The sequence below is a fragment of the Gorilla gorilla genome, chromosome 2 (genome assembly GCF_029281585.2).
Source record: "Gorilla gorilla gorilla isolate KB3781 chromosome 2, NHGRI_mGorGor1-v2.1_pri, whole genome shotgun sequence".
Lineage (NCBI taxonomy): Eukaryota > Metazoa > Chordata > Mammalia > Primates > Hominidae > Gorilla > Gorilla gorilla.
Window position 1 is genome coordinate 164361893 of NC_086017.1, and position 576716 is coordinate 164938608.

The 576716-nt window shown below is 37.3% G+C and overlaps 1 protein-coding gene, 2 long non-coding RNA genes and 1 other non-coding gene across 4 annotated transcripts; 2 read left to right on the top strand and 2 right to left on the bottom strand.

Moving 5' to 3' along the window:
• Positions 1-46425: 46425 nt before the first annotated feature.
• On the top strand, positions 46426-248916 carry LOC101126606 (uncharacterized). The gene is made up of 8 exons (XR_008678267.2): positions 46426-47365; positions 52347-52431; positions 156892-157058; positions 161977-162108; positions 236537-236675; positions 237898-238017; positions 245165-245254; positions 247963-248916. It is a non-coding gene; the product is annotated as an uncharacterized lncRNA (long non-coding RNA).
• Positions 185721-468269, bottom strand: LOC109026052 (uncharacterized). The gene is made up of 5 exons (XR_010132983.1): positions 468153-468269; positions 414806-414905; positions 344710-344830; positions 188853-189001; positions 185721-188378 (listed from the first exon to the last, which is right to left on the bottom strand). It is a non-coding gene; the product is annotated as an uncharacterized lncRNA (long non-coding RNA).
• Positions 276283-276388, bottom strand: LOC115934129 (U6 spliceosomal RNA). The gene has a single exon (XR_004069974.3). It is a non-coding gene; the product is annotated as a U6 spliceosomal RNA (small nuclear RNA).
• On the top strand, positions 294593-312770 carry LOC134758110 (putative uncharacterized protein encoded by LINC02877). The gene is made up of 3 exons (XM_063704313.1): positions 294593-294844; positions 296173-296263; positions 312476-312770. The coding sequence occupies exons 1-3, from the start codon at positions 294776-294778 to the stop codon at positions 312553-312555; spliced, it is 240 nt and encodes a 79-aa protein (XP_063560383.1). The 5' UTR covers positions 294593-294775; the 3' UTR covers positions 312556-312770.
• Positions 468270-576716: the final 108447 nt, after the last annotated feature.

The following is a 576716-nucleotide window of genomic DNA, read 5'->3' on the forward strand; positions in this document are numbered from 1 at the left end:
TGAGCTGAGATTGTGCCATTGCACTCCAGCCTGGGCAAAAAGAGCTAAACTCCATCTCAAAAAAAAAAAATCCAAAATATGAATCTCCACTGAAGGGTTGCAATATATCAATGTATCATAAGTAATTATTTACTGATAGTAATTACATTATGAAACTTGGAGAAATGGTAACTTTTCTTTCTTCATTTTTAAATTATTATTTTTAAAATTGAGACAGGGTCTTGCTCTATTGAGACTCAAGTGTAGTGGCACAATCACAGCTTACTGCAGCCTCAAACTCCCAGGGTCAAGCAATCCTCCTGCCTCAGCCTCCCAAGTAGCTGGGACTTACAGATGAGTGCCACCATGCCTGGCTAATTTTCTTTTCTTTTTTTTTTTTTCTGAGACAGAGTCTCACTTTGCTGCCCAAGCTGGAGTGCAGTGGTACAATCTTGGCTTACTGCAACCTCTGCCTCCTGGATTCAAGCGATTTTCTTGCCTCAGCCTCCCGAGTAGCTGGGATTACAGGTGCACACCACCACGGCTGGCTAATTTTGTTTTTTTTACTAGAGATGGAATTTCACAATGTTGGCTAGGCTAGTCTCGAAGTCCTGACCTCAGGTGACCCACCCCCCCTTGGCCTCTCAAAGTGCTGGGATTACAGGCGTGAGCCACTGCACTCGGCCCTGGCCAATTTTTATATTTTGTTGTAGAGACAAGGTTTCACCAGGTTGCCAAGGCTGGTCTTGCTCCTGAACTCAAGTGATCTGCCTGTCTCGGCCTCCCGAAGTGCTGGGATTACAGGTGTGAGCCACCAAGCCTGGCTAGGTTACTTATTTTCTTTATAAGCAGAGTATATTCAAGATGAGCTATTTTATGATGAGATTTTTACTCACATTCATTTGCATTCTCATGAACTCTCTTGAAAGGGAAAAAAGGAATGAAGTTAGAGTGAACATTTTAGAGACTTCTTGGGAGTGTGTCTATGGAGATCATCACTAGTGAAGGTTTCTGCAGAAAAAAAGCTGATTGCTGCTCTTATGGGTCATTTGTTCACAGTGAAAGTTGCTTTTTAACTTGAAATGTCCTATTGTGTAGAAGACAATGGGAAATGGGATAAATTTCATATGGAGAAAATAAATGTTTACCTTTTCATTTTGATTTATTTTAGTTTCCAAAAACAGACTCGAACCATTACCATTTGACTTCAGATAAAGAATAAAACTTCAATAAAAGAAAAACCTTAAATTTGTATATATTTCTTAGGTGAAAATCAGCAAAATTCCAGAAGGATGAAGTTTATTTTTACATGTGTTTTAAGCATGCTGCTAAAAGATAAATGGCAATGTTATTTGTAGTTTTAAATTTCTTTTTTGCAAATATAGTTTAGAATTTGGGAGAAGGCCGGGCGAGGTGGCTCACGCCTGTAATCCCAGCACTTTGGGAGGCTGAGGCGGGCGGATCATTTGAAGTCAGGAGTTTGAGACCAGCCTGGCCAAAACAGTGAAACCCTGTCTACTAAAACTACAAAGACTTAGCTGGGTGTGGTGGTGCGTGCCTGTAATGCCAGCTACTCAGAGGCTGAGGCAGGAGAATCACTTGAACCCAGGAGGCGGAGGTTGCAGTGAGCCCAGATAGTGCCACTGCACTCCTGCCTGGATGACAGAGCAAGACTCCATCTCAAAAGAAAAAAAGTATTTGAGAGCAAAAGACAAATAAATTGGCCTTTCAATTTTGTGCTAATGGAGGTATATGTCCATATACCCACAAGTACTGTTGCAATGTACAGCATCTGAATTTGATTTGTGGAAAATGAAATATTGTGAAGAGGGGGTTATAACGGTATAGTGAAATTACTTGTTGCTTTCTTTTGTGTGAAATGAAATGTAATTTCAGGCTAATTTAGGGAGTTGAGAGAATTATCTTGAGCTGTTTTACTAAAGTCTTTATTAGCTTCTCTTTCTCTCATTGTTTCTCAGATACTCAGATAGATTCAGTAAGTGCCCAAGGGTACAGCATACCACTTTGACTCCATCAGGAGTTCCCTGGCAGATACATATCAAATCTGAAAAACACAAACCAATTCTAACTACTAATAGTAGTTTTTCAGAAAAGCAGTGCATATTATTTAATTACAGATGATTTATTCATAAGCATTAGGAATGTGAAATAAATTTAATGTATGAAGATTGGTTTCTTACTCTGTGCTGTTATATGCAATAAGATATAAGGTTAACTGGCTTATCCTCAGTGACTTGACCTTTCTCTTTATTTTCATTATCTTAACGATTTGATTTCATTAAAGAAGCATTAAACAAGGCTTTTTATGGTGAACAGCTCAGGCCTTGCACTTTAGAATTCATCTCTTTGGCTATTAGTTGCAAACAGATTAAACTGTACATCAGTAACTCCTACAGCACTTAAAACTTTTCATTCAAAATTCTTGAGTCCTTGCTTCACATCAGAGTTACTTGTGCATTAGAAATTATGGGATTTTATCTGTAATTTTTTTTGTAGTGGCAAAGGGATTTAGGAAAATCTGGTTTATTATCTAGATCTTGTATTCATCACTAAAAGCAAGAAAATGCATAACAGATGATCTTTGTCCCTTCATGCTATGGAAGAAATTATATATTAGAAGAGCAGATGGTACTACAATCTGTTTTTGTTTTAAAGTGATTTTCTACTCAAGACTTATTTGAGCCTAGCTCCTGAACAAATTTATTTAATCCCAGACAAAACCTATTCTAAAGTTTATAATACAGTCCCTGCTTCAATTTATTATATTTTTTCCTCCAAATATTTCCATTTTTTTGTTTTAAATATTAATCGAGTAAGTCTGTTTGGAACCTAGGACTAAAATCTGTAACTCTTAATATTCTATTGATAACTTTTGTTCTGTTATCCCCAAGTTTGCATTAATATACACATAGATTCAGGGGCCAACCCATTTGTAAATTGGCAGCTAATAGCAAGACAAAAAAGTTGATTCAGGACTTATAAAATAATAATTTTAATTTAAAAAAACACTAAAGTATTTCTGAAACCAACCTAAATTTTTAAATTGAATTAATGTCTTCTGCATTTTCAAATTTTATTATCTTTACACCTATTTTTAAAGTTAATTTTAAATTAGCTTTAAAAATTATTTAACATCACCATTTTTCAAGTACCAAAATATAACTTCATCTTTTTTTAGTTTTTTTGGCATTTGGCATATCTTCACTGACAGTTGACAAATAAACTCTTAAAAATATTATTTTATGTGAAATAGAGAAACAGTTATAGGAAATTCATTTATCTATGATGCTAGTCATCATTATAGTTAAGCTATGACTTGGCATTCCGTTTTATTTAATTTGGGGAAGACCTCTTTTCACATGGATTTGGTATCAATAATTGTGTTTTCCCACAATTTTTAATTATTTGCACTGACTTATAATTATGATAGAGTTCATATACTGTATTTAGGTATCAAGTTATTCCAGCTTTATAAAAAAGTAGTTAGATATAAGTGATGTAGTATTTTAATGGGCTGAATTATGTCCATCCAAAATTCATATGTTCATGTCCTAACTCAGTACTTCAGAATGTGACTGTATTTGGAGACAGAATTTTTATAGAGGTAACTAAATTAAAATGAGGTCATTAGGGTGAGTCATAATCCAATTTTACTGATATCCTTAGCAGAAAAAGAAATTAGGACAGGCACATAGAGAAGTAAGACCATGTGAAGACATAGGGAGAAGATAGCCATTGTAAGCCAAGGAGAGAAGCCTTGGGAGAAACCAACCCTACCTACACCTTGATCTCAGACTTCTAGCCTCTAGAATTGTGAGAAATAACTTAAAAATTTTTAAATTTTTTTTTTAAGACTGGCTTTTGTTCTGTCACCCAGGCCTGGGGTGCAGTGGTTGATGACAGCTCACTGCAGCCTCGACCTCCCAGGCTCAAGGGATCCTCCCACATAAGCCTCCTGAGTAGCTGGGCAGGTGCACGCCACCACACCCGGGTAATTTTTTTTTTTTTTTTGGTAGAGATGGGGTCTCACCATGTTGCCCAGGCTGGTTTCGAACTCCCCTCTCAAAGTGCTGGGATTATAGGCGTGAGCCACCGTGTCCAGCCAGAAAATAAATATCTGTTGTCTAAGGCACCCCGTCTGTGATACTTTTTTACGGCACTTCTAGCAAGCACAGGCATGTTTAGGACCAGAAAAAAAAAAAGTCAATTAGAATTTGAATTTCAAAGTTTAAATAATGTAATTTCCTTGTTTGTTGCTTTAACTACATAATGATCCAACGTGAGATTAAAGGAATTCCTAACTCAGATTTATGTGAGAAGCATTGAGGGAGAATTTGAACTTATTGAAAATTTATTACTTAGTCCAGTCAAAACACAGACATACATTGGAAGCTGAGGCACATATAATAGTGATAAAATCATTAACACTTATCATTAACACTTACATAGTGTTTGTTATGTTCCAGGCACTGTTCTGAATATTTTTTACTTATCAAGTCATTTAACCATTACAACTCTATGATGTGTAATCTAATTACTATAATCATGTCTGTTTTACAGATGAGAAAACTGAAGCCAAAGAGGTTAAATAACTTGCCCAAGGCCATACTCACAGTGAGGAGTAGAACCATATATGAACCTAATCTTAACTTTCTGCTGGCCTTTTTTTTTCTTTTCTTTTCTTTTCTGTTTTTTTTTTTTTGAGATGGAGTCTACCTCTGTCACCCAGGCTGGAGTGTAGTGGTGCCATCTCGGCTCACTGCAACCTCCACCTCCCGGGTTAAAGTGATTCTCCTGCCTCAGCCTTCCAAGTAGCTGGGATTACAGGTGCCTGCCACCACGCCTAGCTAATTTTTGTATTTTTAGTTGAGACGGGGGTTCACTGTGTTGGCCAGGATTGTCTCAACTCCTGACCTCATGATCTGCCTGCCTTGGCCTCCCAAAGTGCTGGGATTACAAGCATGAGCTACCATGCCCGGCCAGGCCTTTTCTTTTATTACACTCTGGGAGCTACAGTAAATGTCATGACAGAAGACAAGGGAACTACAAAGGGCACATAACATGTGTATGTCTGCATCTGTTAGGCAAGACTCAGCCAAGTCTCTAAGGAATGGTGTGGTCCAGAGGAGACCACAGACTTAATCCTTCCTAGTCCTACCATAGTTGATTGAGTTATCTGCCTTAACTGCCTACTTTAAAATGAGCATGAGTATCGAGAGCTTCTCCGCGTCAGGTGTGGTGGCTCACCTCTGTAATATCAGCACTTTGGGAGGCCAAGGTGGGGGTATTGCTTGAGGCCAGACATTTGAGACCAGGCTGGGCAACATACTGAGACCACTATCTCTATATTAAATAATATTTTAAATAAAATTATTATTATTATTATTTTATATATATATATATATATTTATTTATTTTGAGACGGAATCTCACTCTGTCACCCAGGCTGGAGTGCAGTGGTATGATCTCTGCTCACTGCAACCTCTGCCTCTCGGGTTCAAGCGATTCTCCTGCCTCAGCCTCACGAGTGACTGGGATTACAGGCGCCCGCCACCACGCTCAGCTAATTTTTTGTATTTTTAGTAGAGACGGGGTTTCACTGTGTTAGCCAGGATGGTCTCAATCTCCTGACCTCATGACCCGCCTGCCACGGTCTCCCAAAGTGCTGGGATTACAGGCATGAGCCACCGCGCCCAGCCAAAATTCTTATTTTTTTAATCACAACTTCTCTGAAATCAAGGCAACAACCTGAGCTGACAGGAGAAAAAAGAGCAACTCTTTGTCACCCAGGTTGCAGTGCAGTGGTGCCATCTCAGCTCACTGCAACCTCCGCCTTCCAGGTTCAAGTGATTCTTGTGCCTCAGCCTCCCGAGTAGCTGGGATTACAGGGATGCACCACTACACCCGGCTAATTTTTGTATTTTTTAGTAGAGATGGGGTTTCATCATGTTGGCTAGGCTGGTCTTGAACTCCTGGCCTTAAGTGATCCACCCGCCTCGGCCTCCCAAATTGCTGGGATTATAGAAATGAGCCACTGTGCTCGGTCGTTGTAAGTTATTTTTATTTTTATTTTTATTTTTATTTAATTATTTTGATACAGTGTCTCGCTCTGTTGCCCAGGCTGGAGTGCAGTGGTGCAATCTTGGCTCACTACAGTCTCTGCCTCCCGGGTTCAAGCGATTCTCCTGCCTCAGCCTCCTGAATAGCTGGGACTACAGGCGTGCACCACCACGCCAGGCTAATTTTTGTATTTTTAGTAGAGACAAGGTTTCACCATGTTGGCCAGGCTGGTCTCAAACTCCTGACCTCATGATCCACCTGCCTCGGCCTCCCAAAGTGCTGAGATTATAGGCGTGAGCCACTGCGCCTGGCCGTAAGTTATTTTTAATCACTGTCATATAAATAAATAAAATTTACAGTTCCCAGGTGAGCAACTCTTAAATTCCCAAGCCAGTGCTACAAGAGCACTGTGACCTAAGTTGGCCATCTGTAGAAAAAACAAAGCAAAACAAAAAACACTTGGTTAATCCATCTGTATGGCATTCTGGAAAGGGAAAAACTATGGAGACAGTAAAAGGATTCGTGGTTGCCAGGAGTTAAGGAGGAGGGAGGGATGAATAGGAGCACAGAGGAGTTTTGAGACAGTGGAACTCCTCTGTGTGATACTATAATGGTAAATACATGTCATTATACACGTGTCCAGACCCATAGAATGCACACCAAGAGTGAACTCTAACGTAACTATGTGCTTTGGATGATAAGGATGAGTCAGTGTAGGCTCATCAATTGTAGCAAATGTACCTGTTTGGTGTGGGATGCTGATAATCAGAGAGGCTATGCATGTATTACGGCTAAGGGTATACGGAAAATCTCTGTACTTTTTGCTCATTTTGTTGTGAACTTAAAATTGCTCTAAAACATTAAGTCCATATGGAATAAACAAAACACATTTGATTCATTGTTTTCTGATTGATCGATTCATTCAGTAATTCTGCAGACATTTATTGACTGCCTACTGTGTACCAAGCATTGTATTAAAGTTTAGGGATGCCTCAGTAAACGAAACAGGTCAAGCTCCTGTGTTCATGGAGATTATGGGGAAGTCAGATAATAAGTAGCTACATGTAAAATATCGGGTAGCGAAAAGCGCTAAGAGGAAAATTAAACATCTTAAAGGGATGGAGTGCTGTGGGTGATGAGGGGCAGAGCTCTTTAGGCTTTTAGGAAATGCCTCTCTGAGAGGTTACCTTTAAAAGACACTTGAGAAAAGTGTAATGGGCTGAGCCATATAAAGATCTTGGGTTAGAGCAACTAAGGCATAAGATCAGCAACAGAAAAGGCCCTGAGGCTTGGGATCTTTGAGGAAAATCAAGGGGCTTGTGAGCCTAGGGCTCAGTGAGTGATGGGAGAGTATTAAGAGAGGCAGTCGGAGAGTGAGCCAGGTGCCAGAGCACACAGAGGCTGGCAGGGGTGCAAACACAGGTTTTATTTTGCTTGTGATAGAAAGAGAGTTATAAGGTAGGAAGAGAAATGATCTGATCTAATTTAGTCAATGGGGACAAGAGTGAAAGCAGGGTGGCTGTTAGGAAGCTGTGTATAGGAATCTGTTTGAGATCCTGATGTCTTGGAATAAATTAGTGCATTGAAATTCATAGGAAATGAGTTGAGCCCAAGATCTATTTTTAAGGTATAGCCAAAGAGATTTTCTGGTGAAGTGCACATGGATTGAGATTGAGAATCATGGATGTTACTGAGGGTTGGTTCAAATAGGTGAATGGTGGTATCATTTATTAAGATGAGGTACACTGGGGAAGGATCAAGTATGGGGATAAGAATTGAGAGTTTAGTTCTGGTTAAGGTGGAGCTGCTTATTAGTATTCGAGTGAAGATGTTTAGTAGGCAGTTGGATATTTGGAGTTCAGGAGAGAGGTCAGACCTGAGATGAATATTTGGGAGCCATACTTGCATGGATCACCCAAGTAGTCAGTGTGTGGGGAGCGCTCAGGCCTGAGCTCTGGCTTTCTCCAACATTTAGAGGGTCCAGTGAAGGAGACAGAGATGGAGGCACTAGTATGACTAACCTACTAAAAACAATGCAAATTGTAAATGTAATATCAGAATCATTAAAATTATTAAAACAAGAGACTGGGACATTCTAGATATTGCGGTACCCATAAATTAATTTATACCTGAAAAGATGCCCCCAAATCCTCATTCTCTTCTCTGCTATATTCAAGGGTATAATTGAGCTACCATCTTTTTCTCAGTCACCAGAGAGACTATGATTTTGAGGTTTAACCATGGATGAAAGAAATGCCAACATGTAAAGAACTTGGGAAGATATGAATATGCCAAATAAGTGAATTTTTGGATATGTGAAAATGCCAAGTTGCAAATGAACAAATATGTAAAAATGAAATATTTGTTGATTTATCGTGAGTGGCTTTTTCATAATTCTAAAGCTTTTGTTAACACTTGCATATCAGTATCACCTGGGAAGCTTTAGAAACATACCAATGCCTGGGATCTACCCCAGACCAATTACATCAGAATTTCTGAAGCATCAACTTTTTTACTTTTCTTACAACACTCCTCAGGAGATTCTGATATGCATCCAGGGTTGAAAACCACTTGCCTCTATGTACATATCACTTTATATAGCTGTAATTATTATAATAAATACAATATTGTTTTGATTCTTTTCATATGGTATTTCCTTTTTGCACAGTCATTACAATTTGAGACTTGATAAATTGAATAATATTGACATAGTATCATATACAGTTCTTAGTCATTGTCCAATAGTTAAGGCAAAGGTTGCATTTAATTTTGGAGGACATGTATAACACTGCAATTAATTTTTTCACCAGTCATATTGTATCCTTCAGCAAAATAGTAGGACATGATATGCAGTTCATTATATTCATATTACTTTCTAAGCCTTTAAAATGATTTACAATCCCCTGGAGTATTTGGGGAAACAGATTCATCACAATCTTACCCAAGTTGAGTGTTAGGTATTTTCTTTTTTAATTGCTAGAGTAGTGGATTGTATTAATAAGAGCACTTTTTCTTGCAAACAGTAGAAACCAACTTGAAGCCTCTTAAAAGAAAAATGAGAATTACTTTCTTATGTGACTAAAAAGTCCAGAGGTTATCAGAATTTTGGCAGCGATGGATCCAGGGAGTGAAATAATGGTGCAAGATTCAATTTCTCTTTTTCTAGTGGTCAGCCTTGCATTATTCTTCATGGACTTTATTCTTGGGCAGGACCTGCTAGTTTAGACTCTTTTAATACTCTAGCATAAGCCTGGGATTCATTCTGATCGGCTCAGCCTGAGCTAATCACTTTGGCTACATGCCTCTCTTGGACTCAGGTTTGAAATCTCCATATCAGAAGAACATGGATTCAGAACTGGAGGAGAATGATGCTCTAGAGAGATGCTAGGCAAGCAAAAACCATGTCTACAACATAGATTTGAGATTATGTGTAACTTTTAGCATGCATTTATGTTAATGTTCTAACATTATTATAGTACAATATTTAGGATGTTTACATAGCAACATATACCACATTATTTAATTAAGTAATCATTTTATTTATTTACTGAGGCAGGGTCTCTCTTCATCACCCAGGTTGGAGTGCAGTGGGGCGATCTCGTCTCACTGCACCCTCTGCCTCCCGGGTTCAAGCGATTCTCGGCCTCAGCCTCACGAGTAGCTGGGATTACCGGGGAGCACCACTGTGCCTGGCTAATTTTTGTATTTTTGGTAGAGACAGATTTCACCATACTGGCCAGGCTTGTCTGGAGCTCCTGAGCTCAAGTGATCTGCCCGCCTTGGCCTCCCAAAGTGCTGGATTACAGGCATGACCCACTGTGACTGGCCTATTTTAAAAATTATATTTATTTAAATAAAGAATCCTATAAAATATTTATAAGAGAAAAATAAGTGATTTTCAGAATAACAACTTTGCTTGTTAAGAATTCTACATATATAAACTTTTTCTTGACATCTGTAGGTCAAGATTTGGCTCAAATGCTTATGAAATTAGCATTCATAAGCGTAGGACATAGTGAAGAAAAACAAACATAAAAAAGAAATTAGCATTGAAATTATGAAATTAGACATGTAGAATGTCCAGTTGCACATATGGTATTCTATGTGATAGTTACTGTGAACATATTGTGCTCTCACAAATTATATCTCTTGAATTTTAGGTGTGGTAGAAGATTCAGCACCTCCTCAGCAGCTCCTGAGATATTTCTTTTTAATCTGTTGGTGGTTTATTAAAAAGAGAAATCATAACTTTAACCAGTCCATCACCATAATTTTAAAGTTTGCAAAACACAGCAGCAATCATATATAATTGAAGTTGTATTGGTAAAGAAGAATTATTAATCATTTATTCAAGGTGATAGAGCATAACACTCATGCCTAAAATTCTGAAGGGAAGATGAAAAAGCAATATAGCAATCTCTCTTGAAAGCCAGCTTATCATTTATACAGTACAAGGCACAGGAGTAAAAATAAAGTGCTTATGTTCATTTCTGAAGGCACCACTGATACATTAGAACCCAAAATGTGATAAGGACAAGATTAGATCAAATTTTCTCTGCAGTAATACTGAAACATTTGGTTACATGAGAAAAAATATTTATGCTGTTTCCTATTTGCTTCTTTTTGTTTTCATCTATTAAAATTAATGTGATCTGTAGTAGCAGCATGTCACATTCTTATGATACTTAAGGTACATTTTAATGTGCTATATTAACAAGAATACAGACTAGGAAAATGATTTTTTTAAATTTTTTTTTTTTCTTTAGGGATGGGGTCTTGCTATATTGCCCAGCTGGAATGCAGTGGCTATTCACAGGAGCGATCCCACTATTGTTCAGCACGGGAGTTTTGACCTGCTCCATTTCCGACCTGGGCCAGTTCACCCCTCTTTAGGCAACCTAGTGGTCCCCTCCCAGGAGGTCACCATATTGATGTCGAACTTAGTGCGGACACCTGATTGGCATAGCGCACTACAGCCCAGAACTCCTGCACTATAGCCCAGAACTCCTGGGCTCGAGCAATCCTCCCACCTCAGCCTCCCAAGTAGCTGGGACTACAGGCCCACACCACTCTGCGCCTGGCTGTTTGTTTGTCTTTAGTGTTGACAAATTGAGGTCATTTGGCAAGAGAAACAGTAGAAACATAGCAAGGTGGAGAACATTTGTAATTATGGCATGGTATAATATTTTAAGACATGAATCTCTATTTACTTGTGTACACTAAGGGCAACTAATAAAATGTATCTGCTACAGATATACAACAAAATAATATATGTATGGATTGATATTCTTAAAAATTGAGGCTCATAGTAATTTGTCTTTTAACTTTAACTCATGAACTTTATTTGTAATTCATTAGATATAAAATTAGTTCAGAGACTAACTGTATAGAAGTAATATTGGTATTCATCTTCACCTAAGAATGAAGACATTCTTTACACCTAGAATCTTAAAAAATGTTTTTGGCTGAGCGTGATGGCTCATGCCTGTAATCCCAGTACTTTGGTAGGCCGAGGAAGGAGGATCACTTGAACCCAAGAGTTTAAGACCAGCCTGGGCAACACAGGGAGACCCCCTCTCTACAAAAGTTTAAAAAAGAAATTAGCCAGGAATGGTGGTACAGGCCTGTGGTCCCAGGTACTCAGAGGGCTGAGGCAGAAGAATTGCTTAAGCCTGGGAGATCAAGACAATAGTGAGCTGTGGTTGTGCTATCAGAGTGAGACCCTGTCTCAAAAAAAAAACAGTTTCTTCAGCTATTGGTTGGATACAGACAAACTTTCTATCACATTTGAATTTCTGGATCTTCAGGCTTGTCAAATCATTATGCCCTACCCCACATTCTATCCTTATGAATGTTCCAATAATAGACATATTTATAGATGATTTCTACATTTCTATGATTCTAATCTGGATGCATTCTTGCAAGTTAACTTTTCCTTAATTTATTCATAAAATAAGAGCTAACACTTACTGTTTTTATATGCCAGTTATTCTTCTAAACACTTTACCTGGATGTTGGTACCATTTTACAAATGGAGAAACCGAGTCAAGGGAAGTTAAGTGTCATGCCTACAAACACATAGCTAGTAAATGAAGTTATTCTGGCTTGGATGTCCAATACTCTATGACCTCACATGGAGCCTTATCACCTTTAGGGTGGAACTTCTTTTCTTTGTAAGAGCTAAAGTGTCCATCTACATTTATAGAGCAGTGAAAGAGCTAAAGAGATAGTTGAAGCCTTTCTAGGACACCAATCAATGAGCTCTGAAGAAAATACCAGAAACCAGTTTTAAAATTCTGATTAAAATTTTCATAAAGCATGAAATCAGAAATTCCTCAGACTGTGCTGGGCATGGTGGCTCACACCTGTAATCCCAGCACTTTGGGAGGCCGAGATGGGTGGATCACAAGGTCAGGAGTTCGAGACCAGCTTGGCCAACATGGTGAAACCCCGTGTCTACTAAAAAGTAAAAATAATTAGCTGGGCATGGTGATGCGTGCCTGTAATCCCAGCTACTTGGGAGGCTGAGGCAGGAGAATCATTGGAAACTGGGAGGCAGAGGTTGCAGTGAGCTGAGATTGCACCACTGCGCTCCAGCCTGGGTGACAGAGCAAGACTTAGTCTTGAAAAAAAAAAAAAAAAAGGAAGTTCCTCAGACTACACATTTTAAGAAGACAGTATTGAAATTTAATTATTTCTATTGACCTTATGGAATCTAATAGTGGAACCTGACAAAAGTTTCTCCCAGCATTTTTCTTACTGTGCTAAAGAATCACATGTATGATATCATATTGAAGATTGAAACTCTTTCTCACTTTAAAAAAAATTTTTAATGAATATGAGGGTCAAAGTTCTCTTGAAGTTTTCTTTATTTTAACAGAGATTACTTTTAGAATTAAAACTAAAAAGTCCACATAGCTAGAATGTTAGTATGCCAAAACAGTAATAATTTGGAAAAAATTGAGTTGGTTAAAAATCATAGCATTAACCATCTAATGTGGCAGTTCTCATTTTCTTCTCAGAACACTTTTGTGCTCTTAAAAATTGAGAATTAAAAAACCTTTTTTGTTTAGAAAATTTTATTTATTAGTATTTACCATACTAGAAAAAACGAAAATTCTTTAAAACAATTAATTTTAAAAATAACACATCATTTAATATTAACATCTGTATGTTTTTTATATTTATTTATTAACATTATTCTTTTCTTTCTTTTCTTTTCTTTTTTTTTTTTTTTTTTCTTGGAGACAGAGTCTCATTGTGTCACCCAGGCTGGAGTGCAGTGGCGTGATCTTGGCTCACTGCAGCCTCTGCCTCCCAGGTTCAAGCGATTCTCCTGCCTCAGCCTCCCGAATAGCTGGGATTACAGGGATATGCCACCACACCCGGCTAATTTTTGTATTTTTAGTAGAGATGGGGTTTCACCATGTCGGCCAGCCTGGTCTCCAACTCCTGACCTCAGGTGATCTGCCCACCTTGGCCTCCCAAAGTGCTGGGATTACAGGCATGAGCCACCGCACCTGGCCATTAACATTATTATTTAGAGACAGGGTCTTACTCTGTTGCCCAGGCTGGAGTGCAGTGGCATGATCAGAGCTCACTACAGCCTCAAACGCCTGGGCTCAAGCGATCCTCCTGCCTTGGCTTCCCAAAGTGCTGGGACTTCAGGCGTGAACCACCATATATATGTTTTAATGAAGAAATATTTTATAGAACATATAATTAGTGATAAGAATGCATTTTACATTTTTACAAGTATCTTTAATGTTTGGACTAAGAAAATACATTTGGATTCTAATATCTGTTTCTAGATTCAATCTGTTGTGATAATGTTGCTTTGATTGAAGTATAAGAAGACAGTCTGGCCTCATCCAGATATGTAGCTGGAAATAGCATTTTTTAAAAAGATAATTATAGATTTTTTTTCTCTTATTACATCCAACTTGTTAAGTGGTAGTTTCTTGCAGGTTGTTTGCAGTGTGGATCTGAAACCATATCAATGAACTTCTCGTCTCTGTTACCTTAAAATTCATTCACTGTCTTGCACTTTAAATGGATCATTATCCATGCATGATTCTGTAACATCATGCATTGGTCATTTAGAAAATACTGGCTCATTGATTTTGCAGATCTTCCAAATGTTGACATTTCTTTAGGCAATATCACAAATCACATTTATTCTTATCACCACCAATTTCATCAGAAATGTCTTCAAGTATTGGGCAACTGACAAGCTCATTGTGGAGAATCCAAGTTTTTCAAAATTCTAGGTTTAGCTTGAAAGCTTAAATTTTATCATTGGTGACATGTAACGCCAGTTATTTTTCTTGAAGTGACAGTAGAGTGACCAACTTGCTCAGCTTTGCCCAAGACCTCCAAGGGTTTGCAGATCTCACTTTGAGACCCACTGATTTAACAGAATATTGTTTATACAGTGCAAATCATGAATATTTGATATTAATTGCTCTTGAGTAAACATTACCACAGTTCTTACTTTTTTTTTGTCTTTTCGTTCATTGTTATAGAGGTCAATATCTCCATTTAAAACTATATTCACCTCTGGAAAAGGTACTTCAAATAACTTCAAATTATGAATCAGAAATACCCTCTTGATGTGGAGAAGGGTCAGTTAAAAAAATACTGTGAATATAATATAGTGAATGATAGTCAGGGAAACACTGTCTCCCTAGGGGTCATGGAAATATATGGGCTGGTGTTTTGTTTTATTTGAATTTGTTGTTGCAACTGGGGAGAGGAGTCACTGGCATTTAGTACCCCAGGGTTAGGGATGCTAAATGGCTTCCCAACCAAGAAATCCAACCCCATTAACAAAAACACCACTTTTGAGAAACACTATATGTTCTCTAACTTTCTGTAGTAAAATGACAAGTGCTTTGTTCCTTCAGGAGGAATATGTACCAAGGAACAGTAAGTGCTATGTCAAAGGAGAAGAAGAAATGACAACATATTGCTGGAAGATATGTGTGCGAATGGGAATGGGACTGAGTTATATGGCCCTGTTAGTAGAATTACTAAGGATGGAGGGAGGAGAGATTGATGGCATGCGTGAGAGCACCACGTCTTCCTTATGAATTACCTTCTCTATCTGGCACCCCCAGCCCTGGTTACGGTATCATTTCAACAAAGATGATTTTTAAGTTGTAATTTATAGTGTGATACATAATATATATACACATACGTTTATTGCATATTCCAAAATACATTTCACCTATATTTCCTTATTATTCAATAGGAGGCAACTTGACAAAGTTCTAAAACAAAAATAAAATTTCTGTTTTTTATATAATCTATATAGAATAAAACTGATAGATTTACTATTTTCAGAGTTTTTAGCTACTTAGTTCCTATTGTTTTAAAACAGGAAACTTAGACTCCAAGGAGGGAATAGACTTAGTAAAAAAAAATCACTTGGTAGCTCAATGAAAGTAACTGCCGATACATGGAGATAACTGGACTTAGAAGGTCATGACTAGACCAGGTATTTAGAATTTATTTGCATTTTAAAAGTCTAATCCATTCTTTTTAATTATTGCAAACTCATATGTGTGAAGCTTGAGGTTTTGTTTTTCGGTTTCAATGTTTTATAAAAGTTTAGCTTTTTAGTTGTGGTAAGTATCAAAAGGAAATATTGATTAAAACAAAGTATCTTAATAATCCTTTGTGCAATTTTGTCACAAAACATTCTCAATTTCTCATATATATATATATATATATATTTTTTTTTTTTTTTTTTTTTTTTTAGGAGACCAGGTCTCATTCTGTTGCTCAGGCTGGAGTGCAGTGACACAGAGTTCACTGTAAGCTTGAACTCCTGAGCTCAAGTGATCCTCTTTCCTTAGTCTGCCGAGTAGCTGTGACTACAGGTGCATGCCACCATGCCTCAGCCTCTCAACGCACTGGGATTAAAGGCGTGAGCGCCCATGCCTGGCCATGGACTTATTTATTTTTTTATTTGTCAGCTGGGAACTTTGATTCCTACTTATTTTCTGCTCTAATATTTTGGCTGTTTCAAGACTCCTAAGACATTATCTCTCAATGGTCAGAGAAAGACTAATACTATTTATTTATTTTCTGTATCTTTGGTTGCCTTGATAAAACAAATAATCGAGGAAAAATAGTTTTAAACAAGAAACTTTACCTAATGAATCATCAGTGAACTTATCTAGTATTTGGCACTTCAGATCATGTTTCTCCTACCCCTATTTTAGTAGTTATGAGAAATCTGTAGATTGTTTCTCTTTGAAATCAGAACAAGTGGATTTAAATCCTAGATCTGCTTCCATCAGCTGAGTGACTTGGCTAGTTTCTTAAGCTCTCTAGGAATCAGTTTCTTCACTTGGAAAATAAGGAATGGGCCGGGCACAGTGGCTCACGCCTGTAATCCCAGCACTTTGGGGGGCTGAGGGGGGCAGATCACCTGAGGTGGGGAGTCCAAGACCAGCCTGACCAACATGGAGAAACCCCGTCTCTACTAAAAATACAAAATTAGCTGGGCATGGTGGCGCATCCCTATAATCCCAGAAACTTGGGAGGCTGAGGCAGGAGAATCACTTGAACCCAGGAGGCAGAAGTTGTGGTGAGCCGAGATCGCACCATTGCACTCCAGCCTGGCCAATAAGAGGAAAACTCCAACTCAAAAAAAAAAAAAAAAAAAAAGGAATGACACTTATACTATTATTATGATGATTAAATTATATTCAGCTTATAAATTAAAATTCTCAATGCCTGGCCAAGAGTTGATACTTAACAATAATGATTTCTTCTTAGATCTTCTTTAAAAAAGGTAAACTAAAATCAAATGATTTTGGATATGTGCTTACTTTAGATTACAATTAACTTTGATTTGCCTTAATTTTGATTCATGTTTCAGTTTCTTTTGAGGTCTTATTTTAAAATTTGGTATTTGCTTAAGTGGATTTGAAATTTGAATCTAGGTAATAATTACCCATGTTGTTCTGACAGGAAAAACCTATGAATAAAAAGTGCTTTTGAAAAGGAGGTGGGGCCAGGCATGGTGGCTCATGCTTGTAATCCCAACAGTTTGGGAGGTTGAGACAGAAAGAATACTTGAGCCCAGGAATTCTGTGCAGGGAGACTGTCTCTACCAAAAAGAAAAAGAAAAAGAAAAAAAAGCCAAGCGTGGTGGTACACACCTGTGGTCCTAATATACTCAGGAGGCTGAGGTGGGAGGATCACTTTGGCCTAGCAGGTCTAGGCTGCAGTGAGCTGTGATCACGCTATTGCACTCCAGCCTGTCTTTAGACCCTGTGTAAAAACAAAAAACAAAAACAGGAGGTGGGCTTACGAGGTTAAGGAGGCCCCCAAACTGTCTAGTATTTAGCACAGCATCTGTCATCTGTTGGGGCTCTTAGCTGATCAATGAATGTGTCCCATTTCTGCCTTTCACATCATGAGCATCTCTGGGTGTGCTAGTGGGCAGGTGGAAGGAAGCCTCTTAGGGTTTGGTTCACCACTGGATATTTTTTCCTTTTTTTTGACACAGGATCTCACTCTGTCACCCAGGCTGGTGTGCAGTGGGGTGATCACGGCTCACTGCAACCTTCATTTCCCGAGCTCAGGTGATCCTCCCACCTCAGCCTCCCAAGTAGCTGGGACTACAGGCATGCACCACCATGCCTGGCTAATTTTTGTATTTTTAGTTGAGATGGAGTTTTGCCATGTTGCCCAGGCTGATCTCGAACTCCTGGGCTCAACAGAGTCACTTGCCTTAGCCTCCCAAAGTGCTGGGATTACAATCAGGAGCCACAGTGCCTGGACAGATACATTTTATTAACTAATTTATTTATTTATTTATTTTGAGATGGAGTCTCACTCTGCCACCCAGGCTGGAGTGCAGTGGCGCAATCTCGGCTCACCACAACCTCTGCCTCCCAGGTTCAAGCAATTCTCCTGCCTCAGCCTCCCCAGTACCTGGGATTACAGGCACCCACCACCATGCCTGGCTAATTTTTTTGTATTTTTAGTAGAGACGAAGTTTCACCATCTTGGCCAGGCTGGTCTCAAAATCCTGACCTCAGGTGATCCACCCACCTTGGCCTCCTAAAGTGCTGGGATTACAGGCGTGAGCCACCGTGCTCAGCCATTAACTTATTTTTATCTGTTACAAAAATTATAAACATGATAGAACCATTAGTAAACACAAATGAGAATAAACAACAATTTAAAAATAATCCATAGTCATTGTTCTCAGTATTACAAACACTTTAACATAGATACATCTTTTAAACAAAAATAAGATGAGATATTTAATGTCACATTTCTGCCTGGCTGCTTTTAGGACGAATATTGGAGAGCTGGCTACATTAAATCCATAGTTTGAAAACGAGGTTTGGGTAGTTTTTTTTTTTTTTTTTTTTTTTTGAGACGGAGTTTCACTCTCGTTGCCCAGGCTGGAGTGCAATGGCACGATTTCAGCTCACCACAACATCCACCTGCCCGGTTCAAGCGATTCTCCTGCCTCAGCCTCCTGGGTAGCTGGGATTACAGGCATGTGCCACCACAGCCGGCTAATTTTGTACTTTTAGTAGTGACAGGGTTTCTCCATGTTAGTCAGGCTGGTCTCGAAGTCCCAACCTCAGTTGATCCGCCCGCCTCAGCCTCCCAGTGTTGGGATTACAGGCGTGAGCCACTGCGCCCAGCCTGAGGTTTGGGCAGTTTTAAGGCATATGCAATTCCTAAGAGTCCTCAGTTTTTGAAGAATTGAATACCTATTTATAAATAGTAGCATTTAACAATACCTTATTTATAAGCTTTTCGAATCCATGCTAGTACTATGTACTGAACTATTATTTCTGTGAATTACTAAGTTGCCTCATACTTTGAGCCTATTCATCCTGAGGACAATTCAGTTTTCAATTATTTCTAAGCTTTTATTGAAGTCTTGATTTCCCCTTCCATAGAAATAAACAGAAGGTAACTGAGAGAGACAACAAGCCTGTTGTTTATCGGCAAGCTTTTGGCACAAAATTGCTGTCTGCACAAGTGGTATCAGCCATCATTACACCTGCTTGCAAATGTGAAGACAAGCAGGACCATGATCGGTCAATCTGGTTATTGACTTCAGGCATCTCACTTCAAAGGTGATTGCAGTTTCACCAACTGTCCCAGCCATGTGTGAAAACTGTGCTTTAAGGAACTCTGCCACCAATAACAGGTTAAATGAGAACATTGCTTTGAAAGTTTATGAAGATTCCCCAGGCAATGAGAATATGAGCTGTGATTCTAGCCCCTTCAACTGGCATTTGCAACCATTCTTTTAAATTCTAGTGTCAAATTTTAAGTATCTCATTGTAGTTTTTCTGACAGTAGCAAATTACAGAAAAGAAGATCTTACTTTTGACTTTTAAACAGCAATTAAGCATTTGCCTCTAAAATTCTAAATTTGCTTCCTTCATGGTAAGGTCAGCTTGGTTGAATTAGCTGAAAACGTGTACTTCTTCATATACTGACTTCCAGAACAGTTCAAGTGATCTTTTGCATTATGTTCCTGTAGATACATGAGATTTAGAGAAGAGGTAAAAGCTGAATTAGTCATTGTTGCACTAATTTTGTGATTATAAATTTGCTTGGAGGTTCTTTAAAAGTTTTAATACAATTGATAGCTCGGCCTATTTAAAGAAACAACAGGTCTATGACTGTGCACTAGGCTTAGCATTAAATTTTCACTGCTTTCTGATGTCAGTGCTTGTTATTGTCTTTGTAATTAAATCTAGTTTCCATTTATCATCCAAACCAGGCAATCAGCAACTTTACATTTATCTTCTATTACCTTCAAAGGAGTATTTTGTGAATCCTCCATTTACTCATCTATTTTCAAATGCCCCAGCCTCTACCTGCCCATATCTCATGAGGCTGTCCACAAAAATAAATAAGGCCAGAAAGAATTGAGGTTTATAATTATACAGCTTATTGACCCTTAGAGTGGTGTTTTTAAAATTACTATTTTTAGTGTTTTTTTTTAAACAATTAAAGATTCAGAAAAAGGCAGAATTCTGGACTTGCTTTTCATGTCATCTCCACGAAGACATTAAGAAGAGCTGCTCTGCACCCATCCTGTTTGTAAAAACAGCCTTCCCAGAGGAACCCCACACCATTATTGTTCTCCCCGTTCCTGCTGGTAATTGATTCAGGAAGCTTTCTTGAAGAATGGGGGTTTCTACTTCATTATCACTACTGCTGAATATTTTACACATGGATGGTAAAAAATTTTAATGAACAAAATTAATAGCAATACAACTATAATGAATATAATTTAGGCCTTCAGGGTACAGAATTTGCAGTGCTGCAAACATTCATTTTGAACATCAATGATAATTACATTGTAGCTATAAAAATACAGAAAATGATCTGAAATGACCTTCCTTCTGTAATACTCTGCAAGTTGTTTGATAAAAGGAATTCTGTCACTTGTTCGGTTGTCTGTTTCTTATGTAGGGGAAGTTGGAGGTAAGGGTGTGTGGAATGGGAGACAATGAGAGGAAGGCAGATGGGAGTGTGGGATGTAGTTCTTTATTTTGTAATTGTATTACAGTATATAAGAAATAGTGATGTTAGTAAGCTTCAGCAAGGACCCACCATAAATGTAGGTAGAGGCAGGGACAGAGAGCAGGACACCGAAACAAGTTATATGGTCTCAGTAATGGGACAATGCCACTTTGTTCTCTTCTTCTTCTTCTTCTTCTTTCTTTTAGGGAATGCAAGTCAAACAATAAGTGGAAGACTCTTGAGCTTAGTCACCCAGGTTATGACATGAAGGTCAGTTTGGTCTCTCTCTTCATTTCCTCCCACCCCACGGGGAGTCATCTGCTTGAGGAAGGAAAGACAGATTGCCGGGCTACAGCGCAGGGCCCATTGTCATGCTGAGCCACCCTGGCTTCCCTGCAGGCCTCCTGAGTCGCAGCCTAGGAATGTGGCAAGAGGTGAGCCAGTGTGGCCGGGTTTTCCTCTCCTACACGCCAAATATGTCCACAGCTTCGGGTACCACTTTCCTCTGAGCAAATTCTTCCCCACTCTCTTTCAAAATGTTAATTAGAGTTTATCCACTATGTTCCCAGCATTACCACTTTTTTGAGCAGGTAAATCAGATAATTCTTCTCATGAGCTTCAGCTTCCTGCTGAGTTGTGTCCTCTCTTGCGGAATGACTGAGGAAAGGTGCTGTGCACAGTTGGTCCAGTTAATGTGTGGCTGCTCCACTCCTCCAGCTGAGACCATTTGTTTGAAGGATATTCCCATCAGTTACAATGGAATCTTGAAACATTTTCACTCCAGTATGCTGCAATCTTGCAATCTCCTTGAGCACTAGAGAGATTTTTTTTTCTTAAGCCTTTTTTTTTTTCAGATTTCACCAGTAGGAGGAAGCCTCCCTCGAAATGAGCGAGGCTCAGCAGGTCTGGCACAGCTAACCTTGATCGTTCCTAGCTGGTATCTTATTGCTGCTTCTTGCCTAGCCTCCTTTCTGTTTTTTAACCTGGCCTCCTCTTTTATGTTCACTTATTTCATTATTTGAAAGAAAACAGCAGGACCTGGAAACTCTAGTCCAGTCATGCTCCTGGACTTCTGTCTTGCCCTGCGGTCTCTTTTGATCTAAATTTGTTTCTCACTGTTACAAATATGGTAGCTGAGAAGCCTGCAGAATCTGAAATAAACTAAGGGTTTGTATGAGGAAGTATATATTAATATAAGTATGGAAAGCAAGGTTTATCTTCTATATATTCGTACCTGATCTCATGTTGGCTATAATGGCAGATACTGCATCCTTGCTTCCCAAACAGAGGTTTTATGGCCACAAGGAAGTATGAGTTCCTACATTTAATTACAACATATGGTGAGTTACAACATGCTTTGCTGCTGGTTTTACCACTTGAGAAGTAATTGGGGGATTGTCCATTCTTAGATATTTAATTGCCTCAGGGCTGCAGAAGAGGTGTTGCTACAAGCTGGTTTCACAATGAAAGGCCACCTCAGGGATGCAATAGATTAGGCTGGCCTGCTTTTCTTGGGCAAAGACAACATGAACTCCAGGCCGCCTTTGTAATAAACTGCTCTTTCATCTTTATTTTTTGCTTTCTTGGCTGGCTTTTAGAAGAAAAAGTCAAATTTTAAAAGAAATGGTACTTATATTGGAAATTGGCTGCTCACGATTCAGTTAGGGAGGGCACCTGTGGCATTCTGTCAATGACCCATCATGTACATATTTTTATTTGAATTCCTGTAAGTGGCTGCCCTTTTCCTAAATCTCCTTAATTTATTCAATAAAAGTGTTATCCCCTTGGGAGGCCGAGGTGGGTGGATCACGAGGTCAGGAGATCGAGACCATCCTGGCTAACACAGTGAAACCCCGTCTCTACTAAAAATACAAAAAAAAAAAAAAAAAAAAAATTAGCCGGGCATGGTGGCTGGCACCTGTAGTCCCAGCTACTCGGGAGGCTGAGGCAGGAGAACGGCATGAACCTGGGAGGCGGAGCTTGCAGTGAGCCGAGATCGCGCCACTGCACACCAGCCTGGGCAACAGAGCGAGACTCCGTCTCAAAAAAAAAAAGTGTTATTCCCTAGATATGCCAGACACTAAGGGTTTTAAATTTTATCTTTTTTTATATTACATATTTCATATTGGATTTTTAAAATAATATTTTGAGTTTGTGTTAATATACTATTTTCCATTTGAGCCATGTTGACTTTTTAAAAGAATTTCAAGATACAACTTATATCTACATTTGGACCATAATGTGAATTCATGATTTTCAACTCACTTGAAATACTAAGTTTTTAATTGAGTTGATTTGTTTTGTAGACTAATTTTATGTGTAATTGAAATGTTTCTTTTATAGATACTTCAGTACATTTTGTTGCCATGGATTCATTTCTCACATCTAATTCCTAACCCTGGAAAAATAATTTTTAAAAATTAGCAGAGAATATTTCTTTTTAGATGAGTCTTAAGGCCTTTCCAGTTCCAGATTGCTTTCTGTTGAAATGAGAAGTTGTGTTTTAGAAGGACACGATTTATCTCCATGATGTCAGCCTCAAAAATCAATCAGCCTAAATAAGGAACTAGAGCTTCATGGAGAAAGGCTAATTTCACGGTTGTGGCAGGGAAGGTACATGATAAGCCTGGGATTTTTGTGTGTCAGAAAATAAGGAGGTGCTCAAATGATGGTGAGTATGCATCAACATGACACAGAAGCGAGCTTGAATGAGTTCCAACTGCTATCCCCGTTCAAATCTGGGATAATTTTAGCAAGAGTGAGAGAGAGAAATTAATTAATTATAAATGAATGAAATAAGAATTAATGGGTCCAAACTCATAATAGCTAAATAAGGAAGAAGAAAAAGCTGTTTCTTACAACAAAATCCTGGCTGATAGAGAAGACAAATGGATAAAATGGAGTTAGAAAATTACCATTTTATAACCATCAGAGTAAAACTGATTCTGGCTAGAATGATTAATAGATGCCAGATCTAGCAGAGGGAATTTCGATGCGGAGCAAGTTATTTACCCAGTCTCAAAATGCCTCTCCACAAGTTACTTAATAATTATGAGGGAAAATAGTGTAGAAGCAGAATAACATCTTACTTAACCAAGTAGATCAACACTGATATCATCAACAAGAGGCAAAGGAATATCAAGTGCCTCCCAATGTGATAACACAAGCAAAACAAAACATCACTCATGTGGTAATCCAACCAAAAAGGGATTAGCTCTGTCTAATCATAAGGAAGCAGCAGAGAAACCCAAATCTTAATAGATATATTCTATGAAATTACTGGCCTGTATTAATCATAAATGCCAATGGCATGAAAGACAAAAGAATGTTGAGAAAGTGCTTTAAATTAAATGAGTCTAAAGAGACAGGACAACTTAATGCAATATGTATCCTGAACTGGACAAAGATTCTTTAAATAATATTTTGGAAACAATTAAGGAAATTAAAATGAACTTTAAAGTATTCTATCAATGTTAAATGTCCTGAGTTTTTAAAATATTTGGTAATTATTACACATTTAATAATTATACTGTGGTTAAGGACAAAATTTTGTTCTTATGAAATGTAAGCTGAAATATTAAGGGATAAAGAGGCATTATGTGTGCACCTACTCTTATATTGTTCAAAAAATGTATATTTAAAAATGTGTAATATATTTAAATAGATATACATAGATGAAACAAAGCAAATGCTAAAACTTGGAAAATCTGGGTAAAGACTTTTTCTATTTAAGTGTTCTTTTTACTGTTCTTGCAATGTTTCTGTAAGTTTGAAATGACTTCAAACACAAAAATAAAAATAGAAGGAGACAATCAGCCAAATTACTTTTGTGAATACTTAATATAGCCTCATTACTCTGAAAAACAAAAAGGTACTAAGAGACATAGAACTATTCATTAGAACTTTAAAATCTATAGGCTATCCAAAAAAGACAAAAAAGTAGAAAGAAACACCTTTAAAATCTAGTGGAGAAGACTATATTAGCATATAAAACAGTTAAGTGAATTAATCTTTTTAAAAAAACTTTTTTAGACAGAATCTTGCTCTGTTGCCCAGGCTGGGGTGCAGTGGTATGCTCTCGGCTCACTGCATCCTCCACCTCCCAGGGTGAAGTGATTCTCCTGCCTCAGCCTCCCCAGTAGCTGGGATTACAGGTGCCATGCCACTGTACCTGCACCTGGCTCATTAAATGAATGAATCTTAAGAAATAAATGAGCTATTTATTATTGTTTATTCATACAAGTTATGGAATAAACCTTTACAAGTTAGGAATGTATTTATTTGTCCTAACTTTCTAGCTTTCTTTCTGAAGTCATGTAGACTCAGTTTATTATCTGGACTTTCTTTCCCCCCAGTTTGACTATGTAATAGAAAAGCATTGTCCTAGGATTCAGGACATGTAGTTCCTAGCCCATCTCTGTCATTTAAGAGCTGTTTGACTTTGTCAAGTCACTTGACTTTTGTGGACTCAGTTTCTTCACCTGTGAAATAAGGAAGATGAACTCAAAAATCTTTGAGCTCTTTCAGCTTTAAAGGCCTATGATGCCACATGGGATGAAAATCATAAGAGCTAATGAAAATAGCTGGATATGTTAAATCTCCTTTGGTGATTTGCCGTTAGGATGCATAAGCGATTGATCAAACTTCTATGGAAGCTAGACACTTTGATGGTAAAATCACTTTATATTCCAGTGCTGCTTTTATTTCCTCAAGCATTCCCATGCCTTTAATATGATTTGACACTTCTAGCAAAGTTGCTGTGATATGAGTAGGGCATATATCATCAACTCCATTTTTCAAAAAACAAAACTGAGGCACTGAGAGGTTACTTACCTTTATACCTTTTTTTTTTTTTTTTTTTTTTTTTTTTTTTTTGTTGAGAGAGAGTCTTGCTCTGTCGCCCAGGCTGGAGTGCAGTGGCATGATCTCGGCTCACTGCAACCTCCGCTTCCGGGTTCAAGCAATTCTTCTGTCTCAGCCTCCCGAGTAGCTGGGACTACAGGCATGCACCACCATGCCTGGCTAATTTTTGTGTTTTTAGTAGGGATGGAGTTTAACTGTATTGTTCAGGCTGGTCTCGAACTACCGACCTCAGGTGATCTACCCCCTTCGGCCTCCCAAAGTGCTAGGATTACAGGCAGAGCCACCATGCCCGGCCACCTTTATGTGTTTAAACAAATTAATATTTCTTTCTTGATCTATCAACTCAGAAATCTGGATTCATAGTCCCGTAAAACAAGAAAGAATGCCCCACATACTCCCTCTGTCTCTGTGCTATCTGCATTTCCCAACTTTTTACATTGTCAATATTTCTGTCAGTTGGGTTCTGTTCTCAATGACTGATTATTCTGTACTTTGCCAATAGGTTGATTGATATTTTTTAAGTAAAAGGATTTTGCACTATTATAATAATGTGAATATTATTACCTAAGGCACAAAGTAGCATGATTGGACCCATAAAGAAGGAGATATATAACTGTGTGTTAATAAATCTGTACTAATTGAAGAAGAATATTTCAAGTGTCAAGGTCAAATAGATTCTCCTCTTCAATTTATTTAAATATTACACAACATTATAGATTGTTTTATATTTATACCATGATTTCTTTACACATCTTTTCAAGAATTTGAATTTCTGATTCACTTTTTTTGTGAGCAGAATTATAATATGCCTTCAGCTTTCATCTTGTCAAAGATCATCCAGTTCTTAATAAGAATATTTCCTACTTGAATATTTCTACTTGAAACTTATTCTTCAGAGCCCTCTGATTTCCTATTACTATTTGGACTGTTGATTTCCTAGGCTTGCTAGACAGCTCTCATCCAATAATTATTTTTCATAGATTTCTAGGTAAAGTTTACTTTTTTCTCGGCTGCCATAATCTTCTTTGTCTTGGGTTACTTTTTATTTTTGCTCTGGTACGTCCCCAGATAATTGTTTTTTTCAGAAAGTATGCATGGGAGTTAAAAAATAAATTAGAAAAGTCCATAATTCTAGTTTCAAGAGAATTTTCCCTCAGAACCATTAAAGCATTTTCTATGATCCTCTAGCAACCAATTTTGCTGGGAAGGGACTGGCACCAGTCAGATTCTGATCTCTTTATAGATAATTGGTTTCTTTTCTCAGAAAGTTTTTAGGCTTTATATTTTGACATGGGGAAGTTTCAGAAAAGGTGTCTAGATGTGCATTTTTAAAAATTTCTGTATCATTTGCTGATCTCCTTATGCTAAATTGCTTAGTCAACAGAAACAGAGGCAACAGTTACATGCCAAGTACACATAGCAAGGATCTTAGCCCTTTATAGGAAGGTTGTTTGACTTCTTTAGAGATTACTTTTTTGCTTTTAGTTTAAATAAGGGTACACATCACCCTTGTATGTAGATGAGGGAGTAGAGAATGGGTTGAAGGTGGGCCTGTACAGCTTTACTGTAAGCATTAAACCCATACCCTTGATTTCTGTCTCACTTTCCCCTGGCATTCTTGCCAGTTTCAAGCTTTGAACTTGCAGCTGTCTTCTGTTTAATTTCTTGGCTGTAGAGTCTCTGGCTTCAATTTATAACAACAAAATCTAACTTTTATTAAGCAGCATTCCAGGAACTGTCCTAAGTATTTATATTGTGATTTACTTGGCCAGTCCTCACAACAACGCTGTGAGGTAGCTACAGTCGACTCTGAGTATATGCAGGGAATTGGTTCCAGGAACCCCGCATCTGCCAAAATCTGTGCATACTCAAGTTTGGCAAATTGGTCCCTTGGGAATTGGCGTATGCAAAAGTTAGCCTTTATTATAGGCCAGTTTCGCATTCCACAAATACTGTATTTTTGATCTGCCCTGGGTTGAAAAACAATCCACGTGGAAGTGGACTCATGCAGTTCAAATCCATGTTGTTTAAGGGTCAACTGTCCCATAATCATCCACATTTTATAATGAGGAAACAGGATTGCTCAAAGTCATACAGGTTATGACTGGCAGAGCTGATATTTGCATCCAGGCAGTCTGCGATCCCATCCTGCACCTCTCTTGGAGAAATATATAGAAATCTGTAATTCCTTGATCCTGGGATTTATTATGAACTTATTCTCTTTTATATGCATATATTTTAAACCAGCATTTCAGTGGAATGTGAGGTTGAGGGGCCAAGAAGGAAAGGCATGGTGTTCTGTCTGCAACAGTTAATTGAAATCTACCCATAATTTCTGAGTGCCAAATTCACCAAGGGTAAATCCAGGTATAGGCAGTTGCTTATGCTGTGAGTTTACGCAGCATAATGACAGACAATGAGCAGTCAGAGACTTACTTTTAGAGGTCTAAGATTGCTGTGGCCATTCTTTTCCTTCACTTTACCTCCTACTGCTGCAGCTAGAACAACCTCTCCCTGATAGAACCTAAAGATACAGGTTCCATCTAAAAACACCCCCTCCACCCCCGTTTCCTTCCATGCTCATTTCTCTGATTAGACAGGTCTAGGTAGGGCTGGTAGGTGGAAGGAGGCAGACAACCAAAGGAAAACAGCACTAAGGCTAAAGGAAGGAGAGAGAAAAGAATGAAATTTGTATGGGAAGCTAGACTTGACCCCTGTTTCCTGCTAATTACCAGAAGTCTATAATGAGTCATGCGTTGTTATAGGTGTTCTGTGTGTATCATTCAATTTACTTTTCATAATGACCCTGTAGCAAAGGTATAGCAAAGGTATTACACCCATTTTATAGATGAGGACATTAAGGCTTTGAGATGTTAAGGAATTTACCCAAGGTTACAAAGGCAGTATGTTCATCTGACTTTAAAACCCATGCCAATTTCTCTCTGCCATGATGCCTTTTGACTCCTTATGGCAGCATTTGGAATGGAGCAGGTGTTAGTGCAAGCTCACCCTCCCTCCCTTTCTCTCAGTACACTCATACACTCATAGACACACAAACATAAATGCACACACAAACACACACACATGAATTAACTAATTGAACTGATATTTCTTGAGCTGTTTATATGCTAGGTATTTGGTAGAGTCTACGCTGTCTTCTGTGAGTCAAATCATGCCTCTCAAGCACACAGTAATCAAACTTTCTTTTTTTTTTTTTTTGTGACGGAATCTCGCTCTGTCGCCCAGGCTGGAGTGCAGTGGCGCGATCTCGGCTCACTGCAAGCCCTGCCTCCCGGGTTCACGCCATTCTCCTGCCTCAGCCTCCGGAGTAGCTGGGACTACAGGCGCCCACCACCATGCCCGGCTAATCTTTGTATTTTTAGTACAGACGGGGTTTCACCGTGTTAGCCAAGATGGTCTCGATCTCCTGACCTCGTGATCCACCCTCTGCAGCTTCCCAAAGTGCTGGGATTACAGGCATGAGCCACCGCACCCGGCAGTAATGAAACTTTCCAGAGGCGGGGATAGGGGAAAAGGGTGTGGGATCTATGTTCAAATAGGTGGCTTCTTAAAGATCAGGACTGGAGGGGCTGCACAAGTCCATTGCAGAAGAGCAACTCTTTCTAATTTGCCACTGGGCCTGGACTTCTGACTCTGAAGCTCAATTCTCTTGAGGTGAGATATTTTGCCATATTAAGAAGCAAAATACTTTCTTAGGAGTCCTCATCACCTTATTGTGAATTAAATTTATGAAATTTCTTCAAATGTTAGTGTAATAGATCACAAAATGGTCAAATTACTTATAACCCTGTTCACAAAATGGTCACAAATTATTTATATCCCTTTGCAGTGGGATTTTTGCCAGGCCTCGCATCAAAAGGTTGAGTTTATTTCTCTATCCTTTAATCCTGGGTTTGGCTGGGTAACTTCCTTTGGCCAATGGAACATTGAAAAATATGGTGCAGGCTGGGCATGATGATCCATACCTGTAGTGCCAGCTACTCAGGAGGCTGAGGCAGGAAGATCACTTGAGCCCAGGAGTTTGAAGCCAGCCTGGGCAACAGGCTGGGCAGATATGGTCTCTGAGAAAAAAATGTGCAGAGGCTTGAGGGGGGCTTGCATATAGGGTTTACCTTCTCCTGCTGCTGAGAATGTTTCTGCCACCATGTGAACTATACTCTTTGAGGATGAGAGAACATGTGAAGAAAGGCCTTAAACATACCAGTTGTCCTAGCTGTAGCCCCAGATGTGAGAGGGAGGCCATTTTAGATCACGCAACTTCAAACGAGCTGGCCTCATCCAGAAACACTATCACCACCAAATTGTGAGGAATTATAATTGGCTGTTTTAAGTCCCAAAGATTTGTAGTATTTTGTTGTGAGGCAAAAGCTACCTGATGTATGTAGCTAGTTGAAGTAGGCTGGGGAAGGGGGAGCAAAACAGGAAGGAAAGGAATTGAGTAGAAAGCACCTTGATTATCATTTGTGCAATGTAAGGTTCCTGAATGTTTGGGTAGAGACAGGGCAGCCCCTAAGGAGAGAGAAGTGCAGAAAAGAATGAAGGGAGTCCACTAAACACAAAGTTCACTCTTCCTCATGACTGACCTTTTTATAACTCCAAGAAGAAACATCTAGAATGTGAGCACTTTATCCCATTGTCAGGGTTTTGCTGTAATTTGAACAATTCAAAAGTGATTTGACACTCTTGTTTACTTTTTACTTAGTGGTTCAGCAGAGATAAATAACTTCCCAGTAGATTCATTTGAATTTCATCTTGACCCAGAACTCTGGAGTGCTCTTGACCCAGAACTCTGGAGTGCAACTATAACCATTATCTGAAACTGTGAAACATCATAAGTGGAAGCCATCTCAATCTGTTTTATGTCCGACTCCCACCACCTTGTTTTAACATGGTACCGTGTTAAAGAACATCAGACCATAACATTCTAATTCAGTATCACATCTTTATTTGAGTAATATGCTTTCTCCCTCCTCTGCCCTCAAGTATAATGCTTTCTCTGTCTTTTGCAATATAAATGATTCACTTTGTTATGTGGTTATTCAAATGGATGTCTGTTGTCTTCAGAGGCTTTAAACTTTCTCTGGGAAGAGATCTTGTTTTATTATTCATGCTTTCATTAATTTATTCATGCAGGAAATGTTTATTGTACAATGATGATTCAGGCCTGCTTTCAAGGATCTTATTATCTAAGTACAAGAAAAGAAAACATAAACCAGTTTTTAAAGAGCCTGTTAATGTTGAGTATTTACAAAATGTATGAGCACAAAGAAGAAAGAATTGGCTTGACACATGCACCTATATTCTAACTCATGTTTCCTCTTCTACACTTGACTCCCTAACATTAAGTGTGCACTCACTCAACAGCCAGAGTGATTAGATATATCTAATTAGATATAACAGCCAGATAGATTAGATTATATCAATCCTCCACTTTAAATTTTCAATTTAAATTTCTTTCTTTTTTTGAGATAGAGTCTCGCTCTTGTCACCCAGGCTGGAGTGCAGTGGCACGATCTCAGCTCACTGCAACCTCCGCCTCCTGGGTTCAAGCAATTCTCCTGCCTCAGCCTCCCAAGTAGCTGGGACTACAGGTGCGTGCCAACACACCCAGCTAATTTTTTTGTATTTTTAGCAGAGATGGGGTTTCACCACGTTGACCAGGATGGTCTCAATCTCTTGACCTTGTGATCTGCCTTCCTTGGCCTCCCAAAGTGCTGGGATTACAGGCGTGAGCCACCACGCTCGGCCTCAATTTAAATTTCTTACTGGTCTTACAAAGCCAATGGGATGTGGTCCCTGACTGTAATTCAGTCATGCTGGCTCCCTTCAGTTCTTTGGGAACTCTAGCTTGATCTCTAGGCTTAGCACCTCTGAACCAGTGGTTCCTGATGCCAAAATGCTATTCCTCCTATTTCTGCATGATTAGCTCCTTCTTGTCATTCAGAACTCAACTTAGGTGGCTGGATTCCTGATACCTGATGTAAGTAACCACTCAGTTAACGGATGTCATTTGACTCTGTGTAACACTAGCCATGATTTGTTAATGTCTTTGTTTTCCTATATCCCTCTCTTTCCCCTCCCTCCCTCTCTTCCTTCCTTCCCTTTCTTACATTTCTTCCTTCCTTCTTTCCATACCTCCTTCATTTTTCTTTCCTCTTCCTTAACTTTGTGCCTCTCTCTCTGCACTAGAATGCATGCCCCATCAGAACAGTGACCTTGTTGTCTCCTGCTCCCATGCCTATTCCATAATAGGTATTCAATAAGTACTCCTGGAGTACATGAACAGATGGATAGAAGAATTCTAAATGCCGGAGGATGTGCAGGTACATACTAGGTGGAACGCAGAGGGGAATGGCTTTTTAGACAGCGAAACAGCACCATATTCAAACACGTGAGACAAGGAACAAGAACATTAGAAGTATATTGGGTTGGCTGGAATACAAGGTTTGGGTTAAGTTTGGGAAGAGCAGGAAAATAAAAGGAGGTGAGAATTGAAAGATAGTTTTGCTCTCTTTCTACACACACACGCATCCTCCCAAGAAATTTTTCAGTCTCAGAGCTAGTTTGTTGATTGACACACAGATATTCAGATTTCTGCTACTTTTTTTTTTTTTTTGACATTGCTACCTTGCAGGAAGACAATGAAATGGACTTGTCAAAAGCTACTGACATTTGGTCTGTTGTAAACAACTCGTTGAAGAGTTTTGACTTCTGATTTTTAGTAGGGATTTTTTTTTACATTTTTTTGAATAGTTGGAAATAGATTACTGAACCTGGCCAAATGCAGGAAATATATAAATCATCATTTTATATCATTTACTCATTTGACTCTTACAATAAATCACTGCAAGCAGCAGATTTATTTATTACTCACACACACATATAAATGTATTTTATATATTTGGGCTTTGTTTACTATTTATGAGGTTTAAAACAATTTTGGGAGATCTGATGAGGCTTTCATTCACTTTGATGGCTTCCTCATCTGTAAAATGGGAGAAATAATAATGTATAGATCTCAAAGGGTAGTTGTAACCCTTAAATGACTTAAATTGCAAAAGTGTTTAGATCAGTCCTTGGGGTAATTGTTAGCCTTTATTATTATCATCATTGTTTGCTGCTCACATGAAGAGAAACATGAGTTGAAGGAATTTTACTCTAGGTCCCAAATTCTACTGTAAATGCAATTGCATTTTGCTGGTGAAACACTTTCTGCCATTTTGCCATTGTGGAAACATTGCTTGATAATGACTGATGTCATTTCTTGCATGCTTTTTAAACTTGGTATAAATGAAGTCTAATCAATTGAATTATATCAAGCCCATTGTTTTCATTTTTAAAAACAATACGAAGGCCAGAATAAGCCAGGGAGATACAGAGTAAATATGAAAAGAGAAATCTCTACAGAAAAAGTATTCTTGTAGAGAAAAGAGAAAAGTGTTTTCCTTGCAGCAGGGCCCTGACGTGAATCCATTTCAAGAGCTGATTGCAGTTGCTCTGTCTCTGACTCCTGGCTCCAGCCGTTCTCACCAAGACTCTAGGCTAGTTGTGGCCTGTGGTTCTGCAACTCAGCTCTTCGAAGGGCAGGAAGGAAGGGTGGACCTGCTTGAGATTTCCTGTCTTGCTGTGAGTCACTGATACAGAGCACTTCTTTTGCACTTCGCTGTCTACTATCCAGAGAGCAGGAATGCAGCAGCTGAAGTCAAACCGGAACCATCCCTCTGCGTCATGATAACTGCTCTCACCACCTATTCGTGCATGGTCTCCACATCCTCAGGGGTTGCTCTTCCGCCTATGGAGCAAGACACTGAAAGAAAGGCTCTATTATCTCCTGTAAGGAGAAGATAATAAAACTTATGACAAATAATATCTTTATGTAACATTTAGGTCTGGTGGAAAAGGAAACTTATTTTATAGATGGGAGACAACTCTTCAATGCTGACTAGACTAGGGAAGATTGTAAGCCTGTCTCATACGTAATTCCCTTTCTTTCCCCGCCTGCCTGTATTGTAAACGAATTGAAGTTGAGGTCAGGTGCATTGGCTCATGCCTCTAGTCCCAGCACTTTGGGAGGCTGAGGCGGGAGGATTGCCTGAGGTCAGGAGTTCCGGACCAACCAGGGCCAACATGGTGAAACCTGGTTTCTACTAAAAATACAAAATTAGCTGGGCGTGGTGGTTCACACCTGTAATCCCTGCTATTCAGGAGGCTGAGGCAGGAGAATCACTTGAACCTGGGAGGCGGAGATTGCAGTGAGCAGAGATTGCACCACTGCACTCCAGCCTGGGTGACAATAGTGAAACTCCATCTCAAAAAAAAAAAAAATTGAAGTCGAATATGGGGTTTTGAGATTCCTATAAGTAAATGCCTTGTAAATAAAATTTTAATCTTAGCCAGGTGTGGTGGTGCATGCCTGTAGTACCTGCTATTTGGGAGGCTGAGGCAGGAGGATCACTTGAGCCCGGGAGTTTGAGGCTTCAGTAAGCTATGATCATGCCACTGCACTTAAGCCTGTGTGACAGAGCAGGACCTTTTCTCTAAAATAAATAAATAGGCCGGGTGCAGTGGGCCACACCTATAAGCTCAGTACTTTGGGAGGCTGAGGTGGGTGTATCACTTGAGGTCAGGTGTTCCAGGCCAGCCTGGTCAACATGGTGAAACCCCCTCTCTACTAAAAATAGCTGAATGTGGTGGCGGGCACCTGTAATCCCAGTTACTCGGGAGGCTGAGGTAGGAGAATTGCTTGAGCCTGGGAGGTGGAGGTTGCAGTAAGCTGAGATCACATCACTGCACTCCAGCCTGGGTGACAGAGCAAGACTCTGTCTCAAAAAAAAATTTTTTTTAAGTAAATAAATATATACATAAATAAAAATTTAAAAAATTAATTCTTGCTTGTGGAGTATAATGTGAAAGGGATTAATCTTTGCAGAGGAATTCTGTCAAGACAGCTGTGCTACCTAACTTCTAAGCCTGTTGGAAGGATCAATAATAATAATAGTGATTGAGCATATGTTTTACACTAGATATTATGTAATCTATATACATTATTGGTGATCATCACAACCTCCACAAGCTTTCCATTCTACCAGCTGCCTTTTTTTTTTTTTTAGACAGAGTCTTGTTCTATAGCCCAGGCTGGAGTGCAATGGAGAGATCTCAGCTCACCACAACCTCTGCCTCCTGGGTTCAAATGATTCTTGTGCCTCAGCCTCCCTAGTAGCTGAGATTATAGGCATGCACCACTACGCTGGGCTAATTTTTGTATTTTTTAGAAGAGATGGAGTTTCGCCATGTTGGCCAGGCTGATCTTCAACTCATGACCTCAGGTGATCCGACTGCCTCGGCTTGCCAAAGTGCTGGGATTACAGGTGTGAGCCACCAAGCCCAGCCCCAGCTGCCTTGAAATGGGATAATATAAGTGGCAGTGCTTTGGAAATCTTAGTCATTAAATAAAAGTAAGTATATAAGTAACCTAATAGTAAATATTTCAAAAATAATATTTTATTTAGTTTGCAAGGAGCATGAGTAACAAAACTAGGTTCAAATATGATTTTTGCCCCTTTATACCTATAGGACTACTGCTCAGTTACTTCTCTGCTCAGTTTCTTCCCATGTGAAATGGGCATAATAACAACTACCTCCTGGGATATTATTGAAAACTTCTGAACCCCATGTTTGACAGGTAGAAGATACACCACCAATATGAGCTTCCTTCTTTTTTAGATTTTTCCTAGAGATAATAGAACCTAATCTAGAAACATAAATTAGGTGTTTGATCATTTTTCATTAAAATTTTTTTTTTTTGGAGACAGTCTCTCACTCTGTCACCCAAGCTGGAGTGCAGTAGTGTGATTTCGGCTCAATGCAACCTCCACTTCCGGGGCTCAAGCAACCCTCCCGCCTCAGCCTCCTGAGTAGCTGAGACTACAGGTGCCCACCACCATGCCTGGCTAATTTTGGTATTTTAAGTAGGGATGGGGTTTCACTATGTTAGCCGGGCTGGTCTCAAACTCCTGACCTCAGGTGATCCATCAGCCTCGGCCTCCCAAAGTGTTGGGATTACAGGCATGAGCCACTGCACCCGGCCAGGTGTTTGATCATTTTTCAGAGTGCCTGCCGAAATATTGAGAAGAAGGGAGGACAGGTTGAAGAATTAGAAGTGACGGAACACTACAGATGAAGCAATCTGCTGCCCAAGAGGAAAATTGTCTGATTGTTTCTATAAAGTGCATTTGAGAGTAACTGGATTCGAGACTTGAAAATCATGCTATAGAGTTGTAATAGAAGAGAAATTATTAAAAATTCATGTTATTTAACACTCTTGGACCACGACAATATAAAAATGATTCTAGGGCTTTGGTAGGGAAGTTGCGATGAATTCAGTTGTGATATTAATGAATTTAAATTGCTAGTCATTAAGTGGCTACCTCAGAAAACCAGAAACACGAACTCTCATAGTGTGTATTTATTAGAGAAGAGACGGTAAGTTGTAAAATAGTCACTGCCATGACCATTTATAGACATTATAAATTAAATTTTTTAAAATATTTTAATTTTGTTCACATAATTAGATTTTTAAAAATTTTATTCATGAAAGTTGGGTCAGCTCTTAAAACAGTAATTATTTTATTAAGCGACTGGCTCTTCTCAGTTGTTCCCTAACTTTACACCTCAGAATAGAAAAAATAGTAGTAACTTTTTAATATCAGTACAGGTTACCTTCAATATGTTTTGCAACATTCTCTACTTTTCATGAGAAATTTTATGAATTTGGAGTTTGTTAGCACACTTAAAAGACCACTTGGGCTGAAAAAAAAAAGCCTTGAGAACTGGCCGGGTGCAGTGGCTCACGCCTGTAATTCCAGCACTTTGGGAGGCTGAGGCAGGTGGATCACGAGGTCAGGAGATCGAGACCATCCTGGCTAACACAGTGAAACCCCGTCTCTACTAAAAAAAATACAAAAAATCAGCCGGGCAAGGTGACGGGCGCCTGTAGTCCCAGCTACTCGGGAGGCTGAGGCAGGAGAATGGCGTGAACCCGGGAGGCGGAGCTTGCAGTGAGCCGAGATCGCGCTACTGCACTCCAGCCTGGGTGACAGAGCAAGACTCTGCCTCAAAAAAAAAAAAAAAAAAAAAAGTCTTGAGAACTATCTCAGCAAACACTTTGACACCACCCTGGTTCCTGAAGCATTACAGTTTTCTGTTCAGGCAAACTTTTTATAGACTTGAGCACCACATTGATGTGTTAGGCCTAGAGACTTAGTAAATAATTAGCATTCTTTTCCACAGTTTTGGGAACAGAAAATCCTGGGTTTCTAATTACGTTTGCACAACTAAAAATAAAGTGTAGTTTGCAAAACAAAAAATAACAAGAAAAAACAAACCCCAAACCACACAGAGCAGGATAAACATTCTTAAATAATAATAAACTTTTTACTACAAGTTCTTCATTTTCTTTCAGAGCATCTCCTAGTAACATGTTTATTCTATCTGTACCTACATCCTCTACTGTTGGGATGGCTCTAGTTATGCGTGGTGTCTTAGTCCATTTCATTTTTCTATAAAGAATACCTGAGACTGGGTAATTTATAAAGAAAAGAGGTTTATTTAACTCACAATTCTGCAGGCTGTGAAGTTCAAAGATTGAGTGACTGCATCAGGTGGCTCCTGGTGAGGGCCTCCTACTGTGTCAAAATGAGGTGGAAGTGGAATCAAGTGCATGAAATAACTGTCAAAACATGAGAGGTAACCTGTCTTTATAACAACTGGCTCTCTTGGGAATTACCCCACTCCAACAAGAACTAACCCAGTTTCGTGAGAAAAATATTAATCCATTTCATGCACGCCCGTGTGAAGAGACCACCAAACAGGCTTTGTGTGAGCAATAAAGCTTTTAATCACCTGGGCGCAGGCGGGCTGAGTCCGAAAAGAGAGTCAGCGAAGGGAGATATGGGTGGGGCCGTTTTATAAGATTTGGGTAGGTAAAGGAAAATTATAGTCAAAAGGGAGTTGTTCTCTGGCGGGCGGGTGTGGGGGTCACAAGGTGCTCAGTGGGGGAGCTTTTGAGCCAGGATGAGCCAGAAGAAGGAATTTCACAAGATAATGTCATCAGTTAAGGCACGAACAGGCCATTTTCACTTCTTTTGTGGTGGAATGTCATCAGTTAAGGCAGGAACTGGCCGTCTGGATGTGTACTACGTGCAGGTCACAGGGGATATGATGGCTTAGCTTGGGCTCAGAGGCCTGACATTCCTGTCTTCTTATATTAATACGAAAAATAAAATGAAATAGTGGTAAAGTGTTGGGGTGGTGAAAATTTTTGGGGATGGTATGGAGAGATAATGGGCGATGTTTCTCAGGGCTGCTTTGAGTGGGATTAGGGGCGGCGTGGGAGCCTAGAGTGGGAGGGATTAAGCTGAAGGAAGATTTTGTGGTAAGGGGTGATATTGTGGGGTTGTTAGAAGAAACATTTGTCATTTAGAATTATTGGTGATGGCCTGGATACAGTTTTGTATGAATTGAAAAACTAAATGGAATAAGAGAAGGAGAAAAACAGATATTGAAGGTCTAAGAATTGGGAGGACCCAGGACATCTAATTAGAATGCCTAAGGAGATTCAGCATAGTCCTGCCAGCAAAGATTATTTGTTTACTTTAAGAGTAAAGAGTGGCAGTTTGGGGATAGCACCAGGAGGTATCAGCTGTGATGGCTTGGAGAAATAGTGTAAACTGGCAGTGTAAACAAGAGCAGGGCATGTATGAGTAGTTGAGAACGGTGAATAGGAGTATGACTAGACAGAAGATAGTAGGGATGACAAGCTTTTTGGGGCACAGTCCAAGTTGGTCTGGTATCTGGAATGAGACTGGGGCCTAATAAAAAGGAGCGTCCTTACAGGAGCTCAAATGGGCTGTACCCTGTAGCATTCCGAGGACAGGCCTGACTTCTGAGAAGGGCAAGTGGTAAAAGTATTGCCCAGTCCTTTTTAAGTTGGTGGCTGAGCTTGGTGAGGTGTGTTTTTAAAAGACCATTAGTCTGTTCTACCTTTCCTGAAGACTGAGGACGGTAAGGGATATAAAGGTTTTACTGAATACTAAGAGTCTGAAAAAAATGCTTGGCTGATGTGACTAAATAAAGGCCAGTCTGGTATCAGACTGTATAGAGGTGGGAAGCCTAAACCAAGGAATTATGTCTGACAGAAGGGAAGAAATGACCACGGTGGCCTTCTCAGACCCTGTAGAAAAGGCCTGTACCCATCCAGTGAAAGTGTCTACCTAGTCTAAGAGGTATTTTAGTTTTCTGACTCGGGGCATGTGAGTAAACTCAATTTGCCAGTCCTGGGCAGGGGCAAATCTCCGAGCTTGATGTGTAGGAAAGGGAGGAGGCCTGAACAATCCCTGAGGGGTAGTAGAATAGCAGATGGAAAACTGAGAAGTGATTTCCTTGAGGACAGATTTCCACGATGGAAAGGAAATGAGAGGTTCTAAGAGATGGGCTAGTGGCTTGTAACCTATATGGAAGAGGTTATGAAATGACGACAGAATAGAATGGGCCTGTGAGGCTGGAAGGAGATTTTCCTTGGTCTAAGAACTATTTGCCTTGTGTGGGAAGAGATTGATAGGTGGAAGTTTCAGCGGGGGAATAGGTGGGAGTGACTGATGTGAAGGAGAAAAACTGGCCATGAGGGACAGAAGTTGGAAAGCTAGCTGCTTGTCTAGCCACCTTATCAGCATAAGCGTTGCCTAGAGCAATGGGATCTGATGCCTTTTGATGGCCTTTGCAGTGAATTGACTCCAGCTTCTTTTGGAAGTAAAGCGGCCTTGAGCAGTGTTTTTATTAAAGAGGCATTAATGATGGAGGACCTTTGCGTAGTGAGGAAACCTCTTTCAGCCCATATAACAGCATGGTGGTGCAGAATATGAAAGGCATATTTAGAATCAGTATAAATATTGACGCGTAGTCCTTTTGCAGGAGTGAGGGCTTAAGTTAAGGCAACTAGTTCGGCTTGCTGAGAGGTAGTGGAGGGGGACAGAGCAGTAGCCTCAGTGATAGATGTGGAAGATACTATAGCATAGCCTGCCTTTGCTGGTGAGTAGCAATTAGGCCTGGTGGAACTGCCATCAATAAACCAAATGTGATCAGGGTGAGGAACAGGAATTAAGGAAATATGGGGAAATGGGGTGAATGTCAGGTGGATCAGAGAGATGCAGTCATGAGGGTCAGGTGTGGTATCCAGAATAATGTGGGAGGCCGGATTGAAGTCTGGGCCAGGAACAATGGTAATTGTGGGAGACTCAAAAAAGAGTGAGTATAGCTGAAGGAGCTGGGAAGCAGAAAGTATATGCATCAGGTGTGAGGAAGAAAATAGATTTTGGAAGTTAAGAGAACTGTAGAGAGTGAGTTGAGCATAGTTTGTGATTTTTAGGGCCTCTAAAAGTATTAAAGCAGTGGCAGCCACTGCACGCAGACATGAGGGCTAGGCTAAAACAGTAAGGTCAAGTTGTTTGGACAGAAAGGCTACAGGGTGCGGTCCCGGCTCTTGTGTAAGAATTCTGATCACACTAACCATGCCTAGGAAGGAAAGGAGTTGTTGTTTTGTAGAAGGGATTGAGGTTTGGGAGATTAGTCAAACACGATCAGCAGGGAGAGCACGTGTGTTTTTATGAGAATTATGCCGAGATAGGTAACAGATGAGGATGAAATTTGGGCTTGACTGAAGTAATGGGGGCTATCTGTGAAGGCTTGTGGCGGTACAGCCCAGGTAATTTGCTGAGCCTGATGGGTGTCAGGGTCAGTCCAAGTGAAAGCGAAGAGGGCTGGGATGAAGGGTGCAAAGGAATAGTAAAGAAAGCATGTTTGAGATCCAGAAGAGAATAATGGGTTGTGGAGGGAGGTATTGAGGATAGGAGAGTATATGGGTTTGGCACCATGGGGTGGATAGGCAAAACAATTTGGTTGATAAGGTACAGATCCTGAACTAACTTGTAAGGCTTGTCTGGTTTTAGGACAGGTAAAATGGGGGAATTGTAAGGAGAGTTTATAGGCTTTAAAAGGCCATGCTGTAGCAGGCGAGTGATAACAGGCTTTAATCTTTTTAAAGCATGCTGCGGGATTGGATATTGGCGTTGAGTGGGGTAAGGGTGATTAGGTTTTAATGAGATGGTAAGGGGTGCATGATCGGTCGCCAAGGAGGGAGTAGAGGTATCTTATACTTGTGGGTTAAGGTGAGGGGATACAAGGGGAGGAGGCAAAGGAGGCTTTGGATTGGGAAGAAGGGCAGCAATGAGATGTGGCTGTAGTCTAGGAATAGTCAGGGAAGCAGATAATTTAGTTAAAGTGTCTCGGCCTAATAAGGGAACTGGGCAGGTGGGGATAACTAAAAAAGAGTGCTTAAAAAAGTATTGTCTAAATTGGCACCAGAGTGGGGAGTTTTAAGAGGTTTAGAAGCCTGGCCATCAATACGCACATCAGTTATGGAGGCAAGGGAAACAGGCCCTTGAAAAGAAGGTAATGTGGAGTGGGTAGCCTCCGTATTGATTAAGAAGGGGACGGACTTACCCTCTACTGTGAGAGTTACTTGAAGCTCTGCGTCCGTGATGGTCTAGGGGGCTTCCGAGGAAATCAGGCAGTGTCAGTCTTCAGCCGCTAAGCCGAGAAGATCTGGGAAGGAGTCAGTCAGAGAACCTTGGGCTCTGGGAGTGGCGGCCAGGTGAGTTGAACAGTCTGATTTTCAGTGGGGTCCCACACACATGGGACGTGGTTTAGGAGGAATCCTAGGCTGCTGGCATTCCTTGGCCTGGTGGCCAGATTTCTGGCACTTGTAGCAAGTTCCTGGGGGAGGCGGGCCTGGAGGAATGCCTGGCCACTGCGGTTTAGGCGTTTGGAAGTTCTTGTGTGCTGGAGATGTGGCTGGGGTTTGTCTCACAGTGGAAGCAAGGAATTGCAACTCAGAAATACGTTACTACTTGTTTGCCTCTACTCTATTATTGTACATCTTGAAGGTGAGGTTAATTAAGTCCTGTTGTGGGGTTTGAGGGCCGGAATTTAATTTTTGGAGTTTTATTTAATGTCAGGAGCGGATTGGGTAATGTATATTGAGAATAAGACGGCCTTTTGACCTTTTAGGGTCTAGGGCTGTAAAGCATCTCAGAGTTGCTGCCAAACGAGCCATGAACTGGGCTGTGTTTTTATATTTGATGAAAAAGAGCCTAAACGCTATCTGATTTGGGAGAGGTCAGATAAAGAAAAAGGAGCATTAACCTTGACTATCCTTTAGCTCTAGCCACCTTTTTAAGAGGAAATTGCTGGGCAGGTTGGGGAGGGCTAGTCACGGAACGAAACTGTAAGCCGGACTGGGTGTGAGGAGGGGAGGTGACAAAAGGATTATAGGGTGGAGGAGCAGAGGCTGAGAAAGAATTGGGACCTAGCTCGGCCTGGCGAGGAGCAGCCTGGGGAGGAGGGGAAAGGTCAGATGGGTCTGTAGAAAAGGAAGACTGGAAAGACTCAGCGATGCTTGGGGTTGGGACTGAGGGGACAGGCAGGAGGGAAAGAAGGAGGATTTGGGAGGAATCGAATTGGGAACAGAGACTAGGGAGGTAATGAAGTGTGAAAAATGCCTGGATGTAAGGCACCTCAGACCATTTGCCCATTTTTCAACAAAAATTATTTAGGTCTTGTAGGATGAAGAAATCAAAAGTGCCATTTTCTGGCCATTTAGAGCCATTGTCAAGTTTGTATTGGGGCCAAGCGGTGTTGCAGAAGAAGATAAGGCATTTAGGTTTTAGGTCAGGTGTGAGTTGAAGAGGTTCTAAGTTCTTGAGAACACAGAATAAGGGAGAAGGAGGAGGAATGGAGGGTGGAAGGTTGCCTATAGTGAAGGAGGCAAGCCCAGAGAAAAGAGAGAGTAGAGACATGGAGGGAAGGGGTTTGGGGGTTCTTACCCTCCAGAAAAGTGGGAAAGGGGTCGGGGCACAGAGATAAGAGGTTGGGGCATGGAAATAAGGGATCAGGGCACAGAGATAAGAGGTCAGGGCACAGAAATAAGGGGTTGGGGCACAGAGATAAGAGGTTGGGGCATGGAAATAAGGGATCAGGGCACAGAGATAAGAGGTTGGGACATGGAAATAAGGGATCAGGGTGCAGAGATAAGGGGTCAGGGTGCAGAAATAAGGGATCGGGGGTTCTTGCCCCCCAGAAAAGCAGAGAAGGGGTAGAGACAGGGAGAGAAGGGGTCAGGGTTCTTTCCCCTCCCCCAGAAAAACAGGACTTGCTGCTAAGGGTGAAGGACCAAGGCAGGCATCCCTGCGTGGTTAGACATCTCTTAAACGTGGGTTAATAATCAGGCATCCCTGCAATGATTAAACACCAAGGGAAGGCTGCCTTCCTGAGTCCATGACCAGCTCTGGAGTTTTGGGTCCATGGATAAAACGTGTGTCCTTTGTCTCTACCAGAAAATGAAAGAAATTGAAATTAAAAGAAGGGAGAGATTGAAGGGTGGCGCCAAGATTGAAAGGAGAAAGTGGTTGAGGGATAGTGAGAGAGGTTGGAGAAGAGAGTAAACAGAGGCCCCCTACCCGATTTAAAATTGATGAGATGTTCCTTGGGCTGGTGGGTCTGAGGACCCGAGGTCGTAGGTGGATCTTTTTCACAGAGCAAAGAGCAGGAGGACAGGGGATAGATCTCCCAAGGGAGGTCCCCCGATCTGAGTCACGGCACCAAATTTCATGCACGTCCGTGTGAAGAGACCACCAAACAGGCTTTGTGTGAGCAATAAAGCTTTTAATCACCTGGGTGCAGGCGGGCTGAGTCCGAAAAGAGAGTCAGCGAAGGGAGACATGGGTGGGGCCATTTTATAAGATTTGGGTAGGTAAAGGAAAGTTATAGTCAAAGGGGGGTTGTTCTCTGGAGGGTGGGTGTGGGGGTCACAAGGTGCTCAGTAGGGGAGCTTTTGAGCCAGGATGAGCCAGGAGAAGGAATTTCACAAGATAATGTCATCAGTTAGGGCACGAACAGGCCATTTTCACTTCTTCTGTGGTGGAATGTCATCAGTTAAGGCAGGAACTGGCCATCTGGATGTGTACGTGCATGTCACAGGGGATATGATGGCTTAGCTTGGGCTCAGAGGCCTGACAATCCATCTTAATGACCTAATCACTTCTTAAAGGCACTACCTCTCAACAAAGCCACACTGGGGAACAGGCTTCAACATGAGTTTTGGTGGGAACAAACTATTTTTAAACCATAATAGGTGGTAAATAGAAAATTAACAAATTGAGTAAATGTCTCTCTGATAATTATCTTGAACATTATGGTTTCAGGGACTGAGAGAGAGTTGTACTTCTCCCGTGATAGCTAAATTTTATTAAATAAATATTTGATTAAGAGTTTAAAAGGCATTATCTTGAAATGTGAGTCCATGGCTTTAGAAAAGATAGAGATAAAAGGAAATGAGTGAAATTTAGTGCATCTCTCTTTTAAGAGCAAGATTTTGTTTACAAGATCTTTGCATGAGCCAAGTTTAACTAATGGCAACAGTGTTTGTTGTAGCTTTTATTATTCCTGAATGTCCTGAGGATATAACTTAAAAGTATTTTAATGCTACTAATACTGCTAAGCTTAACATGAGTTTTTCAATCATGAAAGAATTTTCTACTTGTTTGGTTCCTTATGATAGAATTATTCTTGGACTAAAATGTAAACTGTGCATTAAAAAAATACTTAGTTATATGATATTTCTGACCCACACAATGTAGGATCCACATCTAAAGAACAGAAATTTGGTGATGAGTCATATGGAAAATAAATCTGAGTGTTTTTCAGGGCAAAGGAATTTAGCAGTGATGTTGTAAAAATAGGCAAACTTAACTGTGCCTCGTCTGCAAGAAATGTTTTCTTTCTTCCACTTAATCTCCCACAGATTATATACTAAATCTAGAAAGGTTTGCTATTTTTAAAATAATTATATTTAACACAAGAAGCAACAAAGGCCAATCTGGAAAATTATTATCATTATTATTACTATTATTATTTTTGAGAATGAGTCTTGCTGTGTTGCCTAGGCTGGAGTGCAGTGCTGCCATCTCAGCTCACTGCAACCTCTGCTTCCTGGGCTTAAGGGATCCTCCCAAGTCAGCCTCCCAAGTAGCTGGGACTACACAATGCTTGGCTGATTTTTGTGTTTTTGTAGACATGAGGGTTCTCTATGTTGCCCAGGCTGGTCTCGAACTTCTGGGCTGAAGCAATCCATCTGCCTCAGCATCCCAAAGTGCTGGGATTACAGGTGTGAACAACCACGACCAGCCCACTTTTTTTTTTTTCCCTTCTACTGGTTTTCATTATACAATTAGAAATTATCCCTTCAAGTCCTCAAATGTGCAGTTGAAACTTTTGTTGGAAGAGATAAGAAGGCAGAAAAATCTGGGCCACAACAGACCTGATAGTACTTAGAGAATTGTAGTTTCCACTTACATCCTAAACTCATAATGTCCCTTCTCTGATTAGTTACTTTAACCCACAAGTCAGTCTCCCTAGTCAGAGGGAATCCCTATTCCACTCACAAATGCTCCAGCTCATGCTTGGCTTTCTGACTGCACAGGTGCAATCTTGATGCAAATAGGCCTCCTTAATACTTTAATGTGCATTACAATTGCCTGGAGGACTTGTTAAAACACAGCTTGCTGAGGCCTCACTCTTGGAGCTCCTGATTCATTAGGTCTGGAGCAGCACCTGAAAAGTAGCATTGCTAGCAAATTCTTAGATAACATTCATGCTGCCATTCTGGAAACTCCACTTGGGAACCAGTAGTGTGATGCCAAGAGACCAGAAGTAGAGAGTTAAGAAATCTTGTCTTCATTTGCTTTCATAACTTCCTGCCACTGAAAGTACCTGTCCCTGGTTTACTCATTTGTAAAACAAAAGGAATTGAGCTGGTAAATCCTTGCTCAGTACAGGCATTTTGCACTTTACAGGTCTTGTGTTTTGCCCAAAATGAAGGTTTGTGGCAACCCTGTGTATACCAAGTCTATTGGCACCATTTTTCGAACAACATGATTGCATACTCTGTATCTCTATGTCACATTTTGGTAATTCTTGCAATATTTCAAAATTTTCATGATTATCATATCTTAGGTTGATCTGTGATTGGTAATCTTTGATGCTAATAATAATTATTTTGGGGTGCCATGAGCCTCACCCATATAAGACAGCAGACTTAATTGATAAATATTATGTGTGTTCTGACTGCTCTACTCACTGGGTGTTCCTTCATCTTTCTTTTCCTCAGGCCCCTCTATTCTCTGAAACATAACAATATTGAAATTAAGCCAGCCGGGCACGGTGGCTCACGCCTGTAATCCCAGCACTTTAGGAGGCCGAGGTGGGTGGATCACCTGAGGTTGGGAGTTCAAGACCAGCCTGACCAACATGGAGAAACCCCGTCTCTACTAAAAATACAAAATTAGCCAGGTGTGGTGGTGCATGCCTGTAATCCCAGCTACTCAGGAGGCTGAGGCAGGAGAATTACTTGAACCTGGGAGGTGGAGTTTGCGATGAGCCGAGATCGCGCCATTGCACTACAGCCTGGGCAACAAGAGTGAAACTCCATCTGCAGGAAAAAAAAAAAAAAATTAAGCCAGTTGGCTGGGCATGGTGGCTCACATCTGTAATCCCAGCACTTAGGAAGGCCAAGGTGGGAAGATCACCTGAGGTCAGAGTTCAAGACCAGCCTGACCAACATGGTGAAACCCCATCTCTACTAAAAATACAAAATTAGCCGGTTGTGGTGGCACATGCCTGTAATCTCAGCTACTCAGGAGACTGAGGCAGGAGAATTGCTTGAACCTAGGAGGTGGAGGTTGCAGTGAGCCAAGATTGTGCCATTGCACTCCAGCCTGGGCAATGAGAGCGAAACTCTGTCTCAAAAAAAAAAAAAAAAAAAAAGAAGAAATGAAGCCAGTTAACAACCCTACAATGGCCTCTCAGTGTTCAAATGAGAGTCACATGTCTCCCACTTTAAATCAAAAGCTGGAAATAATTAAGTTTAGTGTGAGGAAGGCATGTCGAAAGCCAAGATAGGCTGAAAGCTAGGCCTCCTGTGAAGAACAGTTAGTCAAGTTCTGAATGTAAAGGAAAAGTTCTTGAAGGGAGTTAAAAATGCTACTCCAGTGAACACAAGAATAACAAGAAAGCAAAAGAGACATTGCTGATATGGAGAAAGGTAGAGTGGTCTAGATAGAAGATAAAACCAGCCACAACCTTCCCTTCAGCTAAAGCCTAATCCAGAGCAAGGCTCTAACTCTTTTTAATTCTGTGAAGGGTGAGAGAGATGGAGAAGCTGCAGAAAAAAGGTTTGAAGCTAGTAGAGATTGGTTCTTGAAGCTTGCGGAAAGAAGCCGTCTCCATAACGTAAAAGTTCAAGATGATGCAGCAAGTACAATGTAAAAGCTACAGCATTCTCCAAAAGATCTAGCTGAGGTCATTAGTGAAGGTGGCTACACTGAATGACAGATTTTCAATGTAGATGAAACAGCCTTCTATTGGAAGAAGATGCCATCTAGGACTTTCATAGCTAGAAAGGAGAAGTCAATGCCTGGCTTCAAAGAACAGGCTGACTCTTGTTAGTGGCTAATGTAGCTGGTAACTTTAAGTTGAAGCCAATGCTCATTTACTATTCTGAAAATTCTAGGACCCTTAAGAATTATGCAATATCTACTCTGCTCATGCTCTGTAAATGGAAGAATGAAGCCCAGATGACCACACATTTGTTTACAGCATGATTTACTGAATATTTTAAGCTTGTCATTGAGACCTGCTCTCAGAAAAAAGATTTTTTGTTTTCAAAAGATTACTGCTCATTGACAAATTCACCTGGTCACTCAAGAACTCTGATGGAGATGTACAGGTATGTGAATGTTGTTTTTATGCCTGCATACACAACATGCATTCTGCAACCCATGAATCAAGGGATAATTTTAACTTTCAAGTCTTATTATTTAAGAATTAAATTTTGTAAGGCTGTGGGTGCCATAGATATTGTTTCCTCTGATAGTTCTGGGCAAAGTAAATTGAAAACTTCTAGAAAGGATTCAGCATTCTAGATTTGTGATTTATGGGAGAAGGTCCAAATATTGACCTTAACAGGAGTTTGGAAGAAGTTGGTTTTAACATTTATGGTTGACTTTGAGGAGTTTAAAACTTCAGTGGAGAAAGTCACTGCAGATGTGGTGAAAATAGCAGAACAAGAATTAAAACTGGAGCCTGAAAATGTGACTGAATTGCTACAATCTCATAATAAAATCTGAATGGACAAAGAATTTCTTCTAGTGGATGAGCAAAGAAACTAATTGCCTGAGATGGAAAGTACTCCTGGTGAGGATGCTGTGAACATTGTTGAAAAGACAACCAAGGATTGAGAGAATTACATGAACTTAGTTGATGAAGTAGCAGCAGGGTTTGAGAGGACTGACTCCAATTTTGAAAGAAATGCTACTGTGGGTAAAATGCTATCAAACAGCATCTCATGCTACAGAGAAATCTTTCATGAAAGAGAGTCAATCAAGTTGACAGATTTCCTTGCTGTCTTAAGAAATTGCCACAGCCTTTAGCACCTACCACCCTGATTAGTCAGCAGCCAACCACATTGAGGCAAGACCCTTCAACCAGCAAAAAGATTGCAACTCACTGAAGGCTCAGGTGATTGTTAGCATTTTATAGCAATAAAGTGTTTTAAAATTAAGATATGTACATTATTTTTTAGACACAATGCTATTGTACATTTAACTGACTACAGTATAGTGTAAATATACTTTTATATATGCTGGGAAACCATAACATTTGTGTGACTTGATTTATTGCAATATTTGCTTTATTGTGATGGTCTGGAACTGAACCTGCAATACCTCTGAGGTATGCTTGTGTTTATCGATGATTTTTCTTTCTATGTAATCTATGCCATCGATTCATGGCACCCTTCTAGGAGTAAAAAAGATGTATTCCAACAGTCATTTCAAATTGTGAACCTCTCCTTTGGGGGTACATCGCAGTCTCCTTGAAGGTATTAGAGGGACTAATTAGAAAAAGCATTTCACGGTGCCTGTAGTCCCAGCTACTAGGGAGGCTGAGGCAGGAGAATGGCGTGAACCTGGGAGGCGAAGCTTGCAGTCAGCCGAGATCGCGCCACTGCACTCCAGCCTGGCAAACAGACCGAGACTTCGTCTCAAAAAAAAAAAAAAAAAAAAAAAAAAAAAAAGCAGCTCACTTATTTCATGAAATAAAATACAATCAAAGTTTTAGATCAGAGCTTCCCACAAAAATCCCACGAAAAATAACTATGCTGAGATATGGGTCTTTTCTAGGTAGTCCATCTTTAGAAGAGTCTTTTCACCCTAATATGCCATAAATACATTGTGATTTTCTTTCTTTCTTTCTTTCTTTTCTTTTCTTTTTTTTTTTGAGTTGGAGTTTCCCTCTGTTGCCCAGACAGGAGTCCAGTGGCATGATCTTGGCTCACTGCAGCCTCTGCCTCCCAGGTTCAAGCAATTCTCTCCCTCAGCCTCCCAAGTAGCTGGGATTACAGGTGCATGCCACCATACCCAGCTAATTTTTGTATTTTTATAGAGACGAGGTTTCGTTATGTTGGCCAGACTGGTCTTGAACTCCTAGCTTCAAGCGATCCTCCTGCCTTGGACTGCCAAAGTGCTGGGGTTACGGTCATGAGCCACTGCGCCTGGCCATATTTTCTTTTTACCATGCTGTAACAGAGCTTGGGAAGCACCATTAGGTTAAGTAAACCAACTTTGTTTTTTCATCTGTTCTGTAGTTCTGATATCTTTTATATATAATTTATTTAAGAAAGAGGTCCGCTATATTAAAAAGACTGACTGTGGTACGTTAACTTAGTTTTTCAAATGTTAGTTGGCATCATTCTTGATTCATTTTACTTTGAAGCAGTTTAGTAGAGTATGGAAGAGATGATTTCACTTCTCTGAATCTGCCTGAGAGAGAGCTCCCCCTTCTAGCACTGCAATTTTTTTGTGTGTATCCATCAGCCACACTCTGTGTACAGTACATAATAACAAATGGAAGGCTGGTGATTAAAAGGAAATGGGGCTCCTGTAAGTGTGTGCACATATACAGTGGCTGGAGTTTGGGAATGGAGAATAGAGAAGAATGGTGCTGAGGTCCTTGGGTTGGACTTTCAAATTTCCTGAAGGCATGGAAAATGCTACCAGCCGGATCTGTCTCTTCACCGGAAATCCCATAGGATTCGGATAGGGGCTGGATATATTGTTCTGTCTCCTCAGGGACTAGAACGGTGCTTGGAACAAGATGGATGCTTAGAAGATGTCTTCAAATAGCTTCATAAAGGCTTGGCAAAGATCATTAGGTTCCAACCTATTGTCTGGGAACGTGTATTATTTACAGTTCATATAAGAGAAGCCACAACGCGAGAAATGGTGTGGTACAGAATGGAACATTTTACTGTACAAAATAAGCAGACTTATTCTACCAGTTCTCCTTCCTCTATCAACTCATTTCAACTTATTTTGTAGATGATCTAATTCCAGTTTGTTTTTAGAAAAACAGTGTTCTGTTATCTTGACATAGAATTAGTCTTCAAATGTATGTCACCCCACCCTTTTGTATTGTAAATTTAAAGAGGCTTTTTACTTGCTAAAGTGTTGTGTAATGTATTACTTATGAAATAGTTTAAGCTGACTCAATCTTCTCAGAGAGCTGTTCACCACCACCAATGACGTTGTCTGCCATGAAAAACTTATATTAAAACTCTGTATCATTTTATAAAACCAAATATCTAACAGCCAACTGATCTTATTGACATGGTTGACAAAAATACACACTGGGAAAAAGACACCCTTTTCAATAAATGGTGCTGGGAAAATTGAATCACCATATGCAGAAGAATGAAACTGGACCCCTATCTCTCACTGTCTACAAAAATCAACCAAGAGGGATCAAAGACTTAAAAGTAACACCTGAATCTATAAAAATGTTAGGAGAAAATCTAGGGAAAACTATTCTGGACATTGGTCTAGGCAAAGAATTCATGACTAAGACCTCAAAAGCATGGGCAACAAAACCAAAAATAGACAAATGGGACTTAATTAATTGAAAAGCTTCTGCAGAGCAAAAGAAATAATCAATAGAGTGAACAGACAATCTGCAGAATGGGAGAAAATATTTGCAAACTATTAATATGAAAGGAGACTGATATTTAGAATATACAATGAACTCAAACAATGAGAAAAACACATATCATCCCATTACAAAGTGGGCAAAGGACATGAATATAAATTTTGCAAAGAAGACATACAAATGACCAAGAAGCACGTGAAAAATGCTGAACATCGCGAATCATCAGAGAAATGCAAAATAAAACCACAATGAGACACCATCTTACACCAGTCAGAATGGCTGTAATAAAAAGTCAAAAAATAACAGATGTTGTTGAGGATGCAGAGAATAGGGAATGCTTATACACTGTTGGTGAGAGTGCAAATTAGTACAGACCCTGTGGAAAACAGTATGGAGATTTCTCAGAAAACTAAAATTAGACCTACCATGAAACCTAGCAATCCCTCTACTGAAATGCCCAGAGGAAAAACAATCATTACATAAAAAGATACCTATTGTGTAAAAAAAAAAAAAGATACCTGCACTTGTATGTTATAGTAGCATTATTCACAATAACAAAGATGTGGAATCAGCCTAGGTGTCCATCAATGGTTGGGTGGTTAAAGCAAATGTTATATATATATATATATATATATGCAATGGAATACTATTCAGTCATAAAAAGAATAAAATCATTTCTTTTGACTGGAGGTGATTATCTTAAGTGGAGCAATTCAGAAACAGAAAGTCAAATACATGTTCTCACTTATAAGTGGGAGTGAAATAATATATACACATGGACATAGAATGTAGAATAATAGTCATTGGAGAGTTGGAAAAGTGGAAGGGGATAAGGGAAGAGAAATTACTTAATGGGTACAATGTACAGTATTTGGTTGATGGTTACACTAAAAATCCAGATTTCACCATTATGCAATATATCCATGTAACAAAACTTCCCTTGTACCATTTAAATTTATACACACACACACACACACATATAAAGCTTTGTAGCATTTTATATTGGAACAGAAATGATTTTCACACACTGTGAACAAAATTAATTGATAAAAATCTTCGTATTTGTGGTAGTAACTAAAAAAAAAGCAGTGTAATTCATAGAATACCAAACTGATGTTTAACTTTAATCATTTTTAGCAGGGGGAAAGCAGGTTACAACATTGTGGTTAGTCCTTTCAAAAGACAGACAAAGTCTAGAGTGGATATGAGGCTACCCTAGCTTCCAATTGGAAAAAGAAAAAAATCACTTTCCTGGAACTCAATTCCACTTTTTACTTCTCCTCCAAACTTCACTTCTCAGTTTATATTACTCATTGCTGGTAATTCTGTGTTTGACTCTGGTTGGGCATGCTTTTGAAATGGCCAACCATGTATTATTTTTATTTAACATTGCTTCAGGCTTAAAAGAGTCTGAGGATCACTGTTGGTTGACAGGAGACTCTTCCAGATGTACATTCCAACAGATATGGAATTCAATTTTTTAATAGTCACATCTGCTTAATATGAGCCAGTCTTCCTATCAAGAGAGAAATATCAATTACTATTTTGTACCTTTCTACACTTTTCTGGTTTTCTTAAGACTATTTCTACGATTATTCTCTTGAATATTAAAAACAAGTATACTGCTACATAACATCTTACTGAGGCATACCAACACCATCATCCCCAAAAGCTTCACTTGCCATCTTATAGTTCTTCATCTAATTCTTGTCTATTTTATCTTTCAGTAGGATTTCCAGCTCCTAGAAGACAGAAATCATGATGTTCATCTTTTGCATCCTTCCCAGAATCTAGTGGAGCACTGAGCATCATGTGAGTAGTCAATAAACAATTGTTGAGTCATGTTGCATTGAATTAAAAATCTCCACTTTCCTGGTGTTAATTGAAAAAGTAATGGAAAATACCCCTGCTTCTGTAGTCTGAGACTATTATCAAAAGTAATTATTATCAGATGAACTAACATTACAGGGAAGGAAAAGCCAAAAACCAAATTAAATAGCACAAAGAAACATTAGAAGAAAAACAATTTCCCTTTAACCAGTTCTGTCTGAGTTGCAGAAAGGGGATGTTTGGTGAATGTTTGGTAAATGTTACAACACCCGTGATCTCTTGTGACTGTCACATGTACCAGCAGCATAGAGCAGACAGATTTTTAAAATATATATAAATATATATATTTATTTAAAGTCTGAAGTTCTAATAAAAAGTTCTGTGTTTATTTTATACCATTTCTTTGAAGTTTTAGTAAGCTGGTGTGTGAAAGTAATTTTCCATGTCTATGACTAATTTCTAAATACTAATTCAGTGCTTTAGACATCGGATTTTACTACGTATTCTCCTCCCTATTGTAAACCTTGTGAGTGTCATGTGCAGGAAGAAACACAGGGAGAACAGTGTCTTCTGTGCACTTTAGCAGTATCACATGGGCTTCCTTGATCCAGCAGTCTTGGGCTTCCTATTCTAAAACTGCACCCTCATATTTTTCTAGACGATGCATTTACTAGCTTCTGGTTTTTAAAATCAACTTGTTAATTTTTTATCTTTATAGTTAAATTATTAAATCTTTCACTTTGTACATTTTCTTGTGTCTTTCCCAGTATCTAGCGGAGTCATAAGCATCCTGTTTATATTCAGTACACAATTGTTAAATCATGTTGACTTGAATTTAAAATTGAAAAGGAATTTTAAAATACTATTTTTTGTTTCCAGGGTGAAAGTTTTGCACAGGATCTATTAAATAATATTATAAAATGGTTAAGCAAAATAGCAGTTTTACTAAAACTGGGCATTGCATATATATACAGTCAGGCCTTGCTATTTCCTGTAACATTTGTCTTATATCTTTTACATAAAGATGTCTCTGGAAATACACCAAGCACATTTAAAACAGTGTTTGGAATTTTTTGTTGGGTAAGAATATTTAGGTAATACTATCTGGACTCTTTTTTCTTCTGTTACCTTAGCTTTTTAAAAAACATTTTTTTTTTAAGTTCTGGGGTACATGTGCAGGATGTGCAGGTTTGTCACATAGGTAAACATGTGCCATGGTGGTTTGCTGCACCTATAAACCCACAACCGAGGCATTAAGCCTGGCATGCATTAGCCGTTTTTCTTAATGCTCCCTCTCCCCCAACCCCATCTCCCAACAGGCCCCAATGTGTGTTGTTCCCCTCCCTGTGTCCATGTGTTCTCATTGTTTGGCTCCTACTTATAAGTGAGAACGTGCAGTGTTTGGTTTTCTGTTCTTACATTAGTTTACTGAGGATAACAGCTTCCAGGTCCATCCATATCCCTGCAAAGAACATGATCTCATTCCTTTTCATGGCTGTATAGTATTCCATGGTGTATGTGTACCACATTTTCTTTTTTTTTTCTTTTATTGAGATGGAGTCGCGCTTTGTCACCCAGGCTGGAGTGCACTGGCCCGATCTGGGCTCACTGCAACCTCCGCCTCCCAGGTTCAAGCGATTCTCCTGCCTCAGCCTGCTGAGGAGCTAGGACTACAGGCACGTGCCACCACACCCGGCTAATTATTTGTATTTTTAGTAGAGATGGGGTTTCACCGTGTTAGCCAGGATGGTCTCGATCTCCTGACCTTGTGATCTGCCCGCCTCGGCCTCCCAAAGTGTTGGGATTACAGGCAAGAGCCACTGTGCCCGGCCCACATTTTCTTTATCCAGTCTGTCATTGGTGGCCACTTGGGTTGATTCCATGTCTTTGCTATTGTGAATAGTGCTACCTTACCTTTTAAAAAAGTAAACTCAATTTTTCAAATGTTTGTGAACATTACATGATATGTCATATATATCTGTCCTAGAGATAATCTTACCTGCCGAATTGGTCTAGTAACAATATCTCGACAACACCCCACTTTCATTTTAAGGGATAAACTATAATAATGAATTCTCAGTCCTTATGAGAGCGATCTCATGCAGATGATGGTATTTTGAATGAGCACAAGTGTATACAAAAGACCAACAGAGAATAAAATTATACTCATATGAAAACGGCTTTTATCTAAATTACAAAAATTGGATTATAAAATAAAGATGGTGGTCTTAGTTTTCTAACACTAAATATTCCCTTTTGTAATCTCATTGGCTCTTGCTCAGTGAAATAAAAATTTGAAACTAGTCTTTGTTTTTTCTTTATATGTAAATATCTCTTATGATTCACTTAATAGGTCACCGTTGTCATTGGCAAAGCTAGAACATTTTATAAAACAGTTATTGTACTAGAACTTTGGCACTATTTAGCAAAATAGCAGGGAGAAGGCAGATTTTGCTGTGCTTATAGATCTGATTAGTTGCCATTTTGTTGTTGTATATAGCAGGACTGAAAGCAGTGTTTCCCAAAGCATGGTCTGAGGATAATCTGGGAAGTTTATAAATTATGCAGATTCCCAGGCATACACAGCCCTATCTAATCAGAACCTCTGGGAGCAGGGCATGGAAATCTACATTAAACCTGTTTCCTCCTCTTGAATTTAAATAAGCATCCTAACTGATTATTATACTCACTAAATAAGAAATCCCTGCCCATAGACTCACATTTAATTTAAGAATATACAGTTCATCTTTGGGTAAAGAATTTTTCATTTTAATATTCCTCTCCACTCAGCATACTTCTGTGTTATTTGTTACTTTCTCTTCCTCTTCTTGCTCCTCTTGCTAAGTTTCATAAAATCTTAGAACTATGTATCACTACAATTCTTTGGTTATAAGCAATAGAACCTAATTCTGGATAAGCTAAAGCAAAAAATATTACAATTTATGGGATACATTATAGATTTTAAAAAACCCCGAAGAACCAGTGTTAGGAAAAGACAAAAACTAGAGTCATTTCAGATATGTTAAAAGTAGGAAGTACCAACCATACTCAGTGCCTGTGTCACTTTATTCAGATTTCAAATTGCATTTAAAAAGCACTAGCTTTGCCTAATTGGTCATGTGTCAATATTCTGACCAGGAAGCAAAACTAAAGGAAACTCTCTAGAACTATATCCATGCAGTTTTCCAAAGCAAAATAGCAGTACGGTTTTAAGAAGAATGGAGGATTTCTGTGCAGTCAAAAGCAAGTTCACTGCCATGCAGAAAACTTTAGAGCCATTGGGGGAAAATGTACTCATTTTATTCAGAAGTCAACTAATTCCCGAGAGTTAGTCAACAAGTATTTATTACACACTTAGTATTCTGAGGCAGGTGCTATATTACGTGTAAGGACTAAGTAGGAAGAGCTTGTTAGAATAAATAGAAACACTGAATAAGGATACTTTTTTATTTACTTGGACTATTGTTTTCATTAACTAAGGACAATGTGGTAAACATTGCTTTTGCCTGCTGTGTGTTTTTATGGTTCCTGCCTTAAATAGATATGAGGACTTACAATTTGGTAGTAGTTGAATTAAATAATCATTGAGTGAATAAACTTACGTGATTACAAGTTTTTCTCTAAAGTAGTTGAATATTCTCTCTGAAATTATATTATGTCATATTATATTACATTAGTTTACATTATTTACTTAAGCAGACCTTATTACTTCAACCAACTTTTTGAACACCTAATATGTGCTAGCTACTGGGGATAAAGATGTTTCCAGCAATCAGGGAGCTCACATTTATTCTCAGGGAATGCCTTTCTTCAGAGATAATGAAAAGGCAGACTTTAGCCTGGTTTTATATTAATTTAGCCCAAGTTTCATATTTTACCCCTTTATATGTCTTTGTCTTCACACAGATTTCCTTTTGCCAAGAATGCTCTATCCCTTCATTTATCCACCTAATGGGTACCAACTTATTCTTCTTATTTAACATCAAAAGACTTTCTGGTGATAGTTTTCTCTAGCTTCTCCTGGTAACTTCTCCCTGTGGCATTTCTTGCCAATATTTCCATTGTGTCATTGCTTACCTGCCTTCTTCCTCATTAGACTCTTAACAGCTTTTCTTCTTCATCTTCTAGAAGCCCAGACCCTCTTTAGCACATGGCTCCAGCCACCATTTCTATACTGAGAATACTCAGAGATATGTCTCCAGATCAGAGACGTTTGGCAAGTTCTGGATGTGTGAGTCTGTTCTTGAGTTGCTATAAAGAACTACCTGAGACTGGGTAATTTATAAAGAAAAGAGGTTTAATTGGTTCACTGTTCTGCAGGGGGTACAGGTATGGCACCAGCATCTGCTCAGCTATTGGTGAGGCCTCAGGAAGCTTACAATCATGACACAAGGTCAAGGGGAGCCAGCGTGTCACATAGCAAGAGAGGGAGCAAGAGAGAGAAGGCAAAGTTCTCAGCCTCTTTTCAATGACCAGATCTCATGTGAACTAACAGAGCGAGAGCTCACTGATCACCAAGGGGATGGTACTAAGCCATTCATGAGGAATCCACCCCCATGATTCAACCCCTGCCACTAGACTCTACCTCCAACACTGGGGATCACATTTCAACATAAGATTTGGTGGGAGCACATATCTAAACCATATCACTGGACTTATACAGCAGGCTGCACAATCAGAATTTCCAGTCTTATCTCATGGATCTTTCCCTTGAAACCTGTTTCCTCCTCTTGAGCTCTCAATCTGGCTGAACAGTTCTGCCTTATTCCTAGTTTCCCAAGGCAGAAATATGAAATATCCTGTGACTTCTCTCTTTCTCCTTCCACACAGAATGCAAAGCTGTATTTCAGACCCACATGATTTTCTGTCAGGAGAACTTCAGCGGCTTCTAAATTAGAGCTGCCTACCCTAGTCTAGCCCCTTCTAATCCATCTTCCAAAGAGATAGCAGGAGTAGACCTTACAAAACCAAACCTGTTTTTCTTATCCCTTTGAAAAACATTTCAAAAGCTCCCTGTAATACCTAAGATAAAATTCAAGTTTCTTTACTTAACAGAAAAACCTCTTCATTATCTACTCCTTCCCATCAGAGTCTAGCTTCTAGGTGTGCCCAATGTGGCAACTACTGTTGATGCTCTCAAAGTCTCCCCCAGCCATCCTCGTTCTAGGATCTTACCTTTATAGTGAAACTGACTTTCAACTGCCTGAAGTCTTTCTCCCCCAGCAATCCTTAACCAATGAATGAAAAAAGTTGGTGCATAAATAAGTATAGTCATGCATTGCTTAAAGAGGGGGATACGTTCTGAGAAATGTGTTGTTGGGCGACATTGTCATCATGCACACATCATAGAGTGTACTCTCACAAACCTAGATGGTATGGCCTACTACACATCTAGGCTACATGTTATAGCCTATTGCTCCTGGTTTACAAATCTGTACAGCATGTTACTTTACTGATTATTGTGTGTCTAAACATAGAAGAGGTACAGTAAAATACTATAAAAGATAAAAAATGGTATACTTGTACATGGCACTTACCATTAATGGAGCTTGCAGAACTGGAAGTTGCTTTGGGTGAGTCAGTGAGTGAGTGGTGAGTGAACGTGAAGGCCTAAGGCATTACTGTGCACTACTGTGGACTTTATAAGTACTATACACTTAGGCTACATTACATTTATAAAAAAATTTTTTCTTCAGTAAAAAACCTTAGCTGACTGTATCTTTATTTATTACTTTATACACTTTTTAATTTTTTAAACTTTTAGGCTCATTTGTAATAACAGCTTAAAACACAAGCACATTGTTAGAGCTGTGTAAAAATATTTTATTTCTTTATATCCTTATTCTATAAGCTTTTACCTATTTAATTTTTTTTACTTAAAAAAGTTTTATGTTAAAAATGTAGACAAAAACACACACATTAGCCTGGGCCTACACGAGGTCAGGACCATCAATATCACTGTACTCCACTGCCACATCTTGTCCCACTGGAAGCTCTTCAGGGACAACGACATGCATGGAGCTGTCATCTCCTATGATAACAATGCCTTCTCCTGGAATACCTCTGGAAGGACCTGCCTGAGGCTGTTTTATAGGTAACTTTTTTTTTTATAAGTAGAAGCATACACTCTAAAATAACAACAAAAAGTATAGTAAAGTATAATATATTAAATACATAAACCAGTAACATTTATTACATTATCAAACATTGTGTACATAATTGTATGTATTATACTTTTATATGACTGACAGCAGAGCAGATTTGCTTACATCAGCACCACCACAAATGCATTGTACTACAATGGTTACAACAGCTATGATGTCACTAGGTGATAGGAATTTTTCAGCTTTATTATAATCTTTTAGGACCACCATCACATATGTGGTCCATCACTGACCCAAAGTGGTTATGTGGCACACCGAAAGTTATGTGGCACGTAACTGCTCCGACTCTCTCACACTTGGCTTAAACAACTATGAGGCCTGTGTTCTGCATCAGCTCCTAGAACTTTCCAGTGTAGATAATTTCCACTTACTCATAGTCTTTTTTTTTTTTTTTTTTTTTTTTGAGGCTCGCTGTGTCACCCAGGCTGGACTGCAGTGGCGCAATCTCGGCTCACTGCAACCTCTGCCTCGCAGATTCAAGGCAATTCTCCTGCCTCAGCCTCCCGAGTAGCTGGGATTACAGGGGTTTGCCACCACGCCCAGCTAATTTTTGTATTTTTAGTAGAGACAGGGTTTCACCATGTTGGCCAGGCTGGTCTTGAACTCCTGACTTCAGGAGATTCACCTGCCTTGGCCTCCCGAAGAGCTGGAATTACAGGCGTGAGCTACTGTGCTTGGCCACTCATAGGCTTAAGAGGCTTAATAAAATACCTTTTGTTGGCTGCCTTTCCTTTCCCAGCTTACTTTTCCATACACCTGCCAGTGTTTCCTGGGATCACCTCATCAATAAACAGTTTGCACTTGAGTCCTTAGCACTTCATCTGATTTTGAAGAAGCCAGCTAGGCCACCCAACATGTTTCCTTTGTTTCAGCCAAACGAACACACCAAAAAGTTCATGTTTTTTTTTTTTTTTAAATGTCATGTTTTCCCATAGTTCTTCTGTCCAAAATGATACTGGCTCCCACCTCCCTTACCTAGCCAAATGGTATTAATTTCTCAAAATTATGTCCATCATCATCTCTTTAAGGGAAGCTTTTCTAAGCATTGATTGAATTGTGGACTGGAAACTCTATCCCACTGCACCTGAACATACCTGTATCGTGGCAGACACCTTAATCCTTGATTTGTTTATTTGACTCCCCAAATAGACTGATCTCCTTGAAAGCAGGGACTAAGATATATTTGGATTTTCAGTCCACCCCACCCCCACAAAATAGGGGAAGATAGCATTGATTAAACTACTAAATGTTTGCTTGAATGAATTGTTTTTATTGAACACATTTATGAATGAATGAGTAAACAAAGCCAACAAGAGCAAATTTTATTAGAGGAAAGAAAATCTATTGTGAAATGAATGTTTATGCAACTAATTTCAAAGTTCAGAATAAAAAGTTTTGGCTTATTTGCACGACTGTCCTTCCCAGTAAGTGTGGATAACAGTAACAATACAATTAACGCACCCAAAACAATCATTGTCTTAGAGACTGTAAGTGCTTTAAAAAATTACACGCTTAATCTTCTTATTGTATATACCATTATTATATTACATTGTATTACATTGCACCTATTATATTATGTAGAATTTATTATTATTGTTATTGTTAGTTTCATTTTACAAAGAATACATAACGCTCATGTTAAATATTTTAAAGCAGTTTTTTTCACAAGGCCAAGAGTCTCAGAAAGTTCCATTATGCTTATTAGGGCAGTGAAGAGTAATAAATTCAAATAATGGATAAGGTTTAGGAACTTCCCTTCTTTCGTTCTGCTCAATACAGAGGGTTAATAACTACTGGGGCAAGCTTCCTGCCTCATACTGTTTTGTGACTTAATGTAGCCAAAATGACACCCTTTGACTATGAGATAGAATTTCCTAAAACCAGTTTCAGAGTTATATTATCCACACAATCAAAATTTGGGCTCAAAAAATGTTGTGACATTTCATGTATTTGATAAACACATATTGGATCTTTTTTGTTTCTATTGCATGGTGTTAACCTCTGGCGATATATAAACTTAACTAAGTCAAGAATCTGACCATTGGCATGCGGTAGCTTATCCTGAATAACAATTGCCTTTGCAACTTTAGGATCAATGGCCAAAATGTACCATCTAAGTCTTTTCTTTTGTATCTGGAATTAAAAATGGAGATTTGCTTAGTCTTTGATGATGATGCATTCATTTAGAGCCCTTCTGGAAGGAAGTTCCAGATGCTTTATAAATATTAACACATTTAGGTTGAAATGACCACTCCCTTTGTTTCCTAACTGAACTAACCAATATTTTCATTTTTTCCTATGAATTCCTTATTGCCTCTTTATTTTTATTTTTTGGTTTACTTACATGGTTTCCTCTCTGTAAGAGTGCATTATTTAAGGAAAGGGACCATGTCTTACCGATTTTTGTATCCCCAGGACCTGATATAGAACCTGGTACTTCATAAGCACTGTTTCTGAAATGGATGAAGAAAAAATTGTATATAGCATTTAGTATAATGCTTTAAGCATGAAAAAGTAGAAATGCTTTTACAAAGTGGTTCTATATGAGTTTATCAATAAATACATTTTAGTTTAAGTCCTATGAATTAATCTACACCCTCTTGAATTCCCCACCCTGATCTTTTCTTCCAGACATAATTGGAAGTCAGTGATAAATTCCAATTCATAAAACTAATCTCTAGCGTTACATCCTGTCTGCCCCATTCACTAGCTTTCCAACAATCATCCGAGGTAGTCACTGTGTAGTAATCAGGAAATCTTAATGGCATGTTTCCAAGCCTTGGTCATCTTTTGAGCCCTAACACGGCCAAGTCACATTGACTTAGCCTCAGCCACATGAATGAAAATTCGTCCATGTCTTTAGTCACTCTATGCAGGTCCATAATGTACAAAAAGGCTGCTGTTTTTTTTTTTTTTTTTGAGACGGAGTCTCACTCTGTTGCACAGGCTGGAGTGCAGTGGCAAGATCTCGGCTTTCCTGTTTCTAGACTCATAGTTTTCTTTGAATATTCCTGCAAACGTTTCGACAAAGGGCCAGATAGTAAATGTTTTATTAAGCTTTTCAAGCCCTACAATCCCTGTCACAAGAATTCAGCTCTGCTAGAGATGATGCATAATCAGATGAACATGGCTGAGTTAGAATAAAATTTTATTTATGGACACTGAAATTTGAATTTTATATTATTGTCATGTTCCACTAGTAGTATTCTTTGGATTTTTTTTCCAAACACTTAAACGTGCAGAAACAGGCTGGGTGCGGTAGCTCATGCCTGTAATTCCAACACTTTGGGAGACAGAGGCAGGCAGATCACTTGAGGCCAGGAGTTTGAGACCAGCCTGGCCAACATGGTGAAATCCTGTCTCTATTAAAAATACAAAAAAATTAGCTGGGTGTGGTGGTGTGTGTTTGTAGTCCCAGCTGCCTGGGAGGCTGAGGCATAAGAATCACTTGAACCCGGGAAGCAGATGTTGCAGCAGGTCAAGATGGCACCAGTGCACTCCAGCCTGGGTGACAGAGTGAGACTCGTTTCAAGAAAAAAAAAAAATACAGAAACATTCTTAGCTCATGTGCTGTATAAAAACTATGTATGGGGCATAGTTTGCCAACTCCGCTTTAAAGCAATGTATGTTTAACTTCAAATTTACTAATATCACCTCTTGCCTCCTAGTTTATCTCCCTCATGAACCCTGCACTCCTGTTTTGCTCTCAATCCCCTTTATAGCATCCCTTGCAGGACTACTCTACCCCAGAGTATCCCCTGATCTAATATTTCTAATCTTTCCTTCCCTTACTTCCCACTTTTTGAATATAACTTCCCAGCTAGTTCTTTAAAAAAAGCAAATGTGATTCACTAAGAAATGCTGCTACCAGAATTATCTTTTGAAAATACAGATCTGGACCTGTCACCCCAGTGCCAGCATTTTCACACCTGTCCTTTGACTAAAAGATGCAGCTTAATATCTTAAACAGAGCCCATTAGGTCTTTTACAATCTGGCTGTCATATACCCACCAGATCCTTGATCTTTATTAGCTCTGTGACTCTCCGTGTTTACTACACATCCTGTGGCCAGACCAAATATTTCTTCCTTACCATGCAGGGCTCTTTCCTGTCTGTTTGCCTTGTGCATGCCACTGTCTTTGCATAGAACAGTTTGACTGTGGAACTTTAGTTGACCCTCCAAGGCCCACTTTAAAGTCACATTCACAGTGAAACCTTTGCTAATATCCCCAAAAGATCACTTTTTAAAAACATAGTAACATTTTAAAAATTATGTATGCCATATTACACATTTTCATGTCACGTTTTGTTTATATACCATTCTTTCTTACCAGATTCTGGTTTCAGGTGGACACACATTGTGTCTTCTTCATCTTCATTAACATCTTCCTCCTCTACTTAGCACAGGGCCTAGCACAGAGTCAGCAACGTAGTATATTCCTATAAAAGATATTACATTGAATCCACCCAGAGGTATTTTCACTTTTAGAAGCATAGATTTGTTAATTCAAGTGACCTTCTAACTGATAGAGTTTTAAGCTATAGTAAAAGGAAGTGAAGGGATTTGGGCAGAAAACAAAACAAAACAAAACAAAAAACAGATGCTATTTTGGGGCAGAAGGGGCCATGCCCAGAGCAGGGAGGCTGCTCTCCTTCTCTCAACCCCATCTCTCCTCGGGGTCAGCTTCCCAAAAGGTCCCATGTTTCATGGGTCTGATTTCTTTCAAGCTCAATGTCATATTCAGTGTTCTTAAGGCCACCATGGGTAAGGCTTTAGATTTGAGAAGGGAAGTGGGGATGAGAAAAACTGCCAGTTGAACTACAAGTCAATTGTGAGTTGTTTGAAAGTTGGTACCTGGTTCTACCACGTTTCTTTATCTGAGTAGCAGAGAAATTTTTAAATGACACTGACATGGACTCTAAAATATGTCACTTAGAATTAAATAATTTCATCAAAGGCAAAGGTGTTAGAGAGATAGGGAAACAGCTTTTTTTTTTTTTTTTTTGTGGGATGGAGTCTTGTTCTGTCACCCAGGAATGCAGTGGCACAATCTTGGCTCACTGCAACCTCTGCCTCCTGGATTCAAGCGATGGTCCTGTCTCAACCTCCTGAGTAGCTGGGATTACAGGTGCTCACCACCACGCCTGCTAATTTTTGTATTTTTAGTAGAGATGGGGTTTTACCATGTTGGCCTGGCTGGTCTCAAACTCCTGACCTCAGGTGATTCCCCTCGCCTCAGTGTCCCAAAGTGTTGGGATTACAGGCGTGAGCCACTGCGCCCAGCCCAGAAACAGCTTTTATACCAAAGTAAATGCTAGTGATTCAAATGAAGGCCCTGTCAGGAAGATAAAATTTTTAAAGTTCTCTGATTTCTCCTTGGAAACCTCTCAACCCATTAAACCCTATCAATCTAATTTTCAAGGCAAAGATAAAACTACAAGCAACAGAAAGGATATTTCTCATTTGATATTTTAAAATGGTTATTCACTTGTTAATTAATTAATTTTTTTCTGGTTTGCAAAGTAGTTTTATTTCTATTGTCATTTTGATTTTGTCAGAAACTTTTGAAATTGAGAAGTAGAGATTTGATTATCTGTGGATTACAGCAACTCTCCAAACCTGGTTTTATTTCAGTTTATTAAGTAAGACATCATGGACTTATTTCATCTTTCCATTACAGGAATTACAAACTAATTTTAAAGTGCGGGGCTGGGCACGGTGGCTCATGCCTGTAATCTTAGCACTTTGGGAGGCTGAGTTGGGTGAATTACCTGAGGTCAGGAGTTCAAGACCAGCCTGGCCAACATGGCAAAACTCCGTCTCTACCAAAAATGCAAAAAATTAGTCGACGTGGTGGTGCATGCCTGTAACCCCAGCTAATTGGGAGGTTGAGGCAGAAGAATCGCTTGAACCTGGGAGGTGGAGGCTGCAGTGAGCTGAGATCGTGCCACTGTACTCCAGCCTGGGCGACAGAGTGAGACTCTGTCTCAAAAAAATAAAAAAATAAAAAAATAAAATAATAAAATAAAATAAGACAAAATGGGTCTAAACCAGGTGTTCTTAACTTGGAAACTAGTACCCCTATGATGCCAAATAGAAAACCAGATGTGGTCCTTGCCTTCATGAAATATTCCCACTTCCTTCCCTGAATTATTTATATTCCAGTCTCTTTGTATATCATTCTGTATTTACGCAGCCTTCAACATTTTGCATTATGCTTGGTTCTCAGTAAAATTTGGGTGAATATTAATAGAAGAAGAAGACCAAGGATTTTGAGATGCTGGAAAAAAAAGAACTACTAAACATAGGTGGTCACCAGGATAAACATGAATGACTCATGGACCACCAGTATGGGGACATTTAGATCTGAGAAAATAGTTGGACAAACTAGCACAGAGGAGAAGCATCAAGTTTAGAAAGATCCCTGTTGAATCATCTTTCTTAGAAAGATCCGTGTTGAATCATATTTCTTGTGACTCCTCTGATATGGTTTTACTTATTAGTAGATTAGTTTGATCTTTCAAGTCAAGGGAGCTCAGATATGGTGAATGGGGAAAAGACGGAGAGGCAGGCAAAAGAGCAAAATTTGGAGAAGAATAATTACTGGAAATAATTCCCCTCTCAATAAGGTTACCTAACTGAGGATAAAACACTCTAAAATTTGGGATTTGCAGGTCTTTGAGGTATGAAAATGAAAGCTTTCTTTTTCTCTGTCTCTTTTTAAAGGAAATGAATGCTAGCAGCTATTAAACTAATAATTTTTGTGGAAAACATTTCTTGTGATATGAAGTGAATTTTAAAAACTTGGGGGAACACTTTTGATTAATTTAAGAATGTCAGGTTTAACTTTAGATTCTGTCTTGGGTCCCCCTTGAATTGACTTCTCAAAAGCAAAATCTACTTTGTGTCATGTTGGCTTAGAAACTGTGTTAATACATAGGGATTTTAAAACAATACAGAGCCTGAATGCAATTAGAACTGTAATGGGATCTGGGCATGATCAGTAACATTTAAATAGCTTTTCTTCAGCAGACTTGCCACATAGTTTAAATACATTCCTGCAGAAGGTATTGCAGGATATTTCTGGTTAAGTGCACTAAAATTCAGTTAAGTATTCTGTGCTGCTGATTTTTTTGTTTTTAAACAAATAAAACCAGAGAGGTCAGATTCCAGGGGTGGCTGCCATGGCCCACTTTCTGAATTCCTGGCAAGTGAAGATTGTGCGATAAGTATCTTCTACCCAAGTTACAAATTCAAAGGTTTTCTTCAATGAGGGTGGAAAACAGGCACAAAAGTTTATCTTCTATCAGATGGTACAGCTGCTATCTTCAGGGCTGGTGGACTCAATGGAGATCAGAAGAAAGGCAGGTATTTAGATTAAAAAAAAAAGTTTATCAGAATAGGATTCTTGCTATCGGATACTTAATTCTGCTTTTAAAAGTCCAAAAAAAAAAAACAAAAAAAAAAACCAACAGCAAAAAAAACCACACACAGTTAAGTCGGCCTTTTCCAGTATTTATGTGGTCTTTTTAGAGCACTGCGTATGGTAATGATGTATTGCAATGTTCTGTAGGTCAAGATCATGTGGAAGACTAATTCATTAAGATAGTGAAATTTCAATACATTTTGATGAATAGTCTATTTATAAGGTGGTTGCTTCCCTTGTAACTCTATATAGCATTTTCAAAAGTGACAAACTCACTTTCAGTCACAATATTTTAAAGTGAATATCTAAGGAATATTACAAAAAACTGTAGATTCCCTTATACCTAAAAACATAGATGAATTTTTTTTAGCTCTTTCTTAACAAAGTACTTATATATTTACATGATAATATAATTTGTCAGCTTTATTTTATTTTATTTTATTGAGATGGAGTCTCACTCTGTCGCCCAGGCTGGAGTGCAGTGGTGAGATTTTGGCTCACCGCAAGCTCCGCCTCCCGGGTTCATACCATTCTCCTGCCTCAGCCTCCCGAGTAGCTGGGACTACAGGCGCCTGCCACCACGCCCGGCTGATTTTCTTTTGTATTTTTAGTAGAGACGGGGTTTCACTGTGTTAGCCAGGATGGTCTCGATCTTCTGGCCTCATGATCTGCCTGCCTCAGTCTCCCAAAGTGCTGGGATTACAGGGGTGAGCCACCACGCCCGGCCAACTCATATTTTTAGTTTTAAGAATATACAATGAAAACACAGGAAGGTATAATTCATCACAGATCTTTAATTTGTTAACAATTGTATATAGGTCACAAATTATAGAAGACAAATTATAATAGACCATCAGCTCATCTTTCTCAAGAAATTATATTTGGTAGGCTGCTCTAACCCTATGCCCATTGTCAACATTTTTCTTAATGACCAACTAGTTATTCTGCAACCTTGTTTACTTGCTCTGTATCTAAGTAAGCGCTGATATCGTCTTCTCTTTTTTTTATTTTGTTTGGGACGGAGTCTCGCTCTGTCGCCCAGGCTGGAGTGTAGTGGCGCGATCTCGGCTCACTGCAAGCTCCAGCTCCCAGGTTCATGCCATTCTCTTGCCTCAGCCTCCCGAGTAGCTGGGACTACAGGTGCCTGCCACCACGCCCGGCTAATTTTTTGTATTTTTAGTACAGAAGGGGTTTCACCGTGTTAGCCAGGATGGTCTCGATCTCCTGACCTCGTGATCTGCCCATCTCGGCCTCCCAGAGTGCTGGGATTACAGGCGTGAGCCACCGCACCAGGCCAATATCTTCTAACTAACACTCTAAGGGTCATATGTCTTTATTAGGTTGAAAAAATTATCTCATATAAAAACTAATGATTTACATTTGTTGTATGGGGGAAGGAAAATAGAGATGTTCCATGGCAACTAATAGAGTGAGATTTCTGAAGTCTTCATTTTGAATTTCCTCTGAGTATTCAGTAGTAATGATTTCCTCAGGGCTTTGAGTGTGCTACATCCTCATCCCTGTCCAACAGTTAAACAGCAAGTTCTACAGGAAAGTGCTATTCTAGGCTTTTTGCTTATATAAATTATTTAATCCTTCCAAAAACACTGTAAGACAAGTCTACTATTAATAGCTCCATTTTACAGTGAAGAAAATAAAATATAGGGAGGTTAAGTAACTCACTCAAGGTCACAGCTAGTAGCAGTGGGACCACCATTCCCACCAGGACAGTCTTACTTCAGATACAATGATTTTCACCCCTGAGCTTTCTCCACATGTCCAGCCTTTTAGAGGCCAGAGCAGAAAATGGTAATGCACAAAACAGCCATGCTGTCTTCTAGTATTAAGTATGGAAGAGAAGATTAACAAGAGATTAACATTCACCATCTTGAAATGGAAAAGTGGACAAAAAATTCAGGGGAGAAATTAGTCTCAGGTAGTTATTTATTCAAATAAGTCAATATCTGTATCCTCATTCCTCTTGAAATTACAGCTTACATTGCTAGTACATGGAATCTCATATCATCCTTAAAAATTTCTCTGAAAATATGTTTGTCTTCATCATATTATGTTTACCTTGCACTCGGAAACTTGCATACTTGCTAATGGAACTGTATGTGTTGTTATGCAACTTCTTAAGCCATTTTCAGCCTTTTGAGAAGGGGAATTGTTAGTCTTAAGACTACAATTAAGGTCAGTTGAAAAGCAGTCATCTGTCAAATCTTTGGATATGAGGGCATATGGGTCAATTATCTACAGCATTGCAGGGCAGATACAGAGAAATAGGGATCTTGAGCTGGAGGGCCCCATGGGGTTAACATAGGCTAAAAGGAAGTTCTGCCTGACTAGTGGATTCCAAGAAAACAGGAGCATGCCATGTTGTGAAGTGAAAAAGAGCATTGGATTTGGAGTGAGGAGGTCTAGAATTAAATGTTAGTGCTACAAATGCTACTTACACAAGCTGATGTGAGTTATTTAACCTCTTGCATTCCTGGCTTTCTTTGAAGCTCTTAGGATTAAATAAGAAGATAGATATAAATATGCTGTGAATTGTTAAATATATTTGAGCATTAAAAAAAAAAAGATGGACAGTGGGCACTAAATTAGACAAGCACGCTGGTATGAGTCCCTGATGTGACACAATAGTAGTTTCCTAGTAGTGGTCAAATGCCATGATGGGTAATCCAGATCAGGAGTTGGAATTTTAGACCTCAGGGACATCTGTGAAGAGTTACCAGAACTCTAGCCACTGGGCTGGGGTTCGGATAGAAAGCTCCAGTTTTGAATGTATTAAGATGCTAGGCAAACCTTTGGTTATTCAAAAAGGAAGAGACCAGATCTTGGGTATCAGCTGGACTAGTAGCAAGAGTTCCATGTTCTGTGCTCCATAACGTGGGCTAAAAAGTGCCTTCAATCTTTTCGACTAGTAGGTAGAGTTGAGTCTGAAGATGGAGCTCTGGCTGTGGGTTAAAAGGGACCCTGCCAAGTCTGGGAACCTGATCCTAGCCTTCCAAAGTAATGGACTGGCTGGGCACGGTGGCTCACACCTGTAATCCCAGCACTTTGGGAAGCCGAGGCAGGCAGATCACAAGGTCAAGAGTTCTAAACCAGCCTGGTTCATATGGTGAAACCCTGTCTCTACTAAAAATACAAAAATTAGCCAGGCGTGGTGGCATGCGCCTGTAGTCCCAGCTACTTGGGAGGCTGAGGCAGGAGCACTGCTTGAACCCGGGAGGCAGAGGTTGCAGTGAGTCGAGATCATGCCACTGCACTCCAGCCTGGTCGACTCCATCTCAAAAACAAACAAACAAACAAACAAACAAAAACAAAGTAATAGATCACACATGATTTTTGGGTTACAGAAATGGAGACAGCTTCAAGTGGGTGGAAAATGAGGACTCAAAGGTGACTTTGTGGTTTCTAACTAGAGTGTCTGGGGCCACATATCTAATTTACAGAGGTTGCAGTGTGGGGAGTCAAAGGTGAGAAATAAGAGAGATGGGAAGAGAGTAATATTCTAGAAAGGCAGATTAGGATGATGTTTGGGCAGTCATGAGATGCTGTTGGAATTGTAGGCTTAGCACTCAGAAGCAAAATTAGAACTAGAGGTATGAGTTTTAGAAATTCTCCATAGATACTGGTACAAAAACAGACACATAGACCAATGGAACACAATGGAGATCTCAGACCACACATCTACAACCACGTGATCTTCAACAAACCTGACAAAAACAAGCAATGGAGAAAGGATATAATAAATGGTGCTGGGAAAACTGGCTAACAATTTGTGGAAAAATTGAAACTAGACCCCTTCCTTAAACTTTATACAAAAATTAACACAAGATAAATTAAAGACTTAAATGTAAAACCCAAAACTATAAAAACCCTAGAAGAAAATATGGTAATACCATTCAGCACATAGGAACAGGCAAAGACTTCATGACAAAAATGTCAAAAGCAATTGCAACAAAAGCAAAAATTGACAAATGGGATCTAAGTAAACTAAAGAACTTCTGCACTGCAAATTAAACCATATTATTAGAGTGAACAGACAACCTACAGAATGGGAGAAAATTTTTGCCATCTAGCCATCTGGAAAAGATCCAGAATCTACAAGGAACTTAAACAAATTTACAAGAAAAAAACAAACAATCTCATTAAAAAGTGGGCAAAGGACATGAAGAGACACTTCTCAAAAGAAAACATTTATGCAGCCAACAAACATATGAGAAAAAGCTCAACATCACTGATCATTACAGAAATACAAATCAAAATCACAATGAAATACCATCTCACACTAGTTAAGAGTGGTGATTATTAAAAAGTAAAGAAACAGCTGGTCATGGTGGTTCAGCCTCCCAAAGTGCTGGCCTGTAATCCCAGCACTTTGGGAGGCTGAGGTGGGTGGATCACTTGAGGTCAGGAGTTCCAGACAGCTTGGTCAACATGGTGAAACCCTGTCTCTACTAAAAAATACAAAAATCAGCCAGGCATGGTGATGCGCACCTGTAGTCCCAGCTACTTGGGAGGCTGAGGTGGCAGAATTGCTTGAACCTGGAAGGCAGAGGTTGCAGTGAGCCAAGATCATGCCATTGCACTCCAGGCTGGGGAACAGAGTGAGACTTCATCTCAAAAAAAAAAAAAAAAAAAGTCAAGAAACAACAGATGCTGGTGAGGCTGTGGAGAAATAGGAATGCTTTTACACTGTTGGTGGGAATGTAAATTAGTTTAACCATTGTGGAAGATGGTGTCACAATTCCTCAAAAATCTGGAACCAGAAATACCATTTGACTCAGCAATACCATTACTGAGTATATACCCAAAAGAATAGAAATCATTCTATTACAAAGATATGTGTACACGTATGTTCATTGTAGCACTATTCATAATAGCAAAGACATGGAATCAACCCAAATGCCCATCAATGATAGACTAGATAAAGAAAATGTGGTACATATATGCCATGGAATACTATGCAGCCATAAAAAGGAATGAGATCACATCTTTGCAGCAGCTTGAATGGGGTTGGAAGCCATTATCCTCAGCAAACTAACACAGGAACAGAAAACCAAACACCGCATGTTCTCACTAATAAGTGGAAGCTGAACAATGAGAACACGTGGACACAGGGAAGGGAACAACACACACTGGGACCTGTCAAGGAGTGGTGTTGGGGGAGAGAGACATCAGGATAAATAGCTAATGCATGTGGGGCTTAATAGCTAGGTGATTGGTTGATGGGTGCAGCAAACCACCATGGCACATGTTTACCTATGTAATAAACCTGCATGTCCTGCACATGTATCCCAGAACTTAAATTTTAAAAAAGGACAGAAAAAAAGAAATTCTTCATAAAACAGTTACCTCCAAGCCCTTGGAGAGTGTATTAGTTTCCTGGGGATGTTGTAACACAGTAAAACCAACAGGATGGCTTAAATAACAGAAATTTATTGTCGTATAGTTCTGAGGGCTAGAAGTTCAAAAGCAAGGTGTCAGCAGGGTTAGTTCCTTCTGAGGACTGTGAGAAACAATCTATTTCATGTCTGTCTCTTAGCTTCTGCTAGCCTCAGGCATTCCCTGGCTTGCAGATGGCATTCTCCATGCAACTTCAGATCGTGTTCTCTCTATGCATGTCTGTCTCTATGTCTAAATTTCCCCCTTTTGTAAAGACATAGTCATATTGGATTGGGATCCACCCAAATGACCTCACTTTTTAATTTTTTTTTTTATTTTTGAGACGGAGTCTTGCCCTGTTTCCCAGGCTGTAGTGCAGTGGCACAATCTTGGCTCACTGCAACCGCCGCCTCCCAGGTGCTAGTGATTCTCCTGCCTCAGGCTCCTGAGTAGCTGGGATTATAGGAGCCCGCCACCACGCCCGGCTAATTTTTGTATTTTTAGCAGAGACAGGTTTCACCATGTTGCCCAGGCTGGTCTCAAAGTCCTGACCTCAAGTGATCCACCCGCCTTGGCCTCCCAAAGTACTGGGATTACAGGCATGAGCCACCACACCCAGCCATCATCTTAATTTGATTATTGACGAAACCTGATTTCCAAATGAGGTCATATTCACAGGTACTAAAATTAAGACTTTATCATCTTTTTTTTGTGGGACACAATTCAACCCATGACAAAGAGGATGAGGTGGTTTCTGGAGAGTTTAGAATAAACAAAGAGCTCTAGAGGCTGAAGCAAGGCCTTTGAAATTGTAATTCAAAAGACTGAAGAAATAGGTGGATATAGAGGATAATCTGAAAAACATAGTAGCCAAGGAGAATTTCACATAGAAAGGAGGCATATTTTTAAGTGATAGAAAAAAAGTCAGGCAGTAGGATGAAGTATAAGAAAAGGTAATTGAGGCCGGGCACGGTGGCTCATGCCTGTAATCCCAGCATCTTGGGAGGCCAAGGCAGGAGGATCACAAGGTCAAGAGATTGAGACCATCCTGGCCAACATGGTCACACCCGGTCTCTACCAAAAATACAAAAATTAGCTGGGCTTGGTGGCGCGTGCCTGTAGTCCCAGCTACTTGGGAGGCTGAGGCAGGAGAATCGCTTGAACCCAGAAGGTGGAGGTTGCAGTGAGCCAAGATCGCGCCACTGTACTACAGCCTGGCGACAGAGCGAGACTCCGTCTCAAAAAAAAAAAAGTGTCTATGACATAATGTTTCTGGAGACAAACTCTATGGCCTAAAATGTAACTTAAGGCCATTACCATAGGATATTAGTACACTACATAAAACTTCTTTTTATTGTTTTTTTTTTTTTTGAGATGGAATCTTGTCCTGTTGTCCAGGCTGGAGTGCAATGGTGCCATCTCAGCTTACTGCAATCTCCACCTCTTGGGTTCAAAAGATTCTCCTGCCTTAGACTCTCTAGTAGCTGGGATTACAGGCGCCCGCCACCAAGCCTAGCTATTTTTTATATTTTTAGTAGAGACAGGGTTTCACCATGTTAGCTAGGCTGGTCTGGAGCTCCTGACCTCGTGATCCATCTGCCTCGGCCTCCCAAAGTGCTGGGATTACAGGCGTGAGCCACCGCACCCAGCCACATTACTTAAATCTTCTGGGTCTAAGTGCCTCATATGTAAAATGGAAATGATAATAATAGTACCCACTTAATAGAGTTGTTATGAGGATTAAATAGGTTGTGTTTAATAGTTGTCCTTTGATAGTGTGCATCAAAGGATACTATCAACATAATGAAAAGGAAATCCATGGAATAGAAAATATTTGCAAATCTTATGTATGACAAGTGATATCCAGAATATATACAAAGAACATCTACAGCTCAACAACAGAAAAAGAACGACTCAACTAAAAAATGGTCAAAGTGAGAGGTGACAGCGTGCTGGCGGCCCTCACTCGCTCTCAGCATCTCCTCGGCCTCAGCGTCTGCTCTGGCCACGCTTGAGAAGCCCTTCAGCCCACCGCTGCGCTGTGGGAGCCTCTCTCTGGGCTGGCTGAGGCTGGAGCCGGCTCCCTCTGCTTGCAGGGAGGTGTGGAGGGAGAGGCGTGGGCGGGAACCGGGGCTGAGCACTGCGCTTGCAAGCCAGTGCGAGTTCTGGGTGGGCGTGGGCTCGTTGGGCCCTGCACTTGGAACTTAGCACCTAGGCCAGCAGCTGCGGAGGGTGCGATGGGTCCCCCAGCACTGTCAGCCTGCCGTGCTGTGCTCGAATTCTCACCGGGCCTCAGCTGCCTCCCCGCGGGGCAGGGCTTGGGACCTGCAGCCAGCCATGCCTGCCCCCTTGCGCCCCCCCCTCCCCCCATACCCCCGCCCCCTCCTGACCCCCTCCTCGGTCCCTGCCGCTTGCCGCTTTGGGTTTCTGCGCGGCCAGAGCCTCCCCGACGGGCGTCGCCCCCTGCTCCGCGGTCCCATCGACTGCCCAGGGGCCGAGGAGTGCAGATACCTGGGGCGGGACTGGCGGGTAGCTCCGCCCGTGGCCCTGGCAGGGGATCCACTAGGTGAAGCCAGCTGGGCTCCTGAGTCGGGTGGGGACTTGGAAAACTTTTATGTCTAGCGGGAGGATTGTAAATACACCAATCAGCACTCTGTGTCTAGCTCAAGGTTTGTAAACACGCCGTGTGTCTAGCTAGAGGACTGTAGATGCACCAATCATGTGTTTTAAAAACACAATCATGTGAAATATTTTTAAATTGTAAATTAAACAACAAAATTTATTTTACTGACATCAAAATTTGAATATATAATGGTTCCTTGTATCTAAAAATAGAAAACTGAGCATTGTTTTACCATATTTCAACAACTAAAAAGTGTTCTGAAAACCGGTTTGAGAATTTAACCTTAACAGCACAGTTCCATAAACATAAGCCTGTGAAATTACTGAAAAGACAGTACCTGTTGGTCTGTACTTATTTTACTTACCTTGACTAAGAAGATGAAAATATCTTAACTCTCAAGTTAAAAGATATTTTACCAAAATTATGAGAGTACACAAATAATTGAAGTCCTAAAGCTTTTATTTCTTTTCCTCACTTGGTTAGTTTAATTCTTCATATTTTATTGCAGAATAACACTGTCAAAGGCTTAGGTTTGGGGGTAGTTACATATGACAACTGCTTTTACATTCTGTCTTGGTCAGTACTATTTCTAAATCTAAACATGAACATATTACCGGAAATATACTTGACCTCAGAGTTTAAGAGCCTTTAATACTACTCGTTAAGATACAATTAATCAATAATTCTACTCCAATTATTTCCAAAGTCAATATTAAGAAAGCTACCCCTTGAACTTTAACTAAATCAACAGAATTATCTCCTAACCTAGGCAAGTCATGATCCAACTTTATTACACTTAAGACTATCAGTGCCTTACATTCGCTTTCTTTTCATAATGGCGGTATTCATTCAGTGCCTACACTTCTGTATACTGGTTTTTTTAAAATATGAAACTTTTGCTATTGTTACTTCCTCTTTATAAATATCATTTAAGAAATAGTTTAAATTCTATCAAGTGGGTATACTATAACTGAAGTATTTTCTTGTGAGAAATATTCAGACTACTTTCTATTTTTGTAAAGAACCATAAATGTCATCTCTGAAACATTAATGAAAATGAGACCCATAGATTATAGTTTCTCAAGCTCAGCGTCATTGACATTTTGGGCTGAATATTTCTTTGTTGTGGGGAGCTGTCTTGTTCATTGTAGAATGTTTAGTAGCATCTCTGGTCTCTACCCACTTGATGCCAGCAGCCCCCCTCCTACCCAGTTGTGACAACAAAAAAAATCTCCAGTCAAATGTCACTTGGCAGGCAAAATTGCCCCTTGTTGATAATCTCTGCTATAGAAGCCAAGTTCAAGTTCAATCACTGGAAGATCCAATATTAAAACTTAGCTTCCTGAATCCAAGTCCAGGGCTTTTTATTCCACCTTCAATGCTCTTACTCCATCATTTTTATGAAACCTTTTGAACCCTTAGTTGCAAAGTGGCTTCTGCCTACAGGAATCATAAAGGCCTTCCTGGCAAAAAGGTGGGATGTTGGCAAGTAGTAAGAGTCAAGGACACTCTTCATAAAGAGATAGTCTTTTTATTGAGAAGTGATGCCTTCCATGGTGCCTCTGCCTCTGTATTATTAACCAGAATTGTGTCATATCCCCTTGACCCACCTCCACCTGTCATGAAAGAAGCTAGGAGTTCACATTTTTAGCTTTAACAGCTTCTATACTAGAGTCAGGCATGGGAGAAGGGTGGTCATAAATGCTTTTTGAATCAACAATACTTACTAAATTTCCTATCCTAGTACAGTCACTTTTTTATGGTAGATGGAAGGGGCAGAATTGAAGCTGCTAAAAATGTTTCATTATATATATGTGAAGCCTCAGTGTGCTGTGATTTATTATCTCGAGTGCTTCATGATATCCTTTTTGGCTGATTGATTTGGTAGTTTCTTTATTCTGTTTTCTCTGAATCAGAAAATTGTATTCATGTACAAGTAGTGTCATTGAAGAGACCCAATTAATTTCAGCTAGAAAGGTCACTCCTTCAAACCAGCAGTCCTTTTACCAGTGGTAATAAATATGCCTATCAATTCATATCATCCACAGCCAACATTTAGAAGATTCAAATTGGTTTCATGTCATATCCATCCAGCAATATTCAGCAGTGACCCAAAGTCCTAAATGCCAGCTGCATCTGAAGATGTACAGGATGTGGACTTACCAGACATACAACAAAAATACAATACAAACAGCAACACAATTCACTGGCTAAAAGTGTAACTGTTTGTTTCCTTATCTACCAAATCACTGAGAAATTTTGTTTAATTATGCAGTTTCCCAATTTCCTTTCAAAGAAACAACCCTCTACCCAAGCGTTGTGGGTTGTACCGTATCTCCCCTAAAAGATTCTAACTCCTGGTAATTGCACGCGATATTATTTGGAAATAGGGTTTTTGCAGAAGTAATCGAGTTACTACAATGTCATTAGGGTGGGCCCTAATCCATTATGACTGGTGTCCTTATAAGAAGAAAGAGAGAGAGAGAGACACTCCAGGAGAACACCATGTAACCACAGAGGCAGGAATTGAACGAATGTGTTAATAAGCCAAGGAACACCGAGGCTTGGCAAGAACACCAGAGGCCAAGAGAAAGGCATGGAGCAAGTTCTCCCCTAGAGCCTTCAGAGAGAGCATGGCCCTGCTGACAACTTGATTTCAGACTTTTAGCCTCCAGAACTGTGAGAGAATAAATGTCTGTTGTTTAAAGCTATTCAGTTTCTGGTACTTTGTTTTGCAGCCCTAGGAATACAATACATCAAGTATAGAAAAATAGTAACTGCTTGCTGATTGAAAAAGCAGTAGTACCCTCTATCAGGCTCTTTAAGATACAATTTTATACAACACTGTACGATTCTGAATATACATTTTCTATCTTTTTATTGGGATGGTACGTTTCCCAGTGTTAATTTTCTTTTTCATTTATCACATGATAAAATCCTTTCCAAATTGAATCTCATTTAGAAGGAAGGGTTGATTTGGGCCTGGCATTCAATACCAAGGGAATGGTGGCACTGAGAGACGGCTCTTTCCCTCTTTGTAATACTATTGCTTAGGGCTGGGATGCTTGGGTGAGAGATAGATGTCAAAGCTCAGCATGATGGAACCTCAGAACGGATTGTGCCATAGTTGGGGCCCTCTGAGAAGCAGACACTGATGTGGTTTGAACTTGTGTCATCATCCAAATCTTGTATTCAGTTGTAATCCCCAGTGTTGGAGGTGGGGCCTGATGGGAGGTGATTGGATCATGGGGGGTGGTTTCTAATGGTTTAGCACCATCTCTTTGGTGCTGTTCTCATGACAGAATTCTCATGAGATCTGGTTGTTTTAAAGTGTGTGGCACTGCCCCTCCACCCCCTCCTGCTCTGGCCATGTGAAGATGCCTGCTCCACATCATGAATAAAGGTTTCCTGAGGCCTTCCTAGAAGCCAAGCAGATGCCAGAATCATGCTTCCCATACAGCATGAGGAACCATGAGCCAATTAAATCTCTTTTCCTTATAAATTGCCCAGCCTCAGGTATTTATTTATAGCAGCGTGAGAACAGGCTAATACAGTCACCAAGCTAGAACTAGATATGCAAAAAATATATCCAGGTAAATTCCTGAGAAGGATACAGGGGAAGGAGCTGGAGAAGGCAGCAGGAGCCTTGAGACCACAGTGCTGGTCTGACACCCATGAAGGAGGCAGAAAAGGAAGTAAGTCTGGATAGAAAGAGTGTTGAGTTGCAGCATGGTTCCAAGAAATGTTCAGCTAGGTCAATGGAAAAGTTGCTGATTATAAGAGTTCTGCATCTCAGGAATAGGCTTTCATTAGTACCCTCACCAGGTTCATGGTCAGCAAGAAGCACTCACCGAAGCAAAGCTTGAGCTGCAATGTGGTGGTGGATCCAGAGGGACAGTACCTGGGTGATCAGGCCATCCTCCTGGAGAATGACATCTGAGCAATATATTTTTATAGCCACCACTGCATTCAAAACCAGAACAAATTTTGGATGTTACCGGGAGATCACAAAAGGACCAGTATCTTGAGTAATAAGGCATCTTCGGTCTAATTCATTCACTAGTCCTTGCAGTGATAGTTCCTTTTTGATAATGGCTGGCTAGAGGCAGTTTTCTTGTTAGGCTTTCCTGGTGGCACCAATTTCCTGTCAGTGGCTCCCTGCTGTGCTTCGTGGTGGCAGCTCTTGCTAAGAGCATCTCCCATTGAGAAGAAGTGGAGTCAGGTCCGTGGTGAGCCCCAAGCTGGGCTACACAATGCTTAACAGTGGTGATCTCTGACTGTAGTGGCTCCAGTTGTTCCAGCAGCAGGTTCTAGTGCCTACCACCCCTCCTTTGCTCTCATGATCCTCTTTCCCAGGACACTCTTTCCTTTTCTGTCCATAAAAATGTGGCCCAAGGCCGGGCACGGTGGCTCATGCCTGTAATCCCAGCACTTTGGGAGGCTGAGGCTGGTGGATCACCTGAGGTCAAGAGTTTAAGACCAGCCTGGCCAACATGGCGAAAGCCCATCTCTACTAAAAAGTACAAAAATTAGCCAGGTGTGGTGGTGGGCGCCTGTAATCCCAGCTACTCAGGAGGCTGAGGCAGGAGAATTGCTTGAACCAGGGAGGTGGAGGTTGCAGTGAGCTGAGATTGCATCACTGCCCTCCAGCCTGGGCGAGAAGAGTGAGACTCTGTCTCAAAAAAAAAAAAAAAAAAAAAATGCTGCCCAGACTTTAAAGCTGAGCTCGATTCTGCTGACTACTTATTTTCAGAATTCAAAGACACATCGTCCATATAACGTACTCATCATTCAATCAAGTATTTCCTTGTTCATTAACTTTTCATGTGGAGCCTATCTTATTTCTCTAATAATGGATATGATAAATTCTTAAATGTATGAGCCAGTATATATACTTCTCTATGGAGCTAAAAAAAATGAGAGAAACACTGACGCTGTTGGTATTATTCAGTAATTATTAGTCCAATGAATCCCTGCAATGACAAACCAGCCAGTCAGTAACTATTCCTGGCTCCCTAGCTGCTCATCACGTTGTTCATGTTTCCAAAGTCTGATGATTCATTGTGAGTTGATATTGCAGTATTCTCCATGCTAAAGAATATTTCAAATTATGATTTTGGAATCATAGAAACATTTTGCAAACACTCAGTTAAACAATATGAATTATAAAAAAGCTTTTTTTCTGCAATATATCTCAGAGCTTTTAAAAATATATTGTCGCTGTGAATCTTAAAGAGTAATAAAGTATGCAGCATTTACCAAATTTCTTTGGCCACAGAATTTTGGGTCGTTTTGTTTTGTTTCCCTGCATCATCCTAAGGGACTGAAAATATATATATTTTTAGAAATGCTCGATTAAATATCTAACCTTCTCAGGGGTGATTTTCATTTTTATGAGAAATGCTAGAGGACCTAAGAGATTTCATGATCTAAAAGAGTGATGCTACAATGGTGGAATTTGAGGCATGGAGAAAGTCAGGAAGGTTATGAAGAGGAGGAGAGATTATTTTGGCATGTGTCTCATGCTTGATAATGTTGATCCTTCCAGCGACCTCATGGAAGCTCATATTAAGAGCTTCAATTATGCAGCATGCTGTCCTGGTTTGGATTCAAATTGGATTGTTATATTATTCACAGACTTCATGTTATCATTCGTTACTCCTCTCCCTCACTTCAGTGCTGAGCCCTTTCCCAGCGAAACTTCTTGTTGAGCCTAGAAATGCAGTCTGAGAAATTGCATGATTTCTCCATGCTTAGAAATAATGTCGTGTTTTTAGTCTAAATTCAGGACCCTATATCAAGAGATGTGACACTGCCTGTTGGGTTGGGGATACTTCAAGCTTAACCAAATCAACAAATAGCCATTAAGTAACCAAAACGTGTAAAGTCCTATGCTTATGTTTATCTGAGGTCATAATTTTCTCTGTTTCTTGAGGCAATCTAGATTAATGGAACAAACCGAAACTTGGTAGCCTGATTATCTAATACTAAATTTAATATCATGGTCTTATTTTGAATGCTAACAGAGAGCAAAGTGAGATCTTTGTTAAGGTCTTGACTTAAATGATTTTCTTTTTAAGTTGAATGTATAATTGTGTCATGATCCGTCCCTAAAAATTTCTGCTTCAGATGATTGCTGTGTAGTCCATTATTCAAAACTGTCTTCCAAAGATGTGTGAGTCTCTTGTGGAACCTACAGACTCAACTATTAGACTGTGTTTGTTTGTCCCTTACGGATTTCTCACAGCTAGTGAATGGGAATAAATGTGGCTGATATATTCATTTTAAATAATCATATTAAAGGAAATTTCATGAATGCTTTTTAGGTAGAAATGTGTTATTTCCCATTTAAACTTCTTTATTGTACATAACATTATTATTACTACTAATGCAATTTCCTTTTCACAAAGATCAATAATACTTTATAGACATGATTTCACTAATATTGCTTTGTTATATATATTTCCAGATATGGTGATGATGCAATTATCAATAATGACAAGGAGAGGGCAATATTCAAACTGGATTTATATACATTCATAACAAGCAAACCTATTAATTGGCTGTGGCAAAGGGAAAGTTATTTTTTCCCTGCTTTTATTTATTTGTTTTTTTCCCAGTTGGGGTGGTATGTTGATTACTAAGCTAAGACTAGCTTGCTACTCTGTGGTGCCTTATTTTTGGATGTATTTTGGACATCTGGGCCTGGCTGTGTCTTGGGGGAAGGAGGGCCAGTAAAGTGGAGGTGGATGTGTGGGCAGCTGGGGTGAAGTAGGTGGGCAACGGAAAAGATAATATGTGCCTACTCTCCAGCTCCACTCTGTGGACTAAGACTGAGGTCTGTGAAGAAAAGGAAGATGCTGAAGAAAGTGTTTTAACCTAAGAACCAACAAGGAACCAGAAGGCAGGCTCACTGCCCAAGGGAACAGGAGCCATACACAGGTTGACTATATTCCCTGGTTTGCTTGGGACAGCCCAGTTTATCCTTCTGTCTTTGAGTAACTATTAATTAGAGCCCCCTTTCACTGTCATATCTGCTCGAGTTAAGAAAATATATAGGCCAGGCGTGGTGGCTCACGCCTATAATCTCAGCACTTTGGGAGGCCGAGGCAGGCAGATCACAAGGTCAGGAGATCGAGACCATCTTGGCCAACATGCTGAAACCCCGTCTCTACTAAAATACAAAAAATTAGCCTGGCCTGGTGGCGCTTGCCTGTAATCCCAGCTACTTGGGAGGCTGAGGCAGGGGAATCGCTTGAACCCGGGAGGTAGAGGTTGCAGTGAGCTGAGATCGTGCCACAGCACTGCAGCCTGGCGACAGAGCAAGACTCCGTCTCAAAAAAAGAGAAAATATATATTTACCTTAAACACAGAATGAGGCAAAAGAGAGATTCACTCCGCTGTGCGCAAGAAAGGCACTGTATGCCCCTGAGACTCAGAAGGCTGAAAGGAAGGCAGAGACATTTTGTCAACTCTCGGGTTTGTGGCTTTAGGAGCACAAGAGGAATCCCCTCCCTGATTATTCTCATGGAGAACCTGGGCAGTAATGACAAATGTCCCTCAAATGGCTTCATGGGTGGTGGGCATCACTAAGAGGCTGCGCTGCAAGCACTTGGGCTGATTTGTTGGGGAACACATGGAGAAATCCCTTCAAAATGCGCCAAATACTGGAGAAGGCCCTCTGTCAGGAGAGTAATTTTTGTTGTTACTTCAGTTGGTCTCCCAGGCTGCAGAAGGCTCAAAGAAATCAACACATGGGCTCTGGCAGTAATTGTAGGTAGAAAATGAGGGCACATTTTCATTCTAAGAGTTATTTGTTTATTTGAATACATTCAGCAACATTTTGAAATGAGTGAGATTGAATCACGGTGAATCCTGTTTTCCAAGGTAAATGGATCTAAATAATGCAGAACCCTTTATCAAATTGTAGAACTCAGCAATTTATCAGTCTGAATCTTGGTCTTTTGAAATCCTGTGTCTCCTGTCTTAGGCAGTTACTCAAAAATTCCCGTAGTGATGACAAGATGAGGATGATGACTAGGTTTGCTTCTAGGTGTGGAACTAGTTTGAAAATAACTATAGCACATTTTTGACTGATTATCTCATGCTCTCACATTAACATGATCATGTCTGTCTGATTTATTTTTATTATGTTATATAACCAAAACCTTTCCCAACACAGGAATAAAGACAGAGAGGACTGCCATAAGTGGACATTATTTGTTCTAGGGGTAGCTTTATTTTGTTGGTTCTCAGAGAACTACTTTAAATTTACTTGTGCTTCATCAAAATAAGATTAAAGATAAATTACCCTGCTCATTTTGGTTTTGGTGACTTAACTTTTGCAGTGAAAAGGGCCTTTGAACTAGTGCCCTGAATAAGTTAGTTTGAATAAAGACTCAACTGACCTCAAAGAACTGAAGTACTGTTCCCAGTGAATAATTCTTTTCTTCCCTCATCTTCTCTCCTCCTACTTTTTTATTAGTATGTATAGGCTATTTCCTTATAATATATTAATAAAAAGTATTTTTTTCTTTTCTACATTTTTTTGGTGAATAGAATTCACTCTCCTAAAGAAAAGCTAAGTTCTTTTAAGATTTTGTTCCACAAAGCATAGTAACTAACAATACAGATATTCATAGATATACTTCGTATTAATATATTTTAATTTTATATTGTATTTTTGTTTCTTGGGGCATTGGCTGTAAATATTCTGAATTATTTATTTTTGAATAATCTCCTTATTTTACTTTCTTAATATTTTAATATATTTAATTTATCCATATTTGTGTATTTGATATTTATATTACCCTTTTCATTGTATGATGTTATAAGTAGAACATTTTAGTTATTGGATTTTTCCATTGTAACTTGAACCTTTCTTTTTAATAATAAGAAAAACGAATCAGTGAAAAATAGTCGTTTTGACTGAAATGAAATTGGGTAGGAAATTATCTATTGCATCTTTAAAAAATAATAGTTATCTAATTATAAAAGAAACACATACCTTAAGTTTTTGGCTTTTCTTACCTAAAGTAACCTGGTCAGCTATGCTCCTTAACACATCTCCCTCAACTTCCCCAGGACCTTCCTCCGTGAAATAGCTCCTTCTCCAGAAATAATCAACTCTCTCTTGATTGTCTCCTTCCCTTCTACCTACAAACACCATCGACCTTTCCTTATTTATATAAACAAATAAACAAAACACCACCACTCTTTCTACAATCCTGCAACTTCCTTTACTACTCTTTCACTACCAAATAACTTGAAAAAATCACTTTTGCCTACTTTGCTTCAATCACTTCTCTCTTTTTGTTATATGACTGTCATAGTTTCTTTGTGCTGCTATGAAATACCACAGACTGAGTAATTTATAAACAATGGAAATGTATCTCTCATAGTTCTAAAGGCTGAAAAGTCCAAGATCCAGGTGCCAGCATTGGTGTCCGGTGAGGGCTGCTCTCTGCTTCCAAGATGGCGCTTGGTGGTTGTGTCCTCATATGGTAGAAGGCTGAAGGGCAAGAGAGTACTCCCTTCAAACTCAAGCCCTTCTATACGGGCGTTAATTCTATTCATGAAGACAGAACCCTCATGACTAAGTTATCTCTCAAAGGCCACACCTTTTAATAACTCCACAAGGGGCTTTAAGTTTCAACAAGAACTTTGGAAGGGACACACATCCAAACCATAGCAGACTTGCTCAGGTCTCAACAGACAATTCTCAACAGACATGTTGGCACGGCCTCTCAAACTCTCTGAGCACATGATAGTATTAACCACACCCTCTTCCCTCTCTTGAAACCGTTTTTTTCTCTGCACTCATGGCATGATCCTGTTCATGATCCCTGAGCCATTTTTCTTGTTTTGTTTTGCATTGTTTTTTGAGATGGAGTCTTGTTCTGTCACCTAGGCTGGAGTGCAGTGGTGCCATCTTGGCTCACTGCAACCTCCACCTCCCTGGTTCAAGATATTCTCATGCCTCAGCCTCCTGAGTAGCTGGGACTACAGGCATGTGCCACCATGCCCGGCTAATTTTTGTATTTTTAAAATAGAGATGGGGTTTCATCATGTTGGCCAGGCTGGTCTCAAACTCTTGACCTCAAGTGATCTACCTGCCTTGGCCTCCCAAAGTGCTGGAATTACAGGCATGAGCCACTTTGAATCACTGAGTCTGTCCCTCAACTTAACATGATATATTTATCGAGACTCTAGCTCTTCATTTAGGAAAAATAATACTCCAGTTACATAAATACTTAGCACTAGTGTATAAAACATGGCATAAGACTTTCTGCTTTTTGAATACTTTCACCATCGAAGTTTGGGAAGGTTAAGTAGAAGTTAGCAAAGTTTCTGGCTTTGCTACCAGAAACCCTGTGAGCCTCAGGTTCCTAATGTATCACAGACTAGACCTTCCAGTGATTCATTAGTAGAGTTAGAACAAAACAATAAGGATGTGGCACAGTTTTAAACATTCCCTAAGCATTCTTATCTGTTATTAAAAGAGAGGCATCAAGATTTAAATGAAGCTTCTCTGTGACTGATACCAGCTGAGGGGGCAGTGTAGTGTCTTTGGAACGTTTTCAAAGTGCTTTAAAGGTTAAGAGCTACTTACTCTTAATGCTTCTGTTCCTCTTCACATTGTCCACTGTGGGCAATCCCCATGGCAGCACAGTCTCTTCACTCTCTCTCCTCTCCCTAGATGGTCATTTACATTCTTTTACATCATATTTATTCAATCAGTATTTACTAAACACCTCCTAGGGGTGAGGTCCTGTATTCCACACTGAGTATAGGCAAATTAATAAAATACAACTCTTATTCTAGCTTATAGTCCATTAGGGGAAACAGACACATAATAAAATATTTACAGTATACTTAAAGTGACACTTTTGTCTGCTTGGTAAATGTGCCTTTGACAAACAACTCCTCATTCCTCCATGCTTACTTCATGGAATTCAGAGATTGGTCCAAGAGTAAGAACATGAGCCGAGGCTGGGCGTGATGGCTCATGGCTGTAATCCCAGCAGTTTGGGAGGCTGAGGTGGGCAGATCACTTGAGCCTCAGGAGTTTTAGACCAGCCTGGGCAACATGGTGAAACCCTGTCTCTACCAAAAACACAAAAAATTAGCCTGGCAGGGTGGCTTGTGCCTGTGGTCCCAGCTACTTGGGAGGCTGAGGCAGGAGGATCACTTGACCCTGGGAGGCAGAGGTTGCAGTGAGCCAAGATTGCACCATTGCACTCCAATGTGGGCAGCAGAGCAAGACTCTCTCAAAAAAAAAAAAAAAAAGAAAAAAAGAACATGGGTTGAGTAAATCAGGACCCTTTCATAAAATGTGAATACCAGGAGACACAAGTTGTCTCTTTTTTTAAGATTATAAATTTGAGATAACTAGCAGCCTCTCATATAAAGACAGCCAGCTTGAGGGTGAGAATATTAGATACAGAAAAATATAAGTAACACATGGACAGAGACCAGGTCATCATGACACCATTTGATTATTTAAATCCAGCCATTCCTAGTCTTATTTCTTTGAGCTGACAAGAGTTTGAAGTAGCATACTGTAGTAAGTGCATTGAGAGATCACATGTGAACATTATGGGATCACAGATGCAGAGACCCAACTTAGAAGAACAAGGCTTGGCTGGATGGAGTCAATAAAAGTTCTCTTACAGGCATAAGTAGCATTTTTGGATAGAACCTGAGACTGTACCAACATCCCCAAAATATCAGTTCACATTGCTTTACACTCAAATATTGAATTTATTAATTTTAATTATCAATTGAAATTAATAACTTGATTAATGGATCATCTGAAAATTTTACTTCATTAGAAATAGTGCAACTTGAAGTTTAATTGTCACAGATGGAATTGTTTACAAAGCGTGTCAAACTGAGATTTATCAGGGGATTTGTTGGGTCCAACCGACTCTTGCAGCCCAACACAGGGCAGGGGCTAAATTTTGGTATTGGCTCTTCATGAGAGGTGACAACGTGCTAGCAGCCCTTGCTTGCTCTCCTCGCCTCCTCGCCCTCAGAGTCCTCTCTGGCACCACTCAAGGAGCCCTTCCGCCCGCTGCTGCGCTATGGGGGCCCCTCTCTGGGGCTGGCCGAGGCCGGAGCTGGGTGTCTGTGCTCGCCGGGAGGCTGGAGGGAGAGGACTGGCGGGAGCCGGGGCTGCACGTGGCGCTCGTGGGCTGGCACAGATTCCGGGTGGGCGCATGCTCAGTGGGTCCTGCACTCGCACTGGCATGGCTGGCAGGCGCCTGCTGGGCTTGATTGGGGTATGAGCTCCCTCTGGGCTACTGGAGTGCCGGGGCTAGGTGCCGCAAACTCGAGCAGCCAGTGACATTGAGAGGTGAAGCCTCTGGGCTTCTGGGTCTGGTGGGGACCTGGAGAACTTTTCTGTCTAGCTAAAGGTTTGTAAACCCACCAGTCAGCACTCTGTGTCTAGCTAGAGGTTTGTAAATGCACCAATCAGCACTCTGTGTCTAGCTAATCGGGTAGGGGACTTCGAGAACTTTTGTGTCTATCTAAAGGGTTGTAAATGCACCAATCAGCGCTCTGTGTCTAGCTAAAGGTTTGTAAATGCACCAATCAGCGCTCTGTCAAAACGGACCAATCAGCTCTCTGTAAAACGGACCAATCAGCTCTCTGTAAAATGGACCAATCAGTAGGATGTGGGTGGGACCAGATAAGGGTATAAAAGCAGGCTACCGGAGCCTGTAGCGGCAACTGCCTTGCTTCTGCTTCCACTTCTGGAAGGTTTGTTGTTTTGCTCTTTGTGGTGAATCTTGCTGCTGCTCACTCTTTGGGTCTGCCCCGCCTTTATGGGCTGTAACACTCATGGCAAAGGTCTGCAGCTTCACTCTTGAGGCCAGCAAGACCACGAAGGACTATGGATGGAAAGAACGAACAACTCCGGATGGAAGGAATGAACAGCTCGAGAGGAGCTGCCTTAAGAGCCATAACACTCACCTTGAAGGTCTGTAGCTCCACTCCTGAAGCCAGCGAGAGCACGAAACCATCAGAAGGGAGAAACTACGGACGTGTCCGAACATCAGGAGGAACAAACTCCGGACATACCATCTTTAAGAACTGTAACACTCACCACCAGGGTCCGTGGCTTCATTTTTAAAGTCAGCAAGACCAAGAACCCACCAATTTCGGCCGCATTCATACCACCCTGCATGTCATCTTCCTCAGACTTACCATCCTAAAAATGATTTTCCTGAGAGAATGTAACTCTGAGGGCTTCCCTACTGTGTTCACATCCCATGCTTCTGGCACAGTGCCTGACAAGCTGTGGCTCCTCACCATAGTTGCCTTGTGGAATGGTCTTAAAAGTGGGAACATCGCATGTGATCTGCAGTCAGGAATCTTTTTGTATTCTGAAGTAGTTAATAGAAAGCATAAAAATATGGAAAGAAAAAATAAATGTCTTTGGTGGCTGACAGAAAAGATAGCAGTTTTTGCTGGACTTATTAGGAAATATCTTTCTACTTTTTCTCCCATATACAGTGTTTACCATGGGTGAGGCTAGTCCAGAGGGAGGTGTCAGTTTCCCAAGTAGAGACATAAGTCTTTCTAGAGATCAAAATAAATGTGTTCCACAGAACTACAAAAGGCTGGATAACCTAAGGCCTGGGTTGAAAAAGCCCTCCTAGTGAAAGGCTGTAGTCAAGAAAAGGTGAGGTCACTCCAGAATAATCAGTGTCATGAAGGCTACCTGTTTATTTCTCTCCTCTCTCTCTCCATATGTAGATATGCATACATATATATAGTTAATGTGTTATAACACTTGTAAGATTATTGCCAGATTTTTCAGCCTGTGTAAAGTTATGATGCTAATTACCTGGCAATGTGCCTGTAAAATTTTACTTAAATCATTCACATATGCAAAAATATACACATATAAACTTTGCCATTTCAAATTTGAAGAAATGTGATCCCTAGATATGTATCACATTTTTTAAATTTAGAAGTTTGCACAAATAAATGTGCAGAGCATGAACTCCCGTGCTTCAGCAATTAACTGATGGCCAATTTTGTTTTATTTGTATTCTTACCTATTCACTCCCTTCCCCATATTTTTATGGAATGCCTAGACTTTATATTATTTTTCATAAATATTTCTTTATGTATTTTGAAGGATAAAAACTTTTTAGGCTGGGCACCGTGGCTCAGGCCTGTAATCTCAGCACTTACACTTGAGGCTAAGGGGGGCAGATCACGAGATCAGGAGATCATGACCATCCTGGCCAACATGGTGAAACCCCGTCTCTACTAAAAATACAAAAATTAGCTGAGTGTGGTGGTGCGCACCTATAATCCCAGCTACTCGGGAGGCTGAGACAGGAGAATCACTTGAACCAGGGAGTCAGAGCTTGCGGTGAGCCGAGATCGTGCCACTGCACTCCAGCCTGGAGACAGAGTGAGACTGTCTCAAAAAAACAACAACAACAAAACTTTTTTAAAACATGACTACAATAAAAGTATAACTTTAAAAAATTACCTTTAAGACTTAACAGTTATATTCAGAAACTAGAATTAGCTAATAAAGTTAATTTTTCACTTAGAATGGTAGATACTGGTTTGGCCTGTTTTCATAAAAAAGATGACACTTAAAATGGGTAATCTGTTTCATCATTCAAAAGCAAATAATTTCTTCTTTAAACAGAGTAAGTCTTCTAGGGTCTCATTAGTTGTGTTAATTTTTTCAGGACACCCGTATCACTTGTTAATGGGAAAAATGGCAATCTGTACTTCTTGTCTGATGGGAGGAAAATTCACATCAACAGTGCCATCTAATAATATCTATTCACTCCATGACTTTTGGAGTGTTTTGTGTTTTGTAGCCTAAAATGCAATTAAAATAGTTACTTTATTTTGCAAAAGAATCCTGTAAGTTGGTTATTATCAGATTTATATTCATTTAAAGAAGAGGAGCTACAGCTCAGAGAGGTGAAGTGACGTGTGTAAGCCCCGAGTCAAGCTCCAAAACAAAAATTCTGTGTCGAACTCTGGAATTTTTTCACCTAATCATACTGTTTTTCTATGAAGTCTTCTATTAGCACCCTCTGGCAAATTTTTACACGATCCGTATTTCACATGATCAAACTTTCAAGTCCCTAAGTAAAGGGGAAAGGTAAAATTGAGAATGTGTCCTGCCTTTCTAATCTGACTAGGCTGCTGATGCTCAACACGTGTTTTTAGCTTGCATCATCCACACACACGTCTTCTGACACAGCGTGCAGAGCCAGGCTAGTAATACAGTCAGAATCAGGAAGTGAAATCAAACAAACATCTCTTCCTCCCTGGAGAAAAATGACCTCTTGTTGGAGGGATTCCTCTTCCAACATAAAATTCTCTTCTGCCAGCGTTAGTTACACCCACATTGTTAAGGATCTGCAGGATATATGCTTTGCTAAAACAAATATGTAACATGATTTAAAAAAAATTTATAAACCTCTCTGCTACTCTTTATTTTTTTCTTTTCACCACATCAAAAAAAGCTCATGCCTGACTGAATTTATTTTCATCATTTCTGTTGTCATGGCTTTTATATTTTATTATTATGGTTAGATATAAGAAGACTTGATTCATATTACAAATCCAGAATTGATTAGTGGAACACTCAGAAACAAAACAAATTGAAATTTTAACAGTTCTCAAAGGTATTATTGCTCTTAATCAAGTAATCACTTGGAACACAATTGTTTTATGAAGAAGAGAAAATAATTTTTGAGGTTTGGAATAGAAACAATTGACCAGTGGAAAACATTTTAAAAATAATATGTTAAATTAATATGTAATTATTATAATTTAGTGATCGTTATCAGTTATTTTGTTGCTTTTCTTTTGGAAATAGAATTACTACTCCCTCCCTCCCATCCCCCCCGCCACCCCATGTAAGTTACAATGAGAGCCTCCTCATCATCTATGATCCTGACTGCTACAGTCATTGTTGGGGTGGGTCCCTGTCTCAGGCTGGTCTAATCATAGTACCCAGCACTCCTGGACACAGTGACTGGTCGAGGTGTAGAACTATGACCCAATTCAGCTTGGAAAAATCCCTCCACAAGGTTTTTGTAGCTGGGCCTGTGAGTGTTTGTTTCCTCTTTGGTCACAAGTAAATAAGGTTTACATCAGGAGCTTCTGGAAGCCAGATCTCCTACTCCTCAGAAAGCCTGTCTGAAAGAATGTAGCCTGCCTGCAGAGGGAGGCAGAGAAGAAACCTGGAGAGGGAGAGTCCTGTGAATGCCAAAGCCCATGTTGCTGCTGACCATCCAGCCAGCCCTTCCCCTTCCTTGATCATATTTTGAAAGGTAGCCAGAAATTACTTCCCTGTCACTGTTTTTGTTTCTGTTTTGCCTATGCTGGTTTAAGTTTTGGTCATTTGCAAATAAAAAAAATCTTATGTCTAGTATATATACACAATATTTTATTTCTAACACAGAAGTAGATATAGGTTAGAATTCCTGTTCCATTCCTGTGTATCCTTGGAAAAGTAACTTAAACTCTCTAATATTTATTCGTTGTCATCTACTTATGAAATGGTTGTGTGGATTAAAGGAGATGCTGTGTGTAAAATGCGTTACTCTAAGCTTCTAAAAAATGCATAACTCTAAGCTTCTAAGTTGTACCTGCTCTTATTATTTTGTTTCATCAGCGAGTTAAAAAAATGTGGTAGATTGAAATATTGGGCCCAATACTCCATCTCTTCCTATGCCTGTCTCCTTTTTCTGTAACTCTGCAGTTTCTCCATCTAAAGGCGGATATACTTCCTCATCCCATTGACTTTGAACTTGGCCTCATGACTTATTTTAGCCCATGGGTTGTTAGCTGACTTAACACAAGTACAGGCTTGAATAATGCTTGTATTATAGGGTTTGCTCTCTTGTACTCTGCCATTGCCCAGAGAAAAACATATCCTGGCTTGTTCCAGGAGAGTGTGAGACATGTGGGGCAGAGCTGCTTCAGGGGACTTATAGACCCTTGAGTCAAACACATTCTTCCTTTGAGATTTTGTGGTTACTATACAATAATGGCTGAGTGATACAGCAGTTAGCCGCACCCCAGTAGGTAGACTTTAACTCATACTGATTCATATAATAGAAAATCATTCAGTGCAAGGGCATGTATTCTACCAATGGTAAAAACAAAACAAAACAAACGAATGAACAAAAAAACCCTATTCACTACAAATACCAGAAAAGAAAGGTTTTGTCTGATGGGAGGAAAATTCACATCAGCAGTGCCATCTAATAATATCTATTCACTCCATGACTTTTGGAGTATTTTGTGCTTTGCAGCCTAAAATGCAATTAAAATAGTTATTTTATTCTTCAAAAGAATCCTGTAAGATATAGCAGAAAATGACCAAGCATACTGGTTCCTAACCTACTGGGGTCATAGACTCTTGAGAATATGATTAGATCTCTGAACTCTCATGATTATGTTACAAACACAATATTGTGGGTACAATTACATGGAGCTTACAGATGTCTTAATGCCCACTGAATCTGTAATCCTCAAATTCAGATTCTTTGGTCTACTGAGTCACAGTATAGAAACACTGAGATAGCTGTGTAGCATTCAAAGTCTGCAGCTTTGACAAAAATCCTGATTCTGGGAAACTATATAGAAGTATAGTTTGCAGGGCTATGACTTAAACAGGCATTTTGGCCTCACTCTACCTGATATCCTCAGGATCATTCAATGTGAAAAATACATACATAGTAATTTTTAAATGTAATGTGTGTATTCAGTTGATATTTAGCATAGGTCATCTTATATGATTTTTTCTTCTTTTTTAAATTAATGTACTATATGTGTCTACATATGAATGCTAGCTACAAGAGTTCAGCAGAAAAAAGAATGACAAGGGGTTGGGTGTAGCTGAGAAGTCATTTGTGAAATATGTAGTCATAGGCTTTACCTTGAGGGAAGCATGACTCTTAAGTTAGTAGGAAACATGAGAAACACCACGTGATGTGGGTATGAATTTCAGCAAATGTATATAGAGAAAAACAGACATGTCATGTATTATTACGACTAACTTTATGTATCAACTTGACTGGGCCATGGGTGTCTAGATATTTGGTTAAACATAATTCTGGGTGTGTCCGTGATGGTGTTTCTGGATGAGAATTATGAGTGGATTGAGTAAAGCAGACTGCCCTCCCCAGTGGGGAGGTGAGCTTCATCCAATCTGTGGATATACTGAAGAGAATATGTAGGCTGAGTAAGGGGGATTGCTCTCTCTGCCTGTCTTTGAGGTGGGATATCAGTCTTCTCCTGCTTTCAGATTTGGACATGGTTTGGAGCTTACAACATTAACTTTCCTGCTTCTCAGACCTTTGAACTTGCCATCAGAACTATACCATTGGCTCCTGGGTCTCTGGCTTACTGACTGTAGATTTTGAGACTTAGCTTTCATAGCTGCCTCATGAGCCAATTTCTTTTAATCAATTAATCAATCTCTTCTTTCTTCTCTCTCTCTCTCTGTCTTTTTCTCTCTCCCCTCCTTTATGTCTGCCTGTCTGTCTGCCTGTACCTATCTGTCTGTCTGTCTGTCTGTGTGTCTGTCTGTCTGTCTGTCTATCTATCTATCTATCTATCTATCTATCTATCTATCTATCTATTTATCTATCTATATCCAATAGCTAGTCATCTATCTAGATATTGGTTTTGGTTTTGTTTCTTGAAGAACCCAGACTATTACATGTGTTGAGTGGCATATTTTTATGAGAATGTGAATCTATTGCATAAGGTGAGACGAAGGACATTGTTTAGGTGGTAGAAATAAATAAAAGTTAGGCTAATAAATTTAGAAACGACTGCTTAGAGGTCAGCCAGCCTTTGTGGGAAGGAAGAGATAAAACAATAGGGTAACAGTGCAGAACTTTGGTTTGGTATGCTTCCTTTTAACCATAAGACTGAGTCTAGCCTAGAAATAGTGGGATTTTTGACTAGGCCTAGTTAAGTCTTTGTCAAAATTGTTTTGCACATTCTCTTCTTTGCCCTACCAATAGAACCTCTGCCTTATGGTAATTGCATTAAATGAAAATAAAGTAAACAAGACTTAGGTTTAACTAGGTGACTTTTTATATTTATTTATTTATTTTTTGAGATGAAGTCTCACTCTTGTCCCCCAGGCTGGAGTGTAATGGCGTGATCTCGGCTCACTGCAACCTCTGCCTCCCGGGTTCAAGCGATTCTCCTGCCTCAGCCTCCCAAGTAGCTGAGATTACAGGTGCCTGCCACCATGCCTGGCTAATTTTTGTATTTTTAGTGGAGACGGGGTTTCAACATGTTGGCCAGGCTGGTCTCGAACTCCTGACCTCAGGTGATCTGCCTGTCTCGGCCTCCCAAAGTGCTGGGATTACAGGTGTGAGCCACCGCGCCCGGCCAGTTTAATTAGCTTTAAAGCTTCCCTTGGAGAGAGTTTGTGCCAAAGACAGAGAGGAAAGAATTTCCGGTAGCAATTGACTTGTTACTTCTTTTGCTGACTTTGGCTGGTGTCATCTTTGAGTAAAGAATCTTGGAATATTTTATTTACATTGCCTTGCTTAGGATCCTCTGCATTGCTGTTTATAAGGAAGTCCTAAAATTCTGAAACCCAGAAATTGGGAAAAGTGAAAAGCAACTTTTCTTGTGCCGACTATTGGGAGTGCTGATTTGGGTAGAGAGGTAGATAGAGATGAGGTCGGCGAAATAAACAAGGAACTAGTTGTGCAAGGCCTTGAATGTAAGGTTAAAAATGATCAAAAATTGTATGTATGCGTGTTGCTTTGGATTCAAGGAGTTAGGTGAAAATATTGATTTAATGATAATCACATGAGGCCATGGATTGATAAATTAGAGATAAAAAACCACATGAAATGGCAGGTGTACCCTACACCATCATGCGGACTACTGTGCTGGGAGATTCAGAAGATGTAAGTCAACAACTGTTCTTTTCTTGCATGACATCAACACACAGAACAGCACCAGTATTATAACAGCACCTGTGTATTTAAAACAGTACTAAAGTGCCCGTGATATATTCAGAAGAAAATGACAAAGACAGAGAAACAAATAAGTAAGCACTTACATTGCCAAATTGTGTTCCCAAAAAGTAAGGGACACTAAGTGGTTTGAAATTAAATGAATGATAAAAGTGTTGGAGAGAATGAGTGTGTGGGTAAAGACTTCCAAATTGGGGAACTTGTATGCAATAGATTGCAAGGTGAGAGAGCAGCAAAGATGTTAGCAAAGCAATAGAGTGGCAGTGGTTATGAGATTATAGGGAAACGAAGCACTAGTTATAACCACCGCTTAAGAGTTACATCTTAAAAAGCTGAGTCACTTCAGGGACTAAAATAAAATGTCATGTGCTGATGACTGCGATGACTGCACATAGGAAGGGTGACCAGCAGCAGTGGCAAATGCAGTGAATTCATTTTGTTTGAATAGAATTTGTGGTGGGAGAAGAGTTAAAAGCAGTTTGCTACAATGTTTTAACATATCTGAAGATCAGCGGAAAGGAAGAGGGATATAAGAAAGGTGGGGAAATACAGTTTGAATTGTAAAGATGAAAGGATTGTTTCTTTTGCAGTGGAGTAAAATAGAGTTTGAGGCACTTAATTGGTATAAGACTTTTCAGATGTAGACATAACAAGGCATGTTTCCTACACTAATGGCAAATACAGAGAAAGTAGCAAACAAAATTATTTTCTTCTGTTCCTGATTATTTAAAACTTGGAAAGAAAGGCTTAATTATGCTATAAAATATCAGGTGCTGAGTAATCCTTTTCTATAACAATTTTAAAAAATAAAACATTATTTCCACAATGTCTAAAAGGTTTTGAAGATTTATTGCCAGTATTAACAATATAACAAATGTATTTAAAGGGTGCAATTTTTTGGCTCCATATTTAAAGCCTCAGCCTATATCACTCTTAATGTGATATAATATGGCAGTGTTTTAAGTTAATAAATAATTTACAACATTGATGTGCAAGTACAAAACCATGATGCATAACCAAGTTACTTTTTAATATGTAAAACACTGAGTTTATAGAATCTACATCTTTGAGTAATGAATGTGTTTTTCTCTTTAGCATATTGCTCTAAATCAAGTTAATTTGTGAGCAGGATAGGAAGTTACAGAAAATTTAAAATCTTCATTTAGCTTCTCTTCTTAAGGATTATGACATCTAGAAAAGCATAAAGAGGTATTGTGTCACATGAAACACCTTTTGCTAAAGAAAACCTTCATGTAGGAGGCAACTCCCCCTGCTGTGATGTCTGGGAACAGGGAAATCAAAATCTGTGGTTGAGAGATGGCAAATGTGGGGGTTTTCATAGAATTAATAGTGCTGAAATTATTTTCTTTTTATATCCAGGATCAGATGAGGAAACATTTTCATTGTCAATATTGTGTTGCCAAAAAGAAAATAGAAGCAATCTTCAATATTTGCATATGCAGCTCCTTCTGTCCCTTTCAAGAATTCTTTAAGTAGAATTTTGCTTTTTGTTTTATTCTACCACATAGTGCATATTTGTTCTGCTTCAGCTTCAGTCTCATTTAATTGTATTAAAACTTTTCCACTGGGCTGGCAGAACTTCAGGATAAACCACAGTTTCAAAGGAACAGCTGCTTTTGAGTACTCAAGAGATTGAATTGTTTCAAAATTTCATCTTTTATTGTAGCAAGCAAGTGCACATAGTTTAATGATTTTAAAAAGGTACTTTTTATGGACCGTATAAACACTCAATGACATACCTGTAATATATTCAGAGTAAGATGACAGAGATAGAGAAACAACAGCCCATGCAGCACAGAATGAGCTTTGTAGCTATGCTTATTCAATTTATGAGAATGTTCAGTCTTTAAGCAATAGGCAATGCAGTCATTTTATTTCTTCAAAAGCCTGAAACATTTTTATGTTGGATAACATCACACTTGATGGCATGGAGAAATAAATGTGTTCTTTTTATTTATCTCGTAATTATATGGGGCTGATGAATCTGGTTTCTCCTTGACCCTCTGAGGAAGTCAGTAGAGGGAGCCAGAGTTACCTTGCCAGTGGCCCTGACCTAGGACGCTTCAATCAATCAAGAGAAAGGGATGTAGCAGAGAGCCTCCTTCCTGTTTCAAACAATCAGAATAGGTGCAGTGAGGGTAGCAGAAGTTTTCTAAATGAGATATGACAAGATTTTTATTAAGTGTTTTGATGTTTCATAAAGAAAAGACCATTTACAACTGAGGCCTTTATGATTTCCCATGATAAAGAGCAACATTTGTAATTTATGCAAATTAGGCATTGCATAATCTACTTATAAGCAGTTCTCCTTGGAAATGTGAGTTTTTGGATTTTGTAATTGTTATCTGAGGCACTGATGTGTGAGTTAGAGTACAGAAGTAGTGCACTGCTAGGTTTTGTCTTAGTTCTCAAGTTTTCTGTCCCTCACTACTTTCTCTCTTCTTGATGCTTGCAAAAGAATAGCCTCCTGACAGATCTCTCTGCTTCCACTCTTACTCTCTTATACTCTGTTTTCAACATGGGAGCCAGGGTGATCCTTTACAAGTATGTTACATGTCAACAGCTCTCTTCAAAAACCTTCCAGTGGTTTCCTACTCAGAGAAAAAGCCAAAGTCCTTACAATGGCCTCTGAGATCTTCCAGCATTTGGGGACTTGCAGCTCTCTATGAGTTACCTGCTGCTTTCCTCTGTTCCAGCCACTTGGCCCTCATAACTCCTCAAACACTCATGCTTATTTCTGCCTTAGAGGTTTTGCAGTGGCTGTTCCCTCTGCTGAATGCTTTTCCCACAAGTAAACACTGATTTCCTAAATCTTTGCTCAAATGTCACCTTCATAATAGACCTAGGCTACTCCTGGTTCTCCTTACTCTGCCTTATTTTTTTTTCTATAGTATGTAATCACTTTCTATCCTACTATATAATTTACTTATTTACTGTGTTTATTACTTTTTGTCTGTTTCCAGCCACTAGAATTTAAGTTCCAAAGGTAAGGAATTTGTAAAAAACAAAAAACAAAAAAAACTTTCATTTTCACGTAATTGTTGATTCACATATAGTTGTAAGAAATAATACAAAGAGATCTTTTGTGTTAGATCCAGTGTCCCCCAATGGTAAGGTTGCAAAACTATATTATAATATCTCAACCAGAAAGTTGACACTGGTAGAATCCACTCACTTTTTTCAGATTTCACTAGTTTTACATGTATTTATTTTTGTGTGTATTTAGTATGATGCAATTTTATTACATGTAGATTACATGAATGTAGATTTGTGTAACTAATACCAGAGTGAAGATATAGCACAACTCCCTCAGAAGGATCAACAGTAATAATTTTTTTTGTTTTAGTTATTGATATATTCCAAAACCTCGGCACACAGTGTATGCTCATTAAATGGTCAGTAAATAAACCAAGTTATTTTTTGAAATGGAACTTGTATAAAATATTATAAGCATTGTGTTCCTAAATAATTTGAAACCATACTCAAGTTTTTTAAAGGTTATTGTTAATTTAAAATATATTTTTAGGGGAGGCCGAGGTGGGCAGATCATGAGATCAGGAGACCGAGACCATCCTGGCTAACACGGCGAAACCCTGTCTGTACTAAAAATACAAAAAATTAGCCGGGCGTGGTGGCAGGCGCATGTAGTCCCAGCTACTTGGGAGGCTGAGGCAGGAGAATGGCGTGAACTTAAGAGGCGGAGCTTGCAATGAGCCGAGATTCCGCCACTGCACTCCAGTCTGGGCAACAGAGCGAGGCTGCGTCTCCAAAACAAGAAAAAGAAAACACACGTATTAGTCTGTTGTTTCTTAAAGTGCTGATTAATTATGCTGTGGTTAATGAAAATGTGATTTAACAGAGATTCTAAAAACATTATTGCTTAAGGGCATAGAAAAGTTATTAAATATTCTTGATATTTTAACTGTATTTAAACGTAATTTTTTTTAGAAGAAAAAGACAAGTGTTTTACTGACAAGCTAACCCCATTTCATACAGAAAAATAGTATGAGAGTGAGTGTGGCAAGACTGGCAAGCCATTTTTTGATGTTACTATCCTTTCTGGAGAGGACTCATTAATATAGCAAAACTGGAATCACACCAAGTCTTCTCCCACCAGGACAATACTTTATTATTATCCACCTACGTTTTCTTGTCATTGTGCTGATTCACTCTGTAACAACAGTGATGGTTGCTCAACTTTATTTGTCAGTTTATGAAATAGCTGAGTTGGTTGCTTAGTCTGGAAACGAGGAGAGCTTTCCTTTTTTTTGTAAAGTTCTTGGCATGTTCAGGCATTGCACTCAAAGTTTTAACCGTAATTAACACTACAACTTCATAATGGGGTGGCTAGGGTAGATTACTGTGGGAAGCCTTCTAAGTTCAACAATTTCTGTCAAGATAATTCTCCAGCCAATGAAATACATGAAACTTAAGGCTTATCACATTTTTTAGAAAACAGAAAACCCCTTCCCTCTCATTGCCTACATGCAAACCTAAAAGTTTAAAAATCTAAAAGGAACCTAACTTCCTCCTATTTTTCCTTGGGTTTTGTATGTCTTATAGCCTTGGATGACATTGTTTAGTCCTGCAAGAAAAAGAAACAAAGCAAAGAAAAACTGAGAGCTCAAATAACCTTGAAATGTAGCTCTCCCTACTTAGCTATGTCTTGAGCATTTTTTTGTTTTGAACCAGGCACATCCAATTTTGATTAAGCCTGACTAATTTTGATAACTTCAGTTTTACACCTAGATTATAAATCTTATTAGCATAAGTAGAATGCTAAAGAAAAAGTAGCTAAATTATATGAGATTGAAGATTTTCTAAGGCCTATGGTATATAAATATTAAATAAGGAAATATAAGAAAATATTAGCTGTTTAGCTGGGGAATTATTTAATTAGTGAAGAATATTAAAATTATAAACAAAAGGATCAACAGATATGATTAACATGAAACACTTTGTATTTTTAAAATTCATATTATATATATCTAAAACAAACTATGATGGAGAAGTATTTAAAACAAAGAGATAGTTAATATATTTACTACATAAAGCATTTTTAAAACGTTTTATGCCTTAGGCATTATTTTAAGTTCTGTACATAGTTTAGCTCATGGCAACTTGGAAATATATAGAAATCTTAAAAATATTAATCCTTTTTGACCAAGTAATTCCATCTCTTGGGTTCTACTCTAGGTAAATAATTACAAATGCAGAAAGCGATTTATTTTATTTATTTATTTATTTATTTTTTGAGATGGAGTCTCGGTTTGTCGCCCAGGCTGGAGTGCAGTGGCAACGATCTCGGCTGACTGCAAGCTCCGCCTCCCGGGTTCACGCCATTCTCCTGACTCAGCCTCCCGAGCAGCTGGGACTATAAGCGCCTGCCACCACGCTCAGCTAGTTTTTTGTATTTTTAGTAGAGACGGGGTTTCATCGTTTCAGCCAGGATGGTCTCCATCTCCTGACCTCGTGATCCGCCCGTCTCGGCCTCCCAAAGTGCTGGGATTATATAGGCATGAGCCACCGCGCCCGGCCGAAAGTGATTTATTTTTATTTATTTATTATTTTTTTTGAGGCAGAGTCTCACTCTGTCGCCCAGGCTGGAGTGCAATGGTTTGGCTCACTGCAAGTTCCGCCTCCTGGGTTCACGCCATTCTCCTGCCTCAGCCTCCCAGGTAGCTGGGACTACAGGCGCCCGCCACTACGCCCGGCTAATTTTTCGTATTTTTAGTAGAGACGGGGTTTCACCGTGTTAATCAGGATGGTCTCGATCTCCTGACCTTGTGATCCGCCCGCCTCGGCCTACCAAAGTGCTGGGATTACAGGCGTGAGCCACCGCGCCCAGCCGTGATTTATTTTTAAAGGTATTTCTCACATCAAAAGAATAGTTAGACATAGCATATTTATGTAAAGGGCTTCTATGCAGCTATTAAAATCATATTTAAGAGTGATTTTGAATAATGCAAAAAATTTATATGCTGTAATATAAAATGTGGTATAGTGTAATCACAACTATGGAAAAATAAAGCATAGAAAGATTTTGGAAAGAAAAAGTGGTTAAAAATAGTTGCCACTAGGTGACTTTTTTGGGGAGCCTACTTAGAAAATAATATAATTTAGATAATTACATAAGCTATAATTATATAATTTCCCAAAACTATGCAATAAGTTTGCATTGATTTTATAATCAAAATCCATGAAAAATACTTTAGTAGCACAATAACTTAGCATAAAGCCTTCAATTCAAAGTGTTCATAGAGATAGATGAACTCAGAACTCTCAAGTTTTTCAAAATTGTTATAATAAAAGCAGCAGCAGCAACAACAAAAACACCACAACGCTGGTACTTTTATGATCCTCATTTCATAGATGAATAGATGGTGCAACCAAGAGGTTCCACAGAGAGGTAAAGTAACTTTTCCAAGGTTGCACAGAAAGCCATTGGTAGTGCTGGGGCCTGTACTCTTAACCCCCATGCCATTTATTGCCACTGTTGGTTTGAAAGACAGTTCCAGAAAAGAAACAGTACTTGGCATTCATGGAACTTGTTTTCATATACCAGCTCATAGACCACTGATTCGCTGTTTGGCTCTAGTTAATTTAATAATGTAAAGATCAGTTTCCCAGTCTGAACAGGTATGATGATGTCCATTGGTGAACCTTATACTGTATGTCAAAGCTAACAATTATAGAAGTCTAATATATGTTAGCTCAATATGAGTATAAATTGAATACAAATATTTATCTGTATTTGACTTGGCCATTTTGCTGAAGACGATATAAACATCTTTTTAAATTTAAATATTTGACACATATTTGAATTGGAAATAAATGCCTATCATATTATCTTTAAATAATATTAGTAGGTGAGAGAATCAATATACTTTTACCCTATCTCCACTCTTTTTCTTTTTAATTCCAGCTATAGCTATTTTTAAAAAATAATTCCTACATTGTGTTCGGTAACCATAATACACATGTTTATGTTTGTTTTAGTTACCACAAATAAAAGGAATTAATAGTCATTGCTAGTCAGTTTGCATGGTATTTCCAGACAACTCTTGGTCAGCTGAAGTTTGTCCTCTAACAGTTTATGTAAGAGAAGTGATGGAAAATATATTCTCTGGGTTCTCACATATTCAGAAAAATTTTTCAATGGCCTTTATACTTGCACAATAGTTTGGCTAAGAATACAATGTTTGGGTTATACTTTCTTTGTGGCTTTTGAGAATACTGCTGCAATGTTATTGAGTTGAATGTTTCTTTGTAGACATACAAGGCCAGCCTGCTTATTTTCTCATTATGATGATGTGATTATTATACCCAGAGATCCAAGAAAGTCTTTATTTTAGAATCCCAAGATCTTACTAGGATATATCTCAAAGCTTACCATTCTGTGCCTTTTATATTTTCGGTCTGAGATACAGTACTTCCTTTCAATCAGAAAGAAACTTCTTTCTGAAAAGTTTTCTTAAAGTAAACCATTATTTATTGCCTTTCATTATTTTTCTTTATTGTGAACGTCAATTATGTACATATTGTACATCTTTTGTCCATTCCCCATATTATTTTCCCTCAAAAATATTTTTGAATATTTTGTTCATTTATATTTTATGTTATTCTCTTTCCTTTGCCCTGTTCTTTATATGGCCTTCTTGGCTCACTAAAATCCCTAACACCTAGGAGAGTGAAGCAGAATAAGTATTTACAGCACAAATAAATTATAGTGTACGGTTAAAAAAACTCCCTAACTTTCTAGAGCCATAATCAAGAGGCAATAAAGAGTAATGTTTAAGAACGATGCTCCCCAACCTTTTTGGCACCAGGGGCGGGTTCCGTGGAAGACAATTTTTCCATGGGAAGTCGGGGATGGTTTCAGGATGAAACTGTTCCACCTCAGATCATCAGGCATTATTTGGATTCTTACAAGGATCACACATCCTAGAACCCTGGCATGCACAGTCCACAATAGGGTTCAGGCTCCTATGAGAATCTAATACCGCTGCTGATCTGACAGGAGGTGGAGCTCAGGTGGCACTGCTTGCTCACCTGCTGCTCACCTCCTGCTGTGTGGCCCATTACTAACAGGCCACTGGACAGGTACCGGTCCATGGCCTGGGGGTTGGGGAAACTGAGCACCGCATATTCTCACTTATAAGTGGGAACTGAACAATGAGAACACATGGACACAAGGAGGGGAACAACACACGTGGGGGCCTGTCAGAGGTGGAGTTGGGGGAGAGAGCATTAGGAAAAATAGCTAATGCATGCTGGGCTCAATACCTTGGTGATGGGTTGGTAGGTGCAGCAAACCGCCATGGCATATGTTTACCTATGTAAAGACCTGCACATCTTGCGCATGTACCCTAGGACTTAAAATAAAAATAAAAATTAGGAAAAAGTTCCTAATTAAAAAATAAAAAGAGGGTACAAGCTCTGAAGCTAGCTATGATCCTGGACAAATTTCTTACCTCTTTGTAACTCAGTTTTCTTATTTGTATAAAGAGGATGTTAACAGTATTCACTTTATGAGTTTGATATGAGGATTAAATAGAGTATGATATAATTAAAATAGCACTTGGATGATATCTGTTGTTGTTGATGTTATTATTGTTGTAAATGTTGTTACTATTATTATTTTGACAAAATGAAACTGCAAGTTCAATGAGTCTTAAGGAAATAAAATAAAAAGTCAATCTACTACTGGTTCCTACAAAATCAGAGACAGATGTCCACAGTACAAGGCATCCAATAACATCAAAGAACCAGTTGAATCATAGATAGTGAAAACGTTTTATAAATAGATAAAAAGAACATTTAGATGAAAATAGCTTTTGAGGACAGATTATTTGATGAACTCTTTCCCAGTCACTTGTAATTAACAAAATGAGTCAAATACTTCAAAGACAGTTTGAAGCAGAACGTGGTTTTCGAACACCTTAATCTTACAATTAATCATCTCATCTCCTTAAATCTATCTCATGAAATCTCTTTTTTAATCTTAAAGTTATTTTAATTATGAAATATTTCAAATGTACAGAAAAATGGAGAAAATACCTCCTCCCTTTTTTTCTCTATTACTCACCTATTAACATTTTGCTATATTGTCTTTAGGTTCCTTTCTATCTATATTATTCTCTGTCTCATAAATTCTGCCACCTAAAGAAATTCTGTCTTATTTTAGTGAGGCTGAATTTCTAAATACTCATAGAGATCTTCTTGATGCTCATTCCACTTTCTCAAGATTTTATGGTATCATTTTAATGATTCAGATTGCATATCATAGTTGTTTTTCTTCCCCACCTAGCCAAAAGTTTTAATTGACAAGTCATACCTCAAGTCTTGTTTATAACCCTTTTACTTTTGAATCGTTAGAGCTGTGCACTCCTTTATTTGGGGAAGGGAGAAGCCTCCTATGGGGTGTAGTGGTAGTTGAATGTACTTCTGCCTTAAATATCTACACCTCACTTGAAAGCTAATACATGCTTTTTACCTCTGTGATAAACTCTGATATAATAATGTAAGGAAAAGAAATAATCACCTTTGGTCACTTAAAAGATAAAAAGAAATTTTTGTTGCTATGGATACTTGAGTCTTCCTGGCTTTTTCTCATCATTAAAACCCCAATATTGTAACATTCTAGTCTCAACTTCCCCTGTTACAATAATGAATTAGTTAAGGATATAATTATTTCAAAGCTTCAAGGCAGGAAAATGCCATGGTTTCCACAAATCATCACATATTTTATATAAAAGCTCCACAACCAAAGTGAAAATATTAACTGTGGAATCAATAATCGCAAATATGCTTAGGGCTGCCTTGAAGATAAACACAAAGCATTTGCTAATTTATCCTTTTGAAAGTTAGACCTCCTCTAAAGTATATGAGCTTTTTACAGTGGAAGAAAAGGGATATGTATTCACAGGTTGAGTCAATGGAATTCTGTGTGGATTATGAGCACATATACTTCATTTATTCATTCAACAAATATTTATCAAACAGTTATTGTATGTCAGGTACTGTTCAAGGTGCTAGGACTATACTGGTGAATGAAATAGAAAAAAAAAGAGGAGATTGCTAATTAATATATTAGATATTTATACATTTTTCCTCTAACTATCTTCACCTGTATCAAAGAGTTATGAGTCAGGCAAAGAGTTGGATTTAACCAGAGTAGGGATTTTGCCGAGTGAGTACAAATTTGAGAAGTCAAGGTAAGAAAGTTGAGGGTGTACTCAAGGGAATACCATAGGCTTCACCATGAAATGGAATCTTCTTAGGTGAGAAGTAAGTAAATAAGTGTGCGGTGGGGGGTACCAGGTGGGAGGAGGGAAATCGAATGCTAGAGAAGTATTTGGATCAATGGGTTGTAGGTCCCAGTGTAGTTGAAGGACCAAAGGACTAAGATGCTTGAATGGGTGCTTAGAATTTAGATTTTAGGATTGCTTTATTTGTTGTGACGAGGTCTAGCATTCAACTGTGGGAGTGAGTGGCTGAGGTAGTATAGAGTTCATGACAATTGGAGCACAGGAATTCAGAGAGTTACATGACAAGGATGTTGGAAGGGTAATCCAAACATTTAACCATTAAAGGATAGTGTTGGATAGAGTACCAATAAGATAGAAGCTAAAATCTTCCAAGACTAAAGGGAAATAATATAGTCACTAAAGACTGCAACAAAGAAGTACAGGATTATCTAATATCTTATGTACAGGGAACTGAGATCCAAAATTTTAAACGGACTTACCCAGGATTATATAACTGTAAATTATTAACTCAGCTGTACAACTTAACACATAACTAATCTATCTCCAGGCCAAGTGTTTTTCCCACTATATAATACTATCAATCATGATAATTTCTGTGAATTCAACACTGAATGAGGATAAGAAATACCAGGAATTAGGAACTTTCTTTAGCTGTGTGTAGTAAGATGATGAATTAATTTTATTGCAGCCCAAATTTGAGGTACCTGTGAACAGTATAGTGAAGAGGGTGACAATTAATTGCAGGTTATACATTCAAGTGGAGAGGTTTTGTAGGCATTTGGAGGTCACAGAGATCTCAGTTAAAGGTATAGCTTTGTGAACCATCAGTTTCTAATGATAAGTGAAGCAATAAATACAGATAAAAGAGGGAAAGAATGTAGGGAGAGAAAAGAAGGCTAGCAAAACATTGAGGAGCAAAATATAAAGAGTGAACAGAGGAAAAGGAATTCTGTAGGAAACAGAAAAGAGAGCCAAAGAGGTAGAATAACCAAGAATGTAAGGATTTCAAGTAATATTGAATGATCAGTGGTAACAGATGCCCCAAAGAAATTAAATGGAGGAAGGTATGGAAACAGTCCCTTGGGTCTAAGAAGGTCATGGAACTATAGAGTTGAGTTACTGCTTAGTAACATAGATCATTGAACAATGAATAGTAAACATGAAGCCCTGGAATTTCAGAGATACAGAGGAAGGCAAAAGAGATTATGCAGTTTTGACCACTGCAGTTCTGCTGGACTCATTGTCCACTAAGTCTATGGGAGAGCTCCAGTCCTTTCATCAGACAAGTGTCCCAACAATGTCAAAGGTTTTCACATGATGAATGACGGAAGCATTTTCCAGAACACTTCTCCAAAGATATTCCTTAAGATAATGGTTCAGTGGTCAAATAATTGGGAAACTAGTATTTAATTACTCTTTGAGGTTTACAGTTTATTTTAGTATATGCAAGGCCTTAAGAAGTCCTACAGCAAAGAAACTAACTAAATTTTTATTAGCAAAATCTTTCCCAAGCTTATTGACCGAAGAACCTTATTATTGTTGCTGTTATTATTATTAGCAAATTCCCTTTTAACATTCTAAGATTTATGTTCTGCAGAACACATTTGGGGAAATGCTGGTTTATATTATTAGGCCAGAAAACACTGGTAAAAAGAAAATACTTCCAGCCATGAGGGTATACCTGGTCATAAATGTAGTAGGGGGTAAAAAATGTGATTGGCCGGGCGCGGTGGCTCATGCCTGTAATTCCAGCACTTTGGGAGGCCGAGATGGGTGGATCACGAGGTCAGGAGATCAAGACCATCCTAGCTAACACAGTGAACCCTGTCTCTACTAAAAATACAAAAAATTAGCCCGGTGTGGTGGCAGGTGCCTGTACTCCCAGCTACTCGGGAGGCTGAGGCAGGAGAATGGCATGAATCTGGGAGGCGGAGCAGCCTGGGTGACAGAGCAAGATTCCGTCTCAAAAAAAACCGTATATATATACATATATATGCATATATATATATATATATAAAATTAAGGGAGCATGAAGCACTAGAGCAACCCTTAAATGTAGCATGATTGCTTCCTAATCATGCCCAAAAAGTAAACCTACTCCTATTTTCATTGATTGGTACTATTATTATCACAATTTAAATTCTCAAAAAACCAGAGTTTTTGGTCCATAGGATTATAATACTTTAGTTATTAAGTCACCCCAAACCATTTTTTCTGTATATTAAATTTTCAATAATGATTGTGTTGAAAACCTCATTAAAAGTGCCTTGATTTAAGTTCACAATAACAGACTGATCGATTCAGATGAAAGAAAAATAAACCTCAACCTGCCTAGAATTTTGATCAGTTTTTTTTTTTTTTGCCATCAGAGGGAAAGTATGCTATTTATCTGAGGCTGTCTGGGACTTTCTTTAGGATTTATAGGTGGTCCCTGCCAAGTATATTAAAGGAAAATGACATCAGAATTATTTGTGACTGACATTCATCAATTTTAAGATTGGCAGTACTAACAAAGTAGCTAGTTAAGAACATTCTTGGTGATGACAAATTACATTATTATTGAATTTAAACCGCCAAAGAGAGAAATGGCCTTAAAGCCAATAAAAAAATAGATGTTTTTAAACATTTACCATTCAGTGGGTAATGAGATTAAGACTTATTTGAACAATGGAAATTAACCTATTACATAAGAAATTTTGTGATTTTTAAGGTTAAATTTATGATCGTACATTACTTTGTTACACACTACAGATTAAGTAGGTTTTTCTGAATGCTGTTATTATTCTCTTCTTACCAATGCGAACATTGGTAAGCACTGGTCAGTTTCAAGCAGAAGAAAAGCATCATCTGACTTGCATTTTCTTTTTTTTTTTTTTTTTGAGACGGAGTCTCACCCAGGCTGGACTGCAGTGGTGCAATCTTGGCTCACTGCAACTTCCGCCTCCCGGGTTCAAGCTATGCTTCAGCTTCAGCCTCCTGAGTAGCTGGCACTACAAGCGTGCACCACCACACCTGGATAAGTTTTGTATATTTAGTAGAGACAAGGTTTCACCATATTGGCCAGGCTGGTCTTGAACTCCTGACCTTGTGATCCACCCACCTTGGCCACCCAAAGTGCTGGGATTACAGGCGTGAGCCACCGTGCCTGGCCCTGATTTGCATTTTTAAGACCCTTCCAGGGCTGCATGAAGAATGAACTGTAGGAAAACTTGCTAAAGCACACCAGCCCTGGGGCAGAGAGGATGCAGGTATGGACCAAAAAGGTAAGAGTGAAGGTGGCGAGAAGCGAACACATTCGGGGGGCGGGGGGGGGGGGGGGTATTCTGAAGGCACAGGTGAAGGCTATTGGATTTGATAGGGGGCCTGTGGGAAGAAGAGCCAGCAAGAATCATGGCTCTGTGTGGGCCTGAGCATCTCAGTTAATTATGTGAGATGGAGAAGACTAGGATAAAAGCACATTTACACTAAATGTTAAAAAAAAAAAAAAAAAAACCTCATTAACACAATCAGAAGAGTCTCTAAAAATTCTTAAGGCTGTTTTTGTAAAGTTAGTTTACTTTGATAAAACAAACTCCACTAGAATTTCAATTTTTTTTTTTTTTTTTGAGATGGAGTCTGACTCTGTCGCCCAGGCTGGAATGCAGTGGCGCAATCTCGGCTCACTGCAAGCTCCACTTCCCGGGTTTACGCCATTCTCCTGCCTCAGCCTCCCCAGCAACTGGGACTACAGGCGCCCGCAACCACACCAGGCTAATTTTTTTGTATTTTTAGTAGAGATGGGGTTTCACCATGTTAGCTAGGATGGTCTCGATTTCCTGACCTCGTGATCCTCCCACCTTGGCCTCCCAAAGTGCTGGGATTACAGGCGTGAGCCACCGCTCCCAGCCTAGAATTTCAATCTTAATTACAAAAATGCCTTTGCTGGAGTAACGGGTGGCAAAAATGTATATTTGGGTTGGAAGCTGCTATTTGCAAGCATTTTTATTACTTCAGGAACATAAGTGAGGACAAAAATAGTTCATAATAAGATATAGATTTATATATCTCTTTGTTTGTGTCCTTCTCAACAAACTGTCTAGGCTAAATTAGATAGTGTTTTCAGTAAATACAAGTTTACTTGTACTTTTTCCTTTCTTTTCTTCTTAAAATCTATTTTCTTCCATGGAAGCACAAGAAAAAACAAATCAGCAGCCGGAGAGTCTTATTTGCCTTTAAAAATAAAAGCAGCTATATTCATGCTGAGTTATAGATGAGGAAGAATAACCTGCTAACCTTTCCTTTCACTGAAAACATAACAAGAACAAATTATGGAAGCAGTGACTGGAGTTAGGCACAGAGTAAAAGTTTTTGGCAGTAAATCAGTCTTATAAACAAGTAGATGTTAGTCTAGAGACACCTAGACTTTAGATTATAACAAAACATTTTTCTATAACAGGCTTATAAAGAAACAATAAACTTTTTTTTTAAATCTCCACAGGAAACTTTTCTTATAATTACTATTACATAATAAGAGAAATGAGGAATAATTATATTTACCTAAAAATACCACCGAATTTTTTTCAGTAATACTGAACAGTTTCAAGACACTGAGGGCTGTTATATTTGTTGAAATAATCTGTAAGGTATTATATGAGGATTCCTTACTGTATAAGCAATTTTAAGCAAGGTTTTTTCATGGTATGCTTTGAATGCCCCTTCCATGGTTTGAGCCAGTAAATTGAAGTGTTTTGAGTTAACAGATGGACAGAACTATACTTTATGAAATTTTCCAGATCAACGTCAATGTTTAATTTTTTTCTCAGTTTCATGAATTTTTGATATATGACTACCTCTCAGATCTGGACACAATAAAACAAAATTATCTAACTGTTCAGGGCTTATGTATTTAAAAACAAGTGAGCAGATCCTGTATGATCATACTTTTTGTCAAATTAATTGTATTTTAGTTGCTTTCAAGTTGTCTTTATGAGTGCAGCTGAATTGTGAAGTGTTCAATTCTTTAAAGATTAAGAAATTGTGGAAAAACAGAATTGCAAGATTTTCCAGAATGACCACCTCAGGGACTGAAAAGATAAGGTCTAAAGTCTTTTCTCTAAATTTACTGCAGGCAGTAAACATTGATTAGCTCACCTTTGCTTAGGTCAAAATGTGTAGTGTACAGATATTTTGAAGGGAGAGAATGATAAAAAAGAGAGAAACTAGTTTTTCACTATGACATGCTTCCAAAAACAAGAAATATTGCCACAAATGGTGATTTCTATTTTCCTATCTGCCTATTGAGTAGGTCAGTGTGGGACCTTAAATTTATTTCATGATATGTGAATTTCTACTCTTACTAGACTTGCAGAGGGGATCTCAGCTCTAATAGTGTATGAGTCCAAGAATAGCCATACCAAATTTAATTAATACTCAAGAAAACATTCCCATTCATTACATTATAGGTATGATTTGTTACTTTATAACAATTTTGTGTTTATTGCCTCACATTTATATCCATTGCAAATGTATAATAACAAACTATTGGCTTAATTCACCATAAATTACTCAGTAGAAATCGAATGTAATTTGCTTATATAAGGGAGTTAAGCCAGTTAAAAATTGTCTTTACCTTTAGCGATCTTTAGTGTGATGTTAAAATGCTTAATTCATACATTGAATGCAGCAAATTACAGTAAAAAGACCCCTTGGTTGTTCCTGTACGTTATCAGGTTGTATGTATTAAATAACCAGAACTAGATTTGCAAAAGAGAACTGTCAAAATTCTAAAGACAAAAATTTGTGCTCATTTAATTTTTTTCAAAGGAAGGATAACTTTCTTCATGTCTGAAGAGTCAGGCAATACATCTGGGAAGCTCTCCTGAGCAGGCTTGATGAAGTAATTTAGGTTGACCTGGTTTGGCAGGCAGTGCCGTCTGTTCTATGGTAGCACTACTTGGCTGAAAATGTGGGCCACAGGTGATTTTCTCCTCTTAAAATATAAACAAAGCATGACTTATCTCTGTGTGCTTTGCAAACATCATATGCCGTGCATTATTTTGCTTACAACATGAACTTTTTGAGGACCTGAAGTGGAAAATTTGAAAACACGGTAATTATTGCCAACTAGGGAACCCTGCCAAGCTTTAGAGGATACCGATGTTCCAGGCCAGGCAGAAGACACTGTACAAAAGTAAATCTTCAAGATAAAGTTCACAGATAGTGGAGAGAAACATGAAGATGGGTTGAATAATAATCTAGTCCTGCTTTCCGGCATTAGAGAAAGGGACTTTGGCAGAAGAGAGCCCTGGGGATACACACAAAAAATCACCTGTGGGGATCTCTAAACATAATTTAGGGTGAACCAATTCCTGATTATACTTCTAAGGAATATTTGTTCATAAAAGGTTTAACTTAACTAAACTAATTGAGGGATGTGATGGAATTAGACTGGGAAGCTGTGAGCTGTCCTATCTTTGAGAGTTGCCAAGGCAACTCAGAAGGATTGAATTGGGTATCTATGGGGTAGGTTTTTAAAATGAGACCTGGAGGAGGGAGAGAAGGGGGAGGACCAGAAAGAACAAACAGCTGGTATTAAACAGTAGCTGGAGGCAAAAGAACTGGTAGGCTCCCCTTATAAACAGAGCTGATTGGGCCCTGTTGCTCATGCTGAGCCTTTGGGATTTATACGTGAGAGAAACTTAGCAAGTCGCTGGTTGGTCTTGTGTATATTCTGGACGACATAATATGCAAAAGCAGGGCTGCATATCCAGTGAGATAAGGCATTTGGACTCTATTTTATTATTGTTATTGTTGATTGTACACGTCCCCATTTGTTTTCAACTATTTTCGATGTGTGTTCATGAGAATACTGAATTTGGAAGAGACAAAATGAGAATTCTAGAAGCTGATCCACATGTCAACCAAGCAAGGTGATAAAAGATAATTTGATAAATGTATTGTGGTTTGTCTAGCCCCAAAAAGTTAAAACCAAAATGTTTTACTGTGACAGACTAAATCTTTAGCCTCTAAGAATTTTCTTTCTTCAAATTTGTACTGCCGAATACAAACATGCTTTACCAAAACTGCCATCTTCTCCCCGATACCCTCAGGGCCATGGTGCTTTTTGTATGGGAGTTGCATATGTTGAGCATTTTTTTTCTGAAGTTTGAACCTAAGTCAATTAAAAACAAAGTTCACTTCTTTTAACATAGAACATTATTTGTGATTATTTTAAAAATCCAATCAATTTTCTTCAGGCTTATTTTCAAAACAGCCTTTTAAAGTGTGTATAAAATTTTAATGAACTGCTGTCCAAGGATGCCTATTCATAGCCTTTATCAAATAATTAGATTTTAAACAGCTGGTCCTAAGAAGCACACAGTCAAACCCAGAAAAATTGATGCTGGACTTAAAATGTGGCCTTTTGGTCAACATCTCCCTGTTCTGAACTCACCTATACCAATTTGGTGATACATAATGCATGAATTCTTTTGAGAAGATACATCAACAGTATCAGCGGATGAAATTTTGAGCTGAGTGAGCACTACTCATGCTCTCTCAACCCAGCATTGTGCTGGTAATGTTAAACAACCAGCTCTGAAAAATGTGTGTGTGTGTGTGTAATACAGGTTTATTATACATTTTACTGATATAAAAGATGCGAAGCATGCAATTTACAAATAATCAAATATTACAACATTCATTATTGTAAATTCCATATACCCAGTTGATTCTCATGGAATATCTCACCAATTTGAACCAAACTAATATCTGCAGCTAACCTATAATTGATGAATACGGAGGATCTACATGAATATTAGTTATTTTTTTTGTTGGTGTTAATGAGGAAGATGAAAGTAGAACTTTAAAGGCACATTGGAACTCGATTTTATCAACAATGACATAAGCAACTTTGCTGAATCAGACGAGTTTTTAAATATTGGAAGAATTCCTCAGTTTTTTGGTAATATTTATAATGTAATGGCTGTAGACATGACATGCTCTTAAGTTTAATCTGCATTATTATTTTCTGCAACACTTTCTTAAGACAATCAATAAAACTAAATCAAACCCTGATTTGTAGAAAATAACTGATAGAGATGTGGATAAGAGAAACACTTGTGGTAGCTCCCTTTGAAGAACAGTCTTCCTAATTAGAAGGCTAGTGGGCCACGCCGTAGACTACTTATTCTTGAATAAAAGGTTTGCAGCCTCAGAACTATTGCATAAGCCAAACGGTACATACATAATATTACACTGTATATGTTAAAGTATTTTAATGTGCATTATAGCTATTGTAACACTGCCCTTTGATATCACTAAGATTTATTGGTTGTCACGTGTCAACATGTCTGTAATTAATTACACACAAATAATGAGGTATAAAGTCTCAGTATATAAAAAGTGAAGCCCTAGGGACCACACAGAGTAATACAAAAGTAGTATATACTTTCACACAAAAAAATTAATAAAATAAAACAATATAAAAGCATATAAAATTAAAAAATGTGAAAGTTACTACCCCCTTGCCTACTACTTTAATCCTATTTTTCAGTTAACCTCTTTTTTCTTTTCTTTTCTTTTTTTTTTTTTTTTGAGACAAGGTCCTGCTTTGTTGCCCAGGCTGGAGTGCAGTGGCATGATCTTAGCTCACTGCAACCTCTGCCTCTGGTGCTGAAGCAATCCTCCCACTTCAACCTCCTGAGTAGCTGGGACTATAGGCATGTGCCAACCTACCTGGCTAATTTTTGAATTTTTGGTAGAGATGGGGCTTCGTCACATTGCCCAGGCTAGTTTCGAACTCCTGGCCTCAGTGATCTGCCTGCCTCGGGCTCCCAAAGTGCTGGAATTACAGGCATGAGCCACTGCTCCTGGCCAGTTAAGCATTCTTTGTAGTTGGAATGTATCCTTTAAATTTTTCTGCACACATAATTATTTTAATGAGATTGTATTATAATATGCTTTACTTATTTTTAATAAGATAATATTCTATTTTTTAATTCTTTTTTTTTTTTTGAGATGAAGTCTTGCTGTGTCACCCAGGCTGGAGTGCAGTGGCATGATCTTGGCTCACTGCAACCTCTGCCTCCCGGGTTCAAGAGATTCTCCTGCCTCAGCCTCCTGAGGAGCTGGGATTACAGCAGGTGCCACCACAGCCAGCTAATTTTTATATTTTAGTAGAGATAGGTTTCACCATGTTGGTCAGGCTAGTCTCAAACCGCTGACCTCGTGATCCACCCGCCTCGGCCTCCCAAAGTGTTGGGATTACAGGCATGAGCCACCGTGCCTGGCTCTATTTTTTATTCTTAAAAGGATACTTTTATAAATATAATTCTGCAACTTTTTTTTCTATACTTAATATATTCTTCTTGGTCAGTACATATCGCTCTACTTCATATTTTGTAAGAGTGGCAAAGCATTCTCTAGCAAGAATTTACCACACATTGTAATCATTCCCATACTAAGAGAAGTTTAGAGTTTTTTCAAGTTTTTCACCGTTTTATATGCTTTTATATTTTTCAATGAAAATAGCAGTAAATATCCTTGCACATATATCTTTGTATAGCATATGAATTTCTATAGGAGATAGAATCCTAGAAACAAAATTTGCAGGCTTCTTCAATCACTGATCACATATTCATTTATTTTGCAATTATTGAAATCATTCTGGCTTTAATTCTAGTTCTGTATACAAATATTTGCCAATACACCATCCCCACCTAGTTACCAAATAAACTTCATCTTTTGAGGTCATAGAGTTCTGCATTATTTTGCTGTTGAATATTCTGTGGTTCAAAAGTTTTTGTTCTGGAATTAACATTTGCTAAAAATGCTTTTATTAAAGAATTATCTGACGATTCATTTTAAGAAACAAGTTATTTTATTTATCACATTTATTGTTAACAAATGAGAGTGGATGGAATTCTTATATTTTGGGTCTATTAACACAACTTCAGAATGAGATTGTCAATGCCTCACTTATTTGAGTAAAAGAGTATATGTCCTTAAGGTACACTTGCTATTAAAGTGAGACAAACATTTAAAATTGTTCAAGTAGCAGAGATTGTTGTCCACAGGTTAGAATCTGTAAAAGTGACTAGCTGAGCTATGATAGGTATACTATTCTGGTGGCAACTTTCAGAGCTGTAACACAATAGGCGATTATTAAGCCATTCAAAATCGAAGCTACTGCTGGAATCTGGGACAGGCAGATTCTTGAGTCAAGCGAATTTTAAAAGGTCTAAATGCATGGAGGTCTTGTCAGTTTGCTCTTAAAAAACATTTGTATCACATATATAATATACTTCTTTCTGTTCAGTCTATCAATGTTGTATCTGCAATTGAGCTAAGTGATTTGCAACATAAACTTGCTTCACGTATATTCACTGGTGTTATTCAATGAGCTTAATTATCTGTTTTAATTTGTTTTGATGCATTTGAGCCTTTCTTTTCTGCCACCTTGAAATACTCAGATTATTTAAATGCACTTATGTAGAAAATGCAATCTGTATTGGGTGAGCAAGGTGTGGTGTGTATATGTGTGTGTGTATGTGTGTATGAAGCTATTGTGTATCTACTCAAATTGGTGACTTAAAAATATGAAGATGTTATGATCTCTAAGAAAAAACAAAACCCTTTAAGTACACTCTCTTGAGAAATGGGCTGGAGTGTGGGCACCCAGCACCGTACAAAATATTCACTGAGGAGAGAGCCTGATAAGGATAAACAGAAATAACTTAAAGAATTCTAGAAATAAAAATTCCAGGATCCTTCAATCACTGATCATTTGCTTTTTATTTTGAAATCATCCTAGTTTTAATTCTTGGTAAAAATTTCTCAGGTTTTCATTAGAGGACAAAGCATTGGTTATAGAATCTGAATGGGGCCTTACCAACCTTATAAATTTTTTCTGTCACTTTTTGGCTTGAGAGGAACAGAGCTAAATTCATTAGCAGCTTCTCCTTCCACAGCTGGGTGAGCTCAAACTTCTGATCTGTAGGCCTTACACTGTATTGTCAGTACAGAAATTAAAGCAAATCACCTGGGCTGTCACTGAGCTAGAAAGTCTATAGATCCAAACAATGGGTTATCACAGAACTATGATGTGGGAAGATCAGGGTAATTTTTCATCTTTACTGAAAAATCATCAGTATTTGATTTACAAGAGCAACAGTTTAGAAAAAGCAGTAAGACAGAAAGTTCCTGAAGTAAGTTTTCTTGCTGTTTAAAACACTTCATCCTTTGTGATTAAAATCATTTTGGTATTTAATTTTAAGGACAATAGACTGGAGGTTTTATAAAGACCATGAGAATATCTGCTTTGCTCCCAAGATCTCCAGGGAGGGCCTGGCACAAAGTAGGTGCAAGATAAATACTGCTGAATGAATGAATGGTGGAATAACTAACTGCATTTTCCAGGCATAAAGCGTTGTAAAATTGTTTGTCATTGAGGTTGGCGTCTCTAGAATGGCTCTAATGATCCCTGCCTCCAGGTGTTCATGCCCTTTTGTAATCACTCTTTAAGTATGGGCTGGATCTAATGACTTGCTTCTAGTGCACAGAGTACAGCAAATGTGATGGAATGTCTCTTCTGATATTAGGTTACAGAAAAGATTGTGATTTCCATCTTGTTTACCCATCCTTATCCCCCAAGCCCTCATTCTGGAGGAAGCAAGCCGGCATGTCATGAGTCCTGTGAAGAGGCCCATGCAGAAAAGAGCTGATGTCTCTGGCCAACAGCCACATGATTGGGCTTAGAAGTGGAGGCTTCCCCAGGCGAACCCTGAGATGGCTGCAGACCCGGCCAACACCTTGATGCATGATATTGTGGCCTCATGGGAGACACTGAGTCGAAGGCACCAAGCTAAGCTACATGTGGTCTCCTGACCCACAATAAATTGTGGGATAATAAATGTTGGTGGTTTTCAGCCACCATGTTTTGGGGGTATTTTGCTACACAGCAATAGATAACCAGTGTAGTTGAATTACTTCTTGGACTAAATTCATTAGTTATAAAAGCTCCTTCTAACTGCATAACCCCTGAATAACACTGATAGTTTGTTGAGACATATAATCCTTCCATTTCAACCTTATTTCAAATGGCCATATCTTCTAAAACTAAGTTACTTTACTCAAATAAATATTTATTTTGAGTTACTTAGTCATTAAGAAGTAGAAATATGTTGATAGTCTTTTTACTGTTATATGGGTGAACATTACATTCAGATCAGTGAATACTATACTTAGACATTTATTATCTTCAAGGAACTATGCCCACACATTCAGATATAGTCCCATGCAGAGCACTGTGGTGAAACTTGTGGTCCGTGGTGTCAGACAGCCTGGATTTGATGCCAGCTTAGTTATTTATTATAAATAACTTAATACATTTGGGCAAGCTACTTGTCTGGCATTAGTTTTGTCATTTACAAGGGAAAAGGAATAGATTGTAAAAATAAATGAGATATATAAAGAGTAGTCCATACAGGAGATGAGATCCATGTTCAGATAATATACAAATAATCTACACTTTCACTTTTCATAGAGTTTGCTCGGGGAAGTTCCTTTTTCCCGGTCTTTTCAGTTATATAATGTCCTCTGTTTGAATGATATTAGTGCATTTCTGTATTCATGGAATAAGTGGACAATCTATCAACAACAGTGCTCCTTTACAATTTTTTTTTTTTTTTTTGAGACGGAGTCTCGCTCTGTTGCCCAGGGTGGAGTGCAGTGGCACGATCTCGGCTCACTGCAAGCTCCGCCTCCTGGGTTCCCGCCATTGTCGTTCCTCAGCCTCCCGACTTCTTTACAATTTTTTAAAAAAAGTTATCACAGTTATACATGCACATAGTTTAGAGTTGTCCTGTTGAATAAGGACGCATTAGAGTTATGTAGCTACTGAGTGCTTGAAATGTGGCTAATCCTAATTGAGATGTGCTGCAAATATAAAATACACCCTGGATTTCAGACTTAGTATGAAAAAAATATAAAATATCTCTTTAATAATGATTACTTTTGAAAACGATGGTGTATTTCGTTAAATAAGCTATATTAAATAAAATACATGGATAGACTGGGGGCGGTGGCTCATGCCTGTAACCCCAGCACTTTCGGAGGCCGAGGCGGGTAGATCACGAGGTCAGGAGTCTGAAACCAGCCTGTCCAACATAGTGAAACCCCGTCTCTACTAAAAATACAAAAAATTAGCCGGACGTGATGGCGGGTGCCTGTAGTCCCAGCTACTCGGGAGGCTGAGGCAGGAGAATCATTTGAACCTGGGAGGCGGAGGTTGCAGTGAGCCGAGATTGTGCCATTGCACTCCAGCCTGGGCAACAGTGCAAGACTCCGTCTCCAAAAAAAAAAAAAAAGACATATTTGGTAAAATGAGATGCATTAAAGTTAATTTCACAGTGGCTCATGCCTGTAATCCCAGCACTTTGCGGGGCTGAGGTGGGTGGATCACCTGAGGGCAGGAGTTTGAGACTAGCCTGGCCAACATGGTGAGACAGGGGTCTCCACTAAAAATACAAAAATTAGCCGGGCATGGTTGCAGGCACCTGTAATCCCAGCTACTCAGGAGGCTGAGGCAGGAGAATCACTTGAATACGGGAAGTGGAGGTTGTGGTGAGCCAAGATGTTGCCATTGCACTCCAGCCTGGGAGACAAGAGCGAAACTAAAAATCAAAAATGAATTTCACTAGCTTTTTAAAACTTTTCCTTAAATGTGGGTACTAGAAAATTTACACTTACAAATATGGTACTCATTTTATTTCTTTGGAAAGCATTCTTATAACTCTTTGAAGTTTGTTAAGAAAACAGCAGTACATCTCTTCTCCATCAGCTCTGCATCTTCAGTGTTTGCATGCATTTTCACCTCTTTTAAGTGATTTATTTGGTAATTATAGCGTTTTCTCTAAATAACATACTTCTTTCATAACTTTTTGGTTTTTCAGCCTCAGGCATTATCTTTTGACTGCACATTCAGTCACCCCTCTGTCATCTCTCAGTCCCCAAGGATTATTTTCTATCCCATCATAGCAGTTGCATCATTGTGACTTACGAGAGCCCCATTCACAATTGAGGCCAGTGGGGAAACATGATTGATTCCTTTTTCTGTACAACTTTTTGTTTCCTTGCCTTCTTTTCATTTGCTGTGTTTTCTATGTACTTATAATTAATACAGTCCCAAATGCTTTGCCAGTTTTCTACCTCTCTTCTTAAGATGTCAGATGTGTCTGGCATTCTTCTGGTTTCATCTTTCACAGAAGTCCCTCCCAGAGCCACTCAAAACCACACCGGGTGCTCTTTTTATCAGATGTACAGTTACCATCTGGGAATCTTTCTCTGCACCATCCCTGGGATTCCCCTTCTCAGGCTCCTCTGTAGGATCATTTCAACTTTATACCAGGACTTCTTCTTTCTTGGCTTATTTCTTCTTTTCAGTGGAGTACATTTTCCAAAAGGTGTCAAGAAAAGTGAGCATAGGAGGTACATTTTTTGAGATGTGCATGTCTGAGCATGTTTTCCTACTGGCTGGGATGGTTTGGTTGTGTAGAAGTCTGTAGAATTTTCCTTTTGAATTTTGAAAACCTTCCTTAAAATTTCTTAGCATTCATGCTGCTACTGAGAAGCCTGAAGTTATTATGATTTTTTTTTGTACTTTGTGGCTATTTTTTTTCCTTTCTCTGGAAGCTTTTGTGATTGTCTTTTTGTCCCAGTGTTTGGTAATTTCACTGTGATGTATATTGGTTTGGGTCTGTCTGAATCTAATGACTCCAGGATCCGAGGTCTTTCTCTGTTTTTGTTGTTTGCTGTGATTGCTGACTCTTATTTCTTTCTCTATCTCTCCTCTCTCTCTCTCTGTGTGTGTGTGTGTGTGAGCATGTGTGTTAGTAATTATGTAATCTTAATTTTTAAGCTTCTAAATAGGAATTTTGTGATGCCTGGGTTGAGAGGGAATCAACATTTACTGCTGCTATGGTGCTGGTGACAGTCCATCATCATCCACTCCTTAATAAGGTTTCTTCTTGGGGAATTTTGGGATAACACATGTGTGAATTCAGGCTTGAATGGGCTAGTTTGTCCTTGCTAAATTCCAGGGGTATTTTCTGCTGGCTAAAACATAGAGATTAGACAGTTTTCTTTTTAATCTACCATTGCTAAGAAGGTTTTCTTGTAGGCCATCCTGTTTTATACGCATAGAGCCAGCAAAGTCCTAGCTTTATTTGGGGTGGTTCAGATCTTTTATCTTGCCCTGCACAGGTGCCTGAGGCTTCAGGCCATCTGCATGAATCTCATAGATGCCCTCATGCTATGCTACATACTGTTTTCTCATTCTCATACCTTCTGAGGTTTTCTGCTTTTTTTTTGCTCTTGACAATAGGGGATACCCTGAAGTTTAAAAACTGCTGGTGTTGTGGTCTTTCTGCTCCTTAGCTCAGCTAGGTCCAAGTTCTTGTCTCACAACCAGGAAGAATTAGGCACACAGACACCAGAGAGTGAGTGGAACAGAATTTATTAAGTGAAAGGAAAGCTCTCAGCAAAGTGGGGATGTAGGGGTCGGGGGGTGGTTCCCCTACCCGAAGGTGGGAAATTTCTCCCGGGTGGCTGAGTCTGGGCCTCTTATGGACTCAAAATGAGGAGTACATGCTGACTGGTTGGGGAGTATGTAAAAAAGGTTAAGGCAAAGACACCACTCAAAGATGGGCACGACAGTATAGAAAACCAATTAGGAAGGGGTAGGTATATGTAAAATAGGTGAAGGGTTGGGATCAGTCAGAGGAAAGCAAGCCAAATGGGAAGAGAAGTTCTCAATCCAGTCAAGGATGTAACTTGCAGCTTGTCTTTCGGCTTTAAACAGCCTTGGGCTTGGAGGTAGGGTTTCACTGGGGACCCACCCCTATCTGCCTAGGCATTTGACTGCCTCCTGCCACTCTTACCAGTTCAACGACTTAAATCTATATTACGTGTCATTTCTAACTTTATAGATGAGAAATTTTAGGATTTTTAATCTATTATGATAAAACTAGAAACAGAAATATAAGGCACTTTAAAAACTATGAATTATTTTATCATGTAGTGTGTATAATGTAAAGCATAATATACATAAAATTCATCCCCCCACCAATCAGCTTAAGAAACAGAACACTTTCAATGTTTGATGCTCCCTATTTGCCTTCCATAATTATGCTGCCCTTTCTACCCAGATCTCAGTTATTCTGAATTTTGTGATATCATTTTCTTGTTTTTCTTAGTAATTTTACCAAGTGTGTGAGTATTCCTTAAAAATAATGTTTACTTTTGCATGTCTTCATATTTTACATAAAAATCATACTGCTGCAATTTATCTTCAACTGGCTTTATTTGCTGAAGATTGTTAAGATCCTATAAAAAGCTTTTTAGTTTCTCAAAAAAACCTATTATTCATGAAATTGTCATGTCACTGAATAAACACCATAAAACAAGTAATTACTAGAGGGCTTGGGAATTTCTATGCCTTCTTTTTACTGGAAATAAAAATTTACTAGAAAAGCTGAATACTATCTTCCAAATTAGAAAAAAAGTCCTGATTACATGGAAAGAAATGCATGTTCTTCTGTTGTGGCAGCAGTTTTCCATTGTATTTGTTATTCTTCTCTCTGTAAATCCAGTGCCAACCACACAATTCCAGATGAGTTAAGAATGTTTAACTCAGTTTTTAAGGATTATAAAACTAAGCAGGAATGTAAGTAACTTAAGCTTTCCCTTTATTTTTATACACATGCACACACAAAATTTTAACTTGTTAAGAACTTTGAGTTGGATGACATTTGTTGACTTTTTATTGATCCATTCAGCTTCAAACAGACTTATCAATCTAACATTTTCTCCCTTTTTGTTTACTTCTGTTTTGTAGGGAAGGCTGGAAATACTTCTTAAAGAATTATACATCTATCAAGTTTCCCCTTTTCTCCCCAGTCTGTTTTCAGATATCTGCGAGTTAATTTCTGGGGTGGTAAGAGCCAAAAGCAGAGAATAAAATAACAACTGAGATAAAAATAAGAGAAAGGAAAAGGGCATGCTAAATCCTTTCCCCCACCCCCACCATAGGGAAACTGCCATGCCTTTTTCAAGTACATAAATGCTTTTTTCAGGCTAATGTCTACCTGCCACTCATCAGGCTAGGCAAAGGGAGTTTTATGAAAAACAGACTAGATGTCATAAACTATCATAATACACAGTCTGCCTTAAACAATGGGTGAACTCAACAAATGTTTTGCTTTAAGTAAATTTCAAGTTTCTCTTCAGATTTTCACTTAAATTGCCTCTTAAACATACACACCATAATATAAATTCTGTAACACATATATTGAAACATAGCTTATACTGCTAACATTTAATAGAGGTTCTGTCATTGTAGGACTTCTTTTATTATCAAACTTAGCCATAAATATTTCTGGTGGAGTCATATTTTCAACATTTAGAAGTTACAGTATTTTCCTATGGAAGGTAGCATCTTGACAGTTCTCTAAAACACTTAGTATGTATATTATTACTTCTAAAACACTTAGTGTGTCTATCATTCAGCACTACTATATATTACCATCTATTTTTCTATGTCTTCTTCATTCGTGCATGCTTTCTCCTCTCAACCAAATACTCAGTTTCCACTGCTTTCTAATTTTTATGCATTCTCCCCTCTCACTAAAACATTATTGGGCACCCTGTCATCCAACAAACCTTTCTTGAGCATCTACCATATGCCAGGAATTGTTTTGAGGGCTCAGGATACAGGATAAGAAAGACACATACTCTGCTCTTGGATAACTCATAGTGGAGAGGCAGGCAATGAAGAATAAATTAAACAAAAAAGAATGAGATGATTTCTTATAGTAATTGCTGCAATAACAAAGAAATAAAAGAAGATGATATGAAGCACAGTGTCCAGGATGTAAGAGCCTTCTTTACCTTTTATTTATTTATTTTTATTTTTATTTTTTGAGTCGAAGTCTTGCTCTGCCGCCCAGGCTGGAGTTCAGTTGCGTGATCTCGGCTCACTGCAAGCTCCGCCTCCCGGGTTCACGCCATTCTCCTGCCTCAGCCTCCCAAGTAGCTGGGACTACAGGCGCCCACCACCACGCCCGGCTAATTTTTTTGTTATTTCTAGTACAAACGGGGTTTCACTGTGTTAGCCAGGATGGTATCGATCTCCTGACCTCGTGATCCGCCCGTCTCGGCCTCCCAAAGTGCTGGGATTACAGGCGTGAGCCATCGCGCCCGGCCAAGAGCCTTCTTTACCTTTTCTTAAGAAAAATTATACAAATTTTACTGCATGTCTCTTTAATACCACACTGGTCTACTGTCTATCAGCCACTAAGAGTTATTTAATTCTTTAGGGGTGTATCAATGTATCGTTGCTTGTCTTAGTATTTACTAGTGATTAGGGTCCAAACTCTGAAAAGTTACATGTTAACATAAGGATTACTGTCCAGTAGAAATACCAGTGGGTTCTATCTGGCAGAAAAGATCGTGCCCAATTTTATGGCTTTATTGTCTTATAGGATATAACTAGTTTTATCCCTAATATAGCGAATTTATTTCAGTATACCTTTCCGGAATGATACATAAACATCTGTTTCTTAATTTTTCCTTGGAAAAGGGAAAACTATTTTTCTGGTTCCCTTATTAATGAGTGAAATAAATCTAATATTCATTCAGACATTAGTATGATAGTCATGATTTTAACTTTTTGAAAATTATAACTTGACCAGAGGAGGAAAGATAAAATTTTTCTAAGAGAATATTTAAGCCCAAATATAAATGACAAGAAGGAGACAGCCATGTGAACAACTGGGATCTGAGTGCTCTAGGCAGACAGAATAGGATCTTTAAAAACCTAAACCAGGAGTGAGGGTGGAGTGTTGGCCTATATAGAGCATAAGAGTAGAGGGAAGTGGCCCGGCGCGATGGTTCACGCCTGTAATCCCAGCACTTTGGGAGGCCGAGGCGGGCGGATCACGAGGTCAGGAGATCCAGATTATCCTGACTAACAGGGCGAAACCCCGTCTCTACTAAAAAAAATACAAAAAATTAGCTGGGCGTGGTGGCAGGCGCCTGTAGTCCCAGCTACTCAGGAAGCTGAGGCAGGAGAATGGCGTGAACCCGGGAGGCGGAGCTTGCAGTGAGCCGAGATCGTGCCACTGCACTCCAGCCTGGGCGACAGAGCGAGACTCCGTCTCAAAAACAAAAAACAAAAAACAACAAAACAAAACAAAAAAATTAGAGGGAAGTGAGTTTGAAGAAATAAGCAGGGGGTAGATTTTTTGTAGGGCTTTGACGACTGTGAATAATGGCTTTTTTATTATTTTTTTTTTAGAAAGAGAGAGGAGCGAGACTGAGGAAAGAGAGAGAGAGAGGAGAGAGAGACAGGGAGAGATCTAGAGAGAGGGAGACAGGGAGAGACGGAAAGAGGAGAGAAAGACACATACACAGAGACCGAGAGAGAGGGAGAGAGAGAAGGGAAGGGAAGGAAGGGGAGGAGAGGGGAGGGAAGGGAGGGCAAGGGAAGGTGAAGAGAGAGAAAGTAGAGAGAAACAAGGAGAGAGAGATGAGAGAGGGAGGGAGACAGAGAGAGGGAGACAGAGAGAGAGGAGAGAAAGAGGGAGAGGAGAGAGAGAGAGATGGGGGGAGAGAAACAGGGAGAAAGAGACAGAGAGAGAGGAGAGAGACAGACTGAGAGAGAGAGGAGAGAAAGACACAGAGAGAGAGAGGAACCCAAAGAGAGGGAGACAGAGAGAAGAGAGACAGAGAGGAGAGAGAAAGCAGAGAGAAAGAGAAAGAGAGGAGAGAGAGAGGCAGGGACAGAGAGGAGAGAGACAGATGGAGAGGAGACACACACACACACACACACACACCAAGGAAAGGGAGACAGAGAGGAGAGAGAGAGCAGAGAGAGACACACAGAGAGAGAGAGAGGAGAGAGAGAGCAAAGAGAGAGGAGAGAGAGGGGAGTATGAATAATGACTTTAATACATTTTTTAAATTATATATTTTCTAAGAAATCTCAACTCATATGTGTTTGTTTCCATACCTAATGTGAATCCTTCAATTCTCTAAAAAATAAAAATAAAAAAATAAAAAATAAAAGGAAGTTTTAGTGGAGAAAAACATAAGGATTAGCACAAGCAACAGAAGGAGAAAACTAGATAAGGTATTTACAATTAAGCAAATATATTGAATCACACACTCTGAGATTGTGGCTTCATTTAAGTTAAAAACTCTAGGTGGGGTTGCAAATATTCCTACAGGTCCTCTTTCCTTTCTTGTTTTTATCTGCAAGGAAGAAAAACTCCAGACTCCAAAATTATCAGAGATCTGGGATGGAGAAAATTAAAGCAGAGTTCTGTGACCAATTCTGCCTCTGACTGACTGATTTTAATGGTGTTTTAGCTTCTCCATCTCCACTGTGAGGCTGTAATTGCCTAGAGATCTGGGTGGGTCCTCCACGGAAAGGTTTTAAGACAGCTACAATTAGCTGTAAGTTATCTTGACTTTTAATAGAAAGATTTCAGACTCTGTGGCTTAAGGGTTGTCTTTTTCCACCTTGCTTTGCCTCCATGTTTCCTCATATGGCAGGAGGAATAACAAATACAAAAAGGACAGCTCTAGTTCCTTAATCTTTTCTGCTTGTGACCAGAATACTCTGTGCTGTTAACATTTCACTTCTCAATTTATAAAAGGTCATAATATTGTGTTGGTTCTGTGTGGTCTTATTTTAGTATTTTGTCTTATTTTATTGGGAAAAAATGCAAAGAATCAGCATAGCAGATTATGGGGAATTTTATCTTATTTATTTTTGAACTTGCCCTCTTCTCCTAGTTTCTTTATCATTGTGGACTGACGTTTTTGCAAAGTTCATTTTCAGTTTCTATTTTATTTTTCCAGTGTTGGGGAAAGATCTCAAGTAAGACAGAGAAGGCAGAAATTCACCAGCAAATCCAAACTGGGGAAATCCCAGAGTTGAAGACAAGAAACTTAAGAAAATCTTACAAAAAGAAACATGCTTGGGGATACTCTTGTTTGCTGGTAGAATGATCTGTAGAAAATTCTGAGATAAGGTGTTAAAAGTAAGAAAATGCAGGCATAATTATGATCAGACTGTCAACTTTCCCCTTGTCTAACAGGAGCCAAAGAATGATGTTTTAATGCTCAGCTTCTAGATGAAATATGTATTAGCAAACTATTCTAGGCCTTTATATTCCTTTATTTTTGTTTTCAAAAATTCCCATGACAATATTCTGGCATCCATGCCACATGACGATACATTTCGTGCCAAAACCAGCTTAGGAAATCTGCAGATTAAAGGAGGAAGGTATGCTGCAGCTGAGAGCAGACGCTTCTAAGGCATCTTGGAAGGGTAAGTTCAGAACGGCATATTCTTTGAATACTGTGTGAGTATTGACAAGAAGATTCAAATAGATGCTGCAAACAATGGAGCGTTGTGAATTGTGTACATCTTGAGAAGTAATCTGAGTGGCATATATTTAAGACAATCCATCCATATTTGAGCAAACCCAAGCAATTTATATTTCCTGGATGTCAGCTTGAATAGGAGGTTAGAAGAATGGCGATGCTTCAGTCTCATTTTAGATAAAAATAATGGATAATCATGTATTTACACATTAATTTATGTCACAGAAGTATGTCAGGTATGAAAATAGGACCTTTATACACTACTGTTGAGAGCATAAATTGTTACTAACTTCCATGAAGGGCAATTTGTAGATGTATATACAAAAGCTTAGAAATACTCATGATCTTTGAATCATCAATTTTTCAATAAAATAAAAAGATAAATGTTCAGGATTATATAACTTATTTATTATGTTATCACTGTGTTTGTAATAGTGAAAATCTGGAAAGAGCCTATAATACAGGCAGAAATAGAGGAATTTTTAATATGGTTTATTCACACAATAGAATATTTTACAGCATCTATAATGATAAAAATTTATAATTATTGACATTGAAATATGTTTTTAATTATAAAATAAGACTACAAAATAATTAAAGCATGATCTCATTCTGTAACAAGATATTGTTCATTTGCTGGTATGTATGAATAAAACGTCTTTCAAATCATTGAATTACATCTTAAGCTTTGTAATTGACTTAAACTTATGTTTCCTATTTTTTCCCATCACAAAAATTTTTGACTACAATGTCATATAAGACTCTATTATTTAAAAAAGACTTTTATGCATATCTAACTTTACAATTAGGAGTCTGATTTTCACTACCACCTTCTCAAGAGAATTCAAAGTTCTCAAAGAGACAATTCAAAGTTCATAATTTACTATTATATATTTCTCTTAGGAAACACATTTTTTCCATGTTAAATTGGATAAAATGGTTAACCCATGGGGTTCACGGACTTCTGCTTCCCCTTTTGCCTGATCAGTTTTTTTTTTCTCTCTTCCATCCTGAGAAAAAAGGACAAAATTTCATGAATGGATGCAAAAAGTAGAGAGGGATTCAGAACAAATAATTTTTCTCCCTAATTCCAAGCACCGGGAAGTCAGGAAGTGTCCTGAGTGTGTTACGAGAAACTGTGCACTCTGGAGTAGCAGTTGATAAGGAGGACCAAGGTATAAGGACAGGTGAGATGAGTGAGAAAATTCTTCCTAGATGAGAAGGAGACACCTGAGAGTTTGTGGTGCCATACATTAAGAACATTTGCTGTAGTCTAAGTATTTGCAGCTCCTTAAAAGTAAAAAAGGGCATGACTGAAGATTATATGTATTCCTTTTTGGGTCTGGAGTCTATATGTGAGACACTGCTCCTGGACTGGATTTAGGGGTGATAGCTTTATAAACATTACTTGTGTATCTAGAGAATTCTGTCCACATGCTCTCATCAGGCCAATTCTTGCTTTTGTGCCTTTTATCACTTCTTGAAACCCTATTCTGTGTCAAAAGAGGAACAACAGTATGTCTATTCTAAATCAGTCCCCCCCAAAAAACAGACGTAGGGCTTTATAATCAAATGTGAAATATGTTTTTTCTTCCCAAGGTCATACCAAAGATTTGTTTGTGGTTCTTTAATTGCAGTTTTTAGTGACCATGAAATGCTTCACTAAAATACACATTAAGAAGTAAAATAGTGGAGTTTACAAAGGAACTCTCTGGAAGAATATGTGGGTGTTCTCCACACATGAAATTTAGGAAAACAGGATGGCTTCAAAGAGATGAAAGGAATGACCTATTGTCTTTCTTGCTAACGCAGATTCTTCATTACCCTATAGATTGCATCTGCAGTCTCAAGAAATATTAAAATCTATTTTAATGTAGGTAAGTCATCATATAGCCTTTGTAAATATGAAGCCCAAATATCACAATGCTTTGTTCCAGCTGAATCCTAATATGTATGAAAATTAAACTCTGCTACAGCACATGAAGATTTCATAAAATATTTATGACCAGATCAGTCTTCACTGAGAATAACAAAACATGTGAAGTGTGCAAATTAGCTATCATATGTTTAAAAAATATGTGTATGCCTCTAAATTTATTGGCGTATTTAGACTATGAAGAACTGTAGGTTTTCAACAAATTGGATAGGGTTCAATACTTTTAGTCTGTCCAATAGGTCACTGTGTTTAAGGTATGATGCAAATATTTAACAAATTATGAAATATAATTATTGACTGTGACATGGTTTCCAACTATATTTATTTATTTTTTCAGAAGAGACATGTTTCATTTTATTAACCCAACATATCCCAAACATATTTGACCATTATATTTTTTTAACATGAAGGTAATACTCATACTAATAACAATAGCAATACTAGTAATTCAATACCATTATTGAATGCTTACTATGTGCTTACTATTCATTATTGAATACTACTATGTATTAATGTATTCATACATTAATCCTGTGATGTAAATACCATTTTTATTCCTATTTCACAGATTAGAAAACTGAAGCATAAGGCAATTAAGAAATTTACTCAAGATCACATAAGTGGTGGGGGTATGATTTGAACTCAACTTCTCTGAACCTAGATTCCTCACTCTGAACTGCTATTTTAAAGTCTCCCACATTTAATGCCTACATCTGTAGAAATTCTGTGGAATTAATGTTTCCAGGAAATCACTTGGGGAAACAACTGGATTAGAATGGTTTGTATGGATGACAGATAAATTGCTTTCACTTTTAATATGCACAAGGTCCTGAGGCTGTTACAGTACATTTTCTAGAATGATTTGCGGTAATGTTGAATATAAAAATTTCATTTTTAAGGTACTGGACTTCTCCACAGTATGACCCTTTATAAATATTTATTCTCTTGAGTTTTTCTGAATTAAATCTCTTACTATGATAATTTAAAAAACTATTTTATTTTTTATAATTTCAACTTTTATTTTAGATTCGATGGCACATGTGCATTTTTGTTACACGGGTATATCACATGATTCTAAGGTTTGGGTACAAATGATCCCATCTCCCTGGTAGTGGGCATAGTACCCAATAGCTAATTGTTCAATGCTTACTGCCCTTCCCCGCTCTCCCGTCCAGTAGTCCCCAGTGTCTACTGTTGTCATCTTTATGTCAATGAGTACCTGAGGTTTAGCCCCTGCTTATAAGTGAAAATATGCAGTATTTGGTTTTCTTCTCTTTTTTTAATTTTTATTTTAGGTTTAGGGGTACATGAGCAGGTTTATTATATAGGTAAACTACATGTCATGGGGATTTGGTGTGCAGATTGTTTCATCTCCCAGGTAATAAACATGGTATACAATAGGTAGTTTTTTTGATCTTCTCCCTCCTCCCACCCACCACCCTCAAGTAGGCCCCCAGTTGTTCCCCTCTTTGTGTCCATGTGTTGCATTGTTTAGGTGCATTTATAAGCAAGAACATATGGTATTTGTTTGTTTGTTTGTTTTGTTCCTTCTTAGTTTGCTTAGGTTAATGGCCTCTAGTTCCATCTGTGTTGCTGCAAAGGACATGATCTTGTTCTTTTTTATGACTGTGTAGTATTCCATGGTATATATGTACCACATTTTCTTTATCCAGTCTACTATTGATGGGCAGTTATGTTGATTCCATGTCTTTGCTATTATGAATAGTGCTGGGATGAAAATACATGTGCATGTGTCTTTGTGGTAGAATGATTTATATTCCTTCAAGTATATACCCAATAATGGACTTGCTGGGTTAAATGCTAATTCTGTTTTAAGTCCTTTGAGGAATCACTACACTGTTTTCCACAAAGGCTGAACTAGTTTACATTCCTATCAGCAGCGTATACGTGTTCCCTTTTCTCTGCAACCTTGCCAGAATCTGTTATTTTTTGACTTTTTAAATAGCCATTCTGACTGGTGTGAGATGGTATCTCATTCTGGTTTTAATGTGCATTTCTCTAATGATTAGTGATGTGGAGCATCTTTTCATAGGCTCATGGGTCATGTGTATGTCTTCTTTTGAAACGTGTGTTCATGTGCTTTGCACACTTTTGTGGGTATTAGACCTTTGTTGGATGCATAATTTGCAAATATTTTCTCTCATTCTGTAGTTTGTCTGTTTGCTCTGTTGATAGTTTCTTTTGCTGTGCAGAAGCTCTTCAGTTTAATTAGTTCCCATTCGTCCATTTTTGTTTTTGTTGCAATTGCTTTTGGCATCTTTGTTATGAAATCTTTGTCAGGGCCTATGTCCAGAATGGTATTTCCTAGGTTATCTTCCAGGATTTTTATGGTTTTAGGTTTTACATTTAAGTGTTTAATTCATCTTGAGTGATTTTTGTGTATGGTGTAAGGAAGGGGCCCAGTTTCACTCTTCTGCATATAGCTAGCCAGTTATCCCAACACCATTTATTGAATAGGGAGTCCTGTCCTCATTGCTTGTTCTTGTTAACTTTGTTGAATATTAGATAGTTGCAGGTGTATGGCATTATTTCTGGGCTCTCTCTTCTGTTCCACTGGTTTATGTGTCTGTTTCTGTACCAGTACCATGCTGTTTTGGTTACTGTAGCCCTGTAGGATAGTTTGAAGTCAGGTAACATGATGATTCCTTCTTTGTTCTTTTTGCTTAGGATTGCCTTGGCTATTTAGGCTCTTTTTTGGTTCCTTATGAAATTTGAAATATATTTTTCTAATTCTATGATGAATGCCATTGGTAGTTTGATGGAAATAGCATTGAACCTGCAAGTTGCTTTGGGCAGTGTGGCCATTTTAACAATATTGATTATTCCTGCCCATGAGTATGGAATGTTTTTCCATTTGTTTGTGTCATCTCTGATTTCTTTGAGCAGTGTTTTATAATTCTCATTTCAGGGATCTTTCACCTCCCTGGTTAGCTTTATTTCTAGGTATTTTATTCTTTTTGTGGCTATTGTGAATGGGATTGCGTTATTGATTTGGCTCTCAGCCTGGATGTTGTTGGTGTCTGACAATGCTTCTGATTTTTTTTTTTTTTTTTTGAGATAGGGTATCACTTTTGTCGCCCAGGCTGGAGTGCAATGGCGTGATCTTGCTCACTGCAACCTCCGCGTCCCAGGTTCAAGCAATTCTCCTGCCTCAGCCTCCCGAGTAGCTTGGATTACAGGCAATTGCCATCACACCTGGCTAATTTTTGTATTTTTAATAGAGAAGGGGTTTTGCCATGTTGGCCAGGCTGGTTTGAACTCCTTACTTCAGGTGATCCCCCCGCCTCGGCTTCCCAAAGTGCTGGGATTACAGGCGTAAGCCACCACGCCCGGCCAACTTTTGATTTTTGTACATTGATTTTGTATCTTGAAACTTTGCTGAAGTTGTTTATCAGATCAAGAAACTTTTTGCCAGACACTATGTATGGGATTTTTCTAGGATTAAAATCATATTGTCTGCAAACAGGGATAGTTTGACGTCCTCTCTTGGTATCTGTTTTTTTGTTCCTGTGTTAATTCCCTTAGGATAATGACCTCCAGCTGCATTTGCTGCAAAGGACATGATTTTTTTTAACGGCTGTATAGTGCTCCATGATGTATGTATACCCCATTTTCGTGATCCAGTCCACCATTGATGGGTGGCTAGGTTGATTTCATGTCTTTGCCATTGTGGTGATGAACACACTCAAACTGTATTTAGTTTGACGTAGAACTGCAGTGTATTTTACAACTAAACAAACTCAAATTCCTGACTAATTACAAACCAGGTACTTTGTGCTCTCTTACAAATACAATGGTGTTATAATACCTCCATTTTAGGTTTACTATTGGGATTAAATGATTTAACAAAGGCAGTGTGTCTACTACAGTGTTTGACACAGATACTGAGTTAATGCTAGTACCATTTTATATTTTGCCTTATTTTTACTGTCAACTTTAATTATTGCAATAAAAATATGATCACCTAAAATATATGCAAGGGAAAAAACTCATCTGGATGGCGCTTGAAAGTTCAAGCCTCAAGTATAACAATAAATCGAAGCTTGAGATTGTTATTCAGGAAAGTAGCAATTTCATGGATCTCTGGATGCAACAGATTCTAGAAGAGAGAGTCCATATGAAGTGTGTACTCTCCCTCCAGGGCCCCATGCACTGTGAGGACAGATATATATATATACGAGGTAAAGCACTTTTTTGGTGCTATCCTCACTTTTTTTTTTTTTTTTTTTTTGAGATGGAGTCTTGCTCTGTGCCAGGCTGGAGTGCAGTGACACAATCTCGGCTCACTGCAACCTCCAACTCCCTGGTTCAAGCGATTCTCCTGCCTCAGCCTCCCGAGTAGCTGGGATTACAGGCACCCACCACCACATCCAGCTAACTTTTGTATTTTTAGTAGAGACGGGTTTCACCATGTTGGCCAGGATGGTCTCAATCTCCTGACCTCATGATCTGCCCTCTTTGGCCTCCCAAAATGCTAGGATTACAGTTGTGAGCCACCACGCCTGGCCCCTCACAATTTTTCTATATACCTAAACCTATTCTAAAATAAAATGTTTATTTAAAAAATACACTCTAAGAAAACAACCCAAAATGAAAATACACATACATACAAATACATATACTGTTTTTCTTTTTATTCTTTTTGTGTTTTCTTGCATATATATACTTTTGAAAGTGGAAAACCTTCATAGTAAAAATTTTGGGTTGGTCGCGGTGGCTCACACCTGTAATCCTAGCATTTTAGGAGGCCAAGGAGGGCAGATCACCTGAGGTCAGGAGTTTGAGACGAGCCTGGCCACCATGGCGAAACCCCATCTCTACTAAAAATACAAAAATTAGCTGGGCGTGGTGGTAGGCACCTGTAATCCCAGCTACTCGGGAGGCTGAGGGATGAGAATCCCTCAAACCTGGGAGGCGGAGGTTGCAGTGAGTCAAGATCACACCACTGCACTCCAGCCTGGGGGATAGAGCAAGATTCTGTCTCAAAAAAAAATAAAAAAACAAAAATTGAAATAAATAACATCTAAAAAACTGGTTATATAAACTGCATGGTCCACAAATAATAGTAGATACTATATTGTTATTAAAGAGTCACAAAATTTAGAATATGTTAATATGTGGGAAATCATATGTGGGATATGAAAAAGCAAAACACATAGCATGTTTACTCTGGTTATAAAAATTTCAAAAGCTAGGAATATTCACATTAAAAATACTTTGAAAAGGATATGTTACAATGAGGTAGTTGGCATTTCAAGTTTGTCTGTTTTCTGTGGATATTTTAGATAAAATATTCATAAGAGATATTCCTTTATTCAGATACAAAAAATGCTCTCCTCACTCAGACTAGTTATTCTGAACATGTTTTATTTTTCTCAAGCTAATTGTTGAACTCGAGAGATAGCGCCCTTTCTATTCCATAATTTAGTGATACAAATAGTGCTTACTAGCTTGATGCCTGGTGTAAAGAACTCAAGAAAAGTTTATTAAATGAAAATTTAATATAATCTACTTGCTAACCTTAAAACTTTTTAAAGCTTTATGTTCAATACTATACAAATTTAAACATTTTTGTAATATATATATATTTTTGAGACACAGTTGCACTCTGTCACCTAGGCTGGAGTGCAGTGGCATGATTTCAGCTCACCACAACCTCCGCCACCAGGGTTCAAGTGATTCCCTTGGGATTTCTATTGATTCTTATACTTTATAGATTATTTAGAATTGTCTATGTATGATTATGTTATCTGTAAATAATGACTGCTTTATTTCCCCTTTTTTTTTTTTTTTTGAGACAGAGTCTCGCCCTGTCACCCAGGCTGGAGTGCTGGAGTGCAGTGGCACGATCTTGGCTCACTGCAACCTCCACCTTGCCCAACCTGCAAGCTTGCAAGCATGTTTTCTTTTTCTTGTCACTTTGCATTTGACTAAGACCTCAGCAGAATGTTTAGTAGCAGCAAAGACAGTGGGTATTCTTTATTTATTCATAATCTGTCACGGGTTGGATACCCTGGGAAGCAGATTGTGAGACTGCAATTAGCATGCAAGAAGTTTGCTAGCAATGCTTTTGGGATCCACCCATGTGGATTGAATGGAAGGGGAGCAGTCTTTATGCCTCTGTATCTATCAGTAAGTGGTAGTGTGACCTGGGGATGAGGGTGGCTCAGGATGAGGTGACTGTCTTCAGTCAACCCAATTCCTAAAAGGGATAGACAACTAAAGGGCTCTGCTGAAAGTACTCCTAGAGGCTGGTAAATAGTTCTTCAGTTCTGAAGAGTCAGCATCTTCTACACAAGTTTTCATGGGGAAAGATGTTAAATTTCACAATGATATTTGTGTCTCAGTGTTCTCTAAACAACAAATATAACAATAGTTTTAATAAAAACAGTGACAATGACAATAAGACAACAAACAAAAATACAGTAACTAACATTCCTGTAATGGGATATTAAATGGTACTTTTCTTATCATCTCAGGATTTCAGCTGAAGTCCCCAGTTGAGCCTGGTGGATGATAGAACCCTGTCACATTTTGCAGAGAGACATTTCTAAGCAGCACATAGTAAAAGATATGTGGCTTTGTGTACATTACTTCAAATAGCTTAGATAAAAGAAAAATTTGAAAAGAAAAAGTTGTCTATATCGCAGTCTTCCCTCCCTTAAGGCAAAATGAGTTGTTTTCTAGAGATTTTGGTGGTTGATAATGTTGTTTTTTTTTTAATTTTTTTGCAAGAGACTGGAATTTTATTCCTCAGCTGGATATTTATTGAACTGCAGAAATGCATAGTCTTGCCTTATACTTCCCTTACTGATCTTGAGGGCATTTGGGAATGTCTATAACACAGACACCGATGCCTGTATCTGGGGGATCTGAAATTCAAGGCAAGGTAGAGTTGTCTATGACAGCAGGAAGAGCAAAGAAGCTAGTTTTGATATCAACAGCACGGATACAAATTTCCCCAGGCCAAGTGAATCTCGCGAAAAATAGCCACTTGTGCCATCTTGACAGGACCCTGTCAAAGAAGATTGTTTATGGAGTGTGATGACCTTGGCTGAGTCTGTGGGATCATCACTGGAATGAGAGTGGAGGATGCAGAGATGAGAGGGTTCATGAAAGGTCCATTACCTTGTCAGAGAATGGTGCCATGTAGCGGTCATAGAGGGAGTCTCTAGAAAACCTTCCAACACTCTCTAAGAAAGTGTGAAAGAACCTGCATTCTGCACCTGCCATCACTGAGGACGCATATAGATTACAACAGCACCAGAAAAGAAAGACAATGGTGTTTTCCTTTAACTTCTTCTCTGACAATTACCTCCCACCCCCATGACCCTGGACGTGTGAGTACCAGGTCAAATAGGGGAACAAGGAGAAAAGATCAGCAAACCCCCTCACAGGCCACAGATCTGGCCTGAGCAGATGGGTGTGGGGCATAAGTGGGCGGTGGTGGTGGTGCGGGGCAGATACGGAATTAGATGGGATATTAACGTTTTGATTTAGACTGGAGTTTTAGAGGTGTGGCTAGTCTTAAAAACTGTAACTTTTTAAACATCTATAATATTTGCCCATGACGTTGCCAGGAAGTAGAGAAGGGTGATCCAACATCCTTCTTAAGGGCAGTAGTAAGAGAAAAACAAAGCCATGAAAACCACTAAACTCAGAGAATAACAGTAATAGTGACAACCAGTAAAAGTAATCACTAACTTTCAGTCAGAGTTTTACTATTTATGAAGCATTCCCACAGAGTCTAACTTATAATTATCTATATAGTTGGTCCTCCTTAATACAATAATCAGTATGGTTTTTCTTTCCACTTCAGAACCTTGGAGCAAACTGTAGCTCTTCCCGGAATGCTGTTCCTCTTGTTTTAGCCTAATTTTTGCTGCTATTTTGGAGCCTAGATCAATGTCTTTGCCTCACAGAAGCTATCTCTGACCCTCCAGATAGATCTACCCATTTTATGCTTTCATAGCACCCACTATTCCCACCTCAGAATACTTTTCCCCAAGTTTACTTAAATAATTACTTGTGCAATTAATTGGTTAATACCTATGTCTCCAGCTAGAATCTAAGCCTCATGAGGGCATGGCCCTAGTGGATCTTGCTCAGAATTGATTTTCTGACACCTACCACAAAGCCTTACACATAGTATAAAAGTTCAATAGGGATATCAATTGAATAAATGAAGAAATGGTGAAAGAACTAATATGACTCAAGATTCCTAATCCCTGACTAGGAAGAGTTTCTCTGGATTCCATGGTCTGTAAAGCTATAGGCCAAAATGACTTCCTGATAGTGGACACTTGTAGCTGGATTTAGTATTTCACTGTGGTTTGTTAGGAGATACTGAACTGGGTGGGGAAGGCCATCACTTACCAGGACATGGGTGTGGGAAGAAGGGAGTGTGCCGATAGCTCGTGGGGTGGGGCCCAGGTGAACTTCTTTTATTTTAGACAGCCACTATTCATTAGAAAGAATGCAAATCCCTTTCACCTTTATCTCTGTAGAGATAATGGGAGATGCACAATTTTTTTAAGGCACGTTCTTTGGTCCCTTTGAATGAAAGTGCTGTATAAGTCCATGATGTTATTTTTGACTAATCAAAGGGAAAAATGTCAGGCTAACATCAAGGACATGCTTTTGATAATTTTTTAAAAAGGTTATGCATGCTACCTTTTATTCAGCAGTCAATTAAATGCCTTCACTTTTAAACATAAAACTGAGCAGCTGATTTTTTTTCTTTTCAATGGTATTTTTTATCCATAAAAAATTGAGCATATTTTTTCAATGAATTATTGGAAAAGATCAACCACCCATCCATAAAATCTTCTAAAACCACTATATCCCCTCTTTGACATTTTAAGACATTTTAGCTAATATGGTAATATATTTGAATTCTACTCAGAGTATTTCCAAAAATACATAAATAGAGGTTTACCCTGAGGCTTCCTAATAAAACTAAAACAAGTTTCATTTCATTGAAATGTTGTTTCTTCTTTGACTTTTGAATAGGATGATTGTTGAAGGTCCTTTCCAGGAACAGAACATCATCCACTCACTTTCTTACTAAGAAAGCTGGCTTTTTAATCTTCATTTGTTGATGGCTATCTTTGGCCTGAACAACTACGAAGTATCACATCAAACAAGAAGGAAAGAAGTTAAATAAACTTCAGGGAACTCTTCCAAGAAAGGTCATCTATTTAAAAAATATTAAGTGTGTTTGTTCAATAACCATGTATGCAAACTAAATGCAGCAGCTCAATGAAATAATTCAATTAAATACTTTAGCTTTATTGATAATGACAGAGCTCTATAGTGGCTGGTAATGTCACAGTGGATAATTATAATAGTACAATATGATTTTTCTCTATGTAATCATAAATAAGCTTAAGAACCAAAGCTTATAAGAAATTTATAAATAAAGAGAACATTTCCCCTCCACTATTCTGGCTTAATTATAACCATAGGCCATATCTTTCTTGGGAAGATAAACAAAGCACATGTAGTAATAAATGTTTCATCTCAACCATGAATTTTCATGATGAACAGAATAGAGATCAAAGTCATATTAATCTAAATATTAAAAGTTCTGTGACTTTATTTTGTGCCTCCCAAGTTGGTAAAGCTTGACAGATTGGCTAAGGCTATTATTTAATTTAGAAAAAAATTGATCTTGTAAATACATGTAGTTTCTCACTCAGGAATACGGTATTGTTCTTTATTCAAGTCATTTTTTTATATCTCTAGTGGAGTTTTCAGGTTAAGCCCCAGCCAAGTACACCCTTGGAATACTGACAGGTATGATAGTGTCTGGGAAATTGACAGGGTGGTCCCCTGAGGCTTAATTGCATGAGAGAATGAGGCATCTACTGGAAGAGAATTTGATTCTCAGGGAAGAAGATGTTAGGAAACAAGTCAAATCTTAACAAATCTGTGGTCACAGGTAGGGAATAAATAGGACTGAGAGGCCTGAAGAGAGCACAGTATTTATCTCCTATTGCAGCCACATTCCCCTTGCTCTATTCTTTATTTATATCTAAATTTCCTAGAGGAGAAATTTTGTAATTAAAAAAGAGAAAATACCATGTTCCTATAAACTGCTTCAGATATCAGGTCACAAAGGTATTTCTTTGGTATCCTTCATACAGAATATAATCCAAAATGACAGAGGGGTCCTCTCTAGTCTTCTCCACAGAATGCAAAGCAGCACTGTACACGGAAGGCTCAGAGGGCAAGCAAGACTTGAACCAATGGTCACAAGAAAGTAGCTGCTAATACATTGGAGGTGGCAGCTGTGCCTGGTGGAGCAGAGGGGCAGGGGGGACTTTCTTAGAGGAAGTGGTATACCCACTAAAGGAAGCTGTAGTGCCTATGAGGATGGTAGAGTTCAAGAGAAATACAATAACAGAAAAATCACTGGTGGAAATGGAAGCAGCAATGTAAAGGGCTCATCTAACAAAGCAGTTCCTGGAGGAACAGAGCTCAGCTGTAAGTACTGAGGAGAGCAAAATCACACTGAGACCTGGTGGCATGGTGGGGTATGGAGGGAGGATTTCGCAGGAGAAATTCTGAAAGAGGAGGTGAGACTAGTGATTGTAAATGTGGGTTATTGATACTGGTGAAATACAATTTTAAGTTTTGGGTTGAAATCCTCAGGGGAAACAGACCACAGAACTTTGAGCAACTTTCTTAATAAAAGCCCCAAATATTATACGGGTTGGTTGGATTCATTTTTGATAGCTATGGTAAGTTTGCGCTTTTTTTTTTTCTGGTTTTGTGTTTTAATTTTAATTATTTTCTATTTTATCTATTTTTCAAAACCAACAAAAATCTGAAAAAATTATAATAAAATAATAAATGTAAGAAGAGTCAAAAATTAAAGGTGACATCTGAGTAGGAAATGAAAAGAGAAGTTATATTTAATTTTTTTTAACTATGAGTTTTGGGTTTATGTTAACTAATACAGTTAGATGTAATAAGTTTTGGATATTCCAGTAGTCAAAACAAAGAGAAAAAATATGATAGGATGTACAATACTTTTATGTTTTTAGGTAATATTACACCCATTTTTTATTATGACCTTTTAAAAATATTTTCCTTCATAAGCAATATACAAATGCATCTTATTTAAATATTTCTGGCAATACTATATATATATATATATATATATATATGTACTTCCATATATATATATATATGTGTAGTTGCTTCTGAGAGGGAGAGTAGACTCTTTATGTTATTGTGTGTGTGTATGTATATATATATATGCAATGTTGTATTGTGTGTAAATATATATACACACACACATACACAATAAAATTAAGAGTCTACTCTCCCTCTCATAAGCAAGTACTTTTGACATATATGTGTCTTTGCATTCTTTTCTCTATATGTTTTTTGTCTGTTCATTCATGTATAATGTTGAGCCGTCAGTGAGATCTGTGTGAGAAGGCTTCCACGGAGGAGTTCTGATTTTATCTGTGAGGGTTGTGGTTTCTATGTATTAAAACATATTGGAAGATGATAACTAAAATGTTAATATTTTCCTTGACTAGAAGAATGAAAATGATTTAGAATTTTTTCACAGATTCCTATATTTTCTAAATTTTTTACATTGACTATTTATTATATTTTAAATTTAAAAAACTCCTCAGTGTCAATTTAAATAAATAATACTAGTGAGTTTCTAAGGGCGCAGATGCAAAAAGAAGACTGTAAGGCAGAGGTTTACATTTTAGGCCATTTGGTAATGCTTGGATGGTCAAAATCTATTAGAAGTTTACATAAAATTGTTTAGTAGTACTAACTAATATATTGCACACAGCTTGCTTTTTGTTTCCTCAGTTCTATGAATAACTTATTATTTCTTAATAGTCAGCAGACAGGCCCAGCTTGAGGTTTTTTTTTCATACTTAGATTTAGCTCCTGCCCAAATAGCTTATGCAAGCATTGAAGGCCCACAAGCCAACTTAGAGGTCATGGCATTGGGAATATTGCTTATAAACCTCAGCTAATTCTCTGTAGATCATATAGTGCCATCTATACCCATTTGTTGAAGTTAAGTTCTTTACAACAAATGTTTTCTAAAAATCTACTATGTGCTAGACATTTTGATAGATACCAACAATAAGAAAAATAATATACAGATCTTGCTTTCAAGACTAGTAACAAAAATCAGTTACTCAATGACTGAAGGTTAATACTTAGTGTGGCTCTTGGGTAGATTGAAGTACAAAACCAAAAAAAAGAGAGCTGACATGAATCCTAGTAAGATAAAATTGTACTGTATGCTGACTTATTTTTTATCCATTATTTATACAATAGATTCTTCATCGTGGAATTGTTAAAATTATTTGAAAATTAACAAGATGTTCTTTATAATTTTCATTTGTGTTTAGAGTCTTAAATGTTAAATGTTTGAGTTAGGCTTCTGATGTAGAGTTTTCCTCTGTAACAGGTCTCTAGACTTTGAATCAAAATTGCTCTAATAGTTTGTTTCCTTTTTTTTAGACCAGCCCAAATTTGAAGGATAATTTACCAGTGTGGTTCCACCAAAGCCCCCTAGGCCCCACTCCACACTGCAGTATAAGTTAAGGTCTTTCTGATAGCACCATATTGTGGAATGATATTTGTAAAGCTTAATTTTGCTGCGTAGGTTCCCAAACAAGCTGTGATCTGCATGAGAGCCAAGTAGGGAGCTAGTTCATTTGAAAAGAATTAAGATCCAGTTGAGAATTAGCTGATAAATTCAAAAAAATTGCTTAACCAAGTGAAGCACTTACAGGGCAGTGATTACTTGTAAGATTTTTATCCTTTATGTTTAATATTCATGAGCGCTGATCCACGCAAGAAGTCTTAGGAGCCTCCAAAAAATACTAATTAAATGAGAGTTGGGGTATTGTATCTGCTGTAGCTATTTTCCAACAGATTACATTGTAAAGAAGTTTACCCAGAATGAATGTTCCAACGCCTACTCAGTGTAATAGCAGGAGCAATTCTTCTTTAGAAATCCAAGCTCTGCATTTTCCAAGCTTGCAAAGCATAGCGGCTTGAATAAATCCAATAAGGCTTACCTTGTTTTGGGAAATATTTGCTGATTTTCACTGTGCAAAGACCCTAAGACTGATTTGAGTGATAACAAGGCTTGAACATCTGAAGAAGTCCTTAGAGTAGATGCTGACTCCTGTCCTATTCACAGGTCCAAGAAATTTTTTTAATCCCTTTTTTTTATTAATTTCACAAGGTAAATGTTCTGAATCATTTCTGCCTTGAAAAGGTTTGATGAACCATTAATATTAGCATCATTAAAAATAGTGAACTCATTCATCAATTGTGTATTTTAAGTTTTAAATCTAAATAACTTTTAACTTTCCTTTGGAAAGTTAGAGTGACAATGAAAATTAGTATTTCATGGTCTCTTGATTGAATCTGAGATTCAGTCATTAAGGAAGGATCATAATTTTCTTTTTATAATACAGCAATTGACTGTTTTCCATCACCATCAAAACTATATATATAGTCTCTGTCTCAGGTTCCTGACACAGAGCTACTAAAATCCTTGTAATTTTCTGAGCAAAAGGGGTGCTAGAAGCATTTTTTTTGTTACAATATTTGGTCTTAGTCCCTGGTTCCTGACAGGTGAGCTTCTAAGATCCTTGAAATCTCCTCAGTGGTAAGAGTATTTTTTGTATGCTAATGAGATTACTGGTGGCAGGGACCCCTGGATAACTTCAGATTGGAGGCTGGTCACCAGAAAGATTACAGCATGATTAGAGAGTTATAACTTTCAGCCCTACTCCTGACCTCCAGGGAGTGAAAAGGGGATGAAAATTGAGCCAATCATCAATAGCCAATGATTTAATCAATCATGTTTCTAAAAGAGGCATGATAAACAGAACCTCAATAGAAATGCTAAACAATGAGGTTTAGAGAGCTCTGAGGTTGATGAATGCATCCGAATGCTGGGAAGGTGGTGGGCCCCAACTCCATGGGACAGAAGCTCCTATTCTCAGGACTCTTTTGGACCTCACCCTATGTGCGTCTTCATCTAGCCATTTGTTTGAATCCTTATAATATCTCTTATCATAAACTAGTATATGTAAGTAAACGATTTCCCTGAGTTCTGTGAGCCATTATGACAAATTATCAAGTATGAGGAGAGGGTCACAGGAACTCCCAATTTATAGCCAAATCAGACAGAGGTGTGAGTAATTTGATGGTACACTACTTGCAATTGGCATCTGAAGTGGAGGGGGGCAGTCTTGTATGACTGAACCCATAAACTGTGGGGTCTGCACTAACTCCAGGTAGTTAGTTTCACTTGAATTAAATTATAGGACATGCATTTGGTGTCCAAAGAGTTGGAGAATTGGTTGCTGGTGTGGAAAAGCACATTTGGTGTCAGAAGTGTAGTGCGTAGAAAAGTAGTTTTTGTTGTTGTTGTTATTAGTAGGACATGTAGAACTAGATGGAGGACTCTTAAATAAGAGCAAATGAAAACTATGGAGATTAGTAAGATCCAGAATGTTTAACCGAGGTAGTCTAGTTTCAAAAATAATTCCCTTCCCAAGAAATCAAAAGTGATTGTGAATTTATGGATAAACAACAGTACAGCATGGAGATTTCCTAGACAAGGGCGTGGAGATTTCCTAGACAAGGATGATGACATTCTGTAGCCTATTAATCATGGATCTGGGAGTGCAATTATTTTGGGAAAAAAGGATCTCTGGCCCACAACAAGATTTGAGCCAGCAATTTCAGGGGGCATGTTGTAAAAAGAAAGAAGACTCTTCAGAATCAAAATTTAGGCTCAAGGATGCAATTTAATTGCCAATCTGGTTTGGCAATTTGTTAATGGGCTCACTGGGAATGTTTTAAGACTATAGATCAGTAAGAAGAGATGTCAAGGGAACAGAAAGAAAATACCAGATGGAGAACAAGGAATCTACGATGTAGTAAAGGTAATGACAGCTTAGTCTAAAAACTTGTTAAGAATCTTATCAATGTTCTTATTAACATTAACAGGCTTTGGAGGCTGTCCAAACTCTTATATTGAATGGAATTAGCCTGAAACAAGGAGAAAAGATGGGTATAAATTACAGCGACATGAAATAACGTTTTAAATATGTGTTGACAGATACCTGCAGTTATCACTTCAGCTATTTTCTGTTGGTTACTGTTGGCATAGTGAGTTCAATTCCATATATGAGGTGGTGTGGAGAGGACCTATGCTTCCAGGAGTTTTATTTTATTTTTTTATTATTTATTTTGAGATGGAGTCTCGCTCTGTCGCCCAGGCTGGAGTGCAGTGGTGTGATCTCGGGTCCCTGCAAGCTCCACCTCCCGGGTTCACGCCATTCTCCTGCCTCAGCCTCCTGAATAGCTGGGATTACAGGCGCTCGCCACCATGCCCGGCTAATTTTTTGTGTTTTTAGTAGAGACGGGGTTTCACCGTGTTAGCCAGGATGGTCTCGATCTCCTGACCTTGTGATCCGCCCGCCTCGGCCTCCCAAAGTGCTGGGATTACAGGCGTGAGCCACTGCGCCCGGCCCAGGAGTTTTATTTATTATTGTGGCTTTTCTCTATTATTTTTATGTGACCTAAATTATGTGACATGTTGGCAGCAATTCATCTCTGCTCTTACAGAGTATATGCCTATGGCGTTTGATAGATAATGTGGTTAAAGGTCTAGAAATCTTCATTTTCCTTATGAACTTATGCTTGTCAGCCACCCACACATATCTCTATTTTTAGTCATCCCAGAACTGGGACTGTTTCTCCATGAACAGCTGACCTTTGTTGCCTTTGTTCACAGTTTTAGCTGACTTAATGCATATTTGAGAACTCATTTCCCCAGAGTTTCAACCTGAAACCAGAGGCTCAGACAAGGAGATTCTACTTCCGAGAGACCAGGAGTCTTGAAGAGAGGACCATGTCTGGTCTAAAAAAAAAACGAAAAAGTTTAGCATCAAGAGGAGTGGACACAAATAGGGGATAAATAACAGGAGAGGACCGCCCCCCTTGAGATCAGGCCTAACAAATTGAATCAAATATAACCTCCACCGTTCACACAATGTGTGCATCTAACTCCATTTTTAGTGCTTTTCCTCCTCACTCCTTTTCTGCTACCTTTCTTACAGGGCCTTTTTAGGCATTTCCATTTGTGGTCAGTATTTTATGGCTCTATGCTGAACTAAACAAATACCACAGTTTGCCCACTGGAACATAGTTCATCCCCTTTATTCCATCACTTTGTAGAATAGTCATGTAATCGGACTGAGAGTAACTCTCTCATTTCCCCTCCTTCCATTGCCCTACTTCATTTCTTCAAGCACTTGAATGATTTTAAATCTTTCTCTAACCATTTCCTGCTGTAGGTTATTATTTCACCAGGGCAAGCAACTCAAGCAAGTCAAAATATTGCTTTCATCTTATATCACTGCCCTGTTTAAAAATTACCTACAAAATTTAGTTGTTTTTTTTTTTTTTAAACTTAGACTTCTATTTTCTATTAAAGCATCTTTCTAGTTTTTTCTTTTCCTACCTCTGTGGTTCTCTGATCTGGCTGGTAAAAATCTCCTGGACAACTTTTAAAAAGTAGCAAGGCCAGGGCCCCACCTCTAAAGTTTTTGGTGTAAGTGGCCCAGGGTATGGCCAGGAGATTAGAAAATTTTTCCTTGCTTTTAACTCCTCAGGTATTTTTAACACACAGAGCCAGGCTTGAGAGCCACTTATCTATACCAGTGGTTCCCAAAGTGTAGTTCCCAACTATCATCTGCATCACCTGGGAACTTGTTAGAAATGCGAATTATTGAACCCCACCCCAGATTTACTAACTCTGAGAAACTCTGGGGGTGAGACCCAGCAATCTGTGTTTTAACAAGCTCTCCAGGTGATTCTCATGTACTTCAAAGTTGTGCGGCCCAATATGGTAGCCACAATGCTACCAAAGTTGTGCTACCACAATATGGTAGCCCAGTATGGTAGTTGTGTGTGGCTATTGAAAACTTCAAATGTGGCTAGTCCAAATTGAAATGTGCTGTAATGTAAAGTACACACTGGATTTCAAAGGCCTCACACAAAACTAGAATATAAAAATCACATGAATAATATTTAATTACATATGAAGATAATATATTGGGTATTTAAATCAAACAAAATATATTACTAAAATGAATGTCACCTATTTCTTTTTACTTTTTAAATATGTCTGCTAGAAAATTTGAAATTACATATTTGGCTTGCATTACATTTCTGTTGGACAGCACTAAAGTCTGATTGCACTGATCTATGCAGTCACTATTTTCTCTACTGTTGGGAACAGGCCCCCCAAATCTGGCCATAAACTGGCCCCAAAACTGGACATAAACGAAATCTCTGCAGCACTGTGACATGTTCGTGATGGCCATGATGCCCAAACTGAAGGTTGTGGGTTTACCGGAATGAGGGCGAGGAACACCTGGCCCACCGAGGGTGGAAAACCGCTTAAAGGCGTTCCTAAATCACAAACAATAGCATGGGCAATCTGTGCCTTAAGGACATGCTCCTGCTGCAGATAACTAGCCAGAGCCCATCCCTTTATTTCAGCCCATCCCTTTGTTTCCTGTAAGGAATACTTTTAGTAAATCTATAATCTATAGAAACAATGCTAATCACTGATTTGCTGTCGGTAAATATGTGCGTAAATTTCTGTTCGAGGCTCTCAGCTCTGAAGGCTGTGAGACCCCTGATTTCCCACTCCACATGCTGTATTTCTGTGTGTGTGTCTTTAATTCCTCTAGCGCCACTGGGTTAGGGTCTCCATGACGGAGCTGGTCTCGGCACTATACAGACTTTTTTTCCACAGTGGCTTAAGCAGAACACATTTAGCATTTCTGATTCCATACCTCTGGACCTTTCATGTATCATCTTCTTCACTAGATGGTCCTTCCTACCTCTCCACACTTGTCCCACTGTGGCTGGTTCTTTTAGGCTCAACCTTTATATCTTCTTATTTCAGAAGTATTTCTTAGCCACTCCAGCCTCTGGTGACACCCTCTCCCCCCCCTTTTTTTTTGTAGTTCCTGATTCCAGAAAGTAAGAGACATTCGGAAAGGAAACTATTGTGATTAGAGAACTCATGGAAAGGAGCATGTGTGCTCAATATTCCAGAATGCTAGAATCATTGAAGGGTAGAAGAGGAGAGGAACAGACAGACCTAGTGAGATCAGTAGCTCCTGGACATCAGAGGCCATTTCCTCTCCCTTAGGCATCCCTCATAGTATAGTATGATGTATGTCCCACAAGGTGGGCACCCAATACATATGAGTGGCTGATGAAGATGATGGACCTTAAAGGCTAGAGTGAGGGAGGACAACTCCTAGACAAGTGGACAGATGCCACAGGATCTAGAGTCTCTTTTAGAAAAATCTCCCCATGTCTCCATCTTACTGAGATGGTCACCATGAAAGTTGCCAGATCAATTGTCTTTAGTCACTTATAGAGATCAAACTATCTACTTGGTGCTTTTGTAATGATGAGAATTGACATGGCAGCAGGGAGAGCTTTTCATTATAGTTCATGTGATATTTTATGGATTTTTTCCTATTACCTATGTTTTATCTTGTATCTGGCATAATTTTGCTTAAAGGATGGGAGATAGACTAGATGACCTCAAGACACTACTTTCTGCTGGGGAGTCTACTGCCTACATCACAGAAGGCAGACTGGTAGCATTGGAAGGAGAGGCAATCCCCTTTCTAATCTATTTAAAATATAACCATACTTTCCCTTCCCAATATTCTTCCTCTACTTTTCCAGTACTCTTTCTTGTAATTTACCACCATGATAAAACATTATTATGAAAGAGGAGTTTGTAAAGTGAAAAAATAAAAAAACACACTATGTTTCTCCCTATGTGTGAATTACTTGCTACCTGATATAGTTTGGATATTTGCCCTGCCCAAATCTCATGTTGAATTGTAATCCCCAGTGCTGGAGGTGGGACCTGGTGGGAGGTGTTTGGATCATGGAGCAGACCCTCATGGCTTGGTGCTGTCTTTGCAAAGGTGAGTGAGTTCTCAGGAGATCTGGTCGTTTAAATGTGTGTGGCACATCCCCACTACTTTCTCTCTCTTGCTCCTGCTCTGCCATGTGAGATACCTATTCTCGCTTCACCTTCCTCCCTGAGTAAAAGCTTCCTAAGGCCTCCCTAGAAGCAGATGCCAATACTGTGTATCCTGGACAGCCTGCAGAGCCATTGGCCAATTAAACCTCTTTTCTTATAAATTATCCAGTATCAGGCATTTTATTTTTTTGAGATGGAGTCTTGCTCTGTTGCCCAGGCTGGAGTGCAAGTGGCACGATCTGGGCTCGCTGCAACCTCTGCCTCCCGGGTTCAAGCAATTCTCCTTCCTCAGCCTCCCAAGTAGCTGGGACTACAGGCGTGTGACACCACGCCTGGCTAATTTTTTGTATTTTTAGTAGAGACGGAGTTTCACCATGTTAGCCAGGATGGTCTCGATCTCCTGACCTCGTGATCCCCCCAGTCTCGGGCATGTTTTAAAACAATGCAAGAATGGCCAAACACACTACCCTTCATACCACTCTTGTATGTGAATTCATTCTATTCCTTCTCTAATCATGCATTTTCAGAAAGTTAATGTTTAACATTTCCCAGAAAAGACCATTTAAACCACTAGACATTCCAGACACTTTAGCAGTTGCTTCAAGCACTTCAAAAAGTTCTCATATGAAAACATGGATTTGATCTTTGCAGGCTCCTCTGGGGGACAAGCAGTACCTCCTGAATTGATCAGAACTTTCTGCCCCAGATCCTTTAATCTTCATTATAGGAAAAGAAATATCTACTTGCAAATACTTTTTGAGGCTCAAATGGTGATGTTCTAAATTCAATTAAGATATATGAATCCCAAGACAACGAAGTACCTGAGTATGGTATTATGAAGTTATAAATTACCAATTTCTCATCACCACCTTGAAAAGCAAGTTTAAAAAATGAACCTACTTGCAAATGAACCTGTAAAATACCACCAGCCAAGCATGGTATTGGAATAAAGCATTTCATCAAAATGTCCATAGATCATTTCTTCTAGATGAGTATCTTGCAGATTGTCACACAGTGCACATTTTTATAGCCAATTTGGAGAGAAAATGTTTTTTATATATATATATTTATGTGATAAGAGTCAATGGAATCAATAAAAAAATACAAATCAGTAGATTTAAAATACAGAAATCAATTTTAAATGGGGAATGAAAGATAAAAAAGGTAAGTTATTTTGTTTCCAAAAACCTGTGTAGTCTGTGGTCTATTTTACTTTTCATAATTTTTTTTACTCAGCTGTCATTTTGGTTTCCATTTCCTAGGAATCATCTAATCTAATGCTGTTGCCAAAGTTGTGTTGCTGATGCAGGTTTTCAAGGGCAAGAGTGGCATTGTCAGATTTCTTATTCCTGACGATTGAATATTATTAGCCCCACCCCCCACTCACAATTTGCTGTGTGAAAAGAAAATTAAAAGCTTGGGACCCCAATTCACTGTGCCAAAAGGAAAAAATATTAAGCTGAAAGCCGAGTCATGCAAGAAGCTGCCTTTCCTTTTGTTCCTAAGCAGATAGCTTCAGATAAAAGGTTAAAAAATCTCCATGGGTAGCTGCTCTAGGTTCACCTTATCTTCCATAGAGCACTAATTTACTGAGTGCCAGAGGAATACATGACTATTACTCTACCTGCTCCTTTTCTCTTGCAATGTAGATTTAGTAATGTATCCATACCCTCCCGTTTACCCTTTTTTCCCAGGCTGCTTTTCCCCTTTAAATATTAAAGCCCTCAAAATCATCTTTGGAGAAAGGCACAGACCACAGACTGGTTCTATAATTCTGTGTTTGTTTGCTCCCAGGCATTGTCCTTAACGTTGGCAAAACAAACTTCTAAATTGATTGAGACCTGTCTCAGATACTTTTTGGTTGACAGCTGTAAGCAGAATTTTACTTCTTTAGAAAGTAGAAAAGGTAAAGAGTTAGAGGAGACATCTATATATCCTCAGAACGCCCATCAGGCATTAATAAGAACTGTACGTTATATATTTTGAAATGTGAACAAGATCTACTCCCTATACATAGCAACAGTTGGGATTGCAAACTGTCCAGCAAGCCAAGAATTGAGCTTGATTTGGGGAGCTGTCACTTCAGAGACTCAGGGTCCTAATCAGCTTTTCTTCCCCCGATTCTGAGTCACTACATGCAGACAGTCTGATTATCTGAATTCTCTAGTTTCAGACAGTGGAGTTACAGGTTGACCTTTCTAGTAGGAGCTGCCCTCAGTTCCTCTAGTGGGCACTCACTTAACTTCCTGTTGGCCCTGAGATCTGTTCCCAAAGCTTCCCCTACTCTGCTCTGAGTGATGGAAAAGTGTCTTCCAGAGGCTCTTGTGCTCACTGGTAGGTTTATCCAATAGGAGGCAAGATTAGGGTCAGGGGTTGGAAAGATGGCAGTCATATATTTTTTTTTCCTCCCACCCCCCCATTTTCATGGCATTTTCAGCAGCATCTCTTCCACAGTTCCAATTTCTGCAAAAAAGCACCTCTTCTTGTGGGTCCCAGCTCCCTGGGTAAGTGCCTGCCATGTCTCAATCCCACAGGTTGGCCTGGCTTCTGGGCTCTTGTAGTACCACCTGTTCTGCTGGTCTTGCCAGGCCTCGGAATGATAGCTACTTCCTGCTATTGCCAAACTCTGAGTGGCCTCACCTTTCCCTCTTGAGCTTCTTTGTTCTCCCATCAGCTGTTTCAGGAGGTACTCTAGTTTCTGTCTAGATCTTCCTAGTGGGTTGGTGCACTTATTACCCTGCTATAAGCTTTGATTGCTAAGGCCTCAAAACTGTCCCTTTGTTAAGACTTGCCGGGCAGGAGCTCACAGAGCAGGTGCAGCCAGTGATGATAAAGGTTATAAAATGTCAACTTCGTTTTGTCAAGGAGGGGATGATTTTGTGACATGTTTCATGTTCCAGATTCCTCCCCCTGTGGATCAGGCCAGGGACTGGGGTTTGCTTAAACCACATCTTTGCTTTGCTCTTTTCTTTTTCTTTTTTATTTTATTTTATTATTATTATTATACTTTAAGTTTTAGGGTACATGTGCACAATGTGCAGGTGAGTTACACATGTATACATGTGCCATGCTGGTGTGCTGCACCCATTAACTCATCATTTAGCATTAGGTATATCTCCTAATGCTATCCCTCCCCCCTCCCCCCATCCCACGACAGTCCCCAGAGTGTGATGTTCCCCTTCCTGTGTCCATGTGTGCTCAGTGTTCAATTCCCACCTATGAGTGAGAACATGTGGTGTTTGGTTTTTTGTCCTTGCGATAGTTTACTAAGAATGATGATTTCCAATTTCATCCATGTCCCTACAAAGGACATGAACTCATCATTTTTTATGGCTGCATAGTATTCCATGGTGTATATGTGCCACATTTTCTTAATCCAGTCTATCATTGTTGGACATTTGGGTTGGTTCCAAGTCTTTGCTATTGTGAATAGTGCCGCAATAAACATATGTGTGCCTGTGTCTTTATAGCAGCATGATTTATAGTCCTTTGGGTATATACCCAGTAATGAGATGGCTGGGTCAAATGGTATTTCTAGTCCTAGATCCCTGAGGAATCGCCACACTGACTTCCACAATGGTTGAACTAGTTTACAGTCCCACCAACAGTGTAAAAGTGTTCCTATTTCTTCACATCCTCTCCAGCACCTGTTGTTTCCTGACTTTTTCATGATTGCCATTCTAACTGGTGTGAGATGGTATCTCATTGTGGTTTTGATTTGCATTTCTCTGATGGCCAGTGATAGTGAGTATTTTCTCATGTGTTTTTTGGCTGCATAAATGTCTTCTTTTGAGAAGTGTCTGTTCATATCCTTCACCCACTTTTTGATGGGGTTGTTTGTTTTTTTCTTGTAAATTTGTTTGAGTTCATTGTAGGCTAGCCATATGTAGAAAGCTGAAACTGGGTCCCTTCCTTACACCTTATACAAAAATTAATTCAAGATGGATTAAAGACTTAAATGTTAAACCTAAAACCATAAAAACTAGAAGAAAACCTAGGCATTATCATTCAGGACATAGGCATGGGCAAGGACTTCATGTCTAAAACACCAAAAGCAATGACAACAAAAGCCAAAATTGACAAATGGGATCTAATTAAACTAAAGAGCTTCTGCACAGCAAAAGAAACTACCATCAGAGTGAACAGGCAACCTACAAAACGGGAGAAAATTTTCGCAACCTACTCATCTGACAAAGGGCTTTGCTCTTTTCTTTATCCTGCTTTAGTGCTCCTCCACAAGCTCTTCCTAAAGAAAGTCACATGCACACAAATCCTTGTCTCACGCTGTCCTTTCTAAGGAATCTGAACTCAGGAAGCTGTGTAACCACATCCATCTTTTTGAAAGTCTTAGAGTGATTAGTGTTTTCCTGGCTGTATCCTGAATGATGCAGAAATCTAAAGTGACTCTCAGCACCTTGATTCCCAGAGAAAAACTACAATGATAATATCTGGCAGGGTGTCCTGGTACAAATACAATTTCTTTTTATATTTTTTAATTGGAAAAATAATTGTGTTAATTTATAATCTTTTTTATTATACTTGAAGTTCTGGGGTACATGTGCACAACGTGCAGGTTTGTTACATAGGTATACATGTGTCATGTTTGTTTGCTGCACCCATCAAATCGTCATTTACATTGGGTATTTCTCCTAATGCTATCCCTCCTCCAGCCCCCCACCCCACAACAGGCCCTGGTGTGTGATGTTCCCCTCCCTGTGTCCATGTGTTCTCATTGTTCAACTCCCACTTATGAGTGAGAACATGCGGTGTTTGGTTTTCTGTACTTATGATAGTTTGCTGAGAATGATGGTTTCCAGCTTCATCCATGTCTCTTCAAAGGACATGAACTCATCCTTTTTTATGGCTGCATATTACTCCATGGTGTATATGTGCCACATTTTCTTTATCCAGTCTATTATTGATGGGTATTTGGGTTGGTTCCAAGTCTTTGCTCTTGTGAATAGTGCCGCAATAAACATATGTGTGCATGTGTCTTTATAGTAGCATGATTTATAATCCTTTGTGTATATACCCAGTAATGGGATGGCTGGGTCAAATGGTATTTCTAGTTTTAGATCCTTGAGGAATCGCCACAGTGTCTTCCACAATGGTTGAACTAATTTACACTCCCACCAACAGTGTAAAAGCGTTCCTATTTCTTCACATCCTCTCCAGCATCTGTTGTTTCCTGGCTTTTTAATGATCGCCATTCTAACTGGAGTGAGATGGTATCTCATTGTGGTTTTGATTTGCATTTCTCTAATGACCAGTGATAATGAGCATTTCTTCATATGTCTGTTGGCTGCATAAATGTATTTTTTTGGGAAGTGTCTGTTCATATCTTTTGCCCACTTTTTGATGGGGTTGTTTGATTTTTTCTTGTAAATTTGTTTAAGTTCTTTGTAGATTCTTGATATTAGCCCTTTTTCAGATGGATAGATTGCAAAAATTTTCTCCCATTCTTTAGGTTGCCTGTTCACTCTGCTGATAGTTTCTTTTGCTGTGCAGAAGCTCTTTAGTTTAATTAGATCCCATTTGTCTATTTCAGCTTTTGTTGTCATTGCTTTTGGTGTTTTAGTCATGAAGTCTTTGCCCATGCCTATGTCCTGAATGGTATTGCCTAGGTTTTCTTCTAGGGTTTTTATGGTTTTAGGTCTTACATTTAAGTCTTTAATCCATCCTGAGTTAATTTTTGTATAAGGTATAAGGAAGGGATCCAGTTTCAGCTTTCTACATATGGCTAGCCAGTTTTCCCAGCACCATTTATTAAGTAGGAAATTCTATCCCCATTTCTTGTTTTTGTCAGGTTTGTCAAAGATCAGATGGTTGTATATATGTGGTGTCATTTCTGAGGCCTCTGTTCTGTTCCATTGGTCTATATATCTGTTTTGGTACAAGTACCATGCTGTTTTGGTTACTGTAGCCTTGCAGTTTAGTTTGAAATCCACTCTGAAGTTATTTTAAGTTCTGGGATACATGTGCAGAACGTGCATGTTTGTTACATAGGTATACATATGCCATGGTGGTTGGCTGCACCCATCAACCCATCCCATGCAGTAGGTATTTATCCTAATAAAGGAGCAGAAAACCAAACACTGCATGTTCTCACTCATAAGTGGGAGTTGAACAATGAGAACACGTGGACACAAGGAGGGGAATATCACACCTAAGGGCCTCTCACGCGGTGGGGGCAAGGGATAGGGAGAGCATTAGTACAAATACAATTTCTATCCATTATTCATTTGATCGTCTTCATCCTCCTCTAAGGTGCAGCTTCTCATCGGTTTCTCCAACTTCGGTGGTTTTCTCTTAGTTTCTTGAGCACAGTATATTTCTTTCTATCTCATGTTAGCTCCCAAATGCTCTTCTTGCTGGAGTGAAGGTTAGAGATATGAAGTGACTTGTGTACAAGGCAACTAATCCAGGATATAGAACTGGGCCAATAAAGACTTTCTGAGCCCCAAAACAGTTAAGCTTTCTGTTACCCCACATCCTTCCAATTAGACGCAGCCAGACACAAAATTCTTTTTAAGGAGGAAATTAACACAATAAAGTATACAGACCCTTAAGATTGTGTTGCTAATCCCTGTGCTTGTGTTGAGATGTAAATCATCTCTGCTTGATGCCCATTTAGAGACGTTAGATCCTTCTGACAGGAACAGCTGGGATCATGATAAAACTGGGCCTCCTAGAAATAATTCTCTTTGTCATCTTTACATTCTCCCCCAGGCAAGAGAAGATATCCACCAATTCAATTCTGGGGGGAGTCCTAACAAGTGAGCTGCTGTGTGTAGTGAGCATTCGTGCCCTGATGACACAGTTGGCCCACTGTCTTCCTCTCCACCATGTTCCTCCTTACTTTCAACTGCAAATGGATGACTCAATGCTCTTTCCCTTCAGAGTTCTTCAATTTCTGTAACTCCCTTGACTTTCATATGTGCTTAACTTTGTGATGATTTAAAAGTCTCCTCCTTTGAGATATCAAACTCCAATAATTTACCTCAAACCACAACTTATCATTCCAGCTTTTACTCCATCACCCTACCATACTTGTTAGCCTCATAAAAAGTTATATTTCAATGATTGCTTCATTCTCTTCCAATTCCTCAGCTATTTGTCATCTTCACTTTCTTCCTTACCTTGCTTAGACTTCATGATCTACGGTGTTTAAATATAGAGAACACCATAATCTGTGGAGTTGAACAAGTGTCTTGACAATAATTTCAATTCTCATACCCTTTCTGCCTCTTTACCCTCAGGGCGTTGTTCTAACCTAAACCTATATATCTAGTTTCTCTTTTCAGCTTCTATATACAGCTGAATGCGTATTGCTTGAGGACATCAGTACTCACTCTCTTACTCTCCTCTCTTACTCTTATTTCACTTGGACAAGTGCAATTCTTAAATATGAACTTACCTAAAACATATACACCCTCATTCATCATTTCCAAACCAATCCAGATAAAATGTCTCCTCCCATGAATTCATGTATCATGAACATTTTAAAATTCTATTTTATGAATATTAGAATGTGGGACATGATAGACAATAATTGTTCCATTTAATGACTCACCATCTTTTGTATATTATTCTGTAGCTGGTATATTTATTTATATCTATATTAAATTGTGAATTTCTTGAAAACAAGAATTGTTTCTTAGTCATCTTTAATTCACTGTACCTGGCAATGTCTGAAATATAGTTGGTGTTTGTAAAAAAGGTGAGAGGAAAATGAATACCTTGGTGACATGGATCATGTTTATGCATTTAAATAATTTTTAATAAATGATTTTTTAGCTGTGATGATAAATGAATGTCTAAGTGAGAAAACCAGCAATGTGACAAGTCCAAGTGTACATTATTTCAAATAAATGAATTCTGAATTATTTTACTACAGAAGTAATTTATGTAATTATTTTCAGCTCAAATTTAATTCATCAGAAAGCTAATTAGATGATTTCTAGCCTAGAGAATGGATAGTCTGAGAGCCCCACGTTTTCTTTTGCCCAGGTTCCATTTAACTTGATAGAATTAAAGATAACTGATTATGCACAGACACAAGTTCTCATTTTGAAATTGGCTGTCTTTTTCTCTTTGGCAATTTAGTTTGGTGCTTATATAGTTTCCTTTACAGTACCCTGCTCTCTCTCTCTCTTTTTCTTTCTCTGTCTCTCTCTCTCTCTCTCTCTCTGTGTGTGTATGTGTGTGTGTGTGTGTGTGTATTTTCTAGTTATCATAACAGAGACCATCACAGAATCACAACTCCTACCTTCCTAATCCATTATGTCAGTCTACTTATTGCTGGCCATTTCCCACTCATGGTAATACACACACATGCACATGCACATTAAAGTATGGTATAGATAATAAAATAAAGATTCTAAAGCATTTATAACTGTCTTCAATGCAAACTTTCCCAGTACTTTCTACATTTAAATAAACCATATTGAAACCTCCAAATACTACATTTGCTTACCTGAGGTTTCCAGGCCACTTAATACATGTTCTTTGGGATTCTGACTTTGATTGCAGCAAAAGAATCTCTCTGTAAACTCCTACTTTACCACAAGCCTCTAAAGAATGCCAGATGAAAGCATACCTCTCCTTTCGTCTTGTCATAAAAATCCACATTTCTGGTTACTCACAAATTAAGAAACCATGATCTTAGTACAAAGGCTCTTGCAAATTCCCTGACACAGTCAAACTGTGGTTCTTCAGATGTATAGGTTATATATGTCTGAGTTTTTTGTGGTTTGTTATTCTAGGTTGAATTTTCCCTTTTGCCCTGAATAGCTCTGGATCATCTCCTCTTTTGTTGTTTGGGTGTGGTAAGGGTTTACTAATGTTAAAAACATTAACCATAAAATAAGATATACCTAAATAAAACATATTTAGGGAGTTAACTATGTTGCCCCCAAATCATATAAGATAGCCAAGACCAAAAGTAATTGTTTGGTGCATGGCCGAGATCCCCCTTCACGATGCAGGCTGTAAGCATTCATTTTCTTAATTTCAAGGATTGGGACCTGCTGAGTCTTTCCTTTGGAGATGGCCTTGGGCCAAAGAGCTGTTTTGCCCAATATTATAAACCCTTTCTCACAGCAGCCCATATGCAATGACTCCAAAGTGGGATGTTACAAAATGCACCTCTCATCTTTTTTTGAAATGGGAGAGTTCCTTGGCTGCCCTCGAAGGAAGTGTGACAGGGGCATGGCTCTTTACTTGGCCACCATGAGCTCAAACCCCTTACAGGAGGGGGAGCATTCAGACAGGCAGGTGCAGAAACCAGGGCAAGCACTTCTGGGCTCTGGCCCCACAGCAGCATCTAGGGGTGGGTGCTTGTGACTCCTGAAGCCCCAGTGTAACAGTGCTCTTTTAGCTCTGCTGTCCACAGACAGCTTAAGTTTTAACCAGCTCAGTGCCCCATTGGTACCTGGGCCTTTGTCTAGCGTCCAGGAAGAATCAGGTTACACACGGACTTGAAGAGTGGTAAATGCAAGGGTTTTATTGAGTGTTGGAGGTGGCTTTCAGTGGGATAAATGGGGAGTTGGAAGGGGGATGGAGTGGGAAGATGATCTTCCCTGGAGTTCGGCTCTTCTGTGGCCAAACTGCTCTCTTACCATCCCCAGCTGGACTCCTCTTGATGTTCAGATGCCCCTTTTCTTCTCTCCTTCTCTGCCATGCAGTTCTTCTGCTCCTCGGCTCTTCTGCTCATCGCCTCATGGAGCAGGAGGTTTGGGGTTTATATGGGTATGGGATACGGGGTATTGTAGGCCAAAAGGCAACGTTTTGGGCACAAAACCAGGAATGCTTGTTCCCATTTAGGGCCGCAGGTTTCCAGCCTTTAGAGTGGGGCCTTTGCTGGGGAACTGCCCTCTTCTACTCGGTATTTCCCTGTCTCCTGTCTGTATCACTTTCTCCAATTTGGAGAAGTTATTCCAGCATTAGAGCTCCCCAGGTAATGAGTTTAGACTTCTATTGCAACTGTTTGTATTTTAATTTATCCCTGTCTGCAACGTTATTTTCTTTACTCTCTTAGGCATTGTTCCTGAGAGTAGCTTCAATAAGCCACGTGGATGCAATTATCCAGCTCAGGGGTTGTTTCTTATGGAATCCAACCTATGACTGTTGACGCCAGGAGTGGTCCTGGGAAGGAGACTCTGAAAATTTTGGAGCTGGCTGGGAATAAGAGTCCTGTCGCTGTTGGTAGGTAGAATATGGTTAGCCACTGTCCTGCAATTATTAAAACTCTCATAGGTGATAAATTGATGTGGGAATGGGCAGGTGAAATATCTCAGTCCTTGGAAAGGTAGAAGGAGCATAGCAATTACAAGAAAAGGTGAATCAAATGGCTCATTCCATCAATGCATTGGAGGATAATAAACAGCTAAGGGAGACTAATGATCAATTTAAGGCAAAATATGAAAGTTAGTTTTGGTGGCAAAAAAAAATCTTTTTCTACTATTGGAAAGGGGAGAAAAATTTGAAGAGTTAATTATAAGAGTAGTGGATCTCTTGAAAAAGTTGAATTCTCTATCCTGGCCAGTCAAGTCTGTTATGTTAAGGTCAGCACCTGGTTAGGAAGGAGTGAGACTTTGAGACTGTCATGGTGACCTCTGAGCTGAGGCACTAAAAACACCTTGAAACCCCAGGTTTTTCTGAATTCACTGCTACTGCATTAGTGACCCAATTTTCTCCACTAAAAATTAGCATTCCCTCTTTGTTGAAAAAAATTCAGAAGCCTTTGTTTTACAAAGCAACATGTACCTTCCTTCCCTCAAATCTACTTCCACTTTTTCTCCTGGTCACAGGACAAGAAAAAAAAAAACGAGTCAGGAGAACACAATCTGGTCTGGGAATCTCAGGGCCTGCTAATGGAGGAAAGGGACTATTGTAAAACCTGGAAAATATGTACTATCAGGAGTTGGGAGAGGATGGGTACTGGATCTTGAGGATGGTGGATCAAGTGGGGAGAGAATAAAAGGTTGGATAAGGGAGAATTTGCTGATATAGGACCACACTCCAGTGATACAGAATACAACACACTGGCAAGGACCCTGAAGATCAATACCAATATGCTAGTCATTGACTTTCAGAAGCTTGGAAAAACTGATGTTAGAAATTGTAGAACTGTCATGCAAATAGTGGAAAGAGATCAAAGGCTTAGAGGAGTGGCTTGCTAGAGTGGATATAGTGCATAAGGATCAAAATACCTACCAGCTGACTATGTTCTGTGGGAGCACCCAGAGAACACCATTTAGCAATACGATAAGAAATATGCAGGTGAGAGGGGTCCCAGCATCATTGCAAAACTCAGTAGTGTCTTTCAGGAGAAGACCAGCGCTAACTTCCTTACAGCAACGGGGATGATTAAATCCCAACATTAAAAACAAACAAACAAGCAAGCAAACAAAAAACAGGTGGTGGCATTTAATGGTCAGAAATTGTGAGTGTAATTATTTTAATGGACTGTCAGCCAGGGTCTGGCCAGTGACGAGCTTTGAAGATGGTTAACAGAACGTGTATCCTTAGGGCAGCCAACAAGCATCACTCAATGTGTGCAATCAAAAGAAATCAAGGTGGGCCAGGAGCAGTGGCTAACGCCTGTAATCCCAGCACTTTGGGAGTCTGAGACAGGTGGATCATTTGAGGTCAGGAGTTTGAGATCAGCCTGGCCAATATGATGAAACCCTGTCTATACTAAAAATACAGGGTTGGGAGCAGTGGCTCACGCCTGTAATCCCAGCACTTTGGGAGGCTGAGGCAGGTGGATCCCGAGGTCAAGAGATGGAGACCATCCTGGCCAACATGATGAAACCTCATCTCTACTAAAAATACAAAAATTAGCTGGGTATGGTGGTGCATGCCTGTATTCCCAGTTACTCAGGAGGCTGAGGCAGGAGAAACTCTTGAACCAGGGGAGTGGAAGTTGCAGTGAGCCAAGATTGTGTCACTGCACTCCAGCCTGGTGACAGACCAAGACTCCATCTCCAAAAAAACAAACACAAAAATAAAAACAAAAACAAAAAAACCAGAAAAACAAAAATTAGCTGGGCGTGGTGGCAGCCACCTATTATCCCAGCTACTCAGGAGGCTGAGGCAGGAGAATGGTTTGAACCTGGGAGGTGGAGGTTGTGGTGAGCCAAGATTATGCCACTGCACTCTAGCCTGCATGACAGAGTGAGACTTTGTCTCAAAATTTAAAAATGATAATAATAATAAAAAAAAGAAATCAAGGTGGAATGATCAGGAGCTTGAGGAAGCTGTCACAATAAAAGGTCATATTTCTTTGTTCTATTTTCAAACTGAAGCCAATTTTCTGACCCAGAAGTCATTGACTGTGAGAGAGACTGGGTTCCCATAAAGAAAGGCCCTGAAATACCACTGCAAGCAAATATGGTAATAATTCCCTCAGTTCTTTCTCAAAGGGACCTATGACAATTTATTTGGGTAAACTTATATACCAGGGGAAAAAACAACTCATTTGAATGATGCGAATATGGGACTTGAGTTAACATTCATACGCAGGGACCTAAAGTGTTGTCATGGCCTCTGTGTTAGAGTAGGGGCATAGAGGAGCCAAGTAATAAATGGAGTCCTATCACAGGTCTGGTTCACACAGTGGCACCACATACCTACCCATTGGTAAATTCATCAGTTCCCAAGTGTACAAGTGGAGTGGACACACAATGTAATTGTAAGAATCCTAATATTGAGGCCTTGGACTCAATATTGGGTAAGAAGTATTTAAGCTGGAAGACTAAGTAGAAGCCACTGAAACTGCCCACATTCGACAATATCATGTCAAAAACAATGTTGTGGTTCAAGAAGAAAGGCAGAGATTAGTGCCATCTTAAAGACATAATGTTATCTGTGGTAGAGAGAGATACCACATGAAATTTCTGGCAAGCCCTACTAGGAAAATCACCATGACTTTCCCAGGGTTCTAGAACAAGGTCATGCCTCTTGCAGCAGAGTATTATACATCTTTTCAAAACATTTCCTGATGTGCTACTTTGTTCTGATAGAGACAGAGCATCTGACTTTGGAATATCAAATGACTGTGTGGCCAGAACTGTCCATCATCAGCTGAGTTTTAATCAGTTCATAAATTCAGAAGAGTAGACGATCCAAGAAGCATTGCATCCTGCAGTGAGAATGTACATCCAGGACTGGACCTGAGGAGGGCTGTACAGCACAATAAGCTGCAAGTGCAGGTGGCCAGACCCTTTTGTTATTCATCACAGTTGCACTTGTACTTCTCCCTTAGCTCCCATCTGTAGCTTTTTGACCAGCTTATGGAGAAGAAAAAAGGCTAAGCTTAATTCATGGGTGGGTATTCTCCATGTTTAAGTACAAACTGAAAATGAGCTGCTGCTTTATTACAATCCCACTCAGCAGGGCCATGAAAGAAAGCAATGAGTAAAGATTTTCTCATGGGCAGAGTTTCAGGCATTGTACCAGGACATATACTTTGCATGGAAAGAAAAATTGCCCAAGATAAGAATATACAGAAATTTCTGAGCAGTGGCAATTAGCTTGACTGCTTGGTCAGAGATTGGAAAGGAAAAAATGGAAATCTTGGCGGCAAGGAAGTCTGGGGAAGAGGCATGTGATGGACCTATTGGAGTAAGTACAAATTTGAAAAGTTTCTATGTAATTATTAATGCCTACCAGAAAGCATTTATCATGAAAACAGCACTGAACTCAAGTGGACAGAATGACTGTGTCTGCTGCTGGCTGACATGTGACAGCCAACCTCTGTCATCAGCTACCACGGTGCTGGTACAATGAATGCACGAAGAGACTATCAGGGATGAAAACTATTCATGGGTCCTACCAGCATCATAGACTGATAACCACTATGGCTAACTACCACTGCTATCAGATATTCAACTAGCCTGCATCAGAGAACGATACTAAAGCCTGATAGGATGCCATCTTTCAAGGATACTTACCAGTCACTTGGTGCCAAGTTGATTATATCCTCGAAGAGGCAGCAATTCATTTTTACTGGAATCAGCACATATTCTAGGTATGGGTTTTCATTTGCCACTTGTGGAACCTCGACCATCTCCAATATCTGAAGGTTTACAGAATGCTTGATCCAGAGACATAGTATCCCACTTGACATTGTATCAGACTAAGGACCATTTTAAAGAAAGAAAAAAAGGTATGGCCGTGGACATATCACAATGAAGAATATTGTTCCCATAACAGACCATACTACCAAAAAGCTGCCAGTCTTACAGAGTGATGGAACTGCTTTTTGAAGGCATAGAGGCACAAGATTGGAGATAACACTCTGCAAAGTTGGGGTGCCATTCTCCAGGATGCAGGATACATCCTAAATCAGTGATCATTATCTAGTGTTATGTCCCTAGTAGACAGAAGTAAAGTTTTAGGGTGACCCCTTTTGCTATTACTCCTGGAGACCCACATGAAGAATTTATGCTTCTGACTCTGCAACAACGAGCTCTGCAGGTCTATCTAGCATTTCTATTCAGAGAAGATGAGTGCTTTTACTAGCAAGATTTTAAGCTCTATTTGCTTCTCAGTCAACCAGCACTTGAGATTTCATGTACAAAGACCAGGAAAAGAGTCACCATTCTGGCACAGAAAATGGACCCTGATCATTACAAGTATGTATCACTGCCATTATGTATTGGGGCAGGCAAGAATACATCTGGCATCCAGGTGGTCCACTGAGGTACTCCCTACCCAATATTCCACATAGTTCAAAAATTAGCAGTGAAAATTTTGTTTACACAGTTAGCTGAGGACTTACTGCAATATTCAAAATTTTTTAAAAAGTAGACCATCATAAGAAAAGGTGTTTTTTATGTGTTCATCATTCTTGCCTTTAAATCTGGAAGGTAGACAAGAAACTGAGAAGATAACGGATGGCAGAGACCCAGAGGCTTAGTTCTTAAATACATTTGTGCCACAGTTTCGCTGGCTTTCCTTTCTCTAGAGTGTGGATAAGCAGTAACCAAAACAAAGGAACAAAACTATAAGAAATCCATAAATAAGTAGAGAGTTTTCTGGCCTTTCCATGTGGGAGAGATGAGAGTTGATGAAAAAACACCAAAACAAAGCAAGCTTTGTGGCTTATTTCCCACAGATATCTGAGAGCAACCTTCTGCCAGGATTTGCCCTGCCCACAGGCGTTAGCATGGACTTGATGACTGCGGTGCGGCTTTCACTTTCTCAATTTTCCAGAGCTCATACTCCCCAAACTCCAGAGGAATAAGATGTAAGTATAATTGGTGACCATAGAGCCCATGATTCAAGTTAGTCAGACCTAATTATTTGAAAATATAACTTTCTCTGCCTTTTGTTTTCTAAAATTATTTGAAACTTGGTCAAGCAAAGGGTACATGGTGTTTCCTGCCATGTCAGGAAAACAAAAAACAAATACAACCCTATTGAGAAATCCTAATCATTCTACATAAGAGCAATTTAGTCTCTTTTTATTTTACTGTTAAAATCTATGTTTTGTGGAAATTCTGAAACTCATTTTATAAGACTAAATTAAATGGAGAATTTTGCTAGTCTCATTTATTGTTGAATCTTCACGCTAGGAAAGACTGGAGGCTCTGAGGGAAAGTTCATGCTGTTTTTATATCCATGTTGCTAAGGTGATTTTGTGGGATGAAAACACACTGGCAACTCTCCATTAATTTGTTTACAAAAGAATATGAATGAGTTTCACCTCCTACAGTCAGGAGCACTTCAGCTTCTGCTTAATTCTAGCAAACCATAAACCAACTAGCAAATTAAATAAAAATTCCTTCAGTTATTGTTAAGGTACAATTACTCTCAGCAGAAACATATATAATCTGTTAAATAGTCCCAATTAACTAACTATTTAGAGCACAAAGTGAAAAACAGAATATATGTGAAACTAAGTGAGGAAAAGATAATTTGATTCCAAAATGGAATTTATCTTGCTTTTCAGACTGTCTTATCTCTCAGTAAGTCAAAATGGTTTAGAAAAACAGGTGGCTTGTTGCCTTTTGCAAGTGTGTGAATGCATAGAATAATATATTTGTATTTAATCATTATTTATTTAATACAATGTGGCTTTTTGGACTGGGGAGTGAGGAATGGGGCAGAGAGAGTGATAGCTGACTTTGTATGAATAATACCAAGGAAACGCAGTAAAGATCTAGATGTTTTCATGCTTAACGACACCGTATTGCTTTGTACATCTCTTCTGAAATCCCAAGCATGATTTTTTGCCTTATTGCATCAGAAGAGAGACTAATCATGGAGCACTGATTCTAGTTTATGGGACACCTGGCAAAAATAATCATACTACAGTGTATTGGCCTCCTAGGATGAGCAAGAAGTAAAATTCTTGTAAGAGAGCATGATTACAACAGGCCATCAGTGAAGTTGTCATGGATTCTGGTGCTCAATTGCCTAGGTCTACTACTTTCTACTTCATGATATAGGAGCAAATAACTTAACCTCTATGTCCTGTGTCATCCTCTGTAGAAGAATAATAATAAAAGTAACATCAAAAATTAACAGATTTAACCTGTATTATGTTAGTATTTATTATTTTTAATATAGATATGATTTGAATTCTTTAGTATATAGAGAATAAATTTAAATTTCAGGGCCAGAAAGTCTATTTTTTTCTTAATATGAGGAATATGTATTTTGTATAGGTTTGACACAAATCTCTACCAAGATCTTCTGTTCTCTAACTCTTTAAATTCACTAAAAGAATCCCATAATTTGACTATAGGTTGATTTCTCAAATTATTTGGTTTGCTAGAAGCTGAACAGTATTGCCCACAGTAGATTAAAAACCTAGGCATAACCTATCATAGCATGGCCACTTTTCCTGTTCTTGCATCTAAAATCTCTCTCTTTCTCTCTGTCTCTCTGTGTCTGTCTATGTTTGTCTATATATGTTTTTGGGGTTTTTTTTTTTTTTGAGAAGGGATCTCACTCTGTTACCCAGGCTGGAGCGCAGTGGTACGATCTCAGCTCAACGTAGCCTTGACTTCCCAGGCTCACGTGATCCTTCCATCTCAGCCTTCCAAGTAACAGGGATTACAGGCATGCATCACCACGCCTGGCTAGTTTTTTGTATTTCTTGTAGAAATGAGGTTTCAGCATGTTGCCCAGGTTGGTCTCGAACTCCTGGGCTCAACTGATCCTCTCAAAGTGCTAGGATTACAGGCGTGAGCCACAGCTCCAGGCTGCATCTAAGATATTTTAATTGAGGAAAAGAATATGGATTTACAGAATCTTAGGGTTGAAAGGACTCTTAAAAGGCAAAATTCCACCCAATACAGGTGCTCTCATTCCCTCATATATTTATTCTGCTGATTATTGAGCACTCCTTAAGGGCAAAAACTGTGTCTTATTTTAATTCTGGATCTTGCCATTGATATAGTGCCTGCACTGAGGCAATGCTTATTTGGAATGGAATTCATTTATTCTTCCATTAAGCATATATTAAGTATCTAATAAATGCCAACACTTGGATAAGCTATGGAGTTATAAAGATAAATAGTACAGAGTTTCTGCTCTTTAGGAGCTCACTATACTGGAATGTTGTGCAAACTAAATATTATACAGTAGGGGCTAGATGAGATTGATCAACAGAATGTAGCAGGTTATACGTGAATGGCAGTGCTCTCTTTAAACTTTTGGAAGGGGGAATTATGCCCTTGGTCTTCCACTTGCTCTCCAACAGCCTGACTTTTACCCTAGCAATGACCAGCTCTATAGGATATTAGTGGGTAATCTCTAAGTATGGCTTGGCATGTAATAAGGAAACTGCCAGGCCTTTTGACATTTCATTGTCTTTTGGAGACTTGAGATGTTCATCTTACAGTGATAACAAGGGTCAAAATAGGGTCTAGACCACAAAGACAAGGCTGTCTCATGAATGAGTGATTCATTGACATTTTAATTTATTGAAAGCCTGAGAGAGTGGGCCTCAGATAACTCTCCCTTACTCCATCTAAGTGGTCCTTCAGGAAGTGCCTTAACATCAGGAAGCTCACTCCTGGGTAAGGCAGCCCTGTATATTGTCAAAAGATTCTTATGTTGAATCTTATCTACCTCCTTGTAATTACCAACAATCAGTGCCAATTCTGCCATCTGGAACAAGATATAAAATTAAGCACTTTACCACGTAACAGGCATTTGAACAAAAGAGGATCCCCGAAATTATTATGATACCACACCATCTTATCTTTTGGTTAAATATTTCCAGTTCCTTCAAGCGTCCCTCTTATCACAATTCGTCAGACTTCTCTGTTTGAGACACTCTAATTTGTCAGTGATCCTCTGAAAATATGGAGCTTGGGATTGGACACTGTCAAGATCCATACCACATTAAAATAGCTTCCCAGGAGGCCTAGGTTACATCTTGCAGAACAGAAAATAGATTACAGAAATAGAGCATGGAATCACTTTGCTCACTGTAAAGCCCTTTTACAGATGTACAGTATACAATATATAATACTTTGTAGATTTTCTCATTTTGTTTGTTTTGAGACGGAGTCTTGCTCTGTTTGTTGCCCAGGGTGGAGTGCAGTGGTGTGATCTCAGCTCACTGCAACCTCTGCCTCCCGGGTTCAAGCAATTCTCCTTGCCTTAGCCTCCTGAGTAGTTGGGACTACCATGCGTGCCACCATGCCCGCTAATTTTTGTATTTTTAGTAGAGATGGAGTTTCACCATGTTGGCCAGTATGATCTTGATCTCCTGACCTCGTGATCCGCCCGCCTCAGCCTCCCAAAGTGCTGGGATTACAGGCGTGAGCCACCGTGCCCAGCCTCTTTGTTGTTTTTTTAAATCTCATACATCAAAGGGGTTAAATGACTTTGTTCAGAGCCAATGGCTCAGCAGTACCTATAAGAAGAAAAGGCAACCTTAGTTGTTTCTTAATTAAGACTGTTGTAGCATAAGGAGTGTTGAGAAATTAATTTGGCAGCCTAAATTAACATGCATGACTGTAACAATTATCTCCGATTTACTTTTTTGAGAAGCTAAGCAAGTATTGATTCATTTCTGCAGAGTCCTGTGAGTAATCACATTCAAAGTAGACAACATAAATTATTAAGAACCTGCTTTTGCTTGGTGACTAACTTCATGCTGAAAGAGCAAAAGTCAAAATACATTAGAAGAAATGGTTTGAATCAATTTTTTGTTAACTTTAAGAAAATCTCACCAAAACTAACTTATAAGTGAATGTCTTAGTTTCTGTATTACTTTACAGAAAATCACATTTTAGTGCTAGAAGGAAACTGAGGAGTCATCCAACCTAATCGAAACAGAAATATGTGGAGGTAGGAAAGATTTTATGATTTTGAAAGCTGGATATTTAGCAACCTAATTGATTTTTATATCAACCAGCAATTAGTTTTTAAGCTGGAGTAATTAACTCTCTTAATACTCAGAAATCACTCAATATAACTGTGACTAAGTTGTGTTTAAGGACCAACTCTAACTGTCTGTAACTAAGAAGACGACGAGGGGACACAATAATAGGTAATGGTTCATTCTTTCTATAGGTAATATCTTAGTATTTGCAGTTCAGTGTTAAATCTATTGACCCCTAACAACATGTTGAAAAGGCTTGTTGGTGACAAGACATGTTGGCAATGTTTGGTGATGAGATAAGTTAGGGTTTTAAATTCCTTTTGTTTGTACTTTTTCATATCACTTATTTTTTTCCATGGAACCTCTATTATTTGTAATTTGAAAAATTATATGCATTAATATTTTAGAGAAATATATTTTCTATTTCTGACTCTCTGCAATGAAGAGAAAACTAGGAGGTCACAAAATGACTTTCTGTTAAAAGTCTAAGTAGATTATAGTTTATCTAATGCTCCTTTCTTACTTGTATATTCAACCTCTGTTCCACCTCTGGCCTGGGTTACCAGGTGCCAGTGCCTATCATGCAACTAGAGCCTTTGTTTTGCCTTTTCCCACCCACATCCATGTCCCCTGCATGGTGCATCTCTACTTAAACATCACAGAGATGATGTAGGGGCAGCAGGCTGCACGCAAGCCTGGTGGCAGTTACACAGGTTTCTATTTCATGGTGGTGAGAGAGTAGCTGTAGTTGTAGAATTGTGGCTGATTTTACTATTGTTTCTTTTTCACATCTGTATATTCCAGCATTTCTGTATGGGAATATTATTTAATCTAAAGTCAGTAAAAATTCTATAAAATATGTAAATAGCAGTAGTTTATATTACTTATTTATTATTATTATTATTTTTTGAGAGGGAGTCTCGCTCTGTCACCAGGCTGGAGTGCAGTGGTGAGATCTTGGCTCACTGCAACCTCCACCTCCTGGGTTCAAGCGATTCTCCTGCCTCAGCCTCCCAAGTAGCTGGGACTACAGGCACGCACCACCATGCCTAGCTAATTTTCATATTTTTAGTAGAGATGGGGTTTCACCATGTTGACCAGGATGGTCTTGATCTCTTGATCTTGTGATTCGCCCACCTTGGCCTCCCAAAGTGCTGGGATTACAGGTGTGAGCCACTGTGCCCAGCCAGTTTATATTACTTATAGATGACTTATAAAATAAGTGAAATTTTATTTCCTGCAATATAGGAAGGATGTAAACATTTTAGAAGAGATTGAGATTAGCGATTTGCTTATGACTACATAGCAAGGAAACAGAGAGACTCTAAAATAATTATCTTTTTGTGAAGTGTTCATTAATTTTTTTTTTGTATTTAGTCTTAAAAAGCTGAGGCAAGTTAGTAAGAAATAAAAAGAGAAACCCTGGAACCGTTTAGCATATAAGAATAAAATGAATTATATGATGGATTTTCTTTTCTTTATTTTCCTCAATAGCCAACATTTGCTCATTTTTCTCTACTTTAATAAACAACCAAGGTAAAATTGCTTCTGAAGACCTGAATTTGGAACAGCAAGATTTGAGTGATAAAAACTTGTTTTGCAAATGTATGATATAAATGAAATAAAGCTGATATTGACAAATGCTCATGATAAGAAATTGCAGAATAATGAGAATGACTTTTCAAAGAAATAAATTGTCTTGTAGAATATTGCATTTTGACTTTTAAGTCAATCTGAATTTTTTAAAAACAGATAAGTTGAGCCTATTCACACATAGTAATTTGATAGATATTTGATTTTTTTATCTGCAGATAATAATTCATAACATAATATTTACTGGGTATCTTTCATTCTGTAGTGTTACTGAAACACCAGGGGTTCGGTCTAGGTCCTGCTGCTCACTGCACAGAAAGCTAGTCACTGAGATGAGTACTGCCAGGGAAGAAGGCTTTAATGGGGTGCTACTGCCAAGGAAATGGGAGATCAGTCTCAAATCCATCTCCCTGACTGATTAAAAATAGTAGTTTATATAGCAGGGAAGAATTGTAACTACATGCAGAAGGACAGGAATTAGGGAGGGGTAAAGAAGAGGAGTTGGTCAACAGGAAGCAGATGGCCACTTAGGCAATCATGATGAGTGAGGGGTCTGAGGGCTCATTGTGCAGATAAGGTGATCCGATAAGTGTGTCATTTCCTTGATACTATCTGGGAGCCTGATAGTTAGTTTCCTGAAAAAGGAACTCAGATAAGACAAATGTAACTTTCTCAAGTTTTGAGACTGAGAGGGTTAAATTCTATGTTTATTCAAAAGACAGTCTCCCTCTGTCCCCCATGCTGGAGTGCAGTGGCGCCATCTCAGCTCACTGCAAGCTCCGCCTCCCAGGTTCATGCCATTCTCTTGCCTCAGCCTCCCGAGTAGCTGCGACTACAGGTGCCCGCCACCACACCCATCTAATTTTTTGTATTTTTAGTAGAGATGGGGTTTCACTGTGTTAGCCAGGATGGTCTCAATCTCCTGACCTCATGATCCACCTGCCTCGGCCTCTGAAAGTGCTGGAATTACAGGTATGAGCCACTGCGCCTGGCCTTCTTTGCTTTTTAAATTAAATGTTTTCTTTTATTTTGTAATACTTTTTTGTGTTTAGAAAGATTTGTATTTTCAAAAAGTATTATCTTATTTTGATACTTTCATTTAATGGTCTTAGTCCTTAGATTTTTACTCCTCTGTCACCCTTAATTTCTTTTTATTTCTACCTATTATCTTTACAGCAGTCAATGAACATATTCTATTTTCACTCAATTTTATTTGTTTTTGTGTTATTTTGATTTTGACAGAGCAAATAATATTTACATACTAATTTTTCTCTCTCATTCTCACCTATGTTATAGTCATAGATCTAAATGTAAGCTAGCTAGATTTGTTTTTCATTTTTTGATGTAGTTTATAGAGCCTTGTAGGTTTATTTTGGTGATTTAATTAAGCATATTTAATCATCATTACCAGTTATTTCACTGGTTTCCCTAATGATCTCTTTGTTAAATTAAATTCATCTTTTAGTAGATTACCAGGAAAGACTCCTGGGTATCTTTAATATCTGAAAAACAGTGTGGCTGGATATAAAAGCTTTTCCTTACATTTCTCCCTTTAAGTTTATGGGCAGTGCTATTGCGCTGTTTACTTGCTTTGACTGTTGCTGACAAGAATTGTGATGCCAACCTGATTTTCCTTCCTTTGTAAATGACTTTTTGATTTTGCTTGGAAACCCATAGGGATCTTTTCTTTTAAATTTCAATAATTTTACTAGGATATGTCTCACAGTTGACCTTTCCGGATTGATTTTTTTTTCTTTTGATAAAAGATAGATCCATCCAATATGTAGATCTAGGCCTTCCTCTATTTCAGAGAACTTTTATTGAATTATAGTTTTAAATATCAGTTCCTACCCATTGGGAACTGGGTCACTAGAGGACAGGGTAAGGAGGAACTTTCATTCTACTTTTTGTGTTTTGTGCTATGTGTGATTTATTCAAAATAAATAATTAATGAAAAAGACTAAACCCTCATTTAATATCCTGAATATACTTTTCTCTTTCTTTCTTTCTTTCTTTTCTTTCCCTTCTTTCCTTCTTTCTTTTTTCTTTTCTTTTCTTTCTTCTTTCTGTCTTCCTTCCTTCCTTCCCCTTCTTCCTTCCTTTCTTCCTTCCTTTTTTTTTTGAGATGGAATCTCACTGTATTGGTCAGGCTGGAGTACGGTGGCATGATCTTGGCTCACTGCAACCTCTGCCTCCTGGGTTCAAGAGACTCTCCTGTCTCAGTCTCCTGAGTAGATGGGATTACAGGCACCCGCCACCACACCTGGCTAATTTTTGTATTTTTAGTAGAGACAGGGTTTTACCATGTTAGCCAGGCTGGTCTCGAACTCCTGACCTCAGATGATCCACCCGCCTCGGCCTCCCAAAGTGCTGGGATTACAGGCATGAGCCACCGCGCCCAGTCACTTTGCTATGTTTGCCACTTGTTAATAGAAATATATTGAAATACTAAAAATACCTGGATGTGCTATATGAAACAATTTAATGAAAGTAGTTGTTATGTCCTCTATAAGGTAACTTTTAAAGCTACTACTCAATGCTGTGCTTCTGAATATTCAGAAAATAAATTGGATTATTGGTTTAGCATCAAAAAAAGTTCTACTGCTCTGATAATCTGATTTGCTTTCAATGTGTATGTACTAAATTGTGGTATCATCATGTTTCACTCCTTCCTTTGGCAATTAAAAGCTGTAGTACTAAGTCTGAACTATTATTGTATTATTAAGAGTAACACTAAATCTTTGTTTTGTTTTGTTTTGTTTAACTTTTAAGTTCAGGCATGTATGTGCAGGATGTGCAGGTTTGTTCAATAGGTAAAAGTGTGTTTTGCGGGTTTGTTGCACACATTAGTTCATCACCCGTGTCTTAAGCCTAGTATCCATTAGCTATTTTTTCTGATCCTTTTCCTCCTCCAAATCTCCACCCTTCAATAGGCCCCAGTGTGTGTTGTTCCCCTCTATATGTCCATGTGTTCTCATCATTTAGCTCCCACTTATAAGTGAGAAGATGAGGTATTTGGCTTTCTGTTCCAGTGTTAGGACATGATCTTGTTCTTTATTTTATAGCTGCATAGTACTCTGTGGAGTATATGTACCAGGTTTTCTTTTTTTCTTTTTCTTCTTTTCTTGAGATGGAGTCCCTCTCTGTTACCAGGCTGGAGTGCAGTGGTGTGATCTCGGCTCACTGCAAACTTTGTCTCCCGGGTTCAAGTGATTCTCCTGCCTCAGCCTCCTGAGTAGCTGAGACTACAGGCGTGTGCCACCATAGCCAGCTAATTTTTGTATTTTTAGTAGAGACAGGCTTTCACCATGTTGGCCAGGATGGTCTCGGTCTCCTGACCTCGTAATCCACCCACTTCAGCCTCTCAAAGTGCTGGGATTACAGGCGTGAGCCACTGCCCCGACCCATATTTTCTTTATCTAGTCTTTCATTGATGGGCTAGATGATATCTAATCTATCATTGATGGGCTATTGTGAATAGTGCTGCAATGAACGTAAGTGTGCACGTGTCTTTATAATGGAATGATTTTTTTGGATATATACCCAGTAATGGGATCACTGGGTCAAATCATATTTCTGTCTTTAGGTCTTTGAGGAATTGCTACACTCTCTTCCACAGTAGTTAAACTAATTTACACTCCCGCCAATAGTGTAAAAGCATTCCTTTTTCTCCACAACCTTGCCAGCATCTGTTATTGTATTTTTTTACTTTTTAGTAATAGCCATTCTGACTGGCGTGAGATGGTATTTCTTTGTGGTTTTTATTTTCATTTCTCTAATGATCAGTGAGGTAGAGCTTTTTTTCATATGATTGTTGGCTGCATGAATGTCTTCTTTTGAGAAGTGTTTGTGCATGCCCTTTATCTACTTTTTAATGGAGTTGTTTGTTTTATTCTGGTGAATTTGTTTAAATTCCTTATATTAGACCTATTTTGGATGCACAGTTTGCAAAAAATTTTCTCCCATTCTGTAGGTTATCTGTTTATTCTGTTGATAGTTTCTTTTGCTGTGCAGAAGCTCTTTAGTTTAATTAGATGTCATTTGTCAATTTTTGCTTTTGTTGCAATTGCTTTTGGTGTCTTTGTCATGAAATCTTTGCCTGTGTCTGTGTCCTGAAAGGTATTGTCTGGGTTGTATTCCAGAGTTTTTATAGTTTCGGGGTTTGCATTTAAGTCTTTAACCCACCTTGAGTTGATTTTTGTATATGGTATAAGAAAGAGGTCCAGTTTCAATTTTCTGCATATGACTAGCCAGTTCCCCCAGCACCATTTGCTGAATAGGGAATCCTTTCCCCATTGCTTGCTTTTGTCAGGTTTGTTGAAGATCAGATAGTTGTAGATGGGTGGTCTTATTTCTGCATTCTCTATTCTGTTCCATTGGTCTGTGTTTCTGTTGTACTGGTACCATGCTGTTTTGGTACTATAGCCCTGTAGTATAGTGTGAAGGCGGGCAGCGTGATGCCTCCAGCATTGTTCTTTTTGCTTAGGATTGCCTTGGCTATATGGGCCCTTTTTTGGTTCCATATGAATTTTAAAATAGTTTTCTCTGGTTTAGAATTTAAAATAACTGGAGTTAAATTTGTGATCTGTCCAAAGTTAGTAAATAAGACTTCATGACATGCATTCAAAATTATTTTTATCATTATTATTATTATTGAGACAGAGTCTTACTCTGTTGCCCAGACTGGAGTGCAGTGGCACGATCTTGGCCACTGCAACCTCTGACTCCCAGGCTCAAGCAATTCTCCTCCTTCACCCTCCCAAGTAGCTGGGATTACAGGCGTGTGCCACTACTGCCTGGCTAATGTTTATATTTTTAGTAGAGACAGGGTTTCACGATGTGGGCCAAGATGGTCTTGAATTCCTGACCTCAAATGATCATCCATCTCGGCCTCCCACAGTGCTGGGATTACAGGCATGAGCCACCGTGCCCGTCCTAAAAAATTATTAACTCCATTCTTCTCTCCATTTTTATAACCCATTCTTATTTTAAGTGCTTACTACAGTAGTACATATGACTCCCAAAAAACCTTAAAAAATGTAAGCTAGCTAGATTTGTTTTTTGTTTTTTGATGTAGTTTATAGAGCCTTGTAGGTTTATTTTGGTCATTTAAAAATACATGGTATAGATAGAATTATCGAGTCATATACTCATTTTTTATGTGAATCTGTTGAAGTAACTGGTTATAGATACCCACTAGAACCTAATTATACCACACTGATTTGTAGTGTGACTTTTTGTACAGCAAACATCTCCCTGAGAACGGCAGGAAACTGTTGAGATTGTGTAACTTTCTAATATGTAAGATTTGAATTTTTATTCTATAACTATAAAAACAATCAGCCAATGGAGAAGAGGTTCAGAAATATTATAGATTTTGGCACAACTTCTTTTCCATGTCAGGAACACTGGTAGAGACTTTCCCAGCTTCCACTGCTTGTTCTCTCCAGGCTGATTTCTTCAAAGGCATTCTTACTTTTCCTTAGGTCTGGGAATATGATACAAAACGGGAAAAAATTTTGGCTATGACCTGGGTTTGAATTCTAATTTTGTCACTTACTAACTTTATGAGATTGAGACTCTTATTTAAGTTCTAATCTTTTCACATAAATGAACATAAGAACATCTACCTTATTTGGTGGTTTTGTGTCCGGAATTGGTGGGTTCTTGGTTTCACTGACTTCAAGAATGAAGCCGTAGACCCTCGCAGTGAGTGTTACAGTTCTTAAAGATGGTGTGTCTAGAGTTCCTTCAGATGTTCAGATGTGTCCGGAGTTTCTTCCTCCTGGTGGGTTCGTTGTCTTGCTGGCTTCAGGAGTGAAGCTGCAGACCTTCACTGTGAGTGTTACAGCTCTTAATGGCAGCGCATCTGGAGTTGTTCGTTCCCCCCGTCCGGAGGAGTTGTTTGTCCCTCCCAGTGGGTTCATGGTCTCGCTGGCTTCAGGAGTGAAGCTGCAGACCTTCACGGTGAGTGTTACAGCTCATAAAGGTGACACAGACCCAAAGACTGAGCAGCAGCAAGATTTATTGCAAAGAGCAAAAGAACAAAGCTTCCACAGCGTGGAAGGGGACCTGAGCAGGTTCCGGCTACTAGCTGGGGCAGCCTGCTTTTATTCCCTTATCTGATCCCACCCACATCCTGCTGATTGGTCCATTTTACAGAGAGAAGATTGGCCCATCTTACAGAGAGCTGATTGGTCCATTTTGACAGGGTGCTGATTGGTGCTTGAGCTAGACACAGAGTGCTGATTGGTGCATTTACAATCCTTTAGCTAGACACAAAAGTTCTCCAAGTCCCCACTAGATTAGTTAGACACAGAGCACTGATTGGTGCATTTACAAACCTTGACCTAGACACATAGTGCTGATTGGTGCATTTACAATCCTTTAGCTAGACATAAAAGTGCTACAAGTCCCCACTGAACTCAGGAGCCCAGCTGGCTTCCCCTAGTGGATCCCCTGCTGGGGCTGTGGGTGGAACTGCCCACCAGTCCTGTGCAGTGCGCCTGCACTCGTCAGCCCTTGGGCAGTCAATGGGACACAGCACCATGGAGCAAGGGGCGGCGCCCATCAGGGAGGCTTGGGCTGTGTGGGAGCCCAGGGGGGCCGGGGGGTGGGGGCTCGGGCATGGCAGGCTGCAGGTCCCGAGCCCTGCCCCGCAGGGAGGCGGCTGATGCCCGGTGAGAATTTGAGAGAGGCGCGGACGGGCCGGCAGTGCTGGGGGACCCGGCGCACCCTCTGCAGCTGCTGTCCTGGGTGGTAAGCCCCCTCACTGCCCAGGGCCGGTGGCAGCGCCGGTGGGAAGCTCCGAGTGCAGGGCCCACGGAGCCCACGCCAACCTGGAACTCACACTGGCCTGTGAGTGCCAGACGCAGCCCCAGTTCCCACCCGCACCTCTCCCTCCACACCTCCCCACAAGCAGAGGGAGCCAGCTCAGGCCTCGGCCAGCCCAGAGAGGGGCTCCCACAGTGCAACGGGGGGCTGAAGGGCTCCTCAAGCATGGCCAGAGTGGATGCCCAGGCCTGAGGAGGTGCCAAGAGCGAGCAAGGGCTGCTAGCACGTTGTCACCTCTCAGTTTTGGAAATTAATTGATAATATATGGAAGGTGATATACACACTGGTTAAATATATGTCAGCTTGCTTATCTTTCCTGCTCTCTGTGCTTCATTTGAGACAAATTTCAAAGGAGCTTCCTCAGCAAACGTGAATTCCTGTGTTATTGCTTTCAAGGATAATGTGACATTACTTAATAGACCAGAAATGGAAAAGCTCCCAATTTGGATAGCTCCCAATTTGGAAAGTTCCTTGCATTAATATGTTTATTGGTTTATTCTTTCAAGCCAAAGGTAAACTTTGCAGAGGAGACTGTATAACACCAAGCAGTGGCACTTGTGATAGTCACGTTATTTTCCTTTTCCTGTATCTTATCAGTAAAAGTCAACCAATCAGTTATAGCCTTATACTATGGAAGTCAGCTTCCATAGCATGGATTTCTCAATGTGAGTCCACATTTAAGAAAGCGCACTCCATTCAGCTTTACTGAAATGAACACACTTCTAAGGCTGACAGGCATGGATCAATTTCACTTCTGTAACCAATGAAAAATGCTCTCTTGTGTCCAACACAAAACATCTTTTTAAGACTGTCATCACCACAGCCTTGCCTCTGTCCAGCACATCTCCAAGCAAACTCTTGTCAAAAAAAATCTATACAGTATTGTGATATTGTGAAATACGTATTTGGTATTTGGTATGTAAATATTATGTATCCCATTTCCTGGCATTCAACTTTTAAAATCTTTAAAAATGCCTGAGTGATGTCTTTTTGTATGCTAATGAGTTGACGTAGGGCTGGCAGCCTCTAGGTAGCTTCAGAACTGGGGGCTGGTCACCAGAAAACCAGTGGAGAATTAGAGGGTTGGGGCTTTCAGTCCCACCTCCTAACCTCCAGGGAGGAGAGAGAGACTGAAGATTGAGTTGATCACCAATGGCCAATGGTTTAACCAATCATGCCTACATAATGAAGCCTCCATGAAAGCCCGAAAGACAGGGTTCAGAGATTTGTAGATAGCTGAATACAGGGAGGTTCCTGAAGAGTGCCACCCAGGGAGGGCATGGAAGCTCTGTATGCCCCTTTCCTCATACCTCACCCCGTGCATCTCTTCATCTGTATTCTTTGTAATGCCTTTTATAATAAACCAGTAAACATGTTTCCTTGAATTTTGTGAGGTGCTCTGGCAAATTAATCAAACCCAAAGAGAAGATCTTGAGAACCCCAACTTGAAGCCGGTGGGTCAGAAGTTCTGGAGGCCCAAACTAGCAACTGTTGGTGTCTGGGGAAGGGGGCAGTCTTAGGGACTGAACCCTCAATCTGTGGGATGTGATGCTATCTCCAGCTACATAGTGTCAGAATTAAATTGGAGGACACCCATTTATCCACTGCAGAACTGATTGCTTGCTTAGTGATGGGTAGAACCCAGCTCCCTCCACCAAATTTGGTCACAGAAGTTGTCTGTGTTGATTGTTGTTGTTGAGTGAGAGAATATAAAAATCACTTTGCATGCTTTTGAATTGAATACACATAGACCAATAACAAAAGGTCTGCTCCATCAAAGTCTTAGATTTAGTGGCAGAAATAGATAACACATAATTGTAGCAAAATATAAGGAGTGCTATAATTTGTGTCTCAGTGGCGTACTACGACAATAAAGAGGAGGGATTTGCCATCTTTGTCTATGGCAGCTGGTTTGGGGGTGGGGTTTCACTGGCAAACAACATTTCCATTGCACTTTGAAAACTGTGTAGACACTGAAACAACAGAAATCGTTGAAGATGATGAAATTGCATCTGGAAAGACCCAGAGCCATGAACAAGGCATGGGATTTATGTAGTGAGTGGAAGGAAGTTTTCGATGATGGGCAAAAGAGAAGTATGACAGTAATAAGGCAGGTGAAGGTGAGAGTAACTATATGTAATGTTGGAATCACAGAAGGACATTTGAATAAATTTAGTGCATAGAGTATTCATTTTGTTTTCTGGAAAGCGGTAAGTAGTTTTTTTCTTCTGGATATGAAAGTGAAAGCTTGCGCAGGAGTGTGAAGTTATAAAATGGTCACCTTGGTGAATAGGAAAAATATCTGAATGAATACAGACATAAGGATTGCCAAGCTGTACTGAGGACTAAGTTGAGTTTGGAAATGGTAAATATGCAATAAGTCCAAGCAGTACAGTTATGCAATTTTTCTCAAGCAGTGTTTGGCAGCTTATGAATTTCTGTTGCGCAAGCAGATGGTTGGATTAATCACAGGTTAGGGACTGGTAATTCTGATGGGCTGAAAAGACAAGAGGTTTAGGCACTGGAGGGTACAGGCAAGAATTCGTGAATTGGTAGTCCAGGTTACGTAGGGAAGGAAGAAATGGGGCCATGATTTTGGGAATTCAAAGTAATGCTATACATGAAACATGAGACTGTGTGAGTTTTATAGTTGCGAACAAGATGTGTAAATGTATTTTTGATGGAAAATAGTGGAATGAGACAAATTAAGTATATTCCGAGTATAATGGCAATGCCTGGGTATTAGGCTGAGTGGGACCATGGACTCAATAATTAGCTCTCCTTAGCTCAAAGTTTATGCCTGCAGTTTAGATAAACGTGTGTTTATTAAAATTACAAAGATAAAAGAATAAATGTTTAAAATCATAATGTATGCTGGACCAATCAAAACAAACCTGCTCTTTCTTAGTCTCCTTCTTCATAGTAAATGACACTATATTTTTTAGGTGCTTAATCCCAAAAGATACGGTCTTTCTTCTCTCTCTCACACTACACGTTTCACCATGGACAGATTTTGTTGGCTCTACCTTGAAAATATAGCACACATTTTCCATACCTTATCACTTTTATACTGTAACCCTAGTCCAAGCCCCCATGATCTGTCATCTAGGTCACTGCAGTAGCCTCCTACCTGCTTTCCACTTCTACAGCCTATTTTCCACTGAGGAGTCAGACCTTTCCTCAATGTGAATCAAGTCGTGCCATTCCTCTGCTCAAAAGTCTTCTTGCATTCTGAGAAAAAGTCCCACACCATTATCATGGTCTACTGCGTCCTGCACAATCTGGCTCTTCATTACACTTCTACCTCATCCCCTACTACCTTCCACCTCACCCACTGGCCTCCTTGGTGTTTCATTAGATATTTTTAATATTGTCTATGTGTTGAATTGATAACGTTTTATTTATAATGGGTTATACTAAACATATTAAAATCGACTTCACTTGTTTGTTTTCTTCTGCCTTGTTAATGTGGCTGCTAGAAAATTTAAAATTGTATACCGGGTTCACATTATATCTATGGGCAGCATTGGTTATTGAGTCTATGTTGTCTGTGTGTCTTCCCCCAAGTGTCTGGTTGTGGGCTGGAGGCTACTCTTGCGCAACAGGGCCAGCAGTCAGGAAGGAGATTTGAATGTGGAGCACAGCAGAGTGAGCACGAGCTGAAACCCTCCAAGCATATTTTCATCACTGTATTGCCTGTGAACATCTTTAGAGTGTGATGACTCCTACTTCCTCTGAATCTCATGTGAGTTCCTCTTTTGGCAGCTCTAACTCTAACCTTACAGGAAACGGGAATATAGAAAACATAGTTCCCAGAAAGAACTAGTTCCAACTAGTTGATTGAACCACTCAGCACAGCTTCTAAAAGAGGACTCCCTGGACTGTTAGGGTCTTGGAAACCATGTCATGCAAAAATTGTCTCATGGAACTGAAGATAATCATTCTGGAGAGCGGAGGATTAAAAAGAGGCATGCCATTAAATATTAGAAACACTTCTGTGTCGAAGACAAAAATTGACTTACACCTATAAATTCTTCAGATTTTCTCTCCTAAATTCTATGGAAATGTAGCAATATTTTCACTGATTAAAATTTTTTTCCCACCTGTTCAAACTCTTCGAGTCTTAATTAGGATGGATGAGTGGAAGTTACAGGGACTCCAATTTCAATGCCACATAAGAGGGAATGTTCTAACATCTAGAATTGTGACACAAGAGCAGACTATCTCCAAAGGTGATGAGTTACATGTCAACTGGAGGTATTCAAACAGCAATTGGATGACCATTTATCAATTGTACTGCAGAATGGATTCTAGAACCTATCCAAAGGTTGGATTGGATGACCTCTGAACTCTGAACTAAATCTAAAATTTTGTGAGACCCTAAATTTCATTCACCAGTACTCAATCATTTCCAACTGCTACTTAATTAAGCCTTGGCTTTTCATTCTAGACACAGGAAAATCTTCATTTTCTTTCATCTAGAAAGATGATAGGACTTTAAAGCTTCATTCTTTGATCTTTTCATAGCCTTGGTCTCCTGGCAAAATGTTTGTAGTTTTTTCATTGAAAGTGCTTCTTGATCTTTTTTTCAGCTTTCTTCATTAAGACATCTGATAAAGATGACTTCTTTATTGTTGCTTCATTAATGTAAATTAACATACATTTTTCTTCCTTTAAGGGTAATGTGTGCTCATTAAATATGAGGTATTTATGTATACCTCATGTTAATCAAAAAGATAGACACCCTCCGGGGGTCTTTTTTTTTCTCACACACTACATATTTAAACATGGACAGATTTTGTTGGCTCTACCTTAAAAATATATCACACATTTTCCATATCTTACCACTTTTATACTGTAACCCTAGTCCAAACCCCCATCATCTGTCATCTAGGTCATTGCAGTAGCCTCCTACCTGCTCTCCACGTCTACAGCCTATTCTCCACGGGGGAGTCAGAGCTTTCCTCAACGTAAATCAAGTCATGCCATTCCTCTGTTCAAAAGTCTTATTGCATTCTGAGAGAAAGAATACCTCATATTTAATGAGCACACAGCACCCTTCAAGGAAGAAAAATAACAAGATATAAAACAGAAAATAAATACCCTAAAGCCCACAATCTAGAAATAAACACTTCTAAAATGTTAGTATAATTACTTCCAGTTTGATAAGAAGTCAGATATGTATTTAACACAATTGAAATCATCCCATATATACATATGTATAACCGGTTTCACTTAATATTAGGTTGTGAGTTTTTCATTATATAAATAATCCATCTTTACAGACCCAACTATTATTAACAGTGTATAATATTCCATTATGTTGACATCCCAAAGTTTATTTAAACTTTTCACTATCCTTGGATATTTAGATTGTCTCTAATATGTAATTTTTACTAATTATTTATTTTTAAATTTCGAATCTCACCTCTGGCTGAAATTTTTACTGTTTAAATGCATAAATAAATAGCTAAATCCTTACTTCACTCCATAGTAGTCATCACTGATATCTACTCAGTTCCTCCAAATTACTACTACTTGTCCTCTGGATTCTTCATTTATAGTGTATATTCCTTTTTAATTCCTCTGCAGCATGGCATAACATGATTTAATTTTTATAAATCTCAGATAAATTTAGTTTTTAAATATCTTTTTTTTGCTTTAAATAAATAACATTAAGATTCCTTAGAAGTATTGGTCAGAATAAGTGACACAATCATCAGATGTTCTGTTTGAAGACTCTGGCATGTCCTTTGTTAGGATAATGTTTTCTAAAGTATGCCTTAGAAAAAGTTGATTTAGGTAAGGGTTCTTAGGACACATTAGTATCTAATAGGTGAATTTCTTAGATAGTCTTGAAAAAAAGAGGAAAAACACTCTTCTGGCTAAAAAGTCAGAAGATTTAAGAATTGCTCTACCTGGTGCTTTTCCCATTTCTGAATGTGGCTCAAGTGAGGAAATGTTTCTTATTTTTGATGTCAAGAAGAGCACATAAAGAGACATGAGAAACTGAAAGGATGGAATTATTATACCCAAAGTTCTTGGTATATCCAGGGACAACTGTTATTACCAGACTCTGAACTTCTGGGTTAAGATATGTAAACTTCTCTTCCTTAATACCTAACAAAATGAGCAAAATTAATCAGTCAATCCTAACAAAAAAACAGGGAAAGGAGCCTAATATGGCAGCATAAGCTTCAATATTCACAACCAAAAAAATAAATGGAAGATTCTGGAGGGGAGTGGAAGGATCTGGAAAGGAAAGGCAACACAAGTGGGGTTCAAAGTTCCCCTGAATCCAGAAGTCAATCTGGTGCATCTACTAACTCTGGATAGTCTCGTGGTATCTCCAGCTATGCAGAAAAGCAAACTATCATTACCCTCATCTTTTTGTTTTAGATGGAACTGTGGCAGAAATTGCTGCTGAAAATTATAGGAAAAATAGGGAAAATGAAAAATGAGGTTGATGCTGTCAGAAATAAAGTCCATGCAGCTACATTCTGGATTTGGAAAATGGCCCAAAGTAGTATAGTACTCTCTTTTGTCAATCTTCCATCCCTCCGTGGGAATTAGTGCATCTCCAATCAACTTAGAAAACCCTAGCCTAGGACACAGATCCAAATCTTAAAACATGTCAAAACCCAGGTACCCTCCCACTTCAGCCCTTTTTCTTTCAGTTCTCTTTCTCTGGAAATGTCTACTGCATACAGAAATGAACACACTGAAATATTTTCATGCATTGCCTCAGAGGAAGGGTGACCAAAGGAGAGCTAGAGAAACGGAAAGAGAATGAGAACAGGGAGAGGTAAGTGAAGTCACTGCTGCACGTTATCATGTAATGTCTCGACACAGCCCTCCAACCATGAAGAAAAGAAATACAACGACATGTCAATTTCATAATCTTGCTACTATCTGTAAAAAAAAGTAAATCAATCAATCAATCAATCAAAGGAAAGAAGGATAATAGCACATATAAGATATTTACAATGGCAATTTTGTGGTGGTAGAATACAGAGTGGTTTTCAAATCCTTTTTTTGTGTGTGTATGTTTTCTTACATTGTTTGAATGTATTTCAACCCACAAGATATACATCAGAAATACATGGTGTTTTTTTCAATGGAAGCAAATATTTAAAGATGTTAACTCTTTTTCAGAAAAAGAAAAGCATACAAAATATTTATTGCTGCATTTCCATGCCTTCTCCACAATATTGAGGCCTGAATTAGGTAGGTAGTTGAAATCTCTCTAAAAGTGAGTCAGATATAAGCATCCTACAGTTTCCACACCAGGACAAATAAGCAGGAATCCCTTAACTCTAAGAGCCATGGTGGGGAGGAGGGTCGGTCGGGCTACCATGTGTTTTTTCTCTGTTCTAAAAGCTGCATCCACATGAATAGGCTTCTGTTTTAAATGCTGGATATTAAGAACATGTTTTAATTAGTTCTACAAGTTAGGAATAGCTGAAAGCTCTATATTTGCATTTAAAAATTTGCACCTAGTCGGCCGGGCGCGGTGGCTCAAGCCTGTAATCCCAGCACTTTGGGAGGGCGAGGCGGGCGGATCTTGAGGTCAGGAGATGGAGACCATCCTGGCTAACACAGTGAAACCCCGTCTCTACTAAAAATACAGAAAAAAAAAATTAGCGGGGTGCGGTGGCGGCGGGTGCCTGCAGTCCCAGCTACTCAGCTACTCTGGAGGCTGAGGCAGGAGAATGGCGTGAACCCGGGAGGCGGAGCTTGCAGTGAGCCGGGATCGCGCCACTGCACTCCAGCCTGGGTGACAGAGCAAGACTCCGTCTCAAAAAAAAAAAAAAAAATTTGCACCTAGTCTTGAACCATTTCTGACTATACTGTCACCACTGTAATCTAAACTGCTTTTCTAAAGGTGATATTCCAGGATCCTCCTATGAGAATGCAAAGCACATTTTTCATGCCACATCTTTGTTCTCCTTGTTTCTTTCATCAAGAATGTCCTCACTCTACACTCTACTTCACAACTGGTGAAATCCACCATACTTTCCAGGTTGAGTCCATGACTCCATTTCCTTCTAGACTACACAACTACAAAGGAATGTCTCCCTCTCTGAATATTAGAATGATGCATTCCCTATTGTCTGTTGTGGCACTCACAGGCTCTTAGCTGCATTGGTATTTAATTCTGCATTATGATTGAACATTTACCCACGTTTGCTCTTGGTTTTCTCTACTAGACTGTGTTCTCCCCCAGGGCAAACATTTCCTGCATGTGAAGGAGCCATTCCTGGGCTGGGGCTAATCCCAGCAGAGACTGATCCATTTTAAAGATTTCAGGTCCCTGGAGCTCCAGGTGACTGGCACTGGCTCAGAAAAGAGGAGCAGGTTCACTGGCTGATACTAAAAAGACCTGAGGCTCAGCTATATGCATCTAATTGGCCCATAAATCTTAACATCAAGACAAAGCTTTTGTCTCTTATAGACTCAAACCCTCTCTTGGAGCTGAAGTATCCTTTTATAAATTATTTGGTCTAATTTCCACAGTATAAACCTGTAATGTGGTATTTAGTAGCACTGACTTTGGAGTTAGACTCCCTGGGCTTAAATTTCAGTAGTAGCACTTTCTACACAATTTATTTGCCGTTTCTGTCTCTTACATGCCTCCTTTGTAGAATAAGGAAAATAATACCCAGTTGATGACTGCTCTACTAAAGGTAGTCATGACAAGCTACGCATTTGCAAAATACAAGGTTACTGACTCAACTGGAGTTAAAGAAGCCCTAAAGAAAAAAGACCGATGCTCAAATTATTATTATTAGTATTGATTATTGAGTTAATATTAACTTTAAAGTACTTAGCACATTACGAATGCAGTGTTAAATATTATTTTTATTACTATTAATATTGCTGTTTCCCCAGTGCTAGGAAGTACTAGAGATGGGGAGAGATATTAATGGCTGATTTGTGCAGGACCTGCACCACCTTATTGCCAAGTCTGGATTCCAGAGCCCCACAGGACCCTTTGTGTCCACAGTGCTGACACAATATTATGCAGAAAGTAGGAATAAAATGCACTTATTGTTTAAATTTATTATGGCCCAAAGCAATAAATACCAAGTATATTACATAGGTTTGGAACACTAAGAGCCCACCTATACACACATACACCCACCCACCCACAAACACTTTGGACTTCATCAGGATCTGGAGATATACTTTCCTACAGAGCTTACATTAATTAGATTTTCATAGACATCTTGTCATGAGAAGAAAATAAAAATTGTCAACAGACTTGCCTTATCAAAACTCACGAATTTCTGCAAGCACATATTTTCACAGTTGATGAAAGCATTTGACCGAATATCTTGACTTTTTGACTTATATGAAACAGCTTGTTAAATATTTAGGTATTAAAAGCGTGTAATTCTTATAGTTTATTGAGTATTTTTCTCCTGCAGCTTTGAAGTGGTACACTGAGGAATTGACAAAACTTGTGTTCAGACTCAAGTCTCATGACCTGAATTCCAATGTTCTCTCCTTAAAGTGATCTGAGTTTTGTGTGGAGAAATTAATATACCAGAAAATACTTATATTCCAGCATAACACCTATTGTACTAGATGAGTGCATGACAGATTATGAAAGTGCAGAATCAAGGACTATGTTGGGGTGTGGGAATAAATGCGGTGGATCTTGTTTTGCTCACAGAAAAGTTGATGCTAACATTGTCCTTAGTGATTAGGGGGAGTCTGATGGGTAGATATTGGCAGGTGGGATGAGGGTGGGATGGTCAGAAGGACATTTTAGGCAAAGGAATAGAATGTTCCAAGGCTTGGAAGCATGAAAAAACAAGGCATAATGAAGGAAAGCAGGCCAGAGAGCATTTTATACGTGGAAGGAACATTTTGGTGATTAAATTTCAAAGGATGGCATCACTGTGACCAGACCATAATAGACCCCATATAACATTTTAAGGAGTTTGATTTTTGTCCTGTAGAGCAAAGTGAAAGATGTTTAGGAAAAAAAAAAACTAACTTGATTAGCTCGTGCTATAGAAAGAGTATTCTGCCTGCAGTGAATGAATTCTGGAAGGCAGTCGTGAAGTCTAGCCTGTACATCAGGAACTATTCAAATAATTTGGGAAAGTGATGATGGGTGTGTGAATTAGGGCAGGAGTAAAGGGGCTGGAGAGGAGTGGCAAATTTGTCAGGGCATTGGGACATAACACTCATGGTACTTCAAAACCGGTGATTGAGCTGTGAGGTGGAGGCCATAGGCCCACTCCACACTCAGGTGCATGTCTTGGAGGAGGAATAGATTTTGAAGTAAGTTGCTGAGTCTAAGAGTAAAACATATTTGGTTCAAGATGCATATCCAGGCAGAACTCTTAAGTAAGCCATTAGATACTTTCATCAAAAATTGGGGTGAAAAGTCTGGGTATGAAATAATGATTTGGAAGTATCTGTGGAGGATATAGATTTTTTAGGTGAACAGGTTGTGGTTAAAATCATTAGAATGAGTAGATTGTTAAGGGGGTGTGGGGTGTAAAAGCAAGAAGACAGTCCATGATGATGAACTTTGGAAAATACTAATACTGAATGATGGGGAAGAGGAAGAAGATGCAGGAATAGGATATTTTATATTACCAAAATAAATCATCATCAAGAAGTAACTTTATAATACCTTAGGCTGGAAGTTTACATAATTTCATGCTGAATATAAATAAAGTACTGTAATAATCTGTGTGCAGTCTTAATGACATACTGGATACATATTATGAAATACCAATTATTTAAAGCAGCTTTTGAAAGAAGGCCCCTTTCTAGCAGTTCACAATACCATAATAAAGTACATTTCAGGAATCATCTTCTATAAACAGTATCCCTGGTAATCATTAAGATGTCATCTTGATTATGCTAAGGCCAAAATCAATGTTAGGGCTTAATATAGTTTGCATTTCTGTTTCTTCTCATCTTATGTAACCTGTATTTTCGACAGCCATTTATCTTACATTATAATAGTATAATGTACCATGACGATGTACGTGTCATGACAATATTGCACTCAGTGAAAAAGCTGTTGCATCTATGGACTTGAAAACATAAATCATGAAAGCTTTGTTGCAAAAATTTATTATTTAATCAGTTTGGAAGTTGAGTGATGTTTTAATTGCCTCTTTGTTTACCATTCTGGTCATGATTTACACTTTACTGCTATCCAGAGTCTGTATTAACTAGTAAAAACAGAACATATTTGAGAGTTCACTCTTAAATCTAAGATCAAATGATTTTTCAGATTTTTTCTTTAAAAACAATTCTACAGGCCATGCTCACAATTTATATAATTGCTTAGGTGCATGTCAGTGTAAAACAACAGTGCTACATTTAAAACATGTTGTTTAGAAAGAATTTGCTCATTAAAAGGTCACAGAACCTCATCAAGCTTCTCATAAAACTATATGGCTTAAAATTTAACCTAGCAATTTCATGGTCTGAAATCGTGCATCTTTTTTGACATGTTTCTCAAAAAGATAAAAAGAAAACTTGCAGAAAATTTCATTTGGGTAGGATATCAAGTAATAACATTCAATCAAAGGTATTCGAAATTTCTTCAAGTCAAGATAAAATTAAAGATAAAACTGCTCCAAAAGCTATTTTAAGTAAAAGATAAACTTTTATGCTAGCACTGGTAGTTGGTTAATTTAAACTGCCTAAGTGATGACCAAGAAAAAGAGAGAGAGAAAAAAGATGCCTCATACAGATCTAGAAAGCAATAAACTCATTAAAAGTTGCTTACAAAACCTTCATAGATTTTTCAAGCTTTAATAAAATTCCAAGGCATTACTCGAATAGGCCAGATGATTGAAAAGGTTATTTAGATAGAACTATCTCATGACTTACAACATAACACACATGATATATATTATTTTATTCTGTTAGAAAGTCAAGACATAAAATGATTGGCAGGAGTTCCTTATCAGAACAGAATCTCTTAGAACTAGAAATGAATGCCTTTTTCCGCACACGAACTCTTTGGCTGCATAAAAGTATCCATGGAAACCCTTACCTGTTAGTTCTAATATGCATATACAAGGTTATTTTCTTTTCCATTTTATTTCAACAAAAACGTGAATGGAATAGAAAGCACTGAACTACTAGAAACTTCCAAGGCCGTAATACATAACAGTTTTTGACAAAAAGCTCATTATATTTTTATAGTTTCTATTTGGCACAAGACCAAATGACTTTACAGAATATGTTCATCAATAGATGTAACAAGGATTATTAAATGTCCTATTATGCTTATGGATGCAAATTTATGTTATTATTCAGCTTAGGAGCCACAGTTGGTGCACATTCAATTTAAATGATATTTTATCATTTTTCAGTCAAATAAAATATACGTAGTGAAAAAAAAGTACCTCCTAAAGCTTCCTAAAAGCTAGCTTGCATCTGGATAAGGTGTGGAATTGAAGGCAGAAGCTAGAGAGAGTTGATGATTGCAGAAAAGCCAAGACCGTGGCATTTATTCAAAACAGTTTTTAATTGGAAAGTTCATGGAATGAAAGAACTATGGAAACAAATGAAGTGCACCCAGATGCGAACAAGAAAAGTATATTAATAAGGATATTTATTCAGAGCTAGCATAGTAAGGAAGTTAACCGCCATTATTTGTGTTTGTCGGAGACTCAAAGGCAGGCAGAGGAGTAGGAAAGCTTTAGAATGGGAAAAAGGGAAGGCTTCAGGTCTGCCTGATTGGAGGCTATTGGTCCGGGGAAGTCGGAAGCCCGATAATTGAAAGAAAAGCATCCTATGCGGGTGGTTAGGCAGCATATTTGTCTTTCTCCAGTTGGTCCAAAGCTGGAAGTGGGGGAAGGGGGCTAAAAATTATGAAAGTTGTCTGTTATTGATCAGGTCCTGACCATTTTGGGCTAATTGCCATGGAGGCTGTGGTCTTGCTCTGGTTATTGCAATTTGTGGCTTAGAATTCTGTTTCAATGTATGGTGTGACTGTATATTCAGTCTCAGAACTAAAGGCTAGTGATATCATCAATTAACTAAAAAAGCTGAGCTCTGAGGCAGACATTAAAGAAAAGTAAAGAAAGTGGACTGGGTATTTAAAAAATGAGTAATAAGAGAATGGCAGCAGCAAGAGAAAATTTTTAAAAATAGAAATAAATGTGTGAATCACAGTTTGGGAATAAGGGTAGAGATGGGGCAGAGAAAACAGAAGCAAGCAGGCTAACAGTCTTTTTGTATCTCTCTTCTGAAAGGTGAGATATCAAGAAATAAGATTCAATCAAAGACACTTGAAATTCCCATATGCGACACTGAATTTATCACAGCAGGCTCATACATTTTTCACTGAGTTAAGAAATATTCAATTAAATGGAAATATCAAACACATAGGATAGTCAATTTAATGAAATATGAAAGCCCTTTGATATTTCAGTTGATATCTCTTAACATTGTGAGCCAGTATTTGTGTAGCAGGGCTCTTCTTTCAAAACTAGATTAAATTATATGTTTCTCAGGTTGGTCCTGGAGATCAAAATGTCTTTATTCAAGGGCATGCAGGCAAAAGAACAAGCATATCTATCATGGAACATTCAATAGTCCTTTACTGTCTTATGCATCAGATCTTCTGTCCAAACTTCCCACGGATTGCTCCAGTCCTGCAGATCTGGATCATTCTCTGTTCCCAAGCCCATCTGTGTTCTGTTGGCAGCTGAGAGATTGCATACTGTAATCTCTCTCTCTCTGATGTATGTCTTCTAAGAAATCCAAATATAAAGAGTAACACAAGTTTATTAATTTTGCTTTTACTTATGAAAAGTTGCAATGTTACAAGTGATTCTGGAGTTGTGGGAAATTAAACATGCACAAGAGGGGCCTCAAATCAAAGGCCAGGATGTGGTCCCTAGTTCTTAGCTCCAGTGTGACTCCAACAACCTCCAGTAGAGATAAAGGCAGCATCTCACCGTAATTATTCAGTTCTACTGTCCACCAAGAGGAGAATAAAATAATTTTTTTCATTTTTTTTCATTTTAAAAGCATTCTTTCCTTTTTAAAGCACTTTTGAGGTAATCCTGGATCTGCTTTATAAATATTATGAATCATATAGGCAGTAAAACAATGAAGAGGGGGAATTAGCAATGAGATTATGCTATTTGTTTAATTTCATAATGTAATGTTTTTCCCCTTAATTTACTCAATATTGGTAATTAGTAATGTTGTTTTTAACTTACCTCATAAAATATGGTCTTGGATTTCAGGACAATCCTTGGTATGAGGGAATATTTTTCGTTTGTGTCCTCTTCCTTTGTAGGGGTACTCAGGACTTTGAATGCATAGGCTCAGTTCTGCTGTGCACTTTCTACACAAATCCTGACCAAGCCTGCGAGTATGGGCAAATATTTATTCAGACCAATAGGTAGACTTTGGCATTGACCTGGCATCAAGACCACCCAAAGTAGTTGCTGTTCTATATATTCACCAACCACCTGTCTTCACCCCAAACTTTACCTTATGAACAGATTTCTATTGATTTCTTTTTTTTTGTCATATATGCTAAACCCCAACAATTTTAACTCAGCTTCTCTTTGTCATGTACTTTATTGCAGGAGATAGGGGAAGACTCTGTTGTTCAAACCTGGAACCACTGGATCACATCATGTTCAGACAGAGCTCACTGAAATCATAACACAGGCCCTTCCTTGAGAAAGGGCTACTGATCTACCTCTCCGAGCAACTGCTTGTAAAGCCAAACTGAATTGAATGGGCAAGTGATTTTCAAACCAGTTACGGATATTACATAACAGCTTCTCATGCACATGGGAGACAGAGTCTCACTCTGTCACCAGGCTGGAGTACAGTGGCATGATCTCGGCTCACAGTAACCTCCGACTACCCGGTTCAAGAAATTCTCCTGCCTCAGCCTCCTGAGTAGCTGGGATTACAGGCACCCACCACCACGCCCAGCTAATTTTTGTATTTTTAGTAGAGACGGGGTTTCACCATGTTGGCCAGGATGGTCTGGATCTCCTGCCCTCGTGATCCGCCAACCTCGGCCTCCCAAAGTGCTGGAATTACAGGCATGAGCCACCGTGCCTGGCCAACATTTTTGCTTTTTGAAAGACACTGATGGGAATGAAAAAAATCTACGGATTAAGAGAAAATAATCGCAAATTATACATTTGATAAAAGATTCATGTTCAGAATACTTAAAACACTGTCAAAATTCACTGCTAAGAAACCAGGCAACCCCATAACAATTTGGGCAAACAATTTGAACATATATTTCCAAAAATAAAAGATATGCATAATATATTAAAACATAAAAATGTGTTCAAATTGTTTTCATCAAAGAAATGTAAAATTGAAACCACAATGATATACCACTGGACATCACAGTAGTGCTTAAAGTGAAAAAGGCTTATCATAATAAGCGTTAACAAGGATGTGGAGAGACTGAAACTTTTACAATTCTGACAGGTAATGTAAAATGGTAGAACCACTTTCAGCAACAGTTTGTTGGTATCTTAAAAAGTTAAACATATAGCTATTATATGTTCTAGCCACTCCACTCCTATACATTTACCTAAGATAAATGAAAATATATGTCTATTCAAACACTTGTACGTACATATTCATATCAACTTTATTTGGAAACAACTCCAATTTTTATCACCAGTAAATGGACAGAAAATTCTGGGATATCCATGTAATATTTTTTATTCAACAATAATAACTAATGAGTTGGCCAGCATGGTGTCTCATGTCTGTAATCCCAGCATTTTTGGAGGCCGAGGCAGGCGGATCACTTGAGGTCAGGAGTTCGAGACTAGCCTGGCCAAAATGGTGAAACCCCGTCTTTACCAAAAATAAAAACAATTAGCCAGGTGTGGTGGCGCATGCTTGTAATCCTGGCTACTTGGGAGGCTGAGGCAGGAGAATCACTTGAACCTGGGAGGTGGTGGTTGCAGTGAGCCGAGATCGTGCCACTGCACTCCAGCCTGGGTGACAGAGTGAGACTCTGTCTCAAAACAAACAAAAACCAAAAAAAACTTATTGGTTATTGATACCATACAACATAGATGAGTTTCAAAAATAACTAAGCAGTGTAAAATAAGTCAGACAATAAAAAGAGAACATATAGTTTGATTTCATTCATATAAAATTCTAGAAAATGCAAACTAACCTGCAGTGACAAAAAGAACACCAGTGGTGGGAGTTGATGAAGGGAGAGATGAGAAAGAGAGATTATAAAGGGACATGAGGTAAGTTTGGATGTGATGGATATGCTTATTTCCTGCTCATAGTTTTCTGGGTGTATATATCTGTCCAAATTTATTAAATTGTACAGTTTAAAGATATGCAGTTTATTTTATGTCAATTGTACCTCAATATAGTTGTAAGGGAAAACAGCAACATGGTGGTCTTTGAATTCCTCACCTTTAAAATAAGAAAGTCGAACTATAATTATCTCTGAGGAGTAAAATTCTGTGATTCTGTAAGCAAGAAGGCTAAAGATGAGGCCCAAAAGGTAGGAGATTGTACATACAGTGCTGTTAATGTCTTGCTGAAACTGCAGAATAAGAGCGTGTATTACTAGGTAATGAGAGTATTTCCCCTAAAACAAAGTGGATTGTAGTTTGTGGCTCTTTGGCCTAGGGGTGGGGAAAATCTTCCTCCTTCTAGTCCTAATGGTGATGGCCAGCCATTCTTAGCTACGTGGAGATAGGCTGGAAGGGAACAGCAAAACAGACCTACAAGTTCTCAGTGACAATGACATTGACCATAGCTGCTACAGTCAATGTCATTGTCACTGAGAACTTGTGTGGAGATATGTCAAGATCCTGAGATGTGTGACAATCAGGGCAGTGGTGAGGAATATCCTAAGTTCCAGGGGTCATGTGTGAGTTTTGGATTTTATACCAAGGTAGCAGAATTTCTAGAGAAATCCTTTTGAATAGAGAGGAGGTAAATGGATCTCTTGAGTCTCAATCACCAAAGGAAGTGGCACGGCAGCAATTCAAGAAGGCCACCTTGGACCTGGCAGACTACGTCCTGAGCACATGTGAGAAAGTACTTCTTGAATCAGTGGATCAGCAGAAAAGAAGAATTTGGAAATATACCTACATTGACAGCATTTCTTTATGTATCGCAGATAAAGCATATAGTTTAATAGGTTAGGGCCAATAATGCAATGGTTAGAAGAGTAGACATGAATTCCCAGTGCCTTTCTTAACCTTCTTCAGCATACATGCATTATAAAATAATGCAGGGATTTAAAAATCATGTTATACTCCTGACCCACATACCACTATAACCCATAATTATACTGTTTCTGCTCACTTAGCAACTAGCCTATATCTTATATGTAGTTCATAGTGCAAGACAGCTTTCAGTGGAAGATCTTTAGAAATATGATTAAATACCATCTTGATATTTGGGAAATTAACATCAGATTATTGTCTTGAAATATCACCTAAGAATTATTTCATGTCTTGTGTACTTTGAACCATACGAAACTGCTGTTTTAATAGATCAAATATGGTTTAAAATTAGAAATTTCGTGATTCAAAATCAAAAGGGAAAGAAGGAAGGAGGAAAGGAAAAAGAAAAGTCAGAATGACAAAGAGAAGGAAAGAGCCATAGATGTTATTTCAAGCCATCAATGTGCATTAAAGAGATATTTCTCAAATGTAGACTATTAATATGAACTGCAAATACAATAACTTCAGTTACATGATTTACAACTGATTAAACTTGTTTCAAGTTATTTTATATTAGTTACCACTATTGTTGGACTTGCTTCCACAGATCACATATTTTGGCAGAGATATCAGTTGCTTTTATTTTATTCCTTTTTTCTTCTCCTAGAGCCTTCAGATGAGATATATTATTACTTATGGAGAAGAGAAATAAAATAGACATTTTTCTTTGACATTTTCTATGAAACTGTAAATTGGATTATACTACAGCTATTTCAAGAGGTCATTTTAGATGGTTTTTGAAGACAGGAAAAGTGATTAATGTTAAGAAGGTCTTGACATAGGAATTTAGTGTCCTTGAGCTCTGTATAACTACCTTTTCTAAAGCTGCTAACACACTGCAAGCGATCAATGACTCAATAATGTAAATTTATAAAACACATTGTACACACATACACACACATACACACGTATGTGACCTTCCAGAAGTTGTTCATGTGTTAGAAATTAACATTTTTTGAAGTCTGTAGGTTACCATGGAAATCTGCTGTTGATGCTCACTCCATTAACACATTCGTTCCGAGAAAGAAACTAAGTTCTGGTTCCTTTACCAGTGTCGTTAATAATACTGTTGTGCTATCAAATACTACATCTTATTTATTCTATCTAACTGTATTTTTGTATTCATTAACCATCCCCTTTTCCCCCTACACCCACTACACTTCCCAGCCTCTGGTAACCATCATTCTACTCTGTATCTTCATGAGTTTAATTATTTTGATTTTTAGTTTCCAAAAATAAATGAGAACACGCAACATTTGTCTTTCTGTTCCTGGCATATTACACTTAATATAATATCCTCCAGCTCCATCCATGTTGTTGCAGATGACGAGATCTCATTCTTTTATGGCTGAATGGTATGCCATTGTAGGTGCATACTGCATTTCCTTTATGTATTCATCTGTTGATGGATACTCAGGCTGATTCCAAATCTTGGCTACTGCGAATAGTGCTGCAATAAAAATGGCAGTACACATATCTCTTTGATACACTGATTTACTTCTTTTGGGTATATATCCTAGTAGTGGGGTTGCTGGATCATATGGTAGCTCTATTTTTAGTTTTTTGAGGAATCTCCATACTGTTCTCCATGGTGACTGTACTAATTTACATTCCCACCAACAGTATGCAAGGGTAACATTTTCTCCACATCCTCACCAAAATTCATAATTGCCAGTCCTTTGTATAATATAAAAACCATTTTAACTGGTATGAGATGATATCTAATTGTAGTTTTGATTTGCATTTTCCTGATGTTCAATGCCATTGAGCACCATTTCATATACCTGTTTGCCATTTGTATGTCTTCTTTTGAGAAATGTCTACTTAGATGTTTTGCCCATTTTAAAAATTGGATTAGTAGATTTTTTCCTATTGAGCTGTTTGAGCTGCCTATATATTCTGGTTATTAATCCCTTGTCAGATGTATAGTTGGAAAATATTTTCTTTCATTTTGTGAGTTGTCTCTTCACTTTGTTGGTTGTTTTGTTTGCTGTGCAGAAGCTTTTAAACTTGATGTGATCACATTTATCCATTTTTGCTTTGGTTACCTGTGCCTATGGGGTTTACTCAAGAAATCTTTGCCCAGATCAATGTCCTGGAAAGTTTTCCCAATGTTTTCTTTTAGTAGTTTTATAGTTTGAGGTCTTAGATTTAAGTTTTTGATTCATTTTGATTTGATTTTTGTATATGGTAAGAGATAGGGGTCTAGTTTCATTTTTCTGCATATGGATATCCACTTTTCTCAGCACCATTTATTGAAGAGACTATCCTTTCTTCAATGTATTTTCTGGGCACTTTTGTTGAAAATGATTTCACTGTGGATGTATGGATTTATTTCTGGGGCTTCTATTCTGTTCCATTAATCTATGTGTCTATTTTTATGCCAGTACCATACTGTTCTGGTTAGTATAGTTCTGTAATATAATTTGAAGTAAGGGGAAGTGATTCCTCCAGTTTTGTTCTTTTTATATCAGGATGGCTTTCTGGGTCTTTTGTTGTTCCATATAAATTTTAGGATTTTTTTTCTATTTCTGTGAAGAATGTCATTGGTTATTTTTATAGAGATTGCACTGAATCTGTAGTTTCTTTTGGTGTGTGGACATTTTAACAGTATTGATTCTTCCAATTCATGAACATAGAGTATCTTTCCATTTTTGCATCCTCCTCAATTTCTTGCATCAGTGTTTTATAGCTTTCATTACAAAAGTCTTCCACTTCTTTGGTTAAGTTAATTCCTAGGTATTTTATTTGTAGCTATTGTAAATGAGATTACTTTTTCAAGTTGTTTACCATTGGCATATAGAAAAGCTACTGATTTTTGTACATTGATTTTTGTATCCTGCAACTTTCCTGAATTTGTTTATCAGTTCTAATAGTTTTTGGTGGAGACTTAGGTTTTTCCAAATACAAGACCATATCATCTGCAAGGGCAATTTGACTTTTTCCTTTCCAATTTGGATGCCCTTTATTTCTTTCTCATGTCTGATTGCTTTAGTTGGGAATTGCAGTACTATGTTGAATAACAGTGGTGAAAGTAGGCATCCTTGTCGGACGCGGTGGCTCATGCCTGTAATCCCAGCACTTTGGGAGGCCAAGGCAGGCGGATCATGAGGTCAGGAGATCGAGACCATCCTGGCTAACATGGTGAAACCCCATCTCTACTAAAAATACAAAAAATTAGCCGGGCGAGGTGGCGGGTGCCTGTAGTCCCAGCTACTCGGGAGGCTGAGGCAGAAGAATGATGTGAACCCGGGAAGCAGAGCTTGCAGTGAGCCAAGATAGTGCCACTGCACTCCAGCCTGGGTGACAGAGCAAGACTCTATCTCAAAAAAAAAAAAAAAAAAAAAAAAAGTGGGCATCCTTATCTTGTTTCAGATCTGAGAAGAAAGGCTTTCAATTTTTTCCTGTTCAGTATGATACCACCTGTGGGTCTGTCACACGTGGCTTTCATTATATGTGTCAGTCGGTTTTATGTGTCTAGAAATTTATTCATTTATCATTGTATTGAGGTATGTTCCTCATATACCTAGTTTTTTTAGGATTTTTATCATGAAGGGATGTTAAATGTTATCACATGCTTTTTTCAGCATAAATCGAAAAGATCATATGGTTTTTGCCCTTCATTTTGTTGATGTGATGTGTCACATTGATTGATTTGCATATGTTGAACCATCCTTGCATCCCTGGAATAGATCCCACTTGGTCATGAAGAATGGTCTTTTTAATGTATTGTTGAATTCAGTTTGCTAGTATTTTGTTGAGGATTTTTGTATCAATGTTCTTCAGGGATATTGACCTGTATTTACTCTCTCTGTCTCTTTTTAAAAATGTATCTGTGTCTACTCTCTCTGTCTCTTTTTTAAAATGTGTCTGTGTCTAGGGTAATACCAGCCTTGTGAAATGAGTTTGGAAGTGTTCCCTCTTTCTTTATTTGTTGAAATAATTTGAATAGAATTGGTGTTATTTCTTCTTTAAATGTTTGGTAAAATTCAGCAGTGAAACAATTGCATCCTGGGCTTTTCTTTGCTGGGAGACATTTTATAACAGCTTTAATGTAAATACTTGTTATTTTTCTGTTCAGATTTTGGATTTCTTCATGGTTCAATCTCAGTAGATTTTATATATCTGGAAATTTCTCTGTTTATTCTAGGTTTTCCATTTTATTGGCATATAATTGCTCATAGTAGTCTCTAATGATCCTCTGAATTTTTGCCATATCAGTTGTAATATCTCTTTTTTCATCTCTTTATTTATTTAGGTCTTCTTTCTTTCTTAATCTGGCTAATGGTTTGTTGATTTGTTTTTATCTTTTCAAAAACCCACTGTTCATTTTAAAAATCTTTTGTATTGTTTTTTCTTTTCATTTTCATTTATTTCTGCTCCTATCTTTATTATTTCTTCCACTAATTTTGGGTTTTGTTTGCTCTTACTCTTTCAGTTTCTAAAGATGCATCTTTAGGTTGTGTATTTGAAGTTTCTTTCTTTCTTTCTTTCTTTCTTTCTTTCTTTCTTTCTTTCTTTCTTTCTTTCGGCCTTCCACTTAGTACTTCTTTTGCTGTATCCCATAAGTTTTAATATGGTGTGTTTCCATTCTCATTTGTTTTGAAAAACTTTTAAATTTCCTTTTGAATTTCCTTATTGACCTATTGGTCATTCAGGAACATATTGTTTAACTTCCATGTGTTTGTATAGTTTCCAAAATTCCTCTTGTTATTGATTTTTAGTTTTTTTCATTGTGATTAGAGAAGATACTTGATATGATTTCAATTTTTTTAAAAAAATTTAAGACTTGTTTTTGGCTTAAGATATGGTCTGTCTTTGAGAATGCTGAGGAGAAGAGTGTGTTTTCTGCAGCTGTTGGATGAAATGTTCTGTAAATATCTATTAGGTCCATTTGGTTAAGAGTAAAGATTAAGTCTAATGTTTCTTTATTGATTTTCTGTCTGGATGATTGGTCCAATGCTGAAAGTGGGGTACTGCAGTCTCCAGCTATTACTATTTTTGGGTCTATCCCTCTCTTTGGCTATAATAGTATTTGTTTTATATATCTGGGTGTCTAGTGTTTGGTGTATATGTATTTTCAACTGTTACATCCTCTTGCTGAATTGGCCCCTTTATCATATAATGACCTTCTTTGTGTTTTTTAAATAGTTTTTGTCTTGAAACCTCCCTTGTTGGATATAAGTATAGCTACTCCTGCTTTTTTTTTATTTTATTTGCGTGAAATATCTTTTTTCATCCCTTTATTTTCAGTGTTTATTTGAGTCTTATAGGTAAAGTGTGTTTTATTTGTGTCTTATAGGTTAAGTGTGTTTCTTGTAGGCAACAGATCATTAGGTCTTGCTTTTTAATCCAGTCAGCCAATCTATGCCTTTTGATTGAGAAGTTTAGTCTATTTACATTTAATGATTTTATTCATAAGCAAAGACTTACCCCTGCCATTTTGTTACGTGTTTTCTGGTTGTTTTGTGGCCTTTTCTTCCTTTCTGTCCTCCTTTTGGTGAAGATGACTTTCTCTGGTGGGATGATTTAATTTCTTGCTTTTTATTTTTTGTGTATCTATTGTATGTTTTTTAATTTGAGGTTACCATGAGCCATGCAAATACTATTTTATAATCCATTATTTTAAGCTGACAACAACTTAAAACCATTTGCATAAACAAACAAACGAAAAGAAAACTAATAAAGACTTTACACTTAATCTTACCCCCCCCCACTTTTTAACCTTTTGTTGTTTTTATTTATATCTTATTACATTGTCTATGTCATGAAAAGCGGTTGTAGTTTTTATTTTTAATAGGTTTATCTTTTAGTCTTTCCACTTAAGATATGAGTAGCTTATATACCACAATTACAGTGTTATAATATTTTGTATTTGTCTGGGTACTTACTATTACCAGTGAGTTTCGTACCTTCAGATGATTTCTTATTGCTCATTAACATCCTTTTCTTTCAGTTTGAAGAACTCCCCTTAGCATTTCTTATAGGACAGGTCTGGTGTTGATGAAATCCATTAGCTTTTGTTTGCCTAGGAAAGTATTTATTTCTCCTTTATGTTTGAAGGATATTTTTGCTGGATATATTATTCTAGGAGAAAAGTTTTTTGTTTCTTTTTGTCAGAAATTTAAATGCCATGCTACTCTCCCCTGGCCTGTAAGGTTTTCACTGAAAAGTCTGCTGCCAGACATATTTGAGGTCCATTGCAGGTTATTTCTTTATTTTCTCTTGCTGCTTTTAGGATCCTTTTATTATCCTTGACCTTTGGGAGTTTTGATTATTAAATGTCTTGAGGTTGTTTTCTTTAGGTTAAATCTGATTCATGTTCTATTACCTTCTTGTACTTGAATATTGATACTTTTCTTTAGATTTGAGAAGATCTTGTTATTATCTCTTTCAATAAACTTTCTACCCCTGTATTTCTCTCTGACTTCTCTTTAAGGCCAATAGCTTTTAGATTTGCCCTTTTTTTTTTTTTTGAGACGGAATCTCACTCTGTCACCCAGGCTGGAGTGCAGTGGCACGATCTTGGCTCACTGCAAGCTCCGCCTCCGGGTTTCACGCCATTCTCCTGCCTCAGCCTCCCAGGTAGCTGGGACTACAGGTGCCCACCACCATGCCTGGCTAATTTTTTGTATTTTTAGTAGAGACGGGGTTTCACCGTGTTAGCCAGGATGGTCACAATCTCCTGACCCCATGATCCACCCGCCTTGGCCTCCCAAAGTGCTGGGATTACAGGTGTGAGCCGCCACACCCGGCCCTTAGATTTGCCCTTTTGAGGTTATTTTCTAGATCTTGTAGGCATGCTTCATTGTTTTTTATTATTTTTAAATTTTTCTCCTTTGACAATGTTTTCAAAAAACCTGTCTTCAAGCTCACTAATTCTTCTGCTTGCTCAATTCTGCTGTTGAGAGATTCTGATGCATTCTTCAGTTTGTGAATTGAATTATTCAGCTGTAGAATTTCTGCTTGATTTTTTGTTAATTATTTCAATATCTGTTAAATGTGTCTGCTAGGATTCTGAATTCCTTCTCTGTATTATCTTGAGTTTCACTAATTTTCCTCAATAAAATGAATTTAAATTCTCTATCTGAAAGGTCACATATTTCTGTCACTCTGAAATCAGTCACTGGTATCTTTTTTAGTTCATTTCGTGAGGTCATGTTTTCCTGGATGGTCTTGATGCTTGTGGATGTTCATCAATATCAGGGCATTGAAGAGTTATATATTTATTCTAATTGTTGTAGTCTAGACTTGTTTGTACTCTTCCTTCTTGAGAAGGCTTTCCAATTATTCAAAAGTATTGTGTGTTTTGATCTATGTCTTTGGTCACTGTTGGTGCATCTGAATTAGGGAGCACCCCAAGCCTAGTAACACTGGCTCTTGCAGATTCATAGAGAATACTACCTTATTGGTCTTGGGTAAGATCTGAGAGAATTCCATGGAATTACAGGCAGAGTCTCTTGTTATCTTCCCTTACTTTCCCCCAAACTAGCAAAGTCTCTTTCTCTGTGTTGAGGTGCCTGGAGTTGGGGGAGGGGTGTCCTGTGACCATTATTGCTGGCACTGTTCTAGGTTACACATGAAGGTCTTGGCCATGGCCTGTGATGACTATTTCCTGTCTACCACTGAAGTTTATTCAAAGCCCAAGGACTCTTTAGTCAGGAGCTGGTGAATCCTGCCAGGTCTATGTCTCTCCCTTCAAGGCAGCAGGTTCCCTTCTGGCCAAGGGTGTCTAGAAATGCTCTCCAGGAGCTAGGGGCTGGAATCAGGAGCTTTAGGTATCTGCTTGATTATACTGTGGCTGAGCTGGTACCCAACTTGCAAGACAAAGTCCCTTTTACTCTTTCCTCTCCTTTTCTCAAGCAGAAGGGGCCTCCCTGCAAGGTCACCACAGCTGGTTATGTGCTGGCCTCCCCTGAAAGCAGCACAGTACTGGATCTTACCCCCTGCTTGTGGCGAGTACTTCCTGGCTACTGGCAATGTATATTCAAGGCCCAAGGGCTCTTTAGTCAGCAAATGATGAATTCTGCCAGGATTTGGTCCTTCTTTTTGGGGCAGTGGGTTCCCTTCTTGCTTAAGGAAGGTTTAGAAATGTTATCCAGGACTTAAGACCTGGAATAGGGGCCCAGGACTCTTTTTCATGCTTTATTTTACTGTGGCTGAGCTGGTATCTAAGTTGCAAGACAAAGTCTTCTTTACTCTCCCCCTTCTCTCCTCAAGCAGAAAGAAGGAGTCTCTCCCAGAGCTTCAAGCTATGAGCTGTGCTACCTGGGGTTAGGGAAGAGGTGATGCAAGCACTCCCCTAGCAACCCCAGTAGGGCACTCAGTGGGTCCTGTGCACCCCAAGTTCACTGGCTCGGATCCCAGCATAGCACCAGGAGTTGCCTAGGAATTGCAGTCCTTCTGGCCTGCCTTTCAAATTTATTTAGGACTCCAGAGCACTTTAGTCTGTGGTGGCGAGGCTTGCTGGAACTCAGGTTCTGATCACAGGGATGGATGATTTCCCTCTGTCTGGGTCGTTTTAAATGCTCCCTCTTTGGGTGCTCACTAAATTTGCCCTGTTTTGCTTTCCACGGTGACTGGGCAGCACTGAGTTGCATTAAAAGTCCCACAATCACTTTGCTCTCCTTTTCCTAAGTGCACAGATTTTCTCGCTGTACCACACGGTGCTGCCAGGGGATGGGGGAGGAGCAACTTTGGTAATACAAAACTGTCTTTCCTACCCTTTTCAGTGCCTCTTTCCTTGATAAAATGTTAAAACCAGGTACTATGATCACTCGCCTGATTTTTAGTTCTTATGAAGGTGCTTTCTTATGTGGATAGTTGTTCAATTTGGTATTCCTGCAGAGGGAACAATTGCTGGAGGCTTTTATTCAGCCATCTTGCTCTGCTTCTATTTAGTTATGTCAGTGTAGTTTTAAGATAAATAAGCCCCTTTAAACTGGTTGCAGCAGCCATGGAAATCTTACTTGTTAGATATCATAGAATTGGATCTTCTTGGGATTAGTATGCATCATAGATTCCTGAAACACCTGATATCTAATGGCCCAATCATTTCTTTATAGACTGAATGGAGTGTGAACTAATCAATGGGTGTGAATTTATTATCCATATACATCATCTTCATACCTAAATGTCAAGGCAGATTGGCCTGTCAGTGACAAGAGTCAGCCTGTGTGTATCATAATTTATTAGTCATGTTACTGTAGCAGCATGATTACCACAAGCATGGGGAAGAAATAATAATATTTTCAATGATATTTGAAGCATAACTACAAGTATTGCATAGATAGGAAGGGTTGAAAAACAAGACTGACCTGACTAAAATACAGGAGTTTAAAATCTTGATTTTACTGGTTTATCTCTGTCCATCCATTATCTTCTATGTATGTACAATCTTGAGAATTTAACTTCTTTAAAACTTAATTTCCTCCTCTATAAAATAGGAGTAACATCTATTAAGAGTTGTCTAGCTAACCATGATAGAGACTAGCAAGAAGTCAAAATAGCTGTATATATATATATATATTCAATATATAATATATATTCAATATTACATATACTATATATTCAACATATATTCTCTGTATATTCAATATATAATATATTTGCAGATATATTCAATATCTATATTATATAATATATAATTATGTATTCTTATATATTATATTGCTGAATATATATATTCACCAGCAGTCAAATAAAAAAAGGGGTACAGCCAGTGTTTTAGACTTCAAAGAATGGCATTTGATATTGATTAAACAAAGAAATCCTTAGAGAACAAAGAAGGATTCTTTATGGCTGCTTTATCCTACAGAATTTAATAAGAATATAAATTCAAAAGATAGCAGTATGAGGAAAAGATGAGATTCTGTCAGAATGAGATGGAAATGGGGAGATTAAAGAGTGAAAAAAAGTTGAGAATCAAATTATCCTTAAGGAAATAAGAAATAAATTAGAAATAAGAACAAAATGAAGTGACTGAAATAAAATTACTGAACAAGAGTAGTTAGAGGTAATCAAAGGGAGAGAATAAGAAAAGACAAATGAATTAAAGAAATTAGGAAGAAGAATCTAAACTGGAGGCCAGACAGTTAGAGAACTGGACACGTAGAATAGAAAAAGTATTCAAAGGCATAATACAAAAAATGTACTTATAGTTAAGAAATATTGCACAGGAATTTTTGTTAATCTCTTCTAGTATTAGAGGAAAAATTTACATATAACAACATTTATACCTACACTAGGTTAAGTTTTGTAACTCAGGCCTAAAAGAGAGCACATTTCCCCTCAAATTTCTCCACAGCTAAATTCAGAGCCAGAAGAAAGGAGCCAAGTTTTGAGAAAAACAGAATGTTTTCACCAACCCAAGACATTATCAAAATGTAAAGGCTCCTAACCACATTTTAAGACATTAAACAACTTAGGAAATAGAATGTCTGAAGCCTTCTTGAAAAAACAAAACCCAAAACATTAAAACCAAGACTACCATTCAATGCCAAAATCCAGCTGATAAAGAAATAAAATATGTATTTCAGAAGAGGAAAAGGCATGGTTAAAAGCCTGGAGGTACATATTGCTTCTGTTTTATTGAGAATTATGGCTAAATATCTGTGGAAATGACTATGCAAATGTTATAAGTCTCACAATATCAAAACAATAGTATGATTGACAACAATTAGAAGGAAAGGGTAGAAAACATTGATTGAAGGGTAGGAATGCTAACATTCTTTTAAGGCAAAAGTCAAACTGTCTAAAACTGAAAAAAAAAAGTTTAAAAAATGACTCAACCTTAGTCAGACTTTTTAATATTTTTCATAATGTTTTTTCTTAATCTTAGTGAAATCTTTTAGAAATAAACATATCTCATGGCATAAAAAGTTTACTTTTAAGTTTGTTTGGAATTAGAATTGATGCTTTTATTTAAAAATAAATGCAGAGCTTTCAGTTTCACTTTGACACATTAAGAGGTTAAAAATAGTCCTGTCCCTACTAGAGAAAAGCTGAAGAAACTGAAGATCAGTGACTTAGACCCACTAGGTAACTGAAGTTGCAAAGGAAACAGCCACCCTGAAATCTGAAAAGACCCGTAGATACAGAAAATCACAGCCAAGATCTGCATACTTGAAGATCTGCATACTTAGAGCATAACTGCTGAAGTTAATACTGGTAGGAACACTTAAATATTAATTTTGATTAATTTTTGGAGACTGAGCATGGTCTAGCTTGATAATTTGAAACTTCTGGGGACCACAGTATGTGCATGGGGTTGGTCTCCACACTTTCTTGAGTTTTACCTACAGAAATTCCATGCGGTTCTCACAGTAGAGATCTGAGAAAGATCTTCCTGGCTCTGGTAGGGATAGAGGAAGATCAATGACTGTGAAATATATCCAGTGCATTCTCCATAACAAAGGAAAACTTTATCAAAACCTTATTCCAGCTGAGGGAATGTAATTTCTTCACATCCACCTCCCTCTAGCCTTCCTGTCTCAACCAAGGTCAGAGCTTTCTGTCTAACAGGGCCAGAGTTTCAAACAAATAGACCAGGAACGTGTAGTCAGGGAAGAGAGTAGACAAAGAGGGGAATAAAGAAACTATGCCATTGAAGAAACAATTGTGAGGGTCAAAGCCCTGAGACTCAGGTTAAAACACTGACATTTAACTGAATGATTACAGGATACTTTCTTGCCCCAAACCTTACCATCACACCAACAGGACTCCAGGATAACAGTGAATTGCAGCTGAAAGAGCTGAAAAATACAGAGTCCTTCCGAAAAGGAGTAACTACAGAAGTCCGAAGCCAAAAGGGAATTACAAAACAACACTAGAGAAAGTGAAGCCTCTGGCAACTAGGGCTACAGCAAACATTAAACATAGCCCAATTTCTAGTTATATTAACATAAGTCTTTGCAGTAAAGGCCTATTTACCTCAGTTCCTTTTACCTGATATGACATGTCCAGCTTTAAAAAAATTATTACAAGGCAGACATACTAAAAGGCAAGCAAAAACACAGTCTGAAAAGACAAAGCAATTATCTGACTCAGATAGGACACAGATGTTGAAACTGTCAAATAGAGAATTTAAAATAACTATGGCTAGTATATCAAGGAACCTCATGGAAAAAGTAGAATACATGCAACAATGTATGGTTAATGTAAGCAGAGAGATGAAAACAGTAAGAATCCAAGGAAATAATAGAAATGTAAAGCATAATAACAGAAATAAAGAATGCTTTTGATGGGTTCAATAGACTTGACATGAAGGTAAGCTTAAGTGAGCTTGACAATAGGTTCACAGAAACTTACCTTCAAACTAAAATGCCAAGAGAAAAAAAATGAAAAAAAAAAACAAAACACACACACACACACACACACACACAACAAACCAACACCCAAAACCACAAAACAGAACATTCAAGAACCATGGGGGCAACATTACAAGGTATAATAAACTACCAAACTATCTTCTAAAGTGCCTATTCCAATTTGTGTTCCAACTAGTAATGAATGAGACTTTCTTGTTGCTTTGTATCCAAGCCAGAAATTGGTACTATTAGGTTTTTGGATTTTAGCTATTCTAATAGGCATGGAGTGGCATCTAATTGTTTTAATTTACTCGTGGTTTCCTAATAGCATTTAATGTTGAGCATATTTTTAGAGGTGAGAGAGGATTTCCTTGCCTTGTTCCCAGTTTTTAGGTGACAATTTCCAGTTTCTCACATTAAGCTACCTGTATGTTTATTTGTGGATGTTTCTTATGAAGTTGAAGAAGTTACCTCAACAGAAATACCCTGTATTCCTAGTTTGCTAGGAGTTTTAAAAATCATGAATGGATGTTGAATTTTTCCAAAATTTTTTTTCTGTTTCCTGTATTCCTAGTTTGCTGAGAGTTTTAAAAAGCATAAATGGCTGTTAAATTTTTTCAAAATTTTTTTCTGTTTCGACTGATATAGTTTTTTCTGTTTCAACTGATATCCTTTAGCCTGTTGATGTGGTGAATTGCACTTACCAATTTTCAAATGTTTAACCAGTGTTGTATACCTGCAATAAATTTCATTTGGTCATGGTGTATGGTTCTTACTATATACATTGTTAAATTTACAGTATTGTTGACTTAATATGCTAGTATTTTTTGAGAATTTTTGCATCTATGCTCAGGATATGGTCTATAGTTTCCCTTTCTTGTCTCTGTTTAGTTTTATTATTAGTGTAATGTTCCTTCTATTTTGTGGAAGAGTTTGTAGAGCATTGGTATCATTTCTCTCTTGTTTGGTAGAATTCACCAGTGAAACCATCTGGTGTATGGTAACGCTCTATACTACCTTTGCAACTTTTGTATACATCTAAAATATTTAAAAAATACAAAGTTTATTAAGAATATAATTTCAGGCCAGATGCGGTGGCTCACACCTGTAATCCCAGCAATTTGGGAGGCGAGGTGGGCAGATCACGAGGTCAGGAGATTGAGACCACCCTGGCTAACATGGTGAAACCTCGTCTCTACTGAAAATACAAAAAAATTAGCCAGGCGAGGTGGTGGGCACCTGTAGTCCCAGCTACTGGGGAGGCTGAGGCAGGAGAATGGCATGAACCCAGGAGGCAGAGTTTGCAGTGAGCCGAGATGGCGCCACTGCACTCCAGCCTGGGTGATAGAGCGAGACTCCATCTCAAAACAAAAAAAAAAAAAAAAAAAAAGAATATAAATTCACAGTGTCACGCCATAAAATGCTATCTTTATGAGTCTATCTATATGTCATCTGCTAGTTGTATATATGTGTGTAGAGATACATAGAATGATGTTCACATATCAAACATAATTATTTCAGGGCTGAGTATTTGTGTAATTTTTCTTCTCTTTTGATTTTATTATAATAAACATGTATCATTTTTATAGAAACAGTAACTTCATTGCGTTAAAATAATGAAGTGTAGCTGCTAAATTATCCTTATGAAGAATCGTGGTGAGATATAGTAAGTAAGTTCCTATACTACTCACCATCTAATGGACACTCAAAGTGATTGTTATTATCATTTTGTTACAAGCACTTTACATTCTGACCCTTGCTAACCTCTCCAGTCTATTTTCTCACTATTTCCCACCCTACAATTGACTCATCAGTATCAAATAACAGATGAAGTATGCGTTAAAAGTTTCAGCTATGTGATCTAATATGCTCAGGTTTATAGCTCAGGTCTGCTTCTATGAGGCCATAGGCAAGTTCTTTAACCTCTCTAGACCTCAGACCCCTGATTGGCAAAATGGAAATTATGAACATTATCTGCCTCATAGGATTATTATGAGGATTGGATGAGACTCTGCATCTAAGAATCCTGGCACTTAAGAAAAGATAGATTTTTTGACTACTTCTACCACTACATCATTACACCACCACCATTACCTCCGCTACCACTCCTGCTAATACTACCACGACTATACCACCTTCTTTATCACTATTTATGTGGGCTTCTTTGCTTGGAATATTCATGTTTGCATCCTCACATTCCACTAGTCACTTTTCCGGTAGTATACTAGCAAACATTTAACAACTGATTCCAAGAAAAGAAACAACAAAAAAAGCCCTCATTTGTAAAAGATGCAAATTCCCATGGAATAAATACCTTCATCATCACTGATTTCAAGTTATGAATATGATATCATTAAATGTGAAATTGAAAAGAGAAGCAGTAGCACCATGATGTCATATTTCTACCGTATACATTCATTAGATGTAAACAACCTCAAAAGCATTGAAAATAGAAAAACATCAGTATAATTAGGAAATGATTAGTGTATTTTTAAATTTTGCTTATAATGTAATTTATTTAATTACTAGCTTCTATAATTTAATTTTTAACAAAGGCTGTGTTTAACAACCAGCTTGCAAAGCATGGTTAAAAACTGAACAATGAACTCTAACATATTTTTACTTGTGACATATTGATTCTCACCTTTTACAATCTTAACTCAGACATTACCTTAAGTATCTTTTATTGACTGCCACAGTGGGTCAGTGAGTAAAATAAATGTTATTACAAATAACAAAATGGCTTCTAATATTAGTTTTTCATCCAGAATATAAAATTAGAATCAGTATCATTCTTGACCTTTGTCTAAACTTTTCTCTCCGATCTCTTATCCTCCTAAATTTTACATAAATTTTAAAATAAGAGATACATATATATAATTTAAAAAATTAAAACTTACATATACAGATTGCAGAAAGGAATACTCCTTAGAAAGGGTGAACTAATTTTAGAATAGACTATACATTTAACAATACATTTTAGGTTTTCCAAACCACGCTTAGCTCATCTCATCTAAGGTCTGGCATCTTATCTTTGCTCTCCTATTCGAAAGTATCTTAGTATTTGAGGGATGGTGACAGAAATTTTATTGAAGGCCACTTCTTGAAACATCTACTCTCTACATTTCTGTAACCCTCCCTCTATTGCCTGTTCAGGCCCCAGGAAGGTAATGGCTTTCAGCTGTTGCTAGCCCCAGGGTGTTGCACAATTCCCTATCGATTTTCCTAAACTGTGCCCACTTTTTTGTAAATCTCAAATTTCCCAAATTTGGTTTGCCATCTTTTTTTGCAAGCACCTGACTGATACAGTCTCTCTGTCAGCTTAAAAAAAATACGGATGCTATGTTATCCTTGTCAAATTAATGGGGGACACATTAATGTTGGGCACAATTTAGAATGGTTTATGTGATGTTTTCATACTTTAAGATTATTAACAGCTTAGTATGTTTATTGCAAATATTTTTTCCTATAGTGTCAATTTCTTTTAACTTAGTTTTTAATTTTTTTTTTACAAAAAGAACGTTTAATCTTTATGTTGTTAAATATTACATTTTGTTTTTTAATTTTAAAATATCTGTTGTAACCGAAGTTAACTTTGGTTTTCAACATAAGATAGGGATTACTTTAATTTTTCCTAAATGTTTTCTTTCTTATCATGAGTTTCTCATTATTAGATTATTGTAGCTTTATAATGTATTTTTAATATATGATAAGACAACTCTCCTCTTTTAACTCTCTTTTATAAAGCTTTCCTATCTGTTATTCTTCTAAATGAAATTTAGTATCATTTGCTTTTTTTTGCTTCCAATTAATCAATTTGTTTTTATCTTTATTTTGTTTACCCTACTGTTTTTTTGTTTAGCTTTCAATATATTTTTGAGTTGAAAACCTTTTAATTCACTCATTTTAATCCTTTTTATTATTTTAATAAGATATTTAAAATTATGAATTTTCACCTGAGAGTTTCTCATGTGTTTTGTTATATGTTTTATGCTATATAATTTCTGGCCAGAAAGACATTTCTGTCCTAATATTTTACTCCATGTATTTTTGTGGTGGTGGTCATTTTCTTCATTATAGAATATAAATACCAAAGTTTTCTACGCATTGTTCTTCTTTTATCCACTCTGCCTTATGTTAAGTGAATGGTTTAATTTCAGTTCTTATTCCAACTCAGTAGTTTTTTCTTTTTCTCATATTATTTTTTATTTTCTTAATGATAGTGATAAGCTGTACTTTTATATTCCCAGAACTTTGCTATTAAACACAACTACAGAAGTAGAAGCCAAAATGTCACCCATAAATACAAATTTCAAACTTAAACAACTTTATAAGCTTTTTTATTTTATTTTATATTTTTATTTATTTATTTATTTATTTTTCTGAGATGGAGTCCTTCTCTGTTGCCCAGACTGGAGTGCAGTGGCACGATCTCGGCTTACTGCAAGCTCCGCCTCCTGGGTTCATGCCATTCTCCTGCCTCAGCCTCTGGACAACTTTATAAGCTTTTTAATGGTTGAAAGAAGATATGTCCTTTTCCCTTTTCACATTAAGATAGAAAGACAGGGTTTACATAACCTCAGGTATTTACTTTTCTCCTCACACAAAATGATATTCAGTACTGAATATTTAGCAAACTTATTGAGAATTTATAGTTAATACCTAAGTATACTCACATAAAAGTTTTTCTTAGGTAATTTTGAAAATGTCACACAAATTTTCATCTAACAGATATTTTAATTTTACCTAACTGAGAGAAAAGATATCTGAGTCATTTGTGGGAAAATACTCTGGTTTGGCTGGGCGCGGTGGCTCACACCTGTAATCCCAGCACTTTGGGAGGCCGAGGTGGGCAGATCACGAGGTCAGGAGATCAAGGCCTCCTGGCTAACATGGTGAAACCCCGTCTCCACTAAAAATACAAAAAATTAGCCGGGCGTGGTGGCGGGTGCCTGTAGTCCCAGCTACTTGGGAGGCTGAGGCAGGAGAATGGCATGAACCCAGGAAGTGGAGCTTGCAGTGAGCCGAGATGGTGCCACTGCACTCCAGCCTGGGCAAAGAGTGAGACTGCGTCTCAAAAAAAAAAAAAAAGACAGATAATACTCTGGTTTAATTTCTAAATTTATATGGGTAAATATTAAATGAAGATTTTATTTAAAAAGAATGCAATATCTACTTCCACATTAAAATCACAATAGTTTTTGAAATTTTACTAAATTTAATGAATTGGAAAAAGTAAATTTTATTTTAGTTCTTTGTCTTGTGGCATTGTCAAACTGGTTGAATTTCTAGTAGTGTTGTCTACTCCATGCCTTCAAACTAGCCTCTAAATGTCATTACAAACTTTCTTTCTCACTAATTTAAACATATAAAAATTGCATATTCTCACTCTTTTGTTAATATTAAAGCAAATATACATATAAATGCAATAATTCACACACTTCTCATTGATCAGATTCATACCTTCGAAATGAGAAAAGATATGTAAATTTATTGCATATATACACATCAAAATCCCAGTGATTCTTAGTACTGTAAAGTAGCTAATGGAAATAAAGCCTTTAAATGGTTAAAGACATTTAGGCATTGATGAGAAATGTAAGATTTTGCTTTAACTATATTTTATTAACCACAAGTGGTAACTGCTGCTGAAAATCTATGACATTGGTTTTTCTTTTTTTTTTTGTAGCTTTGTAAGAGTTCCTGTTCTTGCCTTTTTAATAATTAACGGAGAGAAAGTCTTTTATTTCTGAGCAAGGATAATTTTTGTTCTGCCACTGCCTTGTGGGCTAACACTAGGTATTACAAAGATTTGGTTAAGAAAACTAAGTATATCTAGATGTATCTTTTATGCATTGTTTTAGTTTATTAATGTATATAGTTAGAACATCACGTGATCATGTGAGCTGTTCAGTGATTTTCTCTGAATTCTAGAAATAAATTGGGAAAATGGCTATAGTTCAAACAGCAGTTTTAACGTTGAATTTATGTATTTATCCTTTTGACATAACCAAAAAGCTTAATAATTGGTAGATTTCAAGATGTCTTTATGATATAGTACAATGTTATAGCTTATGTCAACAAATTCCATTAATTAACTAGCTAATTATTATCAAACATAATGATGGATGTGAGTACCTTAGATTTTTTACTTTGTATCATATACCTGCTTCTACTCTGAAAAACAGATACACATAACTTAGTGCAACCTTATCTTACTCTTTAAAAATGAATAAATCAGGAATGCATCAGTCCAGAAAACAATCACAATTGGCCCAAAGTTTATGATCATGTTTTTCCTCGTTTTAAGAGTTCCCATTCAAGATGAAGCTTATTCACTTTTCATTATCGCTTTCTTATAAAGATCTTATTTTTTTTCTTTGAATTCAAATATGTCTAAAAGGCTTAACTTCAGATGTAGAAATTCCCAAGGTGGGGCAACTCTAGGATAAACAGCAGATGTCTAAATGTGTACTATTTCCACACCAATATATGCTAACCCTAGTTTGTTATGATTACTTTCTAGAAATTTTTAAGGCATTTCTTCCATAATTCAACTATAATAGTGAGTCTTATTGGTAGAATGCATTCAGATGGATTTTGATGAATTTGAACTTTTTATTGAAATTTTTTTCTTTTTACTAAAAGTATTGTTATATTTTATAGAGTTCTTTCTTCATGAACCAACTAGTTTCACACCTTTATAGCACCAGGTACCTTCATAGAATTTATAGCACCAGGTACTTTCATAGAATTTAGCACAGCTTGTAGTTATATAATTATTTTGTAATTGTTTAACTCACGTGTGCATAGTCTAGTAGACCAAGAGATCCATGAGAGAAGAAACTTCAGTTTTTGATGCTTACTATTGCATCTGTAGCATCTAATGTAATACCTGGCATCTAGTAGTCATTTGATAAATACTGTATTTGTTGAATCAGTGAATAAATGCTTTGTGTTGAGACTTTCTTCCAAACCAGTATTTACATAGTTAACATATGTTATCCTTGGAAATTATGACTTGCTGTTCCTTATGTTTTGGCATCCAGTCTTTTAGCCACTATTACCTTTTTCTGAAATACTGTCTTCCTGTAGTTATTATGATGCAAATTAAATTCATCTGAATTTCTACCTTGGAATGTACCAGACAGTGTTTTCCAGACAGGATTTTATGCATCTCACAGAAAGAATATAAACATATGCCTTTGCCCTACATTTTATTTAAGTGAAATTTTACATACTGATTTCTTAATTATATACTTTGAAAACAGCCTGCATTTTATTTCTCTCTATGGGAAACTTTCCAGCAATAAACAGCAGATTTTTTGGCTGCTTCTGTAATATATAATTAAGAGTTAATAAATTAGATGTGCTGTTGTGTTAAATAGATTATAATTAAAGGGGACTTTTTTGTGAAATATAAAAGCATGTTTTATAATGGGATAAGAAAATCAGACATTCAATTTTTTCATAATAATGCTAATGTAAACACTGCAGACTTATTTGTATTTAAAATTTTATTTTGGATCTCCTGATTTTAAGGTCATGTGATTAAAACTACCTTAGAAAAAATTTGGAATTTTAGTTTGTGGAACTAGTTTCTTATACGATGGGCTTTAAATTTAATGTCTCTATAATTTTTAAAATAAAATTTGAAAGTATAGCTCGGCAAGCTATTTGAAAGCACTTTACTTCCATGCCAGGTAGGAATCTTTACAGCAGTCTTCATCTCCAGAAGGAAAGAAGATTTCCAACTATGTCCTATCATGTTTTATGAGACAGTCTTTGAGCCTTGCAAATATATTCTGGTTTTAGAGAAATGTTATAATCAGTTATGACACACAAGGACAAAGATAACTCATTCCCTCCGTCTGACTTTAAGGAATTCATATTCTCTGTAAACAGCAACAAATTTGGTTCTGTCCTTACTTTTATCCTGAAAAATATATGGCAAAATGTTACCATAATGTTGCTTTTCAAGTATAAAGGAATGACTACCCTATTTTTCTGGATGAAAATTATATCTGTGAATGTCACTATTCTTTTTTTTTTTAGATGGAGTCTTGCTCTGTTGCCAGGCTAGAGTGCAGTGGTGTGATCTCGGCTCACTGCAACCTCCACCTCCCGGATCCAAGAGATTCTCTTGCCTCAGCGTCCCGAGTAGCTGGGACCACAGGCACGGGCCACCATGCCCGGCTAATTTTTGTATTTTCAGTAGAGATAGGGTTTCACCATGTTGGCCGGGAGGGTCTGGATCTCCTGACCTCATGATCCACACACCTCAGCCTCCCAAAGTGCTAGGATTACAGGCGTGAGACACCACACCTGGCCAATGTCACTATTCTTTTACTAATAATTATTCTTTGAAAAGTGTTTGGCAATCTTTGAAAAATAAAGAGCCCCAGAATGATTGAAGTGAGTCTGAGAAGAAGAACCAGCTGTATTTGAGAACTTCTGGAACAAGATGGAGATAACATATAACATGCATATTACAGGAACTCTGAATTTTGATGGGTAGCTTCCTGGTTCACAGCATTGAAGATTTTGAAGCTGTGACAGATTATCTTTAGTGCCGTTGGTAAGTGAGCGTGAGGGTTCTTCACGGCACACAAAAATAGAGACAGAAAGAAACAAAAGTATTCAGAAACGCTGAAGAAAACCTCAGGTCCCTGTTCCCCTGGAGGACATCTAAATCAGAAGCAACAATCAGATTCCTGCTTAATCAGTGTCTTGGGTATAGCACCCTAGAATCTCCTCTGAGTAGTATTACAGACACGGAAGTCTGAGAATTAACTCCTTGATTTAAGAAGTATGGCCATATAGTTGTTTAGAAGAGTCATTCTCAGACTTGACTCTGCATTACAATCACTTTTGGAGTTTTAAAAACTACTGATCCCTCAGTCTTATTCCAGATTAAATAAATCATCATCTTTGTGACTGAGGCTCAAGCGCTGGTATTTTTTTTTTTTTTTAAACTCTCCAAGTTGCAACCAGGGTTGAGAATCAGTGGTTTAGAACATTAAGTGAAGAATGGAAATTTCTTGTAATGGCAAAACCAGATGGTAACTGAGTACATCTATTTCTCCATCCTCTTTCCCAAGCTCCCATTGGATGTGGAAAAGTGAATAATAATAATTTAAAAATATATCAATTCTGGAAAAGAAGAAGTGACATCAGAAGTCCAAACATCTTCAGATATTTTATATAAGACAAAAGCAAATGGAATTAGTTGGTGATGAAAGAACAGAAAACCACAGTGCAAGATACCAGAGAGTTATAAACTCAGATTCAATCAATACAAGAATCAAAGAATCACATTCTTATCAAATGGCTTTCCAGTTTCTGTTTATTACATAAATAAAGGGGCTGTAAGCAAAGGCTTGAAGAAAAGAGCAGAATTAGAGCTATCACCAGAACTCTACAAATACACAGAAGAGAGAAGGAGAGAAAAAAGGAAATGGGGAAGGATAGAGAAAGGCACTTCTGCCTAGAAGTGAAATTGACTAAAGCTTTTCACTCCCAGTGTGGAGCCTTCCTTACTTTGTCCAATATAGGGCATCAACTTCCTCTCTGCCCCTCTGTATAGGGAAGCCTCTTCTCCACCCCGAACACCCTGTTTGAACACCACAGAAACTGCAGGCACTCCTTCCATAAAGGGAAATGCATTAGGAGAAAGAGGTCCACACTATTTCCAGAGTTGTGCTTTTAAAAGTAGCCCTTCGTTTATTCTGTGAAGGCCAATGAAAGATAACCATGTTTGTGAGAAAATCTTCGCAGACAATTGAAGTCTTAAACAATAGAGGGCTTTTTTGGAAGGGCTTTAGCTGGCTCACAGAATCAACGGAAGGAGAACCAGGCTGTAAAAATGGGCAAGAACCTTTACATGCTGTGCATCATAAACAACTGGTGCAGGATGCTGCTACCAATTCCACCTCCAGTAAATATGTACCATCATGCCACCAAACTCAAGTCCATTGCCATTGGTGCAAATTATCACACACAAAAGGACAGATCAGGAAGGAGAATTTTCTACTCTTAAAAGAGGTGAGCCCATTTCTTCCTCCTGTTTTGAGAGCTCCTTAAGATTCAAAGAATGTTTTAAGGCAAGAAGCCTAAAAAACTAAACAATGATCACAATTAAAACCAAGGCCTATAAAGGAGAAAAATAAAAATAGAGCATATAGAACAATTAAATTCAGAGGGGAAAAATTAATGAGTAAGGAAACAGCAGAGACCCTTTAAATTTTTCTAATTAATGCATTTATAGAGATTTGATAGAATTTTTCATCTAGAATGCAAGCAGGAAAATACTACTATGAATCAGAAAAAATAAGATTTGAGAAGAAATAATACCTGATATTTAAAAAATGCTCTCTGAACTGATAAATGTACCAACTAAATAGTAGACCGAACATTACATTATAGCTAAGTTTGTGATGAGAAAAACAAAAGAAATTTCTCAGAATTTATGGTACAAATAAAAAGTTATTGAAAATTAAAGAAAAGATATTTTCAGAACAGACACAGGGTTAGAAAAGACATCTATGAGATATTCCAGAAGGAGACCTTTACAGATACTATAGAGAGAAGAAAATGATAAATAAAAAATATTTTAAAAATAAAAGAACAATTCCAAGTGTGTATGCAGCATGCAAGAAATATATAATCTTTGGCTTGAAGAGCTCATCAAGGAGGTTATAAGATTATTGACAAAACTGTATCTCGTCAATTCCTGATAAAATCAGAAGACTAGGAAAAAAGAGAAACTTACAGGAGTATCCTAAAAACATAAATAGGTAACCCATGAAAGAAGAGAATCAGAGTATTATTGTTTCCATAAGCAACATTAGAAGATATAAAAAACAATGAAAAAAGTTCTTCAAAATTTTGAATCCAGACTGTTATCAGTTAAGTTTAAAGGTATTTTATCCATCTTTAGTTGCTTCGTGTGTGTGTGTGTGTGTGTGTGTGTGTGTTTATATATGTGATAAAGAAAATGTAGTATATTCTACATCACTGTTGATGGACAATTAGGTTGAGCCTGTATCTTTGCTATTGTACTTTAATTTATTTTTATACATTAAATATTGTTATCAATTTATAAAGAATTAAAATATAATATTCTTCCCATGAAAAAACATTTTATGTTTTTCTATTTGTTTAAAACCTTTTTATGTTTCACAAAAAACTTTGGGTTTTTTCTAACTTTTATTTTAGGTTCAAGGGTGCATGCGCAGGTTTGTTATATAAGTAAACAGCACACTCACAGGAGTTTGGTATACAGATTATTTTATCACCTAGGTGATAAGCATAGTACCCGATATGTAGTTTTTTGATCCTATCCCTCCTCCCACTCTCCATTCTCAAGTAGGCCACAGTGGCTATTTTTTTTCCCTCTTTGTGTCCATGTGTTCTTGTTGTTTAGCTTCCATTTATAAATGAGAATATACTGTATTTGATTTTCTGTTTCTGTGTTAATTTGCTTAGTTTAATGGCCTCCAGCCCCATCCATGTTGCTGCAAAGGATACAATCTCATTCTTTTTTACGGCTGCATTGTATTCCATGGTGATAGGTACCACATTTTCTTTATCAGTCTACTGTTCAGTCTGCTGTTGATGGGCACTTAGGTTGATTCCATGTTTTTAGTATTGTGAATAGTGCTGTGATAAATATATGTGTGCATGTGTCTTTATGGTACAATGATTCCTTTGGGTATATACTGAGTAATGGGGTTGCTGGGTTGAATGGTAGTTCCATTTTAAGTTCATTGAGGAACCACCAAACTGCTTTTCACAATGGCTGAACTAATTTACATTTTCATTATTTTCAGATTTTCTTTCTCTTGTCTGATTGCTCTAGCTGGGACAAGAAGTGGCCTTTGAGCTGGACCTTCAAGCATATTTTGGAAGTCTCTGGATGAATAAAAAGATTGTATTAATCTCTTTATTCATTCTGAGATTGAGCAGAATACTTAACAGTCTCTATTAATCAAGTTATCCATTATAATTTAACTAATGACTTTCTGTACTCTTATTTTTTTAAAAAGATGTTTATTAACTTTTGTTTTCATGTTTATCTAAAGCTTCAATTTTCATCTATATTAACAAGTGAATTGCAGCTCATCAATGTGAACAGACTGGATTAAATCTCACTCTGCCACTCTCTAGCTTTGCAATTTGGGTAAACCATTTAATCTTTCTAAGACTGTTTCCTCAGGTATGAAATAGAGTTGATATCTTTACTTGATGGGGTTGCTGTGATTATTTGAGATATCATCTGTAAAGTTCGTTTTAGCACAGTCCTTGGAACATGATATGTACTTGATAAGTAATTATTACTATTAATATTAGACATATCAAGGTGCCTATGCTCATAATGAATGATTATCTAGCTTCTTACTTTAAGAAAGGTATAGAAATTTTATAAACAGATTAGGAAATATGTAATCATGAAAATTTGGAAAATAGGAATTTTGAAGCATGGAGGCTATTTAAAAGCCCATTTATTTGGTAAGAAAAATTAGAATTATTATTGCAACAAAAAGCTCATTCCACAAAAAATAAATCCCTTCACTGAAATATTTATTATACACTAAGATGAGTGCTGATATCTTCTTTTTTAAGAATAAGACTGTTATTTATCTATTTTGATTACATAAGACGAGTCTTTCCAGAAATAAAGACAGCATAACTGACCTCTTATATATTTTTCTAATTCTGTGTTTCTATAACTATAAAGAAAGCACTGCTGACACTTAGTCAGTAGTAACTCTAAATTCATGAATCTTTTAAATATAGGTAAGTTTTTAGGCAATGATATAGAAATGGTAGAAAGCCTTAGGCTCTATGTACTCAAGAGAAAATTGTGTCTCATGTATTTTTAATAAACTAAACAGTGCTATTTCCATGAAAAAAATAAGGTATGCTAAATAAGAGTGACAGGAATTCCAAGGGGAAGGGCTGAAAAAAGATAGAATTTGGCACTTTCATTTTTCAATCGACTGAAGGAAAAAATGTAAGAATTTATAGTAAGAGTAGCAGATTGTATTATATCAAAACTGGGGAAGCTTCTGATTTGGGTATTTTGCATAAATTTACATCATAATTTGAAAGTCCTATCTGTAGATATTTAAAAGGAGCTTAATTAATATAATTTTTTGCTGTTGTATTTAATTCTAATATTCAGGTACGATACACAAAGATTATATTTTGTGACATATCAGACATGTTAGATTGTCTGGGTCTCAGTTTCTGCAACTCCAAGATGAAATGGTTGACATAAAGAATCCTTAAGTCCTTTGGGAGGCCGAGGCGGGTGGATCACGAGGTCAGGAGATCGAGACCATCCTGGCTAACATGGTGAAACTCCATCTCTACTAAAAATACAAAAAATTAGCCAGGCGTGGTGGCCGGAGCCTGTAGTCCCAGCTACTCTGGAGGCTGAGGCAGGGGACTGGCGTGAACCCAGGAGGCGGAGCTTGCAGTGAACCGAGATGGCGCCACTGCACTCCAGCCTGGGCTACAGAGTGAGACTCCGTCTCAAAAAAAAGAATTCTTAAGTCTTTTGAAGAGGAAAATTTTATGGGTCTTGGATCTACGCACCTCTAATAGTGTTTTAAAGAAATAGAATTGCCAATGAAAATTTATTATGAAGAATAACCAGTATATATTCTCACGTCATGCTAATGCAAAAGACATTCTTGAGACATTTTGAAATCCTAGTACTGTGAAGGAAAGTGAGAACTCATCCATGGAAATAGGAATTACTTGGATTTCAGTGATGTGCTAGAGCCAGCCAGTTCTGTGTATCTCTTCCCAACTCTATGTTTGATACTCCATGTTTAACAATATAAAACAATAGTGTTCTCTCTTCTTTCTTAAGTTCTTTAAAATATGTATGACTATTAATAGAAAAATTATACCATTATACTGTGGGATTTGCAACCTACATTGTTAATACGTAGTGTAAAGTTATGTACTGAGCATAGCTTTACACTATGTAAAGCATGCAAAGCATGCTGGAGAGGGTCTAAGTCAAATTATATAGTATTTCTGGGTTGAATGGTAGTTCTAAGTTCTTTGGAAAATCTCCAAACTGCTTTCCACAGTGGTTGAACTAATTTACATTCCCACCAGCAGTGTATAAGCATTCCATTTTCTCTGTAGCCTCACCGGCATCTATTATTTTCTGACTTTCAAATGATAGCTATTCTTAATTGTTTGAGATAGTATCTCATTGTAGTTTTCATTTGCATTTCTCCAATAATTGGTGATGTTAAGCATTTTTTCATATGATTGTTGGCCATGTGTATGTCTTCTTTTGAGAAGTGTCTGTTCATGCCCTTTGTCAATTTTTAATAGCTTTTTTCTTGTTACATTAAATACCTTAAAAGATTCTGAATATTAGATTTTGTCAAATGCATGGTTTGGAAATATTTTCTCCCATTCTGTAGGCTCTGTTCACTCTTTTTATAGTTTCTTTTTCTATGCAGAAGCTCTTTAGTTTAATTCAGTCCCACTCGCATATTTTTGTTTTTGCTGCAATTGCTTTTGGAGATTTTATTATGAAATCTTTGCAAAAACCTATGTCCAGAAAGGTATTTTTTTAGGTTTTTATCTAGGGTTTCTATAGTTTTAGGTCATACATTTAAGTCTTTAATTCATTTTGAGTTAATTTTTGTGTATAGTGAAATGAAGTTGTCCAGTTTCAATCTTCAGCATATGGCTAGCCACTTATCCCAGCACCATTTATTGAATAAGGATACCTTTTCCCATTGCTTGTTATTGTTGACTTAGTCAAAGATTACATAGCTATAGGTGTGTGGCTTTATTTCTGGGTTGTCTAACCTGTTACATTGGTCTATGTGTCTGTTTTTGTACCATTACCAGGATGTTTTGGTTACTGTAGCCTTATATTATAGTATAGTTTGGAGTCAGGTAATGTAATGGCTCCAGCTTTGTTCTTTTTGCTTACTTAGAATTGCTTTGGCTGTTTGGGATTTTCTTTTTGTCCCATATACACTCTTTTAAATAGTTTTTTTCCTATTTCTGTGAAGAATTACATTGTTAGTTTGGAAGAAATAGCATTGAATCTGTAAATTGCTTTGGGCAATATGGCCATTTTCACAATATTGATTATTTCTGTCCATGAGCACGGAATGTTTTCCCGTTTGTTTGCATTGTCTCTGATTTCTTTCAGCAGTGTTTTGTAATTTTAATGGTAGAGATCTTTCACCTCCCTGGTTAGCTTTATTCCTAGGTATTTTATTCTTACCGTGGCTATTGTAAATGGGATTACATTACTGATTTGCCTTTGAGGTCGGATGTTATTGGTGTATGAAAATATTACTGATTTTTGTACATTGAGATGGTATTCTAAAACTTTACTGAAGTTGTTTATCAGTTCTAGGAGCGTTTGGGCAGAAACTATGGAGTTACCTAGGTATAGAATTATATAATTGTGAATAGTGACAGTTTGACTTCCCCTTTGCCAATTTGGATGGCCTTTATTTTCTTCTCTTGCCTGATTGCTCTGGCTAGGATTTCCAAGTACTATGTTGAATAGGAGTGGTGACAGTGAGCATCCTTGTCTTGTTTTAGTTCTCAAGGGAAATGTTTCCAGCTTTTGTTCATTCAGAATGGCATCAGCTGTGGGTTTGTCATAGATGTCTCTCTTTATTTTGAGGTATATTCCTTCGATGCCTAGATTGTTGAGGGTTTCTAATATGAAGGGATGTTGAATTTTATCAAAAGCATTTTCTGCATTTATTGAAATTATCATGTAGTTTTAGCTATTATTTCTTTTTTATGTGCTGAATCACATTTGTTGATTTGCATATGTTGAACCAACCTTGGCATCCCAGGAATAAAGCCTGCTTGATTGTGATAGATTAGCCTTTTATGTGCTGCTCAATTCAATTGGCTAGTATTTTGTTGAGAATTTTTGCATCTGTGTTCATCAGGGAATTTTTTGTCCTATTGTGTCTCTGACAGGTTTTGGTGTAAGAATGATGCTGGCCTCATAGAATGAGTTAGGGAGGAGTTCCTCCTTTTCGATTTTTGGAATAATTTTAGTAGCATTGGTACCAACTCTCCCTTGTACATCTGGTAGAATTTGACTGTGAACCTGCATGGTCCAGAGCTTTTTCTGGTTCATAGGGGTTTTTTTTAAATTACTCATTTAATTTCAGAATACATTATTGGTCTGTTCAGGATTTCATTTTTTTATGGTTCAATCTTGGGAGGTTTTATGTTTCCAGGAATTTATCCCTTTCTTCTAGGTTTTCTAGTTTGTGTGCACATAGGTGATTGTAATAGTCTTAGGGTTTTTTTGTGTGTGTTTATATAGGGTCATGGTAATGTTTTCTGCCTCAAGGATTTGTCTAATGCTGTCAGTGGGGTGTTGAAGTCTCCCACTATTATTGTGTGGGTAACTAAGTCTCTTCATAGGTCTCTAATACTTGTTTTATAAATCTTGATATATATATATTTATACACATATATATACACACACACATATGTATATATTTAGGATAGTTAAGTCTTCTTGTTGAATTGAACCCTTTATCATTATGTAATGCTCTTCTTTTCCTTTTTGATTGTTGTTTGTTTAAAGTTTATTTTGTCTGAAATAAGAAGAGCAACTCCTACTCTTCTTTGTTTTCCATCTTGATTGATCTTTCTCCATACTTTTACTTTGAGCCTGTGTGTGTCACTGCATGTGAAATGGGTCTCTTGAATATAGCATATAGTTGGGTCTCACTTCTTCATCCAACTTGCCACTCTGTGCTTTTTAAATGGGGCATTTGTATAATTTATGTTCAAGGCTAATATTGATATGTGACGATTTGAGCCTGTCATCGTGTTGTTATCTGGTTGTTATATAGATTTGAGTGATGGTTGCTTTATAGTGTCAGTAGGCTATGTACTTAAGTGCTTTTGTATTGGCAGATAATGGCCTTTTTGTTTCCACATTTATCACTCCCTTAAGGACCTCTTATAAGGCAGGTCTGGTGATAAATTCCCTTAGCATTTTCTTGTCTGAAAATTATTTTATTTCTTCTTCACTTATGAAGCTTAGTTTTGCTGGATATAAAATTCTTGGTTGCAATTTCTTTTAAGAATGCCGAAGATAGGCCTCTCATCTCTTCTGGCTCGTGTGATTTCTGCTGAAAGGTCTAGTGTTAGCCTGATGGGGTTCTCTTTGTATATGACCTGCCCCTTCTCTTTAGCTAGCTTTAGTATTTTTTCTTTCACACTGACCTTGGAGAACCTGAAGACTATATGTCTTGGGGACAGTCCTCTTGTAGTATAGTATCTCACTGGGGTTCTCTGAATTTCTTGAATCTGGATGTAGACCTTTCTAGCAAGGTTAGGGAAATTTTCATGGATAATATCCTCAAATACATTTTCCAAGTTGCTTGCTCTCTTTCCCTAATTTTCTGGAATGCCGTTGAATTGTAGGTTTGGTATCTTTATATAATCCCACATTTCTTGGAGTTTGTATCTATTTTTTAATCCTTTTTTTCTTTTATTTTGTCTGACTAAGTTTATTTGAAGAACTAGTTATTCAAGCTCTGATATTCTTTCCTCAGCTTGGTCTATTCTGCTGTTAAAACTTCTGATTGTGTACTATTATGAAATTCTTTTTTTTTTTTTTTTTTTTGAGACAGAATCTCACTCTTGTCACCCAAGCCGGAGTGTAATGGCTTGATCTTGGCTCACTGCAACCTCCACATCCCAGATTCAAGCAATTCTCCTGCCTCAGCCTCCCAAGAAGCTGGGATTACAGGTGCCCACTACCATGTCAAGCTATTTTTTGTATTTTTAGTAGAGACGGGGTTTCACCATGTTGGTCAGGCTGGTATTGAACTCCAGACCTCAGGTGATCTGCCTGCCTCGGCCTCCCAAACTACTGGGATTACAGGTGTGAGCCGCCATGCCCAGCCAATATTGTGAAATTCTTGTAGTGAGTTTCAATATTGTGAAATTCTTGTAGTGAGTTTTTAAGCTCTAGATCTGTTAGATTCTTTCTAAAAATGGCTGTTTTGTCTTTCAGCTCTCATATAATTTTGTTGGATTCCTTAGATTCCTTGGATTGGACTTCTACTTTCTCTTGAGTCTTGATGATCTTTGTTGCTATAAAGATCTTGAATTCTATGTCTATTATTTCAGCCATTTTGGTCTGTTTAAGAACCATTGCTGGGGAGCTGATTCAGTCTGGTTAAGAACCACTGCTGGGAGCTAATTAATGCAGTCATTTGGAGGTAAGAAGACACCCTGACTTTTACAGTTGCCAAAGTTCTTGCACTGGTTCTTTTTCATTTGTGTTGGCTGATGTTCCTTTAATATTTGAAGTTGCTGTTCTTTTTGAATGGGCCTTTTTGTTTTTATATTCTCTGATGCCCTTGAGGGTTGGACTATGGTTAAGTTGGGTTTAGTTGATTGGTTTCCTTTCTGGATGCTTTTGGGGGCCAAGGCTTAGCTCAACACTCCTGGGCTGCATGCTGTGTTTCTGGGGTCTGGGAATAGGTGTGCAGTTTTGTTCTCTGGCTCTTTGAGGTTAAATACCTGCTGTACTGGAGGGGCTGAGGTGTCCCAGTCCACTGGCAACAACACTCCAATGGGGGCTGCCAGCAAAAGTGCTCTGGTGGGGTGGCAGTGCACTCCTTTGTGTGTGTGCACTGGCCATGTGGTGGTAGATCAGTGCAAATGTGTGTACTGGCAGGTTGGCAGGGGTCAGTTCATGTGTGTGCACCTGTGGTGGGTCCATGTGCTGACGCATGCGCTGGTGGGGTGGTGCTAGGTCCCTGCACATGTACATGCTGGCAGGGCAGCCCGGGCTCCACATGTGCATGTATGCTGGCAAGGTGGTAGGGGAGGCTGCAAGCAAGTGCACACCAGTTGGGGAGGCTGCAGGCAGGTGCGTGCCAATAGAGGTCTGTCTGCAAAAGTGCTCCAATTGTTAGGCAAGGTCTGCCGGCAAAAGATATGACAATGGCCACTAGCAAGCTGAGGCTGTACTACAAAAGAGTGTGGCCAGGCAGTGGCCCTGGAAGAGGCTGGCAGACAGGAGGCACTCAGATCTGACTGGCCCCATCCTACAGGTAAGACTGCCCTGCTCTGTCCAGGCCTAGCAGCAAACGAAGGCTAAAGCTGACTAGAGGTATATGGTGAGCTTTGTGGAATAGGCATCCGTGGATGTGCCCCATTGCAGCTGTTCCCATGCCAAACCTTCTGGGCTCCACACAGACTGGAGATCTGTCTCTACTAACTCTCTGGGAAGTTCTCTCTGCCAGCTCAGATGTCCCTGGGGCTCGTGAAGTATCCCACAGCTAGTATCCCAGAGGTCTGTGGCAGAAGTAGGCCACTTCATGCCTATATTACTCACCAGTTTCCTAGGAGCTGCCCAAGCCAGGAGCAGTTCTGCCACAGTATCCTCCTCTTTCAGCCTGGGGTCTGCATCCTCCTGTCTGCTCTCAATGCCTTATTTCCAAAGATCTGTTCAGAGTGTCCTCCTTTCTTCATTGTGTATTTTTGGAACCTTTGTAAAAGATCAGTTGACTGCAGTAGACACTTGAAGAACATGGGTTTGAACTGCCCAGGGTCCACTTACATGCAAATTTTCTTCCACCTCTGCTGTCCCTGAGACAGTAAGACCAATTCTCCTCTTTCTTCTCTTCCTCCCCAGCCTATTCAACATGAAGATGATGAAGATGATAAGGATGAAGATCTTTATGATGATCTGCTTCTACTTACTAAATATATGTGCTATTTCTTATGATTTTCTTAATAATATTTTCTTTTCTGTAGCTTTCTGTATGGAAAGAATGCAGCATATAATATAATATATATAACATAAGAAATATGTAATAACTGACTGTTTGTTTATATTATTTGTAGGGCCAACAGTAGGTTATTAGTAGTTTTTGGGAGTCAGAAGTTTTACGTTTTCATTGTGTGGGAAGTTGTCACCCCTAACCACCATATTCTTGAAGAGTCAACTGTATATATGTGTGGATTTATTTCAGAGTTCTTTTCTGTTCCATTTATCTAAATGTCTATCTGTATGCCATACCATACTGTTTTAATTACTGTAGCTTTGTAATATGTATTAAAATCAGGAAGTGTGATGTCTTCAGCTTTTTTTTCAAGATTGTTTTGGCTATTCAGGAACTTTTGTGGTTCCATGTAACTTTTAGAATTTTTTTTCTGTATCTAGGAGCAATACCATTGGGATTTTGAGAAAAATTACATTATATCTGTAGATTGCTTTGGGTTGTATGGAGATTTAAGTTTTATAATTTATGAATACAGGATAGCTTTCCATTTGTTTGTGTTTTCTATCATCAGTTTTTTTTTAATCAAAGCAAAAATAAACAAGTGAGACTTTGTTAAACTAAACAGCTTCTACACAGCAAAAGAATCAACCAGTAGAGTAAATATGGCAATCTACAGAATGGAAAAAAATACTTGCAAACCATATATCTGTTAAGACATTCAAGGCTGGGTGTGGTGGCTCATGCCTGCAACCTCAGCACTTTGGGGGGTGGAGGCAGGAGAATCACTTGAACTCAGGAGTTTCAGGCCAGCCTGAGCAACATAGTGAGGCCCTGTCTGTCTCTATAAAAAATACAAAAATTAGCTGGGTGTAGTGGCATGTACCTGAGGTCTCAGCTTCTTGGGAGGCTGAGGTGGGAAGATCACCTGAGTCCAAGAGGGCAAGGTTGCTGTGAGCCACGATTACACCACTGCACTCCAGCCTGGGTGACAGAGTGAGACCTTGTCTTTAAAAAAAAAAGCAAAAAAAACAAAAAAGACAATCAAATGGCCAACAGGCAGCACCTGCTTGCAGGGCAGCCTCAGGTAGTGCCCTTGGGGACTGCACTGTAGCTCCTGTGCTGGCTGACAATGCCTTACCAGTGGGAGCTCCAGTGGGGTGGCCCTTATGGCCACATACCAGCCAGCCTGCTCTTTCTCTACACTGTAGCTTCCCCTAGGCCCATGGCAACCCCCACATTGTGTTGCTGGTGTGTGTGTGTGTGTGCATGGGCAGGCCTTTCTCTTCCTTGCCTTGCTTGTGCACGTGTGTGTGTGTGCATGTGTGTGCACCCTGCCCTGTTGCTGCTGTGGCAAGAGTACATTCCACACACCCCTACCACTGGACCTCCATTGTAATCAAAGCCTTGGCAGGTACAGAGCAGGTCAATCCTACCCCCTCCCACACCCTGCCCTTATACCAACAATGCCATGGGAGTAAAACTAGGCACAGAGAACAGTGGACTTTCCAGCTCCCTAAGTGACCACCCCAGCTTTCAGTGCACAGAGAATGCACACAGACCTGTGCCCAAGTGCAGACTGCTCACGAGTTGTGCTGCCTCTGCCATCATGGTGAATGTCCACATAGAGGCAGGCACTCCAGCACCCACCAGCATCCTGTTGCAGCCAAAGAGCGTTCAGCCTTCTGTGCTGCCACAGCCACTGCAGCTGACATGTACAAAAAGGACAGATCCCATTGACACTGCACTGTGAAATGCATTGGCTGACACCACCCATCAGAGTGTAGTGACCAGTGGTCTGGGAAGCACCTTTCCCACCTCCAGTGCAGTGGACTCCTGATCTCGAGGAGCCAGAGAACAAAATCAGGGCCTGATATAAGTCCCCCAGAGTTAAGAGTACACAGTCCAGGAGTTTGGAGCTGAGCATTGCTCCCCTACAATCTTCCAGAAATGAAGCCAGTTGGCTGATTCCACCTTATATCACAATCAAATTTTCAAGGTCATCAAATAGGATAAAAGGAAAAAAACACCCAAAGGTCAGCAGCTTCAAAGATTGAAGAAACATCAGCCCACAAAGATGAGAAAGAACCAATTCAAATACTTTGACAACTTAAAAAACCAGAGTACCTGTTCATATCCTTTGCCCACTTTTTGATGGGATTGTTTGTTTTTTTCTTGTAAATTTGTTTGAGTTCATTGTAGATTCTGGATATTAGCCCTTTGTCAGATGAGTAGGTTGCGAAAATTTTCTCCCATGTTGTAGGTTGCCTGTTCACTCTGATGGTAGTTTCTTTTGCTGTGCAGAAGCTCTTTAGTTTAATTAGATCCCATTTGTCAATTTTGTCTTTTGTTGCCATTGCTTTTGGTGTTTTGGACATGAAGTCCTTGCCCACGCCTATGTCCTGAATGGTAATGCCTAGGTTTTCTTCTAGGGTTTTTATGGTTTTAGGTCTAACGTTTAAATCTTTAATCCATCTTGAATTGATTTTTGTATAAGGTGTAAGGAAGGGATCCAGTTTCAGCTTTCTACATATGGCTAGCCAGTTTTCCCAGCACCGTTTATTAAATAGGGAATCCTTTCCCCATTGCTTGTTTTTCTCAGGTTTGTCAAAGATCAGATAGTTGTAGGTATGTGGCATTATTTCTGAGGGCTCTGTTCTGTTCCATTGATCTATATCTCTGTTTTGGTACCAGTACCATGCTGTTTTTGTTACTGTAGCCTTGTAGTATAGTTTGAAGTCAGGTAGTGTGATGCCTCCAGCTTTGTTCTTTTGGCTTAGGATTGACTTGGCAATGCGGGCTCTTTTTTGGTTCCATATGAACTTTAAAGTAGCAGACACTTCTCAAAAGAAGACATTTATGCAGCCAAAAAACACATGAAAAAATGCTCATCATCACTGGCCATCAGAGAAATGCAAATCAAAACCACTATGAGATATCATCTCACACCAGTTAGAATGGCAATCATGAAAAAGTCAGGAAACAACAGATGCTGGAGAGGATGTGGAGAAATAGGAACACTTTTACACTGTTGGTGGGACTGTAAACTAGTTCAACCATTGTGGAAGTCAGTGTGGCGATTCCTCAGGGATCTAGAACTAGAAATACCATTTGACCCAGCCATCCCATTACTGGGTATATACCCAAAGGACTATAAATCATGCTGCTATAAAGACATATGCACACGTATGTTTATTGCGGCACAATTCACAATAGCAAAGACTTGGAACCAACCCAAATGTCCAACAATGATAGACTGGATTAAGAAAATGTGGCACATATACACCATGGAATACTATGCAGCCATAAAAAATGATGAGTTCATGTCCTTTGTAGGGACATGGATGAAATTGGAAACCATCATTATCAGTAAACTATCGCAAGAACAAAAAACCAAACACCGCATATTCTCACTCATAGGTGGGAATTGAACAATGAGATCACATGGACACAGGAAGGGGAATATCACACTCTGGGGACTGTTGTGGGGTGGGGGGAGGGGGGAGGGATAGCATTGGGAGATATACCTAATGCTAGATGACGAGTTAGTGGGTGCAGCGCACCAGCATGGCACATGTATACATATGTAACTAACCTGCACAATGTGCACATGTACCCTAAAACTTAAAGTATAATAAAAAAAAGAAGAAGAAAAAAAAAAAAAAACCAGAGTACCTTCTTCCCTCCAAAGTTCCATACCACCTCTACAGCATGGGATCTGAACTGGGCTGAAATGGTTGAAATGACAGAAACAGAATTCAGAATATGGATAGGACTGAAGATCATTGAGATGCAAGAATATGTTGAAACCCAATACAAGGAAACAAAGAATCACATTAAAATGATACAGGAGCTGACAGGCAAACCACCAGTATAGAAAAGAATGTAACTGACCTGATAGAGCTGAAAAGCACACTATAAGAGTTTCATAATGGAATCAAAGAATTAATAGCAGAATAGACAAAGTTGAGGAAATAATCTCAGAGCTTGAAGACTGGCTTTCTGAAATAAGACAGTCAAGAATAGCGAAAAAATGAAAATGAATGAACAAAACTTCCAAGAAATATGGGATGACATAAAGAGACTGAATCTACAACTCACTGATGGCCCTGAAAGAGATGGGGAGAGAGTAAGCACTTTGAAAAAGTATATTACTCATGAGAACTTTCCCAATCAAGCTATGGAGGCCAACATTCTAATTCAGGAAATTAGAATGGGCTTACAGAGAAGCCCAGTAAGATACAGCACAAGAAGATCATCCCCAAGATGCATAATCATCAGACTCTCCAAGGTCAAAATGAAAGAAAAAATGTTAAAGGCAGCTAGAGAGAACAGTCAGTTAACCTACAAAGGGAAACCCATAAGACTAACGGTGGACCTTTCAGCAGAAACCCTATAAGCCAGAAGAGATTGGGGGCCAATATTCAACATTCTTAAAGAAATGGAATTCCAACCCCAAATTTCATATCCAGCCAAACTAAGCTTCATAAGTGAAAGAGAGATAAGATCCTTTTCAGACAAGATAATGCTAAGGAAATTTGTTACCTCTAGACCTGCCTTACAAGAGCTCCTGAAGGAAACACTAACTATGGAAAGGTAAGACCATTACCAGCCACTACAAAAACACACCTAAGTACATGGACCAGTGACACTATAAAGCACAACAAACAAGTCTGCATAATAACCAGGTAACATCATGATTACAGGATCAAATCCACACATGTCAATACTAACCTTGAATGTAAATGGGCTAAATGCCCCAATTAAAAGGCACAAAGTGGTAAGATGAATAAAGAACCAAGACCCAGTGGTATGCTGTCTTCAAGAGACCCATCTCACATGCAATGACATGCATAGGCTCAAAATAAAGAGTTGGAGAAAAATTTACCAAGCAAATGGAAAACAGAAAAAAGCAGGGGTTGCAATCCTAATTTCAGACAAAAGAGACTTTAAACCAACAAAGATTAAAAAAAGACAAAGAAGGGCATTGCATAATGGTAAAAGGTTCAATGCAGCAAGAAGGCTTAACTATTCTAAATATATATGCACTAAACACAGGAGGAGCCAGATCCATAAAGCAAGTTCTTAAAGACCTTCAAAGAGATTTAGACTTCCACACATTAATAATGGGAGGCTGTAACACCCAACTGACAGTATTAGACACACCTTCAAGGCAGAAAATTAACAAAGATAGTCAGGACGTGAACTCACCACTGGATGGACCTAATCAACATCCACAAAACTCTCCACCCAAAAGTAACAGAATATACGTTCTTCTTACCACTACATGACACATACTCTGACCACATAATCAGACACAAAACACTCCTCAGCAAATGCAAAAGAACTGAAATCATAATAACAACTCTCTTAAATGGCAGTACAATCAAATTAGAAATTAAGACTAAGATATTTACTCAAAATCATACAATTATATGGAAATTGAATAACCTGCTCCTAAATGACTTTTGAATTAATAATGGAATTAAGGCAGAAATCAAGAAGTTCTTTGAAACTAATGGGAACAAAGATACAACATAACAGAATCTCTGGGACACAGCTAAGGCAGTGTTAAGAGGGAAAGTTATAGTACTGAATACCTACATCAAAAAGTTAGAGAGATTTCAATTTAGCAACCTAACATCACAACCAACCCCAAAGGTAGCAGAAGATAAGAAATAACCAAAATCACAGCTGAACTGAAGGAGACTGAGACACACAGAAAAACTATTCAAAAGATCAGTGAATATAAGAATTGGGTTTTCAAAAAATGTGTAAAATAGATAGACGTCTAGATAGATTAATAAAGATGAAAAGGTCCAATTTAACAAAATTAGAAATGATAAAGTAGATATTATCACTGACCCCACAGAGGTACAAACAACTAACAGAGAATATTATGAACACCCCTATACACAAATACTAGGAAGTCTAGAAGAAATGAATAAATTCTTGGACATATACACCCTCCCAAGACTGAACCAGAAAGAAATAGAATCCCTTCACAGACCAATAATGACCTCCAAAATTGAATCAGTAATAAATAGCCTACCAACCAAAAAAAGCCCAGGACCAGACAGATTCACAACAAAATTCTTCCATTTGTACAAAGAGGAGCTGGTACCATTTCTACTGAAACTATCCCCCCAAAAATGAGGAGCGATTCTTCTCTATCTCATGCTATGAGGCCAGCCTCATCCTGTACAAAAACCTGTCAGAGGCACAACAAAAAAAAGAAAACTTTAGGCCAATATCCTTGGTGAACATTGATGCAAAAATCTCCAACAAAGTATTGGCAAACTGAATCCAGCAGCACATTAGAAATCTTATTCATCACAATCAAGTAGGCTTTATCCCTGGGATGTAAGGTTGGTTCCACATATGCAAATCAATAAATGTGATTCATCACATAAACAGAACTAAAGACAAATACCACCTGATTATCTCAATACATTCAGAAAAGGCTTTTGATAAAATTCAATACCCTTTCATGTTAAAAAGTCTCAATAAACTAGGTATTCAAGGGACATACCTCAAAATAATAAGAGCCATCTATGACAAACCCATGGCCAACATCATACTAAATGGGCAAAACCTGGAAACATTCCGCCTGAAAACCAGCACAAAACAAGGATGTCTTCTCTCACCACTTCTATTCAACATAGTATTGGAAGTCCTGGCCAGAGCTATCAGGCAAAAGAATGAAATAAAGGGCATCCAAATAGGAAGAGAGAAAGTCAAAATATCCCTGTTTGCAGATGACATAATCCTTTATCCAGAAAACCCCATAGTCTTGGCCCAAAAGCTCCTTAAGCTGATAAACAGCTTCATCAGTCTCAGGATAGAAAATCAATGTATGTACGAGATTTGAAATCCACCTAAGTGTCTATCAACAAATGAAAGGATTAATAAAATGTGGTACATATACACAAAGAAATGTTATTTAGACCTAAAAAGAATGGAATTCTGTCAGTTGCAACAACACGAATGGAACTGGAGGACGTTATGTTAAGTGAAATAAGCCAGGCACAGAAAGAACATTTTCACATGTTCTCACTCATATGTGGGAACTAAAAATTAAAACAAATAACTCATGGAGATAGAGAGAATGATGATTACCAGAGGCTGGGAAAAACAGCAGGGAGTGGAGAGATGCCCATTGATGGACGAATGGATTTTTAACAAAGTAGTATACAATCACATGCCATATAATGACTTTTTGGTCAATTCCAAACTGCATGTATGACAGTGGTCCTATAAGACTACAACGAAAAATTCCTATCACTTGATGACATCATAGGCCTTGTAGCCATTGTAACATCATAATGTCATAGCGCAATTACTTAATTTTTAGGTAAATTTGGTGTAGCTTAAGTATATGGTTTTATACAGTAGTGTATGGTAATGTCCTGGGCCTTCACATTCACTCACCAGTCAGTCACTGACACCTAGGGCAACTTTCAGTCCTGCATCCTCCATTCATAGTGAGTTCACTATACCAGTTACCATTTTTAATCTTTTGTACTGTATTTTTACTGCACTTTTTTCTATGTTTAGATATGTTTAGGTGCTCAAATACTTACCACTGTGCCACAATTGCCTATAATTGCCACAATTGCCTACAGTTACCTACTGTATCAGTACAGTAACCTGCTGTACAGGGTTGTAGCCTAGGAGTCATAGGCTATACCACATTGCCTAGGTGTGTAGTAGACTATATCACCTAGGTTTGTGTAAGTGTACTCTGTCATGCTTGCACAGTGACACAATTGCCTAAGGACATAGTTCTCAGGATGTATTCCTATTGTTATGTGATACACGGCTGTATATACACAATGGGATATGATTCAGCCTTTAAAAAGAAAAATCCTGCAGAATGCAATGACATAGATAAACCTTGAAAACATTATGTTAACTGAAATAAGCTAGTCACAGAAGGACAAGTACTGCATGTTCCACTTATAAAAGGTATCTAAAATAGCCAAGCTCATGGAAGCAAATCATAAAATTGTGGTTTCCAGGGATTAGAGGTGGAGGAAACTGAGTTGCTAACCAACATGTATAAAATCTTAGTTATGGAAAATTAATAATTTCTGGAGATCTTCTGTACAATATTATTCCTATTGATAAAGTACTGTATTGTAAAATTTAAAATCTATTAAAAGAGAAAATCTCATGTTAAGTATTTTTACCACAATAATACTTTTTAAAAAGCTGACATATTTAAAGGGAGAAATACACAATTTCTCTAAAACTTGGAGATTTTAGTATATATCTCTCAGCAATTAAAAGACCAGCTAGACAAAAATAAATTAGTAAATAAATAGAGAACTTGAACAACATTATCAACTACCTTGGCTAATATTTATAAAAATAAAGGGGAAACATCTGTCTTCCGAATTTAGATAATAATATTATTTTAAAATTACAGGATTTTATTTATTTATTTATTTACTTTTACTTTTCTATTTGTTCATTTTTTAAAAAAATTTACTTTAAGTTCCAGGATACATGTGCAGAATGTGCAGATTTGTTACATAGGTATACATTTGCCATGGTGGTTTCCTGCACCTATCAACCTGTCATCTAGGTTTTAAGCCCCACATCCATTAGGTTATTTGTCCTAATGCTCCCCCACACCCCGACAGGCTCTTGTATGTGTTATTTGCCTCCCTGTGTCCATGTGTTCTCATTGTTCAACTCCCACTTATAAGTGAGAATATGTGGCACTTGGTTTTCTGTTCCTGTGTTAGTTTGCTGAGGATGATTGGCTTCCAGCTTCAACCATGTCCCTCCAAAGGACATGAATTCATTTTTTTTATGGCTGCATAGTATTCCATGTATATATGTACCACATTTTCTTTATCCAGTCTATCATTGATGGGCATTTGGGTTGGTTCCAAGTCTTTGCTATTGTGAATAGTGCTGCAATAAACATATATGTACCTGTGTCTTTATAGCAGAATGATTTATATTTCTTTTGGTATATACCAAAGGGATATACTGTTAAGTGGCTTTCTTGACAGTAATGGGATTTCTGGGTCAAATGATATTTCCGGTTCTAGACCCTTGAGGAATCACCACGCTGTCTTCCACAATGGTTGAACTAATTGACATTCCCACCAACAGTGTAAAAGCATCCCTATTTCTTTCTCCACAGCCTCGTCAGAATCTATTGTTTCTTGACTTTTTAAATAATCACCATTCTGGCTGGCATGAGATATTATCGCATTGTGGTTTTGATTTGCATTTCTCTAAGGATCAGTGATGATGAGCTTTCGTCATGTTTGTTGGCCACATAGATGTCTTCCTTTGCCCACTTTTTCATTGGGTTGTTCTTTCCTTGTAAATTTGTTTAAGTTCCTTGTAGATTCTGGATATTAGACCCTTGTCAGATGGGCAGATTGCAAAAATTTTCTCCCATTCTGTAGGTTGTCTGTTCACTCTGATGCTAGTTTCTTTTGCTGTGCAGAAGCTCTTTAGTTTACTTTTGGCTTTTGTTGTTTTCATCATTCATTCCTTTTCTGAGACATTACTCAGTAAATGTCTGACTTCCACATATATAAAATATATTTTGATTCCCTTTTTATTTGTTGTTTCATATTAAGAAGATTAAATTTCCAAATTTTTGGTTCCTTATGTTCAGTGCTTCCTCTTCCTGTCTCCTACTTATTCTAATAAAGTATTTTTAAATATTTTGCAGAGTACTAAATTTTTTCCATCCATCCATACACACACACACACACACACACACACACACAAACTCATTTAATTGGTTAGAAGAAATATCAAAAAATAAATTTATTTCTCTTGATCATTTTCTGTTAATTTTCTATTGATCTATCTAGCTATTATCTATCTATCAGATCTATCTATCATATCTATTATCTATCTATCTGTCATCTATGTCATCTTAATGTGTTCATAATTTATATTGTGCTCTGGTGTTGCTCTCTTAACTGACAATGATTTGGCTCACCCGAGAGTATAGCCACTGATGGTTCTAACAACAAAAGTTAATCTTATTTTTTGGCTAATCAGTAGTACACGTACCCACTAAGGAGGCCAGGAGGTTTTATACTCTAATCACATTGCCACTACTGGGTAAGTGCTGGTGCTGGGATTACAGGCGTGAGCCATTGCCCTGGCCAGGGCTTTTAAATTATCTGAAAATTTGACATAATTCTTCATCAAACCAAAGCAAAATGTCATAAAATCAGTTGCTTCACAGTTCTAAAGGAACTATTCATAAAAGTTATGATAATACCTTACTTTTATTTTACACTTCCATAAGTGATTTACAGACACAATTTAACTCTTCTTTCTTAAAACCTCAATGAGGTAGGCAGATATGTAACTGCATATCTGGAAACTCCTAGATGTTAAGGGACTTTCTTAAGGTTACACGGCAATCTCTTTGCAAGGTAGGATTGCGTACTAGATCTTGAGATCCAGTTTTCAGAAAATTATAAAAACATTCCAATGTAATATTTTTTGAAAATGTTTTAAAGCTTATTTCAAAATTATGTTGCCTTAGAATAATATTCATTTTATGCAAGTTTCTAACTCTGAAGAAACTTGAGAACTGTCTAGTTTTTGAGGATTCCTATAATATAATACATGTGACATTCCTATTGGGGGTAGTAAAGTCACACTCTTAAGCACCGCATTATGATGTGTTTTTCTCACATGGAAACTATGTGTCACTGTAACAGGATTTCCCAAATTAGCACCGTTGACATTTTGGACCAGATAATGCTTTGTTATGAGGAATTACTGCGTGCATTGTAGGCTGTTTAGCACCATCCTGGCCTCTACAAACTAGACGCCAGTAACAACTCGCCAGTTATGACAGATAATGCCTCCAAATGTTGTCAAATCCCTTGTGGGGCAAAATCATTTCCTGCGGAGAATCGCAATTATAATTTGACTGACTATCCAAGTAAGTGAAACTGTGGAAAACTGGAGGTTCCTTTCCATGTTCTCAATAACTTGAGTATTGATTCACAAATTTGGAAGGATAAGGTTAGAATGAGGTTTCTAGAATCTCATTTGAATATAGAGTTAGTGAAAAAAAAGGCCCTTTCCCTGACTTTTACGTCAGAAAGTAATTTTGACAAAAGATAAATTCTCTGTGTAAAGACATAAAAAGCCTTCCTTGCGCCGTGGGAATGGCTAACATGTCTGGAGATAGTAGAGCTACAATCAAATAAGAGACTTTCAGAAGAGAAATCTTATTTATTTATTTATTTATTTTTGAGACGGAGTCTCGCTTTGTCGCCCAGGCTGGAGTGCAGTGGCGCGATCTCGGCTCACTGCAAGCTCCGCCTCCTGGGTTCACGCCATTCTCCTGCCTCAGCCTCCCGAGTAGCTGGGACTACAGGCGCCCGCCACCACGCCCGGCCAATTTTTTTGTATTTTTTTTAGTAGAGACGGGGTTTCACCATGTTAGCCAGGATGATCTCGATCTCCTGACCTTGTGATTCACCCGCCTCGGCCTCCCAAAGTGCTGGGATTACAGGCGTGAGCCACCGCGCCCGGCCAGAGAAATCTTATTTTTACAGATTTGGGCCAAACCAAAACTTGTTTGAAATAACTAATCCAGAGGAATTTTCATGACTTCTTATGGAGTAGCAATTCAGGAAATAAAAGTATTAACTAGTACTTTAATATTTGTTATACAAATGCGTTCATAATTAATATGATAAAAAGATTAGAAATTGATAAAAAGAAAAAAAAATCTTTACCAAATAGGATTAAGAAACTATCTTCTACTTCTGTCAGAATTTTACTGATTGTGTTGTTTAGGCTGTACTGAAATTTTGGTGCTACATTTTTGTTCTGCCCATGAATTTTTTGATTAGATCAAAACTTTCATTACTAACAGGACATGATTCCCAGCCTCTTCCAACAGTTGTTTAGCAATTATAATAACGACATTAAGCTTCCTTCAATATTCTCTGCTAAATGCCTGCTTTCAGTAAGTCATTGCTCTAGAAATATCTATGTTCTGCATTTTAGTTCCTCCTTGACTTTGGGAGAAACTTATAAACCTGCTCCTTTGACAGGAGGATTAACTGCTAGATTTAGGATTGATCTATAAATAAGGTCTTGATAATACTTTCTGGAAGTTATATACTAATAGTCTCATTTTACAGATGAGAAAGTTGAGACACTGAGATGTTAAATAACTTGCCCACGTTACAGATTAGGGACATAGCAGAGATTCAAACTCAGGGCTGTGTGATGACCAAGATTATGTTCCATCATACTGCAGTGCCTTCCTGTCTCCCATGAAAGGAGGTAGCAGCATTCTCACAGACTCTTAAGCGACTAATACATGGTATATGTGTATATTTATATATGTAATACACACACATATTTTTAGCTATGGTATAATTGGGGGTGGATGGGGAGTAGAGTAATGTTGAATATTGAAGCAAGAGGGAAAAGTCAGAATAGAAAAGGATCCCAAGTATGAAACGATGTTTGGGAAGGTAGTCTATTTATTATTTTATTTATTATGCATCCATCTATTTGTTCAATCTTTTATTCATTCATTCAACAGGCACATATTAAGCCTAGAATGTGCTAGCCAATGTGGTACTGGACTGACGTGGCTCATGGATCTCATGGTGGGAACTACATAGAGTGGACTTATGAGAAAAGCCAGCTGGGGCTCCAGGAGCATCACGGAGCAAAGAGAGGTATTACTATCTGTGGGGTAAAGGGAAAGATGTCAAAAACCTGATTGGGGTACCACTCAGGGAGAAAAAGGAGAGAAATCTGTACCTACTTTACAGATGTGTCTGGGGATATTGTCTACATGAAATTAATTACTGCTCCCAGCTCAGCCTTTACCGCTCCATGACCTTACCAGTAGTTACAAGGGTATTAATATACTTGTAGCTACTTACCTGCATACTTGCTTTCGCATCTAACGCAGCTCTGATGTAGCAGGTATTTGTGGTGTCAGGAGAACAATAAGAACATGACTAAGATTCAGTCAGAATCTCCAGTTTACTTAATTGGTCCTCATTTGACATTATAGGTTCCCATATTGAGGCCAGTCCATACATCTTTATACAAAAATTTGAGCTTAAAATTTAGCCTTTTAAGAAACATAGAATTCATTTTAATCTGGAAATTTTTATTTTAGGAACTCCTAGACCAGATGGGAAATAATTATAGCACAGTAATACAATCTTTGATTGTTTTTGTGTGTTATTAAAATGAGCTGCATAATAAACATACATAAGGCAATTGTATTGTAATTGAATATAAAATGGTTTGCATGACTAACATGAAATTTTTTTCTAAATATTCTTAATATTGTTTTATTTTTGGTTTATAAATGTCATTAGTATCAAGTGACAGCAACTATATGGGTTAATCTGGCCTGGGAATTCACAAGAAATAAAGTGCAACTAGTAATTCAAGTTATTTTCTCTACACAGTGGTAATGTTCATTAAATTACAAATAACTATTATGGAGTAGTGAGGGGGTTTGCAATAGAATTTAAAAGAGCTGTTGCACTCATGAGTATAATTTTATCCCTTGCAAATTATGGCATGTCTGTTTATAGTAATAAGGTATTATAGAGATCACTGAGTCATAGGTAGTTCACATGGGAAGATGCTATAGTTTTCTAACCTTTTCCCAGTTTATGTTACCACTGGAAGCCAGAGTTATAACATATCAGTGACAACACAGGGCCATGCTCCCCCTCTTACCCCCATGACTCCCTAAATCCATGTAACTGAGTCCGATTGCCAGATATGCAATTCTCATGTAGAATGAGTGCCCCATGGTTTCAGACCCTCCACTGGTATCTCTTTGGTTATGCAACACCTCCTCAAACAAGCAATAGCATCAGAAAACCAGCTTGCTTTCCTTCGAGTGAGGTGTTGGTTTTGTCTGTGCTTGAGCTTTTCAGGCCTCATCTTCACTATAGGACCAGTGAATAACTCTGGATGGCAGATAAATCATAGGGTGGAGAGAAAGGAGTAGAAGCCTTCAATGATGATACCTGTTTCCGTCAATGACAGGTAAGCTTTTCAAACTGAAGCTGGTGAAAGACTTGAGTAAGTTTATTTGCAAGTCAAGCCTGTTTGAGGTATTCTGTTACTGGAATATCCCCAGGCTTCATTGGTCTGTGGTTACAAATAAAGCTGGAATATTAATAACATTCCAGTCTTGATGGCTTACTAACTCCAACTGCAACAGAAGCTATCAGGCCCCTTCAAAATTCCCTCTCCCAAGACTTTTCAGTAGTCCCTGGAGTATGTCCCATATGAGCTCTCCTGCAGGGCACTGCCACTTTCTCACCAGGTCTCCACTGAGTACTTCTGTCTGCTGACAACCACTGATGTGTGTCTGTTGTCACAAGTAGTATCAGTTTCCTATTGCTACCATAACGAATTATCACAAAGTTTATGGTTTAAAATAATAGAAAATCATTATCTTATATTTCTGGAGGTCGAAGTGTAAAATGGGTCTTATGAGGCTAAAATCAATACATTGGCGGAGCTGCGTTCCTTCTAGGGGATTAAGGGGAGAATCTACTTCCTTGCCTTTTACAGCTTCTAGAGGTTGCCTGCGTTTCTCGGCTCCTGGACCCATCTTCCATTTTCAAAGTGTATCACTCCAAGCTCTGCTTCCATTTCCCCATGGCCACATCTTTTTCTGACTCTTAACACTTCATCCTCCTTCTTACAAGGATTCTTATAATTAAACTGGACCCTCTTGGAAAATCTTGGGTAATCTCCCTACCTCAAGATCCTGAGCTATTAGTAAATCATACCTGCCAGGTCCCCTTGCCCTGTAAGGCAATATATTCACAGGTTCTGGGAATTAGGATGTGGAAATCTTTGGGGGCCATTATTTGGCCCATGACAGAAGCTACCTGCCCATACATGGATGCTGCCATTTATCTCCACCAATGCCCTAGAATTCTTACAATACAGGAGTGGTGCTGTGTGCCAAACAAAAAAGAGGGTGGGGAGAAACAGGCATCACCCCACTCTATGCATACCTCAGAAGCACATGCTTCAAAGTCCCCGTGAGAAAAGTTGTTCAGCTTCTACTTATGTTCCTGTCAGTGAAGAGCTCTGATGAAGTTCATAGGCCTAGGCTGGGGCCATTCATCATGTGCTCTTCTCCATCCACTATACTTTATTCCTGCAAGTGAACAGTCCCACATACAACCTCCTCCTGGTAGACCTTCTAATGTGGAGAATCAACACATGTATGTAGAGCTTGCGCATAGTCAACTCCTCAGTACCAACATGCCTAAACCTTAGCTCAGGCCTGCGTTCTCTTGATATAATTCATTAATTTGAGAATTCACTAATCCATCTTAATTCATTCCTGAAAAACTCACCACTAAATGAAAAGCCATTATAGTAAAAATAAATGTTCTCATTAAATTTAATGAGAAAAATTACGATACATCCCATCTCAACCAGCCTCCTCCTAAGATATTGAAAGCATGCAATACTTGCACCTTCCTCTATGACATTCATATTAATAAATTCACATACATTTCATTCACAATATGTGTTAAGATAGACCTGTAGTGGGGCTAGAAGTTGGATGGATGAAGAAAGTTACTGCAAAGGGTGGATAACATTATAAAGATAATGTTTAAAACTATTGAAAACAAGCACAGTTAACTCCAGCTTAAAAACATCTTTTGTTCATATAAATAATTGATATAATATTATGCACATTAGTGGCATAATCACTTTGGTAGATTCTCTGCTACCTCTGATAGAAGAATTTAATTAGCATAATTCTAATCAGAATGTAATATATAATGAAATCTGAACCATAAGGTAAAATATCACTTTTTATATTTATTTAATGGGGTTTGGGGTGAAAACCAGCTATATCAAGATAAAAAAGAATTGTTGGAAAAATGATAAAACTTTTAACAGGACGATATTTACTTTTGCTACATGAAGAAAGCCTATATTTATTAGACACTTATTTATGCCAAGCTCAGGAATTTTAAGATAAAGGAAACAATCCCCATAATGAGGAGATTCACTGCTTAGTGGGAGAGGAAGTATTAAAACTGCACAGAAACAAACCAAACCATTAATATGGTTATCAGGGAATGAATTGCTGAGCAATTTATATTTTTTCATTCAAAATATTGATTTTAAAATATCATACAGTGAACCTGCATAACTTCTATAAGTAGAAACATCTGTAATTTATCTTTACATTTGCTACTTAGTGTAAGTTAACAACAAGCTACAATTAAGCCACTGAGTGCATCCAACACTCATCTCAAATTAAAACTATCTCTTATACCTCAGAATTGGCATTGTATAATTATAAGCCACATATCTAACTTAAAGCTGCGCTGTCATATCTCCTCCAGCACAGGCCTGACTCTCCAAATCTTTAGGCTTTCTTGAAGGGGATATGATTCTAGTTGGCTCATGGGTTCTGATAAACTCCTTAGTAATCCTAAGGGACTTACAGAATATTTGAATTGCAAAGGGCCTTGGAGCTTAAAAGTAACTTATAATTACAACTGGGAAAATAGAGGCCTGGATCAGTGAGTGATATGAGCTTGGCAGTAATGTGAATTATTGGCACCGTGACTCTGGGCAGAAATTACTCACGTGCTTCTCTTAAATAAGGTGCCAGCTTGGGCTTCATAGGACCTACAACAAGAGATCCTAAGATGCCTAGCACCAGTCAACCTGGATCAGAATTAATTAACAGCCAAAATCCAGTGACTTCTTCCTGTACTTTCCATATCTCTCAAACTCTGCTGCCAAGACCAGTTCCAGCAGATTGGAGACTATAATATAACCCGTGGCACTACCCTCAAATTTGGCTCCTCTTCTGGCTTTCTGGGCAGGCCAGCCACCTTTAGAAGTGACCACATCTTTCTGATGTCTCATCAGTCGGCAGTCTGATACTTGGTTGCTCAGTTCATATTTTCTCAGCACAGATCACTTTGGTCTGTGACTTAAAAGGTGGGCTCTGGCATATTATTCTGCATCCCTCTACAGCCTGGACTTGCTTCTGGGCCTAGTCTCTCCTGGCTAGACAAAGATATTAGTGAAACAAACAAAAGCATTGCCCTTGAGCTGCCTTTTTCTCCTCAGCTTTGCTTCTACACTTCACCAAGTTGTTGAATCCCTCCCTGTCCCCTGTAACATTAAACGTTGGGGTTGGAGTACTCTTTTTTCCATTGCGTGCAAAACTTCCAACTTTCTCCTTCAAAGTTAAGGGTAATAAGTAGGGCACTCCAAAACATAATCTTAGAAGATATGTGGCTTATAATTATACAATGCCAATTCTGAGGTATAAGAGATAGTTTTAATTTGAGATGTGTGTTGGATGCGCTCAGTGGCTTAATTGTAGCTTGTTGTTAACTTACACTAAGTAGAAAATGTAAAAATAAATTACAGGTGTTTCTACTTATAGAAGTTATGCAGGTTCACTGTATGATGTTTTAAAATCAATATATTGAAAGAAAAAATATAAATTGCTCAGCAATTCATTCCCTGATAACCATATTAATGGTTTGGTTTGTTTCTGTGCAGTTTAAATACTTCCTCTCCCACTAAGCAGCGAACCTCCTCATACATCCCATAGCTTAATCACTCAAGGATAAGTTTAAAGCTGAAAGAAACCTGTGTTAAAATTCCAGATCCCCCAGTTGCTCGCTGTGTAGCTTTGTGACTTTGGCCAAAATTTAGTTTCTCCATCTGCAAAACAAAGATTATAATAGCACCAACTTATGGAGCACAGTCATTGAAATGATGCAGGTAAAACCCTTAGATTAGGTCCTGACATGTAGTAAGAACTCAACAGGCAGTAGCCCTGAGTATTCTTTTCTTCACTAGCTCCCCAAACGCCACACTGGGACTCTCATTTATGGGATCCGTGTGCTGATATTCAATGTGCATATTTAGTTTGTACCAAATTATATTGTAACTGATAATTAGATATTGACATTCATGGTATCATATCAGCACCATTTTCTGGTTTTAAGATCTGTTTTAATATTTTTGCTATTTGTGGTTATTTTTCTTAATTTTGTTGAGCTTCAAAGAGGGCAGTGATTTTTAAATAGGCATTCTCTCCATCATCTTTCCCAGAAGTACTGCCAAATTATTTTTCTATTTCTAATACACTATTCTGAACCTTTTCTCTGAACCTTTTCTCTTAACATGAGTGTCAAATTTGCTTTTAATAAAACATGATACTAAAAACTACATGATACTAAAAAACTAGGTGTAAAGAAAAAAATGTAGAGTTTGTCACCTTATTTTATTTAAGATAGATGACCAAAATGAGTTTTTAATTTTCTTTTTCCTTTTTAAATCTTGGAAATCCCACATAGGTCAAATCCCATGATTCAAACATTTTTTTTCTTGGCTTCCTGGCTGTAATGCAATGATTTGATTTCTGTTTAGCTAATATTTTTTATCAATTCTTGCATTGCTTCTCATGTGACAAAATAAAACTCTGATTTTTTTTCCCTTTTTTGCAGAACAGGAAATAACCACTTGGCCCTGTTTCTGGTGGTTTTGCATGTACCAGAATGTCCTAGAGAAGTATAACCCATTACAAACCTCATAATGTCAGGGGAAGATGGATGGCCTTGAATACTTTGAACAGTGTAAATTGAGCAGCATATAGAATATGTTACATAATTAAGCTAAGCTCTATTTTCTGGAAAAAAAGAAAATATGGCTAAAATATTTCATAGTGCAAATCAGCCTTGATTCCTTCAAAATCATTCAAAGAATTGTATGTGCTGATAAGAACAAGTTCTTTGCTTTTTAATGATGGTGTATACGAGTAATTCAGAGCCTTATTTCAAGATTACTGGTCAATCTATGCCTTTTACTGACATTAACCTTCCTGTAAAATGAGACCATTTAAGTTCACCATTCAATTGACTCAGGCTGACATTATAAGTCACCTATTCTGAGATTTAATCAAGTATAAACTGAAAGTCTTCTCTAGGTCACGTTACCTAGTCTAGTAAAATTTGTTTGAAACAAGGCCCTTAATGCTGATCATTGAGCTCACACTGCCCTGGGTTCATGATTTCCTTAACTCCTTGCTTTCTGAAATCTTTATTTGCTTCACTTTTCTTTGTTTCCGTTTTTCCCCATCACCCTGTGCAGGAAAGGTGAGAGCTAACTCTATTGAGTGTGTTTGTTGCCATGGTGAAGAAAATAGTACGATTCCACAGTTAATAAAGAGTATCAGGGTGAGGAAGATATTTCTTCCAAGCTCCCATGATTTTCATTTCATTACAGTGGAACTAAAGAGCACTGACAGGACTGTTGAAGCAAAATCTTATGTTAGATGTAGTTCATAATGTCATGCTATTCACTCAGAATATAGTACTTTCCTGGAGAAATTATTTGAAACGCTTGCAATGAAGAAATGTTTTAAAAGGGACTTCATGTGGTCATTTACTTCCTAACTAAAAAGGAATTGGTATTCTACAGATTTCCACTTTGAGAACTGGACAGTAACAGAGTAATATTGTTGCAAAATCCCTTATTAATTCATGCTTCAAAAAATGATTTGTGGCTTTTCTAAAGGAAAATGTCTTCATTTAGCTGTCCCATCTAAACTTGGGTGTGGAAAGCATGAAGAACCTATCTTTCACAAGTACAAAGGGTAATGCATTTTTAGTAATGTATGTGGTTCAGAACAGAAAATCTTTTCTCTTATCCCTTCTCTCTCATCTCTTTCCATCTCTTCTACTTGCTCCTCCTACTCACCCCAACCTCTCTTCACATGCACTTATAGATTCACAAGAGCCAAGTGTGTGAGGAATTTTTTACCAGAAGAGAGAGAAGAAAGTAGCTAAGGTCTAACAGTGTAGCTGAAAGTCTTTCCCCCATGAATTTTTTATTTGTTAGGTAATTCAAAACACCGCAGCTGAACCTTGTGTAAGAGGTCACGTCAACTTCACAATCTTTCATTAAAATGGAAGCAAATAGAAAGCTTTCTTAATTGCATTTTTTTCTACTTATCTAAGTCTAATTTACTATGATGAAATACACTTTGGTGAGCATTCCATTGTTTCAATGAAGAAAGAAAATAAAGAAAAATAATTTTTAAAAACATAGATCGAAGAAAAGTAAGAATATTTGAAAATAGCAAATTTCCAACTTTTAACTCCATTGTTAGCTTGCCAGATCCTTTATGAACACTGAGATTGTTAGAACTGCAAATAAAGTAGAATAAAATGTTGAAGTGGCTTATGTTGAAGTCTGCTGATAGACAACACAAAGTTATGTTATGTAAGAAATTTTCTTTCTCAATATAGTTCAAATAATAGAAAAAAGTGAAAAAAGAAAGATGAATGCATTCAAGGCTTTCTTTAGAGGAAAGAAAGTTAGCTTTAAAAATAGTAGACATTTTGTCAAGAAGTTATGTTAGAATAGGTGCTATTGAGATGGATATGTGGGAAAGTGGAAGAAGTGGTAATTGTGGAGTACCCATGCTGTGCTATGCACCTTATACAATTTATCTTGTATAATCTTCGTTTATTGTCATCCTGAGAAGGTGGGTAGCAATGTGCACATTTTCACAAATAAAGGGAGAAAAGAAATCTTTTTCTCAAGCTCCTGGAATAAAACACTTGAAGTCAGGTCCATAGAATGTCATACCTTGTTGTCTGCCCCCTGCTGATAAGGTAAGAAAAGGTTTCCAGTATTTTGGAAAAAGGGGCATTCGAAGAGAAATTATAGAGAGAGCAAATTCATAAATATGGCCTGGTTAATTCCATTTTATTATCATTTCTTACGAAACAAAATAGATGTTTCAATGGTCACATTACCAGGGAATTTTATTTTTTCAGCTGGACATTGCAAGTCTTTGTGTAATCATCCTCCGAATCTCACAACATCCCTTCCATTTAATTATAATCTATTGACTGTATTGTTCCGTTTTACAGACAATGACAATATTTATTTGCATCCATTAAAAAATATAAATCTGAGCATTTTTAAAGATCACATCAAACTTGAGAGAAAGACTACTTCAAGAGAGAGAAGAAATAGAAGACATGGACACTGCCTCTTAAGAACATAAAATCTAAACGTTGAGGCAGGTCAAACTAAGAAATATAAATGCATTTGAGACTCATATAATGAAGCACAACACAAATGTAGACTGATAGGAATTTCTTTGCAGATAAGGCCCGAAGATCCAGACTGATGATAAGCCTAAAGCCGGTGGAGGACAATCACTACTGGATTCTACCACAGAAGGCTGCAAACACCAGTGAGGATTTTTACTAAAGTTACAAAAGTAGGGGCTTTTAGTAAATTTTGTTTCATAGGCAGTGTATTATCCAATTAGAAGTAAGCTAATATTGGCCGGGCTGTAATCCCAGCACTTTGGGAGGATGAGGCAGGCGGATGACGAGGTCGGGAGATCGAGACCATCCTGGCTAACATGGTGAAACCCCGTCTCTACTAAAAATACAAAAAAATTAGCCGGGCGTGGTGGCGGGCGCCTGTAGTGCCAGCTACTCGGGAGGCTGAGGAAGGAGAATGGCGTGAACCCGGGAGGTGGAGCTTGGAGTGAGCGGAGATCGTGCCACTGCACTCCAGTCTGGGCGACAGAGCGAGACTCCGTCTCAAAAAAAAAAAAAAAAAAAAAAAAAAAAAAGAAGTAAGCTAATATTTTTGTTTTTTTTTTTTTAAGCTGTTAGATTCTGGGTAGAAATCGCACTCTACAATAAATAGAAGCAATAGCTTATCATAGATTTAATATCTACCTTCTATAATAGAACATTTTTACAATAATTGATACTCTCATTCATTTATTCTCTTATTAAAATATATTTATTGCCTGTCTCCTGTTTACTAGGGATTGAGTAGGGAACAAAGCATGCTGTTTTTATATTTTAATATTGAACATTATAGATCGTAAGAGTCTAAAACAAGGCAACAGAGTTTTCGAAAGTGATTTTCAAAGCACTAATTCTGCAAGATGCTCCCCAACCCTAAAGGGCGCCACAGCCAAATCCATTTGGTAAACATTGCAATGACTGAGAAAGCTTATGGGAAAGAAGCCCCTCCAGCTTTGTCAAACCCAAAACACTTTTTTTTTTTAAACCAAGGAACATTGATTAATATCCTGTTGCGTGAAACATCCTAGGTGAGATGTCAGCTCAGAGCAGGCCTATTTTGGAGTGCTAATTCAGCAGGTCAAAGGTGTGAGAACAAGTAGGCAGATGCCATATTCTGGAAGAACTAGCAGAAGAGCAGAAAAATCTTTTTTGTTTTTTCATTGTTTTGAGACAGGGTTTTGCTCTGCTGCCCAGGCTGGAGTGCAGTGATGTGATCTTGGCTCACTGCAGCCTCTGTCTCCTGGGATCAAGTAATTCTCCTGCCTCAGCCTCCCAAGTAGCTGGGACTACAAGAATGCACCACCATGCATTCTTTTAAGTATGTTGCCACTCTGCCACTAAGAGATCAAGCATATAGTTATTTGGAGTAAAATCAACTATGGTGGAGGACATTGCTACATAGGCTCTAAAGTCACAGAAACTCCTTCCTTCCTTCCCTCCCTCCCTCCCTTCCTTCCTTCCCTCCCCCCTTCCTTCCTTCCTTTTTTTTCTTCCTTCCCTTCCTCCCTCCCCCAGGAAAGATACATACCTATAGGGAGCTATAATCTAGTTACTCATAATTAATTCTTTCCAAGACGGTATATGAATAGTAAACTTTTTCAGGTTTCCCATATCTAAAAATGTCTTATTTTACTTTCACAATTTTAGGATAATTAGGCTGAGGGTAGAATTCTAGATTCAAAGTAATGTTCCGTCAAAGCATTGAATATATTGTTACATTCCCTTCTAGCCTCTGGTGTTGGTAATGAGAAATCTGAAATTCTGATTTGTTTTTTTTTCTTTTGTTTGTTAATAATTTCTCTCTCTGAAAACTTTTAGAATTTTTCGGGCAACTTTATCTCCCTGTAGTTTTATCTATTTTACAGCTGGATTTTGTTTATTTTAGTGTACTCTCTTTCACCTTGATCAATCTTGCCAGAGTTTTGTGTTATTTAGTATCCTAAAAAAAAAAAAAAAAAAAAAGCTTAGACTATCCTAAAAGCTAATAAACATGTAAAAAGATACTCAACATCATTTAGAGTCATAGAATGCAAATTCATTTAAAATGAGGCATTATTATGCAGCTGTTAGACTGACAAAAATCTGGGTAATGCCAAGTGTTGACAAGAATGAGGAAAAACTGGTAACCTCAAGCACTGTTGATGGTAGCGTAGGCTGGGGTGGCCCTTCGGGAGAGCAATTTCACATTTGGCACTAAGTGTACAGACTCAGCTTATATCTATCCATCATCTAGCAATTCTACCTCTGGGTGTATCCCCCTCCCCACCAGCACGACACTTTTATGGACAGATGGACAGATGAGAGAGAGAGAGAGACAGAGAGAGAGAAAGAGAGAGAGAAAGAGAGAGAAAGAGGGAGACAGAGAGAGAGAAAGAGGGAGGGAGAGAGGGAGAGGGAGGGAGGGAGGGGGAGAGAGAGAGAGAGAGAGAGAGAGAGAGAGAGTAAGACCACAGGGATTATATGAGGATTTTCATTGCATTGATATTTGTGGAGGAGGAGATTAACTTGAGGACATAGATTATTGACAAGATGTGGTGAACCCACATCCCACATTCACAGGGATATATATATAAACAACAAAAAATACACTAAACAGAACAGAATTGTTGCCATGGTTGTTAGGGTAAAGAGGTCTGGGAGTGAACAAAGGAGAAAGCATGAAATCAAACAAACAATGAAAGGTTTCATTTTTGTTAATCCTTTCCTCTCTGTTCATTTCCCCACCTCTCTCTCATCTATCTATCTGTCTGTCTATCTACCTACCTATCTATCTAAGACAAAAAGATCTCCCTCTCCTCTCCTTTCTGTCTTCTAACCCTACCCCTCTCTCTTTCTTTTTGTTTCTCTCTCTCAGATCATTATCGTTCTGGGGAATCCAGCTGCCATGGTGAGTAGCAGCACTACAGAGAGGCCCACGCAGCAAAGAATTGAAACCTCTAAACAATAGCCATGTAAGTAAGTTTGGAAATGGATTCTTAGCCTAACCTTAGGATAACTGTGGCCCCAGGCAATAGCTGGACTGGAATCTTATAGAGATTTTGCACCAAAACCGCTTAGCTCATCTGCTACCAGATTCCAGGCCCACAGAAGCCCTGAGATTAAAAAAATGTTTGAAGATTTAGGCTACGAAGTTTTGGATAATTTGTTACAAAGCAGTATATAAGTAATATACCTAGGAAATCAACTCTTAGGTACATATCCCAGGAACACTTGAACAGGTGCCTAAGCATGTTCCCTGAAGCACTATTTATGGTACAAATAGATGGAGACAAATAGATTTTCATCACTATCAGAATAAAATAAGTAAAATATGAAAAATTCAAATAACATAATAAAACCGTGCCCCAAAGAGTTAAAGAAAATAGTAACTCAAAGAGTTAAAGAAAATAGTAACTAATAGAAATCCTTGAGTTTGCAGGATAGTAGATCAGAAAGCAAACAACTTGTTGAAACGTTGAGACACTATCTGCTTGTAAGATAACAAAACTGGCTACACTCAGTTAGAACCAATATGGCCAACTGGAGTTTATGCAGAATGAGCTTGCAGACATCACATGTTTTATATGAACTCACCCTGAGTTTGCACATGAGACCCATGAAGAAGCAGGAAAAAGTAACTGCACCCAGAAGGAACCTCCAGGCCTCCTCTTTCCTTCCACAAATTACCTACTAATTCTCGGACTCCACCCTCTAAATCTTTTCTAATACAATTATTGCCTTAAAATCAGCAGGGGGAGACAAATTCGAGCTAGTCTCCTGTCAGAATTCTTGGTTGACTTGCAATAAAAAGCTTCTCTTTGCTCAAGAACCTGGTGTGATAATATTGGCTTTTAGTGCATTTGGGCAGCAAGCATCATTTGCTTGGTAACAGTAATACTGTAATCAAACACTAGATGAAATGAACTAGATTAGACAGATAGATCTTCAAAACACAATAAATTGTGTAAAAAAGTTACATAAATAATCATTTCTAGATGAAACAGAGAAAACTGACATTTAATTTTAAAAACAATCAGTTTATTATTTATTTTATAAGTAATCACAGATATACAAATACAAATATATTTCCTGATTATGAAAGAGAAGAACAGAAAAAAATATGTAAGACTAAAATTGAGAAATGAATATGGGATACACAAAGACCTTTGATAATGCCTTCCCATGAACTGAGGAGTATCTAAACTCTCTTCCATGCAACTGAGGTCCAATAATACTTTAACATAGTACATGAAGATGTGAACCAATGTTACAGGCTCATTTAACATAAATTCGAAAAATTCTAAACAAAAAATGAGCTGGGTATTAGAATAATAATTGCATCATAGTAAAGAATTGTTTATTCTAAGAATGCAAATCAATATTAGAAAATATGCTATTTTAATGTATTAACAGTAAAGAAAAATATAAGGTAACTAAATTTGATGCATTTGATAAAAGTAAATACTTTAATATTTATCTATCTTTCAATCAATCAGTCTATCTAATAAAGTCTCATATATGGGGCCAGGTGTGGTGGCTCACACCTGTAATCCCAGAACTTTGGGAGGCTGAGGCGGGTAGATCATGAGGTCAGGAGATCGAGACCATCCTGGCTAACATGGTGAAACCCTGTCTCTACTAAAAATACAAAAAAAAAAAAAAATTAGTCGGGCACGGTGGCTGACGCCTGTAATCCCAGCACTTACTTTGGGAGGCCGAGGTGGGTGGATCTCCTGAGTTCAGGAGTGCAAGACCATCCCGGGCAACATGGTGAAACCCCGTCTCTACTAAAACACAAAAAATTAGCTGGGTGTGGTGGTGCATGCCTGTAGTCCCAGCTACTAGGGAGGCTGAGGCACGAGAATTGCTTGAGTGGAGGTTGTAGTGAGCCGAGATCATGCCACTGCACTCCAGCTTGGGCTGCAGAGTGAGATTCCATCTCAAAAACAAAAACAAACAAACAAAAAAGAATGAGATGATGTTTCATAATGGAATTTCATAGATTACACTGAAAGAAAAAGAAAATGTGTGAGGAAGAAAATAGGCATAAGGATAGCCCAAGAAGTTTTAAAGAACAATTATAGTAAAGTTGTCTTCCCTTAGGAGATATCTAGCATGCTATCAACTATAGTAGTAAAAATAGTATAGTTGTACTGTGGAAATAGACAAATAAAACAAAGATATAGAACAGAGAGTATACTGTGATGGGTGCACCCAAATCTCAGAAATCACCACTAAAAAACTTATTCATGTAACCAAACACCACGTATTCCCTAAAAACGTATTGAAAAAAAAAATAAATAAAATGTATAATCTATTCTTTTAAAAAAGAAGTAGACCCATATGTAGATAAACTTTCGATTTATAATAAAGGCAATTTTAAATTGGTAGAAAAAAAGACAGCCTACAAATTGTTCAAGTTATTTTGAACAATTAGCTATCTACTTGGAAAAAGTAATGTAATCTTCAGACTTTACATCATGCACTACAATGGATTCTAGATTATTTTAATAATAGTTAATTATAATCAAAATTATAAAAAGCATTTGTGAAAAAAATGTTTATAACTTTTATGTGGTAAAAGCCTTCCTGTAAGAGATATGAAGCCCAGAAGCTATAAAGGAAAAAGAATTGATTTATTTTTATGTTCAGTTTTAAACTTAGTGTTCAAAAGTATGGACTTTGCAGCCAGAGTGCCCATTGTTTAGATTCTGGTTCCTCAACTTGGTTATATGGCTTTGGGTAAGTTTGTGATTGCTCCACGTCTTGGACTTTTACCTGTACACACCTCAGATTTTTACCTATAAACTAGAGATGGTAATAGTACCTTTCTCACAGGACCAGTGTAAGACATACATGAGTTAATATGTAAAGTACCTTGGAAAGTACCTGACTCATAGTAAATATTATATATATATATACATTTGCTACTATTAAAAAGATAAGTAGAGAAAAATTTATTCAAAATATATAGAATCCACATCCAGAATGTATGACAAACTCTAACAAGTCATTAAAAAAATCCCAATAGAAAAATACATAAAAGATATGAACACACAATTTACAGAAGAAAAGATTATATGACCATACATACTTACACTAAAAATAAAAGAAATGCAATTCAAAAGCTTTCAAAATGACAGTAAAAAAGATTTATGTTATCGAGTGTTGCCAAAGATATGAAGAAATGTTAGCAGGACTATAACTTGCTGAAATATTTTGAAAGGCAACCTGGAAGTATCTGTAAAATATAAATGGCCTTTCATTATTTATAACAATTCTACTTTTAGGAATGTATTTAATATAAACAAACATTCTCACATGTACAAATATGTGTATATAAAGGTTTTTTTCAGTATTATTTACAACAGAGAAAGAATTATAAATGACCTAAGTGTCCATCCCCACAGAGGGGATTCAATAAAGTATCTTTCATTCATTCAATAAAGACAATGCAACTCTTAGAATAAGATAGTCCTATACACATACTTCAAGTTCTATTTAAAAAGTAAAAATCATGTTATGAATTATTACACTGATTTAAAAATAAATTTAATGTTAATGTTTACATATATTATGTAAATACATAGAAAGTTAACTGGGTGTCTATCTTCCCAAATGTAATACTACTAATAGCTAGAAATCAGAAGGAGTGGGGAGAGGGCTGTTAAATGTAGATAAGGACATGGGAATTAAATATTTTTTTAGAAGGGAAACAGGATAAGTCTTGGAGGCTTTGTTCGTTTCTTTTTACTATTCACAATAGCAAAGACTTGGAACCAACCCAAATGTCCATCAGTGATAGACTGGATTAAGAAAATGTGGCACATATACACCATGGAATACTATGCAGCCATAAAAAAGGATGAGTTCATGTCCTTTGTAGGGACATGGATGAAGCTGGAAACCATCATTCTCAGCAAACTATCACAAGAACAAAAAACCAAACACCACATGTTTTCACTCACAGGTGGGAACTGAACAATGAGAACACTTGGACACAGGAAGGGGAACATCACACACTGGGGCCTGTTGTGGGGTGGGGGGAGGAAGGAGGGAAAGCATTAGGAGATATACCTAATGTAAATGAGTTAATGGGTGCAGCACACCAACATGGCACATGTATACATATGTAACAAACCTGCACGTTCTGCACATGTACCCTAGAACTTAAAGTATAATTAAAAAAAAAAAGAAGCAGCATATGATGGGGGAAAAAAAAGAAGTGAAACAGGATAGAGAAAGCACAAATAACAAGACATAGCTTCTTTTCTCAATAAGAGTATAATATAGAAGGGGTGATAAAACAAATTATTAAAATGTATTTATTCAAAAAATCTTCTACACCCAGAGCTATACCTATCAATATAGAATTACCATGAAGATCAAATGAAAGAATACATATAAAGAGCTTACCTAGCACCCTCTATAAATATTTACTCTCTCTCTCTCTCTATATACACAGACACACACGCACACACACACACACACACGTACATATACGTATATAAATTTTATTGTAAAGGCCGGGTGCGGTGGCTCATGCCTGTAATCCCAGCACTTTGGGAGGCCAAGGCGGGCGGATCACGAGGTCAGGAGATCGAGACCATCCTTACTAACATGGTGAAACCTCATCTCTACTAAAAAATATACAAAAAATTAGCTGGGCGTGGTGGCGGGCGCCTGTGGTCCCAGCTACTCGGGAGGCTGAGGCACGAGAATGGCGTGAACCTGGGAGGCGGAGCTTGCAGTGAGCAGAAATCGCCCCACTGCACTCCAGCCTGGGTGACAGAGCGAGACTCTGTCTCAAAAAAAAAAAAAAAAAAAAAAAATTGTAAAGAATGAAAGAAATGATGCTACCGGCAAAGAGATGACTTTTTTTCTCCTGTGCATCAGTACAGTTCCCTAGAACTCACCATCTGATATCCTCCTTGCTCATATGCTTATGTCTATACAATCTGTTTCTCTCCACTACAATGAAGCTCAACAACTGCTGGGAGTTATTTTGTTACATACTGTTTCCTCACTGCTTGGAATAAGGCTTGGCACACAGTAAGAACTCAAAAAAAGTTTCCTTGAATCGTTAATTCCTTTCTGCCAGTACTTATCTCATACTGATTAATGTATTTTTTGCTATGGTGAATGCTTGAGTGATAATACTTCCCCAGAAAACATTTCAAAACAGGAATTTGAGTTCTATGCTTTCACTAATATCTTAACTTGCTAAAAACATTTGACCAAATTCAACAGTTATCAAAAGCAAGCTTCATAAGCTGTTTTGCCAAAACAACAAAGAAATGAATATTTTGAATGGATGTAGACTTGCGCTTTCTGTGAAATATCTATCCAAATGGGAATGAGTAAAATGAAATGGTGTTGATTCTCAGAATCCCAGAGCAGCATCTGGGCTTGCCAAGTGCAGGCAGGCATCATTGAAGAAAAGATGCTTGCCTTCGACTTTCTAATATAAACTATCTAGAGTGACCAGAGGAAATATGAAAATACCAATTGGCAATGTTTGTTTAAATTGATGCCAGAGGGTTTTTCTTTTATCTTCTCTTGGAAAGAATTCTGTTGTCAAAGTAGGCTTTGTGCAGGGAAAAACAAATGTGTGTTAAGCAAAAAGCTTCTACAGTTTAATTTCCTCTTGCAAAAAGTATGAAAATCTACTGTAGGTTGAATTTTAGACAACATTGTTGGTGGCTTGTGTGTCATCAGATCTTTGGGATCAATGGCTGCAGATTGCAAAATCTTGGAATTTGTAATTACAAAGACAAGACAGTTGAAGATAGCTTGATGTGAATACCTGCCATTTACCCCTTATTCTTTGTTTTTTTTTTTTTGTTAGCTTTCTTTTTTATATTTTTTATTTTTTATTATTATACTTTAAGTTTTAGGGTACATGTGCACAAAGTGCAGGTTAGTTACATATGTATACCTGTGTTCTTTGGTCACGTTTATCTTTTACTTATTCATTGGTAAGAACGCTTTATATACCTGAATATTAATTCTTTACTATTCATCTTCTAAATACTTTTTAGCAAACTTATTTTCTGCTTTAAAAATTATGTATGGTATGTTTATTTTCTATATAGAATGTTTCCATTTTTATGTAGTAATTTTTTATGTTGTTCTAGTTTCTGGCTTAATTTTCATGTTGAGAAAGAGCATTCCAAACCCAAAATAATTAAAGTGATTCTCTGTATTCTCTTCTATTGATTTTATGGCCTTGTTACTAAAATTAAATATTTAATAAATCTATAATTTGGTGTCCAGTGAGAAGTATTGATCTTTTTTTAAAATGGTTTTACATTTTTCAATATTTCTATTATTAAAGAACAAAATTTATATTACACCTTTTTCATTTACTAAATTGACATGTATACTTGAGTCTTTTTATTTTTATTTTATTACTATTTTTTTGAGATGGAGTTTCACTCTTGTCACCCAGGCTGGAGTACGGTGGCGTGGATCTTGGCTCACTGCAACATCCACCTCCCAGGTTCAAGCGATTCTCCTGTCTCAGCCTCCCAAGTAGCTAGAATTATAGGCGCGGGCCACCATGCCCAGCTAATTTTTTTGTATTTTTCGTAAGGATGGGGTTTTGCCATGTTGGCCAGGCTGATCTCGATCTCTTGACCTCAGGTGACCTGCCCGCCTCGTCCTCCCAAAGTGCTGGAATTACAGGCCTGAGCCACCATGCCTGGCCCTTGAGTCTTTTTATGAACTGTTAGTCCATTTCTCGATCTTTTTGTCAAGCATATTATTTTAATATCTACTAGGGAAAATCTTTTATTTCCAGAATTTTTCTAGCTATTTTTACGTTTATTCTTCTAAATTGGTTTTTTTTAAAAAATCACTTTTTAAACATAATTATATGACTACATTGTTATTGTAAACATGTAAAACGATATATAATGACATACGATAATCTCCTCTTCTTACTTCCCTATTCTACTTTTCTTCCCAGAAGTAATAATGGCTAATACTCTTCAGTGTATGTTTCTAGAACATTTTCTATTCATTTACTTAAATGTATATGCATATGTACATTTTAACATAAATGGAGCCACACAATAATTATTGCTTTGGGCTTTTTAAATTTTGTATTTCTCATAGATCTATGTCAGTATATGGCATTTTTCCTCATTTCTTTATCAAGATACACATACACATATATTTATGAAGATACACATGCACATATATTTGTTGACCCCCAAGTGATATGCATACACACACATGCACACACACACACACACATTTTGCCATAACACACAAGGCTCTTCATAATGGAATCACCACTGGAATCATAATGAAATCACGTTGTGTGAGTATCTATTTTTTCTGCATTTCTTTTAGATTCTTAGAAGTGGAATTGTTAAGAATGGGATATGAGCATTTGATAAACTACTAAATTGCCTTCCAAAAAGCCTTTGAACATTTACTTTTCTGTAAAAAATACACAGGAATCCCTATTTTTCCACTTTAAAAATCATTTACTAATGTATGACTTCCATTTTGAATTTTTATAGGGGAGAATCAATAGATTAGTTGCTTCAGAAGCTGTTATGATGTACAAAAGCAACTAATGTAAAACATAAAATAGAATTCCTGTACTCCAAATTACTAGGGGTGAGGTATACCTTAGCAAACACAGATAATGTAACAAAAATAGAGTATAAAGAAACATAAGAAGTATAAAGTATAAAGAGTATAAAGAAATAGTGCCATAAGAAGAAAAAGCAAAAAACAGTAACATAGAAATAAGACCAAATACTTTCCTCATCTTAGTAAGTGTGAATGGGATACCTACCTAATAAGAAAGGAAAATAAAGCACATCAAAACAAACAAACAAAAACCAATACACACATTTAGTGATGCAGAAAGGTTAAAGAAATCACAAAGCTATATCTGACAAAAATAAAATTGAATTCAAGGTGAAAAGTATTAAGTAACATTCAAAGATCTTTTTCTTGCAATAAGCACTACATGTTACACAATGTATAAAACTCTATCATCAACCTTTTGCAAAAAACAAATATAGAAATGAAATATATAAAGTAAAATACATTGGCAATCCAAATGTATAATAGTAATGGGAGACTTTAACACCTTTTTCTGAGTTCTTCACAGATTAAAGTATATAAAAACATCAAAATTAATTTAGAGGTGATCCAAAAATATCAGTGAGATTATATATATGTAATATACATATAAATTATATACATATAAAACATATAATATGTAATATTAGTGTATATTATACGTAATTATATAACATATAATGAGATTATATGTATCTATGTAGATAAATCATATTTATTATTTGTAAAGCAGATATTGTTGGTTGTACATCCACCCAGTAATAATTCACTCTTCTTTCTGATTAACATAATGCCAATGTGGGCATCATTGCTAACAGCAGTGTATGAACTATGCTGGGTCTAAGTTGATGATAACAATCTGATTTTTACTTGTTAGTAACTGTTGGTTGTGTGAGATCAAAGGGAAAACACTTTTGGGCCTTCTAGAACATATTTTTATCCCTGACATGAGACTTGTGAGAACACTTCTTTTTCCCTTCTTGCTTTTGGACATTTTTGTGACATAAAATGACACTGGGAATTGCTGCAATCCAATTGTCTTGTGTCCATGAGGCCAGACACTACCAATACAGGAGGTGGATAGAGCATAAGGAGAGACCGTGTCCTGGATGGTGTCATCAACTTTCACAATAAACTCTGAAAATCTCTACTCCTGAACTTCTTAGGTGAGGTAATAATTTATTATTATTTAAGCTACATTCAATACACAAACAGAGGTCAAATTTTCAGACCACAAACCAGTATATGTGGAAATAAAGAAAAGAGGGGAGAAAACAACCATTTGAAATTTAAAAAACTTTCTCATAGTGAATTACTGATTCAGAGATATTTCATCCGCTGTTGGAATGTGTCTAGTAAATAACAATGGTAAAAATATTCCATATCGAAACCTGTGAGACGAGGTTAAAGGTTACATAGAAGAAACAAGAAATGATAAAAATGACATGAAGTGTTCAAGAAGTTTGAAAAGAAACACAAGGTAAGCCTAAAGACAGCAGAATAGAATCAATGACTGTAAATTGGATAAAAGAAAATAAATTGATAAAATAGCTAATTGTTTTAAAATGTTAAATACTTGCTAGCATAATAAAACTGTGCAAAATCATCTTATAATTATCTCTTTCTTCTATCTCCGATTGTAGAAATCATTTAAATCATAATCTTATATTTTTCTGTGTTCTCTCCTTAGATTACATCTTTAATCTTTATAAGCATGTGCACAGGTGATCACTATATGTGAGGCTGTGATAGCTAATTTTATGTGTCAGTTTGACTGGGTTAAGAGATGTCTGGATAGCCGGTAAAATACTGTTTCTGGGTGTGTCTGTGATGGTGTTTCCATAAGAGATGAGCATTTGAATCAGTAAACTGAGTGAAGATCCACCCTCACCAATGTGAGTGGGCATTGTCCAAACTGCAGAGGCCCTGAATAGAACCTAAAGGTGGAGCGAGAGTGAATTGTCTTTCTACTTTAGCTGGAACATTCATCCTCTCCTGCCCTTGGAATCAAAGCTCCTGGTTCTCAGGCCTTTGGATTTGGGACTTACACCAGTGGCCCCAACCCCAGTTCTCAGGTCTTTGGCCTCTGAATGGAAGTTACACCAACAGCTGCCCTGGTTCTCAGGCCCTTGAACTCAGACTGAACTGCACCACAGTCTTTCCTGGGTCTCCAGAATACAGAAGGCAGATCGTGGGTCTTCTTGACCTCCAGAATTGCATGAGTCAATTTTTTATAGTAAATCTCTATCTTGATGTCTATCTCTACCTATCTCTATCTGGACACAAATATCCTATTGGTTCTATTTCTCTGGAGATCCATGACTAATATGGAGTCCTTGCCAGTTTGAAAATGTATTTCTTAATAAAACTGTGAGAATAAAGTTTCTAGATTACTTATCCCCTTTTACACAAAAAATAAAAATACATCCTTAGTGATTTAATTATTTCAGCCCAAGTTTTTTTGTTAATAAAAAATCTATTTTTTGTTTACAAAATTATTTTTATCAGATATGTTAGAAGATATCAATCTAAGCGAATGAAAATATAATAGAAATTAGACACTTATGGACTTTAAGAGTTTTTTGGTTATTCTTGAAATACAATAAATGTGCAAGGATATGATTCATTATTCATAGTTTTTAAAATATTTTTTTCCTGGTACATGGCGGGCCTATTTAACCGGAAGATTTATGCTTTCTTTCACTTGATGAAAATCATCTTTTATTATAACTAATATAATTGATTTCTTCTGTATGTTCTGTTCCCTCTATAGATTTTTATTGTTTGTTTTCCCAATCTCTTTCTGTTTCTAATGATTTTCATTGCAGTGCTTTTCCTCTATCTTCTTTGCGATTTTTAAACACTTAGTGTATCTTACTGACTTGATTTTGTAATTGTCAGATATGCTGGCTTTTACTTCTAATTTGGTTTTAATGTCCGTTGTGGCTTTATTCTCTTTTGTAATTTCTTACTTTAGTTCTGCTGAAGAAATGTCATATAATCTTTATCTCTCATAGAATTAATGGTATTTTAAAATCTTCTTGGGGGTAAGAAGTAGTTATCTAAATCTGTTGTCCTCAGATGAAGTATGTTTTTCTGTGTTCTTCATCTATCTTTTGTCGAATAATTTTTGTATGGTTGTAACATTGTTCATTTTTCTCTTATCTTTGCATCATTTTATTATGGCCTTCTATTTGACACTAAATAATGTGGTATATTTTTCTGATTCCACTTCCTGTTTACCTGAAAATTATTAGAGTAGTGTTTTTCCAACCATAGCTACACATTAAAATCACTTTAAAAATAGAGATGCTTGAATTCCAACCTAGCACAATTAAATTTAAATTACTAATGATGGGCCTCAGTTGACTCTATCCTGCTATTGAGCTACAAGGGTAGATGTGGTTGGTTTTTACCATCTGTTCATCTGTTTAAGGGTGGAAGAGATCTGCTTGAGGACAGGTGGGTCCAGAAATCTGGAGCTGAGAAATTGCAACAGTGCATCTTCTCCTCTCTATTCATTGAAACACTTGTGTTTCAATGCCTCTTCCACAGAGCAGTTACAGAGAAACTATGGCATTTTGTTACGTGTAGCCATCTGAGGCTTTCAAACATAGTTGACTCTCCTTTGACATATTTATTTCTGTGCCTTCAGTTTACATAATGTCAGTAATAGTTATCATTGACAGATTTTTACTGCTGGAAGGAATCTTAACAGTAAAGTATTTCCATGTGAGAAGACTGAGGGATCAAAGAGTTAAGTTAGTTTCCTTAAGTTAGTTTCCCAGAGTACATAGAAACGGTGGGGTATGTACATGAGAAGGGATCAAACATTTCAGGCGCTTTTAGATGCTTTATGCACATCACATCATTGATTATATTCTAATAATCCTTTGAGATGATGTGAATGAAAATTATCAAATGCTTATTCAGCATTCACTCCCTATTATTCTACTTCCTAACAGCTTCTAGATTTTTTTTTTAAGTGAACATCCCTTCCCTAATCCAACCCTCAGTTCCAACATTCATCAAAATTCTCCATCCATTTTCCAAAGTAATTAGTTTGGGGAAAGGCAGGAAACCCGGTACAAGTCAAGCAGTACACAGCTTTGGGTGTTTCAGATTGATCTTGTCAGAGCAAAGCTCTGGGCTTGTTTTAAGTATTTGTGAAAAGCAATGCTCCCCGTCTCTTAGCCTCCTACTAGATAAGAATGAGGAGCAAGTGACCCCTGTTACTACTTCCAGTAGTCAGACTGTGACCATCAGGGAAACTGGCATGAGGAAAGAAAGCAGACACAAAAATAAAGGAGAGGCAAGGGTACTGGAAAAATAGAAAGAGAGAGAATGCACTTGATTGAACTATGCCTGGAACTTTCTACTTCTGGACTTTTTAGTTAAAATGAGCCAATACATTCCCTTTGTTGTTTAAGCTTTAAGTCAGATTTTTTTTCTGCCTTGCAACTAAAAGCATCATAATTCATGTAAGTGGAAATCACTTGAGGTGGCACAGCATTGTCCAATACTATAGCCATTAGCCACTTATTGCCATTTAGATTAAAATTAATTAGAATAATCAAAGTTAAAAATTCAGTTTCTCAGTTGCACTAGCCGGATGCTGGGTGCTCAATAGCCACATAAAGCTGGGGCTATCTTATTGGACAGCGCAGATGTAAAGCATAGCTATCATCTCAGAAATGTCTATTGGTGAGAGCTCTTCAGTAATTTGTCCATAGTTATGCAGCTGTTAAATTTCAGAACTATCATTTGAGACCAGGTTTTAGATGCCTAGAGAAGTGTTCTTTCTATCATGCTCCATTAAGCCCCATATGATCAAATGCATTGACAGTAGGCATTATCTAACAAAATGGTGCCACTTGTCTTGTGTTTGCATTTTAGCTCTGTAAATATAACACAAATGAATGGTCTATAAGACACATCTAGGCATGGCCCAGCTTGCCTCACTTAAACTATGTAAATCCTTATCCATGTCGGTTTTAACCTGAGTTTCTGTGACTTTTATTATCAATATTTGTACTTCTATATTTTCCCCAAATTTATATCAGTGGTTAAATCTTTTCAACACTTTCATTGTTACCGCTTTAATTTTTCTGAAGATTCTTCAGGAGTTTGTTTTCCCTTGTGAATCTGCTAAATGTCTGTCTTTGCCTTTTTATTTTCAAATCCTTGCACATCAGAAAGCTTTCCCTAAGGTATATGGGCTCTCCTCTTGACAGAAACTATGACATGAACAGAAAAATAGTACAAACTCCTCCATCCGTGTCTGAAAATGAATTTGACAAAGCTTATTAATACCAGTAGCCTTCTGGCCGTTTTAAAATCTAAGCATTCTGTTCATCAGCAGTAAAGCTTATTTATTCTTGATTTGCTTTTTAATAAATAACCTATTGAACATTTGAAGTGCTTGCTGGTTATCAAAGTTGGAATTAATTGCACTGAATTACTCCAGGCAGATGAATAAAGCTGCCTATTTCAGCAGAATTCTATCCTAATGGACATTTTGTGGTACTATTGGAAATAATACTGAACATAAATGAAATAAAGATTTAGTTTCAAGCATGACTAAGATCAGAGTCATGTTGACTAATAGATAATATATGATTTTAATCTTTGAATCTTTAAAAGTTTATATTTTTAATATTTATGGTATATTCTAGTTGCTTTTAAATAAATATAAAATGAAGACACATGTCAAAAATGCTTTCCTAAATCACTTTATGGTGCAAATTACATAAATATTCTACCAATTTTTGCTCTATGTGATATTTAAATTTTGGTAGAAGTTATAAGATTTTGTATTACAGCAAACTGCATTAGGCATTGGTATTCAAGAACAGGAAGTAACATTAATCCTGGGTTCTACTATGCTCTCTTATTTTGATATCATTGCTAAGTTGCTTCATTGGAAATGGTGCTTCTATAACAGACAGCTCAATTAAGGTTAATTAGCAGAAAGGACTTGACATCCATGATTAATAAACCAACTACTACACAAATGCACTGATATTTTTGAACCATGTATCTAGCACCAGGTGTGATCTTGATGGAGTAATTGAAGTAATAAAGTGTTTTTTTTCTATATGCTTATTCAGCAGAATGAACCCCTAAGTGAGCCTTGGTTATATTCAAGATGATTTTGTCATTTATTTTTAAACGATGATGTTTACCTCCCATAAGATTATCACAGTGAAATGGTTACAAGGATGTATTCAGAGTCATTATAAGATATGTAGTCCCTCCATTTCTCACATTTTTATTTTGCTTCATTCATACGCAGACATATATGAAGGGTTCCTTTATTTCTGCCATTTTTATGTTGCTTCATTCACAGAACCCTTTATTATCGCAGCAAACCTTACTGTCCTTCCAAATTAAAGAGAAGTGTAAGACAATGGGAGCTACACATAGAGCAGAACACATCTGAATATGTAGTTCCTTGGTCACACAACCATGGAAGTGAAATATGACACATTCTCAGCAGTTGAAATTACCCTGAGGATTTATTCCTGTCTTAAACATTTTGGCTTGTTTTCCTCCAGAGGAATTAAGCAGAGAAATAAATATAAGGCATCCAAATTGGAAAGAAGGAAGTCAAGTTGTCCCTGTTTGCAGATGACATAATCTCATGTATGGAAAACCCTAAAGATGCCACCAAAAAGCCATTACAACTAAAAAATAAATGTAGTAAAGTTGCAGGATACAAAACCAAATATAAAAATCAGTAACATTTCTATATGTGAATAGAGAACTATCTGAAAAAAGAAAACAATGCCATTTACAATAGCTACAAAAAGATTCCTAAAAATTAAACAAGAAAGGGAAAGATCTTTACATTGAAAACCATAAAACATTGATAAAAGAAATTGAAAAGAACACAAAAATGGAAAGATATCTCATACTTACAGAATAATTCATATTGTTAAAATATTTATACCACCCAAAGCAATCTACAAATTTACTGCAATCCCTATCAAAATATCAATCATATTATTCACACAAATAGAAAATACAGTACTAAAATTCATATGGAACCACAAAACAATCTCAAGAAAAGAGCCCTAATAGCCAAAACAATCTCCAAGAAAACACCAAAACAAAAACAAAGTTGGAGACATCACACTACATGACTTCGAAATTTACTAAAAAGCTATAGTAATATAAACAGCATAATATTAACATAAAAACATACATAGACCAATGGAAGAGAGTAGAGAACCCAGAAATAAACCCACCTATGCACAGCCAATTGATTTTTGACAAAAGTGCCAAGAACACAATTGGGGAAAAGACAATCTCTTCAATAAATGGTGCCAAAAAAATTGAATATCCACAATCAGAAGACTAAAACTGGACACCCAATCTTTCATTAAGTCAAAATGAATTAAATATTTAAATGTAAGACCCAAAACTATGAAAATACTAGAATAAAACATAATAAAAATGCTTCATGACATTGAAGTGGGCAAAGATATTTTTGATGAGAACTCAATAGTACAGGCAAGAAAAACAAAAATAGAAAAATGGAATTACATCAAACTATAATGTTTCTGCACAGCAAATGAAACAATCAACAGAGTGAAGAGAAAATCTACAAATGGGAGAAAATATTTGCAAACTCTACATATGACAAGAGGTTAATATTTAAAATTTATAAGGAACTCAAGTCAATAGCAAAAAAAAAATAAAAAACCCAAAACCAAAAAACAAGTAATCTAACTGAAAAATGGGCAAAAGACCTTAATAGACATTTCTCAAAAGAAGATACCCAAATGACAAATAGGTATATGAAAAAAAGGTGCAACATCACTAATAATTGGGGAAATGCAAATCAAAACTATATTGAGATATCACCTCACTCCAGTTAGAATGACTATCATCAAAAAGGCAAAAGATAGGTCAGAATGTGGAATAAAGAGAATGCTTGCACACCGTGGAAATGTAAATTAGAATAGCCACCATGAAAAACAGCATGGAGTTTCCTCAAAAAAATTAAAAATAGAATTGCCACATGATCCAGCAATCACACTACTGGGTATATATCCAAAGGAAATGAAATCAGTATGTGAAAGAGATTTCTGTGCTCCTTTGTTTATTGCAGTACTATTCACAATAGCCAAGATATGGAATAAACCTAAATGTCCATCAACTGATGAATGAATAAAGAAAATGGGGTATATATGCCCACAATGGACTACCATTCAGACATAAAAAAGAATGAAATCCCGTCACTCAGAGCAACATGATGAGCCTGGAGGACATTATGTTAAGTGAAATAAGCCAGAGACTGAAAGAAAAATACCACATTTTCACTCGTGTAGAACCTAAAATGTTGATCTCATAGAAGTAGTAAATAGCACAGTAGTTACCGGAGACTGGGGATGGTAGGGGGAAGAAGGAGAGAGGATGTTCAACAGGTATAAAGTTACACATAGAAAGGAAAGATAGGTTCTGGTGTCCTATTGCACAGTAAAGTGACTATAGGCAACAATAAGGTATTATATATCTTGAAATAGCTAGGAGAGAGCATTTTGTATGTTCCCACTACAAAGAAATGATAAATGTTTGAGGTGACGGGTATGCTAATTACCTTGATTACATAATGTATACATGTATCCAAACATCACATTGTACTCCATAAATATGTACAATTAGTGTGTTTTGGGAAAAAATTAAAAGTATATATTATTTAAAAAATAAAAAAGAAAGATATGGATCCTACATCTATAAACTATGGGCAAATCTTTGTAAAATCTAGTAGGCAATCGCTTTTTCTTGTTTACTACTGTGTGCTTGTAACTTAGAACTGTGCCCAGCACATTGTAGGTGCTCAATAATAGCTATTGAATGAATGAATGACACAAGAGGTAGGACTATGCCATCTTCTAGGTCTAATTGTAATGGTTTCCTTAGCAGTTGTACTGTGTGCTATGATTGTGTTAATCATACTTAATAGACAGGGAAATAGTTTCTCTGTTTAAACATTTTATTCTTTATTGTAAAATGAATAATAAAGCCTATACTATGGAATTTTTAAAGGAATAAATGCTTAACATGCATGTGAAAGTTACAAATTTAAAATCATAATACCACTATGAGTCATTATTAGGCTCCATTTTGCTTCATCATTCTGCATTCCTAGCACTTGAAAACATTCATGAAATATGTTTCACTGAAAAAAGATTATAACTAGAGATGCCAGTGTAGAGAAAACAGATGTTCAGTGGAATAAAAATGCAAATACTGTGGTGATAAATGCATTCTGTTGTGATCAAATAAATGCATTTATTCACTAAGTAAATCTGTGGAAAAGTTTCCAATGCCAACATTGAAATGTATATACCTCAGCCAAACTGACATCAGAATAATCTAAAGACTGTTTTTTTACTAAAATTTTACTACTGATTTTCTCAATAAGCATTCTCCATTAACAAAAACTAAGAAACAAACAAACTAAAGCCAGACTTCTTAACAGTGCTTATAAAGGGTCTCCCAGAAGTTAAACATTCTGCTTATAACCCCATACTATTCCAATCTAGACTCTACACCTGAAGTGTGGGCTTAAGCTCTACTATTTCAGTGAGGCCTTTCCTCATTCCCTCATGCTAGAGGCTATTGCCATTCCGAAAATAACTATAGCACTTGCTGACACAGCCCACTGCTTTTTAGAGGGACGAATCCATTTTTCTTAAATAATTAGTGTGCTTGCCCTGTGTTGCTTGAAGAACTGGCCTCTTTATCTTGTTGCCCAGTTTCATTTCTTTAGCTGGACTGTATGCTTCAAAGGCAGAAGACATTGCTCATACGTTTCTGTTGTCCCTCTGAAGTCATAACAGGGTTTTACATCGCAGCTGCTTAATAAGTACATGTTCATTTTATTTGAAAACTCAAAAGCACAAAATGTTAGAGCTAAAAGCGATACTACAGTTGTTACCATGTTTCAGCATCTTGAATTTAATGCTTTTGGGAAGGATATGTAGTCTTCAGCTCACCAGAATCCCCATCACTTTTGTCTGACCCTGGCCACTGCCACATTTAGTTGGTCTCTGAGGCATCTGTAGCTGTCATTCTGGATAGACACCCATAAGGGACAGTGCTCTAGAGGCCTTTAGTGAGTTGCCTGAAATGACACTGAGCTACCTTAATGACACTTCCAGGCCTAACCTGAAGGCCTTATTTTTATTTTATTTATTTTTCAGAGCTCTTTTCATCTCAATATATTGCCTTCTCAAGTGACTTAACCTAATTATTGTTTTTGTATGCCAGCCTCCTTCCTGCACCCAAATTCAGTTGTAATAAAAGTCAAAGTCTACTTGTTCAAGACTAGAGATACTACAGGGATACTTGAGAATGCATAGTTAACACTGTAAATCAGAACATATTTACAGTTTATAATAGATATAATAGATATAGTTTGGTATGTTAACTTTGCAAAAACATGTTTGTGGTGATGCAGAACAATGAATCTGAACTTGTGAAATGTTTAGGTAACAGTAATAAGCTAACAACAACAAAAACATTTTATCAGACTCTTAAAAGTCATAACAAAATGAAGATATTTAACTCCACTCTGTGTAAAACATTTCTAGATCGTGCTTTAAAATAGTATCAAAGGCCCTATAACTGACAAGAAAAGACTCCCATTTCTTTACTTTGTCCTTTTATCTTTTCCAGATGCTTAAAAATAAAAATAACTTATGTTTGCAGGATAGAGACACTATAATCAAAAGCATTTAACAAGCAAGTGAGAGAATGAGAGAGAAGGACACACACACACACACACACAGAGATAGAGATTATAGGCTCATTTATGAAAAAATTAGAAAAGTTTTATATGAACTTTGGTGTCTATCCCACATCTAATACAAATCTTGCCAAGAATCTATTTTGTAGTTTAAGCAATGCTATTGTTTGTACAGTATGTTTTTATAGTTATAAAATTATTTCCCAATGACATCATCATTCTTTCTTTACATAATTTCTTAATCAGTACAAGGTAACATTAGTTTGAAGAGATTAACAGAAAATTCAAAACATGTTTCTTTGTCCACGGCAAATAGAGCATTTCTTAGATTTATTATTTAAAAATAATTTAGTTGGCCGGATGCGGTGGCTCACGCCTGTAATCCCAGCACTTTGGGAGGCCGAGGCAGGTGGATCACGAGGTCGGGAGATCCAGACCATCAGGAGATCCAGACCATCCTGGCTAAGACGGTGAAACCCCGTCTCTACCAAAAATACAAAAAAATTAGCGGGGCATGGTGGCGGGCGCCTACAGTCCTAGCTACTCGGGAGGCTGAGACAGGAGAATGGCGTGAACCCAGGAGGCGGAGCTTGCAGTGAGCCGAGATTGCGCTACTGCACTCCAGCCTGGGGAACAGAGCGAGACTCCGTGTCAAAATAAATAAATTAATTAATAAATAATAATAATAATAATTGAGGTGATACACATAAAAAGATCCAAAATTTGACTTCTAGCCCTTTATTTAGGGAACAGATGAGTCTTTATCTGTTCACTACCATGTTATTGTGCTGACAAAAGATAAATAAGCTCTCATGTGAATGACACAGTTAATGTGTTTATAAAAAATAAAACTATGGGAGTAAATGTTCTTAAATGGAAAAAATGTATATAAACTGAAAAAAAATTTGAAGAAAAAACATGCTTGTGGGCTAAAAAGCATAGAAGTGAAACTGTTTTAGAGCTCTTTATTTTCAGCAGAAAATCAGCCAATGGGAGAAAAAGTTGCAAGTAACACAATCCTGAAGAACTCTTAACACCTTAAGGAAGTCGAAAGGAAACCAGACAAACCACAAAGTAAAAGATACATAGCAAAGGAAGAGAGGAGCTAAAGCAGGCAGGTGAAATTGCTCTGCACGAAACCTTAGAAAGAGTGAGCATTATGAAAATGGGCCACTTATTTTTTTTCTATGCAAGCATCTTGACTGAGGCAGTCTTTGCTCTTGAACAGAGAGCTTATATTTTCCCACATTTGTACAAAATAGCAGCCCACTTACTTTGTACTCATAATCCTGCTTTATCTCTTTGAATAGCAGTTATTATTACCTGATACGTATTTGTTTGTATATTGTCTAAATTTCTCCACTGGAGTATAATGTCTCTAAGGTCATGGTTTGCTGTTGCAACCCTTGTGCCTAGAACAATATCTGACACAGGGAGGTGCCAAAAAGTATTTGTTGAATGTGCATTTAGGTACTGCATTTAGATACTCTTCATTTTTTTGGTTATACTTTTAATAATAATCTTACTGTATAATGATTGATTTGTTATTGAAAGATAGACACAACATATATTCTGGTTTGAATGTATCCCCCAAGTTTCATGTGTTGGAAACTTAATTCCCAATGTTGCGGTATTAAAAAGTGGGATCTTTACTTATACACCATGGAATACTATACAGCCCTAAAAAAGAATGAGTTCATGTCCTTTGCAGGGACATGGATGAAGCTGGAAACCATCATCCTCAGCAAACTAACACAGGAAGAGAAAACCAAACACCACATGTTCTCACTCATAAGTGAGAGTTGAACAATGAGAGCACATGGATACAGGGAGGGGCACAGCAGACACCGGGGCCTGTTGGGGTGTGGGGGGTAAGGGGAGGGAGAGCATTAGGACAAATACCTAATGCATGTGGGGCTTAAAACCTAGATGACCGGTTGACAGGTGCAGCAAACCACCATGGCACATGTATACCTATGTAATAAACCTGCACATTCAGCACATGTATCCTAGAACTTAAAGTAAAATAAATTTATATATATAATATATATAATACATATAAATTATATATAATATATAATACATAGTATACATATAATATATATAATTTATATATAATATATAAATTATATTTATATATATTAGATCCAACTATATTTTTTAGGTGCCTACAATATTTAAGGCACTGAAATAGACATGTTAACATATTGTGATGATTAGATATAATTATATATGTCAAGAAAAGTGGATCCGTTCAGAGAAGATTGAATCACGAAGGTTCTCCCTTTATGAATGAATTAATCCATTCATGAAGTAATGCATCAATGGGTTATCATGGGAGTGGAACTAGTGGCTTTATAAGAAGAGGAAGAGAAACTTGAGCAAGCATGCAACACACTCAGTCCCCTTGTCATATGATGCCCTGTACTATCTTGGGACTCTGTAGAGTCCCCACCAGCAAGAAGGCTCTTATTAGATGCAGTCCCTCGACTTACACTTGTCAGCCTCCATAGCTGCAAAAAAAAAAAAAAAAATCCTTTTAAAGTAAATTACCCAGTTTCAGACATTCTGTGATAAGCAACAGAAAATGGACTAATATAATATATAATTATATATGGTATTTAGTTTTGAAACGCAGAAATGCATACCCACACACTTGATCAAAAAAAATCATTCTGAGCTTTGGGCTCACCTGAGTCCCTCCTGGAGAACTGGAACTAAACTGATGACTGTAACTCTGAAGCCCTCAACTGCTCTGAAAGGATAATTGGGCACTTGATATATTTAGTTTAGTTGTGTGTACAGTGAATTTAAATCTTTGAACTACAAGAGAAAATTTACAATTTTTTAAACTGGCAGGAGGATCAAAATTATGAGTGTTGGATATATGAGACAATTCAGCAAAAGAAATCACTAGCCTAGCACTGAGTGATGAGGAGTCTTAAAATGCATAGGCATGTGTGTATTTGCGAGTTGGGTGCATAGATACACACACAAACTGAGGAATGTGATTTCCTGAAACTCTCTTAAGAGGAGGTATCTTTTGCAGATATCTTTAACACATTTCAAACAAATCTCAGTTGTTGCAATGATGTAGAATCCTAAATCTGGAAGAGACTTAAATTATCATCTGATCCAATACTTTTCTCTTTTTTTTCCTTATTTTCCTGGACATTTTAGCTTAGGAAAAAAATATCTAACAGGGAACAAAATCCAAAGAAACAGAAGTGGACTGAGAGCCCCAGACATTTATCCAATCAGCATCTTCTATTCTCTACCACTTCCAGAGGTACCTATAACCTCATATACCTTCGGTGCCATCTTCTCTACCATTTTGAGTTTGATCTTTGCTTGACCACCTTAGGTTGCCCTATTCAGACACATCAAATCATTTAGAAATTCTACCTTAAGTTGAATTGGATCTTCTGTGATTTTCCAATTAGATAATTACATCATTCTGGAATAAGCCAAAGCCAGAGTCTGGCAGACCATATCTAAAGACTTTCTTCCAAACTGAGATTACTAATTAGTTAACATTTTAAAACTTTCATTGTTCAATCACTTATGAATCCAACTAATTCTCCTATTAGCAGCCACAATCCCCTGTTATGTTCAGATAAATGAGTGATAAATGTTTTCAAGTTGAAACCAAGATATGCTACAATTATCGTTCTCTTATTACAACTTTTGTAATCTTAGAAACAAAACAAAAACAAAAGATGCCAGTCATGTTTGTGAGTACATTGCTGCCTCCTACCAAGTACATTTTCTTTACAGAATGATTAAAAAAGTGCTCAGAACATCTACTGTAGAATTTTGCTCAGGATTTATGTCAACTACCCTGCCCTATTTTTCATGGAATTTTTGTGTATGCTATAAATGCTGCTTAATAATAGCAAAGCTTGAAATTAATTCCTATGTCTTTCTTTCTCTGAAGAATTCAAAACTCTAATGTATTTTTTCACCTGTTAGCATTTTCCTTCAGGGTGATATTTTGTATTCACAAAATACAAGCTATTAGTTATGGCAAATTTCATTATAATCTAGAGTTATAAAAGGTCTCTAAATTATCTTAAATGCTTAAGACAACTGTAAAGAGCAGTTTTCAGAACAAAATCAGAAACTATGAGCAGTATCAGCAATATCAGGACAGTATCAGCAACAGTCTCAGGTAATGACTACAGGCATGCACCATCACGCCTGGCTAATTTTTGTATTTTTAGTGGAGGTGGGATTTCACCATGTTGGCCAGGCTGGTCTCTAACTCCTGACCTTAAATGATCCACCCACCTCAGCCTCCCAAAGTGCTGGGATTATAGGCATGAGCCACTGTGCCTGGCCAAGGTATTCTTATTTACACACCATCACATTAAACAAATTTATTTTTAATTGAGTCATCTGGAAAATATAGTTGGAAAATAGTTATTTTTCACACCCCCCCCCCCCCCCCCCACAATTTATCTGTTATTTTAAAGTTTGGAATTGGATATGTTGGAGTTTTTTTTTTTTTTCTTTTTTGACAGAGTCTCACTCTGTCGCGAGGCTGGAGTGCAGTGGTGCAATCTCGGCTCACCGCAACCTCAACCTCCCGGGTTCAAGCGATTCTCCTGCCTCAGCCTTCCGAGTAGCTGGGACTACAGGCGCACTGCCACCACGCACAGCTAATTTTTGTATTTTTAGTAAAGACGGGGTTTCACCATGTTGGCCAGGATGGTCTCGATCTCTTGACCTCGTAATCCACCCACCTCAGCCTCTCAAGTGCTGGGATTACAGGTGTGAGCCACCGTGCCTGGCCGGAGTTTCTTGAAATAGAATAATTACAGACTGATGAAATTGGCTGCAACGTAGAATTTCTTTGACTCCTCACAGAGACCAATTGATTGGCAGCAAAATGAGAACAGCCTAGAAGCAGCCCAGCGCTGAATTATACCCATACCCAATGCTATGGGTATAACTTTTCCTGTGGAAAAGGCCGAAAGGACAAATGATATGATGGCTAAAAGTATAAACCAGCCTCCTAGTAAGCAGCTGTGATATTACCATTTATTGGGACCACTTCGTCACAGTCTATCTATCTGTCAGAGGTAACTGACTGAACATTTCTTTACTCCATAATTAATTATTAGATGCTGTGGGAAGAAAAGATTATGTTAGGCTTTGAGTGTTAGAAAATAAGAAAGCCTATGGTCCCTTTTCTCAAAGAGTCACAGACTGAAGGGGTGAAATAAAGCATTTGATTACATTGGGACACTCTTGAGATAGCAGAAAGCTAACCTTTTGTTCTGAGTTATCTCACTCTTTTTCATGACCAGGATCTAGAGGCCTTTCATTTCCAGGGAAATTCTGAAATACCAAGCCCTGAGTTTTGTGTGACATTCAAGCTTTGAATATCTTATGTGTGCTTATCAGAGTCAAGAGGTGCTTTTCATGGTATTTAGAAGTCCTTAGCCCAAATTTTTCTGTCTTTTTTCTTCTGCCTAAGATAAAGAATAGCCTTATTTGGTATTCTGAGGTTTGACATTGCTCATTACACTTTTTCTTCTGTTGTGTGGCCAATTACAAGCTTGCCTCAAGCCCAAGAATTATAGGTGTCAGTTGTATTGAGAACAGTTGCAGGGAAAATTGCATAATGTAGGAAAGCAGACAAGAGGGGCTGAGTGGCCAGAGCCCCAGCTTTATCTCTGTTCTATCACTTGCTGATTGGGTGGTTTGGGGAATAACACTTCAATTCTCTGAGACCCAGTGTCCTCATTTGTAAAATGAGGAATTTGGACCAGATCATTTCAAACGTACCTTTAGGCACAAACCATGGAACATTATTCTAGAAGCTAAAAATTAGAAAATTCGTTCTCACTTCATATCACACCTACTGGTATCACAAACAATAGGCAGAGAGAGAAGAATATTCCTTTTTAAATTAACAATAAGAATTGAATCTAAACAAATCTTTTGTTTCTTTCTTTACACAAAGAAATTTTCAATCATTCCATTATTTTCTTCATGTTATGTTTTCCTTGACATCTGAATCTTTTCCAGGATTGACAAAACACTATCACACCTATTTCTGAAATAATTTGGTGAGTTTTTCAATTGTTTCCATTCCATAAGATGCCATAAGTAGAGTAATTTTCAAATTTGCAAAGGTAGAGAGATAAGTACAATATGCAAAGTAACCTACCAAGGTAAGTGAAAGGCATAAATTGAAAAACCGAAGTAACAAACATTATAAACATAAAAGGTACACTGACCTAAATTAAAACAAGGTAGAACATTTTGTGGATTGGATTTCCATTAAGCTCATAAACAACTTCCTTTAATTTTTGTTGGAGCAAAACATAGGTGTACTGCTAGGCTATTCTTACAGTACTACTCAAGTTATTAAAATCTAATGAATGTTACAACAATTTTGGAAAAGGAGAAGTGAACAAACCCTTGTTTTTCTTAACCTCCTTAAGCTTCACTTGACTTCTCTGCAAGATAAAAATACTGCTACCTACCTCATGGCTTGTTAGAAGGACTGAATGTGATAATGCAAGTAAAGTCCTCTACTTGGTACGCATTAATGGCTTATAAGTTTTCTGAGCTGGTCTTGATACTTGTTGCTATATGTACTTTATTTCTTTTCATTCTACAAATGATATTTTGAGTAATATTTTGGAATTTTTTTTTTTGCACAGGAGAAAAAAATAGAATCAGAGAACTGAAGGTTCTTATTCAACGTCACAAAATACAAGGTGGTTAAGGTTGGAATTATAATCATCCTAAGGTCTACATGGCTTTTAGGCACTTGATTTTCTTGGGACCCAATCCAAATGCGTAAGCCTTAAAATGGTTGTTTTGGCCGGCCGCGGTGGCTCACGCCTGTAATCCCAGCACTTTGGGAGGCTGAGGCGGGCTGATCACCTAAGGTTGGGAGTTCGAGACCAGCCTGACCAACATGGAGAAACCCCGTCTCTACTAAAAATATAAAATTCACCGGGCGTGGCAGCGCATGCCTGTAATCCCAGCTACTTGGGAAGCTGAGGCAGGAGAATCCCTTGAACCCGGGAGGCAGAGGTTGCAGTGAGCCGAGATAGTGCCAATGCACTCCAGCCTGGGCAACAAAAGTGAAACTCTGTCTCAAAAAAAAAAAAAAAAAAAAGCCTTGTTTTAAGTTCATAGGAGAATATTGACTTGGTAAGTCTGCATGAAGAAATAATATTATTAGTTTTCATGTATAGAAAAGTAACTACAATTTATCGTGATTTTAAAAATTAACTGAGCCTTAAGTATCAAAATGAATGTTAGTTTTTAAAGTGATCTTTTTGGGAGGCTCTCTTGAGTACTCTTTCCATTGTCCAGGGTATTTTGAGATTGCCAACACAAATAGTGACACTAGTCAACTGGTTTGATTATTTGAGTCACATCTCTTATTTTATTTTTAAAGAAAATGTTGTTTTAACCAATTTGTTTATTTACTATATTAGCTTCTGGCTCTTTCCAAAGAATAAAATCATCCCCAAAAGGTTCGAAACTCTTTGATCTTAAATCTATTAAAAAGAATACAGGTAGGCTTGAAATATGTCTAGATGTATGGATCCTAATATTATTTTAAGTAATGACACACTTTGGAATACAGTCATGGTCACTTAATAAGAACTTGCTCGAGAAATGTGTCATTAGGCAGTTTCATCATTGTGCAAACATCATACACTGTACTTACACAACCTACGTGGTATAGTGCGCTACACACCAAAGCTATATGGTATTGCCTGTTGCTCCTAGGTTACAGGCCTGTATAGCATGTTACTGTACTGAATGCTGTAGGCAACTGTAACACAGTAATAAGTGAGGCATATCTTGGAGACATTGTTGGTTCAGTCCAGACCACCACAGTAAAGCGAATAAAGCAAGTCACAAAAATTTTTTGGTTTCCCAATGCATATAAGTTATGTTTACCCTATACGATAATTTATTAGGTATGCAACAGCACTATGTCTAAAACAATAATAAATATGCATTAATTTAAAAATACTTCTTTGCAAAAAAATTGCTAAGGAACATCGGAACCCTCAGTAAGTCATAATCTTTTGGCTCGTGGTGGCTCTTGCCTCGACTGAGATGGCTGTTGACTGATTAAGGTGGTGAAAGATTTCTCTGAGCATGAGATGTTGTTTGACAGCATTTTACCCACAGTAGAACTTCTTTCAAAATTAGAGTCAATCCTCTCAAATCCTGCCACTACTTTGTCAACTAAATTTACATAGTAGTCTAAATTCTTGGGGGTCATTTCAACAACTTTTACAACATCTTCACCAGGACTAATTTCCATCTCAAGAAATAACTTTCTTGGCTCATCCGTAAGAAGCAACTCCTCATCCATTCAAGTTTTATCATGAGATCCAATCACATCTTTAAGATCCACATTTAATTCTAGTTGTCTTGCTGTTTCCACCACATCTGCAGTTACTTTCTGCACTGAAGTCTTAAATCCCTGAAAGCTATCCATGAGAGCTGAAATCAAATTTTTCTAAATTCCTGTTAATTTTATATTTTTACCCCCTTCCATGAATCACAAGTATTCTTAATGGCATATAGAATGGTGAATCCTTTGCAGAAGGCTTTCAACTTACTTTTGCCAAGATCCATCAGAAGACTCACCATCTATGGCAACTGTAGCCTTACTACATGTCTTTTCTTTTCTTTCCTTCCTTCTTTCCTTCCTTCCTTCCTTTCCTTCCTTCCTTCCTTCCTTCCTTCCTTCCTTCCTTCCTTCCTTCCTTCCTCTCCCCTTCCCCTTCCCTTCCCCTTCCCCTTCCCCTTCCCTTCCCTTCGAGTCTTGCTCTGTTGCCCAAGTTGGAGTGCAGTGGCATGATCTTGGCTCACTGCAATCTCCGCTTCCCAGGTTCAGGCTATTCTCATGCCACAGCCTCCCGAGTAGCTGGGATTACAGGCATGTGCCATCATGCCCAACTAATTCTTGTATTTTTAGTAGAGATGGAGTTTCACCATGTTGCAATGCTATTCTTGAACTCCTGGCCTCAAGTGATTTTTCTGCCTTGGCCTCTGAAAGTGCTGGGATTACATGTGTGAGCCACCCCATCTGGCCACTAAATGTATTTCTTAAACCATAAGACTTAAAAGTCAAAATTACTCATTGATTCATAGGCTACAGAATGGTTGCTATGCTAGCAGACATCAAAACAGCACTTATATCCTTGTATATCTCCATAAGACCTCTTGGGAGACCAGGTGTATTGTTAATGAGCAGTAATATTTTTAAAGAAGTCTCAACAGTGGGCTTAAAATGTTCAGTAAACCATGCTATAAACAGATGCGCTGTCATCCAGGCTTTGATAATCAATTTACAGAGCACAAGCAGGATAGATTTAACATAATTCCTAAGGGCCCTAAAATTTTCAGAATGATAACTGAGCATTGGCTTCCACTTAAAGTCACCAGCTACATTAGCCACTAGCCACTGACAAGACAGTCTGTCATTTGAAGCTTTTAAACTAGGTGTTTAGTGTAGACACTTTCATCACTTACCTTAGCTAGATCTTCTGGATAACATGCTGCAGCTTCTACATCAGCACTTGATGCTTCCCCTTGCACTTTTATTTTATACAGATGGCTTCTTTTCTTAACCCTTATGAACCAACCTCTGTTAGCTTCTAACTTTTTTTCTGAAGCTTCTTCACCTCTCTCATCCTTTATAGAATTGAAGAGAGTTAGAGACTTGATCTGGATTAGGGTTTGGCTTAATGAAATATTGTAGCTGGTTTGATCTTCTATCTATATCAACAATAGGGCTGTTTTACTTTCTTATTATTCTTTTTAAATTTATTTTACAAAAGTATGGAATGCTTCACGAATTTGCGTGTCATTGTTACCCAGGGACCATGCTAATCATCTTTATCGTTCCACATTTTAGGATATGTGCTGCTGAAGCGAGCACACTTTCCTATTATTCTTTTGTTCACTGAAGTAGCACTTTTAATTTCTTTCAACAGCTTTTCCTTGCATTCACAACTTGGCTAACTGTATGGCAAAGAGGCTGAGCTTTCGGCCTGTCTTGGCTCTCGATATGCCTTCCTCACTAATCTTCATCATTTCTAGATTTTTATTTAGAGTGAGAGATGTGTGACTCTTCCTTTCCCTTGAACAATTAGAGGCAATTGTAGGGTTTTAATTGACCTAATTTTAAAATTATTGTGTCTTAGGGAATAGGGAGGCCTATGGAGAGGGAAAGAGATGTGGGAACAGCCAGTCAGTGGAGCAGTTGCAACACACACATTTATCAATTAAGTTTTTCATCTTATTTTATTTTTATCATGCATTATTATGGTTTTTAAAATTTATTTTTCCATAAGTTATTACCATTTTATTTATTTATTTTTCCATAAGTTATTGGAATAGCGGTGGTATCTAGTTACATGAATAAACTCTTTAGTGATGATTTGTGAGATTTCAGTGCACCCATCACCCTAGCAGGTGTACATATACACTGCACCCTATTTGTAGCCTTTTATCTCTCGCCCCTCCCTCTCTTCTCTACAACTCCCCAAAGTCCATTGTATCATTCTTATGGCTTTGCATCCTCATAGCTTAGCTCCCACATATCAGTGAGAACATACGATGTTTGCTTTTCCATTCCTGAGTTACTTCACTTAGAAGAACAGTCTCCAATCTCATCCAGGTCACTGCAAATGCTGTTAATTCATTCTTTTTTATGGCTGAGTAGTATTCCGTTATATATATGGAATACTTCACCATGTTGCAAGGCTGGTCTCGAACTCCTGGTCTCAAGGGATCTACTTACCTTGGCCTCCCAAAGTGCTGGGACTACAGGTGTGAGCCTGGTCTATCTATCTATCTATCTATCTATCTATCTATCTATCTATCTATCTATCTATCTATCTATCTATCTCTATCCATCTATCTATCTATCTATCTATCTATCTATCTATCTATCTATCTATCTATCTATCAGTCATCTATCTATCTACCGCCACAGTTTCTTTATCCACTCGTTGATTGATGGGCATTTGGGTTGGTTCCACGATTTTGCTATTGTGAATTGTGTGCAAGTATCTTTTTCAAACAATGACTTCTTTTCCTCTGGGTAGATACCCAGTAGTGGGATTGCTGAGTCAAATGGTAGTTCTACTTTTAGTTCTTTAATGAATCTCCACACAGTTTCCCATAGTGGCTATACTAGTTTACATTCCCACCAGCAGTGTAGAAATGTTCCCTGTTTACCACATCTATGCCAGCATCTACTTTTTAAAATTTTCTGATTATGGCTATTCCCACGATATTCTGCTAGCCTAGAGGTCTTAGTTCCAGAGGGAAGTACACTGCCACCAAGAGACACAACAATGATTCCATTAAACTGGAAGTTAAGATTGCCACCTGGACACTTTGGGATCCCCCTACCTTTAAGTCAACAGGCTAGGATGGGAGTTACAGTGTTGGCTGGAATGACTGACCCAGACTATCAAGATAAAATCAGTCTACTACTACACAAGGGAGGTAAGGAAGAGTATGCATGGAATACAGGAGATCCCTTGGTGTCTCTTAGTATTACCATGCCCTGTGATTAAGGTCAGTGGGAAACTACAACAACTCAATCCAGGCAGGACTACAAATGACCCAGACCCTTCAGGAATGAAGGTTTGGGTCACCCCACTAGGAAAAAAAACACGACCTGCTGAGGTGCTTGCTGAAGGCAAAGGAATGCAGAATGGGTAGTAGAAGAAGGTAGTCATCAATACCAGCTAAGTGACCTAAATAAGGACTGTAATTGTCTTGAGTATTTCCTCCTTCTTTTGTTAAAAACATGTTTGTGCATATATACACTTGTACTAAGAAAATATCTTCATTTTATTTTTTTCCTATATTATGTGACATGAGATTTATTAACTTCATATCAGCATTTAAGTATTGTTAATTTTATGTAATAGCATTTGGATTGGGGATTTGTGCATTTCTGGTTGTACAAAGGATAGTTGTTACATGTTAGGCATAATTATGACCTTATTATTGTCTTTATTGGAAGACTCTGATCTCAGGAGATGTGTATGGGTTCAAGTTGACAAGGTGTGGACTTGTGATGTTTGATACTGAGTGTCAACTTGACTAAAGGATGCAAAGTATTGATTCTGTGTATATCTGTGAGGGTGCTGCCAAAAGGGATTAACATTTGAGTTAGTGGGCTAGGAAAGGCATACCCACCCATAATCCGGGTGGGCACCATCTAATCAGCTGCCAGTGTGGCCAGAATAAAAAGCACGCAGAAGAACCTGAAGAGACTAGACTGGCTTAGCATCCCAGCCTACATCTTTCTCATGCTGGATGTTTCCTGCCCTCAAACATGGGACTCCAAGTTCTTTGGCTTTGGAACTTGGACTGGCTTCCTTGCTCATCAGCTTGCAGATGACCTATTGTGGGACCTTGGAATCATGTGAGTTAATACTCCTTATTAAACTCCCATATATATATATATATATATATATATATATATATATATGAGAGTTTATATATATATATATATATATATATATATCCTATTAGTTCTATCCCTCTAGAGAATCCTGACTAACACGAGGATCCATTTCATTCTCCTACATGTGGCTTGCCAATTATCCCAGCCCCATTTGTTGTATAGGGTATCCTTTCCCCACTTTTTGTTTCTGTTTGGTTTGTCAAAGATCAATTGAGTGTAAGTATTTGGCTTTATTTCTTGGTCCTCTATTCTGTTCCATTGGTCTATGTGCCTATTTTTATACCAGTAACATGCTGTGTTGGTGACTATAACCTTGTAGTATAGTCTGAAATCGGGTAATGTGATGCCTCCAGATTTGTCCTTTTTGCTTAGTCTTGCTTTGGCTATGTGGGCTTTTTGGTTCCATACACATTTTAGGATTTGTTTTTTTTAGTTCTGTGAAGAATGATGATGGTATTTTGATAGGAATTGCATTGAATTTGTAGATTGCTTTTAACAGTATGGTCGTTTTCAATATATTGTTTCCACCCATCGATGATCATGGGATGTGTTTCCATATGTTCATGTCATCTATAATTTCCTTCAGCTGTGTAGTTTTCCTTGTAGAGATCTTTCACCTCCTTGGGTAGGTATATTCCTAATAATTTTTCTTTTGGTGCAGCTGTGTAAAAGGGGTTGAGTTCTTGATTTGATTCTCAGCTTGTTCACTGTTGGTGGATAGCAGTGCTACTGATTTGTGTACATTAATTTTGTACCCAGAAGCTTTACTGAACTCATTTATCAGTTCTAGGAGCTTTTTGGATGAGTCTTTAGGGTTTTCTGGCTATGTGTTCATATCATTGGCAAACATCACACTTTGACATTCTGTTTCCTATTTGGATGTTCTTTATTTCTTTCTCTTGTATGACTGCTCTGGCTAGGACTTCCAGTGCTATTTTGAATAGAAGTGGTAAAAGTAGGTATTTTTGTCTTATTTCAGTCCTCAGGGGGAATGTTTTCAACTTTTCCCCATTCAGTATAATGTTGACTGTGGGTTTGTCATGGATGGCTTTTATTACCTTAAGGTATGTCCCTTCTATGCCGATTTTGCTGATGTTTTTAATCATAAAGCATACTGGATTATGTCAAATGCTTTTTCTGTGTCTATTGAGATGATCATGTGATTTTTGTTTTTAATTCTATTCATGTGTTATATCACATTTATTGACTTGCGCATGTTAAACCGTCCCTGCATCCCTGGTATGAAACCCACCTGATCATGGTAGATTATCTTTTTGATATGCTGTGAGATTTGGTAAGCTAGTGTTTTGTTGAGAATTTTTGCATCTATGTTCATCAGGATATTAGTCTGTAGTTTTCTTTCTTTCTTTCTTTTTTTATTTTGTTACGTCCTTTCCTGGTTTTGGTATTAGGGTGATACGGGCTTCATAGAATGATTTAGAGAGGATTTACTTTTTCTCTATCCTGTGGAATAGTGTCAATCGGATTGGTACCAATTCTTCTTTGAATGTCTGACAGAATTCAGCTGTGAATTTGTCTGGTCTTGGAATTTCTTTGTTGGCATTTTTAAAAAGTTACCATTTCAATCTTGCTGCTTGTTATTGGTCTGCTCAGAGTTGCTTTTTTTTCCTGGTTTAATCTAGGAGGGTTGTATATTTCTAGAAAGTTATCCATCTCCTCTAGGTTTTCTACTTTGACTTCATAAAGGTATTCATAGTAGCCTTGAATGATCTTTTGCGTTTCTGTGTTATTGGTTGTAATATCTCCCATCTTGTTTCTAATTGAGCTTATTTGGATATTCTTTCTTCTTGGCTAATCTTGCTAATGGTCTATCAATTTTGCTTATCTTTTCAAAGAACCAGCCTTTTGTTTCATTTGTCTTTTTTGTTTTTCTGTTTCAATTTCATTTAGTTCTGCTGCACTGATCTTTGTTATTTCTTTTCTTCTGCTGGGTTTGGTTTGTTTTTGTTTCTGTAGTTCCTTAAGGTGTGAACCTAGATCATCTAGTTGTGCTCTTTCAGACTTTTGGATGTGGGCCTTTAAGGCTATGAACTTTCCTCTTAGCACTGCTTTTGCTGTATCCTAAAGTTGTTGTTTTTTTTTTTTTTTAGACGAAGTCTTGCTCTGTTGACAGGCTGGAGTGCAGTGGTGCAATCTCGGCTCACTGCTACCTCCACCTCCCAGGTTCAAGCGATTCTCCAGCCTCCGCTTTCTGAGTAGCTGGGACTACAGGTGCACACAACCACACCTGGCTAATTTTTTGTATTTTAGTAGAGATGGGGTTTCACCATGTTGGCCAGGATGGTCTTGATCTCCTGACATCGTGATCCCCCCACCTTGGCCTCCCAAAGTGCTGGGATTACAGGTGTGAGCCGCTGCACATGCCCTCCCAGAGGTTTTGATAGGTTGTGTCACTATTATCATTCAGTTAAAAAAAAAAATTTTTTTTTTTTTTTTGAGATGGAGTCTCGCTCTGTCATCCAGGCTGGATTGCAGTGGTGCGATCTCAGCTCACTGCAAACTCCACCTCCTGGGTTCACACCATTCTCCTGCCTCAGCCTCCCGAGTAGCTGGGACTACAGGTGCCCGCCACCATGCCCAGCTAATTTTTTGTATTTTTAGTAGAGATGGGGTTTCACTGGGTTAGCCAGGATTGTCTCGATCTCCTGACCTTGTGATCTGCCTGCCTCAGCCTCCCAAAGTGCTGGGATTACAGGTGTGAGCCACTGCGCCTGGCCAGTTCAAAGAATTTTTTAATTTCCATCTTGATTTCATTGTTAACCCAGTGATCATTCAGGAGCAGATTATTTAATTTCCATGTATTTGTATAGTCTTGAGGGTTCCTTTTGGAGTTAACTTCCAATTTTATTCTACTGTGGTTTGAGAGAGTACCTGATATAATTTTGATTTCCTTGAAATTTATTGAGACTTTTTAATGACCTATTATATAAGTCTATCTTGGAGAATGTTCCATGTACTGATGGATAGAATGTACATCAATGCAAAAATCCTCAATAAAATACTGGCAAACCGAATCCAGCAGCACACCAAAAAGCTTATCCACCATGATCAAGTGGCCTTCATCCCTGGGATGCAAGGCTGGTTCAACATATGCAAATCAATCAACGTAATGCAGCACATAAACAGAACCAACGACAAAAACCATATGATTATCTCAATAGATGCAGAAAAGGCCTTTGACAAAATTCAACAGCCCTTCATGCTAAAAACTCTCAATAAATTAGGTATTGATGGGATGTATCTCAAAATGATAAGAGCTATCTATGACAAACCCACAGCCAATATCATACTGAATGGGCAAAAACTGGAAGCATGCTGTTTGAAAAATGGCACAAGACAGGGATGCCCTCTCTCACCACTCCTATTCAACATAATATTGGAAGTTCTGGCCAGGGCAATCAGGCCGGAGAAGGAAATAAAGGGTATTCAATTAGGAAAAGAGGAAGTTAAATCGTCCCTGTTCGCAGATGACATGATTGTATATCTAGAAAACCCCGTCGTCTCAGCCCAAAATCTCCTTAAGCTGATAGGCAACTTCAGCAAAGTCTCAGGGTACCAAATCAATGTGCAAAAATCACAAGCATTCTTATACACCAATAACAGACAGAGAGCCAAATCATGAGTGAACTCCCATTCACAATTGCTTCAAAGAGAATAAAATACCTTGGAATCCAACTTACAAGGGATGTGAAGGACCTCTTCAAGGAGATCTACAAACCACTGCTCAATGAAATAAAAGAGGATACAAACAAATGGAAGAACATTCCATGCTCACGGGTAGGAAGAATCAATATTGTGAAAATGGCCATACTGCCCAAGGTAATTTATAGATTCAGTGCCATCAAGCTACCAATGACTTTCTTCACAGAATTGGAAAAAACTACTTTAAAGTTCATATGGAACCAAAAAGAGCCCACATTGCCAAGTCAATCCTAACCTAAAAGAACAAAGCTGGAGGCATCATGCTACCTGACTTCAAACAATACTACAAGGCTACAGTAACCAAAACAGCATGGTACAGGTACCAAAACAGAGATATTAGACCAATGGAACAGAACAGAGCCCTCAGAAATAATGCTGCATATCTACAACTATCTGATCTTTGACAAACCTGACAAAAACAAGAAATGGCGAAAGGATTCCCTATTTAATAAATGGTGCTGGGAAAACTGGCTAGCCATATGTAGAAAGCTGAAACTGGATCCCTTCCTTACACCTTATACAAAAATTAATTCAAGATGGATTAAAGACTTAAATGTTAGACCTAAAACCATAAAAACCCTAGAAGAAAACCTAGGCAATACCATTCAGGACATAGGCATGGGCAAGGACTTCATGTCTAAAACACCAAAAGCAATGGCAACAAAAGACAAAATTGACAAATGGGATCTAATTTAACTAAAGAGCTTCTGCACAGCAAAAGAAACTACCATCAGAGTGAACAGGCAACCTACAGAATGGGAAAAAATTTTTGCAATCTACTCATCTGACGAAGGGCTAATATCCAGAATCTACAATGAACTCAAACAAATTTACAAGAAAAGAACAAACAACCCCATCAAAAAGTGGGTGAAGGATATGAACAGACACTTCTCAAAAGAAGACACTTATGCAGCCAAAAGACACATGAAAAAATGTTCATCATCACTGGCCATCAGAGAAATGCAAATCAAAACCACAATGAGATACCATCTCACACCAGTTAGAATGGCAATCATGAAAAAGTCAGGAAACAACAGGTGCTGGAGAGGATGTGGAGAAATAGGAACACTTTTACACTGTTGGTGTGACTGTACACTAGTTCAACCATTGTGGAAGTTAGTATGGCGATCATTAAAATGTCAGGAAACAACAGGTGCTTGAGAGGATGTGGAGAAATAGGAACACTTTTACACTGTTGCTGGGATTGTAAACTAGTTCAACCATTGTGGAAGTCAGTGTGGCGATTCCTCAGGGATCTAGAACTACAAATACCATTTGACCCAGCCATCCCATTACTGGGTATATACCCGAAGGATTATAAATCATGCTGCTGTAAAGACACATGCACACGTATGTTTATTGCGGCACTATTCACAATAGCAAAGACTTGGAACCAAGCCAAATGTCCAACAATGATAGACTGGATTAAGAAAATGTGGCACATATGCACCATGGAATACTATGCAGCCATAAAAATGGATGAGTTCATGTCCTTTGTAGGGACATGGATGAAGCTGGAAACCATCATTCTCAGCAAACTATCGCAAGGACAATAAAACAAACACTGCATGTTCTCACTGATAGGTGGGAATTGAACAATGAGAACACATGGACACCGCAAGGGGAACATCACACACCGGGGCCTGTTGTGGGGTGGGGGCAGGGGGGAGGGATAGCATTAGGAGATAGCATTAGGAGATATACCTAATGCTAAATGACGAGTTAATGGGTGCAGCACACCAACATGGCACGTGTATACATATGTAACTAACTTGCATGTTGTGCACATGTACCCTAAAAGTTGAAGTATTAAAAAAAAGAATGTATATTCTGCAGTTCTTCAGTAGAATGTTCTGTAAATATCTGTTAAGCCCATTTGTTCTAGAATATAGTTTAAGTTCATTATTTCTTTGTTGACTTTCTGTTTTCATGACCTGTCTAATGCTCTCTGTGGAGTATTAAAGTCCTCCACTATCATTGTGTTGCCATCTGTCTCATTTGTTAGGTCTAGTAGTAATTGCTTTAGAAATTTGAAAGCTCCAGTGTTAGATGCATATATATTTGGGATTGTGACATTTTCCTGTGGACTATTTCTTTTATCATTATATAATGTCCCTCTTTGTCTTTTTTTTTAACTGTTGTTGCTTTGAAGTCTGTTTTGTCTGATATAAGAATAGCTACTCCTGCTTGCTTTTGGTGTCCATTTGCATGGAATATATTTTCCCACTCCTTTACCTTAAGTTTATGTGAGTCCTTATGTGTTAGGTGAGTTTCTTAAAGACAGCAGATACTTGGTTGGTGGATTTTTATCCATTCTGCCATCTGTATCTTTTAATTGGCGAATTTAGGTCATTCACATTCAATATCAGTATTGAGACGTTAGGTATTTCTTTATTCATCCTGCTGGTTGTTGCTTGAATACCTTTTTCTTTTAAATTGTGTTATAGTTTTGTAGGTCCTGTGAGATTTATGCTTTAATGAGGTTCTATTTTGGTGTATTTTAGGCCTTATTTCAAGATTTACAACTCCTTTTCTCATTTCTTGTAGTGCTGGCTTGATAGTAGCATATTCGCTCAGCATTTGTTTGTCTGAAAACCATCCTTCATTTATGAAGCTTAGTTTCACTGGATACAAATTTCTTGGCTGATAATTATTTTGTTTAAGGGGGCTAAAGATAGGACCTTAATCCTTTCTGGCTTGTAGAGTTTCTGCTGAGAAATTTGCTGTTAATCTAATAGGTTTTTCTTTTTAGGTTATCTGATCCTTTTGCCTCACAGCTCTTAAGATTCTTCCCTTTGTCTTGACTTTAGATAACCTGAAAACTATGTGCCCAGGTGAAATCTTTTCATGATCAATTTCCTGGATGTTTTTTGAGCTTCTTGTATTTTAATGTCTAGATCTCTAGAAAGACCAGGAAAGTTTTCCTTGATTATTCCCTCTAATAAGTTTTCCAACCTTTTAGATTTCTCTTCTTCCCCAGGAACATCTATTATTCTTATGTTTGGTCGTTTAACATAATCTTAAATTTCTTGGAGGCGTTGTTCATTTTTAATTTTTTTTTTGTTTCTTTGTCAGATTGGGTTAATTTGAAAGCCTTTTCTTCATACTCTGAAGTTCTTTCTCATACTTGTCCTAGTCTATTGTTGAAACATTCTAATGTATTTTGTATTTCTCTAAGTGTGTCTTTCATTTCCAGAAGTTGTGGGGGGTTTTTTGGTTGCTGTTTGTTTGTTTTTACTTTATGATATCTATTTCTCTGGAGAGTTTTTTATTTATATTCTATATTGTTTTTTAAACTTCTTTTAAGTTGATTTTTGCCTTTCTCTGGTACCTTCTTGAGTAGCTTTATAATTAACCATCTGAATTCTTTATCTGGCAACTCAGAGATTTATTCTTGGTTTAAATCCATTCCTGGAGAGCTAGTGTGATCTTTTGGAGAACGTTAAGGAAATTTGCTTTTTTATATTACCAGAATTACTTTTCTGGTTCCTTCTCACTTGGGTAGACTTTCAGTGGAAAGATCTGGAACTCAAAGGCTTCTGTTCAGATTCTTTCGTCCCATGGGTTGATTCTTTGATGTGGCACTCTCCACCTTCCCCTACGAATTGGGCTTCCTGAGAGTGAGACTGCAGTGACTGCTATTGACCCACTGGGGCCATTGGTCCTGGGCTGGTGCTGGGGAATGTCTGCAAAGAGTCCTGTGATGTGATCTGTCTTCAGGTCTCCCAGACATGGATACAAGCACCTGCTCTGCTGGAGGTGGCAGGGAAGTGAAATGGAATCTGTGGGAGTCCTTGGTTGTAGTTTTGTTTAGTGTGCTAATTTTCTCAAATGCTGATTATGCTAGCAGTAAAGTTGTCACAGCGACAGACTCAGGAACTCTGGATAGTCAGGATGTTGTAGGTACTGAAATTAGCTGTTGTTTTCTCCTTATTTGAAAGAGGGTTGTTCTGTTATATACAATGATTCGGGCAAATAGTTTTCTTATATGTGTGTATGTGTATATATTATATATATATTTGTATATATATTAATACATAAATATATCTACTATATATTAATATATAAATATATACAATATATTATACATACAGTTATATATATACACACATATAAGAAAACTATTTGTATATATATTTTTATATATATATAGTTTGATGTGTCTTTGTCTGGCTTCATTATCAGGCTAGTTCATGCTGACTTCATAGAATATATATATATATTTATATATATATACACACACATATAAGAAAACTATTTGTATATATATATTTATGTATATATAAATATATATATATAGTTTGATGTGTCTTTGTCTGGCTTCAGTATCAAGCTAGTTAGTGCTGACTTCATAGAATAAGTTTGGAAGTAGTCCTTTCTGTTGTATTTTTTAGAATAATTTCATTAGGACTGTTATTTGTTTTTCTTTAATCATTTGGTAAAATTCAGCAGTGAAGCCATTAGTTTCTAGGCTTTTCTTTGATGGGAGACTTTTTATTAGGCTTCAATCATGTTATCTGCTGTTGGTTTGTTCAGGCTTTTTATTTCTTCATGGTTCAATATTGGTAAGTCATATATGTTTAGAAATTTATCCATTTCTTCTGGGTTTCCCAATTTATTGTCATATAATTGCTCATAGTAGCCCCTAACCATCCTTTGAATTTCTGTGATATCAGTTGTAATGTCTCCTTTTTTATCTCTGATTTTATTTATTTGGCTCTTCTGTCTTTTCTTCTTATTCTGGCTAAAGAGTTGTCAATTCTGTTGATCTTTTCAAAAAGCAGTTGTTTGTTTCATTGAACCTTTGTGTTCCTTTATTTCAATTATATTCATTTCTGCTCTGATCTTCTTATTTCCTTTCTTCTACTAATTTTGGTTTTGCTTGCTCTTGCTTTTCTAGTTCTTGAAGATGCACTGTTAGGTTGTTAATTTGACATTTTTCTGTTTTTTTGATGTAGGCACTTATAGCTATAAACTTACCTCTGAGTACTCATTTCACTGTATCTGATAGATTTTGGTATATTTTGTCTTCATTATCATTTATTTAGATAAATTTTTCAATTTTCATCTTGATTTCTTCATTGACACACTGGTCATTCAGAAACATATTGTTTAGTTTCCATATGTTCATATAATTCTAAAATTGTTTTTATTATTGATTTCATTTATTCCACTGTGGCTAGAGGAGATAATTGGTATTATTTTATTTCTTTGAATGTTTTAAAATTTATTTTTTACCTAACATATGGTCTGTCCTTGAGAGTAATTCATGCATTGAGAAGAATGTGTATTCTTCAGCCATTGGATGAAACGATTTGTAAATATTTGTTGGGTCAATTTGTTCTGTAGTATACATTAAGTCTGATGTTTCTTTGTTGATTGGGGTCAATCTCTCTATTTATTTCTAATAATATTTGCTTTATATATCTGAGTGTTCCAGTGTTGGTGCATATATATTTACAACTGTTACATCCTCTTGCTGAATTTACCCTTTTATTATTATATAATAATCTTCTTTGTCTCTTCTTAAAGTTTCTGTCTTGAAATCTATCTTGTCTGATATACGTATAGCTACTCCTATTCTTTTTTGGTTGCCATTTGCATGTAATATCCTTTTCCATCCCTTTATTTTTAGTCTATGTGCATCTTTATAGGTAGAGTGTGTTTCTTGTAGGCAACAGATCATTGAGTCTTGGTGTTTCATCCATTCAGCCACTTTGACTTTTGATTTCAGAGGTTAGTCTGTTTACATTCAATGTTACTACTGATCGATAAGGAGTTCTGCCATTGTCTTATTTGCTTTCTAGTTGTTTTGTGGTCTTCTCTTTCTTCCTTTTTAAACTTTTTTGTTAAAAACTAAGACACAAACATATACATTATCCCAGGCCTACACAGGGTCAGGATCATTGATATCACTGTCTTCCACATCCACATCTTGTCCCACTGGAAGGTTTTCAGGGGCAATAACATGCATGGAGCTGTCATCTCCTATGATAACAATGCCTTCTTCGGGAATATGCCCTGAAAAACCTATCTGAGGCTGTTTTACACTTAACATACACATATATATATATGTATGTAATATACATATATATGAATTAGTTTACTCTTAAATGAATAAAATGTACAGTAAATACATAAACAAGTTACATAGTCATTATACTGTCATCAAGTATTATGTAATAATTACATGTGATAGGCTTTTATATGACTGGCATGCAGGTTTCTTTACGCCAGCTTCACTGCAAACACTTGAGTAATGTGTTGTACTATGAGGTTAAGGTGGCTACAATGTCACTAGGTGACAGGAATTTTTCAGCTCTATTATAATCTTATGGGGTCAACATCATATATGCAGTTTGTCCCTGACTGATACATGGTTGTGATTTATGACTATATATGTATTAAGTTGATGCAAAAGTAATTGCAGTTTCTGCCATTACTTTTAAGTTCCTTTTCACCTCTTTCCTCTCTCCTGCTGTTTAGTTTGAAAATAACATATCATTGAGTTTAAACACTCTGAACTAGCATATTTGTTGAAAATTTTGATTTATCTAAAAAAAAATTTATTGAATGCCTACTAATTGTCAGGCATTTCTCTGAGTTCTTGGGAAACAACAGTAAACAAAACAGATCTCTAACCTGTGATGTTTACATATACGTGCTTACAAACATTATATATATTCACAAATAAATATAACAAATATCTAAATTATGTATAATGTTGGAAAATGATAAGTGCTGCAGGAAAAACAGAAAAGACAGAGCCATTTCATATGGGAAGTGGAGGCAGATTACAATTTTATATAAAGTGATTAGGACAGACTTCATTAAGAAGGTATTATTTTTGCAAAATTCAAAGAAGGAAGAAAATTAGTCAAAAGGATACCTAGAGGAAGATGGTCTCAGGAAGACAAAATAACTTGTACAAAGACCCTGAGTTGTAAGTACACTGGTGCTGTTCAGACAGAGTAAGGAGACCAGTGTAGTTAGAAAAGTGTAAGTGAGGTATAGAGAACCAGGAAAAAAAAAGTCAGAGAAGAAAGGGCTGATCATCGTGGCCTTGGAAGCCAGTATAAGGAGTCAGGCTTTCATTCTTAGTGAAACGGAAGCCATTGCTGTGCTTTGAGCAGTGATGTGACATTATCAGTCTAGTCTGTTAGAAGGATTTCTCTGGCTGCTTCATTGAGAATAGAAAATAGGGGCAAAGAGAGAAACAGGGAGACCAGTGTGGAGGCAAGACATGATGAAACGGTGGTAGCAGTGATGGTGGTGAGAAGTGGTCAGGCATATAAGTTTATGCCTTTTATACAGTTTTTTCGCTGCAATCAGACTTTCTAGAAAGTATGCAGACCATGTCTCTTTTGACCACAGTTGTTTCCCTGAGTTCCTGGTACAAGAGCAGATAAATAGTAAGAACTTAATAATATTATATTTTGGATATAAAATAAGGTTTTAGAAAAAAACTAGCTATTGGCCTGGCACGGTGGCTCATGCCTATAATCCCAGCATTTTGGGAGGCTGAGGCGGGAGGATCACGAGGTCAGGAGATCGAGACCATCCTGGCTAACACGGTGAAACCCTGTCTCTACTAAAAAATACAAAAAAAATTAGCTGGGCGCGGTGGCGGGCGCCTGTAGTCCCAGCTACTCAGGAGGCTGAGGCAGGAGAATGGCGCGAACCTGGGAGGTGGAGCTTGCAGTGAGCTGAGATTGCGCCACTGCACTCTAGCCTGGGAGACAGAGCAAGACTCCAAAAAAAAAAAAAAAAAAAGAAAAAGAAAAAAACTAGCTATTACTTGTCAAGTATATGATCTTACTATTTTATACAAATTTCTGATGTAAACCTCAGCACAACCCTGTGCAGTTAGTACTATTGTTATCTCCACTTTACTGATGAGGTAGCTGAAGCACAGAATGGTTACAAACTTACCTAACCTAGTCAGTGGCAGAGCCGAGACTTTAGGTCATCTGATTGCAGGATATCTGTTCTTAACACCATGCAGCACTGCTTTAAAGAACTGTAAGTCATAATTCATTATAATTCATGGATTCAAAAATATGAGATTTTATGCTTGGTATCTGTTCATTTTCATAACTGCAGAAACATGATAGGTAAGGTACACAGAGACACTAAGATAAAATGTACTTTCTTTGTGAAATTAAATCACCCACACTAAGAAAACCTAAAATGTGCCATAAAAAGAAGCAAATTGTTGGTGATAGCATTTGAAATTGTACCTTTTATTTTTATTCAGTCTGGAATATGTTGGAGTAGAAAATGTACCATGAGCAATTTGTTGCCTGAAACACTAAAATGGCTTTCTGGCAAACTAAGATCATACATCTTCTCGTGTAAATTTTATTTGAATGCATAGAATTCTTGCATTTAAACTTAGTAATGCTACATTTTTCCAACTCTGTTAGTGGTGCATTTTTAAGATATACGACTAAAGAATCCAGTTATACACCTCAGGGCACAATGAACAGCCAGAAAAGGGCTTTATTTAGAAATGCAGCAGACCTTACTTTTAAACCTCTAAAAGGAAAAAAATAAAGCCACACAATTGAGGATTAATGAACCATATGCAAAATTTAGTGAATAATTTATTTAGCAAAATAGAGTACGTGAAAGAGGTATGTGAAAAATTAGCACTGTCATTTCTGGAGTGTTTAATATTGTAGTAAAATTGAAATACAAAAAAAGGATGTACAGTTGGTTATTAAGAGAGATAATTTTATCAGTGGAGAGTAATGATCCAAACATGCTGATGTGTTTTCGATGGCACAGAGCTGTCATGAACTTCCCCAGGTCTATAGAATATTAAGAAATTCCTAGTAAAAAAGCTCCTTTGTCTAGAAATCAAGTTAAAAATATACACATGCCTTAAAAGACACATGTAGAGAACCTATTAATGTTTGAGAATTTCAATTTTCTGATTTTTAAAATATACATCTTTTCACAAGCACCCTGTATAGTCAGAAATATAAATGTGCCTTGCATTACCAATTAGATGACTTCCTGAAAATGTGTCTCAAGAGAACACATTTTTCCCATTGTTCTATTATAACAGATTTATGTTTAAAATGTAAGAAACAATTCCCTCAAAATACTTCCATGCATGGTTCATCTATTGTCCCAAATAATTCAGTAAAACTAGAAATCATGGTAGTCAAACATCACTTTTTTGGGGTATACTTATTAAAACAAAGTGAACTTTACTTAAAAAGTACATCAGCCACAGGAACATCAAATATTAAGATTTGCTTGACACTTAAGATGAAAATCAGAAATCTGCTACCCAGAAATCATGAAAATTTGCTTTCACATACTGCCTGATTAAATACTTTATTCGAAAGAAGACAGCTACATAAGTTGTTAGGAATGACTTCCAGACTTAATTTGAACACATTCACAAATATTCCTTGACTATATTATTTGTACCAAGAAATATTCAAGGCTGTGAGTTGAGGAATTTAAAGATTCCTTCCTTCTTTGAGTTTATTCAGTTAAGCAATATGTATTTTGCCTAGGCACTTTTCCAGGACTGAGGATATAGTAGTACATAAGATAAAGTACCTGGCCTCAAATAGTTGGAGTTGGCGAGAAACAAGCAATCAAATAAATAAATATGTATTGGTAACATGAATTTCAGGTGGTGAAAAGTACAACGATGAAAAATATAGCAACTCTATGGGAGAGTGCCAGCAACAGAGGGGTCTCTATTGTAGATGTGACTTGCAGAAAGGACCTCGCTGAGGATGTCATTTTCACTATACCCCAGTGAATTTCATGTGTAAGACAAGGGAAAATACAAGAGAAAAAAGCGTTGCAACCCTGAGGCAGGAATCTGTTTGGCATGCCTAGGCCCAGCAAGAAGGCTAATGTGACTGGAACAGAATGAGGCAGAAAATGAATAGAAAGTCTGTGAGGTTGGAGAAGTCACTGGGAGCCAGATTATATAGCATAATGGTAAAAATTTTAGATTTTGCTCTAAACGTGATGAAAAGCTGTTGGCAGTTTGACTGTAGGGACTGACTCTGTCTTACGTTTTATGAAATCACTCAAGTTGGAATATATTTTTACGGTAGAGTCAACAGTGCTTGTTGATAAATTGAAGTGAGGTCTGCAAGAAAAAGAGGAATCAGGGCCGGGTGCGGTGGCTCACACCTGTAATCCCAGCACTTTGGGAGGCCAAAGCAGGGGGATCACGAGGTCAGGAGATCGGGACCATCCTGGCTAACACGGTGAAACCCCGTCTGTACTGAAAATACAAAAAAAAAAAAAAAAAAAAAAAAAAAATTAGCCGGGTTTTGTGGCAGGAGCCTGTAGTCCCAGCTACTCGGGAGGCTGAGGCAGGAGAATGGCGTGAACCCGGGAGGCGGAGCTTGCAGTGAGCCGAGATTGCACCACTGCACTCCAGCCTGGGTGACAGAGCGAGACTCCGTCTCAAAAAAAAAAAAAAAAAAAGAGGAATCAAGGGTAATGCCTATGTTTTTCTGAGCAACTTGTTGATTCTGAATACATATACTGAGATGGAGAGCACTTCAAGAGTTGCGGCTTTGGTTAAGAAGATCAGGAGTTCATTTGCAATGTACTTAATTTGAGTTGCCTATTAGACATTAAAATAGAGATGTATGTCAAGGAAGTAACTGGATATATCTGGATTTTCTGAGATAGCTACAGATATACATTAGGAAATCGTAAGCATAAGCATGGTATTTAAAGCCTTAATACAGAAGGAAATTTTCCCAGGAAATCAGTGCAGATAAACAAGGTTTAGAAGTTTGAGATCTCAATGTTCAATGAGAAAGGAATGTGAGGTCATAACAGCTAATGTTGTAGGAAGAGAACTAGGAAAATACTCGTGGATGTTGAAGGTTGTTCTAATTATCTATTGATGCATAACAAATTATCCAAAAATTTAGTAGCATAAAACAATGCCTATTTTATGTGTTTATGATTCTGTGGCTCAGCAATTCAGGCAGGAAGATGTAGGCATGGTTTGTTATGTGTGGAACCTCAGCTGAGGTGGCCCAAATAAGTAAGACGGCTGGGTCACAAATCTAGGGCCTTAGTTCTTCTGTACCCAGTCTCTCAGCATATTAGTTTGGACTCCATTACAGCATGGAGCTCTTAGGGTAGTCAAATGCCTTATGGGGGTGGTTTAGGATTCTGAGAGGCCAAAGCAGAAGTTGCCGTTCTCTTAAATGTTGGCCCAAACTGGCACAGAGTCCCTTCTGCCATAACTTACTGGTCAAATCATAATTAACATTCAGCCCATATTTGATTAAAGGAGAAACAGACCACACCTGATCATCTTTAATTTTCCTTGTCCATCTCTCCCACAGTGGTTAACTATTAAAAATTAGTCAGTTTACAGTGCAATCACCAGTAAGATAGCAGTATATACAAAGTAGTTGGGACAGAGAGGGCTGTGTCTGGAGGATTAGGAGAAAGCTTGACAGAAGAGCTTCATTTGGGTTTTAAAGACTAGATGGAGTTTGCTGGATGGAACAGCAGTAGCAGCGTGTACAAATGCAAAGCTTCATGGAAGAGTACGCTGTGCTAAGGGAAGGCAAATGTGCCTGCAGTGTGACCAAGCTAGAAAGAAGAAACTTATCCAATAACCACTGGATGTCATTGGAAAGTTTTACTACAAAATTCCTCCTGTCAGTGTGTGGGATCAATGAGTATGAAAAGAATAGACATTAAAAAATCATATAGGATCATATTGCAATTACAGTTTGGGAAAAAATTGTCTGATTAAGTTATGGTTAGTGGGAATCAATAGGAGGGGAAAGACTTCAGAGGACTCAGCAAATATAGGATGGAATAATGAGTTGCATTTATTTACTTATCCAATCTTTGTTAACACTTCCTAGAAGCCTGGCACTGAATTAGGATTTAGAGAAACAAAAATGAATGGTGCGGTTCCTACCCCAGAGGGGCTCACAGTCTTGTGAGTCTGATTTTGCCTCGGGTTTAGAAAGGACTGTGGAACATCTCAGAGCCTCTCGGTAGGAGCAGAAAAGTTACTGGGGAGTACAGATGCATGTATGTGATCTGTAGAAGCTAGTCAGGATCCAACTTGCATTTACTACATTTCCATGGATGTTCAGTTGCCATCTTCTGCCTACTCCTGAGCTTTCATCCAAGAGAAATCAGTGTTTGCTTTACAAGGTAAAAACATTGATTTAGCCTTCAGCCTAGACATTCTCTGCTTATTGAGCCCCATAGGCAACTTCATATCTACACTTTCATCCTGTCTCTTTCAACTCTACTCTTTAAAAAAAGAACTTTCCTATTAAACACTGTTATTCTGAACAATCTCTAGCTTTTTACATTTCTAGCCAAACTGTTTTCAAAATACCTGCTATTTCTTACAGACTTATAAAGTTTTTAACCCTCTTGAAATTATATTGAACTGGTCCTACCTTTTGATGTATTTAGTTTAGCAGGTATCAGGGACAGTTTTAAACTGATGCTTCAGTTTGTGGCTTTGTTATAGACGGAAGACTTGTGGCTGAAAATAGGGCTAAATCCTACTTCCTGAAGTTGCTTATTTTAGAGTCTCTGGAATCAGGTAGGCATGGATTTGATTCTCAGTTCTTAGTAACTACATGACCTTGAACAAATTAATTCATCTCTCAAAGTCCAAGTCTCCTCAATCTTAAAACGGGTCTAATATGTCTAATACATGAGATGGTGTTTGGCTATAATGTGCAAGATACCAAAGATATAATAAGGTACAAAAACAGACACAGTCCTGGGAATACCCAACACCTAGATTTAATGTGTTAATATTTTACTAATTGTTTTTCAGATTTTTTTTTTTTTTTTTTGAGACAGAGTCTCACTCTGTCACCCAGGCTGGAGTGCGGTGGCATGATCTCGGCTCACTGCTAGCTCTGCCTCCCGGGTTCACGCCGTTCTCCTGCCTCAGCCTCCCGAGTAGCTGGGACTACAGGCGTGTGCCACCACGCTCTGCTAATTTTTTGTATTTTTAGTAGAGACGGGGTTTCACCACGTTAGGCAGGATGGTCTGGATCTCCTGACCTTGTGATCTGCCAGCCTCAGCCTCCCAAAGTGCTGAGATTACAGGCGTGACAGATTTTTTTTAAAATAAATAAATGATATATATCAAGTGAACAATGTTTTTGAAACTTAATCGTCATTACTTGTAAATCGATTTCACTAATTTTAACTATTGCCAAGTATTTGATTTTATAAATGAAACAAATATGCAATCATTTATTTATCCATTGTTCCTATAATAGACATTAATGTTTCCATTTTTATATTACCAAAAATTCTGCAATAAATATTTCACACATGTCTATGTGCTCACACATATTTATCTTGTTCTTTCTCCCTGTATATATATCTAAATCTTGATGAAGATTCTTTTTAGTTTTAAAAATACATATCAGAGTGCCTTTGCATTTCTCTCTGTGGACAATCATAATATCTAGAAGTAATGACTTTTTTTTTTTTCATTTCTTTGACAGACTTCCGGTTGTCTAACTCAAATGTCAATTTTATATGGGCACCCTGCCACTCTTCTAAAAGACTACATTTTGCAGGCAATTTTGCAACCAGGTAACTTCATTCTGGTCAATGAGATTTAAGCAAAGTGTTTTGTGGGACTTTAGGAAAGCCTCCTTAAATGGGAAAAGGTGAGCTTTTCTTCCTCACTACTTCCTTCCTAAAATTGCCTAGAATGAAAATGCAACGGCTGGGAGTTTACCTTGAACATAAGGCCATATGCAAAACTCGTAGAGCAACAAGATAGAAGTTGTCCCTGAACACTGTCAAGCTGCCACATCAATCCTGCCTCTGGATTCTCATTCTCTTTATCTTTCTTTTCTTTTCTTTTTTTTTCTTTTCTTTCTTTCTTCTTTTTCTTTCTGTCTCTGTCTCGCTTTCTTTTTTTTTTGTGAAAGTTCTATCTTATTTAAGGTATTATTATTTAAGATTTTTCTGTATATACAGCTGAAATCCTAATGTATACACTTTCCATTTCTTGTATCTCTTATCTTTTCCTTGAGCTATTGTGTTATCTTTGACCTCCAGGAAAATACTGAATAATAGTGTTCATTGCAGCCCTCCTTCTATTATTCTTACCTAGAATAGAAATGAATCAAAATCTTCTTCATTAAGTGTGGTATTTGAGTTTTTGATATTAGAGTTTTTGTAGATATCTTTTATTATTAAGGGAGAAGAAAATAAAAAGTACATCTTATCTATCTCTCATCGTTATACTTTTATCTTAGTTAAAATCAGAGAAGTAGCCATTAACTACTAGTAGATAGTTGCATACATTAGATCTAACCATATATAAGCTTTTAAAGGCTGTTGCTCTTTTAAAATATTTCTCTTTATTTTTAATGTACAACAGGGACATTTATAATCCAAATATAGTCTATATGTGTACACATAGCAAAATAAATCTTATAATAATAAGATTATAACAAAATAATATAGCATACTAGTGAAATAGCCACAATTAAAATTCCCATGTCAGGTTGGGCGTGGTGGTTCACGCCTGTAATCCCAGCACTTTGGGAGGCCGAGGCGGGCAGATCATGAGGTCAGGAGATCCAGACCATCCTGGCTAACACGGTGAAACCCCGTCTCTACTAAAAATACAAAAAAAATTATGGTGGCGGGTGCCTGTAGTCCCAGCTACTCAGGAGGCTGAGGCAGGAGAATGGCATGAACCTGGGAGGCAGAGCTTGCAGTGAGCCGAAATGGTGCCACTGCACTCCAGCCTGGGCGACAGAGTGAGACTCCGTCTCAAAAAAAAAAAAAAAAAAAGAAAAAAATTCCCATGTCAGAGAATTCCTAGTATTACTTTGCAATTGACTTTGTTTGTTTGTTTGTTTGTTTGCCTGGCATTACTACAGACAGAAGAAACAAACTTTATCTTATGAACGAAAGATTCTTTTTGGTTCGGCATTCAATTTTTAATGATAGATTTCTGAACTTTGCTTTTAAAAAAGTAGGCTGAATAACTGAACACAAATAAATAACAAAAATTTCCAATCACATGGTACCTATAAAGAAGGTGCTGCCTTTATTTTAAAGAAAGAGAAACATTTATTAAAGACTTTTCAGAAGAAATAAAGAATAAGGAGGATCAGAATATCAAAACTTCAAAAGATGGATCAATAAGAAAGATTAATGTTTTGATCTTTCCAAAATATTTGCTTGTTATATATACTGCAAAGTAATGTCTATCTTTTATTTCTTTTTAGAAGCCAAACACCTGTTAAATGTTATATACATACTCTAACATTTACTTTTAATGCATGTGCAAATACTTCATAATCTCCTTCTCTTAAAATCCAACAAAGCACCTGCCCACCCAAGTCTTTTCTATAGTATTTTAAACACACATCTGAAGTTGTCGGCCATATGTGCTGGAACTCAAACTGCTGCATTGATTTGAAGACACAGACAAGATTTGGATTAGCTACCCAATTTAGATTTTGAAAATTGTATGATCTATGTGCTGAATAGAACCTCAAACCACAAAGGATTTGCAGTAATGACTCCATCAAAATATTCAGGTTTATAGAAATAGTACCAGTATACAAGTTTATTTTTGCTCTTAAATATAGTAATATTGGAATACATACTGTTTCAAGTCAGCTGGATCTTTTATGTTGTGTTCATGTTTCTCATCTCTTGATTCAACTACTTAGAATATAGCCTAAAGGAAGCAGATGGTAAGTGAGTGAATAAAGACCTGAATTCTAGTTCCATAATTATTTAGCTAAGTCCCAGAGATTGGTTGGTAGAGTAGGCTTTTTTTTTCTCCCAGAGATAGTATATATGAATCCTCTCCAAGGTTGCTAATACTAATGATAATCTTCACTATACAACTCTGTTTAAACAAAGCGCATATTTCTGGAAAAATTACCAGGGTATTTTTGTCATTTTGCAATGAAAATAAATAAGATCATTCCACTTCCGCAATTGAAAGGATGTCAGAGGTTATGAGGAAAGTCAAACAGAAGTTTGAAATTTTATTTCAAGAATTACCATCTAGTAATTTTTAGTCAATCCATACTCTCAGATGACTTGTGGCACCTGTTTATATCATCCAAGGTAGAGCAGATGGAGTTACTACAGGTGAGGCTGAATTTGGGAAACAGGAAAATGCCACAAGATTTATGCACTGACAGATCTGAAATTGAATCATATGAAATTTCAATATTTGAGTTTCTGACTTTCAAAATGACAATTTCATTTTGTTTAACCCAACATTAATGGCTAATATTTATTAAGCAGTAAGGGTTTTATATGTATTCAATCACTTATTCCTCACAGCTATGCAGTGTGGCAGTAATTATAGTAACCCTTCCCATTTGAGAGATGATAAAATGAGCCACAAAGGGGTCAGAAATTTCCCTTAGGTCACACAGCTAGTAAGTCTTAGAGCTGGGTTTAGGATCCAGGTGCTGTGTGTTTGATGCCCAGGCCCTTTACCTGCACTACACTAGTTATATATTTAGCCCACAGAATATAAATAAGGTCAAATTCATATTCCAGTTCTGGATTGCAAAATGCCCCCAATTTCTATCCATTGACCTAAAGGTAAAGCTAAATTCCAGACCCATGTATATGACTTCCTCTTGGACAGCTTCACCCGTATGTACTTCAGATTTTTTCCACTTAACATCTCCAAAAAAAAACCTTATTCTCTTTCTCCACACTGCTCAGTAGCCCATGCCAGAATTTTACGTTTTTCTTGGACTCCTCCTTAATTTCAAGTTCATTCAGTTACCAGGTTCAGTCATATCTATTTCCTTATCTCTTTCATACCTACCTTCTTCCCTCCACCTCTACAACCAGAATGTCTCACCTGGACGACTATAATAGGCTTCTATTTTTCTGCCTATATCGACCATTGGTCTGCCTCAGTTCAACAATCCATCAGTCACTGCGTGAATTTTTGAACATGTAAATCTGATCATGTTATACTCCCTCTTTCCTGCTGGATAATTTGTATATAACTTATATTATTTTGCAACTCTTCACTGGTTTTTCCCATTCCTACTAGTCTCAAGTTCCATGCAGGGAGTATTAGCCTATTACATTTTGTAGTCACATTAATATATGTATAATAGTGCTATGTTAAATGTATGTAAATTGTGATTTATAATCAATTTCCTTATGTAATTGAGGTGCTTGTCACTTACATTAAAGTGTTCATTTCAATTTCTCAAATTATTTGCTTTTGTATTTTTCTACTTTAAAAGTATTTCAGGTCATTTGTAGGTACATTACAGAGCATGAAATGGTGCCACAGGGCTTATAATTGGCCTAAGGCTTCACTTTGCAATTGGGCAGATCAACCTTCTATGACTTATTAATTCTTATTTCTACTATAAACTGATATTTTTAAGGCTATTGGCATAACATTTTTATATTGACCCCAGTTCTTGTGGAGTTAGACTTTCATTTCTTCAGAAAGGACAGATTAAACAAAGTGAAGTCAATTTCTTCACAATTTCCTACATGTAGATATCACCGGCATATTGAGCATTTTGCTCATGTGTTCTGATGCACATATTCACAATTGCATTTGTTATCCACTTACTCCTCACTAGAGATAAATAACCTATTTGATTGGAGTGTGCCAGTATGTTGTGATTTGTCATGTAAAACCCAATTTTTAATTAAATGTAATTTTACTTTTTCAGTGTGTTGGTTTGTAATATTCCTTATAGCAGAAACTAAGATGAGTAAGCTGTCTATGCTTGGGGTCCTTGGGGTGTTCTATAATGTTTAGATCCTTTTGGTTAAATTTCATGAGAATTAGAGGTAATGTGGCATTGGAGGAGGATGGCATTGATGTGTCGGCAATTAATAAGAAACAGAATAGAGACTGGTCTGGCTTCTTTCTTAAAAAATCGCAGGAAAATATACAGCACCAGAGCTTTCACTAATGGGTAGGCCTGGTTCTACTAGACAAAGAACATAAGTATCACCCTTCTTCCTCTATAATAATTTAGAACGGGTTCATTCAGGTCCCATTTGCATCTCCTTGTCCTTTCTCACTGCCAGTATCATATCTGAGTTACTAATAACCACATGAAAAAACATTTTGCTACCCTTCCCACCACACTGAGTTGCAAGTGACTTCTAGACTATCTCAGGCTGTCTGATTGGACACTCCACAGCAATTTCTCCTGTTTGCCTGGGCTTAAGGGAATGCTGTGAGGCCAGCCCTAACCCTGGGGTGCACTTGGAAAGTGAGACAAAGTTATTCTGAGACTTCCGTCACCTCTACATCACTAGTCCTGCAGTCTGCCTGTAGATGGGGGACAAGGAATAGATTCCTTTCTGACCAATATCTAACTCTTGTGTTTTTCCCTCTCTTTTCTTTTAACCCTTTATTTAGCATGCTTTATTTAGTCTCAGGGACAGTAAAAACAGGCTTGAGCTAGTCATATATTCTAGATCATCTTCCCTTATGCCTGGTCCCTGGCTTTTTATTTTCAAAAGCCAGTAATTTAAGAAATAAAAGGTATCCAAATTGAAAAGGAGGAAGTCAAATTGTCTCTGTTTGCAGATTACATTATCTTATATACAGAAAAACCTAAAGACCCCACCCAAAACTCTTAGAACTAATAAATTCAGTAAAGTTGCAGGATACAAAAGTAATATAGAAATCAGTAGCATTTTTATACATAATCAACAAACTAGCTGAAAAAGATATCAAGAAGCCAATCACATTTACAATAGCTACAAAAATACCTAGGAATAAATTTAATCAAGGATGTGAAAGACTTCTATAAGAAAAACTGAAAAACACTGATGAAAGAAATTGAAGAGGATACAAACAAATGGAAAGACATCCCATGCTCACGGATCAGACAGATTAATATTGTAAAAATAATACCATCCAAAGCAATCTACAGATTCAATGCAATCCCCGTCAAAATACCAATGGCCTTTTTCTAAAATTTGTATGGAGCTGCAAAAGACCAGGACTAGCCAAAGTAATCCTGAGCAAAAAGAACAAAGCTGGAAGTATCACTACCAGACCTCAGAATATACTACAAAGCTGTAGTAACCAAAATAGCATAGTATCGGCATAAAAACACACACATAGACCAATGGAACAGAATAAAGATCACAGAACACATAGACCAATGGAACAGAATAGAGAAATTAATTCACACATCTATAGCTAAATGATTTTTGACAAAGGCAAGAACACTCATTGGAGAAAGAATAATCTCTTCGATAAATGGTGTTGGCAAAATTGAAATTCATGTGCCAAAGAATGAAAGTAAACTCCCACCCCTCACTGTATACAAAAATCAACTCAAAATAGATAAAAGATCCAAGTGTAAAACTTGAAGCTATAAAACTGCTTGAGGAAAACAGATAAACTTCTTCAGGACATTGGTCTGGGAAGATATTTTATGATAAGGCCTCAAAAACTAGGCTGGGCGTGGTGGTTTACGTCTGTAATCCCAGCACTTGGGGAGGCTGAGGAGGGTAGATCACCTGAGGTCAGGAGTTTGAGATTAGCCTGGCCAACGTGGTGAAACCCCATCTCTACTAAAGACACAAAAATTAGCTGGGCATGGTGGCACACGCCTGTAGTCCCAGCTACTCAAGAGGCTGAGGCAGGAGAATCACTTGAACCTGGGAGGTGGAGCTTGCAGTGAGCGGAGATTGTGCCACTGCACTTCACTCCTGGGCAGCAGAGCGAGACTCCATCTCAAAAAAAAAAAGAAAAAAATGAAAAAAAGAAAAAAGAAAAAACAAAAACCCACAGGTAACAACAACAAAAATAAACACATGAGATTATATCAAGCTAAAAAGCCTCTGCACAGCAGCAAAGGAAACAATTAGAGTGAAAAGACAGTCTACAGAATGGGATAAAATATTTGCAAACTACTCATCCATGGAGTATTGATATCCAGAATATTCAAGGAATTCAAACATCTCAACAGCAAAAATAACAATCAGTTTAAAAAATGGGTAAATAATTTGAACAGACATTTCTCAAAAGACATACAAATGGCCAACAAATGTATGAAACAATGCTCATCAGAGAAATGTAAATCAAAACCCCAATGAGGTATCATCTTATGCCAGTTAGGATGGCCTATTAGCAAAAAGACAAAAATAACAAATGCTAACAAGAATGTGGAGAAAAAGAAACTCTTACATACTGTTGTTGGGAATGCAAACTAGTACAGCCACTATAAAGAACAGTTTGAAGTTTCCTGAAAAAACTACAATAGGACTGCCTATGACCCAGGAATCCCACTATTGGGGATCTATCCAGAGAAACGGAAATCATTGTTTTGGAGAGACATCTGCACCCCCACATTTATTGCAGCACTATTCACAATAGCCAAGATGTGGAATCAACCTAGGTCTCCATCAACAGATAAATGAATAAAGAAAATACACCATACATATTTGATGAATCACTATTCAGACATAAAACACAATGAAAACCTGTCATTTGTGGCAACATGGATGGGCTGGAGAACATTATGTTAAGTGAAATAAGCCAGAAAAAGAAAGTTAAACATTGCATGTTCTTGTTCATATGTGGAAGTTAAAAAAAGTTGGTCTCATAAAAGTAAAAACTAGAACAGAGAGTACCAGAGGCTGTGAAGGGTAGAAGGAAGGGAAGAATAGGGGGAAATTTGTTAAAGGATAGAAAATTATAGCTAGATAAAGGGAATAAATTCTACTTCTATACCACTGTAAGATGTCTATATTCAAAACTAATCTATAGTTTCCAATAGCTATAAGGAGGATATTGAACATTCTAATCCAAAGAATAATGAATACTTGAGATGATGAATATGCTAATTATCCTAATCATATTGTATTAGGGTTCTCTAGAGGGATAGAATAGGGTAGGTATATGAAGGATATATCCTATCTCTAATATGTACCCTATCTCTAATAGAGTAGATATGTAAAGGAGTTTATTATAAAATATGAACTTATATGATCACAAAGTCCCACAATAGGCTGTCTGCCAGCTTGAGGAGCAGGAGTGCCAGTCCGAGTCTTAAAATTGAAGAATTCGGAGTCTGATGTTCGAGGGCAGAAAGCATCCAGCAAGGGAGAAAAATGCAGGCTGGGAGGCTGGGCCAGTCTTGCATTTTCATGTTTTTCTGCCTGCTTTATATTTGGTGGCAGCTGATTAGATTGTGCCCACCAGATTAAGGGTGGGTCTGCCTTCCCCAGCCCACTGACTCAAATGTTAATCTCCTTTGGCAACATCCTCACAGACACACCCAGGAACAATACTTGCATCCTTCAATCCAATCAAGTTGACACTCAGTATTAACCATCACATCACTGTCCATTCTATGTATTGAAACATCACTACGAACTCCTTGAGTATGTGCAATTATTATTTGTCAATTAAAAATACAAATTTTAAAAAATGTCAAGAATTTGCCTTACCTGCCATTGTTTCCGTTGTGTCATCCCTTCCCAGAGGAGAATAAGCACTGAATATTCTTACTGTTTATTACTGCTTAAAGGAGGAAATGTAGTTAAAAATATAGAGAAAAAAAGTAGTTACTATATCAAAAGGTTTTTGCACTACATGCAATTTTATTTTGGTTGTTTTATCATAGTTTTAATCTTACTTAGTCATTGCTATAGTAAAAACTCAATTCTGGTTAATTAAAGTTAATATTTTTAGTATTAGCAAAAAATTACAAGAACAAATTTTAAAATATTTAGCCTTTTTGCAACCCCAGTGTCAGAATTACACTGTACCTGGAATAGGCTTCCAATATGTGTTTCAATTGGTTTATGTTATATATGTATTTTTTTATATAGTAAGTAAAAATCATTTGTAATTAGGATACGAATGAACCAGGCTATGTAGGCGCCTAACATTATGCATATATTTAAATTACACTTTATTACTCATTTGCTTTAACAAGTTAAATCTAGCAGTGTCATTCTTTTAATGTGTGCCTTTTAAACTAATGAGAATTTATTTCACTATGCTGTAGAATAAAATGTCAAATAAGGAGAAGCCACAGATATTTATTTTATTTATGGGTCATAGCATTCTCAAAAACTATATCTAGAAATTAAAAAGTTGAAATAGAAAAAAAAAAACCCTAAGCAAAAAGAGTTTAAGAAGTGCTAGATCAGGAACAGAAAACCGAACATCACATGTTCTCCCTCCTAAGTGTGAATTCTCACTCACTGGGAGGGACACAGGGAGGGTAACATCACACACTGCGGCCAGTTGGGGGTGGGGGGCAAGTGGAGGGAGAGTATTAGGACAAATACCTAACGCATGTGGGACTTAAAACCTAGATGACAGGTTGATGGGTGCAGCAAATCACCATGGCATACGTATACCTATATAACAAACCTGCATGTTCTGCACATGTATCCCAGAACTTAAAGTATAATTAAAAAAAAAAAAAGAAGTGCTAGATCCTTTCAGCTGGTTTCTGAAACCAGCTACCAAAGATATTTGGTGTACTTTTATTCCTGTCACTTCTAGCAAAGATTATGGAAAAACAAATAATTTGTAAATGCTGAGAATTGTACTCACTTCAGAGGATTATTGTAAGAATTAGTTGAGAAACCCAGAGCCTGGCACATGATAAATTCTCAATAAATGCATAATAAATATGTTCCTGATGGCATCTGGGAGGAAACTGTATCAGAAAAAGGACAAAACTGTTCCTGATCCTGTACAGAAAGTAAGACCTCCTGGACTGTGATGTCTGTAGAGGGTTAGGTGCCAGGGTTCACAGAGCACATAGCTTTAATGGGAAGGGAAGCTCATTCAGGGAGAACAAGGAGAGTTAGGACAGGTGCCGAGACTCTAATAGGATGGGGAATGCAGAGGATTGTGAACACAGGCAGGAGAACTTTGGCCTGCCAGAGAACAGCCAAGGTGTGCAAAACATGAAGCAACTTCCAAAAAGTGAAGATTCACAGGCAAGAGAAAGAGAAAGAATAAAGGGAAAGTACACTTAGAGGATATTGTAGGAAGGGCAGCAAAGCTCTAGCAATAAGACAGTAAGACACTGAGTAAACGACAGGTTTCCAGCTGAGCTCTTCCTTCTATAGAAGCAGAAACAGATCAAGAGCAAGACCCAGACACTGACAAGAAAATATCTAGCTGTTAAAATCCACTTAGGATTAGTTATCAAAATTAAAATAGATATGGTACTTTTTAAAAAGGCATTAATGCATATTATATAATTATACTGTATGATTATTCTTAAGCACACATTTATCTTTCTTATTAAAGTTTCAGTTAAGAATTCTGAGAAATGATTATATTTTTATAAACCATCTGGTTTAGCTGTAGGCAAACTCGGCGAAAAATATGTCTGATGAGGTTAATCTTTTTCATTTCCCAACAAATCAGAACAAAGGCTAAGGAGAAGGAGGAATGTTCAGAATTGAAACAATGAACGTAAATGTATTTAAATATTTGTATATAAAATTTTTGACATTTAAACATTACTTGAGAACCATTTTTCTTCACAATTATGTTAAATCTTCCATCATTTTATATATGATCAAATGTGATATGATATTAAGTCACTATTTTGAGGTAATTAGTTAGTACATTTAAGACCACAGTCATTTGGGGAGCTAACAGTGGGGGACTTCATAAACTAAGGTCCTTGAACTGTATTTCCATGAAGCATGTGGAGAATGATTAATTGAAGACCACCACACACATGCAATAATACAGTTCTCCCTCATTCTCTGCCTCCTTGTTTTTACATCTTCTGTCTCATTTTCTCTTCACTCTGTATGATTCTAACCCCTTCTCTCCCTGATATCACTTAATATTTACTGCTTTTCTTTCCAAAAAAGTACACTAAAGAGAAAAAAAGTCAAATGTAGAATCATCAATTCTTTGTTTAATGGTATCAAGGCTCTGTTTAATGGTATTATTGAAATTTAAAGAAGTAACTTAATTTAGGTTCAATTTAAATCGTTTACTTGTCTTGGATTCTTATTAGCACCTCTTTTTTTTTTTTTGAGATGGTGTCTGGCTCTGTCATCCAGGTTGGAGTGTAGTCATGCAATCTCGGCTCACTGCAACTTCTGCCTCCTGGGTTCAAGTGATTCTCCTGCCTCAGCCTCCTGAGTAGCTGGGACAGGCACCAGGCACCATGCCTGGCTAATTTCTGTATTTTAGTAGAGATGGTGTTTCACCATGTTGGTCAGGCTGGTCTTGAAATCCTGACCTCAAGTGATTCAGCTGCCTTGGCCTCCCAAAGTGCTGGAATTACAGGCATGAGCCACCGTGCCTGGCCTTATTCTTACACATGTAACTGATTATTTAATAACATTTAATTTCTGGCTTTTCTAATTCAACCTTAGAATGAAAGGCATTAATTTAGCAGTGGACCAGTAGCTGTGCACAGAGCAAAGTCCTTGTCCTTAGAGTGCATATTATAGAAGGGGATATAGAAAAAAATTAGAGAAATATAAGATATAATTTTAGGTACCGATGGGTGTTATAAGAAGAAATATAGAAAGAGTATGAATTGAGAAAATGATGAGCAGGAACTTGTTTTAGACAGAGATGGTGTGTGAAAGTTAACAAGAAAGGGAAGAATGTAGAGTTCAAAAGGACATAGCTCATGGAGAGCCTTAGAAGTCTTGGTGAGGATTTTATCCTGCGTTTGATGAGAATCCATTGGAGGGATAATGTCAGAAGATTGATAATATGATTTACACTTAAAAAGAATTGCTTTGGCTTCTGTAGCAATATGAAGATGAACATCAAAGAGGAGACGAGTCAAGATTATGCAGCAGTTAGAAGAGGAAGGGATGGGAAATGGTCAGGTTTGAGCTATGTTTAGAAGTAGAGATGATGGTATTTGATGATGATATTTGGACACTAGATGATTAGTTTAGCACTTAAAGTTATAAAAATCTTAAATAAGTTTTTGTTTAATAGAGGGCATAGCTCTCATCCTCCCATATAAATGCGGTCTACCTGGCCCATCTTCTACATGGTACCACATGCAAAGAAATTTAACATTCTAATAAATGCACCGTAACAAATTCAAAGTTTTCTTGAGTTCTCTTGGAAAGTAACATGACCAGTTATCTTAACATCCCCTTTCACGACTTCCTTTTCCCTCTGATTCTTATGTGGCTCAGTAGCCACACCACATTCTCCCTCCTCCCTCTCTCCTCAGCTCTCGCTGAGTTCAATCAGCATCAACTCATCTCTCTCTCTTCCTCTCCTCCTGTCCATTGGGGGTCTCTCCTTCTACCTATTTTGACTTGAAACACTCTTGGCTTCCTCAAAGATGAAGTGAGGTGCTGCTTCGGATGTCTTAGATTACTCTTCTCTGCCCACTACCCACTCAGCACAGTGGAGGCCAGGCCAGCAGCCACCATGTCAGCAAGGCCTCCTAAGCCTCAAAGGTCAGGGAATGAGGGGAAGGGTTTGAGACTCATACACTAATACCTGTTGTCTCTTCTACGCTTATTATTAGCTAAGAGCCAGAAAGCACAGGTCTAAAACACCTGGAAATCAGTTTAACCTAAATTTGAACTAGAAATGTCAATAGGACATTTTGAGAAACAATATCTAAAAGTAATCATCTTGCTTTAAATACTTACTTGTATTCATAAATAATTGTTTTACAAATCAAACAATTATTCTTACGGCATAAAATACATCATGTGTCATTTAGGTATGCAATGTTTTAAACTTTCAACCGATTTAGGAATCATTATTTTAAAATCTCTAATTTGCGGGGACTTGACTCTTCCTTATTTTGATAATTCTATTTGTTGGTTTTTATATTAATTTTTCTAAATTTATTTTTATTCACTCAACTACTGTAAAATATGATTGGGCAAGGCTCAGTGGCTCATGCCTGTAATCCCAGCACTTTGGGAGGCCGAGGCAGGTGGATCACCTGAAGTCAGGAGTTTGAGATCAGCCTGGCCAACATGGTAAAACCCCATCTCTACTAAAAATACAAAAACTAGCCAGGCGTGGTGGCGTGTGCCTGTAATCCCAGCTGCTTGGGAGGCTGAGGCAGGAGCATCGCTTGAATCCAGGAGGCGGAGGTTGCAGTGAGCCAAGATCGTGCCGTTGCACTCCAGCCTAGGCAACGAGAGCAAAACTCTGTCTCAAAATACATATATATATATTTTATGGCATATATATATAATGCCAGTTGATTAGTATTTGCAAATACAAATGTAATTCTTTGCTTATAAAATTTTGTACAGCTATGCTTTGGTGAGACATATGTTTAATACCAAATAGAGCAAAAGAACTATTAAATAAGATATATCTTTGTGAATGTTTTAATGAGTTATATAGTAATAATTTCTATTCCCTATAATATACTCAAAATTGCTTATAGCACATTACATACGGTACTATGATTATGACTTTTTTTTTTTTTTTGAGGCAGGGTCTTGCTCTGTCACTCAGGCTGCAGTGCAGTGTTACAATCTCAGATCACTGCAACCTCTGCCTTCCAGGTTCAAGTGATTCTCATGCCTCAGCCTCCGGAGTAGCTGGGAATACAGGCGAATGCCACCACCCCTGGAAAATTTTTATATTTTTAGTAGAGACAGGGTTCTACCATGTTGGTCAGGCTGGTCTTGAACTCCTGACCTCAAGTTATCTTCCTACCTCGGCCTCCCAAAGCACTGGGCTTACAGGTGTGAGCTACTGCACCTGGCCTGATTGTGACTTTAAAACCTCTTATTTTGAAAAACAAAAGTTATCTGAACAAGGTCTTTTTTTCCCCCTCTATTTTCATTTTTGTTTCAGCTATATAATCTCTTATTGTGAGCTTGCTAAATACTGTCCTATATGAATACATACATAAGTATGTATTTAAACTAGACATGCGGTTTCTGGCTCTTGGATAATAATAAATACAGGAGAGGCAACAGGTTTCAGTGTATGAGTCTCCAAGCCTGCCCCTTATTCCCTGACTTTTGAGGCTAAGGTGGCCTTGCCACTGCAATGGCTGCTGGATTGGCCTCCGCTGTGCTGAGTGGGTGGTGAGTGGGCAGAGAAAAGAAATCAAAGACACCCAGAGCAGCGCCTCAATTCACCTTAAATATATAAGAAGGCCTTTTTTGAGACACAAATGAAACATAATTGCTTCTTGTACTTAATGTTTTGTCATTAACATTTTCCTCTGTCAATAACATCTATTTTAAAATGGAATGCTTTTGGAAAGTGAGAATTCTGAAGAATTCAAAAAAGGATATTGTGCTCCCAAGCAATTCAAGAGAGGGTAATGTACTAAATTAGACTACAGGGACAGGGAAGTTTCACTAACGAGGTATCTGAACTGAGAAGCTATGATGGTCAATTTTGTGTCAACTTGACTGGGCCATGGGATGCCCAGACATTTGATCAAACATTATTCTTGGAGAGTCTGTGAAGGTTATCCTGGATGAGATTAACTTTTGAATTGGTAGACTGAGTATAGAAGATTGCCCTCCTTAATGTGAACGTGCCTCATCCGATCAACTGAAGAAGTGAATAGAACAAAAAAGCTAAGTACAAGAGAACTTCTCTTGCCTGACTGGGTGAGCTGAAACATCAATCTTCTCCTATCTTTAAACTCATTGACTGAATAAGTGCCTCTTTTTGGGTCTCAACCCTACCACTTCTTATATTGGAACTAGTACTGTTGGCTCTCCTAGTTTTCATACCTTTGGACTCAACCTAGAACCCATACCATTTGGCTCTCCTTGGCCTCCAATTTGCCTACTGCAGATCTTCTAACTTTCTAGCTTCCTAAATCACATGAGCCTTTTTTTTCTTTTTTTTTTAAGGACGGAGTCTCACTTTGTCGCCCAGGCTGGAGTGTAGCGGCGTGATCTCGGCTCACTGCAACCTCCACCTCCCGGGTTCAAGCAATTCTCCTGCCTCAGTGTCCCGAGTAGCTGGGACTACAGGTGCCCACCACCATGCCCCAGCTAAATTTTGTATTTTTAGTAGAGATGGGATTTCACCATGTTGGCCAGGCTGGTCTGGTACTCCTGACCTCAGGTGATCCACTCCCTTTGGCCTCCCAAAATGCTGAGATTACAGGCGTGAGCCATCGCACTCAGCCGCCAATTTCTTATAATAAGTATTTTTACATGTATAAAATAAAGATATATGTGTGATCTGTATCTATATATTTAATATCAAATATGTACATACTCTGGAAGAAGCAGCAAAATAGAATTATAATTCATTTCCTCTCTCTTATTTTTGTGTTCTCATTTATATGTGGTATGCTGATCAAAACTACTGCTTCAAGTTGATTTACAGTGAAAACATAACAATTTGATAAACATACAATCTGTTTTTAAAAATTGTGAATGATCATTTAAAAAAGGTAGATTTCATTTTTCTTATGTATTACTTAAAATGCAAGGAATTACTTTCACCAACAGAGCGTACAAAGGTACAAATTGATTTGTAGGACTGGTTAAGTGCAGGAGAGAGGCATTTTCTTGGGTAGATGCTTATGAATACTTTTTGTATAGTATGTTTTATAAGAAAAAGTATCTTGAAGGCACTGAGGATATCATATTTGACACACATTCAATAAAATCTATGCAGAGTAAGAATCTGATATAATGGGCTCACTTCATGTTTCTATCAGAATTTATTTATTGAATAAATATTTATTAAGCATCAACTACGTGCCAGCTCTGTTCTTTATGCTGGAGATAGAAAAAAGAACAATGTAGGCAATGTTCCTGCCTTCTAGAAGGGGGTATTCTACTACAGGGACAGATAATCAACAAATAAGCAATGCAAACAAATTAGTATATGATATATAAACTATATATATATATATCTCAAATGATTATGATTAGTGTCCACAGGGAAACAAGTAGGGTGCTGCTGTGATAGAGAGTAATGGAAGAAACATGACTAGAAAGGGCCTATCTGAGGAAGAAACGTTTATAATCATGATGATCTTTTCTAACAGCACAATGTCTATAGTTTTCATCTTTTTCCTCCCATTGATATTACTGATCTGGAGAATGATTTATTTTAACATGCCAAGGATTTTTTGTTTGGATTCAGGGGGACAGATGCAGGGTTGTTATATGGTATACTGTATGATGCTAAGGTTTGGGTTATGGATGGTTTAGAGAGTGATTTAATAATATATGGATTCTATTTCAATATATGTTTCTCAATTTCTTAACTTTGAGTCACAAATATATTTCATAATCCAAGCCCTTTTAGTTCAGACTTTCATAGTATAGAACTTTTACAACTTAATTTATTGGTGAAGCCAATATTTACCCTGTAGGTCTTCATGTGATTAATTTTAATTTGTATCAATTATTGGCATAAATTTGTGATTTGCTTTGTTTCCCCTGCTAGATTGTTGGCTCTATAAGGCAGGAAACATATCTAGCTCCAGTGTCCAGAATAGGGGTTTATACATAAAAAGGAGTTAAATATTTTTTGAAGGAATTGCCTAAAAGAAATTTCTATGATGAATATTAACAGAATGATCTAATCATTATTACACTTATTTTTTTTTCCAGATAGGGCCTGACTTTGCAGATGTTAAATTCTTTCTACTCTTGACTTACAATCTTAACTCCCTCTTTGTAAATGTGAAGGCTGGGAACTTTAGGGAAAAAAATCAGCAACAAGAAAAATTTCTGTGATCTTTCCCATGCCAAAGAGTTGGTGATGAAGAAAAGCTATTTCTGAGGATTGAGTATGCATCATCTGTGCTTGGCTTTCTCTGCTCCCTTTAATATTCTATTGAAAGTCCCTCTTTTATTAAACAGGAAAGAAGATTCAAGGAGGAACTGAAATAGAGAGAGGCTCCTTTGCAAACCAGTATCAAACAGATCCCAGTCACTTGTAACATCTGCCCTACCATTGGAATAACATAATGAGAGACCTGGGCAACCCAGAGAGAAGTGTAAATGACAGCAGTTACTAATAAGAACACTGCTGAATTTTGAAAAACTTTTGCATGCTTTAATTTCTCCATATTTTAAGTAATTATACTAATTATGAGAGTGCTGTGTGTTATTAGTTGTTTGGTCACAAATAAAAACAAAAGTCATTTCAAATATATATCTGACTTTACTGCTTTCCTATAGAGACTTGCTTTCTACAGTGAATTACTTTTCATGTTAAGAAAAAGTAACATAAAAATTCATGCTCTTGGGGATGAGTTGATGACATAGGCCCTCGCATACACCACTAGTGGAAGTGTAAATTTATTAATTTATTCAACAAACATTATGTGCTAGGCATAGTTCTGGGCATTGGGGATATGGAGGCAAGCCAAACAAAATCTCTGCAGTCATGGAGCCTACACTTTAACTGGGGAGATGCAAGTGTAAATCAGTTGGTATTTTATACTATGGAGAAAAATGAAGCAGGTTAAGGGAGAAGGGGAGTTTGGGGAACAAATTTTCTTATTTTAGTGTGTTAGGGAAAACTTGGCATTTGAGCAGAGGTGTGAAGAAATCAGAGGAACTAACCATGCAGATATCTGTAGAAGGATCACTCAAGATAGAAGGAGTAGGCCTCGAGTACACAGAGGATGCTATAGCTAAGTAGAGTGAGAGAAGGAGAGAAAGAGATCAGAGTTGATGTCAGGGTCTAGGTCTGAGTAAGATGAGAAGTCCATGCTTTCTGTTTTAAAGGGGTTTTTAAGTAAGAATTATATAACTTGTTTTAAAAGACTCCTGACTTCTCTATGCCATTTTCGGGCAAAATTGATAGAAGAGAGATGTACTAGGAAGCCATTACAGTTAATCAGGCAAGAGACAATGGTGGCTGGGACTAGTCCCCACGAGTAGCAGTGGAGGTGAGGAAGTGGTCAAATATCTAGATGCATTCAGAAGTATAATTTTGGGGTGTACAAGAAAGGCTTGGCCAAGGAAGATTCTAACATTTTTAGTTAACTAGATGAGTGGAGTTGCCATTTTATCAGATACTGATGAAGAGAGTTTAAAGGAAGAAACCAGGAATTTGGTTTTATATATGATTAAGTCAAGATATCTATTAGAAATCCAGCTGGAATTGTCAATACAGAAGTCTGGAGCTCAAGTGGCAGGATCCAGGTTGAAAAAAAAAAAGATCTTAAGATTGTCAAAAAAGATGGAATTCCCATCCGTAAGACTGCATGACTATGAATGATTATGACTAAGAAGACATAGTACAATGGAGAATAGACAGGGAAACAGAGTGAGAGCAGAACTATTGGATTCAATTTTCAATAAGGGATATAATAGGGCCTAGTGATTTACAATGTGAACTCTGTGGTCAGAATGTCTGAGTTCAAACTGCGGTTTCAGCAAGGATTATCTGACTTCAGAGCATAGATAAAAATGTAAGTTTTATAGTTTCATATAAATTATTGTGAAGATTAAAAGAGAACCTGCTCACAAAGTACTTGGCGTATAAGTACTCAGTAAATGTTAGTCATCGTTATGAGCATCATCAGCTTCATCATTAATGAGTAACAATTTCTAAGGAAAGATGGATGGTAATACTCGTACTAATGATCTTCAGAGTTGATAAAAGAAAGTGGCAGACAGAGTTTTTATACCCATCACTACAGTAACAGGTTTCCTTCTGTCCCTTCATGTTTTCTTTTATATAGACCTCAGTTACTCACAAATACCAGCCACATGGTTTGCATTTCTCCCTATGTTAAATTCTTGATCTCTCTTTTACTTTAAAGTTGCTGTGTTTATTGTAATATCATAAAAAGATCTAGGGTTTTAAGCAGTTTGTGCTACATATATAATTCCAAAGCTACACATATGCCCTAGCCACTCAATAGTAAAGGACCTGTGAACTGATTAAAAGAAGTAAATCATGAGAATGTATCTTTAGATTAAGTTGAATAAGATACCAGGGAGCCAAAGGTGTGCATTCAAGTGAATGAGAAACCAGAATGGCATGGAGAAAACAGAACAGCTCAGGTGGACTCCCTCCTAGACATGGGGGCTGAAGGGAGCCAGAGGGTGAGTGAAAGGTTCTACAGAAGATGACGAGCAAGAAGACAGCACTGATGATGTTGAAGTCCTACCCAGGAAGAGTTGTTTGTTTCTAGAATAGGAATAAGTAATGTAGTTACATCAACTTGGGATGTCAACAAAGGAAACAATGGTATTATGATTAAAAACCAGTTATTTTCCTATATGCTGGATTCATTCAAAATCAATATTGTTAATTATCATACATTCCAAGTCTTAGTAAAATCAGGCAATAAGCCTAAAAGAATTCAATGACCTGTGTTTCTATTTTGGCAAAATTGCCTTAATAGTAAACAGAAATAAAATTTTAAAGATTATAAAAATAGTCAAAAGAATCTATTTTTCTTTTTCTCCATTAAAATTTTGTAGAATTTTGTGTCCAGGAACATGTATATATACATTCATATATATATGAACATACACATGAATATATTAATATATATGGATATACACTCACATATGTTTATATATGTGTGTTTAAAACTGCAGGCCAATTTGAAAAGGATGAGTGCGATTTCATTATTTTCAGTTAGGCATCAAATATTTAAATCTTATAAAATAAGTTCTTATCTAGTAATAAATCATAATTTTAGGTTGTTTCTACACAGATACCCATGCACTGGAACTGTTTAAGGCAAGTATGTTAACCTGTAGTCTATGGAATCATAAAGGAGCCATGGATGAGCTTCACTAGGCTTACAGCCTCCCTGAAATTATATGAACATTTGTATATCTGTGTCCGTGTAAGTTTCTAGCATCTAGAGACACTGAAGGATTCTTAACTGATTCCTAATCTCCCAAAAGTTTTAGCCTGTTTTTTTATTATACTTTAAGTTCTAGGGTACATGTGCACAACGTGCAGGTTTGTTACATGGGTATACATGTGCCATGTTGGTTCGCTGCACTCATCAACTCGTCATTTACATTAGGTATTTCTCCTAATGCTATTGCTCCCAAAACAATGTATTAACTATTTAAAATAAAAAATAACATAAAATAAAAATAAATAAAACTATTTAAAACAGAATCCACCAGAACATTGATGGATTATAAATGGGAAGATTTGAAAATCTATCAGCAAGATACTACTTCTATCCAGACATCTCTGATCCTCTGTAATTATTTTTCTCAAAAGTTATTTATCCTAGATAGTCCCCGGAATTATTTAACTTCTATACTCAGACAATAAGATGGGGTGTTTTCTAACAACTTACTTCCTCTGTGAAAGAACACTAGTCTGGGTTCTGACATACCCCTGGGCTCACAGCAACATTTCTGTTTTTTTTTTTTTTCTATTCTCATCCCAAGGGTTTCGGCTGATCAGGCTGGGGGGTGGAACAGAGAGGATTTTAGAGCTCATCATTATTTGTAAGGAAAATCTGCTTTGCTTGATTTTTGTGTATTTGGAAGACTGTTATTGAGAACAAAAGGAGAAGGTAGTTGAGGGATGGAGAGAAAGAGGATAAAGAGGGAAGATTCAAAAGATACTTTGTTATATAGAAACACATTTGCTTCTTTGGGAACTGGCAATTTGCAAATGCTGTCACTAATCTGTTTAACATATGAAGATTTCCAGTTTAGTGTACATGTTTCATATAATCAATTAACAATTATTATTACATATATACTAGATGCTTACATATATACTAGATGCTTAGTGCATTCTAGTCATTGAAGAGGACAGAAGGGAAATAAAAATCACACTCTCACCCCTTAAAATATGTATAATTTGAAGCGGAAATTAAGCTAATACTAATACTAACAAATACTAATCAAAAAGAGGAAATTATTAAGTGGTAAACATATGAGGGAGGAGCCAAGATGGCCGAATAGGAACAGCTCCGGTCTACAGCTCCCAGTGTGAGCGATGCAGGAGATGGGTGATTTCTGCATTTCCATCTGAGGTACCAGGTTCATCTCACTAGGGAGTGCCAGACAGTGGGCGCAGGTCAGTGGGTGCACGCACCGTGCGCGAGCCGAAGCAGGGCGAGGCATTGCCTCACTTGGGAAGCGCAAGGGGTCAGGGAGTTCCCTTTCCGAGTCAAAGAAAGGGGTGACGGACGCACCTGGAAAATCGGGTCACTCCCACCCGAATATTGCGCTTTTCGGACCGGCTTAAAAAACGGTGCACCACGAGATTATATCCCGCACCTGCCTCGGAGAGTCCTACGCCCACGGAGTCTCGCTGATTGCTAGCACAGCAGTCTGAGATCAAACTGCAAGGCGGCAGCGAGGCTGGGGAAGGGGCGCCTGCCATTGCCCAGGCTTGCTTAGGTAAACAAAGCAGTTGGGAAGCTCGAAGTGGGTGGAGCCCACCACAGCTCAAGGTGGCCTGCCTGCCTCTGTAGACTCCACCTCTGGGGGCAGGGCACAGACAAACAAAAAGACAGCAGTAACCTCTGCAGACTTAAATGTCCCTGTCTGACAGCTTTGAAGACAGCAGTGGTTCTCCCAGCACACAGCTGGAGATCTGAGAATGGGCAGACTGCCTCCTCAAGTGGGTCCCTGACCCCTGACCCCTGAGCAGCCTAACTGGGAGGCACCCCCTAGCAGGGGCACACTGACACCTCACACAGCAGGGTATTCCAACAGACCTGCAGCTGAGGGTCCTGTCTGTTAGAAGGAAAACTAACAAACAGAAAGTACATCCGCACCAAAAACCCATCTGTACATCACCATCATCAAAGACCAAAAGTAGATAAAACCACAAAGATGGGGAAAAAACAGAGCAGAAAAACTGGAAACTCTAAAACGCACAGCGCCTCTCCTCCTCCAAAGGAACGCGGTTCCTCACCAGCAATGGAACAAAGCTGGATGGAGAATGACTTTGACGAGCTGAGAGAAGAAGGCTTCAGATGATGAAATTACTCTGAGCTACAGGAGGACATTCAAACCAAAGGCAAAGAAGTTGAAAACTTTGAAAAAAATTTAGAAGAATGTATAACTAGAATAACCAATACAGAGAAGTGCTTAAAGGAGCTGATGGAGCTGAAAACCAAGGCTCGAGAACTAGGTGAAGAATGCAGAAGCCTCAGGAGCCAATGCAATCAACTGGAAGAAAGGGTATCAGCAATGGAAGATGACATGAATGAAATGAAGCGAGAAGGGAAGTTTAGAGAAAAAAGAATAAAAAGAAATGAGCAAAGCTTCCAAGAAATATGGGACTATGTGAAAAGACCAAATCTACGTCTGATTGGTGTACCTGGAAGTGATGGGGAGAATGGAACCAAGTTGGAAAACACTCTGCAGGATATTATCCGGGAGAACTTCCCCAATCTAGCAAGGCAGGCCAACGTTCAGATTCAGGAAATACAGAGAACGCCACAAAGATACTCCTCGAGAAGAGCAACTCCAAGACACATAATTGTCAGATTCACCAAAGTTGAAATGAAGGAAAAAATGTTAAGGGCAGCCAGAGAGAAAGGTCGGGTTACCCTCAAAGGGAAGCCCATCAGACTAACAGTGGATCTCTCGGCAGAAACCCTACAAGCCAGAAGAGAGTGAGGGCTAATATTCAACATTCTTAAAGAAAAGAATTTTCAACCCAGAATTTCATATCCAGCCAAACTAAGCTTCATAAGTGAAGGAGAAATAAAATACTTTACAGACAAGCAAATGCTGAGAGATTTTGTCACCACCGGGCCTGCCCTAAAAGAGCTCCTGAAGGAAGCGCTAAACATGGAAAGGAACAACTGGTACCAGCCGCTGCAAAATCATGCCAAAATGTAAAGACCATCGAGACGAGGAAGAAACTGCATCAACTAATGAGCAAAATCACCAGCTAACATCATAATGACAGGATCAAATTCACACATAACAATATTAACTTTAAATGTAAATGGACTAAATGCTCCAATTAAAAGACACAGACTGGCAAATTGGATAGAGTCAAGACCCATCAGTGTGCTGTATTCAGGAAACCCATCTCACGTGTAGAGACACACATATGCTCAAAATAAAAGGATGGTGGAAGATCTACCAAGCAAATGGAAAACAAAAAAAGGCAGGGGTTGCAATCCTAGTCTCTGATAAAACAGACTTTAAACCAACAAACATCAAAAGAGACAAAGAAGGCCATTACATAATGGTAAAGGGATCAATTCAACAAGAAGAGCTAACTATCCTAAATATATATGCACCCAATACAGGAGCACTCAGATTCGTAAAGCAAGTCCTGAGTGACCTACAAAGAGACTTAGACTCCCACACATTAATAATGGGAGACTTTAACACCCCACTGTCAACATTAGACAGATCAACGAGACAGAAAGTCAACAAGGATACCCGGGAATTGAACTCAGCTTTGCACCAAGCAGACCTAATAGACATCTACAGAACCCTCCACCCCAAATCAACAGAATATGCATTTTTTTCAGCACCACACCACACCTATTCCAAAATTGACCACATACTTGGAAGTAAAGCTCTCCTCAGCAAATGTAAAAGAACAGAGATTATAACAAACTATCTCTCAGACCACAGTGCAATCAAACTAGAACTCAGGATTAAGAATCTCACTCAAAACCGCTCAACTTCATGGAAACTGAACAACCTGCTCATGAATGACTACTGGATACATAACGAAATGAAGGCAGAAAAAAGATGTTCTTTGAAATCAATGAGAACAAAGACACAACATACCAGAATCTCTGAGACGCATTCAAAGCAGTGTGTAGAGGGAAATTTATAGCACTAAATGCCCACAAGAGAAAGCAGGAAAGATCCAAAATTGACACCCTAACTTCACAATTAAAAGAACTAGAAAAGCAAGGGCAAACACATTCAAAAGCTAGCAGAAGCCAAGAAATAACTAAAATCAGAGCAGAACTGAAGGAAATAGAGACACAAAAATCCCTTCAAAAAATTAATGAATCCAGGAGCTGGTTTTTTGAAAGGATCAACAAAATTGATAGACCACTAGCATGACTAATAAAGAAAAAAAGAGAGAAGAATCAAATAGACACAATAAAAAATATAAAGGGGATATCACCACCAATCCCACAGAAATACAAACTACCATCAGAGAATACTACAAACACCTCTACTCAAATAAATTAGAAAATCTAGAAGAAATGGATAAATTCCTCGACACATACACTCTCCCAAGACTAAACCAGGAAGAAGTTGAATCTCTGAATAGACCAATAACAGGATCTGAAATGTGGCAATAATCAATAGTTTACCAACCAAAAAGAGTCCAGGACCAGATGGATTCACAGCCGAATTCTACCAGAGGTACGAGGAGGAACTGGTACCATTCCTTCTGAAACTATTCCAATCAATAGAAAAAGAGGGAATCCTCCCTAACTCATTTTATGAGGCCAGCTTCATTCTGATACCAAAGCCGGGCAGAGACACAACAAAAAAAGAGAATTTTAGACCAATATCCTTGAGGAACATTGATGCAAAAATCCTCAATACAATACTGGCAAAACGAATCCAGCAGGACATCAAAAAGCTTATCCACCAGGATCAAGTGGGCTTCATCCCTGGGATGCAAGGCTGGTTCAATATACACAAATCAATAAATGTAATCCAGCATATAAGCAGAGCCAAAGACAAAAACCACATGATTATCTCAATAGATGCAGAAAAAGCCTTTGACAAAATTCAACAACCCTTCATGCTAAAAACTCTCAATAAATTAGGTATTGATGGGATGTATCTCAAAATAATAAGAGCTATCTATGACAAACCCACAGCCAGTATCATACTGAATGGGCAAAAACTGGAAGCATTCCCTTTGAAAACTGTCACAAGACAGGGATGCCCTACCTCACCACTCCTATTCAACATAGTGTTGGAAGTTCTGGCCAGGGCAATCAGGCAGGAGAAGGAAATAAAGGATATTCAATTAGGAAAAGAGGAAGTCAAATTGTCCCTGTTTGCAGACGACATGATTGTATATCTAGAAAACCCCACTGTCTCAGCCCAAAATCTCCTTAATCTGATAAGCAACTTCAGCAAAGTCTCAGGATACAAAATCAATGTACAAAAATCACAAGCATTCTTATACACCAATAACAGACAAACAGAGAGCCAAATCATGAGTGAACTCCCATTCACAATTGCTTCAAAGAGAATAAAATACCTAGGAATCCAACTTACAAGGGATGTGAAGGACCTCTTCAAGGAGAACTACAAACCACTGCTCAAGGAAATAAAAGAGGATACAAACAAATGGAAGAACATTCTGTGCTCATGGGTAGGAAGAATCAATATCGTGAAAATGGCCATACTGCCCAAGGTAATTTACAGATTCAATGCCATCCCCATCAAGCTACCAATGACTTTCTTCACAGAATTGGGAAAAACTACTTTAAAGTTCATATGGAACCAAAAAAGAGCCTGCATCGCCAAGGCAATCCTAAGCCAAAAGAACAAAGCTGGAGGCATCACACTACCTGACTTCAAACTATACTACAAGGCTACAGTAACCAAAACAGCATGGTACTGGTACCAAAACAGAGATATAGATCAATGGAACAGAACAGAGCCCTCAGAAATAACTCTGCATATCTACAACTATCTGATCTTTGACAAACCTGAGAAAAACAAGAAATGGGGAAAGGATTCCCTATTTAATAAATGGTGCTGGGAAAACTGGCTAGCCATATGTAGAAAGCTGAAACTGGATCCCTTCCTTACACCTTATACAAAAATCAATTCAAGATGGATTAAAGACTTAAACGTTAGACCTAAAACCATAAAAACCCTAGAAGAAAACCTAGGCATTACCATTCAGGACATAGGCATGGGCAAGGACTTCATGTCTAAAACACCAAAAGCAATGGCAACAAAAGACAAAATTGACAAATGGGATCTAATTAAACTAAAGAGCTTCTGCACAGCAAAAGAAACTACCATCAGAGTGAACAGGCAACCTACAAAATGGGAGAAAATTTTTGCAATCTACTCATCTGACGAAGGGCTAATATCCAGAATCTACAATGAACTCAAACAAATGTACAAGAAAAAAACAAACAATCCCATCAAAAAGTGGGTGAAGGACATGAACAGACACTTCTCAAAAGAAGACATTTATGCAGCCAAAAGACACATGAAAAAATGCTCATCATCACTGGCCATCAGAGAAATGCAAATCAAAACCACAATGAGATACCATCTCACACCAGTTAGAATGGCGATCATTAAAAAGTCAGGAAACAACAGGTGCTGGAGAGGATGTGGAGAAATAGGAACACTTTTACACTGTTGGTGGGACTGTAAACTAGTTCAACCATTGTGGAAGTCAGTGTGGCGATTCCTCAGGGATCTAGAACTACAAATACCATTTGACCCAGCCATCCCATTACTGGGTATATACCCAAAGGACTATAAATCATGCTGCTATAAAGACACATGCACACGTATGTTTATTGCGGCATTATTCACAATAGCAAAGACTTGGAACCAACCCAAATGTCCAACGATGATAGACTAGATTAAGAAAATGTGGCACATATACACCATGGAATACTATGCAGCCATAAAAAATGATGAGTTCATGTCCTTTGTAGGGACATGGATGAAATTGGAAATCATCATTCTCAGTAAACTATCGCAAGAACAGAAAACCAAACACTGCATATTCTCACTCATAGGTGGGAATTGAACAATGAGATCACATGGACACAGGAAGGGGAATATCACACTCTGGGGACTGTGGTGGGGTGGGGGAGGGGGGAGGGATGGCATTGGGAGATATACCTAATGCTAGATGACGAGTTAGTGGGTCACATGTATACATATGTAACTAACCTGCACAATGTGCATATGTACCATAAAACTTAAAGTATAATTTAAAAAAGTGGTAAACATATATAAAATCAACTGAGATTATATTTACTAAGAATGAGTTTAGACTTCTCTCATCCATTTAAAATGTTTCATTTAAATTATGAAACATTTTAAACATATCAACTATTGTAGAATATAATGTATCAATGAGAACCTCATTATGAAGGTTAAATATATATTTACATTTGGACCTTTTTTTTTGTTAGATTTAAAAAGCAAATGAAGTGAAATGTTCCAGTTAATACCCATTCCTTCCACTCTTTCCCTTCCCAGAAGGAACACTATCACAACACTGACAGGTATTGCTATGTATGGCTGTGCAGTTTTGCCATGTATGTTGTATATTCCTAAAGAATACACTTTGGAAATTTCAAATATTTGCATCAATAGCACAAGATAGAACTTCCTGTTGCTTTTTAAAAAAAGTTTATTGTTTTGTTATTTACGTGACACACTTGAATATACTTTATTCATTTTAAAGGCTATAGAGCTTTGTTAATCTATTTTTATGCTTACATAACAGTTTTCTTTAAAAATCTCATAAGTTTTTCCCAGCCTAGGATACGTCTTTTCACTCTTTTCATACTGTCTTTCATCAAACAGAAGTTATAAGCTATGATAACTGTTATAACAGTTTTTTCCATTATGGATCATACTTTTTGTTTCTTATTTAAGAAATACTCTGCATAGAAGCTGGAAAAGAAGACGGCATTCTACACATAGAATCCAGACAAACGGAAATTGGCTTGGTAGAAGACAATAAATAGATTGGCTTGACTGCAAGAAAAGGGACCTGAAGGAGTTTTCTCGTCCACCTTTTTTCAGCTCAGAGAGAAACTGGTAATATTCTAGGTACCTTGAGATAAATGGCAGAGTCTGCTCAAGAATATAGGAGATGGCTTCTTAGTCTACATGTTCCAAGCCTAGCCAGGCCCTTCTAAGATGAAGGGATTAGCATGTTGGTATATCAGTAACCATCTGAGGGATTGCAGCTTGCCAAGGCACCCAAGTTAGGAAGCTCTGAAACTTTGCCACTAGGGGGAACGAGCACTAAACTGTCCTTGACAGATCTTTGGCAAACTAAGATAATCTCAGAGGTACATTTCTCACAGCCTCACCATTGCAAGGTTAAATAAACCTTTTTTCAAGAACATTTTCTCTTATCTATCTTTTCTTACATCTTATATTTATCTTGTTTCTGAGGCCATCACTATCTGAAGTAAAGGCAGGCACAATTCTTCCACCTAGATCACTGTTCTCTGGCTAAAGTCCCTGCTAATTGACAGCCTTTTTCAATTGTTTCTTCCAGAAATGTTTCTAATTATCAAGTAATTACAGTAACTTTAAGCTAAAGTATGAAAAGAACACAGATTGAATTTACACATCAATTCAATAATTATTTATTTTATAACTTCGTTATTTGCAGTGTTTCCTCATTATTCTTGTTCTGCTCTTTCTACGATGTTGTATTGACCTGGAACAAGCAATAAACAACACGTTTTCATAAAGCTAATTACAAAATTTTTTTAAATGACAGTTGATATTGATATTATTTAAAAGTTGTCTTAGTAAATATTTTGGAAACTCACCAATATATTTATTTTGTCATACTTTACCCTCAGAAAAACAAGAGGGCAAAAGGAATATTATCACATTGCTTCCATACACATCTAAAAAATACATCACACCTACAGACAAGTATATTTAAAAGGATTTGAAAGAACGAAGTCAGTTAGGAAGTAGTTCACTGACATGGCAATCAGAGTTTGTCAATTCAAAATCAACATTCATCATTCTCACATGTTCTTGTAGGTAACAAGTCAATCAAAAGGGAATGGAGGGAAAACACCTTCATCAAAGTTTAGCAACAATGACAGGTGCATGCTTCTCAAATAAAAACACACATGCCAATGGGAAAACAAGCCAGCTACTAGGTTTGTGTAAATGGTACTACTTTTTGTAAATACTGAATCCCCGGCATATATAATTTTAGATTTTGATTAATATCTAATTTACATAATTTTATATAGATGATTCTATTATTTTACACAGGTATATTTGCCAATTAGTACCATCCCTTTCGCATACACACAATTTAGCCAAAACGACATTCTGTAGAGATCTATATAAGTCCTCCAGATGATTCCCTTTCAGGCTAAAATTTGAGAACTATTGCATTACTCTGGACTAAGTCTCTGAAAGACTTAATAGCTTAAATATTTATATATATTATGAATGCATACAAAGGATATGATTGCATACTATATAATATGAACATTATTACATAGGCAAACTTCATAGCAGAAATAAAAAGAGAAGTCTAAGAGGATTCTGCACTGGCTGACAAAATCTATACCAATTTTTACAGAATTAATTTTTATAAAGTATTAACCTAAGGTATCACGAAGTTCCCTATGATGTCATAACCTAATACATGTAGAATGGAAGAAGTATTGCCTAATGCCTCAATCTCACTACATCTATCTGCTTAGAGACCTGTTGAGCCTAAGTTAAAATTTAATTTAATATATATATAAAATAGCAATAACAAATATTATTAGCAAGTTTAAAGAAAAGTGTTGGCCGGGCGCGGCGGCTCACGCCGGTAATCTCAGCACTTTGGGAGGCCGAGGCGGGTGGATCACAAGGTCAGGAGATCTAGACCATCTTGGCTAACATGATGAAACCCCGTCTCTACTAAAAATACAAAAAAATTAGCTGGGCGTGGTGGCGGGCACCTGTAGTCCCAGCTACTTGGGAGGCTGAGGCAGGAGAATGGCGTGAACTGCAAGCAGAGCTTGCAGTGAGCCGAGATTGTGCCACTGCACTCCAGCCCAGGCGACAGAGCAAGACTCTGTCTCAAAAAAAAAAAAAAAAGAAAAAGAAAAAGTGTTATCTTTCAGAAACAACAATTGAAAAAATAGTTATGACTTACGTCAAAATCTAGTATTGGGTATGAAGATATAAGTCAAGCCAGAAAACATCAAATATACTTGATTTATAACTAAAGTGAGTGGATTATTTACATATTGCTAACAATCAAATCTTTCAAAAACAAAAACAAAATATGTTCAATTTCATAATTCCCAAGATGTAGAGAGAAAAGCTGAAGTATAATTACACTGCTCTATTGTTATTGATAGATAATAAATGTATATATTTTAGGGTACACATGATAATACATTCGTATAATTTGAAAAGAAAAAATCAGTATTATTAGGATATTTATCCCTTTAAATATTTGTCTTTTCTTTATGCCAGAAATAAACAAATTTTTCTCTTCTAGCTATTTTGAAATATACAAGAGATTATTGTATGTTATAGTCACCTTAATGATCTATCAAACACTAGGTCTTATTTCTTTTATCAAACTGTGTATTTGTACCATTAATCACCTCTCTTCAGTCCCCTCTCCCTCCCACTCTTCCTGGCCTCTAGTAACCACCAATCTGCTCCCTCTCTTCATGAGATCCACTTTTTAGGTTTCCACATACGAGCCAGAAGATAGAATATTTGTCTCTCTGTGCCTGCCTTATTTTATGATCTCCAGTTCTGTCCATATTGCTGCAAATGACAGGATTTCATTCTTTTCTATGGTTGAATAGCATTCCACTGTGTATATATACCACATTTTCTTGATTCATTCATCCATTGATGGGCATTTAGGTTTACTACATATTTTGGATATTGTGAATAGTTTTGCAATTAACACAGGACCTAACTTGGTACCTGCAAGAATTGGTGCAGGCGCCTACAAGAAGAGTTGCAGATATCTCTTTCACATATTGATTTCTTTTCTTTGGGCTATATATAAGTACTGGAATTGCTGGATCATATGGTAGTTCTATTTGTAGTTTTTGAGGAAGCTCCACACAATTTTCCATAATGGCTATACTAATTTACATTCCCACCAACAGTGTATAAAGGTTCCCCTTTCTCCACACCCTTGCCAGCATTTGTTATTTACGGTCTTTTTGATAAAAGCCACTTTACTTGGGGTGGGATGATATCTCACCATGGTTTTTGCATTTCTCTCATGATTCATGATGTTGAGCATTATTTCATATACTTGTTGCTTGATTCCTTTTTCAGTCTTCTTTTGAGAAACGTCTATTCAGATCTTTTGCCCGTTTTAAGTGGATTATTTGCTTTTTTTGCTATTGAGTTGCTTGAGTTACTTATATATTCTGGTTATTAACCTCTTGACATGGATAGTTTGCAAATAATTTTTCCTATTCTGTAGGTTGACTTTCCACTTTATTGACTGTTTCCTTTACAATGCAGAATCTTCTAAGCTTAATGTAATCCCATTTGTCTATTTTTGGTTTTGTTTCCTATTGTTTTGAGGCCTTACACAAAATTTTTTGCCTAGGCCAATGCCCTGGAGCATTTACCTATGTTTTCTTCTAGTAGTTCCATAGTTTCAGGTCTTAGATTTAATTTTTAATCCATTTTTATTTTATGTTTGACATATAGTGAGAAATAAGGGTTTAGTTTCATTCTTCTGCATATGGATATTTAGTTTTCCCAGAATCATTTATTGAAGAAACTGTTCTTTCCCCATTATGGGCACCTTTGTTGAAAATGAGCACCTTTACACCTTTAGTAAAAATGAGTTGGCTGTAAATGTGTAGATTTATATCTGGTTTCTCTATTCTATTCCACTTGTCTTTATGTCTGGTTTTATGCCAGTACCGTGTGGATTTGGTTATTAAAGCTTCGTAGTGTATTTTGAAGTCACATAGTGTGATGACTTCAGCTTTGCTTTTTTTCCTCAGGTTTGCTTTACTATTCAAGGTCTTTTGTGATTCTCTATAATTTTTAGAATTGTTTTTTCTATTTCTGTAAAGAATGTCATTGGTGTTTTAATAGGGATTGTACTGAATTTACAAATTTCTTTGGGTAGTATTGTCATTTTAACAATATTAATTCTTTCAACCCATGATCATAAAATATCTTTCCATTTTTTTGTGTCCTCTTCAATTTATGATATTAGTGTTTGATTGCATATATCTTTAACATATTAGGTTACATTGATTCCTAGGTATTATATACATTTTTTAGCTATTGTAAATGGGATTGCTTTCTTGATTCCTTTTTCAGATTGTTCACTGTTGGTACATATAAGTTCTACTGATTTTTATAGGTTGATATTGTATCCTACAGCTTTGCTGAATTTGTTTATTGGTTCTAACAGTTTTTTGGTAGAGTCTTTAGGTTTTTCTAAGTATACGATCATGTCTTTTGCAAACAAGGTGAACTAGCCTGTTTTCATGCTGCTGATAAAGACATACTCAAGACTGGACAATTAAAAAAAAAGAGTTTTAATGGACTTACAGTTCCATGTGGCTAGAGAGGCCTCACAATCATGGTAGAAAGTGAAAGGCACTTCTTACATGGCGGTGGCAAGAGAATGAGAGCTAAGCAATATGGGTTTCCCCTTATCAAGCCATTAGGTCTCATGAGACTTATTCACTACCACAGGAATGGTATGGGGGAAACTGCCCCCATGATTCAACTATCTCCCACTGGGTCCCTCCCACAACAGTGGGAATTATGGGAGTATAATTCAAGATGAGATTTGGGTGGGGACACAGCTAAACAATATCATTCTGTCCCTGACCCTTCCCCAAACTCATGTCCTCATATTTCAAAACCAATCATGCCTTCCCAACAGTCCCCCAAAGTCTTAACTCATTTCAGCATTAACTCAAAAGTCCATAGTCCGACATCTCATCTGAGACAAGGCAAGTCCCTTCTGCCCATAGGTCTGTAAAATCAAAAGCAAGTTAGTTACTTCCTACATATAATGGAGGTACAGGCATTGGGTAAATACAACCATTACAAATGAGAGAAATTGGCAAAAACAAAGGGGCCAGAGGACCCATGCAATTCCAAAATTCAGCAGGGCTGTCAAATCTTAAAGCTCCAAAATGACCTCCTTTACTCCATGTCTCACATCCTAGTCATGCTGATGCAAGAGGTGGGTTCCCATTGCCTTGGGCAGCTACACCTCTGTAGCTCTGCAGGGTACAGGCTCCCTCCTGACTGCTTTCATGGGCTGGTGGTGAGTGTCTGCAGCTTTTCCAGGCACATGGTGCAAGCTGTTAGTGAATCTACCATTCTGGGGTCTGGAGGATGGTGGCCCTCTTCTCACAGCTCCACTAGGTAGTACCTCAGTAGGGACTCTCAGTGGATGATCTGACCCCATATTTCCCTTCTGCACTGCCCTAGCAGAGGTTCTCCATGAGAGCTTCACCCCTGCAGAAAACTTCTGCCTGGACATCCATGCATTTCCATACATCCTCTGAAATCTAAGTGGTGGTTCCCAAACCTCAGTTCTTGACTACTGTGCATCCTCAGGCTCAATACCACGTGGAAGCTGCCAAGGCTTGGGGCTTCCACCCTTGGAAGCCATGGCCAAAGCTGTACCTTGGTCCCTTTTAGTCATGACTAGAGTGGCTGGGATGCAGGGTACCAAGTCCCTAGACTGCACACAGCACAGGGACCCTAGGCCTTGCCCACAAACCATTTTTTCTTTCTAGGCCTCTGGGCCTGCAATCGGAGGGGCTGCCATGAAAACTTCTGACATACCCTGGAGACATTTTCCCCATTGTCTTGGGGATTAACATTCAACTCCTCATTATTTATAGAAATTTCTTCAGCTGGCTTAAATTTCTCTTCAGAAAATGGGATTTTCTTTTATATCACATTGTCAGGCTGCAAATTTTCCAAACTTTTATGCTCTGCTTTCCTTTTAAAATAGAATGCCTTTAACCCAAGTCACCTCCTAAATGCTTTGCTGCTTAGAAATTTCTTCTGTGGTTTTTGTCTTTGGCTCTGTTTATATGCTGGATTACATTTATTGATTTGCGTATATTGAACCAGCCTTGCATCCCAGGGATGAAGCTCACTTGATCATGGTGGATAAGCTTTTTGATGTGCTGCTGGATTCAGTTTGCCAATATTTTATTGAGGATTTTTGCATCAATGTTCATCAAGGATATTGGTCTAACATTCTCTTTTTTGGTTGTGTCTCTGCCCGGCTTTGGTATCAGGATGATGCTGGCCTCATAAAATGAGTTAGGGAGGATTCCCTCTTTTTCTATTGATTGGAATAGTTTCAGAAGCAATGGTACCAGCTCCTCCTTGTACCTCTGGTAGAATTCGGCTGTGAATCCATCTGGTCCTGGACTCTTTTTGGTTGGTAAGCTATTGATTATTGCCACAATTTCAGAGCCTGTTATTGGTCTATTCAGAGAGTCAACTTCTTCCTGGTTTAGTCTTGGGAGGGTGTATGTGTCGAGGAATTTATCCATTTCTTCTAGATTTTCTGGTTTATTTGCATAGAGGTGTTTGTAGTATTCTCTGATGGTAGTTTGTATTTCTGTGGGATCGGTGGTGATATCCCCTTTATCATTTTTTATTGTGTCTATTTGATTCTTCTCTCTTTTCTTCTTTATTAGTCTTGCTAGCGGTCTATGAATTTTATTGATCCTTTCAAAAAACCTGCTCCTGGATTCATTAATTTTTTGAAGGGTTTTTGTGTCTCTATTTCCTTCAGTTCTGCTCTGATTTTAGTTATTTCTTGGCTTCTGCTAGCTTTTGAATGTGTTTGCTCTTGCTTTTCTAGTTCTTTTAATTGTGATGTTAGGGTGTCAATTTTGGATCTTTCCTGCTTTCTCTTGTGGGCATTCAGTGCTATAAATTTCCCTCTACACACTGCTTTGAACGTGTCCCAGAGATTCTGGTATGTTGTGTCTTTCTTCTTGTTGGTTTCAAAGAACATCTTTATTTCTGCCTTCATTTCGTTATGTATCCAGTAGTCATTCATGAGCAGGTTGTTCAGTTTCCATGAAGTTGAGCGGTTTTGAGTGAGTTTCTTAATCCTGAGTTCTAGTTTGATTGCACTGTGGTCTGAGAGACAGTTTGTTATGATTTCTGATCTTTTACATTTGCTGAGGAGAGCTTTACTTCCAAGTATGTGGTCAATTTTGGAATAGGTGTGGTGTGGTGCTGAAAAAAATGTATATTCTGTTGATTTGAGGTGGAGAGTTCTATAGATGTCTATTAGGTCCGCTTGGTGCAGAGCTGAGTTCAATTCCTGGGTATCCTTGTTAACTTTCTGTCTCGTTGATCTGTCTAATGTTGACAGTGTGGTGTTAAAGTCTCCCATTATTATTGTGTGGGAGTCTAAGTCTCTTTGTAGGTCACTCAGGACTTGCTTTATGAATCTGAGTGCTCCTGTATTGGGTGTATATATATTTAGGATAGTTAGCTCTTCTTGTTGAATTGATCCCTTTACCATTATGATTATCTCAATAGATGCAGAAAAGGCCTTTGACAAAATTCAACAGCCCTTCATGCTAAAAACTCTCAATAAATTAGGTATTGATGGGATGTATCTCAAAATAATAAGAGCTATCTATGACAAACCCACAGCCAATATCATACTGAATGGGCAAAAACTGGAAGCATTCCCTTTGAAAAATGGCACAAGACAGGGATGCCCTACGTCACCACTCCTATTCAACATAGTGTTGGAAGTTCTGGCCAGGGCAATCAGGCAGGAGAAGGAAATAAAGGATATTCAGTTGGGAAAAGAGGAAGTCAAATTGTCCCTGTTTGCAGATGACATGATTGTATATCTAGAAAACCCCATTGTCTCAGCCCAAAATCTCCTTAAGCTGATAAGCAACTTCAGCAAAGTCTCAGGATACAAAATCAATGTACAAAAATCACAAGCATTCTTATACACCAGTAACAGACAAACAGAGAGCCAAATCATGAGTGAACTCCCATTCACAATTGCTTCAAAGAGAATAAAATACCTAGGAATCCAACTTACAAGGGATGTGAAGGACCTCTTCAAGGAGAACTACAAACCACTGCTCAAGGAAATAAAAGAGGATACAAACAAATGGAAGAACATTCCATGCTCATGGGTAGGAAGAATCAATATCGTGAAAATGGCCATACTGCCCAAGGTAATTTACAGATTCAATGCCATCCCCATCAAGCTACCAATGACTTTCTTCACAGAATTGGAAAAAACTACTTTAAAGTTCATATGGAACCAAAAAAGAGCCCGCATCGCCAAGGCAATCCTAAGCCAAAAGAACAAAGCTGGAGGCATCACACTACCTGACTTCAAACTATACTACAAGGCTACAGTAACCAAAACAGCATGGTACTGGTACCAAAACAGAGATATAGATCAATGGAACAGAACAGAGCCCTCAGAAATAACTCTGCATATCTACAACTATCTGATCTTTGACAAACCTGAGAAAAACAAGCAATAGGGAAAGGATTCCCTATTTAATAAATGGTGCTGGGAAAACTGGCTAGCCATATGTAGAAAGCTGAAACTGGATCCCTTCCTTACACCTTATACAAAAATCAATTCAAGATGGATTAAAGACTTAAACGTTAGACCTAAAACCATAAAAACCCTAGAAGAAAACCTAGGCATTACCATTCAGGACATAGGCATGGGCAAGGACTTCATGTCTAAAACACCAAAAGCAATGGCAACAAAAGACAAAATTGACAAATGGGATCTAATTAAACTAAAGAGCTTCTGCACAGCAAAAGAAACTACCATCAGAGTGAACAGGCAACCTACAGAATGGGAAAAAATTTTTGCAATCTACTCATCTGATGAAGGGCTAATATCCAGAATCTACAATGAACTCAAACAAATGTACAAGAAAAAAACAAACAACCCCATCAAAAAGTGGGCGAAGGACATGAACAGACACTTCTCAAAAGAAGACATTTATGCAGCCAACAGAGACATGAAAAAATGCTCATCATCACTGGCCATCAGAGAAATGCAAATCAAAACCACAATGAGATACCATCTCACACCAGTTAGAATGGCAATCATTAAAAAGTCAGGAAACAACAGGTGCTGGAGAGGATGTGGAGAAATAGGAACACTTTTACACTGTTGGTGGGACTGTAAACTAGTTCAACTCTTGTGGAAGTCAGTGTGGTGATTCCTCAGGGATCTAGAACAAGAAATACCATTTGACCCAACCATCCCATTACTGGGTATATACCCAAAGGACTATAAATCATGCTGCTATAAAGACACATGCACACGTATGTTTATTGTGGCACTATTCACAATAGCAAAGACTTGGAACCAACCCAAATGTCCAACAATGATAGACTGGATTAAGAAAATGTGGCACATATACACCATGGAATACTATGCAGCCATAAAAAATGATGAGTTCATGTCCTTTGTAGGGACATGGATGAAACTGGAAATCATCATTCTCAGTAAACTATCACAAGAACAAAAAACCAAACATCACATATTCTCACTCATAGGTGGGAATTGAACAATGAGAACACATGGACACAAGAAGGGGAACATCACACTCTGGGGACTGTTGTGGGGTGGGGGGAGGGGGGAGGGATAGCTTTAGGAGATATACCTAATGCTAAATGACGAGTTAATGGGTGCAGCACACCAGCACGGCACATGTATACATATGTAACTAACCTGCACATTGTGCACATGTTCCCTAAAACTTAAAGTATAATAATAATAAAATTTAAAAAAAAAAAGAAATTTCTTCCGACAGATACCCTAAATCATCTCTCTCAAGTTCAAAGTTCCACAAATCTCTAGGGGAGGGACAAAATGCCACCCATCTCTTTGCAAAAACATAAGAGTCACCTTTGCTTCAGTTCCCAACAAGTTCTTTGTCTCCATCTGAGAGCACCTCAGCCTGGATTTCATTGTCCATATCATTATCAGCATTCTGGTCAAAGCCATTCAACAAGTCTCTAGGAAGTTCCAAACATTCCCACATTTTCCTGAGCCCTCAAAACTGTTCCAACCTCTGCCTGTTACCCAGTTCCAAACTAGGTTCCACATTTTCAGGTATCTTTTCAGCAGCACTCCACTCTCCTGATACCAATTTACTGAATCAGTCTATTTTCACAGATTTACAAAAATAAATAAATAAATAAATAAATAAATAAATAAATAAATAAGAGGTTTAATGGACTTACAGTTCCACATAGCTAGGGAGGCCTCACAATCATTGTGGAAGGTGAAAGGCACTTCTTACATGGTGGCAGCAAGAGAGAGAATGAGAGCCAAGTGAAACAGGTTTCTTCTTATCAAACCATCAGATATCGTGAGACTTATTCACTACCACAAGAACAGTATAGGGGAAACTGCCACCATGATTCAATTATCTCTCACCAGTCCCTCCTGCAACACGTGGGAATTATGGGAGTCTCAATTCAAGATGAGATTTGGGTGGGGACACAGAGCCAAACCATATCACAAGGGTAATTTGACTTCTTCTGTTTCAACTTGTACGCTATGTATTTCTTCCTCTTGCCAAATTTCTCTGTCTAGGACTTCCAGTATTATAGTGAACAAAAGTGGTGAAAGTGAGCATCCTTATTTTTTTCTGTATCTTGAGGGAAGGGCTTTCAATTTTTCCCCATTTAGTATAATGTTAGTTGTGGGTTTTCTGTCCGGATGATGTCTTCACTACTGAGAGTGTGATGTTGAAGTCCCCTACTATTCTTGAATAGTAGTGTATTTCTTCCTTTAGATTTACAAATGTTTCCATTATATACTTGGGAACGCTGGTATTCAATACATAAATATTTATACTTGTTATAGCTTCTTGCTGAATTGACCCCTTTATTACAATACAGTGACATTCTTTGTCTCTCTTTAGTCTTTGATTTGTAGTTTATATTGTCTGATAAAAACATAGCTACTCCTACCCATTTATTGTTTCCATTTGCATGAAATATATTTTTTTACCCCTTCACTTTTAGTCTGTGTGTGTCTTTATACTTGGGTTTCCTATAAGCAGTGTATAGTTGGGTCTTGTTTCTTTATCCATTCATCAACTCTATGCCTTTTAATTGGAGAATTAAATCTATTTACATTCAGTGTTATTTTTAATAAGTAAGGGCTTAGTGTGCCCATTTTGTTGTTTGTTTTATAACTCCTCTGTTTCTTTCTTCCTGGTTTTCTTTATAGTTAAGTAATTTTCTCTGCTAGTATGTTTTTATTCATTGTTTTTATTTTTAGTTAATTATTTATAATTTTTTATTGTGGTTACTATGAAGCTTACAAAAATCTTACAGATATAACAAGTTATTTTAAAGAGATGACAACTTATCTTAGATCAGAAAGCAATTAATAGAAACATAAAAAAATAGAAAAGTAATCTACACATTTTAACCCCATCCTCCCACATTTGGCTTTAGGTTGTCTCAATTTACATATTTTATACTACCCGTCTCTTGATGGATTGCTGTAGTTACTATAATTTTTGATAGATTTACCTTTAGGTTTCATACTAGAGTTACGAGTAGATTACACACAATAATTACAGTCTTAGAGTATATATAATTGTTTGTGTACTTAATTTTATAAATGGGTTTTATACATACAAATGTTTTCTTTTTGCACATTAGTGTTTTTTTACTTCCATATTGAAAAACTCCTTATAGTATTTCTTATAAGATGGGTGAAGCAGTGGTGAATTCTCTCAGCTTTGTTTGGGAGAGACTTTATCTCTCCTTTATATTGGAAGAATAGGTTACTGGATACAATATTTTTTGGATAGTAGTTTTTTGTTTCTTCTTCATCTTCTTTCAGTACTTTGAAAATGTCATCCTATTCCCTCCTGAACTGTACAGTTTTCATTTTAAAGTCTGTTGCCAAATGAATTGGAATTATTTTACATGTTATTTGCTTCTTTTCTCTTGCTGCTTTTAGAATACTGTCTTTGTTCTTTGAGAATTTGATTATTATATGTCTTAGGGTAGTCTTATTCGGGTCGGTCAAATCTGTTTGGTGTTCTCTGACCTTCTTGTACTAGGATATTTAACTCTTTCAAAGTTTTATGTTATTATTTCTTCAAACAAAATTTCTAACTTTTGCTCTTTCTCTACTCTCTTTTGAATGCCAATAATTCTTAGATTTTTGTTTTACAAGGTAATTTTCTATATCTTGTAGATGATCTTTGTTTCTTTTCATTCTTTTTCTTTTTTCACCCCTGTGTATTTTCAAATGGCTTGTTTTTGAGCTCACTAATTCTTTCTTCCATTTGTTGGAAGACGCTGTTGAGAGTGTCTAAGGAAGTTTTCAGTTCAGCAAATGTATTTCTCAATTTCAAGCTTTCTATTTGATTTTTTAAAATTTAAATCTCTTTGTTAAATTTCTCTGAAACTTTTCTGAATTGATTTTTTGTGTTATCTTGGAGTTTTCTTAAAACTGCTATTTTGAATTTTTGGTCAAAGAATTCACACATTTCAGTCTTATTAGGGTCAGTCATTGGTTTCTTGCTTTGTCCATTTGAGTAGGTCATGGTTTTCCATTTGCTGTTATTTCTCATGGACGTATGTCCAAGAAGGATTGAAGGATTAGTTATTTATTTCAGTATTTTCTATCTGGCTTGTTTTGTTCTTCACTGACTATGTTAGCTCAGACATTCTTTGTAATTTACCTGTTGGTTTTATTTTTTCTTTTTACCTGCTAGATTGGTGCCTTCTTTCTGGCACTAGATGGTGCCTTAACCCAGGTTTGCCTCAGTTCTCATAAACATCAGACCTGCTTGGCCAGAATGGAGGAGATCACAAAGGGGATATCCCAATAGTGTGGGAAAGCTGGCTAGGAGTTTATAATTAGGGGGTCTGTGGAACAAATACCTTACAGTATTCTTGGATAGTAGCTTTTTGTTGAACAGCCACTCTGAGTTGTTATCTCCTTTTGCCAAGTTACAGAGCAAAGTTTCCAGGGCTAGAGAAGATGGTAGTGTCCTCCTCCCCCAACATCACCATTTGTCTCTGGTTGTTTGGTTGTTCTCAGAAATCTTTCTTGCTTTAGCCACTCCCAAATTCCAGGCAGGGATAGGTCTCTAGCCAGAGAACCAAAGATGATAGGGAGCTGATTGTCAACCCTGATCTCACATTTTCTAGTATAGAAACTAAGTTAGGGGGAAATTTTCCACATGCTTGGTGCCAGGCAGATTCAGGGGAGGAGTACCACACATACAGAAATTTGATTTCTCTGTAATCTCAGCGCAGTATATTTGTTTTTGGTTTTCTGTTGGGAAGTGATGCCAGCTTGCTTCTATGCTGCCATTTGGGACCTGGATGTCCAGCTTTTGTATTTTTTAAAGTATAATTGAATATTTTTCTTTACTTAAGAAAAAACATGAAAAATCATAAGCCTATTAGATTATTTATTTCAAATATTTATTCCATGAATATATAATAGGAAAATCAAAATGTTAAAAATCATCCAAAGTATTTTTTAAACCTTTTCTAGTATACAAATGTAATTTTAAAAGACTTCCAATTGTACAGATCCCTTAGAGTTATGCCTTTGTTCCCTGGAATGCTATGAATTTGGGTATTTTTGTGTCTTTATTGTGACTATTATAAATACAGATTAGGAAATGCTACTTTTACTTAATATAATAAAACTATGCTTGGTTGCTTATTATTATATTCATAGAGTACCTCATTTTATTCTCTGAGTTGTACCTTTATTGTCTTGCTTATTAATCGCTGTGAATGTTCCTGTGCTTATTGTTTAAGTTTATGCCTTTGAGTTCAATTTCTATTGAGTCTGCACTCATTATGTTATTGTGCACAGAGAAAAAAATTAAAAACAAGTCATAAAAAGAAATGCTAATGTGAAATCAGTCTTAAATGTGTATGCAACTCATTTAATTTTAGCTTTATACAGTTAGAGTCAGTTGAATCATTGAACTCTGTTTTTATTTTTCAAGTTTCCAGTTACTACCTAAATTTTTGAGATATTGTGGCAGAAAATGGTGTAAATGGAAGTAGAGTGGTGAAAGGACTGACACTTCTAAAACGCAGGGGAGACATCCCTACTTCTACCTCTATTACCATCATGACAGAGTAGAGGTTGAAAGAGTAGGTATGGAGTATGAAAGAGTAGCTATGTTGTGGAGTAGTTAGAGGTAAGAGATGAATTCTAAACCTCCAAATTGCTTGTGGCTGAAATCCCAAGGCGGTATCATCATCCAGTAATAACCAACTACAGGAAGATGGGACATAACCAGCAACTTAGAATTAGGGCTACTTCTCCATCTGACTTCAGTCTGCCAAGGTAGGCATTAAGGGAGGATGGGGTTTCTCTGTTGGAAAACAACATATTTTCATATTTCTGTATAGTCAGGACTATACTGACTGGCAACCTGAGTTAAAGGATGAGTGAACAGAAAATAAGCTTTGGACATTAAAGATATTGAAATACCCAGGAGAGATTTCTAATGATTTGTCTCTCTTAGACCCATTTGTTCACATTGAAAAGGGTTTTAACAACTTGGGGACCTTCCCCTTCCCTTTCCAGAGAGGATTTGATTACATTGGAGAGCAAAAGTTTCTGTCCCTTCTCAGTGGGAGAAGAGAGGCATCTCTGCAGCAGATTCTGCACAAACTCCAAGAATCATAATTTTCAGGTCTTCTCCTAAAGAGCCCCTCCCTCTTTACATATAGGGTGATATAGGCCCTCTGTTGCCCCAAAGGGGAAATAGAGCACTGGAAACCAGCACTAAGATTGCTATTGAGAACTGCAGAATTCTCACCACATAATGACTCCATCCAAACCTCTGCACTAAGAGATGATCAAATTCTAGCATGGCTTCCAGTAGCACAGAGGTATGTTCCCAGGATAACCACAGCTCGTTATAATGCCTAGCTGAGAAAGCTAAATACCGCCAGGAGAATTTACTGTTTGTTCTAGTCAACTGCTGACAATAGGCCCTAGACATTCCTTTTTAAAAAATGTTTACAATTGTGAATATGTATTACTTACAACTCAGAAGATTCTCAGAGCCATTCCTTTAAAACGGGCATGGGCAACATGAGAAAAGAGTACAGTAATCTATATGGAGGGTTATTGTATAACCTATGAATTATGCACAGTTCATAAATTTTTCAGTGAATCAATTTTTCAGTTATCACCAGGAAAGATAGGGCCTCTGTCTTTCTGTCTCTGTGGGAAGATAGAATTCTAACTTTCATTAGAATGTTAGCAAACACAGCTTGCCTAATCATATTTATACTGATCAACCCTTTGTAAATTTTTTACCTCTTTGACTCTACCTAGCTCTCCCCTTTCTCATTCTCCCTTAAAAAACCCCCAATAATCTTTTCACAAATCCAAATGGAGCTCAGCTCTTTCATCTACTGTGAGTAGTTACTGAATCAGTGTTTATTGCTTTAACAAGTACTTGGCTGTGTTTATCTTTTACATGATATAAGTAAATAATCAGTCTGGGTCTTATCCAGAAAACTTTTGCTTACAGTATGAATAAAATACATAGATATAAAAAGATATTAATCTTCCTCTACCCAGAGGAAGTCATCTTCTTTTACAGCTCTCTTCTAATAGATATAGAAAATTCTGTTTCCAATAATTGAAGAATAAATGCTTATTTTTAATTAACTATGAAAAGTGAAGATGTACTAGGCCATAAAACAATTACCAAACATCATAAAGAATTACAGAAAATTACAGACCATATTCTCCAGCCTCACTGGAATTCAGTAAGAATCTATCACAAGAAAAGCAAATACAGATATTTCAATATTTTCAAAGAAATACTTCCACATAACCCATGCATCAAAGAAGAAATTATATTTTTTAATGTGGAATAATGTGGTAAATAGTGTCAGAATATATGAAATACAGTTAAAAAGTTACATTTAGACTGAAATATATAACCTTAAAGGCTGATATTAGAAAAGAAGAAAGACTAAAATTAATGAGCTAAGGTTCCAACTTTCAAAGTCAAGAAAGAGAACAAAATAGTAACAAAGAAAATATAGAAGAGAGAAACATCAGAGCAGACAACCACAACTTAAAAAAGAGCAACAAACTGAAAAGTTGGAAGCTGGAAAATAAAACAATTTATAATTGTTATCAGCTGGAAATACTGATTAAGGAAGAGGAGACACAGTTGCTGATACCACTGTGGAATACAAAGGAATACAAAGAGAAATATATTTATAGATGTAGAAGATCCAAACTGAGTGCTTTTTACAAAGATCATTAAATTACTGAGTCATTTATCAGTAATTTAAAATCTTCCTAGAAAGAAAAATCTCTGAGCTAGACAGTTTTACCAGTAATTTCTATCAAATATTCAAAGAGCAAATAATAATAATATTATATAAAGACTTCTAAGGAGTAGAAAGACACTAACCTCCTACATTCTTTTACAAGGTGAGCATATTCTTGATACAAGAATGACACATGGGCAATATGAGAAAAGAGTACAGTAATCTATATTGTGGGTTATTGTATAACCTCTGAATTACACACAACAAATAAATTTTTCAGTGACTCAAAACTATCATATTAGTATTATAGATTAAGAACTTCTTATATATTTGTGTTTTATATATTTGTGATATTTAAAAAATTTGCTTTATCAGAGTAGCAGGTCAACATTATAAGTCTAATGCGATTATATTATTGAGTAATCAGTTTAGATATTTTAATTTGAAATGAGTATTTATATATAAAAATGAAGCATATAAAAGAATTAAAATGATTATATTTGTTAGATTTACAAGAATTGTTTAAATACTCAGCATTTTTTATTGTTAAGTTTTACATTAAGATTACTTAAAAATAAATACACTATATAAAATTTATATATGTACTTAGAATGCTGCTATGAATTTGATTAAGTTTATAGGAGGAGTCACACATTAATCAAAAGCTTTAGATTAACATTACTAGATACATAAAAAGAATCATATGTATAAGATATAGCTACAAAATTAGGGATTAACTGAGTTTTTAAATAAATTGAAAATTGATACAAAGGTATGAGTAATCTTATTCAAGCACAAAAGCTATTTTCAAGGGCTCCAAAAGTTTACCTTAACTATAGATAGGAACAGGGATGATATTCATCCAGTATGCCTTTTGATGGCCATGCTGGTTCCTCATATGCAAAATTAACCCTTATTGTTCTGATATCAATGGACAGGTTGATGTGTATGCCCCGATGCTTATTAACTGTTTTGAGCATCAATGAAATAGGAAGAGTTCATATTATTGAGAAACCAATTTTTCATTAATGAATCTATAGAGACTATTTCAGTAAAACTTCTGACATTGTTTCATGATAATCTGACAAGCTAATTTAAAAACTTATATGGAAGAATAAAGGTCATAAATATTCAAAATATTCCTATAAAAGAAGGAGGTAAAGAATTTGCATTACCAGATAGTTAAACCTATTAACTGTATAACTTCAGACAATGTGATATTGGCACAAGGACTCTTCTATTCCATTGGTCTCTTTTTCAAAAAAGAGAAATAGTTTCATAGTTTCATGCATATAAAAAACTTAAGATATGAGAGAAGATCAGTAGTAAAATACAAGACCTTTCAATAAATTACATTATACCACCTACCTATTAAAGTAGAAAAATTTAAAAAATAAATTTTTATCTCATAAACATATGCAAAAAAATAATTCCAGGTGGATTAAAGAACTAATGTAAAAGGCAAAGCTTTATAACTTAAAGAGTATACTTTAATGACCTCTACATAGGAGAGGAGTACTTACAAAAAACACTAACCAATAACCATAAAATAAAATATTGCTAAATTTGATGTCATTAAATTAATGCTTGTCAATCAAAAAACCTGATGGAAAAAGTGAAAATATGACTTAAAAACTGAGAATATATTTTAAACACACATAATTGTGTTTAAAAGATTAGTATACCTATTATATAAAGAAATCATACAAATCAAAAAGAGAAAATAAACATAGAAAAATGAGCTTAAGTCATGAATGACTGGAAGAAGCAAAGCAACATGGCCAAATAGAGGCCTCCACTGAGGAACTTCTAGAAGTCTCCTGCAGGAACACCAAATTTGACAACTATCTACACAAAAAACACTTTCTTTTTTTTTGAGATGGACTCTCGCTCTGTCACCCAGGCTGGAGTGCAGTGACGTAATCTCAGCTCACTGCAACCTCCGCCTCCCAGGTTCAAGCTATTCTCCTGCCCCAGCCTCCCAAGTAGCTGGGACTACAGGCACATGCCACTGCACCCAGCTAATTTTTATATTTTTAGTAGATACGGGGTTCCACCATCTTGGCCAGCTTGTCTCCATCTCCTGACCTCGTGATCCACCCGCCTCAGCCTCCAAAAGTGCTGGGATTACAGGTGTGAGCCACCACGCCTGGCCGAAAAAGTCCTTTCATAAGAGCCAAGTATCAGGTAAGTAATCATGATACCTGGTTTTAACTTCATATTACTTAAAGACGTACTGAAGAGGGTAGAAAAGACAGTCTTGAATTGCTGACGCCAATCCTCCCCAACTCCCTGGCAGTGGCCAAGTGGCACAGAGAGAGAATATGTGCACTTAGGGGAGGCAGAGCACAGTGTTTGTGGGACCTTGTATTGGAACTCAATGCTGCCAACATTAGACAGAACTCAGCTGATGCCCATGGAGGTACCATTTAGACTAGCCCTAGCCAGAGGGGAATTGCCCATCTCAGCAGTCAAACTTGAGTTTCAGCAAGCCTCACAACTGAGGATTAAAATGCTCTGGGGTTCTAAATAAACTTGAAAGGCAGTCCAGGCCACAATGACTGCAACTCCTAGGAAAGGCCAGTATTTTGCTGGGCTCAGAGCCAGTGGGCTTGGTGGGCAGGTGACATAGTGAGACACCAACTGGGGCAGCTAAGGGAGTACTTGCCTCATCCCTCTGCAGCCCTAGGCAGTACAGTTTGCAGCTCCAAAAGAGACCCTTTATTTCTGTTTGAGGAGAGGAGAAGAGACAGTAAAGGGGACTTTGTCTTGCCACTTGGATATCAGCTCAACCACAGTAGGACAGGGCACTAGACGGAGTTGTCAGGGCCAGTTCCAGGCCTTATCTCCCACACAGAATTTCTAGTCACATCCTGAGCCAAATGGGAATCTTGTGCCCTGAAGAGAAGGAAGGAAGGACTCAGTACTGGCAAGATTTATTACCTCCTGACTAAAGAGCTCTTTGCCCTGAATTATCAGCAGTGGTAGCTAGGTAGCATTCACCTTGGGTGAGACTTAGAGCTGTGCTGACTTCAGGTGTGACCCAGAATAATCAGAGCTATGGTGTCTATCAGGAGAGAATCATTCTGTTTGAGAAGAGGGGAGGGAAGAAGAAACGGGACCTTGTCTTGCAGCTTAGGTATCAGCTTGGTCACCAAGTAGGCTCTTGGAGTCTGTGATTCCAGACTTTGGCTTTTAGATGGCATTTCTGGACCTACCCTAGGCTAGAGGGGAGCCCAATGTCCTGAAGGGTGAGTCCCATGCCTTTCAGCATTCACCATAACATGACAGAAGAGCTCTTGGGCCTTAAATGTACATTGGTTTTATGCTGGCAGTGGGTTGATAAACAGACTAAGAAAGAAATTGAAAAATTTCTTGAAACAAATGATAATGAAAACACAACATATCAAAACCTATGGGATACAGTGAAAGCGATACTAAGAGGGAAGTCTATAGCTATAAGTGTCTACATCTAAAAAGGAGAAAAACTTCAAATACACAACCTAATGATACATCTTACAGAACTAGAAATGCAAGAGCAAACCAAAACCAAACTTAGTAGAAGAAAATAACTAATAAAGATCAGAGCAGAAATACATAAAATTGAAACAAAGAAAAAATATAAAACATTAATGAAATAAAAGTTGGCTTTTTGAAGAGATAAACAAAATTGAATAACATTTAGCTAGACTAAGAAATAGGGTGAAGATACAAATAAACAAAATAAGACATGAAAAAAGACACATTACAACTGAAACCACATAAATTCAAAAGATCATTAGAAGCTACTATGAGCAACTATAAGCTAATAAATTAGAAAACCTAGAAGAAATGGATAAATTTCTTGACGCATACAATCTACAAAGACAGAACCAAGAAGAAATCCAAAATCCGAGCAGACCATTAACAAGCAACAAAATCAAAGCCATGATAAAAAGTCTGTCAGCAAGGAAAAGACTGTTGTTGGCTGCATTGCTAAATTTTACCAAACATTTAAAGAACTAATACCAATTTTACTCAAACTTCCAAACAATAGAAGAGGAAAGAATACTTACTTCCAAACTAATTCTACAAGGTGAAGAATTACCAAAACCAGACAAAGACAAATCAAAACATAAAAAGAAAGAAAAATGAAAAGAAAACCACAGGACAATATCCCTAATAAACATTTATGCAATAATTCTGTACAAAACACTAGCAAATTAAATTCAACAACACATCATAAAGATCATTCATCATGACCAAGTGGCATTTATCCCAGGGATGCAAATATGGTTCAATGTATACAAGTCAATCAATGTGATATATTATATCAACAGAATGAAGAACAAAAACCATATGATCATTTCAACTGATGTTGTAGAGGCATTTGATAAAAATTCAACATTTCTTCATGATAAAAACTCTTAAAAAGCTGGGTATAGAAAAAAACATACCTCAACATAATAAAAGCCATACACGACAGACTCATAGCTAATAGCATACTGAATGGGGAAAAACTGAAAGCCTTTCTTTTAAAATCTGGAACGTAACAAGAATGCCTACTTTTACCACACTGTTATTCAACATAGTACTGGAAGTCCTACCTGGAACAATCAGAGAAGAGAAAGAAATAAAGGGCATCCAAATTGAAAAGGAAGAAGTCAAATTACCTTTGTTTGTAGATGAGGTGATCTTATATTTGGAAAAAACTAGATTCCACCAAAGAACCATTAGAGCCAATAAACAAATTTAGTAAAGTTGTAGGATACAAAATTGGCATACAAAAATTATCAGGATTTTTATATGCCAATAGGAAACAATCTGAAAAAGAAATCAAGAAAATAATTCTAAACATAGTGGCTATGAATAAAATTAAATATCTAGGAATCAACCAAAAAAGTGAAAGAGCTTTACAATGAAAACTATAAAATATTGTTGACAGAAATTGAAGAGGGCACAAAAAAAAAAAAACTGAAAAGATATGGCCAGGCATGGTGGCTCACACCTGAAATCCCAGCACTTTGGGAGGCCAAGACAGGCAGATCATGAGGTCAAGAGACCGAGAGCAACCTGGCCAACATGGTGAAACCGTGTCTCTACTAAAAACACAAAAATTAGCTGGGCATGATTGTGCATACCTGTAGTCCCAGCTGCTTGGGAGGCTGAGGCAGCAGAATCGCTTGAACCCTGGAAGCAGAGGTTGCAGTGAGCCGAGATCACGCCACTGCACTCCAGCCTGGTGACAGAGCGAGATTCCATCTAAGAAAAAAAAAAAAAAAAGGAAAGATAATCCATGCTTGTGGATTGGAAGAATCAATATTGTTAAAATGTCCATACTACACAGAGTGATCTACAGTTTCAATGCAATCCTTATCAAAATACCAAAGATATTCTTCACAGAAAAAGAAAAAAAAATCCTAAAATTTATATGGAGCTACAAAAGAACCAGATTAGCCAAAGCTATCCTGAGAAAAAAAAACAACAAAACTGGAGGAATCACATTACCTGACTTCAAACTATACTACAGAGCTATAGTAACCAACACAGCATGGTACTGGCATAAAAACAGACACATAGAGCAAGAAACAGAAGAGTGAACCCAAAGAAAAATCCACACACCTACAGTGAAACCATTTTCAACAAAGCTCCCAAAAACATACACTGGGGAAAGGAAAGTCTCTTCAATATACTGTGCTGGGTATGCTGGATATCCATATGCAGGAGAATGAAACTAGAGTATCCTTCACTACATACAAAAAGCAAATCAAAATGTATTAAATACTTAAATTTAAGAGTTCCTATTATTAAACTACTAGTAGAAAGCATTGGGAAAACTCCCCAGGACATTGGACGGGGCAAAAATTTCTTGATCAATACCCAACAGGCACAGGCAACCAAAGCAAAACTGGACAAACAGGATCACATCAAGTTAAAAATCATCTGCACAACAAAGGAAACAAAGTGAAGAGACAACCCACAGAATGGGAAAAAGTATTTACAAACTACTCATCTCACAAGGAATTAATAATAAGACTACATAAGGAGCTCAAACAACTCTATACAAAAATATCTAATAATGTGATTTAAAAATGGGCAAAAGATCTGAATAGACATTTCTCAGAAGACATAAAAATGGCAAACAGGTATATAAAAATGCTCAGTATCACTGATCATCAGAGAAATGCATATCAGCTACAACTAAATATCATCTCACTCAGTTAAAATGGTTTTCTTCTAGAAGACGGGCAATAACAAATGCTGGTGAAGATATGGAGAAAAGGGAATCCTCATACACTCTTGGTGGAAATGTAAATTAATACAACCACTATGGAGAACAGTTTGAGGATTCCTCAAAAATCTATAAATAGAGCTACCATAGTATCTAACAATCCCACTGCCACGTATATACCCCAAAGAAAGGAAATCAGTATATCAAAGAGACACCTGCACTGCCATGTTTATTGCAGAACTATTTACAGTAGCCAAGATTTGGACGCAACATAAGTGTCCATCAACAGATGAGCAGATAATAAAAATGTGGTACATATACACAACGGAGTAGTGTGTTGCCATTAAAAAAATGAGATCCTATCATCCGCAACAACAGGAATAGAACTCGAAGTAATTTTGTTAAGTGAAATAAGCCAGGCACAGAAAGGCAAACTTCACATGTTCTCACTCATTTGTGAGAGCTAAAAATTAAAACAATTGAACTCATAGAGAGTAGAATGATCGTTACCAGTTGCTGGGGAGGGTAATGAGCAGGTTACAGGGGATGTAAGAAATGGTAATGGGTTAAAAAAATAGTTACAATGAATAAATAAGATCTAGTATTTGACAGCACAATAGGATAACTATAGCCAATAACAATTTAATTGTACATGTAAAAATAACTAAAAGAATATAATATTGTTTATCATACAAAGGATAAATCCTTGAGGTTATGGATACCCCATTTACCCTGATATGCTTGTTACAGTTGGGCCTATATAAAATATCCCATATACCACATAAATATATACACCTACTATGTACTCACAATTTTTTAAAAAGACATGAATGACCTTTCACAGAAAACAGAAAAAACAAAAAGAATCTCAATTTTATTATTATTCATGGAAATAAACATTAAGTCCAACATGAAGAATCATTTCTATCCTCAAGTTTGCAGAAATTAAAATTTCAACCATATTAACTGTTAGCAATTTGGGGGAGTAATACAAATTAATACAGTGCCAATAGAAGCATAAGTTGCTATTATCACTCTGAAAAACTATTGGCTATTATGTAAAAAAGCTGGAGATAGGCATTCATTCTTCCCAGCAATTACACTCCTAGGTATGAGTCCTAAAGATACTCTTGTGCACATTCCTTAGGAGGCTTTACAGTAATGTGTATTCAAGCATTGTTTTAATAGCAAAAACAAAACAAAATTGGATGAAAATATTTATCTACAGAAAAGTGGGTAAATTGTGGTATATTCCTGTAAGGGAATACTATGGAGCAGGAAAAATAAATAAAGCAGAATTACATGTGTCAACATGGATGAATTTCACAAATATAATAGTAAGTAATAAAAGCAAATAGAAGAATACAAAGAGCTTCATTCCATTTATATAAAATTAAAAATATGAAAATAATGGTTTGGGGATTCATATATTTGTATAATACATGTATGGTTGAAAACAATAAAATGTTGAATTCAGGCCCAGCACTTTGGGAGGCTGAGGTGAGTGGATCACCTGAAGTCAGGAGGAGACCAGCCTGGCCAACATGGTGGAACTCCACCTCTACTAAAAATACAAAACATTAGTCTGGCGTGGTGGTGGGCTCCTGAAATACCAGCTACTCAGGAGGCTGAGGCAGGAGAATTGCTTGAACCTGGGAGGCAGATGTTGCAGTGACTGAGATCGCACAATTGCACTCCAGCCTGGGCAACAAGAGCGAAACTCAGTCTGAAAACAAACAAACAAACAAAACCAATAAAATTAAAATATTGAATTCAAAATTCAGGATAATGGTTTATTCTGGGGGATAAAGAGGAAGATGCAGTCAACAGAGCATATAAAGGAGGATGCAATTTGACAATGTTCTATATTTTAAGCTGAGTGATATATTTTATATGTGTGTGTATACATACATGCATACTAATACACATTAGCGTATGCAATTTTGCATGTATAAAATACTAAATTCTAAAATATAATCCAAAAAGCACTGTCCTTAGAAACTTATATAAGCTAATTTAATCATCAAAATAGCTCTCTAAGATATAATCACTCTCATTCTCAACACCTTATCCTTGGTCTAATGTAATCACAGAAACTTTTCCATGAGGTAAGAATTATTTTGGAAATAAGGGAAATAAGGTACAGGAGATTAAAATCTTGTCCAAGTTCACATAGCTAGTAAGTGCAGGAGCTTATCCATTAAAGTAAATGACCTCTATATGTAAAATAGATAACCTCTCAATATCAATTAGTTTATCGTAAGGGAGTAATTATATAGATAAACAAAAAGTTATAAAAAGATATTTATTGTCTCACTGTTAATGAAATAAAAAAGTGGAAATGACCCATATAGAACCTTACTGGCTAGGCAAAAGGTAACATTTTCCAATCACAGAACATTATACAACTATTTATAATTATGTTGGAGCTATGTAATTATCATGATGAAAAAATATTCCTGATATGTTAAGTTTAAAAATCTGTCTGGTATATATTGTATGATGTTATTTTGAAAAAAACTAAAAGCACAGTGTATCTTCAACTGTACTGGTAATTGAAGCAATTACAAAGAACTTCTACCATCTGCTACATCTATCCACATTAGGGGATCTGCACCCATAACTATCTTATACAATTTTTTCCTGCCTGTTATTTTAGGTGAGGCATCAGTGCTTCTGTGCAAAGCCAATGCTATGCAAGTGCACTGAGTTCATCCACCTAACCTACTTAAGGGTATTGGCCAGCCAGAAATTTACCTCTGTATTAACAGTTCAGGATTTTGGAGCATGAAGAATATGACTTCTCAATTTTATGCCCCCAGGAATTTGTAGTGTTTAATCAAAAGAATTACTCAACAAATATGGGCTAAATGAATAAATGATTGGAAACTTAATAATGCCTTAAGCATTATTGTTTTACCAAAATTGTGTTCAAGACCATTGTTACACCTGGAAGAAGGAGAAAAAGGGTCTCTTCCATCTCTTCTCTCCTCTAACCTAGTGTCTTGGGACTCAAGCTCATAGTTTTAGTGCTACAGTTGAGCAGCGCTGTTGTCTGAACAGACTTTCATGGAGTGTCTGGGAATCTAACTATCATTTGTAAAACAGTTCTTTTGAAAAAATAGGTTATAAGCTAAAAACAACTGATTTACAAACTCTTTGTTTGAATTATCTTATCAATAAAGTGCCTGTAGAATGATGCTTGAGAAACATAAGAGTTATAAAAAAGAGAAAAAGGTAACTGCAACCGTGTTGAGATGTCCTTGATGTCAGTCAGTACAAGTCAAAGTATAAGACAGGCTAGACAATTTTTAAAGTCAAACACGTAGTTTTATGTGACATTTAGTAGCATGGTATATTAAATTGGTAAAAAGAATGTATAGAGAAGATTCTAGCCCCAAAGGGAAAAAAACGTATGTTTTTAACATAGAACATGATTTGAAAATAGGTTGGAAAAGTTGATGTGAACTCATAAATTGTAAAACATTTACTTTCTGTAGCTCTGTTGTTAACATGAAGTATCCTTGGTGCCACCTAGTCTAATATTAGTCCCCACTTGGTAGTTGCCTGCAGTGCTCAAATGTTTGCTTCTGCTATTCTTCACTAAAAACAATCAGAGCTTCTGGAGAAAAGCTGATTCAATGGTTCTATACAATAAAATCAAGATAGTTCCATGAAATTTTGCTACCATAAAGCAACAAATGGGTCAGCTTCAAGGGACTTTCAATGGCCAAGTTGTGATCATTTGAGCATTCATTTTGTGTAAACGTGACAAATACTAGCAGATATGCTAAGGAAAAGACAGAAATGAGTTGTTAAATATATGAAAGAAATGCTTAGGCTGCAAATTCCTTTAAGGCAAAATCTCACAAAAGATTGATGAAATGTATTGCAATGTGGTTTGGTGATACAGAGTCTCCTTAACTCAAATTATATAACAAAATCTATGAAAGATATTATGGTTAAAATAATAGATAAGGGTAGTGAATGATACACCAGAGAGCAAAAACTAGACAGTGAGAATCTGAAGATTCTTATTTCTAAAAAAAAAAAAAAAAAAAAAAAAAAGAATTGATTTTGCCCAATAAATCTCTTAAACATGTTAGATTCACTTAGGGGACTATAACTTATTGAATTTCATTTTGCTTTATTAGCTTTACAAGGATTGCTTCCATGCTGAAAAAGATGTGGGTATATAAATTTACAGATCTGCCCAGTTAGTTGTTAAAAAGTCTTGAGAAAATCAGATAAATCTGAATTGTAGTTTGAAATAGCTAAAGAAATTAAATTAATCTTATTTATGAATGCTGTTAAATATCTAGGGGAAATGAATCTGCCAAATTTAGTAATTAATTAGGCATTTATCAAAGTGAAAGTAATTTTTAAAATTTAAACAAAAATTACTAGACTCATAAGCAAAATAAGAGGTTTCGTGATTTGAGCTTTAAGGTGTAAGAGAAAATAGGTACCTCTTCCCAATATACAACTAAATAAGGTGAATTTTAATCAAAGTGTAAGTTATTGTAAGCACTTCTTTATGCTAAGTACTCCCAGATGTTAAAAATATCATAACCTATTTATAATTTGAAGGCTGCCTTACAATGTAATATAGTGGTTGGTTATGTGTACATGATTTTACAAGACATGGAGATCTAGAATTAAATCTCAGCTCTGCTGCTTAATAGCTGTGTAACTGGTAAAAACTCTGATCTTCAGCTTTAATATTAACATGGTTAATTAACATGGTGATAGTACCTAAATCCTTTTGATGATTATGGTAAGTGACTTGTTTTTTAGGTCCTGGTAAGTAATAATAATGCAATCGTAGTTATTTATTGTTAATACGGGAAAAGTTAGCTAATAATACATGGTAGAAAATAATGTGTCCAATGACAGCTGATTGAATAAGAAAAGACGTTACGAAGGTAGGTGGGTAGGATTTACACAGCAAGAAAGGACGAAGCAAGGAATTTCGGCTTGAAGCTCAGAGGCAAGAAAACACCAGGACAATTTGAAGGTCTATAACTAAATTTTAAGGTCTAACTAACTAAAATTTAAGGTGTATAAACTAAATTTTTTACCAAAAGTTTAGTTGAAGAGATAATAATGAGCAAATGGATTATGTTTAGATTGTAGAAAACCTGAAATCACTAAGGAATTTGAGTTTAAACTAGATGCTAGCCAATAACAGCTTAGATACAGCAACAGCTGTTAGGCATAAAAGATTCATACTAAATAATGAACATCGGAACTAAGTATAGATGGAATGATTGTCAAAATGATTTTTGTTAATAGGCTAAAATATACGAATGCAAAATTGCTTTCTGACGGAATTTTCTAAAATAAAGTTTCATTCCATGGAAATGCATTTATTTTATTTATTTTTATTTTTATTTTTTCTGAGACGAAGTCTCGTCCTGTCACCCAGGCTGGAGTGCAGTGGCACGATCTCGGCTCACTGCAAGCTCCGCCTCCCGGGTTCACGCTACTCTCCTGCCTCAGCCTCAGCCTCCCGAGTAGCTGGGACTACAGGCACCCACCACCACGCCCGGTGGTGGTGTTTCACTGTGTTAGCCAGGATGTTCTCGATCTCCTGACCTCGTGATCGGCCCGCCTTGGCCTCCCAAAGTGCGGGGATTACAGGCGTGAGCCACGGTGCCCGGCCGGAGATGCATTTAAAAACACGTGACAATGTTACTCTCATGAATTTACTTTTTAAAGATTACAGATTTATTTTGTTCATGTATTTTAGAGACTCAAATGATTTTACTACAGAACTACTAAGCTAACACAAAAGTTTCAGTTTCATACAATGAAGCAATGATGCAGTGTTGAAGGAAAAAGTGACATTACTCTCCGTTATCAACTGAGAAAAATGGCACTGAAATGCATAGACATTTTCTTTTTCTTTAGGAAATTTAATTCCTTCATATGATGATATAATCATATATTGCCTCAAGTTGAGATATTTAAAATTAATTTTGCTCTATGTAAAGCAGAGAGAATTAATCTGGCATCCTTATTACCTTAGAAATAATAGGAAGTATTTAAGGAATAAAACAAAATGATAATTGAGAATAAAAACTACATATATGTTATTTTGAAAGATTAATCACACAAAAATGATTTGGGGAAATAATGCTTAGTTTAGAATGAATGTTTGTTTACATAATTTTTTCTGTCTATAATTCTTTTACATGAAATTACAAAAAATTGGTAAATCTAAAGGAAAATTGTTTTTACTGATATGTTTTTGGATAATTGAGAAAAAATTACCCCAGTGGTTCTCAAAATGTGATACTTATAACCAACAGCAGCAGCACTTGGGAAATTTAGAAATGCAAATCTTCAGGCTCCACCCCAGACCTATGAATTAGTAACTCTGGATATGGGTCCCAGCAGCCCGTGTTTTAATACTCTCTCCAGATAATACTGATGTACGCTAAACTTGACAACCACTGATTTAGACTATTGCCCTGGGACTAGAGATTTTTTAATGAACTTTAATTACTGCCACGTGTGGTTAATAAGAGACTATAAATTTCCTGTTTCAGACATTTGTCCATTTAGCTTGATCAGCTTTATATAATCCTTGACATTTTGATTATTGGTATTCATGTATTTGCCAAGGAAATTGAGTAGATAGTTGCTAAATTAAAAATGGTTTTAAAGTAATTCCTTATCAGGCCAGTGTAGGTAACTCATACTCGATAAATTTAAGAATGACTCATGTTTTTGAATATTTGAGTATCAGGAGGAGGAAATATAATGCAATTCTGCCAGCAGATCCTATCCCATTGCTCTACTCACTGTTGACATCTTAGGTTTGACCAAGCATTTGCAAAAGGGTAGTGTAAAGATTTGCTTTCTTATAGATACCAAAGAGAAGTAAAACCCACTTTCTCTTATTAATCCAGGCACAACCATCTATTCACATATTGCTTATCTAATCAAGCCTAACACATACATGTACATACAACTCCTTTGCCAAAACAGTTCCAACACAGGGCCATGAGTACTGGTATTCCTAGCTGGAATTAGTAAAATTTTTGCCACTTTAGAAACAATTTTGTCAATTATTCTATGGTAGTCACATGAAGTACTATACTTCAGATGAATACGGGTTAAGCTGGCTTTGCAAACTGTCTTATGGGCTCCACAAACTAATACATTTTTTTCTTGAAGAAAAAAATGTCTAAATAGCTGACCTTGCCAACAAATAATTCACTGCTCAATATCACCTTAATAATGTATCTTGCACCCAATAAGTAATTACTTATTGTCTATTCCCTCCTCTCCCTTCACCCTTACCAGTTGCCATTGTCTATGATTCCACACCCTACGTTTATGTGTACACATTATTTAGCTCCTACTTATAAGTGTAAACACCTGGTGTTTGTCTTTTCATGTCTGAATTATTTTACTCAAGATAATGGCCTCCATTTACATACATGTTGCTGCAAAATACATGATTTCATTCTTTTTCATGGCTAAATAGTATTCGGCTGTTCATGTATACCACATTTTGTTTATCCATTCATCCACTGATGGACACTTAGGTTGATTCCATTTATTTGCTATTGTGAATACTTCTGCCATAAACATACAGGTCTAGGTATCTTTTTGATATAATGATTATTTTTCCTTTGGATAGATAGCTGGATTGGTAGTTCTATTTTTAGTTCTTTGAGAAATATCGATACTGTTTTCCATAGAGGTTGTACTAAATTTACATTCCCACCAACAGTATATGGCTTCCCTTTCCTCTGCACCCTCATCAACATGTTATTTTTTGTTAATAGTAGCCTTTCTGACTGGTATAAGATGATATCTCATTGTGATTTGGTTGGCAGTTCTCTGATGATTGATGTTGAGTATTTTGTGTATGCTTGTTCACCATTTGTATATCTTCTTTCAAAAAATGTCTATTCATGTCCTTTACCCATTTTTAATATGATTAATTTTTGTTGTTGAGTTGTTTGAGTTACTTATCAATTCTAGATATTAGCCCCTCTCAATGCATAGTTTGCAAATATTTTCTTCCCTCTTGGAGGTTGTCTGTTCACTCTGTTGATTATTTCTTTTGCTGTGCAGAAGTTTTTAGTTAAATAATTAAGTTCCATTTGTCTATTTTTGCTTTTGTTGCCTGTGCTTTTGATATCTTAGTCAAGAATTCTTTGCCTAAGCCAACGTCCAGAAAAGTTTCTCCCTAGGTTTTATTCTAGTATTTTTATAGTTTTGGGTCTTACCTTTAAGTCTTTAATCTACATTGAGTTGATTTTTTTATACGGTGAGTGATAAGGGTCCTATTTCATTCTTCTGCATATGGCAAACCAATTTTCCCAGCACGGTTTACTGAAAAGGGTGCCCTTTCCCCAGTATATGTTCTTGTTGACATTGTCAAAGATAAGTTGGCTATAAATATGTAGCTTTATTTTTGAGTTCTCTATTTCATTGATTCATGTGTCCATTTTCATACCAGTACTGTACTCTTTGGGTTACTATAGCCCTGTATTATAATTTGAAGTTAAATAATGTTATGCTTCCAGCTTTGTTCTTTTTGCTTAGCATTTGTTTAGCTATTTGGGCTTGGTTTCAGTTTTATATAAATTTTAGGATTGTTTTTTCTTTTTTTTATAGCAGCATGATTTTTTTATGATATTTGTGGTTTTTTACTTTTATTATACTTTAAGTTTTAGGGTACTTGTGCACAATGTGCAGGTTAGTTACATATGTATACATGTGCCATGTTGGTGTGCTGCACCCAGTAACTCATCATTTAACATTAGGTATATCTCCAAATGCTATCCCTCCCCCCTGCCCCCACCCCACAACAGGCCCTGGTGTGTGATATTCCCCTTCCTGTGTCCATGTGTTCTCATTGTTCAATTCCCACCTATGAGTGAGAACATGCAGTGTTTGGTTTTTTGTCCTTGCGATAGTTTGCTGAGAATGATGGTTTCCAGCCTCATCCATGTCCCTACAAAGGACATGAACTCATCCTTTTTTATGGCTGCGTAGTATTCCATGGTGTATATGTGCCACATTTTATTAATCCAGTCTATCATTGTTGGACATTTGGGTTGGTTCCGAGTCTTTGCTATTGTGAATAGTGCCACAATAAACATACGTGTGCATGTGTCTTTATAGCAGCATGATTTATAATCCTTTGGGTATATACCCAGTAATGGGATTGCTGGGTCACATGGTATTTGTAGTTCTAGATCCCTGAGGAATCGCCACACTGACTTCCACAATGGTTGAACTAGTTTACAGTCCCACCAACAGTGTAAAAGTGTTCCTATTTCTCCACATCCTCTCCAGCACCTGTTTTTTTTTAATTCTGTGAAAAAAATGGCATTGGTATTTTGATAGGGATTGCACTGAATCTGTAGTTTTCTTGGGCTAGTATGGTCATTTTAATTGTATTAAGTTTTCTTTGGACAGTATGGTCATTTTAATTACATTAATTTTTCCAATTTGTGAGCATGAAATGTTTTTCTATTTGTTTCTGTTGTCTATGCTTTCTCTCATGAGTGTTTTGTTGTTTTCCATTTAGAGATCTTTCACCTCCTTAGTTTAACATATTGCTAAGTATTCCCTATTTCTTTTTATAGCTATTGTAAATGGGCTTGAAAAAGGCCATACTTTTTTGTCTACTCTCCTTTCATATCAAGGTGTAGGAGGAGGTCTTTAGATTATATATTATAATATTATTATTATTTTTGTTTGGCCTCCAAGTACTTAATTGCTAAAAGAAATGCTTTTTTTTCTATAATTTTTTAATTCTAAGGTAGGCTTATATATTTAAATTTGTTTTAGAATGTTCCTTACTGAAAAGAGACTAAATGTCATTTTAGGCATTTCCATAGTTTCAGAACTATTTTAGGCAATAAAATATTTATGTAAATATTTCTAAGGTACATGAATAAAGATATGAAAACGTTCTTAACATAAGCCATTAAGATGATACTGGCTGTTCACAGTTGGGCTCACTTTCAAGGAGGGATAATCAAATGGAATTTTGCTGAGTTGTACTGGGAATGAAGCTTAAGGAGCTAATATCTATATCCAAGAATATTTCGAGCATGTCTTGGCTACATTCTCCTCTTTTTATCCTTCCTTGGTAATTTTTTGTAGGTCTCCAACATACTGAATGTCTTTGTCACTAGCATGAAAGATATTTTAAAACACCCTTATTAGCTTGAATTGTATCCCCTTTTATTTTGGTCTCCTAAATAATGAGATTTGGACACTTTCTCTAAACATCCTGCATTCTCTTCTGCATTAAAAAGTCTATAATCTTCTTTCATGAATGTAGTACAGTTAGGTCTTATTTATTTATTTGTTTATTTATGATGGAGTCTTGCTCTGTCACCCAGTCTGGAGTGCAGTGGTGCGATCTCTGCTCACTGCAACCTCCCTGTCTGAGGTTCAAATGGTTCTTGTGCCTTGGCCTCCTGAGTAGCTGCAATTACAGGCATGCGCCACCAAGCCTGGCTAATTTTTGTATTTTTAGTAGGGAAGGGGTTTCACCATGTTAGCCAGGCTGGTCAGGAACTCCTGGCCTCATGTGATCCACCAACTTCGGCCTCCCAAAATGCTGGGATTACAGGCATGAGCCACTGCACCCGGACAGGTCATTTTTTTAATTGTGAAAAGTAGTTCAAAATTTTTTAGAGCTAAATATTATAAAATTATTTTTTAAAGTGACAGTCACTTGATTTTCTTAAATCATATTTGAATATTTTGCAATCAAGATTTACTGATTATTAATAGATATGCTAAGCATTTTAAAGTTACAACAAAAAAATCCATTTTTAAGGGATTAAGTAGATTTTACTCAAATATAGGTTATTTAAATGCCCTAGAGACAAAGAACAAACACTTGCTCAGTAAATTATGATTTTCTTCCTTAACCATTAAAAACATTTGTTTTTGTGTTGTGATGAGTCATTTTTCAGTTACAAATTTCCTCTCGATTACCTTCTAATATTTTTGAGTGAGAAGGAGCTATTTGTTTGGTTGGATAACAGTCTCCAAACTCATTAAAAATAGGTAGCTATAGCAACATTCTTGTCACAACTCACTCACTTCTGCAAAACAAGTATTGACAAAATATGTTTAGTTAAAGACAAAGAACAACAGAAAAGCAATGATATTCAATTGTTCCAAACTTCGAGCTAGCCTGTGAAGCCAAAAGATCAACTGCATATTATTCTGAACTCATTGTTCTATTTTCTTTTTAATAAGATTGTTTTCTTTCTTTTTATGCAGTTTTAGAAGTATTTTAGACCTTTTTGACTGTATGAATTTTGGAACACTGACCCTTAAGCATACACACTCTCTTATTATTTCGATCTTAGGCTAATATGTCTTTCTTTTATTAACCAGTCTGAAATATCTCTTTTGCCCTTATCTAAGAAAAGGAAAGGAACCTCATGGTTTGAAGAAGGACAATTTAAAACTTAAGCCTCTAGCTTACTTCATTTCTTATCATTTCAAACAACGAAAGATCCAGACAGTAGATGTTTCCTGTCTTTTTCAAGATTTAACTAATATTTTTCCATCTTGTTTAAAGATTTAGAATTGTAGTCTTTTCAGAGACCTGAATGGTTTACCATAAAAAAGGCTTGTGCTTCAATTCTACTCCATAAATTCTTGAGTGAGTCTTTGGTTGGTCTTGTAAAACCAACCAAATGTACTATTTCCCAAACCTCCAAGTCCTACTTACGAAACATTAGAAAAAGTATCTTATCTGTGTGTATTTTTCTACTAAGCAATTGAGTCCAGATTTCTTAAAGTTGGACATCCATTCCCTAAGACAGCCTTCCCTATTCAGACTACCAGGACAAAATCTTGCCTTTGGGATAGAAAAGAGTGAAAGTATCTATTATGTCCTCCACCCACACACATCATGCTCAAGCCCATCCATCAAGCCCACACTGGTGTGGAGAGACATTTTTTTTTTTTTCATCTTAATAGGCCATCACAGATAATTCTTTAAATTTTAGTTATAAAAACCACTTGTGAGGTTAGATTGAGGATCCTAATTTCCATTTCTTAAAACATGTAGGTTATGTTCCCCTTTGCTGCTTGGTAGAGACTCTTAGGCTGAGGTGCTATTATCTGGGATATCATTTGCCTACAGGCTACCATCAGAGGCTCTCTGGAACAACTTTTTTTCCCCTTTAATTCTGTTTTACCCTAGAGTGCACTGCCCTTTTATACCTGATATACTATCATTAGATAGTTTTTCTGTAGGTTAAGGCTTTTCATCTTCAGAAGTTCTCCATCAAAATGCAAATTGCCCTCAGAGCGCTATGAAACAGACACACTAAGAGGCTATTTATTAGGCAGAATCCAGGGGAAGCTGGAACTCTCAGCTCAGGATTTCATTATCTTCTAAGAGTATTTTGATGCTGATTTGAAACCTTGTCTTCTGGCTTGGAGGCAAGCAAAGAATGACAGAGCGATCTCTAGGGCCAGAGCAGAGAGGAAAAGAACAAGACCTGGAGCAAAACAGAAAGGCAGATCTAAAGTCTCAGTAATTGTTTTCTGAATCAAATAGCATTAATGAGTCATCTGTCATCTGAAAATGCTCTTCTCATTGATGGTTGGAGAGAAGTGCAGCTTCGTGGGAAAATAGAGCAGTTGCACTGAAAAGACCTGAACTTAAGGCACTTGACTTAAAGAGCCGCACATTTTAATGCAGAGCTTGAGTCTGGAGGTTTTAATGCCAGCATTATATTCACCAGCTGTGTGACTTTGGACAAAACTGCATTTCCTTAGACCCTCCACAAGGTAGAGGTGACAGTCAGACCTATTTAATAGGGTTATTTGGAGGATTTAATCAGATGTCGTAGGTGCTGGGGGAAAAAAAAGTCAGTTACTACTATGATGTCTAACAAATATAGAGTTCTTACTATATGATAGGCACTGTTCTAAGCATTTTATTTAAATTTATTCAGTTAATTTCCTCCATACTCTGATGTAGGCTCTTTCAAAACCCCTACTTTACTGTTGAGAAAACTGAGAATTCCATACTAAAGACTATAGCAATAATCTCTTTAATGGGTTTGTTGCAAGGCTTTAATAAAATACTGTGGTTATGCTTAAGTAATACTTTTTAAAACGTAATGTGCATATGAATCTTTTGAGGTACTGTTAAAATGCAGTTTGTAATTCATTCAGTAGGTGTGGAGTGGAACATTTCTATCAAGAAAATTCTGTATGTCTAAGAAGTTCCCAGGTGATGCTAATGCTGTTGGTCCAGGAACCACACTTTGAGTGTACTAGGAAACTCCTGAAAAATTTTGCACTTTTGGTTTGGATGCTTCTTTTTTTTTTTTCATTATACTTTAAGTTTTAGGGTACATGTGCACATTGTGCAGGTTAGTTACATATGTATACATGTGCCATGCTGGTGCACTGCACCAACTCGTCATCTAACATTAGGTGTATCTCCCAGTGCTATCCCTCCCCACTCCCCCTACCCCACCACAGTCCCCAGAGTGTGATATTCCCCTTCCTGTGTCCATGTGATCTCATTGTTCAATTCCCACCTATGAGTGAGAATATGCGGTGTTTGGTTTTTTGTTCTTGTGATAAATGGTGCTGGGAAAACTGGCTAGCCATATGTAGAAAGCTGAAACTGGATCCCTTCCTTACACCTTATACAAAAATCTATTCAAGATGGACTAAAGACTTAAACGTTAGACCTAAAACCATAAAAACTCTAGAAGAAAACCTAGGCATTACCATTCAGGACATAGGCATGGGCAAGGACTTCATGTCTAAAACACCAAAAGCAATGGCAACAAAAGACAAAATTGACAAATGGGATCTAATTAAACTAAAGAGCTTCTGCACAGCAAAAGAAACTACCATCAGAGTGAACAGGCAACCTACAAAATGGGAGAAAATTTTCGCAACCTACTCATCTGACAAAGGGCTAATATCCAGAATCTACAATGAACTCAAACAAATGTACAAGAAAAAAACAAACAACCCCATCAAAAAGTGGGCGAAGGATATGAACAGACACTTCTCAAAAGAAGACATTTATGCAGCCAAAAAACACATGAAAAAATGCTCATCATCACTGGCCATCAGAGAAATGCAAATCAAAACCACAATGAGATATCATCTCACACCAGTTAGAATGGCAATCATTAAAAAGTCAGGAAACAACAGGTGCTGGATGCTTCTTAACTATTTCTTTTGCTTTCTTTCTTTTTTTGAGACAGAGTCTCATTCTGTTTCCTATAGTGGAGTGCTGTGGTGCAAACATAGCTCCCTGCAGCCTTGGCCTCCCGGGCTCATGGGATCCTCCCACCTCAGCCTCCTGAGTAGCTGGGACTACAGGCATACACCATCATATCCAGATAATCTTTGTATTTTTTGTAGAGATATGGTTTTGTGGTCTTGCCAAGGCTTATGTTGAGTTCCTGGGCTCCAGCTATCTGCCAACCTAGGCCTCCCAAAGTGCTAGGATTACAGGCATGAGCCACCAAACCTGGCTGCTTCTTCACTATTTCTATGTGACAAGTTTTCCTGTATCTTGACAAGCAGGGCTTGATAAACATTAGTGTACTAAGACAGAATTCTGCACAGACTGGGCCATTCCATTACCCAGGATGTTTTGTACATTGTAAAAAAGAAAAATAATGGACATTTGAGATATTCTGTGAACATTTTTATCTTCCTATTTGCAACCTTGAGATATTAAGCCCACCACTCCTTTATAATTTTTGTGTTGGAGAATAAGGAAAGCCTTCTTAAAGTGTCTCTCAAATGAAGAAAACTGTAGTTGAATATAATCCTTATCAGTTGTCTAGGACACAATAGGTGAAGTTTTGACACCTTATCTCTTGGAAATGGTAACTAGGTGTCATCAAAAGAGCCTGTATTTATGGCTGGAATCCTCTTGTCTCATCCTTTTCACTCCTTTCCCAATACAGGAGAGAGAGAGGAGCAATTTTTATAGTTCACATTTTTTTTTTTTTAACAAAAACAGTAACACCCCAGCAGCGGGCTGAGGGTAAAGCCTTATTGTTAATCAATATTATCTTGGGAGAAAATAATAAGTATCTTCGTTAAAAAAACAAACAAAATACTTTTCAAGCTGTTATGTGCCCCTTGGAATTCTGAGTCATTTATTTCCTATCTCATTTAAAATAAATATAAAATCAAAGCAAATAAAAAGTTAATTAATTCAAGGTCTCACAGGGAGAGGGCAGTTTTTCTTGATTTTAACTAATAATACTCCCAAATAATTTGTAAAAGTTGTATGAACCATAAAATACCAAACAAATGGTAGGATAATCATCATCACTGCCATGAGGTTTCTTCATATAGCAATAAAGTTTTTAAAATAATCTAAATAGAGCCTATGGTGTTTGTTTTATCCTACCAGTTTTCAGAAGGCGACAAAAGATGTCGCCATGATGACTATTTGGGCCTTTCCCTTTGTTCCGTCCTAGACAGTTGTCTTAGTAAAGGAATAAATATTGTGTATTGTCAGTCACTGTGAAACTCTATCATGACCATCTGACTGCTTAAATATTCATTTCTTTATTTTTCCTGCAAATGTTTGAGAAGATGTCAAGGAGGAACAAGGTTGTGAGTGTGTGGGAGGGTGGCACTAGATACCAGCTTTACTCATTTTGTGATTTTGCCCTCACTCCTGCAAATGAATAAAGATAGAATTGATTTGCAAATTCTATAATTGTTACTTATTTTCCAAAAGAGAAACTTGGGGGTGATAATAGTAAATGTCACATTGTAAAAAAAGAAAAAAAAAAAAACAAAAAAACACAATAGAAACAAAAAACTTTTAAGTATGTCTTCTAAGTAACACTAGTTACTTGGAAGAGAAAGTGTTTTAATTTGATTTATGACTAATTTTTTGGAAAATTAATGTAAATATTGAAGCATCATTTCCGTAATAAATAATGATGAAAAGTACACAACTAGACTGATATTTATGCTCACAGGGGGTGATTTTGTACATAAAAGCACATAATGTTAATGCTCAACTCTGACATTTTGGAGCACAGCTTCTAAATGTTGTGTGAGGCATGTCTTATCTTTAGATTAATGTGTGATATGAAAGGAGGGGCAGAAATGTCTCTCAAGTGTGAAAGTCAGAATCCTTTCCTGGTATGTAGTGTTCTGCCATACAGTGAGAATAAAATCCTTTTTATGTAATATATAATACGATTTTTAAAATAAGACATTGGGTATAGGCAAAAAGACACAAAGGATTTTTAAGAGCATAAAGCAACTTTTTAATAAATATTATTTTTCTGTTTTAAAGATAAATTGGATAGAAACAGACAGAGGGCTTAAGTTTTCTTATACTAGAGATAACATTTTGTAATCAAAAGAATATTGTATTTAGCAAAATATTTTGGGAGTTGCCATATAAACAGTTGGAAATTCCTTTGAAATGCTTGATGAATTCAAAACACAGCTGTTGAAATTCTTATTATATGTAATTTTAATGTGTTGGTTTTTTTTTACTGTTACTTATTTATGCATAATCATCTATATAAAACTACTTCATTAAAAGAGCAATAGAGTCCAAATTCTTGAAAAGATTTCTACTAGCCTAGAGAATACATGGTGCATGAATAGCCGAAGATGAGATGTGCTGCTTGAACTCTCTACTGGAGTTGCAGAAGATGCCACTGCCCCTCCCGAACTTAGGGATTGCTTTGAAATGCTGTTGATAGCGCTAATGACTAATTTAATGAACGATCTGTACTCTTCTACATGTTAGATAAATTACATGTATATTTGAGAAGTAAAGTTACTAGAATTAGCAAATGAAAATAGATACTCAGTTAAATTTGAACTTCAGATATATTTTCGTATAAATACTTCCCATGAAACCATGAAATATAAGTATATCCCATATAATACTTGTACAAAAAATTGTTGTTTATCTGAGCTATATATTTACTAGATACCCTGTGTTTTATCTTGCAGTCCTATTAAGGAGGCTATTTCAGGTTAGAGCCATTGTGCAGTGTAGCAGTAGAAGCAGCACCAGCTAAAATAGTAATAGTAGAAAAAGTAAGAACTATTTATCAAGTGCTTCGTCTGTGATCTGTGTTCATTTTCTCATTTTATCTTCCCAGCAAGATACCTCTGAGGTAACTGCTTTATGAAGAAATAATTTAGCAGAGTACTTGGCACATAGTAGCCACAATTATCTGTTAATCATGTCTGCTGTTTTTATTTTTATTTTTATTTTTTTTACCACCCTTACACTTCCTCTTAAAGAAGAAGAAACTGAAGCTCCGACACCTCAAATTCACTTAGGTTGAAATAAGTCACCCTGGAATTTCAATCATGACCTGTTTATTTCCAAAGCCCAAGATCTTAGACATTTTGTTCCACAGGAAGTCCTCACTTAATGTTGTCAGTAGGTTCTTGGAAACTATGACATCAAGCAAAACAATGTATAATGAAACCGATTTTACCATAGGCTAATTGATACAAACGAGTTAATTCCTAAAGCATATTTCTGGTAAAAAAAAAAATCACCAAATTTCTAAATAAAGACAAAAACACCCCTAATATTAAACATTAAAATAAATGTGAGCTATACATACATTTAAGAAGGATTAATAAAAACAAGTAAGATAATTATTTACCCAGTTATTCCAGTTCAGGTTCGCAGGTGCCCAGAGGCTATCCCGGCAGCTCAGGCAAGATTAAACTTTGAACAGGATGCCATCCCATCACAGGGAACATTCACATACACACCCACACTCAATCAGAGTGGGTGCAGACACACCAATTTACGTAACTTGCACATCTTTGGATGTGGGAGGAAACTGGAGTGCCCAGAGGAAACCTATGCAGACACGGGGAGAATGTGCGAACTTCACGCAGACCGTGGCTCCGGCCAGGAATCTTTTATTTTTTTCTCATTAACATTATAATGAAACTATGTTGAACAAAACAGTGTTTATTTGAGGACCTATTGTACTGTCCTAGGTCTGATTTTAGTCTTTGAACCTTTGAACCACACTAGGTGACTGAAGCCTTGAAGTGGCCTGCGTTTACACTCTAACTCATGTCAACATCACGTGGTTGACTGGAACAGACTGTGTAGCTCAGAAGCAAGAATGCTGGACAGCTATATGGAGCAATGGTGTTTGGCATGAGAGTTTACGCCACTGGAAATGACAAGGATTCACAAATATCAACAGACTTTTTTGGGTGGTAACTGTTTACACACTTAATAAAGGTTACAGGGGCAGTAAGTGCCTAAAAAATAACTAAAATCCAGGTCCTCTGACTCCCAGTAGTGGTCAAACATGATGTCATCACCTTCATTTCAGCATTTTTCATGTGTTACATAAATTTATCAGTAGAACAGCTACTTAATAATTTCCATTTATTTTCTATCAGGAGGCATATAAGAAATTTAATGTTAACATCATCTGGTACATACTTATTTGATTAAATTTGTCTAAACTACTAAACTTGTGATTAATTTATTTGACAAATTATTTAGAAGTGTTAATTCTTAATTTGCCTGCATTTCTATTCTAGATAGTTCAATTTTGCATATTTTACTTTTTGAGAATCATTTATTATTAATTCAATGTATGAATAATAAGTCTTCATAAATAATAACTCAGATATCAGCTTTTAATAACTAATATCTTATACCAAGAACCTGTCACAGTTATCAGATTCATACAGTAGCAGATGTGAGAAAGTGAAAATAGATTGGAGATCATTCTGAAAACTCCAAATCTTGACCCAGTTTCACCATTTAGCCAATGAAATAGGAGGAAACATAGCATGACAGTTTAATTAATGACTTGTTACAATATCAAGGGCAAAGTAACCAAATTTATTTTTGAGACTGTCACAATTACTGAAAAATAAAACCCTGAAGCTTATCTAAAATCAAGTTATAAATCTCAGTTATTTATCATAACAATTTTAATGATTTTTTTTAATTTCAGGGGCATATGCCTAAATGTTGTTGCAGATTATTCTTATAGTATCTTATTCCTGCCAATGGCAGATGATTTTGGATTTTGGACAGCACATCAATGAAGTTTGATGGGAAGCGGCCCTCTTCCCCATTTTACAACAGTGCAGACATAATTACATAGATACCAGATGAAACAGTAAGATGCATTTCTTGTCTACTGAAAAAGTAAGAGATGACGGTTAGGGGGTTTAAAGACTACATTTTTCCAAATAATTCTATAGAGTGAAGGAAACTAAAAATAAATACATCTGTGATCTATGCAGAAAAGCAAAGAACTGTGCATCTGTCCAGGATGTTTTCCTTAAGAATTTAGCAGTATATCCTCATCAAGAAAGGTGATTCTTTGTGTATTTATTATAAAACAGAATACTTTCTTAATTTGAAATATAGCTTTATTAAGCAAATCTTTTAAAGTATAGCTGCAGATTCAAAGGCCACTTTCCTCAGGATGCAAGGAAATGACCTACACTAATTTTAATTTTGTTAATCTAGCCATGAGGTGTAAGAAGGTTGCTATTTGTATCAACAATATTTAATATTTAGGCAGCCAAACTGCTTTTTCCAAGTGACAGTTTCTCTATTCCTTTCATTTGGCAAAAACGCCTTTCAAACTTTCTAGTAGTGGCATCAGTTTAATAAAGGGTAATAATTTTCTATTTTTCCATAAATAAATAATTATAATTGAAGGAAAACTGCTTGTAGAACAAGAGTCATCATTGTAAGTTTACAGCAGTCTTTTCTAAATCTGGCAGAAAAGGGTGTCAATATCACACTCTAAACTTTTTAGGAAATCTCTGAAAAGGAAATAGTAATGGGAATTTTTGAACTTTCAGGGATTGTTTTTTAGGTAATCATTAGGAACTCATGATATAGGTGGTATTTTTCTGTGCCCTTTCCATGCATTTCTCACCCCAGACTTTCCTGCTGCCAAGTTGAGGTGGGAGACTAACGTTTTCAAGGTTGGATCATACATTAAAATGTCAGAATTGACCAAGGGGTTTTGCAAATGTGTATTAGGAGATTCTTATAAAACAGAGGAGGACAACTGAGAGAAAACTTGAGACGGTCAGACTTTTTAAACGATAATGGAAGGGTACTATTACATCATGACTCAAGGGAAAAAGTAAAGACTTTGGATCCCCAGAAAGAGAGTAGCACTGCCAAGGCCTAAACTTAATATCACGGATGTGATTTACTGCAATAGGTTTCCATATGATTTATATTTCATAAATGACTCATTATAAAAGGCAATCATAAATGACACAAAGCTAAACCTTTTATGAAATATAGTCTATATCTAGAGATTCTTCCTGAGGCAGAAACAAGAGAAATAGGATGACCAGACACCCTAATATAAAAAGAAGTTTTTGATGCAGTGTCACCTTGATGTTTCTTTCATAGAAGAATATTCTTATGGTTTTCTCTTTCACTATGAATGTCTTATATGCATTTATTTGAACCCAATGGAAACTAAAGGGGGTAGTCATAATGACAATTTACTAAGTTTCATTTTGCTTGGTAATGAGATATATAATGTATCCTAACTCAGAAACATCTCTTTCTTTCCCTGTACTCCATTGTGCATTCCCTCACTTACCTTTTCCCAGAAATATTTAATAACACCAAGTCATTTTACAAAGAATCACCTTTTGCTAATTAATTTAAAAATAATAAGTACCTCTCCAAAATAGAGCTTCTTCCTCCCTTTTTTTTTCTTAAATTCCCTGCAAAACAGTTGCTTGAGTAGCATTTATATCTGTGCCAGGAGGTAACCTACACATATTGGAATTCTCAGTATATAGACAACTCTCTTTTAGGCTAATTAGTAGTAGGAATTAGAAATTTATACCAAGATTGAACACACTCATTTTATGTGCTAGTTGCATTTTTATTTTTCCCCCAAAGCAATTTTTATTTTAAGCTTAGAAGTATAAAGAAGAAAAAAAGAATAACACATTTCAGTCAGTGCTTTGCTCCAATATCACATACATTTATAAATATTTATTGACTATTCTCTGTTGATAAAATACCTTACGCAGAAACACCTAATCTTTGACTTAGTCTTTTGTGAGAGATGAAACTTGGGCTTTAGTCTTCTGGGAAGACCTCTATCACTGCATCTTTTTATTTTTATTTTAAATTCTGGGGTACATGTGCGGGATGTGCAGGTTTGTTACATAGGTAATGTGTGCTATGCTGGTTTGCTGCACCTATCAACCCATCACCTGGGTATTAACACCAGCATGCATTAGCTACTTTTTCCTAATGCTCTCCCTCCCCCCAACTCACCACCTGACAGGCCTCAGTATGTGATGTTCCCCTCCCTGTGTCCATGTGTTCTCATTGTTTAGCTCCCACTTATAAACGAGAACATATGGTGTTTGGTTTTGTGTCCCTATGTTAGTCTGCTGAGGATAATGGCTTCCAGCTCCATCCATGTCCCTGCAAGGAACATGATCTCATTCCTTTTTATGGCTGCATAGTATTCCATGGTATGTATGTACCACATTTTCTTTATCCAGTCTATCATTGATGGACATTTGGGTTGATTCCATGTCTTTGCTATTGTGCATAGTGCTGCAAAGAACACACACATGCATGTATCTTTGTAATAGAATGATTTATATTCCTTTGGGTATACACTCAGTAATGGAATTGCTGGGTCAAATGGTATTTCTGATTCTAGGTCTTTGAAGAATCACCACAATGTCTTCCACAATGGTTGAACTAATTTACATTCCCACCAACAGTGTGAAAGCATTCCTATTTCTCCACAACCTCACCAGCATCTGTTGTTTCTTGATTTTTTAATAATTGCCATTCTGACTGATGTGAGATAGTATCTCATTGTGGTTTTGATTTGATTTGCATTTCTCTAATGATCAGTGATGTTGAGCTTTTTTTCATATGTTTGTTGGCTGCATGAATGTCTTTTTTTGAGAATGTCTGTTCATGTCCTTTGCCCACTTTTTTTTTTTTTTTTTTTTTGAGACAGAGTCTCACTCTGTCACCCAGGCTGGAGTGCAGTGGCACAATCTCAGCTCACTGCAAGCTCCGCCTCCCAGGTTCACACCATTCTCCTGCCTCAGTGTCCCAAGTAGCTGGGACTACAGGTGCCCACCACCACACACAGCTAATTTTTTTCTTTTCGGATTTTTAGTAGAGACGGGGTTTCACCATGTTAGCCAGGATGGTCTCGATCTGACCTCATGATCTGCCTGCCTCAGCCTCCCAAAGTGCTGCTATTACAGGTGTGAGCCACTGCACCCAGCCCTTTATCCACTTTTTTATAAGGTTTTTTTGTTTCTTTCTTATAAATTTGTTTTAAGTTCATTGTAGATTCTGGGTATTAGATCTTTGTCAGATGGATAGATTATAAACATTTTCTTGACTCTGTAGGTTGCTTGTTCGCTCTGATGATAGTTTCTTTTGCTGTGCAGAAGCTCTTTAATTTAGTTAGATCCTGTTTGTCAATTTTTGCTCTTGTTGCAATTGCTTAACTATCCTAAATATATATGCACCCAATACAGGAGCACCCAAATTCATGAAACAAATTCTTAGAGACCTACAAAGTGACTTAGACTCCCACACAATAATAGTGTGAGACTTTAACACCCCATTCTCAATATTAGACCGATCATTGAGACAGAAAATTAACAAAGATATTCAGGACCTGAACTCAGCTCTGGATCACATGGACCTGATAGACATATAGAGAACTCTCCACCCTGAAACAACAGAATATACATTATCCTTGGTGCCACAACTTATTCTAAAATTGATCACATAGTTGGAAGTAAATCATTCCTCAGCAAATGCAAAAGAACTGAAATCATAACAAACAGTCTTTCAGATCACAGCACAGTCAAATTAGAACTTAAGATTAAGAAACTCACTCAAAACCACACAACTACATGGAAATTGAACAACCTACTTCTGAATGACTCCTGGGTAAATAATGAAATTAAGGCAGAGATCAAGAAGTTTTTTGAAACTAATGAGAACAAAGAGACAACGTACCAGAATCTCTGAGATGCAGCTAAAGCAGTGTTAAGAAGAAAATTTGTAGCACTAAATACCCACATCAAAAAGACAGAAAGATCTCACATTGACATCCTGACATCACAACTAAAGGAACTAGAGAATCAAGAGCAAACAAACCCCAACACTAGCAGAAGAAAAGAAATAACCAGAGCAGAACTGAAGGAAATAGAGACACAAAAAAAACCTTCAAAAAATCAATGGATTCAGGAGCTGGTTTTATGAAAAAAATTAATAAAATAGATAGACTGCCAGCTAGACTAACAAAGAAGAAAAGAGAGAAGAATAAAATAGACACAACAAAAAATGGTAATGGGAATATCACCACTGACCCCCCAGAAATACAACCATGAAAGAATACTATAAACACCTCTCTGCAAATAAACTAGAAAATCTAGAAGAAATGGATACATTCCTGGACACATACACTCTCACAAGACTGAACCAGAAGAAGTTGAATCCTTGAATAGACCAATAAGAAGTTCTGAAATTGAGGCAGTGCTAAATAGCCTACAGAAAAAAAAATAGCCCAGTACCAGAAAGATTTACCACTGAATTCAACCAGAGGTAAAAAGGGAAACTAATACCCTTTCTTCTGAAACTATTCCAAACAACTGAAAAGGAGGAACTCCTCCCTAACTCATTTTATGAGGCTAGCATCATCCTGATATCAAACCTGGCAGAGATACAATGACAACAGCAGCAACAACAACAACAGAAACTTCAGGCCAATATTCCTGATGAATATTGATGCAAAACTTTTTAATGAAATACTGGCCAATCAAATACAGCAGCACATCAGAAATCTTGTCCACCACGATCAAGTTGGCTTCATCTCTGGAATGCAAGCCTGGTTCAACATATGCAAATCAATCATTGTAATTTGTCACATAAACAGAACTAAAGACAAAAACCACATGATTATCTCAATAGATGCAGAAAAGGCCTTCAATAAAATTCAACATCCCTTCATGTTAAAAACTCTCTATAAACTAGGTATTGAAGGAACATACCTCAAAATAATAAGAGCCATATATGACAAACCTACAGTCAACATCATACTGAATGGGCAAAAGCTGGAGTTACTCCTCTTGAAAATTGGCACAAGACAAGAATGCCCTCTCTCACCACTCCTATTCAACATAGTATTGGAAGTTCTGGCCAGGGGAATCAGGCAAAAGAAAGAAGCATTTTCAAATAGGAAGAGAGGAAGTCAAATTGTTTTTGTTTGCAGATGACAAAATCAATGTGCAAAAGTCACAAGCATTCCCATACACCAACAACAGACAAGCAGAGAGCCAAATCATGAATGAATTCCCATTCACAGTTGCTACAAAGAGAATAAAATACCTAGGGATACAGCTAACAAGAGAAGTGAAGGACTCTTTAAGGATAACTACAAACTACTGCTCAAGGAAATAAGAAAGGGCACAAACAAATGGAAAAACATTTCATACTTATGTATAGGAATAATCGATATCTTGAAAATGGCCATACTGCCCAAAGTAATTTACAGATTCAATGCTGTTTCCATTAAACTTTTTTTTTTTTTTTGAGACAGAGTCTCGCTCTATGGCCCAGGCTGGAGTGCAGTGGCATGATCTTGGCTCACTGCAAGCTCCGCCTCCCGGGTTCATGCCATTCTCCTGCCTCAGCCTCCCGAGTAGCTGGGACTACAGGCACCCGCCACCATGCCTGGCTAATTTTTTGTATTTTTAGTACAGACAGGGTTTCACCGTGTTAGCAAGGATGGTCTCGATCTCCTGACTTCGTGATCCGCCTGCCTCGGCCTCCCAAAGTGCTGGGATTACAGGCATGAGCCACTGTGCCTGGCCCATTAAACTACTATTAAGTTTCTTCAAAGAATTAGAAGAAACTATTTTAAAATTCATATGGAGCCAAAAAAGATCTCACATAGCCAAGACATTCCTAAGCAAAAATAACAAAGCCAGAGGCATCACACTACCTGACTTCAAACTATACTATAAGGCTACAGTAACCTAAGCAGCATGGTACTGGTACCAAAGCAGACACATAGACCAATGGAACAGAATAGAGATCTCAGAAATAAGACCACACACCTAAAACCATCTGATCTTCAACAAACCTGACAAAAACAAATAATGGGAAAATTATTACCTGTTTAGTAAATGGTGCTGGGAGAACTGGCTAGCCATATGAAGAAAATTAAAACTGGACCCCTTCCTTACACCTTATACCAAAATTAACTCAAGATAGATTAAAGACTTAAATGTAAAACCCAAAATTATAAAACCCTTAGAAGAAAATGTAGGCAATACCATTCAGGACATAGGCACGGGCAAAGATTTCATGCCCATGCCTATGTTCTGAATGGTATTGCCTATATTTTTGCTAGCTGCATTTTTAAAATGAACATTAGAAAAGAACATTTCCTACCCCATAGTAAATGTCAGTTAAAAACTTTAAATGTACAATTTTGAGGAATTAATAGATGTCCAGTTTAGAACCTTATTTTTAATAGGTTGTGATTTGTGATCTTTTGCTTATTAACTATCACACCATTTAATCTTAAAGCTAAGTAAAAATTCAGCTAATCTTTTTTCATAGGATCAAGTTTTTGACCTTACTAAAACCACTAATTTTGAAAAATCAGTTTCTTAATTTAATATACATATACAGTCATAATTAGTTATTTTGAGAAATTTGTGCCTTTGGAATGATGGTAACCTACTGAGTAAAGGGACACATCATCTTTCACCATGATATTGCCTCAAACTTTGATCCTAACTAATTTGTAGAATGTGGCCTATGCTTTGAAATAGGCATTAAAGACATTCTGTTTCTAAATCACATCTGAAAAACTGGCATAGCTTGTTAAGATTCCCACATACCCAATTCCAACTTGGATTCACCCACTCTTAGGAGGAAATAATTGGGGATATGCCATAGAGGAGGTTCCTATCACTCAGAATTTTTCAGTTTTGTTTTCTCCAATGTTCAGTTTCAAACAACTGGAGAATATAGATGCCTTCAGGAAGAAACATCTGATATACTACTCAGAAAACATTGCTTTACCCATTGTCATCACCCTACTGGGGAATGTCATTGCTTTTGTTATATGTGCTGCTTCTTAAGAGAGCAAGTATAATAGTCATCTATTGCTACATAGCAATATCATCAAAAATTTAGTAGCTTAAACAACACATATCTATTATCTTACAGTTCATATGGTCAGAGTCCAAGCCTCCCTTGCCCAAAGCTTCTGCTTCATGGTCTCACAAAGCTGCAACCAAGGTGTTGGCTAGGGCTGCAGTCACACTTGAAGTTCAACTGGGGAGGGACCAGCTCTCAAGTGTACATGGTTGTTGGCAGCTTTCAGTTTCTTGCAAGCTGTTGGTCAGGGGCCACCCTCAGTTTCTTATCATGTGGTATTCTCCATCATAAAGCTCATACCATGGCAGTTTGTTTATTCTAAACCAGCAAGGGAGAGACTCTTCTTGTTAGATTGAGGTTACAATCCTCTGTAATGTAACTGCAGAAGTTACAGTCCATCACACTTGCTGCATTCTACTGTTTAAAATCCGGTCATGGATTCCACCAATGCTCAAAGGAAGGAAATCATACAAGGGCCTTAATACCAGAAAATAGGGATCATGGGGACCCGCCCAGACTTTGTCTGCCACAGCAGGCAATAAGCCTACTAAAATAATTATGGGGGAATGTTTGCTTAATTATACTCTTTAATATTTTGCTTCATTTTTGAAATTTTCCTTAACTCATTCTGAAAAAAACCTCTCAAATATACAGTGCTAAAAATCACAAAAGAAATATAAGCTAAAATTTTAGAATGATGAACCATATAAGCTTAAATTTCCTTTTATATTCCATTATATTGAGAGGGAACCCTCAGTTTAGAATATTGAGCAGCAATTTGCAAAGGATCTTGGAGAATAATAAACTTGCATTAACTGTCAACTAATGAACTTGATTCAAGGGAAAATGCCAAGTGTTTATAGGTTGTCAATAAGAACATCGTGAAATACTGTTAGCATTACCTCACCACAGTTCAGCTGTGCTTTAAGTGTAGCCATCCCCTCATAAAACAGGGTGATGATGTGCTTAGGTCCAGAAGGATTCAATGCAATGTATAGTAGAGGAATGGAGGAGGTTGGTATAGGGTCTAAATAACATGGATCTTGCCATTGATGTTGGTAATTGCAAAGATTTTTTTTTCTAATAACTTGTACAAAGACTTTGAAATCTTTTTTGTCAAATAAATTTACTATAAAGCTGAAAGGGATAGCCAGTAGGTTGTATGACAGAAGATATGGCAGAATGGATGTGGTGACTCCCTGATATGGTTTAGATTTATGTCCCTGCCCAAATCTCATGTTAAATTGTAATCCCCCATGTTGGGGGAGGAACCTGGTGGGAGGTGACTGAATCATGGGGGTGGATTTCTCTCTTGCTGTTCTTGTGATAGTGAGTGAGTTTTCACAAGATCTTGTTGTTTAAAAGTGTGTAGCACCTCCCCCTTCTCTTTTTCCCTCCTCCTCTGGCCATGTAAGAAGTGCCTACTTTTCCTTCACCTTCCACCACTGTTGAAAGTTTCTTGAGGCCTCCTCAGCCATGCTACCTATATAGCCTGTGAAACCATGAGACAATTAAACTTCTTTTCTTTATATAAATAAATTACCTAGTTTCAGGCATTTCTCTATAGCAGTGTGAGAGCAGATTAATACAGAAAATTGGTATGTAGGAGTAGGGCATTGCTATAAAAGATATCTGAAAATGTGGAAGCAACTTTGGAACTGGGTAATGGGCAGAGGTTGGAATAGTTTAGAGGGCTCAGAAGAAGACAGCAAAATGAGGGAAAGTTTGAAACTTTCTAGAGACTTATTAAGTTATTGTGACCAAAAGGCTGATAATGATATGGATAAGGAAGTCCAGGTTGAGGTGATCTCAGATGGAGATGAGGAACTTATTGGGAACTGGAGTAAAGGTCAATCCTGCTATGCTTTAACAAAGAGACTGGTGGCATTGAGCCCCTGCTCTAGGGATCTGTGGAACTTTGAGTTCGGTGTGATGATTTAGGGTATCAGGTGGAAGAAATTTCTAAGCAGCAAAGAGTTCAAGATGTGGCCTGGCTGCTTCTAAAAGCATATGATCATATGCATGAGCAAAGAGATGATTTGAAACTGGAACTTATATATAAAAGGGAACCAGAGCACAAAAGTTTAGAAAATTTGTAGCCTGACCATGTGGCAGAAAAGAAAAACCAATTGTCTGGGGAAGAATTCAAGCCAGCTGCAGAAATTTACATAAATAAAGAGGAGCTGAATGTTAATAGCCAAGACATTGGGAAAAAATGCCTTGAGGGCTGCTTTGTGGCAGCCCCTCCCATCACAGGCCTGGAAACCTAAGAGAAAAGAATAGTTTTGTGGGCTGGGCCCAGGGCCCACTGCCCTGCACAACCTTGGAACACTGCTCCCTGTGTCCCAGCTGCTCCAGCCACACCTATGACTAAAAGGGCCCCAGATATACCTCAGGCCACTGATCCAGAGGGTGCAAGCCATAATCCTTGGTGGCTTCCACGTGGTGTTAAGCCTGTGGGTGCACAGAGGGTAAGAGTTGAGGTTTGGGAGCCTCTGCATAGATTTTAGAGGATGTATGGAAACACCTGGATGTCTAGGCAGAAGTCTGCTACAGGAGCGAAGCCCTCTTGGAGAACCAATACTAGGGCAGTATGGAGAGGAAATGTGTGGTTGGAGCCCCCACACAGAGTCCTCATTGGGCATTGCCTAGTGGAGCTATGAGAAGAGGGCCATCATCCTCCAGATCCCAGAATGGTAGATCCACCAACAGCTTGCACTGTGCACCTAGAAAAGCCATAGGCACTCAATATCAGCCCATGAAAGCAGCCTAGGGAGCTGTACCCTGCAGCCAGAGGAGTGAAGCTGTTCAAGGTCTTGGGAGGCCACCCCTTGCATTGGTGTGGCCTCAATGTGAGACATGGGGTCAAGGGAGATTATTTTGGAGCTTTGAGATTTAATTACTTCTCTGATGGGTTTCAGACTTGCATGGGGACTGTAACCCCTTTGTTTTGGCTGATTTCTCTGTTTTGGAATGGGTGTATTTACCCAATGCCTGTATTCCCATTGTATCTTGGAAGTAACTAACTTGTTTTAGATTTTATACGCTTACAGGCAGAATGGACTTGCCTTGTCTCAGATGAGACTTTGGACTGTAGACTTTTGAGTTAATGCTGAAATGAGCTAAGACTTGGGGGACTTAAGTTGAGAAGGGATGATTGTATTTTGCAAGGTGAAAAGAAAATGAGATTTGTCAGGGTCCAGGGACAGAATGATATAGTTTGGAATTGTGTCCCCACCCAAATCTCATGTCAAATTATAATCTCCAGTGTTGGAGGAGAGGCCTGGTGAGAGGTGATTGGATCATGGGAGCAGGTTTCCCCCTTGCTGTTCTTGTGACAGTGAGTGAGTTCTCACGAGATCTGGTTGTTTAAAAGTGTGTAGCACTGCCCCCTTCTCTGGCCATGTAAGATGTACCTGCTTCCCGTTTCCCTTTACCTTCCACCATGATTGAAAGTTTCCTGAGGCCTCCCTAGCCATGCTTCCTGTGCAGTTGCCTGTGAAGCGATGAGCCAATTAAACCTCTTTTCTTATAAATTGGCCAGTTTCAGGTATTTCTTTTTGTTTTTTTGTTTGTTTGTTTGTTTTGTTTTTGAGACGGAGTCTTGCTCTGTTGCCCAGGCTGGAGTGCAGTGGCGCAATCTCCGCTCACTGTAAGCTCCACCTCCTGGGTTCAAGCCATTCTCCTGCCTCAGCCTCTTGAGTAGCTGGGACTACAGGCATCTGCCACCATGCCCAGGTATTTTTTTTTTTTTTTTGTATTTTTAGTAGAGACGGGGTTTCACCATGTTAGCCAGGATGGTCTCAATCTCCTGACCTCATGATCCACCCACCTTGGCCTCCCAAAGTGCTGGAATTACAGGTGTGAGCTACCACACCCAGCCCAGGTATTTCTTTATAGCAGTACAAGAATGGACTAATACACTCCAATCCCAGATTTACCACTTACAGGGTATATTTCCTTAGCTATTCTGAGCTCTGCTTTCTTCATCTGTAAATTTAAGATGATCTTACCTATCACAAGTAGGTAATGGCAGTGAAAGGCGTTAGAAAAGTCAATTAGCATAGTGCCTGGAACATAAATTTAATCAGTAATAACAGTGTCTATAGACTAAGTATTTTTCATGAGTCAGTAATTGAACTGTGTCTTATTCTAAGTGAAAATATTATTATTCAATTTATTTCAAGAAACTGAAATCAAAGTGATTTGCATTAAATAAGACTGAATGTGACAAAATGACATTTAACAGAAATTAACCTAAAGTTTTTACTTGTATCCTCAAAGAGAACTGCAAAGGCAAGAAGGTATGATTTAGTAGCATCTGTGTAAAGTGTGTATAATCTTTAAATGACTGTGACCTAAATGTGAGTGACAAAGTATAATGTGGTTACCACAAAACAGCTAAACTTTTTAGGTGGCTTTAATAGAGGTAGAATGGTAGTAACAAAGAAGATAATCACCCCTCTGTGCTCAACCATAATCAAGCCTGACTGAGAAGCTGGTGTTCTGTTCTGAGGGCCAAAAGGACATGATATTTAGCTAAAAGACAATAACAGATTGATGAAAACCTTGAAAACTGCACCGTTTGTGAAAGATGTGATGATTGGAATAGGAAGAATTATGGTGAGAATGTGATTATTGTCTTTAAGTATCTGACAAATTATCCCATGAAGTAAAGCATAGACTTCATTTATGATGTCCTACAGATTGTGAAAAAAATCATCTGAAAATAGTCAGGCTCAAAAATTACAAAGTATGAGTGTATTGGCTTACAGTCAGATGATTTGGATATATTAGGGGTAATCTAACCGAATACCCCTTCCACAGGCCACCTTTACACTCTTCCCTTTGTTGTTTTGTATTTTCACTATACTGTCTTGGTACAGATTTCAAAGATATTGCCTGAGACTTATTGGTCATTTTGAATCTTCTAATTAGTTTTTTTTATCAGTTCTGGAATACCCTCAGGTATTACATTTTCAAATATTTCCTCTGCCTCACTGCTTCCTCTCCTTCTTAAGCTCTGTTTAGATGTACATTATATTTTCTTACTCAATCCTCCATGTTTCATAACATTGTTTCTATCTCTTCACTCTGTGTTGTATTATAGAAACTTTATTCAGATCTATTTTCCAGCTCAATAATTTTATCTTCACTTGAGTCAAATATGCCATAACTGTTTCACTGAAGTTACTTTAAGTGAATTTCAGCTCCATGTAATCACATAGGGCTTGATTAAATCAATCAGATACATACTTGATTTTTCACATATTTAGAATATGTATTTGTGTGATTCCAAAGTCTTCTGCCTTGGGAGTTACCAGTGGACTATTATACATTGACATTTGATTTAACCTGGAAGATCATGTATAGAGATAACAAGGTTAAGGCCCCTTTAAATAGCTTAGGACAGCAAATATCTAACTGGATACTTCTAAAGACATTACACCACAGTTTTAGGAAATTGGATTTTTCTTCCAAACAATTATTTTAACATTTTGTTCTATATTTTGCATTTTAAAATGCAAACTTTTCTACTTTTCATCTTTAATCTTAGAAAAGTTCTCTAAATAACATTTTCTGATATATTCAGTTAGTATTTATCTAAATAGAATTTTAGAAGTTAGTTTTTAAATTTAATGTCATCTTTAAAACATTAAACATTCTCACTGCAAATAAACTTAAAAATATTATCTCCATATATAACTCTCTGTTTACTCATAAAACAAAGTGAGAAATATGTATGTTGCAATGCTGATTTCTGTATTTTTTGTTCTTTTGATGAGTCTCTAAAATGGCAAATAAAATCTATCAAATTTATGACTGCAGTTCTTTTTTGTTTGGATAAAATGAAGCTGGCTTAAAACGATTAAGCTTTTTGGAACACCCAGAAGGGATTTTTTTCTGTTGTGTGCTGGTTGTTGGAGTCTATCCAGGTATATTCAAAAATGCAGTTTTAATTTTAGTAGATATTTCTTCATGAACTTATTGTGAACTTATTTTTAACAAAAATTGTTTATAATCTCTGCTTTTGTAAAGAGGGGGTTGAGTATTGCCACTATCCAAATCCATGGCTATAGGACTGAGGTCATAGATATGTGGTGACGTATTGTAGATTTTTTTAAATTATAGGTAAAATCAGAGATATACTGGGAAAAAAAGTTCTAGAGAAGAAACGTTACTCTCCAATAAATAATAACGGACAGAATCAATGATTTCTATAAAAGCAATTTATCTAAAGAAATCCTATGTTGGACTATGTCTAGCTTTTTCTAAATCCTTCTATCTCTTTGGAGAAGTTATTTTGCAGTAGTTACTATATTTCTGATAACACATTGAAATATGATTATGGTATATGAATAGGATGACTTACATAGCATATGCTTATTTCTTTCACTCTTTATATATGTTTATTAAACAATATTCTTTCATTTGCAAGTTTCAAGAGCCCATTTCAAAAGTGGCTAAAGCACAATGGCTAGTCCAAGGATAGCTTTGACTTCTTTATCTTTTTCTTTGACTGCTTTATCTTTCCGTCCTTACCTCATCTATATCAACTGATTTGCAGGCAAGCACTTTTCACATGGTAGCCCCTAGCACCTACAGGCTTATAGACTTGCAGAAAGAGAATACCTCCATCCCAGTAGTGCTAACAAAATCTCAGATTGTGTCCTGCAGGATCTACCAGGACCCCTGGCTCTTTATGATTCAGTCACCATGGTCAGTGAGATGGAACACACTGATTGGCTAGACTTAGGTCATGATCTTCTAGCACAACCTTAGGCTCATGTGGCCTGTGAAGGCTGGTATACCAGGGAAGATCATCCCCCACAAAAACATGGACTGAGAGACGAGAATGGTAATTTTCCCCAAAGCAAAAGTATGTTGTTACCAGAAGAAGATAAAATGGTCACTAGGTAGGTAAAAATTGCAGCAGTCCACATAACATCTGATGTAAAGTAATGTGGTATATGCATCAAACAAAGCCTTTAAAAACAAGCCTCTCTTTCTATTTAAATAGGCTTTATTTCTTTCTCTTGCATGATCGCCCTGGCCAGAACTTCCAATACTGTGTTGAATTGAAGTGGTGAGAGAGGGCATGCTTGTCTTGTGCCAGTTTTCAAAGCGAATGCTTCCAGCTTTTGCCCATTCAGTATAATATTGCCTATGGGTTTGTCATAAATAGCTCTTATTATTTTGAGATATGTTCCATTAATACCTAGTTTATTGAGAGCTTTTAACATGAAGCGATGTTGAATTTTATCGAAGGCCTTTTCTGCATATATTGAGATAATCATATGGTTTTTGTCATTGGTTCTATTTATGTGGTGGATTATGTTTATTGATTTGCATATGTTGAACCAGCCTTGCATCCCAGAGATGAAGCCGACTTGATTGTGGGAGATAAGCTTTTTGATGTGCTGCTGGATTCAGTTTGCCAGTGTTTTATTGAGGATTTTCACGTTGATGTGCATCAGAGATATTGACCTGAATTGTCTCTTGTTTGCAGATGACATGATTGCATATTTAGAAAATCCCATCATCTCAGCGCCCCCCGCCCCCAAAACTCCTTAAGCTGATAAGCAACTTCAGCAAAGTTTTAGGATACAAAATCAATGTGCAAAAATCACAAGAATTTCTATACACCAATAATAGACCAGCAGAGAGCCAAATCATGAGTGAACTCCCATTCACAATTGGTACAAAAAGAATAAAATACCTAGGAATACAACTTACAAGGGACATGAAGGACCTCTTCAAGGAGAACTACAAACCACTGCTCATGAAAATAAGAGAGGACACAAACAAATGGAAAATAATTCCATGCTCATTGATAGGAAGAATAAATATTGTGAAAATGGCCATACTGCCCAAAGTAATTTATAGATTCAATGCTATTCCCATCAAGCTACCATTGACTTTCTTCACGGAATTAGAAAAAGCTGCTTTAAATTTCATATGAAACTAAAAAAGAGCCTATATAGCCAAGACAATCCTAAGCAAAAAGAACAAAGCTGGAGGCATCACGCTACCTGACTTCAAACTATACTACAAGTCTACAGTAACCAAAACAGCATGGTACCGGTACCAAAACAGATATATAGACCAATGGAACAGAACAGAGACCTCAGAAATAACACCACACATCTACAACCATCTGATCTTTGACAAACCTGACAAAAACAAGCAACAGGGAAAGGGTTCCCTATTTAATTAAATGGTGCTGGGAAAACTGGCTATCCATATGCAGAAAATTAAAACTGAACCCCCTCCTTATATCTTATACAAAAATTAACTCAAGATAGATTAAAGACTGAAATGTAAAACCCAAAGCCATAAATATCTCAGAAGCAAACGTAGGCAGTACCATTTAGGACATAGGCACGTTCCTAAACACCAAAGGGAATTGCAACAAAAGCCAAAATTGACAAGTGGGATCCAATTAAATTAAAGAGCTTCTGCACAGCAAAAGAAACTATTATCAGAAGGAACAGGCATCCTACAGAATGGGAGAAAATTTTTGCAATATACCCATCTGACAAAGGTTTAATATCCAGAATTTACAAAGAAGTTAAACAAATTTACAAGAATAAAACAAACAACTCCATCAAAAAGTGGGTGAGGGATATGAACAGATATTTCTTGAAAGAAGACATTTATGTGGCCAACAAATATATGAAAAAAAAGCTTATCATCACTGGTCATTAGAGAAATGCAAATCAAAACCACAGTGAGATATCATCTCATGCCAGTTAGAATGGCTATCATTAAGAAGTCAGGAGACAACAGATGCTGGAGAGGATGTGGAGAAATAGGAATGCTTTTACATGGTTGGTGGGAGTGTAAATTAGTTCCACCATTGTGGAAGACAGTGTGGCGATTCCTCAAGGATTTGGAACCAGAAATACCATTTGACCTAGCAATCCCATTACTGGGCATATACCCAAAGGATTATAAATCATTCTATAAAGACACATGCACATGTATGTTTATTGCAGCACTGTTCACAATAGCAAAGACTTGGAACCAACCCAAATGCCCATCAATGAGAGGCTGGGTAAAGAAAATGTGGCACATATGCACCATAGAATACTATGCAGCCATAAAAAAGGATGAGTTCATGTCCTTTGCAGGGACATGGATGAAGCTGGAAACCATAATTCTCAGCAAACTAACACAGGAACAGAAAACCAAACACCCTATGTTCTCACTCATAAGTGGGAGTTGAACAATGAGAACACATGGACACAGGGAGGGGAACATCACACACTGGGGAACATCACACACTACTCCTACAAATACCTAATGTAGATGACAGAGTGATGGGTGCAGCAAACCACCATGGCACGTGTATACCTATGTAACAAACCTGCACATTCTCTACATGTATTCCAGAACTTAAAGTATAATAATAATAAAAATCTATGCTATAGCTAATCTATTTGAAGATTAAATGAGAAAATTTATATAAAATGCCTGCCTGGCATATGAGACAAGCTCCAAAATATATAATCGTTCAAAAACAACAGAAAATTATTTCTCATTTATCTAACAATCTGAGATGGTGTAGCTGGTTAGCAAAGATAATTCTCCCCAACTCAATTACTCAGGGAACTGAATTCCTTCCATTTTGAAGCTCTGTAACCCCCAGGGCCTTATCATTGTCATGCATTAGGTTGATGCAAAAGTAATTGCAGATTTGCCATTACTTTTAATGGTTAATTTTTCAACCTAATACAGCCACCTGCTAAAGGAGGAAAGGGAGGAAAAAGCATAATTACTTATTCTTAGCACACAAGTGGAACATACCATTTCGTTCATCATTCATTGAGTTCCGTGGCCACACCCTACTCAAAAGGGGTTGAAGTATGTGGCCTATCAGTCTTTCCAGGCAGAAAAGAAAAATAATCTCTGAGAGGCTCATTTACTAATAATCACGAGCAATACAGAATCATAAGCTTTGCTCTAGACATAATCTGTGTAGTTATATATATATCTATCTTTCGACGGATAGATCAGCCCATACATGGAATGTAACTGATCCCTTTCAAATGAAAAATCACATTTGCAAATTTGGCCACTATGACATGTCTCAGTATAGGATTATTGAATTAAAAAATGATAAAGTTCTCAAAAGCAAATTAGTGAAAGTATGATTAACACAACTGAATACCATTTAGCAAATAAGAAATTTTATAAAAATAAAATTTTTTAAAATTCTAAAATTCTGAAAAGTTTCTAACCTTAGTTTTTTTAATTGCAAATAAAATCATTTAAACATGAGAATTTTTCTCTGCTAATTTGCAAATGTTTTTGTCCTTTTCAAAAGCGCCAAGTTATATATTTGAGGCTCAGAGTAGTTTTTGACATTGAAAGGACTTAAAAATCTCACAAACATTAGTAACCACAGAGTCCATTCATTTACTCATTGTCCATTCACTCTTCACTACTCCCTTCAAATCTCATCCCTTCACCTCAATGATCCCAGGAATTGCCTAATTCTCTGTCCTGACACATGCCTACCTCCTATGCCCAGACTCACCCCTAACACATGCTGGCAGGAATTATGATACTAGTAGGGAATCTTACAGAGTCATTAGCTCACAAGGCAGAATCAAAATCTGAATTGAAGCCATAATAAATCCTAAATTATATTGGGTAGGGTAAAACAGATCACCACATAACTTGCAGAGTTGTCTTTTAAAGAAACCACGTAAGATATTCAGTTCCTAATAGTCTCACATTCTTGTATAGAATTTTCAATCTAGCAATGAGAATAAAAAAGAAGAAAGTAGATCATACTGAAAATTGAATAAAGTTAATGTTCGTAAACTCAAATCAACGAAATATTTTTATGCATAAAGGAGATTCTAGTATTCTCTTGTAAAAGACAGGACATTAACAGCCATGGCTTTTATGGCAATGCAGCTTGTACCCGCCCAGAGCAGGTCATCAGATGAGAATGTGACCCTTGGTCAGAAGAGCACAACTGAGCTCACTGTTAATTTGAACAGACACTGTAGCATAAAACAAAGACTCTGACACTGAAACCTTGTCAGTTGGAATGTAAATGAATCCTGCTGACAGAAAACTCTTTTCTCCATCCAGAAGCCGGAGTCATCATGGGAGGCACTGTGCACGGCTGCCTGTCAAAGCTTGCAGAGAGCCTAGGCTTCCAAACACAGTTTATGTGGTGCTGAGAAGAGAAGACATCCATGAATGTAATTTCCTACTGGAGACAGTGTGCATCGTAGGCTGTGCGGTTTAGAAGAATCTACAAGACTAGTGACGTGATTTGTTTTTTGTTTTGTATTTTTTGCCCTTTACACTATTAAGTATTTGAACTAACAGGAGGCGTCAAAATGAGGGCAGATGTGGGGTAAGCAAATGAAAATTGATGCCTTTCCTAAGTTAACAGAATAACGGCTCAATTAGTTATTTTACTGGCTTCTAGCATGGCTCTAAGGAAGCATTCTCCAGCATCATTTAAAGTCACTGCCACCACTGTAAAACTGCCCTGGAGTTCTGATTCTTACTGACTTTAAAATTAGGCTTAAAGGAGATTCTTAGGCTCAGGAACATTCTAAACACTTTGCAGTAACCGAGAAAACTTTGCCCATGATGGGGCCCCAACTAACTGTGTGATGTAGAGCGAGGGCAGATATTTAGAAAGCTGACTGTGGTAGCTGGATGGTAAGCAGGGTTCATCACGTGTAAGATCTCATCTGGCAGAAGGCACTGTGATGAGGAGAACCAGGCAGCAGGCAGAGGATCAGTTCAAGTCTATCTGCTGCAGGATTCCTTTCCAATCTCTCTGAGCCTTCCGTGGACACAAGAGAAATGCTTTTATCTATTGCAGTTAAAAAACAAAAACCCCAAAATATATTTATTACATAATGTATGTTTCTACCAAGTAGCTGTTTAAGATGTGCATGTTTTTTCCTCTGGATTTGAGAATAATGAGATCACTGATCCACACTTTGCAGATTGCTAAATCTATTTTCCTTACCCCTCCTCCCTCACATACAAAGTTAGTAAAACTACGTCAGTAGTGTATACCTCATCTCTTCCTCTTTCTAATATAGAATTTCCTCGTGGACCATCCCAGCACTTGTCCACACATACTTCTTTTTCTAACCACACCATACTCTCATGGGATACTTGATGCGCCATTTCTCAATTTTCTGTGATTTTTCTTCTTTGGTTGCAAATATGCTTGGAAGAAACACACTGGCTTCTGCTTGCTATTAACGTGATAAAGTGAATTATGTTAATTCAAAGATAAATTGCTTTCTTCTTCCTGAGCAGGCCAGATTAATCCCAGACCAGACTAGAACGCACAGTAATTCTGAAGTGTGGGCCACTGTGGGCAGAAGGGACACTTGACTGAGGCTTTGATGTCATGAATTGATACAGAGAAATGTGGCAAAATAAAAACCCAGGGTGTGGGGGGGTGGTCTGGGCAAGGGAAGTGGAGGCATCACCAGGAAGCAAGCAGGATTTCTGGCAAAGAATTACGAGTACTTTAAATTCTCATTTCATTTCTAATTTTGCAAAGAATGGGGCTCACCTAGGCTTTATATCATCAGGAGGTGAGATCAGAAGAGTCAGTTATGAAAATTAGTAATTTCAACCTACATATATTACCTTTTATGTGTTATATTTAAAAACATAATAATAAAAAATATTTGGAACATACAGTAGCACAAGACAAACCAACTAAATTGTTGTTTCTGGAGCGGTATATCAAGTGTCCAGGTTAATGTTTTGACTGAGTCATTGCTATGCTCAAGGCTTTTCAGCCCAAATGTTCAAGATATTTTCTTGGCCAGAATTTAATCTACACAAACAATGTGATAATTTGTGCTCCTAAGCATGACTATTGTGGCACAATTTCTTTCTCCTATTCTTTCTTAGGCTCTTTAAATCAGGCCTCTGTCTTTTACCTCTTTACAATCAGTAGAATTTTACTTTTTTCATATTGTACTTCTTAGAGACTGCATGGGCCTTTGATGTTGAACATAACTTTGTGTCCAATCCTAGCCTGATCACTAATTCGCTATATGACTTTGGACAAATTATCTTCTCTGAGCCTCAATTTTTTCATCTATAAAATGCATATGGGTAATACCTGCCTTTCAGGCTTATCCTAAGACATTTAATACAAGGGATAAAACTTCTGTTATTACTAACCATTTGTTTTGAAAGTTAATGTTGTCATTTTCCTATTATTTTACAGTGTGGCATGAGGCCTAAAATTATGTACTGTCTTGACATCTGAAACTGGGAGGGCCTCAAATGGCTTAACTGTAAGTTCTTCCCATCAATCTACTTCCATGAAGAAATTGAAGTCATTGTAGAAAATAAACAGAAGGATGGAAAACTGGCATCTACTGAACACCAAACAGATGCCATGTACTACCCTAGTGAGCTCAATGTTACTGACAGATAAACAAAGAATTAGAGAAGAAAGGTAGGGTGTGAAAGAATATGGGTGTGTGATATTCGCAGAATGAAGATCCAAACTCAGTATGTTTGACACTGTATTTATCTTAGTCAGTTTAGGGTACTATAATAGAATACTATAGACTAGGTGGCTGGAACAACAAACACTTATTTCTCACACCTCTAGAGGCTGGGAAGTCCAAGATCAAGGTGCCATGGGATCCTGTGTCTGCTGATGCTGAGGGTCCTCTTCCTGGTTTGCAGGTGGACATCTCATTGTATTTTCACATGGCTGAGGGAGAGGGAGAGGAAGCAGGCTCTCTTGTCTCTTTTTTATAATTCTGTTTATGAAGGCTCTACTCTCATGCCCTAATTAGCTTCCAAAGGCCACACCTCCAAATGTCATCACTTTGGGGGTTAGGATTTCAACATATGAATGTTGGAGGGACACAAACATTCAGTCCATAACAGCATTCTGTGACCTTTTTACTATACTAAATATCTTTGCAGCAACGACAACAAAAACAGAAATAGGCCAGGCTCAGTGGCTCATGTCTGTAATCCCAGCCCTTTGGGAAGTTAAGATGGGCAGATCACTTGAGCCCAGAAGTTTGACACCAGCCTGTGCAACATGGTGAAACTTCATCTCTACAGAAAAATACAAAAATTAGCTGGGACTTGTGGCACATGCCTGTAGTCCCAGCTACTCAGGAGGCTGAGGCGGGAGGATTGCTTGAGCCCAGGAAGCAGAGGTTCTAGTGTGCCATGATCACGCCACTGCACTCCAGCCTGGGTGACAGAGCGAGACTCCATTTCAAACAAAAAACAAACAAAAACAACCAGAAATAATATAAAGGCAATTAAATTTTGAGCAGTGTTCCAGATCCTTTCAAATTATTCCCCATGGCTTATGTGGAGAAGAATCTTCTAATTTTCTTGAGCCTTTTAAATCATAAGGATAAGGGCAGAGAGGCAAGAAAAGAAGTGTAATATAAAATCCATGAGGGCAGTATTCAATATTGCATATTCAGATAGTGGCATCTCATAGGCTTTCAGTCAATATTTGTAAAGCAAAAAAATGAAGAAAAACATGTTTTCACACAGGTCCTTAACTGAAGCCTTGAGATTATGGAAAAGAAGATGTCATAGATTCAAACTGGGACGCCCCATCCATAGCTTTCATTCATCTATTCCATAAATACTTGTTATACTGGGCACTGTGGGGATGAAATAGCAAATAAGATGTGGTATCCATCCTCCAAAAACATACTTTAAGATAATAGAGAAAACTAATAAGGATTTTTTTGAGCATCTACTATGTACAAAGTTCATTATAGAGGATACAGTATAGACACAAATAACAACATGCCAATCAAGTTAGTTTTTGGTAAGTGTATTAAGTAGCAGACAGCAGTAGCACTGTGGATTTGGGGATCAGAGAATCACAGAATTTCCAAGCTGGAAGAAACTTTAGAGAGGATCTCCTTTGTCACTGCAGTGATCCTTTATGGCCAAAGATGAAATTCAAGCCCATCTACAAAGCACACTGGGCTCCTTAAGACCTTCCTCTTGCTCACCTCTCTGGTTGAATTTCTTACAACTTTCCCCCTCCCACTTTAGGATATGCACTTGCCCAGGAGCATCCAATTCTCATTTCTCTATGAGCCATTCACTCCCTCCTCACTGTCTACAGTGATAATTGTCATGCGCCTCTTCCTCTTGTGGCCTCTGACCATCCCAGCTTCGCCTCTGCTTTTCTTGTCACTGGGGTTCATGTCCCCTCTTTGAGTGCACAGGCATTCTTCTGTCAAAGAGCCAAACGCACACTGTGACCAAGGTCTCTCCCACTGGACTGCAAACCTCTGAGAACAGGAACAAGGCATCACCATCTTAGAAGCCCCAGTGTTTAGTTTGGGGCATAGAACTGACTCTTCAGAGATTAGCTCAATTGCCCAGAGGTAGATGTCATAAACAAGGTGTGAGGGACATAAGCCACAGCTTAAAAGATGAGTAAACATTGAGTAAAGATGATAGTGTGAAAGTTGATTATACAAATTGGGTCATTCTTGCCATACCCACCTAAAACAGAATCAAAAAGTCAGAGGAAAAAAGCCCTCAGGGTCCAAAACATTGCTCCAAAAATGTAATTATCTGAAAGCCTGGCAGCTAAAACTGTCTGCTATAAACTGAAACCAGTTTTATCTAATTGCTACTGAAACCACTTGCTGCAACTTTAAGGCCAGTTTTACCTAATGTTGTCACTCACCAATTAGAGCTTGCCAGCTCCCCAAACCTTACTAGTACTCATGAGCTTTTTCAAAGAGCAATGTGTAACATTTCTCCTTTTTATAAAACCTCTAGCCTTTTCTTTGTTCTTTGTACGTATCAAAGACTAGGCAGTCTGTGTGTATGCCCCAAACTGCAATTCTTTCTTCCCAAATAAAACATTTTAATTTCAGAGCTTTGTCTCTGTATTTTATTTGACTTTGATGATAGGGTTGGGAACTCTGGTGAAGTCTAAGAAATCAAGTAAGCTGAAGCCCTGCTCTAACCATGGTGGGTAGACCAGTTTGTCTAAAGCAGAAAGTTAAGTAGAGAATACCTTTGAAAGGTAGAGGGAGCCTACTTTAGGAGGGCTTTAGTGCCACACAGAAATACAAGCATCTTCCTTAAAGGAATTTGATCTCATTTATCTTTTTATACTCATTAACACGTTCCATCTTCTCAGAGATAATCTAGGAGTTACTGGAGGATTTGTAGTAAAGACATGATCCTGCTAATTACATATGAATTGATTTAATAACCAATAACTTAGAGGGAAAGTCAGAGCACAGAAGATGACTATAAGCTTTATATTTAACAGGGCAATAAGTATAGGCAAGAAAAACTCCAGGGTAAGGTCTCAAGGGCAACTTAGTTTGATTATATGTCAAGTAGAAGTTCATTAAAAAGTAATTGTCCAAAGGCACCTTAGACATCCTGAGACAGATGTTTACAAATTCTGAGTCCCTTCAATTATAGGAAGATAAGTAAACATTGACAATATTTTAATTCTAACATCATTTACAGGGATAAGTATTTCAATAAAATGAAACATTTTTGCCAGAATACATATTGACTACATCTCTTACAGCACTTACCTTTTTTTTTTTTTTTTGGTAAATAATATAGCTTTAATAGCTCTGGTGCTAGTTAGTGATTTTTCTGGAGAAATATGGAGACAATCATTCTGCTGAGTATGTGTAGGTGTTCTGAACATGTCACCCATATGTGCTAATGTAAGAAATATGCAACTAATTGCCTCAGTTACAGTGCATGGGACGTGCTATTGTGCACACTCCCTCTCCATGATGCACACGGCAGTGCTGAATTCTTGCTTTATTTAACACAGGCCTCAATAAAGACAAATGATTGTTCATTAAAAACCATCCTGTGACATGCAGAGTGGCTGTGGTGAGGATATGTAGACACTAATTCAAAATTTAAAAAAAATTTAAGGTGGCAAATTTTTAATGTAAATATACCTAAAGATAATATGTGAAACCATATCATGAAGTTTTGTGTGTTTTTCAAAAAAGGCATACATTTTAAAGTTTACAATGAACCCTTTTATGAGTACAACACTTTAGCTGAATTGACCAAATCTAATGCATATTCTAGAAGCCAGCTAAGACTCTATTGCAGACAGTTTTTATTTAATTTTGTTGCTTGGCAGCGGGAACCTTATTCCACAGTATGCCTAACTCACCTCTGCAGAGAAGGTGGATGGTTTTTTATATAGCATAATAAAAGGCTAAGGGATGCAAAGCTTTCTAATGAGTAGATTCTGAAGTGAGAAGACACAGATATGATTATTATGAGTTTCTTAATGGCTTCTTTTCAGCTGGAGTTATTCTCAGTGTGTACCTCAGTGGGAAGAGACTCACTCTGCCCCTTCATTGTCAGTTGATAGTCCTGAAGCTGAAATCTCTTGTTTGCCTTTTGTTCAGTGAATTATAGATTTTTTTGTTAATTAAAAGGGTGAAAAGTGGCTTCATTAAGATGCACTATCCACAGACTTCTCTATCCAATTTGAAGAAGAAAGCAGGATGTTAATGGATATTTATTGCCTGAAAAATAATAAAACTAGAATCATAAAAAAAGCAAAGAAGAAAGAACTGGAAGGAACATGGGATTGGAGCTTATGGCTTCATCTCTGACATTTAGTCTTGTGTGGCCCAGAGGTTGCCATAAAATGTCACCAAAGATCAAGTTGGGATTAAAATGAGTGAGGCAGGCCTGGTGGGGAAGACTGTGAAAAATTCAGTGTTCTAAGATAACTTGATTTTTCAAGGAAAGCCAAAAATATAGATTTATGCAAAAGTGCCCAATTTTTGAATGTTGAAGACTAAATTTAACTAAAACTAAAATGCGTTAAAGGCAAAACAAAACATATCTGCAGCTGCATTCTGCCCATAGGCCCCTAGGATAGGACTGATAGTATTTTCAGGCTTCGTTTTCTTAGCAATTAAAGGAGAGACAGAAGTAGAAGATCACTAAGGTCTTTTAGTTCTAAGATTTCCTCCTGGGCAGTGGAGTGGAGCCTCTAGGGGTTCTCAAACTCTGTCTTTTCCTTTCTCCTAAGCAACACTCCTTCTGTTCAGTCTTCTGTTCAGTCTTCAAAAATTCACTCAAATACTGCCTCCTTACTTGCACTTAGAATGTGGAAAATTGCTGTAATGAGAACAGCAACAACAACAACAATGAAGAAGAAATCAGAAGATGACAGCAATTTTTTAACTTAGAAATCTATAAATAGTTATGTCAGGTAAAATATATGCATTCATGGAATGTACACATGACTGCAAGGATTTCCAGTTAATAATTTAAATGGCTGTTTCCACCTCAGAGTATTTTTATACTGCCTAGAGTTCTTTGGAGAAAGACAAAATGCCTTGCTTGAGAAAATCATGATATTCTTAAGTGTGGGATGGATAATTTAATACAATTTCTATATAGTGAGAATGTGATACATGAAGGTCATTGTCTTTTCCTGGAAAAGAAAGCTTTAATTTTTTGTTATAACTGACATACCATTTTGCATAAAGTTGAACCTGAGGGAAAACATGCATTATGACCATAACAACTCTGTCTATTAAAAGCTGTCAGCCTCTTTCTGTAAGTTAAATAAATGATAGAGAAAATGTTATTGTATTAGCCTCCTAACTCATCTCTTGTTTATTCTTCATGCAGCAGCCAGTGTCATCTTTGAAAAACAAATTTACTCTTATGGCGCCCCTAATCAAAATCCTCCTATCACTTCTCACGGATCTTGTAACGTAATTCTAAGCCTTTCCTATAGTCTGTGAAGTAGTTTTAAAGTGGCTTCAAATGCTTTGGTGCTCATCCCATCAAGAGGTACAGCCTCTTTTCCCACCCTCTGAATCTGGGCTGACATTATGACTTCCTTTGATTATTAGAGATGTGTCAGAAAGGATCTTGAGCAGGTTCTGAACTGGGTATCAAGAAACCTGAAGCTGGCAGGACATGGTGGTTCACACCTGTAATCCAAGCACTTTAGGAAACTGAGGCAGGTGGATCATTTGAGGACAGGGGTTTGAGACCAGCCTGGCCAATATAGTGAGACCCCATCTCTACTAAAAATACAAAAATTAGCTGGGCCTGGTGGCACGTGCCCATAATCCCAGCTACTTGGGAGGCTGAGGTAGGAGAATCACTTGAAACCAGGAGGTGGAGGTTGCGGTGAGTTGAGATCACACCACTGCACTCCAGCCTGGGTGACAGAGTGAGACTCTGTCTCAGAAAAAAAAAAGAAAGAAAAGAAAAAAAGAAACCTGAAGCTGGACTCTCACTCTCTGGAACACATCTGCCACTGTGTGAAGAAACCCAAGATAGAAAACCTTCTCAGCTGAGGCCCTGGAGAACCGAGTGAGGACATGCTAGACCAGGGGTATCCAATATTTTGGCTTCTCTGGGCCACACTGGAAGAAGAACTGTCTTGGGCCACACATAGAATATATTAGCACTGATGATAACTGATGATCCAAAAAATATATTTAAAAATCTCATAATGTTTTAAGAAAGTTTATGAAGTTATGTTGGGCTGCATCCAAAGCTGTCCTGGGTCGCATGCAGCCAGCAGCCTAGACTGCAAGCTCCAGCAGATCTACTCATCGACTGCAGTGCATGGAAGAGGGCAGGCGAGACCAGCAAAATTGCCCAGTAAGAAATAATAAATCGTTACTGTTTAAGCCACCATGTTTGGTGTGATTAATTACATAGCAGTAGTTAACTAATATGGCCTATAAGGCACTGGATGATCTGAGCAGGGGTACCTCCTTACCTTACCTCCTCCACCTATTTCAACCACTCTGGCCTCCTTGCTATTCCTCAACCTACAAGGCAGGCCCTACCCTTCACTCTGCCTGCAGCCCCCTTTCTCCCAATAGACATGGCTACTGCATTCACTAAAGTCTCCTTTATCATTCTGTCAAAAATAGCAACCACCTCTCTCCTCCCTCTCGTGGCCACTCTCTACTTCCATCTCCTGCTGCATTATTCTTCCTAGCACTTATGTACTTAGCTATATATTATTTTCTGGATTAACAATATATTTATTTTCTCTCTTTCTTAACCTGAGTGTAAACTTCAAAAGACAGATATTTTATTTATGTTGCTTGCTAGTATATCCCCACTACCAAGAACAGTGCCTGGAACATAATAGGTGCTCAATTAAAAATATGTTGAATGAATTATTTTTCAGTTCCTAGAGATTATTCCATGGACATTCAAAGTAGAAAATCTGTTCCTCACATGTGTGCTCCAGCTTATATGTAATACATTCTAGGGACTAAGACAGAACCTTAAACAGAAAAAACCCTAAAAATCCTGGAATGGAACACTTGGTGCATATGTGCTCTAGAGTTTTCCTGGAAGATAGAAATGAGAGTTGCCTCTATGGAACAGTTGTAGATACTGTATTTATACTGAGATAAAAAAGAATTTGATGTCATTCAGTTTCTCTCTGGGATTCTTTATCTAAAACATTTCTATTCTATTTTTTTATAATCCCTAAACAGAATTTTGTGTCTCTGAATGTGCCTCAACCATGATAATTTCCTAACATGTGTCATAACCTATTTCCCACTTCACACCGTTCCCCTTCTGTCTCACCTATTTACTTAGGTTAAAGACATTAGTTTTGTGGGTATCTACTTTGCATCAGCTTGAATAACTGTCACTTTTTTATTAGACTTTATCTTTTAGAGCACTTTTAAATTCATGGCAAAATTGAGTTGAAGGTACAGAGATTTCTCATATAACCCCTACTTCACACATGCATAAACCTCCCAGATTATCAACATCACCCACAGATTGGTAGATTTGTTAAAATTGACAAACCTATATTGGCACCACATCATCATCCAAAGTCCATAGTTCACATTAGGATTCACTCTTGATATACATTCCGATGGTTTAGACAAATGTATAATAACCTGCATCCATCATGACAGCATCAAGCAGAGTTGTCTCACTACCCTAGAAGTCCTCTGTGCTTCACCTATTCATCCTTCCCTTTCCCCACAATTGTTGTCTTTTGGTGGAAACAATTTGGACATTAATGAGGTCCCAGGAAATGTCCTAAACACTGCAGGTGCATCACCCATGTCAAATACATTAAGCAAGGAGACGTTATCTGGTATCCCTTATACTCATTGCACAAAGGTAGGAGATCAACATTATGCATAAAATGCACACTGCATGCTGCCATTTGTAAGTCGGTTCACATGGGCCAGAATCTGTTTCTGCTCCAACCAGAAACCTGGGTATCATGCTAGACTCCTTCTATTTTTTTTAACCCTTTCCCCATTTATTTACCAAATCCAGGTGATACGAATTTCCAAGCAGCCATCTAATCCATCCTCTCATCTTCCTTTAAGTAATCAATACAGCTATAACCAAGGTGACTATTATCTCTTACCTGGACTATCACAATAGTTTCTTATTCTTTATGCTTGCCTTCGACCTTGCCCCACCTCCAATTCATTCACCACACTGCAGCAAGCCTGTGCATTCTGTTAGCAATGGAAAGACTAGGGAGGGAAGGATGTAGTTATTACTCCTCACATAATTACTTTTCTAGAACGTGAATATACTCAACTTTACATCTGTCATGCACATCTATTTTCCTATGAGGGTAGAAATGATCTCTTGGAAAATTGGCAGTTTTCTTGTATATTTTCATCTCTAGTTTTCTTTTCTTTCTTTTTTTTCTTTTTTTGTTTTTTTCTGAGACAAAGTCTTGCTCTGTCTCCCACTCTTGTATGCAGTGGCAGTGGCATGATCTCGGCTCACTGCAACCTCTGCCTCCTGGGTTCAAGTGATTCTCCTGCTTCAACTTCCCGAGCAGCTGGGATTACAGGCACAGGACACCACAATTGGCTAATTTTTGTATTTTTAGTAGAGGCAGGGTTTTGCCATGTTGGCCAGGCTGGTCTCGAACTCCTGGCCTCATCCTGATCTCAAACTGCCTCAGCCTCCCAAAGTGCTGGGATTATAGGCTTGAGCCACCGCACCTGGCCTAGTTTGTTTTTCTATTCTTTTGAGAGAATATAATACTTTTCTATCAGACAATCCTGGAACATTTATTTGCAACTTCTCTTCTGTTTTTACCTTCATTGTAACCAAATAGTCCCTGACGTCCAAGATGGCCGAATAGGAACAGCTCCAGTCTACAGCTCTCAGCGTGAGTGATGCAGAAGACAGATGATTTCTGCATTTCCAACTGAGGTACCAGGTTCATCTCACTGGGGATTGTCAGACAGTGGGTGCAGGACAGTGGGTGCAGTGCACCAAGCATGAGCCGAAGCAGGACGAGGCATCGCCTCACCAGGGAAGTGCAAGGGGTCAGGGAATTCCCTTTCCTAGCCAAGGAAAGGGGTGACAGACGGCACCTGGAAAATCGGCTCACTCCCACACTAATACTGTGCTTTTCCAATGGTCTTAGCAAATAGCACACCAGGAGATTATATCCCGCGCGTGGCTCAGAGGGTGCTATGCCCATGGAGCCTCACTCATTGCTAGCACAGCAGTCTGAGATCAAACTGCAAGGCAGCAGTGAGGCTGGGGGAGTGGCACCCACCATTGCTGAGGCTTGAGCAGGTAAACAAAGCAGCGGGGAAGCTCGAACTGGGTGGAGCCCACCTCAGCTCAAGGAGGCCTGCCTGCCTCTGTAGAATCCACCTCTGGGGGCAGGGCATAGACAAACAAAAGGCAGCAGAAACCTCTGCAGACTTAAATGTCCCCGTCTGACAGCTTGGAAGACAGTAGTGGTTCTCCCAGCACGCAGATTGAGATCTGAGAACGGACAGACTGCCTCCTCAAGTGGGTCCCTGACCCCCGAGTAGCCTAACTGGGAGGCACCCCACAGTAGGGGCAGACTGACACCCCACATGGCAGGGTACCCCTCTGAGACGAAGCTTCCAGAGGAACGATCAGGCAGCAACATTGGCTGTTCAGCAATATTCGCTGTTCTGCAGCCTCCGCTGCTGATACCCAGGCAAACGGGGTCTGGAGTGGACCTCCAGCAAACTCCAACAGACCTGCAGCTGAGGGTCCTGACTGTTAGAAGGAAAACTAACAAACAGAAAGGACATCCACACCAAAACCCCATCTGTACGTCACCATCATCAAAGACCAAAGGTAGATAAAACCACAAAGATGGGGAAAAAACAGAGCAGGAAAACCGAAAATTCTAAAAATCAGAGCACCTGTCCTCCTCCAAAGGAATGCAGCTCCTCACCAGCAATGGAACAAAGCTGGACGGAGAATGACTTTGATGAGTTGAAAGAAGAAGGCTTCAGATGATCAAACTTCTCCAAGCTAAAGGAGGAAGTTCGAACCCATCGCAAAGAAGTTAAAAACCTTGAAAAAAGATTAGACGAATGGCTAACTAGAATAACCAATGCAGAGAAGTCCTTAAAGGACCTGATAGAGCTGAAAACCATGGAACGAGAACTACGTGACAAATGCACAAGCTTCTGTAGCTGATTAGACCAACTGGAAGAAAGAGTATCAGTGATGGAAGATCAAATGAATGAAACGAAGTGAGAAGAGAAGTTTAGAGAAAAAAGAATAAAAAGAAATGAACAAAGCCTCCAAGAAATATGGGACTATGTGAAAAGACCAAATCTACGTCTGATTGATGTACTTGAAAGTGATGGGGAGAATGGAACCAAGTTGGAAAACACTCTGCAGGATATTATCCAGGAGAACTTCCCCAATCTAGCAAGGCAGGCCAACATTCAAATTCAGGAAATACAGAGAATGCCACAAAGATACTCCTCGAGAAGAGCAACTCGAAGACACATAATTGTCAGATTCACCAAAGTGAAATGAAGGAAAAAATGGTAAGGGCAGCCAAAGAGAAAGGTTGGGTTACCCACAAAGGGAAGCCCATCAGACTAACAGCTGATCTCTCGGCAGAAACTGTACAAGTTAGAAGACTGTGGGGGCCAATATTCAACATTCTTAAAGAAAAGAATTTTCAACCCAGAATTTCATATCCAGCCAAACTAAGCTTCATAAGTGAAGGAGAAATAAAATACTTTACAGACAAGCAAATGCTGAGAGATTTTGTCTCCTCCAGGCCTGACCTAAAAGAGCTCCTGAAGGAAGCACTAAACATGGAAAGGAACAACCAGTACCAGCCACTGCAAAAACATGCCAAATTTTAAAGACCATCCAGGCTAGGAAGAAACTGCATCAACTAACGAGCAAAATAACCAGCTAACATCATAATGACAGGATCAAATTCACACATAACAATATTAACCTTAAATGTAAATGGGATAAATGCTCCAATTAAAACACACAGACTGGCAAATTGGATAAAGAGTCAAGACCCATCAGTGTGCTGTATTCAGGAAACTGATCTCACGTGCAGAGATACACATAGGCTCAAAATAAAGGGATGGAGGAAGATCTACCAAGCAAATGGAAAACAAAAAAAAGGCAGGGGTTGCAATCCTAGTCTCTGATAAAACAGACTTTAAACCAACAAAGATCAAAAGAGACAAAGAAGGCCATTACATAATGGTAAAGGGATCAATTCAACAAGAAGAGCTAACTATCCTAAATACATATGCACCCAATACAAGAGCACCCAGATTCATAAAGCAAGTCCTTAGAGACCTACAAAGAGACTTAGACTCCCACACAATAATAATGGGAGACTTTAACACCACACTGTCAACATTAGACAGATCAACAAGACAGAAAGTTAACAAGGATATCCAGGAATTGAACTCAGCTCTGCACCAAGTAGACCTAATAGGCATCTACAGAACTCTCCACCTCAAATTAACAGAATATACATTCTTCTCAGCACCACACTGCACTTATTCCAAAATTGACCACACAGTTGGAAGTAAAGCTCTCCTCAGCAAATGTAAAAGAACAGAAATTATAACAAACTCTCTCTCAGACCACAGTGCAATCAAACTAGAACTCAGGATTAAGAATCTCACTCAAAACCGCTCAACTACATGGAAACTGAACAACCTGCTCCTGAATGACTACTGGGTACATAACAAAATGAAGGCAGAAATAAAGATGTTCTTTGAAACCAAAGAGAACAAAGACACAACATAACAGAATCTCTGGGACACATTTAAAGCAGTGCGTAGAGGGAATTTATAGCACTAAATGCCCACAAGAGAAAACAGGAAAGATCTAAAATTGACACCCTAACATCAAAATTAAAAGAACTAGAAAAGCAAGAGCAAACACATTCAAAAGCTAGCAGAAGCCAAGAAATAACTAAGATCAGAGCAGAACTGAAGGTGATAAAGACACAAAAAACCCTTCAAAAAATCAATGAATCCAGGAACTGGTTTTTTGAAAAGATCAACTAAATTGATAGACTGCTAGCAAGACTAATAAAGAAGAAAAGAGAGAAGAATCAAATAGATGCAATAAAAAATGATAAAGGGGATATCACCACCAATCCCACAGAAATACAAATTACCATCAGAGAATACTATAAACAACTCTATGCAAATAAACTAGAAAATCTAGAAGAAATGGATAAATTCCTCGACACATACACCCTCCCAAGACTAAACCAGGAAGAAGTTGAATCTCTGAATAGACCAATAACAGGCTCTGAAATTGAGGCAATAATTAATAGCTTATCAACCAAAAAAAGTCCAGGACCAGACGGATTCACAGCCAAATTCTAGCAGAGGTACAAGGAGGAGCTGGTACCATTCCTTCTGAAACTATTCCAATCAACAGAAAAAGAGGGAATCCTCCCTAACTCATTTTATGAGGCCAGCATCATCCTGATACCAAAGCCTCGCAGAGACACAACAAAAAAAGAGAATTTTAGACCAATATCCCTGATGAACATCGATGCAAAAATTCAAGATGGATTAAAGACTTAAATGTTACACGTAAAACCATAAAAACCCTAGAAGAAAACCTAGGCAATACCATTCAGGACATAGGCATGGGCAAGGACTTCATGTCTAGAACACCAAAAGCAATGGCAACAAAAGCCAAAATTGACATATGGTATCTAATTAAACTAAAGAGCTTCTGCACAGCAAAATAAACTACCATCAGAATGAACAGGCAACCTACAGAATGGGAGAAAAATTTTGCAATCTACTCATCTGACAAAGGGCTAATATCCAGAATCTACAAAGAACTCAAACAAATTTACAAGAAAAAAACAAACAACCCCATCAAAAAGTGGGCGAAGGATATGAACAGACGCTTCTCAAAAGAAGACATTTATGCAGCCAAAAGACACATGAAAAAATGCTCATCATCACTGGCCATCAGAGAAATGCAAATCAAAACCACAATGAGATACCATCTCACACCAGTTAGAATGGTGATCATTAAAAAGTCAGGAAACAACAGGTGCTGGAGAGGATGTGGAGAAATAGGAACACTTTTACACTTTTGGTGGGACTATACACTAGTTCCACCATTGTGGAAGTCAGTGTGGCAATTCCTCAGGGATGTAGAACTAGAAATACCATTTGACCCAGCCATCCCATTACTGGGTATATACCCAAAGGATTATAAATCATGTTGCTATAAAGACACAGGCACACGTATGTTTATTGTGGCACTATTCACAATAGCAAAGACTTGGAACCAACCCAAATGTCCAACAATAAAAGACTGGATTAAGAAAATGTGGCACATATACACCATGGAATACTATGCAGCCATAAAAAAGGATAAGTTCATGTCCTTTGTAGGGACATGGATGAAGCTGGAAACCATCATTCTCAGTAAACTATCGCAAGGACAAGAAACCAAACACTGCATGTTCTCACTCATAGGTGGGAATGGAACAATGAGAACACATGGACACAGGAAGGGGTACATCATACACTGGGGACTGTTGTGGGGTGGGGGGAGGGGGGAGGGGGGAGGGATAGCATTAGGAGATATACCTAATGCTAAATGACGAGTTAATGGGTGCAGCACACCAACATGGCACATGTAACAAACCTGCACGTTGTGCACATGTACCCTAAAACGTAATGTATAATCATAATAAAAAAACAAACAGTAGGTCTGAATTCTATTTTATGAAGTCCCAAAATGCAGTGTTGTGGCCTCTTTACTATCTGAAAACATATTGTTTTAATATTATTCTCTCTGGTGGCTTATTTCATTGATAGATTTTCCCATGTTCTACTTTATATCTTTTGTTTCCTTTGGTTGCCGTATATACACATATAGATATATGTATTTTTTTTTAATTTGGTAGTCCATTTTGTCAAAGAGTTATATGTACTAGAGATAGTCTGGGTTTTGAGAATGTTTCTTGTGCTTGCTTTTAACTTATTGAAAGTCGAGTTCTCTTTCTGTCTCCATGGAAGGTTAGAAACACAAAAATACCCAGAAAAAACCTTTTGCTCATGCCTCTGGGCTCACAGTGATCTTGTGTAATATGAATCTTTTTCTGTTGATGCCTCATGTAGCCTTAGACATGAGGGAAGTGTGGAGGAAGATCTTTTCAAGATTCTTGTTAGCTCTACCTTTTATGGAAATGCTATGCAGAGTTTTCTTCTGTCAAGTTGTAAGATTTCTGTTTTGCTTTTGTAATGGTCAGTCGATAAAGTATATACAAAATTGTTAACGGCATTGGGAAAAAATTACATCTAGTAATTGGAAAACTCAAATTTTTTACTAAATTCACTAAAAACAATAAGCCTTTTATATCTAAGAAATACTTTCTGGTTGAGTTCAAATAATACTTTCTCATATGTCCATTTTATTTATATTTTACATTTAGAAAATCTTGAAAATAATCATAGAACTTTATTATATTAAATCATTGGTCATTAAGCAATCAATATATACTTCTTTTTCTAAATTTCTGTGACAACTGAAAATTCAATGATTCATTTAGTTTTTGAGAACTTCTTGCTAAATTCCATGATTACCTATCTATTAAAACTATCTGGTTAGCTATAACTATTCTATTTGTATTTGCATGCTGAAGATGATTTTCAAATAATAAATAGTAGTAGGATTTTTTTTCTTCTTCCATTAATGAACAACTTTTAACTAGCCAGCTTTCCAATCATTGCTGTGATTTTATGAGGAAAAGTTGTGGATATTCTTATAAACCAGTGAAATAAAACATTTATAGAATGTTAAAATGTGTAGGAATTCCACAGTCATTGCCAAAGCTATGTACCCTACACATAACTTTGGATCTCTACTCCATACCATCCTTATTTGGGGGAACTGATTCAACTAGAGTTAGTTTCTGGAAGAAAATATCCTAAATTGACATATCATTCTTACTAAAAAATCCATTTTTATGACTTCCATTAAACTCACATTAAAGACTTCCTTTGCAGCTTAGCCAGTAGAGAAGATAGGAAAATGAGGAATGTTGAGGAAGTTTCTAGAAAGGCATGTCCAGTGTTTGCTCTCCTGCTCTAAGTTTATTGTGTAATAACAGGCATTTTTAAAAGCTGGCTTGGGAATATAACCACCATTTTTAACATTCTTGCTATAAGAAAATTCATTCTAATTGCCATAGATTATAAACCGTTTTCTGAAATTCTTTTAAAAATGAGTATAGCTGGTATGCTATGTTTTAAGAAGATCATTATAAGCCTTTTAAATTCATAGTAATTTAATGTTCTATGTAATTTGGATTTCCTCATTTCACATGCAGTCAGCCTCTATGTTAAGTGTTAGCTAGAACTCGTGAGAAATTAAGAACGCTAAATAAAATGTGGTGCCAAAGGGTTTACAACCTCTTCAGAAAGAAGAAAAAAAAGTGTCTAATCACCATATTCAAGATGAAATGAGAAAAAAAAATGAGAGAGAGAAGTACTGCAGCATGGGGGAGTAGGGTTGGAAGAATGGATCTCACTTATTGGCTGGGAAGAAAGAGAAGACTGAAAGTCTTCATGAACTAGGATCAACTAATATAAATTATTCTAATATGGAATCTAATATAATTCACGAAGCAAAGTTAATGAGTACTACACAAAATTTCACTCAAAAAAATAAAAGATAAAACTGAAAACTGAGAAGACATTGCCTAATTTATATTTCTGAAACCCTTGCTTCTGGTGATTTTTTAAAATTGCATTCAGTAATCAGAGCAGTACCAACTAAGGGAAAATTAATGAACAGAAATCAAAGTGCAATGGCATTGAAGATTTATCTTTTTCTCCTTTAGGGACAAGAGTTTCATAGTAGTCCTGTGTGTCTGATGTCACTAAGACTGGAACTGAAAATAAAGCATGCCAGAGGAGATGACAGAAAGAAGAAAGACAAAAACAAAATTTCTCTACAAATCACTTCACACTTATTTTCTTTCCCTTAGTACCACATGTTAAAAAAGAAAGAAAGAAAGAAAGAAAACGAAGAAGGTATCTGTTAGATATAGAGGTTAGTAAACACTATGAAGAAGGTAAAAATGAGACGTGGAATTTTTATAAGGAGAGAATCTAATGACGCAGCTTTTACTATATCAGAAGTTACTGTATAGGCCAATTATCATCCATTGATATTCTACATGTATATGTATGTGTATGTGTGTATGTATATGTATATGTATATGTATATGTATATGTATATTCTAGTATGTATTCAACAATTGCAGCAACTTTGCATGGTAGTATAACTTTCCTAACTTCAGCAATGAGCAGACAAACACTCAGAGTGATTAAATGGTTTGCCTAAAGCAATGGTCTGCAAACTCACAGAGCCAGTTAGCTACATAAGAAATCAACCTGGGTCTACTTAATTCCAAAGTCCATACTCTTTTCACCATAGAACATGGATGTGGTTGCTTTCCTAAATTACTCCACCCCAAAGGAATTTTGAGGGAAGATTTGATAAAGAATAAAAGAATGCAGATTTTAGGTGACTTTTCTGATCAGAGGTAAATATGGAAGTGAGAATCCTCAACATTAATGGAGGTCAAGTTCCTGACTAACTTCAAGTCCATGCCAGGAGAAAGTAACCGCAGGAACAATGTGGGTCTTGCTTTTCAGTGAAGAATTTGAATGGAAACCTGTGGAAGGAGGACAAGAAGTTTTTTTTGCCTCATTTATTGCACAGATCACCCTGCATGTTCTAGTGTCCAAAGGAAGAGGAAGATGGAAAGATGACACAACCAAGGCTTCCCTGTGGCTTCACCACAGCTTAGGGTTTTGAAAGCCGGAGATTAAATTTGATTTATGACCACCTGAAAATTTCCCTAGAACCTAGTGTGGCAATTCTCATTAGGCAACTGGCCATTTCTTTAAGGTAATCCTAGACTGTAGCCCTGCCATTGTTCTCACTAGCTATAGTACTCCTAGAGATCTAAGTGCAGTTACTGCAATACTAATACTCAGTGGGTAGGTTAAATCTGAAGAAAATTTTGCTAGCATCAATTCTGTATTTTCTTTTTTACTTGGTAGGAAGGTCAGGGAGAGCCCAAAATCTCTTTCTACCTACAGTCTGATCCCTGTGATTCTACTCTGAGAATTTAACCCCTTTCATTGAAATCTTTGGTCCAAGGTAGAACCAGAGAAACCTCCAAGAAGAGGTCTCCGCAGGTTCTGGCCGGATGGAACAAGATAACCAGAAGCTGGAAGTCACCTAAGAGGATGGAGTGACAGGAGTGAGGGAATAAGAAGAGGAACAAACATTGACTGAGGCTTCAGCGTCCCAGTCCCTGTGCTCAATTCTTTCACATTCCTTTTCTTGTATAATCTCCCAAGCAGTTCTATAAATAGCTAACATTATCTTTATTTTACAGACAAGGAAATCAAGGATCAGAGAAGCCAAATAAATTGTGATTTGTAAGTAGCAGAAACCTGAAACAGTAACCAACCTTCCCTTTATCTGGTTTTGCTAGAAAAAAAAAATGAATTTTAAAAATGTATAAACATGCGTAATTGCCAGAAGAACATTTTCCCATGCAGTGAACATCCCAACCTCACCAACTCTGTTTTGAAGGTGAATGCTACTTCCTCAATGAATTTTTGACTTCTTTTATTGGTTACCAACATCACCCAAACTGTACAAACCCAAACTTAGCAGTGGGATCATCTCTGCAAACAAGGGTTTCTCAGATCATTAACAATGCCTGTTGCAAAATGGTAGGTTGGGGGACACTTTATTCAACAAAAATCGAATCTACTTTAAATATAAAAGAGGTGCTTCTACAATTCTTTCTACTGACATTTCTGATAGGATTTTTTCTTATTTAAATTGTTTATTTATGTAAATTAGTATCTGTTTTTCTAAGTTTTAAACAAGCAATCATCTCCAACTTGAAAGAAATTATTTTGAAACATCACAAGATCTAATTTATTGTTATTTCAGTTGGCAAAATATTAAGTGTATTGTTTTCAGTGAAACACATTGGATATTTGTGTAGAGTGCATCTGAGCATATTTACATAAGTAATTTAGAATTATGCTTTTTTCCACAAATAAAAAACATACAGCCTTCAATATTAATTATTTTAAATCACATCCTCATTGCACTAGAAGAAATAATTGTGTTTTTGGAACTAAACACATTTGTTGTGCAAATGAGAATGCTCTTGCTTTTGCTAAAATATGTAGAAATATAAGACCTCATCTAACATAATGTGTTCTGTGTTTTGTGAGATGACAATTACATTTCTCACATACAGAGATGTGTCATTAGAACGCACAAGGGGGGCACCATGTTATTATTCTTTGTGGTGAATGAAGCGTGATACTGATCAAAACCAGAACTCTCATTGATAATGCATTGTCTGGTTTCATTTTCCAGTATCAAACACCATGTTGTTTCCCAATATATCTAATTGGATATGAAGTTAGACTGCACATTTCCTAAGCTTAATTTTCTCTTCCAAATAAACCCTAAAGAAAACATGATATAAATTAGTTTTATTATTATTTTTTATTTAATCTGATTACAGACACTTAGATCTTTTTGTTCTGTTTCTGAGAATCCAGAGATTCATTAAGTCCTCTCTTCTGGTTTTATATCCAAAAGATATATATATATATACACACACACTGGTATATGTGTGTGTATACATACATACACACACATAAGTGTATATATATATATATACACACACACACACATATAAAGAGTGTGCTGCTCATGAACAGCTATTATGCAGCTTCTAAAGCTTTTCAGGTATGAATTAGGTAGGAATGTGTTGGTTGCAGGTGGCAGAGATCTTAACCTATTGTCTAAAGTCAAGAGTGGTGCCTGCTTTTGTCCAACTCAGTGCAGGGGTTATTCCAGCTGCCAGAACCTTATCTCTTGGCTTACCTGTGCTACACACACACACACACAAACTTATATATACACACATGAGTGTGTATATATATATACACACATGAGTGTGTGTATATATATACACACATGAGTGTGTGTATATATATACACACATGAGTGTGTGTATATATATATACATATACATACATATACATATACATAGAGTTCTCCTATATAAAAAGACATTTATATAGGAGAATTCAGATTTGTTACTGAAATAAATTCTTAGCAATAATAATATATTTGCATTCTCCTCTTCCCTTTCTTAGAAACTACTCTTTGATCTGCCTTCTCTCAGAAAGATATTGTGTAAATTACTACTTAATTTAATGTTCTTTAAAATAGGATAGCATCCTTCTCCTCTGGTAATCTTATTCCCTGAAAAAAATCCATGAGAATTGTACATTGTTTTTAAACATAAAAATTGCTTTGATCTTTTTGTGAGAAAAGATGTATGATTTACAAGCCCCTTTTAACCTACAAATTCTATATTGTGTGTCTGCTGGGCACAAAACATGATGAAGTTTCCACAGGAATAAAATGAAGTGTAAGATGCCATCCCTTCTCTCAATGACCTTATAAATTTTTTGGTGACACATAACAGAAACACCTACAAATGATCATATGTTACTTTTGTACTTGGAAATCACTTAACTTTCTTCCAGCAAACTAAGAACTATTAATTCCCTCCCATCTATTACTGTTCAAGCAAGATAGCACAGGTAAGCCAAGACATAAGGTTCTGGCAGCTATACTAACCCCTGCACTGAGCGGCACAAAAGCAGGCCCTGCTCTTGACTTTAGACAAGAAGTTAAAATCTCTGCCACCTGCAACTAACACATTCCCACGTGATTCATACATGAAAAGCTTAAAAGCTGCTTAATAGCTGCTCATGAGCAGAAATTCCTTTTTTCTCTGTGCAGATAAGGAAGTGAGGTGTTCCATTCCTTTGGGAAATTTAGTTTCTGCATAAAATCAATTGGGACAAGTTTTCAATACAAAAAATATTAGACATTATCCCAAGATGGAAATTTTGGTTCCTGAGTCCTCAATAAAATATTGCTGTATTTTAAATAGAAGCTCGAAGTGTGACCCCTCTCAATAACTATAGGATGCCATGTAATCATGAGGGAGTCTCTTTCAAGATGACAGAAAGAGAATGAGACTGGGAGAAAGAAATTTCCCCCTTCTTGGCTCTGTAGCAGTAGTTCTCAATCAGGATGATTTTGCTTCCCAGGGGAAATTTGGCAGTGTTTGGAGATATTATTACCACTGGGGTAGAGAGATGAGTAGAAAGGTGCTACTGTCACCTAGTGGATAGAAACCAGGGATGTTGTTAAACATCCTACAATGCACTGGACAGCCCCTGACAACAAAGAATTATCTGGCCCAAGATGTCAGTAGTACTGACATTGAAAAGTCGTATACTGCAGAGTACTCCTTAGTGTTGAGATATTTAGTTGGATAGGATTAACAAAACTAATAGGAAGAATCAATAGAAATGCTGCTTACATTGGATCATAGAAAACTAAGTACAGTTGCTCTTATGTTACAATTACCTACATATTCATATATTAGTTACCTATGAAAGATATTTTATTGTTTCAGTCTTCCCTTATTGTCTTGTAACTGTCACATAATAGATCAACAACCTAACTGGTATTCGCAGCCTTTGTATGGGCTTCCAGAGGTTTTTGGTATGGGGTATCTACGCAACCTTAAGATTTAAAGAAGCTAGTCTCAACTGGGTTATTGCCCACGTCATTTACATAGGTATACTGCATGTGTGACTTTGTATTAGGCCTTCAAAGTGAAATCAAATATTTGTGCATCTGAAGTCAAAGAGGAATACTCTTTATTTAAAATTGTTTTATTATACTTTAAGTTCTGGGATACATGTGCAGAACATGCAGGTTTGTTACATAGGTATACATGTGCCATGGTGGTTTGCTGCACCTATCAACCTGTCATCTACATTAGGTATTTCTCCTAATGCTATCCCTCCCCTAGCTCCCCACCCCCTGACAGGTCCTGGTGTGTGATGTTCCCCTCCCTGTGTCCATGTGTTCTCATTGTTCAACTCCCACTTATGAGTGAGAACATGCGGTATTTGGTTTTCTGTTCTTGTGTTAGTTTGCCGAGAATGATGGTTTCCAGCTTTATCCATGTCCCTGCAAAGGACATGAACTCGTCCTTTTTTATGACCACATAGTATTCCATGGTGTATATGTGTCACATTTTCTTTATCCAGTCTATCATTGATGGGCATTCAAGTTGGTTCCAAGTCTTTGCTATTGTGAACAGTGCTGCAATAAACATATGTGTGCATGTGTTTTATAGCAGAATAATCCTTTGGGCATATACCCAGTAATGGGATTGCTGGGTCAAACTAATTGTTTAAATTAGTCAATCGATATGTTTTTTTTGTGGCAGAGTTTGCTGAGATATTTTTCTATAGACCAGTTCAGAAATGACTGTATTGAAATGAACATCAATCAGCAGAGTCATTTGAATCAAATCTGGTGTTCAGTTTCACAGACACAGGATGCAAGGACACCCATAGCAAAACTTCTGATAGAAACTTTGGTGTTTTCAAAAGCAATCTCATGTATTTAATTTTCCTTAAGTCACTATAAGGTGGAAAATTATTTCTTTGTCAGAAGGATCCTATAAAAAGTTCTGAATGCTAAACAAATAAAGGCCATCATTTTGCACAATAAAAATAACAACCACATAAACTCATTAGCAGAGAAATTTTGGTGTCCCACAGGACATTTTGCAGATAAAATGTCAAAAGCACTTTGATGCACTCAAACGTAATGAAAATCTTTGACCCTTATAACATTTTAGAATATATCTAAAAACTGCTCAAATAAAAATAAAAATTCCTACTGGTATAGTCTAATTACATAAAAAAGAACATTGTAGTTTAACATTTATTTAATTTCAGTCACATATTCTCAAATGATAAAATATTTATTTTGTAATCTTTCTGTTTTTTATTTAAAAACAAGATCATCCTTATAAATAGGAATTGAAATTTAGTAGCCCAAATAAAATTTTTAATAGCTCTTCTTCCCTATGGAAGATAATAAGTAATAAAATGAATAAAATGTGTATACTTTACAACTCAAATCATATTAATTGCTACATGCTCTAAGTGAATTATTCTGCTGCCATTATAGGTCAAAGCTCAACCTGGGATAACTTTATTATTCAGTTTATAAGATAGGTAGGCATAAATGTCATTATTTTAAAGGTTATAAATTTTAAAAATTGAGACAAGAATATGTATTTGTTCAAGGTTATCTATTCATAAGATGGGAAAAGAGTCAAGATAACAAGATACATATTAGATGCAGAAGAATTCCATCACAGTGAGATGATCAGGAGATTTTATAACAGATATAACTGAAAGCATTGCTGTTTGAGCATATTTGTTTACAGATAAAATGTCACGATTATTTTTACTGTTTTTTTTTGTTTTATTGCTCTTTTTGTAAGATGAAACAGATTTGATTAGATGAAATAAGAGCTCTCATCTTATCCAGGTGGATTTGTGTAGCTCCACTTATTGCTTACCAGGAAAAAAATACTTCATATTCTTCTAGCCCAATGCTTTGCAAACTTTCTCACTAAAGTAACCCAATGGATGGTGACAATATAAGCATATCCCATGGAATATAAGCTTTAGCCTGACTCAGACACTGCATGCCTGCCATTTCCTTGAAATTTAATGTTATGTTAAAAATACATTCAAATTCATGATTCAACTTCATAACACAGCAGTGTCTTGGCATCTCAGTTTGGAAAACAAGGCACTTCAGCTGGTGTCTTGGCACAGTAAATCTCCTATAATGGAAGATACCTTAAAAGTTACCTAGTGTGGTAGTTCAAAATGTTTTGGTAGGCTCACAGTGCTTTTCTGTTCCTCCCTTCATTAGCTACTATAATTTTTTTTTCCTTTTGTGAAGACAAATTATTTCATCACTGTGTGGCAATGAATAAACCATTCAGTCTCTCTGGGCCTTTAATTTCAAATGCAATGTGGGTATTTAGGTAGATTATTATAGTCTGAGGCCTGAATTCCGACCCCAGCTTTATTTATTACTTATTACCAGGATTTTTAAATTTTTTTAATGAGATCCAAAACAGCTTTATTATGAGTAAAATATTAATGTATGTGAAAAGTAAGGTAGTGAGACTCCTGTAGCATAGTGCCTTGCACATGATAGGCTCTCAATGGCGTTGGTGGAATCAGGTTAATGAATTTAAAAAGAAGATGCCTGGACTATTTAGACAAATCTTGAAACCAACAGTGATCCTCCCTACTGATACAATCTCTGTGCTCCTACTTGAACTCACTCATCTAAAATACAGACCAGGACAAATGAAGTGTATTATGCATGTCAAGAGATGAAGTCTCAGTTCCATCATAATCTATTCCAAAGTTTGTTATTATCTCTGATGAGGAAAACACCTTTTATTTAAGCTAATGCACAATTGCTATAATTTAAGCTTTTTTTTTCCCTCTGTCATGCTCCTTAATTGGAACAAGGAAAGGGTTCTCTCTTTCTTTGGACATTACACGTTATAAAATTGAAGTCCCAGCTTCTTTTCTTCCTCTTCAGAATGAACCCTCTATATATTAGGCTCTTTCTTTACATTATGAAAAAATTTATTATTATATAAGTGTATCTCTATGTATGTATACATAAATATGTATACGTACACACACTCCCACATACAACTTTTTTTCACAAATAAGTATTTTCAGAATAATAGAGATGACTAAGTTCAGAGAATCTCTTCAAAACCATTAAGGTTATTGGTTTTGATTTCAAATAAGAAAAATGAATAAACCTCATGCTACAGTGTGCATTAGCCACTTTTGAATTTTCATGAAAATAAAAAACATTATTCTGAATTCATATATGATGAATGATGGTGGATTTAGAAAGGACAGCTGTGGCAGAACAAGTTTAGGGAAAGAGAATTGTGCCACCTGAAGAAAAGTCCTGAGATTAGGAATGAAAGACAAGTGATCTGGTGGGGCACCCAGAAGTGCAGAAGTCTGAGCAGACAGTGTGGAAGTGGATGAGGGGTTCAGGTTTATATACAACAGGATACTGCACTTGATTGAGGTAGGACATCTATAAATGTCTGAGGATAGGTTTGCTTCTCACAATGACAGTTGATACTGGCATTTAGTGGCATGAGACTAGGGATGTTACAAGGCAAGCACTGAGACAGTCCCACCCACCCAAGAACTGTATGACCCAAATTAACCATAGTGCTGTCATTGAGAAACACTAGCAGGATAAAGCAAATTTCACAGGTTATCATAGATAATAGACTTCAAGTTCAGAAAGGTGATCTGGATAGGCAGATTCAGGAATCTGCCTGGACTGAGCAGTGGAACAAAGTCTTAGAAACAAGGTGTTGGCTAAAATCACCAGAGTCTACTAACTGATGGCCATTACCACCAACGATCAGTGCCTATTGTGTTCAAAACCCATATCCAGCACTTCAGGGGAAGGACAGACAATAGGGACCTTCCCCCTAGTCCACTGTGGGCACGAATCTTTTATCACACAGAGCTCCCAGCCAGACTGGGTGATCAACACTGCCTTCAGGAAAACATAAATATGATTCATAGCACACACTGCCACTGCCAGCCTTGCAAAGTCACTAATAAGACACAGAAAGCACAATGGATCTATTATCTTGCCCTGATTTGTGACCCTTATACCTTACTTCCCTGACTGTGGCCAGACTTATTTGAGTCCAAAGAGTAAACTGTGGTCAGCAAAGCTGGCTGGCCATCAACAAAGATCCATGGTCACCCCTGTGGTTTCTTTTCTCCGTGAGTGAATCATTCCTTGGCTTCTGCCACTTCTCAGCCCTCCAAGTCTATGGGGAAGAGTGCTTCCTTAGGCTCATGTGTGGCTGGACTGCCTGCCAGAACCTAAGCACATACATTAGTCCCTGTAGGCTATGTTGGAGCCTCTAATCTCCCTCCACCTTGTGCCTTTTTGTATTAAATCACCTAGATTTTTATTTCTGAGACTTAATTATCAAGGACATTTAACTTGGCTATATTTTAGAGGCAATAGTTGGTTTTTATCTTTAGAGTTAATAAAAGAGGTAAATCATATATCCAATTGTTTGGGTTTTTTGGTTTTTAAAACCTGATCCCTAGAAGGAAAACTACGGTACATGTGATATGTAGAGCCAAGATTTGTTATGGGTTATAAGAGAGTGAGATTTGGCGGAGGTTGACAATTTGAAGAATCACCATGAAAACTTATCCTCAAGGAGGCATTCGGTTGTGATGAAAAGCTCTGCTTGTTTCCAGAAATAATTTTTATCATTTGCTAATCACTGGGCTCTTTTCTCGCTTAATGGCCTGAGATCAGAACTCTGGAAAGAATCTTGGAGAAACCAAGGGCTTCATGCCTGGCTGCCCAAAGTACCAGCATTCCTTCAGCCCAGGGGCAAAGAGTGGGGGAAACTTCTATTCAGCCTGGTAAATACTGGGAGCTTCTCCACAGAAGAGACGCGGGACCCTGCTTCTAAGTGGAAGGGCTTACTGTGATGGGCCTCTCTCTATTATACTTGATTAGGAACTTTGAGACTTTGGGGTCCATTCTTTAGGCACAAGCAAATGGAAAGAGAAAGAATTTATTTCCTTCAGGACCTTACAGATAAGTAGATGCTTTTCTAGGTAGAGGTAAAAATCATTTTGTCATTTCCTTTGTTTTTAAAGAAAATGTAAAAATAATACTATTACTGATAACAAAATTAGCAGTATTTTTTGGTGTAGCTTCATGCTCACAGAGTCATGCATGTTTATGTTTGAAGGGGTTTCTTGAACGCAGGCCCATGGTCTCTTCCTAAATATGTTTGACACTCATGTGCTTTGGAAAGCAATTGCATGAAGTACATATCAGCTAACTTTTTCAGTCTTGCAACACTTCCTATACTCACAATTCGGAAGCTAACCAAACATAATTGAAAATTACAGGCATATAAAACAGATAATTATCTTTCCAGAATTAAGTTCGTCTTGGGAAACTATTTTTACTCAAATGGTTCACTGGAATGAATTTCTTCTAAAGAAAATGTGATAGCATCTTAATCCATTATTAACTCATTGCCTTTAACTTTGGCCCTGATTTTGAGCAGCAATAAAATCAAAGATTAAACATGCTTATACTCATGTCAGGTACTTGTAGCTCAAAGGGCCTGCTTTAAATTATGTGTGTTATATGTCTCTTTGCTTAAAGTCCTAAGCAGAAATTTAAAAAAAATCATCCAACTGGACAAAACGTAGGCAAGTATACTGACTATAATATTTATCAAACTTTCCTAAGGAAATAAGTCAACAAGTGTTACACAATTTCCACTTCCTGCCAAGATAAAACAATGAGCACTGGGTTTACCCTTTTATCTCAACAACAAAAATATCCAAGAGGTAAAATTTATATTTAAAAAAGTTTTCAAGACATGAGACAGGAGGAAATGAAGGACAGTAAGTCCAGAGTGAGGCAAATGAAGCCACTTCAATGACTGCTCCCAGCACTGCCATGAGCCAGTGTCCAGGCCACTGATCAGGGAGGAAACTCAAGCAGAGCCTGGTGTGCTCCCTGCTGAGAAGACAGAGCTGACAGTCTGAGGGGGATCAGGCAGCTACATCTTATGGGACAGGACACAGAGAAGGAGAGGAGAGTGTGGCACAGACAGAACTCCTGAGATCGGCAGAGAGTCCTTCTAGAAACTCCAGCAGAGAACTAGCAGCACATGTATATAAGAAAATGACTTGAAGCCAGAAAAAGAAAGCATCTGAAAAGATTAGAGGAATGCAATAGTGACTGATATCCACACAGGGCTAGAAATAATGCTTGTTACCAAAGTCAGGCTGGAAAAAAACCTTGTCACTTACAGGCAACAGTTGGGTAAATTCAGGATGGTTTTGCTTCAGTAATGGGGAATAATTAGCCCAAAATATGCACTGCTTTGGTTCTACTTAATGAATCTTAAATATAAGACTCTAGAGGATAAAACTATTTCCAAGTACCTTAACCACATCCCAGAACAAAGCTCAATAATTTTTATAGAAATACAAAAATACTCAACACCCAACAAATGTTACAAGCAGCAAATCCACAATCCTATAAATATTCTTTTATGTAATAACAAATTCATGGAACAAAGGCTTATTATATTGAGAAATAAGTACTAACAACATGCAGGTTCTCAAGAAGTTTTACAGTCTAGCAGGGAGCAAGAAGGGTAGCGTATCTCATTGGGGAACCATGGATCCGCTACAGTGGGAGACCACAGATTCAAGGTGGTTATTCCATGTGAAAGAGGCTTTGGCAAGGGCTCTTCTTGTTTCAAAGAAGAGTAGGCCTTCCCTTCACCTCAAGCAAAGTAGGGTTTATTAAAAATACAGTCATTGACTAGAAATGGAAGCAACCAGCAAGCCACAAGGAAGCTGGGCAGCCACTCAGGGCCACATGGTCCCTCACACACAGAATCTGTTTCTGCCTGTGCGTCCACTCCATTCTCCTCTCTCTATGGGCTGTTGTCCCCAGGACATCAGCTTGCATGGCACAAGAGAGCCACTGCAGCCCCACATAACCCATGAGCTGGCTGCTCCTGCACCTAGTCTCTCTGTTTCTACATCCCCAAAGAGAAGCCAGTAGGCCCCACTCCACTCTATGAGCTGGATCACACCATGAGCATCATTAAGTTAGGGGTCCCACCTCTTTGCCCAATCAGCTGTGATAGACAGTGCTGTGTTCGGGGCAGATTGACTCAGCAGAGGTTGAGGGCAGGCAAGAATTCTTTATTCAGGAGGAGCTGGAAAGACAAACAGATGTTTGCCAAGCAGATGGGAGACACAGAGAGCATTGCATGCCAAGAAAACCATAGAAATGTGAGTACTCGGTATCTAGTCCCTAGAAGATACATTTCCTTGTTGGTCCCCCTCTGCTTAAAAAATATGGTTGTATATACAAGTCAGTTCTACTATTCTGCCTATTTGGTCCCCTCTTTGGCATATTTTTCTTACAGAAATGACAGAAATGGTCTGATTAGGGGTTTTTTTTTTTTTTTTGAGATGGAGTCTCACTCTGTCACCAGACTGGAGTGCAGTAGCATGATCTTGGCTCACTGCAACCTCCGCCTCCCGAATTCAAGTGGTTCTCCTCCCTCAGCCTCCCAAGTAGCTGGGACTACAGGTGTGCACCACCACACCCAGCTAATTTTTGTATTTTTAGTGGAGACAGGATTCCACCATGTTGACCAGGATGGTCTCGATCTCTTGACCTCATGATCCACCTGCCTTGGCCCCCCAAAGTGCTGGGATTACAGGCATAAGCCACCACATCCAGCCTAGGGATCTTCTTAATCAAATGCATTGATAGAAAAAAAGCATCCAGAACAAGTTTTGTCTTTGTGCATTCTGGCTGGTAGGACCAAATCTGCAGAATTGTGTTACATCTGGGCAGTATCCTGAGTGGGCTTTTGGCAAAAAAGGATGGATTGAGAAGGGGTAATGAGTAGCAAGAAGCATAAGAAAATCATATCCTGAGGAATGATTGACAAAACTGTGGAAATTTCTCTTGAAAACAAGAAAACAATTAGTGGGAGGCTACCCGACAGCTTATTTACATTATCTACCTGGGCTGCAGAGAAGGGTTCCACTGGATCTGATGATGATACTGGAGGCAAAACTAACTTCATGGAATGGAAATGGTTGGCAGACAAATTTCAGTGCAATAAAAGCAAAGAAAAATACCACAATTACACAGTGTAGTTAATAAAAAGTAAATGAGGTTTATTGTGATCCAGGGAATGCCTCTCAACTAGAATCAAGGGCTAGATTAAGCTATTATTTAGTGTGGAAGCTGAAGAAAAAAGCAGACAACTCTGTAATTGCTTTTGCTTTTGTCACAGAGGTAATGCAATGCAAAGCTGAAATTTCTTAGATTGAAAGATATTTAGTAGTGAATTCAGAGGATCATTGTTAGTTCTCCTTAGGGTAAGACATAATATTTGCACATTATTGTTAAAAGCAGTGAAATCTTGGATTGCATTTTTTCCCAAAAAGCAATAAAAGCTTTGACTGTCTAATAAATTTGATGATGCAGAGGTTAAGAGAGATAAGTGACTTAATAACTATGTTCTATTTTGCAACATGGTCCACAAGGTACAAAGGAATAGTTTACAATTTCAAATGACCCTACTTCTGAAACCAGAGTATCTTTTCTTCTATGATACGGCTGACCCAGTATGCTGATAATGATATAGTAAGCACTGCTTACATGCCATCCCAACAATTCCTCAAATCAATTTAATAAAGAAAAGGAAGGGAGCACAACACTGGAAGGATGGAAATGCATCCTGTGCATTGGCATCTTTATATTTATGAAAATATTAACTAGAATTTACTGCAGCCACTTAAGACCCTGCATGGCTCCTGTTGTACTAACCGTGTACTCCTTTCCTTACCTCTCAGAGTGGGGCACTCACACCAGAGAGTTGCATCCTAGTTCCATCACTTACTACGAGACTCATTCACGTGGACTGCTCCATGCCTCAGTTTCCTCATCTGTAAAATAGAGATAATGATAATAGCTCCTTCACTGCATAATTGTGAGAATTAAAGTTTCATATATAAAAATAGTGCACATTATTTCTCTCCCGTTTACCATTTCTTTTTTCTTTCTTTTTTTTTTTTTTTAGACGGAGTCTCGCTCTGTCGCCCAGGCTGGAGTGCAGTGGCACAATCTCGGCTCACTGCAAGCTCCGCCTCCCTGGTTCAAGCCATTCTCCTGCCTCAGCCTCCCGAGTAGCTGGGACTACAGGCACCCGCCACCATGCCTAGCTAACTTTTTGTATTTTTAGTAGGGATGGGGTTTCACTGTGTTAGCCAGGATGGTCCCGATCTCCTGACCTCGTGATCCGCCTGCCTCAGCCTCCCAAAGTGCTGGGATTACAGGTGTGAGCCACCGCGCCCAGCCCCGTTTACCATTTCTTTTTACCCCATGCCCCCACATCATCCCAAAACATCATTTCCAGCATCCTTAATTAATGCTGGAAATGAAAGAACAGAAGCTAATCTATAATTTGTTTTTTAATTCAGAGGAAGGATCCTTTTTAGAATTATTTCTAGGTAGTTAAGATTTTGAATTTATTTCTCTCCATGTATTTTCAATTTTCATCAAATGAAGAAATAAAAATAGCCTGTTAATTTGGGTACCTTTTGGAGTGATATTTTGTTAGGTGGATGTGAGCAAATTACTTTTAATAGTCGTAGCATCCTTTCAACTCTAAAAGTACCTGCTTGTTCCCAGATCCAAGTCCCTTTGTGGCAGTTTTCAGCATTTCATGAGACTGAGGACATAATCTCACCCCCTATTGCTGGAATTCTCTTTGATAGTCGAAATCTTTCAAAGATTGTTGGCTACTGTTGTTTCTTAGCAGGGTTTGGCAGGCACAATGACAAGTATCTGACAGACATGTGTTTTTCCATTGATAAGAAGAAAAGTTTCCTGAGACAAGTGTGTTGAATATTCATGCTAAAATTTTAAAAATGTGTTGTACATTTTCCTCCTGCCCAGCACATGCACTAGTATGTACACGACATAAAATGGTATCATCAGCCCCCAAAAAAACATCTATAACAAAATCTTTTCACCTGGTGCTGGCAAGGCCCAGGTTCACATTGTGAACTGGTGAGGCAGGAACTTCTTAGTAAGATTGTCTACAGCTCTGTTAATATTCAGCTGACAGAGCATCACCAGCATCTGCTGCTAGAGACTATGAACTTGTTTTTCCTCACAATAATTAGGTGAACTGAATTATCCTCCCAGGAGTATTATACGAGTCTGAGGTAGTCAAACCATCACAAACACACATACATACACACACACTCTCACACACACACACACACCCCAAAGATAATTTTCACAGGAGGAAAGCCCTGAGAAAATCTATTTATGAAAATAAATGTAAACTACTATAACAAATTGGTATAAATAAAAATGGAATAAAATGATGTATTACCTGATGTGAATGACAATAGAAAAAGCACCATTCTGCCCTGTTAGGTAAAAGACAACTTAAATGTGTGCTAATAGAGGGGGAAATTAGGTTATATTCTCAAATAGAAGGTCCAGTGTTCCTTTATGTCCCCAAATTAGAGGAAGGCATATGAGGACCATAGAACCTTTGGATTCATACCACTTTCAACTGAAGATATTCTCTACTAAAATAATCCTTTACATATTATAGAGAACAATTTACAAGGAAGTTTACATTTTATTGAAGAAACGCAGAAATACTTGTATACATTATTACTTATATAATAAAGAAACATTTTATAGTTTTGAGGGAAACACTGAACCATGTTTTTCCTTGAACTGCACTAATATGTTAAAATTTATTTACTTTTTAGAGGATATAGGTGGGCCACTTTGAGAAATAAGCTGAAAGACTTCTGTCAATATGACAGACTAGGATGGTGGGACAAATCCTTACTCCATGTCTAAAAGAAAAATTACAGAGAAAATCTCACTATATTCTTCTCCAGATAGCCAAGCTCAAAATAAAGGAAAACACTTGGGTACCAGAAATAAAGAAATTAAAGCTGAAATGTCAATCGGTAGCTGAGAACATGATGGCCACAGGGATTTTTGTTCACAATTCATGCTAAGGGGCCAGTGACTGGGTTCCCAGCGCCCACCCAGGAACATCAGGGTTTGTCTTAGACCATGGACAGTGGAGGAGCTGGAACAGGAAGCCCCTGGGTGGTAAGAAGGAGCTAAAAAACTTTTCCCATGGGCCTTTCTTTAGGGCCCTGGGAGAGGGTAAAGGCATGAGAAGTCAAAACATAAGCCTGAAACGTGAACTTGGAAAATTAAGTGAAAACCAGGACTACTGAATATAACTTATTAGGGAAAAAAGGATCATGACAAGGATGGTTCTTTTCAAAATTCCTGTATGAATTTAAAAATTCATAAAATTGAAAGATAAAAATAGTTTGTCAAAACATTTGAAAAATAATTTGTTAAATAGAACAAATCTTTGAAAAATATAACTTTCCCAAAGAAACTGATAAATGCAAGAAAACAAATTGTTCTATTACTATTAGTATTTTTTTAAAGTGAAAGAAAACTACTAACCAGAAAAATACAGATGATTTTATACATGAGCACCAACAAATATATAAGAAATAGTATTTAGGCTGGTCTAAGTGCAATGGTGTTTGCAACTAAGTGATTACAAACAGTTGTGGATCTCTGTTTCTTCTCCACTCCCACTGCTTTATTTGACTAGGTTTAAAAAATAAATAAAAAATAAATAGATATTTAAAACTTTTATGCAAACTATTCCAGAGAATAGAAAAAAAATGAGACTACTGCTCAAGAGTAATAACCCTGGTACCAACACCAATCAACGAGACAATATGAAAAAGAAAGATCTGAGCCATTCTTACTTATAAACCTAGATGGAAAATTCCAACCAAATTGCAAGCAAACTAATGTAATATTTAAAAACAAGAAGATAAAGTTTGTATTACTTAAGAATTAGAAGTATGCTTTCATATTAGAAAATCTACTAATTTAATCCACCTCATTAAAAACTCAAAGGAGACTAGAATACATGATTATTTTAATGAATGTTGAATTTTAATGAATGCTTCTGCCTCTTTTTTAATAAAAAAAAAACTTTAACAAACCTTACAAGAGAAAAGAATTTTCTTAACTCAATAAAAGATGCCTGCCAAAATGCTATAGCAAACAGTATTATTAATGTTGAAATAAAATTGTCTCTTCCAAAAGTCAGGAAGATGTCAAGAATTCCTGTTAGCTTCTATTAAAATTTATCAGGGAACTCATGGAGATAGACAGAGACCAGAATGATGATTACCAGAGGGTGGGGAGAGTATTGTGGGGGCATGGCAGGGAAGTAGGGATGGTTAACGGATACAAAAAATAGTTAGAAGGAATAATATCTAGTATTTGGTAACACAGCAGGGTGACTATGGTCAACAATAATTTAATTGTACATTTTGAAATAACTAAAAAAGTATAACTGGATTGTTTGTAACACAAAGCATAAACATTGGAGGTGATGGATATCCCATTTACCTTGATGTGATTATTAAATATTGTATGCCTGTATCAAAATATCCCATATACTCCATAAATATGTACCTAATATGTACCCACAAAAATTAGAAGTTCAGAAGATAGGTTTGTTCACAGAGAATACTCAATAAAATCTATAGATACATTATTAGAAAATTTAATGTTGATTATAAGATAAATATAGGAAAATCAATCACATTTCTATGTACTTATAGTCTACAAATGGCAGCTTAAAATGTCCTTTCATAGAGAATGTGTGTGTGAGCACACACATTTATACATACAAGTACCATATCTGTACACAGTCCCTAATAAATAGTCTAATGTCATCATCTACAAAAAAAATTGAGGTGTAAAGACTTGCCCTACCAGATATGTAATTGATTCAGTGTGATATTTGTAGAATGGAGAGATATACAGACAAATGGCACAGAACAGAGAACCCAGAAACAAACCCACTCAGAATGAAAGCCTGAGAGGTGACAGAGTGATCTTGCAGGTCAGTTGAGATATTGGCTATTCAGTAAATAGTGCTGTCCTAAGGGCTGTCCAAATGCAGAAAAGCTTGATGCCTATCTCATACCCTACACAGTCAACTCTAAGTGTATTACAAACGTAAATGTGAAAACAAAACTTAATGCTCAGAAAGCAATTGAGATAATCTTTATGACCTTGAGAAAGGAAAATGTTAAGTGAGACCCAAAAAATACAAAGGTAATAAAATTAGACTATATCTTAATGAAGAGTTTGCACATAGAATGCATGAAGTCTACAAGATAGTAACAAAAAGAAAAACAAACCAGTAGATAAATAGAAAACAAATACAAATAGGCAATTCAGAAAGAAAGAATCCCAAATGGCCTACAAACACATGTAAAAACATTTAACTTCACTGTAAAAAGTAAATGCAACTTAAAATCACAATAAGATATTATTTCACACTCATCAGCGAGGCAAAAATATTTAAAGTCTGACAATATCAAGTGTTGACAAAGATATGGGATAACTGGAATTTATAATCTACTGGAGGGAATGTAAATTGGTACAATTATATGACCCAGCAATTCCCTTCCTAGATATATATATCCTTGAGAAATGGTCTCACATGTATACAAGGAAACAGAGATAAAAGATGTTGGTAACAGCATTGTTTAGAATTTTTAAAAAATGTAAACAAAGTGCACATCAGAAAATAAATTATAAATTCATACTATAAAAGACCATCCAGATTAGAATGCATTGAACTCACCATACACACCCAACATTAGAAATATTAAAAGAAAAACAAACATAGTTTAGAATGCAAAATTATAGAAGTAAATAGTTTTCAAAAGGCAAAACAGTACTATATAAAACGTATCTAGAGAAATAGATTTTCATATATCTATATAAATATAACTACGTAATGTAAGTGCAAGGAAAATTTGAATACCAAATTGAGGATAAATTTACACAAAGATGGGAGGAGAGCTGCAGTCAGTGAAAGAGACACAGGGGCACTTAAACTCTCAGCAATTTTTTATTTTATACTTTCAGTATAGATGTAATTGTATTCATTTGAATATTTATTGAAAAATTTGTAAAATATCGAGCCATACCAAAATAAAGTTTAAACACATGGCAAAAAGTATACTATACAAATTCTAACTGAAAGAAGGCTTAGGTCTCGTTATTAATACCATAAAAATATGTTTCGGCGAACTCATTAATAGTTTAAAGTGGGTCTGTTTTGTATAAAATAAAAATCACTGTGATTATTTAAAAATCCTGAATACATGTCTAGTACTGAATAGTATATCTTCACAAGGCATAAAGCGAAACTGAGAGACTTTCTTAAAGAAGCTGGTATTTTGTGATTATAGAGAAATAATTTTACATACTTCTCTCAAATGAATAAATCAAAAACACAAAAGAAATAAAAGATTTACTTAAAAAGACACAAAAAGCATAAAATATAAAGGGAATGATTAATACATGAATGAATAGTAAAATATTTTTTAAATCTAATAAAAAAATATACAAAGTTAAAAGACAAGCCACCAATTAGGAAAAGATAGCTGCAATACAGATAACAAAGTATTGATATCAAGAACATAAGTAGAGTTACTACAGAACAAATAAAAGAGAATAACTCCAATTATAAAAAAATTAACAGATCATTCATTGACAAGAAAACCCAAATGACTAACATTTGAAAGATTTGTCATGTTGGGGGGAATTCTAAGAATGTTATTAGAGAACCGTTTCACAACTTATAAAATTGGTAATAAATGAAGAGCCTGACAATACTAAGTATGAATAAATGTATAAAATGAGAACTTTCAAATTTTACTAGAAGCAATGTAAATTCTTACTACCACTCTAAAAGGAAATTTGTTATTATTAATAAATTAGAAGAGATCTATTAAATAGATTTCAGCTTATAGTTATTTGCCCCCCAGAGAAAGTTTTATACAGGTCTACAGGTAGTCATGCACAAGGATATTGATCACTGTTTTTTTTTTCTTTTAATTACAGGGAAAATACTAGAAACAATCTAATTACCCGGCCAGGCATAGTGGCTCACATCTGTAATCCCAGCACTTTGGGAGGCCGAGGCAGGCGGATCATGAGGTTAGGAGATGGAGACCATCCTGGCTAACATGGTGAAACCCCGTCATTACTAAAAATACAAAAAAATTAGCCAGGCATGGTGGCACGCACCAGTAGTCCCAGCTGCTTGGGAGGCTGAGGCAGGAGAGTCTCTTGAACCCAGGAGACGGAGATTGCAGTGAGCCGAGATTGCGCCACTGCACTCCAGTCTGGGCGACAGAGTGAGACTCTGTCTCAATTAAAAAAAAAAAAAGACAAAAAAAGAGAAACAATCTAAATATCCACTAATATAAGAATGGATTTATGGTATAATCATGCAGTTGAATACAGAAGAGCAAGTAAAGGAAATAATATAAATCTATACATCAATTTGGCAGAACTCTAAGGAATAAGGTTGAGTGAGAAAAATTATAGTAAATAGCATTTATGTAAAATTTAAATATACATATAAATACTATATATTGCTTATGAACATATATTATGGAGTAAAGTGTAAGGATTAACAAAGGCATATGCAAAATTACAACGTGATTTTCTCTAGGCTTGCAGGTGTAGGCAATGGAATAAGGGAGATGTTCAAGGGATGGTTTGAACCAATCTGTAATTTTTCATAAATGTTAAAAATCTAACCAATAGAGTCGATGTTAGCATTTATTGAATCTGTTGTGTATTCTCTGAAATATTATATTACATCCAACAATCTGACCACTTTGCACCACTTCAATTGCTACAAATGTTAACATCATCATCATATCTCCTTTGAACTGTCACTGTTCAAAGTGTCAAATAATGTCACTGTTCTGTTGAAAACACTTAGGTAGGTTCCTTCTCTTTGTCAGAAGAAGCCCAATGGCATTCAGTGACCTTCAATTTCATACATGACGTGTGCTCCCCACCTTGCTGTTCCTTGAGTGTTGCCTGCCTCAAGGCCTTCCTATGTGCTGCTTCCTTTGCCTGGACGCTCTTCCTTCCTGGCTCCAGCCCTCGCCCACGGGAAACTTGAGAGGTCATCCCTGATCATCCATAAAATAGCAAGTACTTCCTAGCCATCTTCCCTGCCTTTTCTGCACTGAACTTATCCTCTGCCAAGATATGTGTTACTTATTCATCATTTGTCTCTCCTACCAAATCTCTAGCCCTAGAAGACCGCCTGTAAGTAGTAGGCACTTAATAAATATTTGTTGAATGAATGAATGAGTGAAATGCTACAAATACTTAATGATATCCATATAATCAATTTTGCTTTTAATCAGATTTTTTTGTCTTTTAACTTCTCGTGTAGTGATCTACAGTGATATTTGTTATACTTTTTGACTCCTGCATAGATATGGGAGATATACAGGGTAACATACTCTATTCAAGGATTATTATTATTATTATTTGAGATGGAGTCTGGCTCTGTCACCCAGGCTGGAGTGCATTGGTGCGATCTCGGCTCACTGCAACCTCTGCCTCCCGAATTCAAGCGATTCTCCTGCCTCAGCCTCCCAAGTAGCTGAGACTACAGGCGCCCGCCCCCACGCCCAACTGATTTTTGTATTTTTAGCAGAGACAGGGTTTCACCATTTTGGCCAGGATGGTTTCAATCTCTTGACCTTGTGATCTGCCCGCCTTGGCCTCCCAAAGTGCTAGGATTACAGGCGTGAGCCACCATGCCCGTCCTATTCAAGGATTATTTTCTAAAAATAAAGAAGCGCTCCAAAAAGACAAGATAAAATATGTAAGAGTGTTTTAACATGGTGTAAAAATTTGTAGTGAATGCATATTTATGTATATGTTATATACTTAGATATAAATGTCTAGGGCTATATATCTATACAGATAAGGGTTAGATAATTTTTCCCTGATTGCCCCAAATATTTATTAAAAGCTACCATTAAAGAAAAGCTCCAGACTGCCCATGTGTTAGTAAGAATATCTACAAAGGAATAAACACTAAGATATATTTTGTAAGTGGTGTTCCATATATGGTCTGCCTATTTTTATATGACATCCTCAAAGCCATAATTTGATGGGGTCAGAGTCTGAATATACATCTATAATAATTAAAGAATCTTTTTGTCACAGGACCTTTATGTAGATGACATTGGCATAAGTCAATAACTTATTCAAACTGGGGAATAAACAATATTCAGTTCATGAAAACTTTAATCATAAATAATATAAACAAAATTCCACCAAGCACTTCAATATGAGATCACTGGTACTTCCCAATCCACTTCATTATGGCATTTGTAACTTCATTAGCCAAATAGAGAACAACAAAAAAAACCCTCAATGGCTTCAAGAGGCTACTTGATTTCTTCCTCAAGTTTGTCAGAAATTCATTATCAGCTCAGGCTGAACTAATCACCCCCTTGCTAAGAGCTGATATACAATGAAAAAAAGAGTGAGACTTTGTGTCTTGTACGTTGTAATTTAAACTCTAAATTACAGATATTTCTTCACTTATTACTTAGTTCTAGATATTTCTGTTCCTGTTTACCACAGCACCAATCTATTCAAATACTGAACTGCAATTATCATCTAATTTCATAAAGCATGAGCTTCAGCTGACTACTATTTGAGGATAATTCTTTGATCTTTGTGCTTCAGTAATGATGTGAATTTTATAAACACCTCTCCTTATTCTTAGGAAGAGACCAACTTCCAGAATAAGTGTTAACTGAATGGCTGCCCTACACTTTGCTCTGAACACTTCCTGTGTCTTTCTAGTAAGGATCCACCCTGGGTACAGCAGCCATCACTAAAATGCTATTTCTTAAAGCTTTTGATTTTTTTCTTTTGTCGTTTTGTTATTTATCTATTTACTCTTCACAATATCTGAGTTAAAGTAATAGGTAGCACCACATTAAGTATATAATAAATCCCTAACTGAATTTTAGTAGGATACATATAATATGTATAAAATTATCAATGAATAGTGTACACATAGTAATGAGCTCACCTTTCTTTAACGTGAATACACCTTAGGCCTCTGGGGTATGTGATAGCATTGTTAATAGCAATATTACTATTCCCATAACATGGAGGTTGAGAAGCTTATTTGCCAATGAGCAGCAGGATGTGACAGACATGCTGAAGTTGGGGGAGAGGGGCTCTAGGAGGGAGGAGAGAGAGTTTGACTACAGGATGATGATATGAAGCAGCTCATATAACAGACACAGAAAACTTGGTGTTATTTTTTCAATCCTCCCTCTGTTCCAGAATGTGTTTCATTAATCTCCCAGCACACCGTCAGAGATCTGCAATTTTTTTTGCCTTCATTTTAACAAGAATCTGAGGTTGGGCATAAGGCAATGAAAGAAATGACATGACAGAAGTAAGGTTAACAAAGAGTCTCTGATGCTATTTTGGTAACCCCAGATTGTTTTAATTGCAATAAGAATTTTCTTTTTCTGCAACTACAAATAGGCTTTATTAAGTATAGCAATGAAGACAATGAATTACTTTTCCTCATTCTCATGAAAATGTGCTTCTAATTTTACTCAGTGTTCCTTATACATTCTTTTCTTAGTGGTCATTTACAGGGCTTTAATCATGAGTTTAGGATTTTGATTTTCTTTCTAAAATATTTAACAGACAGTCAAATGCCATCTCTCTCTCATGTCTAATAGAGGTCTCATCAAATAGCTAAAGGATTCAGTCTCTCTACTCACTTGGTCTCCCTCAACCAATGGAGTTATGGTGTGGTAACCGAGATAATTTCTGGATTTTGTCTCCTGATCCCCCTCTAGTAACATCTGTAACTTTTCTTCTTGGTTTGCTTTATCTTCAAACTATTTCATCTAGCCCTACCCATTTTTGACACTTCTTTTGTTTCTCCTTTCTATACCTTGCTCCATAGTCAGCCTCTAGATTGGTCTGAGTAAGAGTTATGCAAGACCAGTCTGGATGACATAGCAGATTCTTATTAGGACACAATGGGGAAATAGATTTGGGAAGGCATGTCAGACCTAAATATAAGGATGGTGAATCACAGTTTTTCTCTGATTCTCTGGACTTTATGGCATGGACAATGAAAAGAAAAATCAGGGAAGGGTTTTTAAGACACAAGAATTGCTTAAATGATTGATTTGAACATATTATAGACAAAAGCTTAATGCAAGGCCAAACAGGCTATACACTGCATAATTTCATAAGCTGTCACAGTAATATTGCTGTCTGTACCACGTGCTTGAGGTATACTGTGGTTTCCCTAGTCAGTTATTTGAGAAAAATGTGAACTTAGTTATAAGATATTCAACTTTTCAGTAATCTAGACAAAATATTACTTGAAGCAATGCTTTTTTCTTAATTTGAGTAAAAATGTATAATAGAAAGTTGAATTACATGACTACTGCAGTTGTCTGTAAACAAGATGAAAAGGGTTAGGTTTGAATATAGCAGTGGGAATATAAAGCCATTATGAATAAAAAACAACACAATTAACATATTTTGTTTGATATATTGTGTTTGCGGCAGAGGTAGAAAAAGAGAATAGGTCTTCTGACTCCGAAAGAAATACTTTCCCCCATTATTTTATCATGACTTTCCATAAACAAACTTCTCATTTTATTTTAGATTTCTAGAAGATTACTTATGCATAGCATTTGGACAAATTTATCAAGAATAAAAGAAATCATTAAGTGAGGTTCTTTACATTTTCTTCACCTACATTAATTTTTAACTATAAATTTTCAGATCAATACCAGATGTATTGAAGGAGAGGGAATCTAACAAATATTTAAAATGAGCCTACCTTGACAGGCACTGTGCTAAAAACTTCACCTTTTATTCATCCATAAATAAACAGAATATATAATTATGTTTTTTTCTCCAATTTACAGATGAGAAAACTGGCTGAGAGAAATAAATCAAATTCCCAAGTTTCCATTAGTTCAAAGTTACAAGATTGAAATTCAAGTCCAGGTCTAACTATAAAGGCCTTTCTTGTCTACTCTTGGCAGATTGTGTCTCAAATACAAATATTTTGTCTAAATGTGTTGAGACTGCTGGAAGGAATAACAAGTAAAGGCAATATTCATTTTTCTTCCTGACTATACTATACTATCTTTACTGCCAACATTGTCTGATAAGTTCTATTTAAACTGAGCACTACTAACTGAAGCACTTAAGGTGATAACATTCTATCTCATTAGGTTTTACATAAAGGGAAAGCTTATCTGTGATCTCCAAGTAGCACCACCAAAGGGTTCACTAACATAATTATCACCAGTTGGGTGCCATCTGTTCCAATGCATCACAGTCAAATTATCTCAAGGCTAACACAAATTGTATTTCCTTTAAAGAAAAACCAACACAGAATACTTGCCTCACTTAAGCTAAGAGTGAGGCCTCCTAAGAAGCAAGTCATCCAGGCTCTAGGTGTATGCTTTCTTCATGTTGGAGGACTGAAAGAACTACTTTGTAGTGGAGGCGTACAGTATTTGAATAGTGACAGTAATTCCAGTCTGATACTAGCAAATTCATTCATGTTATGATGAGATTGTAGTCACAGGTAGAGAGACCAGTCCTCCCCTAAGACACTGTGAGGAAAATAGTCCGAAACTGCTTTAATAGGTAGAAAAAGAGTAGAATTTATGTCGTTTTGTATAAAGTTTGTTCAAAGGCATTCACAATTCAATTTTAAAAGCATCTGTGGAGCAGCTATTGGGTGCTAGGCTCTATGCCAGGGCCTAAGGATATAAAGAGGAACAGGAAGCCCTCCTCATAAGAATCTCCAGTCAAATCGGGGAAACAAAAAGAAAATAGTCTGGACCTTTTTGAAATGATATGTGGGTCTATAAACTTGGCTGATCTGAGTGACACGATGAAAAAAATAAGAGGTTTTATATCAATAAGTTTTATATCAGTAAGTTTTCCAGGAAAGCAGAAATCTACAAAGTTGTATGTATTTTGTAGATTTGCAATAGCACCATATTTTTCCCCTTCAAGATTTTCTGTTATGATTGTAAAAGAGAAAAACAAAAGCTGAAACTAATATTTCTGGAGAGAAAATGATATGAAGACTTCAGTTTCTTTGTGAACAGATAAGGAGGAGAAGCCAGACAAAAGTTGTTACAGCCTGAAATGACAATCAGAAGACGCTTCAGATCGTGCTGTGTTCCAAAGCCCACTGAAGTCCCCAGAAACCGAAATCACTGAAGTTGCAAGTAGAGTCTAGAGTACTAATGACCCTGGAAGCAAATATCCAAAATCACGACTGATTCAGATGAAGAAAATATACTGCATGCCACTAGTAGGAGGGTCTCCAAAATATAATACTTTGTTGGACAAAGAAGAATACAAGGCGGCACTCCTGTTCTAACGAGGGGCTCTGGAATTAGGCAAGGAGTGAATGGAAAGGCCCTGTGGCATTTCCCATAATAAAGGGAAGCCAGCATTTTATTAAAATTTTAAACATTTCCTATCAAATTTGTTCAATCCCTGCTTTTATACTTCCTGCCTCCTTCCTCTTCTCCTTCCCTTCTTTCCCAGTATAAATGGCCCTAGAAATGAGTACATTCCACTAAACAAACATCACAAGAGCCCATAGATCACAAAAGCAAATAGCAATAGCTGACTTTTGATGAGGAATACAAACAGATATTCCTATTTCCTGAAAAATGTTTCTACTGTAGCTTGATAAGAACGTAGTAAGCAATAATACTAAAACCAGAATAGTGAATTATTCAGTTATATGTATTTTTAATGAAGTTTCTACCTATAGTAAAAGCATCATTGACTGGATAGTGGACAAGCACTCCAAGAGTCTGCTGGAGACATCTGGCAAAATATGAGGCAGCACCCTTCCCCTGAAGCTCAGCTCAAATTCCAATCATGTGGTCATGAAGGGGTGACTGACCCTGGGTTCTGGCACCCTGTCCAAGCTGGTTACATCTTGGCGCCTTCATACAACTTAGCTTCTCTAGCACCATTACTTATAGCAGAGGTTGTCTCCTGCCAGTGTCAGAAACTCACACTCTGCATGCTTTACTTTACGCATGATCACTTTTACCTTTTACCTTATGCCCCAACATCAAAGCTAACAATTTTCTGATTGAATATAGCTTTTCAAATGATCATGTATTCCTGAAGAAATACACATGTAATTCAATGACTCTGGTGCTGATTTTATAGCAGATGCTAAAAAAGAGTTAAAGCAAAATTTATCCTGCCTTTATAAAACATTCAGATTTCAGTTTTCACATCTGCATGGAAAAGGTCAAGAAGAAAGAGACACTCCTAAACAAGGAAAATGGACTATCTTTAAAAATTGCAAATTAAACCTTCATGGGACAGAAATTTTCCTTTACTGCCGTTTATGCTAAGAACATCTGAGAAACATAGGCAATAATGATATGACATAAAAGAAAAAAATCAGACACTCCAAAGTGGTTTTACAACTACATGAAATGCCATTTAACCCACTGCATAAGCTGATGTTCCTGCAGGCAAATTTTGCATAGGAAATTTCAACAAGTGAAAGAGCAATCACAGAGATAACACCACAATAAGATTTTCGCAGTTGGTGTGGATGTGACTCGAATGCACTATTGAATACATTGCACCCAAAGGGAAAAGAGCAGGAATTCAACAGATGTGAGTATCCATAGGGCTCTCCATCCATCAATTTCCCTTCCAAGGCTATGATTCTGCCCCCTCTTTGCTCTCCCAAGACAGAATTATATCTCAAGTTTTCATAAACTGAACCCGTCCCTCTGTTCACTGCTTCCAGGCATTTAAAAATATAAAGCCAATTTTTTAGACTATTTCTATCTAAAAACATGACGTTGTGCTCTTCCAACATAACCCAGTTATTATACCACACAATTTTGGAGGGAAGAATTCTTTATTATGTTTGTTATTTATAATATCTTTCAACATAAAATACCTATTTACCATATTCTCTGAGTGCTGATAGAAATGTCTGCTGTTATTAGTCATGATGCTGCTAATACTTTAATTGAATATGCTGCATAAATACTTCTGTTCTGATTAGCCTAATCTACTATTGCTAAAACTCATTTTAAGCTTTTGCAGTAAAAACATTTTGTATATTTAAATTGTTTCATTAAAAAAAAAGTTGTCAGAGATTTCTCCTCTCCCCCACTTTTCCTGCCACTATTGGAAGAGTTCCCACCATAATAGAAAAAATAACAAAGAAGCATTAGTGAAATAATGAGTCACACCTGAACTGCCCCTGCATAATTGCAGTATGTAATTACAGGTTGCTATACAATTAGAACCATTTTATTTTAATAATTCCTCCATGTGTCTAAGTACCTAATGTCTTTCAAGGGGGTAGATAAAAAGTGCAGTATTTCTTTATTCCTTTCATAAACTACCATTATTAAGAAATGGGAAGGCACACCTTTACAATAATAGCAGTGACAGCTACATAACAATCTTTAGTGCATCATCTGACATTCTGATGAATCTCACTCATTTTCCTTGCAAATACGTCAGAAACACTAGCATCTGCTTCTGAACTGATGTCGCACAGAGTCAGATCCTCCTGTTTAAGTCCAAGAGAATAGACGAGCTAATGTTACAAGGCAGAGTGCCTATGTAGAAAAACTACTAATTGTCAGCAGGAGAAGCTGCTCTCCTGGGGACTGATAGCATGGCAGTTGGCTGGTAGGCATGCCTATCACCTGGGTCTTCTGGGACTTTGCTTTATCAGAAATCAAGTCTAAAGGGGCATGAATTGTTATAATCGCATTCACAGCTATTTAAGGCTTGAGTTGATGTTAGTTTCATTTCATTTCCCCTCCAAATACCGCTATTACTACTACATGACCGTTATGGATCTTTCTGAATATTTCCCCAATGTTTATTTTACCCATACGTAACAGCCTATTTATAATTTTTAAAATCTAAATTCTTGAGTAAAGGCAAAGACACATAATTTCTGTTTAAAAACAAAACTACCTTGGTTTTTTCCCCCCCATTAGGGGTAGATAATTTAAAAAGGAGAAATGTTAAGACTTTCAGTACATAATTTAACTGGATATCTGTCATTGCCACTTGAAAGTGAAAATCAAAACATGTAACCATTTGTGATATTCAGTTATCAGATGTTGTGCCTTCCTGTAAATAAACAACTAGTTTCACCTAAGAGGGTAGAAGAATGGATGTAATATATATGATCATGATTTTAAGAACAATCTAAAGGACTCATAAATATCAACATTGAAACAGATAACGGTTGGGATAAGTCAAAATTAAACCATGGTAAGAAAACTAGTTGTTTGCAAGTAAATGAACTCAGGAATATTTTTGCCTCCAAAGTTGCAAACATAATAGTAATTCCTAGAGATGTTAAGTCACAGCTTTCAGATTTCATGGAATTTTACTTTAGATAGTGAATGCAATGAAATTTGATATCACATTCAGAGCTTTACTATTTTTGTTCTAGTTTGGCCTTTCTTGCATTTGTGAGGAAGTCTCAGTTCTTTAGAATATTCTGGCATCTTTCAGCAAATTGCTTTAAGTCCTCTTCCCTGTAAAAAATAAGGTACATATAGAAATTCTATGTTTGCTTTATAGAGACACCTAAGTAGATGCAAATCAGCAGGCACATAGTAGAAGAATCTAAAAAATCTAAGGCAATGATATGGTATTGAAAGTTATCAGCAGCCTGAACAACAGAGCAAGACCCTGTCTCAAAAAAAGTTAGTTGCTACTATTCTGATTAACCATATCAATTTTCAGTAATAAACTTAAACAAATTTACAAGAAAAAAAAACAAACAACCCCACTAAAATGTGGGCAAATAACATGAACAGACACTTTTCTAAAGAAAACATAAATGCAGCCAACAAGCATTGAGAAATGCTCAATATCACCAATCATTTGAGAAATGCAATTCAAAACCACAGTGAGATACTGTCTCATACAAATCAGAATGGCTATTGCTAAGAAATCAAAAAATAACAGGTGCTGACAAGGTTGCAGAGAAAATGGAACATTTATATACTGTTGGCAGGAGTGTAAATTAGTTCAACCATTGTGGAAAGCAGTATGGCAATTCCTCAAAGAGCCAAAAATGGAACTACCATTCGACTCAGTAATCCCATTATAGGGTATATAGCTAGATAAATATAAGTCATTCTACCATAAAGATACATTCACACAAATATGCATTGCAGCACTATTCACAGTAGCAAAGACATGGAATCAACCTAAATGCCCATCAATGACAGATTGAATAAAGAGAATGTGGTACATATACTCCATGGAATACTATGCAGTCATAAAAAAGAATAAGATCAGGTCTTTTTCAGGAACATGGATGGAGTTGGATGTCATTACCTTTAGCAAACTAACGTAGGAACAGAAAATCTAATACTGCATGTTCTCACTTACAGGTGGGAGCTAAATGATGAGAACTCATGAACACAAAGAAGGGAACAACAGGCACTGCAGCCTACTTGAGGGTAGAGGGTGGGAGGAGGGAGAGGAGCAGAGAAAATAACTATTGGGTACTAGGCTTAGTACCTGGGTGACAAAATAATCTGTACAACAAACTCCTGTGATGCGAGTTTACCAGGATAACAAACCTACACATGTACCCCTGAACCTAAAGTTTTTTAAAAAGATTAAAGCCACATGATGCTGTTCAGAATTCAGAAGTTATAGACGCCTTTGACTATATATAGATAACTACTGTGTGTGTGGAAGAGAAAGGGAGGTAAAGAAGAGAGAGAGAGAGGTGGGGGGAGAGACAGAAAGAGAGAGAAGACAGAGAGATATGGGAGGGAGCATTTGTTTCAAATATCTTTATAAACTTCTAAAGAAGCTTTGGTCACAAGTCAAGAACAAAAGGTACTATATACTAATTGGGTGGGGTTTTCACAAAGGGTGACCCAATTTATATGAGGGAGCAGAGCTGAGCATGCGCTAAATGGAAAACTTCGAAATCTTACTAAATAGCTGTGTTCATCCTAGACTCTCTAAATGGATAGATTTGCACAAAGCTTGGTGATACAAATAATTCGATGAATGAAAGTTCTGGGGTCTGGAAGATCTTGACAAGCTAAACGGATGGCTAGGACCACCAAGAGTACATTTAATAGAACTAAATATAAATTCTGAACCTACAGTTAAACATGGAAGTTTGAACACCTGCATTTATTTCTGCTCTCTCCCAAACTCCACTATAATGACAGTTGAGGAATTTTAAAAAGACATAAATCTACAAGGTCAAACAGAATGGAAGACAAGATCACAGCAGGTGAGAAATAGGAACAAAGTTTTGGAAGAGGAAATGCAGATGCAAGAGTTGTAGCTTTGTGTTGCTGAGATGAACAGGAAATGAAACCTAAAAGAAACAAGCTGATTCATATCAGAGAACTCACCAGAGGCTCAGAGACTGCAGTCACCAGCACTTCTGAATGTAATGGTATGAGCTGGGGCTGAAAAATCAAAGGATTAATAGGTACCCCTCTCCTATTGTTCTCCTTTCAAACAAGAGTGTATATTTATCCTCTGCAGGTATGGATGAGGATGAAGTTGAAACACTGCACAGAAAATAGCCTATCAAAGAAAAGCTTACACTGTGAATATGTTTCCTTCCCTTTCTCCACTCCCAGAAGTCTATCACCCAGGTTTGCATCCAGAAGAAAGGATACCAAAAGGGTCTGGTATTTGAGATTTTCCAAGCATGAAATGGCCAGGTTTCACTTGATCACCCATCTGGAAAACCCACCATCAACTTCCCTGCCTATGTACACAGAGCATCCAATCAGGATTTTAGTGCCTCTTTTTAAAATAGAGGCCTATAGAGAAAAATCACAAAGCATCTGAAGAAACCTTTAAAATAAACAGAAAGGAAAAAGAAAAAAGAGGAAGAAGACAAGGAAGAAAACAAGAGAAACCTTCAAACTATAACTAATGTGCTCACGAAGAGAGAAGAAAATGCTTTTAGTCAAGAAACAGGAAAAATATAAAATAAGCTATAAAAAACAAGCAAGTAATGATTTTAAAAGGCTCTAGAAATTTAAAATGATAGCACAAGTGAAAAAAAAATCAAGAGAAAAAGAGAGTAAAAAGAAAATCTTCCAAAAAGTAGCCAAAAGGGCAAAAATAATCAGTCCAAGAGACTTGACATACAAACAATTGTTCAGAGAAAGAAAAGAGAGAAGTGGAGAAAAGGGAAGATTTATCCAATAAAAACTATGAGAAAACATATTCCAGATTTTATACAAAATAATATAATAAAAATATTGCAAAAAATGTAGTGTATATGAATTTCTACTTTCAAGAGAGAGGAACAGTTTTAAGAGTCACTTTACTATAAAATTTTTGATTATCAGAAATAATATAAAGAGCTTAGGCGCTTCCATCGAAGGGTTAAAAAAAACTCACAGGTAATATATTTAGTATAAATATGGTATTAGATTTCTTAACAGTAAATGTAGAAGTGAAAACAGAGCAATGCCATCACAGTTCTGAGGGAAAGTTAGTTCCAATATAGAATTCTAGATCAAATTAAGAGTAAAATTGAGGTACTCCCAGACATGCCAGATCTCAAAGAAAATCATCATCTTCTTTCAGAAATCTGCTAAACGATATCATCATCAAAATGTGGAATTAAAATGAAAGACACAAGATTCAGGATACAGAAGATTCAAAGAGGAGACAGACAGAGACAGCACGCACTCTAGTTGACAGTGTCACAGTAGATCTACAGAGCAAAGATCCACATTGGAGCACAGGAACAGACAACTCTAGGATAAATATTACCAGAGAGAAAGAGTAAGTGATTACTTGATGTTTAAACCTTCCAAAGTCATTTTTCTATACTAACAGAAAATTAAGAATTGAGTGTCAGGTAGATAGGAAGCTGAACAACCAACCAACCAAAATCAGAGGCAATTGTTAACTTCAGGAAAAAGAAATCAGACATGCACAAGAAGAATTAACAGAGCAATCGTAGATACATGGTTCAACTGTAGGTAATATTTATAAAGACCTAATGTAAACTAAATATTAATTTTAAAAAATTACTGATAAAAGTTATCCTCAGTAGGATGAGGCTAGAAAGATTTCCCTACCACAGTGACTGCATTTCAGAAGTAAATAGGTTTGTTTGGTAATAGTCAGAGTCATAGTTCCAGCAGCCATGACTGAAGGAAATGAATAGCCAAATGAGGCAACCCATAATCTCCAGGTGAGCCCAAGTGACCTCTGTTCCTATGAAGGGACACAGGAGATGCAGATCCCTCAGCTGGCATAGTCTCTCAATTTCTCTTAAGAATGATGGTAATTCAAGAGTAGGATCTGAGCAGAGAAACTGATAAAGCCCAAATCCAAAACTGTTCGATTCAATTCATTTAGGGGTATGTGTGGTGTGGGAGAAGTCAGACAACTGAGCTGATTTGGAAAGGCTGACTAATGTTATTTATATGGCTGGTTATTTTTATTTATAGCCATAAGCTGAACCTAATTCTAGTTACCTACTTCACTTGAGATACTCTGATGTTGTTCACTAAATCTAAGGAGCTACTAATGGGCTCACTTACAATTTTTTTAAGGCCCCACTGTTCTTGACTTTAATGTACAAATAGATGTTTTTACAGGAAATGATGTTGGGTTTCTATAAGACTTGGAAAGTAAAGAATTACTAAAAACATAAGCGAAGGTTAAAAACAGGAAATAGTCAAATTATCTGAAGTATACTTTTCCACACGTTTTATCATCAGAAGACCATGACTGGCATTTCTGGTGATCCATCTCACAGAGTGGAAAACAGACCCCGCATGGTATCTCTCCTCACAGGGCGGTCATAGCCTCCGCTGAGATAATAGCTGTTCATAAGACAGTGTGTAAAGGATGGCATGGTGCCCTGTGTTTTTCAGTTGGGCTTATGTCATCACCAATTGTTACCAGCTAAATATGTAGGTGATAAAAATAAAATTGGACTTTTGCTACAGCCACAATGGAGGAATTTTACCTTCAGACAGAGAGTTACAGTAGATCTGAAACATCCTGTCTCATTGTTTATCTCCATGACTATGTGTTGAGGTGCCACTCTGGATGAGCCCTTACAAAATATAGCATGAGTTTCTACTTAAAAACAAAAAAAAAACAGTATGGAGCAAGTTCTTGGTGAAGAATATCACTTTGGTGAGAGTACAATTCTATTGTTTTGTGCCTTCAGAATATGAGTGATGTGACTGCTGATTAGAGTTTCTATAGAAGTTAGCACTTAGATAAAATTAAAATAATCTAACATTGTTAGCATTATAAACACAGAGGTAAGAGCTCAGGAAAATCATTACTTTCAAAGTCTCTAATTCCAAAGTATGTTGACACAAAATTGTTTAACGCATTCAGAAAACTGGTACAGGATGTTCTTGTTAGTATGCACAGGCATTATAGTTTGCATTCATCTATTCACAAATAATTAAAAATTATTGTGAAAAGCTCCTGGCAATGTTGTCCTGGTTCACTTTTGTAAATAGACAGAGAAAATTCCCTTAATGCATAGAAAGAACTTTTAAGAATGCCAGACACTTTCTTATTGAGCTTTCTTGAGATATAATTCATATACTATACAACTCACCTACTTAAAGTATCAGTTTCATGGTTTTGGTATATTATCAGAGTTGTACAAACATCATAACAATCTAGTTTTAGAACATTTTCTTCACACTCCCCAACCTCACCCCTCACCCCATCCCCAGCGAAAAGAAACCCTTACTTATTGGCAGTCAAGAGGGGTAAACTTTAGCAGTGTCCTCTCTTTCCTTAAAAAAAAAAAAAAAAAAAAAAAAAAAACCAATGAAAGGATTAAGAATTACTTAGCTGTTTAGACACAGGAGCTGAATGTACTTTTGAGGGAGTAGCTTGAGATTGCCATCTGGTGCCCAAAGCAGTCCCCTGTACAGTGTGTTTGTCCATAAGGGTCTGTGAACCATCAATCAGTGCTCACAGTCATGAACACGAACATATTTACTATGTGCCTGGCACTGTAAGTGGTTCATGTACATAACTCACTTAATTCACCTGACAACCCTATGAGGTAAGTATTATTACTATCCCTACTTCAAAGATAGACAAACTGAAAAATAAAGTTAAATGCTTAAGAAGTGTTATTACATTTTTTTTTACTTTACCAGCCCAGTAATTTGGTATTCTCTTTAAATGTTGGACTGCAATGCTGTTTTCTCTGTTCCATCTAAAAATCAGTCAGAATTCAAGAACTTCCTCTACAAATACTTTTTGGGCAATTTTAATATGAAATTTAGTGTTGACTTGCAGTCCTTGACTATGAAAATCTTTGTAAAATGAGGTTGGGTGTCTAATTTCTACTGCACTTAGCTTATAAATGTATTATACATATAGCATGCTGCAGCTGGTTATAGGCTCCTCCAGACACAGGGTATTTCCAGTGTTTCCTGTAAAGGTTACTTGCTTGGAACTTGAAACACATTTTCCACAGACATAATGTTTTCAGCAGTTGCAAAGTCCTCTGGCTAGTCTACAAATACTCAAAATGGGCTTGAAAGTACAACCTTGAAACCACTGAGTCATAGATTCATTACAGTTTAAGGCTATTAACTACTCTGTAGAGCAAGGATTACCTTTGCAGAGATTCTGAATTCCAACAGAAGCCCCCTCTACATGTCTGCACCTTTGCCCCCTTTAAAGGAGAAGGAAGTTGTACATAGTGTATTTCTGCACATACAGAATTCAGAGGGAAACCAAACTAATCTCTCTTGGCTCTTAATCTCTAGAGTTAGAGCAGAAAAATAACCCAAGTAGGAAGCAAATGGGATACTTCCTATGATTACAGCATTGGGACTGTGAGATTCAGACAGCAATGGGGTGTGGGTGGGGGTGTCTGTGTACGTGTGTGTGTGTGCATACATATGTGCATGGGATCAAGCACATTTGTAGAAGGGGGATGGAAAAGGCAGAGGCTGTATGCAGACTTGCTGTCTATTTCTCTTTGAGAAAAGATAGCTTTTTACATATGATAGAATTATGGAAAATACAAGGTGGATTTGTCCAGAAGACAAACAATTTTTGTTTGTAAATTACTTCTCAACTGGGAAAAAAGTTATGGATGGCCTGAAACCTATGCAATGCCATTAAATTCCTATCTCATCGTTCTAGGCCTATTGTTAGGTAGACACTATAAGTGCTACGCATGTGTTTGTGTGTGTGTGTGTGTGTGTGTGTGTGTAAACTTCAAACCATTCGATTCCAATTAGTAGAATACAGATATTAAATAGGAGTCTGCATTACATCATAGCTATGTTGTTCGTGCCTTATTTCCTCTTCTAATTTTGAAGGATAAGTTGTTTTCTTACTTTCCCAACCCCCACAGAACAAAGGACAGTGCCTTTCAAAGGACAGCCTCTCACCAAGTATTTTCTGAATTAAATGTTCTAAATAATGAAATAATATAGGGCTACCCAAAGGAGAGCACACTTAATTATTGCAGAAGTGATAGGTACATCTTCATGTGGGAGATTGCATTTGAGGTCAGTCCTAAAAAAGATGGAAAGGACTTTGAGAAATGGATAAATCAGAAAGGTACCCATGTAGGAGAAGGCACATATACCAGAAAGCAGAGCCACTAAAGGGGAATATAGGGAAATCTGCTTAGCTAGACATGGAGTGCTAGTGGGAGGGGAGATGTAGAACAAGTGCAGAACAGCTGCATTGGTTGAAAAAGGAAGATTTAGGTTTTTTCTTTTAAAATATTTAAAAAACATGTGCCTGGTAAAATAATGAACTTTGTCTTAGACTCAAAAGCCTGTATCCACAGTCATAATTAAATGGATCTTGCACTGCACTCTTTTTGCATTCATGGAAAAGCCTCCTTCCTCACCAACAGCGATTGAGTAAAGAATTGTGGTTTTCCTAATTATACATGCAACTTGGGGTAAAAGACCGGGACCTATGAGTCTCTGCATGACATGAGGACATAAAGGGTAACTCTTATTCTTTCACCATGAAAATTATGCTGCTTTACAATGTCATGTATATAGAAATGGGCAACATAAAGCCCCAAAGAATATTCAAGTGTAGGCTCTTTAAAAATGTATGTTTCTTTAAACATAGAAGAAAGATATTTCCAAAATAAGTGGGGTGCCATTTAACTTAATAGGGCCCTGCAATTCGTTGGCATAAGGGAAACAAGATGAGCAAAATACGGTGCTAAGGAATTTTCCTTATCTCCTGAGAGTCTGCCCTGAATAATTTATTTTCATATATAGACACATGTATATATATGTAAAATCTGAAAACATTCCACAGATATTTGATAACTTTTAGGAGTATTCTTATAGCCCTGCCTTAAGGTCTTAGAAAGGCCAACAACCATATCATTGGAAAAACATGGTTAATTTATTTGCTAGTTACTAATTTTTCTCCTTGTTAGTGATTTTATCATAGTGAAAAAATTTTTCATATCAAAATTCTGGTTTGGAGAAATGAAATGTCATTTCTATTAAAATTGCCTCTAGAATAATTGAAGAAAGTATACAGCATTTGGACTTAATAGACACAAGTACATATATTTTTCTTGAAATATTCCTCAGGAAGGAGAGGCATAGACTAAAATGTTTGATAGCTTTTAGATCTTGAAAATAATAATGTTAAATCTCTATAATTTTATAAAATATATTTTTATTAGAAAGTTACAATTTTGTATGTGGTTAATATTTTGCCTCATAATTTTATGTATTTTTCCAGTGTTACAACGAGAAACTTAAGCTTCCTGTCTGAAGTCATCATAGTTAAAATGGCATGTCAGGAAGTCAGTCTATTATCGGTCTACCCAGATGTTTCTTCAACTTGTCCGAGGCTGCCTGCAACTAATTTGCTTCCTTTAAAAACACAGGGACTTTCCCATTCCCTTTATGACCATTCTCAAGTTTAGAACACAGTATTTGCTCCAGCATCTCATTCACTTTTCTAAGTGACTGGTGAATGTGTGTGTGTGCCTTTCTCTCATCTCCGGAAAAGTGTGTCACTGCAGCTTCCTTGGTCAGAAATGTCCTTCTTGCCAAAAGGAAATGCATTGTTCTTTTTAAAATATTGGAAAAACTTGAAAACCCTCAAGCCAATCTAGAAGTATCTCACAATAATATCATCATGTAAGATAATTTATTAGGGGTTTGTGTGACCTTTCATTTAAGGTCTCACCTGATTTTTCTTTGCACTTTCTATTGCCAAATAAGATGGGTCCAGAGGATCAGTGGGAAATGCTGTAATTTTGCATTTAATTTGTTTGTTGAATTTGCTGCTGAACACTGCATGCTTTGGAAGGTGTAGAGAATGAATAAAACCATAAGCAGCAGATAAGGAGACCTGAGAATTCAGCCATCTCTGCCAGTCTTGTCCCCAAGATTAGGACTCTGAAGGGCTACGTGTTAAACCACATGTAAAGTACTTTATGTCTTCGTCAAGCAGTGTGTCTTGCTTGAGGTAAATGTTCACTGAGGTGATAGAAAGCAATCTCAGTAAATCACGGACTTAGCTTATTTCCCCACGTGGCTGTCTGCTAATATGTTCCATGCAGTCTCTGTCTACTAATTTCATTCCCTCCAAAAAAATCTCCTTTAATCTGCTTTTCTTGGCTTTCATGCTCAATCATATTATTTAAGTACTAAATTAATTTCCACCTACCTTTAATAGCTTTCATAGGAAAGAGGGAATAATAATACTTGATCAATTTATGTAGGTAATCTCTCATATAATAGAAAAGAACACACTTTAGGAGTCAAACTCACACATCAGTTCAAATGCTACCTCTATGAAATAAAAATCCTTTTAATATCAGTTTCCTTATTTGCAAAATGGCAGCATCACAGCTACCTCAGAAGATTGCAGTAAAAATCAGAGTATATTTAAAGTATACACAAGAATGCCTGGAGTCCAACAAGCATTGATAACTTACTCTTACATGCCAGGTGCTGTACTGACTGGGTTCTAATGTCGCAAAGAATAAGGTAGTGTCCCTCCTTTCAATGAGACCATATTCTATGAAGTAAAGATACTGAAGAGGATGCAAAAAAGGTAGCTATCATTATTAAACTACTTTATTCTGTTGCCAAACCCTGTTTTCACGATATTAAAACCAGAAAACGTCATCAGTGTAGCCCTAATAGATGTCTAAACAAATTGCCATAGGAGAAAGGCTGGAAGAATCCCATCTTCTTCAGGGAGAAGTATAATAGAGAAGAATCCAGGAAAGCTTTAAGATAAAAGTAATTTTTGAGCTGAACTTTACAGAGAAGCAGGGAGAAGGTGCTCCAAGAGACAGGAACACCATGCAAAGGCACAGGGTATGAGATTGCACAGCAGCCAGTCACTAGCCAGAAGTCCTCTAAGATGACAGTACAGTATATAGCAGGAAGGGAGGCTGGAGCAGCAAGGAACTCAGGTGTCAACGGCTTTGCATGACATATCAAAGAGTTTAAAATTAGGCTAGCAGCAACGGAGAAGCACTGATGATTAAGAGGAAAAGAGCAATGCGATGAGATCTATGCCCTAGAATGGAAGCTCTATTTGCAGCATAGAGAGTAGAATGGATGGTGGCTAGGCCAGAGGAAAGGAGACACGTTAGAAGAATATTGGAAAACAATAGAGATGATGACTAAAACTAGAGAGATACTGGTGAGAATGGAAGGGAAGGGAACAATCTGAGAGACATTTTGGGACATGCTTTATTAGCATACCTGGTCAAATGATCAGAAAAAGAATATTTACCTCCTCACTTTCACTTATTAAAATATAGTCATGGAGTAGCTCTCCGTAGTAAGAGCCCCTTGGAGACACCCTCTGTATTTCTTTGGGGAACAGGAGGAACTGAGGAAAGATGGGAGGCAGGCAGAGAAATCTGTCTGCTCATCTGTTTTCACTACCAAGAACCCCTTCATTCTCACCTCCATTTAAAGCTCTCAGTATGTCATAGTGCAGACTTTCAGGAAATAGAAAAGAATAGAGAAGGATGATTGGGGTGGGGAGGAGGGGTAGAAGCAGCAGGGAGAGGGACACTTCAGGGCTTTGGGGACAACAGAATTATGTTCTGAGAACAGAAGGCCAGGGCCAAGAGGCTTTACCACTTACCAGCTGTGTGACCTTGGGAAAGCCACTTAATGTCACAGAACTCTAGCAGCATCATCTGTGGCAAGAAGACAAGGACAAATAACACCTGCCCTGCCTGCCCTTCGTTCACAGAGATGTGAAAGGAAATGGAAGGAACTCATATGTCTGAAAATTCTTTGCAAAAGAGCTACATGAATGTAAAGAATTATAATCAAGGGATCACAAATGTTGATATAATGGGCATCTCACTTTTATGGAAATGAGAGAGACAGTGTCTGCTCTCCAAAATATGTTTATTTCATAAAGACGTATTCAAATCCACAAAGGCATGCATAATTCACTGGAGGCGTGAAGAGCAGAGCTAAATCTAACCACTTAATTTAAGCGTGCTATGTGAGATGTCTACATGCTGTTGTGGAAAAAACACAAAATCTGGATTTATTATGTAATGAGCTTATTGTCTAATGATATAATCAGACTGGGAGCTCCTTAAGGGCTTATACAGCATTATAAGACTGAAGTTCCCATTTTTCTCATCAGCAAGATGAAAACAACACTTAACTCACAGTAGTGACTATGTAAACTAACATAGATAATAATACTTAGTACAATACTTGACGTAAAAATGGGATTCTCTAAGTGTTAGTATCTCCACATTTATTCATCTATCCATCATTTAGCAAATAAGTAGTATATGTCTAGTGTGCAGATACCACTCCAGGATTTGATAGAACAGAAATTAAGAATAACAAGGTCCCACCCTCATGGAGTCTATACTATTTATAGCCAGAGAAATAAAACAAGAAAACAAAACAAAAACGAAATGAAAAACACACTATAACACATTCTATGAAGGACATAAAAAGATGCTGTGGCATCAGGGTAGGTGACGTCAGGGTAGATGACAGGTGGCTATTTTAAAAAGAAGACTCAGGGAAAGTCTTTCTGAGGATGTGACATTAAGCTGAGATTGAGGAATGTAATGGAACCACTCATAAAAAAGACAGGAAGCTAGTATTCTGGGCAGAAGAATCAGCAGGTAGAGAGGACCAGTGGCAGAAATCCTGGAATGTTTGAGCCACTGGAAGAGAGCTGGGGTGGGTGGAAAGCAGCAAGTAAGAGGGATTGTGGTAGAGGTAAAGATGGGGAGAAGCAGAGGCCACTGGGTCATGCAGGCCCAGGGTATTGTTGTGCGAGATTGAAGTTCATTTTGAGTTCAATGGGGAGACACTGAGGGATTGTAAAAAACTGACATGATCTGAATTACAGCACCTACCTCTGTACCTAATGTACAATCAGCACTGGAAAAATGAATACCATAAATATTCTGAACATTTTACATTCACGGTGTCCTTTATCATAAAGATGTGGCTAATTGATACAAAGCAATGCAATATCAAAATAATACCCACCTTATTTCAATAATTTGCCATTTCTCTGAATGAACTTATTAATTATGAGATCTACCCAAGAACGAGTCATGCCTAGGTCTGATATACTTAACTATTTTCATTAACTAGGTAAAAATCTTTAAAGTAATTTCTAGAGTACTTAATAGTCTAGCACGAAATCTGACTCAAAAGAAATAGCTCTTTGCTGCAACAGCCTTTTTTTTTTTTTCTTTCCCTGTTATCTATTTTCCTTCCTAAAACCACATGAAAGAAAACGAAGAGGAAGGGGTTGTTTCTTTCAGTGACCTGCTATTACTAAACTGACCAATACTAAGAAGCAATTTTTTGCCGGCCTAATGTAGTTATAAAGCCATTTAGGAAGGGAAGAAAATATATGTCCTACTTCTCTCCCTCTCACCTTGATTAAGCTTTTCGTGATGTGTGGTGCCTGTCTTCAGGTCTAGCCCTATGGTGTCCCTTCCTGTGACAGGCTTTTGTTTGACTGGTAGAAACTGCTCTGTGTTTCCATGTGGCAACCTTCCACTTGGCTGGATTCCTTCTCATATCCATTCCTATTCTCTCATTTGTTTTTATTTCTTTTCTTTTTCTCCCTTAGAGAGTCAAAGTATATAAAATTTCTGATGAAATTGTGTTAGGACAAAGTTTTCATATTCTGCGATAGTTCTTCCTGTGGTTTTAACTAACTGAGTGTTTCTGGATATACTCTCAGCAGTGGGTCATGATTTTTCTTACTTTAAAAGCCGGTAGAAAAAATGTTCAGTTTGTAAGGAAAGTTCACCATCACTAGGCTCATGAGCAGTGGTGAAATCGTCATTCAATGAACAGATGCCTCAGGTGGGCTGTGTCTCTTTCCATCTTCATCCCCAGCTGGTCCCAGAGGGAGACCATATAATTAGGTTAAACTGAGGACATAAAGATGTAAACAGTGACTTGAACAAATGCACAGGGCAAGGAATCTTTTCTTTTGAATGGAGGCAGTGAGAACTAATTAATAAGTAGAAATTCATATGAGGAGTAATTGGAAAAAATAATAGTTATAGCCATCAAAAGTGAAATTACCTAACAGCTTCTCTTGTGCTTGGAAGCAGAAACTGTCTTACAGCTTATAAAATATGGTTATGTGTATCATCACATTTGGTTTTCACAACTCTCACTTTGAGAAAGTTTGAATGAAGCCATGATTAAATTGATGGAGAAAGTTTGCATAGCGGTGGGGCACACACCCTGGTCTCTGTATGTGTGATCTTGGGCAAGTCACTTCACCTGTGAGAAGCTGAGTACCCTGTAGTATCACATGGAAATAATAAAAATACCTGCTTCGGGGGTCCTATGAAGAATTATCAAGATAACGCACGTTGAAAATTCACTATACTTTCTAGTACATAGTGACCACATAAGAAATATTATTTTTGTTGTTATAACAACCATAAAAAATTAATTTCAGCCCCAAACCCGACTTTGGATCCCATAATTTAAACCTTTGGAAGTCTGGAAGATTTTATCAGTTGTCTTTTTTCTCACACTTAGTAGATATTAAATGACTTGCATTTGAATGAACATTTTTCTCCCAACCTTGAGATCAGTTATCACATAATAAGGCTGTGGCAGCCACATTTTTGGGGAGGACCTTGTACCAAAAGGCTTATTCTTGTCTTTTTAGTAAATTCAAACTCTCTGCTCTCATCCCAATCATATCATCATCTCTGCCTAGACTGACTGAGTGGACTCTGCTAAAACATTTTTGTTAGAGGTGCTGGACTCACATAGGATAACAGGGTCTAATTCAGAAGAGAGCCCCTACACTACCTCCTGAACACTCATCAGAGAAGGGATCTCACTCCCATATCTGGCTATGCCTTATCCCATTCCCTAAGGAAAATGCTATCTTTCCCCTTCAATTTTCCCAGCCAGCCTCTTTTGTGTAAGTAACAGTATGTGCTCTTTATCCCTAAAGAGATAAGACTTAAACAATTCTCTTCCAGAAACCACAAACCAGTCTCCAGAGGTTTAATGCAGTCACAGAAGTGTTTTGTTTTGGCCTATACATTGTATTACAAAATTAACCCAACATTTAGAAAATCCTATTTTAGTTGAGGTCTGATTTCCTGGCTTCTCTTGAACTATCAGTATACATGGGGGTATGGGGCTCATGTTTCCACATGCAATGATGAACTGGAGTTGATCAGAAGCTGCGCTCTTTGAGGATCAAGTGCTCTTCAGTTTGGAATGATCCCCACCACTCCTTTTTGGGTTTCACCTTGCCCACTTCACTTATTTACATGTTCTGCCTGGACTCTATAGGCATTTGGGTTTGGAACTCCTTGTGCTACATACTCCAGGATTTCATAATCATTCCTTTCTCTGTCTGTAAATTTTTCATTATGCTCTGTTTTCTTTTTAAGCTTCGACAGAGCAAGAATTCTCACTAATGAATAAGTTCAACGCTTTGTACATGACTATGTTCCCCATGGAGTTACTGTTCTGGAGCCAGGACAAGCACATCCGCTTACTGTGAATTGCCTGGGCACTCTGATCACACCATGCTTCTCACTCCTCCATCTGTCCTGCCTCGTAAGGGAGCAGAGTCTTACTCAGTTTTGTATTACTCAAGTTATTATTTAATTTTGATCACTGATCTTTAAAGTAGGTATGGAAACACAGCACATTCTTAGAGTTCAACAGCAATTGCTAAACCCTAGCCCCCAGCTTCTTGTCATTTTGAAGTTAAAAGTTACTATGTCATCATAACTTTGTTCTATATCTCCCAGTCACACAACCATTACCATTCATTGATTAGGAGATACCTCTTAACCCAGTGCTTTGTAGAATCCTCAGCTATTTATATCAGGTCACATCAAATAAACACCATTTATCTTCAGTCTTCCCCTTACCACCAAGAGACCTATTTTATTCATGCATTTTTATACTTATAATCTACTTCTAAAAAGTAAGATGTGGCTATAAGGGAAACAAAGTAAAATAAAACCCAAAGACCAATAAGACAAAGGAAGCAAGTATATGATTGGAGAAATGAAAATGAAAGGTAATAATATTCTAAAACTGGATAAATGACAGCTACTACAAGTCAGTACAAAACTTAACTCTGAGTTTTCTGACAGGCAAGAAGATCAGGAAACATGCCCATCACTCCATGCCTGCATTATTTTAATAATTTCCTTGCTGATCTTCCTGATTCCACTAGTATAAACACATTGGATGCCTCTGTCAGATTACTGCTTAAAAAAAAATCTATATTTTAACAATTTCAGTCCCTTGCTTACCCTTTCACTTTCAAATGGTTCCATCCATACAAGCACATGTCAAAGGTGGGTAAAATGATGTCTGGAAAAGGCAATTAGCCTATGACTTAGAATCCATCCAGAATGCAATGAGTTTCCCTCTTGCCTTCTGTGGCCTTATTCCTATCTGGGCTACACTACTTTTTCTTAGTCTGGCATCCCTTGTTCAGACACAATCATATTGTAGCTGAGATCCTGGTTTATCCTCAACCAGGAGGAGTCTAGAGATACCTGAGAATATGCAGTCAACACACCAGAAGTTTACATATATGAGGAGTGTCTAAGTAAAGAAAGGATTGCCAGGCATGGTGGCTCACACCTGTAATCCTAGCACTTTGGCAGGCCGAGGGCAGGCAGATCACGAGGTCAGGAGTTCGAGACCAGTCTCAGTCTCGAATGGCCAATATGATGAAACCCCATCTCTACTAAAAATACAAAAATTAGCCAGGCATGGTGGTGCACGCCTGTAGTCCCAGCTACTTGGGAGGCGGAGGTTGCAGCACAGCACACTTAATAGGGTAATGTAGCTTTAGAGGTGAGGAGAAGAAAAGTCTGAACACAGCATGATGTTTACTACTAATTTTCACCTTCATGTCCAGCTCCCTCCCCTGTTACCCGTGACTGGACTCATGACTGAGCCCTGGGAGGTATGTGAATAGGGTGTGGAGCTATAAGTAAAAACTGAAACAACTTGTTTTACTTTAATCTATAATCAGGGGTGCACATATCTGTGATCTAGGACACACGACTATAATGATTGTAGTAACAAAGATGACCAGAGATTCCCTGGATTCCCAGTAGACAACTATGAAGCTTCAGTAGCTTGAGCTCCAACCCTCAGAGGCAGTGGGGACAGCCTGCTCAGCAAAAACCTCCTCCTCGATGCTTGATGGCAGGGGTGATAAACAGCAGGCATGGTAGGGACAGCAGGAATGAGTGATGGTCCTATTCTAGGGAAAGAGTGTATGACAGTGCAAAGAGAAATAGAGAGATCCAAATATGGATGCCACATGGTAACTGATTAGATTCATTTGTGAGTTCAGATAGAATATCCTTTGCACTTCAGTAAACTATTCGTGGGACATTCAGGGTCTAATAATCCTATATTAATAACAGAATTCCTAGGCAGGTTACATTGACATGTATCCCCCAGGATATGTACTTTTATTAGGGAAAAAGGACTCTTACCACCATACTACATAAATTCCTTCTCTGAGATCCATGGGACAGACCACCTAGGCCATTACCAAACTGGAATGTCCTTCATGAATCAGAGCTTACATCTTCTCATTTGGACTCACCTTTCCCTCCCAATCACTGCTGTCCTACTGCTGCTCTCTGGAACAAGGTTGCCTCCCATCTACCCAGTGTCCAGTCACATCTGTTCATTTTCTTGTGCTTTTCTCACTTCCAAGTGTTCATTTGCCTACTGACATCAAGTTGATGCTTCTAAATATCAGAAATTTTACTAATCATTCCCTGTGTTTTCATTTCTAAGCATCATTATCAGGCATGTACCTCAGTGTTGCTTTGGAGTTACTAGTTGTGTATGCATTTTCAGCTTAATCACTTTAACTTAGACTTTAAGTAACACAGAAGAAAAATGCCATCTTCAATTAATCAATAAGCATTTATCTAACATTATGTGCCCAGCAATGTTCTAGATGTGCACACAGAAGAAAAGATAATTTGCCATCTCAAAGCGTTTGCTAAGACAGCACTTACAGAACAATGTGAGACCGTATGTGATTGAATGGGAGAGATCCTCGTGGTTAGGAACAATCAGAAGTGATATCAAGAAAACAATGGAATTTGAGCTCAGTCTTGAGGGATGTACAAGATTATAACAGGGAGGGAGGAGAATGGAAGACAGGTCGCTCTTCCACAACAGTGCTCATCCAATATACCTCCATCCCCAAACCCACTGGCACATTTGCCCTCCCCAAACACAACATGGACGCTCACGCTTAATCTTTTGGTCACGTTCTTCCCTCTGCTGACTTTCTTATGTAATGAAACCCACTAAACTTCAAAATCTAGCTCAAAAGTTTCTTGGTATCTTTCGCTTTCCAGATCAAATGTAATCATTTTTGTCTCTAAATTTATAAAATATATTTATTCCTTAACTGCAGCACTTTTTACGTTATTACCAGTAACTAACATCATTGTGTTTTCTACTTAACTGTGGGTTCCTTTAACCATATTTTAGAGTCCTTGATTCCAACACCTAGCACATAGCCTGGTATTTGGTAGGGGCTTAGGAATATCAATTAAATCACAAAATAACTGTCTGACTAACTACCTGGACACCAAGGTATGAGAAAATATGGCCAATGTGGGATATTCTAGGTAGGGAGTCCAGCTGGATTCAACATATATCTGTTATTAATTAAAAATTTTCCTTCCAAAACAACAAACACTTAACTCGCTAATTCTATGAGTTAGAAATTTAGGCATGGCTCAATTTGGTCCTGAGGCTCAGGGTCTCTCACAAAGTTGCAGATCGTGGGCCAGGTCTGCGGTCATTTCCAGGCTTGACTGGAGGAGGTCTGCTTCCAGGCTTACTCGTGTGGTGTTGGCAGAGGCTGCCCGCCACAGAGGGCTTTACATCAGCTCAGGAACAGCTGAAGATGCTTCCGGAGAGAAAGGTGGGTGCTAGATCATGAAGGCCACACTTGTATACCATGCTAAAGAATCTGGAATTTATGCAAATGACCACTGAACCTTCAAAATGGTTATTACATGATAATTAATACATTAGAAAGATTATTCTGAATGTTTAAAATGTTTCAGATAAATCCACTGGATTTGACTATGGTGATACCAGAAGCAGGAAAGCTACTTAAAAGGCAAACATACCAAGGGTTAGGTCCAGCTTAGTAGTTTTCATTTTTACATTTAGTAAATAGTTTTTATTTTGCTTACGTTTTTTAAGATTATTTTAGGCCAGGCGTGGTGGCTCACGCCTGTAATCCCAGCACTTTGGGAGGCCCAGGCGGGCGGATCACAAGGTCAGGAGATAGAGACCATCCTGGCTAACATGGTGAAACCCCGTCTCTACTAAAAATACAAAAAAATTAGCCGGGCGTGGTGGCAGGTGCCTGTAGTCCCAGCTACTCGGGAGGCTGAGGCAGAATGGCGTGAACCCGGGAGGCAGAGCTTACAGTGAGCCGAGATCACGCCACTGTACTCCAGCCTGGGCGACAGAGCGAGACTCCGTCTCAAAAAAAAAAAAAAAAAAAAAAGATTATTTTAAATATTAAAAAACAGTAGAAATTATGTTTAAATAAAAATAGGGTATTTTAGTCAATGGTTATATCTTGCATGTGTAACAAGGGTACATTTGGAAAGAGATTTAAAAACAAGAAAGATATGTCAAGGAAAGATTGTGAAACTGTCATGGACTAAGAGACATGGTGCTGCATGGCATCGTATGGTCCTGGAACGAGCTAAAAGACATCCGTGGAAAAACTGGAAATCTAGAGTTTAGTTAATAATATAGGCCAGGTGCAGTGGCTCACGCCTATAATCCCAGCACTTAGGGAGGCCGAGGTGGGCAGATCAAGAGGTCAGGAGTTTGAGACCAGACTGGCCAACATGACGAAACCCCGTCTCTACTAAAAATACAAAAATTAGCCGGGTGTGGGGGTGGACGCCTGTAATCTTAGCTACTTGGGAGGCTGAGGCAGGAGAATCCCTTGAACCTGGGAGGTGGAGGTTGCAGTGAGCTGAGATCGTGCCATTGCACTCCAGCCTGGGTGATGAGAGCAAGACTCCAACTCAAAAACCAAACCAAAACAAAACAAAAAGTATAACAAAGTCTAGAGTTTAGTTAATAGTATAGTACCAGTGATAATTTTTTAATTTTAATAAGTGTACCTTGGGAAGATACATTTTTTAAATCACAGGAAGCTGGGTAAAGCTATACACCTATCCTATCTTTGCAACTCTTTTGCAAATCTAAATTTATTTCAAAATAAAATGCTTAAAAAATAAAGAAGAAAAACAGGAGGGAAATAACATATAACACTTAGATATGTAGCTGACAATTCCAGAACAAACTTGGATGTGACTGCTGTTAGAAATCACTGGTCTTGTTGTATTGAGAAAAACAACTTAAAATCAAGCTCAGTGGGTGGTAGATGGTGGAAATGCTGCCAGACTTCAGGCTCTGTATCTCCGTGAGGAAACAGCTCACCATATTCTCAGGAGTTATTCATGCTGATAAAAATAAACCAGGAAAAGGCCCTTTGGGAAAAATCTGCAATTCTGTATTAATCTGGTAGAATTTTTATGACTTTTGTCCAAAAATCCATAGTTCATATTTAAAGGGAAATAGAGCTCCATTATATGATGAGCTAAGTGTACACCCCGGAGCACAAAGAGAGAATTCGTGTTTTTCTCCTGAAATGCAGAAACAGGTAGCAAGAGAAATTTATGTTCCTTTGAGTATAAAGGAAGGACCCTTTGCAGACCTTTTTTTTTTTGTTTGTTTTTTCTTTCCAAATTGTATGGTTTGGTCCATATGTCCAAATATAACTGTTCCAGGGATCATGGCGGACGGGAGGCAGGATTAGATTGCAGCTCCAGACAGAGCAGCATGTGGAGGCTCACACTGTGAATTTTAGCTCCAGATTGACTGCAGGAACAAACCCGCAATCCCGAGAGAAACCACAGACCTTCTGAAGGATGTGGACTGCTCCTGCAGAACCCGGGAAATACCCAAATACTCTGAGTTCCCCAACTGTGGAAGTGGGAAAGGGAGACCCTCCTCTCCCTAATACACACATCCACTGGAGAAACTGAAGGTCTGTTTGCGGGAGAAGTTTCCGACTTGACTTGGAGCTGAATCAAGTTAGAGAGCCGAGTGAAATACAGGGGTAGAGGAAGCCCCAGAAAGGCCCTGGGAGCTCACTGCGTCCCCAAGCAGCCCATTCCTGCCTGGCACCCCAGGGATCAATCCATCGGGAGGGTGGCCAGAGGAGCAGGGGGTAAAACTCCACAGGGAGAAGGAATTCCCTAGCTGAACTTTGTAACAATTTGAACAGGTGAGAAGTCTCCTGGCCAGAACTCCGGGGAGGGAGCAAATCTTGTGTGTAGACTTCACAGGTGGGGGAAGAACTAAAGCCTTTTCTTTTGCAGCTGGGAAGCGGATAGCCTCAGGCAAGTTTTCAAGCCTGTCTAGCCCTCCACCTGGAAACAGACTGTTGCTGGGGGCACAGTGGGAGTGAGACGGGCCCTTTGGTTTGCACAGGAGCTGGGTAAGGCCTGTGACTGCCAGCTTTCCTCTACTTCCCTGACAGCTTGAGTGACTCAGCAGAGATAGCCATAATCCTACTAGGTACACAACTCCAGTGACCTGGGACTCTCATCCCCAACCCCCACAGCAGCCGAAGCAAGACCCACCCAGGGAAAGTCTGAGCTCAGATATGCCTAGCCCCGCCCCAACCTGATGGTCCTTCCCTACCCACCCTGGTAGCAGAAGACAAAGGGCATATAATCTTGGGAGTTCTAGGGCCCCGCCCACCACCCATCCCTCTTCACACTACTGCAGCTGATGCTTTCTGGAAAGTGCCACCCCTGGCAGGAGGACAACAAGCACAAAAACAGAGCATTAAACCACCAAAGCTAAGAACTCTCATGGAGTTCATTGCACCCTCTGCCCCCTCCCCTGGAACAGACACTGGTATCCATGGCTGAGAGACCCACAGATGGTTCACATCATAGGACTCTATGCATACAATCACCAGTACCAGCCTGGAGCTGGGTAGTCTCGCTGCATGGCTAGACCCAGAAGAGAGACAACAACCACTGCAGTTTGAATCACAGGAAGCCACATCCATAAGGAAAGGGCAAGGGACAAAAGAATCTGAACAACACACTGACACCCTGTGGGACAGAAGAATCTGAACAACAGCCTTCAGCCCTAGACCTTCCCTCTAACAGAGCCTATCCAAATGAGAAAGAACTAGAAAAACAACCCTGGTAATATGATAAAACAAGGCTCTTCCCACTCCCAAAAAAATCACACTAATTCAACAGCAATGGATCCAAACCAAGAAGAAATCCCTGATTTACCTGAAAAAGAATTCAGGAGGCTGTTATTAAGCTAATCAGGGAGCGACCAGAGAAAGGTGAAGCCCAATGCAAGGAAATCCTAAAAATGATACAAGAAGTGAAGGAAGAAATATTCAAGGAAATAGATAGCTTAAAGACAAAACAATCAAAAATATAGGAAACTTTGGACACACTTTTAGAAATGCAAAATGCTCTGGAAAGTCTCAGCAATAGAATTGAACAAGTAGAAGAAAGAAATTCAGAGCTCAAAGACAAGGTCTTTGAATAAACCCAATCTAACAAAGACAAAGAAAAAAGAATAAGAACATATGAACAAAGTCTCCAAGAAGTCTGGGATTATGTTAAGCAACCAAACCTAAGAATAATCAGTGTTCCTGAGGAAGAAGATAATTCTAAAAGATCGGAAAACATATTTGGGGAAATAATTGAGGAAAACTTCCCTGGCCTTGCTAAAGACCTAGATATCCAAATGCAAGAAGCACAAACATCACGTGGGAAATTCATCCTAAAAAGATCTTCACCTAGGCATATTTTCATCAGGTTATCCAAAGTTAAGACAAAGGAAAGAATCTTAAGAGCTATGAGACAGGAACACCAGGTAACCTACAAAGGAAAGCCTATCAGATTAATAGCAGATTACTCAACAGAAACCCTACAAGCTAGAAGGGATTAGGGCCCTATCTTCAGTCTCCTCAAACAAAACAATTATCAGCCAAGAATTTTGTATTCCACAAAACTAAGCATCATGAATATAAAGGAAAGATACAGTCATTTTCAGACAAACAAATGCTGAGAGAATTCGCCATTACCAAGCCACCACTACAAGAACTGCTAAAAGGAGCTCTAAATCTTGAAACAAATCCTGGAAACACATCAAAAAAGAACCTCTTTAAGCACAAATCACACAGGACCTATAACACAAAAATATAAGTTAAAAAGCAAAAGCAAGAAACACACACAAAAGCAAAGTACACAGGCAACAAAGAGCATGATGAATGCAACAGTACCTCACATTTACAATACTAATGCTGAATGTAAATGACCTAAATGCTCCATTTAAAAGATAATACAGAACTGCAGAATGAGTAAGAATTCACCAACCAACTATCTGCTGCCTTCAGAAGGCCACCTAACACATGAGGACTCACATAAACTTAAAGTAAAGGAGCAGAAAAAGGCATTTCATGCAAATGGACACCAAAAGCAAGCAGGAGTAGCTATTCTTATATCCAACAAAACAAACTTTAAAGCAACAGTGGTTAAAAGAGACAAAGACATTATATTATGGTAAAAAGGCCTTGTCCAACAGGAAAATATCACAATCCTAAACATATATGCACCAAACACTGGAGCTCCCAAATTTATAAAATGATTACTAATAGACCTAGAAAATGAGATAGACAGCAACACAATAATAGTGGGGGACTTCAATACTCCACTGACAGCACTAGGCAGATCATAAAGACAGAAAGTCAACAAAGAAACAATGGATTTAAACTATACCTTGGAACAAATGGACTTAACAGATATATACAGAACATTTCATCCAACAACTGCAGAATACACATCCTATTCAACAGCTCACAGAAATTTCTCCAGGATAGATCATATGATAGGCCATAAAACAAGCCTTAATAAATTTAAGAAAATTGAAATTATATCATGCACTCTCTGAGACCACAGTGGAATAAAACTGCAAATCAACTCCAAAAGGAACCTTCAAAACCATGCAAATATATGGAAATTAAATAACCTGCTCCTAAATGAGCCTTGGGTCAAAAATGAAATCAAGATGAAAATTAAAAAGTTCTTTGAACTGAATGAAAATAATGACAAAACCTATCAAAATCTCTGGGATACAGCAAAGGCGGTGCTAATAGGAAAGTTCATAGCCCCAAACACCCACATCAAAAAGTCTGAAAGAGCACAACTAGACAATCTAAGGTCACACCTCAAGGAACTAGAGAAACAAGAACAAACCAAACCCAAACCCAGCAGAAGAAAGGAAATAACCAAGATCAGAGCAGAACTAACTGAAATTGAAACAAAGAAACAAACAAAAACTACAAAAGATAAATGAAACAAAAAGCTGGTTCTGAAAAGATAAATAAAATTGATAGACCATTAGTAAGATTAACCAAGAAAAGAAGAGAGATAATTCAAATAACCTCACTAACAAATGAAAGAGAAGATATTACAACTGATACCACTGAAAGACAAAAGACCATTCAAGGCTACAATGAACACCTTTATGCACATAAACTAGAAAACCTAGACGAGATGGATAAATTCCTGGAAAAATACAACCCTCCTAGCTTAAATCAGGAAGAATTAGACACCCCAAATACAGCAATAACAAGCAGTGAGATTGAAAGGGTAATTTAAAAATTACCAACCAAAAAATGTCCAGGACCAGAAAGATTCACAGCATAATTCTATCAGACATTCAAAGAAGAATTGGTACCAATCCTTTTGACACTATTCCACAAGACTGAGAAGGAAGGAACCTTCCGTAATTCATTCTGTGAAGCCAGCATCACCCTAAACCAAAACCAGGAAAGGACATAACCAAAAAAGAAAAGTACAGACCAATATCCTTGATGAATATAGATGCTAAAATCCTTAAGAAAATACTAGCTTACCAAATCCAACAATATATCAAAAAGATAATCCACTACCTACAATCAAGTGGGTTTCATACCAGGGATGCAGGAATGGTTTAAGACATGCAAGTCAATAAATGTGATATACCACATAAACAGAATTGAAAAAAAACCCATATGATCATGTCAATAGATGCAGAAAAAGCATTCGACAAAATCCAGCATCGCTTTATGATTAAAACTCTCAGCAAAATCGGCATACAAGGGACATACCTTAATGCCATACCTAAAAGCCATCTATGACAAAACCACCACCAACATAATACTGAACAGGAAAAAGTTGAAAGCATTCCCTCTGAGAACTGGAACAAGATAAGAATGCTCACTCTCACCACTCCTCTTCAACATAGTGCTGGAAGTTCTAGTCAGTGCAATCAGACAAGAGAAAGAAATAAAGGACATCCAAATCGGAAGTTGAACTGTCACTGCGAACGATATGATGGTTTATCTTGAAAATGCTAAGGACTCCTCCAGAAAGCTCCTAGAATTGATAAAAGAAATCAGCAAAGTTTCCAGATACAAGATTAATATACACAAATCAGTAGCTCTTCTATATACCAAGTGACCAAGAAGAGAATCAAATCAAGAACTCAACCCCTTTTACAATAGCTGCAAAAAAATTAAAATACTTAAGAATATACCTAACCAAGTAGTTGAAAGACCTCTACTAGGAAAACTACAAATCACTTCTGAAAGAAATCATACATGACGCAAATGGAAACACACCCCATGCTCATGGATGGGTATAATCAATATTGTGAAATGACCATAATGCCAAAAGCAATCTACAAATTCAATGAAATCACTATCAAAATACGACCATCATTCTTCACAGATTAGAAAAAACAATTATAAAATTCATATGGAACCAAAAAAGAGCCTGCATAGCCAAAGCAAGACTAAGCAAAATCTAGAGGCATCACACTACCTGATTTTAAACTATACTATAAGGCCATAGTCACTAAAACAGCATGGTATGGGTATAAAAATAGGCACATAGACCAATGGAACAGAATAGAGACCCAGAAATAAACCCAAATGCTTAGAGCCAACTGATCTTTGACAAAGCAAACAAAAACATAAAGTGGGAAAGGACACCCTTTTCAACAAATGGTGCTGGGATAATTGGCTAGCCACATATAGGAGGATAAAACTGGATCCTCATCTCTCATCTTATTCAAAAATCAACTCAAGATGGATTAAGGACTTAAACCTAACACCTGAAACTACAAAAATTCTAGAAGAAGTATAGTCTGATTGCAATGACTATACTTCTAGACTGTGGCTTGGGCAAGGATTTCATGACCAAGAACCCAAAAGCAAATGCAATAAAAACAGGTAAATAGCTGGGACCTAATGAAACTAAAGCACTTTTGCACAGCAAAGGGAACAGTCAGCAGAGTAAACAGACAACCCACAGAGTGGGAGAAAGTTTTCACAATCTATACATCTGACAAAAGACTAATATCCAGAAACTCAAATCAGTAAGAAAAAAACAATTCCCTCAAAAGTGGGCTAAGGACATGAATAGACAGTTCCCAAAAAAAGGTATACAAATGTCCAGCAAACATGAAAAAATGCTCAACATCACTAATGATCAGGGAAATGCAAATCAAAACCACAATGCAATACCACCTTACTCCTGCAAGAATGGCCATAATCAACAAATAAAAAAACAGTAGATGTTGGCATGGATGCAGTGATCAGGGAACACTTCTACACTGCTGGTGGGAATGTAAACTAGTACAGCCACATGGGAAACAGTGGATATTCCTCAAAGAACTACAAGTAGAACTACCATTTGATCCAGCAATCCCACTACTGGGTATCTACACAGAGAAAAAGAATTCATTATTTGAAAAAGATAATTACACACACATGTTCACAGCAGCACAATTCACAATTGCAAAATTGTGCAACCAACCCAAATGCCACTAGTGGGTATCTACCCAGAGAAAAAGAATTCATTATTTGAAAAAGATAATTACACACACATGTTCATAGCAGCACAATTCACAATTGCAAAATTGTGGAACCAACCCAAATGCCCATCAATCAGTGAGTGGATAAAAAACTGTGATATATATGTGTGAGTGTGTATGTGTGTGTGTATATATATATTATATATATTCATTATATAATATATATAATTATATATACATTATATATAATAAACATTATATAATTATATATATTATATAATGAATATATATAATATATATATTATATAATGAATATATATAATATATATATAAAATGAAATACTAAGCAGCCATAAAAAGGAACAAATTAACAGCATTTGCAGTGACCTGGATGAGATTGGACACTATTATTCTAAGCGAAGTAACTCAGCAATGTAAAACCAAACATCTTATGTTCTCACTGATATGTGGGAGCTAAGCTATGAGGATACAAAGGCATAAGAATGATACAATGGACTTTGGGGACTTAGGGGAAAGTGTGGGAAGAGAGTGAGGGATAGAAGACTACAAAATATGGTGCAGTGTATACTGCTTGGATGATGGGTGCACCAAAATCTCACACATCACCACTAAAGAACTTACTCATGTAACCAAATAACACCTGTACCCCCATAACTTATGGAAAACAATAAAGAAAGAAGGAAAAAAAGCAAAGAAAATAAAACAAATGAAATTAAAACAAAAACAAAAGCAAATACAATTATTCTACTCACCTGTCCCCTAAGCAACAGAGTTTTCCAGAAGAGGTAATTTCAGCTAGTTATCAGTATATTGGGGTTAATCTGGTACCTAGGGTTAGCTCAGTAAATGTTGTTTTTAATTGACGTGTTTTAGCTGTGGAATGCTTTACAACAAATTGGGCATTATAGATCCTGAGTAAATAAGCCACAGGAATAAGGCATTATTTTAGATTAAAAGTCAACAACCCTCAATATATCTACTTTTAATTTCAGATTTGCAGGCAGATCTTAAAGGTAGCTGTACTTCAATCTCCAGCTTTTTTAACAAAGCTGCTTTCAGAGGTGCTACTGTTTCTACCTCCTTGTTTCCCCTCCAAAGGCTAACTTGAATACCACGAATTACAAGACAAGTAAATGCCTAATCTATACAGAAGAAACCTTAAGAAGCAAGATGTCCAAACTTATAGAAAGGCATTTTATTCAATTTTTTTTTAAAAAAAACAGTGGCAATCAATTGCACATAGGATGCAAATATCAAATAACCAGCAAATTTAACTGACTGCCTACTTTGCACTTAGTATTACAAAAGCTCAGTAAGGAAAAAAAACTGTATATTTCCTCAAAATGACTACTATGAACTGAATTGTGTCCCCCCTAAAATTCACATGTTGAAGTCCTACCTTCCGTGCGATGGTATTTGGAGGTCAGCATTTGGGAATTAATTGGGTTAACATGAGGTTGTGAAGGTGGAGCTCCCACAAAGAGATTAGTACCCTTATAAGAAGAAACAAAAGAAAGCATGCTTCCACACACTCTCTCTCTACTATGTGAGGACACAGCAAAGAAGGCAACTGGCTGTAAACAAGGAAGAGTCCTTGCTGGGGAACCAAATTGGCCAGCACCTTGATCTGGGACTTCCCAGCCTCCAAATCTGTGAGAAATAAATTTTTGTTGTTTAAACCACCCAGTCTGGTATTTTGTTATGACAGCCTGAGCTGACAAATGCAGATATCAAGTTTTTAGTGCCTAAAGCTGACTAATAAAATGACGCTCAACAAAAATAGAGCAGGTTACTAAGTCCTAAATTGTGAGGTGCAACATGCTTTGAACAAATGAGAAAAATAATGAAAATGGGACTGATCTAAGAACAGGCTTTGGAGAATTTGGGCCTGAATCTCATCTTTACAGGGCTTTCCCAGTCCCCTCTCATCTGAACTCACGAATGTCTTCAGCCTGTAGGGTCAGGTCCCTGCCTGTCCCATGTCCATTCTGACCGTGCCTATCCTGACCAGCTAGCAGGTCCTATAAGATATTTGTTGCTTTATAGCTAGTTAACTGCCAGAGGGAGGCCCTATTCCTTGATGCCTACTACCAAGTTGCTGTCTGGCCATATTCTCTTACTGAGTTGGCCAGTCCTCATGGTTGGGCCTTTGCCCTAATTACCCTTCTTGGACTTGGTTTTCTCATTGAAATGGGAACCTACATGCTGATCTCCCACAGGAGATGGAGAGAAATTTGATGAAGTGGGGCAAAGGGAGATAAGAGGCTTTCTGGAATTATGGATAGGAATGAAGACATGCAGTTGAAACTAAGTATAGTATTGTTATGAACTAATCTAAACCAAATTTCCACCCCTCACCAGTACAACTACATGAACTAGGCTAGGGAATAATGGGAAATAAAACCAAGAGGGTCAAATTATGTGGAACTTGGGTTAGACTGTGTCTCCAGTTTATAGTGGCAGGCAAATGAAAGGTAGCAACAATAAAGGAGCAGATCTAATTTTCACTAATTGTGATATTCCACTAGCATAATTGCTAGCAAGAACTGGTTGCTGGCAGATTGGTAATTCACCACCCAAATAAATTACCATCCAAATAATTGAGAATTAGCTGTATGCAGCAAAGTATCCAGTGTAGACAGAATAAGTTTATAGGAAAGAAAGTGCTTTCTATTATTTCATTTTATTCTCTAGTATCTGAATGATTATGAAACTAGTGAGAAATGAGAGATAAAGCAATGACAGATGTCATAAACTTCTCTATAGTTTCAGAAAGTAGCCTGCAAATTTTAGCATGCGTCAGAATCATCTGGATATGAAGTTTTTGGGGTGGGGGTGGATAGGGGAAGGCAGACTGAGAATTTACATTTCTAACATGTTCCCAGATGATGTTGATGCTGCTGGTTCAAGGATCACATTGTGATAAATGCTAGTCTAAGAAAAGAGCCCTTGATCATTTTTGCCTGAGAAAAATCAGTGCTAAGAGTTATGTCTAACTGCCTCTTTTTACTCAAGAGAGAGTTTGACAGACCACTGTCTTCCATCCACACCATTAGAAAACCTCTCCCTAAAAATATGAAAAATATTTCTTATCATTAAAATGTGATATTTCCCAACAAAGATAAGCTGGGGAGTGAGGAACATGAAACATTCTTTCCATTTGATTATTTTAATACACTAAGTATGTCATAAGATAAAATAGTAAACATCAAAGAAGAAAGAAAAAAAAAAAGGAAATTCATTTCATTTCGTTGCCTTGCCTCATATAACCCTGACCTGAATTAGAATTAAGACTGAATTTCACATACGATTTAGACTATGAAAGTGGTCAAACCTTGTTTATGTTATCAACAGTAATTTGATAATATCTTTATATAATAGGTAACCCAATTAACAGTTCAATAATGCCATCAGAGTAAAAACTATTACATTCATTTAAAATAAAAAAGTATGAGAAACTTTGGGAGGTACTATGTAATCACTCAGCGTATGTGCTGTCTTCAGACTCTGAAGATTGAAGTGGAATATCTGTTCTGTCATTTAAAGTATTTTCGTAAACTTTAGGGCATAATACTTTTAAAAGCAAAAGATTCCTATGCTACTTGGAAATGACTGATTGTTCTTCGGCTGTAGCAATAAGTAACTACCTGAACCAGTTACCAACTGGACCTAATCTATTATATCAACGCAACTCACACCAAAATTTGCCGATTCTGGGACTCCTTGCTTTCCTAAACCCTATATAAGTTCAATGCTCTTCTTTCTCAGAGAGACTATGCTTACAAGTACAGCTTGCCTTTAATAAGCAATAAATACAGTTTAATGAGCAAAAAACTCAGCTTTTTCTTTTAAGTACTTCCTTTGGTACTGCACATAAGGATTATCAATAGTATGGGGCTGATTATCTATACTTCCTAATACCCATTTTGGAAAATGTATGATTATGTCACAATGCAGTAGAATCCACAGTAGTGGTTCTCAATGATGGGAGAGGAAGGAATTTTGTTCCCAAAGGACATTTGGCAAACTCTGGAGATATTTTTCGTTGTCACAGCTGAGGAGAAAGGATGATTACTGGCATCTGGTGGTTAGAGGACATGGATGCTGCCAAACATGCTAGGATGAACAGAATGAAACTGGATCCTCATCTCTCACCTTACTAAAAAATCAACTCAAGACGGATCAAGGACTTAAACCTAAGACCTCAACTATAAAACTTCTAGAAGATAACATTGGACAAACCTTTCTAGACATTGGCTTAGGCAAAGACTTCATGACAAACAACCCAAAAGCAAATGCAACAAAAATGAAGATACATGGGTAGGACTTAATCAAAATAAAGAGCTTCTGCACAGCAAAGGGAACAGCCAGCAGAGTAAACAGACAACCCACAGAGTGGGAGAAAATCTTCACAATCTATACATCCAACAAAGGACTAATATCCAGAATCTACAATGAACTCAAACAAATTAGCAAGAAAAAAAACCAAAAAATCCCATCAAAAAGTGGGCTAAGGACATGAATAGACGATTCTCAAAAGCAGCTATACAAATGACCAACAAGCATATAAAAAAATGCTCAACATTACTAATGATCAGGAAAATGCAAATCAAAACCACAATGCAATGCCACCTTACTCATGCAAGAATGGCCATAATCAAAAAATCAAAAAATAATAGATTTTGGTGTGGATGGGGTGAAAAGTCAACACTTCTACACTGTTGGTGAGAATGCAAACTAATACAAACCACTGTGAAAAACAGCGTGGAGATTCCTTAAAGAACTAAAAGTAGAACTACTATTTGATCCAGCAATCCCACTTATTGGTTATCTACCCAGAGGAAAAGAAGCTGTTATATGAAAAAGATACTTGCACATGCATGTTTATAGCAGCACAATTCACAATTGCAAAAATATGGAACCAGTCCAATTGCTCATCAGTCAACGAGTAAATACAGAAATTGTGGTGTATGTATATATAAGACGGAATGCTACTCAGCCATAAAAAGGAACGAATTAATGGTATTCACAGCAACCTTGATAGAACTGGAGACTGTTATTCTAAGTGAAGTAACTCAGGAATGGAAAACCAAACATCGTATGTTCTCATTCATAAGAGGGAGCTAAGCTATGAGGCTGCAAAGGCAGAAGAATGATACAATGGACTTTGGGGACTCAGTGGAAAGGGTGGGAGGGCAGTGAGGGACAAAAGACAACAAATTGGGTTCAGCATATACTGCTTAGGTGATGGGTGCACCAAAATCTCACAAATCACCACTACATAACTCACTCATGTAACCAAATAACACCTGTTTCCCAAAATCCTATGGAAACAAAACAAAACAAAACAAAAAAACAGTCTGGGCACGGTGGCTCACACCTGTAATCTTAGCACTTTGGGAGGCCAAGGCTGGTGGATCATGAGGTCAAAAGATTGAGACCATCCTGGCCAATGTGGTGAAACCCTGTCTCCACTAAAAATACAAAAATTAGCTGGGTGTGGTGGCGTGTGCCTGTAGCGCCAGCTACTCGGGAGGCTGAGGCAGGAGAATTGCTTGAACCCAGGAGGCGGAGGTTGCAAGGAGCCGAAATCACACCACTGCACTCCAGCCTGGTGACAGAGCAAGACTCTGTCTCAAAAAAAAAACCAAAAAAACAAAAAAAACAAAAAAACTAAGTTTTTAAACTGGGGTTTTCTTTTCTTAAAAAGAGGCCCTCTTGCCTCTCCAAATCATGCTGTCATTAAATAAAATTGAGCAAGAGTACAATAGAGTTTCCTTTCCAAGAACTCTAATTTTTCCAAGGGAAAGACTCCAAACTGTTGCCTAAAAAATGACATTGGAATGGTGCTGAAAGATGCATTCCTATTGCTGTGTTGCATTAAAACTTTTTTGAGCATCTTAATTGAAATTATTCTACTACACATGGAGCACAAAGGACCTAGCTGGTGGTAGTAAATGACTTTTTAATTTTCTCCTTCTCTGAAGCAATGAGAGGCAGGATAAGTGGTCTTTCCAATATGTTGGAGTATTAAAATTATGTTATTTTAGTGGAAAAAATGCTGAGACATACACTCAGTTCAGACATTCAAATGTGCTCGCTTGCTGTCTTGCAAACAGAGCCACAACTTCTAACAACACTTTGAAGTCTTCTTAGTCATTACTCAGGCTGAGATGGGTTTGTCCCCTTAGAGACATAATTGGCCCATAATTTTCAGCCTTACTAAATAACTTTATAAAAGAAGGGTCATAATTATTCATATTCAAGGTGATTTCAGGAATAGAGACAAAAAGAAACCTGCAAATATTAAAGCTGTTGCCCACATAATTTTCAATACATATCACTAATGTGTATTGATATTCTTTATGAGAAAGTTTGAAAGTCATAATCTGTAAGGCATAGGAATACTTTTATGTTTCTGAAAACTGCTCTTGACCCTTTTCAGTGAAACTGAATTTTAATGTGACATTCCAATTTCTTAATAGAAACTCACTTAATCTTAGAAACCATAAAGTTAAATTGGCCTTAACCCCTTTAGTATGCATGAAATGAATGTGATAATTGCACTAAGATACATTTGCTTTTATAATTATTATTGTGAAAATCTTCATTTTTGCCAGTTAAGTGTTTTTCTCCCATATTCAAGGATAAAATGGAAACAAAGGTCAATTCCAGAGAAAGCTCATCAAATAAAAGTTCAACATACTCTTGAAACTTGTATTGCTAAGATCTTATATAAATAAATGTTATGTAATTAGGATTTTAAAAAAAGAATGCTTTTATAAGGAAATTAAACCTTTCTATGGCTTTTCAAATAATTATGATTAAATGGCAAAACTATCTCTTATTTCAGCATTTGTCGTCTGGACCAGATTTCTAATATTATTCTGACTTTTCAGTCTTTTCTTTTCAAAATCTATCTTTTTTAGGTGGTAATTTATCATCCTCAGACTGTAATCTCAGTCACTGTGTCATCATATTGAAAGTTGGAAATTCATGGTTAGTAAATCTCTGAGGAAAGAAGTCAGCAAAAATCAGAAACATCGTTTTGAATCTAGTGCTGTGATACTGTTTGGATGTTTGTTCCCTCCAAATGTCATATGAAAATGTGATCCCTAGTGTTGGAGGTGGGGCCTAGTGGGAGGTGTTTCAGTCATGGGGGTGGATCCCTCATGAACGGCTTGGTGCCCTCCCCATGGTAATAAGTTCATGGGAGGGCTAGATGTTTAAAGAGCCTGGCATCTCCCCAACCCTTGCTCCCTCTCTTACCATGCGACATGCCTGCTTCCCCTTTGCCATCCACCATGAGTAAAAGCTTCCTGAGGTCTCACCAGAAGCAATGCTAGTGCCGTGCTTATACAGACTGCACAACTGTGAGCCAAATTAACTCTTTTCTTTATAAACTACCCAATCTCAGGCATTCCTTTATAGCGAGCTAACATCAACTAATACACGCTGAGTTACTCAATAGCTTAATAGCCCAGTAAAATTGGTGAACCAAAAATGTTTTTGAAAGGGTTTTATATTTGTTATTAAAAGGGGGCTAATATATCATGGAAAAACATCAAAACTTTTTTGGATATTCCCAAACTTATCTTTTTTTTTTTATTATACTTTAAGTTTTAGGGTACATGTGCACAACGTGCAGGTTTGTTACATATGTATACATGTGCCATGTTGGTGTGCTGCACCCATTAACTAGTCATTTAGAATTAGGTATATCACCTAATGCTATCCCTCCCCCCTGCCCCCATCCCACAACAGGCCCCAGTGTGTGATGTTCCCCTTCCTGTGTTCAAGTGTTCTCATTGTTCAATTCCCACCTATGAGTGAGAACATACGGCATTGGGTTTTTTGTCCTTGCGATAGTTTGGATAGTTCGATAGTTTGAGAATGATGGTTTCCAGCTTCATCCATGTCCCTACAAAGGACATGAACTCATCCTTTTTTATGGCTGCATAGTATTCCATGGTGTATATGTGCCACATTTTCTTAATTCAGTCTATCATTGTTCAACATTTGGGTTGGTTCCAAGTCTTTGCTATTGTGAATACTGTCGCAATAAACGTACATGTGCCTGTGTCTTTATAGCAGCATGATTTATAATCCTTTGGCTATAAACCCAGTAATGGAATTGCTGGGTCAAATGGCATTTCTAGTTCTAGATCCCTGAGGAATCGCCACACTGACTTCCACAATGGTTGAACTAGTTTACAGTCCCACCAACAGTGTAAAAGTGTTCCTATTTCTCCACTTCTTCTCCAGCACCTACTGTTTCCTGACTTTTTAATGATCACCAGTCTAACTGGTGTGAGATGGTATCTCATTGTGGTTTTGATTTGCATTTCTCTGATGGCCAGTGATAATGAGCATATTTTCATGTGTCTTTTGGCTGCAAAAATGTCTTCTTTTGAGAAGTGTCTGTTCATATTCTTCGCCCACTTTTTGATGGGGTTTGTTTTGTTCTTGTAAATTTGTTTGAGTTCATTGTAGATTCTAGATGTTAGCCCTTTGTCAGATGAGTTCACAACTAAAAGAACTAGAGAAGCAAGAGCAAACACATTCAAACGCTAGCAGAAGGCAAGAAATAACTAAGATCAGAGCAGAACTGAAGGAAATAGAGAACAAAAAAAACCTTCAAAAAATCAATGAATCCAGGAGCTGGTTTTTTGAAAAGATCAACTAAATTGATAGACCACTAGCAAGACTAATGAAGAAAAAAAGAGAGAAGAATCAAATAGACATGATTAAAAATTATAAAGGGGATATCACTTCCGATCCCACAGAAATACAAACTACCATCAGAGAATACTATAAACACCTCTATGCAAATAAACAAATCTAGAAGAAATGGATAAATTCCTCCACACATACACCCTCCCAAGACTAAACCAGGAAGAAGTTGAATCTCTGAATAGACCAATAACAGGCTCTGAAGTTGAGGCAATAATTAATAGCTTACCAACCAAAAAAAGTCCAGGACCAGATGGATTCACAGCCAAATTCTACCAGAGGTACAAGGAGGAGCTGGTACTATTCCTTCTGAAACTATTCCAATCAATAGAAAAAGAGGGAATCCTCCCTAACTCATTTTATGAGGCCAGCATCATCCTGATACCAAAGCCTGGTGGAGACACACACACAAAAAAGAGAATTTTAGACCAATATCCTTGATGAACATTGATGCAAAAATCCTCAATAAAATACTGGCAAACAGAATCCAGCAGCACATCAAAAAGCTTATCCACCATGATCAAGTGGGCTTCATCCCTGGGATGCAAGGCTGGTTCAACATATGCAAATCAATAAACGTAATCCAGCATATAAACAGAACCAAAGACAAAAACCAAATGATTATCTCAATAGATGCAGAAAAGGCCTTTGACAAAATTCAACAACCCTTCATGCTAAAAACTCTCAATAAATTAGGTATTGATGGGATGTATCTCAAAATAATAAGAGCTATCTATGACAAACCCACAGCCAATATCATACTGAATGGGCAAAAACTGGAAGCATTCCCGTTGAAAACTGGCACAAGACAGGGATGCCCTCTCTCACCACTCCTATTCAACATAGTGTTGGAAGTTCTGGCCAGGGCAATCAGGCAGGAGAAGGAAATAAAGGGTATTCAATTAGGAAAAGAGGAAGTCAAATTGTCCCTGTTTGCAGATGACATGATTATATATCTAGAAAACCCCATCGTCTCAGCCCAAAATCTCTTTAAGCAGATAGGCAACTTCAGCAAAGTCTCAGGATACAAAATCAATGTGCAAAAATCACAAGCATTCTTATACACCAATAACAGACAAACAGAGAGCCAAATCATGAGTGAACTCCCATTCACAATTGCTTCAAAGAGAATAAAATACCTAGGAATCCAACTTACAAGGGATGTGAAGGACATCTTCAAGGAGAACTACAAACCACTGCTTAACAAAATAAAAGAGGATAGAAACAAATGGAAGAACATTCCATGCTCATGGGTAGGAAGAATCAATATCATGAAAATGGCCATACTGCCCAAGGTAATTTATAGATTCAATGCCATCCCCATCAAGCTACCAATGACTTTCTTCACAGAATTGGAAAAAACTACTTTAAAGTTCATATGGAACCAAAAAAGAGCCCGCACTGCCAAGTCAATCCTAAGCCAAAAGAACAAAGCTGGAGGCATCACGCAACCTGACTTCAAACTATACTAAAAGGCTACAGTAACCAAAACAGCATGGTACTGGTACCAAAACAGAGATATAGACCAATGGCATAGAACAGAGCCCTCAGAAATAATGCCACATATCTACAACTATCTGATCTTTGACAAACCTGACAAAAACAAGTAATGGGGAAAGGATTCCCTATTTAATAAATGGTGCTGGGAAAACTGGCTAGCCATGTGTAGAAAGCTGAAACTGGATCCCTTCCTTATACCTTATACAAAAATCAATTCAAGATGGATTAAAGAGTTAAATGTTAGACCTAAAACCATAAAAAACCCTGGAAGAAAACCTAGGCTATACCATTCAGGACATAGGCATGGACAAGGACTTCATGTCTAAAACACCAAAAGCAATGGCAACAAAAGCCAAAATTGACAAATGGGATATAATTAAACTAAAGAGCTTCTGCACAGCAAAAGAAACTACCATCAGTGTGAACAGGCAACCTATGGAATGGGAGAAAATTTTTGCAATCCCACACTTATCTTAAAGTTTATGATTAAAAAAATATTTAAACATATTTGGGGTTTAAAATAGCCCTTACCACACTTAAGCACAGGCTGCCTTAATACACTTCCTGATAACAAGTGTGTAGGTGTCTTTGCAACACAGAGAAGTGACAAATAAAAACTTTGCAACAAGGAAAACACAAATCTAGACATGACTGTTTCATCTCTGTGTAATAATCTCTCTAAATGAAAGAATATCACAGAAGTGGAGAAATATCCAGGACATACCATCAGAGAAATCTGCCCCTTCCTCACTTGGAATGTATTTCTGCAGTCAACAAGTAAATTTGGTTCACAAGTGATTCCCTAAAATTTCTAGTTGCTCCCAGTGTTTTTACATGAGTGCCGTTACTACAACTTCGAAATATGCTGGCCATAAAGAAAACATTATTAAAATTACACAAAAGCAACAAAATCAAATCCCAACCACTTACAGTTCTGTATCTCCTTTCTTCAGGGAAATGTCAACCCTTCAGAAGCTCAGCCTTTGTAATTACATACTGACTTCAATCAGGTGGGAGGAATCCAAAGTCTCAAAACCTTCACAGTGGCTTCTAATCCTGGTGTGCATTGGAATCACCTGGAGAACCTTTTATTCAATAGTAGCCATGACTCCTCTCTAGAATCTAAACTAATTGATCTGGGGAGGGGCCCCTAATAATAGAATGCCCTCAAAGCTCCCCAGGTGATTTTCATATTGCAGTCAGGGCTAAGAAGCCCTGTTCTAAACCTAATACATATTCAAACTGAAATAAGACATCTTGCCTCTTAATTTCTTTAACATCAACTGTTAATTTTTATATAGAAAACAGGCATTTAAAGGTTTAGCAACTGAAGTCATTGCCGCAAAAATTAAGTGGTATCCTTAGTTTCAGAATTTTTTGCCAACTGACATGTTAAATGAACCAGAAAACATTCACCTACATTCTTACCCTGTAATGATGAGAATCAGAAGACGGACTAGACTCGCTAAAAGCGAATCCCAGCTCCTCAGAATTTCCTCAGCTGGATTTGAGAAAGTATGAGTCTTTACTGATTTGTCCTATTTCAACATCTCACTTTACTAAAAGCCTTGAGTGACTTGCCACCACCCACTTCTGTTAGCACTCAACCAAATAAGATGAAGAAAGAGGGTTGTGCTGGGAAATGTTTAACTAGTTCTCTTGGGGTGAGATGGGGCACTTAGGGGATTTGCAGTGTTTGCTGATTTCCATGGCACATACACTCCTACTCCCACTGTAGTCGATTTTAAGCTATATTGATAGCTTAACAACTGGCTTGCAAAATTTTTTGAAAATTTCACAATTTCCTGAGCCAGTATAAGCCAGGTCCAGCATTCCACTGTGAAATTACTAACATGTTTGTGTATCAGAGTCCTTGCTTCGCAAGAATTGACATTTAGTTGCATCTATCTTATTACTTGACATATCTCCCTATGAATATCAATTTGAAATTTTTGATTCACAATTGACATGAAGAACATTTCCCAGCTGAGGCTATACTTTAACTATGTTTTATCCACAATTGGGGTTCAATAATTCAGAGGGAAAAGGGTAAAATAGATAAGATTTTAGTGACTTTAAGAGAGAAACCATCAAAAGAAAGAACTTCTATGATGAGCTGGATTCAGCAGTAAACCCTAAGAAGGAAGGTAGGCAGTTCTTCTATAATAGGAGTTGTGGCATCTTGAAGGCCTAATTGAGCTGGATGGGCCATTAAGATATACCAGGTTTAATCTGTAACTTTGACAAAGTTATGAAATAATTTTACTAATATCTTATCGAAAAAGTCATAGAGGTTATGGGATTGGCTTGAAATCAGTTTTTGGGGGTTCAATTCCTTGTCAGAGGAATTGAACTTCCTATGTCAGAGATGTCATGCTATTGTTAGTAGAGTTCAGAATGAACACAGATATGGAAAGTTATCTAGATCCAGCTCATTTGTGCAAGGGGAAGAAAAAAAATTTTATCAATGAGCTAAATGGTCTGCATCACTATATTCAGTGTCAAATATGCTACAGCCTCCACTATGTAAAGCCAGAGGAGGATCCATTCTCTTTACTTTTGAGAGCAAAAGACCATCAAAAGAGCTGAAAATCAGGCCAGGTACGGTGGCTCATGCCTGTATTCCCAGCACTTTGGGAGGCCTAGGTGGGCAGATCACTTGAGGTCAGGAGTTTGAGACCAGCCTGGCCAACATGGTGAAACCCCGTCTCTACTAAAAATACAAAAATTAGCTGGGTGTGGTGGCACACACCTGTAATCCTAGCTACTAGGGAGGCTGAGGCAGAAGAATTGCTTGAACCCTGAAGGTAGAGGTTATGGTGAGCTGAGATTGCGCCACTGCACTCCAGAGCCTGGGTGACAGAGTGAGACTCCGTCTCAAAAACAAAAAAAAAAAAAAAAACAAAAAAGCGTTGGTAATTAGAATAGTTAGCTGGAAAAGGTTAAGAGTTCTCAGAGAGGTCTTTGGTAGGGACTGGAGTTTCAGAATAAAGCAGTCAGAGACTTAGAGCTATCAGTATCCAGCTTAACTATCAATAGACTAATATTACATGGCTAGGGACATACAGGTAATTTACATTTCACCCTCCCTCTCCTGCAATTGCATGTATAGGCAGACTAGCATAGTGCTCAAGAGTACACTCAGTATCAGTCTAATTCCCAACTCCACCACTTAATATCTATGTGACCTTGGAACATTTCTCTGTGTACTAGTTTTCTCCTTTATAAAATGTAGATAATGATAGTACCCACTTCATTGGGTTATTACAAGATTTAAATAAGATAATATGTGCAAAACATTCAGCATAATGCCTTCATGGAACATTTTCTTATTTTTGGCTAGTGGCCATGAAGAAAACATGGGCAAAAGATAACATAGGTGAGGTATATAGCATCATCTGCACTTGAAGGAAAAATATGTTAAAGAAATGAAATATCTCACCCAAGATCAGATAGTTAGCAAATTGTAATTTAGAATTTGAACGTGAATCAGCCTGACCCTGAAGCTTCTGTTTTTCCCATACGTGTGTGGGAAAATGTCCTGTCTCCCAATGGGAGAAGACATAATAGTGCAAATGGATTATCCAAGATGCTTACCTATCTTGGGGGTGGTTTGGATGACAAATATAATGCTAAGTTGTTTTTTTTTCATATAAAGAAGGATCAGATTTAGGACAGGGACACAAGCAATAAAGAATCCCTTCTAAACCCTGATTAAAGGAAAATGTCTTTTGTTATATAATTTCCACTTTTATTTTAGATTCAGGGGTACATGTGCAGGTTTGGTACATGAGTATATTGAATGATGTTGAGATTTATTATGATTGTTCCCATCACCCAGGTACTGAGTATAGTACCCAGTAGTTTTTCAATCCTTATCCCATCCTCCCCTCCTCCCTCCCTGCTCTAGTAGTCCCCAGTGTGTATTGTTGCCATCTTTATGTTCATGAGTACCCTATGTTTAGCTCCTACTTATAAATGAGAACATGCAGTATTTGATTTTCTCTTCCTGAATTAATTTGCTTAGGATAATGGCATCCAGCTACACCCATGTTGCTGCAAAGGACATAATTTCATTCTTTTCATGGCTGCATAGTATTCCATAGTATAAATATATCATATTTTCTTTATCCAATCCACCACTTATGGGCACCTAGGTTGATTCCATGTTTGCTATTATGAATAGTGCTGCAATGAACATATGAGTACATTTGTCTTTTTGGTAGAATGATTTATTTTCTTTTGGACATTTACCCAATAATGAGATTGCTGGGTCAAATGGTAGTTCTAAGTTATTTGAGAAATCTCCAAACTGCTTTCCACAGTGACTGAACTAATTTACATTCCCACCAACAGTATTTAAGTGTTTCCTTTTCTTCACAACATCACCAGCTTCTGTTGTTTTTTGAACTTTTAGTAATTGCCATTCTGATTGGTATGAATAGTATCTCATTGTGGTTTTGATTTGCATTTCTGATAGTAATGTTGAGCATTTTTTCATATGTTTTTGGCTGCTTGTATGTCTTCTTTTCAGAAGTGTCTGTTCATGTCTTTTGCCCATTTTTTAATGGGGTTGTTTTTTGTTTGTTCAATTATTTAAGTTCCTTATAGATTCCAGATATTAGACTTTTGTTTGATGCATCATTTGTGAATATTTTCTTCTATTCTGCAGGTTGTTTGTTTATTCTGTTGATGGTTTCTTTGGCTGTGCAGACGCCCTTTATTATAGTTAGGCCCCACTTATCAATTTTTGTTTCTGTTGTCATCGCTTTTGAGGACTTAATCATATATTCTTTCCCAAGATCAATACCTAGAAATGATGTTTCCTAGGTCTTTTTCTAGGATTCTCATAGTTTGAGGCCTTACATTTAAATATTTAATCCATCTTTAGCTAATTTTTATATATGGTGAGAAGTAGGTGTCCAGTTTCATTCTTCTGCATATAGCTAGACAGTTTTTCCAGCATCGTTTATTAAGTAAGAAGTCCTTTCCTCAGTGCTTATTTTTGTTAACTTTGTCAACAATCAGATGGCTGCAGATGTAAAGCTTTATTTCTGGGTTTTCTATTCTGTTCCATTGGTCTATGTGTCTGTTTTATGCCAGTACCATGCTGCTTTGGTTACTGTAGATTTATAGTATAGTTTGAGGTCAGGTAATGTGATGCCTCCAGGTTTGTTCTTTTTTAAATTTTTATTATTTTTAAAAATGCTTGTGGACACACAGTAGGTATATATATCTATGGGGTACGTGACATGCTTTGATACATGCATGCAGTAAACAATAATCACATCATAGAAGATGGGGTATCCATTCCCTTAAGCATTTATCCTTTGTGTTACAAACAATCCGATTACACTCATTTAGTTATCTTAAAATGTACAATTACATTATTATTTACTATAGTCATCCTGTTGTGCTATCAAATACTAGGTCTTATTCATTCTTTCTAACTATATATATTTTTGGTAATCATTAACCATTCCCACTCTGTAGCTCCATGAGTTCAATTGTTTTGTTTTTTAGTACCCACAAATAAGTGAGAATATGTGAAGTCTGTCTATGTCTGATTTATTTCACTTAACATAATGACCTCCAGTTGCATCCATGTTGTTGCAAATGACAGGATCTCATTCTTTTTTTTATGGCTGAATAGTACTCCTTTGTGTATATGTATCACATTTTCTTTATCCAACTTCCATTGATGGACATTTAGGTAGCTTCCAAATCTTGGCTATTGTGAACAGTGCTTCAACAAATAGGAGTGCAGGTATCTCTTCAGTACACTGATTTCCTTTCTTTTGCTTATATACCTAGCAGTGGGATTGCTGGATCATACGGTAACTCTATTTTTAGTTTTTTGAGGAACCTCCAAACTGTTCTCCATAGTGGTTGTACTAATTTACATTCCCGCCAACAATGTACAAATGTACGAGGGTTCCCTTTTCACCACATCCTCTACAGCATGTGTTATTACCTGTCTTTTGCATGAAAACCATTTGAGGCCCAGCGCAGTGGCTCACTCCTATAATCCCAGCACTTTGGGATGCCAGGTGGATCACCTGAGGTTGGGAGTTCGAGACCAGCCTGACCAACATGGAGAAACCCTGTCTCTACTAAAAATACAAAATTAGCCGGGCATGGTGGCACATGCCTGTAATCCCAGCTACTCAGGAGGCCGGGGCAGGAGAATCACTTGAACCCGGGAGGCGGAGGTTACAATGAGCCAAGATCACGCTATTCCACTTCAGCCTGGGCAACAAGAGTGAAACTCCATCTCAAAAAAAAAAAAAAAAAAAAAAGGAAAAAGAAAAAGAAAACCATTTCAACTGAGGTGAAGTGATATCTCATTGTAATTTTGATTTGCAGTTCCAGGAGACTTTTGGCAGAGTCTTTAGGGTTTTCTAGGTATAGAAGCATATCATTAGCAGAGATAGTTTAACTTCATTTTCTATATGGATGCCTTTTCTTTCTCTTGCCTGATTGCTCTGCCTAGGACTGCCAGTCCTATGTTGAATAGGAATGATGAGAGTAGGCATCCTTGTCTTGTTCCAGTTCTCAAGGGGAATGCTTTCAGTTTTGCCTGCTCAGTATGATGTTGTCTGTGGGTTTGTCATAGATGGCTCTTATGATTTTGAGGCATGTTTCTTCGATGCCTTGGTTCTTGAAGCTTTTTTATTATGAAGGGAGGTTGGATTTTATTAAAAGCTTTTTCAATGTCTTTTGAGATGGTCATTTTTTTTTGGTTTTTAGTTCTGCTTATATGATGAGTCACATTTATTGATTAGTGTATGTTGAACCAAACTTGCATCCAAGCAATGAAACCTACTTGATCATGGTGAATTAACTTTTTGATGTGCTGATGGGTTTGGTTAGCTAGGATTTTGTTGAGGATTTTTGCATCTGTGTTCATCAGGGATAGTGGCCTGTAGTTTTCCTTTTTCATTGTGTCTTTGCCAGCGTTTGGTATCAGAGTGATGCTGGCTTCATAGAATGAGTTAGGGAGGAGTTGCTCCTCCTCAGTTTTTTTTTTTTTTTTTTTTTGGAATAGTTTCAGTAGAACTGCTACTGGCTTAGAGACAAATTTCTGCAGCAGAATTTCATTCTTTTGTTCCCACACTTCTCCTCTACAGACAATGCATTTCGCCATCCAGGGCATAAGCAAGAGTCAAGACATGTAGCTTCAACAGCAAGCTATTGGCCGGGTGCGGTGGCTCACGCCTCTAATCCCAGCACTTTGGGAGGCCGAGGCGGGCAGATCACAAGGTCAGAAGATCGAGACCATCCTGGCTAACACGGTGAAACCCCCGTCTCTACTATAAGAAATACAAAAAAAATTTAGCCGGGCGTGGCCGCTCAACTGCACTCCAGCCTGGGCGACGGAGCGAGACTCCATCTCGAAAAAAAAACAAAAACAAAAACAAAAAAACAAACAAAAAAACCCCAGCAAGCTATTGCTTATTCTGCATGGATGGGGGCTTTGTGTTCCATCATTCTTACTCACAGACCCAGAGGTTCTGCTTCATGCCCTGGCAAGTGGCAGTAGCTTATCAGCCAGGCAGCTGCTTTTCTCTACTGCCATTCTGGCCATCCTCTTCTTTGTTTTTGCTTCCCAGAAATAATAATGTACACCCTGTCCCTAAATGTAAGTGGTCAGATAAATTTGGCAAGTTCTAAAGTAAACAAACTGTAATATCAGAACCTTTAATATTTTAATGCACATTAGGTATATTTAAGAGGGAATGTAATATGCAACATTTGGAAATACTGCTTTGAAAACGCAGAGTGTTCATTGCCCACCCATACCATTTTCATCAACCTTCATGATCTTCTGAAGGTGGTAGTTTCCATTCCTTTGCCCTTCTCCTAACTGATCAGTCCTGCAAACTAGCCCCACTAGCAAAAAGATTCCATTAATAGCTGAAACCATAGTTCTTGCCCAGTGAATCATAAGGTGTGGTGGCTCATGTCTTTAATCCCAGTACTTTAGGAGCCTGAGGCAGGCGGATTGCTTGAGTTCAGGAGCTTGAGACCAGCCTGGGCAACATGGCAAAACCCTGTCTCAACCACAGCAACGACAACGACAACAAGAAAAATACAAAAATTAGCTGGGTGTGATGGTGTGCACCTGTAGTCTCAGCTACTTGGAAGGCTGAAGTGGGAAGATCATTTAAGCCCAAGAGGTTGAGGCTGCAGCGAGCTGCGACTGTGCCACTGCACTCTAGGCTGGACAACAGAACAAGACCCTGTCTCAAAAACCAAACAACAAACAAACAAATAAACAAAACCTCCGCAATAACTCTACAATAAGGAAACTCCATGAATGTGGTACAAAGCATTAGAGTAGCTTCCTATCTGAACTTGAATTTATAATTCATCTTTCACTTTGAAAAAAAATTTGTATGAAAAAAAAAACAGAACTTTCAAAGCATATCTGAAATATGTGGATAGCTTGTTAATTGGATAATAAACTCTTGAGATAGTTTCAGTAATGAACAGCACTTTTTATTTCGATTAGGGTATAAACCAACATACTGAAAGTGATACAAACTGATTGCTCAGAATAAAGAAATAATAATGTGATAAAGACTAACTGGAGAAGGCAGACCTAGAGCAACATTAATCTGTTTAGAAGCACAATTGAAGTCCCAATTGCATATTTCTTTTTCACTGGGAAATTTTATATCCATTTTTCCCCTCTCTTATTATTTGCTCTTTACAGACAGGCTGGAATACTTCTGGTTTAATTTTATCAGATTTTAAATGGCCTAACTTTTATTCTTATACCATTGTGTTATGAATAATCTGAGGCCGTTTCACATGTTATTGAACCTTCTTGTTTTACCTTTTGCATAGGTTGTCTGTGCTTAATTTGAATGAAAGGTGTACTTCTTCAACCTTGAATTGTGAGACTATTGAAACTTCTTTCAGCTGAAAGACTTATTTCCCTTTGTTTAGAAAAGATAGGGAGTGATAAAAATGTTAAGTAAATATATCCTCTTAATAACAGTCTTATCAAGTAATAATTGTACTGATGAATAGTAGTTAATACTAGTTAAGTTCAATATTATGTTAATATATAATATAATGTCATGTTAACTTACTTTACCTGGAGATAAATCAAGTTGCTAAAAATATAGGGGGATGGAAGACTGATAAAATATTGTATTCTGCACCGGCCCTGAATGGTGAGCTATATCTTCTGTCAAAATGATTAAAAGTGATGATAAATTATCTATTGCCTCATTTACTTAACTAATATGAAGATAATAAGGTTTATGTTTATTTGTTTGATTAACTGTATTGCGCTTCTCTGTACCCAGAGCTGGCGTTAAATAAAAAAAGTCTTAAAAAAAAATAATCACTCCCCTTAATGATGAGTTTAATGCGAGGTCCTATATATATCAAATAGGAACACACACAGCTGTGGTGGTTTTCCCCAGATGGATAACTATTGTTCAACTCATGCAATTCAAGAAACGTTTGAAGTCCTAAATTTTGTGTATAAATATTTCTTTTCAGGAAAGATATGGTAGATGATTTTCTCATTTTGGAAATGACAGCATTTTGCTATTTATAAAGAAATAAGCCCTGAAAAAAAAGATCTTTATAATTTTACAAAACGTATTGCCATCATTACTTATTTATGGACTTGCTAATGGTAATGTTTGGCTAAAATGCTATCAATACCTAAGGGGAGATGTCGCACATACTTACTAATTAATAGGTATTCTTATTACAAAATGATCATGCTACAGATTGACTCTGCTTGTTGCATTCAGTAAAGCCTTAAAATAAAGCAGGCATGGACTATACTAGTTATGGTAGGTATTTTACATGGTAAGCTAACACTAAAATAATGTATTTTTAATACTTTTTAGTGCTGGGAAAGAGGAGTTCTGATAAGGGTGAGACTGAGAGTGAAGGTAGTGTCCTTGCTTTATGGGAGGCTAGGAGTTTTAAAAAAAAAAACCCTGAATTCCTGATTCAAAAAGTTCAAAGTTCATCTAAATAACAATTGTACTGTTAAAGAGTCAGGGACAAACAATGAATTAAAACCTGTCTTTATAGTAAAAAGAGTGAGGAGGAACTATATATTAAATGTAAATCTATAGGCAAAGCTAACATAGGGTTTTAAAATGTCATTTAAAGTGATAGTTTTATTTTTCACTAAAGACTAGAAAGAACTATATTTTCATTTAATTAACTTGCAGCCTCAGTAATAAACATTGGAACAGGACATTATAAAATAGTAAGCTGAAACTAAGATGTGCTAAATGCAAAATGATTTTATCTAGTGTTTTCAGAGATGCTCTTTAAAAAGGCTTTACCACGTCTTATCTACTTCTCACCTCACTATCTTGCCTTTGCCTAGCAACAATGTAACATTAAATTCTTTGCTGCTCTGGAACAAATATTGCCTTAATATTTGTTTTCTATCTTTATGATCTGCAATTTGGTTGTTAAAATTATTTGGCAAATGCTTTTGCTTTACTACAGATGTAAGGGGCAGGCATTTATGGTTTGATGTAAGCGCAAGCCAGAACAATAATTGTGTTAGCGATGGCAAGAGTCACTGAACCAGTGTGGACAAAACAAAATGTTTGAATGAGTTACTGGCTGACTAACATGAAATGTCAACTTCCTCAGCAAAGTTCAGCAGAAAATGAAAATAATTTGAAGGAAAAACATGTATGTTGCATGAAAAGCCTTTGAAAAGACGGGCTTCACTATGTGAACTGAGTATTAACAAATGAAGCATCTCAGGAATGCTAACAAGGAACATAGTTACCCATGTATATTTCTGTGCTGACCTAGCATCTAAACCAACTTGCAAAAATGTAATTTAACACTTGAAGATCACAGCTCCGCCGGGCATTGCACTGATCAGTGGAAAATAACAGTAGTAGCTACTTACTCATCACTCTGTCCCCTGCACCCTTCCCCCGCCAAAATTCCAAAAGATTCACTCTAATATTCTAAAAGCAACTGGTCACTTACAATTAAACCTATTTATTACCCCCAAGGAGTTTATTATATAACTTGCTGTTGACCTTGCTTACACAGTTAGTGTTTGTGTGAAGGTATGCTTGTTATCTTAGTAGAAAAGTTCTTACTGTAAGAAAAGTAAAAACAATACTTCTTTGTGCATTTCTTCAGTACTAGATATAATAAAGGAAGACTGAAGTCTATTTGATGTGTATGTCTTTTTCTTTTTCTGTTTTGGTTTCTGGACAAAAAAATTCTTTTTTATTTCCTAAATAGAAAAACTAAGACCTTATATCTTTAATTTATCAAAAGTCTGATTTACGTTTCTCATAGTGCATTTGTACTTCTTAAGTGTATATGCTTAAAAACATATTAAAAACTCTTTTAATGGACCCCTCAAAGACACAATGTTCTCTGTCCATTCTGATATGATCTGAACTCCTTAGTGCTAAAGAAATGTGGATTTTAATTTTGCTTATCTTCACTGTAAGTAGTCTTCAAAATGGTAAGGAAGCAAAATCACCTTTTAATAGACATTTAAAAATTAGTTTCTGGCCGGGCGCGGTGGCTCACACCTGTAATCCCAGCACTTTGGGAGGCCAAGGCGGGTGGATCACGAAGTCAGGAGATCAAGACCATCCTGGTTAACATGGTGAAACCCCGTCTCTACTAAAAATACAAAAAAAAATTAACCGGGCGTGGTGGCAGGCGCGGTGGCGGGCGCCTGTAGTCCCAGCTACTTGGGAGGCTGAGGCAGGAGAATGGAGTGAACCCAGGAGGCGGAGCTTGCAGTGAGCCAAGATTGCACCACTGCACTCCAGCCTGGGTGAAAGAGCGAGACTCCTTCTCAAAAAAAAAAAAAAAAAAAAAAAAAAAAAAATTAGTTTCCTAGTACATAGTAACCCATTTCTCTCTTCTACTTTCGTAATATATATCTTGTACTTGCTGTTAACTATATCAATACACATGCACGTGCACACACACACACACACAAATAATTTGAAGGGACAGGTGTGGGAAACTCATTTTATTGTCCCATTACCTTTAACTTTCCAGAAATTTACAGGATGTTCTATTTCTCAGAGTTCTATCACTCGGAGTGAGTGATCGAAAAATTTATATTCAGAAAACATGTCAGAGGGAAGGAAGAAGTGAAGGTGTGAGGAAAGGGACAGGAAGGGAGAGGAAGGATGAAAATTACGCTATCCTAAAATAGAGACCAAAATCATTTGTTTATCTCATTATGGAACTTGGCTAAGCCATCTGAGTTCTGATATATAAGGAAAAAATATGAAATGTTAAAAGCAAGTTATTCTCTCTACTTTGTTGTATGCTGGAGATTTTCCATAATAAATGTACATGAAAAATTATTCTAAATCCCAAGTCTATAAATTTTTGAAAAAAATTTTTGAAAAATTTTTGAAAAAAAATTTATACAGTAGATTTCCACACTTTCATCCTTAGCTGAGATTTCAGTGGACCACATCAGACAGAGCAAATATTCAAATTACTATAATTAAAAATGAAATATAATGATCAAAAGTAGAAAAATTCATGGGAGTTTGGAGAAAGAACAGATTAGGCTGAAATGGATAAATTGGGAGAATTTTGAATGGAAAGTAGCATTTGGAATGGAATTTGAAAAATGGTTGGAGGAAGTTTGGAGGATATATGAAGGAGGAAAAAATTGAGAAAAAACAGAGAAGTGGAAAAATTTTGTCTGGTTACAAGGAAAAGAGGTTGTCCAGTGTGGCTGGAACACAGGGAACAAAGAGAGAAGTACTAAAAAGAATGAATGAGATCTAGTATTTGATAGCACAACAGAGTGACTACAGTCAACAATATTGTACATTTAAAAATAACTAAAAGAATATAAATTGGATTGTTTGTAACACAAAGAAAAAATAAATGCTTAAGGTAATTGATACCCCCCTTACCTGATGTTATTATTATGCATTGTATGCCTATATTAAAATACCTTACGTGCCCGTTAAATACATGAATCTACTACGTACCCACAAAATTTTTTTAATTTTAAAGAAGTAGGGCCCCCCTTGTGGGGAAGTCTTGAAGGCCAAGGTGATAAAGAGGAAGAATAATGGCTGATATAACCAGTAATTTTTAAAAATCTTGTTTGGAGAAAGAAATAGCTACAGACAACTACATAAATCCTGCAGGAACAGGTCAGCGAATTGTCACAATGCGAACAATGTGAATACCACCAGATTAAAGAATATAACACTACCAGCCACCCCAGAAGCCTCTCTTCCACTGTCTCCCAATCCTTACACCTCTGCCTGTTTTTGAACATTTTGTGAAAGGAATCATATAGTATGTACTCTTTTTATAAGTCTCCTTTCACTAAGCTGTGTTTGACATTCATCTGTTTTGCTTCCTGGTAGCTATATAATTATGCCACTTTCATTGACATTTATTATTTCACTGTATTAAAATATGCAACTTATTTAATCTATTATTGATGAACATTTGGGGTTTTCAAGTTTGTAGCAAATGTTTATACCAGCAACTAATGCTGTTGTTTAATGACAAATTATCTAAGTAGAGCATAACCTAATCAGGTGATCTCTTAAAATCATCCGGGCTTTTCCTGGTGAAAGAGATTTAGAATTTGAGAGGGATTTTAAGGGAAGGAGATTCTCTGTTGCTGGCTTTGAGATACAAGAGGTCACATGTCAAGGAATGCAGATAGCCTCTGGGAGCTGAGTGGTCCCAGCTACTGGCCAGCAAGGAAAGAGGGACTTCCGTCCATCAACCCTAGGGACTGAATTCTGCCACAACCTGAATGAACTTGGGTGCATATTCCACCGTAGGTCCTCCATTAAAAGAACATGGCCCTGCCAACTCCTTGATTTCAGCCTGTGAGAACCTAAGAGAGGACCCAGCTACTCCATGCCTGGACTTCCAGCTGATAAAACTGAAATAATAAACAGGAGTTGTTTTAACAAGTTTGTGGTCATTTGTCAGGCAGGAGTAGAAAACTGATACAAGTAGTACATGTGGCAAATGCAAGCCTCAAAGGATTAGTGTGGAAGAACCTCAGGAAGAAACTGAGAGAGCAGTCAGAGAACTATTGTGACACAGGGGAGAAGGGAGTTTCAAGGAGACTGTTTCCAAGAGTTTGAATTGCAACAGAGACAGCAACAAGTATAATGTGTAAGGAAGTAAAATCTTTGGAGTCGATGATACATTGGTCACTAATAACTGTCAGAGCAGTTAGGGCAGAGGAATCTCAAACTGCAGATATGTGGGGAAAAAATGGAAAGTGAAGGGGAAACCTATGAGTATAGACTTATCTTTCCTGAAAAGTGATTGAGAAAAGACAGAAGTAGGAAACAGGATAATGAGCAAACTGGAAGAGAGATGAGTCTGTTTATATACTCAAAGCAGAAGAGGAATGGGAGAAACCAGAGTAGAGAGGAGAATAACTGAAGTGACATTTCCAGGTAAATGAGGGAAGATGATATAGTGAGTACAGATGGAGCAGATGATCTTGAAGGGGAAAAAGGTACCTTCCCTTCTGATATTTACAGTGCAGAAGATAAGGATGGAAACAGATATAACTAATTTGGAAAGGAGGAAATGGGCATTGGAGGAAGTATCACTCTTAGACCCGGACAACCGGGAAGTACTAACTTGGGCATCTACAGATCCCAAGCTTTGACATGCATTTCTCAAATTTTTCAAGTCCTCCACTAAGACTTGGAATTGACCAGAAACAGCAGTGCTTTCATCAGTAGGGTACCCTGGATCAGGACCCTGGGATAGTTCCACACTATCCCTTGTCAACAGAAGTATCTTCCTCAAAATTGTCTATGTCCTCTTAGATACCTGGGACTGGAGATGGCAGTGCCATCTGAGAGGATGTGGATGGACCTTGGGCCCTATCTTTCCCCTTCAGGACACCCTCTGCTGCTTTGTTACTTGCATGGGCTCTACCAAATGCCCCTAAGATGTTTGGAAATCATACCTATGGGATTGTCATTGGCCTGAAGCTAGTCCCAGATTTTAGGAGAGTGACTTAGTAAGCACCTTGTTCTTGCTGGCTGGTGTAGTAACTTTCTTGTATGGGACTGTGTGAGAATGGGCTGCCAGAATGGCACTGGAATGGTGATTTTTGGTGACACTTGCTTGTGAGGATACAGTCAGCAATCAGCAACCAAGGGCTGTGGGGGTGGCAGCAGAGATCTTTTATCCTATATGCCTTTCACTTATGGCACTCAGGGAAGTCACCTTAACTTCTCTACAGGTGCCTTGTTCAAACACCTGTCTTCAGGTGGGAAATGGCTACACCTATCTTCTCTAAAGGCTTTTATGACCATTGCTCCTTAATACCAAAAGTTGCTTCCAGTCAACCCTTCTCTTGCCTCTCATTGATATGGTGACATTGTGCTCCCCTCGGTTGGTCTTCAGCTGTACTGGAAGAGAAATGAATATTGCCTGCATGAAATGGACTGATCTGCTTGCTTCAACCCAGAGTCATTCACTTATCCTCCTCTCCTGTAGTGACATGTGGAAGGCAGGGTGTGGACATGCTGAAAGAGATCACATTCTTGAAATGCATTCATTATGGCCTAAAACATTCAAAAAAGGACATGATTGGAAGATGTCTTTTTCTATATTTATTTTAAAAGATTCTGAACAGTAAATTTAACATGACCAGAAAATGAATTATGGCAAGACTTGGATTTGTGGTCATCATCAACAAAGCATCATCAACAAAACTGTCAAGAGGGTCATTGGAAGCTAATATTCATGGGTGGCACAATGGATGATGTAGCATCATGAGTAATGATGTAATGAGCATTAAATAAGTGATATCAGGGATCTCCTTTTTTTTTTTTTTTTTTTGAGACAGAGTCTCACTCTGTCACCCAGGCTGGAGTGCAGTGGTGAGATCTCGGCTCACTGCAACCTCCACCTTCTGGGTTCAAGCGATTCTTCTGCCTCCGCCTCCTGAGTAGCTGGGATTACAAGCATGTGCTGCCACAACGGGCTAATTTTTCTATTTTTAGTAGACTGGGGGTTTGCCATTTTGGCCAGGCTACTCTCGAGCTCCTGACCTTAGGTGATCCACCTGCCTTGGTCTCCCAAAGTGCTAGAATTCTAGGCATGAGCCACCATGCGCAGCCCTCCTATTGTTTTAATACAGACATTGGATATTGTGATTAATAACAGTACTGCTACCTTTTACTAATGGTAGGAGATACAGAATTAACCAGAAATGGCTCATCTGATAATAAAGAATATGAAGCCACAATTCCTGAACCATCTTTCTAGAGATGGTGTTGGACACTATGAAGAATCTTCACATGCACTGAATAGACAATAAGTAAATAAATAAATACACAAATGTCTCTTCTCTAGCTACTATGCTAAGTCATCATAAATAATTGTCATAATTTGGCTGGGCGCTGTAGCTAATGCCTGTAATCCCAGCACTTTAGGAGGCTGAGGCAGGTGGATCATGAAGTCAAGGGTTCAAGACCAGCCTGGCCAATATGCTGAAACCCCGTCTCTACTAAAAGTACAAAAATTAGCTGGGCGTGGTGGTGGGCACCTGTAGTCCCAGCTACCAGGGAGGCTGAGGCAGGAGAATCTCTTGAACCCGGTAGGCAGAGGTTGCAGCGAGCCAAGATCACACCACTGCAGTCCAGCCTGGACGACAGAGCGAGTCTCTGTCTCAAAAAAAAAAAAAAAAAAATTGCCATAATTCACATGGGTCCATTAATTCAGTAACACTTTCTTTAAAAATCAAATTGTTTCTACAAATAGGGACCCTGCAATAAATTTATTTCCCCTGAGTCCTACATGCCCTATAGGCAGCCCCTGAATGAAGATAATTCACATTTCCTCATCTTAATTTTATCTATAAGGTGAGATTTAAGGTCATCAGCTACAAGGGTGAAAAGGGTGATGTTTTTGAAGAGGTGTGAAAAGAGTTGGTGAAGATTTAAAACAATCACTAATGAGAATGGGACACAGTTCTGTTTTGGACACATAAAATGAATAATGGCCAGTTTTAAGAACCTGGTTAAGTGTGAAGACCATGAATCTGTACTGAGCAGTCTATATATCTGAGGAATTTTATTCCAGCAATTTTCAACAAATCATGTGTAAGAGTGGAAAAGACAGACAGTGAGATTAATTCTAGGCTTAGGACTGGCCAGATAGTTGTAGCAGTAAGACATGAATCCAAGGGTATTAAGAGAGATTTGGGTGATCTATCATGGGTTTCAGGATGAGTGGTGATGTAACGTAAGAGAGAAGTAAACTAGTAGTTCTTGGAGACAAAACCCAGAGTTGAACCAAAGGTAAGGGATTTTTAGGATGATAAGAGAGCAAGAGGTATAGATGAGTCAGGTGCCAGCACCTTCTATAACTTTGACAAGAAACAGGGAGTTCAAGGTTGTATAAACAGACATCATAAACCTCCTAGGGGAAGCGTTTAGCCACAAAGATTGATGAGTAATGGTGCATTACTTTTCTATTGATGCTGTTACAAATCACAGATACTTACAGGCTTGAAACAACACAAACTTATTATCTGTAGTCAGAAGTTCAAAGTCAGTTTCACTAGGCTAAAGTGAAGGTCTTATCAGAACTGCACTCCTTCTTGAGGCTCTAGGGGAAAATCTGTTTCCTTGCCTTTTCCACTTTGTAGAGGCCACCTGCATTTCTTGGCCCAAGGGCCTTTCTACCATTTTAAAAGTAGTATCCTTTCTCTTCTCTGATCTCTGCTTCTTTCCTTATAATTTCTTTCCCTCGAACTCTTATCTTCCTACTTCCCTCTTCTAAGGACCCCTGTGATTACAATGGACCCATCCAGATCACCCAAGATAATCTCCCCCAGCTCAAGACCCATAGCTTCATACATGTGTAGTCTCTTTTATCATGTAAGGTAACATATTCACAGGTTATCAGGAACGGGATGAGAACATCTTTGGGGGTGGACATCATTCAGCCTCCCACAAATAGTGTATTGAAAGAATGAATATTTCTGCTTGGAGTGCTCTGGGGGCATTTGTATTCACCAGACAGGGCAGGATTTTGCTAGGGCAAGAAAAAGGAAAATATATCCTATGTCAATGTTGAGCCCCATCACAGAACAGCGGAAGAGATTCAGCAACGGGAGTCTGTAATGGAAGCTTCCAGACAAAATGACTGGGCTTTATATTGTTTATTTAATCAGTAAAATAAAGTAAATTTGCAATGCCTGAGAAGTAGTTATTTTTTTCATGTTTGCATTGTTTTTTTCATTTATAAAAAAGGGTGTTCCATTTTATGACAAGCTTCATACAATTGAAATTGAAAGCATTTCTATTTCCTTGAAAATGTATGAATTTAGATTCTGAAACTCAAGAAAATTATATTATAGTGGAAGGCAATGTGTCTATGTTTCATATATTGCATAATACTTATATTTCTTAGACTCATGCTGAATAGAATGAGAAAGTCAGTATCACTTATGTCAACCTTTAAATGGTACTTTTGCAAGAAAGTAACAAAAAATAAATTAAAAAACCAATATCCTAGAAAAATTCTGGATATTCTAGTTGTTGACTGAATAATGTCCATAATGGGCAAACTATTTCAATAAAGTTTACACTTTGTTATTATTTTATTTCTACACTCTCAAAATTTAATTTCCTTAGATAAATTGATCTGAGATATAATTACTGAAGAGCTGATGTCGGCTAGTACTGGTGACTTGAACAGTTAAAGACTCAGTGTGGCATAACTTCTGCCCCTTTTCATTGCTGGTCAAGGGTAAATTTTTTAAATCTTTTCCTTTAATTTTTATCAAAAGTAGTACCAGGTCCATTTGGGATGAAGCCTGCTTGTTGTCGTTGTTGTTGGTTGTTTGTTTGTTTTTGTTAAGACGGAGTTTTGCTCTTGTTGCCCAGGCTGGAGTACAATGGTGCGATCTTGGCTCACTGCAACTTCCGCCTCCCAGGTTCAAGCGATTCTCCCGCCTCAGCCTTCCCAAGCAGCTGGGATTACAGGCATGCACCACCACGCCCGGCTAATTTTGTATATTTTTTTTAGTAGAGACGGGGTTTCTCCATGTTGCTCAGGCTGGTCTCGAACTCCCGACCGCAGGTGATCTGCCCGCCTCGGCCTCCCAAAGTGCTGGGATCACAGGCGTGAGCCACCGCGCCTGGCTGGGATGAAGCCTACTTAATATAACCTCGGTTTTAAGCTTTTCATCTCTTAGGTATTTAAAATCATTATTTCTTTTTTCTTTTTAGCTGAAAAAGTTAAAAAGAACGATGAGAGCAACCCCCCTGCTCTCATCGTTGAGTGAGCTATGAGATGGGAAGTTGCAGGGTAGCCTCTCACTGTTATTTCCAACCTGTGACCTAACCGTGAGAAGCACTTTCATCCGCAGTGCCAGTTTCATCTTCTCTATTAGCAAAACTTATAGGAAATAGTCTGAGTCTACCTGCCCCTCTGGTACTGTCAAAGTATCAGTAATTTGTCTTTCAAAAAGACACAGGAGATGAATTTCTGTTTTCTTCTTCAATATAACTAAGAAAATGGATATAGTATAAATGTAAAGAGCTTATCTTTTTCTTTCTGGCTTTTCCTATGCAGCCTTCTTTTTCACTTTATGTGCCTTGTAACCAAAATGTCAGAAAGTTTTCACTCGAATTTTACAGAGCTGTAAGTAACCTATAAATGTTGGGTAAATAAATTTTTTTCCAAGTATGAGATGGTCCATCAGATACTTCACCCACAATCTATAGGAAGTTAGTTTAAATCTGGGGTCTGGAGAGAGAAAGTATTGGGTCAGTAGGGTGATTTTATTATTTCACGGTGTATAACCAAAATGAAAATGAGAGCTTTCTTTGTTTTGGGTTAAGTTTTATCATCTTAGTATGGTGAGATTGACTATCCATTGATATTTGATAGATCGACTATTCCATTGTCTGGGTGTGCTACAGTTTATTTATCCATTTGCCTATGGAAGGACATCTTGGTTGCTTTCAAATTTTGGCAATTGTGAAGAAAGCTGCTATAAATAAAGCTACCAAAAAACTATAATAATCAAGATAAGGTGGTATTGGCAATAGAATAGGCAGATAAACAGAACATAATAGAGAACCAAGAAATAGAGTCACATAAATATAATCAATTGATCTTTGACAAAAGAGCAAAGGTAATGCAATGGAAAAAAAGGTTAGTCTTTTTAACAAATGGTGCTGGAAAAACTGGACAGCCATGGGCAAAACAAAACAAAAACATCCAGACACAGACCTTATACTCTTCACAAAAATTAGCTCAAAATGGATCACAGACCTAAATGTCAAATAAAAAACTGTAAAACTTGGGCTGGGCACGGTGGCTCACACCTGTAATCCCAGCACTTGGGAGGCCGAGGCGGGCAGATCACGATGTCAAGAGATAGAGACCATCCTGGCCAACATGGCAAAACTCCATCTCTACTAAAAATACAAAACTTAACTGGGTGTGGTGGTGCGTGTCTGTAGTCTCAGCTACTCGGGAGGCTGAGGCAGGAAAATCACTTGAACCTGGGAGGTGGAGGTTGCAGTGAGCCGAGATCGTACTACTGCACTCCAGCCTGGCGACAGAGTGAGACTCTGTCTCAAAACACAACAAAATAAAAGACAAAAAACAAAACTGTGAAACTCCTAGAAGATAACACTGGAGAAAATCTAATCCAAATCCTTGGGTTTGATGATCAATTTTAGATATAACACCAAGGGCACAACTCTTAAGAGAAAAAATTGATACATTGGACTTCATTAAAATTAAAAATGTCTGCCTTATGAAATACATTGGCAAGAGAATGAAAAGACAAGCCAGAGACTGGGATAAAATATTTGATAAAGGACTCTTATCCAAAACATACGAAGAATTCTCAAAACTCAAAAATAAGAAACTTAACAACCTAATTTTAAAAAGGACCAAAGATCTTAAAAGATTCTTCACCAAAGAAGATACACAGGTAGCAAGTAATTACATGAAAATATGTTCCAACTTATATATCACCAGGGAAATGCAAATTAAAACAACAGTGAGATATCCTACACACCTATTAAAATGACCAAAATCTAGAACATTGACAATATCAAATGGTGACAAGGTTGTAGAGCAACAGGTACTCTCATTTACTGACAGTAGAAATGCAAAATGACATAGCCACTTTGGAAGACAGTTTGGTAGTTTCTTACAAGATATATTAATATACCTTTACCTATAACCCAACAATTGTGCTTTTTGGTATTCACCCAAAGGAGTTGAAAGCTCATGTCTATACAAAAGCCAACACATGAATGTTTATGCCAACCAGCATTTTTTAATAAAATAAAATAGAAATATCTAGAAATGTTTAAAATAGTAAAAGTGTACATTGTTCCCTGGCATTTCGTTTCAGAGGCAGTAGGTAAGTTTGCATGTATGTGTGTGCACTGTAAAATCATATGTTTAAAATACATTTTAAACATATGATTACTTTAACACATTGGGGTTTCTTGGGAAAATATTTCAATGGTATTTTCTTTGTACAGGTAAACTCTGAGTAGACTGCATGAGGAGTGAGTATCATGAATTGACACTGAATAAACAGGATCCATCTTGTTAAAATTCCTATCTGGGTATGAAATGAAAACTGCAGACAACACCCCAGAGACATCGTTGGAATACACTTGCGAGCTATATGCAACATGAAATTGTCCCTATAACTTTCTGTGTCCTATTGCCAGTCTGTTTTCTCTAGCAACTCTTTTCTCAACCTCAAGATTAACACACAATGCAAATATTTATATAAAGAGCAATATATTTAGTCATTTAATAAAAATGATATATTTCATTGAATAGTAAGTTCTCCTGTTGTTGCTAATAAATGTAGTTTTAACAATTTAATCAAAATAGATTAGTTATTTAAAAGTCATTCTTCAAATACAAGAATGACTTTTAAGAGAGAAGTGAGTTAAAAGATGCTGTCTCTTCATCACTAGGATCACTAGGTCCCAGACCCCTTGGAATAGAAACCCAGATTCTGGCACAAGGTGCAAATCAAGTTTTTGTCCTGGAAGAAGAATAAAAAAAGGCCTTTCCCTCTAATTTGGGAGGATACAAATACATCATCACAATCCAAACAGTCAAATTAGTGGGAGAGAAAGTAAGATGCTGACCCTGACACACAATTGGGCAATTTACTACTCCAAAATTAGCCTTCTCTATTGCTGTTTCACAAACAAAACTTCTTTAAAAAATTCTTGGCTGGGCGTAGTGGCTCATGCCTGTAATCGCAGCACCTTGGAAGGCTGAGGCGGGTGGATCACAAGGTCAGGAGATCAAGACCATCCTGGCCAACATGGTGAAACCCTGTCTCTACTAAAATACAAAAAGTTAGCCAGGCATGGTGGCGTGCACCTGTAGTCCCAGCTACTCAGGTTGTTGAGGCAAAAGAATCGCTCGAACTCAGGAGGCGGAGGTTGCAGTGAGGCAAGATCGCACTATTGCACTCCAGCCTGGTGACAGAGCAAGACTCTGTCTCAAAAAAAAAAAAAAAAAAAAGAGATTCATATTTTGCAAGTCTCTTTGCAACGTGTGCAGCATATATATTTTAAGTAAGAACCAGAGCAGGAGCTTAAGACTGGAAATTTAAATAGATGCTTAAGGAACTGCAAATAATTTTTTTTAAATGGATTTAAAAATTGTTCAGGTATAATAATCTGAGTCATTAACAGTAATAAACTAAGTAAAAGTAATTTTAATGTGCTAAATGTATTACCTTAACTAATTAGTATACTCAGAATAATTTTATATTGAGAAGTCTAATTCGATGTCTTAGTGAATATTTTAACAGTAGTAGTATATGATAATCCCTAATAAAATTACCATTTAAGTTGAGTCCTGAACAAAAGTGAGTGTTATGACATTCTTGTTGCTTTTGCATGGACTTATAATTTTAAAACACCATAGAAAATGGGTAGCGACAAGGAGAGTACCTTCTAGAGAACAAAAAGACAGAGGATATCATGAGAAAGATATCCTTCAAAAATTTTTTAAATTAGATTTTCAAGTTTAATTTTGAAACTGACTCAATTGTTTCATAGAAATGATGTTTATGGTTTTTTTTTTAATAAACATAGAAATTGACCCTCCCAGTCTTAAAACTTAAGAAATTACATCTGTCTTGTCTGAGTTCCTTTTTCTGAAAAACAACCATCAGGACTCTCAAAGAGTTTCAAGGAAGTGAAACTTGAACCAGATCACCATATCTGGACAATGAGATGTCAGACCCCTCACCTGTCATAATTGCCTAAGTGACCACTGCTTCCTGTTGTCCAACTCATCTTCCTTATTCCTCCCTAATTCCTGTTTTCCTGCATGTAGTACATTACTTCCCTGCTATATAAATCCCTAATTTTTAATTGGTTGAGGATATGGATTTGAGACTGATCTGTTCTCCTCAGCTGCAGTACCCAAATAAAGAGTTCTTCCTTGGCAATACTTGTTGTCTCAGCAATTGGCTTTCTGTGCAGCAAGCAACAGGACCGAGACCAGCTCCTTGGCATTTTGGTAACAATTTTATCTAAAATGTTTACATGTAGGGTGAGCAAAATGGGCATTTCTTCATCACATTTAAATCACACACAGTCGCTCAACAAAATGACTTAAGCCTTGGGATTGTTCATCTTTGTGTTCACATTTTCCAAAGATTTTTATCTGGCTCTATTACTGAAAATGCTTTGAGTAAATTTATTTCTCTCAAAGTAAAGGGAGGAAAAAAATAATTATGATCATTCATCTGTTCTTTGGAGACTGAACCTAAGGGTAAAGCACAGTGGAAATCACCATAACAAGTATAAACACTTTCCAGAGGACCAAATGATTCTTTCTCCTTGCTGAATTCTCCACTTCCCTGATCCATCAGACCTGACAATGTAGAAGCAAAGCTACAAGCATGTGGGTAGAACTGCCCACTCAGAGGCAGCCTTCACACTCTACTGTGTATCTTGCTGGCTAAGTGTAGCTCTCCTTTGCCTGTACTGTGTGTAATGAGCCTTTTACTCACCATACCTTCTCTTTACCTTCTGGAGTAGGTTACTTGTATCAGTAGTCCACAGTCAGACATACTGTACTGTCAATCAATCCACATCCTGTTGATACCAAGTCTGTGAAAGACTCAGTGCTGAAGCTTTCAGGAAGAACACCAGAGTCAATGATAAGGAATATTTATTGAGCTGTTACTATGTACTAGACTCTAAGGTAGGAGCTTTACATGCATTCATTCATTTAATACTGCCAGCCATCCAATATACAATTGAACCAGTTTTGTAATAACATAAGGCTGAGAAACAGAGGCTCAGATAGGGAAAGTTTACCTCACAGAGCTAGAAATAGGTAAAGTCTAGGTTTGAATGTAGACAGTATATTAGCCCATTTTCATACTGCTATGAAGAAATATTTGAGACTGGCTAATTTATAAAGAAAAAGAAGTTTAATGAACTCATGGTTCCACATGGCTGGGGAGGCCTCACAATCATGGTGAAAGGTGAAAGAGGAGCAAAGGTACATCTTACATGGCTGCAGGCAAGAGAGTGTGTGCAGGGGAATTGCTCTTTATAAAACCATCAGATCTCGTGAGACTTATTCACTATCATGAAAGCAGCATGGGAAAAACCCACCCCCATGATTCAATTGCCTCCTATCAGTTCCCTCCAATGACACATGGAGATTATGGTAGCTACAATTAAAGATGAGATTTGGGTGGGGACACAGCCAACCATATCAGATAGTATGACAGAGTATATGGTCTTAACCACTACTCTGTACTATCTCACTGTAAAGAAGAGAAAGAAAAAACATCTAGTGCTGTGTAATTTTAAAATTATAATGACACATATAAATGTGACGAAGAATGTCCAATTATCCACAATAAAATTTGGAAAACACCATGAAATGCTGGTGCAGGAGCTGAGAAGTTACGGTGCAATTTCTTGTTTCTCCTACTTTGTGCTGGGACAAGGTTGTATCCCATTCTGGATCTGTTCAAAGAATGGTAAGAGAAAAAAGGAAGTTGAACGTGGGTCTATGGAAACAAAGAATCAGACCCAAAGATACTTCAGATACCAAAATCAACCAAAAATATATTCAATGTGTTTAATATAATGCTATTGAGGGATAAGAAAAGGGAAAATCAGCTAGGTAGACAGATAGGGCTAGTCCTCAGAGAAGCAGCCTGCCTGAATAATCACAGCTATAGGCAAAAATAAAGCAAGCAGGGGAAAACTCAGACTACAGATGCACAGATAGGGTGTAGCATAGAAGCATTTTGTTCTTTGTGTGATTAGCTGGCTCACAGGAAAAGTTTCCCCCACTTTTCAGACATGTACATGGTGGGCTCCATGGGAGCTTCATGGGGAGGGGAAGGAGGGCTTACATAAAACAAACCCACAATTATAAACAAGAGAAGCTGCACTCTGTGCTTACCTAGAGACATACCCACAACTACATAGATAAGAGGGAGTTATGCAGACAGCTTTACAGTTAAGAGAAGTTACTCAAACAGCTACAGAGATTAGAGGAGTTTCTTATAAAAGCTTTTAAATTCAACTGTAAAAGTGGCAACCCACTCGGGCTCCCTCTCTGCTGCAGAGAGCTTTCTTTCACTTATTAAACTTTCGCTCCAACCTCAACCTTTGTGTCCACACTCCACAATTCTCTTGGTTGTGAGACAATGAGCTTGGATAACACCTCAGAAATCAAGACCATTGACCCTGTCCCATTTCACTATTACATTATAATATTATAATACTATTGTATTGTATTAAACATATTGTATATAATATTTAATACATTAAAAGAAATAATTCTAAGTATGGATTAGGAACAAGATACTATCAAATACAACTGGATAAATCTTAAAAATTGTCACATAGAACTTATGTAAATTTTAAAAATATTAGCATGGAGCTTGACACGCAGATTCTAAAATACATAGAGAAGAGCAAAGGCCCAAAATTCACTATGATACTCTTCAGGTAGAATATTTGAGAAATTAGAAAATATCAATATGTATTAAAAAGCTCTAGTATTTAAAATGTGTGGCATTGTTACAGAGGTAGACAGACCAAGGCAATTGAACAGAAAACAGACATACAAATCCATTCATGTGTGACATCTTAATATGACAGTGATGAATTGCTTATCAGAAGGGGTAAGAATCCTGTTCAGTAATTGCTGAGGGGATAATTGATTACTTTATAACATGCACAAAAATCAATTCTTGATGGATTCATGATTTAAATAGGAAAGCCAAAATTTTAAGACTTTAGTAAATATTGAAGGACAGATTTATCACCTTGCAGAAAAAAATTATTTGTTATTCAAGACACAAACAGGGCAATTGTTTTTTACAAGTTTGATCAATTTTACTAAATAAAATTAGAATTTTCTGTCTACCAAAAGACACCACAAGGTAAATGATAAAAGTCAAAAACGGTAGAATATATTTGTGATGCATGTAAACAAAAGGATACATAGTCAAAACATGCATGTAACTGAAAAGAAGCAAGAAAAAGACAAATAGTCCAACATAAAAATGAGCAAAATCTATAAACAAACATTTCACAAAAGGGCAAAACTCAAGCAGCTCATACTCATTTTAAAGGCACTCAATATCATTAGGACTCAGAAAATGAATAAGAAAAAATAAATTTCACACTCACATATTATCAAATATAAAAGTTTTACAATACAAGGAGCCATGTACAGTGGCACATTCCTGTCATCTCAGCTACTTGGGAGGCTGAGGCAGGAGGAGCACTTGAGCTCAGGAGTTTGAGGCTGTAGTGAGCTATAATCACACTGTGAATAGCCACTGCACTCCAGCCTGTGCAACATGGTGAAACCCTGTCTCTAATTTTTTTTTAAAAGTTTCATAATACCAAGTGTTGGGGAAGATAAGACGTGCAGCAACTGAGACATATAAACAAATGGTGCGACTGTAAACCAGTACAATCACTTCGAAAAAACAATCGACATTACCTACTAAAATTAATCATAAGTATACTCCATATCCCATGGATTCAACTCATATATACATCTATACACATATATATGAGTCAAATATATATATTCTAGTACATATATATATATATATATATATACCCTAGAAAAGCTCTTACGCATGAGCAAGAGGAGACATGTAAAGAAATGTTAATAATAATAAAATTTTATGGTATTAGGAAAAAAACCCAAAACCTGGGAATAAACAAAACATCATTGATTGGAGAATAGATATATAAGCATTATATTTATTCAATGGAAAACTGTCATTTGAAATGAATTAGCTAGAGCAATGCTCATCAACATAGATGATCCTCACAAACGCAGTGATGTTACATAGATATAAACTTCATAAATATTCAGAACTATACTCTTAGAAGTACATGCATACTTATTAAAAGTAAATGAAAACCAAATGGGTTACAAACACAAAATCCAGGGTAGCAGTTGGGAGAGAAGCAGGCATCTATGATTGGGAAGGGAACACTGGGGACTCGAGAGTTCTTAATACAGGTGGTAACACCCTTTCAATGGCTGTTTTATGTGTTAGCTTTACTGGGCCATGGGATGGCCAGATAGCTGGTTAAACACTATTCTTGGGAGTGTGGAGAGTCTATTGGAAGAGATTAGCATTCAAACTGGTGGACTGAGTAAAGCAAATAGTCCTCCCCAGTGGGAATAGGCATTACTCAATCTATTGACAGCCTGAATAGAACAAAAATGTAGAAGAAGTTTTAATTTGCTCTTGGCCTGACTGCTTAAACTGGAACATACATCTTCTTATGACCAAGGAGCTCCTGGTTCTCAAGCCTTTAGACCTGGACTGGAATCTACACCACTGGCTCTCTGGCCTTCTAACTGCACCACCAGATTACCTGAGTCTCCAGCTTGCAGATGGTAAGTTGTGGGATTTCTCAATCTTCACAATTACATGAGCCAATATCTTACAATAGATATCTCTCTGTCTCTCTCTCCCTCTCTCTTGGTTCTTTGTCTCTGGAGAACTCTAATATAATCCTTTTCTGGTTCATTTTAGAAATTCATGATTAGAAGTGCACCATTGGCATTATTGGACTTCAAAATATCTTGCTGAACTAAACCCTTACTAATATGAATTGATGGTATTTTAGTATATGATAATACTGAGCATTTAATCCATAATAATATTGAATTTGTATAAGAAATTACTCTAAAATTTCAGTAATATAGGAGAACTTATTGAGAGGGAAGCGTCAATGGAATAAAGACAATATCTTGAAACTATTTAGTTTTACTCTGCACATCTTACACTTTCTAGTCAATACATTCTAGCATTTCTAACTATATATGTAACTGAAAGTGTTTCAGATTACAGTACACTAATGATAGCATCCTGTACTATACAAAGGGAATAATTTTGACACTATAACTTTAAATATAACTTAGAGCATCATTTGAGAGACTATGATTCCTCCTCCTTTTCTCCATTTCAGCTATCTGTAATTTGCCGTGACGTGTTATCTCCTCCTGCTCCTTTGTCATTTCCTTTGCCTTACACTAGTAAATTTTGTTTGTGATTACTTATCTATCTCCAGGCTTTTATTTACTTATTTATGTATTTAATTTGAGTGTACGTCTCTATTTCCATATAAAATGGCCTTTGATCTATATGTCTTCTATATCAAAACAAATCGTCAGTATTTAAAAAGAAATTTAACTGCTTCATGAGATTTCCAGAATACATGTGCCCAGACATTTACATATTGAAGTACATTTTATTTTATTATATTTTGCATTCTTTTCACATATCCTTTTTTATTCCAGTTAATTTCACTGGTTTTTAAAAATTATGTGTAGGTAAGTTTGTTATGAATTTTATTGCCAGATAATGAAAATATTATTTCAAACTGTGTGGTACATAGACAAGTGGTCATTTCACAATAATTTATTACAACTCTCATACATGCCATCCTAGCTGTGTGAAATCTTCCATAATAAGGGAAGAAAACTTTCCTCAGATAGTGCAGGAACAGTTTGAGTCTTTTTTTTTTTTTTTTTTGAGACGGAGTGGAGTCTCTGTCGCCCAGGCTGGAGTGCAGTGGCGCCATCTCGGCTCACTGCAAGTTCCGCCTCCCGGGTTCATGCCATTCTCCTGCCTCAGCCTCCCGAGTAGCTGGGAGAGGGCGGGCCACAATGCCCGGCTAATTTTTGTATTTTTGGTAGAGACAGGGTTTCACCGTGTTAGCCAGGATGGTCTCGATCTCCTGACCTTGTGATCTGCCCGCCTCGGCCTCCCAAAGTGCTGGGATTACAGGCGTAAGACACCGCGCCCGGGCGAGTAATCTTTAGATATTTGTTTGACATTCTGTGATGAAGTCAGTAGCAAAGTGCTGAAGGGAAGAGGAAGGGATGGGGAGTCTATGGACACGTGTGTGAGAGACATATCAACGGGCTAGGACTAAAGCACACTTCTAGGAAGGGATGAGGGGACCCTCTACAGGCTTCTCCATTCCTAGACCTCTCGTCTCCATCTGGGCACCTGCTGCAGATGGTGATGTAGGGTGAGGAGGCTTATTTTCTAAAAAGTCTGTAAATCTTTCTTTTAAAAAATCCTCCATGGAAATACCAAAAAGTGAATAATGTATCACTTGCTTTCCACCACGTATTTCTCCTTTTAAAATTTTTATTTTATTTTTAATTGACAAGTAATAATTGTATAGAGGGTATAATGCAATATTTCCATGCATGTATACATTGTGGAATGAGCAAATCAGGCTAATTAGCATATTCATCACTTCAGATACTTATTATTTCTTTGTGCTACCACAGATTTCATTGCTGAAAATCAGCAGCTCAGACATCTGAAATGTCACCCTCTAAAATCTTTGTACAATTTAACACACCATTATGTAGAAGGGTTGAGAAATAGAGAAATATCGAGGTGTTGCCCGCAGGCAACACAACACAATTGCAGTCCCAGGCAGGAGATTCTGGAATTCGGTTTAACAAGTAAGGCTCTTAAGGCTGTCAGGGAGGCAGGCAAGACACTCCCTGAATGTTGAAAACAGTAAAGGACCCAGATTTTGGAAGTGAGGCTCAGAGCAAAAAATATGTTATTATTGCAAGTGATTAGGACTCCAGCCCCAGAGTGACCAAAATAAGGATCTTGGGGCAAAGAGGAAGCAAGAAAAAGTCACTTTTCCTGGAGCTAAGTGTAAAGGCTCAACTACAGTATCCTAGCTGCATGATAGAACCAGATCGAATAAAGCAGAAATGTGATAATGTTTACTAGAACTCAAAAGCATAATTTATCAGTGATAAAACCCAAGATACATAATCTAATAAACATAATTGACTTTACATTTATCGTTTGCCTGACACTTTAAGCTGTTTTTACAGATTATATTGGTTAGAGTGGTAAATGGAAGCGAGAAGACACTGAAGAAGAAAAATAATCTGTTACAAAAGGATCTTCAGGGCAGGACAAAGAATCTTTTATTTTACTGTATGTACTATTTCTGTATGAAATAGTCACAGTGCATTATCAGATTTAAATGAAACTTTCCATTGCCAACAGCGAATTCATTTATGTAGCTTGCTTTATCACTAATGAATATCTATTTCTTTGCTTAATATTGGGAAATATTTTACTTGAAAAAGAGGATTTTCAAATATTTAAAATATAAGCTAATGGTTGTTTATTTTTTACAACTTCTTATAAAAGTGATACATCCCATGCTATAAATATAGATTCAGACACACCTTCAAGTCAGAAAATTGTCTTCTATCACAAACATTTCCCAAATGTTCAGAATTCTACTTTGACGGTTTAGCATTGAGAATCAGAATAGAATTTCAAGCAGCACTGATATTTGAGGACTAAATTAGGGACATCTCTCCAGATTAGTGTCTCATAAAATTTGCCAAATGTTAGACATAGAGTCTCTGCAAAAGCATTATCTTGAGAAACAACCTTTGAATATTCAAATGGTTTTTCTTGAGAAGTAAGAAGGATATGGGCTCAGTTGGTTGAACAGACACTTTTTCTGTACTCAGCTAATTGCACACAACATTTTACATGAAGCAAATTAGGAATCTTCTGTTATCAGTTGGACCCGTACTGCATTATAATAAGCCATTACTGTTGAGTTAGCCCAGTACTACATTTCTTACCAAGTTCAACTTAGAGTATACAAAATAAGGATCTACCTGAAGATTATATGAGGCTGCTGAAGAGCATACAACATTTACTAGATTCATTCTTGTATATTCCTAGGGTCTGCATGGAGGGCAGAGGACACCAAGTGTGAGGGAGATTCATAGTATCTCATTTACTGCCTATTCAACACATTTCAGTGCTTAATGCTCAGTCCCAACAAATTAAATCTTTCAAAAGATATTCAGTCCTATTAATAAAAATACAATAACAGGGGAAAAGCTTTTTGTTTCTTTCTCTAAAAGTAAAAACAGTTCAAATCCCAGATTTGTGCCTCTTTGGCTGCTGGTCTTTGGATATGGTTATGGTCTATGTCTTGATTTCAGTATGTGCAAAATAAGTGAACAGATGACCTCTGGGGGCAGTTTTGCTTAACCAGAGCTTTGCTTTCTATTTATAGAGAGAATAAAGAACTATAGTAGAGAATTATAATGTATTGGAAGGAAGAACAAGAGTTTGAAGTTGTCCAAAGAGGCTGTATGATTAGACAGGAGGCCACGGATAAGAGACACGAATTACAATTCTTCTTTATAAATTAACATAACTTTGTAACCCTTCTCAATAGTGTGAAATTTTTATATTAAAAAGCTTTTAAATCTGATCTTTGTCACGGAGATTATAGAAAACAAAAGAAAAGCTAATTTTCATGAGAATAGGCATGGGGCACTAGACTTTTGCTCCAGACAAACAAGAAATCAGGAATTTCCCTTCAAATAAAAAATAGAATGTACTTACAGTATACATAGCCTTCATACATTCCCAGCACTTGAAACAAAATACCATTGTTATCTTACCTAATATATTGTTACTTAAAGTAGATGGTTTCTGTTAAAAAAAAAAAAAACAATGCTTTTTTCTTCCATCCCAGCATCCTTACCAGCCTTGAAAATATAACTTTAGGAATGAGAGTGTCAGATGATGAAATTACAACAAATTTAGTTTAACGATCTATTTGGCTTTAGTTTGCAATCCTAATATTGAGTAACACCTCGTTCTATGATATAGAATGAGTGTTCTGTTGAGCATGACAGAATGGTTGGGTTTTGTAAGGTGGGAACAAAGAAACAGAACAAATTCTTCTTAAGTGGATTGGTTAACTTCAGCTTACTACAGGCCACTTTTCTTGTAAGGGTTAAAGCAGAAGGGACTTCCTTACTACTGACTAAGGTAGAAAGAACTCAGATAGACGGAGCTCTTTCTTACTGGTTGCTGTGAATCTCCTGCTTTCTGGGAAAGCTGGTCTATTTGGGAATTTAACTGCTTTACCTAGCATAAATGACTATTTTTGGTTTGTTCTTGCCTGCCCAGGCCCAGTTCAGGAGGCTAGTCTAAAACAATGGCCTTCTATAAACTTTGCCTAACAGGAGAAATTTAGTTTGTATCACTATAACAGCAATATAGCACAAAAAGAATTAGATTTTGAGGACTCTCTTTTTGTGTGTGTGGGTTAGCCCAAATACTTTTTAAATAAAAGGACAGTTGTACAAAGACATTTGTAGTGACAGTTTTTAAAACATCATGGCTGATACACTGATCCTATCAAATCAGGAGTCTGTCTTAATCCTCAGCAAATGGAAAGGGATTCCTTTTGGTTCCGAAGCTCTGGTTTAGATATAAAGATATAAAAGAACAGTGGTAAAACTTGGTAGACCCCAAAATAATGCTATTTGTTAAATGCATAGTCCACAGGTACATTCAGAGCAGTATCAATTAAGGATTACCTGATAGCTATAATGAAAACATCAGTTTTTATTTTTTACAACCTCAGAAGCGGACTCATTACCTCTCATAATGAAATAAATGGTAAAAAAAATGAAATATTACATTTCTTATTTGCCTATAATAGGTCAATCAATGTGTTAAATGGTTTGCCTACATTGCCATTTAATTCTGAAATTACGTTTTGAGAAATGATTATTCCCATTTACAAACAAGTAAACTTGTCCAAGACCACATCAAAAGTAAGGAGTTAGGGCTGGAATTTGAGATCAGGCTTGTCTGATGCAAACGTCAGTACAGTTATCGCTCGGCATTCAAGGGGGATTGGTTATAGGACCCCCCCACCCACCATGTATACCAAAATCTGCAGATATGCAAGTCCTTATATAAAAAGGCATAGTATTTACATATAACTCACACACACCCTCCTGCATACTTTAAATCATCTGTAGATTACTTATAATACCTAATATAATGTAAATGCCATGTAAATAGTTGTTATACTGCATTGTTTTTATTTGTATTAATTTTTTGTATTTTTGTTTTCATTTATTTTAATATTTTCAATTCGTGGTTGGTTGAATCTGTGGGTATGGAACTTGCAGATGTAGAGGGCCAACTGTACTGCCATCCTCTATGTGCCATGAATATTTGTAGTCACAGGTGTAAGACCCAGTGGGTCTCATTTCCAGAAATATAAAGTCTGTTCACTCACTTCTTCGTTATCTTCAGGTGAACTAGTTACTATCCTCTACATTTTCTTGGCCATTATAGGTGTGCTCAGTTAATGTCTGTAGATAATTTTGAAGCTTTCTTTAGATTGTAATAAAAATCTTATCCTATGTAATAGTTTGGGTATTTTGAGTGTCCTTTCTGCTTCCATGGAGAGGATTTTAACTGCTTACATTTGAAGGTCAGGTCTACTTATAGTTAAATATGTTGTTCTTAGATATATCTCCCACTGAGTTCAGCATCACGTGGATCCTGAACTTCATATGAAGATGGGTAGTGAATTGGGTACTTTGCAAAATTCTATGCAAGCTCAAAATATCATTATTGTCAATTTTGGCAATCATCCTATTTTGTCAGTGTTACTGTATGTGTTTCCATGCTATACTTGGATTTACTGATCTTATCCCTCATTTTCGCTGTCCTTGAGCATGTTCATGTTATATTAAAGCTCTTTCTAGGATGATCGTTAATAACAATTTCATAATGTTGTTAATCTAGAAATCCAAGTGCATTTAATTCTAATTCTTAACAAAATCCAATAAATTTGACTACTCATAAGGGAAAATATATATGAAAATGTGGCCACTCTAAACCAAGGTATTGCTCGTGATAGGCTACTTTATGCCATGGTAATAGATTAAGGCTTAAACCCCAGTGGGTTAACAAAACAAAGGTTCATTTTTTGTTCCCACTACGTGTTCATGGAAGTTTGATGGGACACTCTACCTCACATTGTCAGACAAGGACCCAGGCTGATGGAGTTTCCACCATCCTGTAGCCTCACCATCTGAAACTATGTTACTTTGTTTACTATGGCAGGGCAAAGAGGAACTAAGGAACTGGAGAATCTTTTACAGACTTTCACTGCTCCAGTTCTGAAGTCACATAGGTCACCACCATTTACACCTCATTGGCTGGAAATAGTCACGTCTCTACCTAACTGCAAGATGCCATTTAAATAAAAGGAAGTAAATGGCATGCTTTGTGAGACTTATTGCTGCTACCACAAAAAGGAACAATTTAGTTTCTACTGTATCTAACGAGGCAGCTTTTAAGGGCCCAGTAAAACAACATGTATCCTTTAGTCTCTCCCCTCGGTGCACAAACCATTCTCAAACATGTTTACTAAATTCACCTATGAATGACACAGCCTTGCTTCTTCTCCACTTAAAGCACTTTAAAGTGACATAACCTGCGTGCTTTTTCTATGATATTGGTCATAACAACCTACATTATAATGTAGAAAACGGAAACTTTTAGAGAAAAATTACATGTCCTAAAGTAACAAAGCTAGTAAGTGGTGAAATTGCAATTTTTAAATGGGCTTCTCTGAAATGAGACGCTTTCTTTTAACTAAAATGGTCTTCCTTCATATCACAACAGACTTAGATCTATGCAGCTTTGAAGGCGATAAGCATAGACATCTTTTCCAAACTCCAGTTTCTGCCCAAATTAAAACAACTGCCAGTTCTCAACAATAACATTAGAATAGCTGACTTCTATTCAAACTTCTATTCAATACAAGGAAAATACCAATCTCTTGATGATTCTTTAAACAAATAACATCACATATAAGAAACTGAGCTTTAGTCAGAAGATGATGTGAAATAGATGGTCCTTACATCAAACTAAGTCATTAGTAGAAATTGAAAGACTTCATTTAAATAAGCCAGCACGTTTTGTATGTGTGTGTGTGTGTGTGTGTGTGTGTGTGTGTGTGTGTGTGTGTAGGGTTCTTACTTCCTGAAAACCTACATTTGAAAACTCTGAGGTCTAATCATTTTCGAATTCCGTCATGTAGAGATAGAAAGGAAATGTCATTCTGCTTTAAGTTCATCTTTTGGATATCTAGCTAAAATTTGAGAAATAAAAATCCAGGGGCATGCCAAATATGAATGTTGTTTGAGGTATGTTAAATTCAGATAAACTCAGGACTTTTCCTCTAATAAAAGAAAATATTTGTTTTAATTTTGATAGATTTATGCCTAAAACTATTATGCTCTATTTGCTTTTAAAAAAATACTAAATGTATTTTTAAGGACGAAATGTGTTTTGAAGGATTGTTAGGAGCAGACTTTATTATGGTCTGCAAATCTTTTCAAACCACTGATACAAAAAATTGCTAAATAATTGATTTTGTAAACATATACTTTAGTATAAATTATTTCTCTTTGGAACTCACTTTAGTGACTAGGAATTTCTGCTAATTCTGTATTGTTTACTTGGCTTGCAGTTCAGATTGTTTCCAGAACTCTACAAGATGGATGTTCAATGTCCAACATGCTAATACCTCACTTATCCAGATACCAACTACCTGGTAACCTCAAACATCCAGTAAAAGCAGAAAGGTTGAAGATCACCTAAGCCAGATAACACAAAATGTACTCATTTGCTTAAGGAAGATCCCATCTGGGACATACTCAGCATCTATTTGTTCATATTTTAGATAAAAATTTACTATAGTCAATAATGCGATTTACCAACCCAATGCAATAGAGGTAAAGAATTTTGAAAGTAAAGAGAGACTTTATAGAGGCAGGTAGGTGATACCTACTTTTATATTCCTTTTAGTTGATACACATGTAATTTTAGTCAGAGTAAGAATGAAAGGCCAAAGGTTGAGACTTCTATCTGATACAAGAGCACAAGTATTGCCAGGATGTTCTTACCATGGCAAGCACACTTTTGTAACAGCGCAGTGGTAAGGAAAGGGCTGGAGGTGAATTGAACTGGATCAGACATTAGGGGTAAATTCTGAGGCTAACAGAATGCAGTGGATTGAGTGCAGTAAATCAGCATGAGAGGCTGCAATAGAAATCATGAGCGTGGCATTGAAGTCAAACCACCAAATTCACGGTACTTACATGTGTCTGTGTGACAGAAAACAAAACTTTGAAGGGATCCACAATGCGTAGTTAAGTTTACAAAAAAGCTTTTTATGCCCTCAACACAGTTTTCTAAATCAAGACAAGAAGCACCCAACACTCTGACATAAACTAAAAGAGGTGTATTTATACATAGCACTCATCTTGCCGTTTCTTTACTTCTACACAAATATTATCAGTACTAGGTACTGGCCCCAGCTAAGCCAGCAATCAGACTTTTTTTTTTTTCTGCTGCTGTTGTTTTTTAAGAAGACTGTTTTTTCTATGGACAGGGAAGTGATAGAGAAGTGACACAAGAAAAGAAACAGTATGAGATCATAAGACAAAACCAGTAAGCTGAGATTTTAAAACATTTCTAGTTCTTACTAAGTGTCCAACGTGTCCTGTACATTAAAAGATCTGTTTTATATGTATGTGTATATATATATAAAAAGGTAATATAAAATATATGTAATATAAATATATGTAAAATATTAAATATACATAAAATGTATGTAAAATATAAAAAATATATAAAATATATGTAAAATATAAAATATATGTAATATTTATACTATAAAAATATATATAAATGCAGGGGTTTAAAATCATATTTATATGATATATATGTAAAATAATATATGTGTGTGTGTGTATATATACATATATGATTTTAAAACCCTGCATTTTTTATATTATTAGAGTAGAACCAATCCTTTTGCTGATAACTAAAAGCTAGCCACGGATACATTTGCCTAGATTTTTTGATTTATTTGTGAGCTGCCAAGGATGGCAACAACTTCAAGACTTTCTTTGGCAATAAAACATAGTCAACATATTTAAATAAACAAACATTTAAATAAATATACAGTAAAGTATAATTAAACATTCTTTAAAATGAAAACATTTGATTAAAATTATTCCTAAATGGAGTATCAAGATTTTGATACTTATAAGAGATTATGGTGTCTGTGAAAGAATTGATAAATAGATCAATAGAAGTCAAGAAAGTGGTTACTTTTGGAGAAGGAGTACAGTGGGGATTTTGATTGCTACCAATGTCCAATTTCTTGACCTGTGTGATAGTAAATCATTTGACTCTACATTTTTATTTTGTACATTTTTCTATTATTTCATAATATTAAAATAGCTTAAACTTCAGTATTCACAAATAATACATGGGTGACTATTGTCAAAGACTATAGATGTATTATATTAAACATTGATAACTTTATAGTTATAAAGGTTTCTATAGCATTGAAGACTGAGGTCTTGAGTAACCACTGGTGTGCTATATTTCATCCTTTCCCTCCTGCTTCAGGAGCTTTGTTTCCGTCTCTCCTGTATCATCATTTTTCTCTCTACAATGGTTCATTTCCCCAGCAATCTAGGCATGTAGTATTTCCCCTTTTATTTAAAACAAAACAATACACAACCCCCTGATCCTTTGTTCTGCCACCACTCTCAGATTAACCTTTTGCTATGGCCTGAAATTCATTTCTCCAACCTCATTTCTTACAACCTCCAAAATTCATTTCTTACAACCTAATACCCAATGGGATAGTATTAAAAGGTGGGGACTTTGGGGGAAGCCCTCACAAATGGGATTAAATCTGCTTATAAAAGAAGTTAAAGGAAGCTGCCTTCTCCCTTCTGCCATGTGAGGACACATAGAAAGCATCATCTACAAGGAATGGGTCCTCACTAGACACTGAATTTTCTGGCACTATACTCTTAGACTATCTAGCCTCTAGGACTTTAAGTTTTGTTATTTATAAAGTGTCGGTCTAATTATTTTGTTATACCATCCTGAAAAGTATAAGATACCTTTATTTTCTGTTTCGTTTCAAAGTAAAATTCTAAAAAGAATTGTCTAAACTTGCTGTCTCTACTTCCATTCTCTCTTGAACTCGTTCCAATAAAGCTTTCATCACTACTCCACTAAAACTGCTCTTGTCAATTACTTGTGAACCTCCATATTAAATATAATTTCTGAAGTTTCAGTCCTTTAACTACATTATATAGAGTTGGTTGATCACACTTTCTTCCTTGAAACACTCCACTTAGCATCTCAGTCACCATTTACCTTGGTTCTCCTCTGATTTGTTCCTTGTTTCTTTAGTTTTCAGTTGTAATAAGCCTAGTGGCCATGTCAATGTGTTACATGTCAACAATGGGCCAAGAAATAGTCTGATCTTGTTAATTTAGTTCTCAACTATCTTGTCCAATTAGAAATTACAGTTTATATTTTAATCTCTCTCTACATCATACTCTCATAGTGAATTGAGGTCAACATTTAATAACTGCTTCAATAATAAATTTAAATTGTATATCATTTTATGAGCTGCATCATTTCTCACCATTTATCCCATATTTTTCACTGCCTTTAAAGTTTCTATTTTCATTGCTTCTAGAGTTTCCCTTGAGGCCAAGGAACATGTGTTGCCCTTAATTGGGCTCAGTCATATTTCTTGGCAGGAACCTAAAAAGGGAGAGAAAAATGAGGAAGATATTGTCCATTTGAGAAATTAACTTCTACTTTTCTCATACAAAATTATACTTGTCAATATACCAAAAATTATTAAGCACCTACATGGTCCCAGATGCTTGCTAAAGGCTAAGGAAACAAGGACTAAAAAATAATGCCTATTTTCAAATACCTTGCAAGCTAATAGAACTTTTTTTTTTTTTAAATTGAGTCAGAGGAGCATTAATTCATTATAGATTTAACAATCTGTTCCATGAGAACATATTATTCATAACTTCGAAAAAGCATAAGAAATTATTAAGTATTCTTTCAGTGAAGTGCTGGGCTTGATTCTATTGATTGGGGCTATGTTACAACTCTCTTAGGGCAGAGGTTAATGAATAGATGTTGTCCAGCAAAGATGCAAGTAATTCCTATCTGGTGGAAAAATAACTCTAAAGGTTCATTTCTCCTGGAAACATTAACCAGTTTCATAAACTATATACCTTATGTTGACATTCCTGTATTAAATTGCACATATATTTATTAATGGTAGTGTGCTAGAGTCAATTCAGACGAGCTCATAAGAATCAATTGTTTTATTTTCAGGAACTTTGAAAACTGGTTGACTTCATGTTGGTAGCTTAAAATTAGCCATGGTCATGGTGGGAGTACCTATAGTACAAAAATCAACAGACACTACTAATTAGGTTTTTGTTTGTTTGTTTCCTGGAGAACCAGTTGAATCAAATTTAATGTTTATTGGTTCTCTTATTAATTGATAAGCTAAACAAAATTGCTCATTTAAGTAAAAATTTTAACGTATGCTAATTTTCTATTTTTTATAAACAGCCATGATTTTAAAACTTTTGGAGATTATACTTTAACAGTTTATGCCAATTGCCTTTCACAAGAATTGTTTAGCCATCATTCGGTTATGTGAATGAAGAATCTGATTTTCACAGTCACTGGAACAAATACAGACTGGCTCAGTTGTACTGCTTTAAGATGACAGTGTAAAAGGTTACAACGGTAACAATTCATCTTCACCAGAGGGAAAGAATAGACAAAATAATATACAATTCCTTTACTCTCTTTATTTTCTCATTGCAAATGCAAACATGAATTTAATTTGCAACATGATTGCTTAGATTTTGACACTTTCTTAATCTGGGTTGTGGAAGAAGTTAATGAAATAGGAAATAAAACTTGGGGTCTAAGGAAGAGTAAAAGCCTCAAGGCAAAGCTTTACTTTATTTGAGGGTAGTAATCCAAAATTCAAGGGTATATTAGTACCTTTGTCCACTTGGCTATTCCCTTTCTTATGTGTTTTTACTTAGGATGGTCCTGGGGCAGACTGGGGATTTAGGGGGCAGAAGGAAAGCAGCAGCCATTCTGTAGCTCAAACATGTTGCCGTTTTATTTTATTTATTTATTTATTTGTTTTTAGAGACAGAGTTTCACTCTTGTTCCCTAGGCTGGAGTGCAATGGCACAATCTCAGCTCACGGCAACCTCTCCCTCCTGGGTTCAAGCAATTCTCCTGCCTCAGCCTCCCGAGCAGCTGGGATTACAGTCATGCACCACCACACCCGGCTAATTTTGTATTTTTTGTAGAGATGGGGTTTCTCAATGTTGGTCAGGCTGGTCTCAAACTCCCGACCTCAGGTGATCCGTCTGCCTCAGCCTCCCAAACTGCTGGGATTACAGGTGTGAGCCACCACACCGGGCCCGCGTTGCCGTTTTACTGACTCATCTTGGTGTGAAACAGCAGCTAGGCCTGCAACTACTCTACCTTCCCCCTGAATTCTCCTGGGCCATTTGTGTGTGTTTAATACAGAGAGTCTAGCCCAGGCTTCTATAAGACACTCAGCAGTGGCAACAAGAACTGACATGGCTGTCAGTTTTTCTTGTGGAATTCCAGCTCATACTTTTGGGTTCCAGTTTGCTCTTGGTCTCCACCAATACACATTCATCTTTCCTTCCCAAATGACTGCTCTAAACACTCTAAGCTCCAGCATCAGATGTAAAGAAAACAGCTTTGCAGAGACTGTCTGTCCAGCTGCATAAGGCCAAATATATATACTTGTATATATCTCCTAGTGGTTATTGTTTCTTGTTGAACTCTGAGTGATATAGTGTTCTTCAGAATGGTAAGAAACACCTAAATTGTGGAATAAATGCCAGTGTAAGACTTTTAACACAATTATCAAAAATATCAGAGGCCTGGTCCACCAATAGCAGCTGCCCACATCTCCAGTTATATCCTGTTTCTCCATGCCCTCAAGTAACAGACAAGATGGAAAAACACACAACATTAAGTGCTCTGAAGAAAATGCCAATTGATCTCAGATTTTAAAAAGGGAGTTTAGGACAAGTTCCCCATTCTGTACCTGAGCAAATAGGAGGTTTGGAATAGAGTTGACCTTGTCAAATATGACAAGATAAAAGGAAATGGCATGATGATAGCTATGTAAAAATTCAGGTGAAAAAGTGGAGACAAGAAACTCAGTTCTATAGGACAAATAAGCAGTTTAATATGGAGAAAAAGAAGAAAACATTTCATAACACATATTTACAGGAAAAATTAAAAGAAAATAAAATCACTGAAACAAAATGAGACATTACACCAAAGGAATATATGATGAATAATGCAGACCTAAATAAATCAATTAGGGACAAAACACTACTTTGCTAAAAAAACTCATATATAAATTAAAAGAGGCAAAAGAACAACACAGCCATGGCTGAAACCTAATTGGAAGCATGGAGGAAAGGAATTAAGACAGCCACAGTCATGGCAGAAATATATAACAGTGATAAAATTTCATTCGAAAAAGTTAATAGAAATGGTGAATAAGTAACAATACGAAAGCTTAAAAGTATTCAATGAGTATGAAGTTGGGAAGATTATTAACAGTACAGAAAATGTATGCAACGTTCTAATAGAGAGTAATGGATAGTTTCAAAGGTTTCAGACTAAATGATTATAGTACTGATGAGCCCATTTGTTATAAAAAAATAACAATAACAACAATAATAATAGCTACTTGAAGATAAAACTCAGCCAAACAAAAGTTAATCAAAATAAAGAATTTCAGAAAAGATAAGCTATGGTAAACACTTCTGATAATCATTAACTTTACAGCAATATTGGGGACTCTTCAATCTCTCTAAGAAGTTCTAACTCTTTTCTTCCAATTCCTCAAATCCATGTTTTCCTCTCACTTCCACAGTTTATCCAGAACTGATTTTAAGTAAGCAAACTAGCAACCTGGGCTAATTCTCTATTTTCACAAAATCTGAAAGTCCAAAAATTGTTGCTTGAGTGTTTTCAATGAGCATGCATTAATTTTCCTAAAAAGCATAATTTTTTTAAAAAAAGGAAATCCTGTAATACATACCACACACTGCCTGATAGAAACAAGAACTGTTAGGTTTTTGAACTTTTATATAATTGTTTGCTTTTTATATAGAAAAAATATTAAATCCTGAAATGATTGATCTCATACTAAGATCTGTGTCAGTCTTAATCTAGAGAATCAATCATTGGGTAATCTGGTACCCTGGCCTCAATCTTTAGGCTCCCTGCAAACCTGTGGCGTAAGTAGCTTTTCTGATGAAGTAAAGGGAGACTCAAGCACACAGTTTCAGTAATTTATTTACTTTCTGAAATTGTTTTGGTATTTGTAGGTAGTTATTAGCCCAGAACACTAGATCTGAACGTTTCTTTCTAAATAAAATCTTAGGGCTCTGAGATAGTTGATGAAGTCTGAAAGTGCATTTGAATACACTTATTCACCAGGAGAATTTCAGTTATATTCTTAAAATTTAATAAGTCTGAAAACGTAGATTTAACAAAACTATAGCTAGTATTTATATCTGACTTTATTGTGAAGGTCAGTAGATACCTAGCCAGCCAGATAATCAGAACCAGAAGGATCCAGCTATTTTTTTTTTCAACCAAGAGGTCTTAAAAAACATGAAAACTGTTTATCTTCATTAACAACAAATAAATGTAATATTATGCAAAAATAAGATAGTGATTTTTGTTTACCAAACTAGTACATGTTCAAAATAATAATTTTGTTGAAGTGAGTTAGGAATTCCCAAATATTGAGAATTAAATTTGGCACAATATTTCTAAAAACCAATTTGAGAATTGAATTATTCTAAGAACTTTGTAAAATTAGGGATGACTTCTTTCTCTGAGTTCTGCTTTACTATCATAACAGAAAGTTTAGGGTAATTGGAAGTTAAATTGTTAGTTTCGAATGTGGCACAGTGAATTGTGAGATAGCCCAAAATGTAGATTTTCAAAGGAATATCTAGAAACTGTTTGCATGCCTCCAAAAAGTCCTTACCATCAAGAGGATATTTTTAAAAAGGCAAGAGTTGAATAGTTGTAAAGTTTTGCCAAAAGATTTCTTTGGAGAGAATTGATGCCATATGAGTTCCCCACTCAGCCCACATACATAACATGACACCCACTCAGGGAGGGGGGATGGGTAGAGCTCTCTTGCCCTGAAGCCTGGAGATCTGGGTGGTAATGGGACCACTACTCAAATATGGCAACTCTTCTAGAACTTGGGAAGGACAGTGGAGTGGCATCTGACTTCTGCTAGATAGGAAAGTGAAAGAGATGGACTGCCGAGCAGAGTTCAGAGCACAGGTGAGGTCCTATTTTGTGTTTGTCTATGTTTCCAGGATAGATTTGGACAAAATATGCATGATTGTTGATTGTGGGTTATATGTGAACCAGGTCAGTGAGAGGGCGAACCTGGAGCTTTTTTGACTTCTTCCCAAGAAGACCACCTAGGTATGCTGAGGGTCCAACAGAGCAAGCCCATGCAGAATAGACAACTGGAGAACCAGAGGATAAAGGTGAGGCCAAGGGCAAAGAAATAGAATATATCAAGATAATGGAGCTGCAGTGGGAGCAACCTAGCAGCAGAGTTTTCAAAACTCAATGAAAGCCACGTGTGAAATAAAGCTTAGTTTATCTGGCATTTCCACAAAGCCAAAAGCCATATTCCAAAACCAATCAAATCAGAGCTTTCCGTCCCCATTCTCTCTTCCTTCTGCACATCAATCCAAATGATCCTTAAGAATTTCTAGCAAGTTGGGAGAAGGGAAGTAATAAAAGAAACAACCTAAATACTCTAGTGCATGAAATCAGGTGTCGATTCTCTTCAGACTACACTTGGTGGCCAAGATGAAAGAAGCTTACATTTTAGTGAAGATGGATGTGTTATTCACATATTATAATTCTTGAATCAAAACTGTAATATGCACAGGACCATCTAGTACCCTAGAGAGACTAGACAGTCACAGGGCTACATGAGTTTTATCCAGTGAAAGGGAAAAACATTTTCTGTAAAAAAAAATATAAAGTGACAGTGAGAAATTAAAAACTATACACATCTCTGAACTTTTATTAAAGTATAACAAACACAGCTGTACACAAACAATAAGACATCGTTCAATACATTGTCACAAAGCCCCCGTTCCTTTTAACCAACACACTTATCAATACATTACTAGACTCCACAAAGCCCCCTTCATGCGACATTTGAATCAATCTCCTCTGCCATTGTAACCATTAACCTAATTTCTAACATCACAGATTAGTTTTGCCTATTTTTGAACTTTATATATAAATGGAATCATACACGCTTTTGGGTAATCATAAACACTTTTGCACTCTTTTGTGTCCAACTTCATTCACTCGATATTATGTCTGGAGGTTATTTTATACTGTTGCATGTACAGAAGTTGTAGTTTTCTTCATTCTCATTTCTATATAGTATTCTTCCATATCAACAGTTGGCAAACTCTGGCCTATGGGGCCAAATCTGGCTCACCACCTGTGTTTGCATGGTTTACAAGAAAAAAACGGGTTCTACATTTTTTAAAAACTAAATAAAAAAGGGTACTATTTCCAGACATGTGGGAATTGTATGAAATTCAAATTTCATTGTCCATAAATAAAGTTTCTATTGGAATATATCCATACTCGTTCATTTTGTATTGTCTATGGCTGTTTTATGCTATAATGGTAGAGTTAAGGACTCATGACAGAGATTGTGCTGCCTAAAATATTTACTATCTGGGCCTTTATAGAAAATGTTTGCCAACCCCTCCACTATGCGAATGCATAACAACTTATATTTATCTATTTGACTATTGAGAAGCATCAGGGTAGTTTTTGGGGACATTACAAATTACATTTGCGGACATTACAAATAATCCTGCTATGAACATTCTCATGCATTTCCTTTGTGAACATATGTGTGCATTTCTATTGCAGATATTATACTTCGGAGTGGAACTGTTGCACTTTAGGAAGACAACATTCCAAACAGCATTCCAAAGAAATGTACAAATTTACACTCCATCTGGCAGTGTTTGGGAGGTCTGGTTGTTCCACACCCTTTCCAATATTTGGTATGCTGTCTTATCAATTTTAGCCATTTTGGAGAGTTTTTGGTAGTACATTTAGTTTTTATTTTCCTCAAGGAGGCTCTCAAGTATTTGATTTTTTTTTCTATACTATTGTCAGTAGCACCATTTTTAAATTTGTATTTTCTGTTTGCTTCTTGCTGGTACATAGAAATACAATGTATTTTTGTACATTGTCTTTGCATCCAACAAACTTGCTAAATTCATTTATTAATTCTAATAGCTTGTAACTTCTGTTGATTTTTTCCCACCAACACTGCCGTGTCTTCTGCAATGACAGCTTTATTTATTATTTCCAATTCTCTTGCCTTTTCTTCTCCCTTCTTCTTCTTCCTTCTCCTCCTCTTCCCCTTTTTCTCCTTCTCCTTCTTCTTCTTCTTCTCCTTCTTCATTTCTGTCTCTCTCTCTCTCTCTCTCCCTGTCTGTTTTGGTCTTATTGCATCTGCCAGGATTTTTAACATAATGCTAAATAGAATTGATTACAGTGGACAGGACCTTGTCTCATTTACAATCTTAAGGAAAAATCCTTTCAGTATTTCACCAATAATATAATTTTTCCTTTAAGGTTTTCACAGATACTATTTCTCAAATTAAGGAAGTTTTTTTTTCTGTTTATAGTTTACTAGAATGTTTTCTGTGTGTGTGTGTGTGTTTTTTTAAGTTACGAATGTGTTGAATTTCATCAAATGCTTTTATATATCTGGTAAGATAATCAATTTTTTCTACTTTTTTTCTTTAATGTGATGAAGTACATAGATTGAATTTCAAACAGTAAACCATCCTTACATTCCTATAATATACCTACCCACGTTGGTTACGATGTATTATCTCTTTGATATATTGCTGGATTTGATTTGCTAATTGACAAGAACTGTGAAGGGTCAGAGATTTTTACCTTACTGTACTTACTAAACTAACATGTTAACCTGCCACGGTTTCATGGATGATGGTAAACGACAGGAAACATCTGAGTCAGAGTTAATGAACAGTTTTTATTCACAGAAACAGTAATAGGCAGAGTATCAGCATTCACATTTGTGCCCTGAGATCCAATTACCACAGGTAGCTCCAATCTGTTTCATATGCAGGTACCACCTGCATATGAAATACATTGCATTACAAAAGAGAAACCCTAAGTTTAGTGAACCCAAATCTTTTACAATGGGCAGAAATTATATTGTGGTTTTCTCTGGAGAGAAACATGATCTCTGTCTTCTAAGGCTGTTTGCTATACAAACATCCTTGAAAAGAGAGTCCAGATGAAAAGCCATTTAACACTTCATGTATGAGATATGTGGAAATTCAAGAAACCCATGGAGAATTATCTCCTAAGACTATTTGGTTCTTGTTTCTATAACTCCTTGGCTTTTGATGTTATTTTGCATGAGTACACCACTCTGCTTAATCTGATGGAGGCTGGGACCCAATCTGCTCTGTTTTATTTACCCTTTAATTAAGGACACTTCCAATATGACTTCAAGTACCAGAAGGAGGCCAAAATGAAGTATTCACCTCAGCCTTGCTCCCCAGATTCCCAGATCCAACCAGGTAAATAAATCTCATAAACCAGTGGTCCCCAGCCTTTTTGGCACCAGGGACTAGTTTCATGGAAGACAGTTTTTCCTTCGGCTGAAGCGTGTGGGGATGGTTTCAGGATGATTCAAGTGCATTACATTTATTGCACACTTTATTTATATTATTACATTCTAATATGTAATGAAATAATTATACAACTCGACATAATGTAAAACCAGTAGAAGTCCTGAACTTGTTTTCCTGCAACTAGATGGTCCCATCTGGGGGTGATAGGAGACAGTGACAGATCACCAAGCATTAGATTCTGATAAGGAGCGTGCAACCTAGATCCCTTGAATGTGCAGTTCACAATAGGATTTGTGCTTCTATGTGAATCTAATGCTGCCACTGATCTGATAGGAGGTGGCACTCAATGGTAATATGAGCAATGGGGAGTGGCTGTAAATATAGATGATGCTTTGCTCACTCAACTATTGCTCACACCCTGCTGTGTATCTGTGGCCCAGGTCTTGAGGACCCTATCATAAACCATCATGGTCTACCTTAGAAGGTTAGGTGACTTTCTTCTCAGGTACCTGAACTTGACTTTTCACTTGACTAAAGACATTAATCCAGGTACAAAAGAATACTATTACATAGACTCTTCCTTGGTTTGCACAGAGGATGACTAGGGCAATTCTGTCATTCATAAAAACCCTGGTTAGTGAGTTGAAGCTGACTTGAATGCTTTCCAGGACTGAGATGGCATCATTAATTATTTCGGATAAAGCCAGGGACAAATTTCGTAAACGTATTTTAATTGCATGATTTTCATCATAGAGATAACTGTCCACAGGGTACACATGAAGAATGACTCACATAAACGTATTTTAATTGCATGATTTTCATCATAGAGATAACTGTCCACAGGGTACACATGAAGAATGACTCACATACCCTTCCAAAAAGGTCCACCAATTAGCTAAGGCTAGCCTCATTTTAGAGAGATCTCCACAGTCCCATGAGGGCTACATGATCTACTGGTAATGTTTCCTCAATATTTGAAGGTTTCTTATGACCATTCCTGAAGTACAAATACTTTGGAGAATGAGACAAATTAATGCCTGACTCCTGTATAAGAAGTATGGGTCTGGGAATGCAGATCATGTCTCTGGAGATCAAGGTTTTTTTTTTGTTGTTTTTTTTTTTTTTGGTTTTTGTTTGTTTGTTTAAGGAGAGTCTTGCTCTGTTACCCAGGCTGGAGTGCAGTAGCATGATTACAGCTCACTGCAGCCTCGATCTCCCAGGCTCCAGCAATCCTCTGGCCTCAGCCTCCTGAGTAGCTGGGACTACAGGCACATGCCACCATGCCAGGCTAGTTTTTTATTTTTTGCAGAGATGAGATCTCACTGTGTCAAGTGATCCTCCTGCCTCAGCCTCCCAAAGTGATGGGATTACAGGCATGAGTCAGCATGTCTGGCCAATAAACTTTTGTTTACAATTATTGGGGCAACCTAAGTGGGACCTATTATGTTAGGGATGAAAGTTGACAGTATCTTCTACACGGCCTCTCACCCAGCCGGTAGATCTTAGGATTCCAACTTCAGTTTGAATAATGGAGCCTGGTCCTTGTTTTTAGAGGACTGCCAGGGAAGTTGTTCTATTCTAACTTGTTCGTCCACTCCACCAATTAGGTGGGTTTGTCTGTTCCACAAGATGACTGAGCAATTATGAGAATAGGAGTGGGGAAGATATCTGATTGTGTTGACAGATGTTATGCGTAAAAGATATGACAGCTGGATTATCCCCTGTAGTTTCTGATAGACTTCCCGATAAAATTAAGAATAATGGTGACATGTTGTGGTTAGAGTTATCTGGCAAGGGGTGGCATACCCAGCTACCTGTTAAATTTAAACTGCTTGCAAAATGTAAGAGCCACAGCAGGGCATTCTTCTTCCCAATAAAAGCTACAGGAGTGTCTCTGAAACACAGAAGATCATTAATGTCCCTCCTTCCTCCATAACTCCAAGTAACTAAGGCATTTCTGCTCCAGATACCAGAATTTGTGCTCTTCTGTCATTGCCACAAAATGAATGTGCTGCATTCCAGTAGTTACAAATTCATCTTTTTTCTAATCACTCCTTAATTGCATACCCTATGCACACTTTCGATTTTTTTCTATGCTATTGTCAGTAGCATCAAAAGGGTCTGGTGCAAGATGGACAATGGTATTTTTGTTAAACATAGAGACACAGTATCTTCCAAACATGCCCTTTGTGCAAGAGTAAGATACTGTATTTATTTATTTTTATTTATTTATTTATTTATTTTTGAGAGGGAGTCTCTCTCTGTTGCCCAGGCTGGAGTGCACTGGCGCGATCTCAGCTCACTGTAAGCTCCACCTCTTGGGTTCACGCCATTCTCCTGCCTCAGCCTCCCGAGTAGCTGGGACTATGCCCGCCACCAAGCCTGGCTAATTTTTTTTTTTTTTTTTGTATTTTTAGTAGAGACGGGGTTTCACTGTGTTAGCCAGGATGATCTCGATCTCTTGACCTTGTGGTCCACCCTCCTCAGCCTCCCAAAGTGCTGGGATTACAGGCGTGAGCCACCATGCCCGGCCTGTATCTATCTTCTAAAGCTACTTGTTACACAAGCATCCTTAGAAAAATATTGAACAAAACTGCCCAGTTAGTACCTTGTTCATATGCTGTGCAGAAAGATGAGAGATTCACAGATAATTGTTTCCCAACACTAACATTTCATTAGGACTTTGGCTTACGAGAGAGGTTTGTCACAGTCAAATCAAATATAGAAACGAATCTCTAAATGTGAAATGTTTTATTTGAGAAGCAAGAATTGTAGTTCCAGGGCACACATACAAGACCATGTGGTCTTCAACATGTCCAAAATACAAAGAGAAGGTTGGAAGTTTTATAAAAAGGAGAAATGTTATTTTGTTTGTTTGTTTGAAAGACAGTTCACTGGCACTAGTAAAGTTTTGGAGAGCTGGCAAGCTCTGACTGATGAGTGACTGAGGTGGATCAAACTTGTCTTAGTGTCACAGCAGGTTATTTCAGTGACCACTGGATAAAACTGGTTTCAGGTTACAATGGGGAGTTTCAGCAGGCTTGCCGAGAATTACATTCTTGGAGCAATGTTATGTTCCCTGAGTGTTTTTGTTTTTGTTTTTTCCCACCTGGCCTCTCAACTTTGTTTTAGTTGACTGTCAAGAATGACCCAATTTGTATGATCAACTTTCACTGGTTGTTCTGTAGTTTTTGTTTCTTATAAAATCCTTGGTAGATTTTGGTATCAAAGTTTTTCCAGCCTCATAAAATGAGTTGGGAAATGTTCTTTCTGTGTTTTCTGGAAGAATTTAGGGAGATTTGTGATATTTCTTTCTTAAATGTTTGAATAAATTTACCCATGAAACTTTGGTAGTCAGGAGGCTACAGCTGAAACTGTGGGCTTCAAAACATGCTGTTGTGGCTGCAAGACAGCCATCAAGAAGCTACTGCTGCCACAAAGTCCTTTCAACACACAAAAATCAATGACTGGGCACCGGGATGCTGCCCAGTACTCAGCATCTCCATTACCAGACAGCCCAACAGGGCAATAGGAAGATGATGCTTCCCTCAATCTCATCTTCCAAAATTCCATTCAAGAGCATTGAATGGATAAAATAAGTTTTGCATTCAGCACCCTAGATGCAAGGGAATCCTGGAAATGCTGTACAGTTGTTAGCTTACTAGTGTCTTTAGTACAGAAAAGCACACTACGAAAGTTTCAAGTGGACAGTATGCCCAAGTTTACCATATTCTGTAAAATTTAAATAATTCAGATATAACTTAAAAGCAGTAGGTTTAATCATGCCTACTCTGCTTCCTGAGAAAATATTTTCAAAAATCATTCCATAAAGGGTATCAATGGGTCTTTAGCAACATAAAAAGAATTTGACTAAAGCAAATAGTGGTATATATCACAAACCTTAAAATAATTATATTCTTTATACCATTAATTCCATTGCTAAAATTCTGAAATAAGGAAATAATCATAAATGCTATTTATATAGAAAAGTGTTTCTAATTGCATTATTCATAATATTTAAAAAATTTAAACATCCAATTCTCTTAAATTAGAAAAGTGGCCAAGTATATTGAAAGGCAAACATATAATATTATACAAATATTAAAATGATGATTATATAATTGTGAATAAAAAGTAAAGTTACAAAATTTTATGCACAGCATGATTTGAACTGTGTTAAAGATCATAAAAGAAAAAGAAGGAAGGAAATAAGCCAAAATACTAGACAATAGATTTTGAGTAGTTTTTAACATTTTTTTCTGCTCTTTTTATGCTATTTATTACTTCCTAAGTTTACTGCAAAAAGCACACATTACTTTGTAATCAAAAATAAAATAAAAAGGGATTTATTCTCTAATGGGACAGTCCGGTATTTGGAAGAAAAGTGATTTTTGAATTGCTGAGATTATGTGAATCAAAGGCAATTGGAAAGAATCAGGACTTGTTTCTACTCTGTGCACACCACTAAACAGATGTTATTGCTGACAGTTTAACAGTCAGTTTCAGAAAAAAGCAAGAGAACTATAGAATGCACCATATCTGGTTCAGTTATCTTCTTCTTGATTTTCTAGGAGTGTTGTTTAACATTCTTACTTTTGAAATACGTGAATAGCAACTAGCTAGTTGCTCTTGTTCAAAATAAGAAGAATATCAAAGTTTCTTAAATTTCATTTGTATCATTTTGTTTTTATTATACTTTTTGAGGAAATTATAGATTCATATGCAGTGTAAGAAATAATACACAAAATACACAAAAATGCTTTACCCAGTTTTCTCCAATAATAATATCTTATAAAATTATAGTCACAGATCACACACACATGCCCTTAGCCCACTTTTTAATGGGATTGTTTGTTTTTTTCTTACAGATTTGTTTGGGTTCATTGTAGATTCTGGATATTAGTCCTTTGTCAGATGTATAGATTGTGAAGATTTTCTCCCACTCTGTGGGCTTTCTGTTTACTCTGCTGACTGTTCCTTTTGCTGTGCAAAAACTCTTTATTTTAATTAGGTCTCATATATTTATCTTTGTTTTTATTGCATTTGCTTTTGGGTTCTTGGTCATAAAATCCTTGCCTAAAAAGACAATCTCTAGAAGGGTTTTTCCAGTGTTGTCTTCTAGAATTTTTATAGTTTCAGGTCTTTGGTTTATGTCCTTAATCCATCGTGAGTTGATTTTTTTTATAAAGTGAGAGATGAGGGTCCAGTTTCATTCTCTTACATGTGGTTAGCCAATTATCCCAGAGCAATCAGACAAGAGAAAGAAATAAAGGGCATCAAAATCAGTAAAGAAGAAGTCAAACTGACATTGTTTGCTGACAATATGATTGTTTACCTTGAAAACCCTAAAGAGCCCTCCAGAAAGCTCCTAGAACTGATAAAAGAATTCAGCAGAGTTTCCGGATAAAAGATTAATGTACGCAAATTAGTAGCTCTTCTATACACCAACAGTGACCAAGCAGAGAATCAAATCAAGAACTCAACCCCTTTTACAATAGCTGAAAAACAAACAAGCAAACAACAACAACAAAACAACTTAGGAATATACCTAACCAAGGAGTCAGAAGACCTCTACAAGGAAAGCTACAAAACACTGCTGAAAGAAATCATAGATGACACAAATGGAAACACATCCCATGGTCATGGATGGGTAGGAGCAATATTGTAAAAGTGGCCATACTGCCAAAAGCAATGTATAAATTCAATGCAATCCCCATCAAAATGCCACCATCATTCTTCACAGAACTAGAACAAATTCTAAAATTCATATGGAACCAAAAAGAGCCTGCATAGCCAAAGCAAGACTAAGCAAAAAGAACAAATCTGGAGGCATCACACTACCTAATTTCAAACTATACTATAAGACCATAGTCACCAAAACAGCATGGTACTGGTATAAAAATAGGTACATAGACCAATGGAACAGAATAGAGAACCTGGAAATAGACCCAAATACTTATAGTCAACTGATCTTCAACAAAGCAAACAAAAACATAAAGTGGAGAAAGCATGCTCTTTTCAACAAATGGTGCTGGGACCACTCTCTATTTCTAAAACTTGTCATTTCAAGAATCTTATATCAATGGGTATATAGCATATAGCACTTGGAGGTTAGCTTTTTTTCACTCAGCATATTTTTCTTTTGTAGATTTATCCAGGTTGTTTCAAGTATCAGTAGTCTTTCCTTTTTTATTGCTGAGGTAGTGTTCCATGATATGGATCCACGAGTTTGTTTAACCATTAATCGATTGAAGGATATCTTGGTTGTATCCAGTTTTCCACTATTATTAAGGCAGCTGTTGTAAATATTTGGGCATAGGTTGTTATATAAGCATACGTCATTCGTTATTATGCTTATTTCTCTGGAATAAGTGCCCAGAATGCAATTCATTAGTTGTATGGTATTTGCAGGTTTAGCTTCTAAAGAAACTGCCAGAGTTTTCCAGAGTGGCTATATCATGGTACATTCTCATCATCAGTGTATGAGTGATCCAGTTTCTCCACATCCTTGCCAGCATTTGGTGTCACAAATTTTTATTTTAGCCATTTTAACAGATACATAATGGTATCTCATTCTGTTTTTAATTTTCGTTTTCCTAATGGCTAATGAGGTTGAACATCTTTTGAGATGATTTTTTTTCCATTTGTATACCTTCTTTGGTGAAGTGTCTCTTCATATCTTTTGCCTGTGTTCTAACTGAATTGTCTGCTTTTTTACTGTTGAATTCTGAGAGCTCTTCACATATTACAAATAATAATCCTTTTGTCAAATATGTGGTTTGTAAATATTTTATCCCAGTTAGTAGCTTATTTTTTCACCTCCTTAACAGGATCTTTCAATGAGAAAATTTTAAAAAACTTTTGGTGACACAGAATTTATTAATTTTTTATTTTATGGATTATGCTTTTGTTGTCAAGTCTAAGAACTCTTTACATAGCTCTTGAACCTGAAAATATACACCAATTTTTTTTCTAAAAGTTTTACTGTTTTAAGTCCATGATTTATTTTCAGTTAATTTTTGTTGAAAGTATGAGACTTAGATCAAGGCTCTTTGCATTTGTTTATTTGCTTATGGAATGGATTCCCAATTGTTTCAGTGTCATTTGTTGAAAAGGCTATCTTTCCCCTTAATTGTCTTTTCACATTTGTGAAAAATTACTTGGGCATATTTGTGTGACTCAGTTTCTGGGTTCTCTATTGTGTTCCATTAATCTCTATATTTCCACACTACCATACAGTCTTGATTATTGTAGGTATATAGTAAACTTGAAATGAAGTAAACTAATTCTTCTTAATTATTTTCTTCAAAATTCTTGTAGCTATTCTATGTACTTTGCCTTTCTATACAAATTTTACAATAATCTTGTCTATAGCTGTAAAAAATCTTTCTGGATTTTGATAGACATTGTATTCATTCTTTTTATTTTTCTTTTTTTTTTTTTTTTTTTTTTTTTGAGATGCAGTCTCACTCTGTCACCCAGGCTGGAATGCAGTGGCACGATCTCAGCTCACTGCAACCTCTGCTTCCTGGGTTCAAGTAATTCTCCTGCCTCAGCCTCCCGACTAGCTGGGACTACAGGCGCATGCCACCTCACCCGGCTAATTTTTTGTATTTTTAGTAGAGACGGGGTTTCACCGTGTTAGCCAGGATGGTCTCAGTCTCCTGACCTTGTGATCCACCCACCTTGGCCTCCCAAAGTGTTGGGATTACAGGTGTGAAGCCACCGTGCCCAGCCATGTTAATTCTTTATATAAATTGAGAAAAAAATCATTTTTACTGTATTGAGTCTTTTATTCCATGAACATGGTATACCTTCTCAATTATTTAATCTTCTTTAGTTTCTTTCATCAGTATTGTGTAGTTTCCATCATATAAGTCTTAAACATATTTTGTTAGATTTATGCTTAAGTATTATAATATTTGAGTACTTGTAAATGGTACTGTATTTTTAATTTCACTGTTCACATGTTCATTGCCAGTATATAGAAATGCAATTGACTTTTATTGTATATTATACCACATTATTGGCTTTGCTTATTATTTCTAGGTATTTTTGTAGATTCTTTGTAATTTTCTACATTACATTGTCTTAGAAAATAGACAATCATATTGTCTTCAAATAGGAGCAGTTTTTATTTCTTCTTTTCTAGTCAATATCCCTTTTATTTCTTTACATTGCTGAATGCTCTGGCTAAAATTTCTAGTACTGTTGAAGAAGAGTGGTGAGACTGGACATTCTTATTTTGTTCCTTATCTTACAGGGAAAACATTCACTTTTTTACCATTAAATATATAGTTATGCACAGATTTTTAATAGATGCTCTTTACCAAGTTGAATAAGTTCCCCCTCTATTCCTCTTTTTCTGAGTTTTTGTCATAACTGATCATTGAATTTTGTCAAGTAATTTTTTAGCATTAACTGATATTATGTGATTTTTCTTTTTTAGCCCATTAGTGTGGTGGATCACATTGATTAATTTTCAAATGTTGAAACATAATTGCATTCCTGGAATTAAATTAACTAGATCATGGTAAATAATCCCTTTCATATATTGCTGAATTCTATTTGCTTTTTTAAAGGATTTTTGTATTTATACTTAGGAAACTAACTGGTCTGTAGTTTTCTTTTTCTGCCCTATCTTCACCTGCTTTTGGTATCAGGGTAATACTAGCTTCATAAAATGATTTGAAAAATGTTACTTTCCCTTCTTTTTTTTGGAAAAATTGTGTAAAGTTGGTGATATTTATTAAACATTTCATAAAAATTTCTCCTGTAACCATCTGGGCTTGGAGATTCCTTTATGGGGATCTTTTAAATCATCAATCCAATTGCCCTATTAGTTATAGAGCTGTCCAAATTATCTATTTTATATTGGATAACTAGTGGTTACTTGTGTTTTTTAGGGAGTTGGCCCATTTTTACCTAAGTTGTCAAATTTATGCATGTAGAGTTGTTCATAGTACAGTCGACCCTCTCTACCCATGGGTTCTGCATCTCTGGATTCAACCTACTGAAGACTGGAAATATTTGAAATAAAAAAACGCATCTGTACTGAACATGTACAGTCTTTTTTTCTTGTCATTATTCCCTAAATAATGGATCATAACAACTGTACATAGAGTTTACATCGTATTTGGTAATATAAGTAATCTAGAGATGATTTAAAGTATATGAGAGGATGTACATAGGTTATTTGCAAATACTATGCCATTTTCTATCAGGGATTTGAACATCCACTGATTTTGGTGTCCACGGGAGATCCTAGAACTGATCCCCAACAGATACTGAAAAACAATGTATTCCTTTATTATCCTGATATTCCCTATTCCATTATTGAATTGGCAAACTGTGTCTTTTTGTTCTCCTCTTTGTCCTTCACTTCTCTTGCTGCTTCCACTTCCTGTGTGTACCTCTAGAAGGACATTGTTACAGAAAATGTAATAATCCCTTTCAGGAGAAAGCAGAATCTGCCATATCTCATTGAGTACATCTGCTTAATATTCCTGCAGTCTTGTTTAATATTTTTAGTTTTGAAATATTTGAACAATAGGACCTGGGCAGTTGCTCTTGTTAAACACAAGGAATAACTCATCAAATTGCCCCAAGTTTTCTATTCTAACTGCCTAATTCAATTTTCTTCAGTCTCAGTTGGACATTTAGGGAATCCTAGAGAAAAGGACACCGAGTACATGATGGAAGTTTTGCTGGACTTTTGTCCTGACCTGTCATTTATAACCTAATTGAAGTGAGAAAAATTCTGTGTGGATACATGCTGCCTCAACTTAATCCTAAATCATTTGAGAGGTCTACCTAACCTTTCTCAGGAACTAATTTAAGAGCTTTACAAGGTAACTGAGTTATTCCAGTCCTTTGAAAGCTTCCTTTACTCTCTTCCCTATAAACTGATATTGGCTTTGTTACCCAGGATTTGACTCTGTGTTTTAACTCTACTGGATTTCCCAGGAGCTTGACACTGTGTTCCACAGGAATACATTATGGGTAGAAAACTCCTCACTGAAAACAAAGATGACAGACTTTAAGGATGACAGAGTATCTATGTTTAGATGGAAAAAAAACAGATTGGGAAACAAGAAAACTAACTATAGACAATCATCTATCATTTGGATCTTAAGCAAATCTTTAGTAAGTCCCAGTTTCCTGTTTGTTGGCTGCACATATTTATTCCCAGCCCTCAACCTTGGGGAGAGGAATTACCAAAAGAAAACTAATAAACATCGAGTCATATAGAAGTAAACTGAAGAAAACATACGCCGTTAATTAACCTAGTTATTCCTAGTAGTTAGTTGCTGTGCATTTTTGACACTGGCACATAGCAAAGAACAGCCAGAAATATGTTTATAAGATGTTTATTATATAAAACTATAGTATTTTAGAAATTTTGCCAAATTCTCTCATTCAGAAGATAAGAAAACTAAGTATTGGAGGCATTTCATCAACTCACTGATGGAGTTTGGACAAGAAAATATGTGTCTTCTAACTTTTCCCATCCACATTTTACTTTAGCAGCATTTTTCTTTAATTTAGCAATCAGCTTTTATATTACTGACAACAATGTTTTTCTCCTATACCTATGTGTGATACATATTCCTTTTGGGTTTTTTGTTTGTTTGGTTGGTTTTGTTTTGTTTTGTTTTTGCAACAATACTTCCTGGAATATTTTACGCAAGGGTATCAAATTAATAGAATTTTGTAAATGAATATGAGCCAATCAAGTAGAATGGATTAAGTCTCACTTGTGAGTGAAGAGTTTGCAGTTAAATAATAAGATCATATTCTTTATGCATGGCTAGCTACACAGGCTCCATGTGAAATTAGTAGAGGTTTCTCTCTTTTCACTCCTTGAAAGAGGAAATGCAATTTGGCTTTATTTATATTGATAGTTAGACCATAAGAGCATGTGTCTTTGGAGGTATCATTAGATAAGGAACAAAGACGAGTCCAATCTGAGAGTTAAGAAAGATTTTAGAAGTTGCCTAGTTTAATTTGGCTATTCATAGCAATAATACTTATTCACCCAATTTAATTAAGGAATGACTTTTTTGGCATATATCAAAACATCAAGCTGATTGTTTATGGTCTTAGTAGAAGAGCTGGCAGAAGTTGGGTGTATGTGAAGTCAGCCTGGAGGCAAATCAAAGCAGATGGCAGATTTAAGAGATGACCTCAGGCTGAGGCAGTGCTAGAATCAGATGTAGACAAAACCAGGAGGCCACAAAAGAAAAAGATTAGGCATAGCAAGTACAGGTTCTTGGTCACTGGGCAAGAAAGACTTAGAGTTGTGTCAATGCCCTCCAGTCAAAGACCACCAGGAACAGACCTGTAGTTAAACAAGCTGAGTGTATTCCTTCTTACAGCAAAGGAGAATGCACACCACGGGGAAGTGTGGGGCATCTCAAGAAGAAAGTGTTTGAAAAAACTTGTGGGATTTGGTCTTTGGTTGGGTCATTTTGTGAATGGAACAGGTAGTAGGGATTCATTCTTGATTGGATGTTCTCAGAAGGAAAGAACAGTTTCACAACTGGATATCTCAGTATCAAGTAATAAAAGAATAATGTCTGTACTTAAGTGTCTTGTTTTCTGATCATTTTTTCCCATCCAGATGAACATGTACATACTCTTCCATCCCTAAAATTTGTATTTTAAGTAAAGAGTTTTCTTCCCATGACTGCTTTGTTGGGTGTTCATTTTGTATGCTCTTAATTTTTAGTTCCTTCTTGTGGGTTCAGACAAACACACCTCCCTCAGTACTGCCTGTTTGCCTGCTTCTGTTTTATCTTGGCCTTCTCAAATGTTTTTGATGAAATCAAGTTTTCTCAGCTTGGTTAAATTTCAGAATCAGCCAAGACCCTTGGTAAGGGTACAGATTTCAAAGATGCTCACTGATTATTATGATTCATTAGCTTTGAGGTAGAACCTGGTAGTCTGTATTTTTATTAAACAGTAAGACACCATATAAGCAAGCTTCTTAAATCTATTAATATTTGTTCATATTAAAAGTAAATAGCTGGGAGCAGTGGCTCACACCTGTAATCCCAGCATTTTGGGAGGCCGAGGTGGGCAGATCACTTGAGGTCAGGAGTTCAAGACCAGCCTGATCAACATGGCGAAATCCTGACTCTACTAAAAATAGAAAAATTGGCCAGGCATGGTGGTGCACACAATGTCCTTTTAGAGGTACACACAGCTACTCAGGAGGCTGAGGTGGGAAAATCGCTTGAACCAGACAGGTCGAGGTTGCAGTGAGCCAAGATCACACCACTGCACTCCAGCCTGGGTGACAGAGTGAGACTCCATCCATCTCAATCAGTCAATGTAAACAGAACCCAAGTGAAGACATTATATTATCCTTTGAGAAAATGTTTTAACTTTTCAAATTATCCTTTGAGAAAATGTTGCATTTGCCTTTGGAAATTGTATTTAATGCAGAAAAAGACAAAGAATAACATAATAGACATCTGAATATTTGCCATCCAGCATTTTAAAAGGTTAAATTTTAAAAGGTTAAAATTTATCTCACATGTTTCAGAAATTTTTAAGTAAAATAAATTACTACCAGTAAATATTATTTTTATCTATTTACGCTTGTATTTAGTTCTTATCAATCTTGTTCCCTTGTTTTATGCACAATGTTGTTTCCTTGTTTTATTCACAAATGCATAAAAATGCATATCTTTATGCATTTTTCACCATTATTTTAGACATCTATTTGATCTATCTAGATCTAGTTCATTTATTTCTCACTGCCATATAGTATATACATGTGTAAATAATTTCAGCATTTAATTTCCTATTCCCCCACTGTTGGATATCTGCTTGATTCTAATATTTTGTTCATATATTCAATGCTGCCTTTTCCCTCCTAGCGCCTGCCTCCTTGTGCATACACACAAGGGTCTTTAGGGTTTACAACAAGGAGTGGTCTAGTTTGTGCATTTTCAACTGTGAAGAAATTGCCAACATGCTTTCCAAAATGACAACATATATATATATGTGTGTGTGTGTGTGTATGTGTGTGTTACATACACAAAATACTGTATTTCATCAGTGCAAACTGTCCATTGGCCTAACTAATTAGAGGTGCTGTTTTCTGAATTTTTTGTGTATGTATATTTTTTATATATATACATTTTGTGTGTATACATATGTGTGTGTGTATATATATATATATATATATAATCAGCAGTTTGTCAGAGTTAGCTTTCCCCTATAAACTTACTCACACCAATAAAATACAGTGTGAAATATTTATACTTACACCATAAAATACAGCATAAAATAGACTTTCAATTTGAGATGTATGAAATAGTAATCTAGTGTTTTAGTTAGCATTTATTTAATTATTGGTGAGGATGAGCATCTTCTCAAATGCTCTATACTTACTTGGATTCTTGTTCAGTGAATTGGCCTTTCTGACTCTTTGCCCAATTTTCATTGGTTGTGTTGCTTTTTCCTGTTGACTACCTGTTGATTAGAATTTCTTCATAAATTTGGAATACTACCCCCTATACACATTGCAGGCAATGCACTTTGCTATTATAATTTTTTACTACCAATTTTTAGTTTTCAGATATATTCCTGATGATTGATAGGGTCTGAAAAGTTACTGCAGGTAAGTGTTCCTACAATTCGTTATTTTCCCTGTTTGTAAGAAAATAGATATCACAAAACTTGAGATGATTTAGAGCCTAAGGCAGAGTTTCTATACTTTTGTCATATACATAATAAAACAAAAATAAATTAAAAAACTAAAGCAATACACTTACAGTTGATCAGCTTTAATTTGCTTTTTGCTGAAACAGTAGCCCTGGAAGTTGATGTACTGGTACCTTTCACATCTTTTTCTAAATTAACAAATTTGTGAAAATTATTTTAGAGAGACTTGAAGTTATACTAAGCCTCTTTCTAAAACAAATGTATTCCTCTGTCAATGAAAATTGGAAGGAATTAAAGGGCACATTAGCATACAAAATGTAATTTTAAAAAATACTGCTGAAAAGTCAGACCTTCATGTTGCTAATTCTGGTAGTAAAAATAACTCTATAGATTTAGCATAACGTGTATGTGTTGCTAGCAGACTAAAGGTTAAACAAATTTAAACTGTTAGACTGAAACTAGTCCCCCAAGCTACTTTCAGCTCAATTTCTCTGGTGAATCAAAAGAAAACAAAAACGCTTGGCAGCTCTTACTTTCAGTGTAGAGGTAGCTTTGCATTTTTGTAGATGTTGATTTCTAAATATTTGAGTTTTGTTTGTTTTTTGTTGTTGTTGTTGCTTTTTGCTCACCTTTAGCATCTCAAAAATGCTGAAGCCTGTTCATTTTATAAGATCTCTATTATATGAGACAAGAAGACACTCAGAATTTTTTAAAAGAAGGATTTTTATAAAATTGCATTCCTAGAATTCTAGATACTGCTTTTAAATTTTCAAATAGAAACACTTGTTTTTAGAACTGCGTGTTCTTTTTCTCCTGAGCACATTTCTGTCTTATTCTTTTTTTTATAAAATAGGCACAAAATACTCCTCCCATTTTATCAGTACAAACTGTCCATTGGCCTAACTAATTAGAGGTGCTATTTTCTGAATTTTTTGCTTATTTGTCCCACATGCCTCATGTCAGTCAGCATATTAAGAGGAGGAAGTATGGGCACCAAAATTAGGCTATGTTTTAAAACCTGGTAGGAGATGGGTCATCCCGAAGCAATATTGAAGAGGAGGAAATGGTTGTCTCCAGCAAGCTAATTTCTCTTATCTTCACTCTTTCTTCTTTTAAGCAACCCCTTTACCACTTTCCCACCTATGTACTTCTCCTTTCCACATACAAATAGCTCCCCCCAACCCACACACACACGTACACAATGTCCTTGTGATCTCACCAGTCATCTCATCTCTTCTGTGTTGTATTAACCACTAACGGAGAGGAATATATTAAGCTCATTCCAAGTGAAATTTTAGGTAATAGTATCATATCCCTTCCTGAAATATTTATATTGTAACACAGATGCTAGAAAAACCATTGCCTTGCTTGTTTTTTCAGTCCAGAATCCATATGGTACTATGTTGGAACTAAACTGTGATTTAATCCCTGGACACAAAAACTAAAATCTCCCTAGATCCGTCCCTGTCCTTTATGCTATTACCCATTACCAGGGATTTTGCCCTCCCAGATTGTCTGGGGGTGGGAATGCTGTCCTTAACCCTTAGTTTCCAGGACTGGCCATTGATATCTGCTGCCAGACCTCACTGACATGAGTCTCTTGCTGCCCAAGACCTACCACTGACCAAATCCCCTCACACTATCATCTGTCCACCTACCGGGCCAAATTGTTTCTGCGATGGCCAGATAGTAAGTATTTTAGGGTTTATGAGCCATACAGACTCTGTTGCAACTACTCAACTTCGCCATTGTAGCACAAAAGCAACCATATACAATATGTAAATGAGTGGGAATAATTGTGCTTCAATTAAACTTTATTTACAAAAACAGACTGTGGTCCTGATATGACCTACAAGCTGCAGTTTACGAGCCTGTTCCTCAGACACTTGGCTATACAGCAGGCAGTTGGCTTTGCTCATTCAGTCATCTATTCATTCACTTATTCATTCACTAAATGCATATTGTGCCCATGCTGTATGTCAATTGCTTAATGCTTACTACATATTGATACAAAGATGACTAATACACAATATTTCCCCTGTATTAGCTCAGAGTCCCAAGAGAAAGATAGGTTTGTAAATAATAATAATAATAATTTGATAAAGTAAGTGTGTGTCACCCTGGATTTGCTGTTGTTTCAAATTATAGTAAACCTTTCTCAAATTGGCTTAAGCAAAAGATATCTTGATATCTGCTGCCAGACCTCACTGATGTGAGTTGCTTGCTGCTCAACACCTATAGCTGACAAATCCCCCACACCATCGTCTGTCCACATGCTGGATGATTGGCCACTAGTTTGGATGGCCTAAATTGCCTGATTCAAGGAGACTGTATAATTGGTATAATTCCTGGCCATGCAAAGACCTGTGTGTCTATGCCACCTCTATAGTCTCAATAGGAGGAACAAGTTGCCAGTGTGCAATTTGAGACATCTATAAAGGAGTTTAATTTAGCAGAGGAAAAGTTAATCTGAGTAAACAAAAATTCACATCATATATGCAAATCCCATGTCATATGTACATAAGCCTAATCCTAATGGTACAAATAATACAACAACAGTACAACTATAACAATAGTAAATAACATTTACCAAATGCTTACTATTTGCCAGGTACAGTTCTAAGCATATTATTAACTGCTTTAATCCTCACTATAGGATTAAATGATAGATATGGTTTTACCCCCATTTTATAGATGAAGATCCAGGAGCATAGACAGAGCTTAAATAACTTGCTCATTTAGAATAACGCACAACTAGTATTTGAACCCAGACAGTCTGGATTCTGCCTTTATGCTAGGATTCTGCCACTCTGATATATTGTAGAGCTCTGTTTCCAGTCTGTTGTGAAACCATAGCCTTGGAGTTTTAACATTATGTTCATTTTAAGAGGCTCAGAATTGTCAGCCATAGGGTAGGAAGTAAATTCCCTTTTGTTGTTCAAAGATCAGGGCTGTAGCTAGTTATCCTACATTCTACCATAACATTTTAGTAGACTGTGTTACATCATGTCAAGATATTTAAATTCTCCCATGTCTTTCTGGGCATTTGCTAAATGAGAATAACTATTTATCTACCTTAGGATTTCTACTGAAAATTATTATATTACAATGCATCTTTGTGAAATATAATCATTTGATTTAAAAACTTTCCATAGAGAGTTTACAACAACATTAAATACCTACACTTATAAACCAAGTTATTCGCAAAGGAGTTTAGTATTCCCAAAGTAGCTAAAATTAAAACTAGGATTTCCAAGTCTAATTTTTCTTCTATCTCACTTATGTGGATTGTTTTTTGAAAAGATCTAGTGATTATTTCTTGAGTTTTACCAAGTAATACAATATAAAATGTCATATTATAAACTTTCTTTAGAAAGTTTAAGTAGTCCTTTAAAGTTCTTTCTAAAGAACTTTAGTCCTTTAGAAAATTTTAAGTAGTCCTTTAAATTTATAGTTGAAAATTTGTAGTCTGGCTTTTAAAAGTGTGTGAGTGTGCACATATATGCACACAAATGTGTGATGTCTTCTGTAGTTTAGATATATGAGAGATTTTATTCTCAAATTAAAATAACAGCTTAGCAGGACTGAAATATCCTTAATTCCCCTCTTCGGATCATAAAACAAGACTGTTGAGTAATAATTCTACCAAGGCACACTTGGAAATTATTGCTACTAAATGAACCCATGTTGTTTTTAATATTATTTTGCTAAAACATTCGTGTCTTTTCACTTTAAATTTAAGTGCTAGAGTTGCTTGACTGTATTTTGCAGATATCTCACTGTTTTCCTCTTCAATTAGAGCATCCATATGAATATTAAGTAACCATGGTGTATCCACCATTTGTTCTCAAATGCATGTAATTTCAGAAGACTCATAGGATATTAAAGAGTTAGTGGTAGTATTGGCAAATGAGGGTGGAGTTGTTTCAGTTTTAGGAATGAATTACTTTTTATGCTTATTACTTTCCTGTGTTCATAATAAATGCTTTTTAAATTGTGAATGAGTACAAAACATAGAAAATTATTTTTAAAAATAGGTAAACATTTCCAGAAATAATGGAAAGACAAATTAATGCCTTTTTTCCAATTTCTGATAGTGTATGTTATTAATACCTCTCCTTCCCTCCATAGATGTAGATTGAGAATTACACTATCTCGTGTTATATTCAAAAACACGTTAACATAAAATGACTCCAGTAAACTTTACTCATAATACTAGCTAGTGTCACTGAAGTTTTTAATTGTTTCAGGCACTATCAAAGTGACTAGCAATAATTATCTCCTGTAACCTTAACAACATCAGCGGAAAGTTAGGATTATTGCTTCTGTTTTATGGATTTGAAATCTGAGACACAGACGGGGCAAGTGACTTTCCCGGTCAGTGGTGGAGCTGGGCTGAGAACCCACACAGTTCAACTCTAGAGACCATACACTTAACTACTCACTATTTTGTACCATGCTTCCCTTTCCTCCCCTGTTTAAAGGATTTCTGTTGAAAAATTGGATGAAATACTCCCGTTTCTGGAGAGTGTTTACAATTTGGCCATGAGGTTTCTGCAGCTACTTTGTTGCTCTGCAGCTGCGATCACTCTCATTAAATAGTAATATCTATTAAGCATGAATCTTTTCCCGGTTTTTTTCTAGTATAGTACTTGTTCCTTTTCTTTTATGTGCCTTCACAGAGCTGTCCCTGACCAATTCAAGATTATAGCAGCACAATACCTCTTTGAAGTTCATATCTTATATTAATAGAAACACTTGGAACTCAATCTTTGTTCATTCTTGTACTGGAGAGTTCTCTGCCACGTGAATCAAATCCTGAACACAGCTGATTTAATTAGAGGTGGTCAAATTATAGCCAAAATCATAGGTCATGAGCAATCCTGGCTAAAAAGCTCTGCCTGAAGAGGGAAAAGGGAAACTAAATGTACCAAATGGATTTAATTTCATGCATTTAAATTAGAGGCACAAACATAATTAGTGTGAGAAGCGGGAAGGCTACTGAATTAGCACCATATAAGGCTTTTTAACCAGTATTTTCAAACTCTACTAGCTCTAAAATAATTTTGCAAAACTTTGTATCCTATAACACATTTTTCAGTTGTAGCCTATAATTTTTATCATAAATTTAAACAGTTGCAAGGAATATATTTTCTAACATTAGTAAACACTGAAATTTGAAATTAAAATGATCTTTTAAGTGAAGTAGAATTCTTAGACATGAGCAAGAGGAACCCTGCACACTGTGAAGGCATACCACATAAATTCATTTTAAAAATGCCCAGGACCCTCTATTACCAGGAGCATAGCATTTAACACTCATGCAGAAAGACCTGTAACTCTAAACATCTGTTCTCAATACTAACGCCATTCAACACCAGGGAATCACTTTTGCACATCTCCTGCCCTAGTCCTCCACACAAAAAGAAAGTGCATGTAAATGTTAGAAAAGCCTGGAGGATGTACTGCCACTGAGGTCTGAGTCAGATGCTGCTTTGGAGGGAAGGGTATATTTGAAATGCTTAAGATACAGACAAATAGATTAACTTATCAAATCCCTATACCAGAGGCATGAATGCAAAGTTCTTAAAATGACAAAGTAATTTTTCCTACCAGGTCAAATACCCATTTTCTTGCCTCTCTAATTTCCGATTAAAATGATATTTGCCAAGAGCTGTACACAGTAGCTGAGGAGTATTTATCAATAATAAACAATTCCTATTACCCTATATTTATGTATGTGAATATTTAGACCTCTTTTGCACGCACAACTAGATGGAAATTTAACAATAAAATTGCAAATAATTGTCTTTGTATAAATATATTTAATGTTAAATTCAGTGTTCAAAAATTTAGTAATTTTGATTTAAAAGTAACTTTTTTCAAAAACATTAAAAAATTCTTGTTTTGCATTTACTATAATTCTTTATAAACATATTGTTCAGTTTTGTGCACTTTGATTATAATTATAATTTGCTTTTAATTTTGTAGATTATTACTGTCATTAAAACACAAATTATGTGAAAATTTTGATTATGACAAAATAATTTAGCTATCCACTAAATAGAATAAAAATAAAATTTATGAAAGAACATATAATCATTTATATATTACATATGTCATTACTTTTTTTTTTTTTTTTTTGAGACGGAGTCTCGCTCTGTAGCCCAGGCTGGAGTGCAGTGGCGCGATCTGGGCTCATTACAAGCTCCGCCTCTCGGGTTCACGCCATTCTCCTGCCTCAGCCTCCCGAGTAGCTGGGACTACAGGCACCCGCCACCACACCTAGCTAATTTTTGGTACTTTTAGTAGAGACAGGGTTTCACCATGTTAGCCAGGATGGTCTCGATCTCCTGACCTCATGATCTGCCCGCCTTGGCCTGTCAAAGTGCTGGAATTACAGGCATGACCCACCGCGCCCGGCCCATTACTCTTAATGTATCCAAAAACAAGTAGTCCACCAAGAGAATACCCAAATGCACGCAATTCAGTACTCACAAACATTATGCCATTTTTAGGGCATATAAAAACCAAAACTTTACACATTTGTTATTCTGTGACATTGAGAGAACATTTTTCAAGGTAAAATAGAGCATATTTTTCCTAACAATTTTTCAGCTACACTTGTAACTCCTAAATACCTAAGCCTACAGCAGGTGGGCCTCATTTCTACTCAGGGCCCAGGCCCACTAGCGTCTGGGGGCAGCCAGCTTGAATGTATCTCACAGAATGTAAATATCATACTGATTTGATGCTCACTCTTTCCCATTTTTAAACACATTTTACTTATTTGATCGTTTAATTGACATATGAAAATTGCATATATTTATGTGCGTAATATATCATTTTGAAATACGTATACATTGTGAAATGGCTCAGTTGAGTTTCCTTATCCATTTTTAAAAGTAATCACCACATTTTTTCATGGAATCGAAAACTTTCACTATCCTCTTCAATCTTTGTACTCAAATTTCTATTTCACTTCCCCACAGGTGTGTATGTCTTAATGTAATATTCCTAGTGAATTTATTCATACTTGAAGGCCTATAATTAATCACCCTATCATTCTTTGTTACAATTATTATTTATACAGATGATGAAAGTGTATTAAAAGTTTCAATAGGAATATTAAACACAAAAATGTATCTCTTAATGCTGAGAATGTTGTAATTAGTTCATGTATCCATGTATCCGTATTACTTTTGCTAGAATGGGGTTACGTTTCAGCATCAGTTCAATTCTACATGTTCAATTTTTACAGATTTTTTTTTTTTTTTTTTTTTTTTGAGACGGAGTCTTGCTCTGTCACCCAGGCTGGAGTGCAGTGGTGCGATCTCCGCTCACTGCAAGCTCTGCCTTCCGGGTTCACGCCATTCTCCTGCCTCAGCCTCCCGAGTAGCTAGGACTACAGGCCCCTGCCACCACGCCCGGCTAATTTTTTGTATTTTTAATAGAGATGGGGTTTCACTGTGTTAGCCAGGATGGTCTCGATCTCCTGACCTCCTGATCTGCCCGTCTCAGCCTCCCAAAGTGCTGGGATTACAGGCCTAAGCCACCGCGCCTGACCCTGAGAAACTTCTTTACAAAAATATGTAGAGGAAATGGAAGGAGATTTTAATTCTCTGTCAAGAATACCCACCTTCAATTATGCTGAAAAGAAAGGATTAGAAATTAGCAACTTTTTCCTCTGCTATTACCCTGATCCAGCCACAGTCCCCTCTTGCCTGGATTATTAATAGGATCCAAAATGTTATCCCTGCTTTTACCCCTGCTTCCTTTCAATCTATACCCACATTCCATAGCAGCAATGGCTAGTCCGTTAAAGGAAAAAGAAAATCGTATCACTCCCCTGTTTAAAAATCTCCCTTGGCTTCCCATCTCACTCTGAGTAAAAGCCAAGAAACTTACAGTGATCCTCAAGGCTATGCAGAAGCTAGCCTCCTTTTCCCTCCCTGGCCTTGTCTCCTATTCTTGTCCTCATTCACTCCACTGCACCTCACTGGCCCCTTTGCCACTGCTCCATCAGACCCGCATGTCCCCATCTCCAAGAGCCTGTGCACTGGTTTTTCCTCTGCTGAGAATGCTCTCCCCTCAACCTCACCACTTACCTTCTTTCTTACAAGACCCTGCTACTTCTTTGTTGTAAAGCTAAGCCTTCTACACCTCCCTGTCTCCAGCCCTGCCCATCACACAGGTCATTTCCTATTTTCCTACTTTTTTTTTCTCCTTGGCAATAATTACTTTATGACATTCTAGATATTTTACATTTAAATTTTGTTTATAGTTATTCTACCCCCTAAGAGGTAAGCCACATGAGGGAAGGGAATTTGGAAAGTGTGATTAAATGCAGTATCACAGTATCTTGAATATAGTACATGCTTGATAAACACTTGTTGAACACTGCATTGATTGTCCATGCTGTGTAACAAAGTACCACAAATGCAGCAGCTCAGAACAACATGTATTTATTATCTCACAATTTCTGTGAATCAGAACTCCTGGCTGGGTCAGGTTGTCATAAGTGCAGGAATCTCATGAGATATCAGTCGGGCAGTGATACTTTCTCAACCTCAGGGTCATCTACGCAGAATTCAGTTTCTTGCAGCTTCAGAGCTTTGTTGTTGGCTGTCAGCCAGGGCCCACTGTCAGGTCCTGGGGGACCCCAAGGTTCCTTGTTCCTTGGCCCTTTCTTTTTTTTTTTTTTTTTTTTTTTGAGACGGAGTCTCGCTCTGTCGCCCAGGCTGGAGTGCAGTGGCGCGATCTCGGCTCACTGCAAGCTCCGCCTCCCGGGTTCACGCCATTCTCCTGCCTCAGCCTCCCGCGTAGCTGGGACTACAGGCGCCCGCCACCACGCCCGGCTAATTTTTTGTATTTTTTAGTAGAGACGGGGTTTCACTGTGTTAGCCAGGATGGTCTCGATCTCCTGACCTCGTGATCCGCCCGCCTCGGCCTCCCAATCCTTGGCCCTTTCACAGATCCCTCTCACAATACGGCAGCTGACAGCCAAGAGGAGAATCCCTCCCATCTAAGACAGAGGCTTACGTGATGTAATGTAATCTTTGGAGTGGCTATTCCATTATATTCACAGTTCCTGCCTCCTTTCAAAGGGAGAGGATTATACAAGGTGTGGGACTGAGACACCATCCGAAACTGGGAATCTTGAAAACCATCTTAGGGCTATGCTTACCACAAAGACTGAATTTAAAAAAAAAAAAAAAGGAAAGATAAGTCTTTTCTCAGGATGTCTTGATTAAAGAACATTTAAAGGTACCGTTTTACACAAAGTTTTCCTGTTATCTGAGACTCTGAAGGCTTTTCATTCCCAAAAAAGATTCAGTTTGGGTGGGAGTAAAGTAGGTGAAGAACAAATGTGAAAGAAAAAGAACTGACCTCCCATCTTGACATTACTTAGGCAGATCAGCTTCAGGAAAGTGTATCCATGAAAGTTAAGATTCAGAACACTGAGTTCCCTTAAAACTGTCTGTGCCTTTGGAAAGTCTTCGTGCACTCCGCAGACACTCATGTTCTCCAGTTTGAAGACTACTCATATAATCTATCAGAGTGTTACCGGTATCAAACATTGCCACTGCCTGACATCGTGACTTACCTCCAGCTATAATTTCTTTCAGCTGCTGTGACAAGATGCAATCGGAACACTTCCTAAAATAAAAGGATTTTCACCCATCCATCACTAATACCAGATTATGTCTATTTTCTAATTCCTTGATCATTTTCTTTATGGCATCTCACACTTGTAAGCCCAGCACTTTGGGAGGAGGAGGCGGGAAGATCACTTGAGGCCAGGAGTTGGAGACCAGCTTAGGCAACATAGTAAGACCAAATCTCTCATTAAAAAAAAATTAATAATATAGCCAGGCATGGTGATGGGCACCTCAGCCAGGAGACTGAGCCAAGAAGATCACTTGAGCCCAAGAGTTCAAGGCTGCAGTTACCCATGGTTAATTCTAGGATTATGAGATTTTTTTCATTTAAACTTTAAACTTTTCCTTTTTTTTTGCCTCTGTACTTTTTAATTTTTTGTTAGTCAGAAAGCATGGTCAACTTTACCTCAAAAACAAAACGAATCCCTGTTGTTTTGAAATAAAAAATTATTCTAAAAAATTCACAAAAAATCAAGAACTCTTTATAAAAAATATATTTCATAGAGCAATTATGTATCTTAAGCAAAATATTCTGACAAAATGGAACTACCTCATTAGACTACAGGTTTCCAAACAAAAGACCCCCTTCTGTGTTGTTCCTCCTGTGGCCAGAAAAATACTTAGCACCAAGCAGGTGCTCAATGGATACTTACTGCAAAAACAACTCTCCTCACATAAAACAACTGAGATATTTTTAAAAATCTACTTATTATTTTTGTCATTGCCCATCTCTTATTCATTTCCAAATAACTTGAGGAGAGTAAATATAAAATGTTTTTTACCCTGTGCCTTTTTCTTTCTCAAGCACATAATGCAATATAGAAAACAGCCTCAAATAAATGAAATATAATAATAGAAATCTTTAACCATTCTCTTGTGTTCCAGTTTTAAAAATGGAGGCGCATATGGTATGCACTAAGCCAGTAACAAGACTGTATTTCTGAGGACTGACTATCTTCATCCTTCAAGGAGAGGGTTTATTACAAACAACATTGTGTGGACCACTGCATTTCAGAATGATTTTAAACACGAACTTAAACAGGCAAAGGCCACCCATTGCTTACCCAGAAAAATCTTGAACAAGAATGTTATGGACGTTCCACACATGGTAATTAATTACCACTTTGAAGTCGTGAGTGCAAAAGGATGCCTACTACCTAGCATGCTGGTCAGGTTTCTCTAATGCATCCATTCTATTTTATTCTACTTCTTAAAGGAAGCCACCTTGGAAAAGGCTTGTTGGCATAGGTTTGGTTGGAAGTGAATATGAATGCTCACACACTAAATCAGTGGCTCTCAATTCTAGGAGAACATTAGGATTACAGGAGAGTTTAAAAATGCTGATGCCTATGGCCCATCTCAGACCAATGCTATCAGAAATCCTGGGGTTGGGATTGGAAACTGCGTGTGTGGTGTTATTTTTAATTTTTTCCTGTAATTTAGTGTGCTATCAGGATGAAGAGCCTTTATATCAGATTTTTAACTTCTTAAACTTAGAAACTATGTCTGTGTGATTTGCCTTTTTATCCTAGTGCTTACTACAGTGCCTGGTATCAGGGTCTCCCAGAAGTCACGATGCAGTTTTAAGCTTTAATAACTGTAGAAGCATAAGTGATACTAATTGACAACGAACATCATTTGAAAGCTTAATTGTATTTCAATTTCACGTATACCTACTTATGACTTTTCATTAACAGACTTTTAATTTTTTGATTTTTAATTTTATTTTTTACCCCCACAGACACTATGGTGACTTATGCTTCAGTCCATCTGATTAATGCTGGCAAAGACTAAAAATTATTAAAATTAAAAACGTTTATTCAAAATTCACAAATAAGTGTAGAAGAAGTGAAAGTAATTAGCCTTTTCAGGTGTTCCTATTTGTAAGTTTATAGTATGAAAAAAATATATATGAAAATATTAAAATTTAAAACTACACTAAAATATTTGGAAAATGCAGAATAGTAAAGGATCAAACATTATATGGTTGAATCTTCATCTGAATGTTGAAATCTACTGCCTATCAGAGGTTTTGTTTCAGTTCTATTCTCACGTTACTGTAGGAATGCCTTTGGCTGCATGTAAAAGAAAACAGTGCTTTTTAAAAAGAATAATTTGTTTTTGCATAACTAGAAGTCTGGAGTTAGGCAGCTGCTGATGTTGGTTTAGTGGTTCATTAATGCCAGGGTAGTTCAGCCCTCCTCCACAATTCCAAGATGGCTTCCATAGCTCCAGGCTACACCTTCAAAGGGTAGGGTTAAGGTAGTAACACTGGCTGCTTGTGACTAATATTTTTATCAGAAAAATGTATGCTTCTCCCAGCATATGTTCACTTAAGTTTCATTAGCTAAAACTATATCATGCAGCCACCCTCTAGTTACAAAAGTTACTAGGATAGGATATAAGTATTTGACTTCTCTGTCTTCTATTTTGTTGATAGAAAAGAGAGTAAAGTCAGGCATGTATTTGCTAGCCAAACAAGTTCCTGTTATCCTTAATTTTTGTCACATCTACTCTATTAAGTGTGAAGTCAACTACTTCTGAAACTAATGGATCTTTTAATTGTTAGATAATATTCTCTTTTCTTCTAAGAGAATACAAAGTTTTTAGGGAACCAGAACTTTTAAGGCTTTTTCTTAATAATAAAGATTGTAGTCAACAAATATGCTTTCTCAATTCAGGGAGAAAAATGATGAAACCAATTTCATCGAACCAGTGTGGTAAGAGCCATTAATAAAGGCTTTGAAATTGTATTCCACGTGGAATGGGAAAGTGAAGGACTTTGGGCAGAGTAAACAATATGACAAGTTTTGTATTTTTTAAAGGTTTTGTGGGAAAATGAGTTGGTGAGGAACAAGACAAACACAAAGAGGAATTCCTTAGAAGAATATGCCAAGTATTACATAGTCTCTTTCTTTATTGGAAATAGGGAAATCAGTTGAGATTACTACATTATCCAGGTAAATATTGTTCAGACTAGAGTGATAGTTGTGGATATGGAAAGAGGGGAACAGATATTCTAGAGACAGAATTGACAGGACTTACTGAAAGGTTGGAAGTAATTGTGAGGAAGAGGCAAGAAGGAGAGCTGACCCCAGAGTTTCTGGCTAGAGAAGAAGATCAGAACAGTCCTGAGAAGGGAGATCAAGAATTTAATTCTGAAAAGGGGAACTAGAAGAAATCACCCATGTACACTTTTGCACTTATATGGCAAGACTGGAATACAGAGGAGATTGGCACGAATCCTTAGCATGAATGATACATACATTTACAAAATGTTTCATAATTTTAATCACATTCCTAAAAAGTATAAAGAAAAAACAAACTAAAATATTATTACTATGAAAGATTAATGGAGTAAAATCAAGTATACTACTTTATACAGTAAAGCAAATTAATATAATCCTCTTATGGAAGAGCAGAATGACAAATTTTTTTAAAAATTTTAAAGGATTTTAAAAAGTTATCAATTATTTTCAATAATCATAATGCTATAAATAAAATTAGAAAACATGGAGATGGTCAAAGGGATGCTAAAACATTCAAATTAAAAAATCAGGAGTTGCAGTAACATCATTCAGGGTGAAATACAAGGATAAGGAACTTAGTAGGACCAAAAGACAATATGTATGATTAAAAGCATCGTTATGAAGCAAATATAGCAGTTATAAGTTCATGCATCAAACAACATAGTCACTCAACTCAGGTTAAGTGAATATCAGAAATATTTATCACAAAAATATGATAAAATACCTTTATGCTTTCATGCTGAGACTTTAATATACCTCTTTCAGAATCTCACATACCTAGAAGATAAATAAACAATGTCAATTATTAATAATACTATTAAAAATCTTCATTTTACATTTGTTAAGATTGAGATATCTCCATATGGAGATGTTGGGTAGGCAGCCCAGGGCTCAGAACAGCACATTACAATACAACATATAATGCTTTAATGTCTACATATAATTTACAAGGGGAGGTAATAAGTTCTTTTAGTATCTGAAAACCTCCATAAATTAAGGGCTGACATTTCTCTGACCAGACCTTACTTTGTTTAGCTCCATTACAGTGGGATAAAAGTTGTAGATGTTAAGAGATAGAGACTATTCACAAAGGTTTTACTACTTCTTTATTGCCTGATAAAGAAAATCCTAAGCGAAAGCCAGATACTACATGTACTACTTATAGTCCTCTGGCAAATGTGATAATTCTTCAAAAGTTCAAGTAGCCTGGACAGCAAATTTATCTAGCTTACTTGGTCTTTGGGCAAAAACAGAGGGCCTCACCTGCAATTCAGACAAGTTTATGGGGCATTACCAAGCAATTATTTCAATGGGGTAATATGTTCTATCTTGTTTTATTACTTTCCTTGGAGGAGAAACCAAGGTCCCAAGTGACATCCAATTATAATTCTTAGTTCATTTGAGGTAGGTTAAATGATGACATTGAGTCACGAGTCACAACATCCTTAATCTCATTTGAACACCAAAAGACAAGATTTTTTTCCTATTCTCCAAAAGAAGCGTCAAGCAGCAAATATAATTGCTAGACAAGAAGAGATTTCTTACATGAATTTGCAATATATGTAATTTGTCTTCTTTCATTGTTACAATATGTATAATTTATCTTGTGGGAAATGAATAGGTCAAGGGCACAGCAGTCTTTTTGCAGCTTGATTATTAGTCACAGCTTATTAATACCATATTCTTCCTAAGAGAAATAAGAAATGCCACAGCATTGTGATATCAGAGAGTCTCAAGAGGGACTCCCATAACACTGAGACACTGATTCTGTCAGATGATTCTACACATATATATTTAAAGTATAAACATGTAGTTTGCTTTCCTAGCCTATTAAAATATATTGAGGAGACTATGCTATACTTCATTCCAATCCATCCAACTTTCCAGTAATAAGAAGTTCTCTTAAATGAATGGAAGATCTATAAGCAAAAGAAGTGGTTTTGAAACCTCAGCACGTTTCGGGGGAAGTCTCTTTCAAGGCTGCCTCTACATCATTGATTGGATTTAGATTACTAAATGTATTCAATATGATGTGTTTTTGGAAATTTGTACTTCAAAGTCAGATTCTAGTGGAGCCCAGCTCATCAACAACGTATTCACTACTTGAATGATGCAATGACTATGGTAATAATCTGTTTGCCTTATTACAATGAAGATCAAAGACATTAGCTTTTTAAGAAAATTATGGTGGAAATACTCATTAATTCAACAAAAAGTTTTTTTTGCTCCTACCATATGTCAGACACCATTCTAGGCACTGAAAATATGGCAATGAATATGGCAAGAAAACATGGCAAGAAAGTCCTTGCCCTTATGGAGCTTATGTTATTTTGACATACGGACATGAAGAGTAAAGATGGAAAAGGAAACTGAAGAGGTAGATATTTACGAACAGGAGAGGCAAAAACGAATGGTGGCTTGAGGCATGTCCGAGTAAAGTCAGAGGAATAAGTGGGAATGTAGTAGTTAAGGCTTTCCTAACAGCTAAAGAATAAGACAGCCTTAGGAAGAGTTAAACGAGCTTAGACAGAAACGTATCTGGCTTCCCATTGTTTTCACTTCACCATACAGATGGTAAGATCAAAATGGGGGGAGAGGGAGATTAAATCTACAATAGCAATCATCTAATAAACTATAGAGGCCATTTTGAAGATTAAGGTTAAATTAATAAAAATTAGATTAGCCCAACTAGGTTTATTAAAACACAAACATAGTTCATCTAGTCATCATCATCTTTGAACAGAAATAATTGCTTCTGTCCATGCTATCATTGGAGAAATATCTCCCCACTTTCCATCCCTTTTTTCTTTTTCCCACCCATATACCTTTCTCTTCTGAAAAACCCAGATAGGAAATAAAATCATTTCTTTTGAGCTCGTTCTCTGATCTCCTCTTGCACACATGCTTATACTTTCTGAGGAGCATGCTGGTTGGAAGATGAAAACTATCCAGAAGCTGGAATGTACTGACTGGATATAAAAAAAAGCACAGAGGTGTTTGAAAATTATTCTTCTTTATGACTATTTATATCAGCAAATTTAGAGCCTGAAATTTTTTACTTCAGAGAAGATCTAGACACTGGATTCTCCTTTTTATTTCTTAGGTGTTCTTAACCTTAAAATTCTTGATTATGGACAGAGAAAACAGAAGTTTATGAAATTCTTCTCTTTCCCAATTTTTAAAGAGATGCCAGGGCAACAAACTTTGGGTTTCTAATTCTACTCTTCAGTATATTGTTTTATGGAAACCCTGCTTAGGGGTTATATTTAGAAAATAAACACTTTTAAAGGTATTTAAGTTTAAAACAAGAACCCTGCCTTAAAGAAAAAGATTAATATGTTTTTGCAATGCACATACTTTAACACAATTTTGATCCAAAATATCATGTTAACAGGATATATGGTTTCACTTATTTGTTAGGTCAGTGTGCCATCGTGATGCTGCCTCAGTGGCCATGAAATATTTTGCTTACAGTTATCATAGGTATCTCTAAAGAAACAAAGTGGGGGGAAAATTATTATTTGTCCCAAAATATGTGAGACTTAAAAATTTAGAATTTTGGATTTTCCTCTGCCTCAGATAAATCAAAATGTACTCGACATATGAGGGTCCACTGTTGACCAAACAAGAAGAATACTCTAGTGCAATATATTGTTTAGAGTAGTGGTCCTAGAACTTCTTTCCATTCCAGGGTTGGTGAATCACAGCTATAGTGCCATCTGTAATGTGAGAGCTTGTTTATGCCCATGCCCCCTGTTGGTAGCTAGTTTTTTATGAGTATTGTGCACATGCTTCTTACCGTCACATTTCAAACTGCCCCTGCCCCAACTTTATCCTGTCTTATAATACAAGTGGAACACATAAAGAAATATTCACAAAATAGCAAGTAGATGAAGTTGGCCTCAGCAGTTGGCAATTACCAAAACAAAGTCAAGGAAAGGGGAAAGGGGGTACTCAGAGCCAGCCAAACTGTGATGTTTGAGGGCATGGTCCTCAAAACATCCACTTTTGACATCAACTATAAGTTCGGGGGCGCCCCATATGACCCTCAAATTTGATAATTTGCTAAAGGGACTCACAGAGCTTACTGGAAGCTATTATACTCACAGATACAGTTTGTTATAGGGAAAGAACACAGATCAAAATCAGCCAAAGGAAGAGATACGTAGAGTCTGGGAGAGTTCCTAGCAAGCAGCTTTTGTTGTCCTCTGTGGGGCTAGAACAGGTGACCCTCCCAGGATTGAGTGTGACAGTACACAAGAAATATTGCCAACCACAGAAGCTCACCCAAGCTCAGTGTCCAGAGTTTTTATTGGAGCTTCATTATGTAGACATGATTGATTGATTGATTGCCCTTCTGGTTGAACTCAGCCTCCAGGTCAACTGATACTACCTGTCCCAAAGACCCTACCTTAAATCACATGGTTGTTCTTTCTGATGTGACCAGCCCCTGCCCAAACAAAGAGACTCATAAGAGGTCATGACATAAATTATCTCCCAGAAGCCTAAGGAAAAGGCCAGACCTATCTTTGGGCAAAGCCAAATTATTCAGTACATAGAGAAAGGCCAAAAGTGACTACTCATAGAGGCACTCAATAAATATAATTGAGATGGTCCTCTGTGCTATGAAGGAAAACATAGTGACACAGAGATTTGAAACCTATATCACTTTAATTTTTTTTGGCTGAGATTATGATTTTGTGATAGGTAAATCTGAAATATTTGAAAAAACAAAGCACATTTCTAAGATTATTTCAGCAAGAACACTATGATTCTCAAAAGAACTGGCAATAGTGACTGTTGGGTGGAGCTTCCCTAAGGCCACTCCCAGGTTTAATAATTCACTAGAAAAACTCACAGGACTTAGTGTATAGTCATACTCATGGCTGAGGTTTATTGTAGCAGAAGAATTTAGGGCAAGACCAACAAAAAAAAAAGGCACATGGGCAAAGTTCAGGAAAAAATAGGTGCAATCTTACAAGAGTCCTATCCCAGTGAAGTTGCATAAGATGCATTTAATTCCCCTCCTCTGTGAACTGTGACAACATATGTGAAATGTTGCTAACTAGGGAACTTTGTTAGAGCCTTAGCACCCAGAATTTTGTTGGAGAGCTGGTCACATAGGCATTAAATTAAATTAAATTTGGCCCAAGCCTGCCTCTGTACCTTGAGTCTCTATGTACCAACTGCAACCTAGTTTACTACTTAAACTGAAAGCCTAACTTGAGAGTATATTCTTGTAACAAATAGCTGAATCTTAGCCAATCACAGCAGCCAAGCTCAGTGAATTACAGCCTGCCAACTTATCACAACATGCCCATATAAGGCAGATACCTTGCTGTAGCTGATCAAATGAATTCTCTAGTTTTCTTCTGTGTCTGGTCTATAAAAGCTCACTGCTCACACTACTGAGTGGAGCTCTCTGAACCTTTACTGGTTCAGGGTACTGCCTGATTCATATATCATTCTTTGCTCAAATAAACTCTGCTAAATTTAATTCCTCTAAAGCTTTTATTTTAACATAGATAATATCTACCAGGCACAGATCAAAATTCCAGACTCCCAGAACAAAAGCAAATGTTCAGTACAAATGAATTGTTTGAACAAACAGTTTAGCCATAGTGAGCTACTCTTATGTGTTCTGGGAATGGTGGGAATCCTCTTGAAATCCAAGTTCCCAGACACCAGCCAAGGGCCAACCTTATAAACAGACCTTTCAAAAGATAGCACTTAGTTCATTTCTGCATAGTGGTACAGCCAAAGTCTCAGGGAGTAAAGAAGTACAAGAATGTCACATTCAGAGCCAAACACTAGGGTCAGTGGGGAAACGTGCCCCAGCAACTGCTTCAGTGGGAAATTTATACTGTCCATAGCCAGAGATTTGGGAATTCCAGAGAGTATTTTACATCCTCACATAATTTATAGATCAGCTTTCAGTGAAAGAAGGTGTTAAAATGAACCTCTATTTGTCTCACGTTGATTTCCCTAAAACAATAGGTGTGACCTCTCCTATATTCCAAAGTGAGTTGCTAGGCCAACCATATAAGACATGCAAAGAAGGTGGATCAAAAACAGTTAAATGATCCTTAGCTTTCTCCCCAGCCCCTGAAATGTTTGAAACTGAAGTTTCAAACTCATGGATAAGGACATCCATTATTCTACATGGATAAAGACATCCATATGTGTGACACACTCCTATAAGTAGGTTATGTCTAATCCCCATGTGTCAGTGGATATTTTAACCTTCTTTTCCCTACTCAAAACAACATATTGGAATGCAAGTAAGTGAGAATGACATTTCTGTAAGCCAATCTTGGATCATCTAAATTTTTTAAACGGTAAATACCTTTAAAACTTTAAAAAAATGATTATTAGTGCAAAATGCATGATTGATTGCAAATGAGCATTATGTTGAGAATCACTCGGTAGTGAGCAATAGGAAAGCTTTCAATATTTTTGGAGTCGATACAATCAGGAGTATGCTCCAGAAGCTACATTTGGTAGGTGGGAGATGGGAGGCAGGGAAACTGGTGGTAACAGTCTTAGTGGAAATCATGAGATAGTGGCAGTAAACATACATAGGGGATGATGGCGGGAGTAACACAAGTAGAAATAGGATGAAGATACTGGTGATGAATGAAAAATGAAAGAGACAAGTTTAAAATAATCCTGAAGTTTTAGAGGGTGGGGCCAAGAAGGCCAACTAGAAACAGTGGTATTTGGAAGCTCCCATCGAAAGAACCGTAGTAAGTGTGTGAATCCTTCACCAGCAACCAAGGTAGCCAGGTTCTCTCATCAGAACTGACTAGGAGGCTGGCATGATCCACAGAGAGGAAGGAAGCACACAATTGCTACAAAGAGAATAAAATATCTAGGAATACAGCTAACAAGGGATGTGAAGGACCTCTTCAAGGAGAACTACAAACCACTGCTCAAGGAAATAAGAGAGGACACAAACAAATGGAACATGGATAGGAAGAATCAATATCGTGAAAATGGCCATACTGCCCAAAGTAATTTATAGATTTAATGCTATTCCCATAAAACTACCATTGACATTCTTCACAGAATTAGAAAAAAACTACTTTAAATTTCATATGGAACCAAAGAAGACCACTTATAGCCAAGACAATCCTAAGCAAAAAGAACAAATCTGGAGGCATCACACTGACTTCAAACAGTACTACAAGGCTACAGTAACCAAAACAGCATGGTACTGGTACCAAAATAGACATAATAGACCAATGGAACAGAACAGAGGCCTCAGAAATAACATCACACATCAACAACCATCTGATCTTCAACAAACCTGACAAAAACAAGCAGTGGGAAAAGGATCTCCTATTCAATAAATGGTGCTGGGAAAACTGGCTAGCCATATGCAGAAAACAGAAACTGGACCATTTCCTTATACCTTATACAAAAATTAACTCAAGATGGATTAAAGACTTAAATGTAAAAATCTAAACCATAAAAGCCCTAAAAGAAAAACTAGGTAATACCATTCAGGATATAGGCATGAGCAAAGACTTCATGATGAAAATGCCAAAAGCAACCACAACAAAAGCCAAAATTGACAAATGGGATCCAATTAAACTAAAGAGCTCTGCACAGCAAAAGAAACTATCATCAGGGTGAACAAGCAACCTACAGAATGGGAGATAATTTTTGCAATCCACCCATGTGACAAAGTTCTCATATCCAGTATCTACAAGGAACTTAAACAAATTTACAAGAAAAAAAACATTAAAAAGTGGGCAAAGGATATGAACAGACACTTCTCAAAATAAGATATTTACATGGCCAACAAACATATGAAAAAAGCTCAACATCACTGACCATCAGAGAAATGCAAATCAAAATCACAATGAGATACCATCTCACACCAGTCAGAATGGCAATCATTAAAAATTCAAGAAACAATAGATGTTGGCGAGGCTGTGGAGAAATAGGAACGCTTTTACACTGTAGGTGGGAATGTAAATTAGTTCAACCATTGTAGAAGACAGTGTGGTGATTTCTCAAGGATCTAGAACCAGAAATATAATTTGACCCAGCAATCCCATTACGATTATATACCCAAAGGAATATAAATCATTCTACTATAAAGACACGTGCACAGGTATATTTACTGCAGCACTATTTACAATAGCAAAGACTTGGAACCAACCCAAATGCCCATCCATGATAGACTGGATAAAGAAAATGTGGCAAATATACACCATGGAATACTATGCAGTCATAAAAGTGAATGAGATCATGTCCTTTGCAGGGACATGGATGAAGCTGGAAGCCATCATCCTCAGCACACTAACACAGGAACAGAAAACCAAACACCACATGTTCTCACTCATAAGTGGGAGCCGAACAATGAGAACACATGGACACAGAGAGCAGAACAACACACACCAGTTCCTGTCGGGGGTGAGGGGAGGGAACTTAGATGACGGGTCAATAGGTGCACCAAACCACCATGTCACACGTATACATAGGTAACAAACCTGCACGTTCTGCACAAGTACCCTGCTTTTTTTTTTAGAAGAAATAAAGAAAAAAATAAAAATAAAAATTTTAAGCATGGTTTTCTAAAAAAGTTCAGAATAAAGATCAAGTTTTAGAAGAGAAATGAATTCCATTTAAAGCAAATGAAATGTGTGATACCAGTGGGATCCCCAAATACGGATGTGCAGCTTGCAGTTAGGAGTGTGAGAGATGTGCAGAAGATGGATTGGTGGCGGACAGTTATTATTTGGGTGTTATCCACATACAGACAATAAGGTTGATGGGTGATTCTTTTTCTTTTTCTTTTTTTTTTCTGAGACGCAGTCTCTCTCTGTCGCCCAGGCTGGAGTGCAGTGGCGCGATCTCGGCTCACTGCAAGCTCCGCCTCCTGGGTTCACGCCATTCTCCCGCCTCAGCCTTCCGAATAGCTGGGACTACAGGCGCCCGCCACCACGCCCGGCTAATTTTTTGTATTTTTAGTAGAGACGGGGTTTCACCATGTTAGCCAGGATGGTCTCAATCTCCTGACCTCGTGATCCGCCCACCTCGGCCTCCCAAAGTGCTGGGATTACAGGCGTGAGCCACCGCGCCTGGCCGGTTGATGGGTGTTTCTAAGTGCCTTGTCAGAAAATGAATTTTCTAGTTGTTGACATTATTTAACTATTTCATTATCTATATTTGTGTTTTTAAAAGAAAATATGTCTATAAACTGTAAAAATCTTAATAAATTCTTAAAACAAAAAGTTTAAGTAATCATTCCTGTTAGATGGTAGATCTCCTAGGTTGGTGACAGGACTCTTGAGAAGAAGCCAGATTTTAAACTTACTTTTGTTGTTAGAGTGTTCATATTAAAAATAATGTGTATGTACACAAAGACAGACAGATACACACACACATACACACACATATATTTAGGTAGAAGTAGCAGAAGAGGCTTTGCAAATACTACTTAGGATAAAGGAGAGATATGATAGTGAATTTTATGTAAAAGTGATGGTTTGTTCACTGACTCTGTTCAGTTCTACTTTTCCTCATGGAGCTTTCATCTTTTTTTAGTCTTCATTCCTACACAAGGTATCCAAGTTCCTGCCCTCTGCCCAGGCACCTCACAAGTGGCTAGAATTATGGTGGTGTTTCCATAGAGACAACAAGGGAACAGTTCTTCCTTCCTTTCCTCTGTGAGTTGTTTGCACATAAGGATCTTCCAGTTTTTAAAACTCGTTCTTGCTTCGAAAAGGGGCAGAGGAGAGGAAAAACTGTGCTTGGTGTACCAACGACAGGAAGAATGAGGAGGGAATGTTCATATTCCTTCCAGGCCACACTCGTAGCATGTCTATTTCTTTTCTTACAATAAAAGATGTTAGGCAGGTTTATTTGTTTGTTTGTTTTTCCCACTTGAAAGATCTTTAACAGTAGGAATTATATCTTACCCAAGTCAACTAGTGTTTAGTGAGTGAGTACATCAGTGAAAGAATGAACAGCAAATGTACTTTTATTCTTGGGAGAGCAAAGATGTTTGAATAGAACTTTTTCTGTTTATAACTTTTGAATACACATTCTGTCACTTTACTCAATGGAATTGCATGAAGTAATTTTTGAGATACAAAAACTAAGATAATTGTGAAGTTAAGATGTGAATCCAAGTCTTCTTACTCCAATTAATTGCCAATTTTTACTCTATTACACTGTGGCTCTGGAAGAATGAGAGCAATTAGAACAATGATGTCCTGGGCTAGAGAACAAGGATGTTTATTCAATGACACATGTAGATTAGGCCAGTAAAAGGCAGGTAAAGCCAGTGTAACTAGCAGCCCATTCAGCTAAACCCCATGAAGTGTTTCCAGACCCTGTCCCCAGTCACTTGTGGTTTCTCCACTCTCTTCTTTTGTTTAATGCAGCTGATCACTGATGTATTGATTTGCTTATTACTTGTTTCCCCTGGCTACAGCTTAAGCTCCAAGAGAACAGGGACTAGTCAACTTTGTTCATTGCTGTCTTCCCTGGTGTGTAGAGCAGTGCTTGGCAATAGCTGTCCTTCAATAAATACTTTTTGAGTATGCGAATGTATAATTTTAGAACACTTGTTGTTCTATTCTTTAAGTATACTTTCCTTAATAATTTCTCTGTGAGAATGAGGGCAAATTTATATAGAAAAATTAAGAAATAATACCAGAAGCAATCTGGTATTGATATTTTTATCAATTTTTTCTTCCCTACGTAAAGTACACTCCACTTGTTTCTGCTGAATGTAGTCTATATTTTAACTACTTTTTTTAAAAAAAGTGCAGAAGTTATGATTTTAATATACATTTCTAAGTCACTAGCTCCCAAATTAGAGTCATTGACAATTTAATCTTATTTAGTCAACTGTGACCTAATTCCATGAGGACCAAGGCCATTGGAAAGACCCTTTTTTGATTAACGCAGAAATTTCATGAGATGATTTTCCCATAACAAAATCAATAAAGTATTTCAATCTTCACCTGTAAAATATAGTACCTTTGCTGGTTAGCCAGAGAAAATACAATCTTAGTTTTAAAGACTTCTTTAAGCATCGCAACAATTTTGCTGTTCTTGGAAGAACTTTATCAATATTTCACATGATATTCTTCTCTGCAGGAGAACCTAAGAAAAATATTCGATTAATCATTGTGATATTAAAACTATCTGTCACTTGTAGCATGCATATGTAATAAAGTACTCAAGATAAAATTGATATCAGAGACAAATGGCCCACATTAAAAATGTCTGCTTGAAGCTCTAAAATTTTTCCTTCTGATGATGATCTCAATAACTAAACCTCTCAATTTGCAAATGAAGATAAATGCTAAGATAATTTTTTAAACTAGAAATCGTGAAGTAAAATAGAGAGAACTAAAGTGGCTAACAATGAAACACCTGTAATAAATGTTTACAAACTTGTTGAGACACATTAATCTTCATCTCCTTGTTATTTTCTTAGACATTTACTTCAAATTATCTGTAATTCTATTTAAAATTAAACTAATGGAAGCATGTGAACTTAAGCAAGTATTTTTAATCTATTTGGGTTTTTTAAAAAATGTATATCTGAAGAGTTAGACTAGAATCAGTATGTCCTGTCAGATAATCCATTAAAAATTTCGGGAGGAGGAGAAGGCCGAGGATAAAATTAAAGAATGCTACATGACAAACACTTCTATTTGCCTCCCAATATCCATCCCCCACAACTTCCTCACCAGCAAAATCCTGATTTGGTTCAGAGTGACAAAATGTCCCTGGTTTAAAATCTCACTTCCACATAATTTTGGACGTTCTGAAGCATGGGTTTCTGAAAAAGTTCAGAAGAAGGATCAAGTAACTGAGTTCTGGCTATGAAATTTAAGCAAAAACCTTCTGGGTGAAATCCCTACATAAGCAATTGTAACACAATGGCAATAGATGTGGGAGTCTTCCTAAGAACTTTAGGTTGAAAGTCACCTAAAACATTAGCTGAGCAGGAAAATGGAAAGAGCTCAGGATATGACCACTTAATCAAGCTGTTGAACCAGCCCTGAATTATTCTTCCCTGGACTTCTGTTCATAGGGTAAAGAAAACAAAATCTCTCTTTGGGTAAGCCAGTGTAATTGAGTTTCTCTTCCATGCAGCTGAACCAGTCTTTGGTTCATAAAGTCCCTCCTTTGGTCATGTATATCTTTATTTACATAATAAACACTCTGAAAAGCCCCTACAATATGAACACCCATTTAATTTTATTTAATACTAATTTATCAAAGATATTTGATTATGAGATACCTGATATTTCTCTATGAACTTGCAACCTAATGACCACACTTTAGTAAACATTTAACTAGAGATTTCACAAGGCAAAAAATTAGCGTTCTGTAATTACATAATTAAATATCTAAAAGGCTATGTTCATAGTCATAATTGTTTCTGAATCTCATATTTCTTAGGGAGCATTATTACCAGTGACAATTATTAACATAAGCCATTACTCAAAGAGTTAGCATCCTTTGAGGAGCTTAAGCAAAATCTCTGAAAATTATCTTTCTTCTTTACTGTAATACATTCAAGGTAACAGTTTGTTGAAACTTAGTGCAGGTGATGATCTATCTAATTCTTAAAGAAACATAAGCAAGACAGAATGACACAGCTTTTCTTTTTCTTTGGAGTTTATGTCCCCCAACTTTTAATATTATGAGCACTTGGTCACCATTCTCTCTTACTGGTATTTGAGCCACCTCTCTTTTTTCTCTACCCTACAATAAGGAGAGAAAAGCACTCAAATTTTCTTTCATGAGCCACCTCTCCTTTTTCTCTACCTTACAATAAGCAGAGAAAAGCACTCAAATTTTCTTTCGTATACGTGAAGGAATTTACATTAATGCATCAGCAGTGAATGTGACAAACTAATAGACTAAGGTACTCAACAAGTGAAATGCTTAGACCATACTAACATATTTCAAATAAGTATCTGCATCTAAAAGGGCAGGTTGTCTTCACCATTTATAGCATACTTCCTGTTTTCAGAGTTGCATATTAAGCACAGATGAGTCTAAAAGGGGGTAGATTCTTTGACTCTAATCCTATATTCTAAATGAAGAGGAAGTGTACACCGAAAAATTATTGATGAAAATGGTGCTTCATCATTTATGTTTAGAAATGAATTGTAAATTTCTAATTTTACAACATTATGTTATCTCAATAATAGATTTTTAAAGGAGAAATTATATTTAGACCATTATCCTTTCAGTATGGTTACATTTTGACACAGAATTAGACTAGAAATAGAGTAATTGTCAGGGTGATTCTGAGAATATCTTGGTGTTTATTACTCAGGCTGTCTTTTAGGCTAGACTGCAAAAGCAGGTTTCTAAGCCAAGCAGTTTGCAATATAAGAGTAAGTAAAACCTAAAAGAGTAAAAACAATGTGCAAGAACAAGTCATTCACTACAATGGTTCTAGTTTCTGCTATAATGGCAGATGTGGGCTAATCATTGGGGCAACAATAGGAAATTGCACCAATGTTTCATGAAAGATTCCAGAGAGTGACCTTGATGTAGATGTCAGGGTCCTTGATGTGGAACTTCAGCATAGACCAGGAACAACAGCAGAATCTTTAGTAGGCATGGTTAGCAATGTTGTTGCTTTGGTGTTAGCAACTAGAGGAATTAGCACCAACACTATTATAAGGAAAAGGGAGGAAACGGATGCATGGGTCATTCAAGACAATCCATCTGTGCACATGTTGGGAATCCAAAATGGGCTAGAGTTTTTAGAAGAATATGGATCTGTTACATTATTTTTACTTTAAAACCACTATGGTGTAAAAACAAAATGTGAGTAATGACCCCAAAGAAGCAATAGCATAGGCAAAAATAATTTTCAAACAAAATAGATTTTGGTGGCCTAGGAACCTTGTAAAAGAAGGCTATATGAGATTGTGGTGAATTCAAATAGTCTAAAGGAGTTGGGCAGACAGCAGAAAAGCAGCTATAAATGGAGAGGGATAAAGAAGAGGAGTCAATCTTGTGTATAATAAAGCTGGGGGAGCAGAAGGAAACATATCAGAAACATGAACCCATTACAAGCTTCCCATCACTGGTAAAGTTACGATCAAGTGATCAAAAGCACATGTATGTTTATATGGCACTTTCTTTGAACTAGCACTGTACTAAGCACTACAGGGGTACAAAGAAATGACTGGTACTTTTCCTTCTAGTCTTGCAGGTGATGGCTGAGGTTGGTGATAGGGTTCTTAGGAACATACAGAAAAAAATGAGTGATAAAGTAGGGCAGATTACAAAGAAGGAGTAAAAATAGAAAAAATCTTATCACAGTAAGGTCAGGAAAAAATGAACTTCAAAAGATAGGAAAGATAAAGTGTTCTTGAAATATATAGGCCTCAAATATATATAGTTAGGTTTTGTGTTGTTATTAAATATGGGCACCCTTTTAGCCCCTTTTACTCTCTATCTATTTGAAAGCATTATCGAGCCACTGTATATTCTATAAAATATATTTTTAGAATGAAAAAGTATCCAACAATTGGAGAAAAGCTAAATTAGTAACCTTTTGAAAACCTAAGACAACATATTTATTATGAAAAATACAAACTGGTGAAACAAACTCACACAGCATAAAAGTCTTGAGGGACAAAAATGTAAAACCACACAAAAAAATTTAACATCAATGAAGAGGACAGAATCCCAGGTAAAGATCTATTTTGAAAATCCTGACAGTCTAAATGAGTTGCCCTCTACAAAAGTGTCTTTTTGGTTTTTACAAGTTTAATCATTTATTTTAAATTCAGAAAATATATTTTTAGTTCCTTTAAAACTAGATTGGTTACCACCAGAATGGTACGGAAAAAATGCTCTTGGTCATAGGATGGTGAAACTAAATAATAATTTCAAGCATAATTAACGGTGTTTTAATATTGTTATACATAGTATATATCAGATTCATTACCTCCTTTGCATTTATAATAAGCATTTAAATAGGCAGTTCCATAGTTCCTACAGGAGGAGCAGGAATTTGAACCAAGCAGAATCCTGAACCACAGGAATCTGGAAGGCACTGTCTCATACCCTCAAATAGGCTCATCGTCACAGTGTCAAATTTACTTGTAATTCAAACAAGTCCTTCCTCTAAAAACATAGGTTTATTTCTAAAAACCTCCCCAATTTTCCCTCTGCAAACTGCTGCTTCAGATATTATTTTTGTAGGATTTTATTCGTGGGCAGATCCCTGATGATGCTGATAAAAAAATCCACTTCTCAGCAAATTTGAGTATTTAACATTAGCTCATCATAAAAGATTTGTGGAGAATCTTTATGCATCAGAATAAAACCCTTTGTAACCAAGAATCTTTATAAACACTGTGGAAGTCTGAGTCCAGCATGGTTAATTACTGAGAAGATTTTCCCATTGTTAGCCATATCAGGCAGGATTACATTAGATTCGTAATTTGTTTCACTTTCGTAATCTCTTTAGAGCTTTCTAGATATCATTCTCCTTTGTTAAATGAACAAATGGATTTGGGTTATTATGTAGGAGCTTATGCTTTGTAAGTGTACATTGTGATGTTTCCTATCACAGAGGGCTTATGTGTTTAAGAATAGAAATAATGTTATTTACACAAATTAATTCAACTTTATAATGGTTTTCCAATGTTTTTGGATAACACTATGAAAATTGTGTCTTAAAAAATCACGTCTTTATCCTCCTGTTTAACACAAAGAAATGGTACTATACTAGAAAATAAAGAGAATATGAAATGTAAAGAAAAATTTACTTTTAATAAACCTAGAAGATGCATTTATGAGTTAGAATAACAATAATATGAGCAAATTCAGAGAATATTGTAATTCAGAGAATTCTCATTCAGAGAATTTATTATTTCCATCAATATAATGGAAATAATCAGAGGAAGATGGCTATGGTTGCAGAGTTCAGACTAATCTGGCAATATTTCCAAAGTAGGCAATGCAATGTAACATCCCTTGATTGAAGCATCAGGATGTGTGGGCTAAGCATGGGAGCTTCTATGAACCAATATGGCAATAACAAATCAGGGCATTTAAGGCTGAAAAACTATCCTAATGACATGCCGTATTTTCAGAAAGCATTTAGTCGGTGGGACAGAGCAAAAGATCACAGCATAAATGTAGGGACACCTGCAGTTGCTTATTTATGACACATGAATAAGGAAAGAAATAGAAAACTCAAACAGCAAAGAACATTAACCAAAAATAATTTTGCCACAGAATAGATAACCAAAAATATTGTCATAAATACAAAAATACTTAATGAAATTATTGTCTATATAAAGCAATCACTCAAAAAAAAGGTCCAAAGGTCATGAAATATGAGAGTTTATAGCCAAAGGCGGGAGATATGAACTGAAACAACTTAGGAAAGTGGAATAGAAAGTAAGATCGCTATAGAAATGCAGGACACATTAGCAGAATCACACAGTACAAAATGCTGCAAGGAACGTGGAGAATAATATTGAAAACAGCAAGCAAAATTAAATGGAAATGAAGTTAAAGAGACTAGAGAAAAAGTGATTACTATAGAAGGCAAACAAACCAATATACATGTAAATTGTTCTCCTAAATGTGATAATGACAATGATAAAACACAACAAATATTTAAAAATATAATAAAGAAAACTTCTCAGAAATATACAACATTACAATGATACATCTAAAAACAGAAAGAACATAGCATATGTTGGGGGAAAATGGATATAGAATTACTGGTATTAAGATAATAAAGTAACTGGACTTCAAGATAAAGAAAGAGTATACTAATACTTTTTAATTGATACAGTAAATGTGTAAGTATAAAGATAGCCATACTTATTAATGGTAAATCATCAGGCTAGTCTCTGAAAGTTTCACAGGAACACTAGAAGACCATGGAGTAACGTCTACAATGTTCTCAAAGGAAGAGAATGTGTGACAATAATTTTATACACACCCGAATTCTCATGCAACAGTGAAGGCAACAAACTTTTTAAACATGCAAGAACTCAGAATATACAAGAGTAAATTTTAGCTACTCAAGAAATAAATGAAGACACAGTTATAAAAAAGACTGAATTAATGTGAATTTCCTTTAAGACTAAGGCTAAACAATGATAAAGATGACAATCACTGAACAAAATGTGAAACTTAAAAATACTAAGAGAATTCTTTTGCTTGCTTGGTCTCTTTCTCATATTTAGTAGAAGTATGTCTTCCATGTGTAGAAAATCCTTGAGTATACAGGGATACCTCAAAGATGAAGAAGCAGTGAGATAATGTAAGCTTGAGTTATAAAGAAGTTATGTTCCATTTAGATTACCAGGAAAGGAAAGGCCTGTGAGGCTCAGGTAAAAGGACCTTACAAAAATAAGACCTATATATTTGTTTGTGTACTCTGTGTATTCTTTCTCAGAAACCGAATCTGGTGACTGGTGTACAGGAAAACACGGCACCTCATATGCATGAGATTAGAGCACAACTTGACTGAGCATCAAGTACACTCTCCTATTGATTGTCTCCAGGGTTTAAGAGAAAATACACACCAGTTTACTAGGGCTCCAAAACTGAGAGGATCACTAGTTTCATAAAATGCATGGTAAAATATAACTGAATGTTTTAAAAAACTCACGTCATTTCAAATATCAATTTTTGTTGGTCTTTAGTGTTTATGTCAGAAGTCACCAGAATAAGTATTTGCTGATTCTAGGCAAATTGAAAATGTTCTTGGTTTTGAAAATAAATTCACTCTGAGCACGTTTTTATGTATCAAGTTTCTATTTAACCATCACAGTTTGAATTCTGATTAATGTATATTCATAATAATAACCTATGTGTATCAAGCATTTGCTATATGTCATAAACGCTATGTTCTAAGTGCTATATTCTAAGTGCTTTTTACATACTATCTAATTAAGTCTTTTTATTTCTTGGTGGGGTAGGTACTATTATTAAGCACATTTTAGAAAAGAGAAAAATGGAGTACACTGCACAGAAAAGAGTGGTATAAAGTCATAAATACTAATCCCTGAAACAGAAAACCTACATTTACATTCCACATCTGTCATTTAGTGTTGTTTTGAAGAAGTCATTTAGAATGAGGTTTCAGTAGTTTCAATTATAAAATAGTAATAATAGTAGTGATAGTAATAACAATGATAAAAAAAGTCTTACCTACTTTACAGTGTTGTTTTTGAGGATAAACACATAATGTACCTGAAAATGCTTTAATTATAAAACATTATACCAACTTATCAATAATATTATTATTGTTATTATTATTAGGTGGTTAAAATTCTCCACCTGGTCAGCTCAGGTATAATTAGCAACACTATGAATGGCTTTTATATCCTTAAACTTGACAGGGTTACACTGTTTTTCAATATAGCTAAAATTCAGTAGTTCTACAAATCATTTTTTTTTTCTACAAAGTGAATCTAAAATTCTGGTTTATGAATGATCCATGGAAGGAGAGTTCAATCTCTCGAGGGATCTTTATCTCAAAAGTTTTAAGGACCACTGATAGTGGAATGAATTGCCTAAGCATTTGTTGGAGGTATTTAAGTCACAAGGAGCTGCAGATTTTAAATGTACGTGCTAGCAAATGCATAGTTATGTTATCTCCATTATCTCTAGGTCCCTTGAACTTTCCCTCTTTTCTAAAATAAGTGCACCAACCTAAGAATGATGCCAAGCATAAATGATTCAGACTAATTAATTAGAAACTGTTTCTCATGGTTACAAATTGAGTACAAATTATTCCAGCAGTCAAGATAGAGCTTTGCAAATATTCCATATGTTTACAATTTATAAGAGTTTTCTTCCTTCGTTTTAATAGTAAGCTGCTTTTACTCTTGTGTTCCTGAAGACACTTTGTTACAAGCATTTTACTTAAAATGAACCAATATTTCAGATACATTTTGCGTATTTTATGTTGCAGTCCTCTTTCCTACTTATCCTTATTCTTCTCAAGCTGGCATTAAGGAGAAAATCATGCTTTCCTAGAGAAAAGCAACTTCAGTACAGAGGTTTCCAAAATTATTACTAACACAGAATTATTTTAATAACTGGCAGAGATAATTCCAGCATTGCCTGTCAAGCCTACAAACATTTAGAAATGATAAGCTGTAGAAGGGTGAGACTCAAGTCCCATTGTTCTGAAAGCTAAGCTTACCTCCTTAATTTGATACTAGCTTCACTTTATTATTTTATATCTCTACAGTTTTATGATTTCAATTATACAGCTTTGATGTATACTTTCCTTTCTCCTCTATTCTGGTGTATCTTATATGGGCATAAAATGCCCATGCAGGCACCCATTAAATGGCTGACTGCCAGGACTGGTTTCCAAACTCTTGAATTCTTTTCTCATCTCATGCTTTGAATTTGGAAGTGAAATCCATTTGTTTCCACTTGTTCATTTGTTTTCTTTGGCCTGATGTAGCTCAAGTGCCATTAAGTGTTTCTACGATGTCTAAACATAACCGAAGAAGAGAAGTACAAGATATGTTACAAGAGGAGAGGGAGCAGTAATGTCATGGAATTTCAGAAAGCTATCACACACATGCTCAATATTTTCCTCTCTACTTTTGGCTATTTACCCTCAAATCCTTTTAGTGTATAGTCAATTCCACCTTCATTAATTGTATCTTACTTATTAATAGTTAAAATAAAAATTTAATATTAAAATGTCTGACCGAATAAAACTGTTGTCTTTATATTGGGAAATTTCAAGCCTTTCTTGTTTTTCATTATAGATAATGATTTATCTGAGTTCTAGCCCATAAAATCTCCTAATCCTATTAAGGTGAGTCTTATTTAAAAATCTAAATATAAAAGTTACAGTAGATTGTTACATTGGAATTAATGTAACAATCTACTGATCTACTTACATTCTACTTACTGATCTACTTACAATCTACTGATTGTTACATTAATTCCAATGTAACAATCTACTGTAACTTTTATATTTAGATGGAATCTCCAATTCTTCACCCCTCCCTTCATCAACAACCTGTCATATGATTTTGCATGACTTCCCCCCAAAATAGGTGAAATACATTTCCATACCCCTGGATTTTGAATTCAGCTTATGACCTGCTTTCACCAATGGGATGTTAACAGTGATAACATATGTTGGACTTGAGAAGAAAGCACTTAAGCATCTGCCACAGCTCTTGCAGATGAACATAGCCAGGTTAGCTTGCTAGTGGTTGGAAGACATATGGAGTAGGACCGCATCAACAAAGTCATTCCAGCCAAGGTCATCCTCCATCAGATAAGACATGTTCATCACAAACATTTGAGTAGCCCAGAGAAGATCAGCAGAGCTATCTAGTCACTCTAGCTGCCTGCAGATGCAGGAGAAGCCCAGCCAAGAACACATGAGTAATTACTGTGCGACAAATAAATAATATACTGTTTTAAGCTTTTAAGGTGTTGTAGTTCTTTCCTATGCAATATTATTGTGGTGATAGATAACTGATATCTATGTGCATAGACACAAAATATACATATATATAAACATATACATACATGATTTTATAAATACTTAAAAATGTGTTGGAGGGTAAAAAATGTTTTTTTGGAATAGTTATGAGTAGCATTTAAATATATGTAAGCAATTTTATGGTATATTTTGAAACATTAATGTTACAGTCACAAAAATACACCATTTTTCCTAAAGGTACTCTACCTAAAACCCCTTTGTCTAAAAGTTTTCCAAATACTGAAACCTCCTTTCAGTGTGTTTGTATATATTGAATGATCTATTCTTTACTTTTTATATTTTGGGAGAAATTTAGCATTTTAATTATTTAGTTCTCAGGATACTTTTATCTTAATTGTATGTATCTAATAAATATTTAATTTGTAACACTTTGGGTAAGTTGGAAATATTTTGTTTCTTTATAGGTTTTATTTAATGTTTTATTCATTTTTAATATGTTAATAGCGAATTAGTCAGAAAAACCTCTTTTCAATAAAAAAGGTTAACAATCAATTTCTGCCAATAATATTGTCATTAATATAATCAATTATGGGATTTGCAATTTTGATGCAATTTAATTATAAGTTGTTCTATGAATTGTATTTTTAACCCAGTGTTTCTTTACAGAATAAATACCTTGAAAAACTTGTAACTCTCATTTGACATGCTGTAAACCTGAAACGTCTTTAACTCTTCAAAAATGGAATATTTCAAATTAAAGTGTTTAAAAACAGATACAATGGGGGAAGTGATAAATAATGGCACTCTCATCTTCATAAAATGCTATACATTTGATAAACATGTAGTATAAATATTTTTAAATATGTTAAATGCGTTGGAGTGAACTGAAACTTAATTCCCTTTATCTTGTCCTGCTGCTATCCAAGTGGTCAAAGCAACAACTTGGGAATCAGAAAGAAGCAATTATAGGCACAGTACCATTTATGTTCAGTTATTGACAGGAAATACTAAAATGTATAACAAAACAGAAGGAGGACAAAATAGATTCTTAATAAAGCTAATGTAGCTATTTTGCACACACACACATTCACACACACACACACACACACACACACACAGAATCAGTGTACATCCATTCCTAGAAAGAATACAGATTTCCCATGTAAATTACACAGGGGAATATAAAAATTAATTTTTAATTGTCAGCCGGGCGCGGTGGTTCATGCCTGTAATCCCAGCACTTTGGGAGGCCGAGGCGGACAGATCGCCTGAGGTCAGGAGTTCGAGACCAGCCTGGCCAACATGGTGTAACCCCATCTCTACTAAAAATACAAAATTAGCCAGGCATGGTGGCACGCACCTGTAATCCCAGTTACCCAGGAGGCTGAGGCAGGAGAATCACTTGAACCCGGGAGGCGGAGGTTGCAGTGGGCCGAGATCGCACCACTGCACTCCAGACTGGGCAAAAAGAGTAAAACTCCATCTCAAAAAAAAAAAAGTATATATATATATATATGTCAAAATATATTAAATTTTAGATACTTGAGAAGACAGCCATCCAATGCCCATAGTAAACACCCTTTAATCCTTCTTCCCTTGTTGCCATTCATGAGGCCAGGTTGGTTCCACAATGGAAAAGCTCTTTATAAGCTATAAAATGCTGTACACATATAAACTCTTGGGATTACAGATTTTGAAATTTACCCCAAAGATATATTGTGTTTTGCTTATTCAGAAGGAATGGTGCTATGTTGCAAACAACAGCAGAAGCATCAATAGTGTTGGATAAACAATTCCAGTTAGGCCCATTTTTCATGGTGATATGATCGGAAACACTCTCATTGTCTAATTTAAAATACTCATGAAGATATATTAAATTGTAAAAACTTTCAGGATTACAGAAAACCAAGCATGTGGATGTTGAGAGAAAGGGGTGAGCAGTTCTACTAGTTGCGGTATCAGTAGGGTTAGACTGAGAAACACAACTGAGTCAGTCACAAGCCATTGGAAGCTACCTGAGACCATACCAATAAAAAAAGCTAAAGTACCACTGCAATCAATCAGACATCAGTGCCAATTTACTGGGCTTTCCTTATGTAACTGCTGAAATGCAATTTGATTATACTACCACTGAAGTAGATGGTGCCCCCATGTAGACACTTGTTTCAAAACACTCCTCACTTGCACCATCCTATCTTGCTTGAGTGGTTCTGCAATTCAGACAGCAAGTTTGCTGTGCACACATTGCAACTGCTGGCAAGCCTACCCTTAACTCAGAAAGCAGCCAGCTGAGAGCTAGCCAACATTGAGGAGACATTGTCAGCAGAAATTTTGAACCAAAATCATACACATGCAGAGCAATGACCAGGGGTGAGTGGCAGGTTTTATCATTCAAGTTTTAAACATTTAATCTGCCTTCTAGAAAGGCAACTGGTTCAGGGACTTTCAAAAGAAAACAGACAGAACAATGAATATGGACCAGTAGGGAACATTTTTTTTCCACCATGAAAGCAAGCAAAAAAAACCTGTAAATGTATTTTGAATAAGATTGTAATTCTATCCAATTTACCTCTATCCTTAGTGACTGAAAGTGACTAAAATTCTATAAGCTATGAGTAACAGAAAGATTGTAAAATAAAAGGTAATTCTCAATATAATAAAATACTCTGTCACGTTCAGTACATAAAATGTAAGTTACTTAATTTAAACATACAGAAATCAGTAGGTAGTTCATTAATTTAAAATAGGCCTGTTCCTGCCCACAGTAAATAAATTTAAATAAATATTTAAAGAATGTCTACTTGAAATGACAATAAATCAGTAGCCTGTGCAATGTAGTATTGTGTTCTAGGCAGATTCTATTAAATATATAATCCTTGACTAAGTATATCCAAACCTCTGGACTAGCATAGAAGCTATGGCTGGAAATAAGATATAGATATAGATATAGATATTTAAAATCAACAAAACACTAAGACCCTGTCTGGCATTCAGTGTCTGTCTCTAGTTCAGGGATTCTGTGGTTGCTCTAGTCACAAATCCAATAAAACACCCTCTTTCCTGTATGGGAAATATTTTTTAAACTTGTCATTCAAATTCACAAACCTGGAAGCACACAAATGATAAAGATGTTAGCAAATTTTATGCCAGGATATGAAGTCACCTCAAAATAAGTGGATATGCAAAAGCAGAAAGAAAAAGTTCCAGGAGCTGTTCTTGGCAATGGGGGTTTATGAGTGTAGCAATTATAAAAACAAAAAACCAGGCCAGGTGTGGTGGCTCACGCCTATAATCCCAGCATTTTGGGAGACCAAGGTGGGCAGATCATTTGAGGTCAGGAGTTCAAGACCAGCCTGACCAACATGGAAAAACCCTGTCTACTAAAAATACAAAAAATTAGCTGGATGTGGTAGTGCACAACTGTAATCCCAGCTACTCAGAGGCTAAAACAGGAGAATCGCTTGAACTCAGGAGGCAGAGATTGCAGTGAGCTGAGATCACACCACTGCACTCCAGCCTGGGTAACATACAGAGACTCCGTATCAAAACAACAACAACAACATAAACCAACAAACAAGGACAGCAAGATGAAACAAGATACATATAATCTGAACACCAGAATTAACACAAAGCTCGGCCATACACACAACAATGACCCCTCCCAGACCTAAACCTGACAAAGGGATTCTACCAGTACTCAAGGGGAAGGAAAAGGGTTAGGATACTGCAGTTATCATACATGTTAGCTAAACTAAGACAAGGCTAGGTGATGTCTCATTGTTCAACTACTAAAAGCAGATTTTCTCCAGCCCACAGGAAAATGAACATTAGCTAGAACATGAAAAAGAAAGAGAATTTACTTCTGAAGAGGATTGATATGGTTTGGATCTGTGTCCCCACACAAATCTCACCTTGAATTGTAATAATTCCCACATGTCAAGGGCAAGGCCAGGTGAAGTAATTGAATCATGAGGGCGGTTTCCCCCATGCTGTTCTCGTGAGTGAGTCTCACAAGATCTGATGATTTTATACATGTCTGGCATTTCCCCTGCTTGCACACATTCTCTCTCCTGCTGCCCTGGGAAGAGGTGTCTTTGGCCATGATTGTAAGTTTCCTGAGGCCTCCCCAGCCATGCAGAAACTTGAGTCAATTAAACATCTTTTCTTTATACCAGTTTTGGGCATTTTTTCATAGCAGCACGAGAACAGACTATTATATTATATTATAATACATTATTATAATATATATAATTTTATTATATTATTACATTAATACTAGATTAAGTTTAAAAAACTGTTAACCTTCTCAGGAAACTTGTACAGATGCTGCTAAACTTATGATGGGGTTGGGTCCTGATAAACCCATTATATGTTGAAATATTATAAGTTGAAAGTGCCAATATTTTCAGTGTAGGATTGCTTTATCTGGACATATTACTTTTGTACTGTTATAAAGTTGAAAAATCAGAAGACAAACCATCATAAGTTGGAGACGATCTGTATTATTTTTGCTTTGTACAGTCAATAATTGCTTAGATTTACTCACATAGTTACCATTTTGTTACTTTTCATTCCCTCCTGGATTTCCATGTTTCTATCCGAAATATTCTCCCTTATTCTTGAGGAATCCCCTTTCGTAATTCTCGTAGTGCTGGCTTCCTGGTGAAGAATTCTCAGAATCTTTGCCTGCAGATATTTTTTATTTTGCCTCTACTTTTGAAGAAGCTTTTCACTAAGAATTCTAGGTTGGCAGTCACTTTCTTTTTGTATTTTAAAGATATTATTCCATTGTCTGACTTTTATTGATTCTTTTGAGAAGTCAGTCATTAGTTTTATTGCTGATATAGTGAATAATAATACATCTTTTAGTCTCAGGCTGTTCTGTTTTTTATATTTTATTCCCTTGCCTTTGGTTTGAAACAGTTGTACTATGATGAAGTTAGGACTTTTTTAAAATTTCTAATTTGTCTCTACTTTGGTTCACAGCTGTTCATGAAACTTTAGTTTGTTTATTCTCATCAATTTTGAAACATTCTCAACCATTTTGTCTTCAAATATTGCTTCTGCACCATTCTCTTTCTTTCTCTGTTATTTCAACTAAAAATATAGGACATTCTCATTGTGTTTAGTGTCTTTTATGAACTTTTGTATTTCCCATTCTTTTACTTTCTGTGCTTGAGTCTTTCTTGACATGCAACTGTATACCCTTTCTTTAGCCGTGACACTCTGCTGTCAAACACATCTATTGAATCTTTAAGTTATTCTTTCAGTTCTATAATTTCTCTTAATAAGTTTCGTGTCTCTGGTTAAATTGCTCATCTCATCCTCTATTATCTTAAACACAGTAATCAGCAGAAACTTAAAGTCTTGCTTTGTCTTCTGCGGTAGTCTGCATCAGCCACGAGGCTAATTCTATTGTCTTTTCCTTTTGGACATGTTTCTTGGTATGTATGGTATTTTTTTAATGAATTCTAGTCATTGTGCATAAAAAATTTGAGAGGCACGGCCAGATGTGGTGGCTCATGCCTGTAATCTCAGCACTTTGGGAGGCCAAGGCAGGTGGATCACCTGAGGTCAGGAGTTCAAGACCAGCCTGGCCAACATGGTGAAACCCCGTCTCTACTAAAAATACAAAAAATTAGCTAGGCATGGTGGCACATGCCTGTAATCCCAGCTACTTGGAAGACTAAGACAGGGGAATCACTTGAACCTAGGAGGCAGAGCTTGCAGTGAGCTCAGATTGCACCACTGCACTCCAGCCTGGGCAACAGAGTGAGACTCTGTCTCAAAAAAAAAAAAAAAAGAAAAAAAAAATTGAGAGGCTCTAGATGATGATATATCCCTCTAGAAGCCACTCATCTCATTTTCTGACAGACAACTGGAATGCTGGGAGGTTTTCTCAATGTAACTGACTGAGACTGTGTCAGATATTGAAAGGCTTCATTCTATCTCCTCGAATGTAGGACCACCACCCTTCTCCCCAGGGATTCCTTAATGAGAGTATGGGATGTTTACCAAGGCTCCTTTTGGGATATTCTTTACTCCAATTTTTGTCTTACTAGCAAAAAAGTGACACTGCTGAAATCTTTGCTGGATTTCCACTTTTTGCTTAGATTTGGATTTCTTGATCTATGTAGCCTACACACAAAAAAATGCCTGGAGGGCAAATAGCCACTTATATTTTATCACTCCCAAGACATCTCCCTGTACTTCATTTATCTCCAGAATCTTGGACCTCAAGTCCTGCCATCACAGGTCTCTACTTCTATTTTTGTTTCCCAAGCCCCATGGAATTGCTCAAAATTCTGCTGGGTTTCTTGCCCCTTAGCATTTGCCCTCAGCCTCTCACTGCACCAAGCTTAAGAATTGGCTCATGCCCCAAGAGTAATGCTACATTACTCAGTCCACATTACTCATTGTGCACTCTCCTCAGTGAGCTGTTCATCTCAAAAATACTGGGCCAAGTCCTGGCTTGGCTTCTAAGAAGCTCCGCAACACCTTCAGACAGGTTGAATTTGAGTGAATGTGTGCATACATTGTATCCATTTTCTGATTGTTCTCAGTGGGAGCATTTTGTCTGCTATAAATTCTTCCATCTTAGCCAAAAGCCAGGAGGCTTTAAATTGCTAGTGGGAGTTCCTTACAATACAAATAGGAAAAAGAAAGAGAGAGGGAGAAAAAATGGATGGCTTCCCAAAAAGTATATAAAAGAAAGAGAGGTATGTGGTAGCAGTTTCCAGAGTTTCCAGATACATCTCCTACCCCCTGGTGGGACCTATAATCCTTGACACTGCCACATTGTGCCATATATCAGCTACATGATTGATGATGTGATCCCAGCTAGTTGGATATTCCTGATTTCATCTACCTAAATATATGACCTGAATATGAAAATCTCTTCAACTCCCTCCCAGCTTTATAATGTGTTAACTAACTGATAGTTCTTTAATGACTTCAATGGTTTATTCATATGCCATAAGCTGACAATTAAATTCCTTGTTGATCAAACCACGTAGTAGGTAAGGTCAAGGGGAAATCTCACCTGCTCTCTTAATTGTTTTTATTTCGTTTATGCAGGAGGACGTTGTCTCTCAGCTCTAAGTAACATGCCATAGTGGTATTTATTTATTGTTTTCATGGAAGCAGTTTTGGTTTTCAAATAAATGTGCATAGAAGAGATATTTGAAAAAAAAAAGACAAGATTGCTTCCACCTTTATTTTGCAATTTTGCATTCAATGCTTTAAAAACAAATTTCCCTAAATAATCTGTTACTCTTTGGTGACTTAAGGAATAAAATAACCTGGTCAATGCACTGATTAACAGACCTTTAACACTGGCATAAAATTGTATTTGTAAAAACATGACATTCTTTATAAGTTTTATCACTCGTCAGGAATCTGTATTCTGCTAAACTACCAGGAATGTCTCACTTTTCCTCAGACTAGCTCTTGCTGACAGTGGTACTGCATTGGGATATATTCATAATTTCTTAATATGATAACTTGTTAGATTTTCCTAGAAGTTTAATTTCATGTTTATAAAAGTAGACAGATCCTATTTAAGTAGATATTAATAGGAGATATACATCATATCTCGGTCTTATAAGCTTGGTTAAAACGTCTCCCCTTTGCCCTCTTTAGTGAAAATCAAAGCTGTGAATTTGCTTTGTCTGGTAATAGACTAATACCAAGCGCTTATCTCCCCCTTACCCCCTGAAAAATTTGCTCCTATTTCAGCTTAATTTTTCCTCAAAAGAAAATGTTTCCTCCATCACTTTCCCTCATACCCACAGGGTATGTTCATAACATTTCTAACTTTGTTAAATATCCTTTTTCTTTTCTTTTCTTTTTTTTTTTTTTTTTGAGGCGGAGTCTCGCTCTGTCGCCCAGGCTGAAGTTCAGTGGCGCCATCTCGGCTCACTGCAAGCTCCACCTCCCGGGGTTCACGCCATTCTCCTGCCTCAGCCTCCTGAGTAGCTGGGACTACAGGCGCCCGCCACCACGCCCGGCTAATTTTTTGTATTTTTTTAGTAGAGACGGGGTTTCACTGTGTTAGCCAGGATGATCTCGATCTCCTGACCTCGTGATCTGCCCGCCTCAGCCTCCCAAAGTGCTGGGATTACAGGCGTGAGCCACCGCACTGGGCCTGTTAAATGTCTTAATTTCTGACTAAGCATGAAAAACTAAGTCAAAAAAGGTTCATTAAACTAGCCTTGTAGCTGGAAGATTACTGAGTTATCTTTCTATCCTTGCTTTGTACTATTGTCAACTAATAATTTTATACACTAATTCTAATTTTAATTTCCAGCAATGGGGTGGATTAAATAAGAAATATTTAAACCAACCCCTTTTATAAGACACCTAGAAATATGAGAGGAAAAAATATATAGTAAATGTCCCTGTAGACATATAGGTGAAACCATGAGAATGTAATGAAAAATCCTCAGAAGGCTAAAATGAAGAGGTCACTGCAAACCAGATAAGCAATACGCTAAAGTTTCAGGAATCTTTAGGAGTTTGATTGGTTAGAACAATGAATTTAAGGTTTTTTTAAGCCCATGCCAAAGCACAAAACAAGGCAAAGCATCCACTCAAGACAGGGAGTTGGAGAACAGATTCCAAATAAAGCTGAGACTCCTCTCCTGCTCCATTATGGGATGAATTGTATCCCCCTAAATTCATATGTTGAAGTCCTAATTCCTAGTACCTCATAATGTGACTATATTTGGCAATAGAGTCTGTAAAAAGGTGATTAACTTAAAATGAGGCTGTTAGGTTGCATCTTAATGCAACCTAACAGGTGTCCTTATTAGGAAGTCTGGACACAGAGAGAGGGACTTATGCACACAAAGAAAAGACCACCTGAAAACATAATGAGAAGGTGGCCATCTGCCCCCCAAGAAGAGAGGCCTCAGAAGAAATCAAACCTGCGAACATCTTGAGTTAGGACTTCCAGCCTCCAGAACTGTGAGAAAATAAATATCTGTTGATTGAGGCATTTGATCTGCAACAGTTTGTTATGGCAGCCCTAGCAAATTACCTCCCTAAAAAACTACATTCTTAGTAAAAGGAAGGATGAGAGAAATTGTAACCACCATTAATGGGAGATAACAAAGAACTTTGCCTGTCTCCACAAGGGTGGAAGAGAAAGTCTCCCCTAGTACCTGTAACCACAGTGCTGTACCTCATGCAGTTTTGAGATTCACATTTAAACTACCTGACAAAACAAGAAATTGACATAAGAAGTAGTCACAATTTCAAATAGGGTATCTACCAAAGTTCTCACTATATAGCATTTGAATTGGGGACTGTTGTGGGGTGGGGGGAGGGGGAGGGATAGCATTGGGAGATATACCTAATGCTAGATGACGAGTTAGTGGGTGCAGCGCACCAGCATGGCACATGTATACATATGTAACTAACCTGCACAATGTGCACATGTACCCTAAAACTTAAAGTATAATAATAAAAAAAAAAAAAAAAAAGACTTGAAAGAGGTGAAGGATGAAATAATGTTGGTGTCTGGAAAAGAATGTTAAAGGTAGAGAGAAACAATAACTTAATCCCCTGAGTGAGCATAGAACCTGCAGTGACTCCTATTGGGTCATCCTCAGACCCTCAAACGTGTGCTTCTCTCTCATTTTATGCTGTGCTTCTCCACACTGGGCCCTTGGATGTACATGGATGTATGACAAGTTACTGAACCATGGGACAGCAACACTTGGGAACCAAAGAAAACACAGAAATTGGTAACACCAGGCTCACTTCACAGTAGATCTGGGCCTCAGGTTTAGCCTAACAACTGCAAACGCAGGACTGCTCTGCAGGGCATCTTCAAACAGCAAGACCAATTTGAACATCGATTGAGCACTTCTACAGGCCAGATATTAAGTTCAAAGACACAAAGCATAGTATGAAATATTCTCACATATGTCTCTTAGGAGTTGTGGAAGAAAAGTGTAAAGAAAATGGGAAAAGATTAATGTTTCCAAGGCTGAGAATTCCCCCAAATTGATTAAAATATAAAACCATATATTCAAGATCAACAGGTCCTAAACAGAATATTAATAATAAATTCAAACCTAGATACATACTTAAAACAGCAAAACTCCAAAAAATAGACAAAATCTTACAATAATAATTTAAAATAACCCTTCACCTTTCTTTAAAATTGCTTCCAACCCTTAACAGATAAAAACCAAACACTCATTCAGGGGTGCATGACTTTTCTCAAACTGGACCAACTCTACTACTTATTTTTCTACCATTTCCAATAAGTACATCTTCAGTTCATAACCTTTGCATGTCATGTGCCTTCTAAACTCAGTTTTCTCATTTTTCTTTTTCCAGAGTACCCTCGCCTCTGTCATCATCACTTAAAATCTTACCCATGGTACGAGACCATCCTGGCTAACATGGTGAAACCCTGTCTCTACTAAAAATACAAAAAATTAGCCGGGCATGGTGGCAGGCGCCTGTAGTCCCAGCTACTCGGGAGGCTGAGGCAGGAGAATAGCATGAACCTGGGAGGCAGAGCTTGTCGTAAGCCAAGATCGCGCCACTGCACCCAGTCTGGACGACAGAGTGAGACTTAGTCTCAAAAAAACAAACAAACAACAACAAAAAAAAACAAAAAAACTCTTACCCATGGTATAATTTACAGGCTGATCTCACCTCCATCCTGAGACCTTTCTTACTCATCCCAGCTTAGGTCTGTGACACTCACTATGCCACACACCCACATAAGGTCTTGCATTGTTCCTACTTAGGGACATATGTCTCCTTGCTCAAGTGAACTAAGGTCTCTTCAATGACGAGTACAATGACAATGGTTTAAAGCCGTAGTTCTGACTTTTGGATCTAACAGATTTGTAAGATTCAAGGTGATAAAGCATTTCCAGCTTTTCTTTTTGCTGAAAGTACATCAAAAATCCTACAACCATCTACTATCTATGTCATGTTATAAGAGAAGATTTTAATAATGAAAATCTAATAAGGATATAATCTCACATAAATTGGATAAATTTACCTTAGTATGAAGCTCACTATGTTTTTCTTATTTTTCTCTCTTTACTAACAATAACTAATAAAATCTTGATCAAACAACAGTCCCAGTTGCTTCCAGGCCAGCAGGTAGAAATCACTGTTCTGCTATATTCTGATTCCCTTCCTTCTTGCTCCTGGACTTTCAGCAGAGAAAAGATTTAAATAATCATTAAATAATCAAATCAAAATTATTTTTACTTCCTTACATTATCTTATTTTGATCACCCTGATCAGGTCATTGAGAGTTCTTTTTAATATATAGGTTATCAATCCAAAAAAATTTTTACCTTTTCAGAATTTTTGAAGCTTTCTGTATCTTCTTCTAGAAGAAGCAGCTTTTAATGCCACTCTGTTTCATGTATTTAAGGATATATTTCAAAAGCTACTTCTAGTTTTCTTTTATTGTCTCTTATGTTGACCTTTATTTCTTACTTTTTCTTTTTATTGTAACTCCAAATTTATTTGCTATTTTGTAGCAGTCTCTTTTCTCTAAGTTGGCCTGATTTTTTACTTCTGTGCTTTTCTCATTTATACTTAGATGTTTACATAACCTAATCACTTCTTTCTTCCGACAGTTCTTGTTTACAAAACAATGTTTTCCCTTGTGCACTTAGAATTAATTATTTTTACAAAGTTAATTTTTCTATTAGTAAAGCAATACAAATTAATTACAAAATTTTTAACACTTTTTTTAAGTGAAAAAATACTTTACAAATCTTACTCTTAAAGATAATCATTGCTAACATTGTAATGTGTTCCCTTATAGACTTCTTCTGGGTATGAGCACTGCTTCCCAGTAGATAAAGGATACTGTCTATCTCTCTACCTACCTACCTATCTAGTATAATTAACAAAAGACTACTAAAAGGTTTTAGATGGAAAATAATAAAAAGGAAGAACATATTTAATAATAAAATCTAACATGATTTATATTACCACCACTAGAAAATGAGACAATGAATCAAATCACATTATACAAGTTTTGAATGTAAAGAAAATTATGACCTAGGTTTCTTAGCAATCGAAGTGACGATTACCTTGATCTATGCAACTCTGCTTTTGACGATGGAGAAAGAAAATGCTTTTGGCAGAAGACATACATGCAGCCAACAAGCACATGAAAAAAGCCCAACATCGTTGATCGTTAGAGAAATGCAAATCAAAACCACAATAAGATACCTCTCACACCAGTCAGAATGGCTATTATTAAAACATAAAAAAATAGCAGATGCTGGTGAGGTGGCAGAGAAAAGGGAACACTTATACACTGTTGGCGGGAGTGTAAATTAGTTCAACCATTGTGGAAAGCAGTATGGTGATATACTTCACATACAATTTGCCTGTCTTCTTGGAAAATATTGGCAGCCCAGAGGCCTGCAGTTGGAGGAACCATGTCACTCATTCATTCATTCATTCTCCTTCAACCGCAGTCCCCACCCCATGAATATCTCACCAGCCACTGCTGATGGGACCAGTTGTTAGTATCAGAACTCAAATCTGGCCCATATATAAAGTAACTTTACTTGTTTTTGATTTTCAATTTTTCCTGGAAACTGGTCTCAGAAAATGAATCATATTACTGTGCAGGCCAAGTATACTCAAGGGTAGAGATTTCTCTTCCGAGGGTTGCAATATTGGACCACTTTCAAAGAGAAACCAAGGCAAAAGACCATGTAGCTTCAGAAAGAGAAAGATATCCATTTTTCTAGATCCTAAGACTTTCTTATACTCAGGTTCAATCTGCACAAAGCTCACCTCTACTTTCTGTCTTGGATTTCTCTGCTTTGAGCAACACTTATCTCCCCTTTCTGTTGAGCTATTTTCAGTGTATTTTTGTACCTTGCAAGTAATGACTAAATAGGGTACAAGGTAGGAAAAGAGATAAGAGGTTTCATGTGAATTGTGGAAAGATGGATGGAGTTTCACAAAAAAGCATCAAAAAATTGGAGAGGAAGACAAAAAAGAAAAAGAATTAAAGAGAAGGAAACACTCCTCACACAGGTAAGCTTTGCCCTATATTGCAAAGTTCACTAAGAAAATACTGTAAATTTTTAAAAGTATTTTATTTAACTTATTATTATTATTATTTGAGATGGAGTTTCACTCAACTTATTATTTTTAAAGCAGGTAGTTTGAAAACAAACTGCAAAATGTAGTCTTTTCGCTGTGGGCAGCACCTTATATCTCAGTTTAATTTTTTTAGCTTTGCTGGGCTGCCAGAAATTTGAGCAGAGTTTATACTCAGAATCTAAGGCTCCCTCGGATATGGTTAGGCTTTCTGTCCCCACCTAAATCAAGTCTATAAGGGAACACATTACAATGTCAAGTATATCATGACCTCTGAAATCAATAATTGGTGATTGGTAATTATAATGGTACAGCACTTAATAACAGTAGCTAAATTATTTTCATGGTGAGTGCACTACTAGACTACTAGACTTGTTAAGCCAAAAGTATTTTCTGTTTTAAAAACTCTTTTATTTTAGGTTGGGTGATACATGTGAAGGTTTGTTGCACAGGTAAATTTGTGTTGCAGGAGTTTGTTGTACAGATTATTTCATCAACCAAGTATTAAGCCGAGTACCCAAATCTCATCTTGAATTGTATTCCCCAGGTGTTGTGGGAGACACCTGATGAGAGGTGATTGGATCACGGGGGCAGTTTCCCCCATGCTGTTCTCATGATACTGTGTGAGTTCTCATGAGATCAGATGGATTTTTAAGGAGCTCTTCCCCTTTGCTTCCTTCACACACTCTCTCCTCAGCCTTTTGAAGAAGGTCCTTGTTTCCCCTTCACCTTGCACCATGATTGGAAGTTTCCTGAGGCCTCCCCAGCTATGTGGAACTGTAAGTCAATTAAACCTCTCTTCTTTATAAATTACCCAGTCTTGGGTATTGCTTTATAGTAGTGTGAGAATAGACTAATACACCCTCTCTCTAGTTTTCTCCTTTTCTAGTATGTCCCCCCTTGATTTTCAGTGGTTGTGGTTGACTGATGAACTCTCTTTGCTGGTTAATCAAGCAAACTTGTAGGATTTTCATCAGTTTTTTTTTTTCTCTACAAGTACAAACTGGGGCCTCCCCCCAGGTTAGACATTTCAAAAACAGGAATCTCACCAGACTTGGTTCCCTTCGTCCATCTCCCCTCTAACCCTAAGTTAGAGTGTCATCTCCCTTCTAATTTCTGCCTGCTTTTTTTTTCACTCTCCAATGTCATAAGATGGTTGTTTTATATGTGGTTTTTCAACGGTTGATAGTTTTTATCAACCCTAGGAAGAGTGGTCTGATAAGAGCTATTTGGCCCTACTGGAAGCAGAATGCTTCCGCAAGACTTTTTATAGTCTAACTTTTTCAGTCTTAAGTCCTCTTTGTCTTAACCTCTCAGACAGATGAAGTATCTCTTTAAGTAATCATTTCACAATGCATATAGACAAATAGAATATATTCTGAATTCATATGTGCCATTCTATTCCCTTTCTATAAAAATCAACTTGGCTAGCTAAATATGTGTAGCGCAATTGGCATTGCATATTGCAGTGAAGAGTACTGGAGAGCCAAACAATGGGACAGGAGAAATTTCTATTTGAATCTAACAAAGCCATACAATATGAATGCAATAAATTCAAGCTATGAATCTGTAAAACAAAATTGACACATTTTAACAGACTATGGCCAAGGACATTCTATATACTCTTTGGCTGCTCTATATACATAGATCACCTCCATATAAAGAATGAAGAAAATCATAACAAAACATAAAATCCAAAATGAAACCTTTATTAATCAAGGACTCAGCAAAAAATAATAAATAAATAAGCTGGATACAAAAAAATAATTTATAAAGGTATAGATGGTGCAGATCTCCAGGGTTAGCAACCACAGGGAGTTGTTTCTGCCCCAAGTCTGAAAGGGCAAGGTCAAGGAACAGTTCTAGAAAGGATATCTATATGCAAAGGACCCCTCACAAGAGTCCTCCCAAGTCTCAAGGAGCTGGAAAGAATAGATGAAGGGAAATAAACATTCTAATTTCATTCTCTTCCTGCCCTCCAGTCTCCTGCTGGTGCTCCCATTTGCTGAATTCAGCTGGAAGCCAGAGGATTCTCCAGCTTGTTGGTGCAGTCCATGGATATTAGCCTCACAGGGCACACTGTGAGGGCACAAAGGATGGAAAAGAATAAACAGTGGCCTAGAGGGTCAAACAGAAAAAGACTCTAGTACAGAACCCATGAAAAATTTACTACAGATGAAAGGGAAGAAAACTTCATGCTAAAGCAAAAAAGAAGTACAGACTTCTGAAAAATATTTACTATATGAATTAGAAAAGCATTTTAAAATAAGCTTGGTATTCTCAGTAGAATAAAAAAAGAGCAAATCTCTATGAAACAGAAAGCTTATAAGGAGAGAAAAATATTCAGAGATAGGTAAAGCTAGGTGAAATAATGATTCTTTTTTAAAAAATTAAAGATATAGAAGCAAAAGCAATAACCAGAAAAACTGACATGTTTGAAACTCAAATAAGTTCTAGTCAATATGGCAAATTAGCCAATGTAGAAGATCTTTCCTCCCACTTCAAATGTAGAAATGATCCATTAACATTTTACTAATAAAATACAACAGTTAAAATTTAAATTCAAGGCCAAGCTTAAAACTAAAAATGAGATATCCCTGGTACTAGAAAATAAGAGAAAACTTAAAGCACTATTGAGTGAGAATGAAAACAAATGTCTTATAGAACATCCTAATTTGATATATCTCTAAATGCCTGGATTTTTGACAATTTCAGCGAGATGCTTAGGGTGTCTACAGGCCTGGTGCATAGGAGATGAAAGTTTTATACATAAAGAGAAGAGATTTATACATAAAGAGAAGAATCTGCCAGAGTTATCTTGTCCAATTAAGAAAATGTGCACATATACACCATGGAATACTATGCAGCCATAAAAAAGGATGAGTTCATGTCCTTTGTAGGGACATGGATGAAGCTGGAAAGCATCATTCTCAGCAATCTATCGCAAGGACAAAAA

Excerpts from the sequence above, each read along its gene's own strand:
- LOC134758110 (XM_063704313.1), top strand. The coding sequence starts at position 294,776 with ATGTTCAGTTGCCATCTTCTGCCTACTCCTGAGCTTTCATCCAAGAGA. Across the intron at positions 294,845-296,172 it reads ATCAGTGTTTGCTTTACAAG|ACTTCCGGTTGTCTAACTCA; the intron begins GTAAAAACATTG and ends TTTCTTTGACAG. Across the intron at positions 296,264-312,475 it reads GCAGGCAATTTTGCAACCAG|GAAAGAAGATTCAAGGAGGA; the intron begins GTAACTTCATTC and ends TTTATTAAACAG.